General features: G+C 41.6%; 2 protein-coding genes across 3 annotated transcripts; both read left to right on the top strand.

Annotated features, from left to right (window-relative positions):
• Positions 1-31,657: 31,657 nt before the first annotated feature.
• On the top strand, positions 31,658-40,765 carry LOC127049427 (nuclear receptor subfamily 0 group B member 2-like). The gene is made up of 2 exons (XM_050950183.1): positions 31,658-32,306; positions 37,084-40,765. Exons 1-2 carry the CDS (start codon positions 31,733-31,735, stop codon positions 37,335-37,337), a joined length of 828 nt encoding a protein of 275 aa, XP_050806140.1. The 5' UTR covers positions 31,658-31,732; the 3' UTR covers positions 37,338-40,765.
• A 6,308-nt stretch (positions 40,766-47,073) lies between these two features.
• On the top strand, positions 47,074-324,547 carry BCKDHB (branched chain keto acid dehydrogenase E1 subunit beta). Of its 2 annotated transcripts, XM_050950168.1 has the most exons (11): positions 47,074-47,267; positions 55,630-55,707; positions 59,066-59,134; positions 112,617-112,750; positions 113,509-113,664; positions 120,200-120,308; positions 158,519-158,616; positions 165,095-165,205; positions 255,864-255,950; positions 317,086-317,264; positions 324,202-324,547. In XM_050950168.1, exons 1-10 carry the CDS (start codon positions 47,105-47,107, stop codon positions 317,224-317,226), a joined length of 1,146 nt encoding a protein of 381 aa, XP_050806125.1. In that variant the 5' UTR covers positions 47,074-47,104; the 3' UTR covers positions 317,227-317,264; positions 324,202-324,547. The 2 variants fall into 2 exon arrangements, with proteins under 2 accessions (XP_050806125.1, XP_050806126.1); XM_050950169.1 differs by lacking the exon at positions 59,066-59,134.
• The last annotated feature ends 160,283 nt before the right edge of the window (positions 324,548-484,830 follow it).

Here is a 484,830-nt window from a genome sequence, read left to right as displayed (position 1 = left end):
TCCCTGACAAGGTCATTCAGTTCACCTTGTGTTATGAAGTGTGGTTCAGAGGAGGAGGATGGGAGAAAATGTGGGTCCTGTGACATTGATGGTTCAGGACCAGAAGTTTCATCCTCTTCCTCGTCTGACTCAAGTGAGAATGATTCTGGTGCATCAGGAACCGGCAGTCCTTCTCCGTGGGGTACTGGGCGTATAGCTGATGGAATGTTTGGATAATGCACAGTCCACTTTTTCTTCTTTGACACACCTTTCCCAACTGGAGGCACCATGCAGAAGTAACAATTGCTGGTATGATCTGTTGGCTCTCTCCAAATCATTGGCACTGTAAAAGGCATAGATTTCCTTTTCCTGTTCAACCACTGGCCAAGATTTGTTGCACAAGTCTTGCAGCATATGTGTGGGACCCACCTCTTGTCCTGATCTCCAATTTTGCAGCCAAAATAAAGGTGATAGGCTTTCTTAACCATAGTGGTTATACTACGCTTTTGTGATGCAAAAGTCACTTCACCACAAACATAGCAGAAGTTATCTGCACTGTTCACACAAGTACGAGGCATCTCTGCTCACTTTGGCTAAACAGAAATGTGTCCCTTTGCAAAATCAAACACTGACAAATAAGAAAGCCCGACACTGTATGATTTCTAGAGCTGATATAGGGCAAGTTGTTCAGCAGAGTGATGTAAGCTTTGTTATGATTGCATCATCCATGACTTCTAGGAATAACATGATGCAATTCACCTCATGTATGATGCAAGACCAGCTTCAGATTGCATCATTCATTGTTTTGCCTCAAAAGCAAGTACTGTCCAAACCCAGTCATAGATTTATTCATAGATCCAGTCAAAGATGTATTTTAGTCATTTCTGGTTTCAACTGAGATCCCTTCCCTTTATAACTCACTTATCCTCCGCCATTCCCAAGTCAAGGGTCGTATATACTGACCCAATAGCATATCTTGAAAACTAGAGCCAATCAGCAATTTTAAGCATCATTTTCGTTCTCAGTGACCCAGAATTAGTAAAGTTGGACTACATTTATTTCAGAAGCATTTTGGCTGTACAGCAGTGTAACCAGTCATCTTAGCCATTCAAATTTGCTGTCTCAAATTTTTCAAAAAAAATGTCATCCCTCCTTGCTTCCTCATGTGCAAGAGCGTGGTTTTGATGCTGTTTTATTCTTTAAAATAATAAAGTATCTATTGCCCAAGTAATGTGCTGTACTGATGTGTATCTTGGAGGAAGATGGGGTAGCAAAAATGGGTCAGACACCATTCTTCTGATCAGGAAACAAACCAGTTGTGAAAGGGTGACGTGGCATACCTGGGAATGAGAAATGAGATGTGATGAGAAGAGTACAAGGAGAGTGATTTGTGTGGGACAAAGGGAAAGATAGATGAGAGGACCTGGGTTAGGGACCCTAAGCAGAAGAGAGAAGGAGGAAAAGGATGCAGGAGAGGCAGAGAGGAGAGAAGATTTGAGAGAACATAAGAAAGGGAGAAAATGGAAGAGAAGAGAAAAATGAATTAAAAAATGGATAAACGCAGAAGCTTCAAGAGGGTACATCCAGCAATGTTGAATTACATGGCAGACAACTTGTACTGGGTTAGCATGCCAACCAGGTGATGATCAAAATGTTCAGGCAGTATAGGAGACAATACTAGAAAAAATACATGCCGGCCTAGGAACAGCTGAGAGACGAGAGCTAGGACTTCATATCTCTTCTCTTTGTTGTCACTGTGCTACATGCCAGAAGTACTTTCAACTTCACAGTGGCAGGAACAAATCTCATCCTGTTCCAAAATTACACCCCTTGTCATATACTTTCAGCTAAACAGAAATGTCTATTGGATGTTATCTGTGGAGGACCTCTAGTCTACAGCTGAGCAGTGCTTATTCTATCCAGCAGAAGGCAGTGGTACTCATACCTACCGGCCCTTTCATAACAATACTGCCCAAACAGAATGGTGCAGACATTAGAGTTGAACTGCTTCACAGGACTTTATGTATTCATGTCCCTGCCTACTGTGGTTCTTTGGCAGAAAAGGGGAGATGAAAGGAGAACATTTGCTTGTTTCTAATTTACCCAGGTGTACAATGTGAATTACTATGCAAAACAGGTGTAGCTTTTGAATTTCCAGAAGCTTGGTCGCAGTCTGGGTTCTGCTACCACCATCCCACACCTGGAGGGTAGGGAGGAAGAAAGGAGGAGGTAGAAAGAAACTCTTATGAAAGTTTGTGGGAAACAGGGGTGTGGTACAGGGACTGGGTGTTTGGCTCGCATGATATCCACTGCAAAACCATTGCCGTTAACTAGTAGTCTCAGCAGAGGTACAGCACCGAACAGATATAGAGAGTTTACTAACTTTTTGCTCGGGAAGTGATCTCCAGAACAGGGTCAAAGTGCATTTTTGTACAGGAATGAATGCATTGGTGCTGCCTGTGTTAGAGCTGTTAGAGAATTTCAATCTCCAAGCCTGTGGCATGACTCATTCCTTTTTCAAATTTGCTTTAGTGTATAAAAGTTCACGTTCAGGCCTCATCTTCACTATAACTTTTAACTGAGTTTGTAACCAGGCAGTGATTTAGCTGGTATTAAGCTTAGCTGGAAAATATGTATAACGCTGAGCTAATACTCTACTAGTAATAATGACGGATAACACTGATTTACTCCTGCACCACCTCTGTTGGCCCATGGCTGTATTCAAGTAACCAATTTTGCTGTATAAAGAAGCCCCCTAACCATGCCAGTGTAAATGGTTTGACTATTCCCTCTTCAGAGTTCTCTGTACAGCTGGACATCCCAGAGTTCATTGCCTCACATTTTGCCATGTGTGCACATGTTCACTTCATAATGATGCCCAGTGGGATAAACCATATTTTCCTAGAAAGCACTGATATACACAGAGGTTGGATGTTGATGCACAGACATGGTTGATATATAAGTGAGCTGTGAACATAGTTACTATGTGTGAATACAAATCAACTGTGTTTATCAGACCAGAGGAGCATGTCACAATCTGGTTACAAAAAACATGGGTGCACTCAGATAGGGTCTTATGCATTTTGTTTGCCCAAAATATGTTCACACTTTTCTCCTTTAAAGTGGTGTAATTTGGTTCTTCTGAAGTTGAGGCTTTTATAATTTTAACAGTCAGCAGAGTGACATTTACATTGCGGTACTTTCTCGCACAGGTTAATATTGATTTTAGTTTCACCCTTGAGGTCTCTTGGAATTGCATACAATAACAATGAGAATTTCCTCTTCGCCTGTTTTCTCTGGAGCCAAAGGCGAGAAATAAAACTAAGCTGAAGTTAATTTACTGAGGTTTGTTAAAGCTCTAAAGTGCTTTGAAGAATAATGCTACATAACTACTAAGTAATTCTGGATAGCGAGTGCTCTGTGCTGAGAGCCATAAACTGTACTTGAGTTCCTCTTAAGTAAGTAAAGAAACAAATAGTTCAATTAAGCTCTCTCCACACGTGTATTGAACCAGGTTGAAAAAAGACACAGCAGACATTATTTTTAAGAGATTTAAAAAAAATTTCTATGCGTGTGAAGAGCTATTGAGGAGAAGCTAAGTCAAAGAAATAATGTTTATATTTATTTTTGAACACCTGGGGCTGACATCACTCTTGCCTCTTGCAGGAGCAAGTTCTGTCTGGCTCCCATGTAAGTTCTGTCTCCTGGGCTCATGACTCTCCCTCTAGAGACATTTTCATTGTTTGCAGTGGAATGTAGCTGTTTTGGGAGGTTGTGGTCATTGAAAGAGAGGAAACCTCTCAGGTAGCTAGGGCTTGAACAGGACTCTGCTTTCAGTGGGGATCTAGTGCAGACAGCAGAGGACTGGAGTGATGTGGTCATGGCGATGTGTTGCTAAGGGGACACTTTGCTGTATTGTGTATGAACTGGAGCTTTGGGGGAGAGGTTTCATTCCTAGATGCAGTAAGTTGTAGTAGTGAGGTCTGGCAATCAGAGATGAATGGATTGCTGTGACCACATCTGTGTCCTATAGGTTGGGGCACAGGCTTCTGACCAACTGCAGGCAGAACTGGGTGTTTGTTGCAACTGTGACTATTTGAATGTCCAGAAGTATTGAGGAGTCAACAACCAAACCAAACCCTGAATGTGTGAATCAATTTTTATGAACAGTTGGCTGGAGCCCTCTGTAGAGGGGATGTTATAAAAAAGGGCACGTTTTTCAAAGTACAGTAGAATTTTTGTTACCCAGCATGTTGGGGAAATGTGCGTGCCGGTAAGTCAAAAATTCTGGTTCACTAAGAGGGGAGGGAGTTTGGGTGTGGGAGGGGCTCAGGGCTGGGGGTTGGGCTGCAGGAAGGGGTGCGGAGCGCAGGCTCTGGGAGGGAGTTTGGGTGTGGGAGGGGGCTCAGGGCCAGAAGTTGGGGCACGGGAGGGGTTTCAGGTTGCCAGATCCAGGCAGTGCTCACCTCGGGCAGCTCTCCGCAAGTGGCAACATGTCTCTGCTGCTCCTAGGCAGAGGCATGGCTAGGTGGCTCTGCATGCTGCCTCCGCCTGCAGGCGCCGTCCCCGCAGATCCCGTTGGCCACAGTTCCTGGCCAATGGGAGCTGCGGAGCCAGCACTTCGGGTGGGGTGGGGGCAGCGCATGGAGTCCCTGTGGCCATTCCTATGCCTAGATGCAGCAGGGACATGTCGCCTCTTCTGGGGAGCCATGCGGAGCCAGGTAGGGAGCCTGCTGGCCCTGCACCAACCAGACTATAAACCGGACTTTCCATGAAGATCAGAAATGCTGGTTTATAGAGCTTTCCAGTTAGTAAAGTTCCGGATAATACAGCTTTTACTGTACTTCTCTCTTCTCATAAGTATCCCCTCTTTCTTGTCTGCATTCAGCTTTAGGTGCTGTTCTCTGCCAGGGAGCTAGAAGATGGCAGTGTTGACATCAGTCATTAAAAAGAGAGAAGGATGGATATCGTGTGATGTTGCTGAGATTTTGGCCTGCATTGTCTTAGCAGCTCCCCCAGTGGCTTCATATACTTGAGTAGGATAGGTGACCAGGCTGAATGTCGTGGAACACATGTGCAGGCTTTTGGAGAAGAGGAACACTTGCCGATCACAACACTCTGTTTGAAAGGCAGGGTGTTTCAGTTCATGCCTGCAAATTTATGGAAGTAAGACTGGGAATTTCACAGCTAATGACACAAGGAAGTGATTGGGTGGCATATCACCAAGGGATAGGGCCCAGTCACTTAGTTGTCAAGTGGGTGTTTTAAAGACAGGAGAAAAGGTGCCAGTTCTAGAAAGGAAAACAATGTCTAAGGCTTTTGAGTTGCAGCTGGGCTCTGCAGCCACCTGATTCCTTTTTGCCTGGTTGGATCAGCAGGAGTGCAACACCACAAATCAGCTTTTCTAAATCTAGTTATAATTCTATAAAAAAAGCCTGTTATAGCTGCAGGGGGCAATGCTTTAATGTAAGCAAGTTGGCTAGAGAAGAAAAGGAACATGTAGGGGTGGGAAAGAAAGAATTATATTGGTAAACGGATGAAAGTGGCTCTCAATTTCTACTTTTCACTCCTTCCCTAATTAACTTTTTTTTTTTAATTATACATCTTTGGGCCTGATTCTCATTCACACTAAAGCCCAATTACTACTCTGGCAGTGTAAACAGGCCTTAAAGTGGGCATGAATTACACTTACACTCATTTTAATATTGAAGTTAAAAACCATCCAGCACTGTAACAATGGAGTACATCAAGTATCTTAACATTCTGCATCCACTTGAGGGCACCATCATACTGCTTATAACATAGTTTTCGCTTAAGATGATAGTTTATAACCTTGAATTATCTTTCATTGTAACATAAAAGTAATCATTTAGGAATATCAGCTGCTCTGTTGTTTTTTTGGTTTTTTTTTTCCATTACTTGTAATGACACCTGTATCTAAACGGCTTTGCCTCCTCCTAGGTTATCAGAGTCTTTCCCATCCTCCCCAGCAAAAAGGTCATATACTCTACACTATATTATCCGTCTGACGTAAGCACCGTCAGTAGCTTCTGTTAGTGTTCGTAGGTATTGTGTGCAAACATGCACAAATGGAGAGACTTTTTTTAAAAAAAAACTATGGGCTCAAACACAGATGCCAACCTGGCATGTTGTGTGGAACTCCTTGGTGGCCATAGAGAGCATGGGTTAATAAAAACTGTTGGAATTAATAATGTCAAGAACAAGCAAGTTGTAGTCCTCTAGGATAAAAACAAAAGTGGCTGCTTGGGGTCTTGGTTATGAAGACTGCAGGATTACTGGCCACCCCACATCATAATATCAGGAGGCTAGGCCTTCCCCATTCAGACTCTGTGACTCTAGAATATTATCTCACATTGGTACAGACTGTATGTGTGAATCTGGCATTTTTGTTTGGAACTGAACCTGTCAAACAAACAGCCCCTTTCATAGCAGCTGAAAATAGCAGGGGGCCTGAGCTTGAGTATATTTTGTATATTTCATTAGCTGAATTACAAAGAGAGCCTCTTGGAAAAGAGGGTCATCTCTCTTCAGGCTTCAGACAACCCATAGTCTGCCAGGGATTGCACAAGTAGTGAGGCTGTAGGAGACTGAGGGAGAGTCTCCAGGGGGAAAAAAGCATCAGCCTGGACTAGTAGATTTGTTTAAACTTGACACAATTATGAGGTTTCTGACTTGGCACTAAAATAATAACCTGTTTTTGGGGGTCAGGAGGATGCAAAGTCCACTTTATAGCACTGGGAAAAGGAGGGCCTTTCCAATTTAGTCAGTGAAGACTGAGTCTGACTAAACCAGGAATGGATGAGGGAAATGGCTGACTGCCATGAAGAATGGTTGGCAGTCAGAGTGCCTCACAAACACTACAAGAAAGCTGTCCAGAGAACCTTTCTCAGGGGTGCATTAATCTGAAGCCAGTCTCCACAGAAGGAGAAGTGGTAGGTGCATACTGCCAGCAGGAAGATCAAAGGAACTGTTACCTTGCTGAAGCTGACAATGCTGCAGGCTCCGGCACTGTGCACAGAACACCTGCATTTCTTCTTTCAAAGACAGGGCTGCTTTAGGCCTGTCAGCACAGGAATAAAGAACACTTGGGTATTCAAAGATTACTTACACAGAGAGCATCAGCAATCAGGGCCTGCAGCAGAGCAAGTCTCTGGCCAACCTACCAAGTGCAGCTGGCTTGTACTAATTGGCTACACCACCTGATTGGTTGGAAGAGTCAGCAGACCAGTTCTTAAGGCCAGTAGCAGCAGCAGTTCAGCAACTGGTCAAAGCATTTGCCTGTGTGTGTGATAACTCCTGCACCCCCTTGTTCCTAGCCTTGTTCCAGTCTGCTCCTGCCTTGGCCCCTGCCTTGTCTCACACCATGTAACCTGGTTCTGACTTCAGACTTCTGCCCATCGATACAGGGCCGTCCTTAGGATTTATGGTGCCCTAGGCGGGATTATTAAACTGGTGCCCCTGTGCCTGTCTTGCTCTTAGCAACACAAACATAAGCTTGCAGTATTGGAAAACTTGCCACATGCATGTTATTAAAACCAGTTTAACTTAATTAAGCACACTGTAATACTGATGAACTAGCACTAAAAAGTAGCACTATAGGAAAAATTCTGATTTGACAGAATGATGCAAATAATATTTTTTAAATTTGTCAACATTTTATTGGAAATTTATATGAAGGGTATTGAAACAAGGATTAGTTTTTAATTCAAAGCAATCTTTCTGGCTTTTTTGGCTGCAAAATCAGTAAGAATGTCATCGTATGACAAAGACAAAGTGATGTCTTGTTTGATTGCAAGAACAGCAAGACCAGTCAAGTGTTCCTGACTCATTGTAGAGCAGAGATAGTTTTTAACGAGCTTTAGTTTTGAGAAACTCCGTTCTCCTGATGCTACTGTTACAGGAATTGTCAGTAGAATACGAGTGGCAATGTACACATTAGGATATATGTCAACAAGTTTGCTGGTATGAATAAACTGTACGATGTCCATCGATTTTGCATGTGGCAACAACTCAATTCTTCATACAGTTCAAGTCCATTTAAATCAAAATGATCACCGTGCTTCACAAGGCTCTCTAGGTCGGGGTCCCCAATGTGGTGCCTGCGGGCGCCATGGGGCCCACAGAAGCCTGTCAATGCACCTGCATACTGGCCAGAGGATGAGCATCTGCCGAAATGCTGCTGAAATTTGGTGGCATTTTGGCACCGACACCTCCGGATGACACTGCTTGCCGCCGACAAGCAGAGTCATCCAGAGGCGTCGCCGCTGAAATGCCGCCAAATTTTGGCGGCATTTTGGCGGATGCTCGTCCGCCACCATGGTTCTTCATCTGGCACCTGCCAGACGAAAAACGTTGGGGACCACTGCTGTAGGTTCTTGCACTTTGTCATTAATTGCTCTGGTTTTCCTATTTCATTGAATTTAGTTCCGCTCAGCCCGCTGCCAGCTGAGTGAATGGACCCCCAGGCCGACAGCGGGTTGAGTGGCTCAGCTGGGGTCTCAGCCATCGGCTTGCTCAGCCTGCTGCCAGCCTGGGGCTCCTTGGGGGTCCCCAGCCAAGCAGCAGGTGCTGAGTGGGGCCGGCAGCCAGGACCCTGGGTGGCAATGGGGCAGCAGCCGGAACCCCAGAGCAGTGGCGGGCTGAGCCGCTCAGCCCACCGCTACATGCCATCAAAAATCAGCTCGTATGCAACCTTTGGCACATGTGCCGTAGGTTGCCGACCCCTGCTCTGTACACTAGTAAGGAGATGAGCACATTACAGTTGTTGGAGGGCTCTATTTAGCAGTAACAGGGCTATAAGAAAGTCAGTCAACATTTTTTGTTTCTCTGATGAAAACTGGCCCACTCCCTTCCTCATACCAAACTTGTCACATATAATTGTCAACAACTTAATTTTCTGTTTTTGGCTAAGATATTGATTTTAAAAAAATTGAAATTGAATTCAGGATTGTTAGCAAGCATTTTTGGCAAACAAATTTGCTCAATGACAATCAAAATGGCAACACAGTACTGCTTTCATGCTGGTTCACCGCCCCTCCCCCGCCTGCTGGTCCAACAGCTGCAGTAGAGGAGGAGATAGGTGGAAAACTGCAGGACCCCAAAATCCACCTCTTGCGGTGCAGAGTGGCAACAGCAGCAGCAAACCCTCAGGTCTGATCACACACCAATGCGCACCACCGCCAGCCCAACAGAGCATGGTGAAGATAGCACAGCATCTGATCTCAGGGACGGGACACCCATGGAGCCACAGCAGCTCATCCTGCCCTGTGCAGCTCCCCCTGGATGAGATGGATCACTGCCAGTCTGGGGGAGAGACGCACTCCCCAGCTAGGGTGACCAGATGCACATGTCCTGATTTTATAGGGCCAGTCCCGATATTTGGGGCTTTGTCTTATATAGGTACCAATTACCCCCACCTAGGGTGACCAGACAGCAAGTGTGAAAAATCAGGACAGGAGGTGGGAGGGAATAGGAGTCTATATAAGAAAAAGACCCTAAAATTATAGAAGTGAGACATCTGCTCACCCTATCCCAACCCCCTGTCCTGATTTTTCACACATGCTATCTAGCTATCCGCAGCCCAGCCGTGTGTGACCGTTCCAATCCTGGCTGCCTGCGCAGCCAGCCTCGCCCCCCACCCTCCCCAGCACCTCACCCAACCCAGCCCTGACAGCCCTCATGCCGGGGGAAAGAGTCACACTCACAGGTGAGTTCCTTCCCCCACCCCTTCCCAGAGACCCCAGCAGCCAATCCCCTCCCTCAGACTGTGCTGCATTTGGCCCTCTCTAGGACCCAGCAGCCCTGCTCTTACATTCTCCACTGCTTCCCATCTGTCCGGGCTCCCGGCAGAGTGTTGCCCCCAGACCTAGTGGTGCTCTAGGCGGCTGCCTGTTCTGCCTATGGCTAAGGACGGCCCTGCATCAATATCTTGGAGATGAGGGATGAATAACCAACATTTTTAAAGTTCAACAGGGTGTTGAGGAACTAGCACTGGTGACTGTAGGTGAATTGTTTTGGGTAGCTTCACATTCCTGTGGCTTCTATCCAGATCAAATCCAAGCTTCTAGTTCAGAAGTGGGCAAACTATGGCCTGCGGGCCCCTCCTGCCTGGCCCCTGAGCCCCTGGCCCAGGAGGCTAGCCCCTGGCTCCTCACCCACTGTTCCCTCTTCCCTGCAGCCTCAGCTCGCTGCATCACCAGCACAATGCTCTGGTGGTGGGGCTGCGAGCGCTTGCCGGGCAGCACAGCTGGAGAGCCGCAGCCTGAGCCGGTGGTCTGTGCTGAGCGGTGGAGTGGCTGGCTGTCCTGGTGCTCTGGGCGGCGCGGCTATAGTGCTGCCAGCCACTGGTGCTCCAGGCAGTGCAGTAAGGGGGCAGGGAGCAGGGAGGTTGGATAGAAGGGTCCCGCGGGGGGGGGCATCAGGAATGAAAGGAGGGGTTGGATGGGGGGCCCATGAGGCAGTCAGGGGCAAGGGGTCTGGGGGTGGTCATGGGATGGGGCAGGGGTCCTGGGAGGCCATCAGGGGCAGGGAACAGGTGGAGTTGGATGGGGCAGGGCGTCCCCTAACAGGCCCTCCATACAATTTTGGAAACCTGATGTGGCCCTCAAGCCAAAAAGTTTGCCCACACCTGTGCTACTTCTTACCCTCAAGGGTCTGTACAACTTAGATCCCATCTACTTCTCTGCTCCCATCTCCATTCTCTTCTTGCCCTGTTGCTGTATCCATGCCACACAATCTAACCGCTCCTTTGTGATTCCCCCACCCCCTCTACTGTCCACTCCAGACTTCCCTTCACACAGTCCCATGAGTCTGGCGCCCTGGCTCATTTAATCATACCCCCTCCTCTCCTTAACTCACCTCTTCCAAATGCATGGTTAGTCTTATTGACGTTCCTAGATTCCAGGGCTGGAAGGAGGGAACGATTGTTATCTAATCTGACTTCCTGTATAATATAGACCATAGAATTTCCGCAAAATAATTCTTAGATCTTATCTTCTAGAAAAGTATCCAACATTGATTTAAAAATTGTCAGTGATGGAAAATCCACCACCATCCTTGATAATTGTTCCAATGGTTAACTACTCTCACCGTTAAAAATTTACCTTATTTCCAGACATTGGATCATGTTATACCTTTGTCTGCTAGATTGAAATGCTCATTATTAAATATTTGTTCCCTGTATGGAATTACAGACTGTCTGTAATTAAGTCACCCTTTGACCTTCTCTTTGGGTACGTATACACTACCCACCGGATCGGCGAGTAGTAATCAATCTATCAGGGATAGATTTATCGCGTCTAGTGTAGACGCGATAAAATCGATCCCCGATCACTCTGCTCGACTCCGGAACTCCACAGTGGCAAGAGGCGGAAGCGGAGTTGACGGGGGAGCAGCAGCAGTCGACTTGTTGCCATCTTCACGGCCAGATAAATTGACCTAAGATACGCCGACTGCAGCTACGCTAATCTTGTAGCTGAAGTTGCATATCTTAGGTCGATCCCCCTCCCAGTGTAGACCTAGCCTTAGTTAAGCTAAATAGGTTGAGCTCTTTGTGTTACCTCTAATAAGGCATGTATTCTAATACTTTAATCATTCTTGTGGCTCTTCTCTGAACCCTCTTCAAATAATTACTATTTGTATTGCACCTTTGGGGAGAGATTCAGTAAACAGTGGATTAATCACAATCTCTCTCTTTTGTTTTCAAGGAAAACTGACCTATGCTTTCTGATGGGCCCAATCCCGCAAGGCAGAAGCTCTTGCTTACACCTGTGTTAGTGGGATTACTAGGGTTTAAAGTTAAATATGTGCACAAGTGCTTTGCTTGTTTCACACAATTCTTGATTTTCAAAACCTTTTGTTCAGAAGAACAGGAGAAGCCGTGGATATTAGCTGCGGACAAGTATTAAATAGCACCAAATTGTGTGGTAATTAGGTGATAGGATTTAAATTTTAGTTAAATGTCACTTGTAACCTAAGTGAGAGAGGATTATGTAGTTTTGGTTTATAAAATCAGAACATTCAGCTCACACTTGTTCCTGCTAAATCCCAATTAAACGTTAACTATATTACGCTGTCGCATGTTATCTGGTTCTCTTATCATTTGTTTCCTATCAGATACTTTAGTTGCTGTAATTTTGCAGGAGATCTATAAACTTGATGTGTATATAATTCTCTGTCCTTGGATTTCACAATTACTGTATAGGTTATTGGGTTAACCTTTAGGTTAGTTAGAACTAAAATCATGAGGTATAATCTTGGCCAGATAAAGTGCGTGTGTGAGTACATACACATACATATGCATTAGGAATGTAGTGAATTCTCTATTCATATTCAATTTGTACACAAAGCCAAAGATTCTGAAGGTTATTTGGGTTTGCCAGATGGTCTAAGGAAGAAGCACAGTCGTGAAATCTTACTGCCATTGGATGGCATCATATTTCAAGGATATTCATTTATTTCTCCAACACTGGTACAGTAGCTATTTTTTGTATTTTTATCACAACAAATAACAAAAAAATAATTTGCCACTCTTCCAATGTATGGACACACCAGCTGTTTCCAGGTAACATTAGTAATCTTATTTAACGTAAAGAAAAAAGAAGACATTCAGAGCTAAGGCTGCTCTCTGCCCTCAGTCCATTCTTTAATACCTAGGAATGTTCTGAGAGAGTGGAAAACATTAACTCTGGATCTATATTCGGGCATAAGGGCCTTGAATATTATATCATATTATTTACATCGCTACCTCGATATAACGCCACCCGATATAACACGAATTCAGATATAACGCGGTAAAGCAGTGCTCCATGGGGGTGGGGCTGCACACTCTGGTGGATCAAAGCAAGTTCAATATAACACGGTTTCACCTATAACATGGTAAGATTTTTTGACTCCCAAGGACAGCGTTATATCGAGGTAGAGGTGTATTTGTTTTGTATGGGGATATTGCCTAGTGACCCCAAACAGGATCAAGGTTGAATTGTGGTAAGTGCTGTACAAACACTTATTAAGAGATGGTTTCTGGACTAGAGAGTTGACTATTTAATTTGAGACAAAATTCAACAAATGACTATGTAAAACAAAAACAAGACAGAGGGTAACACAAGTAAGAACAATTGACTAGGTAAGTATTGCATCGCTTGATGATGCCTGGCCATACACTACCAATTTTCTGAAACTGTAAAACCACAATATTCACTCTTCACAGATGATACACAACCAAATCATCATAAGTTGTCTGGTTTTCTGTAAGCATCAAAGCAAATGTTTAACAGGAATGTTTTGTTCCCTGGAAAGATTTATTTTGCTAGTAAAAAAATGTCTCGGAATTTATTTCTCCCTTTTCTCCAATTAAAACTCTCAGGAGTGTCTTACTCCAGCCAAAAAATGTTTATTCTCATAGTAAAATATTTCTAAGGCTTTTTATGATTATTTCTTCACTTTTCCCTTTCCTCTGAATCCCGCCTGTTAAACTTGTGCCTCAGAAATATATGTGCAACACAAGGCACAAAGACCCTACCCTTAACCTTGCTCTCTCCTTTTTCAGTCACTAACAAAGTAGTTGCGTGACTGGGTGGCACATTTTGAATTCTTTTTATGATGTTTATTACAAATGGCATATGAGTAGTAAACTAGGAACCGTTGTAACGTTTTATCATGTTGATGGGTGCTACTGCTCTGAAGGAAGTCATTAAGTTGTTTCATGTCAAAGCATGCGGTGATGTATTTTGGCAAAGTGTCTTTATAATATTTGTCAGAGTTGAGTTTAACATTACACAGTCCTTGATTGCCCCAACAGAGTAAGCATTAAAATGAGGATAAGAAATTGGTGGGTTTTTTCATGTTTTTTTTTCTTCTCTTGCTGCTTTAAATGACCTTCTTGATCTTGCTTCTGTTTTTTGAGAAAGTATTAAGATTTTGCTAATACTTAACATACCTTGAAACAGAGGGGCTATGAAACAAAATTAGAAACATCTGGACCTTTATTCTTGGCCTTTTGTGAAGAGAGCTGTTGCTCAACCTTACAATCTCTAATGTCAAGTCGTATAAGCTGCCATGCAAACATCAATTTTGTAAAGATGATACATTTTCCAAAAAGATTTTTTAGGTCTAATTTTCAGAGCATGTTTTAAGTACTCTGTTAAAAGTAGAGCTGGTCAGAAAACTGAAATTATTCCTCTGTGCAATTTCAAATGAAAAATCTCTGTTAGACATTTTTTGCTAAATTTTGGTTTTCTGCAGGAAGTTTCAAACTGATCCAAATGAAAAGATCAAAATTTCAGAAGAAAATGACAGTTTTTTTTACTTAAATTGTTTTGCTTCAGTTTAAAAAACAAAAGTACTTAAGTAAAAATTTAATGAAAATTTTCCTGTAAGGAAAATTGAATTTTTTGTGTGTTGGAATTGATATTTTCCTGTAGAAAAAAATAATTTAAAGAAACTAAATTGTATTTTTCAGTGGGAAAAACTTTCCACACAAATTTTTGACAGCTCAAGTTAAAAGCAACAACGCTCAATATTGCACACTCAAAGAAATGTATTTTTGTCACATGAAATCACAAATCTAGTGTATCTGGAAATGAGGGGTTTTGCTACACAAAGACTTAATCCTGCAAAGTGGTCCTCTTGACTTTAAAAGGAGTTGAGAGCACAAGCCCCATACAGGATCTGGCCCAGAGTTTGAAACTATGCCTCTGAAATACTATGGTCCAAAGAGTTTACAAGATAACTCTTTGCCTACATGCCCTTCTAGCAGGACAGGGGGAGGGTAGCTCAGTGGTTTGAGCATTGGCCTGCTGAACCCAGGGTTATAAGTTCCCATCTTTGAGAGGGCCATTTAGGGAACTAGGGTAAAAATCTGTCTGGGGATTGGTCCCCCTTTGAACAGGAGGTTGGACTAGATGACCTCCTGAGGTCCCTTCCAACCCTGATATTCTATGACAAATATGACTTTTCTCCTCCCACTCCACCCTCATGCCAGTAAATGGGATGAAAACTTGAGATTGCTAGGATCTATTTGGTGAGAGAGAGACACGCTTTTAAGCTACACAGAGCTCTTCTTCAGATCTGGGAAAAGTACTCAGAGTGTCACAGCTAAATACAAGATCGTACAGATAGTTTAGCATAAGCTTGATCTTGTATTTAGCTGTGGCACTCTGAGTACCTTTCCCAGCCCTGAAGAAGAGCTTTGTGTAGCTCAAAAGGCTTGTATCTCTCTCCAAAAGAAGTTGGTTCAATAAAAGATATCACCTCACCCATCTTCTATCCAATATCCTGGGACTGACACAGCTACAACAACACTGCGTACGGGATGCATTTGGAGAGCTTTGACAGCTCTTTCATATTTTCTTGGGCTGGGAGAGAGAAATCAAAAGTCAATCTCTCTTTCCAAGAACAGGTTATTTATCAAGAGGTGGGAGGAGGAAGCGTTAAATTTGCCTCCTGTACAGAGGATTTGCAGAAGGCTGCATGTACAATTCAAGCCCTTCATTAAATACTTAAGTGGAGTTTCTGTGGCACAAAGAGCCTCCTGCAGGTTCTTTGTATTACAATTAATTTCACTGTGTGTTTGACTATATTATGTTAATGAGTCACACATGAACACAGTGTTTCTGGAGTTATAACTGGTTAATTCCCAGGGTTTGCCTTATCCCATGGTAATATTTGATTTTTTGTTGATATTTGATTTGAAAAACAAATAGATAATTGAATTATTAACAGGATTGGAAAAACATCAAACAGCAATAAAATCACCCTAAATCACAAAAATTTAAAGCACGCCAGAAGACTCTGACACAGAGCAAAATTGCATTATATGCATCAAAATATTGCTATTAGTTGAATCATCTGTAGAGTCAGTGTGCTACAGTTAATATAGTTCCAAAGGGAAGCGCAGTGTTGAGAATCCCCAGTAGTGCTGCTCCAACGGATCCACCAGATTTGGTGACTGGTCCCACAGCCTTTCCCATTGTGGGGGCTAAAGCTATGCTGCTTCTCAGGGGGATCATGAAGAACAAATCTCTGCAAGGGACTTCCCTCAGAGTACGGCCACACAGGGATAAAAGCCTCGTGGCACAGCCAGCTGGCTCAGGCTCGCAGGGCTTGGACTGTGAGGCTAAAAATTGCTGTGAAGATGTCTGGGCTTGGGCTGGAGGCTGAGTTCCAGGCCCCTCCATCCTTGCAGGATCTCAGAGCTCTGGCTCCAGCTGGAGCCCAAGCATCTACACAGCAATTTTTGCACCCTGGAGCCTGTCAGCTCACCTAGGCCAGCTGTGGGTTTTTTTATCCCAATGTAGACATAACCTCAAAGGCACCTCCTCTAGGTTTCTTTGGCCATTATTAATGTAGGTGACATCTTAAAATAAAACACATATTGATTTAAAAGTATAAATCCCCATTATAATTGCAAATAGCAGAGTTTGCCATTCCTTGTGTTTGGCAGTGTGCACTCTAAGCTCAGGGAGCGCGAGCTGCACCCTGTGTTTATAATGAACTTACCCCCAGCATTTTCCTTTGTTAGTCACCAACTCTGTGTACTGTACAGTTTAAAGAAGTGGCAGGGCCCTGCCTTCAAGCCCACATACAGTCTAAGATCCACAACAGGTGACCCTCATACCTCATTTACTTCAGTGGAAACCCGCACAGCTCCCATTGTAGGATCAGGCCCTGTGTTGGACTGCACCCTCTCCCTTCTTGCCCACATAGTCTCATTTGAGCCCATAATAGGTTTTATACTCTTAAGTGCCATATGTTGGAAATGTGCGCGCAAGCCTGTTCCATTGGGCACACAATTATTCATTTTGCCCACACCACGTAGTCACTGATATTATGCTCTCAGATACGTGCATGCAACTCCCATGGACATCAATATGGTGTGTGTGTGTAGGGCGGGGGGAGTTGCACATACTTGGACATGTCTCAGAGAGTCAATTTTGGTTCTTGCGCAAAGTAATTCAAATATATAGTATCACTGTTTTTGCAAAGAGCCAGTATCATCCTGGACACTTGCTCAAAATATCAAAGGTCTAGTCCCACTCAGTGAATTGTTAATAGATTTATGAAATGCCATTTTATTGGTTTCACACAAGTATTACTAATATTCCCAGTGCTTCCTGACACTTGAGAATTGGTTGTTGGTTATGTTTTATAGTGCATTTCACGCCAATAAATTGCATGTATTATTTTCATTTCCATTGGTCTAATGATCTCCAGGTTTCCTGAAACTCTTTCATGGAGTTTCCACTGGGTCTTAAAATACTTGCATTTTAATTATGTGCAGATTTTCCTGTGGCAAACTGCACCAGGATTGCTCTATGAAGTCCAGCTCCTGCAGATGTGCTTACTTTGAACAACTTTATGGTTATTTTTCAAAGTGACGGGAGTACTGTAAATGCCAGTGTAATGAGGATTTAAACACAGCACTAAAAACACAGTCCTGACCTGAGTAGATGCACAGAAACTCCCAATATTGTGTGTAGAAATGGGTCCAGAGCAAAAGCCTTGATGTGAAAGCCCCTCAAATTTGGATGAGTTACACTGGCATGGCACTGCAGTCACCAGGCCTCAGTTCCTCTCTTAGCTCCCCAGTCAACCTGCACACACCTAGGAGTTTTAAAATAATGTTTCCCTCTCGGGTCCTGATTCATTAAGTCCTCCCAACATACACACAGATCCTTTGGCCCGTAGACTCAAACCTTTCCTTCCTTAGGGCTTCAAATTTACTCTGTTTCATGTCTTCAGGCTCCAGTTTTTCAGTTCCTTCTGGGCAGATGAGCTCTGCCAGTCCCACTCTGGACTCCTCTGGAGAGACCTCCCCCAGGTCTTTTCCTGTTCTGGTTTCTGCTCAAGCTCTTACTGCCCTTGGGCAGGGTCTCCATAGCTCTGCTTCTTAGGGCCACTCTTGAATCCTTGCAGACATTCCCGGCCCTACATTATGCTGGTTCTACCACAGGCCGCTTCCTGCATGTCTCTTTTGGCTCTAGGTTCCCCCCGTTTGAGCTAAGAGTGCTCCTTTTAACTCCCTAGGCAATCACATGACTCAGGCCCCCATTCCCAGTGTGATCTAGTGATCTTTCCCAGAACTAGCTTTCTTCAAGGGGACATGCCTTGGAACAGGGCTGGCCCGGAGTCCTTACTGCCTTTAAACAGGACAGATTACCCTCTTAAAGGGCGTTTGAAATCTATGTTCAAATTTAGCAGCTGGAGCCAATTGTTCATAATGGTAAAGAATCGAAAGTCCAAACCAATTGAAACCGTTTTAGCAAAAATATGCACCAGGTTTTGGAATTGTAGCTTGGGCTAGGGTGCATAAGCTCCCAAAACCAATTGCTGGAAAACTGATCCTGAGTTTGGAAGCACTAATTTCTGAGGATCCACAATATTTGATGCGAGGCATTAGTAAAGACTTCTGCCTACACCAGAGGAGAGAGCTTCCACCCACATTGCAGTGGTGATAAGTAGCAAGCTAAGCCGTGATCTCCTCCAGGCAGCACAAAGACCGAGTACTTGGAACCACCAACTGAGCCTCTTCTTCCCTATGACCAAATGTGAAGTAGTGGATGAGACAGGAAACAGCAGGTATCTCGCCCCATCAGGCAGCAGGTGGTTAGGAGTAGCTGCTGTGACCCCTGGCCAGAAAGTAGCAGGAGAAACTCTCCCACCACTATGTGAGGAAAGCTCCAAACCTTCTCATCCACCAAGATGGGAGGATGGCTCAGTCCTCCCCTTTCAGGAACTGGAAGAAGGGTGAGAAAAGAGAAGGAATCTTCATTGCCCACTTGTTACATTTTCAAACAAGCGCCTTCATGCTTTCTTCCATGCTGTCCCTCATGCTAGGGAGAAGCCCCTGTCGTCATCCCCCAAACTAACTCATTATCCTCCTTCGAATCCCTCCTAAAATCCTCCTTTGCCATGAGGCCTACAAAAAACTTGAAAATGGTGAGACTGTTGGTGTACTGAAACCACTCTGTCATGCTGACCAGTATTGTCTCATTGTTTCCTTGTGCTCCCTCATCTGTCTGTCTGCATCCACCAGTTTCCTATCTTATACCTAGATTGTAAACTCTTTTGGGTGGGGACTGTCTTTTTTGTTCTGTGTTTGCCCAACACCTAGCACAACGGGTCTTAGTCTATAATTGGATGATAATACAATTACCAGTGACCAGAAACATGAGGAGGGGTGGTGCAAATTCCCAGAAATTAGAAAGAAGAGTCAGATGGAAGGAAGATTAAGTGAAATGGGAAGAAGAAATCTGTGTTGGCAAAGTATGTTTGGAGTTGCTTTTCAGCAATCTGATCACTGTACTAGGGATTTTTTTCTTTCCTTTCCTTCTTGTCTTAGCTTCTGTTATTCTGTTATTGTCTTAGCTTCTGTTATCTGGGGGTCTGTAGACTACGTCTAAGAATTCCCAAAGGGTCCGCACCACCAGTTGAAATTTTTTAGGTGTTCACAAATGGAAAAAAGGTTGAAAACCACAGAATTAAAGATTTGTTAGCTCTGGGCTCCAGTTAGTGTTAATTGATGCCTAACAGCAAACTTAATAATCTCTGAAAGGAGCACAAACTAACATTGTTCTCCATTCTGCCATCCATTTCCTGTAGTTGTTCAAAGGGCATGAATGCTCTTCTCTCTGAGGCTGCCTATATCTAATGTTAGATGCTAAATGTTTGTGTTATCTAAACTGTGGTATTTATAGAGTGCTAATCACTAGCTCTAGGCACTCGCTTCCAGCAAAAAGAGGAGAGGTATTAGACTAAAATGAAAGTAGACTCCACTCTTGCTTTTCAGTGGTCTGGCCAATCTATGAGTGTTTTTTCCCTTCCCTCCTCCTTGTAGTTACTGTTACTGTGGACTGGCCTCTGGGAAAAGGTGGGCTTTGCAAGAGATGCTGGTAAGACTGGTGCACATTGATTTTTCACTCTTTGAAAATAATGCCTACTTGCCACTTTATGATTTCTAACATTTTTTACTTCACTGAGCAGTTGTTGGTGTCATATCTTCGTCTACTATGGCAGGTGGTGCATGTTCTACCATTGATAAGGGCTGCCTTACAAACACTATGCACTTGGCTTTCTTTCCGGAAAAGTGGCAAGCACCATCTGCTATGGTGATTTATCCTGAATGATAGGATTTTTCCCCCACTCTTTATGAAGATTGTAGTAAGAGGAGGCCATGAGATATAAATCTTGGTATCAGAGGCTGGTATGAGGCCTAAGGCCTGAACTAAAGTAATGGTCAAGACTTTGCTAACATAAAGCAAAGTGAAGCTGTGAGCCAGAGGCAGGCCCTGCTCACAGAAGCTGGCAAGGAAAGGGCTGATGCTGCAAGAAGATACGTACCTAGAAGGTACTGAACACTAGGTATCAGAACATTCACATACTTGTACGTTCCACACAGATAACAAGGAACAGACTGACCCATCTCAATGACAGGGGCAAAAGGGTAATATGATGGATAGAGTTGTTTTGTTCAAACCAACATGTACAAGGTGAAAGGCGGCACCTTGCTATGTAGAGGGGTTGTACCTTGCTACGTAGAGGGGTTGCACCTCAATACGTCAGGAGTGATGTGTAGCTTGTTTGTACCTGTGTATAAGAATGCATCCCTGGGGCTGTGGTCTTTGTCCAGCCGAGGGGGCAGTGGAAAGTCCCGCCACTGACTGAGCTGAGTCCATTGCCAGGGGGCACATATTCATAGTATGCCCTGAAATAGACTAAGAAATCTACAGGGAACTATCACTGTGCTTCGTTTGACAATAAACCTGGCCGACATGCCTTTGTACCTTACCAGACTCTGTGGTCATTGGGGGTTCTCTTCGGGTCTGCTGTGTCAGCTATCTGCGCAAAGCTGGGACAGCACACAGAGGGAACACATGCACGCAGCCGAGTGATATCAACATTGAACAGAGCAGAGCACCACAGCAGTAGCATCTGATAACACTGGTGACCCCGACCGCTGATCTGGTGAATAAGCGAGCTGTCCGCTGTAAGAATCGCAATCTAACATGGCAGAAAACCTCATGCTAGGGAACCCCCTTATCCCCTCCCTTTTGATCCCCATGGAGTTTGATAACTCATGGACCCGCTGTATTGCCAGTAAGGGGAGTCCATATGAATTGAAGAATGGGGAAACATGGACTGGCATATGTAGAGCGATAGTAGAAACCGAGGTTCTGAAAAATAGTAATAAAAGTAAACAAGCAAGAATTTTGCAGCTACTGTCTATGGCAGTGAGATGGCTTAAACAGCATGCTGGCACGCTGGCCAAGTAAGTGCACAGAAGGAAAGAGTAGCAAACAATACTCTCATTGAATTGGTAGATCAAATGAAGGAAAAAATGGAACAGTTCACAGAGCACATTAGGAGACAGGAGCTGCGACTCGATCGCAGAGGAGTGAATAAAAAAGAATTTCAAAGTAAAAAACTGAAGTTAAGCGGATTAACACCTAGAATTGATGCATTAACACATGGAGCTGCCCAGAAACAGCTAACTGCAGCAAAAAAGGGCACTCCCACTATGCATTTGGCACGCACACAAAAGCAACAGACACTGGGGGAACAAATTCAGGTTTTACAAGAGCTGGTAACTACCCCCAATCTCCTCCCAGAGCCAGGATAAAAACCAGGGGCGCAGTTCCCAACTGTGCAGGTTCCCAATTGCTTTGATCCACGGAACCACACTCCGCGCTCCTATCTAAAAATAGAACCTTCTTTCTCAAATATTTTTACATACCGATTAAGTTTTGTCTTTTATATGTTTTCTGAGTTTGCTAAACTTGCTGCTGCTGCCTGTACTTTCAAATACCTTGATGGAGTTAATCTCTCTTGGCTCAGGTCTCGCTACCTTCCTAGGTTGTTCTTCAACCTGCCTTTTCCCCCACCTCTCCTCACTTCTGCTCTCTCTTTGTTTTAAAAGTTAAAAGTTATAGTTTTTACAGAAACCTCCAAAAGATAAAGCAATTGAAAACAGAACAAAACAAGATACAAAAAGAAAACAAGGTAAAAACTTTAAATAAATCCAGTAAATTAATTATTTTAACCCTTCAGGAATGCAACAGCTGGAATTATTCCTAACTTTCTTGAAGATATGGTTGCCAAGCAACAGAAATGCACTCTCTGCTTCTAATCCTAACCATTAACTAATATTTGAAACATGGGCTTTTCTTATTTCCATATAGCAGAGTTTTAAAATAATGTTAAATATAAAGTAATGCAAAATTCCTTGTTGCCAAATTAATACAAAATATTTGCAAATATTAATATATTTTTATCAATTTATGTTACAAGTTTCACATAAGGTAATAACTTGTTTATTCAAATGTTTAACCCTTTTTACTTTTTATTTTTGGTGGTGTTATTTTTATAGTTATGAATACAATTCTGGCGCCATTTGTTTTTAATTGTAAGTTTGTCCTGTATGTCATGTGTGTGTCTTGTGTCTATGTTGTGTGTGTCACGTGACTATTTTTTAAAAATTATTTTTATTTTGTTGCAACAAAAGTCAATTTTATACCCTTTTAAAAAATATATAAGTATATGTGGTACCACACTATTTTAAAATCATGGTTGGGGTATAATCATAGTATTATTAACACCAATTTTTTGTGCAAAGTTCAAAAAGGTTTCAGTTACAAATATATGTACATCTATTTCTGCCTCAACAAATAATGCAATTGCAAACAAAAAGAATTCTCTTTTATCAATTGCAGTTTTGTTTTTTAAGTTTTTTTTTAAATTGTTATTCAAAGAAAAAATGTGAGGGGAAACCTCAACATTAAGGTAAAAATAATATTAACAAAATGTCAATTTCTTGTTTGGGCTTTTAAATATAGTTATAAAAATGTCATAACCAAAATGTTTTAAAATAACAATGTATGCATAAAGCTAACCAAACAATTTCAACGGGTTTCCACATTTTCAACAGGTTTCCACCTTTGGCTCCCAAACATAACAAAACATCTTGAAAGTATACCCTCAAATACCCTCAAAGTATTTGCATGTATCTGTATTTAAAATTTATTTTGGTTTAATGTTATAGTTGGTTTAATTTTATATGCTTTTCTTTTGTTATGTTATGTTAATGGAAGCAATGGTTGTTAAAGTTTGTGCTTTTAAACAGTTAACAAAAGTGAAATTGGTATCACAAGCAAATTAACTCTGAAAAGCTTGTTAAAATTATGTTACTAACTCTTTTGCTGTAACAAAGTGTTCAGCAAGGGAAAGCAATACACCTTCTCATGGAAGATTATGAGCATTTATTTTAGCCATTAAGCATTACGTTTAGTATGAAATATTTGTAATGCACCCCAAATGAAAAAGGAATGTCTAAACAACAATTGCAAAGGTATAGCTTGTGTTATAAAAGGCTTGATCCCTATTACATTGTAAACAAACTAAGTTAAAACTGTGTATTAAGTTTGGGTTACTGAAAACAAACAAACAAACAAACAAAACACTTTACTATGTTAATTAACAAAAGTTGTTCAAGTTGCATCCCACAGATGAAAGATGCCAGAAAATATCACACCCTGAAGACACCAAATATTATCAGTATACAGTGAAGAAACCCCCAAGCATCAAGAAAAGAAAAATGAAGTGCTTTATAAATAAGAGACTGGTCAAATACACCTCCTACTTACCATATATGGACAATTAAGTTAACAATCAGCTAAAAACCACTAGCTGGACCAGGAAAACTGTCATTTAATTTCAACTTGGTTACTGTGTAAAAACAAATGTATTGTTGCTACTGTATTATCATTGTGCTGCTGTATTATTGCTGTACAACATGTACAATGTGTATAACTTTGCTAAACTGTTTAACCAACACAGAGATAAAAATCAAGAAACAAATGGAAGCCAACAACATAAAGGCAAGGATAAAACAAATTGGTAAAGAAATTAAGTTATATAGTAACTACAAATTGGGTAAACACATTCCTTTTAGTACCAGTCATAATTTGGGTCAGTGACACTGCATCCTAATTGAGGCACATGTTATTCAAAACAATCTTGTTCAGTGTCTGGGTACGAATATTAAATCCTGACACAGCAATATTTGATAAATTGGTTACTGTCCGTTCAGTAGGTTATCTGGAAGACAGCATCCATAAAAAACAACTGAATCTACATCAACCAATGGAACAGAGAAGCTACCCCTTTCTGTTTCCTGCCCAGTAAAGCTTACCCAAGGGTGACAACCAGCAGCAAGAGTAACCTATGACATGAATGGACAGTACTGTGTAGTAACTAATTACAATATATTTATACATAAAGGTCTTAGTGGTAGTGTCACTACTCCAAATTTCTGTTTTACTTTTCATATACATAGCACTGTGGGACACACTATCACAATCCCTATCCCAGTATTTTAAAACACTCAGCCTACTACTAATGATGAGACAGGTGATAACTGGAATTGCCCTAATAGGACTGTGTTTCTATCTGTGTCACCAAAGTAAAAGGGCTAGAGTACACCAGCAGCCTATAAAAACATGGTTACGCTTGGATATAAGGTGGTGTCATATGTACACATACATACTATACATATATGCCCATACACACTACAAATATATATGCAATATCCATATAATTCTTATATATTAATTATTTGGGAGTTCCTCTAAGGCTCAATCATAATACTACATTCCTCAGTCATGGTCCCGGGCCTAACATTCCCAGGCCCACCATAAGGCACTAAAAAATAATTGGATAATAAAATCTGTCTATCAGTCGTACGAGGGAATGTGCAGACTAAAAAGACAGATGGGGCATGAGTGTATGGATGGTAAAATAAGGTAACCACATAACAGTGTTTAGCCCACTGGGTTATCTTTAGTCCATGCATTATGCTTTTCCAGGACAATGGGTAAACATCCTCCCCATAAAAAGACAAAAAGTGGGGGAATGTAGTAAGAGGAGGCCCTGAGATATAAACTTTGGTATCAGAGGCCTGGTATGAGGCCTAAGGCCTGAACTAAAGCAAAGTGAAGCTGTGAGCCAGAGGCAGGCCCTGCTCACAGAAGCTGGCAAGGAAAGGACTAATGCTGCAAGAAGATACGTACCTAAAAGGTACTGAACACTAGATATCAGAACATTCACATACTTGTACGTTCCACACAGATAACAAGGAACAGACTGACCCATCTCAATGACAGGGGCAAAAGGGTAATACGATGGATAGAGTTGTTTTGTTCAAACCAACATGTACAAGGTGAAAGGCGGCACCTTGCTATGTAGAGGGATTGTACCTTGCTACGTAGAGGGGTTGCACCTCAGACGTCAGGAGTGATGTGTAGCTTGTTTGTACCTGTGTATAAGAATGCATCCCTGGGGCAGTGTCTTTGTCCAGCCAAGGGGGCAGTGGAAAGTCCCGCCACTGACTGAGCTAAGTCCATTGCCAGGGGGCACATATTCGTAGTATGCCCTGAAATAGACTAAGAAATCTACAGGGAACTATCATTGTGCTTCGTTTGACAATAAACCTGGCCAACATGCCTTCATACCTTACTAGACTCTGTGGTCATTAGGGGTTCTCTTCGGGTCTGCTGTGTCAGATATCTGCGCAAAGCTGGGACAGAACACAGAGGGAACACATGCACGCAGCCGAGTGATATCAACATTGAACAGAGCAGAGCACCACACCGGTAGCATCTGACAACAAAGATCAACAACTTTTTCAGTAAACATGCTGGAAGTGTAAGACTTGCATAGCCTGATATCCTCTGGTGCCCTTAAATCCTTACCAGAAAAAGAGCCTACCCCAGGGAGAGCTTTGGAAAGGGAGGCATGCCAGGTATTCCATGAAGTCAACTAGAGACTTTGCTATAACTGTTGATTTTTACATGGAAGGTGCTCAAATTCTACAGTGGTGGGCTGCAATATAAAATCTTAAGGCAGGCAGGCTCCTGAAACAGAAAATGATACAAATAGGAATTATATAAGTAGATACTTATTGCTTATCTTATTGTATCTGTTTTTCTTGGCTTAATGAAAAGAAGAGCAATCTCCATCCTATCCACAATGAGCAGAACTCTGATCCCAGTGGGTCTGTTGCTGCAATGCTGGTGTCAGCTCATTGAAATCAATGTAAGCTGCTAGAAGCTCATCACTTTTGAAAAATCAAGTCACTTATTTAGGTGCCCAAATATAGACTTGTTAGGCTACCTTAGGGACCCATTTGTTCGAAATGTTGGCCAGTAACCGTAACCTACTTCAAATGGTGGTAGAAAATGCAGTCAGATCAGGAGTAATCCAAACAAGGACATGAATGTTTCTCATTGGTAGCAGTTTTGTGTGGACACAATGCATTATAGGTAGTCCAAATGGTGGTGAGTATGCCAAATTTCCCTTGGGTAGCAAGACTGATGAGTGGAGGGAGAATGCAGCACAAGCAGCAGTTGTTGTTGCACACACTCACCCCTTCTCTCTCTGTAAACTGTTGGTTGAGAGTATGTGTAGGAGCAAAGCAGAAAACAGTGGGGTGATAACGCGCAACCCCAGCTCAGGCTGTAATTTTAATGAACTGCCTTGTCAAGGCCTGTCTACCTGGCCAAAGATAGATGGAGTATGAAAAAAAGCCCGGTGTGAGGATATCTGGGGATTCCTAACACCTGAAAAATCTTTTTTATCTTGTGCATTCTCTTTTTCAAATTTAAAAACAGAAAATGTCATCATTGCAATTTGGGTGCAGATGTTCTCCCCAGTCAGTTAATGTATTGTAGACAGTCCAGTGGCCAAGATTTTAAAAAATGGCTGCCTAATTTAAAAGCATAAGTCTGTATTCAGCTGCATAGTTCTCAGCATTTTTGAAAATTGGATCATTTAGAAGCTGAATGTTAGACACTTGCTTTTCAAAACCTTGGTCACTGTTTGTTTCCAAAGTATTATATTTTGCTTTACAATTTTGTTTTAAGCAATCTATTAAGTAGATGAAAATACTGATGATCCTTTACCAATTTTACTATGAGAACCTTCTCCCTGGCACTAACTTTTGTTCTGTATCATTTGGTAAACAATCATGAAGCTATTAAAATGTACTGGAACATGAGATTATACTTTTATAACAGGATTTTCTCTCCTTTCCATGTAATACACTATGAAGGAAAATCAATGTTAATAAAAAGGAATGGTGTCCTATACCATATGTTACTGCCAGCAGGACTCTGCTTGTGACTAATATGTATACCAAACATGGGTGGGAAAGGAGTTAAAATAATCTGGGATGGAACTTTAATAAACATAATTATTGTTTGTGATGTAATAGACTGAACCTGGTCCCACTGAAGCCAATGGGCTATTTTCCAATGATTTCAGTGGGAACTGGATCTATCCTAAGGCATAAGAGCCTATTATTCCAACTGGATCAGCACAACAGTAATGTGTAAACACTGACAGCACACTTTCAGTCAGGAGATGGAAAAATCTATTCTTTGATGGACTCACAAACATAAGTCATGGGAGGGAATGAGCATAGTAGCTCCAGCCAAGATTTTGATTACAGCAAATGCCAGCCTACCTGTGCAACTTGAATTCTGCAACTACCCTCTACAAAAAAACAACAACAAAAACAAAAATAAAAAAAATCCCGCATGCTCAAGCAGAACTTTTATAACATGAAAAGTAAGATGATCTAGAGACTCTATATCTACTGGGGAATTTTTTGTTGCTAATTGTGACTGAATGCACCCTTACATTTACACCCTATGCACTATTGTAATAATCTTTGTACAAAATATGCCTGGTTAAGGTATCGTTTGAAAACTAATAACTCAATAACATCATAATGAAATGTGTGTAGCAACATTATATGTAAAGTTATGAATTCCCCAAATGATGTTGGTAGAACATGTTCAAACCCATGTAGCCTTGATTAGGCAGAACTGATCAGGCAGGTCTTAAACAAAGGAATGTGTATTTACCTTAATTTACATGTTAGTAGTACATGTCCTTGAAACAGCACAAATCTGCATTTTAACAAACAGTATGAAACCTATTTCACAAGGAGATCCCATGTCTCTGTCCTGACAGCTGGAAGGACCTCAGCAAAGTACATTTCAAAGAGTGACTGAACTATCAAAGTGAGGGACAAAACACCTCAAATCTCTCTCTCCCTATCCAGCTGTTTCCTTCACCCAAGAAACAAAAGAAACAGCCTATGGACTTGGGGAGCAGATCCTGACCTGAAACTTTGTCAGCAATGTTACTGGGAACCTGTGGTAAGAATTTCACCTCAGACCAAGCCTAGTTTAAGTTTAGTGCTAGGAAATATTTTATCTTTATTTTTCTAGTGATTATTTCTGACTTTAATGCCTTATACTTGTGATCACTTAAAGCCTCTCTCTTTGTAGTTAAATAAATTTGTTTTATTCTTAATTAAACTAATCCCGTGTTGTGAGCTGTGCGGGTAACTCCATTTAAGGCAGCAAACTCTTGTACATTGATCCCCTTAGAGGGGCAATGGACATAATATATCTGGACTGTTCATGAGAACATGCTTTTTGGGGGAAATCTGGGATTGGGAGTGTATTGGAGTTACCGTGCAAGTGGTAACCAAGGCTGCTGGAAACCAAAGTGTGGCTGGTGTGTGGCTGACAAGCTGCTGGGGTCAGAGTTGCTGGACCAGGGCTGTGGCAACACATAGACACTCAGGGTGTGATCTGCATGCTGGGAGGCTGTTTGTGAGGAGCCCAGGTTGGGAGTTACTGCAGCAAAACCTTGTGAGGTACCCCAGGTAGCAGGGCAGGTGTGACAGCCCGTCTCTGGTCTGGAATGTACCTCAGAATGTTATGCTGATCTAATTACCCTAGAAGGCACTCTCGTACTATGGAGATCTGCACAACTACAAAACTGTCAGACAAACAAATAGGTAGATCTTGCCAGGTGCTCAGTACTTTCAGCTTACTGACTTAATTGGTGTCGATGGCACTCATTGTCTGGCAGGATTGGACACCTCAGGTATGTCTACACTGCACAGTTGCACCCAAAATGTTTGTCTTTTGCGGGTACTTAAAAAAGCCCCCCAACGAAAGACGAAAGTTTTGCCGATGCAAATGCAGTGTGAACGCGGCTTTGTCAGCATGAGTGCTCGCCTGCTGACAAAGCTTATGCCACTCGCGGGGCTGGAAGTATTTTGTCGGCAAAAGTGCTGACACAATACCACAAAAGGGCATTCACACACGCTGACTTTTAGCGACAAGGCTGTGTTGGCACAGCCTTGTCGCTAAAAGCTGCGTAGTGTAGACAAGCCCCTAGTCTTCCCATTTCTGGGGCAGTTTTCTGTCCTTTCTCTTCTTTCTCCTCCTTAAAGGAAGAATCTCCCAACATAAACATCATGCAGATGCAAATAACAGCGTACGTTCTTCAAAACTCAATGAACTAGCACAAAAAACCCAATTCTAACTAGGGTCAAGTTTGTGGGTTTGCAATATGCTTGGAATACGCCTTTTGCAGAGCTAAAACTTGAAGTTAAACCGCACAATTGATTTTCTTTAAGACCGGCTAGGATGTGTCTATAAAGACCTAAATGTGGAAAATATATAAATGTGGGTGCTTCATAATAAAATCTGAATAAACTTTCCCATATGTAAAACCAGATGAGAGAGCTCTACGCAATGGAGAGCTCAAGCATAATTTTCCCCTTGCTAAAGATTCAGTTCATTGTGTTCACAGTGTTTGTTTTGTTTATATATAATGCTCCTAATGATGTATTTTAGCCCCTTAACCATAGAAGGAATGGCCACGATCATTCCTGTCTACTAGCTCTGTTATAATATAGCTAAACAGATCTGTGTGTCACCAGACTAATTTTTAAAAAAAAACTGACATACAATTGGTGGCAAATAGGAAGGGAAGAGACAGTATGACACTTTGTTTTCTGCAGTCAGTTCAGAGGCACCAGGCCATAATGTGGGCAATATGCCAACTTGGCTGCACAGCTTACAAGGAGACAATGGGAATGGGTTGAGCCATGCAGCAGAGGACTAGGAGACATTTATCCAAAACCACTGAGCATCTTTTAGGTCCCTCTGCTTTTATTTCTTCATATGTTCTGTATATAGGCTAATGGGATGAGTCCCTGTGTGCTTTCTTGGATATGGCCAGATGTGAAATGTAGGTGGAAGTATTGCCATGAAAAACAGTAAAGCTTTTGTTTGTTTTTCAAAATTTCCCATTGTTCTAAATAGAGCTGTGTGAAAATGGTCAGTGTAACTTAGGGTGACCAGAGAGCAAGTGTGAAAAATCAGGACAGGCAGTGGGGGGTAATAGATACCTATATGAGATAAAGCCCCAAATATTGGGACTGTCCCTATAAAATCAGGACACCTGGTCACCCTAGTGTAACCCCCAAGCCCCTGGAGACTGAATTTCAGGGTGTGTTGCAACATCTAAATGCAGGCCTTTGTAATCAGAAAAAAATTAGCTGCAAAGGGGCCTGGTTCTGAATGTACAAGATCCCATTTGCAGTTGAACCTGCGCCGAATGATGGCTTTGCATCAAAATCATGTATCATTGCGACTCTGTGGCGAAATCTGGCATCTTTGACTGGATTTGGATTTGGAACCTGAGACTCAAAATGAAAACTGAAGAAGGGTTTTATGATAAAACCAGAAGGAAGTATCTACAGCAATTCATAAAGCCCTAGTAATAATTATTACAATTTGGGTTTCTTTGGTGCTTTTTAATCCAAACACACTCCCCAAGGTGGGCATGTTTCCAGTCAGGGAAAATGAGACACAGAGCAGTCCAGTGAGTTGCTTCATCTGATAGACATCTGTGTATTTAATGTAATAAAAATTCTTTACTCCATCCTGCTGTAGCGTTTGCTGAGTAACCATTTTACCTTACTGATGCTATCCCTGATTTTCCCCCTCTAACATTTTTGCTCATTTTATTGCATCATGGATGAAATTAAGCCCCATTCCTGCAAACACTTAGCACATGCTTAACTTCATGCACAAGTGCAGGTGTAAAAATGTCTGCAGGATCATGGCCTGAATTTGAAAGTTCCCTGGTGGAAGGACGGTGACCTTTTAGTCTAGCACACTTTGGTGCTCTGTAAGAATAATCATTACTAATTATAAAAGACCATACTGCCTGCAAATATATCCCTCTCATGTTTCAAATTTACAGAAATCAAAATTTTGATTCACTTAGATCAATCAATAACATTAACATGTATAAATACATTTCTGCATCTTGTTTTGTCATGGACATGAACAAGGTCAGTGTATTTATAAAAATACAAGTAGCTTGTTTCTGCAGTTAGCATATTTTTCTGTTGACCTTCCCCTCAAGGGCAAGCTATATATGATACATAGCCTGCAATAGTAAAAATATCACTACGATTGACAGCATTAGAGTCCTTGGTGTCATGGCATGGGGACAGTCACTACAAAATTGCAATGATGCCTGACAGCACAGAATACCTCTTCTATTGTTATATTCCTCAGTCAACCAGCCATGGCTCTCTCATTCAGATAATTTCAGTCATGCAAGATAGTGGGATTGGTTAAGCCACGCCTTGTTTGGCTGTGAATAAAACCACACTGGAGCAAATAAAGTTCAAGGTAGCTTTACAGCTCAGGGTCACATTTCAGTTCAGCTAAGTGTATAAAAAGCACACAGTGCCTAGCTGTTTGGCAGAAAGACTCTCTTGCACTACAGCAGTATAGTTCTGCATATAATATTCTGACGCAGTGACTGCACTGCTCAGGAAACCCTCAAGGAAGTGGGTATGGCTAGTCAGGCCTCACCTGAGAAGTCTAGAAAATGCCAGTGTGAGAGAAGTCATCCCCAGAGCATCCTTTACCAGATCCTTAACAAGGAAGAGCAGGATGAGACCAGATGGCATGCCCAGTACTACCATCCTTGCTACTCGATATCAAGTGCTGGCTGTCCCTGTGAGGGCAACAGGAAAGTTGTCCTCAGAACTCCAGAAGTCACCTGCATGAGAGCTTCTGAAGTGCTCTTAAAAACTATAACTTTTATAAGAAACTTGCCCTCTTTTTATCATTTGCCCCAGGAGGATCAGGCACTTCTAGTACAACAATGCTGGGCCCCTCTCTTTGTCTTGGGCCTGGCACAGGAGTGGGTGAATTTTGAACTGAAAGAGATTTCAGTCCCTAGTTTGTTGAAAAAAATCCTTCTCAATCAGTCTCTGACAGATAGTGACAAAGTGGAGAACTCCTCCCTGGGAGCATCATTAGCAGACGTTCAGAAGATGAAGAATTTCCTGGAGAAGTTCTGGAATTCGGACATATGTGCAAAAGAATATGCCTATTTGAAAGGAATTATTCTCTTTAACCCTGGTAAGTTCCATGGCAATATTTACAGACAAAGGCACAGCTAAATGTGTGTCTAAAAATATTTTAAAATCTCTCTGCAAACAGATGTTCGGATTTTTAACCTGATTTCTGTCATCCTAGCTAACTACTTTCAAAATCAGCATTCAGCAATGTAATTACTTTTATTCTGAATTTACTTCTGGTGATATCTAGGTTTATATATGCTCACCCTGTTACCCTTTGTAAAAACAAATGGCTTTAAAAAAGCCCTCTATTAAGAAATTATTAGGTCATATAAATGTATTGTGTCACTTAAAACTTTGATTTCCAGACTTATGGACAGAGATAATATAGCTGCATTAAAAATGTGGGAGGGATACATGTATACAATTTAATATTAGACATATTGTAACAGGACTTCCTAAATACCCAAAATATTTATTAAGAGACAAGATAGGTGAGGTAATATCTTTTATTAGACCAACATCAGTTGATGAAAGAAGCAAGCTTTCAAGCTCCACAGAGATCTTCATCAGGCCTGAAGAAAAGTTCTCTCTCTCACCAACAGAAGTTGGTCTAATAAAAGATATTTCCTCACCCATCTTGTGTCTGTCAGATCTTGGGACCATCACGACTACAACATTGCAAACAATGTAAAATATTTATTGTTGAGAGCACATCAACAAATCAGACATCACACATAAGCTGCGGGATCGGAGCATTGTGAGTAAGGCACCTGTGGGATTGCATTGTGTTGCAAGTTGTATAGCGTTGTTGTTTTTTTAATATGTTGCAGTTTAAATTTAGCATTCTCTACATCACTGTTTTTACAGCTGGGTCCCTGTATAACAATCACTAAGAAAACTCAAAAAAGTTATGATCTTCTCACCCCTCATTGTTAGGGAGAGAGACAACTGAAGCTTATCCTTTGCAAAGGGGGCTGGCTATTTCAGCACCACAGAATGAATTAGGCAGGAGGGGCCTGATCCTAAGTCCCCTGAAGTAAAAGGAATGACTCCTGTTCACTCCAATAAGCTACAGATCAGGGCCTTGACTCCATCAATAATTACCAATCACGACACAACCATCCACAATGTGCTGTATTTGGGGCTGCCCCCAGAAGAACACTTGAACATGTCAGCTACAGCAAAATGTCTGTCCATTTAGTGACGTTTCTTGCAAGAAGCATTGTAAAAGTGTGTTTTAGAAGCAGCACTGGCTTCACATGTGTTTTCAAGTGGAATTTGAGATGTGGTTTTCATTGTTAAGGCCCTTTAGGGCATCTTATATTGTCTCATGAATCCTGGGATTGCATCTACATAAGAAAATTTGTGGGATTTTTGCTTGCTTTACTGTGAATAATTTTCAGTTACTGAACTTCTGAAAATAAATCCACATTATGGGAATGCAAAATCACCCCATGGTTTACAAACTTTAAATAGTTAACACACTTTGCCTCTCTGAAGAAAATATTCTATTGGGGAAACTCAGGCAGAGACATTAAGCAATTTACTCAAGGCTAAAATTAGAATTTAGGAGCCCATGGTTCATATTCCTGTGCTCAGCCTACTAGGCCGTTACTCCTTCCCCTTACTTATTTCAGTGCAGATTCATCTGTGCAGCTCTCATTTTTGGATTATTGTATCAGTAGTTCTCAAAAAAATTCCACTTGCCAAAAGGTATTTAGTATGTAAGTTCAACCACCTTTTGCATCGCTGCCTCTGCTTCAGTGCTTGATGCCTGGTCCAAACTTAATGCTCTGCAAGTCTGAGCTGTGAGTTTCAAACAATTACTACTATCCATAGTGCTTATTACCCATGAGGGTTTTTGGGGGCAGGGGCAGGATTGGGTGATGTCCAGGCAGGGTGCTCAGTATCTCTAGAACCTACCAGAGTGCCTCACGTTGCTGCACAACAACTTCTCTGGCTGATTAAGGAGCAGTGTTTGTGAGAGTTAATCCCCTCTGGGTGTGTTAAGAGAATGCAGGAGAGTTTAAAGCCTGGAAAGGCAAGGCTGAGTGACTCAGTAGCAATGTTCTGCATTGCCAGACAGAATACTCATAGTTGGTACTTATTTGTCACTCTCAGGGCCAATCACAGTCTGTGGATTGGGCTCAGACAGCATGCTCTGCCCCTTGTGAAAAGGAAAAAGCCTCATATCACTCAATAACAATCCCTCCAACAAAGGGCACGGCTGTGTTGTCTTCAAAGGGAATACCGGTCACTTAAGGTACCCCTAGTAAGGAGGTTAATGTCTTGGATATACAGCCTTTGCCAGGAGAAAATGTGGGGGAAAAAGAGGGTTAAGAAAATCCTCAAGGCTTCCACTGGGATGTGTAGAGAGGCTACTATGTAAATTATGGCCCAAATCCCAGGGGGTGGATGGAAAATGCTCCGCATATGTGAACAGTGAAGCTAAATTACTCTCAATTATTTCTGACAGTGCACTGAGAAACAAACACAGTGATGAGACTGAAATAGTGAAAATAGCATTGTTATTACACCAGTGCCATCTGCGATGCTAATGTTAGGACCATGTCAGGGGTTCTGTTATAAATGTCATTTTTCAGCGGTTTATAACTTGGCTGGGGACACTTATACATCAATGAATCTTACTGCACACGAGCTCAAGCCAAGTGATTTCTTTCTATTAATATTTATAATGTGAAAACATTGGTTTGTTACATATAAAAGGAGGGAACAAACGAGAAAATGTATCAAGTTTCAGGGAAGAATCCATTCTGAGTAAATAAAGCTCTTGACATCTTGCTTCCCACTATAATAGTTAGGGTTTTGATCTCTGCTGAGAGATTGCAACTCTAGTTACCCAGAAATCTAGGACGGGTGTAAAAGACAGAGAAAGGGACAAAAATGACTATAAACCCTTTGTTTCCAGTTACTCTAGTTGAAGCAAGGCCTCTTCTCGTCCTCCTCCAGCTCCTATGGCCAGAGAGACGATAGCATCTAGAATCTCTGTTTAAAAAAATAATCCACAAAGTTCAGCATCTGGAGTAAACTCCAGGTTACTAGGCAAGACAATGTAATCTCCAGCACTTAAAATTCTTAACTGTGGGTGGGATGCTTCTCCTTCAGAGCCACATATACAAGATACACATCACGCATTGATCTCCCCATCCATGCAGGAGTGGGGTCTGCTCTTTTTGTGGCACTCATCCTCCTCTGGACCCTGCAGAAGGCACTGCTCTATGGGCCTGAGATCTGTGCTGGGAAAAGGGGTGTGGGACGGGCTTGCAGAGGCAAAGGGCAGGAATGCTAGGCTGCAGGCCAAGGACAGGGTCAAGGGTATATACATCATTCCTGGTCTAGAGTGTGAAGATTCTTTCAGGGGAAAAAAGAGCCTAGAGTTGCACCATTTTCGCTATGGCCCACCCCCTTCTCTGGGGCTCCAGGGCAGGTGAAGGCAGGGGAATTCTACTGAAGCTGCACGGCCAGTGACCAGGGGACATTACCAGAGGCCAAAGTCAGTGCATGAGTTTTCCCCAAGGATTGCACTGAGATCCACACATATCGTTGGGGGCCTTCAGATCTGGGGTTGCACTGCATGAACTTCTTTTGAGGAATGGCAAACCCCCAGATGGAATAATCTATGAAGAACTAGATTCCTTGGGTAGATTTTCTCTTCACGAACCCCATCCCATGGGATTTGTCTTTGGGGTACAATGGAATCATTAGATATGAGAATGGACCACATGGAGTCAGGCAAAGAGAAAATGGCAGCCAAGATGTCTGAAATTAAAGAATCTATGTTAAAGCAAGCTCAGGGCCTTTGCCTGGGAAATTTTGTCCCTTTTCAGGTCGCCAGAGCCCCAGACTCTTGGTCTTCAAGGGCTTGACCTCTGATTTTAGTGAGGTTTGTCGCATATTTTAACTGTAAATATCTGCTTAGGTTTAGACTGTGTAGACAAGCCCTTAGACAGGCCCTCAGGCCTGTCTAAGCTATGCTGGGGGCCTCTCCAGCTTCAGAAGCAGCAAAGGACTCGGAAGACACAAAGATGGTGTAAACCAATGGTTCTCAACCTTTACAGATGACTGTACCCTTTTCAGGAGTTTGATTTGTCTTGTGTACCACCAAGTAGTTTTTAAGTGAAATGAAACTTACTTAAAAAAATCAGACATAAAAATGCAAAAGTGTCTCAGCAGACTATTACAAAAATCACTTATTTTCTCATTTTTACCATATAATTATAAAATAAATCAATTGGAATATAAATTTTGCATTTCAGTGCACAGCATATAGAGCAGTATAAACAAGTCATTGTATGAAATTTTAGTTTATACTGACTTCAGTAGTGCTTTTTATGTAGCCTGTGGTAAAACTACGCAAGTATCTAGATGAGTTGATGTACCCCCTGGAAGACCTTTGGGTACTCCCAGGGGTACACGTACCCCGGCTTGAGAACCACTGGTATAAACCCACCTTAGCTACCTCTTCCCATGGGTTATAAATTCTGTGCTGTCTATCTTAGAGGTACAGCACAGAATCTGCCGCTGTGTGTTTAATCTAATTCACTTCCCTAATATTGTCTTTTTTTCTAAAACTTCACTTTTAATATAATTGTCTGGTTGCATTATACTGGGTTTTAAACGCTACACAATAGTCACTAAAGCTACCTGAACATGTTTTCCCATCCTTCTAAAATGAGTTAAACAAACACGATTTATAAAAAAAAAGGACAATAAATACTCTTAGCTGGAGGGATGGATACAAACCATTACAGAGGATACATCATAAACTAGTTTTACTCAAACATGCTTTCCTTGTTTTATTCCTGTTTTTACAGACCTGCCTGGCCTAAGATTTCGTCACTACGTGCAAACCCTGCAGCAGGAAGCCCAGCGCACTCTGATGGAATTTAGCTCAATGATGTACAACAGAAACCTTGGCAGATTTGCTTGGATTCTTGGGCTGCTCACCAGCCTCAAAGACGTTAATGCCGAGACTATTGCAGAACTCTTCTTCAGACCTATTTTAGGAGAGGTCAACCTAAATGAATTACTTCTAGAAACCTTGTATTTCAAGCAAGACTTACTTTAAAAACAAAATACCTTTTTGTGTTCCTAAATAACAACAACAACAACAAATATATAAGAGGGGAAAAGGTTTTATGGTCAATATATTAAAGGTAAACATAGATAAAAATTGACTAACGTAACATTACTATGTATTTTTTGGTAAAACTAAATGTAATCATGTAAACTTCAGACTAAAAAACATATTAACTATCAGTTCATAAATCTGTGTGCCATATCTGGAAGAGATTTGTCCTAACATACCACGAGGAAGTTTGCAAGGTATTATCATCATCTCCAATTGCTGTAGTTCCAACTGGGTTATTTCTAATGTTCATTTTCACAACCACTTAAAAAAAGTGTTTCCTACAAGCTGATTTGGCAGCAATTTTTGTTTTCAGAAAAACTGCTGAGTTTGACCCTACAATAGCCAGATCCATCTGTTTATGTACCCATCAATCTTGATCAGTGATAAAATAAGGATAAGCCCTGCCCCTTTGTGGGATGTAATTCCCTAATTCCTATTGTCTTAAACCAGCACTTTTTTGCGTTTTGCTGCTCCCTTAACTCCATCCTTTCTGACTCTTGATCTCACCTCTAGCCCCTCTCCTAGCTCTTCTCCGTCTGAGCCTGCCCTCCACACACTTCTGGCATCTATCCCCACCCTCATAACCCAAAATGTCCCATGGCCTCCCTGCCTAAGCTTTTAGCCAATATGAATTACATGCTTGTATGGCCAAGAACCTTTGCTGATAATTAGTGCTACCCTAGAAACAAAGAACAAAGGGAAAAATCATGAGAAAAGCTCAAAGTGTAAATATAAGGAGATAGTTTCAGAGTAGTAGCCATGTTAGTCTGTATCAGCAAAAAGAACGAGGAGTACTTGTGGCACCTTAGAGACTAACAAATTTATTTGGGCATCACCTTTTGTGGATTAAAACCCACTTAATCGGATGCATGCAGTGGAAAATACAGTAGGAAGAGATATATACACAAAGAACATGAAAAAATGGGTGTTGCCATACTAACTCTAATGAGACTAATCAATTAAGGTGGGCTATTAGCTGCAGGAGAAAAAAAAAACTTTTGTAGTGATAATCAGGATGGCCACAACACATTACTGGCATGAAAATCCCTAATGGTGACAAAGTGGAGAGGCCATGGCTTATGTACTGAAAAGCCCAGAATGCTTCATACTGTTTTTGTTGCAAACTCTTCCAGTCTAATGTTCCAGCCACATTGGGTTCTACAGGAACAAAGGACTGGAAAAATCTGGCTAGAAATCTGGCATGCCATGAGAAAGCAGCAAATCACCAGAGAGCATTCTACAGGTGGAAAGAGCTTGAGATGAGACTAAGGTTAAAGGCCACCATAAATGATCAGCATCAAGAGAAGATTGCATCAGAGTTTCTTTATTGGCAAAATGTTCTGAAAAGGCTCATTGCCATTGTGAGAATGCTTGCTACCCAAAACCTAGCGTTGCATGGCACTTCAGTTCTGCTGTACGTGCCAAACAATGGAAACTGCCTTAAAATTGTGGAGCTAATGGATGAGTTTGATGCTGTACTCCAGGATGATCTAAGAAGAGTCACACACCATTACCTTGGAAAAACAATTCAAAATTAGATCATACAGTTACTGGCAAACAGAAGATTGTGGCAGATCTGAAGTCAGCAAGATATTACTCTGTTATTCTGGACTGCACACCTGGCATCAGCCATACGGAAGAAATGACTCTAATGGTGCATTTTGTAACAACAACAGAACCTAGTGAAAATGTCCCTGCAATGGTGACTGTCAGAGAGCGTTTTCTAGAATGTATTGACATTGATGATACTACAGGAGCTGGTATGACAAATGTGCTTCTTAAAAAGCTGGAAGATATAGGAATTGCGACAGCTAACATGAGAGGTCAGGGCTGTGATAATGGTGCCAAAATGAGAGGGAAGAACAGAGGCATGCAGACACGAATCCAAGAGTTAAACCCTAGAGCTTTTTTTGTCCCATGCAGTTCTCATTCATTGAACTTGATCGTCACTGATGCAGTAACAGCTTCTAGTGAGGCTGCTGAATTTTTTAAATGTAATTCAAAGCATCTATGTATTTTTCTCTACATCAACTCATTGATGGCAAATTTTGAAGCAACATCTGGGAACACCCTCTTTGACACTGAAACCACTGAGTGCCACATGATGGGAAGGTCGAGTGGAGGCAATAAAGCTTATCAAACACCAAACTGGGAAGATAGATGATGCCATAGTTGCCATTATGGAGGATAATGCTATGACAGGAACTGTTCGTGGGAGAACAGTGGCAGAGGGAAATGGAATCACCAGAAACATACATAACTTCAAATTTCTGTGTGGCTTAGTGTTATGGCATGATATACTGTTTGAAATAAATGTTGTAAGCAAGAGACTCCAAGGTGTTGCCCTTGATATATCTGGAGCAATGGAACAACTGGACAAAGCAAAGTCATACCTACAGTCTTACTGGTCAGATGAGTGATTTGAAAACATTCTGTAGAGTGCACAGGAGTTGGCAGAGGAACTTCATACTGAAGCTATTTTCCCACCCATTCAAGAATACTAGAGTCACCAGAGAAGAAGACATTTTGATTATGAGGCACGGGATAATCCCATAAGAGACCCCAAACAACAATTCAAAGTTGAATTCTTTAATCAGGTACTAGATTGTGCAATACAGTCTGTTGAAGAATGCTTCATGCAGCTCAAGGAACACAGCAGTATATTTGGGATGTTGTATGATATTCCAAAACTCCTCACAGTACCTGAAGAAGACCTATACTAGCAATGCAGGGCACTAGAGACAGTGTTGACACATGATGACATGTGCGATATTGATGCGAGTGATTTAGGTGATGAACTGAAAGCCCTTTCACGATACATTTCAGCAGGATCAACTCCAAAGTCTGTTCTGGAATATATGTGCACAAATAAGATGATCACCCTCTTTCCAAATGCTTTTGTTGCTCTGCGCATACTTCTAACACTTACTGTAACAGTTGCCAGTGGAGAACGCAGCTTCTCCAAGCTGAAGTTAATAAAAACACATCTACGCTCCACAATGACACAGGAGAGGCTGGTCGGCCTTGCAACCATCTCAACAGAGCATGAGCTGGCCCAGACTGTGGATCTTCAGGAAGCAGTTTAAATCTTCGCAACCAAGAAGGCATGGAAAGCACCACTTTGATTATTCAAACAGATAAAAATGCCAGTGTTTACTATGCAGACAAGAAAAGTTACATTTGCTGTTCAGATGTTTGAAAGTTAAGTGTTACTTAAAATTTTTGAACAAGGCATTTTAAGTTGTTAGTTCTCCTTTATTGGGGTAGGTAGCAGAGCAGTACCATGAGAGAAGCAGAACAGGAAGAAGGCAGAATTGAGACCTTTCAAAGTTTTGGCCCAAGTGAGGGGGTATGGGGACGTCATTTGAGCTCCTCGTCTCAGGTGCCAAAATGTTGTGGGTCGGCCATGGGGGGAGGGCTTTCTGCTGTGAATCCTGAGCAGAGGTAGGTGCCCAACTCCCTTTGAGGGGTGGGACCCTCCTTGCCATTTCCTATTGGCTATCTTAGATGACTTCCTGCTCATCTTGCTGGCTTCTGTGGATCCCACGCAGTGTACAGGGAGCCTGGGCACCTAATCTGGGGCTGTGGATTCTATTAGGCTCTGCATTCCATCACCTAACTGTAGGCAACCTGCTGCCTAAGTTCCCTTTGTGGATCTAGCCCCCAAAAGTTTTATTCCAGAGAGAAAACAAGAGTCCTCTTTTGCTCTGAGTTCCTTATCTAGAGAATCTGGATCCTATATGGAATGATTCTGTGAGATTGAACCAGGCTGAACTTGCATAGCCATGGTGTAGGTTAGGTTTCACAGCATGGCCTAACAGCACTGGTGCAGAGCTGAACTGCACAGTATGGGATACCAACAGACAATGATGGTGGTGCAGAGCTGACTTCATGGTACTGTGACAGATGGCAGTGCAGCACTGACTTTCACGACTAGGCCCGAGCAAACCACCAACTGATGTCATGTTACAGGACCAGGTAGCTGCACATCAGAGTGGGAGCTGGTGGGGTGGATTTCCCTGCATTAGGCCTGAAACATAGAGGACAGCAACTCCCACATTCCCCACCCGCCCTGCCCTTTACTACTACTGAGTCTAATTGGATCCATGAGTGGGATCTGAGGTTGGTGGAGATTGTTTTGTGGTTAAGTTATGGACCTCAACAAACTGGACAGTTAACTATGTGGTTAGCCATGCTCCAGACACTAATTTGGTTTTGCTCATTTATGTAAACATATAATTGTTATATTTTCTGTTGGTGTTTTGCTTTCCCCCTTTCCCCTAATAGAAGGTATTTGCGTGGCCATGTTCCTAAGAACTGCTGAGTGCTTGCAAGCAGGGAAGAAACTCCTGCAAATATGATGAGAGGATCTATTTAAATTTCCAAGAGCTAGAAGTCGCACTATAGCTCTGGTGGGGCTTAAGATGCCGTTTTAGTTATTTTAGAAAAGGATCCCTAGACAGACAGAGCCTAGCCCATGTTGCTGCCATTGGCACCTGGGAAAAGGATTGCATATACGTGACTCTACAACATTCCCGATAATAGTGGTGGAAACCCTGTTAAGTAATTTAATACTTAACTGCACAAAACACTTTGACAACACACCATCAGGAAGTGATTCCTGACAAAGGACTGGCATAGGATGGTAAGAAGATGACCTAACAGGCCTTCGCACTTCTACATGTTATATGAACTAACTTTCATGGACTCATAATACTAAATTTTTATCACTCTCTGCCACCTAGTGGTTTCAGAAAGAAACTACAATCTCAGTAAGATTAACTATATTTCTACTACCATCTAAATTTTTGTTAGATTATGTTAATTTTTATTAGATTGTGATTCTGGTACATTTAAGAGAGAGTTGTTATAGTCTGTTTGTTTCTGAATAGGGCCATGGTCATCACACAACTCCCTACACACGTTGGCCAGATGTATCTTCTGAAAATATTGGCCAAAATTTTCAGACTTGGGTGGCTAACATTAGGTGCCTGAATCCATATTGAGGAAGCCATACAAGTAGTCTGATTTTTTTTCTTCTTCCCAGATTTGCAAAATACCAAATAAATCCCATTGACTTCAATGGGGACTGCAAATGCTCAGAACCTCGGAAAATCAGGCCACTTATACAGATGCCTACACACAGATACTAGATGCCTAAATTTAGCCCCTCCCTACCCCCAAGTTTGAAAACGTGAGCCATTGGTACTAAGTATCTAACCAAACGTCTCCACACACCTATTTATGTGCCAACTCTTTATATAAATCTAAAGGGAAACGAATAAGGTGCTACCACAATAATTAGAGTGCTCTTTTAGATCTAGAAGAAAAAAAACAATTAGCATCTACACATTAAAGATCAGAGTCTTAGAATTACGTGATGACCAGTAACTTCGTTTAAAATCAATGGGAGTTTCAGGTATTCAGCAGCACCTCTGAAAATATGTTCCACAATATAGAAACACACACTGTGTATGCATACACGCATCCCTACCTCTCGTGACAATCATTCCCTTCTCAAGATAGTTCCAGCTTACCCTTACAAGGTTTGATATATATTGCTGTATTTTAAAAATATTTCTGAAGAATTTAAAGGATTTTTTTTTGTTTTTTTTTTGCATTTGCAATGCATCACATTTATACCAGGTAGCAGGTATATTCAAAAACATTCCCAGGGGAAAGTAGCACAGCATTTATAAATCAAAATCTAAAAAAAACACTCTTTAAAAATTATGCACAGTATTTTCTCCCTGGTAAGAGGAAGAGAAAAAGAATAGAACCACAAATGATAGAAACTATGTTATGTAACAACTGCTGGAAGCTGCTCAGATACCACAGTGATGCCTGCAATATAAGTACCTGAATAAAATAGATACTCAAATCCTAGTAAATGAATCATCATTTTGTCGTATAGGCTAGTCAAAAGAGCCAGTCTGGCCCTGAAAAAATTATCCAGAGGTTGAGCCCACCACAGCAGCTCCAATACGATAGAAGGGGGTGAGGGGGAGATATGGAACAGGGAGGAAAACCACTCAATTCTAATTAAAATTAAAGCATTTGACTGGGGAGGTGTGTGGAATTTTGCATACAAAAATAAATAGCATGGGAATATGATCTAAATCTAACTTGCTTCAGTTATTTACATTTTAAAGTGGAGGCTGCAGCTGAATAATATTTTAAATCTTATCATTTGCTGAGAACAATTAAATGTGATCCTAGATAGCTGAGCTGTGCAGTATTTCAAATCTGGCTGTTTATATTGAGTGAGCAAATGGGCATTTATGCCTGCAAAAGGATGATTGCATAATTAAATGCCTGTTTTATAAAATTGTATGGTGAAAATCTGACTCTTGCATGTGTAGTTCTTCTATGGGTGCAGGTTAGGCAGCCACTTTTAATACTATAGGGCTAAATATTCTGTTGGTGTAAGTGAGCACAACTCCACTATAGTCCATGGAGCAGTATCAGTTTACACCAGTGTGAATTTAGCCTCTGATCCTTAAAGTAACTTTAATCATCATGCTATTCTATACACATTTATATGCATCACTATAACTGCAGAAAAATCATGTGACTAGCAAGTCGTTGTTTAGATCAGGGGTTCTCAACCTTTTTCTTTCTAAGGCGCCCACAACATGCTTTAAAAACTCCATGGCCCACCTGTGTTGCAACAACTGTTTTTCTGCATATAAAAGTCAGGGCTGGCATTAGGGGTAGCAAGCAGGGCGATTGCCCAAGTCCCCATGCCACAGGGACACCCCTGCAAAGCTACATTTCATAGGCTTCAGTTTCAGCTCAGAATGGTGGGGCTCAGAGCCCCTGGCATCAGCCCCGTGCAGTGGGGCTTTGGCTTTCTGCGCTGGGCCCCAGCGAGTCTAATTCTGGCTCTGCTTGGCAGACCTCCTGAAATCCACAGCCAGTTTCAATCCTGAGCCCTATTCACTGAAACATGCTGTTTCCACTATATGGCCATGGACTTGTATAATACATGGTAATACTTATAATTAGGGCTGTCAAGCAATTAAAAAAAATAATCACAGTTTTAATTGCACTGTTACCAATATTAGAATACCATTTATTTAATATTTTGGGGGTTTTCTATATTTTCAAATATAGGGTCAGTTCTGGGGGCTCTGGGCTTCAGCCGCTCTCAGGACACAGGGCTCCGGGCTTCAGCCCCCTACCCCGCCAATGCTTCCTGCTCCTCCCACAAATATGCAATTAACATGCTAAAAAAAGCATTAATTTTGCTTTCAAGTAATCACATGACTGATTTACAGCCTTACTTATAATGTTAATCAGAATATCTGAAGGACCCAACTAATATTTCATTATTGGGCTTACTTTCCTTTTATGTCATTCAGAATGTTGGCCTTTCTTCCTTTGTCTATAGAAAATTGTCATAGTGATCCATCTATCATTAACATAGATTTTAAGGCCTGAAGAAACCAGTCTAACCATCCAGTCTGACTTCCTCTGCCCCAATCTCAGTGTTTTCATCAGTCTGCGGTTTAATGCAACTCTTCAGCTGCTGAACAATCAAGCCTTCTAGTGTTGTCTCAGTCCCGGGCTCGTCTTACGTAAAATGGCACCCTCGGCCAACTTCTATTTTGCTGCCCTTTCTTTGGAGGTGGAGCGGAGCTGGAGACAGAGCAGGGTTGGCAGACGAGCTGGGCTGGAGGGACTTGAGGCTGAGAGCCCCACGCATGGCCAGGCTCAGGGCTTATAAACCTCACATAATCACCTTGCGACCCCCAGTTTGGAAACCGCTGGTTCAAGATGACAAGCTGGCTGCAAGAAGCTGTCAGCATAGGAACGAACTCCCTCTCTATCTGGAGGGTGCTCAACTCCCCCCTCCACTCCAGGCCCATCTCCACTCCACCCCTTCCTCCAAGACCCCACCTGCTAATTAGCATCCACTAATTTTTTTCCCTGGGTGTTCCAACCCTGGCCAAACTGAGCGGTGTAGTGGAGAAGATACGTTCTGGGGCACAGAGTGATGGGCCCAACCCAGGGGCACCATTTCAGATTTTGATACGGAGAGGAAACTTTAACCATGATTCCAGGGGCTACTTAGGCAGCTGAAAACACTAGGATTTTTTCGGGTTTTTTTTTTTGCAGATAATAATTTAGAAATTAGTTGACAGGAGCACTGTATCTAATTCCTATATAAAGAAATTTAAATAAATATTAGACCCACTCAGCTCTAATACTGACATGTTCTGACATCTTGTGGCAAGTCACTTAAGGGACACTGGTTAGGTTTAAAATTTTAATGTATATTCTACTACTATATGCTACTAACTCTTCAATACAACAATTGCAGGAAAATTAATATTACTATCATTTAGGCTAATTAATTTTTGCAGTTTTTCTAAGCTTGAAATAGATCACCTAATGTTTGGAAACATCCTACTAGGTCACAGCCCTGTGAGTTTACACTGCACCTGCCTGGAGTGTAGGGGTGTTACTATACTACAAATAATGGACTAGAAATGGACTTTAAACAGGATGCAATTTTTGTTCTTTATTCTGGAATTGGCTTGGATACAGCTAAAACCCTAAGAATTTGAAGAATAAACACATCTGATACTCAGACGACACTTTTTCATTCCTTCCTTTTCTCAAACGCAGAACAAAAAAATGACAACACAAACTGATTTTCAGTTAAAATGTAAAATTGCACAGCAGCCATTGCTCTAAAACTCAGCATGGGGCAGAACTTGGCACCCCTTGGGTGTTAAATGATCTCCTCTCATCTGACTCTCATTCTCTCTTTCTTTATCCTTCCTGACCACTGTGTTGCTTTTCACGCAGTGAACCATGACATCCTTCCCAACAGCCTAGGACCACTGGCCTTCTTGACTTTGCTTCCATCTATCAGAATCTTCCCTTTCTGCAGAAGGAAAGGCTGGTCCAGCAGATAGGGTGTGAAACTCTGGGAGAAGGAACCTGCCCCTGGCCTTGCAGCTGCCCTGCCTTGAAGGCTAACTGCAGTGGCAGAGAGCAGCAACTTGGGTTTATTGCTTGCCCTGACTACAATCTGTGCAGCAAGCTGCTGTCTTGGGACGCAGGCCTTTCCCCAGGAAAACAGCACCACAAGCTCAGCAGCCCACCCCCTAGGGCTGGCACCAGGCTTGTGGTTCGAGCTAGCTCCTGCCCACCTGGCACAATACTACCCCTCTAGCTGATACACAGCCTGCTGCCTCTGCCCCTTTCCTCGGCTCCCCGGGGAGGAGCACAGTCCGTGCAGCAAGCCACTGCCTCGTGCGGGCACCACAAGCCCTTCCCCCACACCGGTCCTAGGCTCCCCAGGCCGACACAAAGCACCGCCCCTCTCAGCGGGACCACGCCCCACTTCGCCTTCCTCAGGCCGGCCCCTCCCCCTACGCCCGCCTCTGCGCATTCTCTAATTCCGCGAAGCCACGCCCCAAGAAGTCTAGCTCCACCCATTCCACAGCCCCGCCCCTCACACTTTCCTCCTCCCCCGCCGCGCCGAGCCTATTCTAGACGGACCTGGTTTATACGCGTGCGCAGTAGAGACTACTCTCTCTCAGGCCTCACCCCGCCCACAGCACCGTGGGTTCTGATTGGGCCGATCTACGTCGCCCTGATAGCCAATAGGAAAGCCCCATTCCTACCCCGCCTCTTTACAACGTGCTGTTGCTGTCACACCTGCTTCCTGAGTCCTGACCCTAGTGGAGATGGCAGCGGCCGGGCTCGGGCTGCGTCGGGCAGCGGTGCTCGCCTCCCGACCGGGGCCGCTGCGGGCCGGCGTGTGGGGCCGGCTGCTCCCCTTGGCGGCCGGGCCGCGGCGACACGCGGCGCATTTCACGTTCCAGCCTGACGCGGAGCCCAGCGCGCACGGTGAGAGGTGGGGCCGCGCCGGGTCAGCCTCCCCCCGCCCCCGTAGCCCAGGCAACCTGGCCCTGCCCTGGAGAGGGGCTACCCGGCGCGGGACTGGCGGAGCGCATCGGGCTCCCGGCTGAGCGCCTGCTGCTCTGGGTCCGCTTGTCCCGAGGGGTCCTATCCCCGGCGCTAAGGGGAGCCTCCCATTCCCTCCCCCCGCCGTACTGTCAGCGCCCGCTACGGGTGGGGCTGGGGGAAAGGGCGCTGGGTTCCCGGGCGTGCCCCCACCGCCAGCCAGACCCACCAGGGGCAGCCGTTAAACGGCGCCTGGCCGCCCCCGAGGTAGGCAGCGCGGAGCGACCATGTTTTCACCCCAGAACCAGAGCCAGCTCCCCCGAGCTCTGACAATCGTGAGACTTTCTGGGCAAACAGTAAAGGCCAGTTCTTGGCCGCCAGACTTCTGGTGTCGGAGCCTCTGGAGTGGCTCACGCAGCCTGGTCAGGCCCTCTCAGTGAGGGTGGGAACTGCCTTTCTGTTAAGGGGGAAGGGGCTGAGATTTTTCCCCCCCCCATTCCTCTTTTCTAGCCTCTGGGCTAGTTCCGAGTCTTGTGACAAAATTGCTCGAGTTGATGAAGCTGGAAGAGTAACTCACTCACCTGAAATGACCTAAAGTTGAAGGCAGGTGGCATGATTCGATTTTTGGCCAGGATCTGGAGCTGGTCGCCAGGTAGAAAAGCACTAACAGCTGTTCGTGGCCATTTTTGGGTGAAAACTTGTTTTCACTCGGACTCAGGAAACGAAGATGTGTGACATAATTGCATTTTAACTTCAGCAATACTACTATAAAGAAGGGGGGAAAATCACTTAGAAGGTGTAGAGAAGATGTCTTCTGTTGAACAGAGTAATGTGAGAGTCCAGTGGGGAGGAGTTCTATTATCTTTTGTTGGGGAAGGGATAGCTCTGTGGTTTGAGCATTAGCCCACTAAATCCAGGGGTGTGAGTCCAATCTTTGAGGGGAGCATTTAGGGATTTTGGGCAAAAATCTGTGTGGGGATTGGTCCTGCTTTGAGCAGGGGGTTGGACTCCTGAGGTCCCTTCCAACTCTGATAGTCTATGGTTCTGCTGTAAATAGGCTTGTCAGAATTATTTTGCAGTTTTGATTAATAGTGACTTTTATTTTTACAGTTATGGGAAGTTAGAGGTTGGTGGTGGGGTTACTGTTGGGGCAGTGCAGCTGTAGGGGGCTTTCTGTAAGGCTGAAGGGCCCAAGACAGCTGGAGAAAATGGGCAGGGGAGGCAGTGGTCCTGGTCTGGTGGAGCAGAGATCCATGGCCAGGGCTACAAGGGGAAGGATGATCCCCTGGCTCTGGGGGTCTCTGCTGAACATCTCCTGATAAGGGATTGCCCCCCTCCTCCACCTGACTGGTGAAGGAGCTGGGCTGCAAAGAGCTGTCTGTGCTGCTGCTGGGCCAATTCCCTGCAGGCACAAGCTGGAGGAGGGTGCATTCAGTGCAGACTGTTATGGTCAATTTTTTTGTTGATATCAGTGTGTCAGCTGAAATGGATGTTTATTGACATCTGCTGAGTTAAAATGGATCCTCTCAAGCCTATCTATAAAATAGCCAAGTTCACATGTACTCTTTGGCAAGCTGGCCTTAAGTTCTGCAGCATGTTATAGCAAGCTAGAAATTCTGTGGCAGATTCAGTTCAATTTACCGTTTGCTATTTGCATAGAATTAATGGTGAGAATGCCGAATACAATTATTTTCATGTAATATTTAATTAATATTACATTGCCCTCAAATTTCCAATATGCCATGGAATTTTGACACATCACTGCAATTGTAGAAATTTTCAGTGTATGTTGGAGAAGCTGCAGGTTCTGGTATTTGGGCAGGAGACACTTGGCACTTCAAGTTGCTACCAACAGTGGAAAAATTTGCAGACAGCCTAATGGTCAGGGCTCTGTTCAGAAGAGATTGTGATGGGTTCCCCCCAGGGTGCCACCTGGAATTGAGGTACCACTGAGCCTCCTGCCCTGGGCCTCTTTTACACTGTACTACTGTGACAAGCTGCAAAGCCCTGCGGAGTATAAACCCAAAATTATACTGTTTTGCACTGCACAGGGAACTGTACTGCATAAGTTCATAAAATTCACCTTCTCCCTCATTGTGGAGAGGAATATGTGACAGCTTTTGTCCTTGAGCTATGATTTGCACACACTGGTTTAGATAAAGCAAAAACAAGTTTATTAACTAAAGAAGATAAATTTTAAGTGATAAAAACAGGTCAAAGCAGATTACCTAGCAAATAAACAAAAAATGTAAACTAAACTTAATATACTAAATAGATTGGATATGAATAGCAGTTTCTCACTCTGAGGTGATACAAGAAGGGTGCAGATTCTTAAGGGGCAAGCTGCACTTGCTTACAGCTTGGAACACCAGGGGATTCCATTCACAGGCTAAAAATCCCTTTAGCCTGGGTCCAGCAGTTCCCCCAGTTCAGTTTTTGTTCCTCAAGTGTTTCCAGGAGTCATCTTGTGTGGGGACTGAAGAATACCAGATGATGTCAATCCCTGCCTTATGCATATGGTGGGAATGCTTTGTTTCCAAGCTTTGTTCCCCAGATGGGTCTTGGTAAAACACTGACATCCCAAAATGGAGTCTAGAGACATGTGGTCCCATCACATGTCTTTGTAGAGTCATAATAGCCATTACTTGGAGTCTTGGTATTCTCAGGAAGACACCCCAGGTGGGAGATAAGATTTTTTCTAAGGCCATTATAACGGCCATACTTGGTCAGACCGAAGCTCCATCTAGTCCACTATCCTGTCTTCCGACAGTGGCCAATGCCAGGTGCCTCAGAGGGAATGAACAGAACAGATAATCAAGTGATCCATCTCCTGTCACACATGCCTAGCTTCTGGCAAACAAAGGTTAGGGGCACCATGCCTGCTCATCCTGGCTAATAGCCATTGATGTACCTATCCTCCATGAATTTATCTAGTTCTTTTTGGAACCCTTTTATAATCTTGGCGTTCAGAACATCCTCTGGCAAAAAGTACCACAGACTGACTGTGTGTTGTGTGAGGAAATACTTCCTTTTGTTTGAAACCTGCTGCCTATTTAATTTTATTTGGTGACCATAGTTCTTGTGTTATATGAGAGAGTAAATAATGCTTTCTTATTTACTTTCTCCACACCAGTTATGGTTTTATAGGTCTCTAGCATATCGTCTCTTCCCTCCGACACCCCTGACATCTCTTTTCCAATCTGTAAAGTCCCAGTCTTAATCTCTCCTCATACAAAATAATTTTTGTTGCCCTCTTCTGAACCTTTTCCAATTCCAATATATCTTTTTTGAGATGGGGTGACCACATCTGCACGTAGTATTCAAGATGTGCCTATACCATGATTTTATATAGGGGCAATATATTTTCTGTCTTATTATCTATCCCTTTCTTAAAGATTCCCAACATTTTGTTTTTCCTTTTTTAACTGCTTCTCTACATGGAGTGGATGTTTTCAGAGAACCATCCACAATGACTCAAAGATCTTTCTTGAGTGGTAACAGCTAATTTAGACCCCCTCATTTTATATGTATAGTTGGGATTGTTTTCCAATGTGCATTACTTTGCATTTATGAACATTGAATTTCATCTGCTATTTTGTTGCCCGCTCATTCAGTTTTGAGAGATCCCTTTGTAGCTCTTTGCAATCTGCCTGGGACTTAACTATCTTGATAAGTTTTGTATCATCTTCAGGTTTTGTCACCTCACTGCTTACCCCTTTTCCCAGATCTTTATGAATATATTCAATGGGACTGGTTCCAGTACACAGTTATTTATCTCTCTGCATTCTGAAAACTGACCATTTATTCCTACCCTTTTTTGCTTCTCTTTAGGAAGGCCCATTGTTTTTTCCTAATGGCTCATTTCCCTGAATAGGCCCTTCCCAACCCAGCTATCTATAATGAAAGAATCTTGTCTAGTGGAAGCAGCGAAGAGTCCTGTGGCACCTTATAGACTAACAGACGTTTTGGAGCATGGGCTTTCGTGGATGAATCTGACGAAGTGGGTATTCACCCACGAAAGCTCATGCTCCAAAACGTCTGTTAGTCTATAAGGTGCCACAGGACTCTTTGCTGCTTTTACAGATCCAGACTAACAAGGCTACCCTTCTGATACTTGTCTAGTGGGTGTTCCCCAGGTATAACTACATTTTGCAATACAGATTTATAGTCCATATTCACAACTTTAGGTATAAAAATTATGCATACAACAAATAAGATAATCATATTCAGCAAATCATAACCTTTCCAATGACATCTCAAATGACCTGTCCTGCATAAAATATATTCAATAATGTCATAATATAATAATATCACTGTCAAGAATATAGGGTACAGTGTCACAGAGATAATAGGTTTTCCCATAATGATCACTTCAGAATTTTGTTTTTGTTAGGTGGTGTATCAGAAGACATGCATCCCCCTAATTTCTTTAAGCCTCCTCATTGTGGAGACGGCCTCAAAAGCAAAGAATAGTTCCTGGCTCTGATTCTCCTCATATCTTTCCCAGGAAGATGCAGAATGAAAGCTGACATGACTCTTGTCTGCTCTACTACCGCCCCTAAGAGTCTTCACAGTGGCAATGAAACTGATTAGTCTGGTCAGTTTCATTCTGACCACTCTTCCTGTGCTTGTAAAGTAGAACTTCAGTTACAAACACCTTGAGAATGGAGGTCGTTTTTATAATGCTGAAATGTTCGTAACTGAACAAAATGTTATGGTGGTTCTTTCTAAAGCTTATACAGCTTTGAAACTTTCACTATGTAGAAGAAAAATGCTGCTTTCCTTTTATTTTTTAGTAGTTCATGTTTAACCCAGTACTTGTAGTCCTGCTTTTTGGTCTCTGTTACTGCCTGATTGTGTACTTCCAGTTCCAAATAAGGTGTGTAGTTGACTGGTCAATTTGTAACTTTGGTGCTCATAACTTTGAGGTTCTAAGGTGTATTATATGTATATACACAAGACTCCTTCCCTTCCTGATTACCTTCCTGAGAGTCCCCACAATAGTGAACCTCTGTAAGCTCCGTAATGATGAGTGTTGGTCTTAGCAACAGTTTGCATTTCTCTCTCATCCACTGGGCACAGATCACATTGCTGGGAATAAGCTTTTGCCTCAGTGGAGACTTCTGTCCAGTAAAAGTTTACAAGTTACTTCTGTATAGTTTTCAGTACCTGCAAGTATCTTGAAAATCAGTACAGTGGTTGCAATTCAGTGTCTAGGCATAATATTTTTAATGTGTTCCCATATTTCTAATGTTCAGATGTCCTGGGAGGTACCCATTTTCTGCAGGATAGTCCCTTTTTCAGTGTGAATTTCTCTACTCCTCTGAAAAGGGGTCATTAGGTTGGTTACCTTGGTTTTAGCTTTTTCTAACCTCAGCTTTCACTGAAGTTAATAGGTGATAAAGGGCACTCAGGATACAGCAAGATCAGGGCTATAGTTTTATTTATATGTAGTTCCATCCACCACTGGTTCAGATGTAGGAGGGTGTGATGGAGGGGCCACTGTGGGGAAGCCTGTTGTGTGTGTTGAACCAGTTAATTAGGTGACTAGAAAACTATTGGTTCCTTGATTTATATGCATTGTGACTTTGCATTCATATAGAAGGTGGTAAAAATGAACTGTGTGATGTTGATGTTGACGATGCCATCACACAGTAGATTTAAAAAAAGTCTCTACTGCGTTCTCTTCACCTAGTTCCAGAGCTCAGATACGAAGGGTGCGTTGGTTCCCCTCTTCTTGAAGGGAGTTATTAGGGAGCCTTTCAGATAGTTTCATAGTTACTGCTTTGACCTACTGAATTATTCTCATTGGTTAGAAGTAGATGAGCAGCAGAGATTTATTTATCCCCAGTTTTGGAAAGACTGGGTTGTCAGAGTGTGAATAGCTTAGTATGGGGAGGGGCAAGAGTGTCAATTTTTTTTTATAAATTACAACTATGTCATTCCATCTATGCCTGCTGTTTTGAGCTTCCATAGCATTTTCCCCACCCTCTGATCAAAATGTATTATGCATGACAACTAACGAATACTGGGGCTATATCGGGATCAGAGCAGCTAGGTCTGGGCTGGAATGTTACAGTTCTTTAGCCATGTTCAGCAACATATACAGCAGTTTGAGAGGAAATGAAAAGCTGTCTTTCTAAACAAAGCATCAGTTTAAATTTAGTAGAGTTAGTTTTAACTCAGTTAGAATTTTTCAAGATATCAGGGTTCCGACTACTACTACCATGAATGTCCTGGCACTCCATTTTACTATTCTTCAGAAGACAGGCCCATCTACAGCTGGACACAGATTCAGTAACAACTCGGAGAAGTTTTACCAGCTAAAGAATTCTCGTCATCAGTTCTTTGTAGGTCTTGCTCCTGAGGGAATTCTGCACCAAAAATGTAAAAAGTATGCACACAATATTTTAAAATTCTGCAAATTTTGTCCATAAATAAACATAGCTCCAGCATGGCAGTGGGGAGCTCAGGCCACTGACTGTATTGAGGTGGGAGATCACCTTGAAGCCCCCACCTCCCCTAGTACAGGGACTCGGTAGTGAGGCTGCACCTGACCCTAGCACAGTGCGAGGGCTTGGCCTGCCCTGGAAACACCCTGGGGCCCTGCCCCTCTGTGCCAGATGCACCAGGTATCGCTGGGCAGACTCAGCTCAGCAGGAACCTAGTGTGGGGGGGATCCAGGTGTGGGGTGAGATTTCTGTATAGGGCAATCTGGGTGCTGGCAGCTCGGTGGGAGATCTGGATGCACGGGCTTGTTAGGGGGTTCTGGGTGCAGGGGATCCAGGTGATGGTGGTTGGCCTCTGTGAGGGCCCAGTGGGGGGCTTGCTTTACAGGGGAGCTCCTGTTGCTGCTGAGGGGATGCTGCATGCCAGGCTCCTGCTCCCCCCCTGCAATTCCCGTATCCCCATCTCCATCTCCATCCCCCTCCCTCTGCCCTATTCCACCCCCTTCCTTCCTTCCCCACTGCTTCATTTTCCCCCACCTCCCTTTCCCTCATTTTCCCCCACCCACCTTATACAGCTCCACTGCGGGCATTCACAGTTCCACAGAAAACACGAAGGGGAGCACAGCTGGCACTAAGACCCAGGATGCTGCATTCAGCTGCAGAGTCCAAGACATAGCCTCCTAGCTGGGCAGCTCTGCATTTGCACAAATGAGTGCGTGGGTGCGGGGCAGTGGCATGTAATCCCATATGCCCTCCTATGGCTTGCCTCCATTTGGGGGGCAATACCCTCCAAAAACTGCACCCATGGTCGTCCCTCCCCCCGCTGTGCGGCTTCCCTTGTTTCCCTGGAGGAAATATGCGCCGGGGAGTTGGGGGTGGTTTTCTGCAGGTGTGCAGTCTTGCAGAATCTCCCCAGGAGTACAGTGTCCCATTTGGTTACTGACCAGACCCAACCCTGCTTAGTTTGTAAAAATCTGACTGGCTAATAATAGAAGACGGAGTGGCTGCCAGCTATCCATTTTTACACAATATCTGCATTTCCAGGAAATTCTTGTCATCTTTACAGCATATTGGGATGAGGTATTGGAAACTGGTAGTGTAAAAGCAAAGATCTGAAACTTAAAAAATTTGCTGTGTGGGAGAACTTCAGTAATAGCACCCCAATGTCGTCATTGCTCTCTCTGTGCTTGTAGTTATGGCTATTCAGCATCACCGTTTCCCCGACTCTGTTGCTATCTGGACTCCATTCTCCTACCCTCATTTCAATTGCATTCAAAGACACCATCCACACGGTCCCCAGAAGTGGAGGAAATGTAATGCTAATTCTGTGCCCTTACAGAAATGTCCTATGTTAATGAGGATTCTGAGTTTTTAATAGCTGTAGTATCCTGTAGGAAAGAAGGTCATGGAGTAAAATTTGGGCAAAGTTTGGTAAACTTTAACAGAGTGCGTAACTATCTCAAAATGGTGATTTTTTTCGTAAGGAAACAGTTTTAGATACTGGTTATAAGACAATAAACTTAAGTGCTAGCCTTTGAAAATATGTTGCAAAGTTACAGCTGTCCTCTTGTACCTGGAGTCCGGAAGGAAGTTACAGCATTGGCTATCATCATTATGTAACTTCTGAAAGAGATCTGAAATACTGGCCATCGGTATTGCAGTTACTGAGATTATAAAGTGTGCCAAACTGCATCTCATCCATTTAAAGTTTATGCAGCAAAACAGTTCTTTTGATTCTCAATGGCATTTTTCTTTTAAGGGCTTCAGTGGCTGCTGGCTCATTTAAATTCTTATTATTAAGTTTTGCTTTATTTTTTTAAACAGATAAATAGCTCAATAATGTCTCTTTCATGCAGGGCAAACTCAGAAAATGAATCTTTTCCAGTCTATTACAAGTGCCTTGGATAATACCTTGTCCAGAGATCCAACTGCAGGTATGCTTTAACTGTAATTGTGTGTCTCCATGTACTCTGAAATTAGTCATTTTTAAGATTATCTGAAATGGTTTTTTAATAAAATGTAGAAATAAACTGATTCAGGTCCCAAATCACTAACAGAATACACCTGTAGGATTAAAAATGTATAAACAGTGTACTGAAAGACTATTTACCACAATGGAACCCAGCCACAGTTCTATTTCTCCTGCAGCAATTGACTGCATCATTAATATCTAATGTGGGGCAGAGAGTTGCATTGCTTAGCCTGCTTTCTATATGAATGATGTTCCAAATACATCAGGGGGAAATTCAGGTCCTAGCAGGTAAACTAGTTTAGTTCTGAACTTAAAAAAAAACAAAACTATTTTAAGTTGAAGAGTACACTTTTAGTACATTTCAGATGTTAGAGATTCTCCCCCGCCCCCACATGCCTCCTACCTCAAAAATGCATTTACATTTGCATTTTCCTGATTGTAAAAGTGCATAGTTGTTGCAGTGGTGATCAGAGCCAGATCTCAGCGGTATTTCTGTTTTTTTCCACTTTGCTGCTCTAAATATTTCTGGCACACTTGTAACTTAGATATTGATTAAGCAGCTTTCATATAATTCTGCTGTGTATTAATACACATTGCTACTTACTGTGTTATCTTTGACTCACCTTTTAGCCCGCCGCTTAAAAGCTATATAGGAGTTTTCTGTAGTATTTTGCCTCCAAAATAATATTGACAGAATTGTTTTTATAGATCACATATTTGTGACTAAATAGAGGAGAACCATTGTAATCTTGATCTATGCTTCTGGAAGTAGATAATTGACAAAGGAAAATAGAGTACTGTAGCCAGATTTCTGGAAAGACTTCTTGGTCAAATTATCCAATTTGTGACTGCATGCTAGAGTAAAGCACATCAAATCAGTATTCTAGGAAGCAAGATCATGGTAGAGATTACTAAGGAATGCTCTTCTCCCATCCCCTTCAACACAATTACACAGCTGTTAAAATGTATGATGGTTTTTTCGTAGAGCATCAGCACCTCAGGTATTGGCTCTGTTGGAGGCAGGCTATTGACTTGATGGTCCTAACTAAGGGTCTCATGTAGTATGAAAAATCTATGTTAAGCATTCAAATAAGGCTCTGCCTGGATGTGTTCCCTGCCTCTGTATGTATGCTATGATTTGCCTTATTGAATTGCTTAGTTTTGGAAAGTGAGATGACTCCAGGCACATAAGATTTCTGAAGCATTCTCATGGAATCAGCTCTCTATCTGCAAGCTGACTGTTCCAGTGTGTTGGAAAACTGCTTTTTCCATGTATCATCCTGAATTTTGTGGCTGACATCTTAGGGCCCAAGCTTGCAAGGGGTTTTGCACAGGTGGACTCATGCAGAATTCCTTGTAGGATCAAGACTTCAGTTGTAGAGCCAAGATCTGAGCTATGAATTTCACCTTACTTTGTATGTTCAGTACTTAATCTTGCAGTAGAAGATAAGATGTATCCCTAATATTATTTTGTTGCTTTAGATAAGCGGTTGATCCAGTTCCCAATGAAGTGGATGGGAAATCTTTCTACCCTCGTTCTTGGGAGTTAGATTGGGTCGCTAACCTCATGAATCTCTGTATAGCCTGGTTGTAGTCATTGACAGAATGTATTCAAAGGATAGGTGTCCACTGATGTGCTCTATTAGCAGTATGATAGCACTGATGTCTCCTGTACTAACTGGCGCAAAACTAGTAGCCATATTAAATGGGAAAGGCTTTGTAAAGACTCTGACCTCAAGCATACAAACAATAAAATCACAATAGCAACAAACCAAAGCAAGGCAAGCCCCAACAACCAAAACAAATTAACAAGGAAAGTTAGGAAGATAGACTGGAGACATACCTCAGTCAATAAGAGCATACCGTCATTAATTTGTTCTTGCATCATTATTGCTATTCTGTTTTGTGAATCTGTCTGGTTATTAACTTGTGCAGTGGTGAATTACCCCACATTTATTTAAAAGCTCTAACATAGATAGAGGGCCAGTGTTTTTTTCTCTGTAAAGATTGGTTAATATTTGAGGGAGGAAATTAATGAGCTCTGTCCCTTAAGATATGCAAATATTTGGGGAGTATTAGCACTGAATAACTTGGCCAGCAGATATGTCACATCTTGTGATGTATTGCAAAACGTTGCAGATCCTCTAGTTTTATATATTTAATATATAAATGTGTTGATTTCTCTGTGAGAAATAATAAAGTAGCCTGGCTTTAAAAATCCTAAAATTATTTTTAAGAGATCAAAGGTTCAACAATCAACCAGTTTAAGGGAAAGGACTGGACTGCTTTTAAAATTTGGATCCATTTACTGTCTAATGGCTTTTTTGGTGGTTTGTATGGTTCCTACCCCAGATTGCAAAGAGCATAATAATGGTGAGTATTTAAGCTGGCAACTTGCAGTTATTGGACTACTTCTTTTCCCTGAAGGTGGTACCTCCAGATGAGGATGTAGCACATAGGTGAGACGTTGGGAGAAACTTGCTATTTCATGGATCAATTAATATTTGTGGTGATCAGTTCAGAATTTTTCAGGAGCATTAAAATCACGTAGACATGAAATGGGAAATGAAACCAGTTGAAGCTTACAAACTAATGGATGAGGAGTCCTTACTTATGACATTTTATTTTTGATTAAAAGGAACGATCGTATCAGATCTTAAACTTTTTAAAATGGAATGTCTAAATTCAGTGGCTGTTTGGTTAGTGTCATACACTAAACTCCTTGGAATTTTTAAATGACTTTGTAATAACTCAAGTGCTGTGGTATTACTTAAATATTTTTCTGAAATGTTCCTGCAATAGTTTCTGAAACATAGCTAGAATAGTTTAAACATTCTATTTTGGGCCAGAAAGTGTATTGTTTTACTAACTCCTCTTCTTTCTCTTCCTGTGGCTCGCCTTTTGTTTAATGTTCTGTTTTTTAAATAGGCAGTGCTGACCTATGAGAGTGTAAGAGAGGTAGGGGAATTTTGATTGCTAATGCACATACTATATGTTGATGAAAAATACAGTACTTTGGGGTCAAATTAACCGTCCTTTTGAGCATGATGAAAGGCATTGAATTCTAGATGTTTAATTTTAACTATAATATTTGTTGCATATATTGAGTAAATCGTTTAGAAACCTTATTAAAACTTGTTCTTGCTCAATCATGAATGTTGAAATTTAAGTTATTGAAAGTAAATGGAAACAGTAAAATTCAAGTGAGGACTGTGCTAACAGTTTATAAATGGTTAGACTAGAATAAATAGGATTATCATTTTCATACTAGATGAGTTTGTATTCATAAATAAAATTAAACTATGACTTTTATTTTGCAGTAATATTTGGTGAAGATGTAGCCTTTGGTGGAGTCTTCAGGTGCACTGTTGGCTTGCGAGACAAATATGGTGAGTTAGCTGCGTCTAAACAAGCAATGTTAGATTTAAAATCTTTCCTTTTCCTACTATAGTTTATGATCCTAGATGAGTCTTGTGGGGAAAATCATGTAAATGAGTTTGTTTGTCTTAGTTTTGATATAGCTGAAGATTTCTGTTTTGAACAGATTTTATTCTTCTCTTTATTAATAGGAATTTCCAAATTAGGCATTAAACTTATGAGGCTAAGTTCATAACTTAAATTTTATTTTCAACTAATAGGCTTGCAAAAATTTTTTTTTACAAGAATTCCAAGTTGTAGTATCTCAAGATCAGATAAGTAGTATTTATCTTTACTCACAACTAGTAACCTGTGATAGTTCAAACCAACTGTATTACTTCATTTTCTTTGTGGAAGCAACATGCATTTCTGGATCCTGTGTATAATTGACCAGGAACTGAGTTTTGGGCCCTATATTCAATTTGGTTTTAACACTTTCCCCGTTGCCCCCAAGTATACCACTTTCTCATGTGGTTTAGCTAGCCAGTGTTAGAACCATAATTGAGCTGTTTGTAAAACTGGATTCTTTTACTCACTTTTTCTGGCCCCGTGTATAAGGAGCCTCAAAAATGTTAGTTACCCTGTCCACAAATTAACCAGAGCAGTCATATTTTTTTAACCTACTAGATATGAAAGCCGAACTTGAGAAACTATGGAAAATAAGGTGTTACTTTTACCACATCACTCAGTCCTTGGATAATCTCATGAAGCTTAGCTTAGTAATGAGGGAAGATACGAGGAAGTTTGTTTAAAACACTTGGGAATCTTAACTGTTGCTTCCTCTTGTGGGATCATTGTTGTGCTGTCTGAGCATCTCTTCAGTGGCACATTCTCAAGAATCCTATTGTCCCATTGTATTTCTGAGTCCAGATTCCTATAACTGATTCTGTCTTTCAGTTGCCTACGGGAAAGGTTAGAATTCTCCTTGAATTATGCTGGTGTAATTCTGACTGCAGTGGAGTAGTCCTGATTCGTGTGTCATAGCTCTGTTAGACTCTGTTCTTCTGGTTAATGGCATTTTCTGAATTTCTGCTTCACAGTTGAAATAGCTCTCCTCTGTTTACCCATTGAATGTATGGTTTTTAACGTAGCTTTTGTGGTTCTAATAAAAATACAATCAGTGTAAAATAATGTTAGTGTTTCATGTACTATATGCTGGGTAATATTTATAGCTACTTGCATGGTGGTTAAGAGTAATACTGGATAAGATGGTCTCCTTGCGTGCTTAAGGCAATCACTGATGCATACTATGTCTCCACTGCCCTGCAGTTCAGACTACAGGGTGTGTGAATTACAGCAAGCTCTGAAGTGCTGCGCTGTAACTCCCTTGTGTGGATGCTGTGGGCTGAACAGAAAGGTACCTAGTTCAGAATATTGACTACTTTAATGCGAACTAGGTATTCTTTCATTTGCACACACAGTGTTGACATGGGGAGTTACAGCACAGCATTCTGGTGTTGTGTAATTTACCCCCCTGTAGTTCAAACTGTGGGGCAGTGTAGACAAGCCCTAAGCCTGTCTGACTCAACTATGCATATCTTCTTTCTATGCCTCACGCTCTCTTACTGTAAATTCAAATAAGCTACTGGTTTATCGTTTATCTGGAACTTTGTTCATGGTAGGCACATTTAAAAATCATAGCTACAGAAATCTAACACTGTAATTTTTTGTATACTAATATCTGCATCCGAGTAAGGTCTCTGTGACATTACAGTTGGTTGCTGTGAAAATTAACACTAGATTTCAACAGGGAAATAAGCAGCAGGAGCAGATGGGTTCTCAAGCAAATATCCTGTTTCTGTGCAAATGTCCCTAGTAGTAAAAGAGAAGGGAAAGCAAATACAAGTTGTATTACCAGGAGACTGTTTACGCAGTATATTGTGTATGCAAAAAATAAAAAAAAGGCCTTATTGATATTCTTATCAATGAGAGCCAAAGGGATCTTTTAAATGTTTGTTGTTGAAGGTATTTTCCACTTATCAGCAATAAGCAAATGTTAACAGATGATCTTGTATCATACCAATGTATTGTTGTAAAATGTGAGGGTGTTTTTATTTTCCCTGACAGGAAAGTCCTCCTTTCTTCTTGTTTTGTGTTTTTTGTTTTTAATCCCCCCCCCTTTTTTTTTAATCATCAAGATCACTAGATGGCAGTCTGTCTCTGAAAAGTAGTGCTCTAAGAGCAAGTTGGTAGTCTCTTTTTATTTAAATGCAGGGAGCAAGATCATGAATACAAATTGGTATTTAGTAGGCAAAATTTAGTCTATTAATGGCTCAGTACTACACAGTGTTACTCAGTATCAAGACTATGGTGCACAGAAGTTGGGGAGAAAGTATTTTAAAATAGAGATTTCTTCTGTGAGTGAATCAAAATTGACCGTATGCTATGAAAGCCATTTAAACCCCATGTGGAGCTTATGCTTATCTCAGGAAGAGGGTGGCAAGAGAAAAAATAAAATCCTAATTTTAAATCGGGTCAACTCTTAAAATGTCTAATTATGAGACTACATATAATTAAATGCTTTAGCTTAGAATTTAAATGCACAGAAGTTAGTAAATAGAAGTGTTTTTTCTCACAGCAGCTGTAACTTGTTAGTATCTGAATTAAACCTGCACTAACTCTTCAGAGTCCCTTTTTGGCAGACCCAACTATATATTGGTATTAGCATGTGAACCCGCTAACACACCTTTTTTGCCGCTTCTCAACGGTGAAGGTGTTGCTGTGGGACTCCTGAGATGTATGTCTGGATGCCCTTATGGCGATCAGAGTAGAAAAGATCATGCGTGCCCTTTACCCTCTTTGTCCTGCCATTGGATGGCCTATTCTGTTCTTTCTCTTTTTTCATAAATGTGCTTTGGCATGGGAGTCAAATGTATAGCTCACAGCCTGCGTCAGGCCCACCTGGTGTATGAGTCCTGCGTGACATGTTCAGACGGCAGAATCTCAGCTTCTTAAATAAAATTCTAGCTCTCATGGTTGAGAACTTTTTCCAAATGAACAGAGTTATAGGACAATATTTGCTTTCCTGAGTCTGTATATGGCTTGTGGCTCTGAGAGGTGTTATCTCCCATGCCCCCTATTAATCTAATCAGAGTATGAAGTAAATGACACTTTGTCAACATTAACTATTATATTGCTGATAATTTTAGCATGTAGATTGGGGAAAGGAGTGAGAAGTCTAGGGGTGGGAGAGGAGGGTTGTTCTAGGGAAGAAAATGCAGAAGGAAGAAGAAAGTAGAGACAGGAAAGCCAGAAATAGACAATGGAGAGTAGGGGGAGGCAAGAGAAACAAAGGGTATGTCTACATCTACAATTTTGCAGCGCTGGTTGTTACAGCTGTACTAATACAGCTGTATAGGGCCAGCGCTGCAGAGTGGCCACACTTACAGCAACCAGCGCTGCAAGTGGTGTTAGATGTGGCCACACTGCAGCGCTGTTGGGCGGCTTCAAGGGGGGTTCGGGGAACGCGAGAGCAAACCGCAGGGAAGGAGACCTGCTTGCACGGGGGTTCGGGGAACGCGAGAGCAAATCGCGGGGAAGGAGACCTGCTTCCCCGCGGTTTGCTCTCGCGTTCCCCAAACTCCCCTGCAAACCGCAGGGAAGGAGACCTGCTTGCACGGGGGTTCAGGGAACGCGAGAGCAAACCGGGGAAGGAGACCTGCTTGCAGGGGGGTTCGGGGAACGCGAGAGCAAACCGGGGAAGGAGACCTGCTTGATTACCAGAGAGGCTTCCTCAGATATGCTGGGATACCTGCTTATTCCACGGAGGTCAAGAAAAGCGCTGGTAAGTGTCTACACTTGATTACCAGCGCTGGATCACCAGTGCTGGATCCTCTACACCCGAGACAAAACGGGAGTACGGCCAGCGCTGCAAACAGGGAGTTGCAGCGCTGGTGATGCCCTGCAGATGTGTACACCTCCTAAGTTGCAGCGCTGTAACCCCCTCACCAGCGCTGCAACTTTGTGATGTAGACAAGCCCAAAGAATAGTTGGGTGGGTGAGGGGCTTATTCCCAGTGAATGTGACAATGAAGTAATTAAATGATGAAACTTTTTTTAGTTACTAGTAAAGGCCAAATTCTGTCCTGTTCCTCAAAATCTTCATGCTGACATTAGTGAGTTTTGCTGTGAATGTAAGGGGATATAGATTCCTAAAGCTGTGTTCCTGTCAATGGACTGTAACTAAAAGTGGAATTTAGCCTTCTTTACTGAGTAAATTTGACATGCTGTCCTATAGGAAATCCCCAGCATTTTCCTAGCTAAACTACTGTAGTGGCAGGTTTTAAGTGGCTGCTCGTTTTGTACCGATCAGTTACTAAGACTTATTAGCTACCATGCTCGGTTTATGCTGAGCACCTGCAATTAGCTCATAGAGAACTTGCTGGGTGGAGGGTCAAGAGTATTTTCCCTGCTCCCACTGTGGGTGTGTGATGAGTGTTAATTTCCCCTTCAAAGATCCATAACTGCTGGGAAGAAGGATTGCAGAGCTCCCTATTACATGGCTCCTGAAGACATTGCTGGGCTGGAACAGTAGTATAGTGTGATACTGTCTTTTTAAAATTAGTCCTGTGTAATCACCAGAGGGCCTCCCATTGTGAGGGGTGTCGCACATGATGTAAACACACTTAAGATCTGCATGCTCAGCATCTGTAGGAGCCATCTTGTTTTGTCTCTGATAAAGACAGTTGTGGTTTAAACTTTATATCCCTGGTCTTACTCTGGTTCCTGAAATACAGCAGCTGCAGTAGAATCATGAAGACAACACTCTGATGTCTGACCATGCTAGAAAGCATGCCAGGAACAACCAAAGTGGCCAACTCTTTCCCACGGGTCCAGGGGGAAAGACATTGGATCACCAGGGTTCCTCTTGTCCATTCCTGCTTATTGGAGAGACTTTGAACATTCTCAGTCCAGTGTGGTAATCTTCACTGATCCTGGGCTGAGGTTTGTAAAGGTAATAAACAGGATTCTCCCTTTTTTTTTTAAAAATTCTTAGGGGGGGAGGAGGGGAAATTGTATCCTTTAAGTTTAATACACTGTGGAGTTCAACTATCTCCTAGTCATTCCATATTCTTTATGAAAATATGCTTATGATATGAATGACATAACTGAGATCTACTTTATGCAAGATGCAGGGCCGGCTCCAGGCACCAGCTGACCAAGCACATGCACCTTGGGGCAGGGCGGCACTCAGGTTTTTTCTTTTCTTTTCTTTGGTCGAGGCAGCACTGGAGGGTGTGTGTTTTTTTTTGGCAGCACGGCGCTTGGAGTAGGGGTGGGGTTTTGGCCGCACGGTGCTCTCGGAGGGTTACGGCGGGGCGGTGCTCTTCTTTTTTGCTTGAGGCGGCAAAAAAGCTAGAGCTGGCCCTGGCAAGATGGCTCATGTAAGATATCATGGGAAAGTTCATGATTTATTGAATGTGATTATCCAATTTGTATGCCTGTATCTTTTCTGTATCTGAAGTTAAGAATATTGACTGTATCTGTATTTCAACTGTGATACTTTGGATGACGCCCACTGCTAACACTTCAGGTACAACAATGGAAAAGCCAGACAGGGCGTCTGTTCCATCAGCAAGGACAATGAACTGCGAAAAGCTTGGCCTTCCTGAGGATGCGTCATACTGCCACTGACTCATGGACACTGGGATCCTACAGAGTCAGGTGATCTTGTCACTAAAACATTACCTAGGAGGTCTTGTAATTTTCCACTGGAAGGGCAGGAGTGTCAAGTTTGGGAAACCAAAGTATTCCTGTCTTATGTAAATCCTGCTTACGGGTTGAGAGGAAGGCAAACAAGACTCCTCTTCTCCGTGGCCTGTCTACTCAAGAAGAAAAACTGAAGGCAGGGGGAGTCCAGACTGAGATGGGGGTCCAGTCTGAAAAGGAATATAACTAGAACTCTGAACCACAGAAACTTTGCAACCTGCCTGTGACAATATTTAGGGCGAGAAATACTATTTGTAACCAGTTGCTTTAGTGAAACTAGCTTAGTTTGTGTTGGAATACTAAGCAAATGAAATCAGCTTTGTTTTGTTCTGTTACCCCTTCTACCACTTATCTGCCTTTTTATAGTTGTTAAAATTTTGTTTTGTTTATTAAACCCAGTTCCTGCCATTTCTAACGGGTAGGGGGTGGGGAAGAAGTGTGCATACCTCTCTCTACATTGAGGGAGGGAGCGAATTTCATAATATATCTTCGGGTCTGCACTCCAAGGGAGGTGGACATCTGAGTGCTGGAGCAAGTCCCTGAAGCTGAGTCTTCCCAGAGCTGATCTGCAGCTTGGTGTGGCCCTGCCTGTGTGTGTGTTAGAGGAGGTTTTAAGAGCCTGGCTCAGCAAGACAGGTTAAAGGGGGCCCATGTTGGCAGAACAAATAGACTCAGTGGTATCTCAGCATGTCAGGTGGCTTCCCAAGGGTTCCAACCTGTCACAGGGACAGTCTTAATTGAAATGTGGCATTAAGAAATGTGGCAAAAAATGCAGATTTTGTCCATGTTCAGTGTGGTCTTGAAAATGAGTGATTAGGTACACATTACTATAAGTACATCGTGTGTTTGTTTTTCCCAGGTGGGTGTGTATAGAGACTTTCTAATACGTGTCTAATCAGATAAATATAGGCAGCTGTATTTCAAAATATGTGCATAGCTGTGTGTTTGTATTTGGATAATTTGGTTCATTAAAGCTATATCACTGTAGAAAATTATGCACTATTTTCATTGTTATAATTTCTCAGTTTTTATCACAGTTGGCAAAGCATGTAATCTTCGTTGACTAACTGCATTCCTGGGAGGAGGGATGGTCTAGTGGGTAGCATACTACACTGTGACGTTGGAGACCTAAATTCAATTTCTGACTCTGCCACTGCCTTCCTGCATTACTTTAGAAAGAGTGAATTTGTCCATACTTTCATTCCCCATCTGTAAATTGGAGATCACAATTAATCCCTCTCCTGTCTATTTGGATAGTAAGAAGTTTGTAGGTACTGTCTTTTACTATGTTTGTACAGTGCTTAACATAGCTGGGGTCCTGAATTACAGTGGTGGTCTTGAGCAGTACTACAATATAAACGTTTACAAACTGAAGTCTATAAATAGCCTCTTTTGAACACAAACATCTGAACAATATTCTGTGATACAGCGTGGCCAGAGGGCAGCAGGAGAGTGTTAGCAGGGAGCCTTATTCCCTGCAAGGGGCGGAAGGTTTGCTATAGATTAGAGCACCTGAAGCCACTTAGAGCACCAGCAGTCAGTCATGTTATAAAAACCCCTGCTTCAGTCAGACAGTGTGGGCGTTGGAGCAGGAAGGTTTGGTTGGAGCAGAGAGCAGTTTGAAGGAGTTGGAGAAGAGAACAGTTTTGAAGAGACCCACAAAAGGAGAGTTTGGAGGAGTGCTGCGGTGGGCTGAGAAATTCAAAAGAGACCCTAGGTAAGGAGCACCTGTTCTGTGTAGAAGGAGGGCAAGAAGCCCCTTCACAAGCTGAAGGGCAGGAGAGGGAAGTAGCCCAGGGGAAGGAACTGCTAGTTCAAGTGGTTCACCACAAACCTCAGGGCCCCTGGTTTGGGACCTGGAGAAGAGGGTGGGCCCAGGTCCCTCCCTCTCCGCTCCCCTCCTCAAGGACACTAGTGGGGTAATTAAAATACTGGTTCAGAGGCAAGCAATGGCACCCTGAACCTTCCCCAAAGAAGGGAGAGTGCAAGACCCAGCATAACGGTACCGGCAATTTGCCACAATCCTTAAATTGTGTATGTGATTCTTCCTGGGGGGCACCCTGGGTAGTGGAGCATCTCACTACACCTGCCCTTACTGTGCAGAAGCTTTGTCTGTCGCTGCCCAGATAACACAAGCGCTTCCCTCCCAACCTATGAAGGGACTGCTGTTCTTCTGCAGGTTAGCAATAGGAAAGCTCCAGTCTCTGAGCCCTTCAAGCATTGCTCTGGAATAGTCAGCTGCTGTTCTCTGGGATACTCACAGAATTCACAGATCCACTGTTCTCAAAGGAACAGGACAACTTAGCTTACTAGGATCACTGCTCTGCTTAGCTCATGGCACTTCGATTTGTTTATAGTGAAAACAAGTATAAACTGAGACCTGGCCTACACTGGAAGGGAGGGGGGGAATTAATAGCATAGCGGAAGTCGATGTATCTTAGGTCAACTTACCTCACGTCTTCATGGAGCGGGGTCGACTGCTGCTGCTCACCGGTCGACTCCGCTTCTGCCTCTCGCCATGGTGGAACACAGCAGTTGATAGACGATCTGGGATCGATTTATCATGTCTACACTAGACACGATAAATCGATCCCTGATTGCTCACTGCCTGCCAAATTGGCAGGTAGTGTAGATGTACCCTTAGACATTCTTCTGTCTTAAAGATTAGCACACCCAAAATCTTTTCCCCAGCTTATAACAGCCAGGCTCGCTGTCACCCTGTGTTAATAAGACAAACATGCTGGCTGCTGGTCCCCTAGGTGAAGGATACCATATGTGTCTCTGCAGTCTCCTAATATATTAGACTAATTATTTTATCTTAGTCATAAAGAAGACCTGCCCCCTGCTCTGTGTTCCTTTTCTGGAGATTTTGCAATCCCTTGTTGACTTCACAGTCTTGATTAGCTGGTAGCTCTGTATGCAAGTAGACTTCTCTTGTAAGACCGTCATGGTCAGCCAGGGAGACAAGTGTCTTTTGCCTAAACAGAATCTGTTTATCACCTTCTGGTGACCTGTCCTAACTTTACATACCTTAAGAACAGTTTTCAGTGTAGATATTAACTTTTAAAATGACTATATGATGACCAGTGGGCTATGGGATATCAACAGAGACTTTGCATGCTGCCCTTTGGCTAACTATTATACAAACATCAGACCCAGGGGATTCCTATGCACCCCTTATTTCCTGTACCAGTTATCAGTGTGTCCTTAGGTCTCAGTATACACCAGCTTTTTGTGATTTATATTCCATATAAACAGTTAAACTAAGTGCTGAATGACATAGATCTACCTCACTGGACATGACACATAAGTAAAGAAAACAAGATTTGGCCCTCAATTTTATGATACTTAAAAATTTGAGTTTTCTCTTTTTAAAAAAAATAAAATAAAATACATTTTTGTTTCAGCTGCCCCCATTATGTTGCCTAATCATAGTGGACAAGTAAACGGAATAGAAGAGCAAATAAATGGTAGGCAGATATAAGAACAGTGTTGCAGACTTAACTAAAAATGAAATTGCTTTTGTTGACCTGTGGTTTTGAAGCTGAGAAATACTAACTTTGAATTCATACCGGCCAGTATATAGAAAAGTCTTTTCTTCTGTACAGTTTGTCCCAAAAATCTCATTTGTGAAAAACTCGTTTCTCTGCATGACGTTCCACAATAGGAAATTTCTGATGAATCTCCATTACACACGAACTGATATCCATGCTATGAATGTGCCTCTACATTTTGTGTTAAAGGATGTAAGACTTGAACCATCAGTATCTCCACAGATAGTTGGCGTCTTTATAAATGCGGTTTGACAAAGGAAAATTTGGAAATTTCACTAATGAAATTACTAAGCAATAATGCATTTGACCCATTTTTATAGGATTGAACTTCTTTAGTAGAATATCTTCTCTAAAATGTGTCCTAGGTTTTAAAATTAGATTATTGTAAATGAATTGTTAATTATGGAAGCAATGTTTGAGTATTACCACATTTAGATTGAAACTGAGTGTGTATAACAATACAATATGTGTATAATTGATCCTTGCTAATTGCTGGATATTAAACAAAATGATTAATACACTCCTGAAAGGTGATCGGATACAACAATGATGAGGGCAATATGAGAGCCTATGTAGAATAGAATTCACTCTGGTACCTAGATATCTTTTTACAAATTACTGAATTTTGCTAGCTAATAAGTCTACACTCGAGTATTTTTGCTAACAAGTTGCTCATAGCTATCTTTTGGACAATTATAATGAGTGCTGTGTCACCTCTGAATTGGCATACTTGCACTTTAACTATAAAAAGGAGGTTGTAGAAATGACAGGTTCTTAATGTGTTCATACTCTTTCTTGTACCAGGCACTTCATCCTTAGATATATGGTGCACATCATGTCTTTCAAAGGACATAACCATACTGCACTAGTTTGTTTACAGAAAGTTGTTTTTAATCCCTTAGACACCCTCTTATTTCCCATCACATCAAGGAATGGGGAGAAGATAAATACCATGTTACACTTAAACTGCAACCCACCAGTTAACACTTTAAAGTGGCTCAGTTTTTAGAGCTAACTGTATCTGAAAATAACAAAATAAGTTTTTATAGCTTTCCAGGTAAAGCTACAACAAAAATGTGAGGAAATTGTTTTCTAACTTGATGAAAATAGACAAATCCTGCCATTTTGTGTCTTTTCCACTCATTGAAATGCTTTGCATGCTTCCCCTGTCTGTCTGTCTTATTACATTTTTCCTACATGTAAAACTATGTCTCATCATTTGCTGTCTTGTCATTCCACCTTTTTTTAGCTAATGATGGTGAGTGTGGGAGGGTCTTCCAGTGATAAGACCAATCCAGAACAATAGTCTGCCTGAAGTTTAAATTGGGGGTATCTGTTGCAAGTGATATTTTTCAAGGAGGTGCAGGGCATTCTAGGTCCTATCCCAAAGCCCCATCCCAGCAAGCCCTCTGCTTCCATCCACAATTGGCACCATCTTTCAATGTTTTTTGTACTGCGCGCTCGGTCTTCCCTTTCAGTCACATTTGGCAGTCGAGTTATTCCTTAAGATCCAAAATGACAGTGAGGACTCCGAGGATATTGACTCAAGTAACACATTCGACACAAACATACCTGTGAATGCCACAAGCAGTCTTACCACCGTGGAACAGCACTTTTGGGCTCAGGAAACAAGCAATGAGTGGTGGGATCACATCGTCGTGAAGTTCTTCCTAATATCTAACCTAAATCTCCCTTGTTGCAGATTAAGTCCATTACTACTTGTCCTGCCTTCAGTAGACATGGAGAACAATTGGTCACCATCCTCTTCATAACAGCCCTTTAATGTATTTGAAGACTGTTATCAAATCCTGCCCCCAGTTTTCTTTTCTCAAGATAAACATGCCCAGGTGTTATCTTAACTTTACCTCATAGGTCAGGTTTCCTAAACCTTTCATAATGTTTTAGCTCTTCTCTGGACTGTCTCCAATTTGTCCACATCTTTCCTAAAGTGTGGTACTAAGAATTGGACCCAGTAGTCTCTCTGAGTCCTCATCAGTGCTGAGTAGAATGGGACAAATGCCTCCTGTCTCTGATATTTCTGTTAACACACTCCAGAACGATGGTAGTCTTTTTTTGTAACTCCATCATGTTGACTTTCTCAGTTTGTGATCCAAACCCTCAGATTCTTTTCAGCAGTAGTTGCACATTTGAGTTTCTTTCCAAGTGAAGTACTTTGCAGTTGTCTTTATTGAATTTCGTCTTGTTGAATTTAAATCAGTTCTCAAATTTGTCAAGGTCATCTTGAACTCTAATCCTATCCTCCAAAGTGCTTGCAACCCTTTCCAGCTTGGTGTCATCCACAAATTTTATAAGCATGCTCTCCACTCCATTATCTGAGTCATTGATGAAAATGTTAAACAGTATTGGTCCAAGGACTGACCTCTCCACTAGATAGGCTTTTCTAGTTTGACAGCAAACCATTGAAAACACTTCAAGTACAGTCTTTCAACCAGTTTTGTACTCACCATATAGTAACTTCATCCAGACAGCATATTCCTAGTTTGCTTATAAGGATGTCATGTAGCACTGTGTCAAAAGCCTTGCTAAAATCAGAATATAGCACATCTCTTGCTTCACCAATATCCGGTAGGCCAGTAATCCTGTCAAAGAAGGAAATTAGGTTGGTTTGATATGATTGTTCTTGACCAGTCCAAGTTGGCTATTCCTTATCAACCTTAATTTGTTCTTGTATCTTTCTAGGTATCAAAGTTGGTCTGACAGGTCTATAATTCCTGGCGTCCTCTGTCCCCCTTTTTAGATACAGGTACTAGGTTTGTACTTCTGCAGTCCTCCTGGAGACTCACCTGTTCTCAGTGGTTCTGAGATTGCTTCAGTTAGTTCCTTAAGAGCGCTAGGATGGATTTCATCAGGCCCTGCCTGCTTGAATACCTCTAACTTATCTAAATATTCTTTACCCTGTCCTTTCCCAATTTTTCATGTGTTCCTTTCTCCTTGTTAATATTAACTGAGTATTGGTTGTCATTAACCCTTTTTAGTGAAGATTGAAGCAAGAAATATTAAACACCTCAGCCTTCTTGATATCTGTTGTTCGATCTCCTTCCCCCACTGAGTAGAAGACCTACACTTTCCTTTATCTTTCTCTTGCTGCTAATGTATTTAAAGCAGTGGCTCTCAACTTTTCCAGACTATTGTACCCCTTTCAGGAGTCTGATTTATCTTGCATACCCCCAAGTTTCACCTCATTTAAAAACTACTTGCTTACTTTTGTATTCTTGTCTGTTTTTTGTATCACAGCAGACTATTACTGAAAAATGCTTTTTACTTATTTTTACCATATGATTATAAAGTAAATCAACTGGAATATAAATATTGTACTCACGTTTCAGCATATAGTATATGGAGCAATATAAACAAGTTTTTGTTTGTATGAAATTTTAGTTTGTACTGACTTCACTAGTGCTTTTTATGTAGCCTGTGGTAAAACTAGGCAAATATCTAATGAGTTGATGTACCACCTGGAAGATGTCCAAGTACCGCCAGTAGTATGCATATCCCTGGTTGGGAACCACTGATTTAAAGTCCCTTTTATTTTATCTCTTGCTAGGTGTAACTCATTTTGTGCCACAGCTTTTCAGATTTTTGCCTCTAAATACTTGTTGTTTTGTGCTTCTCCTTAGCAATTTGTCCATGATTCCACTTTTTGTTGGATTCCTTTTTGCTTTTCCGTCCTTTTAAGGAAAAGGAGCCTCCTTTTGAAGAAGCCATATTACTATTACTGCTATTTTTCCTTCACATTGGGATGTTTTGTAGTTGTACCTTCTTAGGATCATTTACATGAGAAACTACCAGCTTTCCTGAACTCCTTTTTCCTTTAGCTTTTCTTCCCATATGTCCTTACCTATCAGTTCTGAGTTTTAGTCTGACAATGGACACCAAAAAAAGCAGTATTCTGTTGCTCTCACTCCTTCCTTTCCTTAGAATCATAGATTTTCAGATCATGATCACTTTCACTCAAATTTCAGAGGGGTAGCCGTGTTAGTCTGGATCTGTAAAAGCAGCAAAGAATCCTGTGGCACCTTATAGACTAACAGATGTTTTGGAGCATGAGCTTTCGTGGGTGAATACCCACTTCCTCAGATGCCATATTCACCCACGAAAGCTCATGCTCTAAAACGTCTGTTAGTCTATAAGGTGCCACAGGATTCTTTGCTGCTTTCACTCAAATTGCCTTCCACCTTCAGACTGACTACCAATTTCTCCCTTTTGGTCAGAATCCAGTCTAAAATGGCTGTCCCCTGGTTACGTCGTCCACTTTCTAAAACAAAAAGCTGTGCCCAATACATTCCAAGAACTTACTGGAAACTGTTTTTTACCATATTTTTCCAACAAGTATCTGGATAGTTAATCTCTCATTACTGTCAGGCCTTATTTTGAATATCTCTGGTATTCTAGAAATTCCTCATCCATCTTCTGTTTCTGATTTGGTGGTATAGCAGACCCCTTAGCATGACATCCCTATTTCTTTTTATCCCTTTTATCGTTACCAAGAAACTTTTTTGGGTGGTATGCCTCTCACCTTCTCCTGGACCTCAGAACAAGTGTATATATTCTTGCTGTATAATGCAACACTTCCTTCCTTTTTATCCTGCCTTTCTTTCCTGAACAAGCTACACTCCTCTGCCAATATAACAGTCACGAGACTTATCCCACTAAGTCTCTGATGCCAGTTAAGTCCTACTTTAGCTAATATACTAATTGTTATGCTGTCTGGAGCAGCTCACAACTGAGTGCCTATCTCAGGACAGTGTGTCAGAAAACAAAGGCAGACACCCCAGACTAGTGGTATATTCTGTAAGTAGATTTCACTAAGCCAGTAATAAATGTGAACTCCTGGATCACTTTACTGGTCTTACACTGGAGCCACAGATGCTCCCTTTAGCCTCTCCATTCTATAGTGCCACCTAGACACACTGAATTTTGTGATAAAAGGATACTTAAACCTAAAATCGCACTAATCAGGTTTGTCTCAGTCCTGAGAGCGCAGTCATTTATTCCAGATCAGTTAGTACTCTGGGTCTTGCATCAAAGATGAGGCTGGCAGTCAGGCCTATAATAAACTATCAGCTAAGAGAAGCAAATGAGTTAATGAGTGGGTTAAAGTAGTTAAAATATATGTTCAAGTGAGTCTATAACTACCAGTGGTGGCAGAGATGTAGTAATCTGCCAATTTCCCAAAAGTCTTTCAGGGCTACCTAGAATAACCTTGAGGATCTCCATTTTTTTGTTTACTCATTTTGTCCAGAGATAAAGGATCTTTGAATCCATATTTATTGTATCTTCATACAAAAAGCAAGCTGACCATGTCTCTAACCGCATGGGCTTTTCCTTTGAGGGTGAGTGAGGAGTGCACTTAAACTTTTGATCTCCAGCTATATACATAATGGCCACTTGCTTTGAAATTTAGCACTTTCTGTTAAAGTCTTTAAGTCCTTCATTAGCATTTCACAACATTTCTTTGGTAATTTTAGTTACAAGGGTATTTACTGTCTAAATATTTGCTATTACATTATGACAAGAACAGATGATTGAAAACATTCCACTAACATTCCACTAATTTTCATAAAGTTTAAATGTGTGAATACATAGTTTACTTTGATCTACAGTTGTGAATTTTCCTGAATATATTCTAGCATGACCTAGTCAGCCAGCGTCATACCCCCAACACAAAAATTGCTTGCGAAGGGGAGTCACTGGCGCTCCTGAATACACCTCAGGGTTTTCCTATTCTTTACAAGGCTTCAGCCACTTCATTCTCCTTTCTCTGGATATAAATTTATTTCCATATCAGATTCCTGTAGGGTTAAACTCCTATGAAGTAATCTAGAATTGGTGCCCATGTCAAAGGGGCATGATTGCTTAAAACAATAAAAAGTTTTAAGAAAATAAGGTTCAAGTTGCATAAGAGCCCAGACCATGACATAGCATTCTGTCTTAATGGCCCCTTAATCTTGTTCAGTGGGGATGAGTTTTTGCTTAACTAGGCAATAGGATTGCCTCTCTGCGCTGCCCCTCTTCCCCCCCCCCCCCCCAAATCTTGTGTTAGAAACATCAGTACACAGCACAAATGGTTAGCTGAAATCAGAGTTAACCAAAACAGGTTCTTTAGACAATGCTTCTTTTAGGTTCTGGAAGCCTTTCTCACAAGCTGCTTTCCATACGGCCTGCCAGGTTTTCCATACTACTGGCCTCCCTGTGTTGTAGGTAGGGTGACCAGATAGAGAGTATGAAAAATTCAAGACAATGGATAAGAAGAAAAAATCCCTAAATATCAGGACTGTCCCTCTAAAATTGGGATATCTGGTCATCCTACAGGGACGATACCTCTGCAGCCCCTCACCTTGCGCTTGGAGACCTTGACAATGAGGACGGTCCCTCTATGAATATCAGGACTGTCCCTCTATATAGTCCAGATTCCACTACAAATGCAGATTTCCCTGCCCCCTCGCCACCGGCTATCAGCACCTAAGGGAATTTGCCAGTACCCAGAAAACAAATCCAGTGTGCTTATGAATTTTGTGCCCTGTAAGGCCTCTATTTGGGGTACAGGATATGGGACAGGCTGCTGAGCTTGAATTGATTTGTAAATTAGATACCATTAACTCTGGCTTGAATAGAAACTGGGAATGGCTGAGTTATTACACTACTTGAATCTGTTTCCTTATGATAACTATCCTTACACCTCTTGTCAACTGTCTGAAATTGACCACTTGATTATCACTACAGAAATTTTTTTTCCTGGTGATAAGAGGTCATCTCAATTAGCCTCCTTGAGCTAGTATGGCATCTTGTGTGTGTGTGTATACTCTTCTTACATGTTCCATTCTATGCATCCGATAAAGTGGGCTGGAGCCCACAAAAGCTTATGTTCAAATATATTTGATAGTCTCTAAGGTGCCGCAAGTACTCTTGTTTGTTTTTTATTTAGTTTTTCTGTAATCTACACACAATCTCATGGTTTTGTATTTTTAGGTACCATTACAATAGCAGAGGCTTTTTGATATAGGCCTTGTCTACACTACCACTTTTTACAGCATTAAAACTTTCTCTGGGGTGTGAAAAAGCACCTCCCTGAGTGCTGCAAGTTTCAGCGCTGTAAAGTGGCAGTGTAGATAGTGTGCTAGCGCTGGGATCTACTCCCCTCATGGGGATGGCTTGCCTTTTATTTTATTTTATTTTAAAACAGCGCTGGGAGAGAGCTCTCAGCTGGTGCTGCGACTACACAGCCATGTTGAAGTGCTGCTGGAGCAGCGCTTTAATGTTGCCAGTGAAGAAATACCCTTTGTGATTACCTTCCTTTCAAGCATGCTTCCCTCCCCCTCCTGGAATTGTTTCTGCATTTCCCCTTTAGCCTGGTATGCTCTGCCAAGAAGAGGGTGGGGCCCCAAGGTCTGAATGGAATGCGCAATCTTGTCACTTAAACCTGGCTGGTTGGAAACTACCTGTTTGTGGTGCTTTAAAAGGGTGAACATTTCCTGCTTTGGGGAAGGCTTAAACTCAATCCAGAACTCAGTGCTTTCCAGATAGGATGACCAGATAGCAAATGTGAAAAATCAGGACAGAGGGTGGGGGATAATAAGAGCCTATATAAAAAAAACACCCAAACAGCGGGACTGTCCCTATAAAATCGGGACATCTGGTCACCTTATTTCTAGAGGAGTGTCTCCCCTGCAGTCTTTGACCAAATCAATTAAAGAGGTGGATAATTTTTTCCTCAAACTATGTTTACAGCCATCTTCCTTTCATGGTAAACTTTTAATCTATAGCTATGCACTGTGTACACAGGCTCCTCTGCATTGGGCGTCCTTACATTATATGTTACTTCAGGGTTCGGCAACCTTTCAGAATCGGTGTGCCAAGTCTTCATTTATTCACTCTAATTTACAGTTTTATGTGCCAGTAATACATTTTGATGTTTTTAGAAGGTCTTTCTGCAAGTCTATAATATATAACTAAACTATTGTATGTAAAGTAAATAAGGTTTTAAAATTGTTTAAGAAGCTTCATTTAAAATTAAAGTAAAATACAGACACCCCCCACCCCCCAGACCAGTGGCCAGGACCCAGGAAGGGTGAATGCTACTGAAAATCAGCTCACGTGCCGCCTTTGGCACACATGCCATAGGTTCCCTACCCCTGTGTTACTTCATTCACTCTTTCAGTCACCTCTGACGATCCTTCCCAATAATCCTTTGTTTTTCCTCCAGAGGAATCGGCATTAACACCAGATCACCAATGATATAATGAAGATAGATCATTTGATATTCGTACCAAACTTTGAGTTTCCTGACTTTTCTTAAGGTTCTGTTAGACTAAATCCATCATAATCTCAAATTCTCCTTAAAACGAATTATTTCCCTATTGACTGTCCTGTTTCCTTGGTGTTGCCCTTTCAAGATCCTCAAATCAAATCTAGGGGTCCCCTCACCTGCCTTCCATACTGGAGATAAAAGGGGGCCACACTTCTGTATGCATATGAAAGGTAAGGAAGTAATAAGTCTCAGTCGTTTTTCACACTAGGAGATGTACATTCTTAGCATAGTTTTTATGGTTCCATTAAATCTTTTCACAAGCCCATACCTTTCTAGGTGATAAGGAGCAGCCTTTATATGCCTCACCCCACGTAATTCCTGTAACCTTTTAAAGACTTCAGACATGAAGTTTACACCATGGTCTGACAAGATTTCTGTGGGAAAACCTACTCTGCTGAAAATGGTGAATAAACTGTAGCCACTGATTCAACTTCAATATTAAACAAGGCTCTGGCTTCAGGATACCTAGTGGCAGAGTCCACTGCAACAAGTATATGTCTCTTTCCATTCCTGGAAGGTTTAATGAGAGAGCCCACACTATCTACAGCCACTCTGGCAAATGGCTCTTTAATAATGAGAAAAGGCTGAGTGGCGCTTTACAATGTCCCTTTAATCCCTTATGCTTCTGACATAAGTCGCAACATTTACAATAATCTTACTGTCTCAAACACGTGAGGCCACTAGAAATTCTGTTTGTCTGTCAGATTTCCCCCTCCCTCCCACTCCTGACTGTTCTGCAAATGGACAGTCATGGGCTATCTGGAGCAATTCTCTCCTGTATCTTTCAAGTACAACTACCAGCTTGCAAATCTTATCCGAGTACCTCTTCTTCGCTATAGGAGCTTCCCTAGAGAAAAACTCTGCTTAAAAAAATCTACCTTTTTTCTTCCCCAGCTGATGCATTGTTTGGAGCTACACTCCTTTCTTCTTTCAAAGAAGCATCTGTCATGGCATAAATCCCCACTCTGAACCTTGGCGTCCAAAAGATGAGGTACCAGCATGAATCCCCCTAAGCTTAATTACCGGCTTAGATCTTGTAGTGCTGCCACCAACCAGGACTTGCAGTGCCTGGTATACTCTGGTGCCCCCAAAACCTTCTCAGAGGACCCCAAGACCCAGAGCCCCTGGATCTTACACAAGGAAAGTAAACTCTTTCCCCCCACCATTGCCTCTCCTGAGCTTTCCCTCCCTGGGTTACCCTGGAAGATCACTGTGATTCAAACTCCTTGAATCTAAAAACAGAGAGGAGTGCACCTTTCCCCCTCCTCTTTCCCCCTCCCCGAGAGGTAATACATATTCAAGCTCAGTGAATCTAAAACAAAGGGATTCCACCTTTTCCCCCCTCCCTTCTCTCTCCCTGTCTCCCACCGATTCCCTGGTGAGTACAGACTCAATTCCCTTGAGCCTCAACAAGGGGAAAAAATCAATCAGGTCTTTAAAAAGAAAAACTTTTAATAAAAGAAAGGAGAAAAAAAAAGGTAAAAGTTGTCTCTGTAATTTAGATGGTAAATGTTACAGGGTCTTTCAGCTTATAGACACTAGAGAGGAGTCTTCCGCCCAGCACAAATACACATTAAAATCATTCCAGCAAAATACACATTTTGATTGTTTTCTTTATTTGCAAAAGACTAAACCGCCTTCTACTGTTACTTACTATTTGAATAGAAAATTAGAGAGCCTGTAGGTACGTCTGGTTACCCTCTCAGAACCCATAGAGAACAACTGTCATAAACAGATAGCTAAGGGTTAATGTCTCTTTCACCTGAAGCACCTGACCAGAGGACCAATCAGGAAACCGGATTTTTTCAACTTTGGGTGGAGGGAATTGTGTGTCTGAGTCTTTTGTCGCCTGCCTGCTTTCTCTGAGCTTTGGAGAAGTAGTTCTACTTTCTAATCTTCTGTTTCTAAGTGTAAGGACAAAGAGATCAGATAGTAAGTTATATGGTTTCTTTTCTTTGGTATTTGCATGAATATAAGTGCTGGAGTGCTTTGATTTGTATTCTTTTTGAATAAGGCTATTTATTCAATATTCTTTTAAGCAATTGACCCTGTATTGTATCATCTTAATACAGAGAGACATTTGGATGTATTTTTCTTTCTTTTTATATAAAGCTTTCTTTTAAGACCTGTTGGAGTTTTTCTTTACTTCAGGGAAATTGAGTCTGTACTCACCAGGGAATTGGTGGGAGGAAGGAATCGGGGAGATCTGTGTGTTGGATTGCTAGCCTGATTTTGCATTCCCTCTGGAGGAATAGGAAAGTACTTTTTGTTTCCAGGATTGGGAACAGAGAGGGAGATTCACTCTGTTTGGATTCACAGAGCTTGTGTCTGTGTATCTCTCCAGGAGCACCTGGAGGGGGGAAGGGAAAAAGGATTATTTCCCTTTGTTGTGAGACTCAAGGGATTTGGGTCTTGGGGTCCCCAGGGAAGGTTTTTCAGGGGGACCAGAGTGCCCCAAAACACTCTAATTTTTTGGGTGGTGGCAGCAGGTACCAGGTCCAAGCAGGTAACTAAGCTTGGAGGTTTTCATGCTAACCCCCATATTTTGGACGCTAAGGTCCAAATCTGGGACTAGGTTATTACATGAGTGGCAGCGGGTGGGAGATAGACAGAATCCAGAAGCCAGTAGGAATATTATATTTTTCTTTTCTCTGCTAAGGGCTTTTTAGCAGAGAGAAACAGTTGGTTTTAAAAGGGAACCAGAGAGAATTTTTTTTTCTGCTCTCTCTGGCAGTTTGTGGCTTGCATGTTAAGCGAGAAGCCATTAAGAGACTGTGAGGGTCTTTTGTCATGCAATAGCCCTCCCATTAGGAGGCAAGTACCAGCACTTATATGCATGCAAATAAAGTGGTTTTTCTGGTTTCCCTTCATTGAACATTAGCTAGAGAGAGAAAAGGAAAAAAGCACTGTTGCTAGGCAGACTCCAGGAGGGAACAGAGCCTGCAGTTCAGAAGATAAACACCGGAGGGCACCCCAACACAAGAAAACAGGAACCATGACTTCTAAGGCAAAAATTGGCGCCGAAGAACAAATCAAAGAAGCTGAACACAGGCGACAACTGGAAATAAAACAAAAAGAGATGGAGATGAAAGAAAGAGAAGAACAGATCAAAGAGGCAGCCTACCAAAGAGAACAGGCAGCCTACCAAAGAGAACAGGCAGCCAAGGAGGCAGCACACAAAAGAAAACTAGAAGAAGAAGAGGTGGCCTACCGAAGGAAACAAGCAGAAGAAGAGTTGGCCCACCGCCGAGAAATGGAAAAGCACCAAAAAGAAATGGAAAAACAACAAAAAGAGAATGAAGAGAAGGAAAAACAGAGAAAACATGAACTGGAGTTGGCAAAAGCTGGGCTGCCTGTGCCAGCCAACCCTAACAACCCGGCGCCCATTATTGCTCCACAGCACAGGAAATTTCCCACCTACAAGGCAGGTGATGACACCGAGGCCTTCTTGGAAAATTTTGAAAGAGCCTGTCTTGGGTACAGCATTCCCGAAGACCAGTACATCAACAGACTAAGAAACACACAAACAAAGACTTCCCTCCACCGAGATTTGAAAGTGTCTTGTCTCCTGATTGGTCCTCTGGTCAGGTGTTCCAGGTTCACTGTTTGTAACCCTTTATAGGTAAAAGAGACATTAACCCTTAACTATCTGTTTATGACAGTATCAGCTTGCTGAGCAGTCACAAACTCCTTTTGTGTTCACTTCAGCCCAGAGCAGCCTCTGGTACAACAGAAGAATTTTCTAGTTCCTCCCCAAAAGGCAAGGTGCTGTCTGCCTCAGAAAAAGGACTTGAAGCTATTTCCTCCCCTTCCCAGACTTGCTTGCTGGCCACGGACAAAGAAGGTGAATCAGATCCGCACTTCCCCTCGGTCCTGATTATAACATTAACATGCTTAGACATGGCTAAAAATAAAATGTTATCTATTAAAATATCAGTTGGAAGCAAATTCCTGATGCCAACCACACGATCACCTGTAAAATCTTCCCACTTAAGGTGCACTTTAGCTAGAGGCACAGTCACAGAAAATTCAGCCAAAGCTAAAATATTTAGACTTTTGCCAGGAAGTCTATCCTCTTCCCTTACCAAACTTCGTTTAACCAAAGTGACTTGTGGTGCGGTCTCTGTCCACTCTGTACATTCAATGCCATTCACTCTTAATAAATTCTTAGTCCTAATATACTTTGAGGTCATTCTCCTCCCCTGCAGTTTCCTCAAGAAAATCAAGGTGGTAGCATTAGCACTCACGGTGGGGGTTGTGGGTGCAGATTGTGGGGTGACCTTAAGTTTTGGACATTTTGGTTTTATATGGCCTGGAGCTACACAGTGGTGGCAGACTACCTGCTTTCTCTTAACCATTTTTTTAAAACCGATCTCATAACATGCAGCAACAATACTTGAATTTCCCATACATGCTGTCCTGATTACAGGGCTAGCTGCATCTCTGTTCCCTCTCTGAGTATACCCCCTCAGAAGTCAGCTTTCTTGCCTTTACCTGTGAGGCAGAATCAGTTGAGTCTCCCACTCTTCGATCAGGTCTGGAGCTACAGTACCTTGTGTATCGACCATGCTTAGCCAGCACGTCTGACTGGTTTGGCACCAGTGGGTCTTCCCTTTGGGAATCTGTGACCAGTGGTGAATATAGTAACCAGACAGCTTTCTTAAATCGAACTATTGTTTAATCTTAAGAGGAGGAATAAAGCATTTGGAAAGGATTTTTAAAACAACCAGCCTGCAAACGTCTGTCTGACCTAAAGACTTGCCATCCACCGATGGAAACCTAGGCAGGCCTAATTTCTTCAGATACATCACCAGGTCCTGGGTGGCAGCCTGACTGAGTTTGACAGCAGTTCCCTTGGGTTTTGTCTACACAAATACTTTCTTCACTGCATGCTGCGGTGTGAATCCACCCTACACTAGCCGGCTGTGCACTAAGTGTTTCTGTAAACCCTGCTGGTGCCACACAGATACTTGGGCCTGGTCTACATTGGGGGCAGGGGGGATCGATGTAAGACATGCAACTTCAGCTACGAGAATAGCATAGCTGAAGTCAACGCATCTTAGATTGACTTTCCTCCCAGCGCGGGATCGACAGCCGCGGCTCCCCTGTCGACTTCATTTCTGGCGGGTAGTGTGGATGTACCCTTCATGTGCAGCAGACTAGAATGTACATGAGCCCTTAGAGGAATAGAGTCCATTTCTATCCAGCTAGTGTTCTTTTGTCTTTTCAGTTCTTGGGCATTTTAGCCCTGCTAGCCCAAAACTAGTTTCATGGGATTAGGAGGAGGTCGAACCAGTCAGGGCCAGTGGCTCTTCCACTGTCCTGTAACAGCCTGCAGTTGTTTGCTGGGAGATGTCTTATTTCAAGTAATTCTTTCACTGCCTTGCGTGTTTCTCCAAAACATTGATTTACCTCTTTATAGTTATACAGTAAACATCCCAGTAATCAGGTCATTGTACCATATTTATGATGTATTATAGAGCAGGCACACTTCCACCACGTGTGCTTTAATCTCTCTCAGTATAGATTACAAATAAAAAGTGTACCTTTGATTTTAGGAATACATTTTTTTTCCCATAACGAATGGATTAGTGACACATCATGTTTTCCCTTTAGCACCTCATCGATACCTTTGAAAATCTATTAAGGTACAGGCTTGTCACAGGATGACAGAAAAGTTGTACCAGCAAAATTCAAGTTTTTGTCTCTTGCTTTATAAAGGTGTCTCTGCTAGCTAATCAGTAATGATAAATGGAGAGCAAAACAAGAAAACAAAAGCTGATGTCTGTAAATTTAAGAAAATATTTAATGGAATACTTAAGAAACTTAAACACCCCTCAGACTGGTAAATATAATAATTCCTAAACATATACAGTATTGTTTTACAGGAGTGAAATATTTGCAAACAAGAATATGGAAAAGAATAAATTCTTCTCACTTTGATGCATGTTTCTGAACAAATCTGAAAAACAGAACTAGTTTTTTTAATTTCAAAGCTCTATTCATATCTCTTTTCTTGAAATAGGAAATAACTGATTTAAAAGAGAAAAACCTCCAAACAATGCTAAGGGAATAAAGTTGACATCTTAGCAGTTGCTAAATTATATTTATTCACATTAGAGGTTTCCCAGGAGTGCTGGTCCTGTCAGTGGGCCGAGAGAAGTCCAGACAGATTGCGGAGAATTCAATCTTGATTACAGACAGCTGTTGAAGCAAGTACCTTTTTCATTGGGTAGACCAGAGGTGGCCAACCTGAGCCTGAGAAGGAGCCAGAATTTACCAGTGTACATTGCCAAAGAGACACAGTAATATGTCAGGAACCCCGCATCAGCTCCCCTCCCCCTGCTCCCAGCACCTCCCACCCACCGGCAGCCCCCCTGATCAGTGCCTCCCCCTTCCTCCCCACACCTCTTGATCAGCTGTTTTGTAGCGTGCAGGAGGCTTAGGAGGGGGAGGAGTGAGGGTATGGTATGCTGCTGAGAGGGTGTGGGAAAGGGTGGAGTGGGGGAGGGCCTGTGGCAGACCCAGGGGTTGAGCAGTGAGCACCCTCTGGCACATTGGAAAGTTGGCACCTGTAACTCCATCCTCGGAGTCAGTGCCTATACAAGGAGCCACACGTAACTTCTGGAGAGCCGCATGTGCCTCCGGAGCCACAGGTTGGCCACCCCTGGGGTAGACCATGGTGACTAGATGCTTTAAAGATTAGAACCTGGTGGGCTCCTATTTTTCATTTTGGGACTTAATTTGTGCCTATATAAATCGGTGAAAATGAGTAAGGAACCTAATCTGTCAGCAGTAATTTTCATTGTATTTTTCCAAACAAAAGGAAACAAAATTTTCTTGGTATTGAACATAGCATGGTAATAGTATGCAGCAGCAATCTGTATGGTTAAAAGATGCATAAAGGTTTCCATTCAGACACTTCTTTCCGTCCCGTCTTTTGTTGTTCATAATTGCAAATTTTTTTTTAAACTGAAATATTCAAGCCTTTGATTCTGCCTGAAGGTGACTGTCCTGAAAGTCATGTGTGAGTGAGAGATTTAATAATGCTTGATAAAGAAGTCTGTGGGAGGGTGGGTTTGGAAAAAGACTTTATGGAAAAAAGTAAAAGTTTTTATTTATTTATTATAAACAGCTTGACGAGTGAAATGACATGGTCTAAAAAGTTGAGATTTGGCATGAAAATAACCCATATTGAATAGAAGTACCTCTGAGTTTGATTTGACTGAGTTATTAGCTTCTGAAAAACTCAGACTATGCATGCACAGTTGATTTTTCACATTATTTGCGGTGCCACTGTTGTAAAGGAACCAATCCAGTTGCCCTGATGTTGACAAGAGTCTTTTCATTGACTTCAATGGGAGTTGGATTAGGCCAAAAGCATGTAGTTTGGGTGCACTAAGTGACTGGTCTTCCTGCATAATTAGAAGTTTTGTAGCAGTGAGGATAATTAAACATTGAAACAGCTTACCAGGGGAGATTGTGGACTCGCCATCACTTGGAGTCTTTAAAATGAGATTCAGTATCTTTCTAAAAGACATTTTAATCCAGTGTCCAGGGAAAATCCTCTGGCCAGTGTGTGCAAAAGGACAATGTAGATAGTCCTAATGATTTGTTCTGGCCTTTGGATGTATGAAATGTACTGAAGGTTTACATGGACAGAGGCTATGAACTGTCAGGAACCCTGGGTCAGTCCTTGCAGAGCTTGTAGGATGCACAGTGATTGGGAAGGGAAAAGGTGGGGGCTGCAGTACACCTTACAGGATTTGCAGGCAAGAGTTCTGCTCTTCTCTACCCTAGGACTCCATGGTAGAGTAAATTCCAACTAAATAGTTATAAATGACATGTCTAAAATTTAGCTGAAGCTTCACTTGTTTAACTTTGCTCCCGAGGTGGGTGAAATGATCCATATTGTACAGTCTGCACACAGCCACTTCTGCAATGGAAGATAGCCGCTTTTAAACTGTGCAGATCTACAGCATACAATGATTCAGGGCAGAAAATGAAACAGTCCTTCTCCAAGGAAACAAAGTGGAGTTTTTAGATGAAGTAGATTTTAAATAGAATCATAATGGTTGGAAGGGACCTCAGAAGATCATCTAGTCCAACCCACTGCTCAAAGCAGGAATAATCCCCAAATGGCCCCCTCAAGGATTGAACTCACAACCCTGGGTTTAGCAGGCCAATGCTCAAACCACTGAGCTATCCCTCCCCCCATACTCTGTTTGAATTTATCCAGGACTCGGGGGCTAATTACAAGACTGCTGTATAAAGTGATAGCAATTTAAAAACTATAACTGGTCAGGTCTTTGGTTTTAAGTTTCACGTGTAAGGTAGTTTTTCTTGCAGCACAGTACCCTCTAAGTTAAAGCACTGGTTCGGTACTGACTCAGAGGGAAGAAACTCCATGCTAAATCACTGATGCAGCTGCTTACAACACTTGGGTCTTCTTTGAAAATCTCAGATTGAAGCAGCACCAAGCCTGATGCTGCTTAGCTTGTGAAAACAGACAAGGTTAGAGCCTTAGGTGGTATGACTGCACTCCTGCATAGAGAGGATTTGATGTGTGAATGTCTTGCTTCCAGCATAAATTTCAAAAATAGCAGAGAGAACCATTATATCACTAGTGATTAAAGACTTAAACATATACAGGTTTTGTTCCGTTTGTTTTCAGCAAACGGAGACATAAATAAATAGAAGGAGCGTGTGTGTACAGTCACAACAGTTATAATGCCACGAAAGCTTTTCTGCCTTGGGGGGACAATGTCATGAGTAAAAGATTCTGTTAAAATGGCTGTGTCATAAACAGATAGTTAAGAGCTAATAGAACAGAAGTACTTCATATCTCTTTTGCCTGTAAAGGGTTAACAAGATCAGTGAGCCTGGCTATCACCTGACCAGAGGACCAATCAGGGGACAGGATACTTTCAAATCTTGAGGGAGGTTTTTTGTGTGTGCTGTTAGTGTTTGGTGGTGGTTCTCTCTGGGTTCTGAGAGTGACCAGACGTGCAACCAGGTTTCTCTCCAATCTCTCTGATACAGTCTCTTATATGTCCAGAATAGTAAGTACTAGGTAGATAAGGAGAGTTAGGCTTATGTTTGTTTTCTTTATTTGCAAATGTGTATTTGGCTGGAAGGAGTTCAAATTTGTATTTTCCTGAAAGGATTTTACTTTGTACTTGTATACTTAAGCTGGGAGGGTATTCCCAGTGTGTATAGCTGAAAGACCCTGTAACATATTCCATCTTAAATTTACAAAGATAGTTTTTACTGTTTTTTCTTTCTTTAATTAAAAGCTTTTCTTGTTTAAGAACCTGATTGTTTTTCTATTGTGTTGAGACCCCAGGGGACTGGGTCTGGATTCACCAGGGACTTGGTGGGGAGAAAGGAGGGAAGGGGGAGAGAGAGGTTAATTTCTCTCTGTGTTAAAATTATTTTCTCTCTCAGGGAGAGTCTGGGAGGGGGAGAGAGAAGGAGGGGGAAAGGTGAATTTTCCTCTCTGTTTTAAGATTCAAGGAGTTTGAATCACAGTAATCTTCCAGGGTAACCCAGGGAGGGGAAGCCTGGAAGAGGCAACGGTGAGGGAAAGGGTTTACTTTCCCTGTGTTAAGATCCAGAGGGACTGGGTCTTGAGGGTCCCCGGGCAAGGTTTTGGGGGGGGACTAGAGTGTACCAGGCACTGGAATTCCTGGTTGGTGGCAGCACTACAAGTACTAAGCTGGTAATTGAACTTAGAAGAATTCATGCTGGTACCCCATCTTTTGGACGCTGAGGTTCAGAGTGGGGAATTATACCATGACAGGCTGTTATATTCTCCTTTGGGTGGGGGGCAGCATTAATCATTTATGGGTACTGAGGTATAATGTGTTGTCATACTCTTTTAAAGGTTATAAGGAAATTTCTGTTAGGCTGAGCTTTCTCTGGTCCACGTATAAAAATTGAGGTATATAGTCTGGTAAGGGACCCAGTAGTTGGTTTAAAAAATAATTACCTTTAATCATCTGACGTTTTTTTTCTGTAATATTTTCAAACTCTTGAGGGTTACTTTATTAAATACTTCTTCTAGATGAACCTGTTTACTTGTTTGACATATATACCTAGCCCTGTTTATAAGTGATTGGGGAGGGGGAATTACCAATTTTCATGCAGCTTTATTTGCCATATTGTTTCCTTCACTTCTTGGAAAAGGGCACCAACCTGTTCAGATGGCTGAAGCTAGGGCTGTTTATAAAGCTAGGCAGGTTAATTGAAATTGACAGCACCATAATGCCTTCCTCAGAGGCTGACGCACATGGTTTCAGATAATGTAGGAATACTGTTTTCACCTGTAGACAAGAGTCAGCTTGAGGAATTTGCATGCCTTTGTTTTGAGCTGTTTGGTTGACGCAGGCAACAGGAACAGATATCCTTTAGGAAACCTCTCATTTCCATATAAATGAACAAAGATATAAAAAGGCAGAGTGTCTGTATCTTTTCGGTCTACTTGACTTTAAATTTCAGTTGTTGAGTAAATGGCTCACAAGGGGCAATGAAGATAACTAACAGTTTTTTGCCAAAATGACGCACCCCTCTCCCCCTTTCATCTTTCCAACATTTATAAACTAAAGAGTCTGTAAGTTTAACAGATTTTAGTAGTGGGGTGGTTCCTTCTGGATATTTCTCATGTAGTTAGATGCAAATGGAAAATTACAACAACATGTGGCTCTGGGGATTAGGTTTGATATTGTAGGTGTTTAAATCTTAATGCTGTTTTACTATGAAATTAAATTTTATTTAGTGAAAATGAATCTCTCATGCCATTTTAAAGGATAATTTTCATTATAGTTCAGCTATGATCTTTCCCAATATGTTGTCCTGTGAATTATTTTAGACTATAATCTCTATTCCATCCCCCAAATCATAAATGAGATATTAAAGCGTTTGATTCAGAGTGGTCACCAGGTGGGGGTCTCATTGGACTCCAATCTCAACTTGATCCTGAATAATTATTTTTGATTGGTTTTTGTTTTGCTAGCAACTTGAGGACTCATATACCAAAGCCCCATTCAATCCATATTTCTGAGACTATGTGAAATATAGTATATCAAATCTTTGATATACCAAAATGACTACACCACCATTTTTCCACTTACTTTCTCTATAAATGAATGAAATTAGGTCAGTTTGGTATGATTTGTGTGTGACCGTCTCTGTAGTTTATTACTTTTGTCCATTTAGGTACTGTCAAATCAGCTATTTAAATGTTTTGTTTCTCACACATAGAAGTAAAACAATGGTTTATAATTCTCTGGGTCAATCCCTTGTCTTTCTCAATATTAATTACTACATTAGCCCTTTTCCAGCCCTCTGGGACTTAACTCATTCATCATAAATGCTCCAAAAATATTTGACTTGTTTTTATCCATTAAGCATGGAGTACTTGCTTTCCATAGTAATAAGTCAAAATACATAATTACGTGCCCGTAGTATGTAATGTATACTTCAGTAATTCTGAATACTATATAGTGAGGCTTTAAATCTGCATTTTATTATGTTAATGCACCTTAAAATTGCATAAAAATTCATGCAGGGAACAGATACAGGGAATTGATGATTTTGGTTTGGATACATTATCTCCCCCGGCTTTTTTTTAAACAGTATAGTGAGACTTTCATTGGTCTTGCTACTTTGAACCATTCAGGTTACCTAGGTACTTTCCAATGTGTTCCTTTCTGAACATGCCTTATAATCTGACATCTCCCTTTTCCCACTCTCAGTGATTTTTTTCATAAAGTATTCTGTTACTATTATCTTTGGCGTTGCTTACATTTTGCTCTTTTCTCCTTTTATTGCAACCCAAAGATGTGTTTACACCCCTAAAAATGTGAATACAAGGGTCTGAGCTTGATGTAGAACCCTTTTCCCTTGGTCTCTCTCTTGACTAGGTCTTACCCTTGTATATTCAGAAAGCCTTTGACAAGGCCCCATACCAAAGGCTCTTAAGTAAAGTAAGCAGCCTTGGGGCAAGAAGGAAGGTACTCTCATGCATTAGTAACGGATTAAAAGACTGAAAACAAGGGGTAGGCATAAATGGTCCGTTTTCAGAATGGAGAGAAGTAAACAGTGGTATCCCCTATGGATTTGCAACGGAACCAGTGCTGTTCAACATATTCATGAATGATCTGGAAAAAGGGGTAAACAGTGGCAAAATTTGCAGACAATAACTATCCTGAGTAATTTTGTAAATGTAAAGCAGACGGCAAGGAGTTAGAAGGGATCTCACAAAACTGGGTAACAAAATAGCAGATGAAATAGATAAATGCAAGGTAATGCGCATTTGAAAACATAATCCCAATTACACAAACAAAACGATGGCATCTAAATTAGCTGTTACCATTCAAGGAATAGATCTTGGGGTCATTGTGGATAGTTCTCTGAAAATATCTGCTCAATAGGCAGTGGCCATAGCTGCTGGAACTGAGGATGATGGTGGTGCTACTGCACCCCTTGGCTTTAGCAGTGATTTCCATCATTTACAGGATATAGTTTGTCAGTGGCTCTCAGGATCCCAACTGTACAAATTGTTCCAGCACCTCGGCAGTGGCAGTCAAAAAAGCTAACAAAGTTAGGAAAGACATAGGTTTTAAAACAGTAAATATCAGAATGCTACTCTATAAATGCATGGTATGCCCACATCTTGAACACTGTGTGCAGTTCTGGTCATCCTCTTAAAAAAATACATTAGCATTGGAAAAGGTACAGAGAAGGGCAACAATGATTCGGGGTTGTCATAGTATAATTCCCAATTCTGAACCTTAGCGTCCAAAATATGGGTACTAGCATGAATTCCCCCTAAGCTTAATTACCAGCTTAGATCCTGTAGTGCTGCCACCAATCAGGACTTAGAGTAGAGTGCCTGATAAACTCTGGTCTCCCCCAAAACCTTCCCTGGGGACCCCCAAGACCCAAATTCCTTGAGTCTCACAACAAAGGGGAATAAACCATTTCCCTTCCCCCTCCTCCCCTCCAGGTGTTCCCTCCCTGGGCTCCTGGAGAGATATACAGATTCAAGCTCCGTGAATCTAAACAAAGGGATTCCCCCTTCTCCTTTCTTCCTCCCAGATCTTTCCCGCCCTGGGTACACTAGGAGATCACCGTGATTCAAACTCCTTGAATCACAACACAGAGAAATCAGGTGGGTTTCCCCCCTTTCTCTTCCCCCCTCCCTTCTCCTTCCCTGTTAAGTACAGACTCAATTCCCTTGAGCCTCAACAAGGGGAAAAATCAGACAGGTCTTAAAAGCAAAACTTTTAATAAAAGAAAAAAGAATAAAGAAAATCACTGTAAATTCAAGATGGTATATTACAGGATCTGTCAGCTTATAGACACTAGAAAGAAGCCTCCCCCCAGCAAAATACAATTTAAAATACTTCCAGCAAACTACACATTTGCAAATACAGAAACAATCAAAAGACTATAACCGCCTTTCTTACTAAATTACTCACTATAAAAGACTGTAGCAGGGAGATTGGCAAGAAAACTGGTTATCCGTCTAGTCCCTTCCAGGACCCAGAGAGAACAAAGCAAAACCCCCAAAAAACAAACAAAGGCTTCCTTCCACTGAGATTTGAAAGTATCTTGTCCCTGATTGGTCCCCTGGTCAGGTGTTTGGTTCCCGGTTTGTTAACCCTTTACAGGTAAAAGAGACATTAACCCGTAACTATCTGTTTATGACAGGGGTATGGAACAGCTTCCATATGAGGGGAGATGGAAAAAGACTGACTTTTCAGCTTGTAAAAGAAACTACTAAGGGGAGGATATGATAGAGGTCTATAAAATCATGAATGGTGTGGAGAAAGTGAATAAGGAAGTGCAAGAATGAGGGGTCGCCCAAAGATATTAATAGGCAGCAGATTTAAAACAAACATATGGAAGCACTTCTTTGCACAATGCATAGTCAGCGTGTGGAAGTTCTTGCCAGGGAATGATGATAAGGCCCAAACCATAACCGAGTTCAGAAAATAATTAGATTAGTTCACAGAGGGTAGGTCCATCAATGGCTATTAGCTGAGATGGTCAGGGATGCAACCCCATGCTTTGGGTGTCCCTAGACTCTGACTGTCAGAAGATGGGAGTGGATGACAAGATGGATCACTTGAAATTGCCCTATTGTGTTCATTCCCTCTGAAGCACCTGGCATTGGCCACTGTTGGAAGACCAGATACTGTGCTAGATGGACCATTGTTCTGAGCCGGTATGGGTGTTCTTATGACATTTCAGACAAGTATGATCCAGCCACCCACCACCTCTCTGCTGTGTTACTCAAATTGTTCTTTTCATGTATTAAGCTTTCTAGATCTTCCTGCTAATTTAACATATTTCTTGTGCTCATCTGATGAAGAAATATCTCAGATTTGTTTTAATGCTACTCCTACTTCTTATAACCTATGTTATCTCCTTGGTGCTAATTGTATTTTCTCAATTCAGTTGAGATTTTTGCTTCCTAAACCTCAATTTGGTGATTAATTATTTTCAGTGCCTTAGAGGGAGGAACCTGACTCAAATGGAATAATCACACTGGGTAAATGAGGAATGCGATATGACTAAACATTTTTTTTTTATTCTGCTTATTGGAATGTCCTAGTGTTTGCTGTTACCTTTGAATTATAAATGAGAGAGAAACAGGTATTAATCAACAGGGAGTCTTTGTGATGTGCTGCGATTATTTTGGAAAAAAGAATAAAAGTTCAAATAAAATAAGCAAATCAATGTTAAGTACATAGGTCTACAAATAACCTTGTAAGAAATAGGAAAAGTGTGGTGGCTTGAAAATGTTAATGTATTTTAAAACTTTTAGGAATTGCTCAGTGAAAGAGGAGGAAAATGATAATCACCTCATTTATGGTCTGAAATCAACTGGAATTATAGGTTTCTAGCTCCTTTTAAGATCCCTTATGGCAGGAGTAGTTATCCCTCTGGTTTAATCTCATGACAAGAACCTTTTCATTAAAAAAATAAGGGTATTGTGAGGAAAGCATAAGTAGTAGAGAGATGCCTATTCCAAACCCCAGAATCTGAACACCTTCCAGTTCTGAAGTTCAGATATGGCTGGCATTTGGATGATGTGATTGTAAGGACAATATAAATGCTGAGACCAAATGTTGCAGGATGGGCCCTTCTCTGTCAAACTGATTCCTACAAATAAAAGCCGCAGACTTTTCCAGTGAAGAACATCTGATTTCTTTAAAAATATAATTGAAAGATAACTAAATTGTTTTAATCTGTCAAGGCAAAATATCAAAGCAGTTCACAGAATTTCACATTGGTTTGATTACAATTCATAATTTTACTAGAAACAAAACAAAAAAACATTGCGTCGCTGGCCTCTGGCAAACACAGAGCTGTTATGTAATAATTTTATGAATGCTTATGTGATCTGTTGAGTGAGATCGTAACTGTATCACTTTGTTGGGTTATCTGGTTTTATGGTGTGAATGTACTGGTTTAGTTTAATAGTGGGCTGTTGGAAAAACAAGCAGGAATCAACACAATAACTCTAGATAAGCAACTTCCCAACAAACACTTGGGTGTGATTACAAGACAACGGCTGAGCTATTGGCAGTGAAGATACTACTTCCAGGCAGGGCTGGCTCCAGGGGCTTTGCCGCCCCAAGCAGCCCCCCATTTCCCCCCCCCCCCCAAAAAAAAAAAAAAAAAGAAGCTGCGATTGCGATCCCGATCTGCGGCAGTTCAGGGAGAGGTCCTTCGCTCCAAGCCGCTGAATACCTGGACGTGCGCCCCAAGCACCTGCTTGCTAAGCTGGTGCCTAGAGCCGGCCCTGCTTCCAGGCTCCAACCAAAGGTTACACAGCGTTTTGTTTGGAGGTCAGTGGTACACTTATGGCGTTTCCACATGGTAGGGTAATAGGGGGTTTGTATGGGGGTTTGATTTCTAAAGCACATTAGTTAGTCTAGTGTGCACCAGCAGCACCCACAAACAGCATGACTTTAAGGTGCGTCTGCAGGATCTACAGAGACTAATTAATATGTACCATGTTAGTGTGCTTTAGGAATCGGTCCCTCGGCCTGTAGAGTACATTACTGCTCTGTAGACAAACCCTAACTGGTTAAAAAAGACATTTTGGAGGGAGGGCTGGGGATGATGTCAATGATCTGGTTGTGCAGGGAACAGCCTGATATGGACTTTGACAGGAACTGAGGTGGTATCTGAAGCAATTGGGCCTTCTTGAGATCCCATGGGATGGTAAGCCTTAGGGAAGATAGGAATGTGTTTAGACTGTTTGTTCTAAGATCTTTTTTCTCTGAAATGCATTGATTCTAGATAAACAAGGCTATCTGGTCTCTGGATACCATGAGTCATAGCTCCCAAGGATTGGAACTACAGGTAGTGAATCTTAAGTCATAGAAATCATAGAATCTCAGGGTTGGAAGGGGGCTCAAGAGATCATCTAGTCCAACCCCCTGCTCAAAGCAGGACAAATCCCCAGACAGTTTTTTTACCTCAGTTCCCTAAATGTCTCCCTCAAGGATGAAACTCACAACCCTGGGTTTAGCAGGCCAATGCTCAAACCAGGGCATGCGTACACAGTCAGAATTAGTACTAGGAGACCTTGCAGCCCAAGATGCAGTCAGGGAGTGTGAGAATCATGTGATTGTTCTTTAAGTAGTGTCCCTATTGGTGCTCTACTGTAGGTGTGCTTATGTCCCTGTGCTAATGATTGAAGAACTTTCTTAGCAGTATTGGTTAGGCCTGTACATGCACTATCTCTCTCCTCATGCTGTGTCACAAGGCTAGTCAGCGTGCCCTGGCTTTATCCTGACCCCTAGTTCTTTCTCAACCACCCTTGGCTAGAGACCGAGCTATTTGCAGTCTATTAGGACCATTCCTGTGGTCTGTAGTTAGTTAGCCTCTTAATTCATAGTTGTAGTTTATTTTCTTATTTTACCTTTAAAAACTTTTTTTTTTAATAAAAGTTTAGTTTCTTTCCCTCCTTGGGGAGCCCTTCCTCCCAATGGCTTCAAGAAGTGCCTCTCTCTTGGAAAGAGGCAGTCCCTGGCACAGACAAGCACTCTCAGTGCATTTGCTGCCTCATGGAAGGCCACATTCAAGAACAGTGTTGTCTTTACCAGCAACTCAGGACTTGGTTTAGTAAGGAGAGAGAGCTCAGGCAGAAGATTATCCTCATGGAGGTGGCTCTCCGACCCTCGAATCACCTGGCAAAATAGGAGTCTTTCCCACAGCCCTCAAGGTCTTAAAGGCAGTGGGACGAAGAAACAAGCCACTGATCTCTCTCACAACTTATCAAAAAAGAGTGGGAAGTGTCTACAGTGAGCCCTGAGGTAGCTGTAAACATTCTCCGGCATTCTTAGTATCATCTGTGCCGCTGGCACTGAGACCTTCTCATTCTGGTACCTATGGCTCATGGAAATCTTCAGTGGCAGATACCATTGACAAGCCTACGGACCCGATGGAAATGGGCACGGACATACAATGAATGGCACTGAGGGACAAAAACAGGAGTAAGCATGCTTCTGAGAAGGCATTGGTACACAATCCTGCGTTGGTACTGTCCTAGACACCTCATCCAGCACCAGAGCAACTGGTATGGGCGAGATCCCCTTCCCCCCGGTACCACCAATGCCACCAAGTCATTCAGCACTACTGGAATTTCCACACTCCAGGGACTTCCATGTAACAGATGTACTGGGGATTCCTTGGTGCTGGGACCTCTGCACCAAGTCCTTGCGTGGCATGAGAATCTTTCCCACTGCTCTGTCATCCTTCCCCCCTCTTCACTGAGGGAGCTGACAGTAAACCGGAGGAGATGGCATCTCAGTATTCCTTACAGGCTCCTTACGGTGCCCAATGACAGCAGAGCAGTTGAGGATATCCTCAGATGGCACAACTACCAATATCTTGGTATGGCCATCAATATGCACCGCCACTGACCTCTTTGCCACCCATCTCTGTGGCCATACTGAGACCCTTGGGCTGCATATCATTGCTGTGCCTCTCAAGCCTCTAGCCCCGCTCTAGAGCCTTTGAGGTGCACAACCTTTCAGCTGTGGCATCCTGGGCTTCAGAACCTCTGAATTAAATCATAGAGGAACAGGGAGGCAGGACTGAGAAAGAAGAGACCCTGAGGACCATTTCCTCCTCCCCAGATGAGGCTATTCTGCCTCATCTCTGGCGGATGACTTTCTTCCAGGACCTAGCGAAGAGAGTGATGGACATCCTCCAAATACAGCTACAAGAGGTCAAGGACACCCACCAGCATCTCCGTGAAATACTCCACTCTATCCTCTTCCTCAATGGTCTCTCTACTGTTACCTGCTCAATTTAAGGCACCTCGGCTATGGCCGACTGAGGACTCAACACATGACCTGGTCAATTTAGGGCACCTTGCCTATACTCTACTGAGGGCTCAAGGCATGACCCAATCAATTTAAGCAGCAAAGAGTCCTGTGGCACCTTATAGACTAAGGCATGCATCTGACGAAGTGGGTATTCAGATCCAGACTAATATGGCTACCCCTCTGATACCAATCAATTTAGGCACCCCCACCCTTTCTCTTCTGAGGGCTCAGGGTATAAGATACCTATCCTTACCCACGAGGGTCAGGAAGAAACCTGGTCAACTTAAGTACCTGCCCTTACCCAGGTTCTATGGGTCTGTGGAACCTTTTCCTAGCAAAAGAGTCTTACATAGTTGTACTCTAAACATCTATTGATTAACAACACACACAAAATACATATACCAAGTAAATCTCTTATGCTCACCACTCCCAATATACAGGCAAATTTCACCCTAAGGCCTGTCAGGATTCATTCATCTGGGGCTTCCCGGCGATGCCTCTGCATGTCACGGTCGTGCAGAGAGGTCAGAGTTCCAGTAGTTTGATGTTGAACTGCAGTCCAGAAATGGTTCCCAAAAATCATTGTTTTTCATTTTTCATTATATAGGTAAAACTAGCTCCCTTCTTCAAATTTACTAAACCTATCACATTACCTCACACTCCTATATAACAAAAATTTTAACCAATTACGCAGTGGCACCTATGTGTCCTCCTTGCTGCCCAGGTTCTTTACATTTTAACTTTCATGCCCAAATTGTACTTTAAATGTGACCTTTTCTATTTGTGTGGCTGATCAGCATAAAACGCTGGTCAGAGCTTATCTTACCAATTGTTGAGTCTCTTTCTGTATCCTCCCTAATTTCCAAGAGTCTTTACAACCTTGGTGGTTATAACTCTTGTTAGGGACATTCCTGAGGTGAGGGTGCTTTATCAGGAACAGAACTTTTTTTTTTTTTTTTTTTTTTTTTTTAACTTTAGTGGTGAACTCCCTGAGTTTCACTGAAGGCTGCTTTAATGGGGGGGGGGGGGGGGGAGTTGATCAGATCTCAGTCCTACACTACCTATAAACAAGGCCATTCTAGACCCAGCAAAAACCTTTTGGCAGACCCCCAGTGTTGTTGGCACCTACTTGCAAGTAGGTGGACAAAAAAATTATCCCCTAGTAAGGGATACTGAATTTGTCTTTTCCTACCGTGGTGGACCCCATTAACTCCCGTGGCCTTCAATATCAGATATGGTCTACTTGCTGTGACAGGGACTGGAAGCATTTGGACTCTTTTTGGGAGGAAGGCTTACTCCTCAGCCACACTTCAGTTTCGAATCCCCAATTACTAACCGTTCATGGCAAAATAAGACTACGTAAATAATTCAAAACTGAATGACCAACAGCTGCCCAAGTTGCATTGTGACCAATTTAAGGCCATCATTCAGGAGGGACAGCTAGTAACAAAGACAACGCTACAGTCTGTCCTTGATGCTGCTGACATTGTGGTGAGGTCTAGCTCAGTGGCAGTAGTGATGGGGTGCACATCTTGTCTCCATCTCTCAGGCTTCCCAAAGGAGGTACAGTCAACCATCGAAGATTTTCCCTTTTGAGGGCAGTAAGCTCTTCATGGAAAAGACCAATGCCTCTCCTCACACCTTGAAGGATTCTTGGGCCACTCTCTGATGGGTATCTACATGCGAGAAGAGGAATTTAGTCCATAGTCCCAACATAAGCTACACACCTTACAATACCCTGCTGAATGCTGCTATGAGCCTGAGGCCTGGTCTACACTGCTGGGGGCGGGAGAGTGATCTAAGTTACGCAACTTCAGCTACGTGAATAATGTAGCTGAAGTTGATGTACTTAGATCTACTCACCGCGGTGTCTTCACTGCAGTGAGTCAGCTGCTGTTGCTCCCCCGTCGACTCTGCCTGCGCCACTTGTGTCGGTGGTGTACAGGAGTTCACAGGAGAGTGCAATAAATCGACCCCCTGCTTGATCGATCGCTGCCCGCCGATCCGGCGGGTAGTGTAGACATACCATTAGAGGAAGAAAACTAAATTTTTGAGGCATAAGTCATCTGGCCTGCAATCTTCCTTGTCCCAGACATCCATGTCCAAGTATCAGTTTTGACAGGTTGGTTGAAATGCCAATGGACCACTCCTCCGCCCAACTGCTGCAACTGACCACCATTACTCACCCATTTTTTGGCCACTGGTTAACAGCAGTCTTCAGCACCAGGGAATGCATAACATCAAATAGATAAGTCGTAGATATTGTTCACAATGGACAAAACGTTATTCATTTTACCTCCCTACCCCCTCCACAACACCTGTCTCTGTCCCTCTTCAGGAACTCTTCTAATAAGAGTTTACTATGTCTCCTCCAGTCTGTTGGGCTATTCAGCATTGACAATTCTCATTAAATGTGTTCTTTCCATGATATGTGGAAGAGGAGACAAAAAAACACATTTTAAAATAATTCTGATCATCTTGCACATAAAGTCTTTTGGGAACCGAAACTTATGGGTTTTCCTCGGTTTAAAAATTCTCTGATTTGCAAGATCTTTTGCAGTGATATAGCTGATGAGAAATGATCATGTTTCAGTATCTGATTGCTGGACATCTGGGCAGCGAACTACCACCCTTTAAAAGCCATGCAAAATTTGAATTACTGTACTAGCTTTGTGTGTTCTGACTGCTTCCTTGGCAACTATGGTGCTTTTAATTTATTTATGAAAACACCCAAAATATTTTTAACTGGGCATTAACTCTTGTGATTCAGCTTTTTTTCAAAAAGAATATTAAAGCAAGTTCCCTGGCAGGGAGTTTCTGAAGAGGAAGCATCACAATCTGTGTGTAAGTAACTTAAAAGAACCCAAGACCACTGGGATGCATGGATGAAGAGAACAATTCTGGAGAAATGAGTTGCAAACCATAGAAACAGAATACATGAAAGTCAGAGCAAGTAATTTAAGAAAAATGATGTATTTTAAAAAAAAGATGGTATTTAAAATAATATCCCTGATCTCCTCCCTCTGCGTGATGATTCTATATATTAATGCAAAACAATTAAACTTTAAGTGTCCTGTTAAATATTGGGTAACCTAATAGACTGGTAATGGCATGTGGAGCCATAATGGTGGTAGCTATATTGGCAATAACCAAATATCAATATCCTTTGATATATGGAGTGGTGTTGTGGCCATATTGGTCCCAGGAGACAAAGTGAATGAGATAATATATTTTATTGTACCAACTTCAGTTGGTGAGAGAGACAAGCTTTTGAGTTTACACAGAGTTCTTCAGGTCTGGGAAATGTATTTAGGTCTGGTCTACACTACCGATCTATATTTGGTTAACTGCATCACTCAGGGGTGTGAAAAATCCACACCCTATAATGATGTAGTTGTTCTGACGTAAACTCCTGTGTAGAGAGCGCTATGTCAGCAGGAGAGCTTCTCCTGCCAATGTAGCTACCGCCTCTTATGGAAGTGGATTAGCTATACTGACGGAAGAGCTCTCTTCTGTCGGCATAGAGCGTCTTCATTAAAGCGCTACAGTGGTGCATCTGCGCCAATGCAGCTTTTTAAGTGTAGATTTGCCCTTGGAGTGTCATAGCTAAATAAAAGGTGCCTCAGATTCCTTAGCATAAGTAGTTAACATACATTTCACAGAACCTTTCAAGGTGAAGTGGCCCATTTAATAACCCTTCAGTCAGAAAGGGGAAGAGAAGGAAGGGGAAAAGGCAGCTGGGATGTTAGTAGGTTATAGATTGTTGTAATAAGCCATAAACCCAGTGTCTCTGTTCAGTCCATTTATTTTTAGTTTCTAGCAAAGTTATGAATTTAAACTCTCTCAGAATTGTCTTCTGAAAGTGTTGTACAGGTTTCCTTGAGGATGAGGACTGCTAGGCCAGATAAAGTGATCACTTTGTGAAGTGTTCACCCACAGGTGACATGGTGTTTGTCTCTTATCATTTTTCTGCATAAGTTCATGTGGCTCTATGGTTTCACCCACATAGTAGTTGTTGGGGCATTTAGTGCACTGGATGAGATATACCACATGTGTAGGACCCAGGTGTGACCGGTTTGGTCACAGAAACCCCTTTGGGATTGCCACGTGATGTGCCTAAACTTCCTCTGACCCCGTTTTCCCTGCCAGCTTGGGACTTCAGTACCTTGCCTTGTTTGAGCCAAACACGCTTGTCTGCTGCAAACGCAGATCTATCTGAATCATGTCCTGCACAAGCTGCAGGCTTAACTGAAAACAGCTTAAGAAGTGCTCCTGTCTCCAACACTCGGATATCCAGCTCCCAATGGCGTCCAAACTCCAAATAAATCTGTTTTACCCTGTATAAAGCTTATATAGGGTAAACTCATGAATTGTTCACCCTCTATAACACTGATAGAGATGCACAGCTGTTTGCCCCCCCCCCCCCCCCGGTATTAATACTTACTTACTCTGGGTTAATTAATAAGTAAAAAGTGATTTTATTAAATACAAAAAGTAGGATTTAAGTGGTTCCAAGTAATAACAGACAACAAAGTAAATTACCAAACAAAATAAAATAAAACATGCGAGTCTAAGCCTAATACAGTAGGAAACTAAATGCCGGTAAATCTCACCCTCAGAGATGTTTCAATAAGCTTCTTTGACAAACTAGCCTCCTTCTAGTCTGGGCCCAGTCCTTTCCCCGGTACAGTCGTTGTTCCAGCTCAGGTGGTAATTAGGGGATTTCCCACGACTGCAGTCCACTTTCTTTGATTCCACCCCCTTTATATATCTTTGGCACAAGGTGGGAATCTTTTATCCCTGTCTGGGTTCCAACCACTCTTTCTAAATGGAAAAGCACTAGGCTAAAGATGGATTCCAGTTCAGGTGACACGATCACATGTCATTGTAAAACTTCATTACCCACTTGCCAGCACACGCGTATACAGGAAGACTTGCAAGTAAACAGAGCCATTTACAACCAGTTGTCTTGGTTAATGATTCCAAACCACCATTAATGGCCCACACTTGCATAACTACAGTAGGACCTCAGAATTATATTTTATATTCCTAGTTTCAGATACAAGAATGATACATTCGTACAAATAGAATGAACACACTCAATAGATAATAACCATTTCAAAGATATGTTACATGGCATCTCTAGCATAGGACATAAGTGGAATATGTTTTATTTACACGCATAAGCATATTTCTATAAAGCATTATGGGGTGCAACATCACACCGGGATCTTGAATGTATGTTGTGGAATATGTTGATCATTGTAGTAGTGGAGATACATCTGCAAGTTTTTCATCTGTTGTTCTGGTGCCATCATAGTTCTCATTTGTGATGACTACATTAACTGGGACAACCAACTGTCGTTCAACACCACTTACTATAAAGAACTGAAAGAAGAGCACAGACCACAATTTACCCAGGAATTTAACGATATCGTCAAATCCTTCCTTCCCCGAACAATTCAAAGAGAAATGCTACAAATTCAGCCCCAAAGAAGCCACCTGTGACAGTCTGGACCCCATATTTACCCTCCACACACTATTGTAGTAATCTTTTTGTACAAAGTATGCCTTGAGGTATCATTTGAAAACTCATAATTTGCTGGTCAATATTGTCCTGATAAAATGTGTGGCAACATTGTATGTAAAATTACAAGATTCTGCTGTATGATGGTACTAAGCATGTTCCTTGTCTAAGGAGCAGCCAGACCAGTTCTTCTTAGAGTGCTTGCACATGTACATTCCTTATTAGGTGTATGTGCTTGCCACATGCACCGATGCCAGAAAATTTTCTCTCAGCAGTATCTGTAGGGGACTGGCTCTGGTGCCCCCTGGAGTAGTGCCTGCATGGCACGGTATAAGGGATGCCCCGGCTCCTCCCATCCTCAGTTGCTTCTTGCCGTCTGTGATGATGCTGGAACTTCTGCTGCTTTGGCTGGTGCTGTTCTGTTCTCTGTTCTTGCGAACTTTAACAACTTGTAATATAGTTATATAGTTAGTAATTTCTTAGTTACCCTTACTAGTAGTTCTCTTCATTAGTCCCAAAGGGGACTCAGCCAGGGGGTGGGGCGTGCCCCGGTTCCCAGGCTTTAAACCCTGTGATCACTGCAAACAGCCTATGCCCATCAGCGATCCACGTACTGACTGCCTAAGGTGCTTAGCCGAGGAGCACATAAGTAACAAGTGCTATATCTACAAGTCTTTTAAACCTAGGATGAAAAGTGTGATATCCATTTGAAAGTGCTCCTAATGGATTTGGCACTCACCAAATGGATTTGGAGCACTGGTCTGATGCCGCACTGAGCACCGCGGCCTCCATGAAGAGTGCTCTCCCGGCGCCGTCTACTAGGCAGTGCACTGGTCCCCTTCCACGGCTCTGGTCTAGAATCATAGAATATCAGGGTTGGAAGGGACTTCAGGAGGTCATCTAGTCCAACCCCCTGCTCAAATTAGGACCAATTCCCAACTAAATCATCCCAGCCAGGGTTTAGTCAAGCCAGACCTTAAAAACCTCTAAAGAAGGAGATTCCACCACCTCCCTAGGTAACCCATTCCAGTGCTTCCCCACCCACTTTGTGAAAAAGTTTTTCCTAGTATCCAACCTAACCCCCCCCCCCCCCCGCACTGCAACTTGAGACCATTACTCCTTGTTCTGTCATCAGGTACCACTGAGAACAGTCTAGATCATCCTCTTTGGAACCCTTTTTCAGGTAGTTGAAAGGAACTATCAAATCCCCCCATATTCTTCTCTTCTGCAGACTAAACAATCTCAGTTCCCTCAGCCTCTCCTGATAAGTAATGTGCTTCAGCCCCCTAATCATTTTTGTTGCCCTCTGCTGGACTCTTGCCAATTTTTCCGCATCCTTCTTGTAGTGTGGGACCCAGAACTGGACACAGTACTCCAGATGAGGCCTCACCAATGCCGAATAGAGGGGAATGATCACGTCCCTCAGTCTGCTAGCAATACCCCTACTTATACAGCTGAAAAAGATTGTGAGGGGAAGATCTCCTTCCTCCCGTAAGGGAAAGGAGAGGGCTGGGGGTGAGCTTCGACCTGTGCCTGGCAGCACAATGCCCCCCCCCTTGGGAAGTTAGGCCCCATCTCAGGTTAAATGGTGCAACCCATCCCACACTTAGCCTATGACTCTGGATAGCAGCACAGGCCCTGGCCAGTTTCAGGTGCCATTTATGCCCAGAGCTCTTCAAGCAGCTCAGGTGATCCTGATGTCCTCAGTGTCCACCACTGACTCCAGCTGTACCCCAATCTTGGGGAAAAGCCGCGCTGGGACCTGTGTCCCCCCCCGCCTCAGCAGCTCCATTCCCCATCAAGAGGGACATCCCGCCATTGCTTGCCTGTCCAAAGGCATCCTGCCTCAGGACTAGAGAGGCAGGCTAAGCGTAGCCCTCTTCAGTTGCTGCACAGAGGGCACCGATTGAGGGACTCAAAGCATACCTCATGAGTAGATTGGTGCAGTCCCTCTGAGGCACATGCCACCAGGCAAGAACTTCTGGATTGGCCTGACTGTTTTCAAGGGCCTGGTACTGGTCACAGGATCAATTGAGGATCAGACCGGGCCTTCATTGCCCATCTCTTAACAGTAGGTCACTCTACTCGGGAAGATCCTCCCAGCAACCGGCCCGTATTAGCTCCCAGTTCCGTTCATCCCGTTAGAGAAGTGTGAGGTGTGGATTGCTGGGTCCAGTGCAGATCCGCCGAGTGCCGTCGGTCTTAGAGATCCCATCCAAGATGCCTGTCTTGCTCGCTTGGACAGGTCGGCTTTGGGACTCAGTGACAGGCTCCAGTCGGACAAGAGCCACTGCTCCACCCAGTCATGGTCGCCTGGTACCGACTGCTCTGTTTATACGTTCGGTATGGAGTGAGGCTCCCTGACTGCAGGACAAGCCCTGGTACCCGGGTCTTTATGTCTCAGCCCCGGCGTGTAAGCAGTTCACACTGCAGAAGCAGCAGGACCAGGGGAGTCTGCCTCGGCAGGACCAGCCCCACAAACGAGCCAAGGTCTGCAGCCACCCGCGTCCATCCTCTCCACAGTCAAGCTTGACCCATGCCAAGCAAGGGGCCAAATGGTCATTTTGAGGGTGCGCCCAAGGGTGACCTACCAGACTGTTCCCCAGATCCATCTGTCCCAGTGTTCTCCAACAACCTTTCCCTTTTCCTCCCTGCTTGGACCGCTATGACCAATGGGTTCTCAGTATAGTGGAGCAGGGGTATACCCTACAGTTCCTTTCTACCCCTTCTTTCCTACCCACCTTCTCCATCCCTCTTCAGGGATCCCTCTCACAAGAGTCTCCTTCTGCAGGAGATAAAGGGATTGCTACAGCTGCGAGTGGTGGAGGAAGTTCTTCTCGAGTACAGAACAAGGGGTTCTGTTCCCTATACTTTTTAATCCCAAAGGCCAAGAGTGGTCTACGGCCCATCCTGGAACTGCGAGACCTCAACAAATACCTAAAGAAGTTAAAGTTCAGCATGGTTTCCCTGGCTTCTATTCCCTCCCTGGATCTGGTATGCTTCCCTTAACCTTCCCTTAATACTTCCACACAGTGATCTTTCAAAGACACAGACGCTTCCTCCAGCTTACGGTGGGGCCCCACCATTACCAGTTTGTGGTCCTCCTTTTCGGCCTGCTGAGAGTGTTTACCGAGTGCACTGAGAGTGTTTACTAAGTACATATTGGTGGTAGTGGCTTACCTAGAGCACTGGGGTATACAGATCTACCCGTACCTCGACGACTGGCTTGTCAAAGGCAACTCCAGGTCTCAGGTCCAAAGAGATGTTGCCCTACTTCAAGCCACATGCCGCTCTCTAGGCCTACTGGTGAACAACAAAAAGTCAACATTAGTGCTGGTGCAGAGGATAAGGTTCATCAGAGCAGTCTTTGACTTGATCTGCAGTGGGGCGTTCCTGCTGCTGGACAGGTTCCATGCGTTGATGAACTTCATCACAGAAGTCTCTGTGTTCCCTTTGACCAGAGCCAGGGTTTGTCTGCGCAAGCTGGGTCACATGGCAGCGTGCACTTACATGGTCCGCCATACCAGGCTCTGGATGCGGCCCCTGCAACAATGGCTGGGAACGGCCTATTCCCAGTCCTGGGACCCCATAGAAAAGATCGTTACCATTCCTCGGCGATACTAACCTCATTGCAATGGTGGACCAACTGTGGGACAGTCCTGGAGGGGGTTCTGTTCGACAACCACCCACACTCCATCGAGTTGGTGTCCGATGCCTCGGACCTCAGTTGGGGTGCGCACTTCGGCGACTTCAGGAACAGGAAATGTGGTCCCCAGAGGAGGCGAAGTTGCACATAAACGTCAAAGAGCTCCAAGCAGTCTGGCTGGCATGCGGAGTTTTCCTGCCCCACCTATCGGGCAAGGTGGTGTGAGTCCTGACAGACAAAACAGCCTTGACGTTCTACTTTAAGAGACAAGGGGGAGTGTGCCCATCGGCTCTCTGTCAAGAGGCACTCTGTCTATGGGACTTCTGCATCAGCCACGAAAACCAGCTGGAAGCTTGTCACCTTCTCGGTGTCAAGAATATGCTGGTGGACCAGTTCAGCAGGGACTTCTCCTTTCACCATGAATGGTGACTCCATCTAGAGGTAGCCTGCATGATCTTCCAAATGCGGGGAACTCCCTAAGTGGACTTGTTTGCTACCAAACAGAGCAGTAAATGCCACCGGTTTTGTTCTCAGTAAGGTCTGAGCAAGGGCTCCCTCTCTGATGCCTTTCTTCTTTCGTGGTCAGGGAGGGTCCTGGCAAAGAGAGAGACAAAGGGCAGGTTGTAATGAACGCCCCGCCGTGGCCTTGCCAGCATTGATTCGGCTTACTCATGAGGTTGTCAGTGGCCCCTCCCTGGCCCTTGCCCAACTGCCTGGACCTACTGTCACAGGGCAACGGATGGCTCCTACACCCCAACCTAGAGTCCCTCCACCTTTCAGCGTGGATGCTGTGTGACTGAACCCAGAGGAATGGACCTGTTCGAACGGAGTGCAATGGACATCCAAGCATGACATCTTTCTCTCGCGTTCCTCCATATAAGCTGCGCTGGAGTACCTGCTCTGTTTGAGGAACCAGGGCCTGGCACACACTTCCATTAGAGTGCATCTCGTGGCCATTTCTGCTTTTCATCCACTGATCCAAGGACAGACTGTGTTTTCCCATGACATGATGGTCAGACTCTTGAGAGGGCTCAAGAGACTCTTCCTGCAGGTATGGACTCCTGTCCTGCAGTGGGATTTTAGCTTGGTCCTCTCTAGGCTCACAGACCCACTCCCTGGGTTCCTGCTCCTTTTCCCACCTGTCATGGAAGGTCGCTTTCCTGGTGATGGTGTCGTTGGCAAGACAGGTCTCTGAAATTAAAGCCTTGATCTCCGAATCTCCATATGCTGTCTTCTACAAAGACAAGGATCAGCTGCGGCTCCATCCGGGTTTCCTGCCGAACATGGTATCTACCTTTCATATGAGCCAGGACATCTTCCTTCCAGTGTTCTGCTTGAAACTGCACAAGACCAGTGGAGAGAGGCATCTTCACGTGCTGGACGTCCAAAGGGCCTTGGCTTTTTATTTAGAATGTACCAAGCCTTTCTGTCAATAAACTCAACTCTTCATTGCTACAGCAGATAGGATGAAGGGCCTTCCAGTGTCCTCACAGAGGATATCCAATTGGATCGCCTCATGCATATCGATCTGTTACAAGCCACTGATTGTCAGAGCCCACTTGACGAGAGCACAGGCATCTTCAGTGGCCTTCCTAGCGCACATCTCTATCTGTAGAGCTGCAACATGGTCCTCTGTCCACGCGTTCATGGCGCATTATGCCATTGCTCAGCAGGTGAGAGTTGACGCTGGATTTGGCAGAGCAATGTTACAATCAACAGATCCGTGAACTCCTACCCACCTCCAAGGGTACTGCTTTGGAGTTACCAAATATGGAATGAACATGAGCAAGCACTCGAAGAAGAAAAGGCAGTTATCTTTTCCGTAACTCGTGTTCTTCAAGATGTGTTGCTCATGTCCATTCCATAACCCACCCTCCTTCCCTACTGTCAGAATTTCCGGCAAAAAGGAACAGAGGGTGAGAGGAGCTGTAGCGCCCCTTATAGCGTGCCATGCAGGCGCCACTCCAGGAGGCACCAGAGCTGGTCCCCTATGGATACTACCGAGGGAAGAACTTTCGGGACCGGTGCACGTGGCAAGCACACACACCTAATATGGAATAGACATGAGCAACACATCTCAAAGAACACGAGTTATGGAAAAGGTAACTGTTTCTTCCTCCAAGACGAAGGGCAAGCTGATGTCTCAGCCAGGTGTAAACAAGATCAAATAGCAAGTGATATACCTTTTTCAACCAATGAATAGCCACTTGGGTCATGGGCGAAAATCTACATCTAAGCAAACAAACAGCATAGAGTTCATTTCCGGGGATAGTGCCTAGCACCCTGCTCCCAGCTGGAGAAGTTTCTCAAAGGAGGGGGAGGGCTATAAAAAGTGGGGAGGGGATGCCACAAATGATCTTTCTCTTTCTCTCTGCCCACAGCATTCATGACATCTGAAGAACAAAGGAAGCAACGTTGGACTGGGGGGGAGGGATCCTGACTGATAGATGTTCAGCCAGTACAACTGCTGAAACGTGGTGAGCGAGACCTTGTTTTGAATTTATCCTAGTTTAAGTTAGGCATTAGTTGTGTTTTACTTTTATTTTTCTTGTAACCAATTCTGGCTTTTATGTCTTCTTTTATGTCATTACTTGTGTTCGCTTAAAATCTCTCTTTGTAGTTAATACACTGGTTTAGATAAAACAAGTTTATTTGAATTGAAGAGTCTGGGAAAATCCATTTGGCATAACAGGATTTGTTCATATCATTTCTATTAATAAAATGGTGGACTTTATGTGAGCTTGTATTGTCCAGAAGAAGGCAGGGCCGTTCAAGACACACATTTCTGGGGAAAAATCTGGGACTGGGTATGTGCTGTTGTTACCCTGTGTGTAATTCAAGAGTGGCTGGCTGCAGCACTCACACAATATATCTAGGAGTGAATTACATGCTGGAAGATGTGTGCAGGATTGGTAGTTACAGCAGCAAAGCAGTGTAAAGAGGACCCAGGTAAGAAGGCTCAGGTGATACAGCTGTTAATAGGTATAGATTGTACTCTGGGTATGTGTCACCACCGCAGGGACTTCTGCATGCTTTCCAAGATGCACAAACGAGAGCCCAGGCAGACCCGTCATATCTGGCCATAGCATTCTTACAGAAAGAATATTTGGACTCCTAGAAACCATCCTAAAACCACTCACCGTACAATAGGCCAGCTTCCTCCAGGACACACCCAAGTTACTCCACAACATTAACGATCTCCCTCAGAAAACCATCCTCACCATCATGACCATCACTGCCCTATATAGCATCATCCCTCGCAATTACGGCAGCTCTGCCTGCTTCAGATACTTACAAGACAATGGACAACCCTCAGATACCCGCCCCAAACACATCACCAAACTCATCCATTTCATTCTCACCCATAACAATTTTACATTCAATACCAAACACTTTGTCCAAACCATGGAAACAGCCATGGGCACTAGGATGGGTCCCCAATATGCCAACCTCTTCATGGGCCACATTGAAGAAGAATTTCTGGATGAATGCACCACAAAATCAATGATATACCTGAGATACGCCAATATTTTCATCTTCTGGACAGACAACTTAAAACTTCCTCAGATTTCCACCACAACTTCAGCAAACACCTCAATCCATTAAACTCTCCTTGGAACCCTCTCACACCAGCCTCAACTTCTTAGACACCCCAATCAGCTTCAGAAGTGAAACCCTGCAGACAAATATATGCAAGAAATCCATGGATCATCACACCTATCTTGATGGGTCCAGTAACCACCCCAGAGACACCAGGAAATTGGTTATTTATGGCTAGGCACTCAGATACCACAGAATATGGTCCAAGGAGGAAGTCCAGGATATAGACCTTAACACACTTAAAACCACCTTCATCAAACAAGGACACTGTACCTAAGAATTAGATTGGATGGCCATTCCACAATTCAAATACCCCAAGAGAACCTGCTTCAATACAGAAATAAACCCCTCTCTGACCGCACATCCCTAGATGTTTCCTACAATCCCATGCTGGAACACTTAAGGTATATCTTCAAACAACTAGAACCCATACTTGATGGGGACCCCATCCTAAAAGAAATCTTTTTTGAAACCCCACTTCTGGCCCTCAAACAACTCCCCAGCCTCTCCAAGTTCATGATCAGAAGCAAGTTCCCCACAGACAAGGACCCACCTTCTCAAAGTGATACCAGACCCTGTCAACCCCTTTCCCCCCAGCTGACTTTCCTGGCCTTTTCCTTTCCCGTCTGTGACAGGAGGGGTATTGAGAGGCCACTTCACCTTGAATGGCCCCTTGAAATATGTCAACTGCTTACACTAAAGAATCTGATCTACCTCTTATTTGGCTGTGAGTAAGTTTCCCAGACCTGAAGAAGAGCTCTGTGTAAACTCAGAAGCTTGTCTCGCCAACAGAAGTTGGCTTAATAAAAGATATTACCTTACCCACCTTGTCTCTCTCTCATCTGATGGCAGTTACCTATGTTAAAGGACTAGTTTGTCTTAATCATTTCCTAGTGGGCATAATTCTGTATACATTTCGTCTTTGTTTAACACCAGCAACATGTTCAGTGCTGTGCTTGATCTTGAGGTATCGTGCCTAATTGACTCCCATTCATTTCAGTGGGAGCTGTGAGTGTTCAGGGCCTCTTAGGATCAAGCTGTAAATAGCAAAAAGTAAGAAAATAATATCAAACTCTAGGTATGTATCTTGTTTTAAATGCTATTTTTGGCAGTGTTTTTTCCTTACATCTCATTAAAGAAATTAGATGAGTTTAGACCTTTTTTTCCTCATAGCTGAAATATTGTATAATCTCAATGTGTTAAGACTGAAGGGGGCATAGTGGTAAAGGGAATGATAATATCATCATCATATTTACCAGCACTTTCCCTTTGATCTCATGACATAATATTGAATCATTTTGGAAGGCTAAGTAAGGGGTGATGATAACTGAGAGGTGGTTATGAGGCATGTCCAGAGATTTATGTCTGTAACTCTTCTTGAGCTGGGTCACTAACTTTTTCAGATCCTTGCTGAGCATTGTATCTCACAAAGTAATGATTTCAGTCTTTTTGGTAACAGGAAGATGGATGATTAGCAAATGAACTGCATACTAAAAAGTATGTTTAACTAACTAAATGGGCTTTTATTTACATATTTAGGGGAAAAAATTCAGCAAATATGGACATTTTCTAAGCTTGACACTTTTTTTTTTTTTTTTGACATACGGTGGCAAGTTCTGTAGAAGTGCTTCTACATATATTAAATAGACTTGTCTACTGAAACTGATGTTCTTGGGATTTCTAACAAATTTCAGTCTGATATAGTAATAATTGACTCTTGAATTATTTATTCTATACTGGCTCTTATACTGTGTTCATCACTGTAGTGTCTGAGTGCCATCCATTGTGCATTAAGCAATACGACTAACATCTGTCATGTATTATTTGTTCTATCATCTTTTTCCCCAAGGGTTGAAGTGGAGTATCTAGTTTTGGTAGTGGTATTTTTTTTAATGAGCATGTTCGTATGTGTTTATTTTAGAGAAGCTAAGGTCAACGAATATGCGTTGCACTTTTGGGAGGTGGTGAGGTATGTGATGGTCCTAAGTTTTTTGGTGGAGTTCATGCTGGCCATCGAGAAAGTAAAGCTCATATATGCAATAGAAATTACTCTTATTGTAGAGAGTTCCATTGTGCCAGAGGAGTAGAATTGTCTACCACAGTCTTCATCCTGGAGCTTTAGGTGGTCTTTCAGATATTCCAGGCCCAGACCATGGAACTCTTTGAAGATAAAGATTAAGACTTTGAACTTGATTTGAAATTCTATGGGAAGATAGTGTAGAGAGCGGAGGACAGATTTGATGTGCTCATGGTAGCCTGTGTTTCTTCGAAGACCACAGAAGCATAGTATACTAGTTGGTATGATGCCTTCAGCACTAAGAAAATTCTCCAGATATATTATATTCCTGTAGTCTAGCTAAGAGGACTGACATAGACTAACGGAGGCCAGGCTATCATCTGCCAGGATGGGATGGAACCATCTGGCCCCTCTGAGAGGAGAGAAAGCATTACTTGCATATGCTGTTGTGTCAGAGTGTGGCATCAGGAGGGATTGAGGAGTGTTCTGAAACTACAGAATGACTTGACCAATTGTGGATGTGTACCTTCAACCAAAGGGGACTGCACTGTGAAATATTCAAAATGCTTTCCTCTGCCTCCCAGCCTCTTCTCTGATTTGCTCGTGTTCAGTTTCAGCCAACTATTGTTCATCCATGAAATGATCTCATTTGGATACTGGGCCATCTTGGTGGTAGAGGTGTGGCCATATGTGGTGAGGGATAGGTAGAGCTGTATGTCATCTGCATACTGCTGGGACTTGAATCCATGTTATCTGATCAATTCACCTGGTGGTTGCATGTAGATGTTGCAAAGGATAGAGAGAATTGATCTTTGTGGAACCATTAGTGAGTGGTCTAGTGGCGGTGATCACTATTGGTTGGGTGCACCCTCCAGAATGGACTCAAACCTCTTTAATGTGTTTGTCTGTATCCGTGCCACATCTCTCAGATGAGACAGCAGTATGGTCTAGTCAACAGTACTGAATGCTGCAGAGGGGTCCAGGGGGTCCAGTAGGATTTCCATTAACAAGAAGAGATCATCCATCAGTGCAATTAAAAGCAGTTCCAACTTCATGTCTTGGCCTGAATGCAGATTTTGATGGGTCTAGATGAGCTTATATTTGCCCTTTAACTAGCTTCTCTGTTAGCTTGCTCAGGAGTGGGAGGTTTGACAGCATCTAGTAACTGGTTAAAACCAGAGTATCCAGGATGGGTTTCTTCAGTGTTGGTCAGGCTATTGCATATTTGAAGGAGGAAGGGAAGATTCTTTCTCTGAATGAAGCGTTGGCTGTTTCAGTCAGGAGTGGCACTAGGAAGGGCATGAGTCAGCACCCAATATGGGGTTGAAACTCCTTTATGGTGTCACTTAATTTTTTGAATGAATGTACTAACTCCAGGAATGCAGGGGGATTTTGGTTGGTGTTAGAGGTGTGGCAGATCCATGCTGTTAGAAAAGGTTTCTTATATGTGCATGATCATTTTGGTACAATAGAAGGATAGTTCATCACAGTGCTTGCTGCTCAGTTCTGTTGAAGGCTGAACGCATTCAAGATTAAGTAATTTACTACTTGGAAGAGCTCTTTGGGAAGGGATTTGGCAGCTTCAGTGGAGGTTTTCTTGGTGTTTAGCTTTTGAGGAGTTCATTATGTTTCAGCCTGTCTGTATCAGTCTTTGTTTTTCACCCGTGGCACTCAAGTTTCTGCCCCTCTTTCTTGATCTGGCACAGGATGTCAGAAAACCAAGGCGATCTGCATGGGCAGATGGGAGGAACCTTCTGGGGCTTGTGTGTTGATTATGAAACTTATTTCTTAGTTAAAATCTTCAATAAAAACTGTATCTGTAAAATTTGCCAGCCTGCAGAGTAGTAACTGCTGCTAACGGTGGATCATCATAAGAATCTAGCTACCCTGTCATGTTCTCTTTTACTAGATATCGCGCTCGCGCTCTCTCTTTCTCTCTCTCTCTCTCTCTCTCTCTCTCTAATAATAAATTTTTATGATGGGTATTGAAGAGGGATTTCAAGGAGGAGGCTTTCTACATCAGTTTAGGGAGGTAGTTTTGTTCATGGGGGCAGTTTGCAGGAACGTGTAAAGATGATGGTTATGGGAGAAGTGGTCAAGTTCTACATCATTGGGTGGAGGGAATGCAGTAGAGAATGAGGGTGGCCAATTAGGAAGGGTCATAGCTCTGAAGTAGCTTGAACTTGATGCAGTGTATTAAAAGCCTATTTACCCAGCATGTCAGTGCACGATACCACCACTTGGTCATTGCACCTGTGCTCCACTCAGTGCTTTGAATTTTATATTCTAGGAGTTTGGTTTCTATTAATTGGTCTGCCAGGAATTAGACTATGGTCTCTCCTTTTTGTAGTTTGACCTGTCTCAAAGGCAGCAGTTCAACATGTGAGTGGGTGTGCTCATGCAGTTAGAGCATGGGCTTGGAAATTAGTTCTGATTTATGTGCTTAGCTCTTTTACTATGTGAACTTTGGCAAGTGGCTTTAAATCTCTTTTCTAGAATGCGGGTAATACTTCCCTTCATTACAGGTGTATTTGTGAGGCTTAACTAATGTTTGTAAATGTGTTGTAAACCCTTATTATAGCTGTATGCAAGCCATCCACAAAGCCATGTACTTGTCAATCTATTAGGCATATTGTAAATTGTATACATCTGGGGACAAAAGGTGAATAGTTTTCTTTTTACGGTTGAAAGTATTAAAGCAGCTCTTTCTTTTATAGGTAAAGACAGAGTTTTCAATACCCCTTTGTGTGAACAAGGAATTGTTGGATTCGGTATTGGAGTTGCAGTTGCTGGAGCTACAGCCATTGCAGAAATTCAGTTTGCAGACTACATTTTTCCAGCATTTGATCAGGTTAGTACCTATCACAGGTTGTTTAGGGAAGTTAAGGGAAACAAATTGCCTGTTGAGAATGGCTTTTCTGGTGGATTAAAATATAATCAGCTGAAGCAAGTTTTATATTATGATTTTTGCAAATATGTTCACAGTGATGAGTATGTTTTATGTTTTAAGGCTAAGATTAAGCATGGGTATTTTTAGTAAAAATTGTGGACAAAAATTCACGGCCTGTGACCTGTCTGTAACTTTTACTAAAAATACCCATGGCTAAATCTTAGCTGCCCTGGGGCCAGTGCTGCTCTGTTCTCCCCCCAGCCCCTTGGAGCTGCCGCTACTCAGGGGGGACCAGGCCACCAAGCAGCAGCCAGTGCCCTGGCTGTGGGGCTGCTCCAGCAGTGGCTGGTGCGGCTGGCTCTGGCGTCAGGCACATTGGCCGCTGCAGTTGTGGAATTTCACGGAGGTTGCGGAAAGTCGCGAAATCCGTGAGTTCCGTAACCTCTCTGAAAAACTCGCTGCCTTACTAATGTTTGTATATACTTTAATCAGAAACATACAGGTCCAGGTTAAAAGTTGAACCTAGCTTGCAGGCAGGGCAAGGCATCGAAAGTTTAGACACAGCATGGTCCAGTTCAAAAGACATGGTAGTGGAAACAGGAATATTTGGATTGTATTCCCAGCTTGTATAGCAGCATAAGTATACCTGGCTCGTGTTAGTGGAATGAATATTACTAATGTGTATGAAGGATTTTAAAATTATGATTCTCTTTTTTCAGATTGTTAATGAAGCGGCAAAATATCGGTATCGCTCCGGAGATCTTTTTAATTGTGGAAGCCTCACGATAAGAGCACCATGGGGTTGCGTAGGTCATGGTGCGCTATATCATTCTCAAAGTCCAGAAGCTTTTTTTGCTCATTGTCCAGGAATAAAGGTACAATAATCTTCATGTTTAATCTTTATTTACAATTCATTATATGAGTGAGAGTAAATACTGTCTGTGGAAAGGAGACTAAGCAGGGTTCAGAGACTCTTTTTGGGTGAATTTAATCCTTTGTACCTACCTGTGTGTCTGGGAGCAAGTGAGGAAGGGGACAAGGAAAACAAAGGCAGTTAAGGTTTTTTAAATTTTCTGAATCATAAACTGAATTAAAATTAGCACATAAGAAAAGCGCGCGCACAGAATACCTGATGAACATAGATGTGTATTAATTGAAGACTACATTAAGTTCAATGTTGTTGTTGTTGAGAATGCACAGCATTCAGGTAATCGTAACTTGTCCCCAGTAAGCATATGTGGTATCTTGTATTAATGTACCATATCGCTCTGAAGGCATACATTTAACATACCAATATCTGCACTATGGCCAGTGTATAGTAGATTTGGAAACTCTTATAATTTCCCAGTTTTTATGCATCTGTATGTCCTTAACTACAATAGCTAATTAACATAAGGTTTAGGTTGCGATATTTTTAAAGAAGAAACAGCAAAGTAAATAATTTTTAAGTCATGTGTGTTTCCGTTCTCTTCCCTTCCCAAATGTGTGATGTGATATTTACATGTGCGAGGTGAGAGAGGAAATCTGACTAGGTGTATATTTTCATAAACACTGTAATGTGGGCTAACTTTCAAATAAATATTGCTGTGCTAGGATATCACCATTTCTAACTCAGTTTCTCTCAAGTTAATTTTTACCTATGTATCCTTGGGTTACACAGCCTCCAGCCCTTAGCACAGAGGAAGTGTTTCATCACTTGATTGATTGAAAGACTTCTGAAGCAAAAGCAGTGTTTGTATGTCATTTAAAAAAAATCACAGCTGTTCCTTGTTTTCTCTAGTGTACAGAGACAAAAACATGTTGGGATTATATCTCATGAGCATCAGATTAGGTATAGTATTTCTTGCTGAAAACTCTTCCCCACGCCTTGTTCCCTTCACCAAAAAAAAAAAAAATCTTATTTTTATTAGATACAGCTGGTTCAGGGTGGGAATGCATTTTATTTTTGTATACTGGATTTCATTATGATATCCCAGAAGTATCTCAGATGTCAAGAAGTAATGTCTCTGGTCTACATTTGACACAAAAGCTCTTCAAAACGGGAGCATATAGAATTGTCCCTACCGCGGTTTTCATTGAGAATGTATGAGGAAGAGACTCAGGTTCTTTATGCCCGCTAGATTCTTATTATTTCATTACGGAGACAAGGAGCTGGGTATTGATTTTTGTTTTGTTTTTGTTGCTAAGGTGGATGAAGCATTGCATATATCAGTGAGAGGAATTTTTCTGTTAGCACAGATCTGGGGAATTAACAGTATCGTAACTCTGAACAAAAGACAAACTGCAATACAAGCATCAGGTTAAGATAACTATTCCAAAAAGAATGCAGTATCGAAAATGAATACAGTATTTTAACTTCCAATAGGGAGAACATGGACACCTTAGGAAGTAAGGGGAAGAAAATCAGCAAGTTGTCCAACTCAAGATATGATGTTGCTTCCATCCAAGATGGACACTTGAATATTAATTCCCTAAAGCCAGCCCCATCTTCCTCTCAACCTGCAAGCATCTTTCTGTTTTGATGGATCAGTAGTTTAAGCAACCTGACATTTTCAGTGATATTACTTTTAAACTGCTGCTTTTTGTCATGCAAAAAACCTCATACCGGACTGATTCCTGTTATATGGCCATGTGTTTTTCTTTTCCCATTTATCTTTTACCAGTGTCCATTTATTAAAGCAGAAGATAGCCTTCAAAATGTTGAGACTATTCTAAAGATTATTGAGAGTCCCTTCTTAAGAATATCTGATTTGTAGAACAGGGTGCATAGGAATGATAGATTATTTAGGTTGATCTAAAGGAAATGAAATGATATCCCCCCACTTTCCTTTTAAAGGAAAAAAAAATATAGGAAAAGAATTCTTCCAGAATGTAAAAGACACGGTGCCAACTGAAATAGGGCATGTGCAGAAAATAAAAAAATGGCAGCTAACTATAGGTGACTGACTTAATAAAAGATATCTCCTCGCTCGCCTTGTCTATACACTTTTTAAAAAACCTTTCTTGAGAATGGCTGTGGAGAAGGAATGGGTGGTGTGTGTGTGTGTGTGTGTGTGTGTGTGTGTGTGTGTGTGTGTGTGTGTGTGTAGTCAACATTATTTCTTTGTATCGTCATGCTTTTCCAAAAAAGAGTCATCTCAAGAAAGATTTTAAAGACCTGTGGAAGAACAAAAGGGCAGTGTCTGAAAATTGTGGTATTATATCTAGTTAACCTATAGATTTTCTTCACATTAGGGAGTGAAACAATTAATACCTTTTGCAAAGCAGAGTAATACTTGCCCACTTACCATGCAAAAGAACACCCTTGAAGTAAATGACCCAGTAGCATACCCTGACTTTCCATAGTGGCTCAAGGTTCTCTGTACAGTACAGAAGTGATCATGTTTAAACAAAACTGCGAACTGTGGTTCTACTGAGTTCCATGTCTTTTTTTTTTTCTTTCCATTGTAGACAGAAAATTAACAATGGTACAGTGTAATAATTATAGGGATCCTTGTATTTATTCAGAGTACCTACAAGAGTTAAAACAGGACTCCCTAATATAGTTATAGCATGTTTTCTTTGTTTTTTTTCCCCTGTATGAACTGGCAACCTGCCCTTCTTGAATAGCAGCAAAAACATATGTGGCGTGCCTCCTACTGCATTTTAGAACTGTGTTTAAATGGTTACTGCACATTTAAATCGGAAACATTGTACCACCATAAACTTATCAGAACACATTATTTGTGTTAGTTTAAGGGAATTTGCCAGCAGAACATCTGAAAGACACATTGAATTTATTTTAAATTGCTACTTTTTATATCATTCATTTAAAAACAATCAGATGAAAATTTGCAACAGCTTAATGTTCAGGGTACACTTGAAAAGCCAAAGTGAATTTCAGTCACTTGATCACAGAGATCTTCAAGCTCTTTGGAGAGGGGCAGATAATGCTCTTGTCTTCTAGAAAAACTTTTATTGTGAAAAGTTACCACATTATAATAAATTAAGAACCTTGAGCAGGAGTCAACCCACTCTTCTGACACCTCCACGACTTCTGTTAATGCTTAAAAAATTGCATTAAGTTCAGAGTTAAGACTGAATTTGTATTTTTGAGATGTCAGCAGTCTTAAATTGTTACTTGGAGACATTTCACCAGCACTAAATCCGTACACATTTTAAAAAAATATTTAAATTAATGATTATATGCAAATTATTATAGATAGAGCTGATAGCACCATCTATAAGGTTGCCCAATACTCCCCCTATTGGACCCTGTTTCAATTGCTTTGCTTTGTTAAATTTTAGTATGTGATCATGTAATTAAAGACTGTGTCTTAATGCATGTGCATAAGGAGGCTGTATTAAGGTTACACAGGTAGTAACAATTCTTGTATTCTCAAACTTTGGAGTGTTTGATTTTTCTACCTTCACGTTGTTTTCACATATTTTTGTAAGTAATTAAGTAACTTGCATAATTTTTCTGCACAACGGGGGCTCCAGTTTTTTTTTTGTAAAAGGTGCCAACTCTGTTTTCCCCAGTCTTTCCTTGTATCACCAGCAGAGAGAGTGTTGAAAACAGAAGAGCAGAGATAGTAATGGTGTTCATGCCACAACAGCATTTGGTGGTTGGAGGAATAGCTGCAGGGGAATCCCTGCTTAAGCCTGTTCAAGAGAGAGTTTTGTGGGTGTTATTTTTGATAACTTATTCAGATTCATGTGGTATTCGCTGGTTCTGGGTTTGGATAAACTTCAGTGAAATGAAACTTGGGTTTGCACTTCTTATTGTATAACTAATATTATTGTGTTTTCTTATCTCTGCATATATAGGCATATGCTTCATGTGAGGCATAACATTAGCATGAGATAATACTAGTTAATATGAGACTCTGACATATCTATTCAGCTTTGTATCTGCTAACTGCTATGGGTGCTTAAATACCAAAGTGGTAGGTGCTTTTATATGTATCTATGATAAATAGGTAGGAAAAAACCACATAGTATCTGGCATTCATCTTTTTTTTTTTTTTAAAGTGGCTCTGTCACATTTGTATTCAGAATCTGAAGCCCTTTGTGAAATTAGGACTCTTGATGCATTTGTTCTGACAGCATATGTTAATGATGCCTTCTGGACAAAGATCCTTTGAGACATTTTTGCACTGAAATCAGATGTATTTCCTGATACCCACATCTATACTGGGAAGTGCTTTCTAACCCAGACTCAAATGGTTCCCTGGAGCTTGCCTGAAAGAACAAGTCATCCTGACATTGTGGAAACACAAGTTAATTACCAATATTGAGTAATGGATCAAATATCACATGGAAATATTTAAATTTGTTGTAGTTAAAGTTACTAGATTGTGAAACTGTTTAAATCTGTAGTCTGGATAAACTCTGAGATCCTTGATTCACTGCATTGGACAGAATTTTACTTCCCGATCCAGTGCAAATTAAACGTGTGTCACAGCCTCCATACTTCCTGCTGAAAGAGTCAGCAATCAGAAGTGAATATTAGAATGTTATAATCTTAGTGTAATTTTCTTCCTCTCCCTCCCTTCTTCTTCATTTCTTTTCCCTTTTCATTTCTTTTTCTGACAGTCTAGATTTGGTTATCAAAGGTCCTTCCATTTCAGGGTAGCACTATATTGCTGTAATTGCGTGAGGGCCAGATTGTCAAGGTTAGGTACAGGAGTTGCAGAACTGCAGTTGCACGTATCTAATGAATGCATCCAGATACCAGAATGAACTTGTGAATCAATTGTCTGTATACAAATAGCCTGGTGTGGTAGGTATCTAATTGGTTATGTGCATATACAAATCAATGGCTTGTGTGCATGCGAACATTGGGTATGTGCACACCTGTGTATAGTAGGGTAACTGCACCTGCCTAATTTTAAAAAACTTAGCCATACATGTTAGTAGACTATCCAGTATTGGTATTGGTTTCTATACCATGTTTCTTCAAGTGTGAGAGACAGGTCCTATGTTACATGAAATGTACTCACCTCTTGTTAGTTACCCTTGCATGGATGTTCAGATGAAGGGCTATAAGAATGAGTGGTTTGGAGTCAGAAAGGGGAAGAATGTCTTTAGGATGGTAGAGCTTATAGAATGTGGTTGAACCTCATCCTGGGGGATTTTTCTGTTTACTTCCTGATTGCGTTTACTCTTTGTTTTTGGTTTGAAACACTGTTCTCTGAGGAAAACACCCTGCTGATTGCAAATATCATTCCTTTATCTTACAGTGAAATAAAGTTTTAGTCTACTAAAAGTTGTTGGACTTTCACCATTTCTGGTTCTCCCCTCTCAAGTAAATGATAAGAGAGCTCCCATGATAGCACAAGTGCCAACTGGACAATCCAAACTACCTTATGTGAGCAGAATTCCTCAATGTTTGACCCACTGCAGAGAGGAGGACTGTTCCAGGTCTATTTTGAGAGGAACAAAATACTTTCAAGAACCAAAAAAGCATTTTAAGTATCATAATTTGTTTTTACTACCCCTGTTAGCACACTTGATATAATTTTCATCCTGATTGACTACTCATTACTTAAAGCAAAGTAATTGCTCTTATTTGACATTAAGTGAAATCATTTCTGCTAAACAGTGAGATTATGTAAATTTAATTGATTTGCGTGGTATCAGTTTTGAGTATGGTGCATATCAAGTATTGTGCATTAAAGTTTATTTCTAAATATTGAACATACTGTATTTATGGTATAAATGTTGCAGCCTTACGAGGATTAAGACATTTTTTTAAAAGAGAGAATCTTGTAGCAGATAGGAATTTCCACATTATTTAGAAATGGTCACTATAGTAGCATTTAAGAATAGTTGTAGATTTAGTTGTAGATTACCGTTAAACTTAAAAAGTTTTAAATATAGGCCCTGATTCAACAAAAACCCCGAGCTTGTGCTTAAATTTTGCCACACTGATGTTGATGAATGATGGATTTAAGCACGCATGTGCTTTGCTCAATCAGGCATAAACAAAGATTTTTTTATTTTTTTTATTGTTAAAAGCAATAGCTGCACTTTTAGAAAAAGTGAAACAAGATAGAGTGCAAGACATATATAGCAACAAGTAGCGTTTCCAACTGCTAGTGATGGTTCGGTAAATGTTCAGACGAAAATCCCGGTTTTGTTGTTTGTGCTTTGCTTGCTCCTGATACTCATCATTAGTCTGCTTCATGCTACTTCTATTCAGTTTTTTTTACTAGGAAGCGGCAGAAACTTAACACAGTGTAGAAAAGGAAGAACATTCTGAGCTGTTTTTAATCTTTAAACAATGATTTGGTAAAGCCTGACCTTAGCAGATTTTATGTAAGTATTTGTGTAAACTCATGTGGCCTGCTAACCTATTATCTCTGTATCTAATCCTTAAATAGCTTAATTATGTTTTTAATCAGTTTTTATAAATAATTTTTACAGGTTGTTATTCCAAGAAGTCCTCTTCAGGCCAAAGGACTATTACTATCGTGCATAGAAGATAAAAACCCCTGCATATTCTTTGAACCTAAAATACTTTATAGAGCAGCAGGTAAAAATGTTTCTTACATGTAATGTGTGCCAATAAAATTTAATTTGTGTGTGTGTGTGTAAGTGTATACTCAATGTAAATTGATGCATTTTATGTTATGGGATCCATCTTTATATTTTTCTTTTTTTATGTGTTTAATTATTTAGTGTGTGTTTTAGAAAAGCTGCTCAAAAATTGGCCAAGATTTTAAAATATGGGTGTCAAAATTAGGTGCCCAGATCCATTTAAGCACCTGATCCAACTCCCACTGACTTCAGTATTTGTAAATCGTAAGTAGTGAAGTCCTGATTCCAAAGTCAGTAAAAGTTTTGCATTCATATTGGAATGAAGAATTGAACAGTAAAAAGAAGAAAAGTCAAAAGAGACCAGTGGGAATTACTCTTTATGATTAGGGAAGGAGTCTTGTTAAAAATAATATAATTATGCCTTCCAATACATGTGAGACACAAACACAGCCTTGTAACAGAAAGACACCGAACTGAAGAACTGTCCTGGCTAAGTAAAGGCAGTTCGAGTGTACATCATAGCCATCTGCTGATTTTCAGGTAGACAATTTTCAGGTGTGTTTTGAAATATAAATTATGTCCATTTCATTTTTCTTTACCAGAAACTGCCTTTCAGGGGAATTATCTTGTTTTGTTCTGATAATTTCTGAGAACATCATTTATGTGAGCTAGGATATAATCTGCAGTACATTTGTGATAATGTCCAAGTTTTTGATACTCCTAGGCTATTACCTTTATTTAATACCATCTTTATGGCTCAGTCCGTACCCTTCCTTAGCTGTTCTCTTGAGCTGTTTTGCTGCTCTTGGGAGCTGGATCAGTTTGCAGAGGAGGAAGAACAGTGGTAGAGGCTAGAAGTTGCTCTTGATGTGGTTCATGGAAAATTATATGAGCTCACTGGTTGGTGTGTTTCTCTTTCTGCTCTCTGCTGTGCTGCTGAACTGAGAATCATTGCCAGGCTCTCCTGTGGGGCCACTGCAGCAGAGGGGGATCTAGTGAATTCCGGCAGAGACCAGAGCCACCAGTTCTGTGTGAAAGATGATATCAGTGCCGCTGAGGGAAGATTTTAAATTGCTACTGCCTCTGTCCTGTGGTCATTCCCCTAATCACAGGGCAGATGTGGCAACCACCTTATTGTCCCTCGTAAATGCATTGATCCCAGCTGCTGGAAAGTGATGGCACAGAATCAGTGGATTTATTCTGAGGTTCTGTGGGAGAAAGAAGCATAGTGGCTTCTTAAAGGTACACAGTCTGCTTCTTTATTCTGTTGGACCTTCTTCACACCTGCAGTGGCTCCAGCACAGCCAGGCATTCGGGAACCTGGTCCCGTTCCCCTTAGCAGCACAAGCCGGAAGAGGTAAGAGAGGAACTAAGAGAAGAAGCAGTGCCTCAGTGAGAGAGCAGGGCTGGGTCCAGAAATGCATGATCATGTAAGGGTACGTCTACACTTCAGCTGGAAGTGTAATTTTCAGCTTGGTAGACATACATATGCTAACTTTTGATTTGAGCTAGTGTGCTAAAAATAGCAGTGTAGCTTCAGCAACATGAGTATGGCACAGGCTAGCTGGAAGAGTACTTACTGCGTTATAGGTGAAACCGCGTTATATCGACCTTGCTTTGATCCACCAGAGTGCGCAGCCCCGTCCCCCTGGAGCACTGTTTTACCGCGTTATAGCCGAATTCATGTTATATCGGATCGCATTCTATTGAGGTAGAGGTGTATTGAAATTTTTACTCATAAGATTGGGATATTTTTCCCACTGAGATCCGATTATTATAGTTGCTTGTTGTGTCCTGCATAATAGCTGTGAGATGTAAGCTGCTGCTGGGGTCGAGGGTGGAGATGGAGCACAAAGTGGAGCTATGTGGTTGAGGGAGAGTTTGTAAGCATAATTTAACGGGCAGCTGCATTAATGTGGTATGCTTGGCTGTACTTGTGCCCTGGAGGTTTGTAGGCTGTTAGGAATTGTGTAGTGCTTGGTGTACATTTATACATATAACATTTTTAGTGAACCTATGCCTTTTTGGTTGCTTGTTATGCATTTATCATTACATTGCATTTCACTGAAACTATGAACTATGCAGTGTGTGCTGGGTGTTTTTTTGTACTTGTGAATTCTGTGGTGCTGTACACTCACAAGTACTCGGTGCTCTGGGTACTGCTATGCATTCTGCAGTGTGTAAGAACAACCGTACTGGTTCAGATCAATGGACCATCTAGCCCACTATCCTGTCTTCTGACAGCAACCAGAGCCAGATGCTTCAGAGGGAATGAACAGAACAGAGCAATTTGGAGTGATCCATCCCTTGTCGTCTAGCCCCATTATCTGGTAGTCAGAGGTTTAGGGGCACCTGGAGCATGAGGTTGCATCCCTGACTGTCATTGTCCATCAAGAACTTATCTAATTATTTTTGGAACTCAATTATACTTTTGGTTTTCATAACATCCCATAGCAGTGTGTTCCTGAAGTTGGCTGCATTGTGTGAAGAAGTACTTCCCTTTTGTTTGTTTTTAATCCTGCTGTCAATTAATTTCATCTTGTGACACCTAGTTCTTATGTTTTGTGAAGGGGGAAGTAACACTTCCCTATTTACTTTCTCTACACCATTCATGATTTTATACACTTCCATCATAACCGCCTTAGTTGACTCTCTTCTCAGATGAACAGTCCCAGTCTTTCTAATCTTCCCTCATATGCAAGATGTTCTATACCCCTAATTATTTTTGTTGCCCTTCTCTGCACCTTTTCCCATTCTAATGTATCTTTTTTTGAGATGGGACAACCAGAACTGCATACAGTATTCAAGACGTGAGCATACCATTGATTTATATAATGGTGTTAAGATATTTTGTCTTATTATCTATCCCTTTCCTAAGGGTTCTAACATTGTTAGCTTTTTTGACTGCACATTGAATGGAAGTTTTCAGAGAACTATCCACAATGATTTCAAGATCTTTTTCTTAAATGTAACAGCTAATTTACATCCCCATAATTTTTTATGTACAATTGGGATTATGTTTTCCAATGTGCATTACTTTGCACTTATCAACATTGAATTTCATCCGCCATTCTGTTGCCTAGTCGCCCAGTCACCCCCCCTTTCCAGTTTGTTGTACTGCTATCTCTTCTCATATGAGTGTAACAATGAGATGTTGATGCTTTTGTCTTGTTGATTTGGGATGAGGGAGGCGCCATCTTGTGCTTGCCATGTTGGACCAACAGGAAAAGGCATTTCTAAAATGTGAGGTGTTTTAAGGGGAATAATGGCTTCTGATCTCTGTGACCTTGGGCAGTGGAGTTTGCAATTGTGACCAGAGCAGTCAGGCAGGCATTGCTGGAGGACTGTTTAGGATTGATATAGGTCACACAGTGTCTACAGTTGCACTACGTAGGTTGATTGTGGCTCAGTGCCATTTAGGGAGGTGGTTTTACAGTGTTGCCTCAGTGGGTGCTTATATCTGCTGGAGACAAATTTGAGTGTAGACACATGCACAAATAAGTCACTACAAGGCAACTTCCGTTGACCTTACTTAATAATGTGGATCCAGACCTCAGCCTACAAAAGAGTGTAATATCATTCACATTGGCTGTCCCCTGGCACTTGCTGAATGTAATTGCCAGGTTATCTGCACATTGGTGTAGATTAGTGAAGTTTCACTCAACTTTAAAATGTATTATGGAAATACAAGTTTCTTTACAATATTGTGTATATGTAGCTCAAAGGAAAAACTACTTTCCACTTTAGATGTTTTCCTACAAAATATATCTTACGTGTGAAGTAGCTTTGTTTCTGTCTGCAGTTTTTTGACAGTGAAGAAATCTCTACAGAACATAAGAACATAAGAACGGCCGTACCAGGTCAGACCAAAGGTCCATCTAGCCCAGTATTGTCTACCGACAGTGGCCAATGCCAGGTGCCCCAGAGGGAGTGAAGCTAATAGGCAATGAGCAAGTGATCTCTCTCCCGCTGTCCATCTCCATCCTCTGACGAACAGACGCTAGGGACACCATTCTTTACCCTTCCTGGCTAATAGCCATTTAGGGACTTAGCCACCATGAATTTATCCAGTTCCCTTTTAAACATTGTTATAGTCCCTGTCATAAACAGATAGCTAAGGGTTAATGTCTCTTTCACCTGGAAAGGGTTAACAAAAAACACCTGACCAGAGGACCAATCAGGAAACAAGACTTTTTCAAATCTGGGTGGAGGGAAGTTTTGGGTGTGAGTTCTTTGTTCTTTGTCTTGGGTCTGACCCTCTCGGCTCTGAGAGTGATTTTTCTATCTCCTGGCTTTCTAATCTTCTGTTTCCAAGTTGTAAGTACAAAAATAGTAAGACAATAGGTTTATATTGTTTTCTTTTGTATTTACATGTGTGTAGTTGCTGGAATGTTTAAATTGTATTCTTTTTGGATAAGGCTGTTTATTCATTTTTTTTCTTTTAAGCAAATGACCCTGTATTTGTCACCTTAATACAGAGAGACCATTTTTATGTCCTTTTCTTTCTTTTTTATATAAAGCTTTCTTTTTAAGACCTGTTGGAGTTTTTCTTTAGTGGGAACTCCAGGGAATTGAGTCTGCAGCTCACCAGGGAATTGGTGGGAGGAAGAAGTCAGGGGGAAAAATCTCTTTGTGTTAGATTTACTAAGCCTGACTTTGCATACCCTCTGGATGAGGGGGAGAGAGATTAGATCTTTCGGTACTTGTGTTTCCAGGACTGGAAGCAGGGAATCTCCTAGGGTCGTCCAGGGAGGGGAGCTTGGGAGGAAGTAACCAGGAAACAAGGGGAGGGGGTATTTCCCTTTGTTGTAGGACTCAAGGCATCTGAGTCTGGGGGTCCCCCAGGGAAGGTTTTGGGGAGACCACAGTGAGCTAGGCACTGTATAATTCCTGGCTGGTGGCAGCTTTACCAGGTCCAAGCTGGTAACTAAGCTTGGAGGTTTTCATGCTAACACCCATATTTTGGATGCTAAGGTCCAGATCTGGGAAAAAATGTTATGACAGTCCCAGCCTTCACAACCTCCTCAGGTAAGGAGTTCCACAGGTTGACTGTGCGCTGTGTGAAGAAGAACTTCCTTTTATTTGTTTTAAACCTACCTATTAATTTCATTTGGTGACCCCTAGTTCTTGTATTATGGGAATAAGTAAATAACTTTTCCTTATCCACTTTCTCCACATCACTCATGATTTTATATACCTCTATCATATCCCTCCTTAGTCTCCTCTTTTCCAAGCTGAAGAGACCTAGCCTCTTTAATATTTCCTCGTATGGGACCCTCTCCAAACCCCTAATCATTTTAGTTGCCCTTTTCTGAACGTTTTCTAGTGCTAGAATATCTTTTTTGAGGTGAGGAAACCCATCTGTACACAGTATTTGAGATGTGGGCGTACCATGGATTTATATAAGGGCAATAATATATATTCTCAGTCTTATTCTCTATCCCCTTTTTAATGATTCCTAACATCCTGTTTGCTTTTTTTGACCGCCTCTGCGCACTGTGTGGGCATCTTCAGAGAACTATCCACGATGACGCCAAGATCTTTTTCCTGACTTGTTGTAGCTAAATTAGCCCCCATCATATTGTATGTATAGTTGGGGTTATTTTTTCCAATGTGCATTACTTTACATTTATCCACATTAAATTTCATTTGCCATTTTGTTGCCCAATCACTTAGTTTTGTGAGATCTTTTTGAAGTTCTTCACAATCTGCTTGGTCTTAACTATCTTGAGTAGTTTAGTATCATCTGCAAACTTTGCCACCTCACTGTTTACCCCTTTCTCCAGATCATTTATGAATAAATTGAGTAGAACTGGTCCTAGGACTGACCCTTGGGGAACACCACTAGTTACCCCTCTCCATTCTGAGAATTTACCATTAATTCCTACCCTTTGTTCCCTGTCTTTTAACCAGTTCTCAGTCCATGAAAGGACCTTCCCTTTTATCCCATGACAGCTTAATTTACGTAAGGGCCTTTGATGAGGGACCTTGTCAAAGGCTTTCTGGAAATCTAAGTACACTATGTCCACCGGATCCCCCTTGTCCACATATCTGTTGACCCCTTCAAAGAACACTAATAGATTAGTAAGACATGATTTCCCTTTACAGAAACCATGTTGACTATTGCTCAACAGTCTGTTTTTCTATGTGTCTGACAATTTTATTCTTAACTATTCTTTCGACTAATTTGCCCGGTAACGATGTTAGACTTGCCGGTCTGTAATTGCCGGGATCACCTCTAGAGCCCTTTTTAAATATTGGCGTTACATTAGCTAACTTCCAGTCATTGGGTACCGAAGCAAATTTAAAGGACAGGTTACAAACCTCAGTTAATAGTTCCGCAACTTCACATTTGAGTTCTTTCAGAACTTTTGGGTGAATGCCGTCTGGTCCCGGTGACTTCTTAATGTTGAGTTTATCAATTCCAAAACCCTTGTCTAGTGACACTTCAATCTGTGACAGTTCCTCAGATTTGTCACCTACAAAAGTTGGCTCAGGTTTGGGAATCTCCCTAACATCCTTAGCTGTGAAGACTGAAGCAAAGAATCCATTTAGTTTCTCCGCAATGACTTTATCGTCTTTAAGTGCTCCTTTTGTATTTTGATCGTCAGGGGGCCCCACTGGTCGTTTAGCAGGCTTCCTGCTTCTGATGTACTTAAAAAATATTTTGTTATTACCTTTGGAGTTTTTGGCTAGCCGTTCTTCAAACTCCTCTTTGGCTTTTCTTATTACACTCTTGCACTTAAGCTGGCAGGGTTTGTGCTCCTTTCTATTTACCTCACTAGGATTTGACTTCCACTTTTTAAAGGAAGTCTTTTTATCTCTCCCTGCTTCTTTTACATGGCTGTTTAGCCACAGTGGCTCTTTTTTAGTTCTTTTACTATGTTTCTTAATTTGGGGTATACATTGAAGTTGGGCCTCTATTATGGTGTCTTGCAGGGATTTCACTTTAGTCACTGTACCTTTTAACTTTTGTTTAACTAACCCCCTCATTTTTGTATAGTTCCCTCTTTTGAAATTAAATGCCACAGTGTTGGGCTGTTGAGGTGTTCTTCCCCCCACAGGGATGTTGAATGCTATTGTATTATGGTCACTATTTCCAAGTGGTCCTGCTATAGTTACCTCTTGGACCAGCTCCTGCGCTCCACTCAGGATTAAATCTAGAGTTGCCTCTCCTCTTGTGGGTTCCTGTACCAGCTGCTCCATGAAGCAGTCATTTAAAGTATCGAAAAATTTTATCTCTGCATTTTGTCCTGAAGTGAAATGTTCCCAGTCAATATGGGGATAATTGAAATCCCCCACTGTTATTGGGTTCTTAATTTTGATAGCCTCTCTGATTTCCCTTAGCATTTCATCATCACTGTTACTGTCCTGGTCAGGTGGTCGATAATAGATCCCTAACGTTATATTTTTATTAGAGTATGAAAATTTCTATTCATAGCGATTCTGTGGAACATGTGGATTTGCTTAAGATTTTTACTTCTTTTGAATCTACATTTTCTTTCACATATAGTGCCACTCCCCCCCGCACAAGCTGTTCTGTACTTCTAATATATTTTGTACCCCGGAATGATTGTGTCCCATTGATTGCTCTCAGTCCACCAGGTTTCTGTGATGCCTGTTATATCAATATCCTCCTTTATCATAAGGCACTCTAGTTCACCTATCTTATTATTTAGACTTCTAGCATTTGTGTACAAGCGCTTTAAAAACTTGTCCCTGTTTATTTGTCTGCCCTTTTCTGATGTGCCAGATTCTTTTTTATATGACTGTTTATCATCTGATCCGGCCCTTACATTATCCTCTTCCGTCCTCTGTTCCTGACTATAACCTGGAGATTCCCTATCATCAGACTCTCTCCCCTAAGAGAAGTCTGTGTCTGATCCACATGCTCCTCTGCAGCAGTCGGCTTTCCCCCATCTCCTAGTTTAAAAACTGGGTCAGAAGCAAATAGAATCTTGAAAACAAAAAAGGCAAGGGAGGTCAAATGTACTCTGGGCTAGTCTACACTGCAATTGTAAGTGTGACTGCAGTGTATGTAGACATATCTAAGCTAGCTTTGAGTTAGCTACTGCAAGTACAAAATTGTGGCAGCACAGGCTTCAGTGTAGGCTGTACAAGCCTGACTGGCACCTCAGTACTTACATGAGTGGCTAGCCCTTGCTGAAGTCTGTGCTGCCATGGCTTCACTGTGTTAGCTAGATTCCAAGCTAACTTGGGTATGTCTACATGTGCTGCTTTCACACCTTCAGTTGTAGTGTATACACACCGTCTGTTGCTTGATTTATTTTGCCCTGGCAGGTTATCAGCTTCCACTGGTAATTTTCATTACATGTTGTTTTAGTAGGAAACAGGCAGTGTATTTTCAAAAACATTTTTGTGAGCAAATGGCATGTTGTGTTAATATTATTTGCATTATGGTAGTACCCAAAATGCCCATTGTGGGATTGGGGCCTCATTGTGCTAGATACTGTACAAATACATGTGGAGACTCAGTTGCTGTGCTTCAGTAATAATGATGGTAAATATAATAAGAAAATTCTAGCAGTATTCAAATTTATTTACCTGAAATGCTGTGTAACCTTTCTGTCCAGTTTTTAGTGGACATATATCCTTACTGCAAAGAAATTCACACCTGCGCTAATTGGAATCCTTCTTGGTATAATCAAAAAGACCAAGGTTTGCATGAGCATGAATAGTGAAAGGGATGTTCTCTAGCTCTAAAACAGGCTTACGTGATTCAACTCCTACAGTCAATTCTGATAATACTTCCTGTGTCCAGGTGACTGAAGAGAGTTGCACCAATAAGACCCGGTTTGTGTAGCTCAATTCCACAGATGTTAACATCTGAGGGAGCCCTGTAAAATGGTCCACTTACTACTGCACCATTTAAACTTGTCATCTAACCTTTCTCAGAACAATTCTAATCCGTACACTGCTTAAAATAGTGAAAGCAGCAGGCTCCTATCTAAACTAGAACCCCAACATGGTTAACAACATTGGAGCTCATCAGTGAATGTAAGTAATTGAAGGAATTTTTTAGAAAATCGCACTAGATTAGGTAAGGCCCCAAAAGCTGAGTACATTCCACTAGACAAGAGATTTCTGTTAGTTACTAAGTTTAAGCAAATATCAAACAGGTCATTTTGAAGCAATCCAGACAATGGGAGCACAGTCTTATATAGATAGGAAAATTTCCCTAAAATTTTAGAGCTTCTACACTGTGTAGCTATGGTCTGAGCTCTAAATTGCATTACTAACTGTGACAAAGGCTATGGGTCTTTGTAATTCATAGTTCATGACAAAAATAAAAACCTGGTTCTGGGTTTACTGCCAAAAGGCCTGATTGCCAAGATGTTCTGTGAAAGGTGGTATCTGAGGTAGGGCCATTAAGCCTCTGAAAGGCAGCTATTCCTTAATATTGTTAGGGGGTTTATCTTTCTCATCTTTTATGTCTCTTTGACATCAGAAAACTGGAGACAGGAATTAATAAGTGTGCCTATGGGGAGGGGGGAGAAGTGCAGGGTTGTTGGTATCTAGCTAGCAAGCAACTTTGTCAGTCTGATCAGAGTGGCCAGAGAGAATTGTTTGCAAGGGATGTAAGCTGTTCATTTTACTTTCCCTTTTCCCCCAGAATCTCTAAGGAGAAGTGCCGAAGGGTAAAGAGATTTAGGAACTTACACCCTCTCTTAGTCTCTGTAAAGGGTGATGAATAGAGGAGTCCACTCTCAGTGAGTGAGGTTGCCATCAGGCTGCAGTGCGTGCACTCAAAAGAGAAAAACTGTAAGATTAAAGAGGAAATGAGTTGGTGAGGGTGGTAATTGTCACATGGCCCCATTCCGTCTCTGGACAGACACCAATTTGCTAGGAGTGGACCGAATTGCTGGATCCCATGTGCTCCAAACCAAGCTGGATCTGGGCAGTGCAAGGTTGCTGTTCCTCTCATTCCCCCTGGGGCATGACCCTGGGGGGTTCCATAGCTCAGCTGCCTTAGACCCTGAAACTAGTGCCTCAGTCCTCCTGAGTCCCTAGTTATTTATACACATTCCACAGAGTGCCTGTTGTGGGTGTACTGAGCTTTTTGATTAACCCCTTCAGGGACAGCATGGCAGGCAAGGAACACAGGATTAGCAGAGGCATTTCTTAACCACAGTTATTTTTACTCTTAAACATTAGAGAGTTATAGATCAGTCTTTGCAAAATAACAGTCCTGAGATGTATCTTCCCTCCCCCCACCCCTCGCCTTCCCAGTCTGATCTCACCCCTTCTGAGAGTCTGAGATCTGGATCAGTGCGTCAGGCTAGGCAAAGTCCCTCCCGCCTTCTCTCTCCAGCCTGGTGTTCTGGCATATGGTGGGGGATAGTCCCATGTTGTGGCAATGGTCATACCAAAAAATGAGCCCAGTTAGTGAAAGAACACAGAATGTGTCTGAATGTTTTAGGTGGAGAGCATCATTATTCTCTGCTGCCAAATGAGGCATCCACTAAGGCCCTTCTGTCCAGTTTGTTGTGATGGTTTACAAATAGACATTATGGGGCTGCTTTGTTGATTTCCAGAAAGATGAAGCTCCTGTCTTAGCTGTAGATGACCCTAGAGCCCTATTAAAATTTTTGAGTTTCCTTTTATAGCTACATTCAAAATAGTATCTTTGTGGTAATGGATGATCTAGTAGGTTTTGTCTCTGCTTAGAGTGTCAGTATCCAATACGAAGCGTGTGAGGAACTGTAATGTTCAGTTGTGTCCAAATGGAGTGGAGAGCTCATAATACATTCGAGGAACACTCTCTTCTTATCTGAACAAGGAGAGGCAGAAAAAGGAGGGTTTGGAGATTTCTTTCTTAACATGAAAGCTGTAAGACATTTGCTTGTGGAACATAGTTCTGGTGGAAAATAATATGCTGAAATCTCTATGAAGAGGCTACAGCTTATTCAGCTCATCTCGCTGATAATTTAGTTATTAGAGCGAGAGAATCTTTGGGTTCGATCTATTAAGTCTGCTTTAGCCACTCTTGCTGTGCAGCTTCATTGTTATAGGAGCATCCTCAGGCAGTGAAAACTATTGTACCTGGCTTATGCCATGGCTTGGACCAGAAGGGACTTGACAGAAGGAAGGGGACATGGCCAAAGTACTTCTGCACTCCCAGCAATCCCTGCCTGTGGTACACTCAATTTGGGGGAGGGGCACATCTTTGTGTTAGCTGTATTTAGTGCAGCTGTATTTAGAGCAGCCTGATTTCTGGAACCCAAAGATATGACATTCCTCTGCCTCCCTTAGAAATGATCTATTTTGGTCAAGTTTGAAGCACATTTGTGGAATGCTGTAGTTTGCAAGTCCTGTGACTTCACTTCAGTGCTGCTAATCTGTTATTTTGCACCAGTGCTGAAATTCACTTTTTGAAAAAGAGTACAAAAAGACATCAAGGGGGAAAAAAAACCTTTGCCCCTATGTGTGCTGTGGAAGAAACTTCTTGTTAAAAAGAGACAAATGCTATGCTTCTTATTGACCCTGAACTTTAAGTAGCTGCAGTTCTAACAGCAACTCTGGTTATATACCAGTTTCTCTTTTTAGTAGAAGAATTAGATGTTAAACTTTTTTTTATAGCTATCACAGTGAAATACAGTCTTCATCATCAAAGCTACTTCATCAATTCCCATCTGTTGGATAATAACAATTTTGGACCTGGTGGTGTGCAGAAAAGCACTGAATTTAATAGGACATCTCTGAAATGTTTTGAGAAATAAGGTGGTCTCTAGGGTGAAGCATAATGCAAGAAACAGGGCATGCATCTAGCACGCTGCTTAGGGACTTGCTTGTTTTGTTTCCAATAATACTGTAAAATATTTCCTCAACCCACTAAAATGGATATATTCCCTGTATTTTGTATATAAATGTATTAACTGTATTTATTTCAGACTCTGGGCACAATACAGATTTTATGTGAAAGCGCTTTAATTACAATATTAAAAGTGGATGCCCAAATGAGGTTTCTGCTCATAGAAAATATGAGCAAAAATACAGGTCTTGTATCTTACCACAATCAGCCATCCCCCCAAAATCTTGGGAGAACATGTGGGATTTGCATTATGCCCTGTTGGTCACCAGATCCATACTGTGGTGAACCAAGGGGTGAAGCAGATTCTAAAGTGAAGGACACCTGGCTGAGAATGCCTTGCCACCATTCTCTTCAAATTTATATAAGGAGTGACAAACTACCTCGCACATCTCACATGGTCAGCAGTCCTGGTAACATACGAGCATAGAGACAAGCCTCAGAAAACTGGGACCCAAATGATTTAGGTCAAAACCAATCCCTTAAAGTTCACATGGGGCTCTGTCAGGAGCAAGTGATAGCCATGGAACAGAGGTGCAATGAACTCCCTGCATTAAACACCTCATAAAAAATGGTCTGCTGCATTCAAGTGGTTTAAAGCTGTACCCCTATGTAGAGCACAGTGCAGTAGCCAAACCTCAAGATGACAGAGATATGGAGAATTTATGATGGATGCATCTTAGATAGAAGAACACACTTTTTCTTTCCTGTGTGCAATCTGGACATCTGCTGCAACCTGGAAATGCTGCAGCTGCTCGGTACCCAACAAAGCCCTTTGCTTATTAACAAGCATAGGTTCCAGATTGCAGATCACTTAGACAAAATCTCAAAAACCCTTTTGTAAAATGCTGCTATATCAAGATCTTTAATTGCCCGTATAAGATGTCACTTGTTTTAACCAGGGCTGTAAATTAATCCTAAGGAAGGATCTGAAAAGTAAAAATTTATTTTGCTTTTTTTAAAGTATACAAGTGGTAGAGTCCTAATGTGTTGCTCTTGATCATCATTTCTATTTAATGACTGGGGAGAGGTTTCCAAATGTACTGGCTGACAACTTTTTGTTGTAGGAGACAGCAGCTGTAGTTGAATTTTCTGTCACATTTGATAAATATGTTTGTAATTTGCTGCAACTGCTTCATCTATGTCAGAGGTTCTCTAGCTGTGGTCCGCGAGCTCCCGTCAGGTAGTCCGTGAATAGTTCCCTCTAAGGTGTGCACCTGGGTGGCCGCACACGAAAGAATGAAAGGCCACCCACCTAATTAGTGGAGCTGCACAGGCATGGCTCTACTAATTAAGTGCCGGGACACTGGAGAAGACGCACGTGTAAGGTGAGGTGAGATGGGAGAATAGGGAGTAGGTGGGAAGAAGCAGAGGGGTGAGAAGAGGGGGAATTTGGGATGTGCAAGGCTGCAGTGGCCAGAGAAAGAGTCAACTTTTCCCCAGTTCTAGGGTTCCTGGCAGGGAGAGACAGCCCTCCTTCCCAGCCCCAACTCGGGGGCTGCCACGGCCGGGGAGAGGGCATATCCATTGCATTAGAAAGGTAAGACTACTGCTATTAAAATATGAGGAGTTGTGTGCTTTTATTTGTAGAACAAAAACCTTTATTAAGGTTTTTTATATAGTACTTTTATCCAAAGTGCTTTACAATAGTTAGCTAACGGTACAAACAACATTTGGAAACATCATTAAATGGTCCACCAAGACCCTCAGCAATTTTCAAGTGGTACGTGGGAAAAAAAAAGTTGGAAAACTACTGATCTATGTCAAACCTGCCCTAGCTCAAGCTATTTATGAAAGTGTCATTGGCTTGTCAGCAGGTAGTAGTTTCACAATTGTTTCCTGTCAGATGAGTTGTTCCCCTTTTGTAACATTTTCTATGCGGAAAGCTGTATTCAGAGAATGTTAGACTATTTGGTTAAGCTGTCAGCAGTTAAGACGTGCTAAAGTGAAGGTTGTGCATATGCATTGTGATTAGGTTGTATTTAATAACATATCAACTCATTACATCCTGCATCACAAATACACCACATCTAAAAATCACTTCTGCATCCTCATGCATATGTGCACCTTGTAGATTTTATCATTCTTCAATTGCCCTATTATATCATCATAAACCTACAGAAACAAAGAGGGAGGGTTTTTTTTAGGGTGGCATAAGCAGAAGGATAATTAGGATTACATTTGTAAAAAGGTAACTTTAGAGGATAAAATTCTGACCCCATTGAAATCAATAGGAAGTTTTGTGATTGTCTTCACTGACTGACTGGGATTTCACCCAGAATAAACATCTGAAAGGCTTTTAAAAAGCATTTCTCCAACCATGAAGGATGAAGCTGGGATTGGGTACAGGCTTTTTATGTCTGTTAGAGTCAGGAAGCTCCACATCTCTCTGGAATAGGAAAAAATGGAAAAACCTTCCCTTCTTCCCTCAGATACCCCTTGAAATACTTCCCCTTCTTATCTAGCTTCCTGCTTTCAGGAGAGCTCCATCATGAATTTTCTTTCCAGCCAGCTGGCTGAGCAACTCCTCTGAAAGATTGGAAATGAGGGCAGCAAGGCAGTTAACCTCTTCCTTGCCTGACTTAATGAATTTTTTGTGTATATATATCCCCTCTCACTTTGACAGACATGTTCTGTTCTTCCAGTTTGTTTTAGCTGCTCTCCCATTCCCTTTTGCTAATACTTGTCGCCTGCTACCCATTACACCCTGCCCCAGTATTTTTAGCTGCTTCTCCATTTTTCCTTGCACCACTTCCCCTGTCATTACTAGTTGTGAGATAGCTGAGGACTTTTGCTCAGGACTTCTAGCTCTCTAGTTTCTGCTCTGAGGACCGCTCCTTTCCTTGTAAAGCCCTGACTAGGGATTCTGTCCCAGTCTTTGGTGGTGGCCCTTTGCGGCATTTAAGGTGTATCAGAGTTTGGTGTCACCGTTCGGAGTTTGCAGGAACTCTCAACACTGCTTGCTATATGCCTGGCTTTCTCTTTTAGAAAAGGAAATACATGTAGGGTAGAACTCTGATCAGCTATTTAGGTTTATTAGTTCAGTGGACTGACTCCTGATTTACACCTGTGCAACAAAGCACAATTTGGCCTCTAAAGAGCCCAGACGCTGAAAATATGATGGCTTAAAGTCTTTCTGGGCATGTGATGTTTTTCTATACCAGGAGATTCCTAACAATTTCTCTCAAACTTTTTACGTGCCTCGTGTATAAACTACATGTGCAGCGTCACCTTACTTAGCTGCACATTTCATGAACTAAGCAAGAAAATACATAAACTCTACAGTACGTGGAAATAATGCGGTTTTCAGAGGCTCATAACTTAGTCAAATCAAAATCATTTTTCTCTACAACATGCAAAGCTGCAGAATTGTTCCTGAGATAATTGTAAGATTTTTATTTCTAATGGGCAAAGTGAATTTTCCCCCTTTTCATCTTTAGAAATGAGTGAACTGGGTTTGCTTCGATTTCCCCAGAAAATTTTGTCTTCAGGCAAAGGTTGGACTGTTTCAATCCTAACGGTGAAAGTTTTGAAAAACTGAACGCAGAAGGTTAGAATACAAACTTTTTTGTGCCTCCTGAACTAGAATGGGGAATGTGGGGCTTGTGCCTTGATTCTGCAGTTGGATTTGTACAGTAGACATAGTGTCTGGGTGGAACCCTATTGACTTATTTAGGATTTCACATGGGTGCAAGTGTTGACCAGCTCCAAGTGTCTTTTCCAGGTTTCAGGGACCCTCAACTGAGCAGATTTGGGCTTTTTTCTGCCAGCCCACACTAATCCTTCTCTAGACTGCTTCCTATCACTACTGATTTCCCTCCTTGCTCTGAGTGTACCAGCTCCAGACCCTCTCTCTTTTTCCAGGGAGTGACTCTCCTTTCCCAGCAGTAGCCCTTGTCTGTTGCCAGCTTCTTGGCTTTATAGGCCCCACCTTTTCCTGCAAAACTGAACCGGCTAGCAATCAATTCCCTGCTCCCTGGCACTTCCTCCAGGTGCAGGCTTGGTGTTAATAGGCCTCCCTGGCCACCTTAACCCTTTCAGTCCTGTGTGGGTAGACACCCCATCACAATGCAGAATCATTGAGTAGGTGTGTGTCTAGTCCTTGGGTCTATGCTAATTAACACTTTTATCAGTGACCTGGAAGAAAACATAAAATCATCACTGGTAAAGTTTTACCTGGACCTGAATCACTTGTTATGATGGGGGCAAGCAGACATGTGTTTTAATATAGCTAAGTGTAAATGTATATATCTAGGAACAGAGAATATAGACCATACTTATAGGACTCTAACCTGGGAAGTAGTGATTAAAAAAGATTTGAGTTCATGATGGATAATCAGCGGAACATGAGCTCCAAAAGTGATGCTGTTGCCAAAAGGGCTAATGCAATTCCTGGATGTGTAAACAGGGAATCTTGAGTAGCAGTACAAAGATTATTTTATCTCTATATTTGGTGCTGGTGTGACCACTGCTGTAATACTATGTCCGGCTCAGGTGTCTACAATTCAAGGAAGATATTGATAAGTTGGAGAAAGCCCAGAGAAGAGCCATGAGCCTCAAGGAAGTTCAGTCTATTTAGTACAGGGTTTCTCAAACAGAGTCACTGTTTGTGTAGGGAAAGCCCCTGGCAGGCTGGGCTGCTGTGTTTACCTGCCCCGTCCACAGGTCCGGCCAGTCGCGGCTCACACTGGCTATGGATTGCTGCTCTGGGCCAATTGGAGCTGCTGGAGGTGCTGCTTCCAGCAGCTCCCATTGGGCTGGAGCAGCTTTCCCTACACAAGTGGCGACCCCTGTTTGAGAAACCCTGATATAGTATAACAAAGAGAAGGTTAAGGGGTGAGTTGACTACAGTCTATAAGAACCTATGTAGGGGAGCAACTATTTGATAATGGACTCTTCAGTCTAGCTGAGAAAGGTACAACATGATCCAATGGCTGGAAGTTGAAGCTAGACAAATTAAGACTGGAAATAAGGTGTACATTTTTAACAGTGAGGGTAGTTAATCATTGGAACAATTTATCAAAGGTGGTATTGGATTTTCCATCATTGGCAATTTTTAAATCTAGACTAGATGTTTTTCTAAAAGCTATGTTCTAGGGATTATTTTGTGGAAGTTCTATGGACTTGATAATACAGGTGGTCAGACTAGATGATCATGATGGTCCCATCTGGCCCTGGAGTTTATGAATCTGTAAAAACAAGAATCTCCACATGATTAAAAGATCAGAGGTTAGAAAATAATGGTATTGGGCTTCTGGTCATTTTATGGTAGTATAAAAAAAAAGTTACTGGAAGTGCTATTGTGACTTTCTTCTAAATGTCAGAGCTGTTTAGGAAATATCAAAATAAGAGAAGAGGTTTTTGTTTTTAAAAGATAATTAACAATTTGTGTGATGCCAAGTGCACATAATGTTTATGAATCAAGGGATAAAATGAGTCACCTTGACATTATCAGGTTTAGGCATCTTATGGTTTACCTATTCTGATGTCTCTTGACCTTTTCAGTTTCATTTAATTGTACTATATATGACATCAGTGATGTAGAAATAAATATGACTTGCATCAATGGTTGTTATAGTGACAAGGCAAGTGAGATGAAAAGCATTTTTTTTAAGTATTCAGACTGCACTTTTAGACAAATGCAGCATATTTGCAGCCTCTTGTAACTTGTACTTACACTGGTACTATACAAAATTCATGATTTTTTTTTGAGAGAATAAAAATTGTTTTTTGATTGCTCTGCTGAAATTTGTCCAAAAGTTTAGTTTTAAACATTCAGTATTAAGAGAATGACTGTTTAGTGTATATTTTAAACCAGTTTTGTCTGGATTTAGTTAAATACAATTCTATGGGAGAGAATAGATAAACTAATTTAATGCCACATGTTTTCACCGTGTCTGGTAAATGAAGGATTTGAAATGGTGCCGAGATGAAACTCCTTTCAAGACTGAGCTTTTTCTTAAAACTCTCTCCATTTTATTACCATCAGTGCAAATATAGATTTTGCTTTAAAATGGATAGGAATTCAAGGAAAGCTGTTCCAAAACAAACAACATAGTATTGCCAAGGAAGCAGAACCATTCAGCCAGAATGACAAAATAACTGATTATCATCATAGTATCTTATATTGTATAGGCCTTTTGGCTCAAAAAACTATATGCCCTATCCTGCTCTACATGGGAATAAGCCCTAGAGGGAAGAGGAAGCACTCTCAGTTTCACCTCACAGTTACATTTGAATTCTTTAACTGAGAGGGCAACTTGCTATCATTCCCAAACCCTTCTGTGCAAGAAGCCATGGATTATTTTATTTGTGGAACCTCATGACATCTTCATGAAGCACCTACCAAGGGCTTACCCATCTGCCAGGCACCTCCTGGATGGCAGCCCCTCAAGGGGAAACACTGTAGTGTAGGTTTTTCTATAATAATTGACTGTATTAATTTGCACCTCATTCCCTGCTGCTTTGTGGTGTGTGAGAGAATTTGGAGAAACCAACTGGATCTCCAGTTTCTACCATACGTCATTCAACACATGGCTGATCTAGTGTTGATTTCAACTGGAATAATGAGGTTTTGGCATCTCTGAAAATCAGGCCCATAATTCTTTATTTTTCTTCTCTTTTACAACCATTTTTGTAATTTAAAAGAGATGGTTACAGGAGGAATGTACTTAAAGTTATACATCTAAACACAGTAACTCCTCAGTTAACATTGTAGTTATGTTCCTAACAAATGCTTCTTTAAGCAAAACGATGTTAAGCGAATCCAATTTCCCCATAAGAATTAATGTAAAAGGGGGGGTGTAAATTCCAGGGAAATTTTTTTTCACCAGACAAAAGACTATACACACACACACATACACAGTATACATTTTAAACAAACAATTTAATACTGAACACAGCAATGATGATTGTGAAGCTTGGTTGAGGTGGAGGAGTCAGAGGGTGAGATATTTCCTAGGGAATGCCTTACTGCTAAATGATGAACTAACACTTGGCTGAGCCCTCAAGGGTTAGCGCATTGTTGTTAACGTAGCCTCACACTCTACAAGGCAGCATGAATGGAGGGAAGGGAGTCAGCATGGCAGAGAGAGACAGACATACACCCTGTGAGAGAGAGAGATGCACATTGCCCCTTTAAGTACAGTGATCCCACTCTAACTATGTTGCCTTTTTAAGTAGATCAGCAAATTGAGACAGCTGCTGCTGCAGCAATCTCCCTCAGTCTGGAGCCCTGTAGCTCTCCTCGCCCCCCCCCCCAAGATGGGGTACCAAAGATGGGGTACAGGAGCGGGAGAAGGACACCCTGACATTAGCACTCCTCTTTCCACCCCCCCCTCCCCCGCAAAGCAAGCAGGAGGCTCCTGGGAGCAGCTTCAAGGCAGAGGGTCAGGAGCAGCACATGGCAGTGGGGGCAGGAACAGCTGAACTGCTGGCAATCGATAGCCTGCTGGGCAGCTGCCGCACAGGGAACTTAAGGGAGCAGGGAGCTGATGAGGGGGGCTGCTGGTTCACCATGGTTCCAAGCCCCACCAGCTAGCTCTAACTGACTGCATTTTCTGCAAGCAGTGGACAAAGCAGGCAGCTGCCAAACAACGTTATAAGGGAGCATTGCACAACTTTAAACTAGCATGTTCTCTAATTGATCAACAATGAAACCATTAACTGGGGTGACTTTAAGTGAGGAGTTACTATAATGTAAACAGGCATGCACAAAAGTAGACAGGCAAACAGGAAGTTTGTTCCTGTTATACAGTTAGTAATAAGTCTACCCAGCATTTGCTGTAATAAATCATTATGTAAACATGTACATGTACAGCAGCACACTCTCTCAGTTTGGTATGGCATATCTCAGCAGCTATTTATGTTTGGAAGTGATCTAAGCTCTCATGCTTCAGAGCAACCTTTAATTAGTAGGAACTAGGAAGAAACTTTCCTTGTTGCCAAATTATTTTACTGCCAGCTTTCTTGCACCATACTCTGAATCATAGAATATAGGGTTGGAAGGGACCTCAGGAGGTCATCTAGTCCAACCCCCTGCTCAAAGCTGGACCCATCCCCAGACTGATTTTTACCCCAGATCCCTAAATGGCCCCCTCAAGGATTGAGCTCGCACCCCTGGGTTTAGCAGGCCAATGGTCAAACCACTGAGCTATCCCTCCCCCCAATCTGCTGCTGGTCACTGTAGGAGATAGGACACCCTGCTAGATAGATTAATCTAGAACGCTTATGTTTTTCCAGATTAGTTTTGTGTTCTTGATGTGGTTGAACTGCTCTTTCATATGTGAAATGTTTTGGAACACAGTTCTGTAAGTGATTTAGCCCACATTAGGAACTAAACTGATCTTGTTGATTTACTTTTAGAGGAGGAGACGGGGAAAAACTATATTTTATTTGGAAAAAATTGTCCATATAATTAGGATTTTATATGGCATTTTTCAATGTAGGGTAACAGTATCTCATTTTATAGATGGGGAAAACTGACACTTGCCTAAGTCATAGATCAAGTTGGTGGCAGAGTCAGGCACATAACTTGATTTCCTAACTACCAGACCTGTGTACTGTACATTACCAGGCAATGTATATATAGTAACAACTACTCATCAAAGTTTCCTGAGGATTTAACTGTTTTGCCCACAATGATATAAGGGAAACATTATACTTAATGAAACGTCTTATGTTTGTGAGAAGTAGCTGATATATCACACAAGTTGGTTACAGTTAAACTGGGAGATTTTTTTAATGGGGGATGGGGAAGGGTAACGTGGGTGGATAGGAGGGGAAAATATATGGCAGCTAGTATGGGGGTCAGAGTGGAGATACAAAATTATATATCTTCTAAACTTCCCATGTGTACCTGTTGCACAATTTAATACATATGGAAAATTTTCCTTCAGTCTTTTGCTAAAATGACTGAACGTGGTCCTGGCCAGTGACAATAAATCCTTAGCATGTCTCCTGAAACTGCCTGTGAGGGTACCAATTAATATCAAATGTTGTGATGAGCAACAGAATGAATTGCTGATGTCAGAAACCACAATTCAATATTTCTCTGCTTCTGTGGTTTAACACACAACTTCCAGAAAGTAAGTTTTTAGGGCTGTCAATTAATTGCAATTAACTCACGTGATTAACAAAAAATTAATCGCAGTTAAAAACATTAATCATGATTTAATTGCAGTTTTAATTGCACTGTTAAACCATAGAATACCAATTGACATTTATTAAGTATTTTTGAAAGTTCTTCTACATTTTCAAATATATTGATTTCAGTTACAACACAGAATACAAAGTGTACAGTGCTTACCTTATATTATTTTTATTACAGATATTTGCACTGTAAAAATGATAAACAAAAGAAAGTGTTTTTCAGTTAACCTCATAGAATACTGTAATGCAATCTCTACTGTGAAAGTGCAACTTACAACTGTAGATTTTTTTGTTTAAGGAACTGCGCTCAAAACCAAAACAGTGTAAAACTTTAGAACCTACAAGTCCACTCAGTCCTACTTCTTGTTCAACCAATCACTAAGACAAACAAGTTTGTTTACATTTACAGGAGATAATGCTGCCAGAGTCTTATTTACAATGTCACCTGAAAGTGAGAACAGGCCTTCGCATGGCACTTTTGTAGCTGGCATTGCAAGGTATTTACGTGCCAGATATGCTAACCATTTCTATACCTCTTCATGCTTTGGCCACCATTCCAGAGGACATGCTTCCATGCTGATGACGCTTGTTTAAAAAAATGTGTTAATTAAATTTTACTGAACTCTTTGAGGGAGAATAGTATGTCTCCTGATCTGTTTTACCCACATTCTGCCATATATTTCATGTTAAAACAGTCTCGGATGATGACCCAGCACATGTTGTTCATTTTAAGAACACTTTCACTGCAGATTTGACAAAACGGAAAGAAGGTACCAATGTGAGATTTCTAAAGATAGCTACAGCACTTGACCCAAAGTTTGAGACTCTGAAGTGCCTTCCAAAATCTGGGGCACTAGGTGTGCATGCTTTAAGAAGTCATAAAAGAGCAACATTCTAATGTGGAAACTACAGAGCCCAAACCACTAAAAAAGAAAATCAACTTTCTGCTGATGGCATTTTGACTCAGATAATGAAAGTAAACATGAGTCGGTCTGCACTACTTTGGATCGTTATTGAGGAGAACCCCTCAGTAGCATGGACCCATGTCTTTTGGAATGATGGTTGAAGAACGAAGGGACATATGAATCTATAATGCATCGGGCACATAAATTCTTGTGACATCGGCTACAATGGTGCCATGTGAACACCTGTTCTCACTTTCAGGTGATATTGTAAACAAGAAGTGGGCAGCATTATCTCCTGTAAATGTAAACAAACTTGTTTGTCTGAGTGACTGACTGAACAAGAAGTAGGACTGAGTGGACATGTAGGCTCTAAAGCTTTACATTTTTGTTTTTTAATAGTTTTTTTGCACATAAATGTACATTTGTAAGTTCAACTTTCATGATAGAGATTGTATTACAGTACTTGCATGAGGTGAATTGAAAAATACTATTTTTATAGCACAAATATTTGTAAAAAAATATAAAATGAGCACTGTACACCTTGTGTTCTGTTGTAATTGAAATCAATATATTTGAAAAATTTAGAAAACATCAAAAACATTTAAATAAACGGTATTCTGTTGTTAACAGTGCGATTAAAAAAAATTGCAATTAATCGCTTGACAGCCCTAGAAGTTTTACATGTGTATTAAATTTAAACCATTTGTTACTTTGCCAGATAATTTGTTGTGTGTGTGGGAGCAACAGAGAGAGAAAGTATGTGTGTAATAAAACAAATCCTGGACTATAAAAGAAATTCATGGTTGCTATGTAAACGTACTACTCTCCCACAGTGTAACAAGCTATAGGCACCTCGGTGCAGAAACTATTGGTGGGACTTTTTGGCCTGTGTTATGCAGGAGGTCAAAATATCTGAGCATAAAAGTTCCTTCTAGCCTTAAAATGTATGGCTATATCAGGGGTCAGCAACCTTTCAGAAGTAGTGTGCCAAGTCTTCATTTATTCACTCTAATTTAAGGTTTTAACGTTTTTAGAGGGTCTCTTTCTATAAGTCTATAATATATAACTAAACTATTGTTGTATGTAAAGAAAAGAAGGTTTTTAAAATGTTTAAGAAGCTTCATTTAACAATTAAATTAAAATGCAGAGCCCCCTGGACTGGTGGCCAGGACCTGGGCAGTGTGAGTGCCACTGAAAATTCGCACGTGTGCCGCCTTTGGCATGCGTGCCATAGGTTGCCTACCCCTGGGCTATATTAACTTAAATATGCTATAGCTTTCTGCAAAATTTACAGTGTGTTTTTTTGCGAACAGTAAGAATATGGAAAGTTTCAGGAAAAAAGATTGGAAAATTCTACAATTAATGCATTTTTAAACACTGTTTCATATCACCTTCTAGTGTTTAGTCCACTTAGAGGATAAAAACTTATTTCTTTAGCTAACAGTTGTATTCCTTAACTGAAGAGGTAAAGATCTGTGCTTTTGGACAGAAATCCCTTAGGGGAGGATTTATTAAAGAGGATAGTCTATCTCCTATTAAAGAGGAGAGGATAGAAGTTTTTAAAGTACAGGTAGGAACTGAAGAGAAACAGTCAAATTAAAAAGTCTCATTTAATTACCTCTCATGAAGGCAAACAATGAGTTGCTGACAAATTTTACAAGTTTTTGTATACAAATGCTAGAAGTCTAAAGGGTAAGATGGGTGAATCTGAGTACCTGGCATTAAATGAGGATTCTGATAGGCATCACAGAACCTTGGTGGAATGATGATAAACAGTTGAACTTGGTAATAGCGGGATACAGAATTTACAGGAAGGATGAGTAGGTTGCACTGGTGCGGGAGTGGCACTATATGTGAAAGACAACATAGAATCAAATACAGTAAACTTAAATGACTCAAACTGTACCATAGCTCTGGGTAGAAAATCCATGTTTGAATAATAAGTGTATAGTAATAAGAGTATAGTAATAATAAGAATATACTGCCAACCACCAGACAAGCATCGTGACTGTGATCGTGAAATATTCAGGGAGTTTAGAAAGGTTACAAAAACAGAAAATCCAATAATAAAGGGGATTTCAACCATCCCCATATTGATTGATTGGATATATTTCTTTGCATGACATGATGCAGAAAGAAACTTTCTAGACAACTGATTGCTTCGCAGAGCAGCTCATCTTGGAACCCATAAGAGGAGAGACAGTTTCAGAAATTGGTCATCCCAAAGGTAGTAAGTGCACGTACTGCACTCCCTAATGTGGTAGTCTTATCACAATATTGCGCCTGGGCTGTCCTTCCATTTTCCCACATCTTCAGTGATAATCACATCAGATGCATCTAATCTAGATGGGGTTATATCTAAACAATTTGAGGTCCTTTGGATCCCTACAGAAAAAGTTACACATCAGTGGCCTTGAGCTAAGGGCCATCACTTTTGGCTCCAATTTGTCCATATTAGAATATTTGCTGCATCTTAAATCTTCTGGTATCTTGATGTCCTTTATGAATTCACTCTTCTCTTATATCTGTAAATTATTCTGTTATGCCCTAACCCAAAATCTTGTCTTAGGTGGTCGTGAGGGGTTTCCCCTGGGATGCCAGCTGGAACTGAGGTACCACTGAGCCCCACCAGCCTGGGCTCCCTTTTACGCTGTACTACTGTGACAAGCTGCCAAGCTCTCTCCAGGTTCTAGCCTGCACTTTCACCGGCACACATACATGTAGGGACACACTCAGCTGCAGTTACATGTAGATGCTCTGACCAGCTACTGCATGGGAAGGCTCCAGCTAGGGTACTTTCCAGCAACTCAGGCATACACCCCTTCTGGAGTGTAAACCCAAAATTATACCATCTTGCACTGCACAGGGAACTGTATAGTGTAAGCTCATGAAATTCACTCCCTCCCTTAATGTGCAGAGGAATATACAACAGCTTTCTGCCCTAAGACTCCCACACATTGGTTTTAGATAAAGCAAAAACAAGTTTATTAATTACAAAAGATAGATTTTTAAGTAATTATAAAGGATAGCAAAGAGATCAAAGCAGATTATCTAGCAAATAAACAAAAATGTAAACTAAGCGTAATATACTACATCAGGGGTCCCCAATGCGGTGCCTGCGGGTGCCATGGCCCCCATGGGGGCATCTTAATGCACCTGCGTCCTGGCCCCCGGGAGAGCACCCGCCGAAATGGCGCAGTGGCATTTTGGCTGGGATGCCTCTTGATGACGACACTTGTTGCCGACAAGTGATGTCATTGAAAGGCGTCACTCCTGAATTTCGGCGGGGACGCCTCTCGATGATGTGGCTTGTCGACAGCAAGCGACGTCATCGAGAGGCATAACCACTGAAATTCAGTGGCATTTCGGCGAGCTCCACTGCCGCAGTGGTCCTTCGGCTGGCGCCCACCAGCCCAAAAGGTTGGGGACCACTGTACTACATAGATTGGATATGAATAGCAAATTCTCACCCTAAGTGATGATACATGGAGACGCCAGACTTTTAAAGGGCAAGATGCACTTGCTTACATCTTGGAATCCCCAGGTGTTCAATTCCCAAGCTAAAAGTCACTTTAACTGGGTCCAGTACTTTCCCCAGTTGGTGTTTGTTCCTCAGGTGTTTCCAGGAGTCGTCTTGGGTGCGGGAGTTGGTGAAGAACCGAGACAATGTCACTTCCCTGTCTTATATAGCTTCTGTATAGGGCAGGAACTACTTGTTTCAAAGCTTGGTTCCCATGCCAGTCAGTGGAAAAATACTGACATCCCTGTCATGTCCCTGTAGTGTCACAGCAGCCATTACTCGGCGGCTGTCTAGCGTCCTAAGGAAGGCTCCCCAGGGGGAGATAAGCTTCCCCTAAGGCCTGTTGTTCTCTCTATGGGTCATTAACTTGAATGGGCCCTTCCCAGCCACCCATCTAGACTGAGCCTTTTGCCTAGTGGGTGTTGCCCAGGAATAGCCATATGTGAAATAGATACATAGTCAATATGCATAACTTTAGATAAAAAAATGATACATATAGGCATACAAATAGGACAATCATATTCAGCTGATGATAACCTTTCCATTGACATCTCACATGACTTACCTTGTGTAAAAGACGACATAGCTATGTCAATCATATATTCTTCACAGTGATATTATGGGGTGCAGTGTCAGTGGTTACTAAATTCCACATTAACCAGTCAGTCAATTTACCTATATTTTTTCCAAGACTACATGATCATCCAGATGAGACTAGATTACACATCCCAGATGCAGAATCGGCTCTAACCTATCGTATAGATAGAACTAGATTTTAGGCCTTAGGTGGGCAACCTTTCAGAAGTGGTGTGCCAAGTTCACTGTAATGTAAGGTTTCACATGCTGGTAATACATTTTAATGTTTTTAGAGGGTCTTGCTCTATAAATCTAAATACAACAATAGTTTATTTATATAATATAAAGTAAGTAAGGTTTTTAAAATATTTAAGAAGCTTCATTTAAAATAAAATTAAAATGCAGGTCTTATCAGTTTAGTGTAATCCTTGCCCTCGCTTTTCCTTGCTGTTTTCTCCAATGTGGGCTACAGCAGGGGGTGACTGAAGAGCACTGGGTCAAGGTCAGGAGCAGAGCCCTGGGCTGGCTGCCAGTACCCCGGACTGGCAGTGGGCTTAGCAGGGCCAGTGGCTGGAACCCCAGACCAGCAGCAGGATGAGCCACTCAGCCCACCGCTGGCTCTGCTCAGTCTGCTGCTGATCTGGAGTTCCAGCAGTGGTGAAAGTAACTTAAATTTCTCACAGGTACTGTCATACTGCAATCCTCGGGGGGAGGAGCTCAGGGGCTGGGGATGTGTGGGTGTGGAGGGGGAGCACTCAGAGCGGGGGGCTCAGGGCAGGGGGTGGGGATGTGAATGATGCAGGAGTCAGGACTGGGAGCACGAGGGGGGGGGTGCAGGAGTCAGGGTTGGGTGGCATGAAGGGCTCAGGGCAGGGCGCTGGGGTGTGTGTGTAGGGGGAAATTCCTGGGGGGCTGGCTCGGGACAGTCTTGGTTGCAGCTGGATTATCTGGATGATGGACTGGTCCCTGCCCCATGCTGTTCCTGCCCCTGCCAAGGGAGCTATGGGCCAGCTGGGAGCACTGCATCTGCAGGCAAATTGGGGGTGGCAGCAGAAGGCCCCCTGTCCTGCTGCTCCCTTCCCCTTCCCCTTCCTCCTCCCCCTGAGGGGCCACAGCTGTGCACGCTGCAGGGACGGCACGTGCCTGTAGTGCCCTGATATCCAGTCACAGTGGAGGAAATAAGGAGAGAAGGGCAGCAGGACAGGCTGGGACACGGACACCTCCACCGCTCCTCCTGCCGGCCCCTTTCACTTGCCTGATTGCCTGCTGCTTAGTCTGGTGCACAGGGCCGCCAGCGCCAGCCTGCTGGAGAGTTCCAGCAGCCAGCAGGACCCCAGCTGGGAGCATGCCATGTGCCGTGCCTCCAACCGCAGCAGAGCGCCCCAGTATTGGCTGGCTCCGAGCGTGCACGCTCCGCCTTATTTTCACTTCTAGGTTCCAGTTGCTGGCCACTTGCCAGCCGGGGTTCTGGTGGTTAGGACCCCGGCTGGCAAGGGGCTGGCAGCCGGAACCCCAGAGCAGCGGCAGGCTGAGTGGGGCCAGCGGCCAGGACCCTAGAGTGCCAGTGGGCTGAGCGGCTCAGCCTGCTGCTAGTCTGGAGTTCCGGCCACCGGCTCCTGCCAGCCAGGGTCTCAACCGCCAGCTCCGCTCAGCCCGCTACCGGTCTGGGGTTCCCTTCAACCAGGCTGGCAGCGGGCTGAGCGGGGACGGTGGCTGGGACTTTGGCGTGCCATTAAAAATCGGCTTGCGTGCCACCATTGACACATGTGCTGTAGGTTGCTGACCCATGGTTTAGGCAGTCTCCTACTCTATCCATCCCTTATTCATATAGCAAAATGGGCTTGGCTATAATTTTGCAAATATTATCAAGATGGACTAGATTATGCATGCAGGAGGCCTGTAGGTTAGCATTGGTCGCTCTCCGAGAAGGGATTATGGAGTTCCATTTACACCTTTACCAAACATCATTTCCTGGATTTAGCATCCACATTGGATGCTAGGTTTGGCAAGGTAGTTCTGCTACCCCTTTTTAATTAGCAGTTTATGTCTTTCCTTCCTGAATGCATACTACTTACTCAACTATCCCATGCATGGGAATACAGAGGCCACTTCAAGAAGAAATGAAGGTTACTCACCTGTAATTGGAGTTTGTTGAGATGGACTCTGCATGTTCACGCTCCTTGCCTGGCTTCCCCTCTTCTTCAGAGTCCTCATTTCTATGCAGGACCTGACAGAGAGGTGAAGGAAACTGATTTGGCAGGAGCTCCAAGCCTCCTTTTATAGCTTCACTCAGAATGTTCACAAATGTGAAAAGGTGGGGCTAGCAGGGCATGTGATCAGTCCGATAAGCACCGTTGGAGTTCTACCCTCTAAGCTGCACTTGGCCAGTGCATCCCATGAACATGAAAATGCAAAGTCCAGTTAGTTACTTCAGAAAAAAAAAAAGAAGTAGATAGTTCAGTGGTTTGAGCATTGACCTGCTAAACCCAGGGTTGTGAGTTCAATCCTTGAGGAAGCCACTTAGGAATCTGGGGCAAAAATCAGTACTTGGTCCTGCTAGTGAAGGCAGGGGGCTGGACTTGATCACCTTTCAGGGTCCCTTCCGCGTCTATTTTTTCTTTCTTCCTTTTTTTTTTTTTACTTCAGTTCTCATTAAAGATGTCCATGCATTGTTGTTGTTTTAATATAATTAGGAAAATATCAATATTCAAAGATAATTGTTCCTATAAGCGCAGACTCTAAAAACACCAAGTACTACTTCTGAGGGCATTCTGTGCCAAAATATTAAAAGTTCTGCACACATTTCAAAATTCTGCAAATTTTATTTGTCAAATAAATGTGGAGGCTCCAGCATGGTACTGGGGAGCACAAGCCACTGGCTGCGCAGGGTGGGAGATCACTGTGCAGCTCTTCCCCTCGCCCGTGGGACACAGACTCAGCAGCGAGGTTGCACCCAACCCTTACACAGGGCAAGGACTGGGCCTGTCCCCGGAAACACCCCAGGGCTCTGCCTCTCCATGTGCGCAGGCAGGCTCAGCAAGGCAAGATCCAAGGGGGGTGGACTCTAGGTGTGGGTTGAGAGAATTCTATGTGGGTGCAGGCAGTTCAGTGAGGGATCTCTGTGTGTGTGTGTGAGTGGTTCTAGAACCACAAGGACTTGTTGGGAGGTTCTGGGTGCAATGGTAATGGGACTCTGCAGGGGGCTCCAGGTGAAGGTGGTTGGGGCTCAGTGAGGGGTCTGGGTTTGAGGGGGATAGAGCTTGGCAGGGAGTCTGGTTGTGGGGGGGTCCAGATGATAGGGGAATGGGGCTTAATAGGTGGGGTTCCAGGTGCAGCTGGTTGGGGCTTGGTTGGGTGGGAATCTGGGTGTGGGTGGCTCGTTGGAGTGGTCCAGGTGCAAGAGGAGTGGGGCTCATCGGAGCGGGGTTCTGAGTGCAGGGGAGGGTGAGGTTCATCGGGAGGGTCTGGGTACAAAGGGCTGTGGATGCACAGGGTTGGGTGGAAGGGGGAGCAGCTCCCTGTACAGAGATCCCTCCCCCTGCAGCTGAGGAGTGATGGGTGCAGGAAGAGTGGGGGTGGGGAACGGTTTGCAGAGCTTTCTGCAGCTGGGGGAGAAATCTGAGGGGTAGGTCTGAAAGTCCCATCCTGCCTAGCCAGGACTAGCAGCTGAGCCTGGTGCGGGGTAGAAGCCACCAGCTGGGTCTTCTCCAGTTCTGACTCCTGTCCCACAGTGATTTACCTCTCTGCTGGCTGCCCTGGGCACCCAAAACGTACTGTGAGGGAGGGTTGCATTACCACTCTTGTGACTTCCCTTTGCTTTCCTATCAAAGTCATTTTTCTGTGGGGAAACAAAGTAATCTTCAGGGGGACATAAATTCTGTGCACATGCATTGGTGCAGAATTCTCTCAGGAGTAAAGTACACAGTATGCTGTTTAATTAAAGCAAAAAAAAATCTTCTGAAAAGAATGGACAGTGTAATTTTTTCCCTTTCTCGTTTCCTCGTTATCTTCATTCACTACAGTTGCAGAATTTAATAAGTTTGATCTAATTGTGACATATTGCCAAGCAGTCTTAGTAAGATTGCTGTTTCTTTTCACTTTGTTGGTAATTCAGGTGATACTGTTTATAGAATATCAGGGTTGGAAAGGACCTCAGGAGGTCATCTAATCCAACACCCTGCTTAAAGCAGGACTAGTCCTCAGACAGATTTTTGCCCCAGGTCCCTAAATGGTCCTCTCAAGGATTGAGTTTATAACCCTGGGTTTAGCAAGCTAATGCTCAAACCACTGAGCTATCTCTCCCCCCTGTTGATCAGTTTGGTCCTTGTCAGGTTAGGTTGGTGATGAAATTTACAGGATGGCCTTCTTCCTTTGAAGGTTCCATGTTTTGACATTTGAAAATGCGGCTGGAGATGCCTTGAAGATCTTGGTTTGCTGACAGTGAAGCTCTACTGCTCGGCCCCCTCAGTAGATGATCATAGTGTATCGTAGTGGAAGAATGGCTCTCCATGCTTCCTCCACAGATAGGAACCTGCTAATTGGATTGGAGAAATGACATCCACTATGCTTGTTCTGGTTTGTGTATCGTTACTAGGGCCTTACCAAATTCACAGTCATAGGATTTTAAAAAATCATAAATTTCATGATTTCAGCTATTTAAATGTGAAATGTCACGATGTTGTGACTGTAGGGGTCCTGACCCAAAAAGGGGTTGTGGGGAGAGGTCACATTATTGTCCCCCCTTACTTCCACACCACTGCCTCCAGAGCTGGGCCCTTGTCCAGCAGCCGCAACTCGCCAGCCGCCCAACTCTGAAGACAGTGTAGAAGTAAAGGTGGCAATACTCTGACCCTCCGCAGTCTCCTTTTGGATTGGGACCCCCAGTTTGAGAAACACTGGTCTCCGCCATGAAATATGTGTAGTAAAGGGTAAAAATACACAAAAGACCAGATTTCATGGTCTGTGACGTATTTTTCATGGCCGTGAATTTGGTAGGGCCCCAGTCATCACCAGTAACAATGGTTCTGCAGTTGGCACTTGGTTAAATTATTCTGCTCATGATGCATGAGTGAGAAAAAAACGCAGCTCACCCTCTCATACAATACCTGTGTTTGGTTCTGCAGTGGTAACAATAGGAAAAAGTAGTAAAACCTTAATTTTTCTGACTTATATCACCAGATAAGGCTCTTGAACACACAAACACCATCCACCCCCAGATCCATTCAGTAGGAAAGTATCCTTTTTAGTTACTCTTTTGACCATAACTGTATTTTAAAGGTAAGGAATGTATTGCGGCAAAAGTCAGGAGGGCCTTTGATGATATAAAGAACTTCTCTGCACAGATTAATCTGTTTTAAGAGGCTTGTTTTATTTCCATTTTTGCTCGCATTTTTTAATTGAAGAGAAGTAAACGTGGATTCTGATCTCTTGAACTTCCCTGTTTTGATAATATGGATTTAGACTCTTTTCTTTAATAATATGGATGTCTCTCTTTTCTGTGCTGAATGTACTGTGAAGGTATAGTATCAGAGGGGTAGCCGTGTTAGTCTGGATCTGTAAAAGCAGCAAAGAATCCTGTGGCACCTTATAGACGAACAGACGTTTTGGAGCATGAGCTTTCGTGGGTGAATACCCAATTCTTCAGATGCATGTGGTGGAAATTTCCAGGGGCAGGTATATATATGCTAGCAAGCAAGCTAGAGATAACGAGGTCAGTTCAGTCAGGGAGGATGAGGCCCTGTTCTAGCAGTTGAGGTGTGAAAACCAAGAGAGGAGAAACTGGTTCTGTAGTTGGCAAGCCATTCACAGTCTTTGTTCAATCCTGAACTGCTGGTGTCAAATTTGCAGATGAACTGAAGCTCAGCAGTTTCTCTTTGAAGTCTGGTCCTGAAGTTTTTTTGCTGCAGGATGGCCACCTTAAGGTCTGCAATAGTGTGGCCAGGGAGGTTGAAGTGCTCTCCTACAGGTTTTTGTATATTGCCATTCCTAATATCTGATTTGTTTCCGTTTATCCTTTTCCGTAGCGACTGTCCAGTTTGGCCGATGTACATAGCAGAGGGGCTTTGCTGGCATATGATGGCGTATATTACATTGGTGGATGTGCAGGTGAATGAACCAGTGATTGTGTGGCTGATCTGGTTAGGTCCTGTGATGGTGTCGCTGGTGTAGATATGTGGGCAGAGTTGACATCGAGGTTTGTTGCATGGATTGGTTCCTGAGCTAGAGTTATTATGGTGCGGTGTGCAGTTACTGGTGAGAATATGTTTCAGGTTGTCAGGTTGTCTGTGGGCAAGGACTGGCCTGCCACCCAAGGCCTGTGAAAATGTGGGATCATTGTCCAGGATGGGTTGTAGATCCTTGATGATGCGTTGGAGGGGTTTTAACTGGGGGCTATATGTGATGGCCAGTGGAGTCCTGTTGGTTTCTTTCTTGGGTTTGTCTTGCAGTAGGAGGTTTCTGGGTACACGTCTGGCTCTGTTGATCTGTTTCCTTATTTCCTCGTGCGGGTATTGTAGTTTTGAGAATGCTTGGTGGAGATTTTGTAGGTGTTGGTCTCTGTCTGAGGGGTTAGAGCAGATGCGATTGTACCTCAGTGCTTGGCTGGCAACATGCCTCCCTTCATGCCTCCATCTTCCATCCCGGACACATCACACGATCCATTGTCTACAACCAAGCACTGAGGTACAACCTCATCTGCTCTAACCCCTCAGACAGAGACCAACCCCTTGTCTAATCTATGCTTAAAACCTCCATGTTTGGGATTCCATGGCTTTTCCTGGTAGCCTATTCTGTTGCTAAACTATCCTTTTAATTAGGAAAATATTTTTAGCATCTAACTTAAATCTCCCTTGCTGCAGATGAAGCTGATTATTTCTTGTTCTACCTTCAGTGAACATGGAGAGCAATTAATCATAGTCCTCTTTTGATCACAGCCCGCAGCATATTTGACGACTATCAGGTTCCGTCCTCCTGCCACATCTTCTTTTCTCTAGTCTAAACATACTCAGAGTAATACTTTACACTTGTCTTTATTGAATCTTATCTTGTTGATTTCAGATCACTTCTCCAGTTTGTCAAGGTCACTTTGAATTCTGCTCCTGTCCTCCAAAGGGCTTGCAACTCTTTCCAGCTTAGCATCTGTGACACTGCAGACCACGTGGCAGCTCATGCCAAAGCCCCTAGGCCTCAACTGAACACTAAAAAATACATAGCTGGAGCCAGTCTGGCTCACCTGTGTGTTAGTATTGTTAAAATAGGTATTAGACTTATAAAAATGTGTTTAGAATGTTTAGACCTTATGAAATGCCTGTAGGGTGCTGCATGTATTAATCTCACTGTGCCCCATGTTATAAGGTGATATTAAGTGTTTGTATTGTAATGTTCTTAATTGTGTAAGTCATCAAACAGGCAGGAAGCATTAATTAATGTAAAACAGTGGCTTCCTATAGAAAGTGTTAGGTCCTGCCCACGAAGAAGGCCCACTGAAACCAAATGAGCTGTTGTGAAACAAAAGCTTTGTTAATTGCATTCTTCCCCCTTCCATGAAGAGGTGATGTATGTGTGAACTCATCCTATCATCTTGAACTCTGGAGGGAAGGGAATAAATATCCCTAACAAGAAGAAACTGGATCTTTAAGCCTCTTGGACTCTAAGGGGCAAGAATTAATAAGCATGAGCAAAAGATCCCCATTGCTTGGCCTGGGTTTGCCCTAAAGGACATATAGAACTTGCATATTACTGCAGGTTCTATCACCTTTTAGAACCTAAGACTGTAATACATTTGTGTATTTGTATGCCTACTTTAACCTTGTAAATAACTTTTCCTAAGGCCTGGGCTGCACTAGTGGAGGGGGTTCGAACTAAGATACGCAACTTCAGTTACACTATTTGCGTAGCTGAAATTGAAGTATCTTAGTTTGACTTATCTGGCCATCCTCACAGCGGCGAGTCGACTGCCGTGGCTCCCCCGTTGACTCTGCTTACTCCTCCTGCCGAGGTGGAGTACAGGGCATCTATTTGGGGATCGAGTTATCACGTCTAGATGAGACGCGATAAATCGATCCCCGATGTATCGAACGCTACTTGCCGATGCGGCTGGTAGTATAGACGTGCCCTTAGTTAATAAATCTTTAGATAGTTTATTATAGGATTAGCTATAAGCGTTGTCTTTGGTGTAAAGTGAAGTTGATCTGGGATAAGTGACTGAATATTGTTGTGATTTTTGGTGTAAGGGTCCATCTCTCACCAAGGCAAGCTTGCGTAGGTGGCAAGATAGACCAGAATACCCAAGGAGACTGTCTCTGACTCCATGGTTAGGTTATTATAGTGCCTGAAGAGTTTACACTTGTACTTGTTTGATGAAATCTTAGTATAGAATTCATAGCCAGTTGCGGGTTTGTGCCCTTCTTCTTAACAGTCTGCGCTGAGGTGGGTACTCATGCTCCTGAGACACTTCAGACAGCTTGTGACACTGTCATCTGCAAAATATATACGCATACTTTCCATTCCATTTCCCAAGTCATTAATGAAAATGTTGAATAGCACCAGATGCAGGACACATCCTTGCAGGATTCGACTAGATATATCCTCCTAATTTGACAGCAAACTTTTGATAATTACTCTAAGTATGATTTTACAACATGTTGTGCACCTACCTTATAGCAATTTCATCTAGACCAGTGATGCTCAAACTTTCCCAGTTGCGGCCCCCCCACTTCCCTAGTACAGAATCTGCCACATTCCCACTCCATTACTGCACAGCCAAGGCTTCCTCAGCAGTAGAGTTTAGATTGAAGGCAGGGATAGGGGAGGAGTTAGGCCTAAAGGTGGAGAAAGACTGGAGGTGGAGCAGGGCTGGAAGCATGGCCCATCTCCCTGCCGCATGCCCTCCCAAATATTCCTTTGGACTTCCCGAGTGAGATGTGCCCCACACTTTGAGAACCACTGGTCCCTGGTTTGCTGATGAGAATGTCAATGGGACTGTGTCAAAAACCTTAGTAAAATCAAGTTATTTCACATCTACTGCTTCCCCTGTATCCAATAGATTGGTAACCCTATCCAAGAAGGAAATTAGGTTGTGCTAGCATGATTGATTCATGTATGGCTATAAAAGATTTGACAGATATAGTAATCAGAGACATAGGAGCCACTCTGTGGGTGTTCCGGGGCTGGAACACTTATGGAAAAAACTAGTGGGTGCTCAGCATCCACCAGCCGTAGCTGATTGGTGGTGCCACTGAGCAGCTGTTTGGTGGCTCAGGGAGTGGCTTGGGGGAGGGCGGACAGCAGTGACTGGGCAGGGGCCTCAGGGAGGTCATGGGGCGGGGATGGGAAGAGGCAGAATGAGGGTGGCGCCTTGGGGGAAAGGGTGGAGTGGGGCGAGGCCTTAGGCAGAACTGGTGGAGCACCCTCAGGGATAACTAAAAGTTGGTGCCTCTGATTAGAGGTGAGTTCTTATCTTGTTGATTATGTGGTGCATGGAAGTGCTTGGTTCAGATATGTTGAAGATAGAATTTATGCCACTTCACAGCTTGAAGCAAAGAGCTAAATAGTAATATTTGTCATAGTGACTCATATATATTCCCTTACTAAAGCTGCCATTAAAGGTAAAGAGCACAATGCCCCAGCCCTGTGTAGACATAAGCATGTGCCTAACTTAATGCCCTGTGAACCACTTAGATAAAGTTAAGCATGTGAGTAAGTCTTCACAGGATCAGACCTAATAGTGCGTGAGTGCTTGTAAATATGACAATGGGATTTTTAAACGTGATAGTCATTTATATTTTACATGTACATTTTCCAAGCCCTGTGCAAACTAGAAATGGAACAAAACCTGAACCTGTTCTGATTTCAGGGAAATGGGTCAGAAGCTGAATTATTCAAATTCAAATCAGATTGGTCAGTAACATCTCCTGCTGCTTGGGAAATCCAAGAGCAGAAGTGGGAATAAGACACTCTAAAGCTGAATGAAGAACCCTTCACCTTTAAGGAATCTAACAGTTATGTCCTTTTCATTGTTTTCTGTAGTTTAATCTAACATTGTCAATCAACTTTCAATTTAATTTATTTTTTAGAATGACGTTTTACCTCTAGAGCAGATCAAATAGAAGAAAATTTGTTTGAAATATAGTCAATGATTGCAAATTTTTTTTAAATAATGTATTTGCTGAGGGCTCAGTCTTTTCTTTGCCCTGAACACGGAGCAAGAAATAGTATGGTGGTGTATTCCTCCTGAAGCAGACCAGGCTTTGAGAGTCACATTCTACCTTCCAGGTTCCCCCTTCTTCTGAGGAGAAGAAGTCTACCTGTTCAGAGCTGCCACATCTGCCAGGTCTGCCCATGCAGAGCTGCTTGCAGGATCAGCGCTTCATTTTGTGTTTGGGGAGTGGGGACAGGTAGAGAGAACTTTTCAGGTAGCAGATAAGACCTTTAGGAAATAAGTTGGTTGCTTTTATCTAAATCCTGATTGGAAAGTTGGCTTCATAACGTGCACTTTTATTGAGTCTCCGCTGAAAAACCAAGAATTTGAAAAGGCATAGAAACTGAAGCATATTCTCATGTCTAAGTGATCCCTTCAGAATATGACAGAGGCATTTTACTAGTGCAGTGTATGGAAGCAATCATTTGAATAACTCTCCTTCAAGCAGTTGTCATTTCTTATTTTTAAAATCCACCCACCAAGAGTACAATTTCACCTTCATCATACACTAGACTAAGGAAAAACGCCGGCAATCTTTAGTCTTGTACTACTGGTATTATTAAGGTTTTCTGTTTCGTGATCCAAGCTTAGAAATAGGAGATGTCGATTTTTGGAAAGGTGATCCCATCTTTACAGTGGAATATTCCAGCATTTACTTCTAGTTGTAGAAAGCCCTGAGATTGATCTTACAATCCTGACATGATCTATATAGAAATCCTATTTTAGATAATTTTAAAATGTTTGTTAGGTAGCATTTTCTTTGCCCTCAAAGTCCCCTTTGGATAGGCTGATAATATTTGGTGTATTCTGGCTTTTAAGATAGAAGCATATGAAAATGAGTACTGAGCAAACTTTCTTAAACCTCTCTGAAACACTTCTTTTTTTACCCCTGTTTTAATATGTGATTATGGACAATGAAGGAGATATCTATAATTTTAAGGAAGTCAGGGAACAATAGCTGAACCATTAATTGGGAAGAGGCTTTCCCAGGTGACAGCTAAAAGTTTGTGGAAACAGGAAAAGAAAAAGAGAGTTTAAATGCAGCCATTTAAGTGTTAGAGACAAAGCAGATCCCTAACCTTACATGGGGCAACCAATTCCCCAACCCTGTTCTGCGTCTGATCTTGTTGCATAAGAAAAAGTTCACATGGCATGAGCCCAAAGGGACAAATGGCCCACGGTCAGTCTTCCTCCGATACCTCAATAGAGATTTCAAAAGGTCTCTTACCTCCAAGTTGGTGCCTGGGGTTTGAAGGGGGATGGTCCGTAGTAACAGTCACTAGCTCAGCTGGGCATAGACATCCGAGTCACACGGCACCAAATATTGTGGAAGAAACGAACTTCACAGGTTGGAAGCAACAAAATCAGAGACAGCTTTATTCAGGACATGCAATTGCAAGGGAAGAACACAGCTGACAGAGAGCATCTCTGCCTCAGTTTCTTCAAAGTACAAGCAAAATTACACAAGCATTTATACCTTTTTGTGACGTGCATTAATTACAAACATCTGCATTTTATTTAGGCTATTTGCTATTTATTTCAGTATTTTTTTTACACACCGTTATCTCAAGGCTAGGTTACACTAACTATTTTGCTGTTTTTTACTTGCTTCTAACGTAAGCTCTGCTTCTACAGGTTTCGCAATATTAGGCTAAAACTTAAAACACCACACAACCATGTATACTTTGTTTACATACTGTCTTTTGGTTTAGTGATGATTAGGGTATTGTTACTGAGTATCAGTGGTATGCATTTTTTTTTAAGATTATTAGATATGAAGCATGGAGCACTGTGATGAACAAATAACAGTATCATTGTCAAACATAATTTGTACTCTGACACATATTGGGATACATGATGTTACTACCTCCCATGAATCTGGGCTTATTGTTTCCAATACAGTGTTAATAAGTACGTTAAAGATTATCTGTCTTGATTTTCAAAAAAGTACATTTTCTTGGTCAAATACTGCATAGTAAGAGAATCTAATCTTTGTTGCTTCCTTTGTAAACTTTTATTTATTCAGTGGAACAAGTTCCTGTGGAACCATACTACATTCCATTGTCTCAAGCTGAGATACTGCAAGAGGGAAGTGATGTTACACTGGTTGCCTGGGGGACTCAGGTCAGTAAGTCTTGTTTAAGATATGCCATGGGGCTGTTGCATGCTGTAGGAATGTAGTAATGGGATTTGACTGTGAGCATGGAAATGAAACGAGCAGTTTAAAGTAGCATACTGAAATAAAATTATAGATGTTTGAATGCTAAAACAAAATATACTCTGTCCTGGCTGGTATACTTGCTTCATTGTTCAGTGATCCTCTTTGAGGATCCTTGGGCCACCCTTTAGATGTTGTTAGCATGGCTCTTACGGGCTCTATAGATTATCTCAAACTTTCACTATGAAGAAATCTACATCTATAAGATTCTAGTGGTTAATTGGTAAGACTGCGTTCAACATTCAAAGCCCCTGATATTCTGTGAACTTTGTAAAAATTCAAGATGTGGAAAAATCTTTTAAAGCTTGGGAAGGATATAAAATAATACTTTCCAATGCAAAAGTGTAAAGCATGAATTTCAGGGTCTAAAGTTTCTCAGTTTAATGTCATTTGAGGCAATAGTTTAATGCCTTTTAATGCTTATCCCTGAGCTCTTTATAGAGGATATATATATGCTTGGAATATAAAATTAGCATTCTGATCAGTATCTAATGGAGATACTGTGTATGAGTAGACCTGTGTATGAGCGGCCACTATTTTCATGCTCTTTATGTCACTTAGTTGGAAAGCTTCTAGGAGACAGTGGCATAATTTCCATTACTAAAGAATAGTATTAGGTCAATCTCCTTTTCGGTGGGGATTCTATTGTGTGGTCCAGGGGTTGGCAACCTTAGGCACACAGCTCATCAGGGTAATCCGCTGGTGGGCTGCAAGACATTTTGTTTACATTGACTGTTTGCTGGCACACCCCGCAGCTCCCAGTTACCGCAGTTCACCGTTCCTGGCCAACGGGAGCTGCGGAAAGCTGCGTGCCATAAAAAAAAATGTCTCACAGCCTGCCAGCGGATTACCCTGACGGGCCATGTGCCGAAGGTTGCCGACTCCTGTAGTGGTCCCTTGGGCTCAGGCTCAAAGGCATGCCACTGTGTGTCACTGTGTCAGGCAACAAACAGTCAATTAACAGTCTGTGGTTCTGACCTTCTGGCGAGCAGAGTGGTAAGCATAAGTGGTCCTTAGCCAAAGCTTTGGCGCTTGGGCAGGGGCTGTCACAGGGGCCCTGACCCTCTGGGTGGGGAGAGCAAAAAACAGGCTTTGCCTAAGCCTCTTGGCTAAGGCAGCCCACAGTCTCCAGTCTGGGGCCCACTACAAGCAAATCACAGGCCTATTGGCCAAGGGGTGATAGGCCATCACCTCAGGAGTGGGTTTGGTAGCAGAAGGTAGGGGGACCGGGGTCCAGCCCTGAGGCCTAATAGTGGCAAATGGTTCCACCAGTGGATCAGCCGGGATCCCACTGAAACACACTGACTTGTGCTCTGCCAACAAAACCGGACTAAAGTCTAGTTTCCCTGGGCCACTTCCTACCACATTCTGGACAGGGGATTCCCCGTAGTCAAAGGGTCCGCTGTCTCCTCTGGGTACATTGCAGATGGCAGTCTTGGCAACTCCTCTCCAGGGTCGGTCTCCAGGCAGAGCACTGCACAGCACAGGTTCAGTTCTGGAGTTCTGCAGTGGGCTGGAGTTGTCTGTCTCCTTCCCTAGCTCTGGCAAACCGAGCTGCATGGCCTGCCTTTTCTACTTCCTGTCATGCTCCTCTGCCTCTGTCTTGGGCCTTTCAAAATCTAGTCCAAATATAAACTGGAGGTTATTTTGATCTGAATAATGATTAATAATGCTTAGCACTTTTATAGTGCTCTACATGTTCAAAGTGCTTTACAAGCTTTCATTAATCTTTACGACATCTGATGTGAAACAGGAGATTTCGCTTTTAGCTGCTCTGAAAAAATAAATAAATAAGCTTGCTGCACCTAGGACAGAGATATGCAGAGGAAAACAGGGAGGGTTTATAAACATCATGAAAATCACCTCTCCAAATTTACATAACAATGGGCGTGATAGTATCATAATGCTTTAACTTGCATAAAACAGTAGTTAGTTTTAGAATTAAGGCTTTAGATAAGTAATAATTAATGATAGTTAAAAATCCAAAATGGCGCTGATGATGATTCTCTCTTAGAAAACATCAAAATGGAGGACGCAGACGAAGTTGACCAATAGCAGATAAGAGAGAGGTGTGAAATAGAGTTCATTCAACTCAGACTTTCTAATTGGAATACAGGCTGCATTAAACTATGCTAATATAAACCCACTGGAAGGAGTCACAGCCAAATCTACCAGGTCTCAAGCAACCTAAGTAACTTCTTTGAGAAGTATATAGAAATAGACTACATATTTTCTTATGCATGTATTTGGAACTCTACACATTGACTCATCTTTTCTGTATCATACATTGATGCAGTGGAGATTTGGCCAACTAGTCCATCTTGAAACTAATCTCTAGATCTTCCTCACTCACTGGTCAAACATTTTTCTTTAATATCATCCTTCACTCTGTCTAAATTAATTTGAATATGGTTGCTATATTCTACTTTCATTTTAGATTATGTGTACTCTCATGTTACATAGCATGCAGTGTTTTTAGTGATTGTCAGCGTCAGGGCTGCCCAGAGGATTCAGGGGGCCAGGGGTAAAGCAGTTTCAGGGTCCCCTTCCATAAAAAAAGTTGAAATACTAGAGAATACTATATTCTCGTGGGGGCCCCTGTGAGGACCGAGGCAAATTGCCCCACTTGTCTCTCCCCCTCCTCCAGCAGCCCTGGAAAAAATAAACATTTAAAAACCTTCCGCATCTCGGTACAAACCCAGTTTTGAGATAACTTCTTTTCAAGTCACCTTTACAAGGTATCACTGGTTCTCAGCGTTATCTAGTGCTAAAAGGCACTAAAGCTTATTAAAGGGGTGGACAAATATTTTCTGTCAACTTTTTTTGGATCAAAAACTAGGGGTTTTTAAAAAGCAGAAAAAAATCACGGACAGTGTCTGCTTTCCTTCAAAAGTTGTTGTGTTTTTTTTTTTTAATTGAAAAGCTGAAATTAGTCTGTCAAAACCTGAACATGGTTTGGGGTTTCAGAAGTGTGTGGCCAAATATTTGCTGCTTCCTGTGTTTGTTTAAAGAAACAATAAAAAAAAATTCTGCTTAAAAAAAATCCAAAAGTTTTGAACCATCACAGCTTGTGACCAAAACGCCTGAGCCCATCCAGTCAGATTTTTCCAGGTTTCTGATACCCTGCTGACTTCCTTGACTCATATCTATCTCCATGACTTTGGGTTAATTTAGCTTAGAACATAAGAATGGCCATGCTGGGTCAGACCAAAGGTCCATCCAGCCTAGTATCCTGTCTACCGACAGTTACCAATGCCAAGTGCCCCAGAGGGAGTGAACCTAACAGGTAATGATCAAGTGATCTCTTTCTTGCCATCCATCTCCACCATTTGACAAACAGAGGCTAGGGACACCATTCCTTACCCATCCTGGCTAATAGCCATTAAAGGACTTAACCTCCATGAATGTATCTGTTTCTTAGAGACTGGCTCCATGGGGTGCCTCACAAACTGGAGACAGTTACTGTGGGTTTGTCGTTAGTATAGCTTATGTACGTACTCCACGAACTGAGCATTTGAGCTTGTTCCAGAATCTGTTGTGAAAACTGAAGTGCTCAAAATAGCACATGCATGTGAATGGACACAGGGTGCTAAAATTAAATTAACCCAGGGGTTCTCAAAGTGGGGCTCGGGACCCCTTAGGGCCATGAGGTTATTACTGGGGGTCATGAGCTGTCAGCCTCTACCTCAAACCCCGCTTTGCATCTAGCATTTATAATAGTGTTAGATTGAAAACACTTGTTTATATATTTATAAGGGGGGGGGGTCAAACTCAGAGGTCTGCTATGTGAAAGGGGTCACCAGTACAAAAGTTTGAGAACCACTGAATTAACCCCTCTGGAGCCTCGGAGAATGCAGGGGAGGAGGGTCTCCCTTAGTAGGGTTGGGAAAGAGGTAGGTGGTGTAGGATATTGCTCTTCTCATGTGATCCCTCCCCCACGGAAACATAACAGCTTGGCTCCTTGTGTTAAATAGCTGTCTACAAACGTCAAACTGCTGAATGAGCTTTAGGGTAGGAAAGGCTGTGCCTTCCAAAACAGCCTGGCCCTGCCCCCTATCTGACTCCTGTCCACTTCCTGCTCCCTGACTGCCCCCCTCAGAATCCCCGACCCATCCTGCTCCTTTTCCCCTCACTGCCCCCACGAGGTCCCCTCCCCAACCACCACCATGGGACCCCACCCCAACCCCCCCGTCCCCTGACTGCCCCAACCCCTATCCACACCCCTCTCCACCGAGTTCTGACATACCCCTGGAATGCCCATGATCCAACCCCCCCTTCCCTGTCCCCTGACTGACCCCCTCGAACCTTTTCCCCCTCCCTGTCCCCTGACTGGCCCCATAACTCCCTGTCCTTTATCCAACACCCCCTGCCCTGGTGTCCTGCCATGCTGCTTACCCCTGCCTCCCCCCTCTCCTGGAGCCTCAGCAGGAGTGGCCCTCGGCAGCACTACAGTGGCTCCTGCCGGCGGCCTGGAGCTCACAGCCCCGTCCTCTTACCACACTGCTCCAAGCGGGAGGAGCTCATGCCCTGCCCCCTTACCGTGCAGCTCCGAGCAGGAGGAGCTCAGGCCCTGCCCCCTTACCATGGGGCTTCGAGCAGGGAGGAGCTCAGGCCACGCTGCTTTAGCTCTGTCCAGGACCGCTCCTGGGTTACCCCCACCTCTCCCCTCTCTTGGACCCTCAGTGTCCAGCAGCTGCCCTGGCCCCTGGACAGCCCTGCAGTGGTGTGACTGTGGCAGGACCGGAGCTCACAGCCCCGCCCCCTTACCATGTGGCTCTAAGTGGGGCAGAGCTCAGGCCCCACCCGAGCCAGGCCACTTTAGTTCTGTCCAGGGCCACTCCTGGATGTGGCGCGCTAGGGAGCCGGGGTATGGAGGAAGGGGGGCCATGCAGGGCTCGGGGCCTGGGGTAAATTGCCCCACTTGCCTCCCCATCAGGATACATAGAGCTGATAAGAGAATAACTGAACCAGCTGGGCCATTTTCAATGCCATCTTAGTCCTTAAAGATGTAGGAGGAAGCAAACTGGTCTAGAAAGGTGACAGTCAACATCTGACTTTCATTTATCTGTTTAATGTGCTAGCTGACTATTTAGTAGAAGAAGTGCGTTGCACAAATGAAAGTTTTTAGGAACCTTCTGGTTTGAATTTGTAGAAATTTAAATTTGAAAACAATTTTTCTACCCCACAAACAAATATTTTTTATGTGGATAATGATTTACAGAGAGGAAAAATTGCTACTATGATGGTTACTTCTAAAGTCAGAATATTTGCTAGCTACTATATAATGCTTGTTTTGTGAAAGGCTGTACACACATTAAAGGGTTTGTAGACAAAAAAGCTAGAAGTTTGATTTGTAATATTTGCATTCAATGTTATGTTTTACCATTATAGTGTTGACCTGTTGTTATTCTGGGTGATCATACAAATGAATGGAATACTGTTTGTAAAAAAGATGTCAGGAGGTGCAGGCTGTTTTACATGTATATTGAGAAGCTCTTAAGAATATGCTTCTAAATGGATTGCGTGACTAAATAATGAATACTTTGTTTCCTCCTTTGCCAAAACTAGCTGCATTCCTGTTCAGTGTAATTCTCCTGCTGGAGGAGTGATACTTGCCTTTTTTCATATTTGCTGATTATAGTTATATTATGATAAAATTTGACATTGATCAAAGTTGCACTGAGATTCTATACTGCTTTAACTGATGAGCGTGCAGATTTCATATCTTGCTAGTAAAGTACCATTGTATTCTTGTTATGAATGAGACAGTGTTGTTAATTTTGGCAGTTTTTTATCCTTTCTAATCTTTTCCTGTGATGACACTTTAAAAGCAAGAGACATACACCTGATAATCTATTACATGTTTCTTTTTGTAGATTGTAGTATGTGCAGTACCTAGTACTATTTTTTTTTGTCTGTGTGACTCCCTGCCACCCCCCCATTCTACTATTAAAAAAAATATTACTCTGTAGTTTTGGTGTTAGTCTGTTCAAAGGTCTCAAAAAATGTTAGGGATGGCAAAGTATATTAAAATGGTAAGGTTGATTCAATGCATCTAAGGATGATATTTGCTAGAAATTGGATAAACATTCCTGTTGAACAAAAAGTATTTTCCCTAAATGGTAGTTGTAGATTGTTTGAGAGTGGTTTCTTAGTTTTTGAACACAGAATTCAAGTAATAAATGAGAAAAACAGAGCAAAGGACTAGATATTTATTAAAGTACTCAATAAGTAGCTTGTTGTTCCATGCTAAATTTTCTCAGAGAAATCATCATGAAATAAAATATTAAACCATTAAAACTCTGAGTGCATAATTAAGCAAATTTTTAAGCATCCCTTAAATATTTCAGATAGCTCAACTACTGCATTATCTTGCATTTTTAGGTGCATGTTATCCGAGAGGTGGCAACCATGGCTCAGGAAAAGCTAGGTGTGTCCTGCGAAGTAATTGATCTGAAGACCATTTTGCCTTGGGATACAGAGGCTGTTTGCAAGGTAGAAATATAATGCTACTTAATACATAAAACATTATTTTGGGTGATGTACCCAGGAGTATCTACAATAATTTAATACTGAGGGTAATAGGGACAGGGCTTTGTATATACAATTGAAGATTTGTTTGTAAATTATTAGATGCACTGTAAATACAAAGGAAACATGTGCAGAACAGCTATGTGCCTCATTATCATTAAAGGGAGGATAACAGTTTAGACCACTAACCGATAGTGGTGTACCAGCATGTTCTTTTGAAAGATTTTTATAATTTATTTTACAGCATTCCAGAGTTTTTACAGTATAGGTTCAAGGCAGGTAAACAGAATGCTTGAAAATCACTTTTCTCCTCATGTGTCTGGCTCTCTCTCTCCTCTTCTGGCAACCATAGGCCCCTGGAATTTAGTGGGAATTATTTTTGTGTGTGTGATTTTTCTTTGCCACTCCATGGTGACAGTTTTATCTAATTATAGGTGGGTAAAGACATTTGTGACCTGGCTGATTTGTTAAGCCTGTTTTCTAGAAAAAAGTGGTTTTGATTTTTTTTAAACACAGCAGCACTTTAGCATTTTTTGTTTTTCACATCATTAGAGGTGAACGTTTACTGGTCTGGCATTTGATTTGAAAATCAGATTCCCTGGGACCACAGGTTCAATTCTGGCACAGTTGAATGTGCCTGTCATCTTCTAAGGTAGATATATTGTAAATATAATAGCTTACGGTATAGGAGTCTTTCAGATGGGACCTTAAAAGAATAAGGTACTGAACAGCTTGACTGGAAGTTGAAATATCACGTGTTAAGTGCAGCAGTAACTTAGATCCGCCCAGAGGATTCAGGAGGCCTGGGGTCTTTGGCGGCAGGGGGCCCCTACTGCTGAATTGCCAAAGACCCGGCACTTTGGCAGCGGGTCCAGGGGTGGAAGGAACTCCCCGCCGCTGAATTGCCGCCAAAGACCTGGAATGGAAGAAGCTCCAGAGGCTTGGGCCCCACGAGAGTTTTCCGGAGCCCCTGGAGTGAGTGAAGGACCCCGCTCCAGGGGCCCAAAAAACTCTCGTGGGGGCCTGGGGCAAATTGCTCCAGTTGGCCCCGTCTCTGGGCAGCCCTGCAGTAACTTAGCTTTGTTCCTCAAGTGTCCTTTGTTCTACAGTAGTTGTGACTTTTCTTTGTTGTGCCGCTTCCATTTCACCTTCATAGAGTTGCCAGCAAAAGGATCACGGATAAGCAAACATATTGGAGGCGTTTTTGAAAACAGATTCTGCTTGGATGGAGTGGAAGAGGCACCTAAAGAAGGTTCTCAATATCTGTAACCTTCACTCCCCCACTCATGGCACTTGACCACTTGCCAGAAAGTAGCTGGTAAAGAGATTGGTACTTCTGTGTATTCTGAGTGAAGCTAAGTATCAGAGGGGTAGCCTCGTTAGTCTGGATCTGTAAAAAGCAACAGAGAGTGCTGTGGCTCCTTAAAGACTAACAGAGGTGTTGGAGCATGAGCTTTCGTGGGTGAATACTCACTTTGTCAGACACATGTAATGGAAATTTCCGGAAGCATGTATAAATATGCAGGCAAGAATCAGTCTGGAGATAACGAGGTTAGCTAGAGTGTAGCTAGGATTAAATATGAGGCACTGAACGCTGAAGTTAAAACTTCAGAGGGGGTGAGAATTCAAAACATTCAGTTAAAGTTAGAAAATTTCAAATGTGCTTATGTTATTTTGAGAGAGGCTAAAGCTTTACTATGATTGGAAATTAAATATAGTGAAGCTTGAGTAAACTGTGCCCCTTATGGCAAATATATTACATAGAGTGTATACTTGTGTGTCGATTTAGAATTAATAAAGAAATTTGAACTTTTCATCTCAGTTAAAAAATCTTTTCCTACAAGGAAAAGTACAATTTCTCGTTACATTTTTAGATTTTTGGGACAATAAGATTAATCTTCAAGGTTTTGGCGCGGAGGGGGGGAGAAGGAAGTGTCACGCTGAAGTCTTCAGGTTTTCGTATTTCCTCATTTGACTTGGACTTTCCAGGCTTGTCAAAGGTGATTAATTTAATTAAAAACAGAGTTGGAAAAGCTGGGACGTGACATTATAGTATAGGCCTTTGCCAGTATGAAAGTAGGAAAGTGATTCTGGTGGAGATTAATTTTTTTCTTCTTGGCAATGCCTGGCAGTTCATTGCAGCCAAGCAAAGAAACCAAATTCCATAATTTGTAATGAATGGGAACCTCAGAGTTAGATTTTATTTCAGAATGTAATTATTCCAGACTTCTCTGTTTTTCCTGGTTTTTGGATTCTTTTTTTTCCTCCCTCAACTCCTATATTAACATAGCCAACATATAGATTTTTTTTTTTCTGGTAGATCTTTATGCCTTGAAGTTTGCAATTCATAGTAAGTCTTGATAATCACTCTCCTTCCTCTCTTTTTGTGTATACTTTGTGGGGAGAATAGGCTTTTTATTGTGGTTATGGACATTCTAGTCTAGAGTATATTAAGGAAAAATGGATTGTCTTTTCCTGTTATCTGTGTCCTTTCCCATTTGCCTAGGGAATGGACACGGTGGAAGGAGGTGGTTTTGATTCTGAGTATGTTCATGTTTTACTTACATAGGGGGTTAAAAAACACACAAACAGTCCGGTGTATTCTATTCAGATACTAAAAATCCTGGATTATGCATGTTAAGGCCTCGTGCCTCTGCACTGCGTCCTGGCCTCCATGACGGTAAAGTTTATGTATAAACCAAAGAATAGTTATTACATCTATAAGACCATCTAAGGTTCTTCCCCCACCCCTAAAGACCCTTTCTAGATAAAGGAAAGAGAACAATGGATGTTGTTAAAATGACAGCCTAACTTCATGCTTTACATTTCCAATGCATTAATTGTTTTTCCTTCTTTTCTGTATCTTTAATAAAAGGATTTTTAATGGTGTGTTTGCCATGATACCAGGAAAGCTGAGGTCTCTCTATGCCAAACCACAAACCCTGTGAACACTCTTTGGGCCCATTTATATCATCTACATTAACATTACAGGCTACTAAGTGCTACGGTCATACAAATAATAAATAACAATATGCACATTTGCAAGTCAGTGTGAATACTTGTGGTAGTAGGCGCTATACCCAGTAGTGCCTAGAATTGTTCCTGTTTTTCTAAGGATCCAAACGTGACCATTCTTGTGAAAACTATTTTAAAATGTTTTCTTCTATTTTCTTTTATTAAAATTGTGAATTCTGTTTTGTATACCTGCAAATATCCTGTATATTTTGTTCAACTAAAAAGAACCAGAGGCCCTATTTTAATATGTAATAAAAGTTATAAAATAATTTTAGTATTGTTTTATTTAATGAGACTAAATATCTAAGGGAGAATTAACCCTGTGGAATTCAGTAGAGTTTGGGCAATATTAATTCTGGTAAGCTGCAGTGAAATAATGAAAATTTTATTTGCAGTAGCATTAGAAGACAAATGTTAGTAGTCTCTCATCAATATTTTAATTTATATGTTTTATGGTTGTGAAAGGCAAAGGGCTGGATATTCCTCTGCATTTTTCAGGTTAAATAATTTGCTGTCTATAATTTAAAAAAAAATATCTTTATAGAAAGACAACAATGTAAATTGCTGCTGCTTAGTTCTAAGCTGGTGAGAGCGTGCGCTTGGTGGAAGGGAGCCAAACATTTTAAAAGGTCTGCCAATATTGTGTGTAATTAACAATGTCAGCAGGGCTTTGAAGAAAAATTGGAAACTAATTTATTCTAAATATTGTCTTGGTAAATGTTTGTAAAATGCTTTGGGTATGAGATGCTCTAAATAGGGGCTATGTGCACAGTTTAAGTAACTGGCCTGGGTAGATGCTTGAGGAAGAGGAAAAGGGAGAGGCATACTTCCCCCAGTCCTTTGGAGCAACGTTGTGGCTGCTACATAGAGGCTACTTTAGTTCAATAAATGCAATCAGATAAATATTACAAACAGTAGCTTCTCTCTCTAAACCAGAAAATAACCAGCCAGGAATAAAATTAAATCTACAATACCCCAGTTAACCTACAAATATTAGCTATACATCAGCCTGGGTAAATAGGTAGGTCTTGCAGCATTCCCTGAATGTCAAAAGATTTGGGCTTTTTTATACCAAGTAGGGCAGTAAGTTAATACAGTGTTTAAGTTTCAAAGGCTGTTTGAATGCTGACATTTTTGTATACCTTTAAATTAATGCTCTGTTCTATTCCCTAATTATTTTAGGACCTGGCATTCAAAATATAGAGGGATATAAATTAATGTTGATAAAATGGGTTCAAAATTAAACAGATTAAAATCTATTACTATCTGCATTAGGCAAATTGTCCATCTTTCCAATTCTAGATGTTTATAAGGACTTATTGGTAGAAGTAAAGACTTGCTTATACATTTCACTCATTTATGATGCGTAAGTGACATCAACAGTGTAATCAGATATCTGACTGAGACCTCCCTCATAGATTAATTAACCTGATAGAAAAATAATGCTGTTCAGAGGATATATATACTTGAGACTGAATATTTTTAATTCTTCAATCTCTTTAAAGATAAAGCTGTTTTAAAAAATCTGATGAAACAACCGATCCGGGAATATTAAAACAAGGTGGAAAAACAATGTATGATAATTACCAACATAAGAATAACATTCAAGTATCCAAATATAGTAAACTATCTCCAAGTATATATCTTATTTGTTGCATTAAGATTTACTGAGCTGTAGAAGAGCCAAGTATTATTGTTATTTATTACTAGATATGCTCTGATATACCATGCTAGAATGCTGGGGACTACCATATTCTAATGTATGTCTAATGTAGAGCTCTTTTGTCCTGCATCCCCTCCTTTACCAAATGCAGCTCCGATGCAGTCCAGAATCTGATGCTGTGTGTTTAAAGGGTAATTTACTTTCGACTTAAAAAATTGGTTAGAAAATTTATGGCCAAGTTTTGCCACATGTGTAGGCTATTCCTGTTGACTTTGCTGACAAAACAGCTAAAGGCTTATTGAAGGCAAGGGAGTTATGGGTACTTACCACATCATCGGATCTGACCTTTCTGCATAATAGAAATGACTTTTTATTTGTAAGTATGTGTTAGTCAGTGGGCAAACTCATTAGCCAGAAAAAGTAGAATAAAGTAGTCCCATTCTGTCCAAATCCTTTTCCTCAGGGTTGGCTTTATTTTCAAATAAGTTCAAAACAAAATCAACATCAATGAAAGCATCTGGAAACTATTAGAGACCAATAGTATGTCCCTTGTGCCCCTGGAGGATTAGTCGTCTTTTTCCCCTTAAAACAGGGTCTCATATGTCCTCCTTCTAGACCAGGAATTCTCAGACTTTTGTACTAGTGACCCCTTTCACACAGGAAGCCTCTGAGTGCAAAACCCCCCTTTGTACATTAAAAACACTTTTTTATATATTTACACCATTATAAATGCTGGAGGCAAAGTGGGGTTTGGGGTGGAGGCTGACACCCCTACCCCCCACATGTAATAACCTCGCGACCCTCTGAGGGGTTCTGACCCCCAGTTTGAGAACCTCTGTTCTAGGCTTTGTAGCCCCCTACCTGGATACTATGGAGAGACCCACATTAAGGGCTACTTTACACTAGTATTGCAACAGTGCTGCAGCTGTACTGATGTAGCTGCACCGCTGTAGTTCTGCTTCTGCAGTTGCTCTATGCCAATGGGAGAGAGCTCGCCTGTCAAAATAATTACTTTATCTCCCCAAGCTGTGGTACCTGTGTTGGTGGGAGAGCTTCTCCCACTGACAAAGCACTGTCCACACCAGGGGGTGGCTTATTCACACCCCTGAGCGACATAAGTTATACCAAAGTAAGGTCTAGTGTGTACAAGCTGTAAGACTTCACTTGTCCCTGGTCTCCCTCCTCAACTATCCGCCTGACACATGTGGAGCCCCAGCCCGGATCCTTCCCTGACTGTGGGTCTCTCCTGTGTGTTGCCCATGCCTAAGAAGTAGGAAGCCTTATATCTGGCATCCGATGTAGGTCACATGCTTGATCCTAGCCATGTGTTCTGTGACTATAGCTTCCAGTTTTAAAGGGCCTAAGAGTTGTAACAGAGACACTGGTATATTTGCACATGCCCATGACCCAGTGCCCTGTTTCAGTACAGTACAGAGAACCCATTATTGCCCAGAAGCAGCAGGTGTTTGTTACTCCCTACAGAAGCTGGACATTTGCAAACATTCTTGTTCTAGAATTCTTTGCTTTCTACTTTGAGTGATGGCTCATGTGCATTCCAACAGGTGTGCGTGCGCCACGTGCATGATCGTCAGAAGGTTTTTCATCTAGCAGTACCAATTAGGTCGACTGTGGAGCCCCCTGGAGTGATGCCTTTATAACGGTGTATATAGGTCTCTGCCGTCCCATTGCTTGCTCAGTTTCTTCTTACCACCAGTGATGGTCATTGGAGCAGCTCAGTCTCTTGCATGCGCAAGTACCTAGCTAGTGTTTCACTTTTTCTTAGTTGTAAATAGTTTCAAAGAGTTGTAGTTACAGTAGATTGTAGTTTTATAGTTAGTTAAGCTTAGTTTGGGGGGTGTCCCCCCCTACTTTTCCCCAGGTACCAGGGCATGCCTCAGTCACATGGGTTTAAGAGAAGGTCATCATGGGTTTAGGAGAAGGTCATCAGACAGAAAAGTGCTCAATTTACAGGAGCTTTAGACCCAGAACTAAGAGAGAGTGGGACTATCGTGTGAAGCTCCTCCTAATGGTGTTGGCCCTCCGCCCTCAGACAGTACCAGAAACGGCACCAGCGTCACTGGTGCACAGCACCCTGGCCTTGGTGCGGGATGCCCCAGCACTGAGAAAGGACTCCTCCAAGGAACATCAGCACTGTTTCCCGGCTCTTAAGGCCAGATCTAGCAGGCAGCAGTGCTCACAGTCCCCGGTGCTGCAGAGGAAGAAGGCAGATGGGTCGTTCCTCCATCAAGACACCGCTAGGGGATTGCATGTCGGGACACCCACAGCCTCTCCTTCAAGACCTGGTCTGTTCAGTCCGATACCGATGGACTCCCTGACTCAGGAGGAATTGGAGGAAGAACTCGATTTCCCCTCCATGCCAGATACCTTCAAGGCATTGTGGGACTTTATTGCCATGACACTACAGTCCCTGACCCTGCAGATGCGAACACTGGAACTGTTCTAGACATCGGCCGAAGTTCATCGCCCCGGTACCGGTCCCTGGCAATATCGGGCTCCGCCCCCCGTGGTTGGGCTCAGAGTACTCTTCCGAGTCAGAGGCTGAGTCTTCTGTCTCCCGATGCAGCCAGTACTGCTCACGGTCCCAGCACCGCAGAATCATGGACTCGTCGGCACTGACAGTATCCTGGCCATCCCAGGGGTAGGGTCCAGCACAATGTCCCTTTTGGACTCCTTGAGCCTATTATCAGGGACAGGGCACCTGGACTGCATCGGTGGCATTTGTACTGCGTGTTCCCCCCATAGCTATGTTGGTGTCATGCCACACCCCCAGGGCTCCAGAGGACCCCACACGGGACAAGGATTCTGGGCCTTTACACCCGGGCACATAATCTGAACCAGCACCACCGGTGGTACTGGAGCCACCTCCAGTCATGGGGTAGATCGACACGTAACCCAGCCTCTAGGGAGCTGGAAGGTCAGGAAGACCCAGTCCCACGGGCCTCCTCTTCAGTGGATGAGGTGGTGGCGACACCACCATCACCCTCCTGGCGATAGACACCAGGGGGCACCAGGACCTTCTTAGGAGGGTGGCCCTAAACCTAAACCTCCAGGAAGAGGAGGTCAGAGAGGAGTCGGACCCAATGGTGGACATCCTTGCCCCGGAAGGTCCATCTAAAGTGGCCTTACCCCGTTAAGAACTATCCAGAACACCACTAAGGACCTCTGGCAGACCCCGGTCTCAATACTACCTGCCGCTAAAGGGGTGGAGAGGAAGTACTTTGTGCCGCAGAAAGGATATGAACACCTATTTGCCCACCCCCAACCGAGGACTCTAGTGGTTGATGCAGCAAATCATAAGGAGCGGCAGGGGCAGCCAGGTCCTGCTCCAAAGTCATGGGCCACTAAGAAGCTGGACCTTTTCAGCTGGAAGATCTACTTGACCGGGGGGCTTCAGTTTTGAGTTGCCAACTAGCAAGTGGTATTCAGCCACTGTGCTTTCAATTCCTGGAGTGGATTGGCAAAGTTTCAGGAATTGCTCCCTGACTGACTCGCGCAAGGAGTTTATTGCGCTTCTAGAGGATGGCAGAGTGGTCTCAAGAACCTCCTGCCAGGCTCTGTTAGACTCGGACTGTGACCACTGCCATTACAATGAGATGCAGCGTGTGGCTGCAGGTGTTGGGTATACCACTGGAGGTCCAGAACCCTATCCAGGACCTGCCCTTTGACTGTGCGGGCTTGTTTGCCCAAAAAAAGGACTCGCTTGCACAGTCTTAAGGGCTCATGGGTGACACTAAAGTCTTTGGGGATACACACTCCTGCACCCCAGAGATAGTCATTCAAGCCTCAGCCCCCTTCCCACTTCTACTCTGGGCCCCTGAGGTGGGACTCGTCCAGGCGACGAGGCAGTAATAATAGGAGGTGCCCGTCACAGTCCTCCTCAGGCCAAGGCCAGGATTCTTCCAAACAGCCAATTAGCCTGAAGCCTAACTTTTGAAGATGGACCTGAGGATGGGGCAACAGAACCGAGCTTTGATCTTTACCTCCATTTATGAATCGACTGTCCCACTTCTACTGTGCTTGGTCTCAGATTATGTCAGATTGCTGGGTTCTGAGCATGGTGCATGTGGGATATTCTATCCAATTTTTTTCCCTCTCATCCTCCTTCCCTGTCCCTCTTCAGGGACCCTTCTCACACGCAACTTCTCCTGCAGAAGGTGCAATCACTTCTTATTCTAGGGGCAATGGAGGAGGTTCCTCAGGAGTTCAGGGGCAAGGGGTTCTACTTCTGCTATTTCCTCATCCCCAAGGCCAAGGGTGGGCTCCAGCCTATCCTGGATCTGTGAGACCTCAACACATTCATAAAGAAAGTGAAGTTTTGCATGATCTCCCTGGCCTCCATCATTCCTTCCTTGGATTCGGGGGACTGGTATGCCGCCCTCAACTTGAAAGATATATACTTTCATATCTCCATTATCCCGCCTACAGATGGTTTCTTCGCTTTGTGGTCAGTGGCCAGCACTACCAGTTCAGGGTGCTCTCGCTTGGGCTTTTGGCTCCCCCCTACCCCCGGGTATATATGATGTGTGTGGCGGTCGTGGCAGCCTTCCTCCGCAAACGTCAAGTACAAGTTTTCCCGTACCTGGGCGACTGTCTCATCAAGGCCAACTCGCAAGCACAGGTTGTGGAACATGTGTCTCTAGCTTGGGCCACCTTCCTCAGACTGGGCCTCATACTGAACATGCACAAATCCACACTAGCCCCAACACAGAGAATAGAATTCATAGGGGCTCTCTTGAACTCCATGCAAGCCAGAGCGTTCCTGCCCGAGCCGCGCTTCCAAGCCATCAGGGACATCATCGAGAACCTCTGCTGATTCCCCACAATAACCACCAGAAATTGCATGAAACTGCTGGGGCCTATGGCAGCTGGCACATACGTGGTCTAGCATGCTAGATTGCTTCCTCCGCCCTTCCAGGCATGGTTGGTGCCTATGGCAGCTGGCACATACGTGATCTAGCATGCTAGATTGCTTCCTCCGCCCCTCCAGGCATGGTTGGTGCAGGTTTACAGGCCCAGCAGGGACCCACTGGTCAGAATAGTTACATTCTCGAGTCTCTCCGCTGGTGGCTACAGTCACAAGTGGTCTGTGCGGGAGTATTCTTTGCTAAATCTCAACCTATGCTATCGCTGGTCATGGACACTTCGGCGCTGGGTTGAGGAGTGCACCTGGGCAATATCAGAACCCAAGGTCTATGGTCCCAGGCAGAACTATTGCTACACATCAATGTAAGGGATTTGAGGGTGGTTTGTTTGGCATGCCAAGTGTTCCAGGCCCACCTTCAGGGCATGTGTGTTGTCCATCAGCATCCACACCACAGTGATGTTCTATATGAACAAACAGGGTGGTGCTCACTCCTCTTTCCTGTGCCAGGAATCCCTCTGGCTGTGGGACTTTTCCATCGCTCACTAGATACACCTAGAGGAGTCGCATCTTCCCGGAGCACAAAACGAGCTAGCCGATCGCCTCAACCATTCGTTCCACAGTCACAAATAGTCCCTCAGGATGGACATTGTGCTCTTGATTTTCTACCGGTGGGGCTTTCCCCACATAGATCTGTTCGTGACATTGAGCAACAGGAAGTGCCAGCAGTTCTGCTCCTTTCTGAACCACAGCCCCGGCTCCATCGCAGATGCTTTTTACCTTTCATGGACGAATCACCTGCTATACGTGTTCCCACCTTTCCCCCTCATACACAAAGTCTATCTCGATGCACGCCGGGACAGGGCTTCCTTGATCCTCATAGAGCCAGCATGGCCCTGCCAGCACTGGTTCACTATGCTGTTGAACCTATCAGTGGACAGACCAGTAGCCCCTCCAATATGCCTGGCCCTAATCACACAGGACCATGGCCGTCTACAACAATCCAACCTGGAGTCCCCCCACTTCACAGCATGAAAACTCCATGGTTGAACTCACTAGAGCTCCAGTATTCGGATTCAGTTAGGGAAATTCTGCTGGGAAGTAGGAAACCCTCCACTTGGGCTACCTAAGTTCTTCTTCGAGTGATTGCTCATGCGCTGCATGCATGATTGCCAGAAAGCTTTTCCCCTAGCGGTACCTGTTGAGTCGGCTATGGAGACCCCTGGAGTGGCACCTTCATAGCAGTGTATATAGGTCTCTGCCAACATGGTGCCTGCTCAGTTCCTTCTTGCCAGAATACTCTGACAGAGGGGAGGTGGGTAGGATTTGGAATGGACATGAGCAACACATCTCGAAGAACAGCAGTTACAAGAGGTAGGTAACCATGTTTTCTTCTTCGAGTGATTGCTCATATGCATTCCAGGAGGTGACTCCCAAGCAGTTTCCCTGGAGGAGGGGTTGGAGTTCACCTGGTTGCTGAATTCAGGACTGCCCTGCCAAAAGTTGCATCATCCCTCGCTTGTTGGGTGATGGCGTAGTGCGACGGGAAGGTGTGGATGGAAGACCATGTTGCTGCCTTGCATATGTCCTGGATAGGGACCTGTGCAAGAAATGCAGCAGACAAAGTCTGCGCTCTTGTGGAGTGTGCTGTCAATGGCGGGGTTGGAATCTTAGCTAGGTCATAGCACGTTCTGATGCAGGACGTGATCCATGATGACATGCGCTGGGACGATATGGGAAGCCCCTTCATTCTCTGCGATTATAATAAAGAGCTGTGGTGACTTATGAAAGGGCTTTGTGCATTCAATGTAGAAGGCTGGGGCATGCCTGATGTCCTGGGAATGGAGCATTTGCGCTCTGTTACTGGCATGTGGCTTAGGGAAGAATAGAGGTGCATATGGTGTGCGCACACACACCTATTGGAATAGACATGAGCAATACTAGTTGAAATAGTTATAGGAGGTAGGTAACCTTTTTTTACTGTGTGAATGAGACACTTTAATTTTTTTGTCTGCATGGGCTACAGGTATACTTCTGACACACCATTTAAATTCAGAATGTACAGGTACGGACTTTGTGTTAATAATTATTTCTATTTAATCATTAAAAGTAGCATTAGGACCAATTTTCAATTTAGCTATTTAAAATTAAGTAATTTAAGCAAGATTTGTTAAATAAGAAATATCAAACTCTAGGAGTTACTTGACATAACTAAAGCTTATGATGAGGGGTGGGAAAAAGTGGATTAAAACTGTTAGTACATTGGAGACAAGCAGCAACATGTCAAGAATTTTCCTTTGTAATGGCTGACTAGTTAATCTACATTTTGAAATGTTGCTTCTAGTTGGGAACTTTGTATCGGTGTTTTAAAAATACAGCATCAACAATTTTCTAGTTTCACAAAGTTGTACTTCACAGCGGCCACTGGAGGCCTCTCTTAAACCAAGTTAAACAACTGGTTTGATTTGACTTTCCACTTGCTGTCTACTGTCTTGTGAGGAACTCGGAGTGTGAAATTATGCTAAATAATAATTTTAAAGTTGCTGTCTAATCCCATTGCTTTAATTTTTTTTGGGTTTCAGGGCTAGATTTAGCTCTGAAATATGTTGTCATCTCGGCCCTAAAGCACTTGTGATGGAACGTTTACCTGGAAGGGGTTGTCAGTGTATTCCCGGACAGCCTGCATCACCAGAGCTCTTGTGGAATCCCAGCCATAACTGAAAGCTATCCTGTGGGAGGCTAAATGTGCACTCACTGCACTGCTCAGGGCAAATCCCTCTCTGACGGTGGCAAATCAAGCATTTAGTTTGTAGAATGTGCTGTTGACTCTCTGACAGAATAAAAGCAGAGAATTTGCATCACTGCTGCCTTTTTATGTAATGTTTTACTAATCTTAAGAATTAGAAAGGTTTGTCATGAGATAAATGGTTTATCTCTTGTTTGTATGCAGTGAAGAAAACTATCCCTTGATTCTAAAGTTGGTGTTGATCTGGTTCATTAATAAGTGTTACAGTAATACAAATAATACTTAATAATAATCAGGATGTTTGTTTCTGATCAAAGATTACTCATTATTCAGTCTGAGAATAGCAAAAAGGTAAGATAAAAATGTTATAAATATTGATGGTATGAGAAATACTTTTACTTGATTAATTAAGCTGTAACTCATTTTATCCTATGAGTTGCTTGTTACAGCAAATACTTACAAACATATGTTTTGTTTAGAAAGCATATTACCCAGATTTGAAGCCCATCTCTTAGTTGTTTGTAAATTTAATGTTACGGTTTAATCTTTGTGAGCAATATTTAAAGAACTGAAATTGCAGTTTTTCTACACAAATCTGACAAATCTAATGAAAGCTTGGAGTGATATATATCTTCTAAACTTTGTATCAGAGTTTGTGTATATTTAGAAAACTTTAGTGTCAAACCTGATAATTTTTATAATGTTTATTGTTCTATGACATAGGAAATTGTCTTCAAATCATAATTTTTCCCCCATAAAGAGAATATATTTTTTGTTTTTCTTTTTATTTACTGATTTTGTAGTTAGGTTTTAAGATGGTTTCTTTGCACTATTAGTATGATGCTTTTATTTTAATGTAATATGACTCTTCGAAGAAATGAAGATACTGTTCAGTTATTCAGTAGCAATTCTACTTTATCAATAAATTAGCAGAAAGCTGTTTTGTGGTAGAAGGTATTCAAAAGCTGATTTTTTAGTGTATGTATTTTAGATTAAATATTTGTTACTTCTTTATAAATCACAAAACCATTTAAAATACTGTTTATTTTCCCAGACAGCATGACTTCAGGAAGCACATGTTTTCCTTCTACATTATCCTAGCCAGGGATGCTTGCAAGCACTAGCGATTAGATTGGGTGGATTTTCTCTGTCCCAGAATTTTGAGTAATATGAGCTTAATCCAAAAACCATTCAAGCCAATGGAACAACTCCCAGTTTACTTCACTGGTCTTTGGATTAGACCCTATATAAGATGGTCTTTGTACTGAAGTATCTGTTTTAGTAGATTGTTAAATCCAGACAAGGATTGAATCATCTCAGTGTGTCTAATTGTGGGCACCCAATTCTCCCCAGCACCACCACAGGCACAGTAGTTAAAACTGCAAGCTTTGGGCATGCAGTGAGGTTGAGAATGTTCAGGTGAACTTTGGTCATTGAGAAAAGGTGAGATCATTTAGCATTTTCAAATGTGCTTCTTGGATAGTATAGTTATGCAATACATAACCGTGAAGAGTTGTGTTCTTACATAATTGATTGCACGTCATTTCTAAAGGTGTTATTTTTTAAAATCCTTGCTGTCTCTAGGCTGCTTATAGCATTGGTCAAAAAAGTGCTGAGAACATCCTTAGTGTTCCTTATCGTTCTCTCTTCATGATTTGGCTGTACCAAAACCATAGTAAACTAAGCTGAGGCCTTTTGGATTTGTTGGTTAGTAGTATCAGAGGGAAAGCCGTGTTAGTCTGTATCCACAAAAACAAGGAGTCCGGTGGCACCTTAAAGACGAACAGATTTATTTGAGCATAAGCTTTTGTGGGTAAGAAAAACCCACTTCTTCAGATGCATGGAGTGAAAATTATGAATATAGGCATAGATATACTGATACATGAAGAGGAGGGAGTTACCTTACAAGTGGAGAACCAGTGATAACAAGGCCAATTCAGTCAGGGTGGATGTGGTCCACTTCCAGTAATTGATCTCTTGTGTGGTTAATGTGGCTCTGGAACCAAAAGGTTGAGATAATTGTGATTTTTGTTTTTAACCTCCTCTATTAATGCAAAGAGGAACAAAATAGTTCAGAGGTTGATTGTGCTCTTCAGTATGAAACTATGGGCGTGATTCTTCTGTCCACTAAGTATTGCTGAAAAGTGGGGACAACCAAATGCTAGCATTGGGCACTTGTAATTTGCTATACATTTGTGTAGAGAGACTTCTGGAGAGGGCTCAATCCTGCGCCCACAAATGTCAGCTATATGAGTGCTTAACAGTGTGAGTGAACACTGCACTAAAATGAGCGCCCTTGAGCAGGAGGGAAAGCAAGAGAGGTGGGAGACAGAAATGCAGTGTCCAAAGCGCACTGCCCAAATGAAATCCTATAAAGGAAAACTCCATGGAAAGGATTTTCATTTGCCCACGCCACTTGGGTGTGGTAGTGGTTTTCTCAAGTGTGCTCCAGAGCTGCACTTTGAAGACCTGGAGAGCAAGGGTAGCCCAGAGGGCCAGCCACTGATACCAAAATGTGTCTAAGTATTCTAAGGGTATGATATTGCTCACAGGCAGCTGTTCAGTGCTTATGACATCCAATGGCCATTGTGCTTTTGCTGGCCCATCAACTTGCAGTTCCCACTCCCCTCAGCTTACTTCACTTTATTGGATTGTGACAAATGGAATGTCAAGCTCAGCACCCATGACTGTGCTCTCTCATTGCACCCACCAAAGGCACCCTCCTAGTATTGAACCCTGTAACTGCAGTGCAGGTATCTCAGGATCAGAATTACATATGTCTTGGCCAGAAGCTATTGTTCTCTGCCATTTCACACTGCTTCTAAGGTTTTGCAGTAAATCAATGCCTATACTTATGAAATGACATAGTTGTACCACTTGTGCTATTAGAGTTAAGTTTGTCACTGTTTCCATTGTAAACTCCTATTTTTGGTCTAATAAAAAGTACGCTCCAGGCTGATACTTGGCTTACAAGGACAGTGCTCTGGAGCTACTTTTTAAAAGTAGTCTGCCACTTTTGAGTCAGGAGTGTGGAATATTGAAGTTTTTCTGATTCAGATTACTACTTGAGTTATAGAAATGCAAAAAGGCTTTGAGTTGAAACCTTGCAGCCCATTAATACACTTCTGGCTGCTTTAGGAAAAACTTTTTAAATGATTGAGGGGTTTAAACGAAGATCAGTTTTGTACATGTGTGCCTAAGTTATCCTCTTCCCCCAATGGAAATTCCATAGGAGTTTTTAACATTCAAATTTGCAGGTCTAGTCTTTCATGGATCTGTTGACAAGTTGTGTATAAGGAAGATGTATGCCTGGATACAGAGAGCAGTATGAGTACATAATTCCTGTAACACAGGTAATGTAGTCTGTGGATTAGTGGGAAAAGAGATTGATCTTCCAGATCAATAAAAGTGTTTTTGTAACTATAATGTATCAATAAACAGCAAGCTGAGCAGCACTTTCATAACATTTCATGATAGTGCCAGGCTAGAGTCAAAATCTATTTTTATAGAAAGATACCTGAATGTGTGTTTTGGCTTTTCTTTTTTTCATTTTCACTACAACTGGTTGAAAATTTTTCTTCAAAAAATTTTCACTTTTTTTTTGTGATTAGACAGCATCTAAAAGAAAGAGGTCCCAATACTTACCTGGGTCTCTGGAGAATGAGGAGACTGATGGACCAGCTTAGGAGGGCGTTATGTGAGGGGAAGAGGGTCTTGTGGGAAAAACTCAGGAAGCTTTTCCTTGATATTCAACCTATACTTTCTATGTCCTAATTCCATCCTGTTATTTTGGATGGAATAAGTTGGCTTAATTTGTAATAAATTACTCTCTCTACATGGCATTTCCATTCTTGAGATATCTGTAGATGTTTGTACTCTTTCCCTATAATAGTAGTTACATAGTCAAACGACACATTTAAATGCAGCAAAGAGTCCTGTAGCACTGTATAGACTAACAGACGTATTGAAGCATGAGCTTTCGTGGGTGAATACCCACTTCATCGGATGCTCCAATAAGTCTTAGTCTATAAAGTGCCACAGGACTCTTTGCTGCTTTTACAGAACCAGACTAACACGGCTTCCCCTCTGATACTTTATTTAAATGTTAGTACTTTCCTTATTAGTCATGACTCCAGTTTAACAGTAATCCCTGGAGTCAGGGGATGCTGACCTTGCTCATGTAAAAAGGCTGTTAACCTTTATGACTGTGATCCAAGTGATGTAGACTAGTTTAAAAATATTTTAGTTATATTTCTCATGATAATTACATTGTATATTCATAGTATTGAAATTGTGTTATGTTGGATAATTGTTTAATGGCGTTATGCATTTTCTTAGTTTAATGTGTTTTTTCTTAATTTAACAATAAGTATTGATGAGCCTACTGTGAGGACAATCTGAACTGTTGATGATTGTGTTACATAGAACATAGAAACATTGAAGCCTCTTAAGAGCTGTTAGCAAATCCAAGACTAATTAGTACTTCCCGTGAACATAACATTTATCTTATTGCCATGATACTTTGTTTTATTACCAATGAAGAACATTTATGTATGATAATACTTAGCACTATATCTTGCAGAAGAGTATCTTTGTCTTTACAAGAGTTAATGAGTAAGATGCACATTGGTGAACATTTTACTTGCAGTAAAACAGAAGCAGATAATTAGAATACTAAAGACAATGAAAATTACCCTTTTGCTGGGTATGCAATTACACATAATGGGAAAAAGGACAAATGTTACTTTCATGCTAAATTGAGAATTGGGCATACAGTAAAAAAAAAAAAGACTTCTGAATGTGTTTTGCCACATTATTGCCACATATTATTTTTTTTGTCTCAGTTACAGGACAAACTACTTAATCTTGTAATCATTGCATAATGATAGGTTAGTGTAAGTATTTTTGCCAAACCACAGATTTACCTGATTTTATATTTTTAATATTGCCCAGGCATTGTCTCATATCTAGAATACTTAAAATATAAATAAAAAGATACATTGACATATTACATTGCAAACTCAATACAAAGCAAAATGATTGAGAATCATGGTTCCTACATAATGACATTATTTCTAATTGAATAATTATGTAAAGTTTTAAAAATTCTCTGCAGAGGGTCATAAGTTACGAGTTCACAAACGCAATGGAAATGCACTGATGGTCATTTGTCAGGTGCCATTTTAGCTAAGCCACGGTAGCCACCTGGTTGACAGGTGGCATTTTACATCCTAACATCTTAAAATGATCATTTCCTTGGGTCAGTGTAAAGTGTGTGTATAAGGCACAAGTCAGTGTCTCCATGTTATAAATACTCTTCAGAACACTTGCATGGAGTAACATAGGTCTCGATGATACTGTACAGAGAGACTAAGGGAACAATCCCTGCCCCAAGTAGCTTGAAATCTAAGGGACCAACTTCTACATTTAAGTCAACAGGTCTTGGAGGCTCTCAACAACTTGCAGGAAGTTGCAAGATCACAATCCAAATGTTAATCTTACCTCTCAGGCCCAGTCTTCTACATTGTTCTCTGCTGCTTTCGCTCTACCAATGATGCCAGCCTTGACATTCTGTTCCTCTACCTTCTTTCTAGCTGCTCCAACACTTGGAATACTTTCCTGTTAAGTTGTGCCAGGCTACTGTGCTCTCTAACTAAAATAGTTCATTCAGATAAATCTCTTATAACATGTCTAAAAAAATTTTTAATATTAACCAGTATAAAATATTTTTAAAACTCTGGTAATTTAACCACCAGGACATGTAGACAAATAGTACTAGTAACTGCATGATTTTGAAGATATTTCTTCCTTCCTCATTTCATCTGTTTCCTACTATTCATTATCCCCACAGCTCACATCCGACATTTAGGTTGTTTACTCTTCCATCAGGGAGCTTGTCTTTCCATTTGTGCTGTGCGCACCTGTGGGATATAGGGATAGATGACATGGGGCAAGGTGGAGTGAGAGAGGTTTTACATAAATGAGATTATGAGGTTGTTTGAGTTGTACTGTACATGTCATGTTTCCTTTTTTACCCTTTTAAAAGGTTGGCATGAAATCCATGATGGAGAAACTATAATGGAAAAGATTTAAATAGCTGAAGAATAAGTTACATGTAATGTAAATTAATATTGCTCATCTCTCTGTCACTGCAATAGGAATATCCTGTGGCAGAGCTGCCCAAACTTTCAATGAAGCATATATGCACTTAGAACATAACATTTTAAAAAACAAACAGTACACTATTCAGGGACCAGTCTCTGAATAATATTTGTATATTGCACAAGATGCAATATTAGGCTTTATGGCAGCAGATAGTGTTAATTTGCATAGCTCCCCATGAACAGTATAAATGTGTGACTCCATTGTCACTGGAAACTAACATCCACATGAACAGTAACCTCTTCCGTGGTGTATTGCCATATAAAACATACAGAGCAGAGGCCTCCTCACAAGGTAGTTTCTCTCAAATACAATACCCAATAAATCAAGTGACCATATTTTTCAAAATAAAAAATAGAGACACTTTTTTGTGGGTCACAATATAATAATACAGAAGACAGGTCTCTTAAAAAAAAAAGGATGCTGATGTCACATCAGCTGCTGAATCAACAGACACACCTCTTTCTTGAGTGGAGGATTTTTTTCCCTAGGAACACTGTTTTGAATAAGTTTATCTTGAAATACTGAACAAGGCCATAGATTCCAAGGCTGGAAGGGACCAATGTAATCACCACCTGTATAACACCAGCCATAGAACTTCCCTCAAAATATTTCCTAGAGTAAGTATATCTTTTAGAAAAATATCCAATCTTCATTTAAAAATTGTCAGTGATGGAGAACCCACCACGACCCTTGGTAAATTGTTACAATGGTTAATTACTCTCCCTGTTAAAAATTTACGCCTTGTGACTATTCGTGTTGAACAAGAGAACAGCTTTGATAACATCAGTACTAATTTGACTTTTCACTCCAAACACTATTTGGCATACTGAACACATCTTTCACTGGACTGTTTGTTCTAGTATACAGAGGAAATTCTACTCAGAAGAGCAATATATGTTGAATACACATTAAAAAAAAGTTTTGATTGATGAAAATGAAAAGCCAGGACATTTCAGGGGTGAAGATAAGTCCATGGCACACTGTAACATTTTATGTAAAAACTGGGACTGTCTCAGTAAAACCAGGATGTGGATTACTTTACAATATCTTTGTAACACTAAATATCTTTCTCATGATTAAGGATATGATTTGGTCACATAACTTTAAGAGATCTCTGTGGCTTTTTCAACTTTGGCTGTCAGCCCCCTTAGGTGCGGTGGGGCTCAGAGAGGGAGCGCTACCTCCTCTCCCTGACTCATTGCAGCAGGCCACTCAGTCTGTAGGTCAGTCAACATCAACACCTTCCTACCAAGTGCTTGCTCCTTCCCCAGAGACTAGTGCAGGAACCTTCACGGGGGCCCATTCCTTGTTCCTGCCCTGGGCCCCAGCATGTCTAATGACAGCCCTGAGCAACAATAACTAAGGATGTTACATGTGGCCTTTGTGGAATTTCACACATAAGTCACCCATCTTTTAAAAGTGATTAATTTGAAGTAAGACTAGGAGAACAACAGCAGATCTACCAAGTTCAAATCAGCTTAGAAAGTTTTATTTTCCCAAAGTGTCTGACTGTCGTATTGAAGAATTAAAGGAAAAGTTGCAGTCCTGTTAAGGAATTAGCATTGTGGCAGATGAAACTACCACTTCCGAACATAGGTATGTGTTAACATTCTTGCTGTCCCTGTTCCAACAAGTAGCGATAATGCAGGCACTTCAGATGCAGGTGAAGATAAGTTGGATTTTTTTTGTTACACTGTGAAGTCTTGGAAGCAGTCAATTTTAAAACAGCAATGCAATCAGGGGACGCTGTTGAAAAATGCGCAATGCCATTTGATTGCATTACTGCATTTGTTACTGATAATGCCACATACATGGGGAAAGTTTGGGATTGAGGTTTGAAATCTTTGTTTTTAAATACTGTACGCCTTACATGCCTTGCATGTTTGCTTAATCTTGTGGATGATCTGTGGAGGAAGATACTTTTGAAAGTAAATGAATTGATTGTGGCTGTAAAATGTGCTTTCACTGCCTGTCCTGCCAGAGAAGCCCAGTTGCACATGTCTCTAATGGAAAGAGGGAAAAGTCTTTCCATCTCACCAACCCCCATAATAACCAGACGGAACAGCTAGTTCAATGCAGCTGAACATATTGGGGATTAATTTTCAATTTTTTTACAGAGGAGACTGGTTGTAGCAGTAATTCAAGTATTCAAGAGATTATTGATCTTTGCCAATCCAAAGCAGTTACTGAAGACCTCCAGGCTCTAAAAGAGTTTGCACCCCCAATCATGAACACACAGTTTATGAAGAGCCCACAGCTGTAAATGATATGCAAGTAATAAATGACATGCATTATTATGTATTGTGAGCAGAGAGCTCTTCTGGAATGTTGTTGTTTGCTGGAACTCAAAGACTCATGTTGCCTTGACAACCATGGGTAGACAACAGCTTTGTTGAGTTTCCCTCTCTAGGTTCCATTATATTTATTTCTTCATAGAGATTCAGTAGTTTCTGGCAGGTTGATATATTTCAAATATTATTCTTCTGTGCAGAGCTGGCCTGAACATTTTTTGGATGTGCCTCAAAAATCCAAGAACCTATGGCCACAAGGATCATATGTCCCAGAATCCAAATTTTAAACCCTTTGAAAAATCAGTTTGCACATAGTTAGTAAAGACTAGTACTGGGCATGCTCATTCCATGGGCTGCAGGGGCTAAGCAGGATTTTCCCTGCAATTGCTGCTGTGCCACCAGTCACAGGAATTAAAATCAGGGAGATTGTGGTCTCAGTGATACCTCTACTTCCTAAAGAATTTTGTGGGTTTTGTCTATTTTGTTTCTTTCTGTGGAATGCCAAGTTTTAAAATATTGTGGGTCTATTTGAAAGTTATATAATGGCTAGTGGAAAAGGGATGGATATGTTTTATTTCTTTATTGTCTAACATTCATGCGTTGATTCTGCAAATTAGAAGTTACAAGAGCATTTACTTCATTCACATTTTCTATAGTGGAGTAGTAGGAGAAGCTGGTAGGATGTTATAAACCAAACTCTCGTTTCTGATATGACGTCTGAGACAAGGTGGGTGAGGTAATATGTTTTATTGGACCAAATTCTGTTGATGAGAGAGCCTAGCTTTCGAGCTTACATAGAGCTTGTCTTTGGGTCTGGGAAATGTATTCTGGGAGTACATGTTGTAATAACCTTAGTCCCAGATTTGGACCTTAGCGTCCAAGATATGGGGGTTAGCATGAAAACATCCAAGCTTAGTTACCAGCTTGGACCTGGTACTTGCTGCCACCACCCAAAAAATTAGAGTGTTTTGGGGCACTCTGGTCCCCCTGAAAAACCTTCCCTGGGGACCCCAAGACCCAAATCCCTTGAGTCTCACAACAAAGGGAAATAATCCTTTTTCCCTTCCCCCCTCCAGGTGCTCCTGGAGAGATACACAGACACAAGCTCTGTGAACCCAAACAGAGTGAATCTCCCTCTCTGTTCCCAATCCTGGAAACAAAAAGTACTTTCCTATTTCCCCAGAGGGAATGCAAAAAATCAGGCTAGCAATCCAACACACAGATCTCCCCGATTCCTTCCTCCCACCAATTCCCTGGTGAGTACAGACTCAATTTCCCTGAAGTAAAGAAAAACTCCCACAGGTCTTAAAAGAAAGCTTTATATAAAAAGAAAGAAAAATAAGTACAAATGTTCTCTCTGTATTAAGATGATACAACACAGGGTCAATTGCTTAAAAGAATATTGAATAAACAGCCTTATTCCAAAAGAATACAAATCAAAGCACTCCAGCACTTATATTCATGCAAATACCAAAGAAAAGAAACCATAGAACTTACTATCTGATCTCTTTGTCCTTACACTTAGAAACAGAAGACTAGAAAGTAGAACTACTTCTCCAAAGCTCAGAGAAAGCAGGCAGGCAGACAAAAGACTCAGACACTCAAATCCCTCCACCCAAAGTTGAAAAAATCCGGTTTCCTGATTGGTCCTCTGGTCAGGTGCTTCAGGTGAAAGAGACATTAACCCTTAGCTATCTGTTTATGACACATGTACATGGGGATAAAAGCCACGTGGCATGGCCATGGCTGGCCTGGGTCTGCCGACAGTCTCACGGAGCTTGGTTGCGAGATTAAAAATTGCTGTGTAGATGTTTGGGCTGAAGCCTGAGCTCTGGGACCTTCCACCCTCGCAGGGTCCCTGAGCTTGGGTTTCAACCTCAACCCAAATGTCTACACAGCATTTTTCAGCCCAGGAGCCCAAACCCCGCAAGACTGAATCAGCTGACCTGGTCCAACCGCAGGTGTTTTATCCCTAGGTAGACATAGCCCAAGTGTCACAGCTAAATGCAAGCTGGAACATATTGTTTAGCATAAGTACACAAAATGATCACTCTATCTGTCCTCTCAGTGGTTATTCTCAAAGGAAACCTGACCAGCACCTTCAGTGGATGAACCTGAGAGCTTAAATTCATAACTTTGCTAGACTGGATAAGACACTGGATTTATGGCTTATTTCAACAATATATAACCCACTAACTGACCCTTCCCCTCAGCTTTTCTTTTCCCCCCTCTTATGACTGGAGAGGTGTTAACGGGCCAATTCACTTTGAACGGTCTCTTGAAATACACGTTTACTTACACAAAACAATCTTTTCCACCTTGTATTTAGCTGTGTCCCTTTGAGACTATGTCTACACTACACCCTATGTTAGCATAACTTATATTGCTCACGGATGTGAAGAAACCACCCGCTGAGTGACATAAATTACACCAGCATAAGCACTGGTGTGCACAGCGGTATGTCAGAGTGGAGATGGTTTTATTATGCCGACAGGAGAGCTCTCTTCCATTGTCATAGAGCGTTTTCACCAGATGCACCGCAGTGGTGCTGCACATGTAGACATGCCTTGAGTATATTTTCCAGTCCTGAAGAAGAGCTCTGTGAAGCTAGAAAGCTGGTCTCTCTCACCTACAGAAATTGGTTCAATAAAAGATATTACCTCACCCAGCTTGTCTCTCTAATATCCTGGCACCAACATGGCTAGAACAACACTGCAAACATGAATCTGTGTTAAGTCAAAACATTTTGCTTTTTGGCCTGTTTTATCAATTCTGTCATTAGAATAAACCTCAAATTGAAAGTAACAATGTCTTAAATTCTGTAAACATGTTAACATCTGGAGACTAACATCTGTGCAAACAAACATATTTCATATGTTATATAATCACTTATGCCTCTTCCCTATCTAGAATTTGTTCAGCAAAAAAAGAAATGAATTGAAGCTACATTTATTTTCCCCCATATATTGTGAAGTTTGGAGGGTTTATGCTTCATTTCTTAAAATAAATAAATAAATCCAGGAATATTTATGACCAACAGTGTGAGAGTCATCCAACACATTCAATAGCCAAATGTATTAAATAACTGAGTATACAACTCCAGTATCTTCACAAAATCATATGATAATAACCTAGACCAGACATAATTAAGACGATAGATTTCTTTTAAGTAACATTTCTTTATTATATGGGAATGCACATCTAGGAAAATAGCAATAACATTATCTAACATACCCGTGAGAAGAGGAGGTTGGTTTGATAGACCACTCACAAGATTCTGAGTATCAGGAGATCTGGTTTCTGAGTACATTGTAAAATGGGAATAAGGGTATTGCCTACAAATGATGATGATAATAGTGAAGCACAGTATTTGAAACATTACCTAGTAGTCTCTCCAATTTATCTGCCAAACTCTTAAAGTTTGTTCTGCATAAGCTGACTCTGTCTGTCCTGTGCTGGGGGCTGCCTCGGGACCTGGTGCTTGGCTCTGCTGCCTTTGGGGCAGAGACATGGCCTCTCCGCTCCCAGCCTGGAGGGCTGTGCTCTGGGTGACAGTAATGTGAGAAACGTTCTCTTTAATAAAGAGATGTGGAAAAAATAAAAAATACAAGCCACAGAGTTTTACCTTGTGATTCCTAGCCTTTAGCTCAATGATTTGTTATTCTACTAAAGCATATCTACTTCACAACTGAAGGTCTTTCTAAAAGACTGCAAGTGATAGAGAATTTACCACATCTCTTCGGAATAGATTATGGAAAGTTTTCATTCATATTGTCATATCAACATGTTAATAAGCAAGACCTGTAACTAAATAAAGTCAATCTTCCTTTTTTTTTTTGGTAAGTGGCTCCTACGTGCAAAGTTCATATCTGGATCAAAATGTCCCCTCCAAAATTCACAATTGTTTGGATCTGGCATTTTTAGTGCAAGCCTGTTTCAAGTTGTAGATAATCGAATGCAATAAAGTATATTTGCCAAATTAGTAAATTATAGTATTTTAAAAGTGTTGTTTAATGTAAACTGAACTTTTGGATTGAAAAAAGCAGTTATTCTTTTCAAGAGCAAACCTGCCTATTGTCCTGTTTTTAGCAAGTTAGACCGTTTTGTAGTTCTCAGAATAACTTGCTCCAGTGTTAGTTTGTTATTTATTAACAAGATTACTAGTACAGAATGGTATTATAACATCTATTTGGTTGAAGTGCTTTTGAAAGTGATCTTTTCCTCTAGGCATGTGTGGATACCAGTTTCATAGGTTTGGCTTGCCAGATAGGAAAATGATGTTAGCCTCAGGATTAGGATGTTTGTTACATCTGATAGGGACATTAATTTATAAAATAGGCAGAATTAGTCTTTTGTACATTTTGCATTGAATCTTTAGGTACTGATTATGTTGAGTGTCTAAGACCAAAATAGGGCTTTAAGTGATTAGTCACTGTTGAAAGATACAGTTATAATAAATACTTTGATAGTACTTTGTCGATAGTCAAAGGACTTGGCAATCATTAATTCTCTCAAACACCCAGGGGGTTAGGTAGGTAACCATTACCATATTCCTTTTATGGAATATTATTTGTTATAGTACTATAGAGTATGTATGCTGCTTTATTAGCCACATAGTTATGCACTCTAAACTGCAGGTACATTGTGGAGAACATTAAGATCGGTTGGAGGAAACATTCACAGGTAATCAATGAGGCAAAAGGAGCAGGCTTTTAGGACAGATGGGTAAGTTCAGAGGGAGTTGCTTGGCGATTGAGATGTACAGGTAATCAGTGAGGCAAAAGGAGCAGGCTTTTAGGACAGATGGGTAAGTTCAGAGGGAGTTGCTTGGCGATTGAGATGTAAGTGGTAGTTCAAAAAATGAGAAACTGAAGCACACGATGGTTAAGATTATGGAGGAAATGATTGGAGTGCTGGGGTTAGAATGTAGAAGTTCTTGGCTCTCAGTCCTGTTCTCATGTAATGAAGTTACAGATGAACTGAAAACTTGCTGCTTTGTTTTTGTCTGTATCTGTTTTTATTGGTGTTGCGCATAGGCATACTGTAAGGATCTTCAGAAAGTATTGTATTCTTAGTAGGCTTTTCAGTGGCAGAGAACTAGAGAATGACAATATAACCCCAATACGACACTTATATGTGGCAGCACATTTAACAGCATGCCAATGATACTCTGCTCTACATCTGCTTTTCCTCAGAATTGAGTTCTACATTTCACTTGATATCCTAACTCAGTCAGATATGGGGATATTGAATGAAGGGTAATTGGTTTATGATCACTTCAGGCAAGATTGAGGTGAAACTGTGTAAATAGAAATCTCTGGATGACTTGATGGATGACTTGATGGGGTTGTAATAGCTCACCTGTTCTTGATTTCAGTGGTTCGCAGTCTTTGGATTATATTTATCCTGGTTTGCTGCTTCTGGATTCCTAGTTGGCACCAATTGCCTGAATTTCTCTCTGCTTTTCCTTTCCAATGTGAATCTTACCTTTACCATCTAGATTATCTCCTGGATGGATTAATGTAATGTGTTTTGCTTGTGAAGACCACCCAGATGCTTCAGTTACTGAGGAGAGTGGATCTTTGGTTGTTTGGTGGGACCAGCATAAGCACATAACATCTTTACTCGGCAGTCTGCCTGGGCTCCTTATGTTCAGAATCAACTCAGTGTTTTTGATAATTATCTATAAAGACCCTAAATGGTGTGAAAAATGCTGATCTGGGGACCACTTCTTCCCTTGTTTCTCCATCATGAAAGTTTTGTGGTCAGCTAAAATGCTCTTGATATTCATCCTTGGAGTTCAGCTCTCTGGGCAAGTGGCAGGGAGATTTCAGCTGAAGTCCCCGGAAATTATCTCTGTTATGTTATATAATTAAAAAAACCCCATGAACTTCTGAGATACTGTTCAGTGGTGTGTGCAGTAGTTTTTCAATTTTAGACCTGTATATTTTGTTAGGAAACAGGGGCATGGACTATAGACCCAATTGTGCTTGGTTCTGTCTTAACTTTTCAAAATCTAGTATCTTAACTATTAAGGTACCAAAAATGCAATGACGTTGGTAAACTCCCTGCATTCTTGATCTGATTCCAAAGAATGTACATCTTTAGAGAGTATAGCAATCACTTTTTAAAAACTTGTTCAACAGAATTATTATTAGCTTTTTTGCCTGGCTGGGCTCAGATGGTGCACCAGCTTTTATTGTTAAGCTTTCACTTTGTCATGCCTGATTATTTTGAGACTTCCAGCTGTGCTCCATGGAAGCTTATTTTTTTCTTTTCTTTTTTAATGTTTTGATTAAATGTCATTGTAGTAGGCATGTAAAATTTGACAAGTGAAATTTGTTGAGTGGTCCAGAACCTGGACATCTTTTATTGTGTGAAATCTGAGGCTTTTGCTTTTTTCAATTTTTTTTTCTTTTTGGTGAAAAGTGGTAATGGTAATTGTTTCATTTCCTGGATAGGAAATAGCAACTTGAAGAAGGCCATGCAATTGGTGTTTGTTTATTACTCATCTGAGTCCTCTTGTTTCTATTAACAAATTGTCCTGATTTGTAAATATACAGTGATCTGATTTTGTATTGAGACAGGCAGCAGTATGGAACATTCTTGCATACATTGAGGAGAACATAATATCCTTTTGCACCTAATTTCAGCCACTTAATGAAGGCTAGTAATTGTTAAGCATATCCTGCTGGTGTGACTGTAATTGCAAGACTAGACTGTTTCATGATATATTTCTTAAAAATTATTTGGGTTGTTAGATATTGAGATACGATATATAATACCATTCCAGTAGTATTTGATTTGTGATGTGAATGCTCTTAAATGTTAGGAAGCTTTGCAGAGGAAACTGGAAAGATATCAGAACTTTAGGAAATATGAAAAGAATGGATATTGTAGGTTATATTGGAAGAAATAATATACTTCTGATACTGGCTGTTCTGTGATTAAGGGCTTCATCTACTGAAGTTAAGAGCAAATCTCCCATTCACTACAGTGGTGCAGAATCAGGCCCTTTCTTTATATTCAGCAAGAATTTGTGGTAAAAAATGCATATGCCTACTATAAATCAGTACAAGGTTTCAAAAGTTGATTTTTTTTAATGTAATTTAAGGTTGTGAGGGAGGACTTAAGATATTAGGTTCTAGAGTCTTGTGAATTTTGCAAATATATTAAATGCAAGATGTGACGCTGTTATGACTCATAACAATTTAACAAGAGGCGTTAGGATTGTATCAGGACAATGCACTTGTATGTGAATATCAAAGTGGAGATGTACTAGACCAGCAATCACTGACCTATTCATTTTCAGCAATGGAAATCAAGGCTAGATGCTAAATGTGTTTATTTGTATACCTGTATCCTGTTAGAAGTTTACCAGTATAACCAGATTAGTTTTTAGATGCTAAATCTTTTTCATGTCTAAATTTTCTTACATTATGTATGCAGCTGTGTTCAGTTAACCTTACGATCAAAGATATTAGACACTCCAGGAAACTAATAAACTGAATTACAATGTAGATATTATCTATCCCTGTTATAATGAATGACAGGCTGTTGCCATATGTAAATAAGTGTAAAAGATTACCTGTGCATGCATAGGAAATTGAATGTTAACTTCAGAGTGGTGGGTCAGTGTGTGCTCAGGGAAAAAGAAACCTCAGTCACATGCTGTGCTCCAAACACTCAGTAGCTTGCTTCATCTCTAAAAGCGAAATTTCGTATCTGATCCTGCAACTCTAGTCTCCTGAACTTTAAACAGGCAAAGGTTCAAACCATAGGACTGGGATCTCCAAGTAGTGACTTGGAATACTCTGGAAAATGTAAGGAAAGACTCTAACAGACTCTACAGCTAAACTGCATTTGGATTCTAACCTTATGGGATGTTTCCAGAGAGACCTTTGGAAACCAGCAGACCCATCCATCACTGCTACAAATCTGATATAAGGACCTTGCAAGCATTTGTAATGTACTATATATAATCTTTTAACTATTCAATAACTCTCTTCTTTTCTTTTATTAATAAATCTTTAGTTCGTGTACTAGTACTAGTGTACTGACAGCTTGGTTTTTGGGTAAGATCTTGACCTGAGGGCAAGTGTCTGACTCCTTGGATTAGTGGAACCTCACAAATGGTGAACTGGGTTTTCAGTAACCTCTCACTATATTAAACTTGTGTATATGGATGGAAAAGGGCTGGAATGCCTACAGAGGACTGTCTGGCTTTTTGTTAACCAGTGTGGTGCTACAGATGTTCTTTTGCTACTGATCAGTTAATCTAATTGTAGAATAAACCACCAGTTTGGGGGGTTGACTGAGCTGTTTCTTGCACTCTGACTTGAGTGTGACATTCTCAGTGTGGTCTATTCCAGGCACCCGGTCACACAAGGTACTTGAAAATAAGTTAATCTTTGAAACAGCCACCAGTGACCTTCCCTTTATTATTTTAATTTTAAAAATGAATTTAATTCTGATGAAAAGTGCCAAATTAACATTGCATGAAACTGAATTATCCACAAGACAGGCACCACATGGCAGTACTGGTGCAAGCTACCCCACATTGCTTCATCCATGCAGCTCAAGCGTGACCTCCTCTTGAAGTAAGAGGGTAGTTAATTCTGTACGCAGTTCAATCTTTGACCTTTCCAAAGCCAAATTCAGCCTATGTCAGTATCTGTTTAATGATGATCTTTCCCCCGCCTCAGAAACTGGACTGAAACTATTGATTCTTCGAGTGCTTGCCCATGTCCATTCCAAGCAGGTGTGTATGTGCCACATGCATGGTTGCCAGAAGGTTTTTCTCCTGCCAGTATCCCATTGGGTTGGTCCAGGCGTCCCCTGGAGTCGTGCCTCCATGGCACCATATATAGGTCCCTGCTGCCCCTTCAGTTCCTTCTTACCGCCTGTGACGGTTAGCTGGGACACTTGTTTCTCTTGCTTCAGCAAGCCTTCTCCCTAGCAGTCATAGTACCTAGTGGTTCTCTGTAAATAGTTATCTTAGTTAGTTTAGTTGTTAGTCTTAGATATATAGTTAGAATTGCAGTAAGGAATTATTTCCCCCTTTTTCTACCTACACTCCCCTGGCACCGAGGCCTTCATACTCCAGCACCACAGCGAAAGCATTTTAAGCCCCAGCCCCTGCCTCAGTTCTATCAATCTCAGAAGAGGCAGGACTATTCTAGGAGGCATAACAGAAATGATAGGAGGAGATTCCTCCTTCTTCTTCTCAGGGGTCTGGACAGGCGAAACAGCCATCTAGACAGAAACAGGCCTTTTGAAGGTGTGCCTGAGGGTGGAGCACCAGTTTGAGAACCGGATCCAACTGTCCCATCTTTCTCGTGCTAACTGTCCCATTTCTACCATGCATGGGGCCGTATTATATTACTGGGTGTGCCACACGGTATCTGATAACTGGGAAATTCTCTCCAGTTCAGTTCCCTCCCTCCTACCCCTCTTCACCATCCCTCTTCAGGGACCCCTCTCATGAGCAACTTCTAATGCAAGAGGTACAGATGCTCCTAAGAGTGGGAGCAGTGGAGGAGGTTCCTCAGGAACTAAGGAGCAAGGGATTCTACTCATGTTATTTCCTGATCCCAAAAGCCAGAGGCGGTCTCTGACCTATCCTAGACCTGTGAAATCTCAACAAATTAATGAAGAATCTGAAGTTCCGCATGGTCTCTTTGGCCTCCATCATCCTTCCCTGGATCCGGGAGACTAGTATGCTGCCATCAACTTGAAGGACGCATACTTTCATAACTCAGTAAGAAGGTCTCAGGCAATTCCCTACCACCACAGTTTATTCACAAGATGCTACTCAAAGTGAGGAGGGATGGAGCCTCAGTGATATTGATAGTTCCAGCCTGGCCCCATCAGCACTGGTACATACTTTCCTAGAGCTGTCAGTGGAAACTCTGGTCACTTTATCACTGCTCCCGGACCTGATAACTCAGGTCCATGGCCATCTTCAGCATCCTAGCCTCAAGTTTCTGTACCTCATGGCTTGGAAGCTTTTTGGTTAAATCAGTTGGAATTTGCCTGCTCAGGCCCCTTTAGGGAAGTTCTCCTTGGCAGTAAGAAGCCATCCAGTAGGGCTACCTATCTAGCTAAGTGGAAGAGATTCATGATCTGATCATTGCAGAACCACACTTCTCCTATGCACTCATCAGTACCTTTTATCTTGGACTGCCTTTTGCACCTGAAGCAGCAAGGGCTTTCGATATCATCGATAAAGGTTCATCTAGCTGCCATTTCTGCATTTCACCCAGGTGTGGCTGGCCGATCAGTCTTCGCCAACCTGATAGTTGGCCGCTTTTTCTTAAAGGTCTGGACAGGTTATACCCTCCAGTACAACAGCCAATCCCTGCCCGAGACCTTAACCTTGTTCTTTCCAGACTAATAGGGCCCCCCTTCAAACCATTAACAGCATTCTCATTGCTCTTTCTCTCATGGAAGGTGACATTTCTAGTGGCAATAACCTCTGCTAGGAGGTGGTCTGAGCTTAAGGCCCCAACATCTGAGCCTCCATATACTGTTTTTTATAAGGACAAAGTTCAACAACATTGAGGCTTAGGGAACTTTTATTGCAAAAATTGAGGTGCCAAGTGAATTTAGGTGCCCGCAGGGTTCAGGGACAGATAAGCGAGCATTTTGGAATCCTGGTGGTGCCTGATTCTGGAATTTAGATGCATAAAGTGGCAGTTAGGCACCTAGGTCCTTTGTGACTCTAGCCCTATGTATCTACTTGACTAAACCAAATATACTCCAGTTTCAAAAATATTATCAGTATTCTTATAAAAATGTAGTTCAACCTGTATGTAGAATAAAGTGGAAAGATGCGTTGGTTAAAAAGGGTTGTGGTTTAAGTATTGTTGTTTATAAAATCTACTAAATAGACATTCCAGATAGAAAGAGCAACACACAATAATTTGTAGTAGCTTGGCCACACTATCATGTACTTTGAGTATATTCTGGGTCCATCATCCTAGTGAAAAAAAATCGCCTTTCTTCTTGAAGTAACTTGCCTTGCAAGCAACTAAAAAAATTGCAACTCTGGCACTTCCAACCACTGTATTTGATCATCTGGGCAATTTTTGTCCACTAGGTAGAAATCTGAACTATAGCCTTTTCTTTGGCAATCGTAATGCACCAATCACCATGTTTATCTAGGCACCAGTATGAATGATTAACAATATCTTTATGTTGCTTGGAGAATTCAAACTTCCTTTGTTAATGAACCAGGAATTAAATGGTTTAATGGAGTTTTTTTTGAGTTTTAAGGGAGCTCTTTTAATTGGAGCCATAATGCACCAATGTAAAAAAGGCCTGAGTTGACAACAAGACATTGGCAAATACAATAATTTATTTGGATGAGGTTACAATTGCACCTAGAGGGAAACTTGTATTAAGGAGTTTTTCTTTTTGTTCTTGATTGAAGGAGGACTTTAGGTTTGGAAAACATTGTTACAAAAAAGAAAAACTGCCAGCAATTTTGGAACCTGGTATATTGGCTTATTTACATGCGTAAAAAGAAAATGACAATAATAATTGTTTAGATATAGAAAGTTCAGGGCTATTATCCATGAGTAACCTCCTTCATTTAGCATTTTAACTCGTGTGATATCAATATTAAAAGTTAAAATGGAGATATTAATTATTTTTACATCTGTTCAGATGTATTTCCTTTTATTCCTTTCAAGTTAGTATTCTTTAATAAAATAAATCTGGGTGTTGTGGTTTTTTTCTTTCTGTTTATGACCTTCCTCCTGGAGAATGGAGTTTGTTTGGAGAAAAAAAATAAAGAGAATTTAAGTAAAACATTTCTGAGGTTTATTTCTCCATTTACTAATGCTTCACTGTTTATTTTCAATATGATGGTGGCAGATATTGCCCTTTAAAATGCCTGTGGAAACCAGCCATAAGGTTAAGTTTTTCTTAGCAGAGAAATGCTGTAACACTTTTGTCTCAAAGGCTAAAGATGTCTTGGAAACAATGGATTAAATATGGAAGAAGGAAAATGACACCATTTGTGAATCAGTACACAAATTACTTTTTTTTTCTATCTAAAAGTAAGTGAAAGTGCTTCGTTTTGTATTCTCCTAAAAGTTCAAATAAAGTCTATCAGAAAATGTATAGCATGTAGGCTTTAGTCAGAAGAGGTATTTACCATGTGCGCTGGGCCTACTTATTCAACAGAAAAAGTTGATTGTTTGTGAGCCCATGAAAGACAAAAAGCTCTAAACCAAGATATTTCAGTGCTACTTAGGACTCATGGGGAGGGGGGTGAAGAAAAGGAAGCTTATATAAATGAGCTCCCTGGCTCCTGTACACTGGAACTCCTTAGTCAAGGTCCAGACCTCTCTTGCTGCAGCTGGGCAAGCCCAGGGCTGAAGTTACTCTCCAGGTTGGTCGGTGTCTTATAAATGGTTGGCTCCTTGTACAGTAATATGTGTTTCTGGGAATGTGGTGAAGGCTTTCTGCCCCAGTGCTGTCAGAGTTTTGCTGGGTATCTGAGTGGTGAAGTGGGGAATCGTGTCTCTGCTAGGAGGTGCTTCTCCAGACTCAGAGGGCTTGCTCTTCTGTCTCTCACTATCCAAGTCAGGAGGAAACTGCACGTCTTCACTTTCCTGGCTGAGCTTTGACCAGTTAGCTCAGTTTAGACCAGTCACACAGGAACAGGTGCTTTCAACCCTTTTTCTATTTTACGTATGTACCTTAAACCCATGAATTAGGACTTAGGGAACAAAGTGCATGTATATCCTGTGTGCATTGCTCCTGCTGCTTCTAGGCACTTGACTTTTTTAGGGCTGGACAGGTTCTTGTCATACTTGCACCAGTTTTACACTGGTGTAATTCCATTGACTTCAATGGAGCTACTCCTGGTGGGAGATGAGAATCGGACTATACTCTTCCCCTAAGTAGAGGGCAGAATTGGGCAGCCATGGAATTCCAATTTAGATATTACACAGCAGCTTCAGTTAGAGTACATTCTCTGTACTCTAGCCCTATGGAGCTCAGTGGAATTTTGATAGATACTATCCATGGAGACTAATTTGGGTCAAATAAATTCCCAGGGCCTCTCCAACTATGATTTGTGGATACTGCTGACTTTTGTAAAAACAAGTTTTTATTGTTGTTACCTTTTCCTCACATCTCCTTCCTTCTTCCATTTGTTTGTTTCCGCTACTTTCTGTGTCTTACTTTTTAAGACTGAGTCCATTTTGGAGTAGGGATTGCCTTTTACAATACAGAAGGTCTGTACTGTTCCCAGCACAGTAGGGTTGTCTCTGGGTTGCAGCTTTTAGGGGCTACTGTACTATCATTAATAATAATTAATAAAGTCTTGATCTTGCAGAGGTGTGGAAAAAGCCAGAGGAGCACATGTTAAGCAGCTACTAAGTAGGGTGTTTACTTGCTTCCAGTCCAGCAAACTGGAGTTTCCTCAGCAGTAGTGCGGATCTGCAATTTGTGACAATGCTGTCAGTGTTCAGAAACCTATTCAAAGATTTCATTAGTAGTGTGCTCATGCTACTGGCACCATGAGATTTCTTTATATACACACATACACTGGCTAGCTTTCCCAACATATCTCAGGTGGCTATGCTTGATTATCTCTAGTGCTCCCTGGACTGCATCTGTGCTGGGTTTTGTTTGGAATGCCTAAATCCTGCTACAGAGCACATTCCTACAAGTATGTAGTAACAAGGTGAAAACAGTAGTGACTTCTATGGAGCAACATCTAATTTGAAATGCCCAATATCAGATTTAAATATCAGGCTTCTAACTCAGCCCCAACAGAAATGGCATTGGAAGTACCACTGAAGTCAATGGAAATGATAGGTGTTCAACGCCTCAGAAAGCAAAGCCGCTTATTTAGGTGCTTCACTTGAATTTCAGTGCCTAACTTGAGGCATCTTCTATGAAAATATCACCTATATTAATATTGTGCATGTATTTATGTATATATGTGCAAATGTTTATAATTAAATGAAGTATAAAGGATTCACAGATTTTTGTGGTGTTATGGTTTTACTGGTGGGTCTTTAATAGTCACGTAGCAAATTCTACAAATTTTGGAATCTTTTGCATGAACATACATTTTGGTTGTATAAAAGCCATATGGATCTGCAATATTAACTAGGTTAGTTTCCCAGCTATCTGAGAGAGATGCCCAAAACGAAGAGAGACATTCAGTTCTTGAACATTGAGAAACAGTTGCTATTGCAGTAAAGTAATAAATGAAAACTTCTGTTCTCTGTGGCTGTTTATGCAGAGTCCAGTTTTTGTGTCTGAACTTTAAATGTAACTTTTCATTTTTGTACATTAAGGGAAGCTCCAGCTGTGATCACTGGAGGGTCATTAAGATTGCCAAGGCAAGTCAAAAAACCTGTTTTACTTCTTTTTTTCCTAAAGAGTCACATTACAGTAACCAAAGATTCCAAGCAAAGATTCTCCCCCCCTCAGATAGCTAAGGTAGACCAGGGGGAAAATGTCAGGCAAAGAAAAAAAAAAGCCATACAATAGCAGCTGGAATTAGCCAAACTCCAGGCTGAGGAGAGACAAAAGGAACATGACAGACAGATGGCCAGAGATGAGGCTGCCCACAAAAGAGCTATGGAGGAGAAACAAAAAGAGATGGAGGATCGGGAAAGAGAGAGAAAGCATGAACTGGAATTAGCAAGGGCTAAGCAGGATGTACCAGCCAACCCTAACAACCCTTCTCCAGGTACTGCTTCCCATCCCAGAAAATTCCCTACCTACAAGGCAGATGATGATACTGAGGCCTTCTTAAAAATTTCGAAAGGGCCTGCCTTGGGTACAGCATCTTTACAGACCAGTACATGATAGAGCTGAGGCCACAGCTCAGTGGACCCTTAGCAGAGGTGGCGGCTGAAATGCCTAAGGAACACATGAACGATTATAAACTTTTTCAAACCAAGGCCAGAATCAGAATGGGGCTAACACACTGAGCATGCCTGTCGGTGGTTCAGAGCCCTAAGGTGGAAACCAGATGTGTCATTTACCCGACACGCCTACCACATTGGAAAGAATTGGGATGCCTGGATATCAGGAGCAAGTGCTGACTCTGTGGAAGCTCTGTCCTTCCTAATGCAAATGGAGCAGTTCTTAGAGGGTGTTCCTGAGGAAATAAAGGTACATCCTAGATGGGAAGCCCAAAACTATAACCGAGGCGGGGGAGATTGGAGCCAAATGGGTGGAAGTGGCAGAAAAGAAAAAAAACTACTAGCAATTGGAGCGAATATCAGAGGGGGCAAACTGAAACCAAACCCTATCACTGAGAGCAACCCAAGGCCCCACCTACAACCCAAGGAAAGCCCGACACCTTATTTTCCCACTTCACCAGTCTCCAGCAACCCACCTCAGCCCAGTGACCTGTCAGCTGGGCGATGGTTTAAATGTAATGAACTGGGACATATAAAGGCCCACTGCCCTAAGAACCCCAATCTATTACAGTTCATTACATCACAATCACACCAAAGATCCTCAGGCCCAGATGCCTCTCAAATACCCTCGGAGTGAAGGGAAACCTTGAAAGTGGGCGGAAAGAAGGTTATCGCGTGGAGAGACACTGGGGCACAAGTGTCAGCTATCCACCATCCTTAGTGGATCCCCAGTTCATCAGCCCAGAGGCCCAAGTGACAATTCACCCATTCATGTCAAAATCTTTAAACTTGCCTGCAGCTGAGTTGCCTGTCCAGTACAAGGGCTGGTCAGGAATGTGGACTTTTGCAGTCTATGACAATTATGCCATCTCATGCTACTGGGGGAAGACTTGGCCAACCATGTGAAGCTGGCCAAGAGGGTGGGAATGGTCACACGCAGCCAGGCCAAGCAAGCGTCCTCACCCATCCCTGTTCCTGAGCTGTCCACCAGGGCCCCATTTGTGTTACCAGAGACCCAGACAGAAGTGGTGGAACCGAATCTTCTACCCATGAATGCTACAGCCGTAATGAATCCAGAACCGGAACTGGCAAAGCAACCAGCACCAGAACTGTTGCCAGCACTGACTCCAGCGCTTGCAAACCCATCTACAACTCCAACACCAGAGTGCACCAGCGGGCCTGAACTGACAGAAGCAGCAGACAACCCTACCCCAGAGGCTCAGCCAGAGCCTGAAATATCACATAGTGCACCAGCAGAGAACGGTTCACAGTCAACGAAAACAACCCCATCACCTACATCGCTTCCAGAGGGACCAAGCCCAAGTCCACAGTCTAAGGAGGAACTGATGTCTCCAGCATCAAGGGAACAGTTCCAGGCTGAGCAGGAAGCTTGGGTGGTGGCACGGAGCACCCCATCGCCTCTCAGCTCTTCTAACCGATCCCGGTTTGTTGTAGAACAAGGACTTTTATAGAAGGGGTATTGGCAAGTACCCCTAGATGAACCCGCCAAGTAAAGGTCAGCCTTCATCACCCATGCAAGAGTGTATGAATTTAATATGCTTCCTTTCATGCTACGAAATGCACCCGCCACCTTCCAACGACTTGTAGATGGTCTCTTAGCAGGATTGGGAGAATCTGCAGTTGCCTACCTTGATGATGTGGCCATTTTTTCCTATTCATGGGCAGAACATCTGGAGCACCTGGAAAAAGTCTTCGAGCACATCAGGCAGGCAGAACTAAGTGTTAAGGCTAAAAAGTGTCAAATAGGCCAAAACAGAGTGACTTACCTGGGGTACTAGTTGGGTCTAGGAACAATAAATCCCCTACAGGCCAAGGTAGGTGCTATCCAAAAGTGGCCTGTCCCAAAGTCAAAGAAACAGGTCCAATCCTTCTTAGGCTTGGCCAGATATTATAGGCGATTTGTACCACACTACAGCCAAATCGCTGCCCCACTGACAGGCCTGACCAGAAAAACACAGCCAAATGCTGTTCAGTGGACTGATGAGTGTCAGAAGGCCTTTAACCAGCTTAAGGCGACACTCATGTCTGACCCTGTGCTAAGGGCCCCAAACTTTGACAAACCATTCCTAGTAACCACAGATGCATCTGAGCATGGTGTAGGAGCAGTTTTAATGCAGGAAGGACCGGATCCAGAATTTCATCCTGTGGTGTTTCTCAGCAAGAAACTATCTGAGAGGGAAAGCTACTGGTCAGTCAGTGAAAAAGAATGCTACACCATTGTGTATGCCCTGGAAAAGCTATGCCCATACATTTGGGGACGGTGTTTCCAACTACAAACTGACCATGCTGCTCTAAAGTGGCTTCATGCTGCCAAGGGAAACAACAAAAAACTTCTTCGATGGAGTTTAGCTCTCCAAGATTTTGAATTTGAAATTCAACACATTTCAGGAGCTTCTAACAAAGTAGTTGATGCACTCTCCTGTGAAAGTTTCCCAGAGTTGACTGGTTAAAATTGTCCTTGAAATGTGAAAGATCTTATAGTTTTACATAATTAGTAGTATATGTAAAGGTGCATGTGTTTTATTAATCTGTTTATTCTAAAGTTTTAGTAAGAAATCACCGCCAGTGTGGTTCAACTCTGTCTGAGATTTGGGGGGACTTGTCATAAACAGATGGTTAAGGGTTAATGCCTCTTTTACCTGAAAAGGGTTAATAAGTTCACCTAGCCTAGCTGATGCCTGACGAGAGGAACCAATGGGGGAACAAGATATTTCAAAAGGAAGGAGGGAAGTTTCCTTTGTTTAGAGTTTCAGTTTCAGCTGGAGTGAAAAAGATCAAGGAACCAGAGTAGTAAGTTTTAGAAAGGGATAAATAGGTTTATGTTTATTTTCTTTGTAACTTGTCTTGGTACCATTAAGGGAATTATCAAATTTGGGTATTCTTGTGTGTATTAAGATTTTTGCCCAGGGGAACATCCTCTGTGTTTTGAATCTGTTGTCTGTGAGAGTAGCTGGTATGCTAATCTCTCCCAGAGGGTTTTCTTTTACCTTTCTTTTCTTTAATTAAAAGCCTTTTTCTTAATACCTGATTGATTTTTTCCCTTGTTTTTAGATCCAAGAGAGTTGGATCTGGATCCAGCAGGAGTTGGTGGGAGAAAGGAGGGGGGATGGTTAATTTCTCCTTGTTTTAAGATCCAAGGGGTTTGGATCTGTGTTCACCAGGGAATTGGTAAAGAGTCTCTCACGGCTACCCAGGGAAGGGAATTAGAGCTTGGGGGTGGTGGCAGCGATACCAGATCTAAGCTGGTAATTAAGCTTAGAAGTGTCCATGCAGGTCCCCACATCTGTACCCTAAAGTTCAGAGTAGGGAAGGAACCTTGACAATGCAGAGTCTAGTTTTTGTTTCTGAACTTTAAATGTAACTTTTCATTTTTGTACATTTAGTAAATATTAAAAAAAACCATGCTGCCACATACTTCGCTCTAATTAGGTCATTTTTATTATTTTTATTTATGTTATCATGGCGCCAAGGAGTTTGGGTCCCCATTGTGCTAGGCATTATACAAACACCCAACAAAAGATGGCTCCTGCCCCAAAGGGCTTACAATTTATGTATAAAACCAGAGACAATGGATGGACAGAAACAGTTAAACAGAGAATTACCAGGAAAGAGTAAAATAGTATTGATCAGCATACTAGGTAGTGGTCTTAGCGCATCAGCAGCTCAGCTGTTAAGTTTTTTGTAAGCATCATGTCAAAGGAGAGTTTTGAGGAGAGGTTTGTATACCTGATCACAGGGATAAAAGATATTGATCTCCTTAGTAAAGCACTCTTAGATATATGGGTGAAAATTTCTATATAATATCTAGGTATTACGTTATTGTTATGTATTATTACTGAAGCAGCTTATAGCCATCAAGCCTTAGGAAAAGGAATGACCAGGTCTCCTCTCATCATCTCACGTCCTCTGTCATTCTAACTGAAGTTACGATTTACCATTTGGAGGAAGTTGTAAAGCTCCCATGTCCTTTTTAATTTAAATTCTCCCATAAGGCAGTTATATGTCTGATGATTATCCTGTAACTGGAAATCAGACAGATGGTGCTCTTTTGTGTTTTCCTTCTATAAGACCACCACCTGTACAATGAGCATGAGGAAGAATAAGCATGTTCCTCTTTGTGAGCTGTGAGTGTCACTTCCATGATGCACCAGTTATCATCAGGCTGCTCTGTTTAGAAATCAGAAGCTGATTAACCTCAGGTCTTCTGAATAGCCATAAGTATACTGTTAGCTAAATCTGAGATGTTCATACCTATGGGGAAGATTTCCAGAAGTGACTGGTAATTTTGGGTGTCTAGCTTAAGACAACTTAAAGAGGCCTGATTTTCAGAAGGTGTTGAGTTCCCACTCTGTGAAAATCAGACCCCTTAAAGCATCTGATGTTGAGCAATCAGAATTACTGATCGCGTTTGAAAATCAGGGTTCTACATTTTCTTTTACGTTTCCACCCTGTTACCCAGCTCATTACATTTTTGTAAGTAAAATACTTCAGTCAAGGTGGTTTATTAATTGTTCTCTGAGCATTTTGGCCTGGCCAGTCAAATAAACTGTATTCTTAAGTGGAAGTTGAAATGCTGCCTTAATTTTTATCTAGACTTGATAAACCCTCTTAGATAGTTCATCCAGCTTTCTGCTGCAGCAGGCGCTAACATATTAGCGCAGTCTTAGTTCAAAATAACTATTTAGAAGTGGTGGGATGTGCATGTTTCTCATTACCATTAACAGGAATGACACAAGAATCAAAGTAAAGACTCTGGGAAAAGTGCTGATTATTAGGTTTAGGTTTGTCTTGTTTCTTTAGACGTGAATGGAAATCGTCATTTACTTACAGAAAATATTATGTAATATGACACGTGTGGAGAGCCTAAGAGTCTCCTGATTTAATCACATTTTTATCTTAGAGTTGTCATCTCTGTACTGCCTGTTCTTTCTCAAGAGTCTAGATGGTGTTTGTTCTACACTTTCCGTAGCATAGATGCAGTGTCTGTTCACTGTGTTTTTAAAAATTTATGCAATGTTTCATTTTTTTCTTCATCCACCAATCTTCGCACTTAACATTGCTTAACCATTAACAAATAGCTAGATAATTTAATTTTTCATTAGAGTGCTGTTGGGGTTTCCCCACTCACTACCACAGGGATTGGCAACCGCTGGCATGCGGCTCACCAAGGTAAGCATCCTGGCAGTCAGGGCCAGTTTGTTTACCTGCCACATTGGCAGGTTCAGCCGGTCGCAGCTCCCACTGTCCGCAGTTCACCGTCCCAGGCCAATGGGGGCGGCGGGAAGCGGTGCAGGCAAGGGATGTGCTGGCCGTGGCTTCCCGCCACCCCCATTGGCCTGGGATGGTGAACTGTGGCCAGTGGGAGCTGCTGTTGGCCAAACCTACTGAAGTGGCAGGTAAACAAACTGTCCCAACCCGCCAGGGTGCTTACCCTGGCGAGCTGCGTGCCAGAGGTTGCCGATCCCTGCACTATCATATGGCGACATTGACTCTCATGATGAGGACTAATGTGGCTATTTTCAGACAACTGGGACTTTTAGCTAGGCCTGCCTAGTGGTGTAGATGTAAGGGTCCCACCTCTGGTGTTGAAGGTCATGGGTTCAAATTTGCCAGGTAGTGGGGATGCTCTAGTTTTTGTCTTTATTTCCCAGGCAGAAAATAAGGTGTACATTTTTAACAGTGAGGGTAAGTAATCATTGGAACAATTTACCAAGGGTCATTGTGGATTCTCCATCAATAGAGAGAATCAGGACTGTTTGAGTCTTCCTTCCTGTTATCCTGGATTTCGTGCAAAATAGTATGAAATTCAGTGTTGATAAATGCAAAGTAATGCACATTGGAAAACATAATCCCAACTGTACATATAAAATAATGGGGTCTAAATTAGCTGTTATCACTCAAGAAAGATCTTGGAGTCATTGTGGATAGTGCTCTGAAAACATCCACTCAATGTGCAGCAGCAGTCAAAAACACCAACAGAATGGTGGTCATCATTGAGAAAGGGATAGATAATATGACAGAAAATATAATATTGCCTCTATGTAAATCCACTGTATGCCCACATCTTGAATACTGTGTACAGATCTCAAAAAAGATATATTGGAATTGTAAAAGGTTCAGAAAAGGGCAACAAAAATGATTAGGGGTATGGAACAGTTTCCGTATGAGGCGAGATTAAAAAGACTGGGACTTTTCAGCTTGGAAAAGAGATGACTTGGGGGGGGGGATAAGATGGAGTCTATAAAATCATGACTGGTATGGAGAAAATAAATAAAGAAGTGTTATTTACTCCTCATAGCACAAGAACTAGGGATCGTGAAATGAAATTAATAAGCAGCAGGTTTAAAACAAAAGTAAGTATTTTTTTCACACAACGCACAGTCAACCTGTGGAACTCCTTGTGAGAGGATGTTGTGAAGGCCAAGACTATTACAGGGTTCAAAAAAGAATTAGATATATTTATGAACAATAGGTCCATCAACGGCTATTAGCCAGGATGAGTAGGAATGGTGTCCCTAGCCTCTGTGTGCCAGAAGCTGGGAATGGACAACAGGCAATGGATCACTTGATGATTACCTGTTCTGTTCATTTCTTCTGAGGCACCTGGCATTGGCCACTGCCAGAAGACAGGATACTGTACTATATGGATCTTTGGTCTGAGCCAGTATGGCCATGCTTACGTTTTTATCAATGCAGGCATGTAATACTTTGTGAAAACCGCTGATCAGCCATTGGACAAGAATGATCTTGTCACTATAGAATGAGTTGTACTTAAAACCAGTCATCTAACATTGAAAAGCTCTGTACCCCATTACTGATCCACAAATTATCCATTCACTTCGAAATAGGCTTTTCCTGATTTGGAGAGACCAAATTAGGACATCAGAACAGTAACCATTGAATAAAGGCTGTTTCTTTCTAATCTGTCCTTTTACGTTGACCCTCAATATCATGGTATTTTGTGACTTTGTGTTGAAAAATGTTACTCCCTTGGAGATTTATCCTATCAAAATAAGGATCTACACAACTAGATGTGTATCTTTTGCCTTTACAGCAAAGGAAGACACTTCCATGGACATCAGTAGAAAGCTATCTTTAGTCCCATTTTCTCTTAGCTTTGCAAACTAGATTCATTAGCTTCTATTGAGACTGACTAGAGTCCTTCAAGTAGTAGCTGTCAGTTCTGGTTAAAGAGTTTTCTCCTTGTCTTGCCTTTAAGAAATTGGTGGTAGAATCTTGTCATTCCAGGCCAGGGCCGCCCAGAGGATTCAGGGGGCCTGGGGCAAAGCAATTTTGGGGGCCCCTTCCATAAAAAAAGTTGCAAAACTATAGAATATTATATTCTTGTGGGGGCCCCTGTGGGGCCTGGGGCAAATTGTCCCATTTGCCGCCCCACTCCCCTGACGGCCCTGTTCCAGGCTGGTGAAACCCAAAGTTGCAGGGAAAAAGAACCTTCTTTTCCTACCTGTAATTGTGGTTTGTGTACTTCATTTGGAGCACTCTCAAAGACTTTCCAAGTTTAGCCTACAATATGATTTAGATTTTTTTTACCCTTTTTTAAGATTTACTGTCCAGGGGTTGGTCTCTGTAGGCAGTTGAAGGCCTATGAAACCCTTGTTTCTCTGGTGAAATGCAGTCCTGTGCAGAGCCAGAAGGTTGCACAAAATGTGTACACCATTTCAGCTGCATCGGGGTACATATACATAAAACAAATGAATATGAATTAAGAAAAATAGATATGAGAATAACATTCCCTCAGTATGTTCTACAAATAGCAGATGAACTTGCGGGCTTAAATCAGACATAAATAGGCTTAGGCCTTCTATAGATTAATTTCACACAATATGCTTTTTTCCATGTATAGGAATGCTTTTCTTATTTTTTACATAAAAAAAATTAATAATGTATTCACTATTCTTTCTTTTGTCTCTTAGTGGGCCCTTATTTCATACATTCTCCTCTTTGCTATGCTATTAATTCTCTCCTATTTTGCTATAAAACCAGAAGAAAATCTGCAAAGACAACTTCACATTTGATTAGTGCTGACTGTAGTCTTTCCTGTTGAGTGAATTGTCATTCTAGTGTGGTGTTGCTAAAGTAGAGAGACCAAAATTACAGGTAGGAAAACATTTTTCCTTTCATCTGCTGTCTCTGAGTTTGGAATACTTAACCGAACTGAAGGGTTCACTGTGAGTGGTGGATGTGTCTAAATGTGCTAAGGTGTAATGCTGGTTATATACATACATGAGCTTGATTCATCTCTGGTGGTGGTCATGGTAGTTTTCAAAATCTTCTAAACCTCCAAAATGTGGGTATATGCAAACTACTGTTTTGTAAAAATCTTCATTCAGAGTAACTCAGTAAGGAGTTTTATCCTCATCATAGGTGTTTCTCTATAGAGTTATTTAATTCTGTTCTTGCTGTTGCAAGACACAGCCACCAGTGATGATCACTAATACAATTGTCACTCTGAATCAGTTGATAAAATCTAGACTCAAGGCAATATAGGGTTAAAAATAAGTCGTCCTACAATATAAGGCTTGCATTTCTTAAAGCTGCCTTTGTGGGGAAGGGCTGTTTTCTTAATCTTTGGTTGCCAAGAGCTCAAAGCAGGAGAAAGTGAGAATCATGAGGATAATGCAAAAAAGCTGCTGCTGAAGTTGTTTCTGAAGTTTAATTTTGTTTACTTAATGGCATACATCATTTATGCTTATAGTATAGTTATCATTTGTTTACTAGTAATTCTGTGATTTTTTTTCCCTAAAATTGTGTACAGATGACTTTTACGACATCTAAAAGATGTTAAACATTAGTGAAATTAGCATTCGGTTGCAAGTTTTATACATTTCAGTGACAATGCCTGTATCACAAAGCTGTTCTACACAATGTGTTATGACTGTGAGTGTAAAGCAGGCTTGTATTTCTATCTTATAAAAGAAATTCTGAATCTTTTGTGAGTGCAACTTTTTTACTGATTTAATAGTTTGTGTCATAATTTTAAAATATAATTGCTTTGATTGCCAAAAGGTCTGCTCTCCACTGAAGTTGTCATGAACTTGCTTGTATGAATCTTCTTAAAAAATTGAGTACAGATCTATTCCTAAAATGATAGTCTGCCTGAAGAAATAGCATGCTTAAAGAGTGGCAGTACTCAGTTCCTTTTCTAAAGAAGCTATACACATGAATTTTTATGTTGACTAATTTGTGAAAGAAGTTTTCATTTACATTTAGTGAAGAAACAAGCTTTTAATGAAGGTCTCAAATGTTTGATTTTGTTGTTGAAACGTGAGACGGAGATGAGTTATGAGACAGAGAAATAGAAATGCTTTGGCATATTGTTTAATTTAAATCCATGAAATAAATAAATCCTATTGGAATGCATTTGTTACATTTGACAGGAAGAACATTCTTTTGAATACTGATGCTTAACAATGGTAGTGGAAATATCCCAACGTATTACTATACTTTTCATTATAAATGTTTGTAAGAGTGAACGAAGTATCTTTAAATACAATTATTTAGCTTTATAACATAGAAAAGGCACCCAGTGCTCCCAGTGTTGTGCATTGTTTACTGTCAGGTACTGGTAAAAGAGGTAGAAGTTCATGAAAAACATTGACACAAATGTCATTTACGCAGTAATCACTAAATGGCTGGGGATAAAATTGGTTCTGAGAGTGATGTACTAAACTTAATAACAAATTACTAAAATTTATACAGTAAATAAGATTTTATTAACCTTGCTATAATATGTTCCTTTCCTTTCTGCATTCACCAGTGTTGCTTAGTGGAAGTACTGCTGGAATGTGATCTGTTTTGGAGAGCTATAGGTCTAGTTTTTAATAGGTTCCTCCTTCCATTCATTGCTAGCTCCCAGTCAGGTGCCAAGCACTCCATCAAAACAACCAGCAAAGGATCTGAACCAGGTGGCTAGAGGGAGTGGATCATTTAACAAGTTGGGTGGGAGAAATTGAGATGGGGAGTGAGAGTATGAAGACTAGAGGTGTAGATTTGAAACGTATGGAAAATATAACATCAGACACTGTAAGAACTTCCTTGGATCGTGAAATGCTGGTTCCTTGAATTTGGAAGGGGAGGTGTACAATGAGAGAGTCTCTGTAGTTCAGAGTGGTATGTGGGATGAAAATGGTTGAGAACAATTGATATAGAACATTGGCCACTCTCCTTCCTTCTTGTAAAAAAACAGCAACAATGTTTTAGTGATTAACTATAGTATGGTAAGGGTTGATGATGTGTGTCTAGCTCCTAAGAACATCACAGGTAAACATTCTTCATAGTTTTCTTGGGAAAAAAGGCCAGCTTTTCTAGGAATCCAGGCCCCTTCTGTTTTTCTGGCATCTCATCTTCACTTTACCACATGTTCACAGACACAGGTAAAGATGACAGGCACCCTGGGGAAGGTTTAATAAACATAGATTTCCTCCCTTTTCCTTTTCAACACACATGTACATATGGATTTTTCATTAAATGATCCACTTTACACACACATATACTATGCAGGGAGGGTTTATAACTCCATCTGTTCAAGGTGGCAGATGTTTCTTTCCTCTCTGAAATATACCCAAGGAGAAAAGGAACCGAAACGGACCATCCTTGGGTACAAAAAATGCAATCACGCCTTTGATCAGCCTTGGTGTTTGAAGTCTGAGTGGTTAATTGCTCCCTAGCGGTAGCTGAGCTGAGCAGGGAGATTTAGCTTAAAATATCACTTGTTAGGTGAACTTGAGAGCTGTGAACAGAGGTAGCTAACAGGAAATTTTTGGAGAGAGTATAGAGAGGAAATGTGAGAGGCTTTCCTTCCAGGTTCAGTTGTATGCTTGATTCCATGAGGGTCAGCAGTGGAACAGTGGTTGTGACATGCAGTGGATGTGCTGTGTTTTCTTTTATACCTGAAGCCAGAGGGGTCTTCTGTGTATGAAGTGTAAGTTGGTGGCACAAGATGGGGTACTAGTTGGTGTATGCTACAGACCACCCAGTCACACTAGCGAACAGGAGGATCACTTCCTTATGCACCTATCTATAATGTGTAAGGGAAAAAAGCTGTGTGATCATGAGGGACTTCAATCTGAATGAGACATGCTGTATGTCGTATCCTGACAGTATTAAAACATACCGAGAATTTCTAAATATTACAGGTGATAATTTCCTAACTTTAAAAGTGTTGCATCCAACATGGAGGAATTCTATATTACCTCTTGTCATAGAATCATAGGTTTAGAAGGGATTACAAGGGTCATCTAGTCTAACTCCCTGCCAAGATGCTGGATTTGTTCTGTCTAAACCGTCCAAGACAGATAGCTATCTAGCTTCCTATTCAAAATCTCCAGTGAAGGAACTTCCACAACCTCCCTAGGCAGTCTGTTCCATTGTCCTACTGTTCTTACAGTTAGAAAGTTTTTCCTGAGAGTTGATCTAAATATGCTATACTGTAGTTTGAATCCCTTGCCTCTTATCCTGCCCTCTGTGGCAAGAGAGAACAACTTTTCTCCATCTTTTTTATCGTAGCCTTTCAAGTATCTGAAGACTGCTATAATTTCCCCCGTTAATCTTCTTTTTTCCAAATTAAACATACCCAGTTCCTTCAGCCTGTGCTCATATGGCTTGCGTTCCGTCCCTTTGATGATCTTTATTGCTCACCTCTGGATTTTTTTTTTCAGTTTCTCTACATCTTTTCTATACATTGGTGACCAAAATAGGACGCAGTACTATAGCTGAGGCCTAACCAGTGCTGAGTAGAGTGGTACTATCACCTCCCATGGTTTGCACGATATGCCTCTGTTAATGCAACCTAAAATTGCATTTTATTTATTTATTTATTTTTGGCAACAGCCTCACATTGCTGACTAATGTTGAGGTTGTGATCCACCACAGCTCCCAGATCTTTCTTAGCAGTGCTGCTGCCAAGCCAGTTGTCCCCCATTCTGTATTTGTGCTTTTGGGTTTTTCCCCCCTAAGTGCAGCATTTTACATTTATCTTTGTTGACTTTCACTTTATTGTCTATAGCCCTGTTCTCAACTTATCAAGATCTCTCTGAATTTGAGCTCTATGCTCCAAAGTGTTGGCAGCCCTTCTCGTTTTGTGTCATCTGCAAATTTGATCAATATACTCTCTAAACCAACATTCAGGTCACTAATAAAGATGTTAAATAACACCAGACCCAGATCAGATCCCTGTGGAACCTCACTTCAGACCTCCCTGCAATCTGACATTATTCCATTAATAGCTACTTTTTGCGGTTGTTTAACCAATTATGTACCACTTAATGGTAGTTCAGCCAAGCTGGCATTTCTCCAACTTACCTATCAGAATGTCATGTGGGACTGTGTCAAAAGCCTTCATGAAGTCCAGGAATATTATGTCCACTTTATTCCCTCATCCACCAAACCAGTTACCCTGTCAAAGAACGACATCAAGCAGGTTTGGCATGATTTGTTCTTAGTAAATCCATGCTGGTTGCTAACGATTACCCCTTCATCCATCAGGTATAAAACATTCAATTTGCGAATTCATTGCTCTAGTAGCTTCCCAGGTATCAAAGTCAGGCTGACAGGTCTGTAGTTCCCCAGCTCCTCCTTTTGCCCATTTTTAAAGCTGGGCACTGTTAGCCATTCTCCAGGCTTCTGGGACCTCTCCTGTCATCCATGAGTTTGCACCATACGGTACATCAGGTAAGGGTCTCCTGCTCTTCCTGTCTTAAACTCTCCCTCATTCCCCTGGAAAGATGAATGGAAGAAGTAAACAGGTAGGTAAAATAGGGAGAGTAAAAAGCCCCACCCAAAAGAAAAGAACAACAGGTTTCCACCTTAGAGTAACCCAGGAAATGAAGAGAAATGTAAAGGTCAAAATGGCTCTACTCCCACCCTGTTACTTTGATGGCATATGTGTTAGGGGAAATCTTGTGCTTTACCTCTCTCTCTCTCCAGACCTCTAGTCATGGGAAGCAGCATACATACCAAAACTGGAGCTGTGAAGACCTGCAGAGTGGATAAGATTATCTTCCCTCTGTGAGGAAATAATCACACACAGGAAGGCTCTTACCAAAGGCTGGTTTTACTTTCAGATTGATCTTTATTTAGTTCTTGTCTCAATGCTAGAAAAACTACTGTTACTTCATTAGTGTCTAGTACAAACACAGGTCTGATATCTGACTCTTTGTGAAAGAGAATGAGATACCATGATGATGGACATGATATAAAAACTTGAATGGATGGAAGCTAGTGGCTTTGTCCAAAGGAGCGGAGCTGGCTGATAAACTAAATTGAGTTCTGAGCTTGAAGAGGAAATGTCCTGCTGGTCAGGGAGAAGAGCTTTTCAGTTCACTTTGTAGAGTCATGATTTTTTGCAACAAAATGTATTCAGTTGGAGAGACGCAGCAAGTAATGATGTTTATTTCTAATAGATGGTGGTGAATGGAGGTGAATTACATGCTGCCTGTAGCTGCATGATGTCTGTCTTCTCCCTAGACAGGACAGCAATGCAGATATTTGACAAAGTAGAGTAAAACTATTTGTGATGCTTCTGTGTAGGAGCAGCATTCCATTGGATTAGACAAAAAATGTGCAGTTGGTGTAGAACATATATTCTGTATTTTAATGTTTCCATGGAGCATTTAATGGAGCATGTAGTCTTCATTTGTTTTGGGGTTTTTTTGTGATATCTCAGCTGGAATAATGTGCTAGAATAATTTCTTTGAAGTTACTAAAAAAAGCCTGACTAATTGATGATTTTATTTCTATGCATGGGTGAAACATAAAATTCAATTGTATATGTAAAAGTTAAGATAATGACTTTGTAGTTAAAACATTGGCTATCACAAGCATCTTTGAATAAATGCGAGGCCAGTGTGTGAGACCACCTTTATTTTCACTGATCTGACTCAGCAGCTGTCTTAGTGAACAAACAAAACCTCCCACCACGCATCATCAACAAAACCTGCCAAGATTTTGTTTTTTCCCGCCTCCTCCATTCTGTCACTTGTAAAATTACTAAGAGTGAGATGATATTTAAGAGACACACTTGTATTATATGTGTGTCGTGTCTGACCTGTGTTTGTACTAGACACTAATGAAGTATCAGTAGTTTTTCTAGCATTGGGACGAGAACTAAATAAAGATCAATCTGAAAGTAAAACCAGGCTTTCCTTCCTTTTATACTTCATCATATCTTCATCTTTATTTCATTATCTCCTAAATTAATATCAGAACCAAGCTGACTGAGTCAGCTAATGATTCAGCTGAGGAAATTGTTGGCATGATTCAGGATCTGAACTTGAATTAGTATGTTTTCTTTAAAATATTGTACATCTTTTGTACATTTGTAAACTGATTAAGATGGAAAGTATTTAATGGTAATGGAGAAATGCAGATTCTCACTAAAGAGAGCAGCATCTCTGTAGTCTCATTTTCGGTTGTGCAAGCTGAACAGTTTTCTAACCAAACATTGTATAAAACAGGAAGGCTGCTTAAACAAAGGAGGGTGACTTTGTGGTTAAGACACTGGACTAATATTCAGGAGATCTGGGTTCAGTTTCAGGTTATGCCACAGACTTCCTTTATGATCTTTGTCATACGACTGTCTGTAAAATATTGATAATAATTCTTCCTTTCTCCTGTCTTCCTTACTCCTGTTTTGGCTCTTCCTGTGAATGTGCAGTGCCTAGTACCATAGGACTCTGATCTTGGTTGTGGCCTCTGGGTTCTACAGTAATACAAATAGTGATAACAAGTGTGGAAAATTGTCACATAATTTTGATTTAGAGGATTATTTTTATATTCAAAAGGTACATTTCAGGCATCAGATACTTTGTGAAATGAGGTATATTTACAAATATAAATATACGTTACTTGGTGTAACCATTTAAACTACAAACTCCATGGTGTTTTGTGAACGCATTTGGAGTGTAAACTGTTCTGTGCCTTCGCTGTTGCCCCTTTACTTCCATCTTTGACTAGGATTCCAAAAGGTGCTAGAAGGCTAATGATATATAGAGCAATCGAATCATTAACTTGGAGGGTCTCCCATTGAAATGAAAGCACGCTCACATCAGCTAGTTGCTACCTAGTGGAACCAGATCTCCCAAGTGGGCTTGTAACCAAACAGTAGATCTCCTGATAAGGAACTTGAAGCCACTGTTGGGGATAGACCTCAGTATCGAGGCAAAAATAGTTATTAATAAAGATATAATACTTTTCTTACAATATTAGATTATTGCTAATTTCCCTGAGCCTTTACTGAATTTTAAGTGATGCTTACCATTATTTTCATATACACGATGCTTGGAGAATATGATAGTGCTCATGCTTATGGTTTAGTTACCTATTTAATTAAATGAAATGTTCAAGCTAATTAAGGAAATTCCTAGGAAATCTCTGCTTTCCATCAACCAGTAACATGCACCGAAAGTGTCAATGGGGTGACATCTCCTTAAATGTACTCCAAATGGCAGACTGTAAAGCTAGGAATTTTGTCAAAAGTCAAATGACTCAACAAGACTGTCTTCTCAAAGAAGAGGACACATTCTCCTTATACAAGATACCTGTTTCGTATAGACATGATCTTTATCTCAAGTAAACAAAATTTGTAGGATATTTTAGAAAGAGACCAGGTTGTAGGTAAAAGAATATGAAGAAGTTTTTTATTTGGGATATTCCAAGGAGAAGTGATATTTTGTATGTGCTATAAACTAAATCATAAATGTAGGCCCTCTTTATCCCTCCTCTTTGTAAAGAGAAAAGCCTTGCTTTTAAAGCCACACAAAGAAAAGAAATAACCATATTGAAACTGATGTAGTTTATAGACACACTAAAGTCTTCATTCTCTAAACTTTTAGGAGAATATTGTTGGAAAATGTATTATAGAAGATGTTGTTTACTTCTAATTCATGCTTCCACTTAATGGTGAAAACCTTTACCCCTCAAAATGGTATAAACTTCTTTTGTGACAGACACTTGCAAATATTTTGTGCAAACCCCCATATAATAATTTCCTGATGTCATTGTTATGTGCATGGTAAGATTTTTTTTGGCAACTATAACAAGGGCATTTGGTGTCATAACTGATTACTAGTGTAAGAAGTCATTTGAGTACAAGAGATCTGCATCCCAAAAGTGTGCCTAGAGTTTCAAAGCCAGATACAGTGCCAATACCAGCCAGTCTAAGGGCACATGTATAGTGGTCAGATCCAAGTGTAGCAACTTTGTGCATGTCCACCATGGGGAACTCATCCAGAGTGGTAACACCTTGTTTCACTTAACGGGGTAAATTTTTGTGGTTGGGGGAATAGACTTCTTGCCAGTTGAGTAGGTAAGTGCTAGTGCTGCTAAGAGGAAGAGGTAATGAGAGATTTTTTAAAACTGTTCTAATGGTTATCAGATAGTCAAAGAACAAATTCTGTTTTCCCCATGCCAAACATGAATACAGTGGTCTGGTTCAGAGGATCCCAGCAGGATCTAGATGAGGTACCACATGGAACTGCTCTAGGGCCTGCTTCTCTGTAGCAACCCTCTGTTCATAAGACCAAGAGCCACACTTCCTTCACTGACCCATCCCCATGTGCACATAAGGTTAAGCTGGGCTCCTTAGCATTCAGTGTGCTCCCTAACATTCCTCCCTTCTTCTTCGAGTGCTTGCTCGTATCGATTCTAATTAGGTGTGTGCGTGCCACATGCACATTCGTTGGAAGATTTTTACCGTAGCAACACTCGGTGGGTCGGCTGGGTCGCCCCCTAGAGTGGCGCCGCCATGGCACCAGATATATACCCCTGCCGACCCAACGGCCCTTCAGTTCCTTCTTACCGCCCGTGTTGGTTGTTGGAACAGTGGAGCGCAGCTTAGCTGATCTCCACCTCCCTAGCTACTCGTAGTTCTTTTATTAATTCTCATGTATATAGTTATAAATTCTATAGTTATAGTTAGTTTTATTCATTCTTTGTTATAGTTAGTGTATATAGTTGAGAGGGGTTTGGGGATTAGCCGCTTCCCTGCACCCGGTACCGGGGCCCATGCCCGGTTCACCGGGCTTCAAACTGTGCTCGACCTGCCACAGGCCAATGCCAACGGGAGATCCCCATGAGTCTTGCCTTAAGTGCCTCGGGGAATCCCGCCTCTCGGATAAGTGCCGGATCTGTAAGGCCTTTAAGCCCAGGACGAAGAAGGAGCGGGACTTTCGTCTGAAACAGCTCCTGATGGAGGCAACTCTTACTACTCCTCCCTCAGAACTGAGCTCTGGACAGTCCACATCAAGCATCTCTTCGGCATCGAATCCAGCCGGTACCGCTAAGGCCCCCCGTCATCGACCGTCGCCGGCACCGTCGTCTGCTCAGCACCGTTCCCTCTCTCTGTGGGTTAAGAAGCATAAGACTCCTGCTGCTTCCGTACTACCCGCACCGCAGTTGGAGCACCCGCCTAAGCCGGACCACCTGGCACCGACAGCTTCGGCACCGTCGATTCCGATCCCACAAGAGCTTTTGAGTCCAGTGCCTGAAAGCTCCCTGGTGCACGCCGTGGTTGAGCTCACAATTCTCTCCACGCCGGAGACCTTTTCTACGGTGAGAGAGCTGATCGCGCTGATGGAGTCCGCGCTGCCTCAACCCCTGGCATCGCCGGTGAGGGTCATTCAATCAATAGGCAAGCCTGCCCTACTGAGGTCACCCTCTGTCGGCACCATCGAGAGGCACCGATCACGATCACGGTCCCACTGGCGCTCTCGGTCTCATTGCCAATCCCGATGCCGCTTGCAATCCTGGCACCGCTCTCCATCTCGGTACCGGTCGCACTCGCGGCACCGCTCGGCGTCCCGTTCACCAGCCCGATACTCTCGGCACCGATCCAGCTCCCAGTACCGTTCCTGGCACTGCGCCTCTCGCAGCCACTCCAGACGTCGAGCCTCCAGATCTCGGTCGACCTCCTGGCACCGCTCTGGTCTCAGGTCCCGATCTCGTCTCATTCCCAGTATGGCAACCGGTACCGCTCTCCGGTGCCACACAGGGAGAGGTCATTTAGAGATGGAGACCCTTCCCAGGGTTTTTCAGCGCCTCCTTGGCCATTTCGTCACACATCTGTGTCATCTCACGCGGACAGTGCTTCCTATGCACAGGACTGTGACTCAGATGTGCCCGGCTGTGTCTTCCAGGAGACCCAGGCCCAGGAACGGGGACCCCATCAGTGGTCATTCTGGACACCTTGGACATACCATCAAACCCAAGGTGCGCCTCCAGTGCCATCCAGCTCTGCACCATTGGAGCACCGGGTGCCGGAGGCAACGGTCAGCTGCCCCCCTCCCGCGGATACAGAGGAGGCTCTCATTCAGCCAGCAGTGTTTCAAGTTCTACCTGAGACTGATGTCACTCAAGAACAGGAGCCCACGCAGGACCCTCTTGTCCCTGGCCTTTCCTCATCCTCCTCTCCAGATGAAGCGGTGGCGGGGACATCCTCCTCGGGCCCTCCTCTAATTGACCTGCGGGCAGATCAGGACCTCCTGAGGCAGGTGGCCCTGAATATGAATCTTCAGGTGGAAGAAGTCCCAGAGATAGAGGACCCGGTGGTGGATATCCTGTCAGCTGACACTCCTACAAGAATGGCCTTGCCATTTATCCGTACGATCCAAGCAAACGCCGATACCATCTGGCAATCTCCAGCATCTATTACGCCCATGGCCAGGGGAGTTGAGCGGAAGTACATGGTACCCTCTAAGGGGTATGAGTACCTGTACATGCACCCTCCTCCCTGCTCCCTTGTTGTGCAATCAGTCAATGAAACGGAACACCATAGCCAGCAAGCTCCTGCTCCAAAATCAAAGGAGGCTAGGTGCATGGACTTATTGGGCCGCAAGGTATACTCTACTGGGGGCCTCCAACTCAGGGTGGCAAACCAGCAAGTCATGCTCAGCCGGTACAATTATAACACCTGGAGGGAGGTTGAGAAATTCAAGGAATTCATTCCCCAAGACGCCCGCCCAGAGTTTGCTGCCTTTTTGGAGGAAGGAAAGAAGGTGGCGAGAACTTCTCTCCAGGCCTCCCTGGACGCAGCTGACTCCGCAGCCAGGACCCTGGCTTCAGGTATCGCCATGAGGTGGATATCATGGCTTCAGGTGTCAGGCCTTCCACCTGAATTACAAACCACTATACAGGACCTGCCCTTTGACGGTCAAGGCCTATTCTCTGAAAAGACTGACCCCAGGCTGCAGAGCCTTAAGGACAACAGGATCATCATGCGCTCCCTCGGGATGCACACCCCAGTGACTCACCGCAGGGCCTTCCGTCCCCAGCCTCACCGCCCTTATCCCCCGCCTAGACCAAGACAGGACTTCGGCAGAGGGCGCAGCTGAGGCAATCGTAGACGGCGGTCTGGACCCCAAGGGGGCCAGAATCAGGGTCCTTCCAAACCAGCTACAGGGCCAAAGCCAAACTTTTGAAGACATACCGATTCCTTTCCAGGATCCTTTCCCTCCTTTTTCCAACTGCCTCTCCTTTTTCCTCTCTGCGTGGTCCCAGCTAACTTCAGATTGTTGGGTCCTACACACTGTGGAACTTGGGTACCACCTCCAGTTTATTTCACCCCCCCTTCCACTCCCCCACCCTCGTCCCTCTTCAGGGACCCCTCTCATGAGCAATTCCTCTTACAAGAGGTGCGGACGCTCCTTACCATGGGAGCCATAGAGGAAGTACCAGAAGACAAAAGGGGGAAGGGGTTCTACTCTCACTATTTCCTAATCCCCAAGGCGAAGGGAGGTCTCAGACCTATCCTAGATCTGCGAGAACTCAACAAATTCATGATAAAGTTGAAGTTCCGCATGGTATCCCTGGGGACCATCATCCCATCCTTGGATCCCGGAGACTGGTATGCCGCCCTCAACATGAAGGATGCGTATTTTCACATTGCCATTTATCCTCCACACAGGCGGTACCTACGGTTTGTAGCCAACCGTCAGCATTTCCAGTTTACGGTCCTACCATTTGGCCTCTCTACAGCCCCGAGAGTATTCACAAACTGCATGGCTGTAGTTGCAGCCTCCCAGCGCCACCGCCAGATACACGTCTTTCTGTATCTGGACGATTGGCTCATCCGAGGGACCTCCGAGACACAAGTCACCCATCATGTAGGCATCGTCAAGGACCTATTCATACGTCTAGGCCTGATGATCAATACAGAGAAATCCACTCTGGTTCCCACACAGAGGATAGACTTCACTGGGGCCATCCTGGACTCCAATCTCGCCAGAGCCTGCTTACCACCAACTCGGTTTCAGGCGATAGTAACAATTATCCAAAGCCGACAGAACTTCCCAGCGACTTCGGATCGCACTTGTCTCGGTCTCTTGGGTCACATGGCTGCCTGCACGTTCGTGACCAAACACGCCAGGCTACGCCTCCATCCCCTCCAATCTTGGCTCAACTCGGTATACCACCCAGGCAGAGATGCCATAGACATGATAGTCACCATTCCCCCGAGCATCCTAGGCTCCCTTGACTGGTGGCTGACGCCTTCCCTGGTGTGTGCAGGGATGCTGTTCCATCCACCCCAGCCTTCTATGTACCTGACGATGAACACGTCATCTCTCGGCTAGGGTGCTCACCTCGGACATCTTCGCACTCAAGGCCTTTGGTCATCTCAGGAGCTGGCCTTGCACATCAATGTCCGAGAGCTGAGAGCAGTTTGCCTTGCGTGCCAGGCGTTTCAACAGCACTTGCAAGGCTGTTGTGTCTCAGTGTTCACAGACAACACAACGGCCGTGTATTACATAAACAAGCAGAGAGGGGCATGGTCCTCTCCCCTTTGTCAGGAGGCCAACCAACTCTGGGTCTTTTGTATAGCCCACTCGATAGACCTGGTAACGTCCTTTCTCCCAGGGGTTCGGAACACTCTGGCGGATCGAGTCAGCAGATCCTTCCTGTCTCACGAGTGGTCGATTTGCCCAGACGTTATTTACTCTGTTTTTCGGAAGTGGGGATTTCCCCGCATAGACCTCTTCTCTTCCCCGCGAGAACAGGAAATGCCAGATGTTCTTCTCCTTCCAAGGCCTCTCCCAGGGATCTCGGACACTTTTCTGATGCTGTGGACGAGCCAACTGCTTTACGCCTTCCCACCGTTCCCTCTGGTTCACAGGGTCCTGCTAAAGCTCCGCAGGGACAGAGCTCGCTTGATCATGATCGCTCCAGCGTGGCCCAGGCAGCACTGGTACACCATGTTGCTCGACCTCTCAATAGACAACCCAATTACCCTGCCTCTTCACCCAGACCTCATAACTCAGGACCACGGCAGACTTCACCACCCAGACCTGCAGTCCCTTCACCTCACGGCATGGCCAGTCAGAGTTATGTTGCTCTGCCTCAGTACAACAAGTACTCCTGGGTAGCAGGAAACCTTCCACTCAGTCAAAGTATCTGGCCAAGTGGAAGCGTTTCTCCTGCTGGTGCAAAATGCAGAATGTCACTCCCACTGAAGTCTCGATCCCCACCATCTTGGACTACCTCTGGTATCTCAAACAGCAGGGCCTAGTGGTATCATCATTGAGGGTACACTTGGCTGCCATTTCTACCTTCCACCCAGGGGAGAGTGGCCACTCTGTGTTCTCGCACCCTATGGTTTCTAGGTTCCTCAAGGCTTGGAGCGCCTATACCCCCAAGTACGACACCCCGCCCCAACCTGGGACCTCAACCTGGTTTTAACAAGACTCATGTCTGCCCCATTTGAGCCGTTAGCAACCTGCTCGCTACTATACCTGTCCTGGAAGACAGCTTTCCTTGTAGCCATTACATCGGCCAGATGAGTCTCTGAGCTTTGGGCTCTCATGGTGGACCCATCATATACTGTGTTTCACAAGGACATGGTGCAGTTGCAACCACACCCGGCTTTCCTTGCTAAAGTGGTTTCGGCCTTTCATGTCAACCAGGATATCTTCCTTCCGGTCTTCTTCCCGAAACCACACTCATCACGACGGGAACAACAATTGCACTCCCTAGACGTCAGGTAGAGCGCTCACATTTTATATTGAGCGAACAAAACCCTTTCGTAAAACACCTCAACTCTTCGTCGCGGTGGCAGACTGAATGAAGGGCCTACCTGTCTCCTCCCAGAGGATCTCATCTTGGGTGATGGCATGCATACGTACTTGTTATGACTTGGCTCATGTTCCCTCGAGCCATCTCACCGCACATTCTACCAGGGCTCAGGCTTCATCTGCCGCTTTCCTGGCTCATGTACCCATCCAGGAGATATGTCGCGCAGCTACCTGGTCCTCGGTCCACACTTTTGCCTCTCATTATGCTCTGGTTCAACAGTCCAGAGATGATGCAGACTTTGGCTCAGCAGTTTTGCATTCTGCAACATCTCACTCCGACCCCACCGCCTAGGTAAGGCTTGGGAATCACCTAATTGGAATCGATATAAGTAAGCACTCGAAGAAGAAAAGATGGTTACTCACCTTTGTAACTGTTGTTCTTTGAGATATGTTGCTCATATCCATTCCAAACCCGCCCTCCTTCCCCTCTGTCAGAGAAACCGGCAAGAAGGAACTGAAGGGCCGTTGGGTTGGCAGGGGTATATATCTGGCGCCATGGCGGCGCCACTCTAGGGGGCGACCCAGCCGACCCACCGAGTGTTGCTAGGGTAAAAATCTTCCGACGAACGTACACGCGGCGCGCGCACACCTAATTGGAATGGATATGAGCAACACATCTCGAAGAACAACAGTTACAAAGGTGAGTAACTATCTTTTCCCCACCCTCGTCCCTCTATGTATAAGGATACTACAGCAATTTTTTTCTCCAAAGCACCCTCTGACTACAGTGATGTAGAATTTATGCAAGCAAGTTCATTTCTGATTTTGTATAACGCTGACACAGAAGGTTAGTTCTGGAAAATCAATCAACAACAAGAAGGGCCCATTTGGGTCCTTCCTATATCTAATTCCTGTTAAAAGTTGTCTCAAGTAATTAGGAAGAAAGAGTCTGACCTGAAGATTGCTTTGTAAGAGAGTCATATTTCAAAGTGTTCATTCTAAGCAGCATCTCTCAGATATGTTAATAACATACAACAGGCAGGAACGAGGGAGGTGGGGAAGACATCCTTATTATTCAGTGAGATACAGAACTCTGAAATTACTGACAACTTGCAAGCAAGTGTTATTTATCCTATCACCGAAATGACTGCTGTCTTGCTAGCTGATAACTGTACAAAGGGTTCCACGAATCTACCAAATTAAGTTATTGATCCAAGTGAAAAAATGCTAATGTCTGTGCATCGTGTTGAATGTAGATATGAGAAACATAAAAGAATTGTCTTTGGGGAGTATGCTTTTTATAGAGGGAGAGGATATTTGGCTTTATGCTACCTTTTGAATGAGCATAAAGTCATATAATATACAGTGGACCTGACAAACAGCAGATGGTGAGCAAGAAGAATTATTGAAGGATTAACTTATTTTATGATTCAGAATTCTGATTTCTTACCTTTTTTATTGGAGGATAGCAATACTATGTAGCAGTCTGTCAGAGTGTTAGATTCTGCATCAGCATGAAACCAGGAATGTCTGTGGTCTAAGAGAGTATGAAATTGGGGAGCCAGGTCACTTAAACTTCCCTTGTGTCAATTTCTGTATTTTGGAGCTTAACCATTTTGTTTTTTGTTGCAAGGACTTATTCATCCTTGCTCTGTGTGTTGATAATGTAAAATATTATCTAAGTGGTAATGTAGTACTCTGTCATCCGCATCTTTCAATCAGTCATCTCTTGTTTTATCCTTGGATGTAAGCTCTTTGGGATAGTGATTATCATTTTGTTCTGTGTTTGTACAGCACTTCACACAGTGGTTCATGGTTCATAACTAGGTCTTCTAGGTGCTTTGGTAAGGCAAATAATTAATAGTAATTATGCATGGTCTCTGCTGTGGGTCTCTGTCATTAGGTCAGTACTTCCCATGTTTCTTTGGCAATGTCATAGTATAATTCCCAATTCTGAACCTTAGCGTCCAAAATATGGGTACTAGCATGAATTTCCCTAAGCTTAATTACCAGCTTAGATCCTGTAGTGCTGCCACCAATCAGGACTTAGAGTAGAGTGCCTGATAAACTCTGGTCTCCCCCAAAACCTTCCTTGGGGACACCAAGACCCAAATTCCTTGAGTCTCACAACAAAGGGGAATAAACCATTTCCCTTCCCCCTCCTTTCTTCCTCCCAGCTCTTTCCCGCCCTGGATACACTAGGAGATCACCATGATTCAAACTCCTTGAATCACCACACAGAGAGGAATGTTACCTCCCCCCCCCCTTTTCCCCTCACCCAGAGGCACTACCGATTCAAACTCCGTGAATCTAAAACAAAGGGATTCCCCCTTCTCCTTCCCTGTTAAGTACAGATTCAATTCCCTTGAGCCTTAACAAGGGAAAAAATCAGACAGGTCTTAAAAAGCAAAACTTTTAATAAAAGAAAAAGAATAAAGAAAATCACTGTAAATTCAAGATGGAATATTACAGGGTCTGTCAGCTTATAGAAACTGGAGAAAAAGCCTCCTCCAGCAGAAATACAATTTAAAATGCTTCCAGCCAAATACACATTTGCAAATAAAGAAAAACAAATAAAAAGACTATACCGCCTTTCTACCTTTGTACTTACAAAATTGGAATAGAAGATTAGAGAGCCTGTAGGTACGTGTGGTCACTCTCAGAGCCCAGAGAGAACAAGGCAAAACCCAAAAAACACAAACAAAAGCTTCCATCCACTGAGATTTGAAAGTATCTTGTCTCCTGATTGGTCCCCTGGTCAGGAGTTTGGTTCCCTGTTTGTTAACCCTTTATAGGTAAAAGAGACATTAACCCTTAACTATCTGTTTATGACAGGCAACCAACGGGTTAATGCAGAAACTGCCTGCCTGTGCATTCAGAGGTGATTGGCAGCCCCCACAGCAGGTGTTGGAATAAAAGGTCTGTAAGGCAGGTGGGCAGGGAGTCTACCAGAGAGGCAGAGGGATTGTGGAGAGAAATTGGTGAGAAGCCACTGGAGAAGCTAACACTACAGAGAGAGAGGAAACTGAATGAGAGTCAGAGAAACCCACAGAGGTAGGAAATGGCAAGGGATTTGAGAAGGGTTAACTCTGGCTGCTCTTAACAAGGGCCCTGAGCTGGAATCCAGTGGGTTGCCCCACATCTTCCTCCGACTAAAAAGGGAGCGGGAAAATGGTCAAGCACTGTGAGTGTTTGACAGAGACTGGAAGAGAGACCCAGACCATTGGAATTTCAGTTCCTTGTTTCTGGACTTTTTTGTTAACCATGAAAGGAGATAGACTGAGCAGTATCAGAGGAGTAGCCGTGTTAGTCTGGATCACCCACAAAAGCTCATGCTCCAAAACGTCTGTTAGTCTATAAGGTGCCACAGACTGAGCAGTGACAGCCAGAGAATAAGATCACAGAAGATGACAGATTGTCTTGATGCCAGAAGAGCCAGAGGGGGCGTTAGACTGAAAGCATGCCTGCAGTACTGCACCTGGACACGGGGAGGCACTGTAGAGATGAGTGTGCTCCTCCATCTCACATATATCAAAATAAAGCTTATTATTAAACCTGTAATAAGCAAACCCAGTTGCTTGACATTCAAACCTACATTATTCTTGGAAACTAAAATAATAATATCACTTATCTCTAAATTTCAGTCTGCTCTATCAAGATGATCAAACATTATTATCCCCATTTTACTAGTGATGAACCTGAGGCACAGAGAAGTAGAATAACTTGCTCATGTCACCAAGTGATTCAATGGCTGAATTGGAAACTGAACCCATCTTTTCTGACTCGAGCCCTGTGCTCAATATTCTATACTTCAGATGCCTTCTAGCATAGTAGACTCATAATAGAGATCACATATAAATAAAACTCAATAAATATTCATTAATGGGTTCCTTAGTGAGTTACTCCAATGCTATGGTGATGAGTAACATTTGAAAAATGCATAAAATACATAATAATAGCAGTAACATTTCTTGTTTCAGTTGAGAGGGCCATGAGTAGTGTGATGCTATTCTCAAATCATCTCAGGGTTTGAGGCCACCTTTGCATCACTCCCATCCTGTCCTTGCTTGAGGTGTAATAGATAAATTCGAGCATTTGAACCTAGTTCTCCTTGGAAACACAGAACATTACATGTCAGCCAGGACCTGCCCCTAGAAGAGATAAACTTGGGGGCCAATTCAAAGATTCCTATTCATTTCTGTGGAAAGTGGATAAAACCCATATTTAATTTTTTTTCAGATACTCCTTTTTAAATGTAGGTATCTTATTTTGTTCTCCTCAGTTTAATTGGCTATCGGAGCGTAATGTCTACACTGAAAATGCTACAGCGGCACAGTTGCAGCGCCACAGTTGCGCCACTCTAGCACTTCAGCGTAGATACTTCCTATGCTAATAGGGTTCTCCCATCAGAGTAGGTAATCAAGCTGCCTGAGCAGCAGTAGCTAGGTTGATGGAAGAATTCTCCCATTGACCTAACATTGTCTATACTGGGGTTTAGGCTACATCTCTCGGGGTGTGGATTTTTCGCACCCTGGGAGACCTAGCTACGCTTATGTGAGTTCCCAGTGTAGAACGACCTGAAGATTTAGTCCAAGTACACATCTGTTTTATGCAAAAAGCCAATGAAATGTTAATGGAATTGGGAAAAGAGAATGACTTTGAGTTGTTACAAACAAAGCCAAAAGGCATGTAATTAACCCTTCTTAATGTGACACAGAGAAATTGGGATGAGGGAGGGAATCTTGGTTTCCACTAATACTTTGATCATTTTAGATTGGATGCGTAAAATTTGCTGCTGTTGTTGGAACGTGCATCAAAAGATTGAAGTAATAGCATTTGCCAGAAGTTGAACTAATAAATAAAAGGTCAAATTTATGTGTGAGGATAAAACTGCAGGATGTCAGCCATTGTTTGCACATGACTCAAAGCTTATGCATGTGGAAATAATTTTAAAACAGAAAACATGTGAACATACTTTTTTTTTCTGCTGTTTGGTGGCTTCACCTGAGTGTTAATTTGGTGTCCTTTCTCGGTATTTTAGAATATTGCATCACTGTGAATTCAACAAACATACCAAAATTAACTTTTTCTTTCAGAAATGAGAGAAAATGTATAAAAAATTAGGAACACTTATCATGTGTCTGTGGGGGAATATCGTAAAGAAGAAACTAGTGTTATACTCCGATATTTGAATGGGCCTGCCAAAACCTCAGAGTAATAACAGCCCTTACAATGAAATAGCATAGGGCAACTTGAACCACTGAAGATCTTTCTTTGTATTTCTTTCTTCTTTTGTTCTTTGAGTAGCTTTTATACTGGATCTTACAACAAGGGAGGTAGTGGGATCCAGCATAATGAATTCTGTTTCAGATAAAATAAGCTGGGTTTATTTTGTGTGTTATACCTAATATAGTATATTTAATAAACAGCATAAAACCAATAACAGTTAAAGTATATTAAAAAAGAACATTTTAGAAACACAAGAGTATATCAAACATTATCACAATAGGGCAATATTCCATCTGTTGTAAGCCTACTGCAGTACTTTCATCCATTGTTCTGAAGAGTTGGGTTGGATCTCACCACAGTCAGTCACTGTAAATTGATAAGGAGTGCAGTCTTATTATCCAATTGTTGTACTTCCACTTTAGCCAGCATTATCTAAATTTAAAGGTTGATTCATGGGTCAGGAGGTCACTGTTATAAACTGGGATGGGATTTTCAAAGGGGCTTACTAGAGTTAGGCCCTTTAGAAAACTGAAGATGCTCACTGGAACAGCATGTATTTTAATACAGCTAAATTCAAGATCATGCATCTAGGAACTAAGAATGTAGGTCATACTTACAGGATTAGTGTCTTTATTCTAGAAAACACAGACTCAGAAAAAGACTTAGGGGATAACCGATTGAACACAAGGTCTGTGTGATGCAGTAACTGAGTATATCCAATCCTTAGATACGTAAGTATGGGAATAATGAGTAGAAGTGGCAGATTTATTGCCACTGTATACAACATTAGTGAGCCCATTTCTGGAATATTGTATCAAGTTTTGGTGTCCATACTTCAAAAAAGATACAGAAGAGATCTAGGAGAACAATTCAAGGTCTAGAAAACCTGCCATATAATGGGAGACTAAAGAAGCTCAATTAATTTAGTTTAACACAAAAAGAGCTGACTTGATCATAGTCTATAGGTATGTACATGGCGAGATGATTTCTGATAGCAGAAAGCACTTTAACCAAGCAGACAAAGGCATAACAAGATTCAATGACTGGAAACTGAACCCAGACAAATTCAGACTAAAACTAAAGTGCACATTTTTAACAGTTAGGTCTGTTTTTCCAGTGATCAGTTATCGTATGGATGTGGTGCATTCTCCATCATCTGACATCTTTAAATCAAGATTAGATGTCTTTCTAAAAGATATGCTGTGGTTCAATCAGAAATCATGAGCTTGATGCAGGACCCAATTGCTGAAATTTTATGGCTGGTGTTATACAGGTGGTCAGACTAAATAATCAGAATGCTCTCTTCTGGCCTTAAGAGCTATGAAAAAAACCCCAAGCTACATTTGTTACAGTCCATAAATAATATGAATATAGTAAGTGACTGTCCATTTGAAACAGTTATTTTTCCTAAAATAAACAACCCCTCCATACACTTCCAAATACTTGACTTTTTCAAAATGTTTCATAAGTTGCAAAATTAAATAGAAAAAATTGTTTTATAGTTGAAGAATTTGTCCAAAGCATTGTATGCAGGAAGTGATTAAAATCTAGCTCAATAAATTCATTAATGTCAGTGAGGTGTTCAGCTATTTATGATTAGTATTCTAGGAATATCTTTACATCACTACATTTCACTTTTCCACATTCAAGAGGCACTTCATTGGCTCAGTAATGTGGAGAAAATATTGGGTGGGGTGTAACATCTTGAATAGAATAGAAAAAATTCTTGGAGTACAGTCAACCATTGTCAGTTTTATTGCATTGTGTTTTTAAAAAAAATTAAATGCTTTCTGCATATAATTAGCACGTTGCTTGTGCTCATTAGTATGTTTGAACAGGGAAATCTTTCCAGAAGCATCAGGAAATACCCAAGCTGCAATAATAAGCTTTTCATTATAAACCTACATCAACCTTTTTGGAATGGTTTCTGATGATTCTGGTGTTGGTTCTTCTTGAGGGGTGTTATCTTCTTTTATCATGGCTGGAGAGAAGCTTTATGGCCATTAGCCTCCCCTTTTCACTACTTCTTTGAAGTGAAAGTTGAATGATCCTCTGTATTCGGTCATGAGAATCAAATCATCATATTGAAATTCATCATCTTGAGAGCAATATGTATCTTCTCTTCAAATGAAGATGTATAATTGCAGACCACCTTGTCACAGAGTGACTAAACCAGGAGACTGTTAATATATTATACACTTGTTGAATAAGCATCTGGAAAAAGTATTGTACAGTGGATCCATACAAAATTGCAGTTGTAATATGTAAATTTGAAAAAGAATAAAAAAGTTAGTTAAAATGTTCTAAACAACTTGTTTAAAATAGCTTAAGCAAGCGAGATACAATAACATAATGTCAGTAGTTCAAAAGATACACCTCTTTCTTATAGTACCAGAATGCCTAAGCTATGGATTGCATAGGCTTTCCTGCCGACAAAGTGGAAAATTGTCCATCAATTTGCACTGAGGTATTTTATTTTAACCAGTTAATGATCCATGAGAGGAGAGGCTTTTCCCATTACTGCTTACTTTGCTTAAGAACTTTTGGTGTAGGATCTTGTCAAAGGCTTTCTGAAAGTCCAAGTACACTATATCCATTGGATCATTCTTGTCCACTTGCTTGTTGACTCCCTCAAAGAATTCGAATAAAGTGTTGAGGCAAGATTTCCCTTTACAATAGATGTGTTGACTCTTCCATAACATGTTGTGTTCATCTGTGTGTCTGATAATTCTATTCTTTACTATAGTTTAAACCCATTTGCCTGGCATTGAAGTTAGACTGACTAGCCTGTAATTGCCAGGATCGTCTCTGTAGGCTTTTAAAAAAATCGATGTTACATTAGCTATCTGCTGGGCATCTGGTACAGAGGCTGATGTAAGCGATAGGTTACATACTATGGGTAGATATCGTGTATTCGTTCCTTCAGAACTCTTGAGTGAATACCGTCTGGTCCTGGTGATTTATTCCTGTTAAATTTATCAATTTGTTCCAAAACCTTTTGTATTGACACCTCAATCTGGGGCAGTTCTTCAGATTTGTAACCTAAAAAGAATGTCTCAGATGTGGGAAGCTTATATCCTCTTCAATGAAGACCAATACAGAGAATTCACTTAGCTTCTCTGCAACAGCCTTCTTTTCCTTGAATGCTCTTTTAGCACTTTGTTCGTCCAGTGGCCCCCTGATTGTTTGACAGACTTCCTGCTTTTAATGTATGTAAAAATGTTTGCTGTTAGTTTTTGTCTTATGATAGTTGCTCTTCAAATTCTTTTTGTCCTGGCTAATTATACGTACCTTGCCAAAGTTTAAAAGAGCTGACGGGTGAGACTGAAGAGTGAAGGTGAGACTGAACAAACAAAGGAGGGAGTAGGATTGAACACCACACCAAAAAGGGCAAGTGAATAGAAAATGGATTGAAGAGATGAATACGTTACTATACATTATAGAAAAATGAACTTAAGGGAAAGGAGACACTGAAAAAAGATTAAGAAAAGAATCCAGAAGGAAATGGGATAAAGGAATAGAAGAGGGAAAGGGAACCAAACATAAGGAAGACAGTAGGTTGCTTTTCATTTTTTTAAAAAGTATTTATTTTAGCATTATGCTTTCTATTAAGAAAATGGTGTGATTGATAGATTGTTTGTGCCTGCACTCTTTTAGCCAGAGCAGTAAAATGCCAAGTGCTAATGCTGTTAGGCTATCTAGGAAAGTTCTGAGAGCTATTTGAGGATGTTTCTGTCAGTTGAGTTTTCCTGAAAGCACTTATCTTTGAAAGGCATTTGGCACAAATCTAAGATCTGTAACATTCTGCATCACTCAAATCATAGGGTATGGCTCTGTGCCCACCTGATGCCCATTCATGCTTGGCTCTCAGTTGAATGGAGAGATAATTCCGCTGAAAATTGTCTAGGTGTCATTCTCAGTAGTGTACTTGATCGTCTTGATCCACCTGATTGTATTTTTATCACAGAATAGTTATTGCTGCCTGTCTGCTCAGCTCTTTCTGTCAGGTTGCCTCAGGTTTATGATTCAGACTTTATAGCTATTCAGTGAATACCAAGCACAGTGGGTTCACCATCTGCAGTGAGGCTGATCCATACAGCTTGGGATGAGCCATATGAATTCAGGCTATCAGTACTGTGTTTGTGACATGAGGAATTGGATGCAGATGTTGGGTACCTTGATGTTGAAACACCTCTGCTTTTCAGGGAATTTTAATAAGCAGTTTTAACTAAAGTGTGGTGCATTTCTTCAGGTTGGTTCCAAGTTTTCCAGATTAGAAAATGCATTGATTTCACAGATCTAGCATCTGTTTTCTTATCTTCCCCTGGGGTGGAGGGGGGAATATTTTTCACATTGGAGATTTAGATTCTATACAGCTTTCAAAATCTAGACCTTTTTCTTGTGAAAAATATCCTTGCAAATATAAACTCAATGATAGAGTTGAAAGTCTCTCACAGATTTCTCATAGGACAGCCTATGCAGACATTTTTCTGTGAGCCATGAATGGCAGATTTTCAATTTAGTTCTCGCCGATGTCTTTGCCCAATGAGGAATGCTGGTCTGGGATCTTTTCACCTTGCAAGTGAACAAGAATCTTCCTCAGTACTGCTCTAGAGCAGCCCTGGGCAAGGGCTCAATGAGAGCCACCTTGCTGATGTCATGGAAAAATCATCTTGAGAAATGCCTTTCCACCCATTCTATTAATACCACAAGTTCTGCAGAAGATCTGTCAAGACAAAACTCCAGTCATCCTTATTGTACCCAACTGACTGAGACAGTTCTAGTTTGTGGATCTGCTAAAGCTCTCAGCTTGACTGTCCATGAACACCCTCTCACCTGCCATTACCTGATTTTCTAATACAACACAGGGCAGGTTCAGATGCCCCAATCTGGGCCCACTGCAACTCAGAGCCTCATGTTCCAGAAGGGTGCAACTCCATCCTTAACCAAAAAAGAAAGGATTCTGAGGAGCTGTTAAGCAGCAAAATGTAAGCATTCTCCTCTTGGGCTCAGCAACGCCACTTGTCCCTGGAATCAGAGGGAATCCCTGCTATCCCTGGATATCTATTTACTCTTTAGTCTTCAGGTGTCACACATAGTTCTCTTAGAAAGAATTTATCAGTGATCGGCATTTTTCATCCTACGGGGATAACCATATTATCTGCATGCACCCTGTGAGAACTAAATTTCTGAAGGTACTTCTCAGATCCTTTCCAGTACTGGTGAAGTTTGCACTGCAGTGGGAACTCAATTTTGTTCTATCATTTCTCACTAAATCTTCCTTTGAGCCTCTAGCCACATGCTCTATGGCTCAGCTTTCTGTGAAGGTGGCCTTTCTGTCAGCTATAACATCAGCCAAAGGAGTCAGTGAGCTAGGGGTGCTCATGGTGCTACCTTCTATGAAGAAAAGGTCTTGTTATGACCATGCCCCAGGTTCACCCCTAAAGTAGTTTGAGTTTCATGAGTCAGGTAATCCACTTGCCTGTATTTTTTCATAAACTATTTTCCTTGAATGAAGAGAGATGGCTGCATTCTCAGAACATCCATAGAGCTTTGGCCTTTTATCTACAAACAACATTAGAAAGGCACCTAAAGTATTTGTTTCCGTAGTAGAGAGATCGAAGAATTTGCCCAGAGGAGGTGAGGACTCATTCCACCGGAAGGCAAGCAGCCTCTGTGGTGTCTTTGAGAGACGTATCTCTGCTAGAGATATGCAGGCAGCTACTTGGAGCTTTTTGCATACCTTCATGAAACATTACGCTCTTGTCCAGTCTTCCATACTGGTGTGGGTACAGCAGTATTACAGTCAGCTCCCACTTCTGTGTCCTTGCACCAATTTAACCGTTTGACTACTGCTTGCTAATTTCCCATGTATGGAATACACTGGAGACAATTTTGAGAGACTCAAAGAAAAAATGGAGGTTATATACCTGTAACTGGAGGTTCTTTGAGATGTGTGGTCGCTATCTCATTCCACTACCCGTTCTCTGTTGTGGATTGTTCGGTCTGTGGTGAGAATAGAAACTGGAAAGGCATCAACCCATACCACTGTTCATAGGCATGGGAACTAGGGGTGTGGGGGGGTTCTGTAGCACCCTCAAGTTTCATGCAGGTCCCCTGCTCCTGGCCCCAGCTTGGGGGTGGGGGTGGGGGTGGACAGGGATAAGGGTGCTGGCTTTCAACACCCCCACTATTAAAAGTGTTCCAGCGCCATTGCCATTTTTTATGCCCTTGGTGCAGAGCACAAGGAGAGCTACAGCACATGTGCAGGCCAACAGATACTGCTTGGAAAAAGAATCTGGACTCAGGCTCATGGTGTGCATGTGTACAGATAGGGACCACACATCTTGAAGAACCTCCAGTTATAGGTAAGTAAACTCCAATTCTTAGACCTCTCTTAGACCTTCCAGAATGATTTACCAGGAACATCCATAAAACTCCTGGTATGGACTGTCTTAAACTGTCTTCCATTCAACTAAGTGGAATTGCACCAGTACAATTATGTTTAGGGTGGTCCTTTCCACCCCCTACAATGTGTATGTGGTGTGAAAGGATTTGGATCATCTTCATCTAGTTTGACTTTTTTTCTGTGTTTGTTATCTTGAAAATGTTGTGGGTTTATTGAGAAGCTTCCATATATGATTCCCAGCCTTCCTAGTGTATTTAATAATTTGGTAAAAGAGTAGTGTAATCTTTTTATTTATATAAAAAAATACATGTATAATGTAATCGAATTTGCAACAGCCACAAAAAGTTTACATCTTTTACTAATAAAGCACATTTTAATTTTTAATAAAAATCTGCAAATGTTGATGTAATGTCATATGCCTCAGAGCTGAAAGAAGCCTTTCATAGTCCTTATGCAAACTTTAGTACAAACAACTAGTGTATCATTCCAGGGTGACTTGCATGGCTACCATACTGTAAATATAGATATTGAAACACATCTCTTTGTTTAGGGAAGCTTCTTTAGAATGATGCATACAGTAAGCACATTTGGCAATACTTCTGAAACTAAATATTTTCTATCTTAACTGTCATATGAACTTTTAGTCTGAAAAAAGCAGAGAATGTTCATTACAGACAGAAAAAATCCATGAGAAGAATAAAATTAAAATTACTAATTAAAAATATGTCATTGTAAGAAAACCATTCCAGTGATCCTCAGACATTTTGACTTGGAGTCCATCCCCAAACCCTTTGTCATAAATCCAGATCCCAGCCTGCTGTGCCTTCTTATGCCAGAACCTGAAATCTCCCTTGTTTTTGTTCATTCTCTTTCCCTTTGCCTCACCATCTTTTTTTTTTTTTTTACTCTCTGTTCTCCTTTTCCCTTTTTGTGTGTCTCTTCTCTGTGTATTTGTGCAGGGACTTGCTTTGCTGATTTCCCGTTTTTTCTTCCAACTTGTCCTCCTTACCAGATGTCTTGCCACCATGCTGTCTTTCCCCTTCTCTGTCTCTCTGGGAAGGTACTAATTTTATCTCTTTCTTTCTCCAAGTGCATCTCCTCTTCTCCAGTCCCTTCTCTCTGCCAGTTTTAATTCCTGTCCTATCGTATCCTCTTCTCTTCCTGTTCACTCTCCACTTAGGCAGGTGACAAGCTACACTGTGCACACTGCTAGTCTGCAGGAGAATTTTGTTAAAGCAGTGTATCGTATTTCTCTTCCCTTAGAATCATAGACGGGTTAGACGGGACTGCAAGGATCATCCACTCTAACCTCCTCCTGCCAAGATGCAGGATTTGTTGTCTAAATCATCTAAGACTGACGGCTATCCAGCTCCTTTTGAAACCCTCCAGTGAAGGATCTTCCACAACCTCCCTAGGCAGTCTGTTCCATTGTCCTGTGCTTTTCCCTTTCCATCTGTTTGCTTGTTTCATCCACCAGGTGCATCTTGTCATTTACTGAGACTGTAAGCTGTCTGTGCTTTGAGCTGTCTTTACACTATTTGTGTATACAGTGCCCAGCACAAAGGGGCTCTGATCCCTCATGGGGACCTCAAAGTACTATACAAATCATAAATAGTATTTCTTTTCCTCGCCTCTCTCCCTAATTTAGCTCATCTTTCCCCACTCTGCTCCTCTTGCTACTTAGTAGGGGATCCTTGCTCTGGGATGGGGTTAGGAGAATCTCTTCATGTCTTTGTGGTGCCTGTGTGTCTGAGCAGGCAGCTGTTTGAGGAGAACACAAAGACAAGTTAGGCAGGTAGTTTAAAAGGATCTTTGGCTGCTCTCCGCTCCTTGCTTTCAGCCATAGCTAGGGAGCACTGATGCAGTAGGGCAGGAGTATATCAGTTCACCACTTGTGCTGCTCTTCTACTCCAGTATCCACTGGTTTCTCCTGCTCCTATGTCCACTTCCTCCTCTGGTCAATTCGGTATAGGTTGGGGTTGAGAGTGAGGAGACACTCTGATACCATAGTGATGGGCAAGGAATTTAAAAAAACCCCACAAAACCCTAGATATTTATTAAGTATTTTATTTATTTATGGGATTTGTACTTCATTATTATTACAGATTACCACAAAAAAAGAGAGGGAAATGGACAGATTAGATACTTCCTTGGTTTATTGTCTCTACCGTTTTATCTCAGGCTGAACAGTGCTAGAACTATGGCACCTCTCTGGAGTGGCTCGTTCTCTCCTCTGCCCTACCTGGATCCTGTCTCACAAGTCAGGAACCACTGAGCTGTTCTAGAAGGAAGTATGCAGCTATACATTGAACAAAACTTAAGTTGCTTTGAATGATTACAGAATTTTAAAATCATTTAGGCTGAGGAAGTGCTGTGGCTGTGGAACTTCTCAAATGGAATAGCTCCATGCATTTGACTCATGCGTCTGATTAGAATTGCTATTCAGGACTCCACATTGCTTATTTTTTCTTTGTCTCGAAGATACAGATTTTCATCACAGCAAACATTTGCAATGGTATTGAAGCTATACATTCAAACTCTGGTGCCTAATGGCTTCTGGGCTCATGGAGCTGAGCAATACAGGTCTTGTGTAGAGAGACAAAACATTTTACACTCATTTGTACTTGTAATATGGAGCCTGGAAGCTGTTTAACAGCAGAATAAGAGAACTAGTGCAGAGTTTATTCTTTTAACCTCATTGTATTAGTTGTGACTGTATTCGTGGATTCTGCAAACTCTGCTTTGGTGGAAAAAACAAAGATGGAAGTTAGGGCTCACTTTTTATCTTCACAATGATGTACATTGTAATTTGAAAACTCGGTTCTTAGGCATGTGTGCACCAGCCCAGTAGCAGATTGTAGTAGTTAAGTTGAAGCACATTCTGAACATATCTGAAAATAGAACTGAACCCTGACTTTGCAAGCTCTTTATGGCATGAACTGCCTTTATACTATTGGTGTATACTATTGGTACCATGACAATCCTGTACACAATGCTGTCTGTTTGCTCTTTAGATTTGAATGTTTTTCTCCTTTTTTAATATTTATTTTCTTTTATTGCACTAGAGAATTGCAGTGATCCATGGTAAGACTAATCCTAAATTAACTTCTCAAAATTTAACTATTATACTTATTTTCTTGGCTAATTTAATGCCCTGTTCCTTTGGACAATGTTTGTTTGTTTGCTGATAACCAATCTCAAAGTGAGCATGGACAAGGCTATTCACCTTAGGAATATCATATTAACAGAAGATTATGAGTCAGATTCTAGCAACTACTGTATGTAAACATGAACCAACAATTTTCTTCCCATAGGAAGAATGTGAGATGAAAGTTAGCTGTCCCTTCTTGTTTTACCCAAAACACATGGAGATTTTGCTTAGCAGGCCCTCTGCACAGGAATCATAAAAAGAGATTTGGGCTTCATGATTGCATGTACATACCCTCTGAACTAGTAATGGCCTTGTAATGAGTGTGGTCCAAGGGCCTCTTGATGCCAACTGGCATAGGGCACAGGGGACATACAGGTAACAGGGAACCTCAGGATCTAGTATTTACATTCTAGTTCAGCAAAGAGTGTCATGTATGGTTTCTACTGAAAACTATATCATACAGTTCATTGTAATCTTTGTGAAATGAACATTTGGATAATATGTAAGGAGATATGTATGTGTATTGGAAATCATGTTCTTAAGGCCTTGTAGTTAAAGGCAAATCACTCAGAAGTAGTGTGACTTGAGACAGACTTCTCCAGACAGGATTTAGGAGACATTTATTTTCCTGATTATTGCGTATCTTACAATTGACATTGATTTGCATATTGAATCAAATGCTAATTAATAGATTGCTACAGGGAAAAACAAAAACAGCAGTGGTTATCCTGTTTACAAGAAAAGATGAACTTTTTTGGGAGGGTATAATTGGGGTTAGGAAGGTACATCTAACATCCTTCTTTAGTAAAAAACTTATTCTTGTTTTCACTATAAATATATCGAAATGCTGCATATTAAGTGGAGAGATCTGCCATTACAGGATCTTTGGTGTTGTGAGGTCTTAGTGTTGTTTTACATGAATCTAAATTTAATAGAAGGTATTCAAAGAATCAGTAACCAAACAGTAGAATATTTCAAGAAAAACAGATGGCCCCAAGATTCAGTGTTTAAAACTACTGATATTCTATGTTCTAAGTTTGAGTGGGCATAAAGTCCTTCTGGGAAATTTAGTTGCATTGCTATGGCTGATTACATTAAAAGTTTAAGATGAGCTGATGCAATGTACATTATCTCAATTTTAATGACCAAAATCAGATATTTTCCAACATTTTCATAGGAACAATCTAGTAATATAAATTATTAAAACCAAATTACTTATTCTGATTTAACAATAGGCATATTTTAGGTAGCTCATTATCTACAGTGCCCATCTTGGCACTGGTTTCAGAGGGGCATGTTAGTCTGTATCAGCAGAAACAACGAGGAGTCCTTGTGGCATCTTAGAGACTAACAAATTTATTTGAGCATACCTCACATATCATCTGGTGAAGTGGGTTCTAGCCCACGAAAGCTTGTGCCCAAATAAATTTGTTAGTGTCTAAGGTGCTACAAGGACTCCTCGTTGTTTTTCCATCTAGGCACTGACAATGCTATATAGAATGGACAATGAAGTACATTCATTTCTATTTACAAAAGCAATTTTTTCATTTATTCCCTCAATATTCTTTTTAGGGAATTCATCAGCACCTTAATCAGAGAACAAGCAACCAATTTCTTCTATATTCATCACTATTAATTAATTCTAAATTGGTTGCTATCACCATTTGTTGAATTTTCCAGACTGAAGTACAAAGCTCTAATCCATTCCTATTCCTATCCCCATCTCTCAGTGATAATACGCTACTATTTCCACAGAAGGTTGATACAATATTGTGTTCTCAATGTCAGTTATGCAAAGATGGTCACATTACTCTTTCAGAATTGCATTTGGGATTTACAGTGTAAAGTGATACACTATGGAATAATCAAATCCGGGTGTATTGAGGCAATAAACCATTATGGTTACACTAACATTTTGCTCTGAGATGTTTTCCTAAGTATGCCCTAATTGTGGTCACAGTTCTTAATAAACTGTTCCGGCCGTTCATACATTTTAAACTGGGAACAAATCCACACTGATGCGGATTTGAAATTGGTCCGAATTTACCAGTGTAGAATAGAACATGAACTCAGTTACATGAGATATATAATCTGCTACTGCAGACACATAAAGAAGACTAAAAGTTATAATAGTATTTTCTAACCAATGGCTTCATGTCGAGCATACTTAGGGACCAATTCTACAAACACACTGATTAGTGTAGTGCTTTCTACCATGAGTAGTCCCACTGAAATCACGGACAGTAGGATAACATGTAGTCCTGAGTGTTTGTAGGATTGGGCCCATAAAGAGCAGTCAAACGGTTATAAATCTCTTGTAAGAAATTACTGGCAAGAGACTTGACATTGCTGTTTTCTTTGCCATGGTTAAAATTAGGATGGACACTTTAGTGAATTTTGAGGGTTGGATTCACAAACTTTCTTTTCCTCTGAAATGTATGCTCTTTTTATTCCCCCCAGGATGATCAGTTTTAAAAACAAACCTGTTTCTCTAGGTAAAGGGAAGCCTGTATTATATATCAAAAATAGGACAGCTCACAAAAGCCAGGTTGTCCAAGTGTGTGCTCTATATACTTTTAATAGTGATTAAACCATGTTAGTAGCCTCAGCATTGTGCAAAATGCAAAATGCAAAAAAAAAAAAAAAAAAAGTCCCAGCCCTGAGGTGTCAACAGTTTAATTTGTTGGTCAGTCCAGAGGGTAGCTTTCTTTAAGCTTTGCAGCTTTCTGCTATGATGCAGAGAGGGGCAGAGGGAATGACACTAAAAGAAATCATAGCAAACCAAGGAGTGAGAACTCTGAGGGGGAGCATTATTGCATGGTAAACACAAAGTGTAAAGAGTAAAGGAGGTGGTAAATTGATTCAGAGATGTAAGTGAAATTAGAAAGTAAGAGAGAGCAGCAGAGTCAGATGGATCACTTGATCTTTTTTCTTCTGTTCCCCATCTTCTTTCAGCTCTTTCTTTCAGTTTCTCCTAAGCAAAATGTGAGCCCAATAACAGCATTTAGGGGCAAATTTTTGAAAGCCATCATGTTAAAGAGGACATGAAGTCAGGCAAAATGAACTTCCCCCATGCCACCACCCATCTTTGCCCAAAACAGTGTTCTACATGGCACAGCTCTTGGCTAGCCTCGGCCTCAGTCTTGAGCATGAGACAGAACAGACTGTTATCTATGAACTTAGTCATCATTCATCTGTCTGGTTTGTCAGAAGAAATTTAACCTTTCCACTGTATTTACAAATGGAGGAACATGATAAATAGTCTATAATTGATTATGTTAAGAAACTATCAGGCAAATGGTCAAAGTGGTGCTCAGGGATATAGCTGTGTGATAAGACTCTGTCATCCTCAGCCCATGAAGGATCCACTGCCACACCCAAAGTATCTTTCCAGGCACAGTTTTATTTCCCAAGCATACGCAAAACATAGTTTCTTAGCCCCCTCTGACTACAGCTCCATGGGATTTTCCCCTTTGCCTCTCTCTTTCCTACTTCAGGACCTACTGCAAGGGTCTTCCTTGTTTTTTTTTTAACTGAGCATCAGTTTCCAGGGCTTTTTCCCTGGTGTCCCTTTTTCCTCCAGCAGGTTCAGGGCTTTTTCCCTGGTGTCCCTTTTGTCCTTCCCTCCCAAGGGAACCTGGAGCCTCACCCAGGGAACTTCCTGCTGCTCCTGCTCCCAGAATATTCCCTTTCCTTACTGACAGCTTGGCCTCTCATATATCCCAGTGCTGCCCCGCCCTCTTCATTGGTCCAGCTGGGCACACCAGTTCTAGCACAAGAGAGCTTAACCTGCTTCATTTCAAAGGGCCAGTGACCCTGTGATGAGCTGCAACACTCCCATTAGTGTTAACAAAATATGTGCAATCAAACACGTTGCATCAATATGAAAGAGTATCCCATCGAAACAGAATGCACTTACAGATTGATTTCAGTGTTTCCTAACCAAATGTGTTAGTGATGTCAGAAATGCCTCAGCAAGTCATTGGTCCAGGCAGTCCTGGTTTTCTACAATTTGTCTCCTGTCTGGTACTGAGACAAAACCAGATGTGGTTTTGTCCAGTGTCATCCATGGAGGATGCCATCTTGAAGAGTGCGCCACTCCATACCCACCAGTGTGACCTCAAACGCACCATGCACGTGAGGTCATGCCAGTGGGTGCAAGGTCATATAAGTGGGGTAGGGCCCATACCATTCTCAGAAGTACTGGGATATCGGATATTCTGGGGATACATCAGTGGCCTCCCTATTCATGCCGGTATGTGGGCTTAAGCAAAAACAAAGAGTACTAAATTATAGTTTAAAAATAATTTTGTTGTAGAAGCACCATCAACATATAGTCATCCTTTTGTATGGAAGTGTATTTCAGAAAAGATATTCCAGAAAATAAAGCTGATTTTTTCCTTCATATTTAGAAAATTAAAGTAATGGTGAACAAAGAAAAAAGGAGTCCCACCCATTTATTTTAAGTGACTTTGGCATGTAAAGAAGCTTCTAAATAATTGTTCTTCAGCTACATCAGGAGTAAAAGGTACGTGTGGGAGAGAGAGACATGGAATACTAAAAGACTGTGTAAAATGGCTGATAAAGGCCATGTTGTGAAAAGTGTCTCTGCTTGGATGTGGGAGACAAAAGGGAGAGAGTTAAAAGGAAACCTTTCCTTTTGGTACCACTTGAGCAGCAGACAAACACAGTGGCTTTCCCTGTTTTCCACTCGTTGCCTTCACTTCTTTGAAAATCTCCAGTACAGCCTTTGTTGGAAGAAGAGTAGCTTTCATGTCCCCGTCACTGCTGAACTGCAGCCATCATAATCTTCCACAAGCTTACACACATGAGAAGGGGAATGTCTCTTTTGCTAGTATCCCTGGTATTGTGGCTTTAAGTACAGGGTCTGAGAAAGGGATCCAATCATACTTTCTACCTCTCTTAAGTAGTCTCTCCAAGGGTCGTCTATCTCATGAGATTAGTTCTGTTAGTGAATAATCATCAGAAGCACTTGCTTTGACACAGTGTGCTGGGCTGAGTGATTGCCCCCTCTAGTGAAAGCCTGCTGTTCAACTGTGCCCTAATTTCTTTTCTCCTGGCATCTTTACATCCAGTTAGATGTCTTCTCTTAATGTTGCTTATGAGATGTATATACATCTAAATTCAATCTAGGGGATTGAAACTAAGTGTGTTCCTTAGTGAAACATTCTGAATGTGTAACCTCTAATCCCAGGGAGGAAGGCATATGTTACATTTATTTCTTACTGGGTCATAGGTTTAGTACTGTTGCCCTTCACTAGGGACCTGATCGCATACCAATTAAAGTCAATGACAGTCTTTTCATTTACTTCAGTAGACGCTGGATCATAGCTAAATGGCTTCAGCACCTGATTTACTACTTCAGTTTCTCTTCATTTTATTCTTTTTACTACATAAGGAGCTGATCTAGCAAAGCTCTTAAGCACGTGGACTACTCATGTGCTTAAAGTTAAACAAGTGATTAAGTGCTCCTCTGGATGGATTGACATAACACTTCACGACACCAAGTCCAATTAAAAGAGGGAAAAAAACAAAGCTTCTGAAGACTCTGGTGGGACGAATTGGCTCTAATTCAACATAAGGCAGCAAGAATGTCATCTGTTCTCAAAACGGATTCCTTATTCTTAGCCATTAGCTAGGGGACCATCCTCTGTTCAAACAGTTTTTAAATGGAGGGGAAGCTGATAGTGCCTCCTTTAGTTAAAATTGCCTGACATTTCCCATTATAAGACCCTGTTTATATAAATAATGCTATATATGGCATGAGAGTCAGGGATCTGTCATGAGAAATGAAGATATTTTTGCTGCTTTGTCGCACTGAATTTGATCTAGTTTGTTTCATCACAGTTTCCAGAAGCTTCTTTTTGCTGTTTGTTGTTATGCTAACATTTTATATAGGAACAAAGAACAGTTATATATAAAGTAGAAAGAAGGGGAAATGTTCCATAAATAATGCTGTTATCTGGACAGTCAGTTGGCTAAGAATAGCAATATCCTGAGCAGAGCCAGCCAAGACTGTTTTAACCAGGTCCAACCTGGCCACACAGCCTAAGAAAAAACATCATTATTAAAAGCAAGAAATAAGAAGGATTCCGTATATGTAGAGGTAATTTTATTCATCCCCTTTTACAGTAGGATCAAGTTGTTTGGAAAATCCCTTGGAAACGTTTAAAGGATTTATCCAAACTTATTAACCTGTTTCCTCATTCCAGCTTTCCAGCAAGAATATATAACTCTATGCAGGAAGTACAGATTCTTTGGCCCACCAGGCCAGATTTAGCAGGCATTCCTGCTAAGGATTTCATTCATCTGGAGCCAGCAAATGTTTTTCCAACTTTAGAGGAGGGGAAGGTTGTCTCAAGTCCTTCAACAACTCAACCAACAGATAATGAAAATGTACTGTGTGCAGGAGCCCTCAAGGAGAGATGACAGACAAAATATTATCTTTCTTAGGGCTGGTTCATCTGTAGACAGATGAATATTAGATGCTATAAAAAGTGCACCTCATAGAATTTTAACACACTGCCATCCTCTGTTTTTTTTTTGTTCACAGTGCCAAAAAGCTTATTTTAAAAAATCAGTCATCTTTTTAATCGAAAATTGTATGGACATAAAGCCATAGTAAGAGTATTACTTTTATAATTTAATTCAGGCATTTTCTCCGGATTAGTGGAGTCGTCATCATTAAATCTATTTGTAAGAAAAGCATAATTTAAAATGAAAACTATTCCATAAATAGTCTTTTTAAAAAGCTCCTGGAGACTTTATTATCTACAGTTTTCTCCCTTTAATTTCCTAGGAAACCTGATCACCATTGTTTCCACTGAAATACTGCCAAATTGTGGCCATGCTACTTGTTACAGCTGATAGACTGTTATGCAAATCTGTATTATCTGTATGACCTACTGGTTTAAAATGCCCCTGAAGAAAACCATTGTGCACATAAACAAAAAAGTCAGTTACTGAACTTGCAAGAATTTATAATCAACTTCATTAATATTTTTAGATTGATAGTCATCTTGGAGATCTTATTACATCATTTCTTAACTAATCAATCTCCTGACTTTGTAAAACTCCAGAGTTTATTCCTTTTTTCTTTCCAGTCATCTGCTTAGAATTGCTTCTGAAATTTCCAATTGATAGACGTGATAGTTGCCTGTGAAGGTTTGTTTGAATAGATTGCTCCAAGCCCTGAAATTCTTAATTCCAGACAACTGCAACTTATATAATGAATAACTTGACACTTAGGTGATTCTTCCATCAGTTCTTCTTAGACTTCTGTCACAGAGGCATTGGTGAACAACCCAGGAGTCTAAAAACAACCCAAGAAACTTTAGATCGGTTGGTTTAACTTCTGTGCCAGGGAAGATAATGGAGCAAGTAATTAAGTAAATCATCGGCCAACACTTGGAAGGTGGTAAGGTGACAGGGAATAACTAGCATGATTTGTAAAGAACAAAACAAGTCAAACCAATCTGATAGCTTTCTTTGATAGGATAACGAGTCTAGTGGATAAGGGAGAAGCGGTGGATGTGGTATACCTAGACTTTAGTAAGGCATTTGATACTGTCTCACATGATATTCTTATCAATAAACTAGGCAAATACAACTTAGATGGGGCTACTATAAGGTGGGTGCATAACTGGCTGGATAACCGTACTCAGAGAGTAGTTATTAATGGCTCCCAATCCTGCTGGAAAGGTATGACAAGTGAGCTTCTGCAAGCAGGGCTGGCGCTTCCATTTAGGCCACCTAGGCGGTCGCCTAGGGCACCAGGATTTGGGTGGGGGCAGCATTTTGCCACCCTCGGCGGCAATTTGGCGGCAGGGGGGTCCTTCCGCACTCCGAGTCTTTGGCGGCAATTTGGCAGCGGGTCCTTCACTCGCTCTGGGACCTTCCGCTGAAGTGCCCCGAAGACTGGGAATGCGGAAGGACCTCCCTCACCGTAGAATTGCCGCCGACCGGGAGCGCGGAAGGACCCCCGCCTAGGGCGCCAAAAACCCTGGCGCCGCTCCTGTCTGCAAGAGTCTGTTTGGAATTGGCTCTGTTCAATATCTTCATCAACGACTTAAATATTGGCATAGAAAGTACGCTTATTAAGTTTGCAGATGATACCAAACTGGGAGGGATTGCAATTGCTTTGGAAGATAGCATCATAATTCAAAATGATCTGGACAAATTAGAGAAATGGTCTGAGGTAAACAGAATGAAGTTTAATAAAGACAAATGCACAGTGCTCCACTTAGGAATGAACAATCAGTTTCACACATACAGAATGGGAAGAGACTGTCTAGGAAGGAGTATGGCAGAAAGGGATCTAGGAGTTATAGTGGACCACAAGCTAAATATGAGTCAACTGTGTGATGCTGTTGCAAATAAAGCAAACAGGATTCTGGGATGAATTGACAAGTGTGTTGTGAGCAAGACACGAGAAGTCATTCTTCCACTTTACTCTGCACTGATTAGGCCTCAACTGGAGTATTGTGTCCAGTTCTGGGCACCACATTTCAAGAAAGATGTGGAGAAATTGGAGAGGGTCCAGAGAAGAGCAACAAGAATGATTAAAGGTCTTGAGAACATGACCTATGAAGGAAGGCTGAAAGAACTGGGTTTGTTTAGTCTGGAAAAGAGAAAACTGAGGGGGGACATGATAGCAGTTTTCAGGTATCTAAAAGGGTGTCATAAGGAGGAAGGAGAAAACCTTGTTCACCTTAGCCTCTAAGGATAGAACAAGAACCAATGGGCTTAAACTGCAGCAAGGAAAGTTTAGGTTGGACATTAGGAAAAAGTTCCTAACTGTCAGGGTGGTTAAAGACTGGAATAAATTGTGTAGGGAGGTTGTGGAATCTCCATCTCTGGAAATATTTAAGAGTAGGTTAGATAAATGTCTATCAGGGATGGTCTAGACAGTATTTGGTCCTGCCATGATGGCAGGGGACTGGACTCGATGACCTCTCGAGGTCCCTTCCGGTCCTAGAATCTATGAATAAGAACATGCTATTTGTCAAATTGGCAGGCCCTCAGCCGTCTAGGATAACCTGTCTTTCCGCTTGGGCTTGTTAGGTTGACTTCAAAGGAAGTGGCCTATATGAAATACAAAAATGTCTAAGCTTGAAAGGTTCAGGCAGTACTATCAGGTAATTGTCTCCTAGATGTTACTTTTTATTATTAAATTGCTTATGATAGTGCCTAACGTCCTTGCATGTTCTTCTATCTGCTGTATAACTATAGAGATCACAATGTGGTTTCCTCTAAATGCAGCAATAATTAAAACAGGAAGTGATAACTGTGGCATGCCTTAGTCACCAGGGAGTTATCATAAATCCCAAACTAAACCAGAATAATCTAATATTTAGAAGTGATGTAGCAGGGAATTCTGATCAAAGCTGTGTTTGTTCAGGCGACAATAAACTATTAAATGTATTGACTTAATAGACAAACCCTAACCTGAGGAGAATTGACGATGGACCAGCAGATGTTCACTTAGCCAACATGCATACTGACTCCTTTCACAAGTGTGTGTGTGTGTGTGTGTGTGTATGTCTTGAAACAGCAAAGAGGCCCAGCCTGCCTACTCTAAACACAGGTACCCTTAGTCATACAGGATATGATTAACATTAGTATGGCAATAGTATCAACACAGAGCTGAAAACACAGCCCCTTCCTCAAAGACAGTTAGAAGTTAGAGGCCAACAAAGAATGGTGGAAAGGGGTGCAACTTCCCTGAGACTTAAGAACATGCTTAAGTGCTTTGCTAATTCAGGGTCAAAGTGATCAGGGTGGTGATAGGCATATGGCTATAAATATGTTTGTTTTATTGTCAAAGTTTGTTTTAATGAAATTCTTAATTCTAAACAGTTCTTTAATTTGTTAAAATTATTCTTTCTTTTTCATGTGATCAAGAAAATAGAGTAATACGAGGCCATTCACATAACTGTACTAGTGTTCTTTACACCCTTGGTTTCCTTAACTGATGAAAATGTCAGTTTTAAATCTCTGAGGCCCAATTCTTTCACCACAGGATATAAGTCATCTGTAATTTGTGGTGCCTTCCTTTTCATTATACATGTTAAAATGATTTGCCTTGCTAATTTTCTAGTTTGCTCCAAACCTTAATTTGAAAGAAATTTGATTATTTTTATGATGTAGGGATGTCCCTTTAAATCTTATTGGAAACATTAAAAAAAATTAGTTTTTTCATTTAATGGTTATATTTAGCATACAGAATATGAAACATTTAAATACATCAAACAAAAATGTAGTACAGCTAACTATAATAAGGGAAAATGTCTGACGTTGAAGAACAAGTAAGAATGTTATCTGGCATTGTGGAAGTATGTAATTAATGTCTATAATGCCTTTTTTTTCCTTGTGGGAGAAGAGAGAGAATAAGAATAATAACGGACTAGACTTAATATGGTTAAGAGGAGAGACTACCTTTTTCTGTTTTCATTGAGTTGTCTGGCAATTGCATCTTTTTATGCTTTTTCCATTAGGCCACTTAGTGCTTAATGTCCCTTTGCAGCTGTAACAACACTGTTTAGATTCATCAAATGGAATTCTTTGACTCTTATTTCAAATTTCAGTTTGATAAATCAAAAACAGTATCTAAAATACAGGTCTGAACAAAAATTACTTTCAAAGAGCCAAAGGAGCAGCATACAGTAGCTAGACTACCTTTTTATTCATTTGATTTTCTTCCTTTAGAACATTTTTCAGTGGTCTTTTTTGGAACTGAATATTGTTGAATCCTTGTTTTACTTCTTCCAATTTTTGTCTTTTGTTCCAAAAGGTCAGAATAAATTTAAAAAGGGGTTGAGACCCATCCACTTCCGCATTCTTCTTTCTGTGCACCACAGACAGGACACTCTCTTGGTCTAATGTTACAGAAACAATAAGAAAGACAGTAAAAATGCCCACACATTTTACAGCTGTTTGACATGTGGGGGCCCTAAACATCTTCCAACATAAATTGAGTACTTACCACAATTATTTGTTTTTTGGGAAGCTAGTCCTCAGCAGTTCAGAGATCTGCACAGGCCACTGCTTGTAACACAACCCTTGGCTGTTATGTGTGGAAACTGAACCCGCAGCCCTCTGGTTCTAAAAGCATGAGCCCTTTTACTGCTTGGAGGTAGTTAGGGACTTACAAGCCTATATTTGCTTTAACCGTTAGAGGGGGACAGAGAATCATACTCTGCTAACATGGATTGCATTAGCAACTAAAATGTTTACAATCATTTGTGTATGAAATAAAAATAAACTGGGTTTTCTTTTTTCTCCACCAAGAAGCCAGTCACTTGAATATTACAGAATGTTGTCTGGTTCTTCAGAAACACTAGTTTTCTTGCTTCCAGATGTAAATTTTCTGTTAAGGATATATTTAACTTTTTATGATACAATTAAAGTTACTTAAGTTTCAAATGGTTTCTTAATGGCTGTGTTGCAAAGAGTAAGTATCTGAATCTCTTGCACTCAGAGTTTGTTTCTGTCTTGGAGCTAGCTGTCTAGCCTGCTAACTTTTGCCACCAGTGTTCCAGCTGAGAATCTATGTCCTCTAATATTTCCACCATTGTGATCTGGGACTGCAGTTTATTTATTGTAATTCCTCTCAAGGTCCCTTTAAGAACATTTAACAGATTTATCCTGGATCTGACCACTTTGTTGCTAGACATTGAGAAATCCTGCTTCATCAGTTAATGGTACACTGATCCGTATGTGAAGAAATCTTGCTTGTTATCTTCATTTTAGCTTCTCTGCATCTTGTTCCTCTTGTAAAATGAGATCCAGATATATCAGCTGTCCAGTATAACTAAAGCAAAACTATGTGGATTTTAAGGCTTTCTCTGCTTTCCTTTCTGTGGGACTGTGACATCATTAAAGGAATGTGATTAGATATCTTTGAGTATTACATTTTCATTTTTTATATATGGTTAACTAATTAATATAATCTTCCTTTGGTGTATGAGAATATTATTTTCAGTCGCAATGGAACGTTAAAGAACACAGAGTATTCCTAATTCTTGCAGGTATTTATTCTATGCAGGTGAGTTACAGGTTTACCAAATAGACCATTATAGTGGCAGAAGAGTGAAAAGGCTTGAACATCAGAGCCTCAGTCATAAAATGCTTTATTTTTCAACCTTTACTCTCTGACTCCTCATCTCTATGCTTTCCCTCTTCATTCACCATTAAAAATCTGATGAACAACTTCATTTATGTTATTGAAACGTTAATAGAAGTCTTGATCTAAGGCCATTTTGGAGGGACTTTTTTCCCCAGAACATTTTATAAATTTGCAGGAACAGAATAATTAGAACTGGTCAAAAATGGGAAAACAATTTCATGAATAATTTTATATTTTTAAGCATTTGAAATAGATATTCATTTTTGAAATATTTTTACTGAAGGTTTTTACTAATAGTTTTCAAAAATTTTCATTTACTGAAACCCCAGTTTTCAGTGAAAAAATGCAGTTTTGGGTAAATGAATTTTTAAAAATCATTTTGATGCAAATATGACTAAAATATGAAGTAGAACATTTAAAAAGAAAAGTTCAATAACTGACAACTTTTCTTACTCTCTTTTCAAAAATGAAACTTTGTTTTTCTACAAAATATTGTGACCATCTCTGAAAAATGATAGAATTAAAATACCAACTTTCTTCCCATTCTCAAGCATACGTGTGGATAATGACTTTTTTGGTAATTAGACTTGGAACGATTAGATTTTTATCAGTAAATTTTGATAAATGTTGATTTCACTGTACATACACATACTGATGAAAAAATGTTTCCCTCTACAATAAAAAAAAATTAGAGATAGGCAAGGTAGAAAAAATGCTGCTTGAGAGCTGAGTCAAAATCCAGTGACTTAGACTTTTGAATTAGGCTTGTTATAAATAGACTAGTAAATGAACAGTAAAAACAGGTATGATCTGTGGGTTTAAATATATTTACTTGGTATATTTTGATATGTGATGCTGACAATTTATATTTTGACAGTTTATAAAACTTTAACTTTTAGAATATCAATGTGCACTGTCATTAAATAATTCTGTCCATCCACCCAATAATTGTGTGCAACTGTGAAAATTTAAATTGATAAAAATAGAAAAAAATGCTTTAAAAATAAAACATCTTTATTTTCTGTCAAAATTATAAAAAAGAGAGATGTCAGATTCTGCCAAGCTTGTGTATAATGGACTGAAGAGCCTTTTACTCTGAGAATGGACTTTTATTAGTTCTTAGAAAATATACGCAATTTATCCATCATGACACAAGAGAGTAGCAAAATTTGTACTTTTAGCTTTTCATAGTTCCCTAGAGGGGTATTGGCCTAGTAATGAACCAGCTGGTTACAGTGGAAATTGTACCCTTGAGATATGTTTAAAGTAATAATGTAAAATGCAGCTGGCTGACAGTCAGTTTTAGTTAAGCCTACTTTTTCATCACTAAGGGCATAGTATGTTAGTGACGATGTCAGCACACACATTTCAGAACTTGTGTAATTGCCAGAATCATATTATTTCCCTCTCTTGTCAACACTTGGAGGTGTAGAAAAAGCTGCCAAAATAATGAATTGCAAATTCAGGAGGAAAATGCTATTAAAATAATTATAGAACCTTTTAGATAAAGAGAGTGGTGAGACAGAGGGAAACTAATTTGCAAAGACGCTTCATTGCAAAAACATAGGGCCACGGATCAGAAAAGCCTTAGAGCACAGTTCACAAATATTAGACTTGCAAAGATGAAGCTTTAATTTTACCACATTTCCTTATCAGGATGGACATGCTGCCTTTTTTATAATCTGACAAAATGTTACTTTGTAATCCTCATATTCTCTAACAACATACTGGAATATTTTAACGCAGTCCCAATAGGAAAGTAGTAAGGGGAAAGTACATTCTGTTTGTTTTATTTTTTTTTTTCTTTTTAGAGTAAATTTAGAAATCATGAGCCCCAGAGTCCTTTCTCCATTGAGCAGGTACAGCACAGGCAATAGCATAACAATTTTGAAGTGGTGCCTTGCTAATTGTTCCTCAGCACTGCCTGGAAGGACTGATGACCAGGGTTGTTAAGGTCTCTGGACCTGTTGAATCTTTGGGCACTGTGTTGCAACTGACAGCAAGGTGCCATTTAAGCACTGCACTAATGCCACCAGTGCTTTTCTTTGGTCCTGATTAGCTATCAGATGGCAACAAACTTTCCTTCATGAGTAACTTGGATTAAATTAAAAAAGAAGAAAAGCTTTATATCTCAGTACTAATCTTCTGAGCCATCCAATAGTCACTCTATTTTTTTCTTTTTAAATACTCTACATAAAGTAAAATATGTATGTGTTTTCTACTTTGAACACATGAAAGGCAACGAGATTTAGTGTAAACACAGAGGTTCCATAAAATAGAGAGTGTGGAAGAAACTCCAAACAAAACATACACCAGGCAAAAAAGAGAAGAAAAAAATTACGGCATAGAGTGTGAAATTCATTTTTTTCTAACATCCTTCCCCAACTCTCCTGTTAAGGGGTGTCAGACAGAGTGGTGTGTGGGGAGAAGAGTAATGGCAGCAATGTTTTTAAAAGATAAGCACCTGATTAACTACTGTATTTCTCCACTTTTATGCCAGTATATCTCCAATTGACTTAAATGTAGAATGAAGTCCTTGTGGCCGTATGCTGCTCTGCTGTATTACAGAGCTTCTGCTTGCATGTTATGCATGTCTTTGATGAATGAGGGTACCCCCTTGGACCACCTTTCCCTTTCTGTGAATTGGGATTGTGTTCAATTAACCCTGAGACTGCATACTGGTTAGACAAATATAGAGTGACTTTGACCCCAGGTTTATGAGGGAATACATATCTTTTTTAAATTTTTAGAAATAAATGATCATATGATGTTCTATTCAAAGCATTATCCCTCTGCAAGCAACAGTTAACAGTTTTTCATTGTGTTGTAGATAATACAATTATTTGTGAAGCTGAACTTTTCTCCAAATACAGAAATTAGGCAATTCACACTGCGACTCCTTGTTACGTTTTCAAAGTAGATATCGTATTTTCATTAAATTTTGGTATAAGAAATATATTTGCCCAGTTCAGTTAGATCTATTACTTAGTCCCTTTGCTTCCAAAAGTAAAGGTATATTTCCAGGTATGTAAAAATGAAATGATTTTAGTAATTTCAGGAGGTCAATGGTAGTTAAAATAAATCCTATTACTCTTTTTCATTCCTCACATTCTGAATGGTCACATGGTATCATGCACTTCTCCATAGCAATCTGGTTGCTGCCATTTTACTGAGAAATAGTGCCATAATTTGTCATGTGGCACTGGGGCCAATCGCCATCCAGTTTTAAAACTCGTTTAGCAATCAGAGGAAATCTTAGGGTCTGATAATGCAAATCCTTACTCACTCTAACAGTCTTTACACATGCGAGCAATCTCCTTGAAGTCAATGGGACTGATTGTACAAGTAACGACTTTTCACAGGAATAAAGGTTTCCACAGTTGGGCTTTTATTCTTTACTGTTGATATGATGGGTGTATGTTTCATGTTGTGAAATTCTCAAAAATAAAAAGTGTACTATAGTTTTAAAAATAGCTTGGAAGACTTCAAATTCCAGACACACCCTTCTTAGAACAAAATTATATAAGAAGAATATCAAAACAAAATGTCCTTTTGTTTAAAAAAAATCAAATTTTTTGAAAACCGATTCAGTAAAATTCTTTATCTCATCAGTCAAAAATTCGAGTAAGATGATTAGTACATTTTGTTCTGCAATGAGGAACTATCTCTAAGAATTTTTAGCAGATTTATGTGGTAGTTAATAGCTCCTGCTCTTTAATGAGAGTTTCCAGTGCACATGAAAAGAAATTCAAGGCTGCTTAACTGCAGATTACTTTCCAATGTTTAAATGATTTTTTTGTCTTGTATCTCTGTAACTGTTGCAAAGCTGCTTCATTTACAGAATATAGTGCATCCAGCACTTACAGAGCTGCCTCTCGCCAATGCATCTGTGGTCCAGCTGTTCAAAACCACTAAAACACTCCTGGGCTCCTAAAGAAATGAGACGTACTCAAATCAGGGTTTAATCTGTGTTCTATAGTAAATAGCAGTTACCTTTTAGCTTCAAGAAATATCACTTGGCTGCCCTATTGGATGGAGAAATTGTCTCTGAGGGTTTTGCTACAGTAGCCTCCACTCAGATTTTAAATCAAAGAGCAGAACGGTTAGGAAAGTTGTACCTAACTCTTGGGGCTTCTTGCACTTAGCTTTAAAAATCTGATTGCAATAGGCCTCAAAAGATTAATATACAAGTCCTTTTTTTCTGCTGTGCTACTCCAGAAGTTCATGTAACTTCTATATGCACTTTATAAAATGAGTGTTTTGAAAAGTGAAACTGATGGCCAAAATGTTTTGACTCTGTGGGTATCTGGTGTTGCCCAGGTCGAGGAAATTTGCCAAATAGTTACAACACATTTCATGATGGTCAGATATACTGCAATCTTGCACTGGTTATGTGGCTAAAGGTACTTAACCGTTGTTCTTATGGTTCACAGCAAACCCAGCATAAACACTTATCTGCTATAACCAAAACTTTTTCATGAGCCACTGCTTGTTTATATGACACTCATGGTATATACTATGTGCTATGTAGCTATTTTTTGAGCTGTTCACCCTAAATCTCCTAACATTTGCATATTGTTTCTCTCCTTTTTTATAATAAATCTTGCCTATAGTTGTAGCATAAAAATCACTGCCTTCTTGCTTATGGCACTCAATTTTCTTGAGCAAGCAAACTTTTATTTGAATTGTTTCAAGGTCTGTGAGCTTTATGTATGACCTGATCCTATAAATGTTATCACCTGATCCTTCCGGATTCACCACACCTTGAAGAGGGGGGACCATTGTTCCGTTTACTAGATGAATGAGAATAGTGCTTTACGGGCCAGGGGGCGGGGCAGAAGGGAAAGGCTGTTGCAAAATGGGGAGTGGATCAGTGGGCCACACTGACTCATCCCCAGGGACCAGAAGGGCTGGGGAGTTGAAAAGGGACAAGCCTGGTGGGAAGAGCAGGCAGAGCAGCACCCACCCTCCTGCTCTTTGAGGTGGCAAAATACCAGGTTTGATCAGGACCTGCTGTGAGCTTCATGCTAGCTGATCCTTTCTAGAGGGACTGGGAAGGAATTTTTCCCTCACTACCAGATTGGCCTAGGTGGTAGGATTGGGTTTTTTGCCTTCCCCACAGAGTGTTCAGAGAGGGCTTTGTTATGGTGAGTAAGAAAGGAAGTTAGACTCATTATGTAAGTGTGTGGCGGATGCCCAGTGCAGGTACTCCATAGGGAAGGAATACAGTGACCAGATAAATGGCTTGGTAATGAACTTTAAAAGGAAGTGTTCGTAAAAGGATTGAAATCGAAGGTATTTGGGGCCCCTATGATGGAAGAGAGCCACCCCCCCCTTTCTTATAGCACACCTTGACCCTAGTTCAAGGGCAGATGGTAAAGTCCGAGAAATGGGTTGAGTGGCAGAAATGGATGGAAAAAGAGGGGAGCTGGCGGAAGCCCACTGGGTAGATATTGAATCAACATGGGGTTATCTTCACTGTGCACTTTTAACTGCCAGGTTGTCCCAGACATCTAATAACGAAGTTGCAGCCTTATTAAAACCATGTCAAGCATCTCCTGTCCTTCTTTTGGTATAGCCAGACAATGAGTCCTTGCTGGTTTTTTCTTCAATTTTTCTTTTCCCTCAGAAATGTCATTGTTTACATCCATAAGGTCAATTCAAACTAATGGAATATAATTCCATTCTCATTGTTAGCTTACAAACAAAGACCGCTATTGATGCTCTGTTCCCAAAGGAAATCTAGCAATTCACTCCCATTCTGCTAATATCAAAACTTGGCTATTTGGGGCCCATTCATCTGTGTAAATAAAATGTTGTATTGAGGCAGTAAGGGATGGTTTATATTTTATCATTGCAGCTTAAAATTACAGAATTTGTATTATTTCTCATGTAATATAGTAAAAAAGATTGCTACAGAGATATAGTGTGATACAAATATTACCTAATTTTTTTAAAAAGAGGTATTCTTGTTTCTTTTCAGTCAGTGGTGAAGACTGGGCGACTGCTGATCAGCCATGAGGCCCCCCTGACAGGAGGCTTTGCATCGGAGATTAGTTCCACTGTTCAGGTACAGTGAAGTTATTACAGTTATAATGTTTTATATGCCTGGCCATGTACGTTTGCAGAAAGAGTATTTATCAGTAGATTAAAAGGTAAGGTTTTAATAAATTAAATGTTAAAATCTCTCACTTGGCTTTCATCACCTTGTCAGTGCTATCACTGTATGTTCTGTGGAGAATGAATCTGGGAGAAAGGAGATGAACCAGTATAACTTCCATAATTCTACTAGCTGAAGTCATTTGCTTCAATGTAAAATAAGGGAAAGAGTTGGAATTAGCGTGATCAGGTTTCAGTTTTAATTAAACAAATGTTTGCCAGATTGCCTAATATATTCTTACCCTAATTTGTACCTATATATAAAATATATAAATAAACTGTATTTAATAATACAAATAAATAATATTTATTTATAGAAATAATAAATACACCATACGTTTATGTGGATAATATTATGTCCTTTGAATTCTTGATGTATTTCTTCAACTAAACAAAATCTTTTTCTGAAGCCTTTTTTGTGAGATTGGTCTTAAATATTCAGAAGTTTCAATTCTGTGTACATTAGTTTGTCAGAACACTAAGGATACCATTCATCTAAAGTACTTTATGCTAATAGCAGCTGCTGAAGTGGAAACTTTAATTTTAGCTTGTGTAAGGATTTACGTTTAAAACAGTCACTGAAAAATGTACAGCATGTGCTATTAAGCATGGGGAAAAAAATCTCCCTGCTGTATTGTTTCCAGTTCTTGCCGAATTTACTTAAAACTGGATTTATATTTTATTGTTGTCCTCAAAAAGGATCATTTAAGAAATGTTTTCCTCTTTTCTTTTTCTGAATATTTAAATTAGAAACTGAAACCCACCAGACCAAAGCATACTTCTTCACCACATTATGATGTAATGGTTCAATATGGTATTAAAAATGACAACTTATTAAAGACCCAATCCTGCAAAAGTGGAGCTCCATATAGGTGCAACAGCACTAGTTACAAAAACATGAGAATAAGTTACAGCATAAAAGGGCTTATTTACAGTTGCTGGGGAACCATATCTTTGAATTTCCTGAGCTTTGTGCATTGAAAATATCTAATGTAAGAATACTTCTATGGGTTGTTTTACATTTAATGTATTCTTTTAGGCTTGCACTTTTTCTTCCATGTTGATGAATAAAAAACCTTTGGCATTTGTATTTATTGCAGTAATTATCTGAATAAGGGAGAAAAACCTTTTTTGAAAGGAACTAAAACATTTTATTTCATCTAAAAGTTTTATTTTGTGAAATAAACAATTTCTGTAAAGTTTTAATTTATTTTAACAGTCTAAAAGATAGTGCAGACTCCTGTCAGGATGACAGCATTGCTCCCCACTAAAACATAGTCTCACTCTTTGGAACCTGATTCTGCCAAACTTCTTGACATTGAATAGTGTCTTAACCCTGGGGGTAGTCTTATTGATTACAATAGCACAACTTGAGATGTAAGGTACGGCTAAAAGTGATATATATTATGCAGAGCCGGGGGGAATGCAAAATCTGACACGTCAAGATATTTTATGTTCCTACTAAAAAAGAAAAATAGGAGAAACTGAACCAAAATACGGTATAGCCCACTGTTAACGTCTTTTGAGCCTCTTTAAAGTCTGCAGTTTGTTTAAAGAGTTGAATATGCCACACATGAAATAAGTAAATAGAAAACAAAATCCAGCAAGGTATTCATTGTTGCAATTGCTGAATAATTGTTAGGAAGTAATAATGCTTAAGAAAAAATTACTTCTCAAATCATGTGAAAGTCCCATACTAATTAATTGAAATAAAATAAATCATATGTATCAATGCAAAAACGGCGGTTGGGGATGGGATAAAATAACAAAGATAAAAAAATAAAAATTACATCATATAATTTGGGAGAATCATTACATCATATTATTATTCAGACTACAAAATTACTTTTTATCTTTTTGAAACTCTGTTAAGAAAAAAATGCCCAGCATCTGATTCATTATCCATATCAGAAACTTCATTTTGCCTAATATAATTTATTTAGAAAACAAAATGAAATCTAGGAAGCCTTAAACCCAAGGAACATTACATTCTGTCTATACCAAAAGCATCTATTTTAGGATAGTACCTCTTGGTTTTACATTCATATTTTAATCTGGAGACTATAGCTTAGAAAATCTTAACTAGTTTACCGTACAGTCTATTTTAAAACAAATCTAAATATAAGAGGGTTTGGCACAGAATTTTGTCAAGTTCCATTTCTTCTTGGTATACAAATAACTTAATTGGTTCAGCTTGAATTCTCTTTTTTATAATATATGATCACTATTGTTTATGTCTTTGTTTAAAGATTTTGTCAATTTCTTAACTTTCTTAAAAATAATTGGTATGAACAGATAATAATATCCATACTTAAAAACTTACCAAATTTGTTTAAATTGAAATATAATTTATGAAACACATTCTCTGCCGTAACTCCTTTTTGGCAGAGCATTGCTTTAGGCATAATAAAAACTTGACTTCATTATTCATTTATAACACATATTCCCTGTGCAGTGAATGAAGAACGGTATGTCTGATATGATTGTGCCATAAAATTAAAAAGTAAAAGGGAAATTCATTTTTACTGGATGTAGAACACACTAAAAATGCCAGAAGTCTTGGGTATTGTAGTTGGCTTTAACTTCTTTTTACACATGGAACTAATGAGCCTTCAACACAGAATCCAGTTGGAGTAGATGGTAAGTTTCCATATTGTTATTCCATCCTTGCTGTGAGGTCTCTCGTGAGGAAAAAGGTGAATAAAACCGCACAGGTTATTTTCAAAGAGCCGTATTACCATAAACATATCATGTTTTTGTACACTTTAAAGAGGAGGGTCCTGAACTGTAACAGTGGCTCTGAACCTTCTTGAGCTACAGGGAAGCTTGGCACCTGAACTGAACTTCACTTGAATTGAAATTGGACCAACATTTAGCTACAGCAAAGTCTAAAAATCTGAATATTTGAATATAAATAGGATTAAAGCCCTAGAAGGCACCACACCCCTGGAAGTACATGCAGCAAAGGAGAGCAGGCGGGCAGGGTTCCACACCCATAGTGAGACGCATTTACTGTGGGAGACACCATGAGTGGGTAAGGGAGAAGGACAACACGAGGACAACATTGCAAGTCATGTAGCATGTTGAACCATTTTAGCAGTGTGTGCAAGAGCAGAGGAAGGTCCAAGAAAGATTCAGTCAGAGGGCATGGCCCCTCAGACATCATGGTGACATCATGACTCTCTCCTTGAGTCTGAAAGCATATCAGGTTAAGGGTGTTGGAACAGAAAAGCAACAAGGGACAGTACCAAACTCTGCATGCAACAATGTTAATAAGCAAACTCCCTGCTTGATTTCAGCTGAGGACAGCTGGATCTTGTGCAAAATGATTCCTCCAGAGTGAATTGGACTTGAACACCCCCATTGCAAAGAGTAGGCATGCTCTAGTAATGTACAATGAGAGCATAAAGCAGCCCAAAGGAGAATGTGACCTCATAGTAACTAACCCAAAAAATAAGATGATACAAACTGAAGTTTGTGGTGGTGGATGAGAAGCACTACAGACCCTTTTTAAGGAACAAATCCAGACAAGCCATAGACTTAATCAGGATATAGCATCAGAATTGTATAGCTGCGGTGCAAAAAAACAAAAGGGGAGTCCCATGGATAACAAAGACAATTTTAAAAGAAGGTGGTTATGTTTCAAAGGCAATGGGTGCTTTAAGGAAAGGTGCAGCTGGAAGTAGACCCCACAAAGGAAAATTCCAGTGGCATTACGTAATTCAGTATGCAAGGTGCTCAAAGTCTGCACCTGTAGAGGCCAGTACAGCCTGAGTAAGCAGCATGATGGAGATAAAGAAACCATCAGGCAAATTACACATCTGTATACACCCAAAACTACTGAAGCAGGTATTGAAAAAAATACCATTATTCACTGCCTGCAATTGATGACATCTTGCCAGAACTTTCGAAAGCCAGAATCCTTATGGTCTGAAATATGAAGAACAAGTTTTGTCATATTAGCCTGGATAAAGAGTTCAGCATGCTGACAACCTTTGCAGTACCATTTGGTCCGTACAAATGGCTGTGCATGCTAATGGGTATAAGCTTTGCACCAGAAGTGTAAGGGAAGACTCATCCAAGCATTGGAAGGACTGCTGGGAGTGAAAATAATTGCAAATGATATACTCATTGTAGGTGAAAGGAGTAAGGATACAGAAGCTGAACAAGACCATGACAGAAAACTACAAGCTTTTTTACATAGATGCAGGGACAAGAGTGTAAAACTACCCCTCTCACCCAAAATGTGACTCAAACAGTGTGGGGTGACATACACTGGACAGCTGCTTAGAGCAGAGGGACTGGAAGCGGATCAAAACTAGTTTAAGGCAGTCGGAGACATTCCAGCTCCAGTTGATATGAAAGGGGTATAGCGCTTGGTAGGAATGATTAATCTTCTGTCCAAGTTCTGTTCACAACTGGCTCACAAGGCAGGATGTTGAGTGGAACTGGGCAGGTCCCCAATGGCAAACATTTCATATGCTGAAACAGATGACAGTATATGCTCCTGTCCTGAAGTACTATCACCCAGGAAAGCCACTGACACTCCAGTGTGATGCATCAGAAAAAGAAGTGGATGTAGCTCTTTTGCAGAAGCAGCCGGTTGCTTATGCCAGCAGAGTCCGGTCAGAGACCGAACAGAGGTACACCCAAATAGAAAGGGTGCTTCTGGATGTGGTATTTAGGGTGGAGTGATTCCGTCTACTGAATCTATAGGCAAGTACACCTATGGCCATCCAGTAAAAGTGCAATCAGACCACAGTTCACTAGAGACAGTCATGGCAAAGCCCCTACTTAGTGCCCCAAAGAGATTGCAGCTCATGCTGGTGTGCCTCCATTGCTACCAGGTAGAGATCACATATTGTCCAGAGTGATAACACTCTGAGTAGGGCATAAATACCTAGCATCAGCAAACCTGGGGGAAGGAGATAAGGGCATAGTGCAGCATTGCTAAATGGATTCAATCTCCAAGTTTCAACAACAAAGCTGATGAAAATCCAAGAGGCCATGGAAAAGGACATCCAATTACAGGCAGACGGGAGAGCAATACTCATACTATCATGGTAGTCAGAAGGCAAAAGCCAAGAACCAGTAGGAGCAAAACTGTACTCTCAAATGAAATATGAGGTGGGTATACAGGATGGAATCCTATTTTGAGGACAGAGCTGTTGTTCCCACTTCATGACATAAGGATGTCATGCAAAAAAAACAAAACAAAACCATGCCTCACACCTGGGCATTGACAGCTGTCCTGGGTGGGCTAGAAGGTACTGTTGGGAATGAATACACAACTGGGTGCTGGCTGGTGAGTCTTGCCCACATGCTCAGGGTTTAACTGATGGCCATATTTGGGGTCGGGAAGGAATTTTTCTCCAGGGCAGATTGGCAGAGGCTGTGGAGGTTTTCGCCTTCCTCTGCAGCGTGGGGCATGCGTCACTTGCTGGAGGATTCTTTGCAGCCTGAGGTCTTCAAACCACAATTTGAGGACTTTAATAACTCAGACATAGGTTAGGGGTCTGTTATTGAAGTAGATGGGTGAGATTCTGTGGCCTGCATTGTGCAGGAGGTCAGACTAGATGATCATAATGGTCCCTTCTGACCTTAAAGTCTATGAATCTATTCCTTATAGAGGAGTGTGATGCTTGGCAGTTGTGTGATAATCTGAAGCAGAAAGATTTTGTCACCACATGAGCTGCCCACCTCACTATAGGAAAAGGTGAGAGCTGACTTATTTGCTTTCAGTGAAAAGCAGTACTTGTTTATAGTGGACTACTATTCTAGTGTTTGTGAGGTTGATGCTTTGCCTGATACAAGAAGCAAGTCAGTGACTGGCAAACTTTGTGAGCTGTGGCATTCACTGACAATGGACCCCAATTTGCCTCAGAAGAAGTCAAGGACTCTGCATTTCAATGGGAGATGGCCACCATCTCACCTCCCCAGTATACCCACAGAGTATTAATTAGGTGTAATCAGCTGTGAAAGTAGCTATGAGACTGTTGCACAATACTGTTTTTTTTTTTCTGGTTCAGGCCCCTTGTTAGTATTTTTGGCACACGGGAACATTCACAGAGTACTAGAATAGTCCAGTGCAGGCATTGATGGAGTGAAGTACCAAAACCCTGCTACCAGTGAGGATGGAAACACCGCTGAGATGGCCAACAATCAGAGAAAACAGACACAAGAGTATGTTAGATTCTCCAAGGACGTACCAGCTCAGGAGACAGGTACTCGTGTGAGGATCCAGCCATTAGAGAGAGAGATCAGAATGAGTGGACTAAAGGAGCTGTGGGCAGTGGAATGGCCCCCAGGTCATATGAGGTGACTACAAAGAGAGATAAATCTTGCTTGTGTTATGAGCTGCCCTTTTCCCCCAAGCAATTCAGTCAAGTTCGAGAGAGACCGGGTATTTTTAACGATTTGACGGGGTCAAAGAAGACCAAGGAAGAAGGCAGGTATATTAGCCCCAGGATAAGCAGGTCCCTTTCCTCCTGGTAATTAAACAGGGTTTACTCTAGGTTAATTAGGACACCTGCGGCCAATCAGGGGCCTGCCAGAACCTGTTAAAAGCCTCCCCTCCAGTCATATAGGTGCGCACAATAGGAGCTGTGGGGAGCAGATGGGCTACTGGAGAGCCAGACAGTGCAGATACTGACAAATGCAGAAGAAAACCTCACAGGTAGAGGTGAAGAGCAAGGGAAACCCTGCCCAACAGGGCATACAGCCCCTCCAGGCCCCAGAAGTTTGGGGAGAAGAGAGCCTACCAGAAGGGAGAGACTGAACTGGGTGCCTGGCCTGCTGCCAGAGACTAAGAGGCTGCCCTCCCCTGTCAGGGAGGGTGGGAGGAGCCCCTGCTCAGACAAGGTGGGGACAGTAAACCCAGGGGTGTGGAGAAGTTCCTAGGGAGAGAGGAATTCCCACAGCCCGCCGCTAAGAGGAAGCTTGGAACCCACCGAGGTGGAGAAGGAGTTCTGCAACACAATTTATTAAAATAGGATTTAAATATATGATCCTAGACTACAATTAAAGCAAGTAAGAAAGATCTGAACCCCTGCTGGATGGTCCAATGAGGCACACTGACTGCGATCAGATGAATCTGTTTCTCAGTCTGTCACCCCTGCCCCATAGAAGCCACGACACAGAGAAGCTCTTAACATACTCCTATATACTCTGCTGACAGACTTGTTTGACATTTGCTTTGCTTGCTTTTGCTAGTATCTTTCTGTCAGAATTCTGCAGAGGGCATACCGTATCACAATATTGTTTCTAATATACCCAACCTTATGATCACCAACTACCTCATTACTGGCAATATTGCAACATAGTTTCTAATATACCCTGTCTCGTGATCAACAACTGCTTCACCACTGCTTTTTCCTGCCAATTTCAGTGCTACCTGACCAAACACTCTTCAGCTTATGGTGGAATGGTACCTTAGTGATGTACTTGCTTAACACAAGATGTCGGCAAAGAAACAAAGTGGAGTCACTCAGAATCTCCTATGTCATTGAGATCTACAAAACAAACCAAGTTTGAAGAAAAATTTAGAGTTGTGTTTTAAAATCAGCTGAACTCACTGTTTTTCTCTAAAAGTAGGTAGCTATAGGGTAAATTGTAGGTGTCCCTCTCTGTCTGTCTGGAAAGGAAGCCATGGCCCTCACTAAAATGCCTCTGGAGGGGCACAGTTCAGGGGGAATTAGCACCAGGCCTCAGCCACTCACTGGGATAGAGCAGTCAGTAACCTCAGAGCCCAGGCCCTCAGGTAGAGTGGGCACCAACCAGTCAGGAGGCTCTGGCCTGTAGTCAGGACAGAACAGCAAAGTCTATAAGCGCAGGCCCTAAGGCAAACCACTGACAAACGCAGGCCTTGTGGTCTAGAGTGGGGACCCTGTCACCACTGGGTAGGACCTGGGCCACCCTGACTCTACCGGCTCCCAGCCCAGGGCCCTAACAGTGGGAGAATGATCCACCACTGGGTCAGCGGGGAATCTGACTGCAACACGCTGGCCAGCTGTCATTCAGCAGCACACCGAGTTATATTAGGCTTTCCTCCGTCACTTTCTACACTCCCATTCCTGAGAATACCCGGGGCCGTCGTTTGTCTTGCAAGGGTAAACAGCTATTGGCAGCTCCAACAACTCCTCGGCATCTCTGGCGACCAGTAGCTTCTGCAGTCCCTCCGGATCTTGGGCGCTGTAGTGGCTGCCATCAGATCTGAGTTCCGGAAGTGGGTGGTATACATCCTTCTCCGGTGGCTTCTTGCCAACTGAGCTGGAGGGCCATCTCTTACATTTCCAGTCCTGTCTCGCTCCTCTGCTTCAGGTGGGGCAGGCATGGGTGTCCTGGTTCTGCCCAGCAGAGGGCGGTCATGACCATTTCCCCGTCTGTTGCTATAGTAGCCTTTCAGTGTGATGGTTTGCACAGGATTAGCTATTTGCCCTTTGGATTTTCTGTACAGTTTGGCTTTGATTTCTCTTTATAATTTATTAATAGAAAGGGTCTGAAATTTGGCTCTGGCTGAAATTGTTCCTTAACAGTCAACTTCTATCTCTTAAAAAAAAAAATCTTTATCTACACAAAATTGAGTGAAAGATGTATCCTGAATAAGTCTGGTGCAATTTGTTTTGCTTTTAAAATTTGTGTTTCTGGGATTTTTTGGCAGCTATTGTCATAAGCAAAAAAAGCACAAAAGGTTGCTAATGGAGAAACTTTTTATGCATAAACGTTATTATGTGCCAGTTACATGCAGCTTTTGTGCTTTACAGAAAAACATGCTATGCACAAAAGCTTATGTGTAGCTGCTGTCACGTAATGGCTTCTGTGCATACACAAAAAGGCTTTTATGTACAGCTCCTGACACATAAGGGTTAACGTACAGCTGCTGCTGGTGCATAAAGTCCTCTGCATCAGCAGCTGCATTTACACCATATGCTGCAGACCATATACTGCAACCTTACCCCTAACTGCTCCCCTCACCAAAGTGAGTTCAGTGAGAGTACTCATAAAGTTAAAGTTAAGCACGTTCTTTGCTTCAGTCACTCAGTGCTTCAGTTCTCCATCTATAAAATAGGGATAATATTCCTTTGTCTGTCTTGACTATTTACATTGTAATATGTTTAGAACTGTCTCTTTCTACATATACATACAATACACATTAGGGCCCAATCTCTTTAGGTGCTGGTGATAAATACTATAATAAAAATAGTAAATGAAGATGTTTAATGATATATCAGTAGGTAATTTCCTGCTATAGTAACCTTTAATGGAACAGCAGGATAAATAACAAGACACGGGGCATTTTTGTCAGAAACATTTCAGAAAGGAGAAAAACTGATATAATTGTCCTTCAAAGTCATCTATTTCAAAGCAAGCTCATTCTGAAGCAAGTTGTCACAACAGGAAGTTACAAAACAAATCAACCTTGTACAAAATGATTTCAGTAATTTTGGAGTAATGGACATTTAAATTTGAATGGCTCAGAGTTGAGATTGAACAGAGAGTATTCTAAACCAAATTAGTTTTATATTTATCACACACAACTTAATGCAAGGATTTCACCTTACTACTGTAAAACATTCATAACCTAGTGAACTATTTATAAAACTATTGAACCAATTTTTGTCTAGAAATTCTGGGTTTTTTTTTTTTCAAATTCTTTCATTACATGACTTGAAAAACTGAGAAGTTTAGAAACTCGGTACAACTTCACTTAGGCAATTTACTTCATAATCTGAGGTTGAGGTGGTTCAGTGCAAGGCATTTTTGACATTATTGGTGGTCGTTTGACTAGCCTATTTGAACATAAATTTATCATATGATACCTTAGAAAATCCCAGTCAAGCTCTAGTGCACAAGTTTTTTTAACTATGGGGTCTTTTACAGTCAGTTCTTGAGACTAGCCTCCATTCTTTCAGTGCTTCGCATTCAGAATCTATTTTTACCCAAATAGGATGCAAATATTTTTTGGGAAAATTGGAAGCAAGTATTTTCTGGGTAATCCGCCATAATGTATGCTTTAAGATTCTTACTGCCTCAATATATGTGTTGATGCAGACTGACTTGTATTTGATCATCAGACAGTTGAAATGCATAAATCTTAAACATTTGGAGGAGGAATTTGAGTATGAGGAAAAAAATAGTACTTATACTGAAAGAAGAGATTGATGCTTCAGAGGAGGGGTGGCCAACCTGAGGCTGAGAAGGAGCCAGAATTTACCAGTGCTCATTGCCAGAAAGCCACAGTAGTACATCAGCAGCCCCCCATTAGCTTTCCCCCCCCAGTGCCTCTTGCCCACCGACAGCCCTGCCAATCAGTGCTTCCTCCTCCCCCCCGCACTGCCTGATCAGCTGTTTCATGGCATGCAGGAGGCTGGGGGTGGGGTAAGGGGGTGGAGCGAGGGCACAGCAGGCTCGGGGGAAGGGGCAGGAAGGGGTGGAGTGGGGGCAGGACCTGTGGCAGAGCCAGGGGTTGAGCAGTGAGCACCTTCTGGCACATTGGAAAGTTGGCGCCTGTAGCTCCAGCCCCGAAGTCGGTGCCTATACAAGGAGCCGCATATTAACTTCTGAAGAGCCGCATATGGCTCCGGAGCCACAAATTGGCCACCTCTGCTTCAGAGGAATTTTCTGGGGTCCTGTTTATCTTTGGTCAGCCAGAGAAGTAGTATAATAGCCCTTGCACTTGTGTTTTCCAGTTTATTAGAAGGATGGCTCAGGGTAGGATAGTCCCTGTAATTTGGAGAGCTGCATGAATGCCAGTGCTGAATGTCTGCAGTACCCTAACAGGACTTGATGGCAATGCCTCTCCTCTTTGGGCCAAATAGTGGGAGAGGCAGGGCCGCCCAGAGCAGGGGGCAAGTGGGGCAATTTGCCCCGGGCCCTGCAGGGGCACCCACAAGTATATAGCGTTCTATAGTATTGTAACTTTTTGTTATGGATGGGCCCCTGAAATTGCTCTGCCCCAGGCCCTCTGAATCCTCTGGGTGGCTCTGGGAGAGGTTTGGAAGTTACCATCAGTTAAATACTCCAGAAGAAGGCATACTGAAGTATTCAAGTGCAAGATTGTTAGCACACACTGCTTACACAGACACATAAGAAAATTATTAAAGTGATGATCTGATTTTGTTTTATATTTTGACACAATCCCAGTTGGCAGTAAAATTAAACTGACTAAAATCCTAGTCTCTGAAGCACTGGCAGATAACCATGGTATTTCAGAATCTGTCATCCTAGTCAATTTCATTTCTTGCTCATCACTCTTTTTTTGGTGTCCAGCTAGCAGGGATCATAAACTATAAAGGACACTGTCACTGTTTTCATAAATCACAATATTAGATGATGTCACTGGGTTAGCAGCCAAAACCAAGGAAAGTCCAGAGAGATAACATAAAATAAGGGACTGGGATAGACACAAAGAAAATAAACTCAGACGGCAAAGAACTAATGACAATGATGGGGGTAATAATAAGAGTGGTTAGAGGAGACGTGGAACAGACCAAAATAACCCAAATAATGGAAGAGAGATTATGCTATTTGAAAGGAAAGCAGGTGAGAGTAGTGGGAATCTGATTGAGATGACCTAGTAAGAACGGTAAGGGACAAATAACTCTTTGAACCAAAACACAGTCAGGTACATAATTAAGAGGTTTGTTGTGTCTCTATTGTATAAATATTCAGGCAGCAATTCAATAAACTCATAAATTTCTGACCTAGCATGATCTAGGCTTTGTTTATAGCCTGTATGGATTCTCTTGGCACAGTCTTTTCTGTGTTGTTCTAAAATCCAGGACAGGAATGAAGATATACTCAGGATATTACAATAGACTGCTTAGAAATATGGAAGAGGGAGGCTAAACACTGCAACAGGAAATGAGACAAAAAATTGCATTTTGCACAGAGCTACAAGAGATGTACTAAAAATTTCAGATTTTCCTGCTATATTTAGAGCATAAAAAGAAAAAAGAACACAGAAAATAAATTAATCTTTGAAACAGTCATACCAAATGCTCTACATTTTAAGCCACTTAGATGTTACAATAAATGTTAGGGATTTTCTGTTGTCTTCTAATTGTCTCATGAGAGTCGAATGGTAGAGTTAACTACGCAGAGATCCAAATCTTGATATCTTTGTAGTCCAGCAATTCTGTATCATGAGTCTGGCTTACTGGACTCAGTTGGAATCCATACCTAATGGAATTGTCCTTTTGTGGAGTGCTGATTCTTTGAAACTACATTGTTATCATCAAGGAACCATCAACAGACATTCAGGAAGTAGTAGGTTGACCAGATGTCCCAATTTTATAGGGACGGTCCCGATTTTGGGGTTGTCTTCTTATATAGGCTCCTATTACCTCCACCCCCATCCCAATTTTTCACATTTGCTGTCTGGTCACCCTCGGAAGTAGTGATGGTGCCTCTTACGTACTTACAGAAGGTAAATGTAATGTGAATGAAAACAGGGCCTTTCTGCGACTGTATGGGATATAAATACCCTCCTCACCTAGTCTTCCAGTGAGCAGAAAGAGAATGTAGTGGCCTTCTACAGATCTGGCCCTAGTGCTTCCTGCCTTTTCTGTCCATCCTGTAAACTTTACTCCTTCCCACACATTGTAAGGGATCCCTTAAAGGGACAATGCCCCTTTTTCCATCTAGCCGGACAAAAACTTGCTTACATGAAGGTTAGGATGGGCACAATGTATGTATTACATGTCTGTGGTGTTTATAACCCCCAAAATATCTAATGTCTCACAACAACAGCAATACTCCTGTTAAAATGATGATCAAGATGCAAAAGATAGATAATGCCAAATGTTGTCTGTCCTCTTGCAGATAAGCATTATGATTAGGGCCTTACCAAATTTGCGGTCTGTTTTGGTCAATTTCACGATCATAAGATTTTAAAAGTCATACATTTCATGATATTCTAACTGTGGGGATGATGACCCAAAACAGAGTCATGAGGCAGGAGTCAGAAGGCTGTTGTGTTTGTGTGGGAGGGGTGTTTGCAGTATTGCCACTCTTACTTCTGTGCTGATGCCTTCAGTGCTGGGCAGCCAGAGAGCAGCCACGGATCTTCCTGTAGCCAGAGGAGGTTCCCGGAGATGAGTCTCACCTGGCCTTGGGAGCAGCCTGTGCAGAGGAAGAGGAAGTCCTCTCCTTCCCCAGCCCATCCAGAACAAGGAGCTGGAGCCTGGTGCACAGTAGGAGCCCTGGCTGAAGCACCCTCAGCCCTGCCTCTCCCTGGCTCCAGGCCCAGATCTTAAAAGTTAAAGTGGCCTTAGGCTGGCTGTGTGTGTGTGGGGGGGGTGACCATGGTGCCCCCCTGACCATGACCTGAGCGGTCACTCATTAACCCACGTATAAGGCCATTCGTGCCCCCAGAAAAGTGATTACCCCCAGACCATGTCACCCTCACTTCTGCACTGCTGCTGCTGGCGGCCCTGCCTTCTGAGCTGGGCTCCCAGCCAGCAGCTGCTGCTCTCCAGCCACCCAACTCTGTGAAATGTGGTCTCCCCTACAGTAGCCAAATTTCACAGGGAAGATCAAATTTCATGGTCTGTGATGCATTTTTCATGGCCATAAATTTGGTAGGGCCCTAATTACGATGCAGTATTTAATGATGTAATCACATACTCCTTTTGTGCAGAGCTCTCGCTTTATTTATTGTGCAGTCTAAATGATGCACCATGAATGAGGCAAAGTTGTATGTGTATTGGTGGAAGCAAAGGTCTTGTAAATTATCTATGACTATGTAATTAAAGACTTCAGTGGAGCCACCAATATGGTTAAAGTTAAGCACATATTTAAGTGTTTTGCTGGATCACATGCCAGAGTGCTCAGTACATTGCAGAACTGAGTCATATATGGCCCTTTCAGAGTATTGTTCAGGATAACCATTTGACTTCATGATCAAAGACATAAAAAAGAGGGGAAGGGTGAAGGAATGGAACATGATGCACAGCTTTTATTGATGAGATATGAGAGACAGTATAAAATCCTGGTCTGAGAAGTCAGTGATTTCACCCACCAAGAAACTAGCTGGAACTTGTAAATTGGTAAGACAAATGAAATTCTGACAGCTTTTAGACTGAGAAGCTCTTTATGTTGTGATGAAGGCAGTATTTCCAGACTTCTCAATTCAAGCCTGTCTAGCTGTGCCTTTGTCATTTTTTTTTGCACCTTTGCTTTAAATGTATGTATTTAAAATTATAATTTATTTTGTGGTCTTTATTTTCCCTCATAAACTCAATGAACATTTGTTGTCTAGACTTGTCCTGGGCAAAACTACTTTTGGGAGCCCTGTACAGAAGGAACACTTTCTCCTGACTTTAAGGGAGGCAGACACAGGAGTTACAAAGTCACTAGCTGAGTTGTGTGAGGTCATTCTGTAATTATGTATATAACTGTGTTATGCTGCCTCCCCTGGAATCTATACTCCCTGAGAAACTGCTCTATCTGTGATAATTCCTTGTCTTGTTTCCCACTAACCTATGCACAGTGATACTAACCATTTCCCCACTCCAAAGTAGTGAAATCCTGTTATTATTTCAAAGTGTCTTTAAAAACAATGACTATACAGAATATGGGATTTGTTGTGTAAGCAAGTGATGTCATTAAAGTTTGTGTAGTTAGCAGCTTTTACTCATTGAGAAGAGAGTGAAATGAGTACCGAGATAAGGTTGCTCACTGTAGCTTGTTTGGTTGCATTTGTGTGTCTGTATTGTAGAATGAATGATAAAAGTTTGTTGAATCAGTTCTTAAACTTTTTTCTGTGATGATGTAAATAGTTCTTCAAGTCTTACATCAGAGTTTTCACTTTAATGTAAGTTAATAAAAATGCAGTTCCTCTAATAAGATTTTAAGTTGTATTTCACGATCAGTTTAGTAGTTCTTGCTATTATTTCCCTCCTTACTTATAGAGGAAAATCTGCAAAAGACACCACACTGGTATTTCTCAAACTAGATTACTTAGCTCATAAGAGCTGACTCAGCGAGTCAACGGGCACAAGCTGACAAGGTGGGCAGAGATCTTGGCAAGCTCATACAAAGTAAACAGCAATTAATGAACAGAAATATTATGGTGTTCAAATTCAGACCAACCGTTTTATGAGACAAACATTTGTGGTATGCAATAAACATTCAGAACCATCACTTATTTGAGAAACATTAAATAGGAAGAAGAAAAACTTTTTGCAAGATTTCTCTGTTCTTATACACTTTTTCCAGAGTTACTGAATAAATAAGTTTGCTCTGCCCAATGCCAAGAAAATTCTTCTCTTCACTTTCGCCTCATCATTGCCACATTTTAAACCTGCATTGATGGTGAGAAAGAGGACAGCATTTCTTCCACCCTAGTAACATCGCCTTTGTCTCTTCCAGTCTGAACTGGTTTTTCTCCTTTTGGCATGCAAGGATCCAGATGGATTCTTTTAAACTAGTTATGCATGTGTGTGCAAAGGCACAAGAAGTTTATCCCAGGACAGCACAAAGTAGTGCAGTAGTAGGATATATTGACAGAAGTGTATTCTTTATGGTTAAGTGACGCTGAAAGTTCTTGGCTGTGGAACAAATTCAAGGTTGGATTCATCTTAATCAATAGAGTGTATATTGTGAAGTACACTCTTGCACTATTTATTAAGAGTGGCATTTCCTTGTACTGGTATTTAATCTGGCACGCCAAATGTTCATTTGTCTAAGGCTGAACTCTAGCACCATTGTCATACTGATACATGTATGTTTATCCACTGTGATTTATAACTTCAGGCAATGTGCTTAGCCCTCACTGCACTGATTCTGAAGAGAACCAAAATTATGGCCACTGAAGCAGAACCGAAATGAATATGGGCCTTCATTTTTAATGATTTTTCCCCTTATAGTGGGTTTAGCATTTGCATCTCACTCCAACTGTTAGAATTTGCTGTTCTAGAAAAAAACAATGTGTTTTTTATTATGCTTTTTCTTTACAGTTTACAGCTGCAAAAATATAATTTTAATTCAGACTGATCTGATTAGAACCATGTTGTGTTTCTAACCATGAATTTACGATATCCCACAAAGTTGATAGAAATGAGAAGTTTTTGATCCATAATAAGGTTGGGGGGAGCGGGGGTGGGAAGGATAGACAACCTCCAAACCTCCCATGTCTCTAGGACTTGTGCTTTCTGGACTGTGATGTGGTGATATTTTCCATTTTTTCTCTAGTAGCTTATTATGGTTCAGTAACATCAGCATTTTTTAAACTGTTATGTAAACATAGCTGCCTGAATTATCATTAGCTATCTGAGTTATGAACTCTTCAGTAGTCATTTTAGATTGTTATAGTTGATACTGAGCAGGCCTATATATTATGCTGTCAAATCACTGACTTAGTGTTTGTTTAATTCAAATTAATATAAAAAATCCCTTCTATTTTAATTGGCTTCACAGTGCTTTTAAACCCTATGATTTTAACCTGACACAGATTGACTATGACAGGCTCTGCTGTAAAGCAGCAGCTCTGTAAAATAATTAAGGCGTCGTGGAACACTTTTAACCTCTTTTCTGCTTCAAAAACCTAATAATGCAAGGTTTGATAACAGTTTATGTTGCTTAGCATAATGGTTTATTCAGAATGAATTATGTCTTTGCTTTGACTGCTGAATGGAAGTAGAGCTTTATGATTAGCTGTCATGTCATGCCCAATGATCCCCAGTAAAAGCATGGAAATGATCCTTTTCTGTACTAATTTTCAGTTCATGGTAGCAATAATAAACTTCTTGGGTCTGAAATCACTTGGCCTTTGGCCTCATTCCTCACAGCACATCAGTGGAGTGTGCTAATTCCCTAGAAATGGCTGGTTTTGTCTGACTGTTTATCTTCATCATTGTACCTGAAGCTAATAGAAAAAATATAAGTGCATGTCAGATTCACGTACATACTTGGAGATCCCTGACTACATGGAATGTTTTTCTGAAGCACGTGCTGCACAGTGACGCTTTTAGGTTTTGGAAAGCATTGATTCATTCAAAAGATTACGTTTTTTAGTTGTTGTATTGTTTCATATTTTGATACTTGTGGTTATCTCTTGATATTGATAATGTGGCTGAAGCAACAGCATATGTAGGAATAGATGTACTTCATAATATGGTACCATTTGTGCTTTCATGTAAGGGGTCCACTGTTGTCTTCCATATTGTAAGTTGTTTCTTCTCAGTAATGTATTTATTAATGTATAATATATGTATAAAATATCATTGATGTGTACACATATATAAAGTTATATAGCAATACATAGAAGGTTTGAGTGTGACTGCTCTACCTCTGCACAGGTGTGCATTGGTGGTAGAAGTCGCACAGAAAGTCTCCTTTCTGTTATTGTTCCTTGCTGCCTTGTGTGGTGGTTAGACACAGTTTCACTCTTTGCCTTTCCTGAGTGCCAGGATTGTTCCAAGCTACAGTTCTTAGCTACTCTAGCATGGCCTCGGAGGAGAAGGAAGAGGCTGTATTGACTTATAGGCTAGTACAGGGGGATATATGCTACACTCTTGCAAAGAGGTTTCCTGTCCCAACACTGCCTGATTCAGTCTCTTATTCTAACCCATTTCTTAAAGCACAAATCTGGTCCAGTGAATATAGAGTATATTAGGATGATGCTGAGATCTCAAGTGGCTGCTCTTCTCTCCTCACTTGCAGAGATTTTGGGGCTTGCAGAAAGGTACTACAGCTGCTTATAGTTTAAGTGTAATTGGTCTTTTGGGAGGAAGTGAAGTGTATGTCCACATCCACATATAGGACAGCAAGAGGCAAGAAATAGTCCTGATCTGAACTGATTACAGAAGGGAGATGAGCTGGGGAAGCAGATAACATCCCATAATCCTCTACATTGGCTCATGGGGGAACTACAGTTGGTTCCTTAACAATCACATCCTCTAGGAATTAGGTTATCTCACTTCACACGCAGTTTCTATGAAACACTCAGTGATACCTTAGCTACCCGTTGTTAAGACTATAGGGTTCTACCTGCTGATACTAAGTTTCTGAATGTTAGTTGTAGGACCAGGACTGTTCCCTAAGAACAAAAGGCTTATCAATTTCAGTCATCTTCTGGTTGACTGGAAATAAATATAGCCCTAAGAAAGGAGAGGCTATAAAATATGTTACATGCATTTCTGAGATCCTAACGTACCCAATGCTGTAGATGGCTGATGATGGATTACCCACCTACCCTACCTGCCATAGTCATAGCATAAAAGAAAACGAACATGAAGCACTTTCCTATTTGTACTCAGTACAGTAGCCATATATAGGTATTTCCTACAGTATTGATACCACCAAAGCTGCTTAAAATAGTTGCACTGTGTTCATCACAACACAGGAGTCTGAAAGCTTGATTTAAAATCTACTGGCTGTGCAACAGGTACTGCAGCAAAGGAAATGTCATTGAAAGACTCTGTGTCCCAGGCATCTATATATGAGGAGCTTTTGTTAACATTACATCTAGAAGGAAATTGAGATTATATCCTGTGACAGACCCGGGCCAGTGGGGTACAGGATTCTGGTAGAGGGCAAATATACTGGTCACTGGCTGAGTAATTTTCTGTTCCCTGAGTGACCAGAGCAGAGGCTGCACTAGAGTAATCAGGAACCTGCTAGAACCAATTCAGGCAGACAGGCTGATTAGAACACCTGCAGCCAATCAAGGCAGGCTAATCAGGGCACCTGGGTTTAAAAAGGAGCTCACTCCAGTCAGGGAGGGGGGAGCCAGAGGAGAGGAAGTGCGTGTGAACAGCTGGGAGCAAGAGGGCAAGGAGCTGAAAATGAGAGGGTGTGCTGCTGGAGGACTAAGGAGTACAAGCATTATCAGACACTAGGAGGAAGATCCTGTGGCGAAGATAAAGAAGATGTTTGGAGGAGGCCATGGGGAAGTAGTCCAGGGAGGTGTAGCTGTTATGCAGCTGTTACAGGAGGTACTATAGACAGCTGCAATCTACAGGGCCCTGGGCTGAAACACGAAGTAGAGGGCGGGCCTGGGTTCCCCCCAAGCCTCCCAACTCCTGATCAGACACAGGAGGAGTTGACCCAAACTGTGGGGAAGATCACTGAGGTGAGCAAATCTGCCAATAAGTGCAGGACCCACCAAGGTAGAGGAGGAACTTTGTCACAATCCATACAGAGCACAAGAATATTCTGTCTGCAATTATCTCACAAAGAGCAAAAGTTGATGGAGAATTAATATTAAACATGTCTGAGTCAAATAGGAAAGTCTGCGTTTCAAAGAAGCTGCCAGAATTGAAATGTTCATGTTCTAAAACACATATAGCCCAAAACACTCTTCAAAAAATTAACAAATTGTCTCTAAAAAAAAGCCAAAACCCATGTTTTCTTAATCTGTATATGGAAGTTTCTGACTTTGGAAAAATTGACCAGGGTAGCTGGAATAGTTCTTGAGATGTGTTGGCTTGAAAGTGACTTTTCATTCACTGTCATCAGAGAATTATTGCATTTTATCCAGTAGAGCAGGTGAGATGCTGATCACAGCGCTGCTCTTATTAATCAGCTAGACCATTGAGTCTAGAAATATGGGGTCTCCTTGGTCCTAAGGCCCATGTGGGTGATACAGCGTCCCCCTTAGATCGAAACCACCAGCAGGGAAGTGGGGAGAGACATGCTGCTTTCCTCTCACTCCCATCACGTAGTGGAGAAAGAGCTGCTCCTCGTACGAAGTTTTAAATGAGCTACTATCCCAGAATGCTGGAGTTGTACTTGCTTTTAACTGTGGTGCTAGAGGTGACCTTGGGAATTGCAGACCAATGAGCCTAGCTATAGTAATAGGTAAAATGGTAACACAACAGTGGTTAAAGTTACAATTATAAACAACCTAGGTGACCTTATATGGTGAGAAGTGCAAGTTCAGGAGACCTCCAGGGGCACTGTCTTGGATGCTCCTTCTTCCAGTGTGGCTCCCCTGTCACAGCCTTATTTTGGTCCTAAATCACTGAGGGTGAAATTCTGGCCCCCATTGACGTTAGTGGGGTTAGTGGGTTGGCCCCAAATACGACATCTTTTTCTTATTAATTGGCAGATCAGTACAATTTGGTGGCTAGGGGGCTATTAGAACAAACACTTCCACATTTTCTACCAAAAAAATGTTAGCTGTTCTGAATGTAGGAGCAACCCTATAGCAAATAAAATAGTTTGCTCTCACAACTAAATGGATAAAAAATGCTGAGACAGCATATTGTGGTGACCAAATAATTTTATATTATAAAAGTATCTTCACTGGGTCCTTTTCAAAAGGTCCTTCTCACATTAGGCAACATCCCTGGTGTAACTTCCTGACACTGATTTCAGTGAAGTTATTTCAGGGATGAATTTGGCCCATTGCATTTGGTAGGTCCCCATTTATGTAACCCAGTAAATAACTGGACCTTGTTATAAATGAGGAGGAGTAAGTAAATATGTATAGCAGCTATCCATTAGAATGTCGTCATCAGTAGCCAGTAGAACATAAAGTAAATGATGTGTTTAAATGTTACGCGTTCTACTGAGATGGTGCTATTAATTCATTTCGTAATGATTCCATTACTGAATCGATTGGCAGGAGCAGCAGCAAAGATAGGACTGTTCTCGCTATAACCTCTACCTCGATATAACATGACCTGATATAACATGAATTTGGATAGAATGCGGTAAAGCAGTGCTCCGGGGGGGGCAGGGCTGCACATTCCGGTGGATCAAAGCAAGTTCGATATAATGCGGTAAGATTTTTTGGCTCCCAAGGACAGCGTTATATCGAGGTAGAGGTGTAGTGCCGCTATTGTAGATTAGTCCTCCAAAAGCACAATAGACCATTTCATGAGGTGCACAACAGGTTAACAAATATTTCTATATTTACTGAGCAAAAGACCACTGTTGTGGATCTCAAGTGAAGCACTGAGAAATGGAGGTACTCACATTTCTGGGCATTTTTTGAATGTTTGGCCTTAATGGATTCTGTGATATTCTGCAGTTACTCTAACAGTCTCTCCAACTTGGAGCCACTCACTGCTTAGTATTTCTTCTTTAAAAATAATTTTGAAAGTGGTAAAGAAAAGATTATGCCCTGTTTTTTGTTTCTTTAAATGTGGGTGCCTAAAATTAGGCTTCTAAGTGTATGTATTTTAGATACCTAAATATAAAGCCTGACTTTCAAAAGTGCTGGGCATCCACAACTCCCAATGAAGGTCATGTACGTTTCAATTGACTTCAGTGAGAGCTTCTGAGTACTCATCACTGTTGAAAGTCTTATTAGATGCCTACATACAGATTTAGGAGCATAACTTTTTTGTCAAAAATTGGTGCCTACTTAATCTAAATGTTTTTACATTTTTACTCTTGAAAATAAACAAATTAAGTAATGCATTTATGCATAAGGCATTTAAATCTGTTTTAAAAAAACTAACATAGACCTTAAAAAAATCATATAATTACTTTCTTTTTACATCTTTCTCAAAAAAAAAAGAAAGAAAGAAAGAAAAAAGGTAAGAAACAAGCATCACAACTCACTGACAAAGACATCAATCTATCTGGTTAATATGTTATTTCTATTCATGGGTGAAACTCTGACCCCACTGAAGTCAATAGCAGCTTTACCATTTCATCCCATATCTTTAAAGATATTATCCTCCTGTGCTGGAATTCAGTTGCAAAACTCCTATTTGTTTCAGTGGAAGGAGGATCAGGCTATTAAAAGTTATTTGGGAGAGTAACTCTGAAACAATGGATTTGAACTCAGTAATACTATTTCTATGAGTACAGTGAGCAGGATTTGGCCTGTAGTCCTCAGTCTGTTGATTTGTGTGTGTTCATTATTGTAAAGTGTCTCTTAAGTCTCAGGTGCTTTATAATAGTAAGAACATTTGTGTGTTCTTCATGAAGATTCCCTGAATTAAATCATTTATGGACAAATAGAGGGATGCAGTTATTCCTGCTGGGATAGCAGGAGTTGCATGGTGATCAGCATTGTGTTTTACTCCTTCAAGATGAAATGATCTAGTTAGGCTTTGCAGGGGTAGACATCGGATGTATATTTGCCTTGCAAATGTATTATATCTAGTATATACAGGAATTTGTTATTTTAAATGTACTTATGATTTCTTTAGGAATAAGAATAAATTAAAATTTGGAATGAACAATTTTTCTCCTTTTTTCTTCTCTTTGATTATTTTCTCTACACATACTGTACTTCTCCTCCCACACACACCAAAAAAAAAAAAGTAAGCATTATTAACAGATGAGCTATGCACGATGGAGTTAGGGGCTGGTGAACAGGATAGCCCAGGATTACAGTAAATTGCCATACAGGAATCGTTCTCTACCAAAAAGCAGTAAGTTTCGTGTATGAGCAATGTGCAGATTTTAGTGGAATAATCTGTAGAAAGTTGCCTGTTTATTATTTGTCTTAGTTTGACATTTTTGACATGTGTATGTAATTTTGATACTCTATGGATAAAATAATGGTTTTTATAAGGAATTAATTTAGTTAAAATGCTAGGGATTTAAACATAGCAATCTTTACCATGCGACATGTGTAGGAGGATGGGATGTTAGGTATGTTGGCAACTCTGAGAAGGTCACACTTTTGTGGGTTTGTAATAGAAGTTTTTTTCTGATAACACTGTGTGTTGTGCACTGTATTTAATGCACAGTGACAAGCTGATAAAAAGCAAGAGGAATGAATTAAAGTTCTTGTCCAGTGCCAGAGAAATTCTATCACTGACCATTAGGTTTTCCCTTTACATTATCTATACCACAACTTGATACCGTCTACAGATGTGCCAAAATTATCTGGTTTTGTTTAATAGCAATTTAAAGGAAAGTACAGCATAGCGGTGTTAAGATGAAAAGATAAATGGAAAAGATATATGAGCCATGCTATGAAAACTTTTATAATATGTGCAGCTGCGCAAATTTTATTGGAAAAAGTTGATGTTTGGTTCCAATTTGTAGCGGTGGTAATGCAAACAGTGTTTGAAATAAAAAACAGTAGATGTTAGCGAGAATATATTCTTTCACTGCCAAAACTGATATTGTGCTGTATTAGTAGCTGGTAGCAGAAACAGATTAATAATAGAGTATATTTAAAGAAAAACTCCAAAGCAATGTAAGAGATTCTAATCACTTCATCTAATTACAAATAAGAACAAGAACATAAGAACGGCCATACTACATCAGACCAATGGTCCATCTAGACCAGTATCCTATCTTCTGACAGTGGTCAATGCCAGATGCTTCAAAGAGATTGAACAGAATAGAACAGTTATAAAATGATTTATCCCCTGTCGTCCATTCCCAGCATTTGGCAGAGGCTTAGGGACGCCAAAGCATGGGGTTGCATCCCTGACCATCTTGGCTAATAACTATTATTGGACCTATCTTCCATGAAGTTCTCTCTCTCTTTTTTTCTTTTTTTTTTTTTTTTAGCCCAGTTATTGTTTTGGCCTTCACAACATTGCCTGGCAATGAGTTCCACAGGTTAGTACCCATTGCCAAAGTTTGCACAATTTGGACCTTATTCAAGTCCTGAATCTGCAGCAGTTAGGGTGAGTAGTACTTATTCATATGAGTAGTCCCAGTGATTTCAATATTGCAAAACAAACGTTGAGTTAATTTTGAACTATCTGAGGTTCCAGGTAAGCGGCTTCTACACACATGGGACTCTCAGTTCATTGAATAATACTATCAGAGCCAGGATAGCTGCGGAAGTGCGCTCTTAAAACTGAGCTGTGATGTTTTCCTTTCATAAAACCAGAAGGAAGAAAGGTTGAAAAGAGTTCAGAAAAGCTTGGAAATAACATTAGCAAAGGCTGTTGATTCTTTACTCTACAGATGGACTACAACCGCAGCTTCACTCTGCTAGGTACAAGATATTCAGTTGTGATGAGTGAATAGTGTACATATACATTTCCCTTACTGTCCGAGCAGTGTGACAAATGCAAGGATTCTTGCACAGCCTCGAAGAAAGGGAGCTTTTTTCCCCTCCAAACCATTGTAGGTTATCTAGTATAAAGCTACTATAAGAAATCTTCCAGAGTGATGTCAGAAAAAAATCTTCATGAGAAGTGGGTAGGTGTAATTTTACCAACAGTAAATGAGAAAATAAAATGAGGCCTGTAGTCCAAAATATCAAAGCAAAGAGGTTTTCCTCTGTTAGAGTACATACTTTAAGAACCAGTATCGCCCTCAGTCTAAATCCACTGGCTTCACACTAGGGACGAACTTGGCAAATCCATTGACTTGAATAGAGAAACACCAGGGATAAATTTGAACAAAGACTGCTTTCTTCAGATGTATTCCCGAAAGAGAGCAAGAGGGGGAAACCTTTTTGTTCTCTTCCAAGTTGTGTACGTCTCTGTCATTTTGCATCCCCTCAAAGTGCTGGTGCACTTGTTCATACTTTGCAAACTGCCACGTTGCCGGATGGCTCTATTCCGTGAAATCCTGACAGTTTATGCAAAAGGCCTCTGGTGTACTGGGGGAGCAAGCCTTAAAACGGCCAGCAACTTTTAGGATTCCACTTATTCCCTCCCTTCCACCCCATCAAAGTTACCAAAATTATTTTCTAGTCTGTTCTATTCTGGGCCTTCTTTTTTTCTGCCATAAATTTTCAGCAGTGAACATCTCATAAGAAGAAGATGGATGGGTTGGTGCATATTTCTGATGTGAAACATTTGCAATGGTTCTGTCTGATTGTTTTAATTCCACCTTTACAGTCCGCAGCGCGTGGTTAAAAGGGATCCTGCTGCTAACTGCCTGTATTTTCCTTCAGCGAAACTGCTGAATTTCTGCTTTGTGGAAACTTAGGAGACTCTCATAGGTAGGAAAAACAAAGGAAACATGGCTGAAGATTTTGTTGGCGGCTTTCTGGTCTGAAAATAACTGATGAAACAAGTATTGTTTGACCTACTTCCAAAAGGGAAGAAGAGCTTGTTTGAAATAAAAGGCCATAAAATGATCTTCTTTCTTTGGAAGAAAAAACATTGTGTAATCTCCAGGATTTAAAGCTGGAATTCGTTGTGTAATTACTGCTGAGACCTATCGTTCACTGAAAGGCTTGACAGCTCTTGCGTTAAGCTTCTTGTGAAGGTGAATTTTCAGTGCATTTAGTAAATGTGTTTTATACAAGTTTTTATAGGGAAAAATAACAGTGGAAAAATGAAGCCCTGCAGATCTGAGGAACATCTCCACATACGCATCTTGCCACTGGCATTCCTCCACCCTTGGTCCCTGGAAGCACTGCTCAAGGGAGCCATTCCCCCAGGGACTCTGTCCAGCCATGGCTTCCCTTGATGGGGGTGGAAGCTGGAAAAGTGGGTCCCCTCTAGGGAGGAAGCTCCGTGGTGAAAGTACTACATCTGTGTAAAAACAACGAGGAGTCCAGTGGCAACTTAATGACTAACAGATTTATTTGGGCATAAGCTGTCGTGGGTAAAAAACCCACTTTTTCTAAGAAGTGGGTTTTTTACCACAAAAGCTTATGCCCAAATAAATCTGTTAGTCATTAAGGTGCCGCTAGACTCCTCGTTATCTTTGTGGATACAGACTAACACGGCTACCCCTCTGATACATCTTATAATTTCTCCGAAGCCAATAAAGGGATGATGTGCATCCACTCTTCTTCTCACCTTGCCTCTGCCCTACTCTACTCAACATGAGTCCTCCCACAGTTTCCTTGCCTGCCATGAAACCAAACCCCACAGAAGGCCATCTGTGGATTTTGGGGATGGTTTCATAGAGGTGACCGACCTCTCTCTTTCTGTTCATGCTAGTAGGGGAACATCAAGGTACAAAGGAGTAATGGTCTCAAGTTGCAGTGGGGAAGGTTTAGGTTGGATATTAGGAAAAACTTTTTCACTAGGAGGGTAGTGAAGCACTGGAATGGGTTACCTAGGGAGGGGGTGGAATCTCCTTCCTTTGAGGTTTTTAAGGTCAGGCTTGACAAAGCCCTGGCTGGGATGATTTAGTTGGGGATTGGACTAGATGACCTCCTGACGTCCCTTCCGACCCTCATATTCTGTGATTCTATGACTCTAGACTAGGGGCACACAAAATGACTTATTTTCAATTACTGCACCAGTAATCCATATTTATGGATTATAAATGTGTTCGAAATTGAGACTCAAGAACAGTAGTTAAGGGATAAAATGTCATATTGTTTGTTTTAGAAAGATTTCAAATCATAAAAGCTTTCACTTGCAGAAAGCTGCCCAGCTACTAATAAGCCTACAGTACTGATGTAAGTATCTACGCAAGCAGGCTTTCTAGTTTACTTTGCACTTCCCCATATACAAAACAAACAGACAGCTAATGACTGGGTAAATACAATGGGACTGTACTTTGTGCACTGCATGTTCTAAGCTTGAGTGTTTTGGTCTTTATTTTGTTTGTCTATTTTTATATTCTTTCACTACCACATTTTGTAATAATGGAATATTAGAGTTCCTAGTACAGTATGGAGACCTAACACAAGGAATGTATTATGCACACTTTTTTCAACCTGAAGCGTTCTCCAGTGCTGATTATTTTTGGCTTTTATTATATTATACTAATAAAATATGAACAGCAAGGGGATTTTACACTGTATGATTCTCTCATGTAGGGGCATGTGTCCAAAGCAAAACAAAATGTGAAATTGAGAAAAAAGCATCAATCAAATTTTGGCATATTCATTTTCTTTTTTTCCATTTCTCCTTTTTTTTAAAATGAAATCTTTAAGTAAATTTCTTAAATTTACAAGAGCAGCAGTTCTAGGTGAAAAAATGCCATTAACTTATAATTCTTGCCAGTTGTGTGACTTTTGTATTCATCCACAAAAACCACATTCAAGTAGTACGAAGAGTCTCACTTACAAGACATAAAAGCAAATCAATTCAGAGTTTAAAACCAGGCTGATTCTTGGCCTTCTATGTGTTCCACTTTTCCTAGGTCTTGTAGCACATGTACAGAAGTGGTGGTGTTTCCTTTTGCAACCTGAAAAACTAGGCTGTAAGCTGCAGAGCTGGAGTACATAATTTTGAAATCTTTTTGTAGTTCTACTAATTTTAGCTGACACTACTGTAGCATGATAGGGAGAGTAATCTTGGGAATCATTATCCAGGAAAACAAACTTGGATCCTTGTTAAAATAATAAAACAAATATTAACGGAAAAATATTTATGCATATTTATTTGTTGTGAAAACTATGAGCAATTAACTTCATAGATTATGCTTCACATCTAGTACAGGGTTGGTAATTTATAAATGCACATTAATAGCCATAATATAAAGAACAAAATGCTAAACAAATGCAATCACTTTTGGATCAGATTACAAAATTAGATGAGGGAAATGGACTAGATGAAATCAATCTGAACTTCCATATTTTGAGACAGTGCCTCTTAAAGCTTTGCTAGAATAATTCATTCATATTAGCACAGTATAAGTGCAGTGAAATAGACTGAGAACTGGGTAAAGGCTATAAGGAAAGAATCATCTGTGTTAGACTCAGTTTATTTAACATCTTTATTAATAATCTGGAGAGAATAAGAAAGAAAAACAATGATCACAGATGATAATAAATTCTCCATTTTTAGTTTTTAGAGGACAGGTTTTGATATTCAGGTGCATATCAATTAGATGCACTTGTACAACTAGTGTAGGAAGGGTTCTGAACAGGGACTCAAAAGACATGGTTTTTATTTCCTGGCTCATCCACAGATTTACTTCCAGTCCTACATTTCTGTGATACCCTGTGTGAGCTTGAACACGTCACCTAATTTACTGTGTGCCTCAGCTCCCCATCGATAAAATGGGGATAATACTGTCCTACTTCACCAAAGTGTAGGATAAAAAAAATCCTTTTATAGCTATGAGACACTCAGACACTATGTGATGAGAGCTGTATTAGTACTTAGGGAGGGAGGGAGATCGTGACATGCACAGATTTATGGTTAGAGAAATATTTTGTTTTGTTCAAAATAGTAAGAGCTGAAGTAAGTTTTGCCAGCAAAGATTTCAGGTGATTTATGAAACAAGTTAAGTCCTGTATCATTCAGTACGATAGAGCTTGACATCAATCTCTCTCCTCAATAAAATTCTAACACCTTTTGTCTTCCCATTTATGAAAGTGTACTGTCAATTCACTTTTTAAAAGGTGTTTCATTATTATTGCCAAAGTTTCCTTGGCATCTTCTTTCATATCTTCCCCCTTATTTTCCCTGACACTCTGTCTAAAGATTCTTTTGTTGCTTCTAGCTCAGAAGGGCACACACTGATATATTCTGTATTGATTGTAGAACAGTGTTGGAATTAAGGCTTTCATCCACCCTTATTAAATTTCATTCAGTTTCTTTACAAAGTCAATTCTATGTTTTTTGCAAACACTGTTTGTGGCACTTGGAGAAGCAGAAGAATCAGATAAACATTAAAAGGAAGTATAAACTTTTTTTCCTTTGCATTTATCTGTGACACCTACCTACTACTTTATTCATCTGGCATTTAAAATGTCTGCTGAAAAAATTGCTAATTCACTGGTATTTGATTTGTGAGAAGTGCATTTTAATTTCAGGTTAGTCAGCTGCTAAACTGCTCATTGATCTTTTTATATTAAGGGAATGCATGTTTATAGCTTAGTTTATGAAGAGCAGCTGTATTTCCCTGGGTTAGTAAGGGAAATAAGGGTTAGTAAGGGGTTAGTAAGAGGCTAATTTTTTTGTTTTCTCTTCATTTGTATTCATGTAGAATTAAAAAAAAATGTAGAAGTTTTTAGGCTTCCCCTATAATTTGCTTCCTCCTTTTGTGCATTCCTCAGTGTTTCAACACTCAGTTTTCTCTCTGCTCTCTGCTGTGTTTAATGTTGTTTTTTCAACTGTGTAATACTGAAAACACACCTTGGTCAGCAGCTTTTCTTTATATTGGCTGAGAAAAAAAATGCTGGTTTTGGAAGCACTATGTCAGCATAGTAATTCCCACAGCCTGCTTTACATCATAAAGATGCAAACCCTCCATGAGTCCTGACTCAGCATGGATAGTGTGGTTTTTCAGTCAAAGGGAGGTGAGCAGAGCAATGGGATGCAGGGTAGTGTGGCCATACTGCTTGTCTATTATCTAGCAGGGGGTGGGGGAGAGGGGAGCTTACCTACATTCCGCAGGTACGGCTACTCACAGCTCCCAGTGGTCGTGGTTTGCCGTTCCCGGCCAATGAGAGCTGCGGGAAGTGTCACGGGCCGGGCCACTGCTTCCCGCAGCTCCCGTTGGCCAGGAACAGTGAACCGTGGCTGCTGCGAGTGGCTGTACCTGTGGACGCTTAAGTAAACAAAGCGTCTCATGGCCTGCCGGGGCTTATCCTGAGCAAGCTGCAAACCAAGTTTGGGAACCCCTGAGCTATGGGCTACAGTAAGGATTTAGTCTCAATATTATATGTGTTACTTTAAGCACATCAGAGTGCTTGGATTGGCATAACATTTTTATTAGTTTCTTTTTAAACTTTTGCCCATCCAGGAGGCATGGCTAGTCCCAAACCCAATATGACAGATCCCCACCTTCTCATTCAAACTTCTTCTGAAAAGTCATTCACTTCATGACATCTACAAACAGTAAATCATGATGAATATCTTTTCCTACTACAGTTTGCATTGGAGAAGAAAATAATTAGATCAAAAGACCTCCCACCCCTGAACAGGTAATTCAAGTTAATTCCCTCTTCTGGACCTCAATGGGCAGGTCTACACTGCCGCATATGTCGATATAATTACATCGCTGAGGAGTGTAAAAAAGCCACCTTCCGAGCGACAGCAGCCTAAGCGCTGTCCACACTGGCACTATTTCAGTGGGAGAAGCTCTCCTGCTAACAGCTTCCGCCTCTCGCAGAGATGGAGTAATTATGCCAAGAGGAGAGCTCTCTTCCATCGTCTTATAGCGTCTTCACCAGACATGCTACAGTGGCTCAGCATAGCGCTTCTAGTATAGACTAGTGACTCTTGACTTTTTTGTATCTGTTGTTTGGACTGTAAATTCTTTGGAGAAGGGATTGTATTCACATGTGTGTCTAGCACAGTATTAAGCAAGTTATTGACACTTAACTAAGCGAAAAGCGCAGATACATGCAGCAGTACATTTTTCCACGTCATCTTGCTTTTCTTTCTTTGAATCAAGATTACTATGCGTATTGTAAAGCACAGCAAGGCTTTATAAAATGTTTTTATGATCCCAGGTCAACAATTGTATTATGTTTTCAATTTTCAGGAGTTCTACTGCAAAAAGATAAAATGTCTTTTCTTAAAAGATGTGGCAGTGATGAGCCAGTATCAGTGCTAAGGAATCTTAGATAGATTTATAAATGGACCTATACAATCTTTTAACTAGCTAGTTAAAAGGGAAGATGCTGGATTGGAATTACAACCTCAATCAAAGTAGTAAAAGAGGATGGACATCTAAGTGTTTGGTATGATCAACAAGTGTATTAGTACCTAGATACTGTGGAGATGGGCGTCCTAGAAATATCTTAGAAACATAAAGGCCCTATGATTTGATGTAGTGAACAGTAGTGGCCACAGGAAACTGGTTACAGTTACCTGATCCTCAGCTACCCAGCCATGGCAGAAGTTAAAGCATCAGGGGCCTACGCTAACTGCCACCACTTGCAGATCTGTAGTGGATCTTCTGTCAGTGGAGGATCAGGCACAGTGGGGATCCACTTCACCATGCCCCCTCCTGCTTATGGAGTACAGAATAGCATAGCAGATTGGAAAATCCAGTTCACTGAAGTTTACCAGTTTATGTATTTGTTCTAAAGTGAATTTCTTAATAGATAAAACTTTGTTACTTGTGAGCAACATTAATTACAATGGAAATAAAGGGAAATTCCTGAAAGCATATCTTTGAAATTGATCTGTGACAGTTATAGTTCAAATTATGAAAAGCTTTAGTCACCATCTCGAGAGAGCGCGAGCCTGTGCTGTACACTGTGTTAGCACTTCTCGCCTCCTAAATTCTTTCTCTCTAATGATCTTTCAAGACCACTCATTAGCAATCAAGCCAATTTCCTCTTCCTTAAATAGTCTCTCGGTGATGTTTATGTGCTTCTCTGTAGGATTCACTTACTGACAGGATTTCAAAGGATACTTTTGAAAAAGTAATTAAGCCAAGTGAAGATTGATAATTTTTGAGTGCAGGAAACAGTTTGTTTAGAAAAATCAAAAGGGGTTGGGACTCAAGATGAATGCAGGGGTCTATATTAGGGGACTCCCTGGTTTGTACTTTGTGTTACAGATGTTTGCTTGTCAGGTGGGTTTTGTTTATCCATTTTTGTTGTTCTTTTCCTTGTTTATAATCTTTATTTTAATAATACCCATTCTCATTTTCAATTTGAGCTGTTTTCTTTTCTCTCACTCAGCAACTTTCACTTGTTTGAGCTATTTTTTCAAAAGTCCTTAGAAGGAAAACAGTCATCTGGCCTCATTAAAAAGAAAATATTAAAAATACACTTCCTTGAGGTCTAAGAAAAATGTGTTCATGATAAACTAGTGTTTGTGTCTTAACTTAGACCCTAATTACCCTTCTGTAATTATTTTGTTTTATGGAAATGTAAATTATCTGCTCTCATCTTGACAACACCATTTATACTGCTAATGCCTAAAATGAGTAGGGTATAGCAACAGGTTTGCTGAATTCAGCACAAAATATGCACCGTTTTTTGAGCCATGCAAGCACTGAAAGAATATGGGTTAGACCAGCAGTTCTCAAACTGTGGGTCAGGATCCCAAAGTCGGTCGGGACCCAGTTTTAATGGGGTCACCAGGGCTAGCTTAGACTTGCTGGGACCAAAGCCCAAGTCCAAGGACTTCAGCCCTTGGCAGTAAGGCTCAAGTTACAGGCTCTCTGCCTGGGGCCAAAGCCCTTGGGCTTAGGCTTTGGCCCCCTGGCTGGGGGAGGTGGAGCTTTGGGTTTGTTCCCCACCCCCCGAGGTGGTGGGGTGGGAATGGGCTCAGGCTTTGGTCCCCCCCTCTTGGGGTCCTGTAGTAATTTTTGTTGTCAAAAGGGGGTCGTGGTGCAATGAAGTTTGAGAACCCCTGGGCTAGACTGTGCATCCTATGATCATATTGGCAAGTAATTATTGACATTGCTGGGGCTACTTGTGTGAATAAATGCTCACCAACAATTGCATAATTGAGCCCCATCAATGCTGGCTCTACATCAGTCTGACCTCTTCAATAAAAATGCTGACTGACAATTGAGGAGGAAGAAGTTACGTAAGAACATAAGAATGACCATACTGGCTCAGACCAAAGGTCCATCTAGCCCTGTATCCTGTCTACCGACAGTGGCCAGTGCCAGGCGTGAACAGAGGGAATGAACAGAACAGGTAATCATCAAGTGATCCATTGCCTCTTGCCCGTTCCCAGCTTCTGGAACACAGAGGCTAGGGGACACCATCCCTGCCCATCCTGGCTAATAGCCCATTGATGAACCTAGTCTCCATGAACTTATCTAATTCTTTTTGAACCCTGTTATAGTCTTTGCCTTCACAACATCCTCTTGCAAGGAGTTCCACAGGCTGACTATGTGTTGTGTGGAAAAAAATACTTTCTTTTGTTTGTTTGAAACCTGCTGCCTATTAATTTCATTTGGTGACCGCTAGTTCTTGTGTTATGAAAAGGAGTAAATAACACTTCCTTATTTACTTTCTCCACAACAGTCATGATTTTATAGACTCTATCATTTCCTCCCTTAGTCGTCTCTTTTCCAAGCTGAAAAGTCCCAGTCTTATTAATATACAGAAGCCGTTCCATTCCCCTAATCATTTTTGTTGCCCTTTTCTGAACAGCGGAATGCTTGCTTAAAAAAAAAATAATAATAGTGGACTGGCTGCTATCCTCCAGCTCAAAGATGACGTGGGGTTTAATTTTGGGAATTTAATTGGTTAATTTGATTATTTTGTAACGTAGTGAACAGAAGGAAGAAATGTCTGAATATTTCTTAATATTCAAAACACATTTTGAATCGACTGAATTCATTACTATTTCTTTTCCATAGACATAGATTTACTAGTGTGTCTGTTCCCCAAAAGCAATATTTTAGTTGCTGTGGTTGAATACTGGCTGAAAGTGAATTTCAAATTCTATATGGAATAGTGACTTTCTCAATTCAAACTGTTTTGTTGGCTAGTTGCATAAATTATCCAATTAAGGAACAGAAACAGTGCTACATGTTGTATGTAATCAGCTAGCACAGAAAAAATTGCAAATATTCATAGTAAATCGTTTACAGGTTGTGCATACCAAGAATTCTGCTCTGATGAAATCTACAAATTTTGAATGCATTTGAGAATTTTGTCTTCAGTTCCAACAATTAATAAACAAGAAAACAGTAACATGTTCATAAAACCCATTTGTTACAATTATTTGGTCAGCTCTGATGGTAAAGGGAAAGCAAACTGTTATGGTGAGGCATTCATTTTTAAGCGATTGTAGACTTTGGAGGAAAAACAAATTATTTTTCAGTGGACATTAGTTTCCACTTAAAGGGATAGTACTATATTTAAGAGAAGCTCAGCCTTCAGCATAATTTAAGGGAGACCTTTTAAAACATGGTTAACATTTTGATTAACATGGTTAACATTTGGATTAGATTATGTATTCAGGCAGTCAAGAAATAGAAGAGATCTACCACAAAGTCTAGTGGGAGTTAAGAATTATGAGGAGCTACACACAGTTAGAGCAATAAATTGTGGCAGTTTAATATAACATGGAGCATCAGACTTAGAAATTATACAGCGGTGGCGAGGGGGTGGAGAACAAGCAGCAAAAGCATGTCAGGTTGCTCAAAAAAAAGATTAATTCTGAATAAGACTCTTATTCGAAAATAAGCGTGGCTACACATAGAGTTAATCAGGAATAGTTACATTCACACTCTCTATCTTATCCTTGATTAATTTTCATGTGTAGACAAGCCCTAGGTGGGATGTTAATTCCAAAGCACAATAATGTCAGTTTAAAGTAAGTATTAACTGTTCAATTGCTGATCTTCTTTCCAGATGGCTTGGGGAAGGGGATTGGAATGAAGCCCAACAGGGGAGGCATGTTAAGGGGAATTTGGGAGTTGCTGCAGGAATGGAATACAGAAGAAAGAAAGAAGGGGAGAGACACAAAGACTAGAAAAGGGGGAGAATGGGGAAGGAAGAGAAACAAAGGACAGAAATAACAGTAGTTCCTAAAGACAATATACTTTTGCAGAGTGGAGCTGAGTGCAGTAATAAGGAGCTGAACAGATAATCACAACTATAATAAACTAATAGTTTAGTTATAGTTGAAAGCTAAGTTCTACCCTTGATCTATGTGCAAGCCTCCCGTTCACATCAATTGGAGCTGTGCTGTGGGTTGAGGAGATTATTCTAACTGTATATGGACCATAATTAAAAATGGAATTCAGCTCTCTCCACAGAATGAGTCTGATAGCACCAAGCCAAAACATACTTCAGTACACCATAAAGATTCATACTGTGCTGAACACAGGTCATTTAACTGATATGGGGAATGGATTGATAATATGCCATCTTCCTCTGAAGCATGGCATGGAGGGCATTGTTGTAAAATTTTTTGTTGATTATATCTTGTTAAATAAATTGTATCTAGCATAAATGAGTTGTTCCCTGTCCCCCCTGTGCCCCTCTCTCCAGTGGATGAGTAGGTCATGTTCTTAAGATGCTTTCTTGCCAGTTAGGTTTTTTTCATGTTGCAAATATTCTTCTGTAAGGAAAGTTGAAATTAATAAGCTGCAGTGCTGGAATACAAATGTAATAGTTCTAAAAGAACAGCTAGTTACATAACCTTATCATAGTCCAATTATGTGGGTGCTCTCGTTAGGGATTATTTTTGATGAGTCAGCTGAGGTTCATTGAAATGGAACCACAATAATTTAACTAAATTAAGTATGGAAAAAATAAAATTAAACTAAATTTTATAGAAACAATAAAAGTAAAAACATAGTTGAAACAATGCAGTCTGAGCAAGAACCCATGAACTGTCCACAATTAAGGATTTTTTTGCACAAAAGTTATTCAATAATTGCATGTGACATGGTTTATTTTATCAGCATCTACAGTATATGTAGTCAGATTACAGATTATTTGCTTGGTTTTAGAGGTGAACAAATATTTCCGCAAATTCTTAAAGGGAGAGTCATTTGTTTCTGAGATTTTTAGATTAATAGTAAATTGTAAAATCTGTGGAAATTTAAGTATAAGCATTAGTTCCCTTAACAAGTATTGTGTGCGATTTAACTAATTTGTGCATGTGCTATAGTTTCTAAATATCTATGTAAAAAGTTACTCCCAAACTCCTAGTTTTCAAGTAAGAAACTGTTGTAGACTTTTTCTGTGCAGAGTGGGAATCAGCTTTGTAAGCATCTGGCTGGAATTAGTGAAAGTCTAGATTCACCACTTGGTAAATGGTAAAGTTCTAACAGCTCATGTCCAGACTGTGTGTTCAGTCTTCATCTTTGAAAATTAAGGAGGGGAAATTACTCATTGTTCACCTCCAAATTCCTAAATAAGTACAGCAAGGGGTTAAAAAAACATGGTTCACAGTTGTGAAGCTCTCTAGGTTCACATTACTGGCAACTAACCTAGTGTTCAGTCGCCGCTCAAAGTGAGGCATATAATCCAAAACAAAGATTCATTTAGTTCAGGTAGGCACACAGAAATGTCATAAAATGGTAAATCATGGGAGCCAATTTCTAACATTAAAGATAAGTTGGAAAATATTAAACTGTCAGTGTAAAAGAAATTAGGTAAATATAGTGGCAGGCAAATAAATAAGTTCGTGCGTGTATGTTACACAGTCATAAACTGTTGAACGTTTCAGCACCACACTAGTATTTTTATACTTTGTTTTATACTTCAGCGCTGTTTGGCACATAGATGTTTCCAGGCCTGGTGCTTGACAGTTTTTTGACTTGATAGCTTTTATCTGTTCCTAAGTGGCTTGTTTGATCTAGGACGTGCTGTATTAAGTCTGCCAGAATTTGCTGATTTGCTACTCTGTATTTAAAAAAAAAAGATTGGACTGTGTAAGCAACTATAAAGTGACTGGAGTTATGACAGTTCTGTAGATAACAATAAAATGACTAATGTTCCCAGTTACGTTTCTGGATTGAATAATTGATTTTCACTTTTGGCTCTTGGTTAACTAAATCTGGACGCCAAAACTTGTGCTTAGATTTTTAGTTTACCACCATCAGCCCAGTATCACTTGCTGTATGACTCATTCCCACCCTCTACCGAGGATGAGGATGTTAGTGGTTGTGTAAGCAGAATGCAGGCTTCTTGTAGCTGTTGCTGACGTGTATCATAATCATCCCCATTAGATTTATCTTTCATATGACAGTAAAAATCATAATTCTATCAGTTGCTTTAAAAGGGATTTCAAGAAAATTTTGAGTGAATGTATTGTGCTAGCTGTCATCATCAAATTGTAGATAAGTAATCCATGTATTTAGAAGGTCTGCCTGGAAGTAGGGGGGTCCATAGGTAGGTAAAAGCTGATATGACGACAATAATTTAACCATTTGTTCTACTTACCTTACACTTAAAGGGGAAATTTAGGGCTGAATTTTTAGATGCAGACCCTAAATTCACATGCATTATTTTCTGCACAACCCCCTTCCCTTGTTAGGCATCTGACTACCCAATTTATACATGTAAATGTTGTTTGTGCATGTTCACAGGTATTTGCACAAACTAATTTAGAGGGCACTTTTAAAAATTTAGCCCTTAAACTTAGTATAGCCAGTAACTATTCAACTGTGTTGCAGTTTTGTGTTCAAAATGAATTCTGAACAAGACTAGAGCTCTGACTCTATTCCACAAAAGATCAAACTTTTAGTCATCTATATAGAATCCATCCAATGTGGTTGCCACTTGAAGTTTAACGAAAAGTGTATTTCAGATAAAGAATAGTACAAAACCAAAGTGGTTTTATTTGAAGTGCACACAGAAACCAAAACAAAGAAGCAATTTACAGGAAAATAAGAGATTCATTTTATTTCTTTTGCAAATTTACAATTTAGAGAGCCATCACTTTTATAATCTCTAAGAATAAAAATCAGAAGCTTCTGCATGGTTTCAGTACAACCTGTTTCATATTGTTTCCTATTCAAAATAACCTTCATTACATAACAATATTAGAAAATTACCTTTATTGACGGTATCAGGATGGAATAAATTTGTGTCAAATGCTAATGACAGTGGGTTACTCTGTAGCGGCACAAACCGTTTCTATATGAAATTTTAAATACCAAATACTGAGAAACAGACATGCTTCAATTTCAGCATAGTCTATATTATAAATAACAGATGAAAGCCTTCCTCATCTGTGTGGTGCTGAACACCATCAACCCTTACTGACCTAGATGCACAATGGAAATTGAGGGCAATCAGCACTTCAGAATACTGAGACATTTAGATCTTGTGATGAAATAAAAAAAATGTTTTTTGACAATGTGAAAACTAAAGAGCAGATCTTTAAGTATAAACAATTCAGAATAGTAACGAGGATGTGTCTGAATTAAACCATTTAGGTAGTTTATGTTTATCATAAGATTAAGGGAAAATAAGTAACCTCTATTTAAATATTAACAATAATTTAACTTTAAAAAATGTATACAGCAGAAAATGCATGTTGTCATGCATAATAATCATGTCATAAACATTATATTTTTCTACTTCCGTTACTTAGAACTAAAATGTAATTAATTACTCCAAATTCTTTTTAAGTATAAACCAAGGTAGCAATTAGCAAATGTATCAGCCTTTCAAATAAATAGTATTTTAAAGCATTATTTACTGCAACAGCACTATAATTTTGTTAATTGCTTCCACATGCTCAAATTGTAATATCACCTTTTGAATTTAACATTCTCTTGATGGTTGTATGACATGAGATTTACTTTTTTTACTGTAGATTTTTATCAAAAACCTCAAGTACAGCATAGAAATTCTGAAAATATGTTGATCTGAATAGGTTAATTCCTTTTTTATTGAGCTGATCTGTTTGTCATTTTCTGAAGGTTATTAAATATTTTTCTGTAGCTTAGGGGGAAAGTATTACTTTGCAGTTTACTGCAAAAATGAAAGTTTATGGGTAAAAATATTCCCTGTCTTTCCTGATGGATCAATACATTGCCATTTGAAACCCATGCTTTCAGGGGATGAAAAATTTATCAAAGGACTGGAAAAATTGCAGTGAAAAATGTACTGAACATAAAATATCAAATCTGGTTTGTATAAACAAACATTTTGCTGCTAGAAGTCAGGATTTCTCTATAAAAGCTGATAATGCATAGAAGTGTTAGCATCAATAACAGTATTGAGTAACAAAACAAACTGCATATGTTTAATTTTTTGCCAATTAATGCACATATTTTTAGAGTAGAAAATATTTTAGGAAATTGTAAAATAAATAAAGGAGTATATAAATTAGAAGATATTCAGGAATTATCTCCTTCATGAAGTGCAGTCCATGGTATTCCCAAACAGTTATACATAATCCATTTGCCTCAAGTGAAGATGAAATAGAAATCCGAACTACTCTACCTTGTATGTAGTTTGTAAGCTGATCCCTGTGTATAAAATCCTGGGGGTTACATAAATGTACCTGTAAATGAATTTGTTTTCAACTTTCACTTTTTGTGATACTGTCTTCTTGAATCCTAAAACCTCAGACTCAAGTTATCTGAACAGGGAAGCAAAAATACCGGTATTGGTGAAATCCAAAAGTAATACAAAGAACAGCTTTTGGATGTAAAAGTCCAAGGACAACGTCGATGGTGTTGCTGGGAAAAAAAAAGTGAAAGCCACATGCTTTTGCTGGAGAGCTGAAATAGATGAATCCTATGATTGACTGCTGCTCTAAATGCAGCCAAACTTTTACTGTTCAGCATTGTCGCAGAAAATAAGTTATCTGCAAGCCCAAGTTTCTGTAATTAAATCCTGGAAGGCCCCTTGGGTGGCTAGCACTGACTGGTGTATTATTATTCAACAGAAACAAGCATCACATTTCCTTTATGAAATATACAAGCAAATGTATGGCATATCAGTCTCTTTAACCAATACGTTTTTAACAGTTGTTCTCTCTTAAAAATAAACTATATTGAAAACATGTACAAATTCTTGGGCTTGACTGCCACTGTATCTTATGGGTAGATTGCACTGAAAGTGTCTGCAGCCCTTGCTACACCAGAAACTCTGGGATCTGTAGCTAACATGCCGACTTATTCAGAAGAAAGGCTGGCTCCTCCCCAACAAACCAGTAAACTCTCTGCCTTCAAATTTTAAGCCTTGTGTTGGACTAGCTCTAGGCATAGTACCTAGGGGATAATTTATTCCTCTGCAGCCTTTACCACCAATAATAGCTATATTCTATTTGAATAATGAAAGTGCTGAGCAGTTTAGGGAGGCCTGGGAGACAGAACTTTCATGAGTACTCGACTTGTGCTATAAATAAGAGTGACCATAGACATCACCACTTTCAGAACTGACCTCATTTCTTCAACATAGCTTTCCCTCAATGCATTCTTCCCATACAACACACCCTCTCCTTAACACAAACATACATTCACAAAAACTCTAAAAGCCCTGTAAATGTGACAGGCGATTACTTGGAAAGAGCACAACTGTTGGCCAGGATGCTGTACCCTTTCCTTCCTCCTCTATCGTTTCTCAGCCTCTTGAGCTAGGGGATTCTCTTCAGAATGGGCTGAGGCTTGGTGTATGATGTGACTCCATTGCAGTCTATTGCCAGGCAGCTCTTCCTGGTTCATAGGGTCAATGCCTCCCTTCTTAAGATATACTTTCAGGGTGTCCTTGTAGCATTTCCTCTGTCCCCCATGGGTCCTCTTGCCATGACTAAGTTGAGAAGACCAGTATCAGCCACCCGCACACAATGACCAGCCAAGCAAACTTGGTGTTTCATAATCTTCACCTCAACACTGGAGATGTTAGCTGCACAGAGAACGCTGGCATTGGTGCATTGATCCTCCCATCTGATATAGAGAACCTTCCTAAGGCAGCACTGTTGGTGCCATTCCAGATTATTAAGATGGCTTTGGTATGTCACCCATGTCTTGTACCCATAAAGAAAAGTGGGAATGACTACTGCATTGTAGAGCAAAATCTTAGTTTCCATCCGCAGATCTCTGTCAATAAAGACCAACTTTCCAAAGGATGTGCTGGTACAATGGATCCTATGTTCAGTCTCCACATCAATATCCTCTGGGAGAGATGGCTACCAAAGCAAGAGAAATGCTCCTACCACCTATGACAATTAATAGGAGAACGCTGACAATTTGTGGAGCACCTTAGTCTTCCCAATGTTGAGGAAAAGTTCCAAGCTATTCTAGGCACCTGAGAAGAGATTTGGGGTGGATTGCAAGTCGACCTCAGTGTGTGTGAGGATAGCACAGTTGTCAGCATACCATAGGTCATTAATAACAGTCCTGATGACTTTAGTTTTAGAATGAAGACATCACAGATTGAAGTGATGACCATTCATGAAATTCTCAATCCCAATTCCAGAAGAAAGGCAGCCATGAATAAGAATCAAGATTATGGCAAGATAAATGGAAAAAAGGGTCCATTCCTCAGCATCCTGTAATAGAACCTCTTGCTCACCCCCCAGTCTTCTAAGGAAATTGGTGAGGCATCACTCAGACTAGAAACAACAAGAAGCCAGGCCCAGATGGCATCCTCATGGAGGTCTTCACAGCTGGTAGAATAGCACTCCTACAAAAACTTCAACTTCTTGTTAGAATTTGCGTTAATGAAGAAATTCCACCTGACCTAAAGAATGACAATATTGTGACCATTTTTAAGGGGACAAGTTAATGTGTTGTAATTACCAAAGTATTGCCATCCTCTCCCTGGCTGGGAAGATATTTGCTCACATCCTTTTGAACCATCTCCTCTCTTTTACTGAAGATGTCTTTCCAGAATCCCAAACTGGGTTCAGACTGCCTCGTGGCATCACCGACATGATTTTTGTTGTATGACAGATCCAGGAAAAGTGTAGAGAACAACCCTAGCCTTTGTTTATGGCATTTATTGACCTAAGAGAGGCCTTTGATTCCACCAATCATGAAGCATTATGGAAACAGCTGTCTAGATTTGGTTGTCCATTGACGTTCATTCGTGTTCTCAGACTACTTCTTGATGGAATGACTGCCACCATTCTCTGTAATGGGTTGGAGATAGACCCATTCAACATCCATACCAGTGTTAAGCAGGGCTGTACTAATTGCCCCACATAAACTATGCCCTGGAAGGGGCACTGTTCAATATATATTAGTCTCACTGGACTTATTGAAGCCCACTAAGGGTAATGCAGGTAGAGGCATAATTACAGTGCTGCACCAGGCCACCAGGGGGTGTTCCAGAGGTGATGCCCCCCTTTCCCCATATAATACAGTCCCAACTGGCAGAAGTGAAAAAACAGAGATCATCATACCTGAACCGGTCACACATAACAGCATATAATTCTATACGCTGGGTCAGTAAGTCAGCCCCGCATACTCAAAATATTTACAAGATCCTCATACAAACATGGATCCTAATAAATTAAAGAGAATAAACAACTCAAGTGTAAAACTGAAAGTACATCAGCAACACTGTAAACATATATGTAAAGGCACCATTTTAGCTGATGCTGTCGTCACTTAGACTGTGCATTAAACAGTATAATCGAAATTGAGAAGCCTAATCCCCTTTGGGGCAAGCTCCTCCAGTCTTTATGTAAATAATACTTATTTACTTCAAAGGGACTAATCATATAAGGATTTTTTATGTGAATAAGGGTTGGAGGATTGAGCTGCAGTTTCACTGCTACTGTTATTTGAACTACACCTCTACCTCGATGTAACGCTGTCCTTGGGAGCCAAAAAATCTTACCACATTACAGGTGAAACCACATTATATTGAACTTGCTTTGATCCACCAGAATTCACAGCCCCGTCCCTCCCCTCCCCCTGGAGCACTGCTTTACCGCATTATATATGAATTTGTGTTATATCAGGTTGCATTATATCAGGGTAGAGGTGTAGCTCGATCTAAGGTAGCTCAAGTGTCTCCTTCAAAAGGAGTCTGGATAGCCATCTGTCTGGGATGGTTTAGACACATCAAATCCTGCATCTTGGCAGGGTTTTAGACTAGATGACCCTTGCGGTCCCTTCTAACCTTATGAATCTGTATGTACTGTAGTCACACATCTGATTGCAGCGTAGACATGTCCTAAGGGCTGATTTACACTGGGAACTTAGTGGCATAGCTGTGTCTCTCAGGACTGTGAAAAATCTGCATCCCTGAGAGATATAACTATGCCAGCCTAACCCCTGATAGACTGTGTTAGGTTGACAGAAGAATTTTCCATTGAGCTAGCTACTGCATCTCCGGGAGGTGGATTACCTATGCCAACAAGAGAACCCCTCCCGTCATCGTAGGTAGTGTCTACACTAAAGCACTACAGCGGCGCAGCTGCAGCTCTGCCACTGTAGTGTTTTAAATGTACATACCCTTAAGTGTGTTTGTAAGACATGGATTTTATAAGCCTTTCAGAAATTAAAAAAAGTAGTGAGTATTTTTATATACAAATGGTAGAAGATCTCTGATTTAACTTAAACTAGTAAGGTTCTGCATATCTAAGATTTTCACATGGGATTTTAGGATACTAAAAGGAAACATCTGTTTCTATCCACTGTGTACAAAATCATCTGCAGTTTAGAGGCATAAAACATTCCTGAGGATAGAATAGTCTTTATAATATATTAAATATTGTCTCTTGTTTGTTTATGTATTTACATACTTTGCTTCCTAATTAGAATGTGAATAAATCTCTGCTGCCAGCTAGATTCCATTTCTAGGAAAGCACTAACTCCCAATAAAAGACTGCTTTGTTAAGTTTATCCAGTGGATTAATCTAAAACATCATGTATTTTTAGAAACCGCTCTATGGATTATCAGGGCTCCTGAAGACATGGCACACTCAAGGACACATGATGTCCCAAGTACCATAAAGTGGCAATTGTTACTCCTGTGGGTCCACCTCTATATAATCCTCATACACATTTAACAAAGCCCGGTACATGTTTACCTGAATAGACAATTATAAAAGAAAATTACACTAAGTTTACTAAATGCAGCAGACAGTCTGGAAGTTTGAAAGCTCCAAAGCTCTTTTGCAATCAATAAACTGCAGATACATTAAACTTAAGTTTAATTGCAGTTGGCAGTTGATCAGGACACAACAGTAGAATGAAACATACAGGGATGGATTTTAAAATGTCAGGCAGTAACTTTTTTACATTTTAACTTTAATGGGGGGTGCCCAGACCTTCCAAATTACCAGGCATTTATTTGGGGCCAGTGTGGTGTTAAATGGCAACATGTCACATAACTGATATTTAGGCATGGCCTTCTTCAGCAACTCTAGGCTTCAGCCCACATCTGGATTTTTCTCTTCCCCCCCCCCCCATTAAGGGGAATGAGGGTATACATGAAGGGTGCCTCAGTTTGTAAACATTGAAGATATCTCTACAACACTATGAAGATTTAAGGTATCTTTGCAGAGAGGGGCTTCACCTTTCAGGGGGCCTTGGGTCAGCCAGCTTTGTTAGATTTTGAAAAATATCTGGGAAGGGGGTCAGGTGATCCCTATAAAGGACAAAGAAAGCTCAGCTCGAGGAGCGCTGCAGAAAGGAAGTTGGTTTCTGCAATTATGGAGCGGAGTTGGGTTAGCCAGTCTGCCTGCCTGTAGCCAGTGCAGCCTTTGGCGGTTACAGGAATGTTCTCTGCTACTTTATGAGCTTCTTGTTTAATAAATTGTGCCCTTTCCCCTCTGCCCCCTTCTGAGGACCCCAGGGATGTCTTTCCACTGCTGGTCAAATCAAACATCAACTAGCAGGGATAGGGAGGCGCACATTACACTAGTGGTAACAATGCCACTAATCTAATGGCATCCTTTTTAATGCTGTAAGGGGGGAGCCTGATGTCAGAAATGGCGAAATGGAAATTGTTACTTATAGTACATATATAAATTGTCTTAAAGCCATGCGGTTAATAAACAAATTATTTAGGCATCTAAGATAGATTCAATTTATACCGTAACTTTTTCTATAATTATTAAGAATAAAATTCAGAAGCTTTAAGTGTATTCTCTTTAGTGTAATTTATTCTACATTATTCTTAATCAAAAATAACCCAGACATAACCCCCAAAATTGTCTTTATTTTTCATTTTAATCAGCATACACTTTTATTTTGTTTTGTCCTATTATTATTTAACAGATTTATTAGTTGCCCGCCACCATGGCATACGTAAAAATTTACATAATTAAAATCACACACACTGATACGGTCTGAAGCCACCCACCAAACAGGAAAAATCCACAAAAAAAGAAAAGCCAAATACATCTTAATGGAATCATAGAAATGTAAGGCTGGAAGGGAACTTTAGAGGCTAGTTCAGCCCCCTGCACTGGGGAAGGGCCAAGTATACCTAGACCTTCCGCGACATGTGTTTGTCTAACCTGGTCTTTAAAACCTGTAATGACAGGGATTCCATAGTTTCCCTTGGAAGCCTATTCCAGTGCTTACCTATACTTATAGTCTGTTTCCTTAAAAAGAAACAAAAAAGATATTATAGCATGTATGTGAGAAGAGTCGTTAAATAGCAGTAGATGAGAGCTGAAGATTTCAGGAATTCAGGCACATATTTCAATTTCACAGGAATAAAACAAAGAGAAAAGGACCTTGAAAGCATCTCTATCAAGACAGCAAACTGAGGAAAATCCATCAGAAGGTTACTGGCAACTACAGTTGGAAGCATTTAACATGCTAAGAAAATGACAAAACTACAACTTAAACTTCAGCATACTGGTTTGCCAAATGCTGGATCAACATCACACATTGCTTTGTTTGGTCAACGGGTCCTCCAGGCTGCAGTTGTTTATTAACCACTAAAAGCTAAGCTTGCTTTCTTCCCTGTACTTAACGGTGACCACTCAAGTAAGCAGAAGTGTCATGAAAAAATATATATCCTGTTCACAGAAACCCCCTATTCCTCCACAACATTCAAAATAGTATTGATTTTACCCTGGACTGGAAAATATGCTCATTGCAGCTGTCAGTACTGAACATGAACAGTAAGTTCTAAAGAAACCCTGAATTCAAGGTGGTACTAGATCAAGAGAGTGTAAGGAATTCTTTATAAGCTTGTTTCCCCATGGCTTGTCAATCCAGTACTCAAAAGGATTCCTCCTTCCCTCTGAGTGTGTGTGTGTGTGTACATATTTATGCATAGTTGAGGTTAATAATAAAAATGTCAACACTGGATACTTCGGACAAGATTTTCTATTGGAGTAAACTGGTATAGCTTCATTGAAGTCAATGGAGTTGAAGATCTTTTTCATTTAATTGTTAGCAAGCTCTGCTGGAATTTGTTGACTGTATTTCTATTGGCTGTTGTATGCAAAATCTAGAACTGCCTCACTCATCATGGATATGCAAGAAAAACCCTATAGCAACCTACAGATTTGTGGTGTGAAAGCCTTAAGAAAACAAATTTATATGTAAGAAATTACCCAGTCTCTCTATATTTAGCTCTTATTTTTAACCATAGGTGGTTTATTCTCTCTTGATGGTTCTGAACTCCCTGCCGAAAGCATGCAGAGACTTGATTTCTGCTGTTATAGTATCCCTCTATGGAGGTTTGTCAGACTGTTGCTGTCAGCATTAGTTTCTCCTAAAACTTCACGTTACATAAATTTGTCCTGCTTCTCTCAGCAATTTTGTGAAGATCATCCATTCAGCTGGACATAGCATGGTGGTCTGATGATTGAGAGAGGTTCTGACATATGGAATGGCTACAGTAGAAGTTTTCCATAATGGGCAGCCATTGTTTAAAATGTGTGTTTTTATTTTGTGGTTGCACAGCTGGAAGAGAAGATTATCATCAGTGCACCTAATCCGTGACTCTGTTACCAATGGTGACTTTATGGGTCAGGAACTTTGATCATAGCAACAGTGGGTTTGGCAGCATATAAGGGAAATGAACCTAAATAAGAGCTGAGAGTTCCAGGGAATCTTTAGTTGATTTCTCTCTTTATGATTGTGATCATATATCACATTTCCTTATGGTCACAAACTGTTTGAGTTTTTGCTACTATGTGATTCCAGTACTTGGGAATTGCATGAAATGAGAAACTTAATGTATTTTTTAAAAATGTTTAATATTAAAAAAGCAATTGCCATTCAGAAGTAAATGTTTAAAAAATATCCTATTTTAATGAAATACCTGAATATTTGCATTTAATTGAATATTTGCATTTCCTTTTCTGTCCCTGATATTTATCAATTAAGTTGTTAAAATTAATTTATTTTAAAAATATTGCATCTACTCCTTGCCTATGTCTTTCACTGATATCAAAATTCTGTGTTTGTAATAACATTCATTGTCATGGAACATGGTACCTATATAACAATTTGATGGCAATAATTTGAATACATTGAGCAGGAGCAACATACTAATTTAAATAATGGGAAACATTCTGTTAAAATACAAACTCCTAGTTGTTTAGCAATTATGTAAGAAAAATAATGTCTCAGTGCAATGGAAGTTTTTTCAAGTATAGTTTTAAACATTTGCTTGACTGTAGTGTGGACGTTAAATTAAATATCTGTAAATTAACACCTCAAAGGTCCTTCTTTATACTGTTGTGCTCTATTCTGTTCTTGTTCATTCCTAGTGAAGTGTCTTCTCAGTTCCCTGGACATACAGCTAACAGGAGAAAATAAATCCACTTGGCATCTCAGGATTTAGGGGAATAGGAAGGAGATGAGGCTAAGTCTTTTTAAGAATACCGGTACATGGTCAAAGAATCTGGCAGTATGGAAAGATCTGCTAAATTCATTACTCCTGATCAGATAGTGATTGTCAGTGTGAGGTGGAACACCGCAGGCAGTTATGTTACCCTCGTTTTTTGACATATTACCAATTGAATATTTTTGTATCTCATTCTACTTGAATATGTGACAACTTCGGGTTTTAAATTATATTTTAGGAAATAGAAGCAAATGGTCTCAGTTGTTTCATGACAATTAGAGTAGCTCCATGGATATTCCACATTTTAATCTGCTTGTTCATTAACAATATCCTTTAGAAAGCGACAAAGAGTCCTGTGGCACCTTCTAGACTAACAGACGTATTGGAGCATCAGCTTTTGTGGGTGAATACCCATTTCATCAGACGCATATAGTGGAAATTTCCAGAGGCAGGTATAAATATGCAGGCAAGAATCAGTCTAGAGATAACGAGGTTAGTTCAGTCAGGAAGGATGAGGCCTTCTTCTAGCAGCTGAGGTGTGAACACCAAGGGAGGAGAAACTGCTTTTGTAGTTGGCAAGCCATTCACAGTCTTTGTTTAATCCTGAGCTGATGGTGTCAAATTTGCAAATGAACTGAAGCTCAGCAGTTTTTCTTTGAAGTCTGGTCTTGAAGTTTTTTTGCTGCAGGCTAGCTACTTTTAAATCTACTATTGTATGTCCAGGGAGGTTGAAGTGTTCTCCTACAGGTTTTTGTATATTGCCATTTCTAATATCTGACCTGTGTCCATTTATCCTTTTACTTAGGGATTGTCCAGTTTGGCCAATGTACATAGCAGTGGGGCATTGCTGGCACATGATGGCATATATTACATTGGTAGACATGCAGGTGAATTGAATCGGTGATGATGTGGCTGATCTGGTTAGGTCCTGTGATGGTGTCGTTGGTGTAAATATGCAGGCAGAGTTAACATCGAGGTTTATTGCATGGATTGGTTCCTGAGTTAGAGTAACTATGATGCAGTGTGTGGTTGCTGGTGAGAATATGCTTAAGGTCGGCAGGTTGTCTGTGGGCGAGGACTGGCCTGCCTCCCAAGGCCTGTGAAAGTGAGGAATCGTTGTCCAGGATGGGTTGTAGATCACTGATGATGCGTTGGAGAGGTTTTAGCTGAGGACTGTAGGTGATAGCCAGTGGTCTCTGTCTGAGAGGTTGGAGCAAATGCGGTTGTACCTCAGCGCTTGGCTGTGGACGATGGATCGTGTGGTATGTCTGGGATGTAAGCTGGAGGCATGAAGGTAGGCATAGCGGTCGGTGGGTTTTCGGTATAGGATGGTGGTAATATGACTATCACTTGTTTGTCCCGCGGTGTCTAGGAAGTGGACCTCCCATGTAGATTGGTCCAGGCTGAGGTTGACCTCAATGAATGGGACAATAAGACTAATGCTCGTCAATATATATTTTTACAATGGAGCAACTATGCAACATATTGTCTGGGAAAATAATACAGGGATTGTAGGGGAAAGTAGTTAAAACTGTCAGAAAAATGCATATCTATAAGAAGAAAAGCCACTCCTTATGGGAAAGTCCTGCATAATTCAATAAGAAATGACAGCCCTGCTATAGATTTTTTTAAATTAACTTCTAGCATTCTATACTGAGGATAGAATTCTCTGTTAAATTCTGTACATGGTGAACATTCTATACGCAAGTTTTAATTTTCTATCAAATTTGACTTTTTTAATGTCATTTGTTATAGAACTCTATTTAGTTTCTGTAAAACCCTGTCACTTTCATCTCCATTAAATTTTATAGGATTCTTCAATATCGGAGTTGACTCATCAGTACAGCGATTAGAATAAAAATCATAACAGTTAATTTTTCCATTGTACAAAAGTACATTTAATGTGAGATTTTCTTTAGCTTTCTGTGTTGGAATATTTCAGCCAATTGTTCTGAAACGTCAGGCAAATTAATTTGAAGTACATAGATTTAAAAATACATAGCTGTAGTGGAAACCTGAAGAAATATGCTCTCAGTTTAAAGATAAACATATAAACAATTTTTATAGGGATAATTTAAAGAGAGCCTATTTTTCCTTCTTTGTAATTTCTTAATGCATTTTATAGAAATTATATTCTTAGTGTTATGGATGAACACCAACAGATAACCCCCCAATTTCATCATAGCCAGAGATATCTATGCATAGAGAGTTTCCTCCAGACATTGATTTCCTTGGGACAATTTCAGCCCTTTTTCTGAGAGGCTAAATGTCTTAACAACCAGCGAAAAATGGCTAGTTGTGAAAAATGTTTGATTAGCTATATTCAATTTACAAAATTTAGGTTCATGTTTTGTGATAAATTGATCAGTACGGTGTGCTGTCTGAAAACTCATCTTGCTAGAACAAAATAGGGAACATATTGTCCGAAATTACATCATAAAACTAACCAGAAGTACTTCTCCGAAGAGCAGAGTTTCTCAAACAGGGTTCGCCAATTGTATAGGGAAAGCCCCTGGCGGTCCAGTTTACCTGCCCCGTCCGCAGGTCCGGCCGATCGCGGCTCCCGCTGGCTGCGGATTGCTGCTCCGGGCCAAAGGGAGTTGCTGGAAATGGCAGCCACTTCAGCCCGCACCTCTTCCAGCAGCTTCCATTGGCCCGGAGCAGCAATCCGCAGCCAGTGGGAGCCGCGATCAGCCGAACCTGCAGACAGGGCAGGTCAACACACCGGCCTGGCCCTCCAGGGGTTTTTCTTACACAAGTGGCGACCCCTGTTTGAGAAACCCTGCCTTAGAGTATTGTTGGCATGTGATGAGTAAAGTGTTAGTCCCCCTAGGAAGGGTATGAAATGCAGGATATGTAGATTGACAAAGTGCTTCATTGCAAGGAAGCCTGATCTGCATAGACAGCTGTGAAAATAAAAATGTCATTCACTAGCTATTAAAACTCTTAAATGCAAGTTCTTTCAGTGATTTCTCGGCTGGCACATTTAACTTAATCAGAAAATGTTTTTGAAAGATTTTAAAATAGGATTGTGGGTCCTGCCTGGTAATAATATTAAATAGAAAAATCTGAGTTTAATTATTAATTCAATATCCGCTCTGTAATTCAAAAGAGCAGGAAGGGTAAGATCCTCACTTACCAAAAAAAGCGAGCAAATATGTATCACGCTGTTCAGCCATGAGAAAAAAATGTTAATGGTAAATAAGCTGCCAGTATTTACACACATGAGTAATGTATGCAGGCTAGTAGTCCAGTGGATTTGTTCATCTGCTTAAAGTAAAGCACATGTAGAACTGTTTTCAGGATCCAGGCTTGAGTAGATGTGGTTAGAAATACCCACAGAAGAAATAAAAACAAAATAAAACAAAACTCTGCAGATACTTTGTCAGGCTTGGCCCAAAGCCAGCTGAAGTAATCCTATTTGTCTTCAGTGAGCTTTGTGTCAAGTCTATAGAGTGTATGTAGATCCTTGTACTAACTAATTCTTACATAAGTTGTACTAAGGCCCTACCACAGTGTATGAAAATGTGCGGCAACCTTTTTTAAAGACCTTGAACCCAGTACATGTGCAGACATTTCGTATATACTTAAACATCCACTGATGCAGTTAGTTTTTGCTTTAAATTTGTTGTCTTTCAATTGCATTGAGTGTCCCCTTGTTCTTGTGTTATGTGAGAAAATAAACAGGAATGCCTATTTTATGCTGAGTGTCCAGCAAGAGTGGGAGTCAGAGATTTGGCCCAGGAGCAATTTAAAACAGACTGGAGTCGGCTCTGAAGTTAGCCTGTGGTGTATGCCAGTTGAGGATTGCTGGAATTCAATACTACCTGGGTGCTCCGCCTAACCATTCATTTCTATCTCCAAAATTACTGCTAATTCCATCTGTTGGGGAAAAAAAAAGTGGGGGGTGTCCTAGGACTAGCAGGAATAGGTTTTCAGTAAGTATTTGAAGTTAGTTGTTTCCAAGCAAATTAAAAAAATTAGTTTCCTCTCTCCAAAAATACCCGAACTTAAAGGAAATAACTTGCACAAGTACAGTACTTACACAGCTCTTGAAACAAGTGGCCATTCATAAGAATACAATTATATACACATAGTCAAAGCAAATTACATTTACAAACTCACAGCAGCTGGTGCTTTCAGCTGTAAGGAAAAGTTTTTTGTGCTCCAAACTTTGAGACACTTCAGCCTCTTTGGAAATTTGACATATTTGCCATTTTTCTTATTTTGAAGGTAAACTGTTTAAACAAATAACAGCTAATATAAAAAGCAACAATTTTATCTTTTAAATTTTAAAATATCTTATTTTTATTTTATTGTGTTTGCATGAAACAGACTTAAAGATAATTTGCATTTTATCAGCTAAGTCCCTTAGAATGCTGAACATTTCTTAGAAATCTTTTTTTTATCTGATTTATTCCTTATGCAGGAATCTTTTACATAGAAAAGAAATTTCTTCAAGTATAATGTGTCTTAACAAAGAAGATTCAACTCATTGTTAGGTCACTAAATGGCCTATGATAGGTTAAATTGAGGAATTCTAGGTAAAGTGAGTGAAGAAGTGAGTGATGGCATTTCAGTAGAGAAATGTGAGATGCAAAAGTCTGTTCTTCAACTCTGCACATATATGATTTATGACAAACGTATATTAGAAAATACCATAAAACATAATGAATCTCTAGAGCTAAGTTGACTTTCCTCTCTGAAAAGTTTTTGGACTCCCAGTAGCCTTTTCAAACCTATAGATCTGACCTACCTAACTAAACTCCCAAATCCAATATGCCCAAACTTCAAAAAAGTTGAGAACTGGTCCTGATCTTTGCAGCCAGTCCCTATCTGTCTAACGAGTCAAGTGAAATTTATAGATCTGAACAGCCTTCCATCTGCTCCCTCCAAACTTAACAATTTGGACCATTTAGTAAAAAAAAAATTAACTTCTTCAAAAAACAAACAAACAAAACAGAAATATTATTTTACTTACAATGTAATGGATCTTGGCATTGTGATTATTGTGGTTCCTGTTGTATACATATGAGAAAATATCTGATAGTAGAAGAGATGATATGATATAAATATTGCCATCCTCTCCTTATGAATATCCCTCCTTAAAAATAATTTTTGCTTTGTCACTAACAAGAAGTGAGTTCCTACATTTAAAAAAAAATTGTTACAGCGCCATCGAGATATACCCATCCAGTAACTGAGTAATTTATATAATCTTATTGTAACCTTTGTGCTGCGGACCTTCATCTCCACTTCTGTGTATTTATTCTTCGCACTTGTATCACGCCTAAAATTTATAGTATAATCGTTATGGGGTAAGGACCTTGGTTTTTACTTTTTGTATAAAGTGCCTTGCACACTGCTGAGTGCTGTAAAATAATAACTGGAGAGCAAGAATGTGCCTACTGGGACACAGAATATTACATCAATAACATAGAGTTTTAAAAGACTTCAGATGCTGAGGTAACTGTAAAAAAATGAAAATATTTCTGTATTGTCTGCTATTGTTTATATGTAGCAAGAGAGGATGAGAAATGGATCATAAACACATGGATGAAGGTGAGGAAAGTAAAAGAATAGAAGACACAGAAGTGGGACACTTAAAGGAGAAAAATCATCTCCCTTTGTGTGTCTTCTCTTTCTTTCCTGCTCTTTCTTTAACTAAGTAATGCATAATTTGCTACTCACAGAACCAGTCCACCATTTCCCAGAAGTCTGGAAAGCAACCCAGTATCAATTTTCAGCCAAGCATTTGCATGTGTAACTCTGTATATCAGTAACACTGGATGCTGCAAATTGCCTGTCAGGTGAGGCACTATGGGAACGTTTCTAAATAGTCTTCAGTTAATAGCCAGATGCATATAAGCACTTAGTCCAATTTGTGAAGTTGTTGGAAGGAACTGCAGTGATTTTAATCTCAGGTTGGAAAGGGTTGGGGAATATTCATATTCAACATGTATTTCAAAGCATGTATTAGTTTAATAGTTTTATCATGTTGCTCAAATCATATGTCTTTGCAAATATCTGTAACTTCTTGTCATAAACAGATAGTTAAGGATTAATAGAACAGGAGTACTTCATGTCTCTTTTGACTGTAAACGGTTAATAAGTTCAGTGAGCCTGGCTGTCACCTGACCAGAGGACCAATCAGGGGACAGGATACTTTCAAATCTTGAGGGAGGGAAGTTTGTGTGTGTGCTGTTAGTTTTGGTGGTTGTTCTCTCTGGGTTCTGAAAGTGACCAGATGTGCAACCAGGTTTTTCTCCAATCTCTCTGATACAGTCTCTTACATGTCCAGAATAGTAAGTACTAGGTAGATAAGGCGAGTTAGGCTTATGTTTGTTTTCTTTATTTGCAAATGTGTATTTGGCTGGAAGGAGTTGAAATTTGTATTTTCCTGAAAGGATTTTACTTTGTACTTGTATACTTAGGCTGGGAGGGTATTCCCAGTGTCTATAGCTGAAAGACCCTGTAACATATTCCATCTTAAATTTACAAAGATAATTTTTACTATTTTTCTTTCTTTAATTAAAAGCTTCTCTTGTTTAAGAACCTGATTGTTTTTCTATTGTGGTGAGACCCCAGGGGACTGGGTCTGGATCCACCAGGGACTTGGTTGGGAGAAAGGAGGGAAGGGGAGAGAGAGGTTAATTTTCTCTCTGTGTTAGGATTACTTTCTCTCTCAGGGAGAGCTTGGGAGGGGGAGAGAGAAGGAGGGGGGAAGGTGAATTTTCCTCTCTGTTTTAAGATTCTAGGAGTTTGAATCACAGTAATCTTCCAGGGTAACCCAGGAAGGGGAAGCCTAGGAGAGGCAACTGTGAGGGAAAGGGTTTACTTTCCTTGTGTTAAGATCCAGAGGGACTGGGTCTTGGGGGGTCCCCGGGCAAGGGTTTGGTGGGACCAGAGTGTACCAGGCACTGGAATTCCTGGTTGGTGGCAGCGCTACAAGTACTAAGCTGGTAATTGAGCTTAGAGGAATTCATGCTGGTACCCCATCTTTTGGACGCTAAGGTTCAGAGTGGGGAATTATACCATGACACTTCTAATATATTATTCAACATTTCTGTCCAATAACAGTGGCTCCAATTCAACAAGGTACTCAACTCACGCTTAACTTTAAATACTTGAGTAGTCCCATTGACTTCAATTTGATTACTCGCATGGTTTAAAGTTAGGTATGTGCTTATGCACATTGCTGATTCAGGTCCCAAATCTGCAGTAATCTTTGTGAAAGTTTTCCACTACAGCATGCTAAAAATATATAATAGTGGGGGGAGAAAAATAAAAAAGGCAGATTATCTGACACAGAAAACACATTTATAATATAATCATGCAAAGTTTAGCAAATCCTTGCATTTACCGTTTGTAAAGATAGGGAACAGTTTTGTTCTGAAGTGCTTGGTTAGAGTGATCACTTTATGAATTTTGAGATGGATTTTCAAAGGGATTTCTGCTCCTAAATCTCTGGGTCACTTTTGAAATACTTCCCTTAAATGTATCTAAATGGCCACATTCCAAGTTATGTGAAAATATTCTAAAACTTATTATTCTTGTAAATATTTGAAAGCCTAGATTTTATCAGTTCTACTGAACTTCTGTCAGTAGTAACTGACATCATGGACATTGTTACTGACTTCAGAGGGGACTACTCACGCTACTAAACATTAACATTATAGTGTTTGTGGCATCAAATCCTAATTCAGCATCCAGAGAATGTAAAGGTAGCTATGGTGGAATAAATAATAAAAGTCCCTGTAAAAATATCTGATAGTAGCAAATGCCTCTAGTGGCCAAAGATGGGACACTAGCCAGGGAGGGCTTTGAGTTACAATAGAGAATTCTTTCTCAGGTGTCTGCTGGTGGGTCTCACCTACATGCTTAGAGTCTAATTGATCACCATATTTGGGGGTTGGGAAGGAATTTTCCCCCAGGTCAGAAGGCAGAGACCCTGGGTTTTTTTGCCATCTTCTGCAGCGTCAGGTACTGGTCACTTGCTGGTTTGGACTTGTGTAAGTGGTGAATTATCTGTAACTTGAAGTCTTTAAATCAATATTTAGTAACTCAGCCAGAGATTATGGGCCTATTACAGGAGTGGGTGGGTCAGTTTCTATGGCCTGCAATGTGCGGGAGGTCAGACTAGATGATTGTGATAGTCCTTTCTGACCTTAAAGTCATGAGTCTAAGATATACTGTTGTCCAGTATATCTGGATACTGGATCACTCTATGATTGGCTGTTCTCTTCATTTCCTCTGAAACGCCTGGCATTGGACCACTGTCGGAAGACTAGCTGGACCATTGGTCTGACCCAGTATGGCCGTTCTTATGTTATTAGAGGACTTTCCCACAGAATTATTTAAAATAATATATTGTAAGTATCATAATGAACATTTTTTAAAGAAGTTTTATGTAAGAAAATAACCAATTTGTTACCTTAGCTTCATATATTATTTTTCATTATACCTAATGCAATTTTGTAATCAGCCAATCAGTTTGCTAAAATATCACTTATTCCATGATTAACAAGAAGTGAAGTACAGAATACAGTACTGATCCTGCAATTAGATCCATATGGATATGTTCCCGCACAAAACTACATTGACTTCAGTGGGATTATGCGGTTGCAGGACTTCACCTACATGGATTTAATTGCGCGATTGAGACCTCATTTTCCACCTCTGAAATAGCTCATTGATAAAATAAAATTTCTTATTTATTAATATGCAGAAGAAAATCCTCACAGTCAGGTGCACATTTTTTTAAAAAGCCCCAAACAGCCCCAAGTTCAAACACATTGTAGTTCCATTACTTTGCATATTTTTGATTTATTTTTTGGGGGGATTGTGTCACGTGATCAAGCCTCCATCACACATCCAACTAGCACTTCTGGAGCTTTAAAAATTTCTAAGCAGTGTATGTACTCAAGATGAAAGGCTTTTAAAATGCAGTATAAATTTCTCACAATTTTTAAATTGCAGCATAAAGTCCAACTTTAACATCCATTTGGGATTCTCTCCCTATAAAGAGAAAATTCAAGTAGTGGTTTTGGAAGTCTTAACATTTATTTTTATTTTAAATTAGGTATAATAGTGATAACATTAATAGAATGAAAGTCTGCAACCACTTAATAAGTAAATGTCTTGGCTTTACCACTATCTGTCCGTAAGGAAAGACCATTACTGGAGCACAAACTCATTCTATTAATGTTATCTCTTGGTTCTATTTTTCAGTATTTATTATGCAACTTTTCCAAATTACATTTCTTCAGGTTTTAAATAGGGACACTAAACAATGTGGAATGCTTGAGAAGGACTATAAAGATTGTAATACTTGGGTGAATTAAACTAAGAGTCTGAACCAAACAAAAAAGAAGGCTGAGATGTCACTCCCTCCATGCGTAAGGGCAGTTTGAATACTACAATTAGAATGAATTAATACTGGCTAAGGGAGATTATTAAAATAATATGGGACCTTTCTAAGTTGCTGGTTTGAATTCAGAGTGGATCCCTAATGACTGCAAGAAGGTGGTAGAGTTCTTCTGTTGAATCAACCTGTTAAGTGCTGTTGGAACTCTGCAGCGTGATGCTGACTGATTCCTGCTGACTGATTGTGGCAGGGATATAATGCAGGAGGAATGGCTCAAGAATGGAGATTCTTGGGCTCTAGGACAGAGAGAGCTCTTCAGGAACACCCTGAGAGATATCTGTGTTTAGGAAGACAGCCTAGGGTTATGTTTCTCCTCCTGCTATTTGAATTACCAAGGAAGACAGACCCTAGAAATGGGGTAAGATGATACTAAATACAGTCAGGGTGACAAAATGAGGGGGGGCAGAGAGCAGCATCCCCCACTCGCTCCCAACACTTTGGGTAACATTTTGTCCCCCCGGCTGGTAGTGCTGCTGCTGCTGCAGCCTCAGAAGCCGTGCAGTGCTGAGCCACCAGGTCTTCTCCCTCTGCCCCATGGAGAACAGCAGCAGTGGAGGAGTTCGGGCTACTACAGCTGCCTGTAGCCGGGGCAGTGCTGCCTCTTTGGGTTTCCCACACGCTGCCTGTGGGGGAGGTGGAGAACTGAGGAACTGGCCCTGGGGGTGCTCTTGGGGAGGGAGGATACTGGCGAGATGGCACTGGTGGAGCTGTGGGGGAGGTGGGATGCCAGTGACTCAGAGCTGGTGTTGGAGGTGCTGTTGGGGAGGCGGGATGCCAAGGACTTGTAGCTGGCTCTGAGGGTGCTGAGGAATGGCGTTGTCACTGCCAGGCTCTTTTCTGCTGTGCAGCCTGTGCAGGACCCACCCAGAAGGCATAGCTCCACCCCTGTCTCCTAGTAATGCCTGAGATGGTGTGGGACAGGGCCACGCTGGCTCAGTCCCAGGTATCTGCCTAGTGCAAAGGACCCAGCCTGTCTGCAAGGAGTCGGGGGATGGTGCAGAAAAGCACCAATCCTGCCCAGCAATTCTACTTCATGGCTGAGGCTCAGATCTGGTAAGGGCCGCCTCGCTTGACCCACCGGACTCTAGCCCATAAATATTCCCTCTCCACAGTGTCTACCCCAATCTCCTCCTCCCCCAAAATCTCTTAATCCCACTCCACACCCAGAGATCCACAGCCCCTAAACTCTACCTCTCGCTCTGAAGTGAAAGTAAGCCGGTACCGTCTGGGGATTTGAAGGGCTCTGGGCGCCCTGCCAGCTGAAACTGAGGCCTAGAGCTTAAATGGCCTCTGTACAGATGCACAAGGTGTGGAGTAGGCTCCAGTGAAACTCAGCCCTAAACTTCTGGGGTGGTTCTGGCCACAGTTTCAGGCTTGCATTGCCATAAGAGCGTGGACTCCCCTAGTCCGTGATCCTGTGACGGCTAGATATTCCAAAAGGGGAGGTAGGGTCATGGCATATAGAGCTAGATAGCTGGGGAGTGCAGATGGCCTACTCACCCTGTGCATCTGGGAGCTCCTGCTGCTGTGCTGCATCTCCACCCCACCCCTCTACAGACCATTTTTGAACAGGCATTACTATGTCCAAAATAAGCACTGTTACCGGCAGTCACAGTACGGGGGCCAAGGACTGACTGCATATGGAGAGTACACTATCCTCTCCACCATAAAGATTTTCCACTGGTCAGGGGTGAGGGAGAATTGGAAGCTTGATGTAGCTGATCTGTGGGTTAAAATAAAGGATTTTGGTCTCTGTTACTTTCCATCTAGCACTTTTCACAACATTAATCTCACTTTTTATAAAGAAAATCCAACCTTAAAATGCTTAAACTCACATTATAATGAAAATAATACCAAGTAGCAAGAAGTGGTGTTACTTAAATGAATTACGTAGTGGGATACTGATAGTCATATGTTTGTGCTTCTAGTTGACAGTTAAGACAAACGCATATTAAATATGGAAAGCAATGTGATTTCCTGGTTCAGTGGAGGATTATGTCCCAATCTGAAGTTAACTTACCACTCTCAGTATTGCTATTTAAGACTGTAACCTCTGCAAGCTTTAAATAGTGATTTTCTCTTTCCGTACTGCCATCCCAAGGCTCTATACCAACAGAAGGGTCAACAAGAAAACCAACCTGAAAGCAGATCCCAGAAAAAGCATAGTGTTTATTTGATATTTGCCAGGTAAACATATATCCATACATGGACAGTTCATAGGCTGACCTTTTCACTAGGAAATGCTATGACACTGGGTTGGATTGAATGACCTACTGCCGGTGTTTTCCCCAGGGGGTATTCGAATTTACAGGAAGATGAGGGCCAAGGAGTGAGACCATGAGGGTGAAGATGGCACCATAGTAAAAACTGAAAAACATAAGTTTTAGAATTCTAAAACAAAAAATATTATTTAAAAAGATATATATTTAAATTGACTTTTGAAAATATCATAATAATTAAAAGGTTTAGTACAGAAACTCCCCGACATAATGACCCCTCAAGATAGCAATGATGTAAGATAATAACCTTTGCAAATATTATGCATTTTAAAAATCTTAACCTACTAGGAAATGTATATTTATATAAATTTCCCAGACACAAATCTGGCATTCTGAAGTAAAGTCACTAAAACATACTAATATGGTTGTTCCAAGAATGAAAAATTGTATTACTTCCTTCTGTGTGGACATAAACTTTCATGAAATTTCAATAAAAAAGGAGGAGTTCCGTTTATTGTGGTTGCCTGGTTGCTGTAAGCAAGTTTTGTACATTTTCATCGGCAAAGCTAACTCTTGGCCCCACATTTTAAACATAATAAAACACCAATAAACATCAGCATTTTATTTTATGATGGTTTGTTGTTGTTTATCAATCATAATTTGAAATTTTGAGTTTGGCCAACATCACCAAAATGAATATCCCAACATTGTCGCAACAAACACAGTTGTGTAAGGAAGTTAATCTTTGTTCATACTTTTAAAACCTATTATGCTTTTTCAGGGACAAGTGTTTTATCATATATATGCTTTTAAAGTGTGTATTAATGTTTCAATTTCAATGCAAACATCCAACCAACAACTAAATGCAATTTTTTTCCAACTAGAAATTTTTTAAAACAATTATATCTATTTGGAAAACAACTAGACTGGCAACACAGCTAACTAGTTGACCACTGAGGGGAATAATGTGGGAGTTCAGAAGGGGTAGGGAAATCCTTTTCCTCATGCATTTTCTATTTCCAACTGCTTTGAAAAAAGATGCTACCATACAATTGCATGTGAGTAATACGGAGAAACATGACATTTCTGCAATTCACTTGTGTTAAAGGGGTATCTCCTATCCATGCCATCATGTGTGGTGAGGAGTAACCTTATACAAACCTAGGCGGATAGCTCACTCTTGGGTTGCAGCGTTCCTTGTGTTCAAAACAATCCAGCAATCTGAGAAAATATCTAGCATACCACTATTGAGAAACATGGGTGTTTGACAGGAATTGATTATATGGGTTCAGTGGAAGAGGACTACAAGGAAAGAGACTTCTCTACACCTGCTGGGCCCAGAAAGCAGAAGTCCAGCCAGGAGACCTTAGTAAATGTTAGGAGGAAGGGTCAAGATCTCTTATCGCTTATCTTGACCCTACTCTCCACTGGATCCAGGGTTACATGAGCAGGTCTGTGGTTCTGCTCTTGCTCCTTCCTCTGCCTAGCCAGGAGGGTGAGTCTGCAGAGGACTTTCTGAGGATGAGAGAAAGTTTGTGAGATGATAATTGGTATCTGTATCAGTACTATCTGGAAAACATACTACTGGATTCACCTATCCCAGATTGCCACAATCCCTGCACTCACCAAGCTGTTTGGGAAAGCAGGAAGACTTGAGTGCCATTCTTGAGTTGGCTGCTAAGGATGCTAAAATTTCACACAAGCCCCACGTCCACCTTCAGATTAGTAGGGTATGTTTGTAATACTGTGCATGCCTGGTGGCCTGAATAAGCAGACTTTGCCAAGTCTGGGCCCCTCAGGGTATGTCTACACAGAAACTAGTCAACCCTCCCACCTTTCAGGATCCTAGAGCCTGGAAGTCTACACAGACCAAGCCCAGAAATCTACACCGCAATGAAATAGCCCTGTAGCCTGTGCCCCGCATGCCTGAGACAGCTGGCACAGGTTAGTCATGAGTGTCTAGTTGCTGTGTGGACATACCCTCAGAACAAAGATAATTTTTATTTACAGACTGTGTGGTTGACTCTCAGAATGTACTGATCACATGCAAGTCCATGGATTTCAGTGCCAGATGCAGCTGCTCAGCACTTCTTGGGATAAGTCCCTAATACACTAGAAGTTGTATATAACATTCACTTATATAACAAATAATACTGGCTTTTAGATTATTTGAGTTTCCTTACATGTTTAAATGTGGCTTGGGAAGTATACACTCTAATTTCTTTGTTCCTGAAATATGTTGCTTCCTGGCAGTGTCTCTCTTTGAATGTATAATAGATGTGCTAAATGTAATCTGCATGCAGTTTAACATAAAACACATCTATAAAATGAATGTAACATTGATACCAGTTGTTATTTTAATATAAATCCCTAAGAAGAAAGGGAAGCTTTACTTCTGTTGTCTGGGCTGTGTCTATACTGTGATATAAATAGAATGTTGGGATTTTCAGAGGTGTCAGTCTGGCATAGCTCACCAGAACTTAATTTGTGAAGGATGGCTTCTGAAAGTAAAAGCCTTACTAACTTTCTTCCTTGTTTCTGTTAACAGGAAGAGTGCTTCTTGAATCTAGAGGCTCCTATTTCAAGAGTATGTGGCTACGACACTCCTTTCCCTCATATCTTTGAACCTTTCTACATCCCAGACAAATGGAAATGCTATGATGCCCTTCGAAAAATGATTAATTATTGATAAAATTATTGATGAAGTCTACAACCGTTCTAACCAGAGTAAGTGGAAGATTTAAAGGTTACAGTACTAGTTCATTTTAAAAGCAGGAATTGGCTATTGCTGCTTAAGCTCATGGTTCAGAAAGGTACTTAATCCCCTGCCTAACTTTAAGCACATAAGTAGCCCCCCTGTAGTCAATGCTCATAGTGGAGCACATGTTTGAGTACCTTGCTGAATTAGAATATAAAATACTTTGCATTCTGAGAAGTGTGATTGATTAAGAACAATTGTTGATTGAAAGAAAAAATCTATATTGCTTCAAGTATTTCACATATGAAAGCCCATTCTGTTTGAACTTTAAAACCTCCTGTGGCTCATTGTGGGTTCAAACCTATGACAGGTGGGTCATCTTCAACTCATGTTGACTTTAATGGGAGCTGAGAGTACTCAGCCGTTTTCAGGATTGACCTTGAAGACATGAATTTCCTCCAGTCTTATATTATATTCAAAAATACTGAGAATCATAGAATATTAGGGATGGAAGGCACCTCAGGAGGTCATCTAGTCCAACCCCCTGTTCAAAACAGGACCAATCCCCAGACAGATTTTTTGCCCCAGTTCCCCAAATGGCCCCCTGAAGGATTGAACTCACACCCCTGCATTTAGCAGGCCTATGCTCAGACCACTGAGCTAGCCCTCCCATCATAAGCCCTGTTATCTAAAGTTTATTCTACAAATAATAATCAAATATTACATTTTCTGTATAATTTTTCCAGCTTCTTTGCCCACTCACCCAGTGAGATTTCAGCTGTTTGCAAAATCCTGCAAGGAAGCAAGTGGTATTAAATTTCATTACTTGTATCTAAATCATTAGGATGTTTAAAACACATTCCTAGTCTTAAATTTATTTTCAATGTAATAGCAAAAATCTGTTCTTTTCCTTCATAAACATACATAGTGTTAGACTGTTCATCGGCCAGCAAAGTCTTTGAAAGGACGCTGAAAATGACTATAATAGATCTTCTGTATTTACTGGCTGATGTTATGATGTAAATCTTTTTTAAGCAAGTAGTTGATTTACTATGGATTTCAGTGACACTGTAAAATAGTAGCATTATAGCTACTGTATTTAGATATGCAATGGGAGGCAGTTGCTGGGATCCATACTTCATGAGCCTCATCTTTCTAACATAAAAAGAAATTAGAAAATAGCATAATCCAAAGGTACTTTATATATTGTGGAGTTTCTCTTGCTCCCATTGAAGTCGCATTGACGTTAGTGGCAGCAGGATTATGCCCTATAATGGGGACCCATTCTTGTGTTCATACTCCCAGTATATGGCTGTGCTCTCATGTAAATATCCCATCAGAATATACCCTGTGGATGATGTAATGTTCTTACCTCAAAGTCTTGAGCTGTTATACAGCTTCACCAAGGCATAGTATTATATACCTGCAGCTGGCAGCATTAGGACAGACCTTAATGCTTGATACAACTACTAAGAGAGGAACTACCATTCTGCAGTGTTCAGTTAAGCTGTGAAGTCTTAGTTGAATGTGTGAGGTGCATTAAGTAGCCAGTGTCTCTCATTTTTGTAGATGTTTCTTTTCAGGTCTTTTTTGTCCTGGTATTTGTTTTCTTACCTTCATTTTGTCCCCAGAGTAGGAAGCTTTAAGGGCTCACCTACATGTGATCAGAAGTTTACCCTTTCAGATCACTAGTCTGTTTTGCTCAATCCAAAGAGTCCCTGTCTCCATGAAATACTGTGGATCTACTTAGTAACTCCACATTTACCATATTTACCATATTGCCTCTCCCTTTGTGGATTCCAGGACTAGCTACTCCAAGAAGCTGTCATTTAAGGTGTCAAGAAACTGTTTCTCTGCTTCCCTTCCTGAGGACATGTACCCAGTCAGTATGACCACCATACTATGTCATGTGAAATATCATAGCATTTCTGTATATTTTAAAAGTAAGGACATCCTATGTTAGCTGAGATTTCATTATGGTAGTTGTGGGTAAGTGCTTATTTTTTTAATGCCAACCACTGTTGATATAAAAACAACAAGGAGTCCGGTGGCACCTTAAAGTCTAACAGATTTATTTGGGCATCAAATAAATGCCCAAATAAATCTGTTAATCTTTAAGATGCGACCGGACTCCTTGTTGTTTTTGTGAATACAGACTAACATGGCTACCTCTGATACTTGACACTGTTGATATGAAATTGTCCCTCATGTTTTACCTGTACTGAAGTAAATTTGTCCAATCAGTTGTTCCCTTAATTTGACACCATCGTACATTAAATCAAACTGTCTCCAGAGAACTGTGTCTCTGTAACTATCTGAATGCATCTTTTCTTATTTTGCACATGGTTGAAACTTTAGGGAGGTTATCAATGGAGCATGGTTGGTTGTCCCTGATCTGTTCTTATTTAGGGAAAAAAACATCTCCTATGACAGAGGAGAAGCAAATCCAGAAGACTGCCCTCCTGGGGATGTAAAAGAGGGGTCTGCAACATCTGCAGGATCATAGTCTATTCCCATCTCTGACCGTGCATAGGATGGGGATCAGGGGAGTCTGTGCAGGGAGGCAGGCTGTGGGAAGGCGGTAGACATGCGCACGACATGTGTGCCACTTTTGTCCTCTGGAAACCAGCATGCAACCGTCTATAAAGTGAATGTAGACTTAATATGAATTAACTTTTGGATATGTCCCTTTCACCACCTTCCAATTTGTACTGTGGATCCCACCACGCAAAAACTGTCAAAGGGGACTACTGGGGCAGCTGGTAGTACTTAGTCGGCATTGCTGTAGAACTAGGCTCACTGAGATGAGGGAAAGCCACAAGGCTAGGGAGGGGGCAGGAGGCAATGTAGAGACACAGGCTAGCAGTGACTTCCAGCTGATTTCAGGTTACAGGGTCCATAACCTCTAGTCATGCTGTTGGGGGTCAAAATAGGTTTTGTCCCTCACAAAATAGGTTTTCCCATCGGTGATGGGAAATCTTGGAGTGTCATGTCCTCTTTGCAGGTTATTCAGTGTGAGTGTAGTGAAGAGACGTAGGTCTAGGAAATTTTGAGAGAAGTCTCATAAAATTCTTTGCATAGTTTTTTCAAATCATTGTGGCTGGGATTCTGTATTATGGTGTGCACCCAAGTTTGGCCTATCCACAGCTCATATATCCCATCAGTTTATAATTATTTAGGGGTATTGCAGTATTTAGTTTTTACAGTAAATATTTGCTTTGGCTTCTTAAAAATAAATAAATGGATATTACAGTTTCCTGTGCAGGTTGCACTGAATTGTTATTGCTGTGCCTTTATTTCCACTTGTAACAAGTTTTTCCTTGTTTAGTTAATATTTTTAGAAATTAATCTACTTGTCAGAGGCAGTAATTACAAAAGATCCGTGTTCAGCCATCTGCTCCACGGAGTTCAGATGGAAGGATAATGTGTTTTTATCTGTATTGCTATGAAAATGAAAGCATAATTGTAGCATTTGCTGGCTTTTGTACTCAGCGTATATACTCATTGGTGAGGTAGTTTGTTGATCCGGAATTCTGAGGTCAGTATGTTGCAAATCCATTTATATGCAGGGAGCACAGCAATCTCCTGTAATAACTACCTTCAAAGAGACTGGAGATTGTCTTACAGTTCATGAGGCCCCAACCAGAGCAGAGCCATATGTTGCTAAAAAGGTGGAATATCAGACCATGAGTTGTCCCCTTCTCATCCTAGTGCTGGAAAGACAGAGGGGATCTACAGGTGCGTGTTTCTATTGCCTCTGATTATACTGCCAGAGTCGAGTGTAGGGCTGGCTGTTAGCTGCAGAGCTGGCATAGATTTTAGGATCCCAAATAGCCACTTGCTTTGGTTATGCTTGTGAACAACTTGATGTGCAGCAAGTAATTTTCATGTTTCCTACCTGTGATCAAGTCTTTTATTGGAGACTTGTATCCATTACTTTTAAACAGATGGCAAAAACTAATCAAGTTACAGCTCTGTGGTACATATCTTTGTCTCTCTAACTTGTAGTTATTTGTTTTGATATTTTCAATATACATATCTATCACACAGTATTCAGAGAAGGAATAACATATAAATCCATCCCTCTCCATTCACAGAACTAAGCATTACTAAAAAGGTAATTTTGAATGTTTTGCAGAAAAACAAGGGCACTTGTCCTGCAGCTAGCTGAGCACAGGTTTACCCTGCTCCCAATGGGGCTGCACGTAGGCATTTGGATTCACTTGCAGCATTGTGCCTAAGCCTAGTCAAAATTTCTGAACTGGAGACTGAAATAGTTCATTTCTAAAAGTAGCCTCTCTGCTTTGTGCCACGTATTTTTTTTAATTTTTTTTCCCCCCTGACTGGCTGCATGCATATGTGTTGACAATATATCACATGTACACAGTCATTTCTCTCAATGTTGACGTTTGTCATGTCTTTCCTGTTCATAGACTGAGTTGATAATATAACATTGTATGACTCATCAGTGAAAGATAAGAAGCATAAAGTTTCCACATAACTAAGTCAGACCTTTCAACAGCTTCTTGGCTGCTAGTGAGTTCACATTAGACATGGCACTGTTAAAATCTATAGCTCTAAATGTTAGCTTCCAGGTGTGCAGCTGTGCTTCAAACAACATTTAATCAAAATGAGAAGAAGGAATGAGATGAACATGACTATATATTTCCTGTATAGCTGGTGTGATTAGTGGCTATTCATAAAAAAGCCAGCACATATTAGAAAGTGCTCTTGTGTAACACACAAAATATCAGGGGCAGTTATAATACACAGATGGCAGAGTATCAGAGGGGTAGCCGTGTTAGTCTGGATCTGTAAAAAGTGATAGAATCCTGTGGCACCTTATAGACTAACAGACGTATTGGAGCATGAGCTTTCGTGGATGAATACCCACTTCGTTGGATGGCAGAGATATCATCAGACCATTCCAAATGGCCTCCCTCTTGCCATGCACAACTTTGTATTCTACAGGACTATATTTTTCTGTCTGTTGCCAAGATCTGCATTTTAAGGCTCTTTCCCTAACAGATGGAGATTCATCTGTATGAGAGAGATATGTAATTTATCTACTCCTGTTACACATTGGTATGTCTGTGTATACATTGTGATAGTGTAGGTGCTACTAGTAGTTACACCTATTTAAGAAGTTACCTAACGCTTTCCATCTACCATTCCCTATTTTCATTTATAATTTTGCCAAACTTAAACCATTCAGTCTCGAATTTCTTGGCTTTCTCTACCTCAAGCAGATTTTTTAAATTTCAACAAAAAAAGGCTGTTTCTGAGAAAGAGGTTGGGGGAAATTGGTAGTTTTGCCCATGATGAATTTTTCCCCAACGATTTCTCTGAAGAGTTCTCATGCTTCATTGGTTTGGCATAGAGACCTAAAATTTAGACTGGCAGTAATCATGGAACCAGTAAGGTGCCTTTTGCTGTCCCTATGAAAATCTGTCCAGATTATGGTGAATTATAAACCTCTGAAAATTGCTATTTGCACATACTGCTAAAATCTCTAGACACTACATCTGCTCTGGCCCAACAACTGCCTGCATGCTAGTTACAGTGAGTATATTCCAGCTCCTCAGAACTCCTACTTGCTCCCAGTCCCACTCAGCTTCCTACATGTAAAGCACAGCTAGAGCTCCAAACAAGTCATGGGTGCAGAAGCAGCAGGGCTTCCTGATTCCTTTGTGTGAGAAGGTGTGCTGAGCCAAGAGACAGAAGGAGAGCTACTACAGACTGGTATTCTGTGCATTTCGAAGTACTTATTTATGGGTCATGGCTTCACACCACTATTTTAGGAGGAAGGAAAGTTATCATTTTTCCCCCTCACCATTTTACAGATAAAGTATGTGAGAGGTTACAAAAGGTCACTTCTGGCACATTAGAGAATAAAACCCAGATGTCTAATATGGCAGGAACAAGTCTCACCCACTTAACCACACTGCCTTTCAAAGTGAAAGTACAGGATTCATGTGCTTGGCTGTGCTGTCTATAACGACTAGAACACGCTCCTCCAGAGCCTGGAATAGAATCCAGAAGTCCTGATTCCCAACATCCCAATACACTACTGGCTAAGTATGTTTGGCATCCCCCACTAATGTCTGGTCCACATAGCAGATAACAGCCAGCTAATCCTACCAATTACTTCTTTATCTGAGCTGATAGAGATCTGTGCTGTTGTTTGAAATGTGTTGAGTTCAGACCTTGCGGATGATCCATCCGGGAGAGGGAGGGGGCTTAACGTGGTTCCAGATGGAACTTCAGTTTACTTTTTTTAAAAAACCTAGAGAATTATATACAAAATATTACAATAAAATTCTTTCATTACGCCTCATCAGAATAGTGTGACTAAGGAAGAGAGTTAAATAAAGAGGAAGGACATTCTCTTTTGCTTAAGGCACTGGAGTGGGACCTAGGAGAACTTAACCTGCCATAGACTACCCAGCCAAGACTGTATAATAATGCATATGCAGAAATGGTCCAAATTACTGTTGCATGGGCAACCTTAATTCTGTCATTTCCTAACTTTCACCCTTTGCAGCCTTAATATTCTTTTAATGTAGTTTTCTATATGTAATAAATATATTCTATTGTTAACTGGCCGTTTAGGTACTTATAACATTGTATCTATTTTGTACAGTGTTAGGAAATAACAAAAATAGCCTTGAAGTTAAATGTTCCAGAACAACATTTCCTGTTGGACTGCATGACTGGAATAAATTGGAGCAAAAGATATGGGGTTAGTTGTGTTTAGAAAGTCTCCTGTCACCATTAAGGTGCAAGCGAGTTTAATCAAAATTTATATATGATATGAGTAAAGGGAAATCATCTTTTATTTCCTGCAAGTAACATTATACATGAAATGAAAGAAGGAGATTGTGGTTTGGGGAGGTACCTATTTAAGCTATGGATATTACTTTCACCCTAAATGTGTATAATTTACTTTATCTTCTACTTTTGCAGAGATGAGAGGAAGAAAAAGAATATACAGAAGCCTTCTTTAGAACTCTTGGCATTTATTCAGATGTGTGTTTTCTGGAAGTCCTATAGCAGATTATCTTCTCTGAAGTAAATCCATCCAGAATGTCATCTTGGCTAATCTTCAGAAGCTCAGATTTTCCCCTAATTATGAAATCAATGATGGACAGGTGATTGCTGTAATAAATAGTTTCAAATGTATTAAAGAAATAAATTCCAGATGTAGTATGAACTTTATTCACTTTGCAATGCTTCACTAGGATACATCTTTAAATGACTTCATTGTGTAAATATTATGTGGGATTTTATTCAATAAAACATATTGTACTCATGTGGTCTCTCTTTGCTTTTTCTGTTTTGGGAAAAGTCCAAAAAGATCCTTATTTGGTAACGATACATTTTAAACAAAAATAATGTTGAAGCAGAAAAACCGATCTGTGTGTCAAAATGGACAGTGGTTGCATAGTTTCTGACATTGGGGCCAGATGGTGAGGGCAGGACTTGGGAAACATGGGATCAATTCACTCCTCCCCCACAGACTTCCTGTGTGACCTTGAGTTCTCTGTGCCTCAGTTCCCTATCTGTAAAAACTGTGATAATAGCACTTCCCTACTTCATAGGGGTGTTGAGGATAAATGCATTAAAGAGGGTGATGCTTTTTGAGATCTACTGATGAAAAGTGCTATATAAGAACTTGGTATTTTCATTATTATATAACCACTGTCATTAATTGTCATTTTTCATCACTATAATGGTCTCCAATAAGAAGATCCTAAAGAACTGATTCCTCTCCTCTCTCTTCCAAATTAATTAAAAATGTGCAGTGGGAGAGGAGCTACTGATACTGGTTGTATAGCTGATGGGCTCCATTGCTAAATCTCTCTCTTAGTGTCCTTATGTTTCAGTTATTTTCACCTCTAGCTGTAGGATATATTCTGATGGTGAATAAACAATGTTAAGTCATCTAAAGAATGGCAATCATCAGATCTCTTCCAAACTGAAAAGAGTGGTGGGAGAAGAAGCTGTGCAGGCACCATTTTCTGTTAGGGAAGTAAATAGACCTACAGTATTACAGAAAGGATTTTACAGTATAATCTATCAATGTTCACCTTCCCTGTTGTGGAATGTCTCCAGAATCAGACCTCGCTACATAACCTGAAGGGCACTGACCATCTCTAAGAACAAAAAGAATTTAGACTCTCTAGATGTCTTGAGAGGTTTTGCAATATTCAGATTTACCCAGTTTTTTGTTGGTCATACCTTTCATGTCCTCATCAAGCTGGGGGGAGGGCTTAGACAAGCCAAGGCAAGCATGGGGATCTATGGTCATGAGGATTCTCTCAGTGGATGGCTGTGTAAGGGGTTGCAGAGCATATTACAGATGGCTTCGAACCAGAATGGATACCCCTGCATAACCTTTGTTCATCTGCCCACCACCTGCCTTAAGTGTCACATAAGTAGTTCATAGGCCTTGTTTTTGTCCTGTGTGTAAGGGGTGAATTTCATCGAGTCCTCATGCTAAAAATCTGAGATTCTTTTTTAATTGGTGCAAATGTCCAGTTAATTGAAAGCAGCAAAGAGTTCTGTGGCACCTTATAGACTAACAAACGTATTGGAGCATGAGCTTTCGTGGGTGAATACCCACTTCGTTGGATGCATGTAGTGGAAATTTCCAGAGGCTGGTATAAATATGCAATCAAAAATCAGGTTGGAGATGACATTAGTTCAATCAGGGAGGATGAGGCCCTCTTCTAGCAGTTGAGGTGTGAACACCAAGGGAGTAGAAACTGCTTTTGTCTTTTTGATCCAGACTAACACGGCTACCCATCTGACAGTTAATTGAACTTCTTCTTGTCGACAGGAAGTTCCAAATACTTCAAATAAAACTCAAGTTTTGCCTTCAAAACTATACATTATCAGAGGTAGGAAAGTGCTTCTATACATTGAACAGCTCAGAGGGATTTTCAGCATGACTTAGAGAATAAGGCAAAATTACACAAGAGCAAGGATGGCCCTGTGAAGGCATAGCACTGGATATCAGAAGACCTGGGGTGTATTCCCAACTTCCTGAAGACCTTGGGTAAGCTGTTTAGTCCCTGATCCAGCTCCCATTGAAGTCAAAGGGAGTCTTAGCTATAAGGCCAACATTTTCAAACGAGGGTGCATAAACCTATGTTTCCTCCATTTATGCACCTAAATAACTGGCTTGGTTTTCAAAGTTGCTGAGTACCTACAAGCTCAATGGCAACTGTGAGCTCTCAGCACCTCTCAGGATCAAAACAGTAATCTCTATATGTCTCACTTCCTTCATCTGTGAAATCAGACAGTGCCTGCTTCACAGCAGAGTTGAGGCTAATCATTAATGTTTGAAAGGGCTTTGAGATGTTCAGGTGCTAAAGATGATACATCTATTCAGGTCCTACCATCTGACTGCATGCCGTTTATTACACTCTTAATTCACACCTTCACTTCACAGTCCCACATGATCCTGCTGGAATTAATGAGGGAGGAAGAAATCATTTTGGTGTGATAAAAACATGTTGCTGAGCTTCATTTTAGGGTTTAATCTTCCATTAAGATGGCATTCTGTTAAATCTTTATGAAAGCTGTTTATGGTTTGCATTCATTATTTGTATAAAACTTAAACATGCACTAATCATTCTCTATTTCATATAGTGTTTTACTCCCTAAGGAAGTTATTTCTGATTTTTTTTATTACCCCAAAACTTACTCTAAAAATGTACTGTCTAGCATTTCTATCATAAATAGAAAATGCCATTTTTTCTATGCATTTTCTTTAAAATTGTTCTAATAGAGATTTCAAATACACGCACATTACCACAGTAATGTATACTTTATTAACAGTATTAATACTGTTTATATTTAATATTTCTGAACAAGCATATTGTAAGTGTGACATCAATTAACCATGTCCAACAGTTTTATTCTCTGTGGTTTTATTTATTTAAAGTTCGTTGTGTGAAAGTAAAAAGAGATAATAGTCCAGAATACACATCTTTAGAAAATAAAATGTGTTCTTAATTTTTGTTTTAGTATCCTTTCTCCCTCTCCCCACAACTTTGTATTTTCAGTGAATGTCTGGTGTGGGATTGTAATAATGAAAATCTCACTTTCCGTTTTTGGATAACAGGAGTATTTCTCCAGGGTATAAATGGTTATTATTCTGTTTCAGAATGTGTTGCTCTCAAAATTCTGCCTAGATGGCAGTGTGCACCCATCTAACCTTCATTCAAGGTTCAGTGCCATGGAAAGTATATGTACTAGTAAAAATGTGCAGCCATGGACTGAAAGGGAGGATGTATACTGTATATGCAAATACAACACGTCACACTAAATCTCTCAACAAGAAATCTAATGTCAAATAAATCAGGTTTATTAACTATCACCTTGTCTCCTAAATGTTTGAGGAGAAAGTAAGATTTTTAGAGCAATTGAAAAAATCTTACTCATTTCAGCATTCAGCAGAGGCATTCATTTGCTTCCCATCTCATCCACTTACATAATTGAAATTGTCCTATACTTTTTAACCTACAACCAGTAGTACATACCAGATGCAAGAAATAAAAAGAGAAGGACTCTCATGTGATTTACACAAAGCAACAGGCCTTTTACTGACAGTATGTGTATCCAGAACAAAACCTGGGAAGCAGCTATCATTCTTTCTGCTCTTTGTCCAATTACCATAAAATACTAAAATCCAGAATGTAACTCCAAAGATATGATATACCCTGAAATTATAATAACATTACATTGTGTTTTCATTTATAAACTATTTTAGATTCCCATTGTTAGAGATATTTAAAACTAGCACTAGTAACTTTTTATATGAACTGCAGTAGGTCCTGAGGGATGGACTAGAATAGAAATAAGAAATTACAGTACTCTTGTAGCTGCATAAACCCACTAATTCCAGACCAAGGTCTAACACACTCATATCTGTCTATCTAACTAGGTTAAGACAATGGTACCAGAGCAACTTCAGTGGGACTCCTTAGAATGACAGCTATATACTCATTACTAAAGATTTAATTCAACTCCCATTGAAATCAATTGGCATGTCTCTCTTAGAGCTGAAGGAGCTCAAAGTGTTTGCAGGATTGAACCTAAAATCTATGGAGCTTCTTAGCTACTAAGGCCAAATAGCTGCTTAAAAAGGGTGGTGTTGTCATAGCATTCCTTCTCTGATCTGAACCTTAGAGTTCAGAAAATGAGATACTAGCACCTGAATCCTCTAAGCTTAATTACAAGCTTAGATCTGATAGCGCTGCCACCACCCAAAAATATAGTGTTTTGGGGCACTCTGACCTCCCCAACCTTCCCTCGGGACCCCAAGAACCCAGATCCCTTGGGTTCTTAAAACAAGGAGAAATAAACCATTCCCCCCACCTTTCCCCCTCCCAGAATTTCCCTCCCTGGGCTATCCTGAGAGATACTGATCCAACCTCTTAAATCACCATATAGAGAAGCATCTCCCTTCCCTTCCACAAAGAGGCAAACAGATTCAAGGAAAACAGAGAGAGATTCTATCTCTCCCCCCTCCCGTCTCCCCCACCTGTCCTGGTGAGTTATCCCAATCCCCTGGAATAAAGCAAGGGAAACAAGAAAAAAAAATCAATCAGGTTCTCTAAAAAGAAATCTTTTAATAAAAGAAAGGAAAAAGTAAAGAATTATCTCTGTAACTTCAAGATGTAAATATTACAGGGTCCTATAGCTTACAGACACCAGAAAGAGACTTTCCCCCCAGTACCAATACAAATCAAAATATTTCCAGCGACTACACATATAAAAGTTAACCAGCCAGATCCACAATTGCAAATAGAGTAAAACAATCAAAAAAGCCTAAACCGCCTGTTTTTACTTACTATTTGGAAGGAAACTTAGAGAGCCTGTAGTAATGTCTGGTCTCTCTCAGACCCTCCGAGAGAAGAACACACAACGGACAAAGAACACACACAAAAGCTTCCCTCCACCCAAATTTAAAAGTATCTTGTCTTCTGATTGGTCTTCTGGTCAGGTGTCCAGTTCCCTGCTTGTAAACCTTTACAAGTACAAGAGACATTAACCCTTAACAATCTGTTTATGACAGGTGTCCACTGTGCGCTGGTATATTGTGGAAGGTCAGCATTAGACAAATAACACCAGGTGCAGGAACTAAAAGATTTTGTTGGGAAAGCTCCTGGGGATTGTGATCTGGGTGATTCTGAGAGCACAATGAGCATGGCGTGTTCGATCGAATGTTCAATTGAATTGGCCCTGTCAACACTGGTTCTCCACTTGTGAGGTAACTCCCTTCTCTTCATGTGTCATTATATAATGCCTGCATCTGTAATTTTCACTCCGTGCATCTGAAGAAGTGGAGTTTTTATCCACAAAAGCTTATGCCCAAATAAATCTGTTAGTCTTAAAGATGCCACCAGACTCCTTGTTGCTTTTACTTCGAGTTGCTTTTGTTATTGGGATTTGCTGTTGTTTTTGCTGATATAAATTATGAAATTATCAGTTGGCCAACCTCACTGTATTCAATTTGGGTTAAGAACTGGTGTTTGTTCATGTTAATGTAGGATGTTGAGTTCTAAACACTTAGACTCTTGGAGCTAGGGGTGTGATTCCCAGCATGCATAGACATGCTCATGCTAGTTCTGATTGAGCTAGAATGCTAAAAATAGTGTAGCCATAGTAGCATGGTCAGCGGTGAGTGGAAGTACATGCTCGCTGTCCCACGGGATCCAAGCAGGTTTACACTTGGGGTTTCTAGCCCTGTTGTGGCGCTATTGTGGCTTCACTACTATTGTTAGCATGCTAGCTTATGAGAGGTAGCATCTGTATGTCTACATGAGCTGGGAATTACACCACTAGTTCCAAGTGTAGAAATAACCTTAGAGAAATATGACACCAGTTTTTAAACAGAACTGCCCAGTGATTTCAACATGGCCAATAAGATACTTTTACGCAATCATGAAATTATTCCTGTTTACTTGTACTTTGTGCGACACTTCATTTACTTGCAACTGAGCACTTGTTAAAACCATAAAGTGTGAATTTATTGTGCCAGTGAGCTGCACAGTTCTCTTGTAGCTAATGAGGAATTTAGCATATTGAGGCCAGATGTTTCTCATTTTCTGCACTCTAGAGGAAATGGAAAAGGAGGACAGACACAGATCTGGATGCCAGGAAAAGGTATTTTCACTGTTGGGATTTCTCTTCTCTCTCCTGACATCAGAGAAGAGGGTTTATTGTGCCCTCCTTCACCCCATGACACACTGTATCTTGGAGAATAGGAAATTGCTGGACTGGGGAATCCTTACGCCTTCCAATGAGAGGCCAATAGAGCAACAGGCAAGGAATATTCTTCCATCTCTTGACAAAGGCCAGAAAAGGGGTGTGCCAAAGAAGGGATATTTCACCTCTTCCCATACAGCCCTAAGAAAAGAGTTTGGGACCTTAGTAGAAAGGGGGCACAACATTGGAGATCTAATCTTCCACTCAGGTGGCTGGGAAAAAATGTAGCAGCCCAGCACTGGAGCACACTCTGGCTAACCCAAGCAGAGAAATTTGTGAATTGGTCACTGCTCCTTTGTCATTTCAAACTATTGCAGTTCTGCAATGATGGCAGCAGACTCCAGAGAGAGGCAACGAAGAGCCATGGTTTTCCAAAAAGCATTCCCCATTGTGAAAGTGCTTGAACTATATTAGAATTTAGGCAAAAGAAGGGTGCCTTTTGGCTGTCATGTGGGTGCAACTGAGCAGCAGGCATGAAGCACTGCTGCTTTTCCATAAACGGTTGAAGGAAGGGACTCCAGAGTGTTGCAATAGTAACCTTTCCTGGGGCAAGCCATGGCAGCACATGCAAATCTCCAGTCAACTTGCAGAACATTGGACAGTTCAATATTCGACAGATGATCAGCAAGAACCATAGGAAATGGAGTAGGAACTAGGACTGTCTTATCCTAACCAGCTGGGAGACCTGGGTTTGTCTGGGTCCCTGCTTTCATGTCTAGATGAAATGACCTAAATGGCTTTTGTTCACTATTGTTTAGGTGAGACTGTTAGGAGAGCATCATTTATTATGGTGTCCTGCACCTGTGCCAAACACCAATATGTGCTTTTGTCACCTGCATTCTGCATCAGCTGATTACCTGTTCAAGATTATAGCTACCTCTTATAAGGTATGTGGCTTTCACATCCAGTGTGACCATCTGCAATGACCTTCTGGGGCTGCAATGACCTTCTGCTATAATATCTGCTGGTGCGTCAGTTCACACGGATGCCCTGAAGCAGAAAAGGGAGAGCAACAAGGCAACAGAGTAGTTGGTGATTCTTGCAAAGTAAATATTTGAGTAGCTTATTGCTATTAGAATGTGCTTTATTAATTTTGCACATCGTTCAAAGAAAAATTTAATGTGTGAGAGGTGGGTTGGGGAGGGAGAGGGAAGAATGTAATGCAAATATTATTCCACTATAGCAAGTATCTCCTAATAACTAAGGCTAAGGAAAAATAATAGATTAAGATTTCTCTCCTTTAAATAGATTTCTTGTTGGTTGATTTTTTTGATGTCTCTGATTTCATCAGGTTCTTGTCCCCAGAAGCTCAGCAGTCTGTTCAGCAGCAGTTTTTGGTCCAGTGGTCAAATTTTTAAAAACACAAATGTAGAATATTGACCAGCTCCCTATTTAGCTTTTCATTAGCCTTGGAGTTAAAAGTGGCTGAAAGGTCAACAGGCCACTGCTGAAATGTCAGCCTTGTAGTTTGGGGGTCAGAGATGGTTTAACATGATCACTTCTTCCTTCAGCCCCTCACTTTTCCCCTTCCCCAGTCACTAGCCAGCACCCTCATGCACAGAGAGTGCCTTATTCTGTTTATCCTTACCCCTCCACACCCATTTACCTTAGTGGATATAGGGATTCTTATGAACATTCAGTTCATGTGGTCCCAGCTGTGCACTATATATGATATTATCCAAAGGCCTAACAAGCCACCCAGAACATGGCTTTATGTCCACAGCCTGACTACTAAATATGCACTGTAAATGTACACCGAGTAGTCCTTTGGGAAGAAGCACTGTACCACAGCCAAGTTAGTCTACAGTGGAGAACTTATGGCTATTCGCTATTCAGTTAGTGTTTTGCCATTTGCTTCAGTGGGAGCAGAATCAAGCCCTTAGATACTATGGTGATGTATGCTCTGCACAACCCTAATACAGATTAGAATAGATTTGTTCCATTTTGGCACCACTTGCTACCTCTAAGCTGGTGCCTGTTACCGTTCCTGCAAATGCCAGAAAGCTTAGCAGTAGTGGTGTGGGAATCGCACAATCTGGTAAAAGTAGTGAAATGGTTAAAATTCTTGCTCAAGTTCAACAGTTTGGTATCACTGTTGAAGTCAGCTGAGTTAGTCATTTGTTGAATTCCTGACTGAGGTCAATGGAGTTACCTTAGGGATGAATTTGGCTCCTCCTGTTTGAAGTTTAGGGGCGAGGAAAGTCATATTGTTTGAAATTGATTTAGTTGAGATTTCTTAATGATAACTGGCTCTTTGTTTTAGGTGTGTCTCGTTGATGTGTTCTTAACATTCATCAATATTCTTAGAAATATTTCTATATACTTCTACAAACACCCATTATTGTACTATTATTGTAAATGGGTCCTTTAGATTTATCGCTTATTTATTATTCACTGCCTGTAGTAAAATTAAAGTTTTCTTAGTTCTTTTATGACTTATTGATGAAACTCTCTAATCCTTTTATTAACCCTGGGTACCATGCTGAGCATGCCTCTCTGAAATCTCTTGGATGAATTGAGTTATGGATGCTAAGAATTCCAATTAGTTGCTGGGATACTTTAAAGCCTTACTCTGTTTCTTAGAATTAAAGTGTCAGCTTTATTATTCTCTGTAAAGTAGGCCTGGAGAATGTCAGCGTTTCCAAGTTAATCACCTTGTTAGTACCTTGAATGTAAAGCATGACCAGGGGACTTACAATCTGTGATGAAATGGAGATATTGACTTAGTTGCAATCAACAAGTGCCATAGTGATAGTGCCTGGATCAGTGTATGACTTCTGAATGTTTTATATTAAATGAGAAATATATGGGGTCCAACTGTGAGCAACTTACTCAAGGAAAATTAAATAGGAATTTTTGCCTAAGTAAAGAGTTCAGGATTGGGTCATTGCCATGAGCCAAGTGCTGTACTCCACTGAGCGTGCACAAAACATACACTTTGGCCTTAACTTTCTTGCTAACGTATTACATTTCAGTATTGGCCAGTTAATTTCAAATAGTCCCCACGCACTAAAAAGATTGGACCACTGAAGATTTCAGGCAGTCACTTCTACATAAAGACAACTTCTCATTCCAGCTCAGTGGAACTATGTGGGTGGCAGCCATTTCAAATTCTCCAACAGATTTGTTGTTCCTATTGCTGCAATCAGATATGAGTGCCCACACTGGAAATTATTAGGGTTTCTTCTGCTCTGAAATGGAGATTCCTTTTTTTTGTAATTCAGCAGCTGTGCCACTAACGAAACAGATCAACGTTGGTTATGCATCATATGTTTCTGAGGCGGTGTCCAAAATTTGCACTAAAACTGGAAAGGTCATTGATGACACTGAACTCAATTGTGAGTCAAAGCAGAACAATATATAGTTATGTATGGACTCTTCATTTTTGACCAAGAATTTACTAACAAATTTAGAACATTGCATTTATAATACAAGACCCAGCCAACTGAAGTAGAGATAATGTATAAAGCATATCTATAGTAAGATTATTACTGATTAAGTATGTGTGTGTAATATATGTAGAGAGAAAACATATTCTCAGTAGATCAGATATTCCATTGTTTAAACATCCTGGGCCATATTCATCCCTGGTGTAAGTACATTGAAGGGACTGTCTATAGTAAGTCAGCTTTGCATTGTCCCATTATCTGAAATGAGATGTTCAGCAACAAGGAGGTGACGAAACATGGGAAAGCCATAAATCATAAACTACAAAGCTATTAAATGTAGCTATTATCAACCCCAGGACTTGCAACAAAAGCCGTTATATTCAGACAAGGAAGTGCACTTAGGTGTAATTTTAAATAATACGTCTGAAGAAGCCTCTCAAATTCTATATAATTTGAGATAATTAAATGTAGTTATTTCATCATACTGCCATTTACTGCTTTGCCGCTTATCCCTACAATTTTGATATTCATCATGCATTTGAATGGTTTATTTCAGTGAAAGCTAGCCCACATTTGCAGGGTGCAGATTGTAATTATCTTATTCCAAAAAACCAGACACAATCCTCTCGATTGTCCATTTGGCTAGTCAGCGCAAATCTTGGGCTGAGAAAGATTCAGAGCACTTTAACCACAGACAAGTATAGGTAAATTAAAAGTGATGCTAAAGTAGCGTGGAGCCCGTGCCCCTCAATTGGGTTTATATTTTAAGGAATTTGTTCATCAATTTCCATGATTGCTTTGCTTCTTCTGCCCCACGTAACTACCACTCTGCCCCTTGACTATGAAGTTATGGGGATTATGTGATTCTGTGAGGAAAAATTGCTCTGATCAGCCTAAATAGAAGAAAAAGTCCTGGAAACCGCACTCTGTGTTGGCTGCTGTACTCAAAACAAAGAACATGTAAGAATGCAATTATCACGGGGCTGAGATGCACTGACTGATCCAAAGAGCAAGCAGTTAGATGCTTTACCCTGCTTCGCTCCCCTTGGGTTGCTAAGGCAGCACAAAGTGAGCGGAGATGACCCAGATCCACCTCACTGGGCATTCCACTAATGTAGGTAATAGTCAGTGCTTACCAGTGGTGTAGTGGTTAAAAAAAACAAGTGGATAAGCTAACCTGAACTAAACTTCATATTCCTCAAATGAGAAGGGGATAAACTCTGTTTACTTTTGACTAAAGTAGACTTTTACACAAGGCTTAGCAGCCCTGTGATGGAGTGTACTTGGCCCTTGGTGTCCCCCTACTGGAGGCCCTGCACTCCTACTATAACCTACCCCAGGCAGGAGCAGCAAAGGTGGGTCTTCCAGGCTTGTCTAGAAAAGCAGCACAGAAGCAGCCAATCAGAATCCAACAAGCACAGATAAAAGGAGCTGCAGGGCCTGAGCAGGTCAGTACCTGGCTGGGCCAGAGGGACAAGGAAGGAAGGGTGCTCCTCTCTGACTAAAGGGGCTTTGACGGGGGATGCATTTGCTAAATCTAGGATCAAGAGGTCCTGAGAGCTCTAACCCTAAGGAAATGACTGGAGGTAAGGGGACCGGATGGGAAGAGGCCCAGGGAAGGTAGCAGCAACTAAGTGAAAGAATTGAAGGAACTGGTACGTGGCTGCTATGTGTAGGGTCCCTCAGCTGGAACCTGGAATAATGGGTGAACCCAGGTTCTCCCACCAGCCCCTAGCAAGGCGGCCTGAGCCCCAAGAAGGGGAAACAAGGGCCTAAGCAAAGGGCTGGAATTAAAGGGCCCAGTGATGGGGCTGAAGACCCTTGTTAGGAGAGAGATTTTGGTGAACTCTTTGCTACCATGCAAGAGGTCCATTTTTGACTGGGTCATTTGGCCAGAGGGCAGAGCCACCAAAGACCCACCTAATGAGGTCAGCAACCTGCAGGGGGTGCCAGAAGCAGGAAAAGAGATTGCAGCAGCACACCCATCCAATAGGAGGCACTCAGGCTTCCTGATGCAAGGAGCAAGGCGAGGGGCTGGGAAGGGCATATCTGGGAGGAAGGGGATGGCTGGAGGATGATACACTAAATTATGCTCAGTGAGTTGTCATCTGGTGGAAATTAGAGTAAACTCTAGGCTGTTCTAAACTTCACTGGGACCAGGAACTGAGCAGAGAATCAGGGAGCTGTAACTAACTTAACTGGTGCTTCTTACCAACACCAGCAGTACAGAAGTGAAATTGTGTCAGAGCATAGAACTTGGCCATTTCAGAAGGCATGGTCAAGAGAACAGGGTGAGATCCCCTGTACTCAGATCTTGCTGCCTGGGAGCAAATGTGTTTTACTCTAGAATGATGAAAATAAAAATATATCCATTATTATTTATTCTTCTTTGAGTGATTGCTCATGTGTATTCCACAATAGGTGAGCGTACTTGCCACGTGTACCGGTGCCCGAAGTTTTTCCCCTAGCAGTACCTGTAGGGGAGTGCCCCTAATGACCCCTGGAGTGGTACCTCCATAGCATGGTATAAGGGGTGCTGCGAGCTCCCCCCACTCTTAGTTTCTTCTTGCCGCCAGTGAAGGTGCATTGGAACTGCTCTGCTCCAGCTTGTCTGCAGCTTTCCTCCAGAACTCTAAATACGAGCTCCCTTATAAAAAGTCACGGGATTGTAAGAAACACCTGCAGAGGGAATCTCGGTCTGCCCCCCAGTCTGGGTCTTCCACAGGTAAACAGGCAGGGGGGGGGAAATGTCTGTTTTGATGGGACGCCTGGGGGCAACCTACCAGTTCACACCAGGGATCCACCCGCAATAAAGCTTCCCTTCTCCAACCAGTTGTGCTCTTTTCTCTCGGAGTGGTGGCAGCTGATTTTGGACCATATGGTCCTCAACACTGTCTCCCAGGGCTACGCCCTCCAGTTTACCTCTACCCCACCCAACCACCCTCCGCCACGTCCCTCTTGGGGGATCCCTCTCACAAGGCCCTGCTAGAGCAGGAGGTGAGGTGGCTCCTTGCTTAGGAGCAGTGGAAGTGATGTTGGCGTGGTTCAAACTCAAGGGGTAGTACTCCTGCCATTTCCTTATCCCGAAGGCCAAAGGGAGGCTCAGCCCCATCCTGGACCTGCGAGGCCTGAACCAGTACATGGTAAAGCTCAAGTTTTGCATGGTCTCTCTGGCCTGCATCATTCCCTCCCTGGATTCCAGGAACTGGTACGCTGCCCTCAATCTGCAGGACGCGTACTTCCACATTCATATATTCGAGGGGCACAGATGCTTCCTCAGTTTTATGGTTGGGCAGGAACACTACCAATTTATGGTCCTCACATTTGGCCTGTCCACTACTAGAGTATTCACAAAGTGCATGTCTGTGGTGGCAGCCTACCTCAGATGTCGTGGGGTCTTCCCCTATCTGGACAACTGGCTGGTCAAGGGCAGCTCCCGGTCACAGGTGTAGGATCACGTGGCGCTTTTCCTGTCCACATGCACCACCCTGGGCCTGTTGGTGAACGACACCAAGTCCATGTTAGTCCCACTACAGTGCATTGTTCATCAGGGCAGTCCTGGATGTGACATCAGCCAAGGCCTCCCTCCCACCGGACAGATTCAAGACTCTGAAAGAGCTCATTGACACAGTCACAAAATTTCCTGTGATGACAGCCAGAATGTGTCTCCAGCTCCTGGGTCACATGTCAGCATGCACATATGTGGTTCGCCACGCCAGACTCAGGATGAGGCCCCTCCAGCTCTGGTTGGCCTCAGTGTTCTCCCAGTCCAGAGACAGGATGGACAAGGTCCTCACTGTGCCAGAGCTGGTTATTGCCTCCCTACATGCTCCACAGGGTCCCATTCAGGGGCAGACCCCCATTTGTGGATCGGGTCTCCGATGCATCAGACCTGGGGTGGGAAGCCCATGTGGGGGACATTCAGACCCAAGGTCTGTGGTCTGTGCAGGACCTTGCCCTGCATATAAACATCAAGAAACTCAGGGCGGTCCGTCTGGCGTGCGTGGCCCTCCACCTGGAGGGCAGAGTGGTCAGGGTTCTCGCACGGCCTTGATGTTTTACATCAACATGCAAGGTGGGGCCTACTCCTCTGCCCTCTGCCAGGAAGCCCTCAGGCTCTGGGACTTCTGTATAGCCCATGACATTTGCCTAAAGGCCTACCATCTACCGGGTGCCCAGAACTCACCGGTGGATCACCTGAGCACAAGTGGTCTCTACACCGAGAGGTGATGCACAGACTTTTCCAAGAGTGAGGAACTCCCCAGGTGAATTTGTTCGCAATTCAGCAGAACCGCCGGTGTACCTGGTTCTGCTCCGAGGGGTGTGGGGGGGAATTTGGAGTGGGTGCTATCTCCAATGCCATCCTCCTATCCTGGTCAGGCCAGCTTCTCTATGCCTTTCCCCCTGATCCCGCTGATCGGCAAGGTCCTGGAAAAAATAAAGACAAACAGGGCCTGGGTCCTCCTGATTGCCCCAGAGTGGCCCAGGCAACATTGGTACAGGACCCTCACGAGCGTGGCCGTTGCCATCCTGGCCAGACCTGCTCTCCCAGGACCCTGGCCGCCTCCTCCACCCCAGCTTAGTGGCACTGCACCTCACGGCATGGCTGCTCAATGGTTAGGCCAGGAGGAAAGGACATGCTCGGAAGGAGTTCAGCACGTCCTCTTGGAAAGCAGGCGACTCTCCACGTGTCAAGCCTACTTGGCAAGGTAGTCTCTATTTTCCTGATGGGTGGCTGAGTGGGGCGTTTCCCCCATGGCTGCCCCAATCCAGCTCATTTTAGACTATCTTCTTCACTTTAGAGCCCAAGGCCTGGCACCCTCATCCATCAAGGTGCACTTGACGGCCGTGTTGGCCTTCCACCCACTGGTGAAGGGGCACAGGGTATTCTCCTTAAGGGATTGGATTGTCTCTTTCTTTATGTTAGGCCCCCAGTCCTGCAGTGGGACCTGAACTTGGTGCTGGCCCGGTTGATGGGTCTCCCCTTTGAGCCTTTCTGGTGGTGATCACATCTGCTAGACAGGTCTCGGAACTCAGGGCCCTGACCTCCGAGCCCCCGTACATGGTATTCCGTAAGGATAAGGTTCAGCTCCACTCACATACTTTGTTCCTCCTGAAGGTGGTCTCTGCCTATCACATGGGTCAGGACATTTTCATGCTGGTCCTCTGCTTTAAGCCCCATGCATCCAGTGAGGAGGGCCACCTCCACATGCCGGACGTGAGGTAGGCTCTGGCCTTTTACCTGGAGTGGACTAAGCCCTTTAGGAAGTCTTTGTAGCTGTTCATCACCTCAGCCGAACGCATGAGGGGTCGGCCAATCCCACTCAGCGGCTCTCCAATTGGATCACCTTGTGCATGCGTACCTGTTATGACCTGGTGGGAATCCCTCCGCCATCAATTGTGAGGGCACGCTTAACTACAGTGCAAGCCTTGTTGGCTGTCTTTTTAGCCCGTGTCCCCATTCAGGACATTTGCAGGGCTGCCCCATGGTCTTCAGTTTGCTCATCTTCCAGACCAGGGAAGACTCTGGGTTCAGCAGGGCTGTGCTCTGTCCCGAGAGTTTGTGAACTTCTACCCACCTCCAGCAGATATAGCTTGGAATCACCTGTTGTGGAATGCACATGAGCAATTACTAGGAGAAGAAAAGAGAGTTACCTTTTCCATAACTGGTGTTCTTCAAGATGGGCTCCTCTCAAGAGAACTGGAAAGGAGAGCTTTTAAGCAATATAAGTGGGACCTTTGTCAGTTAATTGAGGTTAGGTGCCGGCATTAGCCCAACGACCTTAACTGGTTAAATTGGGGTCAGGTGTCTTGATTGGCCTGGAGTAGCCCTTGTTTGGCTATCCAGGGAACAGGGACCTGCTCATTCTGAGGCTGATATATCTGCCTTCCACTACCCTCTTGTATCCTTCTGGCCTGAGTCCGTCACACTATATTTTCATTAATTCAGCATTGTGTTCCAGGGACAGCGTATAAACATTTCCAACAAAGTTCAGCTTAATATATGTGCAACTTCTTTCCTTGCTTATTGTTCTGAGAAAGCATTGTTTAAATGGGAAAAGCAACAAATAGATTTCCCGAGTGTCTCGCTCACAGAACCACACCCAGCAGTCCAGGACACAGAGTTCATCACAGGCTAATGGAGAACATTTTTCTGTCCCTTGTTAAAACACTGGTGCATATCACTCAACGAATGTGATATCAAGAAAAACAGACTTGGCACAAATGAGCACAGAGATTCATGTCCAAATTTTCAAAAGAGCTCAGCAGTTCTCAGGGAGAATATTGGTAGCAGCTTGGTGCTGAGCACTTTTGAAATTGTAGCCAGTAATTTACTGAATTAATTCTTTGAGGACAACCTGAAATCAAGTCTATTGTAAGAAGAATGAAGTACTTTCAGGTGCTACATTTGCCTGAGCCTCCCTGAACATTTCTGTGGTTTTACAGTCATATTTTCTTATATTTTTAAATGTTCTTCTCACCCAAACAACACTGAAAACTGACTGATTATACACAATGTTTTGTAAATTGTACCAAGTAAACACACTGAAAGAAATACTTCCCCCCAAACCTCTTTTTAGTTAGAGATTGTGATTTTTTTTTCAAGTTGACAGTGCCCCTTTAAAAGAAAAATGTGTTTAAATAAATCCCATTGATTCTTAATAACCAGCAGTTCTCTGATTTAGATACCTTCAGTGCTCTCTCTTTCTCGCAAATAAATTTGCAGTTAAAGATGATAAACATCCATGATGATGTTATAGGGTTTGATATTTTTTTTAGTCCTTCTCCCGTGTGGTAGTCTCTGGGCATTTGGGAAGGTTTATCATGTATATAAATTTCTATTTTTACTTCCTCTCAAAAACATGTAATTACGAATGGAATGAACAGGGCCTTCTGTGCAAAGGAAACTTCAGGCAATGCCTCTCACATACCACAGCAACCAGTGCTCTGAGGTATGCTATTTGAAATGTATTTGTAACTAGCTGACTACAGAGCTGAAGGTAGAGACAAGAAAACTTAGCCATGAAGTTTGAACAGGTGTATGGGGTTTTTTAAATCAGGAGGGTGGAGAAATATAGTTCACAACTTAATATACAATGGGTACATAAACAGTCCAACTTGTTACTTTGCTGTGACTGTAGAACTGTGATATCTTCTGTTCAAATCATAGGAAAACATTGCAGAGAATGCCTGTATCTAGAGTCATGAATGATGCATTTTTAATGGTGCCCAGCAGTCCTGTATTTTTCCACATAAAATAGTGTGATGAGAGGCTGCAGCAATTGAAAAACTGCTATTGTCTTCCTCTTAGTTCATAACCATGATCCATAAAATAGGTGTAACTGGATGTTGACAGTGGATTTCTGATCTTTACATGAGACAATCTAAGCCCTGTAAACACTGACATGTATGCTTAAATTTAGCCATGTGAATAGACCCATTCTCTTGAATAGTACTGCTAATGTGCAAGTTAAGCAACATGGGCGAGTCTTTGTAGCATCAGGGCCTTAATGCATTTGCAACTTTAGTACAATGTGGAAATAAGTACAATTATCTACCAATTCCTATTTATTTCCTGTGCTTTGGTCATTAGGCTCACTACAGCACATTCATTTTATTCAATTGTCAGGATGCTCAAAGTCTGAAGATCTCTACTGAGATTACAAGAAAAACTTGATCCTACTGCACAAAGATGCCAAAAGTTAACAGGAAAAATAGCATGAAATGCATGGGAAGATAAATGTTGTTTTACTTTGGCAGATCCCATAAGATTACAAGTTGTGTTGAAAACCCCTCTTGCAAACAGTATTTGTGCCAAACATTTCATTCTGAAGCTCATGACACATTTGGAAGAATTTCAAAAAAGGGGAAAAAAATCCATGAGTTCAGCTACTATATGGCTTTCAGGTATAATGAGGAGTTGAATTTCATGCAGCAGATGTGATTGTCTGGGTTCTCTTCAGTATAGTTTGGATTGTTTACAGTTGTATAATTCAAATCACTGTGCCAGAAACATTCAGAAGCCTTTTTCAGGTTGGATTTTTATGAAATAGTTTAACCCACGAACACTGTTGAAAGTTGAGATGCGAGAAAGGCAAGGAAATTCAAGTTAAAACTGATACTTGAGACACAATTCTAGCCACTAGCGAGTGGTGGTGTGAACTGCTCTGTAACAAAAAGAATCTGCAACTGCACTTATGCAGCATCTCTTGCATCACATGGGACACATCCATTAGTGCAAACATGGTGCAAGTTAGTGAGAAAATGAGTATCAATCTCAAAGGAATCTATATTGCACCAATTTGGAATTCACTGGTTAGTTACTTAACTCTAGAAGAGGGAGTGTGCTCAGTAAAAAAAAGGAGGGCATTTCATGTGTGTGTCAACGGCAAAGCTCCACTAAAACAGACTGTAATGTAGTGATTCAAGAAACTAAAATGTGGTTCACAAGAGGATACAAATAAAGAAGCGTCCCGTACTTTAATTACCCCAGTAGACATCCCTAACTTACAGCAGTGCACAGAAAGCCCAGACAGTTGTCCAGTATTGAGAGGATATGTCTACGGGTGTGTGTGTTAATGCAGAGCTTTCCGATGTGCGTGTGGTAACTTGCAGTACACAAGTCGCACCAATACTATGCACATGGGACACCTGTACTATTTTCAGTTCATATCCTGTGAACACATGGCTGTGGTTTGCTGTGAACTGAGGGAATAGCATTTTGGGGGATATTGCATGGTCCTTCATGTCCTGGCTGAGCAATAAGAACAGGAGTACTTGTGGCGCCTTAGAGACTAACACATTTATTTTAGCATAAACTTTCATGGTACAGCTTTCAGTGTGAATTGTGGGAAGCAAAGCAGAAGCCAGGAGAGTTCAGTAGTGTGGAGGATGGTCCAGTTTTTCTGAGAGACCCCACTGATCTCTTGATGCCCTTGTTAATGAGGCTATGCAAAGGTTGCTTGGACAGAAGGAAGGACCATTTTAATTATCCCTTGAGTAGCTGCAGAATGACGTGCATTTGGCCATATGAAAGTCAGATGGTGCCACTTACAGAATCGTTTAGAAGCAGCAAAAAAAAAGTCCTTACAATTGTAGCTGCTTGCTGTGTTCCACACAATTTTTGAGACCAAGGGGGAGAAAACCTTAATAATGGGTGGGAAGCTGAGGTGCAGAGACTTCTTCATTTTAAGCAGCCAGTAAGGCACCCCATAGAAAATGCTAACAACTGGGGAAGATTGTCAGGGAGGGCTGTTATTCATATTTTGAGTCTCGTGCTTGAACATGTGAATTATTTTAGCTTTTCAAATGGATTTTATATATTACATATTTTAAATGGTTTTTATTACGAAACAGTAACAAAGCCAAAACAAGTGTTAATTGAATCAATGTACAAATTTTTATTGGAAGATACAGTTACCAAAACAGTCTACCAATTAACCAACAAAGAGCAAGTCCATAAATAAAAAGGAGTGTAAAACCAAACTGCAAGGGCAACAGTGCAAAAATGACAGTGTGTAGACTTCTGGGTTAAGTGTCATGGCTCATACTTTTCAGGTGCATTACAGGGCTCAAACGTGCTAGCATCCCATGAGCCAGTGTTATCAGTGGGCAGATGTTGGACATGAAAGGGGAATGGCCTCTGTGACAAGTGCTTCATAGTTAGAGAGGAGTTTCTGCTGGTCCCAGTAGCCAGTATTGTCCAGGGACTGAAGGACATGACTGGGTCCCAGCTTATGGGACTGCAGGGTCTGCTGGCCTAGCAGAAGCATGTTTTGGAGGAGAGCATTCAGGCTCGGGATAGCATCTATGAGTTGCATCACCATGTCCCTATCTTAGAATGATAGAATATTAGGGTTGGGAGACACCTGCTTGCTGCCAAGAGACTGACCAACCTGGGGATGAGGAAGAGGGAGATGCTGGACAAGAGGTTTTTGGAGCTCATGGCAGAGGAAGACTGCACTGGCTGAGAGGTGGAGGCCATACATGATGAACCCGAGGGAGAAAGAAATGGAGCTCTTCTAGGAGATCATGGCAGTAGCCATGGGGACTCTGCACGCTGCCCCTACCCCAAGTGCTGGCTTTGCAGCTCTCACTAGCTGGGAACCACGGCCAATGGGACCGGGGGGGGGGGGTGGCGGCACCTGCAGGATATGCTGGCTGCTTCCAAGAGCTGCCTGAGATAAGTGCCTGGCTGGAGCCTGCACCCCAAACCATCTCCCACACCCCAGCCCTGAGCCCCCTCCTGCACCCAAACTCCCTCCGAGAGCCCACACGCCAAACCCTTGCCCCAGCCCTGAGCTCCCCCCCCCGAAACCCAAAAGTCCTCCCGGAGTCTACGCCTCGCACCCCCTCGCACCCAAACTCCCTCCCAGCGCCTGAACCCCTTATCCCTGACCAGCCCTGAGTCCGCTCCTGGACCTAAACTTTGTCCTTGAGCCTGCACCCCACACTGAAACTCTGTCCCAGTTCTGAGCCCCGTCCTGCACCCCAAACCTCGCATCCACAGTTTCACCCCAGAGCCTGTACCCCCAGCTGGAGCAAGCACCTCCTGCACCCCTGCCCCAGCCTGGCGCCCCCTCTCACACCCTGAACCCCTCATTTATGGCCCCACCCAGAGCCCTCATCCCCTGCTGCACCCCAACTCCCTGCCCCAGCCCAGTGAAAGTGAGTGAGGGTGGAGTAGATCAAGCAATGGAGGGAGGAGGGTTGAAATGAGCAGGGGGTGCAACATGGAGAAGGGGTGGGACCTCCAGGAAGGGACAGGGCAAAGGTGTTTGGTTTTGTGCAATTAGAAAGTTGGCAACCCAACTTTGGGGCATTGTTCCTTTGGAGACAGGGGGTCTGGTAATTCTATGCATGTCTAATGGACCAGGCACTGGACATCTCAGGGGGATGCTTGGAGGACTTGGGGGTTGGAATGTGCCAATGACTAACCTTCATGAGGAAGAGTGGAGCCTGCATAGGTTGAGAGAGAGGTACTTGTGCTGCCTGTGGCCTGGGTTGTCAGGCAGCACAAGTTAATTCCATTCACAGCAACCCTAGTCCACTTGGCAAGAAGACTCCAGAGTCCAAGCATTGCCCTCTGTAAGAAGGAATTGCAGGAGTGAGGGCAGGAAGGGCTCTGCCCAGTCTGAAATGCTGACAAATGACAGGAAGGGACAACTCAGATGAAGAACGGTGCCTCTCGTGACTTGTGTTGGTTTTGCAAGTCTGTAACTCTCCAGTGCTCCAAGAATAAAATCAGAGCATTAGAAAATTCCTTTGCTAAGCCTGCTATTCTTGCTTTCTTGCCACGTTGTCCCTGAAGAGGTTGAACTAGAAACTCAGAGTGCCCACAACCTAGATGGAACTCCGGGGGAGCATGTGTAAGCAACAGAGGGACTCAGGACATCTCAGACATTGATTTCAGGGGATAGGGTGACCAGCTGATGGTGACTCATTTACCAAGGAAAGACTCAGACAAGAAGTCTGAGCCTGGAAGTGTGCTGCCAAATCCCAGAGCTAGAAACAATGTTGGCTTGGAACCACATGAGATCCAGTGACTGGGTCCACTTGCAACAGACTGGTGACTGTACAGTGGGGTACTGAGACAGTTAGTAATAGTAAGTATGAAGCTACTCCTCTGTCATCCGAAAGCCCTCATCAGGGTTCACTTCTAATGCAATGTCTACAACAAATTAACCACCCGGTAAAGAAACAATGAATGTGTTGCTCTCCTCCACTAACAGCCTTTTTCACTCCAGCTTCTATAGCTCTAGACCTCTCGCCATTGCAGTTGCCTGTGCTGGATTATTTGGGGAACGGTCTGCTTGATCTCCTGCATGCCCCACAGAAGAAAAAGGAATCCCCTTTGGTCTCTGGTTTGGAGCAGGTGCCCCTTCCTGCCTCCTGGCATATGAGTGCAGCATGGCTGCTAGATCTACTTTCTTCTGATCAACAGTTGACCGTGCACACTGCTGACTATGCTCAGAGCTCTTCTAACGGCTTCTTGGTGAGCTGAGCATCTGCTTCTTTGCTCCTTCTGCTTTTTTCTGCTGCTGACTCATCTTTACACTTTTCTTTGCTCTATTTCTTTTACCTAAAATAAACAGAAAACACCAAAACTTTTCTGGCAGTTTCCAGCCTTTTCATTCCAGATCACTTCAAAATCTAGTTTACCACTGTGTGCTTTGTGTGAACCTGAGTCAACCAGCATGGATGTGTAAATCCTGCCAATGATGCCACTGTGACACTCTCCTCAGGGAATCCAGTGCCGCAAGCCAGTGTTACCCCTCTGCCTCAGCAAGTGGGAGTCTTGCTGCTGCTAGACTGTGTGTCAATTCCTTGAAACTCCAGTCTGTTTGCCTTGCAACAAACTCCTTGATACTCTGCTGGTCTTCACTTTGCCTGGCAGGTAAAAACCAGTGAACCCCAGTTCCCAAGTTCCCCACAGACATCTCTCAGCAGTGTCCCTGCCACTAAAGAAAAAACCACACACCAGTCAAATGTGAGGACTCACATTTAGTATTAATATAACAGCACTGAGATGGCTTTCCAATAAAACAAAAATAAGTTCATTGATTAGAACTGAAGTTTAAGTGATACCAGATAAGATTAAAAGAGATAGATAAGTGTTCAGAAAACAAAACAAACAAACAAAACCACCACCACCACACTTTCTAGTGGCTAAAACAGGGGTCGGCAGCCTTTCAGAAGCGGTGTGCCGAGTCTTCATTTATTCGCTCTAATTTAAGGTTTCACGTGCCAGTAATACATTTTAATGTTTTTAGAAAGTCTCTTTCTATAAGTCTATAATATATAACTAAACTATTGTTTAGTAAATTAGTATTGTAAAGTAAATAAGGTTCAAAATGTTTAAGAAGCTTCATTTTAAAATTAAATGAAAATGCAGAGCCCCCCAGACCGGTGTCCAGGACCCAGGCAGTGTGAGTGCCACTGAAAATCAGCTCACGTGCCGCCTTCAGCACGCGTGCCATAGGTTGCCTACCCCTGGGCTAAAACTTAATTCTAGCAAGCTACATCTTTCCCTAAAAGTTTCTCACAGATAGCAAGCTATCAGTAGTTCCTGCCCTTGATTTTTTCAGTCAATGGTCACATTTTACAGTCCAGACTATATCCCATAATAAAGTGCAGGAAACTTTGTCCATCCCAATTTTTAGCTAGTTTGTGCCTTTTCCCATATCTTCCCCATTATTCAGAGCCTCGCCCAGATTACAAATTAGCCGAGGCTCAACAATCAGTTTCCTAGTTAACAGTTTTCGCTGATCCCATGAAAGAGTTGATGTTTAAAATCTTTTGGAACACAAATCTGCATTATTAACAAGCCAGGAAGACTCAAACCCCATTTGGATTATTTCTATAATTACGTAGAGAGTCACAGGATATGCTCTGCTCTTGATGAGTTTAGTCTTCTCTATATCAAAGAGACTTGTTCAGTTGTAAGATCAAAGACACTTTGTCTGTTACTTTGAAAGCTAAATTGAACGATTAAAGAGAGTCTGGTCTGATACTTGTATGAAACCATAGTACCGCATGTTAATGTCTTTTTTTTCTATTTCCTATCGGGTTTTTTTAGTTTCAGAAGTGTAGGAGAGCTGACACGAGAAACCACAATTACTTTGAAGCTTTTGCACTCTTATGTGAAATCAGACTTTTTAGAGCTTGATTATACATTCTAAATGCATATTTATAGATATTTTTAAAATAGATTGTTGACTCCCATTGGATTATCACAATTCAGAAACCTGGGGCAAGTTCTCAACTACACAGGGAGTTGGATTTACCTGAAAAAAGGGGATCCCAAGGAGTTGGTCCCTAATCCTGGGTCCAATTTTGTACTGTGTTTGGATCCTGGAGTAGTTTAGAGCAGCCTCAGGACCACCCTAAACTTAACTAGCCGCCAGTGATTTCTAAGGGCTGTTCTAGTTGCCAGGGTTCATCAGAATGTCAGGACTTTCTCCTTTCAGAGTCACACGTCTGTCCGTGCTGTTTATTGTCAATGATACCACTGAATTCCTAACAATTGCTGCCAAAAAAATGAAACTAAAACTAGCCTTGTTCCCATGAGTTCAGTGGGAACAGGTGTAAGTCCATAAAACCTAACAGTGGCAAAAGAGTGACATAAAACATCTCTCAGTGATGGCACTAGCTTAATATAATTTCTAGATCTAACTAATCAGCGAAGGGCTTGTCTTCACTACCGTGCTACATCAGCGCCACTGCAATTTTAGCGCATCAGGTGAAGACGCATCATGTCGACAGGAGAGTACTCTTCAGTCGACGTAATTATTCCACCTCAACTAGAGGTGGCAGCTGTGTTGGTGGGAGAGCGTCTCCCGCTGACATAGCACGGTGTGGACACTCCTTTAAGTACATATAGCTTACGCCACTCAGGGAGGCGGTATTTTCACACACCTGAGTGACATAACTTACATTGACTTAGACCTTGTCTACATTGTCGTTTAAGTAAAATATCTTTCCTCCCAACATATTTCTTAAGAGGGTGTGTGTTCCTCCTCACGTTTAATGGAGAAAAATATTCATGATGTCTGTGAATTTTTATAAAATTTGTTATGCTTTCAAAGAGGAAGTCTGGCCCCATGGTTAAAGTGCTACCTTGTGATTTAGGAATGCTGTATTCAATTCCCTGCTCTGCCACAAACTTCTTAGGTGACCTTGGGCAAGACACCTAGTCTCTCTGTGCTTCAGCTTCCCATCTGTAAAACTAGGGTAACATAATGAAGGGGGGGAGCATGTAAGTACTTAAGGTAAATAGATGGGGTGGGATTTTAAAAGATCCTAAGTCCATGTCTACATTACAGCAGCACAGCTCTTAGTTGCTGTAGTGTAGACACTTCATACATTGATGGAAAAAGTTTTTCCATCCCTGTAGTTAATCCATCTCTCCAAGATGTGGTGGGTAGGTTGACAGAAGCTGCGAATACAGTTGTGGTTAGGTTGAGCTAACAACATCACGTAGGGCATGACATTTTTCACAGCTTTGAGTGATGTAGCTAGGGCGATCTAATTGTAGGTGTAGGCTAGATCTTAGTGACTTAGGAGAACAAAGTTCACTGAAAGTCAATGACACATCTCTTATATCACTCGGGTGCTTTTGAAAATCCATCTGTTTAAATCTTACTCTGATGGCAAAGAGAGCCCGTTTTCTTTGTGCCTGTCCCTATGGTGATGCAGATACAGAGAGACTGTTAGTTTCTACACTTTGACTTTAAGAACGTTGTATTGCATCCTCTGTTTTTGCAGCCAAAGCAGGAAGCCTGACATTATTATTCTCAAGACACTCCCTCTCTCTCCGAAAGGCAGACAATAAACAAGGGGACTAAGTTTATCTGTGCAAATGTATCCTTTCTTGTAAACAGGAAGGAAAAGTGAGACAGCATGTTAGTAGCTTGACCATTGTTGTCTTCAGGTGCATGAGGCCTAACTACTAAAGAATCGCAGACAGACAGCAGTAGGAAGATGAAAACAGTAGTGTACTAAACATGATAAATCGACCCCCACTGAATGGATTGCTGCCCGCCAATCCGGTGGGTAGTGTAGAAAAGCCCTTAATGAAGTATTTAATCATTTTCCTACTGCTGTCTGTCTGCGGTTCTTTAGTAGTTAGGCCTCATGCACCTAAATCACGAGATAAATCGACCTCTGAGTGCTCTCCCATCGACTTCGGCACTCCACCAGAACGAGGAGCGCAAGCGGAGTTGACAGGGAAGCATCAGCTGTCGACTTACTGCAGTGAAGACACCACGGTTAGTAGATCTAATTATGTCGACTTCAGCTGCGCTATTCAAATACCTGAAGTTGTGTATCTTAGATCGACCCCGCACGGTAGTGTAGACAAGCCCTTAGTCTATTGATGAACCTCAGTATTGTGCCTGAAGGCTTCAGTTGAACTTTCGTTCATAGTTTACATTGATCAGAGTTTTGTCTCAGCAGATGTTAGGCAATGTTGAGAAATAAAAAGAAAGAATCAGAACTAAATTATTTACTAATAAAAATGCAATAAACTAGTCAATATTTTTCAGCCATTTGTAACAGACATATAAACACTATCAGTACTCACTGATATTTGTGGTAAAAGAACTCTGCAAGTATGACTGATATTTCCCTCTCTATTCTTCTAGCCTTTCTTCTTATTTACTTTTTAGTCAGAGCCCTAGTTAGTGCTTCTTACAAGCACTCTTGGTGAAAGAAATAAAACCTACTTGAATTACGCCAGTTTTGTATCATGTATCTTCATGCATCTGCATCTTGGCTTAGATGATTTCTCAAAGATCAAGTGCTGAAGTGTGCTAAGTGTTACCCAGACCCAAGTTTTAAGGATTAATAGACTTTAAGGGCACCAATCAATACAACAACAACAAAAAAAGACCAATTTTCTCTCAGTCAGCAGCCTAATGAGTTTTATCACAGTTGATGCATTATCAGCACTCTTTTTCTGAACAAAACACATATGGGCATTGTGGTTTATACTTATTTGTCTGCTTAATTTAATTACTCTTTTTTGATCACTCCTAAGTGAAAGAAGTAACTGGAGATTACATTCCTGCCTCACTTTGTCTTGGATTTGAGCAAAGAATACATTCATTACTGTAACTCAACATTGCACATAGTATATCCTCAACATACTGTGAGCAGTCTTTCCCAGCTGAGCACCTTCAGATCCAAGAACAGGAGCTCTGCTGCTTCAAGGAACGTTTATTAGCTGTTAGCTATCACAAAAGCACCCTCTTGCTGCTAAGGGTGAGACTATAACAAACTTCTCCCCAAAGTGCTTTACCCTGAGCACACTGCAACTGCATCACATGTAATACAGACTCAGTATTTGAAAGCACTGGGCCAAATAGGAGGATTCTATCCCTGTGGGAACTTCAACCAGGAACTTTTAGATTCAGAAGTATTGGTTCCTATAGGATGAACATTTAGGATATGTCTACACTGCAGTTAGACACCCGCGGCCCGTGTCTGCTGACGCAGGCTTGCAGAGCTTGGGCTGTGGGGCTGTAAAATTGTGATGTAGACATCTGGGCTTGGGTTGGAGTCTGAGCTCTGGGAACCTATGAAGGCAGAAGATCCCAGAACTCGGGATCCAGCCCAAACCCAAATGTCTACACTGCAGTTTCACAGTCCTGCGGCCCAAGCACTCTAACCTCGTGTTAGCTGACAAAGGCAAATCATAAGTGTCTAATTGCAGTGTTGATATACCCGATTTGAACAGCCTCATGATGTGATGATTTCTTCTTAAGAGATCTGAACTAGTCTGTCTTAGACACATGCTTTAACTTTTCCTTGTGTGTCTATGTGTGTTTTTTACTTTTTGAGATTGTGTCCTTAGAGCAAACAAGACCGCTCATGAAAGGACTAAGTTTTCCATCATGAAGTTATAACTGATGCTACAGTGAGAACCTATGGAAGCTGTGTCATTTAACCTGGCTCTGCAGCTGTGTCACCCACACTGGGGATTCCTAGTATACATACCACAAAATTGTACCAGTTTAATTAAATTGGGGCAATTTCGTGTGTAGACAAGTCCCTTCAAACATCTCATTTTGCTTGTAACTCTGAGTGTGCATCCTTCCTATTCCCACTACATCTGCCTCTCTCCTAGGACTTCCCATACTTCTCTGCTCCCCCTAAAATCATCTTGTCTCATAGACTTTGAAGATTCCCCCATCCATCCCCACCCCCTGCTTGGACAGGTACTTCTTGACTCCTTCGTATTTTCCTGTTCTCACTGACATCTCCTCTCTTACAAGAGATTCTCTTATCCATCCTGATTCCCATTAAGACCAACCCTGTCACCTTCTCTTCTGTCCTTCTAGAGACTCTCAGTGCTCCCCTAAATCCACAGTTCCTATACAAGCCATTCCTTTCTAGCTCCTTCCCATTCCTCTACCTAACAAACTAAGGCTCTTTCCATACGGAAAGACTCTGGAGGAATTTGTAAGCCTCATTTTAACTTGAACTCAAGTAAACCCCAGAGTAGTAGGCAGTATTTGGTGTGCTTAAAAATACAACTTTTATTCTACTTCCAGTTCACAATATTCAGTGTTTCTCTAGCACATAGTTGGTGTTTCTATTTTAGTTTATTTTGAAGGTAGAATATATTTTAGAAAATGTGGAAGAGCACCAACTTGTAAAATAGTTCCTAAGTGAGTCACAATGCATAAATAGCTCTGCTGAGAACAAAACAAAAGCTCTATACAGAGGTTAACCTCTCCTATCCCACTCTTCAGTTAGGGAAGGATTTGGCTGTTCTGTGGGGAAGAGACATTTCTTATTGTGACAAAGTTCCTCCTCTACCTTGGTGGGTCCTGCACTTATTGGCAGATTTGCTCACCTCAGTGAACTTCCTCACAGTCTGGATCAACTCCTCCTGTGTCTGATCAGGAGTTGGGAGGTTTGGGGGGAACCCGGGCCTGCCCTCTACACCGGGTTCCAGCCCAGGGCCCTGTGGATTGCAGCTGTCTATAGTGCCTCCTGTAACAGCTGCATGACAGCTACAACTCCCTGGGCTACTTCCCCATGGCCTCCTCCAAACACCTTCTTTATCCTCACCACAGGACCTTCCTCCTGGTGTCTGATAATGCTTGTACTCCTTAGTCCTCCAACAGCACACCCTCTCACTCTCAGCTCCTTGTGCCTCTTGCTCCCAGCTCCTCACACGCACTTCCTCTCCTCTGGCTCCTCCCCACCTGACTGGAGTGAGCTCCTTTTTAAACCTAGGTGCCCTGATTAGCCTGCCTTGATTGGCTGCAGGTGATCTAATCAGCCTGTCTGCCTGAATTGGTTCTAGCAGGTTCCTGATTACTCTAATGCAACCCCTGTTCAGGTCACTCAGGGAACAGAAAACTACTCAGCCAGTGACCAGTATATTTGCCCTCTACCAGACTCCTGTACCCCACTGGTCTGGGTCTGTCACATTATGCACTGTGAGCACTTAGTATTTTTTACTTCAAAATAAATAAATAAATAAACAAACAGACCCCCAATTCAGCAGGTGGTCTCTGTTCAGCAACACAATGAGACGTGCTTAAATTCTATTGACTTTAATGGGATTTAAGGAGAACGTTAAGCACTTTGCTGAACAGGTGTGGACATAAGCACATGTTTAAATGCTTTATTGAATTGGGGCCATAGTGTATAGATGTCAGCACTTACCTAAGTCTTCGTGGGATCGGGGCCCTGAGTTGCAAATCTCAGTTTGATACTCCTTGAAAATTAATTTTTAAACAAAAGATTTTAAAGTTTCCCCTTATTAAAATGTATTTTGTTGTTTAATTGTGCTCCAGATAAGAAAATCTCCTTATTCATATTATGAATGTTTTCATCTCAGAAGATATTATTTTACTATTAAAGCACATAAGGATTTTAAATATTTAACTTCAGTCTACTTCTTTACTTTTTTTGCAGTTTGAACTAAAAAAATAGCCAAATGTTTTTTAAAATCATTTTAAAAAGAAGTCTACAAGCATGAACTCCACAGACAGCTTAGTGTACAAAAAAATATAAAGCATCTTTAGCTAGTTTTTGCCCCTCAAAATGTAACATAAGTATTTTGCATTAAAAAACATAGAAAAGTATATTTTAGAGGAAAAAATCACTATTTATTCAGGGAGCAAGGATTTTCTTGGGATTTCAACCTCTGAATCTCATTCTTTATTTATGAGAAATGAGCTGGAACATTAAAAAAGATGGCATTCGCGTAGTAAAATAAAAGTACTATTTATCTTTAATTACATTTATCTGGAAATAATACTAACACACAGTGGAGAATTCAAATGATACATTAATAATTTTCTGCACCGATTATGAGTTGTTATAGAAATATCAGGAAAACATTATTTTTATCAAAGTCCAGATTACCTTTTCATTTGTCGCTCACCTAATAGCCAATCTTTGTCATGTGATGCTGTATAAATGATAACAGCTCTAGTTACAGTGAAAGTGTTGGAAAAACAGGTGATTCTCAAACAGTCCAGAACACATTTGAGTATGTTTAAAGGAGAAGTTACAATAAGTGAAAATAAAAATGTCAAAGCTATAACTTTTGCAATAACAACAGATGCAGCAATACCAAAGTCTGAATGTAGATATAATAAAGTTTCCTATAGGTTCTATTTTGTGGCAACCCAGCGCATGGTGTTCCATATGTGTTCCGGTTTGAGGCCTAGTGCTATCATTATTGACAGAGAGATCCTCAATTTTATTATCGTTCTCAACTGATGGTTTTCTCTCAATCTGTAACACGTGGCTATCCATTTACTATAGAGCCTAGTTTTATTTGAAATGTGTCCCATTTCATTTGAAGGGTTTTCCTAATGCAGCAATCATCTGCCATGTCTGGTTAGATGTGGAATATGGCAAGGTGCTACCCCCTGGTTCTCTTCTGCAAATGCAGCCAGCACTGTGGGCAAGGCCTCCTCTTTCTTCCCATGTTAGCATGATAGTCATGATAAGATGAGTGGTGTGAAATATGTCTAAAACATCCTCCCTCTTTTCCCTGCTTCCTCCCTGTGGTAGCTTGGTGGTAAAAAGAGGAAAAGAAAAAAAGACCACTTCCATTAAGGCTTTGGAAAACGGCAAAATGAAAAACAAACAAAATTTAAAATGGCAGTAAAGATGAAGCACCTTTTAAAGCCTGTAAGGGAGTGTGTAGTCAAGCATAGTGAGACTAATTTCAGTGATGTTCCTGTGGCCTGTGACACTGTCTCTCAGGCTGATAGATAAATACAACCAGCTTCTTCTATGTCCTCCATTATAAACAGAAATTCATCCCTTCCTCCCACACCCCCACTGCAGTCTATCTGTAAATGGAACAGATTATGCCACCGTTTCTCATGGTGAATAGCACCTTGCTCTTTAACTGGTTCTGTTGAAATATATCTGACCGAGTTGCAAAATAAAGCATCATTCAATGGAAGCTTAGCAGAATCTCACCCACAGTGGAAGGATCAAAGTTGTTGTACATTTAGGCCCTGGTCCTGCAAACATGCTTGTGTTTAACTTCACTACCATGAATAGTCCTGTTGCAATCAGGGTAGCACAGTTAAGAATGCATGGAAGTGTTTGCAGGATTGGAGCCCTGGTCAAAATAGTCACTTTTGAAAACTATCATTGTTTCAGGCACCAGGCAGATTTGGGTTGAAAGCAAACTATCTGCTGTTAGCTGTAGTATTGCAAAGAAGAATGGATGGCTGTGAAAACTGAAAAAGAATCATAGGGTATGTCTGCACTGCAGTTAGACACCCACGGCTGGCCTGTGCCAGCTGACTTGAGCTTGTTGGGTCTGGACTACGGGGCTGTTTAATTGCAATGTTGATGTTCTGGCTTGAATTGCAGCCCAAGTTCCCACCTTGCAGTGTCCTAGAGCACGGCTCAAGTAAAAGTCCAGATGTCCATGCTGCAATTAAACAGCCCCACAGCCTGAGTGCCGTGAGCCCACGTCAGCTGGCATGGCCAGCCACTGTTGTTTTAATTGCAGGGTAAACATACCCTTAAAGAACAAAACAGTAAAACTGTGTTTGGGAGCTAGGTATCAGAACAGTTAATGCCTTAGTATTCCACCTCTGGATGAAATCTTGGCTCCATTTAAACTCAATGGGAGTTTTGCCATTAACTCAATGGTGCCAGGATTTCACCCCAGGACTGGGTTCATATTTGGCTTCATGACTGAAAATGATTTGGTAATCTCAGTTTAGCCTCTGTGGAACACTTTTCTGTATCAGAATGCCAGCATACCATTAAACCCAATTTCTATGCATCCCCCCCCCACACACACACAATAAGAGAGGATATAGATGAAGGAAATATGTTATTAGGGACATGCTGGCATAAACTACTGTAGTTGAGAGCTGCAAATGGAAGTAAAATACCTAATTATTTGCAAGTAGTTATTTGCAATTAAACAATCACATTTGTGATGTAACAGAATATGAGCAGCATGTCATGCTAGATTGTATGACAACACGAAGAGGAATGTTGTGCAATTTATTTGAGGCATGAACTAAATAAATATCCTCTTCAAAATGCAGATACCATCGATGCAGATTATTGTCTCACTTCCATTTGCTATTCTCCTTTAAACTTGTACTGGTTATTATTTATTCACCAGTAAGCCATCTGGTGAAGGTAATAGTAATTTACCCCATTTTCACAGATTTATATAATCACTCACTATATCACTCCACTTCTAAATACGTTCCTCTGAATACTGTGTATAAGGTTAGTTTAAAGCAGTAATTTCTAAACTTTTATCTGGGGACCCAGTTGAAGAAATTTGTTGATGCCTGTGACCCAACAGAGCTGGGGATAAGGGGTTTGGAGTGTGGAAGGGGCTCAGGGCTGGGACAGAGGGTTGGCGTGCGGGGGTGAGGGCTTCAGGATGGGGCCAGGAATGAGGGGTTGAGGGTATGGGAGGGGACTCTAGGCTGGGGCAAGTGTTGGGGTGCAGGAGAGGGTCAGGGCTCTGGGCTGGGGTTGCAGGCTCTGGGCTGGGGCTGGGGCTGAGGGATTTAGGGTACAGGAAGGGGTTCTGGGTTTGGGGGGCTCAGGGCTGGGGTAGGGGATTGGAGGTGCGGGGTTGGGGTGCTTCCTATCTGTCCTGGCTCCTCGGACACACTGTGCCTGAAGCAGTCAACAGCAAGTCCGGCTCCTAGGTGGAGGAGCGCAAGCAGCTCTGCACAGCTCTTACCCACAGGCACTGCCTCTCCCAGCTCCAGAGCTGGTGTTCCAGGCGGGGGAAGCGCACGGAGCCCTGCGGCTCCCTTGCCTATAAGCTGGACTCACTGCTGGCCTCTTCTGGGGCACAGCGCGGTGTCGGAGCAGGTGGGCATTGCTGGGCAGCACCTCTAAAGGGACTTTTAATATCCCGATTAGCAGTGCTGAACAGAGCGACCCAGTACCTTACGTGCCGTGATCCAGTACTGAGTCATGACCCAAACTTTGAAAAACTCTGGTTTAATGCACACTCTACTGTACAATGCCTGTGAAGTTACTTTACAGTAACCTAGTTTCTGGGGTTCTTTTCTTGCAACTACTGTGTGGAATGCATGTAAAGCTTTACTGCACATTGCAAGCTTTTGTAACATTCTGTGTATGTGACCTTGGAAACAGCCAGCCAGGAAACCTTGATTACCTTTATAGGCATTTTATTGCTGTTGTAGCTATATTCCCAAATGCCCTCTTATCCTGATGATTTCATTGTTCCCATTCTACTTGCCAGCATTTCTGATCTGATTCACTGAACAGCCATTAACTATTCAAATGCACGTAGAGTTTCGTTCGTGCCTATCTCTAAACTTACCAAAGCCAATTAATAAAATCACTGTCAAACACAATACAAATGGGGGGAAAAGTAGTATATGTAGTAGTATATGTAAACTAAAAAAGTAGTATATATAAACTAGACTTTGATCTCACGTATCACAACAGGACCAACTCTAGGTGTTTTTCTGCCCAAAGCAGTAAACAACGTTTTCAGCGGCCCCTAGAAGTTGGTGGGGCAGACGGGCTAAGCAAAAAAGAAAGAACAGTTGATTTTGTGCTTCCGTAAGTTGGCACCCAGGCAACTGCCCTGAAAGGCCAGGACTTTATCACAGATACAGGGTGAATGAAATGGTTTAAGAGCCTGCATTTTTTAGCGTGTTCACAAGGCTAGCCACATTGTAGCACTGAAGAATATTAAACCACCTTCAAAGGGAATGCTCACAAGTACTGGCTCATCTCAGCCTGTTAGCTGGGCAGGGGACCTGAGAACTTACCAGCTGATCACCAGTGGGTTCAAAGGGCTTGATTCTCGGTTATGCTAAGGTGCTTATATGCCATTCTGTCAGGAAAAAAAGAAGCCACCTAATACCACCCTCTGGCTCAGGAGATCCTTTTGGTTGGTAGTGTTTTGCTCTTTCTGCTCTCAGTCCCCATTTTAGGGGGTAGGGTATGGTCAGAGTCACATTTGTCTCCACCACAGCCTCCATTTCTTCCCTCAACCTCAGGAATGCAGCCGATGACAACTAGAGCCAGTATACTGCTTTTCCGGAAGGTCACTCTGTTGCAGTGTAATTTTTAATGCAGTTGAAGTAAAAAAGATGGAGTTCATCCCCATCATCTCCCAAAAATAAGACTATAAATCTAACTTTCTAAACCTGTTTGTTTTTCAAGTTTTTCATCACTGCAGTTTATCTTCTCTGAATCTGTGCTATATTTTCAATAGCACTTTGGAGCGTTCTAAGCATTTAATTGGTAAAAACAGTTTAATCGGGAAATGTTGAGAAAATGCTCATTAGTGTAAATGTTTGGATGTGGGTGGCTGTTTAGTCCTTAGCAGGGTAATTAGACGTTTTCCTTTGACTGCCTACGGAGCTTTGTTGAAAGAGAAACACTAATTGTAGAACTTGGAGACCCGTCAGCAACTCCTCATTAGTATGTCTATGTCCAGAAGCAATTTGCATTACCCAATGTAGTATGCATGCTTTCAGCAAAAATTGTCTTTCCTATAAAGTCATGTGGAGAGCCTTCTATAATCAATTATTTTCGTGCTGCAAGTGTTCTGTTAGTGTGGCTTTAGGGGCAGATCAGAGTGAAGAAGAAAAGAATAAACGTGTGGCTAAATGTGAAAAGCCTTTGATTCAACTGAGTCTTCCCCTCTGCAATAAGAGCAACTCTTGGGCTACGTGCGACATAATCAAAATTAACAAGGAAACACCTTTCCCTCTAAAACAGCAAACAAATTGCACCAATGTGTCCCATGTGTATTGTGTGATTAGAACTACCATTAAATACAAATGCATCTTAGCACCAAGGACTAGAAACACCCCTGCACAGGAAAAAGCCCTTCACTCTGATCTGCCCCTAGCTCCTGCTGTGAGTTTTATTGAAAAGATGCTGTCTTATTTGAAAATGGCACCTGTCTTATTTGGAAAATAATAAATTAGCATTGTCTAAGGTGACTGAAAAGGCTCTTTAGATCACTTGTGGTAGAAACACCTCCACCAGATGAAGGTGATGATATTGACCTGATTGAATCTTCACAAGAAGATGGGCAAAAATTGTTAGAAAGAATAGCAGTGGAAGCCGAGAATTTAGGTCTAAACCTATCACATGAAAAGATAAAGACAAAAGTGACGTTGAAGTCTGTTGAAAAGACTAAGATATTCCTACCCTAATCTGTGGAGGCATTGGAATGCGGTGAGCGCTACTAATACCTAGGTAGTCTGATGACAAGGGATGCTAGAGATTTGACACAGAATTGGACTCATGACTACTGCTGATCCTCAACCACAAATGGAGAAACAAAGGTATTACCATGCAATGTAAAATGAAATTGTTCCAGTGTCTTGTTGTCAGCATCTTACTATATTCATGCAAGATGTGGCTGCTGAGGAAACAAGACATTAAGAGGCTTTCTGCTTTGGAATTGAAATTCTACAGGTGATTGCTGTGCACAAGCTATATCTTGCGCATGACTAATGAGGAGGTCATTGCCTACATTTACTGCGTAACGAGAGTGACACCTGATATCATCAAGAAGATCAGTGGGGGAAAATGTGAGTTTGTCAGACATCTGGATCAGATGAGCATATGGAGATCTCCAGAGCAAGTTTTGCGGGGTCTGATGCTGGGGAGATGGGTTGCCTTTGGTGAGTGTTGGTTGATGACGTGGCTGACTAGATGGCATGCTGTATGGCATGCTTCTCAAGAGTGTATGAAGACCATGAAATGTAGAGGAAGATTACTGGCCAATGACTCTAGTGTGTTGCATTTACTCTTCATTATGATGTGACTCTACTCTGCTTTGCACTAGGAGAATAATAATAATAATAGTTTTAGGCATCCTTAAGCATCCAGTAATAAATGTTCCTACACATTACGGTCAAAATGGAATTGTAAGATCCCTGCTCTGAAAAGCTCACAGTCCAGGTCTACATGTGATATGACCTGTAAACAGTAACAAAGAGTAGGGAAGGGTAGTGGATGGAGAAACAGGTTTGCAGTGATCACATGTGAATATTCTTTTTTGCCATGTGCACAACTTGCTGGTTCTATGATATTTTATTATTATATTTGTATTTTATCATCACTGTTTAAGTCCCTTCTTGTGAGTATTGCAGAAGGAGTGAGTCTTGAAGAGGATTTGAATCTGGGGAGAGTATCAGACAGGCAGACAAGAAATGGGAGGCCATTCCATTGATAGGTGGAGCAGAGAATGCTTGGAGACTGGTGTGAGAAAACAGGAAAAACTGAAACCTGCAACAGGCGCCAGTGGCAGAACGGGAGAAGGCATGGAGGGGACTGTGCTAAGAGAGGGGTTGGCTATGTAGGCAGGAGAAGAATTATGTTAAGCGTTGAAATCAAGGACAAGAAATTTAAACCTAAAGTGGGGAGAAAGGGGAGTCTGAGCAAGGACTGTGTGGAAACATGGTCAGATCAGTGGCACATTAAATAATTTACATTCTCATCCCTCTGGGACTCAACAGTTGGGTGACAATGGGAGGTAGTAATGCCAGAGAGTCATTAGCCATAGTTAAAGCTAGGTTTCTTTCTTTAAAGTCCAGTGTGATGTGTGCATTTATGATTCATGTTTTAGGGGGAGGACCTGACACACCTTGGGCATTCCTCCTGCCCTAAATGGAAGAGCAGTCTGGACAGAGTCCTAGGTTTCCTTCTCTCACCACTCTTGGGCTAACAGCTCATTTCTACTTACCCCTTTCCCCAACTTATAAGCTTTCCTTTTATGACCATTCAGACAGGTTGTTACTATATTTCTAACCCTTGGTTTCCTGCAGGTTACCTACTATGAAGGATACTGCCTGGAAACAAATATGTAGGTGCTAAAACAGTAGCAATTCCCAAGTAGAATCTGTATGTGTCCCTGTGTAAGTGGATTCAAAGCCCACAGACAAAGGGAAAAATGAGTCAAAGGAACATTGTGTCCAGGATGACAAAAAAGCTCCCACAGCCCATCAGCAATGTAACCACATGAGAAACCCCATAGCAAAGCACAACCACTGGTGTTAACTGCCCAAGGAGACAGATCTTCCACAGCTTGGCCCCTGTGCCTAGTCTGATGTGGTTGGGTAATTGGTATACCCCACCACATCCCTTCTTGAATTTTTACAAAAAGCATTTTAAATACTTTTCTCATTTCAGAAAAGAAATACAAGCACATTCTTACTATGAACATGGTGTGTATAGACACAATTTATCCATGGTTGTAGAATGGGTGGATGGATGGTCCTGTGATTAAGGTACCGGCCTGGAACTCTGGAGGCCTGGGTTCAAATGCCAGCTCTACTACAGGCTTTCTGAGTGACCTTGGGCAAGTCACTTAGCTGCTTTGTGCTGCAATTCACAATTCTAAAGTGGAGATGATGATGATGATACTTCTCCACATTTTGGCAGGCTTAACTATGAACAAAATCACACAAAAGTTTGAATGCTAAAGTCAATGTGAATCCAATACAGAGGGCTTGAATATTTTAACCTAACTGTAACTAACAAAGTTCCAGAAATATTACTGTATAAAAATGACCCACTGGTTTAAATATGGTACAAAATGTTTTTTGGCTTGCATTTCAGCTGCTACAAATCACAGAAAAGGTAGAGAAATTAAAATGGCTTAAGTCAGACCAATTCCTAATGACTCAGGCTGATTCCTTTTCTCCCTAGCAGTACCGAACAGATAAAGACAATCTATAAATTATTAGCTAAGCTAGAACACGTTACTGAAACTTGGCAACCCACAGATTCACCTTAGAAACTCTCACAGTCTTCCTGGCTATTGTTGTATTACACCGTATGAAAATATCTATTTCACCCACATGGTCTAAATAGTAGGATAGATGTAAGTATTTGTTAGATGCAAATAATTGTTCCCCACTTGTATGGCATTGTAAGTATGGGAGATGTGGCCAAGAGCACACAAAATAGTTTATAGCAACCTTTAACTTTGTTTAAGACAAATCCCTTTACTGTAACGCTTCCATCTAAGATATACTTTGAATTGTTTTGTATCCTTAGTCTGGCCATAAAACAGTATTGTTCATACACAGAACCCCTGGGAAAAGGGAACCAGTGTGCCTAAGAGTGAAGAAAGCCTGAGAGCAGTGTCTCAGTTCTTCTCATTGCTGGCATAAGACATCTATTTTAGCATTGGATTGTGGCTATCTTGCCCCTCATGGCTCCTCAAAGGGGAGGTAACAAAGAGGAGGGGTGGGCACCAGAAACCATCCTCCTCCTTTTGTAAACCTTGAGCAGATACTGACTGCAACTGAAGTCTTATGCTTTCCTGAGTGTAAGGACTGCTGCAGGCTGGCAGTATTCACTGGCCCAGAGGGGGCCCATGGGCACATGACTATACCAGCCAGCAGAGTGGAACACAGATAGTGCACCCCTAAAGGATGATGCAGCATCTGTGCTGTGTTTCTCCCTGCATGCCTGAGAGCTCTCCTGGAATTACGCCTAGAGCAGTGAACCTCAGAACTGTGGCTTCTTGTCAAAATTTAGTCCTTGGAGTGGAGCCCTCAATGACATTTACTTGAGCCTTATTTCAAATATTTGCACAGTTAATACAACATTAACACATCTAGTTGACAATGATCCACTCAGCAGGTAAATAATTATTGTTTGCAAATCCTGAATATATTCATTTTGTCTGGGAGAAGTGCCATGGGATCTTTAATATCCACTATTGGTCAGGAGATAGAGCAGGGCAAAAATGAGCGCTTCATGAAATTTTTCACACTTTTTTGCTATTTTGTTTCATGCAATTTCACTTTTTCTTAAAAGTTGATTTGGTTGCAATTTCAGTAAAATAGCTTTCTCACTCACTGACACACCATATACCCTCCAAAACTAAAAAGCGCCATGAGAAAATGTATATTGTTGCATGTATGAAGAAAAAAACCATTTTCACCCCCAAGCCAGGCCTAGTTGTGCTTTAAAACAGGCACGTTCTCATTGGAAAATGGGACAGGTATTGCATTAACTAAATGCAAAGAAATGAACCTATTTGCATAGTTTATATAGAAACATGAAAATCCCTGAACCAGGTAGTTTTGCTTTTGTTCCAAATTTTTTTCATGTTAATAATCGGGACTTCTGAACTAAAAGATGATTCTTCCAACCATCCAGGGCTTGCTAACCCCATATAGGGGAATTGGTTATATGCTGAGTCAGAGGGAAGAATGCCACAGATTGAATCACCATCACCACTTCCTGGAGTCCCAGGGGCTTTTCTTGGAGGTCTCCCAAATAAATATTAACTGTGAAAACACAGAGACACAAGGGCTGCCGGAATTGCGCACATAGTGGTCCCCCTAGTTCAATATTATGTCTCTCACTCTCAACAGTGTTAAATGCTTCAGAGGGAGGTACCAAGGATAGATAATTATGAAATCTGTCCACACAGGAAGTTTATTCCTAACTCTCGCAGTCAGTGTTTAACTTGTGCCCTGAAGAAAGAGTCAATATGCTGAATTTTTATGCTACCTATTATAAGTAGAGATATTCTCATTGTCTGTATAATTTGTCCAGTCTGTCTTTTAATCCTATTGAGCTCATGGCCTCAGTGAGATCTAGTAACATAGAGATCTACAGGTTCATTATTCATTGTGTTTAAAAGAAGTATATCGTTATATGAGTTTGTGCACTGTGCCTTTACATTTTGAAGAACTTTGTGTACAGTGACAGCAACTATTTTATGCGGACTTGGTGCAGAGGAGACACGGTATGTTGCTTTCCCACGAAGACATGATTTTGTGCTTGTTGTTATTCCTTTCCTTCACCTGAAAGAACTTAATTTACACTGAACGTAATAATGAGAGAGAGCGAGAGAGAGAGAGAACATTGAGAAAGTATAAAGACAAGTAGGGCAAAGCACTCAGACTTCAGCATGTCATATACAAATACTGGGCTATTTTACTCTTTGCACAGATTATAATAGATCAACAGCTGCTTCCAAATTCATGCCAGAGTAACACCAGACACATAAATTAGCAGCTTTGACATGAAGTACTGGTTGAAGAAGGAGCACTCTTCCCTGTCAGTCAGTCCTGAATAAATTCTGCTACTCTTTTCTGGAGGAGATTTAAAACTGTGGTTTGATCCAAACCACGAGCCATAAAGGGTCTGACTCTCTCTGTTGACTCAGTCTCAGGCTCTAACTATCCCATGCCACATTCTGCAAAATCATGGATTTCCTGGACTAAATTGACTTTGCATTCTTCCAAACGATGGCTACTCAATAGAGCAATTTCAAACAGAGAAATTACTCTCCACTTTTTTTATTAAAAATTAGCGTATCTTAGAACTAGACACACTGCAGTGATGGATGAGCAGTCCCTCTCTATTGTAGGTGTGGCTGGTAACAATGATTGTTACTAAGAAAGTCTGACACTTCCCATTCTGAGACCCTGTTTTCAGTTCCTTATAACTTTGCCAGAATTTAACCACTGGAGCTGAAATTTTTAATACTAGGTGTCTGCTTTGGACTGACTTTTTGGGGGAATAAATTCCAGCCAAAATGGTTCAGCCATTTTTGACAATGAGGCTGAGGGAAAATACATTGTTTTGTTCTTATTAAAAAATTCTGGTGATTTTTTCCTAGAAAAGCTCCAGTGCTGCCATATTTTGGAGCAGGGACTTAAAGATTGTCAAGGAAGGGTGGCCTTTGTGTGAGCGATGTGCCTTTTGCCATCCCAGTGAAAATTCTGCACAAATTTGGCCAAGTTATAACTTATAAGTCTTTGAAAAATTGCCTTTTGTACATGCTCAGGAGAGGCTTGGTAAACTTCACAGTTAAACTCTCTGAAGGTTCTGTACATCTTAGGTATTTTCCAGCCCTATACTTTTCTGGTAATTGCTGCGCAGAACTGCTGCAGGTCAGGGGAGATCAGTGCATCTACACCGAGAACAAGGAAACTATGTCTCTTGTGCTTTCAATCCCATCCTGTCCTCTTGCTAGGCCCAGGCAGTGCTGGTTGAGGAAGCTGCCTGATTCGACTGTAGATGGGACAAGAGCCAGACTTGTGCGGGGTGGAGGGGGAAGACAGAGAGTCTCAGGGATGGGGAGGAGCTACGACTGGATTCCGGGAGCAGTGAGAGAGGGATACTGGGAGTTAGGGTGATGGGGAGGAAATGAAACTGACTGAGTGAGAAGTCTGGGACTGAGAAACAGGAGGTGGAGAGGGAAATGGGAGAACTTGGAGGCAATGGGTAGGAGAAGGGAGATTGAGATTGGATGAGGAGCTAGGGGAGGAGACAGGGACAGGCTGTGCAAGGAGGTTGGGACTGGGAACTACTGGGGCAAAGGGAAGAAGATAGGAGACGAGGGGAAGCAGATCTGATGTGGAGCCAGGGAGTGGTGGGAGAACTGGCACTGACTGGCCAAAGAGACTGGGACAAGAAACCAGGGAGAAGGTTGGGTGTGGGGAGACTGAGACTGGATGAGCAACCTGGAGAGGGAGCTGGGACTGGGAGCAGGAATGTGAAAGAGGGGTAGGCCTGACTTGGGGCCAGTGGAGGGGAAAGACACAGATTGGAGATGGAGCTGGCAAGTATGTGCAGGGGGAGAATGGGACTTGGGAATAGCTGGCTAAGGATACTGTTCCCTTTCCCATTAGCTGGAGAGAGTGTTTAGAAAGAACCCCCTACCCCCGACCTGTCAGTCTTTTCAATGGTATGGAGATCACACAAAGTAAATTAGTGTTCCCTTTTTCTAAAAGCAATGAACATTGTTATAAACACACTAAATCTCTGTGACTGATTGATTTAAAATAATGTCTTTGTTTCAGTGAGTTAAATATGTGATAATCTGGAATGATTACTTTATGAAGGCTTAAGAGTACATTTAAAATATAAAATCAGCTTAGAAATACTGATTAAGAAAGTGTAAAACAGAGAAGAGCTGCATCATGTATTCCAAAATATTTGATGTCGTATTCAGCAGGACAGTTGTCCTGCCCTTACTACAAAGTTTTTGAAAATAAATCTCTGACAAACTTCAGGGTATATCAAAAAACCGGTGACTGACATTTTTTATCCCCAAGTTTAGCATTTTTAATTAGGTACCTTCTGCATGTCCAGTCTTCCCCTTCTGGCATGCAGTGGAAAACATGCTCCATTTTCTTTGGAAAGAAATTGCAGAGGAGTGGTTTTTACAAATGTCACTTGCTTCATTTGGGGTCAGGGATTTGGCTGGAAGGGGGTGAGCAGGGTTGGGGAGGGAAGAGAGGAGGGAGACAGTGGGCAGAGTAGGGGTGGAGCCTGGGACAGAGCAGGGGTGGAGTATGGGCAGGGCCACAGGTAGAAGAGGTGGGCTGGGGAGCTAACCTCCCAAGTGGCAGCTTCACCCACTGCCCATGACAGCAGGTAAGAGCGGGTCGGCTCCCGCACACCCACTACACACTGCAGTGTCCTTAGGCAGGGGCTATATTCACAGAGCTGAATGCGTCGGTGCTGTGTGTTCTGCGTGAGGGAGAGGGTATGGGCTTCTCTGCGGGGAACTGGGCCTCTCTGCCACCATGAGGCAGGCTGGGCAGCTTGGTATCCTTTGCTGCCTCCTCCCTCCTCCCCCCACCCGGGCTGCAAGCCCAGGTTGCTGTCAGGCATAGGGGCAGCAGTTTAATAATACTGCGTTGGGCCTCATAAATCCTTAGGACGGCCCTGGGTTCAGCCCTGCTGTTGACCTGGGTGGGTTGCAATATAATGTCACAGGATGGAATTTCTGTTTCTTCTGGACTTTTTTAAAAGCCAAGGAAATTATATACACACACACACACACACACAATCTTAAAAGAATATTATTGAGGTTCCAAAGTTAAGCATTCAATAGTTGTCAGAAAATAGATTGCCCATGTAACCTTAATTCGGCCTCCTACTGGGAGGGATTTGGGGAGCAAAAGGGAGCTCCAGGCTGGGGCAGAGTACTGGGGGTACAGGAGGGGGTATTAGATGCTGGCTCTGGGAGGGGTCTCAGCACTGGAGCAGGGCTTGGAGTGCAGCAGGGTGTTTGGGGTACAGGAGGGGATATGGGGTCCTGGCTCTGGGCGGGGGCTCAGGGTTGGAGGTTGAGGTGCTGGCTCCTGCCGGGGGGCACTTACCTCGGGTGGCTCCCGGTTGGTGGTGCAGCGGGGCTAAAGCAGGCTCCCTGCCTGCCCCAGCCCGAAGTCGCTCTTGGAAGTGGTCAACGCACCCCTGCAGCCCTTGCAGGGTGGGTATGTGGTTCAGCATGCTGCCCCTCTCTCCAGGCACCACCCCTGTAGCTTCCATTGGCCACAGCTTCCCATTCCCGGCCAATAGGAGCTGTGGGGCAATGCTTGCAGGCAGGAGCAGTGCATGGAGACCCCTTGCTCTCCTCCCGCCTGGGCTCGGGGGGGGGGGCATGCTGGCCATTTCTGGGAGCGGTGTGGAGCCGTGGCAGCCCTGCTGTATCTCTGCAGTTGGAGATCGTAATCAACTGGGAAAGTCTCCAGGATTGACCAGTCGAGCAAGATCGACCGGTTGGTGACCACTGATTTAGAGCATGTCATGAAAGTACGTACCTACTTTTTCACTAACAAGATGCTCTGCACAAAAGTCTTTTGTTTTCTTTTCTTAATAGGTATGTTAATTATCCTATTTATTTAATAATAATCCTGCAGGACAGCATGAGGACAGCACTTCCTGGTTTCTGCCCTGGCACTGTTATACTCACGAACATTGCTCTATATTTTTTTTATTCAATAAGTAACTCACTTTCAGATCAACTTACAATTTGTAATCTCTCTTGTTAACTAATAAATACATTTCAGCTGTTTTTGAAGGTGTCTTAAGCAGATCAAGAACAAGGGCACTATAGATAGAAGTAATGTATTTTGCTATTAATCTAGTTAGCTTCCTATAAGATCTGTATCAGAGGGGTATCCATGTTAGTCTGGATCTGTAAAAGCAGCAAAGACTCCTATGGCACCTTATAGACTAACAGACGTATTGGAGCATGAGCTTTCGTGGATGAATACATTTTGTGCATTTGACGAAGTGGGTATTCACCCACGAAAGCTCATGCTCCAATACATCTGTTAGTCTATAAGGTGCCACAGGACTCTTTGCTGCTATAAGATCTGGTCTCTTTCATCACTCAGTGGGTGTGCTTATTCTTTGTTGCTATAAGTTCTTTTAAAGTGTCTGTCATCAAGTATAGTTTATTACAGATTTGGTGCTTTGGGCAATACAAACTAACTGGTTCCTTAGCACTGTAACAAAATATAAAGGACACTACATAGTCGGAAAACTAAGGAACAGATCCTCCACTAGTTTAAATAATTGTAGCTCTGTAGACATCAGCAAAGCTGTGGCACTTTTCACATGTTGAGGATCTGGCCCAAAAACTAAAATTAATTCTGTGACATAAAATTAGCATACATTAAGGACTTTAAGATTCATTCATAGATTTTAAGGCCAGAAAGGATCATTGGACAGTCTAGTCTGACCTCCTGTATAACACACGTTCACTCAGTGATCCCAGTATTGAGCCCATAACTTGTGTTTGGTTAAAGTATATTTTTCGGACACCCAGTCTTGATCTTAAAGACTTAAAGAGATGGAGAATCCACCACTTCACTTAGGAGTTTCTTCCAAAGGTTCATCATAGTCACTGTTAAAAATCTGGCTTATTTCTAATTTAACTTTGTCTGTAACTTTGTACGCTTATTAAGTTTGCGGACAATACCAAACTGGGAGGGATTGCAACTGCTTTGGAGGACAGGGTCAAAATTCAAAATGATCTGGACAAATTGGAGAAATGGTCTGAGGTAAACAGGATGAAGTTCAATAAAGATAAATGCAAAGTGCTCCACTTAGGAAGGAACAATCAGTTTCACACATACAGAATGGGAGGAGACTGTCTAGGAAGGAGTATGGCAGAAAGAGATCTAGGGGTCATAGTAGACCACAAGCTTAATATGAGTCAACAGTGTGATACTGTTGCAAAAAAAGCAAACGTGATTCTGGGATGCATTAACAGGTGTGTTGTAAACAAGACACGAGAAGTCATTCTTCCGCTTTACTCTACGCTGGTCAGGCCTCAACTGGAGTATTGTGTCCAGTTCTGGGCACCGCATTTCGAGAAAGATGTGGAGAAATTGGAGAGGGTCCAGAGAAGAGCAACGAGAATGATTAAAGGTCTTGAGAACATGACCTATGAAGGAAGGCTGAAGGAATTGGGTTTGTTTAGTTTGGAAAAGAGAAGACTGAGAGGGGACATGATAGCAGTTTTCAGGTATCTAAAAGGGTGTCATCAGGAGGAGGGAGAAAACTTGTTCACCTTAGCCTCCAGTGATAGAACAAGAAGCAATGGGCTTAAACTGCAGCAAGGGAGATTTAGGTTGGACATTAGGAAAAAGTTCCTAACTGTCAGGGTAGTTAAACACTGGAATAGATTGCCTAGGGAAGTTGTGGAATCTCCATCTCTGGAGATATTTAAGAGTAGGTTAGATAAATGTCTATTAGGGATGGTCTAGACAATATTTGGTCCTGCCATGAGGGCAGGGGACTGGACTCGATGACCTCTCGAGGTCCCTTCCAGTCCTGGAGTCTATGAGTCTATGAGTCTTTAACTTGCAGTCATTGAAAATGCTGTTGAGTGATGGAATACTGCAAAATGACCATTTCTTCCGGCCATTCCTGAGAGCAAAGCAATAATGGATTCTTCAGCCACTGTCGTAACTGTTACGAGACTCTAGAATTAATTGCAAAAGTTTTGTGCTGCTCCCAGAGGTATGTAAAATATTCACAATGAAATTCAGAAATCAGAGAATATCAGGGTTGGAACAGACCTTAGGAGATCATGTAGTCCAACCCCGTGCTCAAAGCAGGACAAAGCCCCAGGCAGTTTTTTTTAAATTTTTTATTAACGCCTCAGTTCCCTAAATGGCCCCCTCAAAGATTGAATTCACAACCTGGGATTTAGCAGGCCAGTGCTCAAACCACTGAGCTATCCCTTCCACCAAGCTTTTTCACATTTCATTGTGAATTTGAATTTTACTACGTCTCAGTCCTGCAAATTCTTGCACCTGTATGTTTAAAGTGACTAGTGATTTTGAGTGCCTCCATTTTTTGGTGCCCAACTTGAGATGACATCTTAAAGAGGCCTGACTTTTAGCAACTGCTGAGAAAATCAGTCCCTTTAAAGTGTCTCAAATTATGCATCTAAAATAACAAGTTACTTATGAAAATATAGGTCTTAAGCAGGCGGGTAATTTTACTCATGTAGTAGTCCAGTAAGAAGTCAATAGGGCTACTCATATGAGTAAAGAAAATCGCATGCTTAAGTATTTGAAGACTCAGGCCTAAAAATAGGCTGTGAAAACATGTAAAATGATTATTTATTATTTATACTGAAAGTCGTTCCCAAAATATGTTGTGTGCTTTCTTAACAAAGAGGAAGACACTGTTGCTGCCTGAAAGAACTCACAATCTAAGACAGGTAAAATAGACACATCAAACAATCAAGACAAATTAGAGATAAACAACATACAAGAAATATTTGCAGTGATGTTAGATATATTTCTTATGTGTTATTTCCCTTCTCCTTTCTGCCTTAATTGCTCCTCCCGCCTCCTGTCCAGGTAGTCTCTGGTGCCTGCTTTGACATGGTTGCTTCCATGTGCCCAACTTCCACTCTGCCCAACTCATGTCATAGCTTCAAGCTCAGCATGAGAATCTGCAGGAGAGTAGCAACCTGTCAGATGATGGCTATATCAAAGAAAGTGCCCAAAGAAAGTCAAGTGGGGCAAGGGCAAAGGTCCATATAACTCTACCTGCAGTCACTGATCATTTCTTCTGCTTGGTCTTTCTCACATTCACCCCAAAATCAACAGCATTTGGTTTTCAAGTCTTTTCACAGACAAGTGACCATTTTCATAGAATTTTGCAAAACTAAGAAACACCCTCAAACAGCAATCTTACCTAGCAGCTAGAAAGGCTGGGAGAGCTCATTTTGTGACATTTTAGAACCCATTTGAAATGCACCCTTTCTAGATTCAGAACAGCATAGGCCTTCAGACATTTGAAGTTCATCTCTTATTTGGCTCTTGCAAAACATGATTTCTAGGCTTGGCTGCTGTGTTTAAGAAATAAAAATTCCCTTGCTAGTCCCAGCAGCAAAGCAAACAGGCATCCTCATTGTTTGGATAGTGCAAGCTTCCATTTAGTTAGGAACAGATGCTTTTAAAATAACAGTTTCCTTGAAAAACAAGGATTTAAATTAAGGGCAAAATGGTTAGTGCATGTCAGTTTTCCAAACACTCTACCTCAGAGTCAGACTTTATAAAACTCAAAACCCCATGAGACTCTCCAGTCCCTGCTATCTAGAACTGACCCTCCTAAGAGCCATGCTCTCCGTCATGAAGGAGTGCAGAATGATATTCTTAACTGAGGAATGTCTTTCCCAAGTCAGGTTAGGGGGAGCTTATTATTATTGTTCATTAGCTAAAGAAATTTAAGTGTAGACTGTTTCCATTGTGTTTTGGGGACCTGATTATTTGAAACTTTATTTCTGATCCAGGGGATAAACAAATAGGAGTCTGTGACAGACGGTACTCTTATGATCACCACTTTTACAAGATTATGATAAATTTTATACAAACTGTGCCTTGTGAGGTATCAGTCGAAAACTCATAGTCTACTGAACATCATTGTCTTGGTAAAATGTGTGTAGCAACATTATATGTAAAGTTATTTTTACTGCTTGAAATTGCTGAGACATGCTTCAAATTTAGAAAAGCAGCCCAAACCAGCTCCTCAGAGACAGAAGATTAGTCAGCACCTTAGCCAGGTATCAACAACACTTGGGTAAGCTGCCATTCTTTTGCAGGAAGAGGGGTGTGAATGAGAAATTTACATTTTCACCTGCCTGCAGGTACTATACTCTGACTTTGGGTCTGCAAACAAAGTCAGTCTTGAGTGCCCATTTAACATTTTTTCTAACAAGCATTTTTACATTGCTTTACATGCATGGGGAGAGAGTCACAAGCTCATCTCATTGACCTGCTTCAAATCCCTCCTGAAAATGCTTATCTGCTAGGATGCCTACAAAATGCTCAGCAATGATCAGGCAGCTGGTGTGCTGAGACCACAACTTTTCATACGGATTGTTGCTGTCGCATTGTTTCTTTGCATCCTCTATGGCTCTCTGTTTTAGATACCTGTTGTCTACCGTTTTATACTTAGATTACATACTCTTTTGGGCAGGGTCCATCTCTTTTGTTCTATATCTACATGGTGCCTAGCACAATGAGGCCCTAGCTTCTTGGTGCTCCCACCATACGAATAATAGGCAACAATAATTAATAAGCATGTCTATAATTTCTGTCCATCTTTTTCTCTAAATTACCTTGTCTTCATGCTGAGGGCAGAGATTACGTCCAGGACCCTGGCCTTGTTTTCCTGCATTCCAGAATAAGGCTGAGTCTCTTTGCAAGAGATAAGTCACTGTTTAAAAGCATCATTGCATGCTTTGTTAACTATGATATGGCTGTAGAATAAACCCACTTGCAATTGATCATATTTGGAGTCTGGAGGCAAATTAAAAAGAGAAATGCCCCATGATGAGACTGAAGTCGCTGAGAAGAGACAGAGAATTGAAATGTTTTCTAAACTGCAGAGACAAGTTCAGGCTGGCTTTCACACAAGTGGTTGGAATAATCTCCTCCATCATTATATGCTAAACTTGTTCAATCTGCCCTGGCAAGAAACTACTTTTGTTTTCTGCACAGCATTCAAATCTAATGCCACACACACACTACATACATCTTGCTTGTCTGGTGATCTGCACTGAGTAAGCACACTGAGGGACAGTGGTGTGGCGGACAGCTATCAGTGGGCCGACACTAATACAGGAAGAACATGCTTCATGAGGTCTGGAACAGACTGCATAAACACCAGGAAATAAATCCTGCCCTAATCTCCATTGCTCCCAGTGGAATGGTTCAGTGGAATGGCTGTGAATTGAACTCAGAGTTTTATGTCCCCTATGTAAGTCTGTCCCATGAAGGGGTGACCTAGCCTTTATTTATGCAGCTGGGATTTCCAAAGCAGCCTAAGGGTGTTAGGTACTCAACTCCCATTGAACTTCAATGAGATTTAGATGCATAATTCCCTTTGGCTATTTTGTTAAATCCCAACCATCTCACGTTATTATGGCTAGACCCTCTAGCATGGCTGATCTGTGGTTGCTGCACGATAGAAGGTGGGAGTGGGATAGGGTGACCAGATGTTCCAATTTTATAGGGACAGTCCCAATTTTTGGAGCTTTTTCTTAAATAGGCTTCTATTACCTACCCATCCCTGTCTTGATTTTTCACACTTGCTGTCTGGTCACCCTAGAGTGGGAGGCAGGGTACAGGTGGCTCTCTGAGCCTGAAAACTGGGTCAACTCACATGTAATCTGGAGCCATTTTAGGGCTGCCCTAAATTGTGTTCAAATGCCCATGCTCCTCAGGGACCATTCCAGCAGCTGGAACACAGCTGGGAGAGAATGGGGTGGCATAAAGCCACTATGCCTTCTCTGTGCCACCCAGGGATTTCCTAGCAGCCGATTAAGTTGAGTTTATAGACCCTGAGTGGTATACAGTGTTGGACTTATGCATCTGGCACTGCACAAAGGCTATCAGTCATTAAAATAAAGCTAGGTCCAGGAAAGAAACAGAACAAAAGAAAGGCAAAGAAAAAAAAAGTCTCAAAAAGGATTAGCTAGTGAAGATGAGTATACATGTAACATAGCTCTGTGATTAGAACCTTCATTAGGAGTGTGTTGTCAAATATAACAAAATATATCACCTAGTTCTCTCTGACAGGACAAGTCCCCTCAGAGAATTACTCCCCCCGACTTATGCTCCATCTCCCTTGATAAGCCCAATTGTCACTAAATAGTGTCACTAAATATATGACACACAAACCCAATATATAGATATTACAAGAACAGTATATGTTACAGTACAAGAATATTCTTAAGGTTGCAAAGTCAAGCCCTCAAAAGTAGGGAAAAGCCAGAATGAAGGTTATCTCTGCAACCTTAATTTAGCTACCATAAGCTAGCAAGGCTCTATTGCACATGTGAGAACTACATTTTTTCAGAAGTTTATAACTTCGGCCAGTTTTTCCTGGGGATGGCAAAAGACACTGCCCAGACACTAGGGCAATCCTTCTGCCAAATTTCAAATTCCTGGTGTAAAGTATGCGGTGCTAGAGCTTCTCAATGAAGCAGTTAACCTTAACTGGGCAAATGTAACTATGGGGCACCACTCATAATCCATAAGTGCACAGATGACCTTAATTCTGTCACTTCTTAACTTTTAAGTGCTGGTCTTTGCAACTTAAATGCACTTGTAATGTAGTTTTTGTGTGTGTAATATATATAAACTTCAATGTCACTTTTCATGTTTTGGGGAAATTAAGCTTTATTACAAGGGTTTTTCTGTAAATTTACTGAAGACTTGGTTGATGCTGAATGCAACAAAGTAACATCCTTTTAGAAATGAATATAGAAGAAACAGCCTTGACTGTCAACCTGGTGTCACTATTGATTGTGTTTTAATTTGCTGTTTGCAACCTGCATGGCTCATAAAAAGCAGTGAACAGCAAGCCATGAGAGTAAGAAAAACAAAACAGATGCCTTTTTGCCATGCCATAATAGAACTGGAGTTATTTCAGTAACAGCTGGAACTAACTGGATTTGCTTTCTTTGGAACCTAAAAATATGTGTCTCTCCATGGTCTCAAAAAAGAAATTAAATTGAGGCAGAAGACAACCGAGAGCAGGAGAGACCCTAGCTAGCTAGTTGTTACAGGCTAGATTTGTGGCCTGTTTTTTATGGGCTTTCCAGAGGTAAAGAGCATGGGAGAGGAAGCAGAGTGCACAGAGCCACTACATCCCTTATTGGGCAGAGCTTTGGCTCCACCCTAAAACATACCTGCCATCATAGCTTTACCTTAGTTATGAACTGGGTGCAGCTTACTCTCTCCCGAGAACTGCTCAGAGACTCTGGATCACAGTCTTCCTCATGCGCCACCCCAGGGCAGCACAAGAACCTGCTTTCCCTTGCTCAGGGCAGATCACAATGTAGCCCTATATTATTTGGGATGACCATGCTGTTTAGGATGGATTTATAGTTAAACCAACACCACCAATGTTCTGACTATCTTCAAGAAAATCAGAGAGAGGAATGAAGAGACAGTAGATGTATTTAAGCTCATACTTAATCCTTGGCTTCTATAGAGCTGGCTGACAGTTTGCCCTAAGTCACAGGGGAAATGAATTTCATGAGCTCAGCTTGCTCCCCCATGGACATACACCTGTGCCATGTAAATTGGTGTAATTGGGAGCCTGCATTGGAGAGGCACTGAACAGAATAAGAAGAAATTTGCGAGGGATGGCTGGGGGGGGAAGTGGCAAAAGTTCAGAGTGAACTGTCACAATGACTGCCTGTACTACCAACTCTTACACATAGAGAGAGATGTGCACACGAAAAATGAGAGCAATAGAAAAATTAAGCTGCTAATATTCAGCATTTCTGTTTGTAAAAGCCTGACGCTGTAGGTTCTGTGGACCTGCACAGCTGAATCATTATAGATCAGTGCCTTTAATTGTGATTGATGATCAGATAAAAAACAGTTTAATCTTCTGCCCAATCCTTAACTTCAGCAAGAACTCGTCAATGTTAGGTTAATGTTGCTAATTAGATGCTCAGATTCTTTCTCTCTGGATAAAACACGGCTGCCAAAGAAGAGGCTGATATTTTGTCTATGTATGTACAGTGCCTCATGAACTTGCACCCCTGCTGATTTCTGACCTATCCCACTGAGCCTGCTGCGCATACATTTCTGACACACCCTGACTTTCCTCCTCCAGAACTGGAACAGTGGCACTGACTAGGATGTGGGAAAAGACACTTGTTGTACTTGTTGGCAAAGTGTATGAATACTGCAAAGATAATTGTGCCAAGTGAGTGACTCAGCAGCATGAAAAGAAAATAATTGACTATTTAGATTTCTTAGTTCTGTAACATCATGTACACGGAATTGCTGTATGAATTGTGAACAAGGATTTCTAATGTAAGTAGTGGTAGGCCCAAACTATAACATTTGCAAATGCAGTTCAACCTCCCCCAAAACTGTGAAGTGTGAGCCCTTATCATGTAGGGATCAGCCATTACATTTGGACCTGGCTTCAGATTGCAAGTCCCTCCCTAATAATGTAACCCCTAGCTCTAAATAAAATCAATATAAAATCAGTTTCTTTGGCTTGTACAGAGTTTCTCCAGAGTCAGAGGGTGACCAGAACTGTTCCTGATTACTAATAACCCAGTAATATCTGGTGACAGAACAGAGGGCTTCTTGGACTGAGGATACACTTACTAAAGTCAGAAAGGACCATCATGATCATCCAGTCTGACCTCCTGCACATTGCAGGCCACAGAACCTCACCCACGCCTGTAATAGACCCCTAACCTCTGGCTGAGTAACTGAAGTCCTCAAATCATGGTTTAAAGACTTCAAGTTACAGAGAATCCATCATTTACACTAGTTTAAACCTGCAAGTGACTCTATGCCCCATGCTGCAGAGGAAGGCTAACCTCCCCGCCTTCAGCATCTCAGCCAATCTGACCGGGGGAGAAATTCTTTCCCGACCCCAAATATGGTGATCAGTTAGACTCTGAACTTGTGAGCAAGACTCACCAGCCAGACACCTGGGAAAGAATTCTCTGTAGTAGATCAGAGCCCTCCCCATCTATTGTCTCATCTACAGTCATTGGGGATTTTTGCTACTGGTAGTTGCTGATGGGCCACATGCCACTGTAGGTGGTGCTCTCATACCAGCCCCTACATCAAGCTCAGTCTTCAAGCCAGTTAGGTTTTTTTGCCCCCACTGCTCCCCTTGGAAGGCTGTTCCAGAACTTCACTCCTCTGGTGGTTAAAAACTTTCACCTAATTTCAAGTCTAAACTTGTTGATGGCCAGTTTATATGTATTTGTTCTGGGGTCCTCATTGATGCTTAACTTAAATACGGTAACTCCTCTCCCTCCCTGGTATTTATCCCTCTGATGTCTTTATACAATAATCTCTCCTCATATCTCTCAATCATATCTCCCCTCAGCCTTCTATTGATTAGACTAGACAAGCCAAGCTCTTTGAGTCTTTTCTCATAAGGTAGGTTTTCCAGTCCTCAGATCATCCTAGTAGCTCTTTTCTGCACCTGTTCCAGTTTGAATGAATCTTTCTTAAACATGGGAAACCAGAATTGCACACAGTATTCCAGCTGAAGTCTCACCAGTGCCTTGTATAACAATACTAACACTTCCTTGTCTCTACTGGAAATACCTCGCCTGATACAACCGAGGACAGCATTAGCCTTTTCACAGCCACATCACACTAATGGCTTATAGTCATCCTGTGATCAACCAATACACTCAGGTCTTTCTCCTCCACTGTCACTTCCAATTGGCACCTTCCCAACTTATAGCAACAATTCTTCTTGTTAGTCCCTAAGTGCATGACCTGGCACTTTGCACTATTAAATATCATCTCATTTCTATTACTCCAGTTTACAAGGTCATCCCAATCTTGTATAGTATTCTGGTCCTCCTCGGTATTGTCAGTACCTCCCAATTTTGTGTCATCTGCAAATCTTATTAGCACATTCCCATTTTTCGTCCTAAGGTCAGTAATAAAAATGTTAAAAAGTTTGGTCCCAAGACTGATCCCTGACGAACTCCACTAGTAACCTCCCTCCAGCCTGACAGTTCACCTTTCAGCATGACCTCATGTAGTCTTTCTTTTAACCAGTTTCTTATCCACCTTTCAGTTCTCATATTAATTCCCATCTTCTCCAATTTAACTAATAATTTTTCATGTGGATCTGTATCAAATGCCTTACTGAACTCCAGGTAGATTAGACCTATTGCATTTCCTTTATCTAAAAATTCAGTTATCTTCTCAAAGAAAGAGACTAGTAACTTTATTGTCACCTCTTGAATATAACAATTGAAACTATTGTAGAAAATGTTCAATTACTTTCTATCATTTTAGGCTATGTCTACAGTATGTAGCTTTTAGTGACATGGCGGTGCCGCTAAAAGGCGTGCAGTGTAGCCACAGTTTGTCAGCAGGAGAGAGCTCTTCTGCCAACAAAAATCTCCCACCCCCAACGAGCAGCGTTAGTGTCTTTTTGTCTCCAAAACTTCTGTCTTTTGGGTGTGTGTGAGTTTTTTTTTAACACCTGTGTAGCGAGGCGGTGTGGCTCCCCTCCCCCTCAGGGAGGGTTGAGCCCCGTCAGTCACCCCCGGGGGCGGAGCCACGGGGCGGAAGTCCCGCCCTTCAAAGGGTCAGGCGGCAACCCAGAAGAATAAAAGCTGGGCCCCAGCCTTCAGTTGCGGCTCGGCCACCTGCAGGAGCAGACGTGCCCGCCGCCACCGCTCGTGACTGGGAGGCTGCCCAAGCCCGAGGTCGAGACCAGGAGCTGCCGGAGCTGCCTCGCCCCTACTACGACGAGGAGCTGCCGGAGCTGCCTCGCCCCTGCTACGACGAGGAGCTGCCGGAGCTGCCTTGCCCCTACTACGACGAGGGGCTGCCGGAACTGCCTCGCCCCTACTATGGCCCCGAGGAGCCCCCAGACCAGGCGTGGCCCGAATTCCCCGAAACCCTACCGGACCTGCCGCCCAGCCCAGATTGGGAGGAACCGATGGTCCTGGACGTCCCCGGAACGGAGGCCCCGGACCAGGTAGGAATAGAGGGGGAATTAGGAAGTAACCCGGGGGCAGCTGACTCCAATCAGGCTGCAGAGCTACCGTTGCCTATGTCAGTGTGTTGCGGTTAGGACCCCACTGACCACCAGTAGCGGTGACAACCGCTACCAGGGCCCCGGGCTGGAACGCAGAGGATTGGGTGGGCCTGCGTTCCCCCTGCCACCCGTAACCGGGGGGCAGATTTCCCCCTCTCCCCAGTCGGAGAGGCCTGTAACTGTTTAAACTGTGTTTGGTGCCCCGGCCAAGCCAAGGGCTGGGCCCCCTTTGACTTTGCCACTGCTCTGGCCTGCTCCAAAGGGCCAGGGCTGTTTAAACTGTGTTTGGTGTCCCGCCCGAACCAAGGGCTGGGCTCCCTCTGACTTTGTCACTGCTCTGACCTGCCGAACAGGCCAGAGCAGACTGTGATTGCAGGGAAGACATCAAGGCCGGTGTGACTCCCCTATCCCTCAGGGAGGGTCGAGCCCCGGCGGAACCCGTCTACAACCTCTGAATGACAAAAGTTTTGTCCTTCAGTTGCAAGTGTAGACAAAGTATTAGGCTACTTACTTTTTGCAAAAACAATGAGGAGTCCTTGTAGCACCTTAGAGACTAACAAATTTATTTGGGCATAAGCTCCGTGGGCTAAAACCCACTTCATCAGATGCATGGAGCGGAAAATACAATAGGCAGAATATGTATACATGGTACATGAAAAGATGGGAGTTGCCTTACCAAGTGCGGGGTGGGGGTCAGTTCTAAAGAGACAATTCAATAAAAGTGGAAGTGAGCTGTTATCAACAGGAGGAAAATCACTTTTGTAGTGGTAATCAGGATGGCCCATTTCAAACAATTGACAAGAAGATGTGAGTAACAGTAGGGGGAAATGAGCATGGGGAATTTAGTTTTTAAAAGTACTTCTCATTGCTTTTGCTGATACAGACTAACACGGCTACCACTCTGAAACCTATTACTTTTTGCAGTTCACCAAGCCTGGAACAGATCATTTAACTTACATCCTAACAGCTCTTTCTTATCGTAATCACCTGTTAATCACTCTATGTATAAACAAAATTCTGTCTCCCTGCCTCCCGGGGCACAAGCTGGAAGCAGCACTCTCCTGTCTCCTCTGCAGAACACATTGCATTGCACACTCAGACTACTTGCCTGAGGCTTGCAGTTTTTTTGGGGGGGCAATACCCTCCCATGCAAAGGTGCCAAGTTTCCAATCTGCTGGGGGGTGCTCCTTTGGCTCTGCCCAGGCCGCACCCCCACTCTGCCCCTACCCCTTAGGCCCCACCTCTGCCCTGCTTCTTCCTACACCTGCTCCGTCCCAGCCCTGCCTCTTCCCCACCTTGTGTTGCCCCCACTAGTTCCGCTTCCTCCTCCCCAGTGCCTCCAGGTGCCATGAAACAACTGATCCATGGCATGTGGTAGGCACTGGGAGGGAGAGGAAGGCGCTGATCTGCAGGAGGTGCTGGGGGAGGGAGAGGTTCTGGTAGGAGGGCTGACGATGGGTACTCAGCACCCACCATTTTTTTCCTGTGAGTGCTCCAGTCTCAGAGCACCCATGGAGTTGGCGCCTATGCTCCCAAGCTCCCCCAAACTCCACCTACGCATGGAAGTTGAAGTCACTGAGGATGAGCATGGGGGATTGTGAGGAGAGAGAGCCAGGATTCAAAATTGGAGAGGAAGGCTTAGGGGGAGAAATTTGAATGGATGGTAGATGACTGCAACATAGAGGGAGGAGAGTAGAGGAGAGAAGAGTCTGATGCAGTGCTGTTCAAAAGAGGAGAAGGAGTAGGAAGAGGGAAGGGTTGGAAACTGCAAGAAAAGAGAAGCAAAGCCCAAAAACGCATTGTGTAGCATCAGTGTGTCTTTAAAAGCTTACTAATTCACTCATCTGCAAGGTTAAAAAACATTAAGAAAAATAATATTTTCCCAGAGATAATTTCTTAGGCTATTGTCACACTTCTGTAAAGATTACAGCTTTTGAATATATTTTATGAGTTATACTTCACCCCTCTGAAATAGTGCACTGTGCTGGAAATATGAAGATCAGTTAATATTTTAATGTTTTGATCATAAGGCAATCTTGGGAAACTCTCTCTCATGGATTTCCCATGACAAACCATGATTCAGTGACTCTCTCCTTAAGATGATCTCTGAAGTCCTACAATATTTAAATGAAACCCCAATTGCAATGTGCAGCTCCAAAAAATAAAAGGGACATGGAAAAAAAATGTTGATTCTTTTTTTCCATACCAAGTTGGAGTGGTAGATTTTGTGATGTATCGAGTCTTCAAATCCATCTGAATTTTTCACAGGATAAATATTATTGCTTTTCATTGCAATCAGGAAATAAAGGGAAACCTGTGTGAAATTCCAGTGAGAAAAAAATGTTTGGATTGCTAATCCAACGTGAAATCCTTTTGTGGATTATATGAGTAAGAAACTAATACACCATTGTACTAAAGAAAAAAGACTTAGTGACTATTAGCCTGATGAACAGTTTCAGATTTTCTCGTACACATTTTAATCCCTTGTCAGTGACAACAGGTAGTGGCTCATGCCCCATCCATTCCATACCAATTAAGAGAGTTGGAATTCTGTCCAAAGGTAAAGACTCTCCTCACAATTCTTAGGAAGAAATGGTGACATCTTCAGCCCCACTCCACCCCTTTGCTCCTGATAAAAGGGCTGGAGTGGCCCTGGGCCCTAAAGCTCTGGTTCTCTCTGGAGAGGATTCTCCCAGAGCAGATACTGTGGAAGGCAGCCATAAGGCTGACGCTTGAGGATCCCTTACAAGTCCAGGTTTAGGGGGGATGCTGGAGTGGATTTCCGGCATGTTGGGGGAGGGGCTGCAGCATGCAGTGCTGTGGAGGTTCTGGGAAGTGCTGCAGCTCCTAGGGCAACCTGGAGATGCTCTTTTAACTTATACATGCCCCCAGGGCTGTCTCGGTTACACTGGGAGGTCTCTCCTGCTCCTGGATCAGCCAAGAATTGAGAGGACACAAAGGTGGCTTAAAGCCACCTTATCCCACTGGGCTGTGAATTCTGTGCTGTGGCAATGAGCCACTCCAGGGGTGAAATGCTGGCCCCACTGAAGTCAGTGGAGCCAGAATTTCACCCTTAGAATGTTTTAGAATGGAAATTCACAGTAGAATTATTAATACTTGGAGCAGCATTAACTACGCTGCCATGGCTTCCCCAGACCATTGGGAGAGGGTCGTGTGTGGCATCTGTCCAGACCATGCCTTGAAAATATACAAATAGATGTGTTTCTAAATATCTGGCTACTCGGTGTCTGCTGGTTGGCTCTGTCAGCTCATACAGATTCTGTGGTGACTGTAGGTTCTAATAATTTCAAAATGCCTTTTCAACTTTTCTGACTATTAATTACATTATTTTCCTAAATTTAGTATTATTATTTTAGTGTTAATTGCATTGTATATCTTATCATTGATTCATATCATTTGACGTGTTTATTACTATTTATACAGTAGTAGTATTATTCATTGTCATAATTTGGGGCCAAATTCTTTTCTGTCATTCTCTATTTAGTTACAGTCACTGAGTTATTGCTGTAAAAAGTGTTATAGTCTGCAAAAATGGGAGATTGGCTTACATCTTGGATGAATTTCTTGGACTCATGGATGGATATTTTGTCCAAGCCACTTATTTGTCATTTTCTGTTTAGTCCTACTGGAGGCCACTGAATGTGGATTCTCCAGCACTGACAGTTTTTAAATCAAGATTGGATGTTTTCCTAAACAATATGTTATAGGAATTCTTTTGGGGAAGTTGTCTGGCCTGCGTAATGCAGGTTAGACTAGATCAGTGGTTTTCAAACTTTTTTGCAGGGGGGCCTAATTGAACAAAATTGTTGATGCCCACAACCCAATGGAGCTGAGGATGAGGGGTTTTGGGGTGTGGGAGGGGCCCAGGGCTGGGGCAGAGGGTTGGGGTGCAGGGGTGAAGGCTATGAGGGTTCAGGATGTGGGAGGGAGCTCTGGGCTGTGGCAGGGGTTTGGGCTGTGGGAGAGGGTCAAGGCTCTGGGCTGGGGATGCAGGATCTGGGCTGGGGCCAGGGATGAGAAGTTTGAGGTGCAGGAGGGGGTTCCGGGCTGGCGAGGAGATTCAGGGCTGGGGGGTGTGGGTGTGGACTTACTTCCGGCAGCTCCAGAGTGCAGAAGCAGGCTTCCTGCCTGTCCTGGCACTGCGGACCGCGCTGTGCCCCTGAAGCGGCCAGCAGCAAGTCCAGCTCCTAGGCGGAGGCACGGAAGCAGCTCCATGCTGCTCTCACCCACAAGCATCGCCCCCCCAGCTCCCATTGGCCGGGAACTAGCCAATGGGAATGCGGAGCCGGTGCTTGGGGCAGAGACAGTGGGCGGAGCCCCGTGGATCCCCCTGCCTAGAAGCCGGACCCGCTGCTGGCTACTTCCAGCGCGCAATGCGGTGTCGGAGCAGGTAGGCACTAGCCTGCCTTAGCTGGGCAGCACCACGATGGGACTTCTAACATTCCAGTTGGCAGTGCTGACCAGAGCGACTCAGTGCATTATATGCCACGACCCAGGGTTTGAAAAACACTTGACTAGATGATCACAATGGTCCCTTCTTCAGGCTGTGGACTCTGTGAACTTTTATAAGCTTGGTCTGTTTTGTAGTTTTCTGTGGGTGCTCCATGGAAGGGACACTGTTTCTGAAATTGCCTTTGAATGTTTTGTTCTTGGTATTTTATATTATTTTCTACCATTAACTTTTTGTTTGCACCTTCAACAAAAAGAAAATTCTTCAAATATGTGCAGACAGCCATAAAAGTTTTAAAATGGTATTGCTCTGTAGGACTGAGGCACCAATTGCTAAGCATGGTACTTTTAATTTTTTTGAATGAGTTCTGTGGGAAACTATATATGATCAGATAAGACTTTATAAACCCAATGATATAAACTTGGTTTCTTGCCCATTGTACATTTTCTTTCCCCTTTGCAGTTGTCTGCTTTTTTTAATCACTTCCCGTCTCACTTTCTGCCTTCCAGAATAAACTTTCTTTTTCTTTTTAATTGTTGTCAAGTTTCTTGTCCCTTTGCATAATTTATGAGAGTCTGGCTTAGAAGGATTGGGCTCCAACTGTAGACCATTGGCCAAGATTTTCAACAGGGGCTAAGGATTTGGGATTCTCAATATGAGACACCTTAAAGGGACTTGATTTACAGCAAGTGCTTAGATCCAGCCCTCTGAAAACGCTTTATGGCATCTCAGATTAGGCACCCAAGTATTGAGGTGTTGGCCTTAGTGTTCACAGTTTGGTCAAGGTGTGCAGATTGATTCCTCTGACTGTATCAAATGGTTCAGATACCGTAGTATAGATAAGTAAATACCCTTTGAAAAACAGGAGCTGGCATTTTGAAAATACTGTGATTGCTCTAGTCCAACAAGCTGAATCCATCAGTGGACTGTATGGCTGACAATTTGGAGGATAGCAAACTGGCTCCATTTTGCATTCAGAAAATTACAATATACTACAGTAATATTTTGTTGTGTATCCCTTCCTTCTGTCTCCTTTTAGTGATCAGTTTAGGGGCTAGACCTCAAGAAGGTGAATTAATTTTTAACCCTTCCAGTGTAACTGCAGATGGCCTGGGTGAAATCCTGGCCATATTGAAGTCCTTGGCAAAAGTCCCATTGACTTCAGGAGTGCATCCTAAGAACCTGAGACACTTTTTAGAGCTCTTACAAATTTTATGGTTTTCCCTACATAAACATGACACATATTTTTAATCTAGATTATTTTTATTCCAGGTAGAAGAAATGGGAGAGAGCAAGAACACAATAACTCACTAGGTAACATTTCTTCTTTAACATTTTGAATTGGAACGAGAACACAGAATGTCAGCTACCTCAGCCGAAGGCAGGAAATCACCTTTCTATTTATTGGTGTAGTACACTGAAAAGAGAATGGCATGATCGCCTTTCAGTTATAGCCTTATACACATGCTGTATTTCATAGATTCTAAGGTCAGAAGGGACCACTGTGATCATCTAGTCTGACCTCCATCACAACGCAGGCTATAGAACTTCCCCAAAATAATTCCTAGAGCGTATCCTTTAGAAAAAACATCCAATCTCGATTGAGAGTTTGTCAGTGTTGGAGAATTGCTAAGTTTTTGCAATGATTAATTAAGCTATTTCCCTCAGATATATCCTATTCTAGCACTGAGTTCCTCAGGTTAATTATATAGGGTCAAATATGTATGCAGTCCCTGTCTCCTTTCTGTTTTCCTGTCTATTCTGGCCTGATGAGCCTTGGATTTGTTTGGACGGTTGAGCAGCTAGTGAATGTGGGAGTGCTAATATTTATCATGATTCTACATCCTATTCTTCACACAGGCTAACATCTTTGCTTTTTGAATTGCTGCCATACAATAAGCAGGTATTTTCACAGAGGTGGAGGGTGGAAGGCTGGGAAGACACGCTAAAGATCCCTTGCATTATATTATGACATTTCACAAATAGGAGTAGAGATCCTGAGAAGCATCAAAGATCCATAACTGCCACCAAGGTCAAGAGGAGTTGCAGGTTCTCAGTACTTCATTGGATCAAGCCTATGAGATGCAAGGACTGTCAATAATTCAATTTGGCACTATATACGCTTTCGTGGAGAAATGGGAAAAGCAGAGGTTTTTATCTTGAAACAATTTCATATTCACTGAGGTTACCATGAAAAATACCAGACTGATTTAACTCTCTTCTCTTTATATAATTCTGTCTAATTCCAAGAAATGCACCTTTGAGGGGCAGGTGCAGACAGTAATACCTCCACAGCTGTGCAGCCTACCTTAAAGGTTTTGCCTTCTTTCACATCTCACTACTTTTCAAAGGAGTGAGGAGAGAAATGAAACATCTAGATTTATTAAAGCCCTTGGGATATCTTTATCCCTAACATAAATGAAATTTAGATGTTCAAATCAAGACATTCTGGAGGATAATGAAATCCTTTTTTGATATTATATTTATCTTCTGTAAAGTTATGCATAGTATTTTAAAGGCTATTTTTACATTTGAAGAAAGTACTTCTCATTTAAAACAACTATTTCTCATTTAAGACCTAAATATCCATCTGTCCTACATTAAAGCTGTTTTGGTTATTAATTTCTTATATTAGAAATGTAGAATCATGAATATTAGATTGTAAATTCTTTGAGGCAAGGACCATCACTGTTTTTGTGGGATCCCGATCCTTGGTTGGGGCTTCTAGGAGCCAGGGTAATCCAAATAAATAATAATAATAATTAATAATAATGCTGTTCCATACACTAAAGAAATTATAACAACATATTATAGTAATTTTTGTGCACTAGGATTTTCTAGTGTGTTTTTGGATTCCCTGCACACTGGGCCAATCTTAGCTTTGGTGGATCTTCAATGAAGTCACTGGCCTTGTACCAGGGTTGAATATGGCCCGTTGCATTCCACATTTAGACCTTGGTCACTCAGGAGCTCTACATATTTAAACCTCAAAGATTTAAAGAGTGGTGGAATGGAAAGAGGACCAAGAGTGGGAGCAAAACATACGTGTTTTAGTATTGGCAGCTCTGTTGCATTATTAAATGGCCTCATCTCAATCTGATTAATTTATTGAAGAAAATCTCTCTTGATACAGTAAAATGTACACATTATAACAATTTGTGACCAGACTAAAAGAATGAAGAGAATTAACGAAGAGAATTAACGCAGACAAATGATCTGATTATTATAAAAGTAGGGAAAAGTACAATGAGGCCACTGTGCTTTTTAATCAGAAACATATGGCATCAAATGACCAGCTGTAACCACCATTTGAAGTGCTCAACAAACCTCTGTGATCTAATGGAAAACTGCGCTTCCAAAGCAAGCAATATAATCAACCAATTGCACACATCTTTAAAAGATCTGGTTTGTATGGTGCAGGACTGTTTTTTTTCTTCTTGTCTTTTGTTGGCAGACTGAAAAGTTTTCCAAGAGCTCAAAATAATCAACATACCCTATCAGAACTTATTACATTCCCAATACAGTAGGGTAATTATGAGGTCATGTCATGCTGTCATTGACAAATAAATGCTTGCTTTAGCTGAGCTTGCAAGGCCTTATGTTCAGCTCGATGACCTTTCTCTGTGTCTGTCTGTGTATGCAACACGATAACTTCTGAAACCACATCCAAACAGTTGCAAAATTTCAGGGAATATTCTAGGCATCTGTGGTCAGAAGCCTATTGATTCTGGGGACAACTGGAATACTGAAAGAGTGAAAATGGGGGACCCATGGAGCTACTGTTAGCTATTGATTGCACCCATTAACACCTTGCAGCATAACAATCTCCCTGCTGATCCTTCAAATAGAGTTTAATATACTGACACTTTGAATGACAGATGGGAAATAATTGCTTTCCCTGCTGGGAGCCAGACGGGCAGATACTCAGCCTCTGAGTGAGAGGAAAGAGCAGACCTTTTCCTTCCTTTCCTAGTGTCCTACTTCCTCAAACCCTGTGCCAGGTAGAAGGGAGAGAGCACCAGTCATCCACCCCTCCCTTCCAACCGGGGACAGTGGGGAGAAAGAAAGGTATTGGGGTTGGTAGAGAAGAATGGCCCACAGAACCCCTGAGGTGGAGAATGGGGGACTCTGATTTTGGGGGAAGAAGGTATGGGACGCAGGAACAGAGCCCTTGTATGATGTGGTGAATGGTGGACCCTGCTGTGTGGGGGGAGATGGAGGACATGAAGGGCACACAGAAACCCTGGTTGTGGAAAGAGATTGGGGGATCTGGAAAAGATGGGGCACACAGAGTGCCCTTGCCATAGAGGGCAAGGGGTATGGAGGGCATTGGGGGACCGGGCAATGAGGGTATACATAGAGCTATGTAGGTAACCTTTTCAACAGTACAGCTTCAGAAAGCTTAGTACAGAAATATTTTCTGGTAGTCTTTATGCAATTTATTGCTTTATTCAAAAATGTTTTTGAAATGTTAATTTTTATATAACTGTGGAAAAATGTGCTTCTCTGTAGAGAAATTTTTGAAGAAATGTGCCAATTTGTATGTTTTTTCCTGAAATATTTATGGACCTGATGCATGTTCTTTCAGAAATGAGCCAATATGTCAGTTTTCCTAGAAATATTTATTTGAAAGCATTTTTTAAAAATTAAAGATGTTGATTGAAACAATACATTGGCTTCCTAAACTTTTCATTATATCAAGGAACAAAAAGTCTAGAAGGTTAATAAAACAAATTTCAAATGGTTTAGAAAACCATGGCAGAAGTTAAAAATTGTAATTTTGGTTAAAATTAAAGCTGGCCAGATATTAACAGGACATATTTGTGCTGATTGTTGGGAAAATAAATGGCACTGGATTACTATTATTTGTGAGTTCACATTATTCATTATTTGGACTACCATCCGCTATATGTGAAAATGTTCATGAATCCTGAAAATGTAATGATTTTTAGCACAAATGAATCCCCATCTAGACATTTATACTGAAAGCAAATTCTTACTGTTCATTAGTATTTTGTTCAAAAAGTTGACCATCCATTCAGGAAGTAGAAACAACACCATGTGTGTTGGAGAACTAATCATACAACACAAACAGCAAACAGTCAAAATGAAAATTTTGTGAACACCAATAGGCTGAAAATGGCTAGTCTAGTCAGAAAATATTTACAAGTAAGAAATACTTCAGCCGTAATCAATACTGGTTTACAAACTACTCACAATAAGAGAAAAGAGCTGAATTTGCAAGGAATATTATTTACAATGAATCAATAAATCAACCAGTCCTCATTAAGAGAGTTCCTAAACTGTTCCTTCATGAGGAAAATAACAGGTACTAAAGGGCTCTTTAACCTAGTGGGGACAGGCACAGCAAGAACCACTGTCTGGAAGTCAAAGTCAGACAAATTTAAACTAAAAAAAAAGGTACAAATTTTTAACAGTGAGGCTGATTAATCACTGAAACAAACTACCAAGGAAGAGGTATTCAGATCAAGACTGGACTTTTTGGAAGATACGCTTTAGTCAAGCTCAGGTTATTGGCTCAATACCATGGGCAACTGGGTGAAATTCTATAGTCTCTGTTATAAAGGAGGTCAAACTGGATGGTCCTCTCTGGCCTTAAAATCTATTAATTAATGCAGGGACTGTAACACAACCTCAGGAACTAGTTTTAACCTTGAGCAATATTTTACCATTGTTCCATTTGAACCCCATATATCAAACTGTATATGGAATTGCTATGTATGAAAAATATCTTCTAATTTAAATTGTCCTGACATATTTCCTCACCAGTCTACTTACAGCCTATACCATTCTACATCTGTGCATTTATGTTCTGAGAATATTAATTTAGTTGGAACATTCCAAAAGCAGATATTTCCCACTGCTACCCTTGCAGTAGATTCTCAGACCCTTCACTTTGTCTTCCTGCTCTCCCAGGATCCCTTGATTTTCCTTTCCCAGCTTCCCTAGATTGACTCCTCCTCCTCACCTCCACCCCATCCTGCTCCATTGAGCTCCTTTAGCTTCGCAGCCCCACCCCTTAAGATAGATTCAATTCTCACAGACTCACTGCTCTGTTGGATTTCCTCAGCTTTCTGGGCCAAGATTTAGGAAACTCATTTCCTGGAAACTGACCATCACATGCATAACAGAAATGTAAGGGTCCAATCATATAGCCATTGAAGTCAACAGTTTTGGGTATTTCAGTGGGTGCAGGATCATGGGCCTAAGTCTTTCAATTCTGTTTACAGTCATGTCTTAGTCTCAGGACCAGCTCTACAGTTTTCATGGCCCCAAGCAGCACGCCGAATTGCCGCCGGATGGCGGGGTCGGTCCGTGTGCCCTTAGGGCAGCAGGCGCGTTTCCGCGGTGGTGGCAATTCGGCGGCAACTTCTATGTTTAGCTGAAACCTCCCCGGACAGCTAAACATAGAAGCTGCCGCCGAATTGCCGCAGCGGCAGAAACGCGCCTGCCACCCTAAGGGCACACAGACCGCCCCTGCCATCCAGCGGCAATTCGGCATGCTGCTTGGGGCGGCAAAAACACACAGAGTGCCGCCCCTTGCAGATTGCCGCCCCAAGCACCAGCTTGGAAAGCTGGTGCCTGGAGCCAGCCCTGCTTAGTCTTCATGGATGAAATCCTGGCCCCATTGACGTCAATGAGAATTTTTGCCATTGATATCAATAGGATGAGAATTTCACCCCTAGTCTTTTATTTACTTTGATTTTTCTGTTTATTTTATCAAATGAACCTTGCTCTACTTTAGATATTTGGAAATGGTTGCTGTTATTAGATGCAGTCATTGCTAGAACATTCCTCAGTGACAACAACCAAAGCTTTCCCCCCACAGCAGGTTGAGTAGGGATAAAAGTACCACTTGAACACTTGGTCAAAGATGTGGGTACCTCAAGAGCCATGCTTAAAGAGTGATGCTAGAAGCCTAACTGGTAGTCTATTTGCAGACTCCAAGAAACCAGGACGATAGCTAGGTTTTGAAGATCTTGAGTTACCTCATCTGCTGCTACCACCACTATCAACCATTCCCCTTGTTGCCTGTTCCTTTATTTGATATTAGGTCATTAATATATATAGAGAGAGTACATTCAAATAGATAGGTTACAAGGCTGGGTGGCAGAGACCTAGCCTCCAGTCCTGGCTCTGTTGCTGTGTGACCTTGGGCAAGTCACTTTCTCTCTGTATCTCTGTTTCCTGCCCCTTTGTCCCTCTTCTGTAGTTAAACTATAAACTCTTTGGGGATAAGAACTGTCTCCTGTTAAGTCTTTGTACAGGACCTAGCACAATGGGGCTCTGGATTCATTGGGGACCTGCAGGTGTTACTGTGCTATAAATAATAATAATGCTGCAGTCTGAAGAAATTCAAGGAGACTGGTTGCATGTGTTCACTAAATTAGTCTTACATTTTTTGAGGATATTTAATTTCTGGTGCTAACTTCAATTAGGTAATATATATGTCCATGTAAAAATGAACCATTATGCATATTCTGAATTTCTACAAAACTGAAGTTTGTTTTCCGTGAAAATAATGAGTTTATACTAGTTATTTTTGGTGATGTTTCAGACCAAAATAGCTCTGTTACAAGCTGGAGAAAATCTTGTGGCTCACACCACAGCAAGCTTTAAATCTTATGGAATCAATGGCACAGTCTTTGCTTTTAAAAAATAAAAGTGTATTCTAGATTTGTTATTTCCCAAAACCAGGCCTGGGGTGTGGCCAATCCTAAAGGAGTCTCTTTATTCAGACTGTGCTTTCATGAGCTACTTCAGTCACAACATTTTCCATGCAATGGAACTGATTCTGTTCATTTTATTTCTTTTAGTAATGAGACGCACAGTTCCCTAAACAGTGACAGGAAATCTGACCGTTACATTTTGGGAGACTGAATTGAAAAGAAAACTTCAGTAATTCTTTTTTTAATCCATAAAACACAGAGAGTGTTTTCCTTTAAAAAATCAGATTAAATCTTTAAGTACCAAACATGTTTGAGAAATGAATTTTCCAATGTCTGCATTTCTAAAATAGTCAGTGGCTCAGATTTTACTTCATGGAGCTCGCCATTTTGTGATATTTGAAGTATTGAGGCTGCTCTCATTGAAGCAGTGTCTCAAATACTTCTTTGTTGCCACTCCTGACAATGGAAACATGCTTCCCATGCTATTCTGCAGAGCCCCTACCCTCTTCTTATTCACATCTCTCTTTAAAACCCACTTCTATCATGGTGCTACTCTTCTTTGGTCTATTGTGCTAGGTTTACACTAGGCTTCATGGACTTTCAGTGTAATCTTATTGATGATGCTCCTATTCTTCCTCCCACAAACTTCCCCTTTTGTGGTGTTACCCGCCGTCATTGCATCCTATTTGTAAGCTCCTCCAGGCAGGGATCCAACTTCTTTTCTCTATTGTTTGTGAGGCACCTGGTGCTCTCTTGGGAATTGTAAAAGAAATACTCATTGCTAGAGAAGCATAAAGGGAAATTCATTTTCCACTTCAAGGATTAGGCTTCAACATCTCCAGAGGTTTTCCCAACTTCTGATGAGTTTTAGTGTATATTAAGATCAAGACTTTGCACCCTCTCAGGAACATGGAGAGCATTCAGGCCAATGTGAATCCTATTAAATGCTGTCAGCATCTGATTGCCTTGCAAAAAAAGTAAGATCCAGTTCTGGAAAAAATAAAGTCCATGGAGCTGCAACACAAGCCGGTCTCACAGAGAGGTGCTGGTCAACACTGACCCTTTTATGAGGAGCTTGACATCCAGCCCAATCGCAGAAACTGTTAACCTTATGGACAGCTTTTCTGAATCAGTCTCTCATGTTTCAAACTTATAAGTAATTAGCCAGGCAAGACGTGTTAGTCTTATGTTTGTTTTCTCAACTTGTAAATGTTTCTTTTTGCTGGAAGGATTTTTACCTCTGTTTGCTGTAACTTTGAACCTAAGGCTGTGGTGGTGGGGGGTCCCTCTGGTCTATAGGAATCTGATTACCCTATAAAGCATTTTCCATCCTGATTTTACAGAGATAATGTTTACTTTTTCTTTCTTTAATTAAAAGCTTTCTTTTTAAGAACCTGATTGATTTTTCCTTGTTTTAAGATCCAAGGGGATTGGATCTGGACTCACCAGGGATTGGTTGGGGGGAAAGGAGGGGGATGGTTAATTTCTCCTTGTTTTAAGATCCAAGGGGTTTGGATCTGTGTTCATCAGGGAATTGGTGAAGTCCCTCAAGGCCACCCAGGGAGGGGAAAGTTTTGGGGAACAGAGAGTGCCCCAGACACTGAAATTCTGGGTAGTGGCAGTGTACCAGAGCTAAGCTACTAATTAAGCTTAGAAGAGTCCATGCAGGTCCACCACATCTGTACCCTAAAGTTCAGGGTGGAGAAAAAACCTTGACAACAGCGGAGAACCAGAACCAGAGGAGCCAGTTGAGAATGATTAAATTGTCTTTCTACAGGTCAAGGAGCTTTCTGGTTCAGGTATAATGCAAGCTGTTTCTTACTATGTGGCATGAGAGGATAGTCTGTGGCATGGACAATGCCTGGTGTCTGGGGGAGATGAGAACCACAGTTTCTGCTGCAAGCATGCAATTCCTGTTGTTGTGATGGCAGAATGAGTCTTTCGTGAAGGTGAAAACTCTTTCACACTATTTCTGCCTTGTAATGGGCCCCACAGAGAGGGTTTTTCTTTCTAGACATGTCTTGCATTCATTCAGTGTCAAATCAATAATTGGTTTTGCTTATGGGTAGCGCTGATTAACATTCTTCAAATTTTGATTGAAAACATTTTGCAAAAATATTTCTGGTGTTCTTCAACCAGCTTCTAGAGCTGGTCAACCCTTTCATCCTTTTTCAACCAGCTCCATCAGTAACCATCCTTCCCGTGCCCCTCCTGCAAGACTCACTGTGCTCCTCATGCAGGGCAGAAGCAGAGTCTGGTAAAGGAGAATACAACATCTAGTAAAGGCTGAATTTAAGTGGTGTACTTTCACTGTTAGCTACAAGTAGATTATTCTAACTGTGCAAAAAGCAAATCTAAACAAAGCAAGATTAATCTAATCAATGTATTAGGGAAATTCAGTGAGCGTGGCAGCATTATTGCTGCACGATTTCTTGCATAGTGCTGCAAGAGATTACATTTCTCTGCTGTGCCCACACATGACTCCTGAGTCCAGTCACATCTGGCTTTTATAATAACATTGTTTGGTGTCACAGCGTAGCAGAAACTCCCAGGCACTTGGATGGTAGATTAGGATAGTGGATAAGGGGTGATTATGGACTCCTTTTTTGTTAAGCTATAAAACAAGCATAAGTTTTGTCATTCCTTCACCGGACTGGACTGAATGCTGTGTTACTGATTTGAAAGCAGATAGCATTTACCATAAGAATAGAAAGCTAAAATTAATTGCCATAGTCCTGATGTTTTGGTTGACCTAGTGGTTGTGAAATGAGGTTTGACTATCTTCTCCTGTTTCCAAGCAGGGACATGAAGAGCTTTAAAAAGAGAAGTGCCTCGAAAGAAAATTTACATCAAGAAAAAGAGCTGAGAGGAGTGGGATAATGGTCCACAGAGAGTCACTAAATATCTTCACATTATTGAGATACCATTCTCAGTAGGTGAACATCAATTCTACATATAAGGTCAGTATAAGGTCTATGTACCCTTGAAGTCCCAGTTAAGCCCTGAAAATGGGACTTAAGTAGGATTTACAAGCCTCATGTTGACCTTCTGTACAGTTGTGACTCACTACCAACAGAATTATTTTCTTCTCACAGAAAATCAATTTGCAGAGTGCCCTTTCATCAGGTCATCATGTCTAGCGCCTAGAGGAAAGGGAGTTGGTTGGAAAATGGAGTTTTCCATTTTGTGGGAGATTTGGACATTTCACACTGGTTTTGTTTTGAATTGGAATGAAAAGCAGAAATGTTGCAATGTTCTGAACAATGGGAATTTGGAAAAAATTATATTTGGTGTTTTGATTTCATAATATCAGAACAATATAATCTAATATGAAATATATATGTATAATGATATTAATATTGCACAATATTAAAGTCAAAATAAAACAAAATGATAAGGTAAGCTCATTTCTTTTGATTTTACTGAATCAAAAGAATAGGCTAAACTGTTTTGTCTTCCATTGAAATTGTCATCCAAATAGAAACTTTCTCACAAAAAGTTTAGATTTTAACTGAATTGCATTTTCCAGTGTAAAAGCGTTCTGTGGAAATTTTTCAACTGGGATCATCTGTGCCCGTGCTACCTTGCTCAGAGAAAAGGCATGCCAAGACCTCGGTGTTATATGCAAACCTCAGGCAGAGAAGAAAATGAAGGAAGGACTCATTCTTGACTCCGTGCATGCAATGAAATATAAGGAAAATGTCTGCATATTAGTGTTTTAGAGAGAAGGAGGCCATTGATGAAAGGAGGAGAAAGACAGAGAAAAATTAAATAGAAAAAAGAGATGTCACTGGAAGGAACCAGAAAAGGCATTAGAAGAGAGAATGGAGAAGAGAGGAGGTAGAGTCGGTTTGAGATACAGACTTGGATAATGAAAACAATCACAGACCGCAGATGGGACCAAGGATGTACTGTAGTCCCATCAGTGGGACACCATATATAATGGCAATGCGTCCGTTCCAAAGTTCCAAACTGGTGGCTTTGCCTCTTCCCAGACTTACTTCCTGTGGGTACTGGAAAGACTGCAACATGAAGTGACTCATCTGTTGCAAGCTGCAGCCTGATTGCCTTTTGGTGCATTGATTTTTGGACCCCAGTTATAAAGATGTTCTGCATTATTATGTTTATAATAAAAGCCCTGTTCTGAGGTAATATATAACTTGAATATAAAACCAGAGAAACACTCTGGTAAGTAATTGTTTCATGTTATTACATACTGAAATGATTGACATCAAAGCAATATAATGAATAATTGGCAGGTGACATAAGCATGTAAACATGAAGATCTCACTCCTCTTGGCCTTTCCAAGCTTCCATATGAGGGAAATACTGAACAACCCTTATCAAGCTCTCCCGCAGAGCATGACCACCTGCACTAGTCATGGGCCTCACAATGAGCTGGAGAAGTGGAAAATGTGCAGCCTGTGGATCCCATGTTTCCAAGTAATGCTCTGCCTTCTGTTCAGGCATTATGGAGCACGCAGAGTCAGCAGTGGCTATGGGGATGAACTTCAGAGCTGTGTCATTTTGGTTCAGTGGGCATCTCCGTCTCCCAAAGGGAGAAGCAGTCTGGCATGAGTGAATGGGTAGGCTGGATCTCCAAGAATCACACTCGGTACAGAAACACCTTTAATATCCCTGCTGTGTCATGGAAGCTGTATTCTTACCTGTCCTTTCCTGTACAAGCTGGAGATTTCTAATATTCTGACTGTAAAAGTGCAGAGTATTGTTAAGAGGTAAATAAAATTTAACAAAACATTCCAAACATTTATTTTTGTGTTACATTTGTTTAGACTGTGATCCTGCAAACACTCCCACATCTGAGTAACCTTTCTCATGCAAGTTCAGTAGGACTGGTCATGTCCAGAAAGTGTTTGCAGGACAGTGATCCTAGTGCCTTGACCAGTGGCTCTCAACCAGGGGTACATGTACCCCTGGGGATATGCAGAAGTCTTCTAGGTGGTACATCAACTTGTCTAGATATTTGCCTTGTTTTACAACAGGCTACATAAAAGCACTAGTGAAGCGGGTACAAACTAAAAAATTACTGTACAGTGAAATGTAAGTTCAATATTAGTATTCCAATTGATTTATTTTATGATTAAATGACAGAAATGAGAAAAGTAAGCAATTTTTCAGTAAAAGTCTGCTCTGACATGTTTTTTTATGTCTGATTTTGTAAGCAAGTATTTTTAAGTGAGGTGAAACTTGGAGTACACAAGACAAATCAGACTCCTGAAAGGGATACAATAGTCTGCAAAGGTTGAGAGCCATTGGCCTATGTCAGTACACCAGCCTGAGGTATGAATTATGAAAAAAGACAGCCCACTTCCAACTTCACTCACAATTATTTACAAGACTCAACAATCCAAAGGTCGGTTGGCTGAGATCAAGGAATCACATCCATGGTGGGATTTTCAAAAGCATTTGCTTAACTCTGCAGCCAAGGACTTCGATGGTAAAAGTTCCACTGACTTCAATGAGAGCAGAATTAGATTAACGCTGGGGTCTTTTGAGAATCCTGCTCATAAATAATATAGCACCAAACGGCAAACAAGTGCACCTAAGGGGTCTATGAGGATATATGCAGTGTTTCTTTAAAACTAGCGGGGGGGGAGCGGAGGGAGGCTGGAGAAGGTCCTAGGCTGAAGCTCTGCAGTGAAGCAGATAGAGCCAGAGGGCCCAGATTTACAAAAGATGCAGATAGGCACTTAGACCCAGATCTTCTGGGGGTATTTAGGTGTCTAACTCCCACTGATTTTGAGGGGAATTAGGCGCCTAACTACCATTAAGGATCTGGCCTTAGATTCCTTTGTATGTCTGGCCCAAAGTGGCTTTGGGGATTATTCTGTTTTCTTTATTAATTTCTAAGTAAGAGCCCTCTTTGGTCCTGGAAGAAAGTGAAACTCTCTGTGATTCTTCACCATTGTCACATAATGAGGTGTTATCCAACTCCTGTTATTGACAAAACTTCTGTCGTCTTATGTGTAAGCAGGCGGGGGTCCCTTTTGAGGTCATTTGGGGCTAGACTGAGCATTTGCTTCTACCTCTGTGTAAGGGCCAGTGTGAAGCTGCATCACTCCTGCAGGACACCTTGAAAGGAGCTGTGCCTCAGAAAGGCATATTTTTCCTTAATCCTTATAATTAAGGGTGGCAGATTAAGGCACTAGCCTCAGACTTGGGAGACCAGGGTTCAGTTCCTGGCTTTGCCACAGACTTCCTGTGTGATCATAGGCAAATCTCTGTGTCTCAATTCCTCATCTGTAAAATGGCAATATTAGTACTTCTCTGCCTCACGGGGTTGTTGTGAGGATAAACACATTAACAAATGTGAGGTGCTTTGAGATCTACTGATGAAAAGTGCTGTGTTTGAGCTAGATGTGATTAATATCCCCATGGGCTGACTGGGCTGTGCTAGTTGGTGCATTGGGTGAGGGGTGCAGTCGAAGGCTCCTTCTAATTCCCTACATCCCTCTGCTCTCGTTCATGGGGAAGGGAAACAGCAGGTGTAGAGTTCCTATTTTCTTGCCCACATCAGCAGTAGAGACAGGGTCAGCTCTAGTTTTTGTGCTGTCCCAAGCACGGCAGGCAGGCTGCCTTTGGTGGCATGCCTGCGGGAGCTCCCCTCTCCCGTGGATTTGGCGGCTTGCCTGCGGGAGCTCCCTTGTCCCGCAGCTTCAGCATACCCACCGCCGAATTGCCACCGAATCCATGGGACCAGTGGACCTCCTGCGGAGGTGTGCCGCCGAAGGTTGCCTGACTGTCACCCTCGCAGGGACCGGCAGGGTGCCCTCCGCGGCTTGCCACCCCAGGCACGTGCTTGGAGCACTTGTGCCTGGAGCCACCACCACTGAGTAGAGATGCAGGAAGGCCATGCAGGGATGTGTTTTGGGAGTTCTTTTATATCTCTTCATAGCCAGGTAGCACTAGACCTCAGTTTAGCTCAGAAGTAACAAGCTTTACCTTAGTGTAGATTCTGCATCAGAATTACAAAACAATCTTTGAATATAATCTTATGGACAAATTCACCTCACCGGTGTCTCTATGTTCATAATTAGGTTAGGAATTTGGTTGTTTCAGAGTGAAATATCAACAATAAAAATGGGGGTAAAAATCTCTCTTTCTTAAAAAGAACAAAATAATGTCATTATCTTGTCCAAAACCATTTGCTTTCATTTTTGCCAACACACAATGATGATAATGTTATTGTAACAATGCTGGACTGGAATAAAAACCCTTGACATTTGTTGAGTTTGAGTTGAGGAACGAGATTTCTGTTTAAGAGAAAGAAAGGGCACTGTAAAGGAGAATGTCAGGGAGTATAGGCAGTAAGTGAAGAAAGGATTTTTCTTCAATGTAGACTGAAAACAGAAAATAAAGTCAGGATCAATATTTCATCCATGGGGGGACAAAGTTAAACCATTAATGTCCCATTTCCCTTCCAACAAGAGTGATTGGCACCATCTCTCTGTTTAATGTTCTTTAGCCAGGCTTCAGAGTTGCTGATCACAGAAAAACCACTTAAACCACATTTCTCATCCGCTTGGTTCTAACCAGCTCCTAGGATTAAATGACAGACTTATTTTCTACTAATTGCTCCTTTGCCTCTCATACAATTTGCTCTATATCCAGTACAATTCCTGCAGTATTTGTATTCATGATTCTGTTTCCTCTGCCTGTACTAATGTATCTCATGGCTTTTCTCACCTTTCATGGCTCCACTCTTGTTTGTCTTATTTCTTTATCTATGATTATTGCCAGTTGGCAAGCATTCCTCACCAGTCCGCTGTTGTTTTTATCACCACTTTTCTCATAGGCTTTTTATTAGATTATATTTAAAGACCGTATTTTGTTATGTGTAATGTTCTGTTTATTACTTTCCCCATCTTTATAATTGTCTTTTCGTTAGTGAAGTATTTTCTGCCTACTGAATTTTCTGGTCCCTGCACCTCCCTATTTTTCTCATGCATTTGCTCTGGGTTTTCGTCTCTCTCTTCATTCTAGCATTGCCTTTCCACAGAATTTCTCAATAAAGTCTCCTGGTCAAAATGTTATCTCCAGCATTTTCAACATTGATTATATTTAAGAGAACTATTTTCCTCCTCCTTTATTATTATATGCACGATGACTCAATTTTTCCCCCCTTATTCTGCAGCCACAGAGCAGGCATTGTCCATTATGGAATAACAAGGAAGTTTATCTTATGATATGTTGCAAAATAGAGCCAGAATTTCAAAAGGGTATTGGAATCTATTATTCTTGCTCATTTTAGTCATCATTCCATGGCACTGTTTGGTCTGTTATTACACTCCAGTCATGTACCACCTAACTGCTTTGGGCTGATGAGTCTTTATTGTTCATAAAACAACCAAGAACAACTGAGCTGAGAACAACTAGAAGAAAAAGCATCCCTAAAGGCAAAGAGAGAAGGGGCATATTAGTATGCTTGAGAGACTTACGGTACCCCCTGTTCAGTGTGGGTCACATATCACTCTCTCTTTGCATGTTAGTCTGTTACAGTGTCCTGGTACATGAGCTGTCCCTTTAGTTCAAGTTGTAGGGGGTTCATGCTTTTAGGTCTGAAGATCCCCAGTTTATCCTTAGTGATGACCAAGGTGATGGTTGTTACGTATACATGCTGTGGGCCATGTGTCTGCTCTCACTTCCACCAGTGTAATGCCTTGATCCTCCAAATAGATCAGCAGAGATGGTTCTCTACTTTTTCACAGAACCCCACTGCAGTCAAATCCAGTACGTTCTTATAACTTTATGGTTATCCTGTGTTTGCCAAGCTTTAAGGCAAATTGATTTGCCCAAGATTTGGAGTAACTCCACTGAAATCAATGGAGTTATTTGAGATTTATGCCAGAGTAGCTGAAAGAAGAAATTGGCCCTGTATTTCCAGATCATGTAAGTTACCTTACCCTAATTTGGATTGGTACAGTGCCACTTTTCAAGTCTCAAAACCAAATTATATTTATTTCCTTCCTTGATTCTGGGTTTGGACTTTCCACTTTTCAAATCCTTAGTTTGAAATATTTGTCTAATATATTCATATTTATTTCCAGGCATTCAGCCTGCTTTTGTCCTGGCCTTTACATCTATTTTTCCTCCTCTGTTTTAGTCCAACATAAACGGCTCCCTTTCAGCACACACAGTACCCTGCTATTTATTTAAGATTGAAATAAGGCAAGAAAGCCATTTTCTCATGCAATTTCAAGGGCATCTCCAGTTCTGTGGCACCTCCTTCTGTCCACTTTCTATGTCAAGCCCAACTGTGGTCATCAGCAAAAGAAGATAGATGGTGTGGCTAATGTAGCATTTTCTACAACACACAACAAATTGGACTAATCACACTGACATTTTAAGAACTGTATGACAGCAGCTTTTATGAAATATCTTGACCATAATTACCAACAAGAGATACAATATTGCAATCAAATAATTTTAAATGAATTTTGTTTAGCCCAAATTTGCTGTTCTAGGAAAGTGGCCATCCTTGTACTGTGGGAGATCAACAACAATGAAAAATACCGAGGCAAAGGGAAGAAGGATTGTTTGCAGGCTACTATCCTACCAGAGTGCCAATTTTTGAACAATGAAACATTGCTGTGCATTAATAGCAGTATGAACACAAGACACAGACTAGGGCTGGGGTGAAAGAGGTGGCAGATGCCAGCTTTCATATTTCCAACTGGTGACTCTGATTTTTATGGTTTGATGCTGATGATTTTCTGTGTTTTTGATGTCAGAATGGTTTAAATATAAGAGGCCAAATCCTCTTAAGCCCTGGACAACCACATTGAAGTCAATAGGTTGTAGAAGGTGTAAGTCAGTGAAGAATTTGGTTCCTTTGGATGGAATAGCCTTCTGTCCTGAGTTAGTACTGAAGTCAGCTCTTACCATTAAAATAAAAAAAAGACTTGCTCCTGTTCCCCTTACATTCAATGGCAGTATTGCCATATTTTAGTGAGATTAGGATTGTTCCCACAGAATGTGTTGAGGATCTATCTATCTATCTATCTATCTATCTGACTCTGATAATCATCAAGGGCCAGATTTTCAAAGGTGTTTGGGATTTTCAAAAGTGCATAGGCACTGAACTCCCAGGTACCTAAATACCATTGAAAATTTGGCCCTGAATGGCTCCCACAGATTCCTAATTGTACAGTCATCTCATCAACATGTATGTCTCAAGGTTCATAGCAGTTTTGTTGAATTTCCTGAAATCTCTAAAACTTGTGTGTGTATATACTCATGCATGCACACGAGACAATGGTTAAATTTGATTAACTTTGCAGCTTCCCGGAGTTAAGTTTGGTTTTTTACTTTGAGATTCAACTAGAGCTTCTCAAAAATATTGAAACTAACTGTGGTATAGATTTTTCCCACTTTCATATGTTTAGCAGACTAAGGCCTGGTCTACACTAAAAAGTTAGGTCAAAGGAAGCCGCCTTAAGTTGACCTGTTAATGTATGTGTCTACACTACCAGGTCCTTTATGCTGACCTAAGTCTCCTCTACTGTCAACTTCTGTAATCCACCTCTGTGAGAGGCATAGCACTTAATTCAATTTTCATAGGTTGACTGCAAGGTAGTGCAGACGCAGCGTTGTGCAATTAGACTTAATTGGCCTCCAGGTGGTGTTCCCCAATGTTCAATTGTGACTGCTCTGGAGATCATTCTCAACTCTGCTGCACTGCAGCCAGGTACACAGGAAACAGCCCCTCCCTGCTATCCCCCCAGGAATTTTTGATGTCCTATTTCCTGTTTGATCACATTGGGAGCATGCCCGCTTGAGCACAGTTGATCATAGAGACCACATGCCCCAAACGTACTCCAGCCTGGTCTGCATAGGAGGTGGTGGATCTGATCGCTGTGTGGGGAGAAGGGTCTGTGTAGGCAGAGCTCCGATCCAGCAGAAGAAACACTGATATCTATGCAAAGATCGCTCATGGAATAGGGGAGAAGGGCTACACAAGGGACACACAGCAGTGCTGTGTGAAAATAATAGGACTTTGCTAAGAATATCAGAAGGCAAGGAAGGTGAATAGTCATTCTGGTGCTGAACCCCACACATGGTGGTTCTACAATGAGCTGCTTGCAATTCTTGGGGATGACCTACTAGCACCCCCACATGCAACGTGGACACCTCACAGGTGTGTGAGCCTAGGGACAACAAAGAGGATGATATAGTGGATGAGAAAGAGGAGGAGGAGGAGGAGGAAGAGAATGAGAGATAGGCAAGTGGTGGATCCATTCTACCTGAGAGCCAGGAAATATTTTTAACCCTGGAGCCCTGTGGGTCGCAGGACATCATGGTGGCCAACCATGATGCTGGGGAAGGCACCTCTGGTGAGCATACAGGTGCAATCAAAGTCCAGTTAAACTTTAGCGGGCATGCACATTTGGTGGTATTTCATGTTTACTGTGAAGAAAAAGCGAGGTGTTGTGGTTCTCTGCTTACAAGAAGCTGTTCCAGCTCCGCAAAGGGTGGCCCCTGGAAAATACCGTTTGTGTACTGGGAGAGAGTGGGAATCCTGCATGGATATCTCTAGGAAAATTTCATGGAGATACTCTGCAATCCTCTGCAGAAGGTTTCTGCGCAGGGCAGTCTTATTTCTTCCACCATGGTAGGACATTTTCCCCTGCAGCTCCTGAATTAATTCTGCTGGCATCATTGTGGTACACAGCATAGCAGCATAAGGACTGGGTCCTTCCTTTCCACCTCTGTTACCCTCAGGAGACTGATATCACATAGGGTCACCTAGGGGAAACAGAGGAAAGTTCTCATTAAAAGTGATTTTGCAAGGAAAAAAAAGGGCATGTATACCGCCCCCCATTCCGGATCACCAAACCATGTGGCTGCTAATGTGCCTTTACTGTGCTTGGCATGGGTCAGCAAGTAGTTTAAAGTGGCTGATAGGGGATTGGGGCCCCACATGAGAGATTCTGCAATTTGGGAGTGAAAACGTTCCTCCCCACCACCCCATTCGTAAACAGCTTCCTGTGGTGCTATGGGGAAGGGCCATTTTTGACTAACTACCTCTGCTCCCGAAATAAGCCTGCCATAAACTTCATTAAAATTGTGGTCACCCATGACCCGGAGGGGAGTGGGGGGCTACTCGCCATGGCTGGAGCAACAAAACAGCACAATGAATGGTTACAGATTCTGATTATGTTCTGGCTTGCACCTAGTGTAATACGTTTTTTGGTTGTTTTTTTATGAAAACGGCCTTGCTATGGAAAATTTTGTTAATGTTCAATGGCTCCTTTATTTTTCCCATGACTGACAGCTGGAAATGTGTCCTTCGGCATGTCATCAATACCTGAAAGCAGACTTTCCCTGATTAGAAGGAGGAGAAAGAGAATGCGGGCGGACATGTTCACCAAGATAATAGATGCCTCCGGGACAGCAGACACAGAACTGAGAGTGTGGAGGATTTCACTATCCGAGAAGTTAGACATGGACATGGAGAGCAGGAAAGCTTCCTTTGAGCAAGAGCGTACGATGTAGGATGAGATGCTTAGGATTATGAGGGACCAAGCAGGCATGTTGAGGTGTCTGGTTGAACTGCAGGAACAGAAGCAGGAGGGTAGAGTCCCTCTGCAGACCTTAGTGCAGTACCAGCACCCTCCATTATACCTTTCACTTCACGCAAAGAGAAGGTAAAAGGAACAAAAGGTGCCCATTCACAGACCTTTGATTTTATGTTACACAGCTGAAAATGTTTCTCCCTTTCCAACTTTACAACCCCTTTTCCCCAAGGTTACCTTTTTTTTTCCTGTTCTCCCTCTTTACTTATGTTTGTTAAATAAAGTAAAGGGATTTGAGAAATAAATGTTCTTTATTGAGTAGAAGCAGTGAGCTTGGGTGAGGAGTTGGATTTACAGGGACAGTGATACAAGGCAGAAGGTGAAGGTTTGGATACAGTGTAGACAAGCAGCTCACATTACTGTGACTCATTATTGCAACGGCTTTTCAAAGCCTCACAGATACGCAGCGCCTCTTGCTGTGCTTTTCTTATTTCCCTGGTGTCTGGCTGCTCAAAAATGGCTGCCATGTGATCTGTCTCAACTGCTCCTCCCTTTGGAAAATTTCCCCCCTTTTTTCACAGATATTATGGAGCACACAGCAGGCAATTATAACCATGGGATGTTCTCCTCACTAGGTCCAACCTTGTTAGTAAACTTCTCCAGTGCCCTTTCAAATGACCAAAGGCACATTCACCCACCATTTTGCACTTCCTGAGCCTATAGTTCAACCGTTCCCTACTACTGTCTAGATTACCGGTGTATGGTTTCATAAGCCATGGGAGCAAGGGGTAGGTTGGGTCCTCCAGGATAACTATAGGCATCTCAATTTTGTTAATGTTTTTGTGGTCTGGAAAGAAAGTCCTGGATTGCAGCTTTTTGAACAGACCCGAGTTCCTAAAGCTATGTGTGTCATGAACCTTTCCTGACCATCCTACATTATTGTTGGTGAAAGGGCCCCTGTGATCCACCAGCGCTTGCAACACCATTGAAAAGTATCCCTTTCGGTTTATGTACTCTTTAGCAAGGTGGTCTGTTGCCAAGATGGGGATATGCATGCCATCTATTGCCTCACTGCAATTAGGAAACCCCATCGTGGCAAAACCATCCATTATGTCCTGCACATTTTCCAGACTCTCTACCCTTTGTAGCAGAAGTCAATTAATGGACCTACAGGCTTGGAGCACAGCAGCTCCCACGGTTGATTTACCTACTCCAAATTGATTCCCCACTGACCGGTAACTGTTTGGCATTGCAAACTTCCAAACAGTGATCACCACTCGCTTCTCCACTGTCAAAGCAGCTCTCATTTTTGTTTTGCTGAACTGCAGGGCAGGGAAAGGCTCTGCAAAAAGTTCCTGAGAGGTGGCCTTCTGCATTCAAAAGTTCTGCAGCCACTGCTCGTCATCCCATACCAGCAAAACAATGCAGTCTCACCAGGCAGTGCTTGTTTCATGGGACCAGAAACAGCGCTCAACTGTGACTGCCAGCAGCAATTGTGAATTGTTTTTTATAATGGCTTGCAGAAGGACTGCTTGCAGGACATCATTATGTTCTGGGCGGCGAACCCTACTTCAGTTCTGAAAATACTGCAGGAGAAGGGGTGAGGAGTTTGAGATACTCACAGTGCACAACTGAGCAGACTCCAGGCTTCTGCGGTCATGGCGTACGTGCAGCAGTTTTAAGGAGCAAAAACCAGTGGATTGTCTGCCGTTGAGCACAGAGCACCATGGGATGCCAACGCAATGTTCCCAATCTCCCCTGATACAATGTTTTGGTCCCATCTGGCATTTCACAAACTTCCTAAACCACACTGCGGCACGTTGCACTTTGGGATAGATACCCATGATGCATTGCTTTGTGCTCTGATGCAGGTACTGCTAGAGAGGAAGCACTCCATCAAGACAATGAGCATGGTGTGGCCAAGCACAATTGACTTAATTAATTCGGAGGCTTGAGGTCGAATTAGATAAAGTCGACTTCATTTTGTAGTGTAGACAAGCCCTAAAGATTCTAGCTGTTCTGTCCGCTTGAAATGCCAACTCTAATGGTAACTTTCATATTTTCAGCTCATCATATGAAGAATGTTAAAAGAACTGCTTAAAAGAACTGCTCTGCTCTGGCTGCCACAGCAGAGAGGACTGAAATCTTCATTATAATGCACTGGCTTTGCAGCTAGACAAATTCATTTAATTCCTGTGCCACTGACACTGCACCCCAAGCAGGTGGGCAGGGAGTGAGGAGTGCATTGGCTGAGCCAATAGAGTGAGTGGCATTGTGTATATGTGTCCTAATCTGATGCTGACATAGGACAGTAGTAAATTCCTACATACTCTTTCTTCTTCCACCGCCCTGTGAGCAAGGAGGAAGCAGGAAGTGAATATTCCCTGTGCTGTGCTGCACAGTTACAAACTGCCTCATATGTTGGCCTTGTGGCAAAGCCACTATCTAAGCCTTATTAATTTAGGCAAATATGTTTTTTTTCAGGAAGCATTTGATAGAGTTATCACATGAATCCCTCTTTGGAAGGGCAGTTCAGAGTGGTTTGAATACTAGTGCTGAAAGGAGACTGAAAATTACCTAAAGACTGTAAACAAAGAGCAGTGAGAAAACTGGTGGTGGGTGGGTGAGAAAGACTAGTGGAGTGCCTCAGAGATTGATGTGAGCTCCAGTCATATTTAATATCTCCATTAATGATCTACGTTAACTGCATAGAAACGAAACTCCAAGATGTGGCTAGAGTGGGAGCCGTTGTGATCAGCACTGATAAGAAGATAACAAATACAAAGGCACCTAGAGACATTTAGATGTATGAGCAGAGAATAATAAAATGAGATTCAACCTGAAAAAACAATAACAAAGTAATAGATTCAGGGGGAAACAATCCATAACATATTTTCAGTGGATGTGTGGTGGGAAGCGTAGAAAGTAACAATACACAAAGGGTCTGATCTAAAGCTGTTACAGTCAATTGAAAGACTCCCATTTAAGTCAATTGGCTTTGGGTCAGCCTCACAGAGAGCTAGTGATGATAGCAGATAGCAAATTAGACGTGGTACAGAGCTCTCTGTAGCTCAAAAGCCAGTCTCTTTCACTAAGAGAAGTTGATTCAATAAAAGCTATAACTTCATCCACTTTGTCGCTCTAGCAAGTTAGATAACAGTCTGAAGCATAATGGGACAGCAAAACCTAACTGTGATTCTGGGTGGATGTGCAGAAGCATCACACTATGGAACAGGGAGTCAAATCCAGACCACCCACAACACATCCCTGGAAGGAGACAATGCAGAGGAAATGCCACGCTTTCCCTGCATGGAGGGGAAAGGAGCGAGCAGTGCAGGGAGGACTCTGCCCCCTATGAGAGGTGTGGAGCAGAGAACCGCTGCATTTCACTGTGCTGAACTGCAGGATGGGAAAACCAAGGGTAGGTTGGGGTGTGGCAAAGGCCGGGCTTTTGAAAATTTCACCCTTGGAGTTTTCTCTTTTGTTTGTTTGAAAAAGGCATTTGCCAGGGGTTAGTGTTCTAGAGCATGGTGGAAGGGCGATCTAATTGGTGTTTCTTATCTCTAATTTCCATGTTTCTGTTGTACAACTGGTCAGTGGAATGCCTTAATACAGTGGGTATATTTATGTGACCGAGTTACAGTTACTATGGGAAGTATAATTTGGAATGTCCAAACTTCTCTGTGTTTAAAATCTCATTCATAAAACTACATGGATATATTTTTTAGTGTTTAATAAAAGAATAAAGAAGTAACAGAAAGTAATTGATGTGCTTATCTGACTTTGTGACTAGCAATTGCATATCCAAATAAAAGTCCTTTAAAGAGCATTTTATGCCAGAGAAATAATGCCAAATGTATTCATGGCCTGAGATAGATACAGAAACATCACTAGAGCTGCCTAGGATAGTTAACCTCCTAGCTTTTATGATGGCATCAACAGGGATCCTAGAAATCTGTTTGCCAAGGAAAAACGTGAAATTTGTGTTTTTACAGAAAATCTTTAGTTTTTACATTTTGTGAAAAAATAAAAATGTGTTCAGTAGAACCCCATTTATCCAAGCCTCCATTATCTGGCTCTCTGTATTAACTGAACCACCAGCCTCCCGGGAATGACAGCAGCTGGGCCCTGGGTGGCTGGTGGTCTGGTTAATACAGAGAGCCATATAATGGAGGCTTGGATAAATGGGTTCTACTGTATATTAATAAAACATTGTGTTCAATTGATACTTATATATATTGTTGCTAGGGAAACTAAAATTTAGCATTTCATTTTCATTGCAGAAAAATGCAGATTTTAATGGTTTTTTTTTAATCAGAGAATTTTTTTTTTAATCACAGAAAACAAAGATCCCTGGTTATCAGCCATGCATCTGATGAAATGGATATTCACTCACGAAAGCTCATGCTCCAAAATGTCTGTTTGTCTATAAGATGCCACAGGATTCTTTGCTGCTTTTGGTTATCAGAAGGATCTCAACGTGTCTGGTGGCCTTTCTTTGGGGCTTTGTCCATCAATCATGTCTATAGCGCACATTGCCACTGCAATTCTGTAATGTATAATCATTATTTAAAAGCTATAAGTTTAGCCTTATTTTGCTTTTATGGTTTGAGGTTACATTACCGCAGATTTTATTGTATGTAAAATAGAGTATTACCACATCTGTTATTGTATCAAAGTCATATGTCTTAAGGTTAGAGTATCACCACAGAAATTTCATAGACTAACAGAGTGATATTACTATGCCATCATATTAGTATCAGTTGTGCTCTGACATAACTTAATACCCTGCTTCCCCCCCCCCACAGTGTTTCAAGGTTGGTATTTACACAGTAGTTTGGGGCATATTTTGGTAATGATGTAAATTTATGAAGACCATAACATGGATGATTCATGCAAAACATTTTTTTTCTTTTCTGGAAGTCTTCAGGCAGGACTTCCAAATGCAAGCCACTAATAGAACATAAATACAGGGGAGATACTTTTCTATTTCTAGAGGCAAATGTATTTAAAATGAGGGGTAGCTTAATTTCAGTACTTTCAAGACTGCCAGAATATAATCACGTCCTACTTTCTGGGGTCATGTTAATTTGGGAAGTTGAACGATGTCCATTTGTAAGCCTGGCTCTCTTAGCCATCCGCACTTTCCCACACACATAGTAGTTTTGTTTTGTTTTTAAAAATTGCCATCTTAGCTTCAAGAAAGATATAAGGTTATAATGGTGTATGAACAATCCTGAACTCCAAGAGAGAGATTTAAATGACAGACAGTGCTGAGAGAAAGAAGGGAAAGCCGTTCTTGTAATGAAATGCTCCCTAGAGATGAGGGAGGTTTGGCAAGCTAGAGAAGCAGACAGAGCCTTTTTCTCTGCCTACAGAATACAGACCTCTTAATGAAGCTATGTGTAAATGCCTACACGGGACTGGTGCGAGTTCGTGATGTATCTGTGAGCCATCAGCATATAAAAACAAACTACGCCTTATTCTGTACATTAAGAAGCCTAACCAATGCTTGAGAGTTCATCATTCAAAAAGAATTCAACTTTTTTTCAATGCAAATTCACTGGAAATAAAGTATCAGGACAAAATTGCCTCTAAGGCTAAATTTGGAAGGGATGCTCTTATGACGGTTCAGCACAATTTGATCTGCTGGCTTTTCCCTCCTTAGATCAGCTGGCAACCTCTATTTATTTCTTGCTGGATTCTACTGGTTGATGGAGAGGGACAGCAGTGTATAGTGGCACTGCCCCAGGCATTCTCCAGTGCACATGGCACACTCTTTATGATGTGCAGCCTACTAGATGGTGTTTTTCTGTTGCACCCTGCTTGGCCAGTGCTATGCTGCCTGCCTTGTCACTGAGCTCAGCGATAGGTCAAGTGTGTATCTTCCATCAGTGAGGGCAGACTTTGGGTCATAGGGTATGTCTACACTTTTGAGCTGGAAGTGTCCATTTCCACCTTGAGGAGACATACCCACACTAGCCCTGATCAAGATAACATGCTAAAAATAGAGTGTAGCTGCCAGAGCAGCAGGGGCTGGCTTCCCCGAGTATGAACCTAGTGTCTTGCTGGGTGCATAGCTCCTTCTGCCACTTGTGCCTCCACAGCTACACTCTACTTTTGGTGCACCAGCTTGAGTTTGTTTCCATCTCCAGCTTGAAGTGTAGACCTACCCATAGACTATGTTCCTAAGGTACACAGTACCAACGATTGTGCCAGTGATGATACCTTTCATCTCCTCTCCTGCATGGGTTGCTGCTCCAGTCCAACCATGAGACCAATTTCTGTGGTTCTTGTGCACTGCTGCTCATGGAAGGCAAGGGAGCCGTGTGGTGTGACATGTGGAATGGAAGCCAAGACAGTTCATGTGTGACAGCTGCCCTCTTAGCCAACATGTGAGGGATTGAACCAGGGATCTCCAAGCTAAAAGCACAACCTGCTATAGCTTGAGCTAAAGCTCTACAGGTGGGGGCTGTAACAAGTCATAACTTCTGCTGATCACATGTGTTTCACAGGTGTATCTGTCTTCACCTCCCCAAAGAAGTCGTCTTTCTTTTTAGTATCCTCATCCCCATCCTACAGTGAGGCTATCATGTCATACAGTGTTGCTTGTGGATATCCCTGGGTGTGGTTACCACACTTAGGCCAGCCCAGCCCTTTCTGAAAATCTTTCCTGAAAATCATCAGCAAACGGGGCATCAACAGTCTGCCACCGCAGGCAACTCTGGGTACATTTTCATACCTCCTTCCACATCCTATTAGTCCTCGGAAAATTCATATCATATTCAAGGTGGCCAAAAGAGAGTGCTCGCTTCTATCACAGAACACCCATCTCAGCACCTCTGAAAATGCCACTCTAAATATATTTGTAGGACCACTGGGTTGTTTGAGAATTTCTTTGTCATGTGAACTAATTTCACATGCAACTGGCTGGCCAAGTAACTAATTCTTTGTCACTTGAGTGATGATTAGAGATGGGCCTGAACCAAAACCCAGACCCAAACTTCTTGAGTCTGCATCTCTCCTGCTTTGGACCCTGTGTAGTGATTCACATCCATGCAGAGCAGGTGTAAAGCACTACCATTCTGCTCCAGCAGCATTTTGCACCCACTTTTTGCAGGTGTGAATGACACACAAGGTGGTAAAGGAGCAGGTCCTGCTTTCCTAAAATGGGATGAACCAACCACCTGAATCTGAACGATCAAACTTGGGGTTTTCCAAATCTGGGCCCTGTTTACCAAGCCACCACCTGTTCTTTATTTAAATTCCTTTTAAAACAAATACTTCTATGATTCCATATGCAACAAGTGAGCTGATTAACATAAATAAAATATATCAGTCAATAAATATGAAGGTCAAAGCAAGATGAGCACATACTAAAAATGTCTGAAGATACACTCTGATTGCCGTAAACCTTTTCTGTCTTTAGTCCGCCCCACCTCTAGTTTGTCACTCTCATTGTGTCATGTCTAACAATAGTCTGTAAGTTTTTGGGAGCAGGAAACCTGGAAAGTGTTTTAATTTGCTTTGTGAAGTGCCTTAGACATTTTTGTTGCTGTTTAAATAATAATTTATTGTAATGACTCATGTATAGGACTGAATACTTGCCTCTATTTTCTTTTAAAAGAGAACTAGAGATAAGAGCAAAACTGGGATATAATATTTTTATAACATAAGTTTTGTTTTTATTGGACTGTTTATATCCAGCAAATCCAGAAGGTCTGAGGTTACAGTTTCATTTGGGCTGAATGTATTAATGGAATTAAGTACAAATCAGAGTTTAGCATCTTGAGTTTATTAATATTTTTGCATTCCTTTTTAGCGAGTTAAGGTCCTTTTTTGCTCACCATGTACAGCTGAAATGTTGTGATTAATAATAATGTGCAGACTAGCAACATGGCAAATAACTGCCTGTATCAGATAAGAAAAACAAATCCATAGCAATAATGTCATTTTTTTTTAACGAGTTGTTTGTCTTTGTAGAACTGCCGATTTTGACCTGATAGTTTGGCATGTCACAGTTTCATTTAAAACAAAGGAAAAGATGAAATAGGTTCTTACTAATCTTGCTGTAACCTCTAAAGCAGCTGTTGCTATGGGAAACATATTTTCTCAGTAACTCTTCTGAATATTACATGATGACCGTAAACCTTCCCATGCATACACATTCAGAAAAGAGGATTCTTTTTTGTGTTGTATCTTTTCGGGCTTTTGTTATATTTGAAAGTAGTACTATTCAAGGTACGAACACATTGATTTATACTTACAGTACCCATCTCCATTGACAGGTTCCACGATTTGGTGAGTTAAAGTCATATTATTTTTAATATACCTATCCTATATTAGAAATGAGTAAACAAAATATGTACAAGATAAAACCAGTACTGGGTTAATATGGGATTCCTATTGTTTTATTTCTTTAGGAATTCCAGCTAAATTTCCCAGGTGCAGTCCCTGCACCTCTGACACAGCATCCCAAATCTCTGCATTAATTTAATGCATACAAATACATCAGTGGTTATAAAAACCATCCCAAAAACCATCGTGAAATCATCCAAAAGAATCAAAATTAAAGATCTGGTGTAAGAGAGAATTTTGGAGAAGCTCTGAGTAACTTTTCATCTGCACAGTATTCTGAAAAGAAACATTTTCCAGTGTCACTCCTTGCTCTTTATAAATGAGCCAACCTCAGACGTTACTTGGCCCCCAAACAATTGGGCTGTTTTAGACTCACAGTGCATTAATAAATGATGTTGTTTATGAGGCAATGGCAAGCCTAATAAAAAACAAAGCAAAACACCAAAGTCCAAAAGTGGTCTCTGAGTTTTGTTGTTTTCTGAATACTCAGGACATGTAAATGTAATGTAATAAGTGTGTGTCCATGGGTTGAAAAACCACTATTTCTGAGTTCTGACTTCAGTGCTAGGGAAAAGGTACATTTCCTAAGAACACATACTGCTTCCTGAATTCGTTACACAGTATTTGTTTTTATTTCTGTTAACAGAAGCCCAGCAGACATCTGTATGATCCAAATGTTATAGGAAAAGTCTGAACTATTGAGGGGCCACCTACAACCAGCAGAGAGAGTGAGCCATAGGGGGCACGTACACTAATCGCTTGCATGCATTTTTCGTAACACATGAGGGTTTTTTTCTTTGGGGAGTGGGGATGGGGCACGGATCACATCTTTCAGTTGTTTTTATGTCCTCACACAAGTTTTAGGAAGATTTCAAATGACATATTAAAGATTTTAAATGGGATGACTGGTGTATATTGCCAGTAATGTTGCCAAAGTATTATCACAACTCAGTGCCATCGATACAGATCACTAGCGGCAAACACCTTAAGTGACAGTGTACTAGGAAAATGACTCATCTCATTTTATCTCTGGCAGAATTGTATAGTACACATGGAATATATTAAACCTAACTTAACCAGTTAACACAAAGACCTTTGCCCTGCACTTGTTGCAATTGTAGAACACTAATTGTAGAATAATTAAAGGGAAAAGAATTAAAAGTGCCAGAGGTCAGATGCTGGGATATCTAGATGGGTTTTTTCATGTAGGTTCCTTCTCCTAGTCCACCTGGCCTGAACACAGTGTACTCAGTATGCAGAAGGCTTAGAGAGAACAGAAGTGGTAGAAGGCAACAGTCAAACATATCACCTGTGATACTTTGTCAATAAGCCCTGACATAAACAGTAGGACCAAAAAAAGAGGAAAAATAGATGCTGTAGCAATGCAAGAAAGCTGAGAGTGGATGGAATGTAGGGATTAGGGAAATATTATTGTGTAAAATAGTAGACCAGAAAACGCAAGTCTCTTAATTCCCTTCTTCTTCTTCTTCTTCTTCTTCTTCTTCTGAGAATATTGGGCTAAATTTAGTCCCAATATAACTCCAGCAAAAGTAACTCCCCTAGTTACACTCTGGATTAAATTGCTGCCATAAATCATTGAAATCAATAAGACTTGTGTCTGCTCATGCGAGGGGTCAGCTTAATCTGTTTTTGACATCTATACCAAAATGTTTTTCCAGCTGTGTGACGCTTCAGACTTGAGCCTCTGCACTCAGTGATGTCCTCCTTTCTTTTGGTTTTGTATGTGTATTTTACTTGGGAAAACGTGCTCCAATGGAAACGTGCCTACATGCCCCAGTCCTCCTCTTCTATGGATTGGGGACAACAGCAGGCTCCATGAGGCAGCAGAAGTTCTGTCCCTGTCCCTGTCCTCATGGCCATTCTTAGCTCCTTCCCACCAAACCCTTATATGGTAGCAGAAAAGGAGCCTCCAGGTAACTGGGATCAGCTCTCTACAGGGAGTCTATACTTGTTATATACCCCTCAGACTCTAACATTCCCATGCGCACACACAACATAGAAACATGCATTCTGTTGCCATGTGAGCCTCCATGGACACAAAAGCAATGGCAGCATTTGGCTTTTAGTACTAATGAAAGGTGCCAAAAGGGCAGGTCTGAAGATGGAAATTATCTTTTTATGCACATAATAGGTACAGTGGCTCAAGCTTCCACACACACACTTCCCAACTAACAAAGGACTTCATCCAATGCCTGTCAAAGTCAATGGAAAGGCTCCTTTTGAATTCAGTGGGTGTTAGATCAGGTCCAGTATGGTCAGGTCAAGATTATAGTCTTACTATGTGGACCCCTTGCAAGAGTCAGAGTAAAATTCTCTCACCATGTCCTTTCAGTCCTTCTCAGCTGGAATGTCTCTATATCACAGCTGTGTTTTTGAAAATCTGTACATTTTTCTCTCGATGAAGGGGAATTTTTTTGTCTACCTCTAGGGGGAGGGATAACTCAGTGGTTTGAGCGTTGGCCTGCTAAACTCAGGGTTGTAAATTCAATCCTTGAGGGGGTCATTTAGGAGTGTGGGGATTGGTCTTGCTTTGAGCAGGGAGTTGGACTAGATGATCTCCTGAGGTTCCCTTCCAGCTCTGACATTCTATGATGAAAAGGATGAACTTTCTCTCCTTCACTTTGGAAACATCCATCATGCACAGGTCACACTTGCTAAGAAAACTGCAGCCAAACAGAAAATTAAAACTAATTGTATGGTGGATCCATCCACATCTAGCATATCTTATGGAAATGAAGCTGTGCTTAGAGTGTTCTGTCAGCACCTGGGAAAGGAGCAGGGAAGCCAATAAACTCAGCAAGTTTGACCACACAGAGCTGTCACTGAACTGTTCCATTAGGGATGGCTTCCTAGACCTATACATGATTAAACAGCAGCTATTAAAGTTAAATATTTTAAAAGCAGCATCACTTGGATAACTTGCATCCAAGAGTTTTAAAAGAGCTGGCTGAGGAGCTTGCTGGAGCATTAAAGTTGATTTTCAAAAACTCATGGAACACTGGGGAAATTGCAGGAGACTCGGAGAAGGCTAATGGCGTACCAATATTTAAAAAAGGTAAATGGGATGACCTGGACAATTATAGGATTGTCAGTCTGACATTGATCCCAGGAAAGTTAAAGGAGCGGCTGATATGGGATTCAATTAATAAAGAATTAAAAGAGGATAATATAATTAATTCCAAGTAACATGTGTTTATGGAAAAGAGAGCCTGTCAAACTAACTTGATATCTTTTGGGGTTTTTTTTATTACAAGTTTGTCCGATAAAGACAATAGAGTTGAGGTAATATACTTAGATTTTGTAAGACAGACAAGGTGGGTGAGGTAATACCTTTTATTGGACCAACTTCTGTTGGTGAGACAGACAGGCTTTTGAGCCACACAGAGCTTTTTCTCCAGAGCTAAGGAAGTGCAGGAAAGGGCCATTGGGAATGGTGGCCCAGGTTGGGGGTGCACATGCTCAGGGAGTGGGTCTCATTTGCTTGCAGAGCCTAGGGCAGAGGCCAGAGAGACTTTCCTGGCAGCAGAGTGGGAGGCTCTGGAGATCTTCTAACTGGGTAGGAGGGGGATGGCAGACTAAAATTTTGTTTGTGGTGGCAGATTGCCTTAATAAGCCTTTGTCCAACCACCTCCCTAGGAAGGAGGGCCATGGAGACAGGAATCTCCCCAACCCTGAGAGACGTCTGCTTATTTAGGATCAACCCTCCCTCACAGAAGTGACAATCAGTGTCTTAGAGCCAGGAAGTCAACTGGATTACCCGTGATAATAGGGGAACAATTTCAAAGGCGCAAAAGGCAATTAGGCACTTAATTCCCTTTGACAACCAATGAGAACTGGGTGCCTAACTTCCATTTACAGCTTTGAAAATCTCCCATGTCAGGACAATGGTTGGCAATAACTATTTCAACCCCAGGTCCTTAGATTGTATGCCAAGTACCACAGGGTATTCTATGTTCTACACCGTAGTGGCATACTTTGTGCTCCACAAATAATTTTTCAAAGCATAAGTGTGATTTTTGGCAACCCTACAAACTCTATTTGATGTAACCTTTGCTTTTCATCAGAACAATGCGGAGGAGGCATGCTGATATTATCCAGGTGCCTGATTTAGTTCCTTGTGTATATTTGAGATTAATTTCTTTCGTGTCTTATACAAGCCCTGTTCTTGTTCGAAGGATTCATTTATGTTCCAGCTAGAAGAGTTAATTTTTATTGCACTTTTTTATTTCCTGGCTTGAATCTCACTTCTAAGTGGAGTTTGAGGTAATTTTTACTTCCTTTACAGAGCTTATAAAATGATAAAGGAAAAATGTTAATCAAATAGCAATATTCATAGAGGAAAATTGGATTCAGAAATAAATTATTTCAACATGCATGACTTTTATCATGTTGCCAATGTAAATCTATGCAGTAGGTCATCAGAGTGGAATTGGTAGCAGCTAGGCTTAAGTTTCTGCCTTACACTTTGAAAAAAATATGGGTACTTAGTTTCATGGTGTCATGGTATAAATCCCCACTCTGAACCTTAGCGTCCAAGAGATGGGGTACCAGCATGAATTCCTCTAAGCTTGATTACCAGCTTAGGACCTGTAGCGCTGCCACCAACCAGGAATTCCAGTGCCTGGTACACTCTGGTCCCCCCAAAACCTTGCCCGGGGACCCCCCAAGACCCAGACCCTCTGGATCTTAACACAAAGAAAGAAAACCCTTTCCCCCACCATTGCCTCTCCCAGGCTTCCCCTCCCTGGGTTACCCTGGAAGATCACTGTGATTCAAACTCCTTGAATCTTTAAACAGAGAGGAAAATTCACCTTCCCCCCTCCTTCCCTCTCACCCTCCCAGACTCTCCCTGAGAGAGAAAGTAATCCTAACATAGAGATAAATAAACCTTTCTCTCCCCCTTCCCTCCTTTCTCCCCACCAAGTCCCTGGTGAATTCAGACCTCATCCCCTGGGGTCTCACACCAGAATAAAAAAAAAATCAGGTTCTTAAACAAGAAAAGCTTTTAATTAAAGAAAGAAAAAACAGTAAAAATTATCTTTGTAAATTTTAAGATGGAATACGTTACAGGGTCTTTCAGCTATAGACACTGGGAATACCCTCCCAGCCTAAGTATACAAGTACAAAGTAAAATCCTTTCAGCAAAATATACATTTGAACTCCTTCCAGCCAAATACACATTTGCAAATAAAGGAAACAAACATAAGCCTAACTCACCTTATCTACCTAGTACTCACTATTCTGGACATATAAGAGACTGTATCAGAGAGATTGGAGAGAAACCTGGTTGCATGTCACTCTCAGAACCCAGACAGAACAACAACCGAACACTAACAGCACACACACAAACTTCCCTCCCTCAATATTTGAAAGTATCCTGTCCCCTGACTGGTCCTCTGGTCAGGTGACAGCCAGGCTCACTGATCTTGTTAACCCTTTACAGGCAAAAGAGATATGAAGTACTTCTGTTCTATTAACTCTTACTTATCTGTTTATGACACGTGGTCTTCTGGGGCAGCAGGGAGCTAAGAGGAGAATTGCACTTCATTACAGTATATACTAAGTAAGCCATATAATATACTTTTGCTATTAATAAGATGTGCACAGTGATATTATGCCAAGAACAGCTGTAACTTACTCTATGGTTCAGTTCCGATGTGCTTAGCTGCAAAATCTGACTGATTTTTATTTGCAGAGGCCAATATTGACCACTTGGGCAACTTATGTTGACATTGATTAAGATTTATAAATAGAATTATAAAATTAAGTCCCGGGAGGAAAATTGAAGTTTGGTAGAATACTAAAGATATTAGGATTAAAGGGACCCTGTCTGATGTAATTTTAAAAATCAACAATTTTTCCTCCAGATGTTATAATTTAATAGATGTGATGATTCACATTAAAAGAAAAGTGACTTGATTTACATTATTTACGATATTTGTTTGCTTTTTACATTTCTCTAACCTTCAACACTGAAAATATTAGTTGATTTCACTTTTAAATTCTTATACGGAAGCAGGATGAGGCAGTAGGTGCGTTACAAACACTGAAAATCATTCCAGTTAGGGGAACATGTTTCTGTTTTAAAAAGAATTTTAATTAGAATGTTTTAATAATCCATTGAAACATTTCTACTTGTCTCCCGGTTTTGCAAAAGCTTATGGGCTTGAAACAGCTCCACACCACCTCTGAGCTCCCCAGAGCCTTGGCTGGCTGTGGGCTGAAGTTGTCCCTGGGGTAACTTAGAGCAGCATCAGAGCTGCTCTAATTTACTCTGGCTAAAGCCAGCTGCTGTGCCCACCAAGGATCTAGTAGAGTACTATGTGCTATATTATATCCCTGATATGTCCCCTATGTGGGAAGGAGTGGAGTGAGGGCTGCATAGGGCAACTTTCTGAGAACAGGGAAAAGGATTCAGTTATTTATTTAAAAAAACCCAAAATAACAAAAAAACAAAAAATCAACTCAACAAAATATAGTCAAATTTGACTAGAGAGTATCACTTTAAATAAAGGCTAAGTATGTTACCATATAGAAATATAAGTACCTATGTAGATCTGGAATTTGGATTGGAGTGAGTGTGTTATAAATCTAGGCTTGAGAAAGGTGAGCTACTGTCGGATGCCCTGCATATTGCCTGAAAGCAGTACTATTTTTGTTTAACCATATTACAGCTTCAAAAATGCTATTTTGCTGGTACTCAGATATCATTTCGGTGGCAATTAAGAGCATGAGGTAACATTGTTTCCACACTTACATATATTTTTTCCTAGGAGAAGGGACACATGCATCTATACATAGGCACAGATTTGTAATGGTATTTAGGCTACTGGGATTTTCAAAAGCACCTCAGTATCTAAAATTCATTGATTCCACTGCATGTTCGGCACCTAGATGCTTTTGAAAATATCTTTAAAAGTCTGCCTCATACTGTATGAGTTATCAGCTTTTCGCAATCTGGCTTCTCTCTAGTTAATATACATGCTGTGGTACACTCACAGTTCATGTGCATAGCAACCGGAAACATTTAACAAAATGTTATGAGTTGTAAAATAAACATTCCTGTATTACATTTTTACATAATACTAGGAAGAAACAGAGCACTGGCTTACTCATATTTCACACAGTGAGGCCTTTATGTAATTAAATGAAAATGTTAAAATCCTTTTCTAACCATTTCTGATTTTTTTTAACGGCTTCTTTAAAGTACAAGGTGAATTTTTGAAAGTTAAAGAGGCTTGTGGGTCTTTCAACAATGGAGGTCTGATATTTGATATGATTATAACACAAATCATAATAGAAAGTTTTAAAATATTTAGCATTATATTCACAAACAAGTCACTGCACGCCAGGTTTCATGGGATACCTTGGGGGAAAGTAACCCTTTATCTGGGGTACGTTCCTTGGCCAGAAATTTTCTTCTAGGCAAGTAAAATAAAAATAAAGGGCAAGGGGCAGATCCTCCAAATTATTTAGGAGTCTAACTCCCATTAAAATCAATGGACTTTGGGTGCCTAAATACCTTTGAGCATCTGGGCTGTGCTGACCAGGCACATCAGAGCATTGTGTCCTTTGGGTTCTCTTGCACGGGACCAGTGTTTCCCACACTGACTTTGTACGGATTCCTGATGAATGCCCAGTGCAGTGAAGGTTGCCTTTGGCATTTGCCAATAAGTGGATGCTGCAGTGACTGGGTATCATATGTCGACATGACAGCTGCCTCTGAAACTCCCAAAGGTTGGGCACTCAGTGGAATCCAAAGCACTATGAGGCTACATTCCTGCAATGAGCACCAAGTAGGCGGACTTACATGGAGTTCGCTGCAGCATGGTGGCCTAAGCAAGCCTGGGCACCCAGGGAGGAAGCTGAATTTTAAAAAACAGCTAGTACTGTTCATTTATAACTGAAAATTCCTCCAATATGCAGGGGCCAAAGGGAAGCACACGACTTTACTACTGTGGGCTCCAGATGTCTCTGTTGAAAAGTGACTTGTCCCAGGTCAGAAAGACCTGTGCAAGACCTGGGATTAAATCTCACAAGTTCCTGACCGCTCAAGCTGGCCACTCTCAGAGTGGTAGACCACACCTCAGGAATTCACTCAAGGGAAGAAAATGTACATATAGAGTGACCAGATGCCCCAATTTTGCAGGGACAGTCCCAATTTTTTGGTCTTTTTCTTATATAGGCTCCTATTACTCCCCACCCCCATCACGATTTTTCACATTTGCTGTCTAGTCACCCTATGTACATACCAGGGAATCAGGTGCCTGCAGCATTAGGAGAGCTGGACAAGGTGTAGCAAAGTAAAGTGTTGCATTTCACTGGCAAATTCTGAATTCTGATTGGTTGATAAGCAGTTAGTGATTTAAAATCAAGATTTAAAAATACACTACAATGGAGGCCTGGTTGAAAAAAGCAGTTCCAGATAAATGTGCTCAATCTACCACACATCTCATTTTGCTCTTGTCTGTGGTGAGAAAATTACCAAGCACTGAATCACTGATTCACTCTGTAGTGGAGTTTCTTACCGATGTCCCTTCTTCCAGTTCACCTTTTCGGTTGGTTGAAGTTTACATTATGTGTTGTGTTCAGATGTCAGAAATCCCAGGTAAAATGATCAGGGGGGAAAAGCCTTCACAACAGGTAAAAAATAAGAGGCAAGTGAGATATGCCGTGAGTTTTGTAAGAAAACCCTACATTCCTTCAGGAATGAAAGAAGGGCACAGGAGCAGCATGTGGGGGAGAAGGCTGCCTGAGGTCTCGCTGTTGCTGTTGACTCCTGCCCTTCCATCTCCTGCTGACTCCACTGAACCATGATTTAGGAGGCTTGTCAATGACTCGCCTGCCAAAGAGCTCAGGTTCTCTGCGTTAGATATCTCTTTGAGCATTTCTGTAAACCCTCATTCCATCTGAAATTTATATCCCTTAGTTTTCCTTTGTTACTCTGTGAGGAGGAAGGGCCCAAGTGAAATCAATCATAGAATCATAGGACTGGAAGGGACCTCGAGAGGTCATCTAGTCCAGTCCCCTGCACTCACGGCAGGTAATGTACATCAGTTTCTTCACTTTTTTCATCCACTTTCTTCTGATCTGAAGTTAGGCCTGATGTTATTTGCCTCATCTCCCCTGAAGCATATATTGGTATTTACTTGGTACTCATTACTATTAACAAACCCAGATAGAGCACAAAACTGCTCAGAATACTGAATCCATTTTGGCCACTCTGATTTACCAGCAAAGTCATGTTTCCCTTGCTATTTCTGTGTCTTTAAGGCAGCTTGTTTTTCTCTTCCTGTTCCTGAGGCAGTAGCCCCACGCTTTCTGTTTCAGCATCACTGGGTCTCCTTGCTCCAGCTGTTCTGGTTGTGGCTTGAAATCCAATTTCTTGGTAGAACATCCTTTTAAAAGAGTTTCCTGTTCTCTGACCTTCCTGCTTTTCTCTCTGTCTCCCTAGCAAGACCTCTGCCCTCAGAGCCTGAGCTGCTCCCTCTTCTTTTTCCTCACTAAATTTAGCCCAGGCAGCCCAGTCTGGCTTGTGAGTTACTCCAGTGCTTTGTGGAGGTGAGGGAAAGAAAGCATTCCTCACTGCAGAGGAGGTCTACTTTACTCTTCTTGCTCTGGGATGGGATTTAGGAAGTTCTGACACTGTCTTGTGTGTGTTGAGCATGAAGAGGTACATGTGTGGTTACCTCACAGGTGAGTGCTCTAAACATATTATTAGAGCTAACCAGAAGGTGGTGCAGTTAGCATTCATTACTTCTGGGTGTATTGAGACCTACCTCTGTAAATGCCTTCTAGCACAGTACCTTGCTGAGTATTTCAGCAATGGAGAAGTGAAAACAAATCTATCCTACCTCCTAACATCAGCTAAGTAGAATGTGGTGTTTTCCAGTGTTAAGTCTACTTTCCTGACCTATAAAGATATTTGAATGTTTTTGTGGTATTCATGGAAACCAAGGGGGCTGCAGTGGTGGCTTAAGTTTCATAATTATAAAATAGTTTACATTGTTTTGTGGTAACCATGTGATAGTCACATGCACCCAGATTGTTTCATCTGACTCTGTGTTTAGAGGAGATCCTCCACGTGTAGATCTATCCAGTGATGAGCTGCCAAAATCTTAACAACCAGTATCCTATAAAAAGTTCTGATTTAAGGGGGGGGGGGGAAGTGGGGGAGGGGCTGGGGCAGGGGGAGACATACTCGTGGGGCCAGAGGCTCCTGCAAGGCCTGGGGCAAATTGCCCCACTTGCCCCCTCGGCAGCCCTAGAGCTTGCAGCCCCCTCCCCCTTTACCTTGCTGGCAGCTCAAAGCAGCAGGATGACTCCAGAGCTCAGTTGAGCTACTCAGCTGAGCTGCTCAGCTGATGCCAGCGGCTGGCCATGCTGCAGCTGGGGGGAAGCGGGGGAAGGGCCGGAGGAGCCTGAGCCTCCCCAGCTGGGAATCCTGGGAGCAACAGGATGGTCCGGCCCATGGACTGGAGTTCTTTGCCCACTCCCTGGCCCTTTAACAACCGGTTCTCCAGGGAGGTCTAATTTTAGCAACCGGTTCTTGGGAACCTGTGGGAACCAGCTCCAGCTCACCACTGGATCTATCCTCATCTGTGTAGAAGCAGAGGGCATGCTGCCTTGATTGGGAGGGGACAGATTTGTGGAATGGTCACTTCTAAATTATATCCGCTGGGAATTAGTGCTGTTGGAAACAACAGTAGTGTCCTGGAGTTTTCCTGCAGGAGAAATTGGCCAGTGGTGGTGCCAGGAGAGGTAGGACCTATATCCACGTGCACTCTGGAGGACCCCAAAGTCATCTCACTACATGATTGACTGGTAGGAAACTCAGTGATTACAGGTTTCAGAGTAGCAGCCGTGTTAGTTTGTATCCGCAAAAAGAACAGGAGTACTCGTGGCACCTTAGAGACTAACAAATTTATTTCAGCATAAGCTTTCGTGGGCTACAGCTCACTTCTTCGGATGCATAGAATGGAACACACTGTGTTCTATGCATCCGAAGAAGTGAGCTGTAGCCCACGAAAGCTTATGCTGAAATAAATTTGTTAGTCTCTAAGGTGCCACAAGTACTCCTGTTCTTTTTTCAGTGATTACAGCTTCACAGATTTTTCTTTCCCCATTCCTATAGGTTTCCTGGTGGGAAGGAGCAATCAGGCCAATAGTAAATTCATTATAAACGGTTACAAAAGTTGCCATTAAAAAGCGATCATTTGCCAACAGTTATCATTAGACCTAGTCACAAATTGTCCAGTTTTGAATTTTTTTGACAAAAAGGGACATTTTTCTTTTTTACAAAATCTTTCACATTTCATCCTCACCCGCTATTTTCCAAACAAATCTAATTGCTGCCTCACATAGTGATATATCTGAGATATTTCCTCTTCTTAGAGAGGGAAATTATAGCATCTCGGATACCTCAGTGTGATGAATCATGGCAAATATTCACATTTTAATGTTGACATGGTAATGTCAATTTACACTATTGAATTGCCTCTTGATAATTGTGTATTTAACTCATGTCACTCTGTATTTTATAACTGTTAGATGACTTATTAGAACTAAGAATTGAAATACTTAATATTTCTAAAAGCTGTCTCACTACAGAAAGAGTGTTATTTACCATCCAGATCATGTTTCCTAGATCTTCTGTCGCTTCTCTCTCCTAAAGCTTCTGTCATTTTTTGCTAAACATATACAGATTTGACATTTACTTTCCCAATCAACAGTATAATGTGAGTAGTGTGGAACACTACTTGATCAGGGCGAAGCAACTCAGTAATTGACCTTGCATTCAGTGCAGCTGCTCAGGGAGAACTGAAAACACAGTTCCTCCTGAAATGACATCAGTCATAATAGTCTAGAAATCCAAAGTGTGTGTCTGTCAAAACAGAGACAGTCGCTGCATTCATGGTCTCTTGAGAATGAAGACTGTACTGCTCCCTGTAAACCCCATGCACAAAGATTAAGAGTTCTTTTCGTGTACTTATATGCAGAGAGAGAGAATCATTGTTTTATTCATTGCACAGAGCATGATTTCAATTAAAACAAGATAGACTTTAGCCAAATCCACCTCTACATGCTTCTCATTCATTTTGTGGCTTGCTTACAACTGGTTGAAAAATGTACAATTTCCATCCTAGCACATGGTCACCAAACATGAAAGGCTCTTTTTAAACACAACCATAATCAAAGACAGAGGCAGTCCAGTTACAGTATATGGGTACCTTGCTGTAAGGTTAAATCACAGATTTCTATAATCCCAAAGGTTTTTTTAGATGTACTCCTTTTTATTTTAGAGTTTTTAAAAGTGCTTATTTTTAATTTGGGTGATGAATACAAACCCTACTGTCTCTTTACTTTATGCTGGTTATTACAATAATGGAATACATTACAACAGGCTGTAACCCAAAAGAGTAAAAAAGAAAAAGAAATATGTCTTCACTTGTCATATATAATTGTCATATTCTTTAAAAGAAGAGAGAAAACCTGACAGAGACCATAACAGAGACATATGTGTTAGGAGACTGTTTAAATGAGAGGGATCTAAACTCCTAGTCTGCTGAATATTTTGTTAAGAAAATATGAAGTTTCTAATAGTCTGATTTGAAATGTATAGCTGGGATGGATATTTTCTGTCACTCAAATTCCTTCTTTGAGTTAAACATCCACAAAACTTGTTTTCTGTGTAATGGGAACATCTGGATTTTTTCCAGCTACTCGTGTATTTTGACTTGTTACATGGTAGGAATACTACGTAAGTACAAAAGCTCAGAGAATTCAGCTTATCTTGGTTTTCTTTGTATAACATATATAGATCTGTAAAGTCAACTTAGTACTCATATAAATTGTCATGGAGGCTCTAGCCACAATGTAAGTAATGGCAAGTCAAGTTTCCCCACACCACCGCATCTCTATCTGGAATAACCACTTCTAAAGTGAAGTTCTGTTCAGGGCCTGTTCCTTCCCAGGTGTCTTTGCTGATTCTGTGTTTATTAATGCCTTTTGTGGTTGTCATGGGGACACCCATATACTGGGAATTGGATGGAAACAGTAAAGCTATCATATAGACCAAACACTTCAGTCATTAGATTCATGGTCTGATTATATAATATTGGAAATGGGATGCTTGGGATAGAGTCATATGCAAGCTTTTTTAAATCCTACAAAAACAACGTAGTGCGAGCCCTAATAGAATGCTGCCATAGGCAGCCTTCCAAATATGTCATGTCAATACATTTCGTAATATGTGACATCTCTTTGTTAAATACTCTCTGGGATAATTCGTCATGGAACAATCTTTTAGATATTTTTGTTAGCTGGCCTTTCAGCATGAACATACTAATATATGTGGATTAGATAATACTATTGGTGGTTTGGAAAACAATGTGTACCAAAAATTATGAAGATTACTAAGGGAAACAGTTGTGTGTTTTGAAGTCAGAATGAAGCAAAACTTTGGTTTTTTTGAACTAATAAAATATACTCAGTGTATGGTGTTGCTATCCATCGGACTCTGGCTGAACGTTTCTAATGTGTGTATTGGCAATTCCTCCCACAGCCACGTACACCACAATCTGGTAGAAATCAGGGTAAGGCTTTAAAATTTTACATCATTTTATTTTTGAATGCAGTTTTTTTTGGTAAGTTCAATTTTCATGATAAAGCGATTGCACTACACTATTTGTATTAGGTGAATTGAAAAATACTATTTCTTTTGTTTTTTACAGTGCAAATATTTGTAATCAAAATAAATATAAAGTGAGCACTGTTGTAATTGTAATTTAAATTGGTGTATTTGAAAATGTAGAAAACATCCAAAATATTTAAATAAATGATATTCTCTTGTTTAACAGGACGATTAATCTTTTAAATCACACGATTAATCGTGATTAATTTTTTTAATCGTTTGACAGCCCCATAAGAAACTGGTCTTTATTTCTTGTCTGAGTCACCCGACATGGGTCAAGGTTACAAGAGGTGTTTTTTGATGCTGGCTATAGCCATCCTTTCTTGAATCCTAGAAGTCAAGAGGAGATCTTGCAGTGAATAGGCTATATGCTTTAACTCAGGGGTCGGCAACCTATGGCATGCGTGCCAAAGATGGCACGCGAGCCAATTTTTAATGGCACACTGCTACCTGCCGGAGTCCCAGCAGGCAGCAGCGTGCCATTAAAATCCTGCTTAGCCTGGCCTGGCCTGCTCTTCTCTGCCCTCTGCCCCCCCCCCCACCCATGGGGGCAGGGGATAGAAGCATAGCTGTGCGCACGGAGTGTGCCGGGTGTGCCCAGGCATACCCTAATGCAGGGGTGGTCAAATGGCCCCACTCTCCCAGCCGAGCGCAGCAAAAATGCCAGCCCCTCCCCTGGAGCCATGCCGCCATGCGTGCAGCATTCTGAGGGGCAGGGCTGCCTGCTCCCGTGGGACAGCGTGTCTGGCTCTGCATGGAGCAGAACATGCTGCTAGGATCCTCATGGTAAGGGGGCCGGGGCCAGGGCCAGGGGGGGGTTGCATAGAGGGTGGCATCCCGGGTGGGGTGGTGAGAGGTGGGAGGTCTCTGGAGGGGGCAATCAGGGAGCAGGGGGGGTTGGATGGAGCATGGGAGTCCTGGGGTCTGTCAGGGGGCGGAGGGTAGATAGAGGTCAAGGCAGTCAGGGAACAACAAGCAAGGAGGGTCCTGGGGGGGGGCAGTTAGGGTGGGGAGTCTCTGCAGGGGGTGGTCAGAGGACAAGGAGCTGGGGGAATTGGATGAGTCAGGAGTTCTGGGTGTCCTGTCAGGAGGCATGGGTGTGGAGAGGGGTTGGGGTAGGCAGGGAGCAGAGGGGGGGTTGATGGGATGGGTTAGGAGTTCTGAGGGTCCTGCTGTCAGGGGATGGGGAGTGATTAGATAGGCATGGGAGTCCTGGGGGTCTGGCTGGGGGCGGGGGTGTGGATAAGGGTCGGGGCAATCAGGAGACAGCTAGTGGGTAGGGTCCTAGGGGGGCAGTCAGGGGACATGGAGCAGGGAGGCTTAGATAGGGGGTGGAGTCCTGGGAGACAGTTAGGGGCAGAGGTCCCAGGAGGAGGTAGTCAGGGGACAAGGAGCAGGGGGGTTGGGGGTTCTGAGGGGGGCAATCAGGGGGAGGGAAGTAGGAGGGAGTGGATGGGGGCAGGTTTAGGGCACGGTGGGCAGGGCTAGGGCAGGGGTCCCTGGGTTCACACCCTAATGAAATGTGCTGCGCACACCTATGGGCAGAAGCTGTGTCCTGCCTGCTCTCCTGCCTCTTCTGTTAGTGCTGGATTCCTGCCCCTCCTCTGCCTCTCTGTCCCTCCCTCCCTGCCAGCCGATCAGCTAATGGCCCTTGCGAGGAAGGGGGTCGGGAAGGAGCAAAGTTATCATGCTTGCTGCTCCTGGTGGAGGCAGAGATCCAGCCCTCTGCTCTGAGCCCCACAGCCCTACACACCCCTCTGGCCTGTGCCCTGAGTCCTGTGCCCCACACACACCCCAGGCCCTTGCCCTGAGCCCTGTTCCCCCCTCATACACACCCAGCCCTCTGCTTGACTCCTTCACCCCCCCCGACCCCAGCCTTGATTCTTGCACCCCCACACATACCCAGCCCCACTCTGTCCTGACACCTGCACCCCCTCTGCCCTGACTCTTGCAGCTCCCCATATACGCAGCCCCCCCACACTCCATGCACCCCCCCCACATCCTGACTCTTGCACGTCCCACATCCCCACCCCCACCCTGAGCACCAAACGGGAGGTCCTGCACCCCCCCCCACATTCCCACCTGCACCCCTCGCACCAAATGGGAGCTGCCCAAACCTCCTGCCCCAACCCTGAGCCCCCTCCCTCATTCTAGCTCCTAGTCAGACCGTTCACCCCAGCCCTGTGCTCAGTGCACTCCCACCCTCGGCTCAGTGCAGAGAGAGGAAGAGAATGGGCCAGAACTAAGGAGAAGGTAGGTACCCACTGTATGTGGGCAGGGCTGGGACCCCAGACCAGCAGAGGGCTGAGCGGGCCAGTGGCATAAGATCAACATTTTAATTTACTTTTTAAATGAAGCTTCTTATACATTTTGAAAACCTTGTTTATTTTACAATACAACATTAGTTTAGTTATATAATATATAGACTTAGAGAGACCTTCTAAAAAACATTAAAATATATTACCGGCATACAAAACCTTAAATTAAAGTGAATAAATAAAGACTCAGCACACCACTTCTGAAAGGTTGCCGACCCCTGCTTTAACTATTAATGTTCCTGTAAGCTGTCTACTACATAGATATTTTAGTGTTTTCAATAATCTATCATCAGAATTATCCACTTTATTTTGGATATTTCTTTCCTGAGGCCTGATCCAAAGCCCACTGAAGTCAATGAATGAACTCCCAGTGACTTCAATGGGCCTGGGGATAATTTATGTGACTAATGAGAACATCCACAGGTAAACTGGGTAGAAATGATTAAAATCCCGTCATGATTCAGAGAAGAACCAACCAATAATTGATGAGGGTTAGGAATCACCTTCTCTAAATGCACACTATTCCATAATAATGCACTATGGGGTATCTTGTATTTTCCTTTATAGAATATTCTATTGGCTGCTTTTAGAGACTGGATAAACAGTCTCCACTCTCTCCTCATAAGAGGGTTAAGGGGCTGGGGAAAGGGGGTTGTCCCCTCACTTTACCAGTCATTAGGGAGCCTCAGCCCAGCTTCAGAAAAGTGACTAGTGCAATGCCCCCAAACTCACTCCTACTCCAATCCCAGGGGTCAGAGCTGTTCCTCTGCGCTTCCTCACTTTTAGGATGCTCCTTTTTAGGGTGCTGCCTGTCCCAGCGTTGCCACTTTCACCCTGCCTGGTGGCCACTTCCTTGGTCTGCAATGGCCTCTCTCAGCCTGCCTCTTCTCCTGACTCCTCCTCTGGGTGTTCTGTGACATGGACCTCTGGCCAAGTCATGTAAAGTTCTAACCCCCTTGCATGGTAGCACAGACAAGTCCAAATAGACGTCCAAACAAATCTTCAAATTAATTGCCCTTCCACCCCTCCAAACTTCACTGTAGTTTCCTTGTTGGCTCTAGCTCAGGTTTTCCCCAACAAGAGTCTTACCTGCACCTGTACTGTTCTTCCTCCATTGTTTCCTGTCTGTTAAACTCTATGCTAGTGTCATAAACAGATAGTTAAGGGTTAATGCCTCTTTTATCTGTAAAGGGTTAAGAAGTTCACCTAGCCTAGTTGATACCTGACGAGAGGAACCAATGGGGGAACAAGATGTTTCAAAAGGAAGGAGGGAAGTTTTCCTTTGTTTAGAGTCTCAGTTTCAGCCGGAGTGGAAAAGATCAAGGAACTAGCCTCTTATCAGAGTAGTAAGTTTTAGAAAGGGATAAATAGGTTTATGTTTATTCTCTTTGTAACTTGTCTTGGTACCATTAAGGGAATTACCAAATTTGGGTATTCTTGTGTGTATTAAAGTTTTTGCCCAGGGGAACATCCTCTGTGTTTTAAATCTGTTGTCTGTGAGAGTAGCTGGTATGCTAATCTCTCCCAGAGGGTTTTCTTTTACCTTTCTTTTCTTTAATTAAAAGCCTTCTTTTTAAATACCTAATTGATTTTTTCCCTTGTTTTTAGATCCAAGGGGGTTGGATCTGGATCCACCAGGAGTTGGTGGGAGAAAGGATGGGGGGATGGTTAACTTCTCCTCATTTTAAGATCCAAGGGGTTTGGATCTGTGTTCACCAGGGAATTGGTGAAGTTCCTCAAGACTACTCAGGGAAAAAAGTAGTGCTTGGGGGTGGTGGCAATGATACCAGATCTAAGCTGGTAATTAAGCTTAGAAGTGTCCATGCAGGTCCACACATCTGTACCCTAAAGTTCAGACTGGGGAAGGAACCTTGACATGGTGAGCAGCAGTGAGGGATTTTTTAGGAACCAAAAGCAAGATTTTTTTTTCCTCCTTTGAGATGCTGGGGAAGCAGTGAAGGAGAGATACCCTGAAGGCAAACAGATAAAGGTTTTTCTAACAAGGCTTTGTTAGAAAGGATTCCAGCTGGGCTTAGCTGGAGGGTAATCAACAGTTTGCAAAAGACAAGTTACAAACCAGTTTTTCTGGTCTTTTTTCATTCTGAGAGGTCCAGTTAAAAGCTGTGGGTTTTTGTTTTTTTTTTTTTTACTTCACAAACCAAGATAGCTCAGGCAGAGCAGGGAAACATGTCAAGCAAAGAAAAAAAACTCATACAACAGGAGCTGGAATTAGCCAAACTCCAGGCTGAGGACAGCCAAAAGGAACATGACAGACAGATGGCCAGAGATGAGGCTGCCCACCAGAGAGAAGAGAAAGCCAAAGAGGCTGCCCACAAAAGAGCTATGGAGGTGAAAGAAAAAGAGATGAAGGAGAGGGAAAGAGAAAGAAAGCATGAACTGGAATTAGCAAGGGCTAAGCAGGATGTACCAGCCAACCCTAACAACCCTGCTCCATGTACTTTCCCATCCCAGAAAATTCCCCACCTACAAGGCAGATGATGATACTGAGGCCTTCTTAGAAAATTTCAAAAGGGCCTGCCTTGGGTACAGCATCTCTACAGACCAGTACATGATAGAGCTGAGGCCACAGCTCAGTGGACCCTTAGCAGAGGTGGCAGCTGAAATGCCTAAGGAACACATGAACGACTATAAACTTTTTCAAACCAAGGCCAGAATCAGAATGGGGCTAACACCTGAGCATGCCCGTCGGCGGTTCAGAGCCCTAAGGTGGAAACCAGATGTGTCATTTACCCGGCACGCCTACCACATTGGAAAGAATTGGGATGCCTGGATATCAGGAGCAAGTGCTGACTCTGTGGAAGCTCTGTCCTTCCTAATGCAAATGGAGCAGTTCTTAGAGGGTGTTCCTGAGGAAATAGAAAAGTACATCCTAGATGGGAAGCCCAAAACTGTAACTGAGGCGGGGGAGATTGGAGCCAGATGGGTGGAAGTTGCAGAAAAGAAAAAAACTGCTAGCAATTGGAGTGAATATCAGAGGGGGCAAACTGAAACCAAACTCTATCACCAGTGGCAACCCAAGGCCCCACTTACAACCCAAGGAAAGCTTCAGACACCTTATTGCCCCACCTCATCAGTCCCCAGCAACCCACCTCGGCCCAGAGACCAGTCAGCTGGGCGATGTTTTAAATGTAATGAACTGGGACTTATAAAGGCCCACTGCCCCAAGAACCCCAACTGATTACAGTTCATTATACCACAATCACACCAAAGATCCTCAGGCCCAGATGCCTCTCAAATACCCTCAGAGTGAAGGGAAACCTTGAGAGTGTGCGGAAAGAAGGTTATCGCGTGGAGAGACACTGGGGCACAAGTGTCAGCTAGCCACCAATCCTTAGTGGAGCCCCAATTCATCAACCCAGAGGCCCAAGTGACAATTCACCCATTCATGTCAAAATCTTTAAACTTGCCTACAGCTGAGTTGCCTGTCCAGTACAAGGGCTGGTCAGGAATGTGGACTTTTGCAATCTATGACAATTATCCCATCCCCATGCTACTGGGGGAAGACTTGGCCAACCACGTGAACCTGGTCAAGAGGGTGGGATTGGTCACATGCAGCCAGGCCAAGCAATCTTCCAAACCATCCCTGTTCCTGAGCCGTCCACCAGGGCCCCGTCTGTGTTACCAGAGACCCAGACAGAGGTGGTGGAACCGGATCTTCTACCCATGAATGCTACAGCTGTAGTGAATCCAGTCTCAGAACCAGAACTGGCAAAGCAACCAGCACCAGAACCGTTGCCAGCACTGACTCCAGCACTTGCAGACCCATCCACAACTCCAACACTAGAGGGCTCCAGCGGGCCTGAACTGGCAAAAGCAGCAAACAACCCTACCCCAGAGGCTCAGCCAGAGCCTGAAATATCACATAGTGCACCAGCGGAGAGTGGTTCACAATCAACGAGAACAACCCCATTACCTACATCGCTTCCAGAGGGGCCAAGCCCAAGTCCACAGTCTAAAGAGGAACTGGTGTCTCCAGCCTCAAGGGAACAGTTCCAGGCTGAGCAGGAAGCAGATGACAGCCTTCAGAAAGCTTGGGCGGTGGCATGGAGCACCCAACCACCTCTCAACTCTTTAACAATCCCAGTTTGTTGGTGAACAAGGACTTTTATACAAGGAGACTCTTTCTGGTGGACACGAGGAAGACTGGCGTACTCAAAGACAGTTGGTAGTTCCAACTAAGTGCTGAGTAAAGCTCTTGAGCTTATTCCATTACCGTTCCAGTGGCCATTCCGGGGTGAACAGAACCAAGGACCGGTTGGGGAAGTCTTTCTACCGGGAGGGAATGGGCAAGGATGTTGCTAATTATGTCCAGTCTTGTGAGGTGTGCCAACGAGTGGGAAAGCCCCAAGACCAGGTCAAAGCCCCTCTCCAGCCACTCCCCATAATTGAGGTCCCATTTCAGCGAGTAGCTGTGAATATTCTGGGTCCTTTCCCAAAGAAGACCCCCAGAGGAAAGCAGTACATACTGACTTTCATGGATTTTGCTACCTGATGGCTGGAAGCAGTAGCTCTAAGCAACACTAGGGCTAAAAGTGTGTGCCAGGCCCTAATAGACATTTTTGCCAGGGTAGGTTGGCCCTCCAACATCCTTACAGATTTGGGAACTAATTTCCTGGCAGAGACCATGAAAAACCTGTGGGAAGCTCATGGGGTGAATCACTTGGTTGCCACCCCTTACCACCGTCAAACCAATGGCCTGGTGGAGAGGTTTAATGGAACTTTGGGGGCCATGATATGTAAATTTGTAAATGAACACTCCAGTGATTGGGACCTAGTGTTGCAGCAGTTGCTTTTTGCCTACAGGGCTGTACCACATCCCAGTTTAAGGTTTTCATGCTTCGAACTTGTGTATGGCCACGAGGTTAAGGGGCCATTACAGTTGGCAAAGCAGCAATGGGAGGAGTTTATGCCTTCTTCAGGAACTAACATTCTAGATTTTGTAAGCAACCTACAAAGCACCCTCCAACACTCTTTAGCCCTTGCTAAAGAAAACCTAAAGGATGCTCAGGAAGAGCAAAAGGCCTGGTATGACAAACATACCAGAGAGTGTTCCTTCAAAGTAGGGGACCTAAAAGGCGCTCCAGGCCCATAAGATGGAAGCGTCGTGGGAAGGGCATTCACGGTCCAAGAGCGCCTGGGAGCTGTTAACTATCTCATAGCATTCTCCACCTCAACCCTAAAGCCTAAAGTGTACCATGTTAATTCTCTCAAGCCCTTTTATTCCAGAGACTTAAAGGTTTGTCAGTTTACAGCCCAGGGAGGAGATGATGCTGAGTGGCCTGAAGGTGTCTACTATGAAGGAAAAAGTGACGGTGGCATGGAAGAGGTAAACCTCTCTGCGACCCTTAGACGTCTGCAGTGACAGCAGATCAAGGAGCTGTGCACTAGCTTTGCGCCAATGTTCTCAGCCACCCCAGGATGGACTGAACGGGCATACCACTCCATTGACACAGGTAATGCTCACCAAATTAGAACCCCACCCTACCGGGTGTCTCCTCATGCCCAAGCTGCTATAGAATGGGAGATCCAAAGCATGCTACAGATGGGTATAATCTGCCCCTCTAACAGTGCATGGGCATCTCCAGTGGTTCTAGTTTCCAAACCAGATGGGGAAATACGCTTTTGCGTGGACTACCATAAGCTAAATGCTGTAACTCGTCCCGACAACTATCCAATGCCACACACCAATGAGCTATTGAAGAAATTGGGACGTGCCCAGTTCATCTCTACATTAGACTTAACCAAGGGGTACTGGCAAGTACTGCTAGATGAACCCGCCAAAGAAAAGTCAGCTTTCATCACCCATACAGGCGTGTATGAATTTAATGTGCTTCCTTTCGGGCTGCGAAATGCACCTGGCATCTTCCAAAGACTTATACATGGTCTCCTAGCAGGATTGGGAGAATCTGCAGTTGCCTACCTTGATGATGTGGCCATTTTTTCTGATTCATGGACAGAACACCTGGAGTACCTGGAAAAAGTCTTCGAGTGCATCAGGCAGGCAGGACTAACTGTTAAGGCTAAAAAGTGTCAAATATGCCAAAACAGAGTGACTTACCTTGGACACCAGGTGGGTCGAGAAACGATAAATCCCCTACAGGCAAGGTGGATGCTATCCAAATGTGGCCTGTCCCAAAGTCAAAAAAAACAAGTCCAGTCCTTCTTAGGCTTGGCCGGATATTACAGGCGATTTGTACCACACTACAGCCAAATCACTGCCCTGCTAACAGACCTGACCAGAAAGACACAGCCAAATGCAGTTAAGTGGACTGATGAGTGTCAGAAGGCCTTTAATCAGCTTAAGGCAACACTCATGTCTGACCCTGTGCTGAGGGCCTCAGACTTTGACAAACCATTCCTAGTAACCACAGATGCATCTGAGCGCGGTGTAGGAGCAGTTTTAATGCAGGAAGGAGCAGATCAAGAATTCCATCTTGTCGTGTTTCTCAGCAAGAAACTGTCTGAGAGGGAAAGCTACTGGTCAATCAGTGAAAAAGAATGCTACGCCATTGTGGATGTCCTGGAAAAGCTACGCCCATACGTTTGGGGACGGCGTTTCCAGCTACAAACTGACCATGCTGCGCTAAAGTGGCTTCATACTGCGAAGGGAAACAACAAAAAACTTCTTCGATGGTGTTTAGCTCTCCAAGATTTTGAATTTGAAATTCAACACATTTCAGGAACTTCTAACAAAGTAGCTGATGCACTCTCCCGTGAAAGTTTCCCAGAGTGGACTGGTTAAATTGTCCTTAAAATGTGAAAAGTCTTGTAGTTTTACATAATTAGTAGTATATGTAAAGGTGCATGTGTTTTATTAATCTGTTTATTCTAAAGTTCTGTGAAGAAATCACCGCCAGTGTGGTTCAACACTGTCTGAGATTTGGGGAGCATGTCATAAACAGATAGTTAAGGGTTAATGCCTCTTTTACCTGTAAAGGGTTAAGAAGTTCACCTAGCCTAGCTGACATCTGACCAGAGGAACCAATGGGGGAACAAGATGTTTCAAAAGGAAGGAGGGAAGTTTTCCTTTGTTTAGAGTCTCAATTTCAGCCGGAGTGGAAAAGATCAAGGAACCAGGCTCTTATCAGAGTAGTAAGTTTTAGAAAGCGATAAATAGGTTTATGTTTATTTTCTTTGTAACTTGTCTTGGTACCATTAAGGGAATTATCAAATTTGGGTATTCTTGTGTGTATTAAAGTTTTTGCCCAGGGGAACATCCTCTGTGTTTTGAATTTGTTGTCTGTGAGAGTAGCTGGTATGCTAATCTCTCCTAGATGGTTTTCTTTTACCTTTCTTTTCTTTAATTAAAAGCCTTCTTTTTAAATACCTAATTGATTTTTTTCCTTGTTTTTAGATCCAGGAGTTGGTGGGAGAAAGGAGGGGGGATGGTTAATTTCTCCTTGTTTTAAGATCCAAAGAGTTTGGATCTGTGTTCACCAGGGAATTGGTGAAGTCCCTCAAGACCACCCAGGGAAAAAAGTAGTGCTTGGGGGTGGTGGCAGTGATACCAGATCTAAGTTGGTAATTAAGCTTAGAAGTGTCCATGCAGGTCCCCACATCTGTACCCTAAAGTTCAGAGTGGGTAAGGAACCTTGACAGCTAGGGTTTCTCGGGTTGTGTTCTCATCCATCTTTCTGGTTAAGGATAAGGACCCTCTAGCTCAGTTGGAGGAGAGTTGTCAGAAGAGCAGGACGTCTCCCTCCTTTACCCCCACTGCTGGAGCTTGGACCTGACAGAGACTGCTACAGCACCAGAGATCTGGAGGGACTGCCGGAGCTGCCAGGCACTAGGAACACCAAGGAGCTGTGGGTGCTGCCACTAGCCATTTACCCCAGTGAGATGAACAACGACCCTGGAATCCAAGTATCCCCTGAATGGGAGTGTAGGAAGGAGGCCAGGGAAGCCGAATAGGGTTTTGCTGTGTTGTAGCTGGCTTTTCCTGCTGACCTAGTAGCGGATCACTCCACCACTATTAGGGGCCTGGGCTGGGATGCAGTGGAGTCTCATAGACTCATAGACTCCAGGACTGGAAGGGACCTCGAGAGGTCATCGAGTCCAGTCCCCTGCCCTCATGGCAGGACCAAATATTGTCTAGACCATCCCTAATAGACATTTATCTAACCTACTCTTAAATATCTCCAGAGATGGAGATTCCACAACTTTCCTAGGCAATCTATTCCAGTGTTTAACTACCCTGACAGTTAGGAACTTTTTCCTAATGTCCAACCTAAATCTCCCTTGCTGCAGTTTAAGCCCATTGCTTCTTGTTCTATCATTGGAGGCTAAGGTGAACAAGTTTTCTCCCTCCTCCTGATGACACCCTTTTAGATACCTGAAAACTGCTATTATGTCCCCTCTCAGTCTTCTCTTTTCCAAAGTAAACAAACCCAATTCCTTCAGCCTTCCTTCATAGGTCATGTTCTCAAGACCTTTAATCATTCTTGTTGCTCTTCTCTGGACCCTCTCCAGTTTCTCCACATCTTTCTTGAAATGTGGTGCCCAGAACTGGACACAATACTCCAGCTGAGGCCTGACCAGCGCAGAGTAAAGCGGAAGAATGACTTCTCGTGTCTTGTTTACAACACACCTGTTAATGCATCCCAGAATAACGTTTGCTTTTTTTGCAACAGTATCACACTGTTGACTCATATTAAGCTTGTGGTCTACTATGACCCCTAGATCTCTTTCTGCCATCCTCCTTCCTAGACAGTCTCTTCCCATTCTGTATGTGTGAAACTGATTGTTCCTTCCTAAGTGGAGCACTTTGCATTTATCTTTATTGAACTTCATCCTGTTTACCTCAGACCATTTCTCCAATTTGTCCAGATCATTTTGAATTTTGACCCTGTCCTCCAAAGCAGTTGCAATCCCTCTCAGTTTGGTATCGTCCGCAAACTTAATAAGCATATTTTCTATGCCAACATCTAAATCGTTGATGAAGATATTGAACAGAGTCGGTCCCAAAACAGACCCCTGCAGAACCCCACTTGTTATACCTTTCCAGCAGGATTGGGAGCCATTAACAACTACTCTCTGAGTATGGTTATCCAGCCAGTTATGCACCCACCTTATAGTAGCCCCATCTAAATTGTACTTTCCTAGTTTATCTATAAGAATATCATGCGAGACCGTATCAAATGCCTTACTAAAGTCTAGGTATATCACATCCACCGCTTCTCCCTTATCCACAAGGCTCGTTATCCTATCAAAGAACGCTATCAGATTAGTTTGACACGATTTGTTCTTTACAAATCCATGCTGGCTATTCCCTATCACCTTACCACCTTCCAAGTGTTTGCAGATGATTTCTTTAATTACCTGCTCCATTATCTTCCCTGGCACAGAAGTTAAACTAATTGGTCTGTAGTTTCCTGGGTTGTTTTTATTTCCCTTTTTATAGATGGGCACTATATTTGCCCCCTTCCAGTCTTCTGGAATCTCCCCCGTCTCCCATGATTTCCCAAAGATAATAGCTAGAGGCTCAGATACCTCTTCTATTAATTCCTTGAGTATTCTAGGATGCATTTCATCAGGTCCTGGTGACTTGCAGGCATTTAACTTTTCTAAGTGATTTTTTACTTGCTCTTTTTTTTATTTTATCTTCTAAACCTACCCTCTTCCCGTAAGCATTCACTATACTAGACATTCCTTCAGACTTCTCAGTGAAGACCGAAACAAAGAAGTCATTAAGCATCTCTGCCATTTCCAAGTCTCCTGTTACTGTTTCCCCCTCCTTACTGAGCAGTGGGCCTACCCTGTCCTTGGTCTTCCTCTTGCTTCTAATGTATTGATAAAAAGTCTTCTTGTTTCCCTTTATTCCCATAGCTAGTTTGAGTTCATTTTGTGCCTCTGCCTTTCTAATCTTGCCTCTGCATTCCTGTGTTATTTGCCTATATTCATCCTTTGTAATCTGACCTAGTTTCAGGTAAGCCTGTGTCCCCCTACCTTGCTGTCTATTCTGCTGGAGAGCTGATCCCCATAGACTCACTTCTGCTCTGTCTGACTGCAGGCCAGAGCCATTAACTGTTTGCTGCCCCACCCTGGCTGAGGGCTGGGGCTCACAGCCCCAGTTGCTGCTGCCTGTCCTGGACTGCAGGGTTGGGCCTATTAACTGTTGGCTAATTTTCCCCTGAACTGAGTTGCTCCAGAAGCATTGTAGTGAGGGGGCATGGTCTCCCTTCCTGACGGACGGGGAGAGAGTCGTGACTACCTTACACTGTCCCTGGCCTTCCTCTTGCTTCTCATTTATTTGTAAAATGCTTCCTTGTCACCCTATAGATCCCTGGCTACTTTAACCTTGTTTTGTGCCTTGGGCTTCATAATTTTGTCCCTAAATGCTTGTGTTTGTGCCTTGGGCTTCATAATTTTGTCCCTAAATGTTTGTCCTTTGTAATTTGACCTAGTTCCACTTCTTGTATGACATTATAGATGGGTGCATAAAGAGATGAACATCCTGTTCCTTACTGTGATTTGGTGGTCTATAGTTAATACTCCGTGTTGTGCTTTATCTGTTAGGACATGGATCCATAAGTATAAGTATTCAAAATAATTTTCTTCCAAGTTATCAGTGGCTTGAAAATAGGTAATGCTATTTTTGACATAGAGTGCCACACCCCATTCTCTTTTGCATTTCTAAATAGGTTATGATCATTCACTTTAACAATCTAACCATGCAAATCATCTTATCAGATTTCAGCAGTACCGACTAAGTTGAATTTATGCTCATAAACGAGCAATTCCAGTTTCTCATGTTTGTTACCAAGGCTCCTAGCATTAGAGGTATAGGCAATTAAAGAATTTCTTTTGTTCATATGCTTTGGTTCCGTGATTAGTTTTGTTCTCAACATCTCAATTTTGTGCTGAGTGATCATATCTTCCCTCCTTTTGCCCTCCTTTTTGCTATTAGTTTAAGATGGGAATGATTGCACATGTACTTAAGTGACAGAGGGATTTCTTCTTTCTGGACATATTGTAAAAGTTAAGTGCTAGTGTCCTAAAGCAGACCATACTTTACACTTTATTCATTAGGAGCAAAAGCACAGAGAGTAGGGATGGCTTGTCTTCTCAGAGGAGAATACAAAAAAACCTCCTTCAGCAAAATCTTCTCATATTGTTGGTTCCTATTCCATCTCTTTATGAGGATCCCTTTATGAGGCCCCTTAGGGCCCCTGTGTACACTTGTGTGATTGAGTTTGCACCTGAAATATCCAACATTTGCATGTTGAAAAAAAATCTATTTTTAGACCTATAGTTAGCATTACTGTTTTAAAAGTTAAGTAAATACCAGCCATGGCTCAGTGCCTACAAAGTCAATGAGGATCTAACTAAAACCAGATAGATTTTGAGCAAGATATTGTCCTTTATTGCAGCATAATGATCCATGGCTGCATACAAACAGACACCATTGTCGTCAGTCAACCTCATGCATGAATCATTACCTACACAGATGTAGAACTGATAAATGAAATTGTTTTTAATTGTTCACTTTATTAATGTAACTTCTGTTCACCATTCACTACACTTGCCTACACTGTAACTTCTGTTCCATATTGTAATTCAAACCCCATTTCAAAACACTCACTCCATTTTGTAAAAGCTTCCTCCAACCTTCATTTTTGCAAACCCTGCTGTAATCTTATTAGTTTAGTTTAGATGTGTGAATGAGGTATGTATGAATGATGGAATCAACCTCCAGCCCCAGCCTGTCCTGATGAGACAAAGTTCAAATACCAAAAGCTGAAGACCTAGACAACAGCCCTAAACAAAGTAAGAAGCATCCACCCTAAAAAGAAAAGGACAACAAAACAACAGAAGGAAGATCAAAGCCAGGTCCAAGGCTGAAAGTCACACCTGCAATTGATGGGTGATCAGTCTAAACCCAGAGGCTGCGTGACACAGCAAGACCTATAGACTTTGAATCCAAACTAAAAGCCTATAAAAAAGAAGGGTGAGATGAGAGACTCTGGGTAACATTCTGCTGCCAACATGGAAGAACATCGGTGCCTGCCCAACAGAGATCCAGCTCAGCCTTGTGCCCAGCTTTCCTGGCCAGTTAGCTGCCACAAGCTACGAACCCACGCTGCAAAATCAAGCCATGAACTTAAGCTATCTTCAGGACTGGTAACTATGCAGCAGCTGCAGAACACCTGATGAATGTGTGTGTGTGTGTGTGAATAAGTATTAGGCGTAATGTGTGTGTATAAGAATTAAGATATTAGTTATTAGTCATAAATTGTTATCATAATAAATGTGGCATCTTTGCCTTGTCCCCTTTAATAAGATCCTGCTGGTTTTTACTGGTCTAATATAATTGGTATAACACAGAAAACACAGACCTCTCCCTTATAATCTAAAGAAGCAGTTCCACCAATTTGGGCAGCAGCTAAAACTATGTCTATCCTATGAGCAGTCTGACATAGTCTGTTCCTCAGAGAGTAGTGGTAAAAAGTAAGCACCAGCCAGCACATTGTTACTGCCCTAGTAAAGTTTGAGAGAGACAGAAGAACTCTCAGACATATGAAGATTGGGATATTCCTTGGTAATTCCTCTGGCCCCCCCAGACCAAACCTAAACAATTCAAAACACCAATAAGGACAACAACAAACACCTGGATTGTTTTATACTTGAAGAATCTACAAAGCATGCTTTCCTCTAACACCAGTACCATCGGAAAGTTTTTTTCCATGAACGGATTATTCTAAAAATAACATCCTTTACATCTGTTATTGTGGTCATGGCTGTGTCAATGTAGGTTATTCTTGTTATCTTAGCTGTATGAGTTAGATATCCAAACCATGCTTCAAAGACAATTTTCCACTTATGAATCCTTGGGGAGGAAGGATGGCCTTGTGTTTAGGGCCATGGAGGGGGACTAGGGAGATCTGGGTTCAATTTCTGGATCTGCCACACACTTCCTGTGTTACCTTTGGCAAGTGTCTCTTTGTGACTCTTTCCAAGTGTCTTTAAAATAATGCTAATAATTTTAAAAAGAAACTTCCTTTGTTTGTCTTGTCTATTTAAATAGTCTCTACCCTGAAGTGCTTGCAAGGTGTTTGCACATTGGGCTCTGGGCTGATTTGTTCTATGGGGCTCTGCTCTCTGTTGGGGCCTCTAAAGTTCACTTTGGGCAAGTGAGAGGATGTATCAAAAATGTGTTGGCTGCGCTGAATGTGATGAAACCAGAAGTCATTAGCAGTGACTGTAGTAGTAGCTTTATTTGTAAAATGAGATGTTATGGCTCTTGAAAACTTCTCCTTTAATTCAAGGTCTCATTCTCATGAGACTACTTTCGTTACTAACCATGCCATAATATTTACGTTAGCTGCATGGAGGCTTTCACTTAGGAAATAGAAGGCTGATATGCTTCGACATCTGGCAATGGTTATTTAAAGGGAATCTGACATCTGAGAAAAACCCAGTGCAATATTTTAACTGAGGTGGAGTGGAAAGAAATTAACTTAAAATGACATAGTGCTCAACTAGTCAGTGTTGAGTATCAACATGTATTTTACCTTGGTGGCTATTTAAGTACAAGAATATTGCTTTCAAGTATACATTAATTGTATTTGTTTATGTTGTTTTTAATACATAAAAAGTGCCTATTCCAGAGCTTTAGTGATGAAATCCTGGCTCCACTGAAGTAAATGGGAACACAGTGAGCACACAAATCATGACCCTTCAATGCATGTGGTTGGTCTATGATTAAGGCCCATTAAACATCAAAGTATTGCAAGCTGTGCTACATCCCTTTGTCAGTAGATTGACTGACAAACTCTAGGGCATAACCAGAGTGTATAAGGTTTATTCAGAGTTCAAGTGCGGTATCCCCGTTTTTATGAAGTAGCGTTAATCTTCAGTCAAGTACCCTTTAACTTGGGCTTTGCTTACCTCTGCAGGATTTGGCCTACAGGGAGGAACTGGGGTTGATAAAACTCTTCACTGAGCATATCCACATCCAATTCTTATAAAACAGTTTGTTCCCTTTTTACTGAAGAGGTTGCAAACAGTTTGCCAAAATATTCATCCAGCCCTAATAGGAATGAGCATGGAGTAAAGTCAAAGAAGCAGCTGTGGCTGGGTAAGGCTGCTCTGGTTTTATGTGTGAAGAATTAGGAGCATGTTCATCTCTCTCGTCATTTGCGAATAGTGTTATGCTAGGTACAGCTGAGAACGGAAGTCAGAAAAGTGCTGTTTATATGGTATGTACGTTGTATGCCACCTGTTGAGTGTCAGACTCCATTCTTTAGAGCTCATGCTCATGTTTTAACTTTCAAGATCCAAAATTCATCCACTTGTTGAGTGAGTGCATCATTCTTTCAAATGTGGATGGTTCATTGGAGGGGGTCTCCAGCAACTCCATGATATATGTGCATCAGTAACTTTAAAACCTGGAGATGTATGCTGTAGGAAAGCCTGAAAAGGATGAGGGCCTCCTCTATAACTATTCAGCTATCTCTATACTCCCCAAAACTCTGAAATTAAAAAAAAACAACTGAGAATGTTACATCAAGAAAATCCATCTGATCAATCTTTTTATATCAGTAGTTCTCAACCTTCTCAGGCTTTGGCTTTCTGCCCTGAGCCCCAGCAAGTCTGACACCTGCCCTAGAAACTGCATTAAAATGAAAACTGCAGATATAGTATATAGAACTGTATAAACAAGTCATTACCTGTATGAAATTTTAGTTTGTACTAACTTCACTAGTGCTTTTTATGTAGCCTGTTGTGAAACTAGGCAAATATCTAGATGAGTTGATGTATGCCCAGAAGACCTCTGTGTACCCCCAGGGATACATGTATGCCTGGTTGAAAACCACTGTTTTATAGGATGGTTTTATTACAAATACATACACCACTGACCCATTTTTCAGGGGGAATTAATTCAGTGCAAGCAGGTCTGGCTTCCATTCATGGAACCAGAGAACCTGCCCTTTGAATTTCTTTAAAACGATCCAAAACAAAGATACAGTAAATCACTATTACACAAATGCAACTGTGTTCTGCTGCATTACCTTCGGAAAGAGTTAACTTCCACCAAAGAGAGCCATGCATGCATTTGATTGATATAACTGGAGGATCAGTACTCTGCTATAAAGAGAATTACTCAGTGTTTGGATTCTGCTTTCTCTCATCCCAATGCTTCACAGTAATAAAATTGTGAACATGAAAAAATTACCTCAAATGACCTTGTCTCCTGGATTTCGAGCCCTAATATTTAAGGGGAAAATACTGTTTGTTTGCTATATAGGTTAAATGCCATCTGTATACTGTATGGCATATTTTTATAGTTAAAAAATGACTTCACTACAATATGATTTTTGAATATAAAGTTTTGAAGCATGGCCCTGATTCACCTGAATATGTCCATTGAAATGTACAGGATTGCTCACATGAGTATGGGTTATTCAAATTAAAGACCCTAAATATTACTTTAATTCTTGCATTGAGGCTACACCAACTGCACTCTTGTCTTTGCATATTTTCTGTATAACTCAGACCTTTTTACCTCCAACACTACAGAAGTTGTAGGAGAACAGTGGTGTTATTCAGAGCTATATGGTTGTTTTCAAGGTCTACATACATACTTTAAATTGTTAAATATACTTTTGATTTTCCAATCCAGCAGGCATGGGAGTTTTCCTCCTTGTCCTGCCTGTTACAGTTGCCATGTTAAATTTAGTCAGATGCTCCGAAAAGGGCACAGATTGTTCTCCACTGGCAAGTGAAAACAGGAAATGAAAATATTGACTCAAGACTTTTACAGGACAATTAAACAGGTAATGAAAGGCCTTCAGTTCCTGAAAGCACAGTGACCAGAAAAGTAGGACTGGAGTACCTCAATTTGATCCTCATTTGATTCCTACTTTTGACACCGACACACTTTAGCTGTGGAATTAGTAATGCTATGGTGCAGAGGATCATGAGTAGCAGTAAAACAGAAGAATGTTTCCTGAAGCATTTCTCATTCCAAAAAGACAGTCTGAGCCTCTATTTTTATTCTTCCAGACAGAAGGTTAACACTGCATTTACCTTTCCTTTGGATAGGCTGTAGCAGAAAGGCTGAATGCAAAACAATACGTGCAATACTGTTACTCCACAAGGGCTCCATCATACTGCATCAGCAGAGCATCAACATGTGGTCTGGTTCCTCGGGGGAAGTTCTTGGAGGAATTCTGTCTTACAGACATAGGCTGTGCAGAGTGGATCTAGTAGAGAACCATTGCACCTCTCCATTGTAATTCCACCCAGAGCCTGCTGGGATAGTTCCCCCACTGCTGTACTACTTTAGCATGCTAGCTGCAGTACACTTCGTAGGCTGGTGGGAGGCAGGGAGGAAAGAGCCATGGTCTCACTTCTTCCTATTCCTTCTGGAGTGTCTTGCTTCTCAGGGGTATGCAGAGATGGCTGTGCATGTGTGCCAGGCAGCAAAGGGAACTGGAATAGTGTCCAGCTGCTGTGGAGGAGCTCCAGGGAGGGTGCACCTTACTGTTGATTCCACTTGTGCCAATACTAGACAACTGGACCCAATCTGCCCCACCTTGTATCATGTATCAATACTGATATATTAGAATCCTGTGACTGCTACTTTAAGCCTCTGTAAAGAAGTGGGTCCAATAAAAGATATTACCTCACCCATCTTGTCTCTCTAATATCCTGGGACTGACATGGCTTACAACAACACTGCATACTTTAACCATTATTAATCTTAACGTAACTTACTGATAAATCTATGTGCACATCCTGGTGCACTGCTGCCTCCTATTCCACTGTAGCAATTTTAACTTAGAGCAGTGGTTCTCAACCTACCTACCGCATATGCATCTCTCTGTGTTATGTGGGCCTCATCCACACAATAGATATACTAGCTATATAGCCCTGAGGATGTCACATGGGCCACAGCTCTGTGCTGATTGGGCCGTGAGTTGAGAACCACTGACTTAGAGTGATGCTTGGGCTGATCTAAACTGCAGTCAGGCCATCACAAGCAGGCCAAATACCACTGTGGTTTGGAGCATGCACAAATGAGTGAAGGGTGATGGACGCTGGGTGGTGAGCAAAGGAGGATGTCACCTGGTCCAGCTGAGCCAGAAATTTTAACCTGTTGTGGCAGGTTAAATTGGTATAGTTGCTCACAAATGTTGTGGAATCACTGGCCTAAGCCTGGGGATCTCACGCTTATAGTATGGCCCATATGTTAATAGAAATATTGCTTGTGAATAAAATTGTACCCTGAAGTCAGTGGAGTTACAGCACTATAAGACTAAGTTTAAGAGACTGAGAACCTCAGGGTTATGGTTGGCCCTGGAGAACAAAAATTTGGTGATGCTGCATTAAAAAAAAAAAAAGGGTGTCCCAGGTAGTCCTAGGAACAGGCCAAGAAATACTTTAATTTAACAGGCCAAGAAAAACAATAATTAATACCTTTTGCATTACACAGGCTCCCATTTATTTGGAAGAACATAGCTTCAGTTGAACTACACTAACTTATATCAGCTGAGCATCTCGCACACGATTTTTAAAATTAAATTTTCCTTTCTATAGCAATGATTTTAAATTCTGAGAGTGGGTATGTGTGTATAGAGGGGGAGTTCTGCTTCATGAAATTCAAAACATCACCAGGTCCCACTAGTGAGAGAAATTAAGTTGACTATGGCCCATTTCTTCACATTGGTAAGATGGAAATAAGGAACTAAGGCATAATATACTTCAAGTTTATAGGCCTAGATGCTCCAATCTCCTCATGTAGGCAGAAGGGCGGTAACGTGTGGGATTATGAGCTGCAGAATTGTGTGGCCATGGTATCATGCTTAAAGTACCTCAGACATACATAGCCATCCATAGACATCCCCTGTGATATAAGAACCTGAGTAATCAGTTGGAGGAAGTGGCTATGGGAAGCAATGACTCAAAATAGCCTAATCATTTTGGAACAGGCCCTAATGCCAAAGCAATGTGCCATGGGCATTTAGTGCTGACCACCATTAATTCCCTGACTACAGGGAAAGGGGCTAAAATGTTCAGATTTATTGGGTGTAGATTTGGAGTAACTTTTTCCATCTCACTGGTTTTATGTGGAGAGTTGAGGTGGACTCTGCTACTTCTACCGCAGTCTCCACCCATGATGGACTTTCTGCCTTGCAGTACGTTGCCAAGGTATCAGAAGCTGGTGTCAACCGAGGAGTCAATCTGAGACTACTGTCCACTTTACGAATTCCCAAAGGAACTGGGCCATTTGAACCAACTTGATATTAAGCGTTATTACTGGGTAACACAAATTGAATAGCCAAGACTTTGGGCCAGGGAATTGCGAGATCATAATTTTGGCTAGACCAGTTTGTACTGTCTATGCCTACAGAATATATACTAGAAATGGTGTTAAAAACTCAGCCAGGAAAGGCAGAGTAGTTTAATGATTTGGAAGAAGATCTCTCAGGCTCTATGGGGGTGTGTTAGCCCTGTTAAAAGGACTTAAATGTTGTACAGACTTTCAGGATAGCCTCCCCCACATGTCTATCATTTGACTCTTCAGTTCAAAGCTGGAATGTCTCAGTCAGAAATGTTTCCTATTAGACAAGATTAAAAACATTGCATACAGGAACGTGTGTCACTTACCACCTCACACTGAAACCCACACAGGGTATCATCAGCTGGTTAAGACGAGCATAGGAACTTAAATTCCAAACTCTGCTAGACACTAAAAAAGCATGGTCTTCGTAGAGACACTGGTTTTATGGCTCATTACAATAATTCATAACCTATTTGTTCTCCTGTGTGCTATGAATGCAGCAACTCCCCATGTAATAACCTTGTGACCCCCTCAAGGATCCTGACCCCCAGTTTGAGAACCCCATAGACTGATTATTGTTTTACTATATGTTTCTCTGTAATGCTTTTGTTCTAAATCAGCGGTTCTCAAACTGTGGGTCACCAGGGCAGGCTTAGACGTGCTGGGGCCTGCGCCTGAAGCCAAAGCCCAAGCATAAGTCTCCCTGCATCACCCATAAAATGGAGGACATACCATTTAAAACTCACCATTCCTTGGCCTAGGGACTTACAAGAACCACACAAGACCTTGCCTTAAACAATCGGCTAGTACGCCACTGCAGATGGCAAGTCAGGAACGTTTCCTATGTTTTTGGACCATCAGCAATGAATATGTAAAAGCTAGCTAACCCCCCTTAATAGATTACAAGCGGCCAGTAGGGTGGGGGTGAGTACTGCTCATGGACACAGTAGCCTGAATTTTTGCACTCTCTCTTTTCCTCTGCCTCAAAGCAAAAAAATCCTGCTCCAAACCAGTCAGTACTACCCAAATAAAAAAAACATAAAATTTTACACTTACCAATCAAGTATTAACACGCAAGGGTCTTTGTGTAAATGTGTATAAAAGGTTTGTAAAATTTGTGTAAAACGAAGTCTTTTGTACCAAAGTACAGGCTCTCCTTTTTCTGCAAAATAAAGCATTTTTCCTTATCCCTGTCAGGCTGTTAATTGGCTCTCAGCTAGGCAAACCCAATATCTCAGTAACAGTTTCTGGCGACCCAGATGGGACTCTCCTAGCTCGAACATTGGACTCCGGATGGCTGCGGCGAACTAGGAGCGGCGCCACTGGGGTGCTTAACCCCTCTTCCTCACTTCTCCGCAGCCCTTGGGGTTCGTGATCCAATAAGGTGAGCCCTAATAGGATAAGGAAATACTATCTGGTTCTGGTTAGAGGTAGGCCTCTTATCTGGTTATCTGGTTCTGGTTCTGTTCTGTTTAACCGGTTACTGTTGTTTTTCTGCTCTGTATACATTTGGGCGTTAGGAGTGTGGGCGGAACTGAACCTCTCGTTCGTAATTCCTTGGAGTGGAAGCCATGCGTGTGAGAAAGCTCTGAAGTTGAATTAAGATCCTTCTGTCCTGTCCCCTGTAGCGGTCAGTGTAATAGAAATAGAAAAACCTGAATTAGACTAATTCCCTCGGTTCTCTGTGTAATTCTCTTTTCTGTTTGAGTGTCAGCAGACAGATGGGTGGGTCTCTGGGTAAACCCTCTAAAGGGGTTTGAATTATATGTTAAGTAAATGGCCTTTACCTGGTGTTCAGAAAGAAATGTAAAAAAAAAATTAAATAGTTAAACGCCAATAAACCATGCGTTTTTGCCCAGGTGGCAAGCCTCACAAGGGAGGACTCGGGTAGTCTTGTAAGTAAAAAGCATTTAAACCAGTTAGGGGGGTGTGCGCTTCCACATACCAAATCCTAACGGGTCCATAAAAAAATGCATGTAAAACTAAATTATTCACCAAAACATCTAAAAAATTAAACCACCTGGTATACCTAACTAATTTATAATCAGTGCCCCAATCCCTTAGTTGTCAAACAAACAGAATTCCATTCTTTTGTCTGTGCAATCATTCCTAAGTTGGGGGTAGCTAAACTAAAAAAAGCAGTTGTAAATAGTTCTGCAGGGCTTAAAAAAGCAGCTAATGCATTAATAAATGCTTTTCAAAAATTGCAATAAAAAATAAAATAGCAAAAGTGGCTTTGCAAAATAAACGTGCTAAATGCTATAAATGCTAAAATAAAAAGGGCTTGTGCCTTTTTTTATGCTAATCATTCTGGCTTAATTAAATAAAATTTATAGGCTATTAAAAACGCTGCTGTTATTTTTCATGCTGTATCTCTTAATCACACCTTTAATTTTAAAAACCTTCTCCCAAACCTTAGGTCATGGTTTACTGGCCTTTTCCGTACAATTGTTAAATAAATTATTTTCTGTCTGTTCTTCCTATATATTGTTTAAATAGTAATACAATGCGCAAAATGTCTGTATAATGCTGTAACCAAAAGTTCTGCTGTCAGTAAAACAACTCAGTACCTGTCTCTTCAGCTTAATCGTAAATTACGTAACGGGCCCGGCAATCTGGGCTTGCCAGGCCTGAAAGGGGGGGGATTGTAAAAGGTAGCTAACCCCCCCCTTAATAAATTACAAGCAGCCAGTAGGGTGGGGGTAAGTACTGCTCATAAACACAGGAGCCTACATTTTTGCACTCTCTCTTTTCCTCTGCCTCAAAGCAAAAAAATCATGCTCCAAACCAGTCAGTACTACCCAAATAAAAAAAAACATAAAATTTTACACTTACCAATCAAATATTAACACGCAAGGGTCTTTGTCTAAATGTGTATAAAAGGTTTGTAAAATTTGTATAAAACAAAGTCTTTTGTACCAAGGTACAGGCTCTCCTTTTTCTGCAAAATAAAGCATTTTTCCTTATCCCTGTCAGGCTGTTAATTGGCTCTCAGCTAAGCAAACCCAATATCTCAGTAACAAATGTTTCAGTTGCACATATTCAATAGATCAGTGGTTTTCAGGCTGTGGGTCGCAGCATGTAAGGCACTGGGTCACGGCGGCTCTGGTCAACACTGCCGAATGGGCCATTAAAAGTCCCATTGGCATTGCTGCCTGGCTAAGGCAGGCTAGTCCCTACCTGTTCTGACACTGCACTGTGCCCCAGAAGTGGCCATCAGCAGGTCCGGCTCCAAGACGGGGGGAGACGGGGGATGGTGCACGGGGCTCTGCGTGCTGCCCCCACCCTGAGCACTGGCTCTGCACTTCCATTGGCTGGTTCCTGGCCAATGGGAGCTGGGGGTGGTGGTGCCTGCGGGCGAGAACTGTGTTAAGTCACTTGTGTGCCTCTGCCTAGGAGCCAGACCAGCTTCCAGGGCACAGCGTGGTCCGTGGTGCCAGGATAGGCAGGAAGCCTGCCTCTGCACCTTGGCTGCGCTGTTGACCAGGAGCTGCCGGAGGTAAGCCTGTACCCTAACTCCCTGCCCCAATCCCCTGCCCAGCCTTGAACCCCTTCCAAACCCAGAGCCCCTCCTGCACCCCAACCCCTCAACCCCAGCCCCACCCAGAGCCTGCATCCCCAGCCAAGAGCCCTGAACCCCTCCCATGCCTCAAAACTCCTGACCAACCCTGTGCTGCCCCCTCCTGCACCCCAAAAGCCTCATCCCCTACCCCAGCCCAGAGCCCCCTCCCACACCCTGAGCCTCTCATTCCTGACCCAACCCTGCAGCCCTTACCCCCACACCCCAACACTCTGCCCCAGCCCTGAGCCCATCCCACCCTCCAAACCCCTCATCCCTAGCTCCATTGGGTTGAGGGAATTAACAATTTTCTTCAACTGGGGCTCCAGAAAAAAAGTTTGAAAACCACTGCAATAGATTGCATTGTCCATGCTGTAGAATTTTAAATAAAAATTCTATAAAAGGTCACAAGCTCAGTTTCTTTCTCACTCTTTGGCTCTCCTCAGATTGAAATATGGGAGTTTTGCAGGTATTGAATTCATTCACCAAACATCTCATATACATTTCTGCAAGCAGTTTCTGAAATTGGATAGCCCCACACAAGTGGGTTTTATTTATGCATTTGTTGGTAAAGATTGTTCAGAAACAGGGGGTGGGTATTTTGATGCTCCTCATCTCACTAATTATTTATCTATGCTATGTGCCAAACAGTCAAAAAGGACAGTCCCAGCTCTGAGGAGCAGTCTAAGGACAGACAGGCATGTAGATTGATGGGTGTTAGGGGCAGAGGAGCATCAATAGCAAATTTCTATACAAGTCGCTTCAATACTCTATAAGCAGCATGACAGAAGAGAATTTTTAAGAGAAACAGGGGCGGCTCCAGGCTCCAGCACGCCAAGTGTGTGCCTGGGGTGTCAAGCCACGGGGGCACTCTGCCGGTCGCCACAAGGGCGGCAGGCAGCCTGCCTTCGGTGGCATGCCTGCGGAGGGTCCGCTGGTCCCGCAGCTTTGGCGGACCTCCCGCAGGCGTGCTGCTGACTTCACGGGACTGGGGACCTCCCACAGGCAAACTGCCGAAGGCAGCCTGCCTGCCATGCTTGGGGTGGCAAAATACTTAGAGCCACCCCTGAAGAGAAACTTACATGTGGACCTGTTAGTGGCCTGCTGGATGAGGCAAAGATGGTGAGCCAAGCACAGGGAGCCATGTCAAAAAAAATGTGCAGGTGATGGGGTGAGATGCTAACAAATGGGTAGACAAGGTTATCTACCCAAGAAATGGGTGGATGCTGGCAAAGCAGAAAGGACAATGAGGATGCATGCATGCAACATGGAGGGTGTATGCATGAGGGTGTATGCATGCAACATGGAGCTTGACCAGGGAGGATAAATAGAGAGGGACATCTTCTTTAAGAACTATCATTCCTAATAGCCTACCTATTCTATTCTGCATTCCCGAACAGTAGCCATTGTCAGATACTTCATAAGACAGTATAAGATTACCAATTATGTACTAATTATTGAATTTTCTATCATAGATAAACATTTATTCCTAACCCAAGTTAATGATCAGTTTATGCCTGGAAACAAGAAGACTAATAGCCTTAGTAACTTATTCTTGGTAGCATAACTGCAGCTGCTACTGGTTCTGATGATTTTATTCCCTTTTTGCATCTTGAGTGTGGAACTCTCCGCACTCCCCATCTCTATTAGAAACCTGTGTTTAGTGCCACTGACATTTCAGACACATGTGATGATCCAGGCGTTTAATTAGGAAACCTGTATCTAGCATCATTTTTTCTGAACATGAATTTTGTGTTAACTGACAGGTGGAATGATTTGTCATTTAAAATTACCTTGCTGATGCCCATAGGTGACTGTTATTGTGATATTATCCAATCTCTGCTAAAAAAAATGAATGAGTAGATTTTACTCTGGTCTCAGTCAGATTATTTTCCGGATCTCTGGAGGTTAAAAATGAGCATGTTATCTGTGGTGACATATAAACCTTTTATCAGGGGAAAAAGTCTTTACTGTTAATAATGAAAGAAGACATAGCAGCCTTCCGAAAAAAAAACATACAAGTTTACTTTAAAATTAAATAGAGGTCTTGCAAGGGCTTTATATTTTTCTCTCAGTAGAGACAATCTTTCATACATCATTCACAGCTAGTGTGAATTCCTATTTAGCATGCTGCCACTTCACATATTACCTTCATTCTTTATCGGAAGTATAGATGAATCACAATTTATAATTCAGGGAAAACAAAAAAACCCCAACCTGATAGTTTAAAGCCATTGTGATGCAAATAAAAGAGGAAAACAACTTTCAGTGCCAAAGAAACAATGACTGCACTGGTAAGCAAGTCCACCAAGTTAGGGCAAAGGGTAGAAATGTAGTCTGATCAAGTCTTCCTGAACAATTCCTTACTGCAGCATTTTCTTATAAATGGGAACTTTTTTTTAGCAGAAATATATATGTATTTGATATATTTGAACCCACAGTGTTATTTTTAAAACTACTCTGATCATGTTCCAAAGCTCTTCTTCTTGGTTCTCCTTCTCTTGATTCCTCCATTGCTTCAAGCACCTACTCATTTCTATTCTTAGTTCCCTGTGAGTTTAAGAATGCAAGAGCCTGAACTTTGAAGTCTTTACTTATGTGAATAGATCTGTTAAAGTCAATGGGCAGACTAGTGTAAGAACTACTCATGTGACTAAGGATTTGCAGAATGGGGACCTTAGATTTTCCAGTAGAGTATTAGAGTCAGAGTCATAGAATTTAAGGCTAGAACAGCCTACCAGATCATCTAGTCAAATGTTCTGTATAGCACAGGCCACCAACATCACCCAGCACCCGCGTTCAGTATTTCTCATTTTTCTATTTCCTTAGTATCAACCTATTTTAGCAACACCAACATACTATAAAGCTATTTATGATAAGTGGGACCAAGTGCAGGGCATGAACGCCTTACTAGTTTTTAACTCAAGTTAAAATACTCTAAAGACAAAGAATGAATAAGACCTAAATAAGGATTTTAGAATTAGGCGAGTAAAAAAACCAAACCCCACTAACTTAGTTAGGTAACTATGCCCCAGCTGGAGTTATCTTTCAATTTCCTATTCACTTCAAGATGTTCTTTCTGAATGATTACATCCTTTAGGCTCTTGTTGTAAGTTATCTGCCTATTTCTTATAGCCCCAGAATCAGAAGTGATCATCTAAGCCAGTTTAGGAATAATCGTACTACCAGATCTGTTTGCTGTACCTTCCTCAATAAAGTCTGCATCGGTGTTAGTGTGTTCTTGCAAGATGGATTAATTTGCTCCTTTGCGGTGCTTGTTCAAAAGCAAATGGGATAGGCACGTAACAGCAAGTGCATCATTTCCCATTTTTTCTTAGCACAATGGTACTTCTATTAAAATACTCTAGCAAGTTTTAAAATAAGAATATCTTTTAATGGCTGCAGGAGTTCTGTTTTAGATCTTCTGTTCTCTTTTCTTACCTTTTAAGCAGGAAAAAATCTGCAATCCCAAATTAAAACATGAGCTGGCCTATGACATGCCAAATACAGCACAAGACATATTTTTCTTCTGTCTTTTCCTCCAACAACATAATCACAATGAAAGGTATGTTACTAGACTGCTTATATTCCATGGCAGTACCAGGGAAAGGATTCCAGTATTTTCAAGCTGATGCAAATTTTCCTTTGGGAAATCCTTATAGGGGAAGACACACACAGTGTCTGTATTAGCTTAGTTGTAATTCAGGCAGTTTTGTGCAGTTCCACTAAGCGATAATTGTCAAAGGTGTTAAGTGAACGCAAAGGCTTCCTAAAGCCAGGATACAGGAGATGCACCAGAAAAGTATTTGTTACATGGCCGTTTAATTTTTGCAGAAGACGTAGAGCTAGACCTTCATAGCTCCATTGACTTCAGTTGAGGGCCATTGACTTCAATTGAGGGCCAATGGAGCTACACTGATATATACCAGCTGAGGATCTGGCCCATAGTATCATACACATTTCCTTTAATTAGACAAAATTATATTGAATAAATATATAAAGCAACGTTATTTAACACTCTTCATTGAATACTCATCTGCAGGATTCCCTTTGAACCGTGAAACTAAGTAACCTGTCACATGCCAATTGCAAACTACTTCCAACCAAAGCCCCACTTATTCCTGGCTTGAGAATTTAGGCTTTTGAAGTTGTCTACCCCATGAGGGGAAAGTGACTTGCTCATTGATCTATAAGGAAAGAAAAACAAAGGCAAGTTGCAGAGATTATGAACGTTAGCACAATAGCCACTTAAAATAAATCACATGAGATGTGCTGTATAACTACACTTCAAGAGTCATAATTCTGTCGTCAAGGTAAAAGAATGAATACCTATGCGGCTTCTAAAGACATTAATAATTTGCATGGAATGAACTGTCAGCAATAAAGGAAGTGTGTTGTTAGGATCTACATTTATCATACCATATGGTAGAACAATCGTAGGTGAAAAGAAAATGAGACAAGATTCCTTTGGAAGTAAGGACTGTGTTTTTCATTACTGGAAATGGCAAAAGTAGTATTTGTAAAGGCAACACCCTAAAGTAGATTACAAGTAGCGCAAAAATGTGAAAACAAAGTCCATGTCTGTTACTTGACTATGCTGCAAAATAAAATGAAATAGCAATAAAATTCTGCCTTCCACAAACAGCAGAACTTCAGCATATAGGCTAATGGGAATATTCCTTCCTCAAATGCTAGCTCTAGTATTCCAAATCCCTGGCCTGGGTGGCATGGCTGTATTAGTAGGGAAAGCAGGTTTAGGGAGTCTTTTCTCTACCCTGCCTTCCACCCTCCCTGCAGTAGTAGGACAAGATTCCAACCCAGTGCTCAAAAAATGCAGAGGAAGGGAGCTATGTATGTCAGTTGACATACCACAGCCCTTAGAGGGTAGGGTCTAGCTGCTAGAGACCACATCTCTGTGCATCCCTCCATTGGCTCTCCTTTCTCTATTACATCAGACATAAGCTACCTGGCTTCACTTTCAAGGCTTTTCACAGCCTATCCCCATGCTTCCTCTCATCTCTCATTCACTATCAAGTTGTTGATTCCCTTCTCTGCTTGCCAGCCTCCATCTCCCACCTGTTAAATTTTCAAACAAGCACCTTTGTGCTTTTTCCCATGCTGCTCCTCAGACCAGGGAGAAGTTCCCTGTAAACATCCACAAAAGTAATGCAGCCTCCTCTTTCAAAAACCTCCTCAAGACTCTCCTTTGCCTCGATGCCTACAAAAATCTTGACAATGGTTAGGCCACTGGTGTGCTGAGATACTGCTTATCCGGCAGACCAATAGTGTCTTATTTCCTTCCTCCCTTCCATCTGTCTATATCCATCTGTTGTCTCTTGTTCTATAAGCAATTTTGGGGCACAGGTGTCCTAGGTACTATGGTAATACAAATAGAGGCTGTAGCAAGACCACATTTGGCTGTGAATATGCTGCTGTCTGCCACATTTAAGTTCATATTCTCAGTTTTCAACACAGCAGCAATACCCTTGTGCTGTTCAGTGTGGCTGTCCACTATTTGCCATCCTGCCTTTCACTGGTAAGATCACTAATGTATGGCTGAGCCCACTTCCTTACACGGTACACAGCAGTAAAGAAAAAGAAATCAGGCTTTCATAGTAAGAACATTTTGAACACTGAATATTTTTCACTGAAACTTGGAAATACCAGACTGGCCATCAAGCCACATAGAATTTTAATTGAAGGCAGACAAACCAGGGTGCCTAATCCTCTTTCTCACTTATATTAGTGTAAATTGGTTATACCGCCACTGAATTCAACAGAGTCAGTGGGAGAGAGGTCAGAATAAGGTCCAGTGTAGCTCTGTGTGAATAACTGATGTTTGAACAGCAAAAGTGAAAATTCATTTAGGGTCAAACATTTCATTTTCAAGTTCTTTTAAAAAACTCTTTTGCAATTTAATGACATTCAAGTAAACTTCAACAGGAAAAATTGTTTTGAACTGAAAAAAAGTGAAGTTTCATTTAAAAAATGTCAGAACAAAATATCTTGATTTTTTTTTTCAGATTTTCTTTTAACTTAACAAATTCAACATGAATTTACAAAATGTTTTGATCAACCTGAATCTGAACTTTTGTACTGTAAACAAAGGGTCTGAAAAATGTCACCCAATTTGCTCTGTTCTGTATTATAGTCGCTTCAGAAATTTCCTGGTAGGGTTGTTGTAAGCTCCTATAAAGGGTTGAGTGAATCAGGGCAGGTCAGATAAGGACTAACCTGAATCTTCAGTCAAAACTTATGGCATACACAAACTGAAACTTTTCAAAGGGTTCTTTAAAACTTGGAAAACTTTAAACCGACTCCCTTACTGTAGTGCGCCAGGGTGATACTTTGTGACATTTGCACCTGGCTGCTGTGATGAGAGGAGGGGAGCTATTTAACAGTAATAAACATACGTTTTTATCAGTGACATTAGGGAGGGTTGGATGAAAACAAACATGATTCAGAGACAGATGGGGGATACATTTCCTCTTGTTCAGCTGGGTAGCTCAGGAGTAAATACAACAAAGTCAAAGGAATTACACAGGTTTGACTACAGTGTAAATGAAAGTGGAATCAGGCTCAGGAAGTAGACAAATTGAGCTAAAGGTCATTTTTGATAGGTCATTCACTATATCTGCACTTTAAACCCTGTGTATTGATCATTACATGATAAAATGCTCCTGGAAGACATAGGCTCCACACCATTTGTGCACACTTCAGTGGGAGTTGCATGTGAACAAGTAAACAGGTTAAACATTTGCAAGTTATCTTGTCCTGACTATTTAAAAGACTATTGAAAAAATTGGCCAAAGGGCTCTCTGAATCATTGATGTTGATATTTAACAAATCTTTGAATACTGGAGAAGGTCCAGAGTATTGGAAAAACGTGAATGTTGTGCCAATATTATAGAAGGGTAAATAGGATGATCTAGTTAACTATAGGCTGGTTCATCTGATATCGGTCCTGGACAAAAGAGTGAAAAAATTGATATGGGACACAATCAATAAATAATTAAAGGATGGTGCCTATCAACATAGTTTTATGGAAAATGAGTCTTGTTATAGTTCATATATATTGTGACAAAGTTCCTCCTCTGCCTTGGGTCCTGCACTTATTGGCAGATTTGCTTGCCTCAGAGATTCATGGCAGCCCTCATTTTGGCCACTTTTGCTAGTGGCTCAAACCTGCCGTCCACTCAGCTAACCTCATCGCTGGCCAGCATGGAGGAAACTGAGTACAATCCCCGTAGTCTGTGTCCCACCTAGTAGGTTGGGAACAGGCCAGATCCCTTTCCAATTTAGACCTTCCCTTCTGATGTTTCTCACAGATCAGATCAACTCCTCCTGTGTCCGATCAGGAGTTGGGGGGAACCCAGGTCCACCCTCTACACCGGGTTCCAGCCCAGGGCCCTGTGGATAGCAGCTGTCTACAATGTTCCCTGTATCAGCTGCGTGACAGCTACAACTCCCTGGGCTACTTCCCCATGGCCTTTCCCGAGCACCTTCTTTATCCCAGTTCAGCATCTTCCTCCTGGAGCCTGATCACGCTTGAACTCTTCACTCCTCCAGCAGCATATCTTCTCACTCCCTGGTCCTTGCATGTCCTCCTTACTAACTGATGGGAGGTCCTTTTTAAGCCAGGTGTCCTGATTAGCCTGCCTGCCATAATTGATTCTAGAAAGTTCTTAATTGGCTTCAGGTGTCTTGATTAGTATGCCTGTCTTAATTGGTTCTAGCGGGCTCCTGATTGCTCTAGGGCAGCCCCTGCTCTGGTCACTCAGGGAACAGAAAACTGTTCATCCAGTGGCCAGTATATTTGCCTTCTACCAGACTCCTGTACCCCACTGGTCTGGATCTGTCACAAAATATATATATATATTTATTCATAGCACAAGTTTGGTTGATAAAGGTAAGTGTCTTGATACAAAGTACTTAGACTTCTGTGAAGACTTTGATCTAGTCTGACATGACATTCTTACTAAAAAAATAGCACTATACAAAATCAATATAGGATATATTAAATGTATTAAAAACTGGTTAACTAATAGATCTCAAAAAGTAATTGCAAATGGGGAATCATCTAGTGGCGTCCCAGAGCGATTAGTTCTTGGTGCAGTATTTGATATCTTTATCAATAATCTAGAAGAAAATACAAAATCACTGCAGGTATAATTCATAGACGGCCTAAAAATTGGTTGATTGGTAAATAATGAAAGTGACAGGTCACTTCTACAGACCAGTCAATATTGTTTGGTAAGGTGGGCTGACTTGAAGAAAATGTGTTTTAATATAGCCAAAGTCATACATTTAGGAATGAAGAATGTAGATCACACTTATAGGATGGGGAACTGTTTCCTGGAATGAAGCAATACTAAAAGGATTTAGGAGCTATGGTGGATAATTAATTGAACATGAGAGGCATGAGGGCTTGCCCAACCCTTGGATGCAAAAAGCAGGGAAATAAGAAGTCAGGAGGTGGTATTAGCTTTGTGTAAAGTATTAGTTAAACCATTACTGCAATATTCTGTCCAGGTCTGGTGTCCACACTTCAAAAAGGATGATCAAAAATTTGAAAGGGTTCAGAAAAGAGTTACAAGAATAAATTTGAGGTCTGAGGAACATGCCTAATAATGAGTGCCTAAAGAAGAACTTAACCTGTTGAGTTTACCCAAGAAAAGCTAGAGGGGCCTGAGTGACTTGATCATGTGAAATAGTATCTACATTGGGAATTGGAGGGTTTTTTAATCCAACACTCAAAGGTATAATAAGATTCAATGACTGGAAGCTGAAGCTCAACAACTTCAGACTAGGAACAGGGTAAAATATTTTGAAGTGTAATTAACTATTGGAACAACATTTCTAAGGGCCTGGTAGATTCTCCATCATTTATAGTCTGGAAATCAAGCCTGAAGGAATAGCTGCTTTGGTCTGTGTCATGCAGTAGGTCAGGTTATGCAGGATGATCACAGTGGTCCCTTCTGGCCTTAACATGGACTAACCTGTGAATTGACGGAATAATCAGGAGCCTGCTCTGCTCACATATTCATTCCACCAAAGTGGTCTTTATTCTGCTGGGAAAACAGCAATGTTCCATTATTGTTAAGGATCTCAATCAAACATCAATGATGTGATTTAAATAGCACAAAGTATTTTGCAAATGAGAATGGAAAGATTATAAGAAGAGACTAAAATATAACAAAATAAGAATAAAAGATGACAAATCCTAAAATAATAGAGAACTTTTCAGCTGGCATTAAAAGGATTTTAAACCAGACATGAAGTGGGTAAAGAAGAACAAGTCCTTTTAAAGATTATACAGAGTGAAAAGAAGGAAACTTGAAGATTATAGCAGAAATATTTGGAATGAGACTTTACATATAATAATGGTGATTTTTTGCCTTAATCGGGTTTTCTTGGATTTGTAATGGGGTGCCCTCATTTCTCACATGCACTCCTTTTCTCAGTGTGTATATGCCTGCCCACTCTCTCTTTGACTGTGGTATGTCTTCACTGACTCAGCCCTCTAGCCAAGTCATACACAGTCTGTCTGTGAGATAAAAGCAAAGCAAACCCCTTCCAGGGTACAAGTCCAACAGGAGCATCTCTCAGTGCCCTCTGTAACATCTCTCTCAAGTTGTCACTGCTCCGGTACAGACTCTTTGCCCTCTCAGGATCTTTCTGGCCACAGCTCTCCAGCTGGACAACTATAGTTCAGTTCTCCTTCTAAGTGTTTCAAAGTCCAGGCCACTTTCCCAGTGACTGGTAGCGGGGAACCCAGGCCTGCCTTCTACTCCAGGTCCCAGCCCAAGGACCCTTTATATAGCAGCCATGCTATGTACCTTTATTGAAGACGCACTGCTGTTCTAATTCCCCAGGCCACTTCCTCATGGCTCCAGCACATTCTTCACCCTTACCTCAGGGCCGTGGAGTTCCCACAGCCAGCCCAGAGCTCCTTCTTGCTCTCCCTGGCTTCTGGCAGCACTGCCCTGTCCAAAGTCCTGCAGCTCCCTCAGCCATCCATACTCCTCTAGAAAGGAACTGATTTCACACTGACTCTGCAGCCTTTCATATACTAGCCTGAAGGGTTTGATTGGCTGTTTCTCACACAGCTGCTCTAGGCTGCTTGGAGGATCTCTCTACTGCACTTTTCTGAAGCATGGTGTGACAGGGCTGCAAGGCCTCTAGCAGAGGGTCTCTGGACCTAGTCCACCACATCACAGGATAAAAGATGAGGGATTAGGAATTATATGGATAACAGCAGAAATACTTATTAACATTATCAGTTTGTAAACTTGACGTGGCACTCAGTTCAGAGAAAATATAACTGAGAACTAAAAGAAGTGAAAACAGAAATAAGAGAAATTTTCACAGATATTTTCACAAATCAGGAGACATCCCTGAGAATTGGCCAACAGGACTGAATAACATGAAAAGGGCAAAATACCATAGTAAAAGGCACTCCAGACTAGCTGACATCACCTATAACAAATGTTGAGGGACCAAGTGGAAAAATACTTGGAGAAGCAGAGTTTGATGAGAGAGTGCCAATTTAGTTTTCAGGAAGACAAGACTATACTTCATCAGGAAAGATGTGGACACACTGGAGAGACGCCAGAAGAGAGCAACAAAAATGACAAAGCTTTAGAAAAACTGACCTATGAAAAAAGATTTAAAAAATGGGCATGTTTAATCTTGAGAAAAGAAGGCTGAGGGGAGACCTGATAGCAGTCTTCAAATATGCTAAGGGTTGCTATAAAGAGGACTGTAATCAATTGTTCTCCATGCCCACTGAAGGTAGAACAAAATATAATGAACTTAGTCTGCAGAAAGGGAAGTTTAGATTAGATATTAGGTAAGCTTTTTTAAGGGTAGTTAAACTCTGGAATAGTCTTCCAAGGGAGATTGTGTGGAATCCCCCTCATGGGAGGTTTTTAAAAACAGGTTGGAAAAACACCTTTGAGGGATGTTCTAGGTTTACTTGGTCTTAGGAGCTTGACTTCATGAGTTTTTGAGGTCCCTTCCAGCCTTACATTTCTAAAAGATTCTGACAAGTTAATCATAGAATCATAAAGACCTTACTGCCAAGACAGAAAAGGGGGAATAAGAACATGACATATATCTAAGAGATTCAGCCAGGGCTCTGCCATGTTTCCTATCTGGAGTTAACATATGATGAACAGAGTTGTGGAATATGAGAAGCTAATGCACTGGTTTGGAAAACTGCCGAAGACTGAGAAACAGAAAGTAGCCAGAAACTGAACCATTTCAAGCTTTAAAACCAATTTATAGAAATGACTAGTGTGAGTGTATAAGATGCTGGATTAATATAGTTTATTCATAGAGTCCTGCACAAAATTTATTTTAAAAAGTATTCATAGAGAAGACTAAAGTAAATGGTCTGATTACTATATTTCATTGAGAACAAGGGAGAATTATTCCTTATGTGTCTGACTATCAATAAATAAATGAATAAATACATTCTGAGACTGAAAGCAGGAGTTTCACTTTATTGGCTGATATTAATTGAATGCCCTGACTAGAGATGGATTAAGGCTGCAACATTCTGATTGTAACAGTCAAAAGGAGTCAAGTATGAGTGTTACCTGTTTGAAACCTGTTTCGTGTCAGGAGAAGGAGACTAGAAGGGAGAGAATTGTTCTACTGGAAATAGAAATCATACTTGAAATATTCATTTTGCCTCCTTATATGTATGTATTATTAACATTAAATACCAGCATGTCCATACAAACCCAGTGTCTTCAAATTTCTCCTGCAGGTTCATTTCTTTTCTGGCCTCCATCCTGGACATTGTCTACAAACCCTAATATATTACATTAATTTATCAGAAACCCCTGCAGAGAGGAGCTGATTTACATGACTATATGACATAAAGCAAATCTTCAGATCTCTCACTTTTTAGCAGTCATCTCTTTATACCCTCTTCCCCTCCACTTTGTTATTGACATTCTCCCTTCTGGTGTTTTGTCTAGATGGTAAGCCCCTTACAGCATAGCTGTATTATTGAATTGTTTCTGAAGTACCACCTGCACTCCTTGTGTCCTCAATTACAAATATTTGGTAACATTCTCAAAAACAGCCTCCAGGGTTACTTCACTAAATGAGGAAAGCGTTTTTCTGGTGAAGGCAATGGATTGGGGCTCCAGAAAGCTGGGTTCGGTTCCTGGTGATGCCATAGGCTTCCTATCAGACCATGAGCAAGTCATGTAATTTGCCTCAGTTTCCCACCTATTAAATGAGAATGCTAACACTAGCCTTTTCCCACTCTTTTGTCTGTCTTGTCTATATTGATTTCTCTTACTTTAGATATGTCCCTGATTTAGCATAAACTGGCTCAGAACTCAGTCACACTAGTAATTGCATGCCTTCAATTTTTGCACTCACTACCAATTCCAGTTTGCAGGTGCAATTGATTGTGTCCCCACAGGACAGAATTTAGATCTTTTCTACCTGATTTTCAGGCACAAATGATAGTTGTGACCAGAAATCAGTTGTGTATCTACAGTCTAATTATGACACCCACAAATTCACATCTGCAACTGATTGCTGAAGGGACTAAAATCGGGCACTGAATTAGAGGATGGGTTCAAGCTTCTTTGGAAACATGGCTCCCCAAATATTAATTAAACAGGAACAACCTTTCCCCCAAGTCCTCCCTCTCCCTCCAAATCCCAAGTATTGATGGAGTTGGCTGAATGATTTGCTAGGAAATGTGGTATGGATGTACATTTGTAATTTGATTGTCTGGCTTTATATAGCAAATACTGTAATAATATAGCATTATCCTGTATTATATAGTGCTTTCTCAAATGCACTGTGGAGATCCACCCTGGGTGGAGAGCATGAAGCATGGTTAAACAGAGTTGTTTTCAAGTGAAATACATGTTTATGACCTTTACTCTATCAGTGACTGAAAGTCATGAAACCAAATACTTTCACTTTTCAGCAAGTGAAATAGCTGGGTGTACATTTCTGGACTATAATGGATTTCTGTTGAAACAAAGTGGACTGTGGGAGAGTTTTCTGTTGCTTTTAGGGTTAGGAGTTAATTAGACACCATCTGTCTAAAACCATTTTTGTGTGTTATTTTGGCTAACCTTTCTTTTGCAAAATATTCTTTATAAGCCTGGTAGCAGTGGAAAGAAATTTTTATTTTTATCCTGAAAGAAAAAATAACTTTGGTTCAATACTAACTCTTCTTTTTCTCTTCCTCTTTCTCTCTGAGAGCAGTCCAAACATAATACACCACAGGAGAGACCATAGGTTGTGTAATTTAGGCTGCTTTCACCAAAACTCTAAAACCCACTCAGTGCCTCCTGGATGTTAAAAAGATTGAGCTGAGTGGGTCACTTTTATTTTTCCAGGATGAGGAAGTAGAAGCTCAGCATTGCTAGTCCGACTACTTCAGTTGCCTAGAAAATGCCAGATTAAGAATTTGTCTTCACTACAGTTTATGCTGGCATAATTTATGTTGCGCAGGGGTGCCCCCGAGTGACATATGTTACACTGACATAAGCACCGGTGTAGACAGTGCTGTGCCGGCAGGAGAAGTTCTCCTGTCGGCATAGAGCGTCTTCACGATCCTTGGCAGAAGGGTTACATACCTTAAGACAAAGCTTATCTAAATTGTGTGCCTAAACTCAGAGCTTGTCTATACGGAACGTTAGTGTATGGCAAACTGTGGTGCAACTCTGTAGCTCTCCAGTCAGCTGCATGCTAATGGGTTATGTAGACCCTGCTATCATTCAATAAAAGTGCTGTAATGTGCTTTCACGTACTGCTGCTGCAAAGCATAGGTCATCAAAGTGCAGTATAGAACTTCTAGTATGTGATGGGTGGGTTCACATGGACAGCTAGTATGTGGCGGACCAGCCCCTCAGGCTCTAAATCCATATCTAAGCACATAAATAAGTAACATCCAACAGCTCCCATTGATTTTGATAGGACATTTTGGGGTTCTCGACTCTTAAAATCAGCTGCCTAAAATAGGGATGGAGAAGCCTCAATTCAGGGGCCCATTTCTGAACTCTTGGTCTAAATATGGTACGATGTTATGCTATGTGTTATGGTCAATGTATCTTTTAAAATATTTTTTCCAAAATTGTGCTATTCTAAGAATAGTTAGAGAGGACATATAAAGAATAAGCAAACAATACATCATAAAATTATATGAAATCATTGGCTAGCCAAGAGGATAATAAAAGAAAAAACCTATATATGCTTTGAAAGTCTTTAGTCTGCAGAAGTATGTGGGCTCAAGACCGGCACAGTGATCCACCAGTGCACCGTGCATAGGTTATATGTGTCCAGGAAGAAGATAGTTTTAAATGTCACCAATTCAAAAATTAAGACATGAGGAAAAAATAAAACAGATCTCTAAACCTATTTTAATGATCAGAGGGGGTGAATATTAGTTTAATAGGTCATGAGTACTGTTTACTAGAGAGCATGGATTCTGAACCTGAGGGGTATAAATGAATATCAGGGGTCATGACTAAAGCTGTGCCAACAGCTGATTTTTTATTTCACTGGCAGATCTGAAAAGATTAAAAAAAAAAAGGTTCCAGGTTGTCCCAAAATGAATATTCCTACATTTTTGGCAAATTGAAAGGTCAAAAAGTGCAAGAGCAGGAAAACATGATTTCTGGGCATTATTGTCCTCAAAACAAATGAAACCAGTTTGTTCACCGTCTTTATTTTACTTTTATTTTGATCAGTATTGATTTTGTGCTTCAAATATTTTTCTCATACCCTCTAAATGAAGAGAAGTGGATCTGAGACCTTGCATAAACACTTAAGAATTTTTCCAGATTGAATATTATACGTGCATTTCAGCAACTGTTAGTGTTTGAGCACCCAGAAGTGTAAACTCAGCTCATTTGTATGAAAGATACAAATCACATCTTAGACTGTATCAGCTCATATACATACACCCACACGCAAAGCTATTGTTCATTGTCTCTGTAGTATCAAGAACTCTATTGCGATCATATATGGAAGGAAAACCAACAGTAGTACAGTATCATTTCTTGAAAAGCTGAAATGGCAAGAGGGAAATACTCTGCTCCATATGCAATACTAAGGGGGGTGCAAATGGAATTGAGATTGGCTTCTTGACTCTAGCTGGGGATTCCCCCAACTGCCTAAGGCTACTGTGTAGCTATCTCCTATTCCACAGTCCCTGGCACAGAAATCATACTGGGGCTCAGTAGAGCTTTCTGGTGCTGAGAAATTTGTGTCAGGAGTTCCCAGATGGAGAGCAATCCTTCAAGGGTCATTGCAAACTGGTGCAGGTTAAAGTATCCTGTAGCTTGTATTAACTTGTGTTGGAGCCAGGGTATGGACAGAGAATCAGGAAGCCATAACTGGTGATCTTATTGCATACCTTTCCCTGATCCATCAAGCATAAGCACAGAGGTCAGGCCTGGATATTATATAACAAAATTAGACATATTTAATACTCAGATCATGATCTTCTATTGAACACATTGGAAACTAACTTGGGAAATCCGTAATGGATGTCAGCAGCTAATCATCTTTTAAAGGTGTGTAATATGTGACTAAGTTATTAGTATTAATTCTATTTTTGAAATTAGACACCTTAGAAAATCATGGAGACATAACTTGAGATCTAGGACATTGTTGCAGCATTCAATCAATAGCTAATTAATTTGTGTGCACTCTCCATTGTGAATTATAACAGTATGAGAGAGTACAAACATAAGTATGGATAAGTAGTGACCTTTGTATAGCAATGTAAACAATTTAAAATGTAAAATTTTAAGCATAGACTTGTACAAGGTATTTAAAGACCTAGAGGGTCTAATAAATGAGGTGTCAATGTTCTCCTTTACATTTGTATTGGTTATTTCCTCTTAAACTCATTGTGATCACTGTCGAGTTTTAAATGATGGGCAATGTAATATTGAGCACATTGAATAGGAGCAAGGCTGAGACACTTCAAGAATGAGCCCCTTAAAGATTTAAAGATGCTGATAATAGCCCACCTTAACTGATTAATCTTGTTAGAGTTGGTATGGCAACATGCATTTTTTCATGTTCTCTGTGTGTGTATATATATCTATCTTCCTACTGTATTTTTCACTGATGAAGTGGGTTTTAGCCGTGAAAGCTTATGCCCAAATAAATTTGTTAGTCGCTAAGGTGCCACAAGTACTCCTGTTCCTTTTGCGGATACAGACTCACATGGCTGCTACTCTTAAAGATTTTGGACATGCTTTTAGCAGTGGGTTTCCAGATGCCTGGCTTTCCCCAGGATTATCGGGATGGGATAGAGTAAAGTAAAATAGCTGGGGAGCCTGCTTTAACTTCCACCTTCAAGTTAACTGTTGTTCCTGTTTCACACCTCTCATTCTTGCCCGTTGGCATATAAATTATGCTCATTTTGAACCCCAGCTGGTTCAAATTCTCTGAAGTCAGTGAAGATGTGCCAATATACCTAGGGCTGCCCAGAGGATTCAGGGGGCCTGGGGCAAAGCAATTTCAGGGGCCTCTTCCATAAAAAAAAAGTGGCAATACTATAAAATACTATATTCTCGTGGGGACCCCTGCGGGGCCTGGAGCAAATTGGCCCACTTGCCCTCCCCCTGGGAGGCCCTGCAATATGCACCACAGAGAAACCTATCCACTACATTCCAATCTGCACTATTTTGGCATTTACACCTGGAAAGAACTCTCCATCAAAGTTTGCAGAGCCATCATCGTCTCCTCTTTTAAATCCCCCCTTAAAACTAACCTTTGCCATGATGCCTACAAATCACTACTCTCTGGTATTTGGAAGGCTGGTGAACACTTGTCAGTATTGAGACCACTGTGACTACTAACTAATGTGAATGCACCTGCTCTTCCTGGGACCTCATTCTTCTCACCATGGCTGTATGTTTATACACCAATTGGAAAGGGTCTAGATCACATATTGTGAGATCTCTGGGGCAGGGACTATCTTTGTGTTATTTGTATCATACCAAGTACAATAGGGCCTTAATCCCTACATAGGGACTTTAGGCAGAAGAGCCACAATACAAATAATAATATATAAATTATACCTGATGTGCAACTCACACCACCATTTACCACAACTGAATTTGACCCAGAGGCTTCGCATTGGATTTGGGCTGAAATGGGCTTGTCTTATTTAGTCTCTGGTGCAGAGTACAGCCACTTTCACAGAGGCTAAATTGCTATTGTACCTTTTGAAAACTGGCTTTCTATTCAGCTTCATAGTCTACTTAAATGAAAGTAACTTCCTTTGTTTTGATAATCGTGGGAATAATGGTTATATTTCTTTCACATGGCAGGCTAGTAAAGTTATATTCTTTTCTTTCACAGATTTGTATAAACACCTTGTTAAAACATGATAAACTTAATTCTCAACAAGCCACTTGTGAACAATGTTTACCAAATCTGTTGTGATGGAAGGAAATGAAAGTATTTCCTGACTAAATGACTAGTAGGTCATTTATAATAAAACAAAAACCTCCAATGTGAAGGTAAAAGCAATTGCTGTACAAATTAATCTGAATATCCTTTTCTCCAAACTGTCTGCCGTCCTGTTTGGTGTCAGGTTCAAGGAAGTAGTGAGTAGTTCATATTGGATTACACTAATATATCCACTTTTAATTAACATTTGGGGGAAACATAATAACAGTAAGGGAAAAATAACATAGCTTGATTATGAAAGCTAGTCAGCAGCTGGCCGCTTTCTCTAGGAGACTTGCATTTATGTTCACTTTTTAGATGGCTTTATTTGAGAACAGCAGGGGCCATATGGTCAAATAGAAAGAGGATGAACTTCAATCTCTTTAAATCTGCTTGACTATGTTACACTTCAGTGTTTATGAAAGCAGGAGCCTGTGAAGAGATGCACAAAATAAAAGGACTGTACTAGAGTTAAAGGGGTTTGAGGAAAGAAGGAAAGCCAACCTGTAGGAAAAAATAAGGATAGATGGGACTAAATGTTCAACTATACATCTCTATATATCTACATACCTTTTCCCATTTAGGCTACTCAGGTTAGTGTTAGTTTCTCCTGTAAATAACTAGCGGCTTGATTTTACCAAGTGCTGAGTTCTTCCATTTAGGTGTTGAAAGCTGTGAATTCCTATTTACTTCAGTGGCAGTTATTCTTATCGCCTCAGAGCTCTAGGTTCGATTTCACTCTGACCTGGACACTATCATAGATTTCCACCACAAATGTGAGCCAGATATCTGTCAGATAGATGATAGGAACTTTCCAATCCAGCTGATTCCTGATCTGTAACTTCCTATCCCAATATTGGGCCTCTGTAAATAGGGACTGGTAATAATGCTGATCTTTTTTTGATGTGTTAGTGATATAAACAGAGCTTCATTAAGCACTGTATTGAGACTAATATAATGTATTTAATTCTTTTGTAGGTTGTGGTCATGGCCCCAGTAGTGCATGGCTATTGAATTAACCTTCTGTGCCTTTCATGTAACTTTTTGTCTTTTAAATTCCCAGAGACATTTGTAAGTGCCACTGGCTTTTTTTATTGCTTGCTATAATTTCTAAGATGCATAGCTATGTATCAGTCCATTGATATGTCTTAAATGTTGATTTGATATTGTACACAATCAATAGGTTCTTTTATAGATTAAGAGGTAGGATAAGATTCAGACCACATGTGCATGTAACGGGGCCTGATAGAGGAAAGCAGGGTTTAGGGGTTGGCTGGAAGTGCTTTCATTTGGTGATCTTGGGAGGATTTAATATTTTAGACAGTAGTCCTAATTTGTAGGTTTTACACATTAATTTTTTGTACATGCATCCACAACTTTTTGCATATTAGCTTAGAATACATGATTTAATTAAAATAGCCTCCTGCTGTGCACTCTGGGGGACAGATCCTGACATCTTTACTTAGTCAAAATTCCCATTAAAGTTCATGGAACATATGCCTGGCTTAAGGACCGGTATATATTACTGAAGCTCTTAGAGTTACTGTGGTGTAAACCAGTGGAATTGAGAAGAGAATCAAGCCCAAAATATAAGAATCCCTCAGACAGATCTATAATGATTTACCTCAATAATCAAATGGTTAGAAACTCCTGACCAAGTGTCCAACCGATTTCAAAATGGAAATGTCTAGAAAATTGAAGTTTTTGTCCTTTTTCCAAGTTATCTTTTTACTGTCCATGAAAGATACCAGCTGGATCTTGCTGGAGATAGAACTGCTCAATCTGCCTACACAGTATAGGTACTAGCAACACACTTTTCAGCATCCCACCGAAGTACCCCTCTCCTGTCCTACAGTAACACAGTCTTGAATGAACACTGACAGTTTGATCCACCCTGCTCAAACAGATGAAAAGGACCCAGAGGGACTGCCAGTTGGAATGCTAATTCAGGCCTTTGGCTGGCTTCTGGACTGTCAAAAAGGATGTCAGGAAATGCGAATTGTGTTTATGGTTTATGTGGTGTGGATGACTGTCCCCTGAGAGGCAGACTGAGATCACCAAATCATTCTACATAGATCATCAAATAACTACCAAATAGTAGTGCCTTTCAGTCCCTGGCAGTCTGAGTCAGATACGCACAAATGTACTAAATATGAGAAGTTTTATGTTCCATTACTGGTCTCCTGAGGCAATCACCCCTTCTCTCATTTAACTTTTTGAAGCAGACCACCCATATTAAATTTTTCCTGGTCTAAGTGAAAGGAGTTAGTGATTTTAATCTTGGTCAACACAGTAAATATTTTATTACTCCCATAAAGCTGAGAATGGAAGGGAAGGAATAGCAACCTCTGTAGTCTAGCAATTCCTCCTCTTGAGCGCCTTTTCTCGTTTGTTTTGCTCCTCTCTCTAAACTAGTTGCACTGGGAATTATGGTTTTCTGCTGAGCTTTAGCAGCCCATGCCTTCAGGGATTTGATGTGCCCCAGAGTCCTTTGCACTGGCTGTCACGGCACATCAGATAATATACCACATACACATGGTCCAAAGCTCAGGATGAAAGGCATGTATGAAAAATGGGATCACTTTTGAAGCGAGAGCCAGCATTCAAAACCTCACTGTCTCATGGTATACTTAAAATATTTCAATTTGAGAGGCAGTTTGGAGATTTGTTTCTGAGTAAAAATTGCCTCAGCACAAAACAGAAACAGAATCTTCCTTTCTGTGCTCTTTTTTTCTACATAAAGACATTTTCTTAAGATAAAATTTCGTATGGCAGAGATTACCCAAACCAAGGTTAGCTGATGTGTCTTGAAACATTAGCAGTTTATAGGAAATCGTTGCACTGGAATTTTGTAAGACCTGAAATCTGACATGCTGTTCTGACTTCTACTGTAAATCAGGGGTAAATTCAGTAGAGTCGATGATAACCATTGTAAGAGGACAATCAAAACCTTTAGGACAGTGTAGCCTGCATTCTCTTGTGCACCTACCCAGGGCCGGCGCTATCATTTAGGCAGTCTAGGCAATCGCCTAGGGCGCCAGAATAATTGGTGGGCGCCGTTTTGCCTGCGGAGGGTCTGCTGGTCCTCGGATCCGCTGGAGCTGCCACAGTCGTGCCTGCGGACGGTTGGCTGCTCACGCGGCTCTGGTGGACCAGCCGCAGGCATGACTGTGGCAGCTCCACCAGAGCCACGGAGAACCGGACCGTCCGCAGGCACCACTGCGGCAGCTCCAGCGGAGCAGCGGGACCAGCGCGCAGGGCGGCGAAACTTCCGTCTGCCTAGGGCGCTCAAACCCCTAGCGCCGGTCCTGCACCTACCCCACTCTGTTTGGCCTGCTTTGTGGTTATGTGCACCTCTGGGAGAAGCAATCTGTGCTCTCCTCCAAGTGGAGAGAATATGATTTTGACTAGCTCTTGAACAGGGCACACAAGGAAGGAAGAGGCTATTGCCTTGGCCCTTGTTCATTAGCCATTCATAGTGGATAGCATTAAAAAAAGGAAGTCAAGTTTTACCCCCCAGTGGTAGCTAATTGACAGCAATTATCTCCTGGCTATCGATATTGATCCCCCAATTAGCTAATTGTGGCTAAAACTTGACTGGTTAATGCAAACACTGTAATTCAATCAAAAAGTATATTAGCAATCCCATATATGCAGACATAATATTTGTAAAATGAGCTGAGATGAGAGCACAAGAACAGCTAGTCCATTATAGGACATAGTCCTTTTAAATCCAGGGGTTGCTGGACGTTGTAGTCACTGTACAGATCACATAACTGGCAGGCTTCAACTGACTCAGATCACATGACTGCCTACTGGAGACTATATAAATGAATTCTCCTGACTCACTTTGGGGTAGAAGTAAGACTTGAAGGGAGATCCCTCCATGAGGGGCCTGCTGGAGGCCTGGGACAGTTCCACCCGTAATTTCAGGGCACTGTAGCAACTATTCAAATAAATGAGTTTCGCATCACTTAAAAATGCCAGAGAATGGGTACAAGATCAAACGTTCCCTCACTGTCTGGTCAATATGTCCAATTCTATTAGTCAGGATCCACATGTGAGGATAAATGAGTAGTTCATTCAGTTTTTCTTTTTACCTGAGGAGAATACAATAAAATTGAAGTTTTGACTGTGGCTTTTGAGAGATACATACCTTCCCCCTACTTCTTCCTAGCCTATCTTGATTTGTATATGGCCCTGTCACCAGGGTATCTGAAAAGCTTACCATACAGAGGACTGGGCAGACAAACTAAATTAAAAGAGATCACTGGATAGACCTCAGGGAATAATGGCACTGACGTGCTAGATTCAGACTGGTTACCTAGAGATGACATTTTCTGTATTCCATCATCAATACCCTGAGCCATTCCACCCCCTAAGTACATGTTCTTCTTAAAAAATTTATCACTGAGATCTCTGGAGTTACAGAATTGGAACGACACTGATAATGCATTAACATTGTCTCACAAACATAGTAAATTAGCTTCCCACTATGAAGTGTGATAGACTTAAAAATACCAAACGGAAAACTGCATAATAAATTAGAGATTTACCTATAACACTGGAGGTATTGTTGGCACATAACGTTGTAACATAACAAAAAGTCCTTTAAACCACCTTATTCCATGTCATTTAGAATATGGCTTGGCATCCTGTATCAGGATGTTTCATTCAGTTTAGTTTTATTAACTGTAGTTAAGCATTCTGTATACATCCATAGACTAGTTATATTTTCCACCATAGTTCTCAGGAAAAATACCCCAAAAAACAAAACAAAAAACTCCCCCTAAATCCCTCAGACATGAAAATGATGAACTTTCTGTAAAGATAGTCTGTAAAATTAAAAGATCTGCTCTGGGTTACCCTGTTTAACTGAGTTTATTTCAAGTTTGGGACACTGAAGAAAGTCAAGCACGTTAACATTGAGAACGTAAAATTGCTTGTGTCATATAGACTTCAGTTTTGTAAAAGAACCATATTAACAATGTCTGATCAACTACAAAGTTGTGATCATCTAGTGGGATTCTAAGTACCTCTTTAAAAAAATGTTCAGCTCAGTCACTGAGGAATTAATAGACACTTGTTATGAATGCCTCTCTTATTTTTCTGTGCAGAGCTGGCCAGCCAGCAGAGGAAACATACTGGATGTTAACCAACAAACCTAAATTCCAGAACTGTCCTGACCTCCAGAAATCTTACAGACATCAAAAAGAGGGGCAGATGCTCAGCCCCTTTAGAAATGAGCCTTATCAAATGATTGTAGGCACCCAATTGTGTGAAATGTTTGGCTCAGGTTTGTATACTACTTAAGTTTACAAGTAAACGCAATCATCAGATATTGTTACATCGTAATTTTTATGAACTTTTAATACTAGCATGATCACAAGGCTTTTGAAATGTTCCAGAATCAGTATGCAATTTTCCCATTCACAAGTGAAAGAACCTGCAACTCTATACAGGACCGGCTCTACAGTTTTCGCCGCCCGAAGCAGCGCGCCGAATTGCCGCTGGACGGCGGGGGCGGTCCGTGTGCCCTTAGGCAGCAGGCGTGTTTCTTCGGCGGCAGCTTCTATGTGTAGCTGAAGCCACAGCGGACAGCTCAACATAGAAGCTGCTGCCAAATTGCCGCCGTCGCAGAAACGCACGTGCCGCCCTAAGGGCACAGGGACTGCCCCCGCCGTCCGGCGGCAATTCGGCGCGCTGCTTGGGGGCAAAACAACAGGGACTGCCGCCCCTTGAAGATTGCCACCCCAAGCACCAGCTTGGAATGCTGATGCCTGGAGCCAGCTCTGACTCTATATAATGATTATAATCAAATTATAGTGCCTGATTTAGCTCCTGTGGAAGTCAATGAAAAGAAACCCAGTGGGAGTTGGATCACACCAGGAGTTCAGTTTCTGGAGCAGCAGTCATGGGTGATGGGTCACTCGTGTAAAGCGTGATCAAAACAATTCAGCCTTACTTTTCTTCTGTCAAACAGAGGAATAATAAACATTTTCCTTGGATCAAAGGGATGAAAATGGCATTGCAGAATGACAGAGAAACCATTGATAACTGCCTTCAGCACTTTAATGGTGTAATGTGTCCAGAAGCATTTAAGGACATGTGTCGAGACCCGTGGGCTCAACTGTGCACATTCTTGTGTTAGTGAAAAATCTCAGTTTTTTTATGATGTTCTAATTTTTTGAGCTTTCTTCTTCTTTTTTGTTAGATTGTTCTTTCCATACGGTGGGCACATCCAATGTTCAAGTAGCACTAATGCTGAAAAGGAACACCTTGCATACCTGGTTTGGCATGTGGGTACCAGAGTGACTTGTGCAGAGCAAAGAACAAAACAAATAGTAATTTAGATAACAATTTGGTCCTATCATTATTTCCCTTATTTAATTTTTAAATGTTGGGTGCACCCAGAATGTGTCAGACTGCAGCAACGTTTATGAATTCACACTCCTCTGCCTTCAGGAGCTTACAATCAAAACAGGGAAGAACAGAATGAAGGGTGGTGGGAAGGAATACAACATGTAGGCCCAGCAAAAAATTCAGAGTGGTAATTGACATACATCCTGTTTAGATCTGTATTTGTTTGACTGCAACTAGTGTAAGGTAATAAAGATTCATGCAGATTAATTTCCTGTAGGGTTTGAAAAAGAGAATTGAATGACGAGGGAGTAGTGACATGGTAAAACAGCTCAGGAGGGGCATTCCACATGCAAAAGGTGGTATGGAAGAGATGGCTGTGGACAAAGCAGATGAAGGGGCATCAAGGCTAAACAATTGGCTTAGAGTAGGGGCCTGCATACGTGCCATGACAGGAAGACAGGTCAGAAAAGAGGGGTGGGGTGGAGTTACACAGGACCTTGAAAGAAAGGAAAATAAGTTTAAATATAATGCAGCAGAAAAATGGGATTTTCTTTTCATATAAAGAAGTTTGTATTTCTTTGAAGGAAGAGAGAAAAGCAACAGCTAGAAGCTGTTTGCATATTGGAATAGGAGGGCATATGCATGTTATCTAATGCATGCATTGATCCATCTGCAACTATAATCATGCATACTTTTCTCAGATTTTTTAAATCTAATGACAATGCTTAATTTCTCCAGGGCTTGCCAGGGCTCAGCCCCAGTACTTCTAAACTTGTGCCAGGGCTATGAACTGTCCTCTGGGCTTGCCGTGTCAGTTATGAAAGTAAAAAAATTACTTGAGCCCCGGCACCTCTTTCATTACAAATTAAGCACCAATGGAATGACCACAACTGGGAGTCCTAAATAATATGTACCATTAGGCAGCAGAAACCTTTTATGTCTATTTTTCTAGATACTTACCTTTCCCTTGTGAAAATGCTTCCATTTCTTTGTGCCCAGTTCTGCACCACATTGTCCCAGGGAGCACCGTTTGACTAAGCTGGACAAAATTCTACAGAAGAGGTCATTCTTTATTTGTCATTTCTGTATGCTATTCCACCTCTTTAATCAACATAATTTCAGATCTGCTATCTTAGCTTTTAAAATGATGCTATTGTACTGCATTGTCCCATGTGTGTGCTCAAATGCCATTCTTTGAACCTCGGAGTCTTGCAGTTACTCTGCTTGTCAACAGGATTGTGAACTGAAAAGTGGGGCAGTGAAACAGAGTTTTAAGAAATCCTGTAAAGATCCCTCCTGTTCAAAAATGTGTGAGCATGTGCAGGTTTTTTTCTTATTATTGGTAAGCTGGAGATCACACAGCTGGGAACTCTGTTTCTTTTTCATGATTGTCTCGGCTGATGATACAGGTTGTACAATCTTGAAGTTGTCTGCAGAAAAGTTTAAGGAACTTTCTGAGTTGGAGCCCTTTCTCAGTTCCAAAATTCTTAATTTTTTCAATAATGTGAGCTGAAATATTGTTTCCTGGGCTTAAGTATTGCTCTTTTCCCTCATATGATGGGTATTACTGGAAAAGTGCAAAGCATGCATACCTTTTAAATGATGCATAAGGATGAAGTGCTAAAGTAGACTCCTGGTTTACTCTGACTTGTTATTTTTTGTGAGATGCCAGCAAGAACCAGGGAGCGCCATTTGACTAAGCCGGAAAAAATTCCACAGAAGACCTCATTCTTTGTCATTTCTGTATGCTATTCTGCCTCTTTAGTCAACGTAAGAAATATCGAAGTTTAACAGTAAAAGTCTACGTTTTGACATGTTTGCACAGAAGACTGGCAGTGATTTCATATCTGCTATCTTAGCTTTTAAACTGATGCTACAGTTTAAAGTATTGATTTAATGTTGTGCATTTCAGGTGCTGAAGGGTAGATAAGGGAGATAAGATCAGAGTCACTGAATATTTAGCAACTAATTCAGTCCAGCTCTATATGACATTCTGCATCAGGCTTACATTATGACCTTCAGTACAATAGTTGATTAACATAGTACATTCTGTACACTCTCTAAAGCTTACATTCTAAATGCAAGAAGTCTTCTCAGAACTGTCCAGCAAAAGGGGCTTTAGCTACTGATATTCCTTCTATGGCTTTAAAAGATCCAGAGCAGAAGAATCATTGGCCCTGCTGTATACATTCTGGAGGGCCAGAACTAGTCTCAATGTGAGAGGAGCATCCAAAAGTGAAAAAAACCCACCAAAGCCCTCTGTCTGTTAAAAATAATAATTGATTTCACTAGAGCGGAATACAGACTAAAGTAAAACACTCATTCACATGTGGCAGGCATGCCTTTCCTCAGATAAAAAAAAAACTGACTTGAGCTGGTCAGAAAATTTTAAAATAAATGTTTTTTGTTGGAAAATGCCAATTTTTCTTAACCGGGGTCTAAATGCGCCCACGTCCTGGCCGGCAATCGAGCGTCCACCGAAATGCCACCGAATTTCTGTGGCATTTCGGCGGCGATGCCTCTTGATGACCCTGCTTTCTGCCGACAAGCAACATCATTGAGAGATGTTGCCGCCGAAATGCTGAAGAAATTCGGAGCCATTTCAGCAGATGCTCAACTGCCGCTACAGTCCTTCATCTGGCACCCGCCGAAAAGGTTGGGGACCACTGTTCTAAACCAAAACTTTTTCATGGAAACTTATTGCTTTTGACCAAAAAATTTGTCAGGAATTAATCCCAGGTCCAGGGTAGAATTTCTGGTGAAAGTGAGAGGCAAAGAAATAGCCACCCCAGAGGTCCAGGCACTCAACTGGGATATGGGAAACCAATAAGACTGTGGTGCAAGTCGGGCTGAATGTGGGTCTCTCATGTCTGAGCAGAGTGCTATAACCACTAGGCTACATAGTCAGGCTATGTCCCTTAGTTTCTCTTGTTGCATGCACTGCAGGTTCCCACTAGCAGCTTAGAATAACATCTCCCTTTGCCATTTGGGCATGACAAGAACTGTTATGTCCTCCAAAATAGAAAAAGTTTTTGTAGCACTGACATTGATGGCACTCCCTCCAAACCCATGTTGCTCTGCAAATTGTAGAAAACAAAAAAGAACAACTTTGAATTTTTAACTTACCATTGTCTCTGCAGTTCTTTCACTGTGACTAAGCAGGCTGTGTCTAGGGAGCTTCTCTGAAGCATCCCTCTCATGATATACTGAAGTTCAGTTTGGAAAAGTAACATTTTATACCCTTGAAATTCCACGAGGATTTTTTTCTGTGCTTCTGCAGTGGGCTATTTGAGACAATCACCCTGTGTCTTATCCTGTTCTAGGTCCCTTGACCTCTAGTGGCTGCAATATCTCCACAGCTGACCCACGCTACAGTAGAAATCTGGTCCAATGTACCACCACGGACTGTTCCAAGAGGAAGCATTTCCATGATGAACTTATGATTGAAGTTCAGGAGAAGGCTCACAAGTGGGTCCAGTTCCAAAGAAAGGGACTTGCGGCCAGCGGAAAGGCATGGAGAGAGCCAGGAGGAAAGTCTCAGGCTGGTTGCACGGCTTGAGAACACGGGAGTAGGCACTTGCTTCACAGTTCCTGGAATAGGAATGGCAGCTAAGGGAGCTCAGCAGAAAGTGCTGTTTGTTTGGCTCGTATCAGTACAGGACTGTCGCATCTTAGGTCCATTTAACATGCGCAATTTCAGCTTTATGCAGTTGGCAAAAACAAGAAAAAAACAAAAAATGAGAAAAATTATTTAAATACTGTTTCTGTAGTGTGGGCCATTCCGCTCACCATTACACTCAATGTAATTTTGACTATATGCAATTTTTGCTTTATGTGCCGACTGTGGAACTTAACCCCAGTGTAAGATGAGACAGACCTGTAATAACTGTAAGATTAGTGGCTCCTGCTGCATCACCTGAGTCCCCTGCATTCTGCCCTGTGCTGCAGTCCAGAAGGAGCTTGGAAGATTCCATGGCTGGGTGGCCCATGCAATCGGGCTCCATCAGCGGCTGGGCAGGGCAACCTTGCACCATGCAGCCCTCCATATTAACTTCCTCCCCTGTGGTTGCCTCCACCCCGGGCATCCTCAGGCTATATCTACACAGGGATAAAAAATCTGCAACTGGTCCAGGTCAGCTGACTTGGGCTCCTTGGGGTCAGGCACTGGGGCTGAAAAATTGCTATGTAGATGCTGAGGCTGATCTCTGAGCTCCAGGCCTTGTGAGGCTGGAGGGTCCAAAGTTCAGGCTCCAATCCAAGCACCTACACAGTTGATTTTCAGTCCCGCAGCTTCAGCCACAGTCAGCTAACTAGTCCCAGCCATGGCCCTTTTATCCCTTATAGAAACACGCTAAGTGACGTTAGGCAAGACTATGGCAGAACAAGGAATTGAGCCCATGTCTCTTGAGTCTCAGATTCACACTCTAACAACTGGCCCACTTTGCATAGCTCAGTTTAATCTCACTTAATCCCTTTTGTTTTTCTTTTAAATCGCCAAATGGTGACCTACGGTTCAACAAGTTTAACAGTTTCTACTCCGGGGTGCCCAGAGCTGCAATAGCAGGAACGTTGCAGATAAGGACTGTGGCTTAATGACAGAGCTGTGTGTGGGACGAGAAGCCTATGCAATGACTTATTCAAGTCAGTGCTATATTAGGCTCTCATTTTCATGCACATTATATTGTCTGATAAATTAAAAAAATGAATAATAAAGTGAGGAGTGACAGAGGTGTGCCAGCCTCGAGAATAACTGCTATTTTCTCCTCTGCATCTGCAGTGGGCAATTTTATTCCAAATGCCAGGGAGGCAGTACTTCCAGATATGACATTTCATTGTGGCAGGTTAAGTGGGAGGTGTTTGCATGTTAAAAGTTCTGGATAATGAGTATTTGATTATGTTGTCATTGCTAGTGAGAAAAATAATTGGTGAACAAATATCAGATTCTTTCATGTCTATTTTTAACTTTATCTTTTAAAAGGATCCTTATGAGGGAAGTTTGAAATTAGCCTTTTGAGGAGAAAATCCAAAGATTCAAGATCATAAAAATTAGCAGCACATATTGCTAAACTGTCTCAATATCATGTTCTGTTCTTTGCTAATACAACATAAAATTCCTACAGTCTTGTTCTTAAGTGAGTAACATATCTGCTGGGACAAGATAAGACCAGCCATGACCTTTTAGCTATGTAGGAGTAAATGGGATGTTAGTTACTTCTACCAGTCCTGACAACGGGTGGTCTGGTGCAGTTGGAGAGTGTAAAGGTGACCATTCTGTAATAGAAATTATGGAGCCACTTAGGATCTGCAAGGGCAGCAGAGGCTATTTCAGTGTTCTAATAATTCTTGCAAGACTGCTTTGGTGGGACAGGACTGAGTTACTGAATTGGTCACTTTTCCCTTTCCCTCAACCCCAAGCACAGCTGGTGTGGGGTGGTTGCTGGGCAGTCTTTTGACTGCCCCACTCCTGATCGTGGTACACACTCCCAGCAGAAATCTGGTCTGGAGTTTTACATTGGATCTACAGTAAAGGGGTTGACAGCTGGAGGAAATCTACCACCCATATGGCTGTGGGGTAGCATTGCACATACACAATGTCTCCTTGGCATTACCTCACAGAAGTTAGACATGGTCTGAGTCATGGAGTCTGCTGCCCTCTGGGCAGGGGGAGGGTTGGGAAGATGTTTAACATGTGCACAGCTTAGGGTACGAGCATGTCCTTCATGACTTTGATGTTGAACCATGTTGGGCTACACAGCTCTGTACTACAGATGGATTTGTGCCAGGAGGAGTTAAATGAGGAATTGATCAAAATACTAACTCTCCAGTAGTTGGGCGCTTCCTTGTTGCTGCAGTAGTTTGGCTGTCAATGACATAGAGTAAAACAACTCATTAAAATCCTAATATTTTGATAACTTAAATTTGCCCCTCAGATAAAATAGCACGCTTTAAAACATAGTCAGTAAAAATTACATTACTAATAAAAGTTACCAAACTGTTTTCACCTTTTTATTTCTCATGAGACTGACATACTGCAGTACAACACAGAACCTGTGATCATATTTCATTCAGGTGTTGCCTTTTCTAATGTGCAACAAAGGTTGCTCATTCCTTCATTTGTTTTTAATGCTCACAAAAGATAATCTTAGTGCTAGAAATATAGGGCCAGCTCCTCAGCTCATGTAAATCAGTATAGCTCCATTTTAACTTGAGCAAGTAACTCTATTTTCAGCCCCATTCCTTGCCCTACTCCTAGGGCACCAGCCACTGAGTCAGTGGAAAACAGAGACAATGCTGCTGAGCCAACACTCTTTTCCTTTTTGCAACCCTCAGGCTGGATCTACTTGTTCTGGGTTTCTCTGCTCATGAAAACTGAGAAGAAAGCCTGCAGGCACTGTGCCCTGATGGAACTGTTGTCACAGTATGTCCCAGGCTGCTCATTGATATCAGAATCTGGCTAAATCCATTGTGAGGAATGAGTATATTAGCATATGCCCCATGACAAGGGAACAGATTTTCTGTTTTACTCTGTGTCTAGTCTGTATCAACTTCCAGATGAAACTAAAGAAACATTTATTCACCATTGCTGTTGACTGCTTTTCTATTTTAAATATTGCCTCTTTCCGTCCTTCCAAAGATGCCTTCAAAGTCTTTTCTTTCTGGTGATGATTCAGGAGAAGCTGTCCTGTGACCAGCTAGACATGAAGGATCTACAAACACTCTTGAGCCTTCCATATCTTTCAGCTGATGGTCACTCAGCACTGTAAATATATTCATACATTTTTAACAAACAACAACTTCTCTTTCTCATTATGTCCCATATTGTACTAATTTTTAAGTTTTTCCCTGCTGTTCAACTTTCAATTTTCAGTTCTTGTAGGCAGAACTAGTAAGGAGAGAAGGAGTTTTACTCTCAGTTCTCACTGAGGAATTATTGCTAGGATTTCCCTTTCCATTTCCTCCTATTTATTACAAATCCTGGAAAGTTGTTTGCACTCACTCAACTTGTACTGCCATTCTGATTTGTGGTTTATGAAATTCCTCAGATTGAAAGGATACACCTATTTGAAGCAGAATATGAGAGGAAAATGAAACAAATAAAAAAGATCTTTAGGGAAACAAATCACAATTATGCTGTAAAATAAAATTCTGATGTCTCACTTAACTAAAAATAAAGATGTGGCCAAGCCATAAAGTGAAGATCCAGGCTGAGATGTGACCATCACTAAAGTTCAATGCATTTGGACCTGAGGTTTTGGTACACAACCATATCTAAATAAATAATTTGTTTCCCCACAGACCTTTAAAAATATAGAGATATGAACCCTAAACCATAAGGCTCTGTCCAAGCTAGAAGAGGGCCTCATCCTCCCTGATTGAACTAACCTCGTTATCTCTAGCCTGCTTCTTGCTTGCATATATATACACTGCCCCTGGAAGTTTCCACTACATGCATCCAACGAAGTGGGTATTCACCCACGAAAGCTCATGCTCCAAAACGTCTGTTAGTCTATAAGGTGCCACAGGACTCTGCTGCTTTTACAGATCCAGACTAACATGGCTACCCCTCTAATACTTGTCCAGCTTATGAGCTCACTGCCAAATACCCCATTAGGCTTGGGATGATGAAGAGAGAATCTGAAACCAGGGCAGACAGCTTCTAGAAAGTTTTGCAGCACTCCGAAGTGGCCTAGGATCCGGGAAAGCAACTGAAGCCATAATGTCATCCCCTGAACAATTTTCCTTGTTTTGTGATCTTGTTCTTCAGATGAGTTATCTTTCTCCTGATTGGTCTGCTTGAGCTCCAGCTTAATTATTAGAGGTGTTCTGAGAGTGCGTAGGGCAGAGGGAGAGGAAAGCATGAAATGAGACTCCCTCTGAAAAGACCTTTAAAGCCTTTTTTATTTCTCTACAGCACCTGCAACTTTAATTAGCCTCTGTAATGCCTAAACTCACAGGCTTGGGGAACATCTTTCTTTTCCTTTTGTTCTCTAAGAGACAAGCTTACTCACCTGGCAGATTTTTCCCCCCCAAAGCTCTCACAGTGCTGTCCCCTGCTTTTGCATTGCACACGTGTTAGCAAGGCACATGCATTGCAAAATAAATGGAGGGGAAACAAGAGCTACAGAAAGTGTGGTGTAATAGAACCAGGGCTATTGAAAGAAGAAGGGAAAAAAAAACAAGAGGGCTCAAGTCTTGCAAATACTCATAACAACAGCACAGCTTTAACTTGACACATGCTAAAACAGTGTTCATTCTGCAACTGAATTTTTAATATATCAGGACTGAACTAAGAAAACAAGATTTAAATGTCTTACTTAATTCCTAGAAATTGTTTGACCTCAAGGTAAATTGTGGCTTATGGCAGAATGGTCTGGCAAGGAACATGGGAGAAAACAAACAATGAAAGTATCCTGAATTTTAAAAAATATTATAAATTAAGAGCTTTGGCTTCTGATACACCTGGGCTTTTCCTTCCTCTTTTTTAGATTCTGCTTTTTTATTTTATTTTATTGTTTGTAGTAGCTGTGTGAATGGTTTCAATTGGCTATTAAATGACCTCATTCAGATGTTGATTGTTCTGGCCATGGTTTTTGAGCATATGTTTCCTTTGTGCACCTGAATTATCCTACCTTTTTGCAGTTCTATAGTATTTTCTCACTGCTATGTGATATCTGTCATTCCCTTTTGCTGCATGCAGTGACATCATTGTTGTGCCCATGAGGAAGTGTCTTTAGGCTACAAAAATCTTAAAAAGAGTATAAAAAGCACTGTTGGCTTAATTTTTAAAGAGCCTATTGATTCATTCACTGTTCCTGGCGTGAAAATATAAATATAATTAAAAAAAAATTAATCTCAGCCCTTTTCACAAGATGAACGTTTGGGATTAGATGATCCAACTGTTCTGCGCCTTGGCCTATGTGGTTCGTGTTTGTGAATAATCTAGTTAAAGAATTATTCTTTTAAATGGTTTGTATGGGCTTCCAAGGTGTTGCCAATTTCTGCCAGTAGAATAAAGGATGGAAAACAAGCCCTATGGCTACTTTAGAAAATGTTTTGATAGTTTCAATGTTGGATGAATGCAGCTGATAAGTATTCTGTAAAATACAGATGCCCCCATTTCTATTCCTCCTACATATTTTAATGATACACCCTCAACCAGAACTCAACAAAACATACTCTCTGTTCAGGTTTACAATAATCAGTCATACTGACAAACCTCAATTCATGATGAATGGATAAGACTATTACACAAAGGTGTCTGTTGTTCTAAATAACCAGTGCCATTCTCCCTCTCTCATGTGCAAACACACACACACACACAATCTTTGTCAGCCTTGTATTGCTTTGTCACTGATGAAGTTCTTCCTAGTTTTCATTTCCATTTGTCCATGAAACATTCACGAAGAAAAAATACTTCCTACTGAGTAGCCATTAGCCACCAACGCTGATGCTAATGAGCAAACTGCGAGTGCACTAGATAGCAAATTGAAATGAGTCACAAAATACACTTAGCATGTGCTTCCTGCTAGAGTTGGTGCGTCATTGGGAGAATGCTTGTTCCTTAACAACAAGGGTATAAAGAGTAGAAATGCAACTGATAAAAAACATTGCTGTGTTTAAAGAAGCTTCATTAAAAGAGATTAACTGATTGTGCTCAAATGAATCATCCCTGCATGTTAGCTCTTTATTTGGTGGTTCAGCTTTTTTTATATTACATGAAAATAGTTTTAAATAAAAATATAGTGTTGAATTAAATTAAGCCTATATAAAGAAGCAGAGACTATCTTTCTTTAGAACAGGTGTAATTGGTTACAGTTAGCCTGTCTAAATGAGTGTAAATAATTATGTAGTGAGAAGAAAACAATGTGATCTTCTGTACCTACTGCAGCTAAACAGACCTGCTAAGTTATGACAGCTTAGTACCTTGAAGGTTTTGTTTGTTTTTGTATTTTTACACCTTGTTAATGGCGAAGGAAAGTGGAAAAAAGCAAATACATTGTGTTCCTTTTTTTACAGAAGAGCTAAGGACAGTCTCTTAATATTCAACAGGAAGCAGGTTGATGAAGGAAACCATAGTGATTTACATCACTTGGATGGCATGAAACTCACACCATGTCCACAAGATGCACAGATGGCAATTTCAGGTACAATGTCACTGCTAAGAAAATGAAACAGTTCTGATTAGGATCTGGATTATGTTTCTAAAATGCTCATCAAGGAAAAAGAAGCAATTCCAGGAGCAATTAAAGAGATGGCACAATGTCTTTCATTTTGCATTTATAGTTAAGTGTGTGCTTCTGTTTATGTCAAACGTGTGTAGGGTTGTGCAATTTTGTACCTGGGAACATACAGATGCCCAAGTAACTATTTAAAGAATCCAAAGCCCCAAATTGCCATCTGTTTTATACAAATATTTTGTCTGTTAGCAATGTCCAGTCATCATACAAAGTCAGGAAATAAAAACCATTAAGGCAATTTATTTAGCAGTGCGCAGTGTAATTTCACAGTGGGCCAGCAGTCAGGAGTATGGAGAAAGGTGCTGGGAGGATGAGGATGTGATAAATTATGTGTGGGTTGCAATTCTTCTATTGCGTAGATGTTTCTGGGATAAAGACTTGCAACAAATCCATGGTCTCCTAGGCCTTTACAGTTATCACTGGAGCTGGACAAATAGAGCCCAATCCAATTCCCATTGAAATCCATGGAAAGATTCCAGCTGACTACAGTGGGAGTTGGAATAGGCAAATAGTGGGAGAATACATTCATGGGTATTTAAAAACTTGTAAATAGAATTTCACACACCTTCTGGGTGTGATGTTCTGTCCCATCTAGTGGCACGGAGACTACTTAAATAGAGAGATAAAAGAAGCCTGCTTTACAGCCTTAGCTAAGAGGCAAGTTGGCTTTTTGCTCATATGGTAGAGGCTCATGCACTAAGCTTCAGAGGCCCTAGGTTCAATCCCACTCGCTGACAACTGGGGTCTGTCAGCCTCACACATGTGCTATTGCTTGCCCCACTAATCCACCCTCTCCTTTTAAAATTTGCTTCTCAAGAACACAGATACAGGTATATTTCTGTTTGTATGAGAAGTGAATTTGGGCCTGTGTTCAAAGGTTGATTATTCACACGTTTGTTTCATGACCAAATCAAATTAGTTTTGCGCAAAAGTAGTTTTTAAAAAGATTTTAGGCTGTCTAGGTGGGAAACAGAAACAAAACTATGGGACAAAATGTCAGTCGATATAAACCAAAGTAGATCTGTGGATCACAGGTAACCAATCACACAATTTAAAGGTCGAATCATGGATGAATAGTCAC

Source organism: Gopherus flavomarginatus, chromosome 4 (genome assembly GCF_025201925.1).
Source record: "Gopherus flavomarginatus isolate rGopFla2 chromosome 4, rGopFla2.mat.asm, whole genome shotgun sequence".
In the NCBI taxonomy this organism is placed as follows: domain Eukaryota; kingdom Metazoa; phylum Chordata; order Testudines; family Testudinidae; genus Gopherus; species Gopherus flavomarginatus.
The sequence above is the reverse complement of the archived record's forward strand: the minus strand, read 5'-3'. Positions and strand labels throughout refer to the sequence as shown.

Bases quoted from the DNA above. Each gene is read 5' to 3' on its own strand.
- BCKDHB (XM_050950168.1), top strand. From the start codon at position 47,105: ATGGCAGCGGCCGGGCTCGGGCTGCGTCGGGCAGCGGTGCTCGCCTCC. The intron at 55,708-59,065 runs GTATGCTTTAAC...TTTATTTTGCAG, and splicing joins GTCCAGAGATCCAACTGCAG to TAATATTTGGTGAAGATGTA. The intron at 165,206-255,863 runs GTAGAAATATAA...GTTTCTTTTCAG, and splicing joins ATACAGAGGCTGTTTGCAAG to TCAGTGGTGAAGACTGGGCG.
- LOC127049427 (XM_050950183.1), top strand. From the start codon at position 31,733: ATGGCTAGTCAGGCCTCACCTGAGAAGTCTAGAAAATGCCAGTGTGAG. The intron at 32,307-37,083 runs GTAAGTTCCATG...CTGTTTTTACAG, and splicing joins AATTATTCTCTTTAACCCTG to ACCTGCCTGGCCTAAGATTT.